The following is a 513,057-nucleotide window of genomic DNA, read 5'->3' on the forward strand; positions in this document are numbered from 1 at the left end:
TTCCCGGCCTAGTACTTACAAAAGTGACCTTGCTAGAGAATGGGCAGGCAGCATTGAACGGACTCCGTTTCGGCGCAGAGACGCGAGGGTCGCGGGTTCGATTCCACTTGTGAAACAAATTTTTTACTTTTTAAAAATGATTTAAATTTGTCGGCATGAAAAATTTTGCTGTGTTGCTTCGCCTCGGCTAAACCGCCTCGGCTACGCAATATCACTCACACTCGCAAAATATCATTTTCTGGACTTGTGATCCAAATAACTATTCCACACCGCGTTTGGAATTAGCCGCAGCTGTCCTATTAGCAAGGTTAATATCAAACATACAAGATATAATAAAAATCAAATTGATACGGTTCACTACTGGACAGATTCTACGATAGTACTCGCGTAGCTGACAGGATCTCCCGGTAGCTTTAAAACCTTTGTTGCGAATAGAGTGAGCGAAATTCTAAATCTGTCGAACATACAAAATTGGAAGCACGTAAACTCGGCGGATAACCCAGCAGACATCATATCGCGCGGAGTCTATCCCCCCGAATTATTGACAAATAATTTATGGTTCACGGGACCACACTGGCTGTCGCAAAGTCCAGATGGTTGGCCCTCACAGACGGCACAACAAAAATCACGGACGAAGTACCGGAATTACGGCAGGTAGTAACCCTTACGGTCACCGGGACGAATGATAGTCACCCAAATCTTTCGGTTATCAATCAATTTTCCACATTTCGTAAACTACGAGGGATAATAGCTTTATGTCTTCGATTTGCCGATCTCTGCAAAAAGAGAATAACAAAAAACGGTTATAATCATCCATCGACAGCGGAACTGCAAAACGCGGAAGAGAAAATAATACTTCTAGCGCAAAAGGCGAATTTCGAACACGAAATACAGGACCTAAAAGCAGGTAGACAGGTAAACTCGAAGAGTAAATTAAAGCTGTTAAACCCATTCATTGACAATTCGGGGATGATAAGAGTGGGAGGACGATTGTCCAATTCACAATACCCACACGACAAAAAATATCCGATTGTTTTGCCAAAGGGTCACGTGACCCGACTGATACTTGAGAACACACATCGCGATCAACTACATGCTGAACCAACGGCCACACTAGCGGCGGTACGCGAAAAATTCTGGCCGTTAGATGGGCGCAGTGAAATTCGGAAAGTCGTGTACAGGTGCATCCCATGTTTCAGAACAAAACCGAACGACAATAACCCGATTATGGGCAATCTACTCGTACCATTGCACCGAGTTAAAGCGAGCCGGCCGTTCACTAACTGTGGCGTTGATTTTGGCGGTTCCATATTCTTGAAAATCGGCGGGATTCGTAGTAAAAAAACGACCAAAGCTTACATATGTCTGTTCGTATGCTTTTCAACGAAGGCGATTCACTTAGAACTCGTCAGCGATTTGACCGCGGCGAATTTTTTGAACGGCCTAAAACGATTTATCGCGCGTAGAGGAATGGTAGCGAATATCTACTCCGACAACGCCACCAATTTTGTTGGAGCTCAACGGGAACTACGTGACGTGTTTTTGGCTGACGAATTCGGCAACATCGTGTTAAGACACCTAGCGGAGTTTAATATCAATTGGCATTTCATACCCGCCCGGTCACCTCATTTCGGAGGTCTTTGGGAAGCCGGAATTAAAGCAGTAAAGGGGCATATCAAACGCGTAATTGGCCAAACCTCGTTAACATATGAGGAAATGTATACATTGTTGACAGGTATTGAAGCTTGCCTCAATTCGCGACCCTTGTGCCCGCTGACTGAAGATCCGAGCGATTTAAACGTCTTAACACCCGGACACTTCCTGATCGGCACGGCGATGACATCCCCACTGGAGCATCAAATCGTCGACGTTCCCCAGAACCGCTTGACGCGATGGCAGCACCTAGAGCAGATGAGACAGCACTTCTGGAACCGCTGGTCCAAGGAGTACGTCGGCCAGCTGCAAGAGCGGCCAAAATGGCAGAAGGGCAATTCCAGCGCAGCAATCAAAGAAGGCGATCTGGTGGTCCTGAAGGAGGCCACACCCCCGCTCACCTGGAAACTTGGTCGCGTCACAGCCGTCCACCCAGGCGCAGACGACATCATCCGCGTGGCCACGGTGAAGACGGACTCAGGCACCACGAAACGAGACGTCAGAAATCTGTGCGTACTCCCCATCGACGATAAATGCAGTGGTGATATGTTTCATGGTCAATTTTGTGCAGTGAAGTGGCGCAATTTTTATCAGAAAAGACTGTCATTAGTTAAGGATAATTAATCAATTGAATTAATTTAGGTCACATATTAGGTTTTTGAAATTTGTATTCGTAAAATGATAAAATGTAGATACGTAGGTTGTAGTTATGATTTTTTTGTAATTTAATAGCTCGTATAATCTTGTTCATTGAAACGATTGTTTCAATCGGGGGCAGGATGTCGGGGCGTAGAGCCACCCCCCTCCTTTCAGAACGAGAACCACCCCTGCGTGGGTGAAGACAGAGATTTGAGACGACAGTACCGAGATGGACTCAGGGTAGAACAGTCAGAGTCACAAGTCAGAAGTCATTTACCCAACATCTCGAGTACGGTCGTACGGTCCAAAGAATTGTATAAATGTAAATAAACGTTTTACACAAAACGATACGGTGTGTCAGTTCACGCGCGCCTACAGTCAAACCAGTGAAGCCTCCATCAGGCTGAGCAAACCCAGAAGCCCCATTTGGTTCCGAACAAATTCCTGGAGCCCCCATTAGGCCCCAAACATCTGTAATAGGAAAACAAACCTGCGAACTTCAGCATTTTCTTTAATTTCCAGGCAGCTTTTTAACATGGACCATTTCGACCACAAAGAATAGGGGCTAAATTTGTCTGATAGTTGGTGAAGATACACCAAAAGAACGTCTTCCGTTACACCAGTTACGTTATTGTTTTTCTGCCAATTTTTTGATTTCTTCTGGCACGTTCATTTGAGAAAAAATCTTGACGGAAATAAACAATTTGAACAAACGGCGCGTTGTCATAGTAATTGTACTTCTAAGGTTTCTGAGTTTTCAGCAATAATTTGGATGAAAACAGAATTTGATCATTTTTAATTTTATTTAGTTGTTTACAATTTAGTAACAAATAAAATATTATACAAGACACGCCAGGTAACTGGTTTTACTGGCGAATGGAGGATATAACTGACGAGTCGAAGACGAGTCAGTTACCTCCTTGAGCCATTAAAACCATTTCACCTGGCTTGTAATGTAAAATACTATTCATTGGTAGAAAAGTTTTTGAAACGACTACTATTTTCCATTTTTCCACAATTAATCGCAACTCAAAAATTGCTAAATAAGTTAGAAATCTTCTATTTGCAAGAAACCACGTGTTCGTGCAAACCACAAGCACAGCTGATGTGATGATGACAATTGACAATACTGCGCAAACGCCACCGGTTAACCGAGCCCTCTTCGGTTGGTTAAAATTTTGTTTAACTTAACCACGGTTAAGGGACGAAAATTGACTGAAAAACCTGTAACCAAGAAATTGGTTGGTAACCAAAAATTTTTTTGGTTAACCAAGCACTGAACAACTGGCCCTAAGTCTACCCAATTCCGCATAAAACAAAACGTCATTTATTAATTTTTCGGCATAAATCTTCATTTCGCCTGGAACTCTTAATTTGCAAGACACTGATGCCTACCGCGTCAAACTCGTCACCTTTTGTTTCTTCTTTTGTATCTTTTCACCAATGATAGTCAAAATGTTTTATCGTTTGGTTTTGATTTTTTACTTCTAAAAGTTCCGTACAGCGGGCACGACGCTCGCTCCGGGGTTGCCGGACGTTCCGGTGTGTGTTCTCACGGTCGAATTGCACACACCTGGTAAAGTCCGGGGGGGCGGGTTCGGGGGTTGGTCACGGCGCACCGGAGCGGGGTTCGGCGGTCGGACAGCTAAAAGGAAATTCTTTGATACCACGACTCGAGTCGCGCAGTGCACCTTCCGTCATCCTGCTGGAGTGTTACTCGTCCCGGAGCTATGAGTCCGGGGAGGGGGTTGGTCTTGGCTCCCAGGCCAGAGGTGTCCCCTCGGCCCGGACATACTGGCGGACACGTTGCCCCGTGCGGGTTCGCGTCCCTCCTAGGCACGGTCGGTCTCCCTGCGGATCGGTCGTCGTTGGCGTGGGCGGAGCGGCGGGCAGAAGACACGCCTGATGCGGCAGCGCCGTGATGTCTGGCTACCGTCCGTTGTTGCCGTTGGAGCGGTGGTAGTTCTCGGGGAGTGGCCCGCCGGTTGCAGGGTGTGTTAGACTTAGGGCCAGTTGTTCAGTGCTTGGTTAACCAAAAAATTTTTTGGTTACCAACCAATTTCTTGGTTACAGGTTTTTCAGTCAATTTTCGTCCCTTAACCGTGGTTAAGTTAACCAAAATTTTAACCAACCGAAGAGGGCTCGGTTAACCGGTGCCGTTTGCGCAGTATTGTCAATTGTCATCATCACATCAGCTGTGCTTGTGGTTTGCACGAACACGTGGTTTCTTGCAAATAGAAGATTTCTAGCTTATTTAGCAATTTTTGAGTTGCGATTAATTGTGAAAAAATGGAAAAGAGTAGTCGTTTCAAAAACTTTTCTACCAATGAATAGTATTTTACATTACAAGCCAGGTAAAATGGTTTTTACTGGCGAATGGAGGATATAACTGACGAGTCGAAGACGAGACCTCCTGCCAGCGGAGGGAGGGCCCGCCTGTCTGAGCCGTCAATCCCGCAGATTGGAGCGGCTGGTCGATTCTGTGGGAGCGAGGGGGTTTCCCCACTGGCAGTTGGGCCCACTGGCGTCGGGCTCGTCCGTGGGGGACCGGGTGCGTTCCGGACATCCCTGGGGGTCCGCGTCCTCATCTTCCCCTCCTGGGGGGTCTGCGGCGCCCTTCGGAACCGGTTTACTTCCAAAATCGGGCAATTATAAAGTTTTTTGCAAATAGAACTTAGGTCTTTGGTAATTGTTTATTGCGACTTCCCTCAGGTAAGTACACAATTTTTTGTCTATTTTTCAATATAAGTTTGAAATTTCCACGTTCACCCATCATGCACTGCTGGTTTTTTGGCTTTCCTGAACATTTAGTGTCGAAGGATATACCCGGTTTTGCAAATAGTCGATTCAATTATGACATTCATTTGATTCAAAATAAAATTCAATTGCTTTGGATTTTATTCATATTGTTTTATTAGCAGCACCTTTCATTTATTTATTGATTCTTATTATTTTTACTTAAACATGCCCAGAAAAACAAGACACTTGTAGTGCCCAGATTCAAAATTCCACTTCACGGCTACCAAGTAGGCCTTGGTTTGTTTACCAAAAATGGAATCCAGTAGGCCATGGTCAAGAAGTGACTTAAGGAATGGTGGGAGGAGAAAGCGCTCTTCTTTCCACCCTCGCCGGAGGCAAGACGTGTTTGGTGCGTGCAGAGTGTTTTGTTTAAAAATCTCGTGTTTTTTTTGCTAATTCCCACTGCCATCCGCTGTTGAATTAAACGCTTTTCATTCGCGAATTAACAGACGGAGTGTTTTCCCGTGAGATTTGGTGCAAATCAGTGATATTGACGCTGTCCCATTTTGGCGCCACTTTTTCCCTTTGTCTCACGCGTTACACTAATCTTTGTTCGAACCAGGACTGTGTTTTGTTGTTATAGGTATGTTGTGTAGGTAGAAAAACATTGTAAATATTAAAGTCTGACATGCTAAATTCACAAATTTGTTAAAATCGTAATTTGTTCGTATCGGAAGAAAAGTTTGTGTCATGTAATTGGAAAAGCAGTTTAGAGCGACATCAGCGTTCGTTTCGTCACGGGTTGTAATAAATGTTTCGCACTTCGATAGGCATTGATTGGTGATTGGGACTATATAGATCACTGCACGTTGTAGTTTCGTTCGCTCAGCGTAATTTCCTTTCCTTTTGTCCTCGTCCCCTCCGAACCTACGCGTGAGATTCACGTACACACATGGAAGTTGTGTGCCTCTTCCCCTCCGAACATACGCGTGAGATTCACGTACACACATGGAAGTTGTGTGCCTCGTCCCCTCCGAACCTACGCGTGAGATTCACGTCCACACATGGAAGTTGTGTGTCCCGTCATCTCCCTTCCGACCGGTATGCGGATGTAGAAATAGGGCGTGGGGGTGTCGCATGCGTTAGAGGTTGTAGTAATGTTCACACATGTACTCTGTAGTTGTTGTATCTCCATTTAAACGGCTCGTGACGAAATCGCGCGTCCCCGTATCTCAACTGTACCGAAATGAAATATTTTATTGTAATTCGTGTTTAAGAAAAATTTGTTATGAAGTTTGAAAAGATTCCGCCTTTGGGATACCGTTTACGGGGGTTTTATCGGTCCCGTTTTGCAATAACCGCGTTTTATAATTTGTTTATTTTTGTGTTTTGTCGGGAAAAATTCGTTCATTCTCCTTAATTCAAAAATCCACTTTGTCGGTTCGTTTGGCGTATGCGAGTGCAACGTGAGATTTGGCATTGTGTTTAATTTCTTGTTTGTCTTTATTTCTTTAAAATTTCACCGTTTGCTATTTCGATTTTGGTAAATTATGTATTTTGTGTTGCATCGTTTAATGCTGTTTATTTGTGTATACCTTATATTTTGTTTTGTTGCCATCTTGCATTGCTCGCTTCAAAAATTCAAAGTCATTGCGGATCAAATAATTAAATGAAATAAAAGTTTGGCGTCCCTCACATGTGTGTTTTATTTGCGGCACTCTTCCAACTGGAACCCTCATCGTTTGCATTCCGAACCTTTTCTTTTTTTCCGCCAAAAGTAAGACACAACGTAGGGCTCCTCCGATTCGATGACGATCACGACCACATTTGTTACCGTTTGCGCAGGTTCAAATATTTGGCGGAAAAAGTAATGTCTTCAAATCATTACACACTTAATAAACATTTAACCTCAAAATTACAAATCTCACCAAATTTTACACTGGACAGCGTGGCCGATAGTAATTATAGAGGAAAATGCGACGTTGGTGGTTTTTTTATTGAACTTTAATTATGTTTTGTAAATAGTGACATACAGGTAAACACCGTTCACGTTGGATTGAGCATTGTAAAATTCGCATTACGTTGGTTAGCTGCATGTCCTTATTTACAAAACATAATTACATTGCAAAAAAAATATATATTTGACCTTGAAATGTTCAACGTGAATAACATACCTATACATACCGGTTATCAACCACCAAACCTGGCCATAGGCACATTACACATATTAAAATAATATATGAGCTGCTATGAAATATATTATTGTGTAATGTCATATTGACAGCTATAATTATCATCCGTACAGTACAGTATACGTTGTGTTTCTGTTAAATGGGCCATTTTCGAAACCGTTTTGTAAAACCTATAACACATACGAATGAAATTGAGAGTACCATTTGACTGTTTGATTTGATTTGATTTCATTTTTTGACTTGTTTTTGTTTTGTTATTTATTTTTTTATAATAATTAAATGGGGATATTTTCAATGATCGGGAGTGCTGTGGTCAGCATGGCAACCGAATTGTTTTGTTTAAATAAATAATGTATTAGAAAAGTTTGCGCTACTTCCATGTTGTGTTTTTGTCGGTTGTCTTACGTGTTAAAAGATTTAATTTGACAATAAGATTTACTAATTCAAAATATGTACTGTTCAAATTTTGGCAATTTTTCGTAACATACAATTTTTTCTCAAAAATTATTTTTTATCATTGTTCATTCAAATCTTATTTGCTGTGTTTAATGTTTTGTTTGTTGGATATTTTTTGGTAAAGAATAACTTAAATAACACTTATTAATACAACATATCAATTTTTTTTTCTAAGAGGCCGATTTCAAGTTGACCTGCAACTTGTATTGTCATGGTAACGGCACAAAATTGCAAGTTTGAGAAAGATGACGCATATTAGTAATTAATGTGTAGGACAAAGATAGCTACACATTTGCGCTCCACCACCTATTTGTCACCATAACTTGAAATCGGGCTCTAAGACAATGAATTACTTAAAATTCAAAGTGAGTCGTTTTTTGTGCCCGTCAGTGTATAAGAAAAGACGAGAAAAATACGCAATTCAGCAGAAATTTATTCAAATGAATGCACCTAGTCAATGCAGATTTTGCGGAATGATCCCACCGTAACGTGACTGACTCGCGGCGTCTCACTTCTATGTTCGAGGCAATTCCTTACTCTCTCTACTCCCGATCTAGAACGTAGTATTATAAGATCATTGCATGATTACTACATTTTAATCGAAATTTTCGGTTAGTTAACTATATTAATTGTATAGATAATAGCTCCTAATATGCATATTATAAGAGCAGTTAATACATTACAAGGATTGCATTCTTGAGGTATTCAAATACATATAGGTGTTCAATACCAGCTGAATTAGCAGGTTTATTAGAAAAGTAAAATTTTCGCTGGGGTACCTAAAGCCACCATGATTTTGTAGGTTTATGAGAGCTAGCAGTGGAATTGAACAGGCTTCGGTTAAAATAGAATTCAAACAAACTTCACACTCAATTCGTTCTTCTATAGTTTTTGCAACATATCCAGCCAAGAAAGCCACAGAAGCTGACACAATTCCATAATGCAAGTGAGTAGAAAAGTTTTTTAATTCAAGGATTGACTCTTGAATTTCTTCAGGAAGTTCATCATTGGTAAAACATGCCCTTACATTTTTACTCTCGGATGGAATTACATAATTCAACATTTTCAAGGTGAATACAGTGACTTGATAAACTAATGTTTACAAGTAGGGAACAAATAAATTATTTTTTATGTTTTTCCAGAAGGAACCTAACATTTATAAGTACCACGACCTTCTAATAGTCAAGACGCTTGGCTCTCTCCGGCCTGTTCATTTGCCAGTTTTCGGCGTTCGCCGTTTGGCGCCACTTTGCAGGCGCCGAAATTGGAGCCGTAAACGAATCACCCAGAAGGCCGTACGTAAAACAATTGAGATTAACCAAAGTCACATTTCGTCAATGTCAAAATGCCGAAAACACGACACGTAAAATGCTATCTGGAGACATGTAAAGATTATAAGAAGACAAAAACAGTTGTAGCATGTCAAAATGCCACTATTCTTTTGGCCGGTGTAGAAGGCCCAAGTGATCCTACTATTGCTCGCGGGAATATCACATCGCAGCTCAAACACCTGGAGCTAGCAAGAAAAAGCACGACGTCACATGTCTACGCGACGCGCCCACCCTGCCATAACATTTTGCGGGACGCTCATTTCGAGATCTTTCAGTTTTGTTTGTTTGTTTCATCAGTCAGTTCATTTTTTTATCGTTTCACTTTCGGTTTTCTTTTGAGTTTTCTTTTGTGGAAATTGTGCCAGCCATTTCGGGGCGGCTGGAACAACATGCTTGGCCCCTAAATTTAGGGCTGATGTGGCTTCACGCCTCTAGGCTATCTAGCTGCGGCCTATCTTTTTACCGTTCTCCTTTTTCTTCTTTCTCCTTTCCTTTTCCTTCAATTCCTCTCTTCTTCTTCGCAGCTTCGGTAACCGTACGGCAAAGTCAGTTCCGTTTCCCTTTCATTCCCGTGACTTGCCGGAACGTTAACTTCTTCTCTTCCTTTCCCCAACCTTCTTCCTTTGTTCGTGTATGTCCAACCTTCAAGATCCTGCGGAAAATGGCTGTTACCATCTAACGTGAGATACGCGCGGACACACCGACACTTTACCGCAACAACATCCGTGAATTTCCCGATCGGTGAAATCAAATGTAAACAAACCGGCGGCATGATCGTCCACCTGTCATTTTGGAGCGCACGTGTAGTATCGCCGGAAATGGTCATTTAGATGCGCTGTCCGTGCAAACATCGGGACGCCATTTCGTGTTGCGCACTCCTAGACGCGGGGGTGTCGAAAAAAACAGATCGTCAGCGAAAATCCAGGACTCGGTCGGCGACCGCCGAGCGGGCAGCTGTGCCGCAAGTCGCGGAAAGCGAATTACGTGCGTGGCGGTCGGGATCTGCAATCATCCCAGAGAGCGGATTGCCGATCCCATGGTGCATACCGTTTGGCGCTGCCAAATTTCGGAGGCCGCCGAGGGGCCCGAGGAATTTACCGTTTTACCGTTATCGAGTGATGCGGGGCATCTAGAGAGAGAGAGGTAATTACCATACATTAGCGATTTCGCATCACTAATACCGTTCATTAGGGGTAGTTCGATCCAGTTACCGTACCATACCGTGAGGGAGTGCCGGAAGGTCCTCCTTCAAAATTACCGTTGAGCACCCCCTTTCAGCGGAAAGGTAATTACCGAACAATTCGCAATATTCAATACTAACGTCAATTCGTTAGGGGTTGTTTGTTTAGTTGCTGGTTACTTTAGTCGTTCGTACCATCGTTCGTTCGATCGCATGTTTGGTCCCGTTCTTTCGCTTATGGTCCATTTTGTGAGGGGACGTCAGGATCACGCTGTGATGCCGCGCCTGGTATCGCAAGCGCAGGACGAATCTCGGCGAGTCCTGTACCGCATCAGGATCATCTGCGATTATCGTTTTCGGCCCAAATTTTGGAGAAACATCTCAAGGTCACGCCGTGACCCCACATCGTCTCATCGGAGCACGTAGCCGCTACCGCAGAACTCATAGGACACCCCCATTCGAGGAATCGACCGATTCGCTATTTTTCGTATCGCCCTCGGTATCGCCATCATTTAATAAGACACGCCTCGAATTTCCCGTTTCTCATTCTATCGAATATTCGCATATTTAGTAATTATTGAACTTTCTCATATTTTGTAATTTTTGACTTCACATTTTATTAAACATTATCATATTTCATAAATATCCAATTTTTCACATTTAGCATATTGATAATTTGTTTTGCATATTTCATAAAGTTTTTCATATTTATCGTCACATATTTTACATTCCGTAAATTCTCATTTATAATACCACGAGTAGTCCAAATTATGTCGATTATTTTTCAAACTGGTCATTATCAATTGTGCTTGGGAATGAATCCACGAGTGCGTCAGCACGAGTGAGATTCCCAAGCACAATTGAATGAGTGAAACCAGTTTGAAAAATAGTCTACATAATTTGGACTACGAGTCGTATTCGGAGGACTATTCCATGAACCAACTTTGGCAATTTGGCAGTAAATCGGAAGAAGAAATTAACGCAGAAATCGAAGAAAATGTTTCCAACAACACAAAAAGACACGTGAGTTCATTTGGAAGCAATTCTCAAGGCTGCATTCATTTGTTATAAATTATCGCTGAGATCAAATAACTATTGTAGGCAAGCCTTGCCAATGTACCAATCCCGACTGAAACATTCCCTTCCTCCGCAAACACCCCTTTGCCTAAATCTTTTCCTTCGTCTACTTCCAATGTTGTGGGTATTAGCAAGTGCTGAAAGCCGTGAAATAATTAAATTCTGTTTTAAATTCTAGATACGTGATCAAGGGATTCAGGTCAATTTAATTGCCCCAAATGTAGTAGAAGGATATAAAAAAGAAATACAGGCATTGAAAATGCAAGTTAAAAGGCTAAGTGAACAAAATGAAGTAAAAGAAAAAACAAATACTGCAACTGAAAAAAAAATGCACGATTCTCATTTTGAAGCAATGCAAAAAATTCAAAAAGATGCAACTAGCAATAATAGTTTTTTTGCCACATTTTTACTTGACCAAACTTTAAATTATGGCAAAGCGAAGCCAAAATTTTCGGAAATTACAATTCGCAACTGTATTGTCTGGAGAATATTTTCTTCAAAGGGCTATGAATTTTGTCGTGCCCATTTGCTTAAATTGCCATCTAGACTAACACTACACCGCGACAGCGGAATAGGTAACAATGTAACAAGTCTTATGAAATGTAGACTTGAGGCGGAAGCGAAGTCACTACAACCTATAGAACGAGTGTGCAGTCTGGTAATTGACGACATGACAATTAAAGAAAAATTGCAGTACAACAGAGCCCAAGATCAACTACATGGGTTAGAAACGACGACTTAAAAGACAATTGGCACGAGGCCAGTATTAGCCAGCCAAATGCTTTGCTTTGTAATTCATAGATTATTATCAACGAAATTTACAATACCCAGCTGCATACTTTATTCATAGAACATTAAAGACACCGGATTTTTATCAGATAACTTTAGACGTTCTAAAACAACTTCATGATTGCGGATTCCTTGTTATAAGAATTGTTACGGGTAATCATGAATCCAATGTGAGACTCTTCAAGGCATTTGCAAATAATGAACCTTGTACTCGTATTGAACACCCAGTAACACCCAATATCTCACTGTTCTTTAGTTTTGATTATTGCCATGCAATTAAAAATGCAAGGAATATATTTCTCAATCATGACATGCAAGCTGCTGAAGGTGTTATTTCATCTGCTCACTTGAAAGATCTCTATCGATTACAGAGAAATCTTATTATAAAGCCTGTGAGATTCTTGACTAAAAAACATTTATATCCCAGCAACTTCGAAAAAATTAATGTTAGACGAGCAGTGCAATTATTCTTACCTCCTGTAACTGCTGCTTTAGAATATTTAAGAAAGTATTCAACTTCCCAAGATGACTTCTCCACATCAAAAGCCACCATTACTTACATGGACATGATGTATACAGTATCTTATTGAAATGCGTTAAGAAAATTTAAACGGTGATAGAACTCATCAAAACAGATAAAATTTTAATTAGTTTGATCGTAAATTCTAGTACCCGCCAATGTCTCCGTGCGTACACTAAAAGCGAAAGTAGATAAAAACTTATACAGTCAACCAAAAACCAATTCTTTATTCGTAGTAAGTGAGAATGACATTGAAGTTAAACACAAACCTTTAAATTAAATGTTCGAAATGACGCCATGACGCCCTCCGTAATCGATGCACGCTCTTGTGTGCCCTTCGAGCCACAGAAGCTTGAGTTCTCATCAACATGTCAGAATTTTATCGAATTGCCTCGGTGTCATGGCCCCATAAAAAAGTCACAAAAGGTTTAAGTCCGGTGAACGAGGTGGCGATATAACTGGTCAATTACGACCTATTGAAGAAGCCATTGACAAAATGCAATTCGACGTGGTGAATCTTCTGATTTTAAGTGTTGGACGCGTTGAAGATGATACGGATGTTATACATGTTCGTGCAGCATTCTCCAAATTCTAAAACTGGAAACGTCAATTCGTAATGCAACTAACATTCGGTTCTTCGTCAAGAGGGCAGGACAGGGATCTTGGCGACCAGGAAATCTCTTCATGTACCTACATACAAACGCCTGGTTGCATCAGAATTTGATAAAGCTTCCACGTAGATGAGCACCATGTCTGTTAACTCCGGATTAGTGTACTTCACCATTTTTAACGATAATTACGGGAAATTCACTTTCTGATAAATTGTAAACACGGCCGCATGCAGGTGAAGGACGTGACTAAATTGTGTCAGTAAGTTTTTGCAAGACCTATCCGCCTGGTTTACGCACTAAATTAAATGGCTCTAAATAGGGTACAAAAATCCCTAATAAATTCACATATAGGTCCAAGGGCTTCAGGGCTAAACTGTCAAAATATTTTTTTTCAAATGCGAACACATAATTTTTTTAACACTTCTGATAGAGATTTTTATTCTAAAAAGAACAGTGTATCACAAGTATACACTTACCTACCCAAAATACGGGGTGATCAATAAGGACTGTTTAAGTTGGTAACACTGAATCGTATTTTAAATCGTATAACAGGAGTAACTTCCGGTTGTTGGTGGCTTGTCGGTGTTAATGCTATACCTATTTCAGATATTTGTCAAATAAACCAACAAAACATATCCAGTTACAGTGTTATAAATAAAAATTTTCTTAATTTTATTGCCAACTTAAACAGTCCTTCTTGATCACCCGGTACAAAAAAAGTTAAAAAATGCTACTAGCGTCGTACTATCGTACTATCGTCGATGCGATTTTACAATGTGCCGAAATTTTACCTACGAGGTTGTTTGACAACGTAGAAAACTAAAAGCAATTGAAAAAAATTGTTCTCAAAAAATAAATGTCATTTTATTTTTTGACATAGAATTTTTTAAACATTTTTTCCGAGTTCTAGATGAAGTGATTAAAATATCTGCACAACTTTCAAAATCACCCTGTATAGATAAAACCATGATATTAAAATGACTATCTGCTTGCAAAGTAAAAATGCTTAGGCTGGCAATAATCGCAAAAGTGCCGAGGCTTGTAAAGTGACATTTTCAAGATCAAACTGAGTCTTGACATGACCTGCTTTCTTGACATTTCAGGAAAAGGATATTTTTTTGTTATTTCGTTTACATATCAGTCGGACAACGTCAAAAATAGTAGTTTATTTGACGAGTTCGTGTGTATATTGGGGTTTTTTGGCACACGAACGAGTTGAATACAACGTTTTTTTGTTCCACGAGCCTCTTAAAGAGTCCAAATCGCTTAAAATCTTTAAAATTAGCTTGAAGTTTCGTTTTGACAAGTCGAGACATTTGTCAAAATCCGTTCACATAGGAGAAAATTCTCAAATTCTGACAGTGTCGAACAAAAAAGTACAGTTGCGGCCAAATAAAAGCGGCCACTAAATTGACATTTTATGTCATTTTTATAAATTTTGGTAATTCAGGCTTTTAAAATGAAAGTTTCTCTGGTAACCAGATACCGATATGTTTGGCACAACATAACAGTGACGGATGATGTTAATTTGAAAAATAGTTTTCTATGTTATCTCCTAGGAGATGATTTTTCAGGTGATTTAATATTTAATTCCGATTTACAATAGAAAAAATTGCTGCCCAGTTTTATTTGGCCGCAACTGTACATACTATCAAATTAATAAAAAACAGTAATTTCAAATTGTCACAGATCACTAATAATTATTCAAGTGTTGCGATAATTATTGTGCGGAGTGTGTTAAACTGGGGCAACATGCTAGTGCCAGGCACTAATGGGACATCGGGTTTTAACGCAGTGTCAACTGGAATCGGCAGACCGAGAGACCACCACGGCCAAACGAGCACGTATGGAGAAGACGATGAGGATCCCCATTGGTAGTCAGCCAGCCGGAATTAAATTTCTTTTGGTTGAGATCATAGTTTTATCAATTTACCCACGAGTTTTAAAAGTGAACACATTTCCGTGTCAAATCCACCTTCTCCAAGCAAATTACATCGGGCTCAGGTCACCCGTTACGCGAATGTTGTGCAATTATCAGAGTATCCAAACCCACATCGAATACATCGATATATTTTGTTGCAATATATTGAAAATCAAAAAATTCTTTTCCAGTTCCTCATGAACCAGGGTGAGAACTCGGTAATTGCAGCTTGGGTGTTAGGATCCTCTGTGTATAATGGTTGTTTGTTGTGATTGTAACTAGGCGTCTAGCCTGTTAGCCTTCAATGATAATAATAATAAATTATGGGGCTTTACCATCTTATCGAATAGAACCTAGTCGCGTTTTCGAACACACCAGATTGGATTATTGCGGGCCAATCAAAATTAATTTAAAGGAGTCTTCTACCTTTGTGTATATTTTTGTATATTTCTAATCTAGAGGTATGTAGAATTCACCCTGTACAAGGATTTTCCAAGATTAATTCATTTTCATTATTTTTGAAGTGTAGGGGAAAGTGGTGTAAGAGTGGGGGGTAAGAGTGGGTAAGAATGCCATACACTCAAAGTTGGCGCCTGTTTTGTGTTTTTCGATAATGGTCACAGTGTGTAATGGAAAAGTGTCCCACAACTGCAAGTAAGTAGTTTTTTAATTGTATGTTAACTACTTTGCTTAATATTTGAAAATAACACTTCGCAGTTATCGCTCTGTTAATTCGTATAGTTTTGGAATGCGTATAACTTCACAATTGTAGCATGATATTGCAGGAAACGGGTGTAGTTTACTTCGAAAGTTTTTTGTGTAGATGCCACAGACTGTTAAATTTAAACCACGGCCTTCTAGATTCATAAGGGACTCGTCTCTTATTAATCTAGGAGGCCGTGATTTAAACATAGATAAAATAAAAACTAATAGAATGTAAAGTTCCGTGATTTTTTTGAGCAGCAAATGTGGCGTCATCTGTTGAGTTGTGGACGGTGCAATATTCCATAGCCTATTGGATGATTTCCATTATTACTTTATTTTTATTAATTAATGATTACTTAAAAAATATAATAAAAAACAGGTTTGTTTTATATTTATTATTTTCAAACTCTTCTTATACATTTCTACAGCGTAGGAAGTGCAAAAAAATCTGTAGTGTATTTACGCCCTTTTTCTTTTAGATATGCCTCTGACATACAAACGAAAATCAAACAGAGAATCGTATTCAGAAGAAGTGCTGCAACGAGTCCTTGAAGATGTCCGCAGTGGGCGATTAGGCAAATTAGCAGCCTCCCATTAATATCGAATTCCCAGGTCAACTATTCGAAAAAGATTAAAAAGGAATGACCAACCGTTATTGGAAGATTTCGTTTAACATTTAGTGAAAATCAGGAAAATGGACTTTTAATCTATGTCAAAAAAATGGACAATACATACGAGTATGTTCCATGGATTAACAATGTGTAATTCGCGAAAAATAGCATTTGATTATGCTCAAGTAAAAAATATCTCCAATCGCTTTAATCAAGAAGCTCAATTAGCTGGAAAAGTGTAGCAGTTTCATTCGGCGACACAAACTTGATTTACGAAAGCCCGAGCCAACAGGTCTTAACCGAGTAATGAAGTTTGACAAAACAGCTGTCTCTGCATTCTTCTCTAACTTAAAACAGTTATTGGGTCAATATGAATTCAAAGGGAACAGAATTTTTAACCTAGATGAGTTGGGAATTAGCACTGTTCACGATTCCCAACGCGCCATACCATACTCCAAAGGAAAGAAACAAGTTGGCAAATTAACTTCTACAGAACGCTGTACGTTAACAACTGTTATTTGTGGAATGAGTGCCCAAGGGCAATTTGTGCCACCCATAATAATTTTTGCGAGGAAACGCTGCAATCATCAGTTGATGCAAGGGGCTCCGGAAAATTCCATTCAGTACAACACCGGTAATGGATGGACCGATCAAGAACTGAAACAAAACAAGTCAGAACAAATAACGACATTTCTCCTGCCCAGTTAATAAAATTTAAAGAAATGTATCTTAATTGGAAAATATTTGATAGTTTCAAAGAAAATTACAGCAGCCGCGCAATTATGCAATAATAAAATGTACGAAGGAATATAATTTTTGCACGCCGCTCGGCCAATAATAATCATAACAACGAGGAATGAAAGATTTTGAAGCCACGGCCCTCACTAATATATACAATTGAATTTCATCGTTCCTCCGGGACCTGGATACAGTGGCGGCTAAAGTCCAGGTTCCTCCAAGTGAGCCTCGGGGACGACGTCGTCCAGCAGACGCCGATGTGGGTGTAGATCCGTTCTTCGGCGTTCAGTTCTGAAGAAACTTACGCGGTGGGGGCGCTGATCCGCAGTCCGCGCTTGGGTTTGGAATTCCTGAAGAATCGTCGCTCCAGCCAGCTCTCGTCAACTCTAGAACGTGCTAGTTCTAGAACATTCGCGAAGATTTTAAAGCGCGCGGAGATTTAAACCGTAACAGTACCCAATATTGTTCTTTATTTTATCTTATTTTATATTCTTTTTTGTTATAATGGAGTGTTATCGGGCGGAGTGTCGTCGTTTCTTCGGTGTCCGGATTTGGACGTGGAGCTCTGGACTCGCCAGGACCGAACATGCGCAAGCTGATCAGCCACGTGGTTGTCAGAAGTAAAAGTCCGAACAGGCCGCCTTTTTTTTTGTTGTCGTTCCAACGTTCCAGACTGTTGCGGCCCTTGTGACCCTAACTTCGCCCTCTACTCCGTGGATCGCCTCTGAGGTGCGATTGGGGTGAAATGCATTCTGTCCCAAGCGCTCGACGCTCGAGCCGTGCGGACGTGTCGACTCGAGCTCCGCAGCGACCAAGTGGTGATAGAAAAAGTTCGGAAGTTTTGTGAAATTTTCGTGAAAGCGGGAAAATACAGGCAGGAAAGAGCAGTGCATAAGGAAAGTGGATCAGAAATAAAAATTAAGTGCAGAAAAGTGGTCGGATTAGGGAGATTTTTGGCGGAATAAGCTAGACGTGCACGTGGTGATCACGTGCTCGCGCGTGTCCGTGCTAGTACAATCACAGGTAGAGGCCCTCTGCCGAACATGCTATCATGGCAACAGCTGCAAATTCACGGAGACAAACCCTCAGATCGGACGACGGCGACAACGAATGGCCGGCGGAAACAGGAGCGAACCAGCGCCAGCGCCGTAGAAAGTCTAAGCAAAAGACCGAGGACCAAGAGCCACTCCCACCCGCAATAGCCTACATGGAAGATGAGGTAAATATTGTGGAAATGATGTATATATGCTGTGCAAACCTATCGACAATCCGCGACTTCCTGCTCTCATGCAAAAAGAATTTACAAATAAGGCATACCTGCTTAAGTATATGCGAGACAATGCACCAGATCATGCAGAAAGTCCAGACACATGTCGCTGTAAACACCATGACCCCGACGCTTGCTGACAAAATAAGAAACATCGTAAACGAGGCATTCGCGTTTAATGTTCCGGCAACGTCAGCAACGAGCGCAGCCACTGAACAAACAAATATTCCTACCTACAGTTCAATTGTAAAAACCGCGACCAACCAACAAGCTCCAACAGGAACACCGTCTCCAAGTACAAGGTAATCGTGAATCCGGCCCGAAACTGCAAGGGAGTCCAGACGTCGGCGGACACGAAGAAGATTCTTATGTCCAAAGCGCCCCAAGAACTCGGAATCCAAGCAGAAAGAGTAACTATGTGCAGAGATAATTCAGTACGGATTGAATCCCGCTGTCCCTCTATCTTGAAATTAGGTGAGTGCGACACACTGAAAAATCTAAAGCTTACGGCCCAACCCGTGACCAAATCATGGCCGAAGATACAAATTTTCAACATCCAGGACGATATGACGCAAGTACAGCTGGTAGGAATATTAAACGATCAAAAACTACTTGATTCCGTCCCGGAAACATTCGTTAGGAAATGTTTTAAGCACGGAGCAAAGCTAGAACAGGGCCAGACAACATGGATAGTAGAACTTCACCCCGCGGCCAAGCAACATTTAATGAATGCAGGCAGAATCTTTTCAAACTAGAGAGCCCACAAGGTACGGGACTTCCTCGTTGTGACTCGCTGCTATCACTGCCACGGGTTTGGCCACATCGCTAAACATTGCATGTCACCAGCTACTGCAGTAGCACAGATCCTGAAAGCAAGGACTGCCGCCACAAGGGAGACGCTGGTAAGCACAAGTGCATAAATTGCCTCAGACTCCAGATAAAAGACCAGAGCCATCACGCCGCAAGTAACGAGTGCCCAATTTATAAAAACAGGCTTCAAAATATAATCAGCGAAACGCAGTACGATATCAACAGTCCCTGAGATCGTACGGACGCCGAGAACAATTTCCGCGTAAAACTAACAGCTGCCAGACGAAAGGAAAAAGTCACAGTCACAGTATGACATTTCATAAGCGTGCATTTGATTTTTTCAATTCCATTGCACATTGATTTGACAACTTACAAAATTGCGCGACTATGAACTGTCAAGGAAATGTCAACTCTACCCTACCCACACAGTTGCCACATAAATTTTCGTACATAGTTGCCATACTTAGCCACAATCATTTTGAATCACCCAATATTTAAACTTAATGCTAAGCACTACGCCTTCTGATGGAGATTATTGGTATTCACGTCACGTGATGTGCAAATGTGATTAACTCCCATGAATTTACGACAATTCATTGATGAGTACTGAAAAATTAAGTTTTTTCGGTAAATTCATTTGCAAGAAGTGAGAGTATAATGAGTAGTACCTAGAGCAAATTGCTGTATCCCGAGTTGTAATTAACGATGCAGTGAATTTTTTATCAATGAACCATAGGGATTGACATGGTGTAAACTTTATTTCATGTCCGAAAAATAATTTTGAAATTAGCAATAGAAACACCATCAACGCGAAATAAAGTTTATACTTTATACCATGTAAATCTCTATGGTTCATTGATAAAAAAATTCACTGTATAAAATAATCCGGAATTAACAATCACCATAAAGGGATTGAATATTTTAATGAGTTTAGTTGGGATGCAGTCAACATCTGACGGGAGGAAAATATGGAAAATTAAATTAAAAATTGGAAAGAGAATTACTAAGCATATGCGTGTTTGTTGGAAACATTTTGTAGATGAAGATTTTGTTCCACTGGTTTGTTGGTTTGATGGTTTGGACGCACTGTTCACTTGTTTTTGTTTGATAGTTTCGAGGTTAGGTATGCTGCACAGCAATAAATGTTCAACCCTAAAACAGCTTCCCCCGCGACGTAACATTACTTGGGGTCGCATTTAAATAATTACAGACAGTTGACGTACTTAAATGCATAATTAGTTAAATACAGGTGCGATACACTGAATAAGTGAATAAGCCCATTTCTAGCGTTAGCCATGACATAGCAGCGGGTATGTTCCTGCACGGATGTTGGCGTTGTACTTGTAGGGTCCTTTGATGGTTGATATAAACGCGAGATTTAAAAAAAAAAAAAAAAAAAACAAAATTGCAAGGGGACAAATCCGGCGAGCGGGCTCTCTACTACAAATTGCCCCTTATTGAGGTGAGACTCCAGTTCCTCGTCTTGTCGCACTCCCGGTTTGTCTGAAATCATGGTCTGAACGTAGTGACCCATCTAACAATTGATTTCTGGTTCGGGACACGACCCAACATTGAAGCAATTTCGGAAGGGTTGCAATCACAGAAAATCAGTTTGAAAAGTAGACCTCGACGGCAAACGCAGGCTTTCCACTCTTCCAATGCATGATGGCAGCTGACACGGATAGGGAACAAATCTTGAAAACCACGGCTTCCGAATGAGACCACTCCCGTCCCATTACGACCCCTACAGTCTGAATAGCGCGCATTTCAAAAAAGGAAGTTATGTTGTCGCACCCTGTACAATACAAAAGTGGGTGTTGTTGAACACCATTGATCACACTTGGTGTTAAAACTCAGCTGACGTTAAATCTCAATTAAGTTCAAATTGTCGATGCGCGCACAATGACAGATTGTGACAGATGACATAACCTTTCAAAATTAATTTTCTTCAGAATTTTTTTTCGTTAGTTATTCGATGTTTTAATAGTTATTCTGCTAATCGGGGCGCAGACAAATCCAACAATATAAAGATCATAAAAATCTGTCCAGCCGTTCTTGAGTTATAAATAGCGTAACTAACCCGACTTTGTTTTATATACGGGGTGATCAAGAAGGACTGTTTAAGTTGGTAACACTGGATCGTATTTTAAATCGTATAACAGGAGTAACTTCCGGTTGTTGGCGGCTTGTCGTTGTTAATGCTATACCTATATCAGATATTTGTCAAATAAACCAACAAAACATATCGAGTTGCAGTGTTATAAATAACCCAATTAAAACATTTTCTTAATTGTATTGCCAACTTAAACAGTCCTTCTTGATCACCCGGTATATAGATTTTCACTTACATAGTGTGTATCAATACTACCCCCCTCAGCTCGCTCGTCTGTATTTTTTTTGGTTTCGCCTGTTTGAATAACGCCTAGGCCCAGCCACGTCCACTTTGTGCGTTTCTTTTCGTTCTCGCGAACTTCAAACACCTCTCCTGGCCAGGTCAGCAGGCTACTTGCGGGGCCTGCTACCAAAAGAACCCTCGACTTCGCCGCAAGTGGCGCCCTGAGATCGATCTAGCCAAGTATTGTGCCCTCTGGCCAGTTTGAACCGTGCCATGAAAGATCATTCAGGTAAATCTTGTCACTGTCGTGCTCTTTTGGATGGAGGTAGCTTTATTACAACAGTTTTAGCAAAAAGGTTAAATTTGAAAATTACAAGTACAAACATTCCAGTATACTTGTATAGTATGCAGCATGTAGTTTTACCAGTAAGTGGTACAACAGAAGCAGTCATTTATTCTAATTGCAATTCATACAAGACTAAATTACAATTTTTAGTAATACAATTTCGAATAACCAAAGAGTAATCAGCTCACATTTCATAAAACAAAATTAGGATGGATTGTTTCAGGGAGAGTAATCAACAAACAAAAATCTCAACTTAGTTGTGTTGCATTAAATAACGATTTAAAAATACAGTTGGAAAAATTTTGGAAATTAGAAAAGGTTAGCGAAAACCCAATTTACACAAAAGAGGAAAATTTATGTGAGCAACTTTTCAAAAATACTACAGTACAAGATGAGAACAATAGATTCATTGTTAATTTGCCAGTTCGAGAAAATATTGAGGAATTAGGCGAATCAAGGAGTGTAGCAATGAAAAGACTAATTGCGATAGAAAGGAAACTAAGTAAACAACCATCATTAAAGAATCAATACATCGAATTCATGAATCAGTATGAATCATTAGGGCATATGTCCAAAGTCATTTCAGAGACAAAACAAGTTGCTAGTCCAGTTAGTTATTATTTGCCACACAGTTTTGTAACAAAAGATAGTACTTCCAGGAATTTAAGAGTTGTATTCGATGCTTCGACAAAAACATCCAACAACATTTCGTTGAACGATAAGCTCATGGTAGGACCTACTATTCAAAATTCATTGTTTTCAATAATATTAAGGTTTAGGAAACACTCTGTTGCAATTTCAGCAGATATAAGAAAAATGTATCGGCAAGTATTAGTCAATCCAAAACAGAGAGATTTACAAAGAATTTTATGGCGTTCTTCTCCAGGGGAAGAACCAAGTACATATATTCTTAACACAGTAACTTATGGCACATCATGCGCCCCACATTTGGCGATAAGGTGTCTCTATGATGTCAGAAACAATTTCCACATATTTCAGAAATAATTTGTAACGATTTTTATGTAGATGACATGTTAACAGGAGCAAACACAATTGAAGAAGTTCTAAAAATCAAAGCATTAGTCACAGAACTACTAAGTGAAGTAGGGTTTGAACTTCATAAGTGGGTTATAGGTAAAGATGAATCATCATCTAACATGAACATTCCAAGTACCATAGATATCGGCCATAATGAATCAAATAAGATGCTAGGTTTACAGTGGAATAGTAAATTAAATCAGTTGAAATACGTCATTCATAAAGTTCAGCAACAGGAATAGTACCGCAATCTCTTTTTAAAAATTTAAAAATTTTGGAATTAGAGAACACGTTGGTGGTTGAAATTCAAAAAGGTATATTATTATACTCATGTCATATCGTGAGGAAATTCCTTAACATTGACACAGAACATAATACACAACAAAGTCAAAATGCGGAGGCGAGACGCCGGTAATTATGTTGATAAGCACTGCACTATTACTTGATAGTAATATCCGTAATAGTGTATGTACTCCGGCAAAATTGCCGTGCCGCCGGGTGGAGGTGGGATAGTGTTAAGTTCATCACAACGAAAGAGTCACAAAACGAAGTGTCCTGTCATTAATTTCAAAAATCTATGATCCGTTGGGACTTTTGGGATCGGTAATAACTCGTGCAAAATTAATAATGCAAACTCTTTGGCAACTAAATTTTCACTGGGATGAATCAATACCTGAGGATTTATATACTTTATGGTTAGAATTTCAAAACAAATTAGATCACTTGAATAACATAAAGGTTCCAAGGCACATCACATGCAACGAACCTCATAACATAGAGCTCCATGGCTTTAGTGATGCTTCGGAAAAGGCTTATGGAGCTTGTATATTTATCAAATCAAGAGACTCACAAAACCATTGCCACGTTAGATTGTTATGTGCGAAATCACGGGTAGCACCCTTGAAAACAATTTCATTGCCACGTCTCGAATTGTGTGCAGCTTTTCTGCTTGCACAATTATACAAAAACGTAATTTCTTCATTAAAAATGGAGATAGATAATTGCTATTTTTGGAGTGACTCCATGATCACATTAGCCTGGATAAGAGGTGATCCACATAGATGGAAAACGTTTGTGTCTAATAGGGTTACACAGATTCAAGAAATAGTCGATCCTGAAAGGTGGTATCATATAGAGTCATCATCATCACACAATCCAGCTGACGTAATATCAAGGTGTCTGAATCCAGACCAACTTCTGTCATGCCAATTATGGTGGGAGGGTCCATCATTCCTAATGCAAAGCAAACAATTTTGGCCAAATTCAAAACCTGATAGCTTATCAGAAGTGCCAGAAGCAAAAGAACATTATTTAGTAGCTTTAAAGGTTAATCTGTCGTTTGAATTAGATCTTTTTGAGAGATATTCCTCGTTGTTAAAATTACAACGCATTACAGCATACATATTACGTTTCATTAAGAATTCTAAACTTTCTGCCAATGACAGAACCAGAAAATCAATCTTGTTGCTGTTGCAGAAATCAAGTCCGCAATGACAGTTTTGATAAAAATTGTTCAAATGCAAGCATTCTCACAAGAAATTGCATTGTTAACCAAACAAAAGCCACTTCAAACAACTAGTAGATTAATTTGTTTAAATCCCTTCATAGATTCAGATGGTATACTTAGAGTAGGAGGTCGTATTTCTCACTCAAAGGTTAGTTACAACCAAAAACATCAGATCATTTTACCTAATAATCATTCCTTTTCTACGTTGTTGGTACGTAATGAACACAATCGTTTGGGTCACGCTGGCATTCAAGCCGTCATGGCTTCCTTACGTCTTGACTACTGGTTATTAAATTGTAAGAGCTTCGTAAAGAAAATAATTCGTAAATGTGTTGTTTGCTTTAGGTCTAAACCCAGTATCATAACAAACAATATGGGTGATTTACCTGAGCCCCGAGTAGTACCATCTAGACCTTTTACTAACGTCGGATTAGATTATGCAGGACCTTTACAAATTAAATTGGGTAAAGGCAAGGCGGTCTCTATTTTAACAGGCCGTGACACTGACTTCAGAAAGTGGTCTATGGAATGGCCCACTAACGTCTGACAACGTTGCTTCGCCAACCTTTAAAAAAAGTTGCTAGTTTTGAAGTTTTGTGATCACTCACTGTCACTCACTATTTTGTCATTGTTAGCTGTCAGTTAATCATCACTGAAAGATTTTTCTAATTCTTGTATTGCAACTTTCCTTCAGTCAAAGTATATCAGGTGACCAAGTCAAGGTAATTATGTGTATCCTGTTTTATAAGACAGCTTTTGTTAGTAAAATTTCATAGTCCTGTATTCTGAACAAGTATCCTATCCAAAATGAACATGGAAGTCCTTTTAGTTCACCTTGATTGCATTAGCTCGAGTGCAAATTCCAACACATGCCACCTGTACACCGTACAGCTCAGGACAAGATTTTTTTTCTAAAGTCGTACACAGAGACCATTAAAGACCAATAAAGGTGCAGTATGAATTGTTGAAAATAAATAAGAACTGCAAAAGCTACCCACTCGGGTGTATCGACCCTACCATCAATACAGGTTTATAATTTAAAATGGATTTTAGACCTAATGGAACGAGCAACAAAGACCTCACGCGCCAGTTTTCTAGTTCCAAAATCCGGATCCATTATTGCATTCTAATCTTCTTCGATGGGAATTTGAAAACGCTAAAGTAGGAAGACTTACTTGAAGCATAATTTGACTTGCAATTGGGTATCTACGAGAACACAACATTTGTGTGGCATGTTTATTTTTCAAATACTGAAATTAATTGCACAATTAATTGTCTTGTCAAAATGATTTTTGAATGAACCGCCTTTCTATGGAAGTGCCAATATTTTTTAAACTCAGGATGCTATGGAATGGCCCACTAAGAAATTTGGCAACACAGCCAGTGTCCTGGCCTGTTAAAATAGAGACCGCCTTGGTGAAGGTCGTGGCAGAGTTAAAACAACAAAGGCTTAAGGCTCGCGTTTACCTAAAAGAAATTTCCTAGTTGATGTGCAGTGGGTCCTCTATTTACAAATTTATATTTTGGTCAAACGGCTCAAACAAAACCGAGAGACGCAGGTACCTTGAATTAGTCACAGACGCTCAGTAGAGGGTAGAGGATTACGATCTTGTCCTGTTGCGTACCTAAATACGGATATAAAATTTTGTGTTGGAAAGACAAGTCCTACAATGCCAAATCTGAATTGGCTGCACTGCAAACTGTTGTTTCATTCCATTTTATTATTTATTAGCTGACCCGACAGACGTTGTCTTGTCCAATGCAAATTTCAGTAAATTAGTTTGTGATGATGATTTATTTTCTTCCATTAAATTTGAAATAACAATGAATCTCAAGGTGTTTTATTTACATTTCGATTGCAAGATCGATGTTCAAGTGAACAATCCGATAGCGAAATAAATTGGTATAGAAATAAAATAATTACATTTGTTGGACAGATCGCGAAACAACAGAAAAGTAAAAACGGATGTATTTTAATTTAGGCTGGAATGCGTTTTTCCAGATTTTTCTCCAAATTTTCCAAAAACATTTTTTCAATTGAGTTATTTCCATCCCGGGAACAAACCGAACAAAAAAAAAATCAATTAAATATGTCGTCAGTTATGATCGTACCTAAATACGGATATAAAATTTTGTGTTGGAAAGACAAGTCCTACAATGCCAAATCTGAATTGGCTGCACTGCAAACTGTTGTTTCATTCCATTTTATTATTTATTAGCTGACCCGACAGACGTTGTCTTGTCCAATGCAAATTTCAGTAAATTAGTTTGTGATGATGATTTATTTTCTTCCATTAAATTTGAAATAACAATAAATCTCAAGGTGTTTTATTTACATTTCGATTGCAAGATCGATGTTCAAGTGAACAATCCGATAGCGAAATAAATTGGTATAGAAATAAAATAATTACATTTGTTGGACAGATCGCGAAACAACAGAAAAGTAAAAACGGATGTATTTTAATTTAGGCTGGAATGCGTTTTTCCAGATTTTTCTCCAAATTTTCCAAAAACATTTTTTCAATTGAGTTATTTCCATCCCGGGAACAAACCGAACAAAAAAAAAATCAATTAAATATGTCGTCAGTTATGATCGAGAGTGCATACAAAAATTATAATTTTTGAAGTTTGCCCTAATTTTCCGACTTTCCTTTGTAATTCTCCCGATTTTTTTTTAACAAAAGGAACATTAAATTTTAAAAAATTAAAAATATTGAGCTAAGAATTTGTTTTAGTATTTTTTTGTAGGTACATAATATACCTACAATTTGATCGTATAGGACATTTTTCTGACTTTGAAGGTCCGACTAATAAAACTATAATATTCACCAAATACAGGGTGCAGCATTGTGTAGTTGTATTTTCCCAAAGTATTACGATTAAATCTGCATTTACTCCCTGCAGATGAGGGAATGAATTTTAGTTCGGAGTTTCTACCTGATTTGTCAAGAATTATGAATGAGACAAAAATGACCCTTATGGTAAAATATTTTTAAGGTCAAATTACAATGAAACGGTTGGTTTCATCTTGTGTCCCTTCGGTGAATAATTGAATATTATCGGTTTATTAGTCAAAAAAATTTGCTACAGATAAAGTGTAGGATTATATTATGTACTCGCAAGTAACGATTTTTATTCTTTACTTATTCTATACTTGCTCATGTATCTAATAGTAATAGTATACTATTATTTCATACTAGAAGTCTGTTCTGTATCATAATTTTATTGCAAAAATAAAAAATCATATTAAGTATTTTGTGAAAATCGCATCATCTTTTTTCCTGCGGTAATGGCCGTTGCTATTGTTTTTTACAATGAGTATTTCCTTCATGTGTTTAGCAACCAATTGCGTGACAAATATTGACCAATCAAAACGAGAAAACAAAAAATAACCCGATAAAATTTCTCTAACATGCAATGTGCAATAATCTGATAAAAAATGCCGGTACCTGATTTTTTTTTATTTAATTATTTTGAATAAAAAGAATTGGAAATAATGCGTTTGTTTTCATTCTATTCAGGAAATAATCAGCCGTATACCCCTCGTGCAAAATTTTAATATCGGCAATTTTTTTGCTAATGAACTCAAACATCCATAAATTATTCGGTCAGAGGACCAATTATTATTATCAAATAAAAGCCCTCGACTTCGTCTCGTGCTCTTATTTGCTAATAATTGGTCTTCTGACCTCATTTATGGATGTTTTCGTTCATTAGCAAAAAAATTTCCGATAAAAATTTTTACACTTGGGATATAATATGTGATTATTTCATTCATCATCATTTTCGACCAATCGTAAGGCTTTATTTTTTGAATTACAGCGATAATTTTTCGATAATTTTTTATTGTCCTTCAAATGTTTTTTTTTTTTTTAATTTTTAAGACAACGGCGAATACTAGTGTCACATTTTTTATTTTTATATCAAATGTCAACATGAGTCGTCAACTTCTGACGAGCAACTTGCAACCATTTTAAAAAATGACATTCGTGGTTGCTAATCAACTTTCGTATTACAACTCGATCATTTCGAAGCACTCAAGTGAATATTTTTCGACTTTTGCACTTTTCAATGTCAGATTTGATTTGTATAAATAAAACAGTCTCTGATACTGTTATAACTAACCTACCGGACTCAAATGGATAATGTAATCGAACATCTACCGGACAGTATAAAATAAAATATTTTAAATCGTGAATTTTGACATGAAATAAAGGAAAAAATTGTGCTTATTTTATGGTGTATTATTACTGGAAATTATTATTGCAGGTAAAAAAAGGATAGAGATTTGCATAATATTAAAATGGGTGATATGCCGATGTAATTTGTACCCTTGTATAGTCCCCTTTCCGTAAGCTGTTAGCTCAGGTAGCATGTAGGGTTGGTTGTCTACAACGTGAAATTTTAACGTTGAGAAATGACTTAATTTTTTTCGTTTTTTTCAACTAATATTCAAGTAGGAAACACCACTTTTCGTCTGCGTCACATTCATAACAATATCTAGTGAATGACGTGAGATATTTTCGATATCTCTTTTCATTTTGCCTACACAGCTTCCAAGCAGAGCATTTTATTTGTGGTTTTTCAACAAATTCGTCAAAACAAAATTATATTTTTCTCTTCATAGTTCACTAATAGAAATGTTCATAATTTATGTAGTAAAGAGAGAAAACGTTCATCTCGTACTGTTTTCTCAAAAAACGTGATCGAACATCCACTTTTTCGACCGTTTCAAACTCAGGTAAACGCGAGCCTTAAGGGTGCCCATCACCCAACGAAAATATCTGCTTCGTAACTTTACAACCAACCATACAACACCTGCTGACCGTTTTACGACAGGCACTACCATGCAGTGCTAATAATGAGGGGACTACTATTTGTTACCTCCTAGTGTGAAGAAGAGCACTTCGCCCAAAGGAGACTACCCGCTACCCTCTGCCCTGTTTCTAAATCCCGAGCCGCTTTACGAAATTTCCGTCGGATACCCCAGAATATGATTTAAATTTATAAGTAGGAAAATAAAAATTTTGAAATTATAAATCAGTTTATTTTCAAAATTAAATAAATATACATTATTTTTGGCTCTGTAATTATGTTTTGTAAGTATGTAATGACATGCAGGTAAACACCGTACTTTACATTACGAGTTCCAAAACAACACAGTAAAAAATACTAAACTTTCCATCTCAATTGTTTCACGTTATTTAGGCAGCCTTGCAGATTAATTCCCGCCAGTAGTAATCTTACGCATATGATATTGTTGCTTGCCCTGTGCGAACCTTGATTATAATTTTTTAGTTTTGTTGTCCGTTTCGGCATTGTTGATTTCAAAAGCACTGTTACGTTTTTTTACTGCTTAAATTAAAGTAATTAACTAATTCTTATTTGCTTTTGTCTTTGTACAGCGTGATCAACAATGACTGAGTCTATTGGCAATGAAACAATTGAAAAGTACTGTTTTTTTTTTGTCTCATAATTCGCACTGGCTGAATTTTTTTAACTTGAGACGACATTAAAAACATTTTTGGTTATGCAGGTTATGTTTATGCTCTTATAAAAATGAACCTTTGATGGTAAATTTCAAATTTGCCAAATTTCATTGTTACCAACAGACTCAGTCATTCTTTATCACACCGTATTTTCATCAAGTAAAGATTTATTGGAGATAACCTATAATGGATTAGGGATCTATCATAAATGTTACTTTTGTAATGTAACTAAATTAAACGTGTTTTTATACATGCACAGCTCACTTGATGAATATTTATATGAAATAAATTCTAGGTATAATAGTCTAGTCACTAGGACGGAGTCAAAATAAATAGAAATATGTATAAACAAACACAGCATATTTATATTCAAGATTGTACCTGAAACGGGGATGATTAACGGTGTCGTCCAATAATGATCCTTTAGCTAACCGAAACAGCCAGGGGGCAGGTAATTTGGACACGGCATTTTAGAAAAACTTCCCAGAAGAATGATATATTTGGAATTTTGTGATCTTATAAAGAACGATCAAATTAATTTGTAATCAAGTTATCCATGAATCCGAAATCGTATGTTGATACTGGAACTCCACGCGCCAATAAGCACAGGTTGAAACACAGGTTACATATCTTCATATCAATACGTTCCACTATCTTGTTTTTGGTTGTCACGGCTAAATATGTTATGTTACAATGACCGAATATTTTTGGACTTTTTAACTTTCCAGTGTCAGATTTGATTTATAAAAATAAAACAGTCTAGTAAGTATTGCTTCCCTGTTGTAACTCACCTACCGGATTCAAATTGATCATTTCCTAAAAAAAAGCCCATTTGGCTTATATAACTGCCAATTTTGTCAGAAATTTTGTTTTTCATGGAATACATAGCAGCAACAAACTAACTTTACCTACAGTTCATAGAAAATCCCATCCCATTACGGTATCTACATTACCTGATTCGACTTTTCCTATAATCCACTATGTAACTTAAATCCCCCTTTCTGCTTTTATCTCGTTTTACCTGGAAATTACTTTCTTTATGTGATATTCGTTCACTTTCAAATTTTTTACAATAAGAATCGTTTCTGTCATAATGTCGAAAGTTACCGACAAATTAAATAAATCTGTGCGGAACTTTAGAAGTCTTATTTTTTCAAGTGATGCTTCCGTGTTGTTTTTTTTGTAAGATCTGTCAAAAATCAGTGAATTTTGAGAAAATGTATTTGATTGTTGTAAATGATGTTTTTTTTTTCTATAATGTACAGTTTACATGATAAGTAAATGATAAAATCACTGAAACAATAATACTTATAGCAACATTTAATTGTAAATATTTATCTTCGCATTGTTAATGCCTTTTTCTCTGCCTATTTTACCGATTTTTAATGCCTAATGCTCTATTGATAATGTAATGTAGATGTAATTGAACATCTACCGGACAGTATGAAATTAAATTTTAAAGACGTAGTCGAAGTATTTGTAGACAAAATCGGCAAACAGAATTGGTACCTAGGTCTGTGTCTATTTAAAGCAGTAGCGAGGCGGCGAGTCCGACCGCTCTCCAGGGGGCAATATAAATTATGAGGGCTTATAAATCACCCCTCGAAAAGGAATTTTTCGATGCAAAAGTTACGTTGCTTCGATTCATTATTTTTAAATAGAGAGAATTAGATTCCATTTACTAAAAAAGTAAACGCACACCGTCCTAGTTGGCAACATGCTCGTCATTTTGGTGTAAGTATGAAGATTGGCAAAGAAATAGGTTTGGAGAAAAATGTATGCAAAGTTTTTCAATTGTTGTTTTTTAAGGCGTTCGGATCAAAATTTAAAAATAATTAACCCGGTCCGACATAGAAAACGACTTTGTCATCCTGTATAAATATCGATCTCCCTTTAGAATTGAAGATTAAAGATGTTATTTACCGGAAAAAATTGGCTGTTTTCTCCTATACATTTTCGGTACTGATAGAGAGCCTTAAGTATATTTGTATTTTTGTCTGCATGGCAATTAAAGCTGTTCATATAGAACTGGTTTGTGATTTGACGACTGACTCTTTTCTCAATGCATTAAAACGTTTCATTGCACGTCGAGGTTTATGCTGTAATATTTACTCAGACAACGCTACCAATTTCGTTGGTGCCAACAAACAGTTGAAGGAATTTTATCAGTTTTTAACTTCGGATGAAGTGCAACAAGAAATTCATAATTATTCTTCTCGCAATTTGATTCAGTGGAATTTTATCCCATCGAGAGCTCCAAATTTTGGCGGCCTTCGGGAGGCGGCAGTAAAGTCGACAAAGTTCCATTTAATTAGGATTTTAGGATCTGCACTTTTGACTTATGATGAAATGAACACGTGCCTTAGCCAAATAGAATCAATCCTTAATTCACGTCCTTTAACAGCACTATCTACCGATCCTAACGACTTAGAACCACTCACACCGTCACACTTTCTCATCGGAGAACCCCTCACCAGTTTTCCACAAGAAAATCTGACCAATCTTCGCCAAAATAGACTGTCACGATACCAGTTAGTAACACAGTTGGTACAACATTTTTGGCAACGTTGGAATAGGGAGTATTTGTCGACCCTACAGCAGCGAGCCAAGTGGCAGCAAGAACATCCACAATTAATGAAAACGAATGCAGTAGTGGTCATCCATGAAGATAACACTCCTCCGTTTAAATGGCCTTTGGGACTAATAGTTGATGTGCACCCGGGGAAAGACGGGATTATTCGTGTCGTCAGTGTGAAAATGGGTGACAAGGTGTTTAATAGACCAGTCACAAAGGTTTCACTATTGCCGTTTGAGAACTCACAGTGAATATGCAACATTTCCTTATTTGGTTTATTTCTCGTTGGAACTTCGTTTCAAGGCGGGAGTTAATGTTAAGAATTAAAAATTTGTATTCAGTTAAAATTGGCGCCACATTGAAAGGTTGGCAGTATTGCCAAAAATGACAAAAAGAAGTTTCCTTTGTTCACATTCTGTATCGCCACGTTGTATTTTTCGAAATAAACAAGTTCAGTTTTAGTTGGCATTTTAATATAAAGAAGATCAGAAGAATCATCCCAACACAAAATGTAATGCAAAAGGCTCAGTGACATGTTGCCGAAAATACCGTCACCCCCTCATTATCCCCAGAGATCAAGAACATTGTGGAAAATGCAATTGCATCGAACCTGCCCACAATAAGAACATCTCCAATGCAGCAAATTGTCCCGACGTGCAGCTCCATCCTCGAGTCATCGACGCAGCCAAACGCCACCAGTCTGCAAGCTCCCGCGGCCGCACCAGCCCCGAAATACAAAGTTATAGTGAAACCAGCACAAAATTGCAAGGGCGTCAAGACGTCGCTGGACACAAAAAAGATTCTCACGACAAAAACTCCTCGCGAGCTTGGTATACAGGCCGAAAGAATCGTGCTGTGTCGAGACACCTCCGTCCTGACTGAATCCCGCTGTCTGTCGGTTCTCAAACTAGGTGAGTCAGCGCAATTAAAGAAATTAAAGCTCACGGCCCAACCAACCTCAAAGTCCTGACCAAAAATACAAATTTTCGACGTCCGGGACACGCTGACCCAAGAGCAGGTAATAGAAATCATAAAAGAACAAAACATCACTGATTCTGATGTGGATTTTGATTCTGATGACTCAATACGTGATCGCGACTAAAAAAACTGTTTCAAGTCAATTTTCCGAATTCAGCAGTAAAAATCATAAACAGAAAAATCGAACTCAGAAAAAAAAGAAACTTTTGTAAATCTCTCTTGAGCAGAAGAACATGAAGAATCAGAAAATTAAGAAAATGTCCATACATTACAATTTACAAAAACCGGAGCATTTCTCAATAAGTACAATAACACAATTTTTACGGAACAATTCGGACCAAAAGGTTGATTTGAACACCGATTCACCAATAGAATTTGTAAAATTAATCTTTACTGATGACCTCCTGGGCTATATATTGTTAGAGACTCATAAGTATGCACAACAAAAGGGTAAAGACCTTGACATCCAAAAAGAAGAACTCAAAGCATTTCTGGGAATGTTAGTTATAATGGGTTTTCATCAACTTCCTAATTTGAGGATGTACTGGTCTTCAGATGGAAATCTGCATGTTCAGAGAATAGCCGACATAATGACAATAAAGAGGTTTCTTTCCATCTTGCGTCTCCTACATCTAAATGACAATACTGCAATGCCAAAAAAAGGTTCCTCCAACTTCGATAAATTATACAAAATGCGACCATTCATCAATCATTTGATGAAACAATGGTGGGCTTTAAACGAAGAATTTCCCTCTCTTGCTTGTTCAAAATCAAAGTATTTGTTATCGTTCAAAGTTTATGAAGGTAAAAGTAATGATACAAATTACGAAGGATTGTTGTTAGGTGAGAAAACAGTATTGCAAATTTGTGAGCCATTTCTTGACAAAGGCTATTGCATTTATTTTGATAACTTCCTCAGTACTCAAGAAAAGGTTATCCAAAAGATTTACTACTTGATGACAAAAATCTAAAGGTTGGTGAGTCAGGTTAAGCTATGTGTGGCGATTTGTCCGTAGCAAAGTGGAAAGATAGAGGAAAAAAATCCGTGGTTGTTATTAGTTCTCTCCATAATCCAGAAATAAAAGAACAGGTACTGAGAACTAATAAAGAAGGACATCGAGAAGCCGTATCATGCTCAAGCTCAATTGCTGATTACAATAGATTCATGGGAGGTGTTGATGGATTCGATCAAATCATGTCCACATACCGAATCGAGTGGAAGTCAAGACGCTGGTGGATAAAATTATTTCATTTCTTATTTGATGCATCTATTACAAACGCCTACACGCCTTATAAAACTTCTTTGAAATTAAAAAATAATCACGCTAAGCCCATGGTCCCATCTCACTTTTAGAAATAAATTAGCAAATCAGTTGATTGGTAACTTCTCCAGCCGTAAGAAGAAACAGCAAGGATCAATAAGCAAAGCCAAAAAGGAACAAGGAACAACTATTAGTGTGGACAACACTCTACGAAAGAGGAATGTGAGTTCACATAATATGCCTGTTCAAGGTAAATACAGAAGATGTGCAAGATGTAGTACACGCCTAAAACCTGTGAGATCAAAGATCACATGCTCTGAATGCAATGTCGGATTATGCTTGACATGTTTCAAGAAATTTCATGATGAATAGATTTTTTTGTTGAAAATGTAAATGTGCCAAAATAAAGATTTTGTTTCTTTAGTATCCTACATTTTATTCCCCCACAAATTACGAACAATTAAAAATATATAATTAATGTCAAAAGCCAAAAAAAGTAAAAACGATAATCAGTAAACGAAAATTACATCAGAAAAGTAAATTAAATCGTAAAAAGTGGTCGACATATTAACCACTGTACAGTAATCACCTTACGAATAGTGGTTTCCATATACACCACCACCTAAAAGTCAAACATATTTTTGGATTTTCAAATTGGCCATCAAAATATGTTCAGACCCACAACTAATAGTTTGTAACAGAAAAAGTTGTAAAATTCAATAAATCGAGGTTTGCTCTATAAAGGGTTAAATGTTAACACATGCTATGTATTACAAAACCTCCTGATGGTTGTGCACAGTTTTGCATTCACTGTCCTGAATTTACTTAAATATGTGTGCCCCCGGACGCCTTTTTTTTTGGTGTGAACTGCATTCTGTCCCGATCGCTCGAACCGTGCCGACGCGTCTACCTGCGCTCCGCATCGATGCACAGTGTGTGCGTGTAGTGTATTAAAGAGTGTCTGTTATTAATTCAGTGTGAATTTAATCAGAATCGCCAGAATTAAGCGAGGAAAGGTGTGCACATGGTGACCTCGTGATGGTCGCATGTGTTAAAAGTAGAGGTGGGACGAATATATTAGTATTCGTTACGAGATCACTAATATGAACTGATATTAGGTATCACCAATATATTTGATTTGGAATATTATGATTTTCACTAATATTTATACAATAATAATAGGCAGAATATAGCCTAAGGGAGTCCGTTTCGGCTCAGGGACGCGAGGGTCGCGGGTTCGATTCCGACCCAGGGCGGAAAAAAAAGGCTATATTCTATCTCGTGATTCGCAAGTCACGTTAAGCCATTGGTCCCGGTCTATTGAGTTGGTCATCACACCCCTCATAGATTTGTAAACCAGTCCTAGACTGTGTAACAACATTTTAAATTTCCGCAACAGGAATAGTACCGCTATCTCTTTTTAAAAATTTAAAAATCTTGGACTTAGAGAACACATTGGTGGTTGAAATTCAAAAAGGTATATTATTATACTCATGTCACATCGTGAGGAAATTCCTTAACATTGACAAAGAACATAAAACACAAAAAAGTCAAAATTTGGAGGCGAGACGCCGGTAATTATGTTGATAAGCACTGCACTATTACTTGATAGTATTATCCATAATAGTGTATGTACAGATATTCAGTATTCGTTCATTTCATCATGTTTCTGCCTTCCTTTTACTCCATTGCCCATTGGTGTTTGTCTTGTGTTTGCTCATGCGGCTACGGTCGATAGTAGCCGAGACAGGCGAATTTGAAAATGACGGTTTAGCCCGTCATTTAAATGTTTCCATTATTTTTTTGTAAGTATCAATTTATGTAATGTAGGTACTCACTTAGGAATATTCCTGTTGAGAAAGTTTTTATAGTTTTGTTAAAAATATTTATTGTTTAAAATGTGTGTTGCGGTTGAACACAATGATAAATATCTTTTTTTTTAATTAGTACCCGTGTTACAGGTGGGCTGTTTGGGTGGTCCAAAACCACCCCCGCTCGTTCTTTTGTCGCGTTTGGTCCCAACTTTCTAAAAATAGTCGACCGGCCGGAAACGGCACGGCCACTGCACTTCTCTACCTGATCTAAGAGGAGAAGGTTGTTTTTCTTTAGTGCTCCTCTCCCTTAGACAAAGGGCCTGACGGTCCGGGTAAACCGGCTGGATTGCGAAACGGCTATCTTCTTCGACGGGGTGCATTTGCTACTCCAGCGTTAAAACGGCATCGGTCAACAGATCTCGACACCGGCCCCGAAGATGGACTCAACAGTTAGACCCCTCCAGGGGGCCGGTGGAACATAATGGCGCCCAACGTGGGGCTCTCCTCCGACAAGGCGTCGGAGAGCCCAAATCCCCGACCGATGCCAACGTCCCGGATGGTAGCAGGAAGCCGTCCTGTCCGTCAACAAGAGCCAGACGTGAAGGAGAAGTCGTGGGTCAGCCGCTGCTCATCGTAGATCCTTTCAGCTGCCCATCATGTCCAGGACTCGGCCGGATCGTCAAGCCAGTCGCCCGGAGGGAGAGGAGTCACACCTACACCACCAAGGAGCCAGAGGATGGTGAGTTGAACCCCAGGGCCCGTTCGACTCCGTCTCCGGTCAGGCCTTCAAGTCCGACGGCCAGCCCAGACAGTTCTCGGTGCTGGCGTGTCAATGGTCGACCGTCGAGACACCTGATTCCTCCACCACCAGCCTGCACGTCGGAAGAGGATCCGTGAGAACGCCGCCGTTCCCAGCCGTCGGTCGTCCCCGCTAGGACGTCACCCCGGGGCCGCTGAGTCCCCGAGGCACCACAGCCGCCACCGAGGGTCCCACGTCCGCCCCAAGGAGCCAACGGTTGGAGCCCACAGCGCCCATGGACATCGACTCCGGCGTGCCAGAGACAGGTGTGTGTGCCCCCTTTTATGCGCGTCCGCAAGATCGATTTTGTGCGTGTTTCGCGGAAAGTGTCGTTTTCCGAGTGTCGATGCCGTCCGGACCGTGCGACAGCCCCTCAGCTAGTGCACCGAGGCGACGACCCGGGGCCCGATAATGAGAAACTCTGTCGCTGCGCTTCCGGCTTCCCGGGATGCAGAGAGACCCGCTGAGAAGTCGGACCCCTGCAGCTCGTGACAGGCTCCACCACCATCGAGGACGGCGCACCGCGAAGCCCACAATGTCCCGGACCTACAGGTCATAGTGTTCGGCGACACCGAGACGCACTCGGCACCACCATCTTGTGCCATTTTTAATTTTAGTTGTATTTTAAATCTTTGTTTCATTTTTTCCATCTTTTTTTTTGTGTCGTTTTATGTGTCCTTTTTTTGTGTTGTTTGAATAAAGAAAAAAGGTGAGGGCTTAAGCCGGCGTCAACGATTATGATTATGAAAGTTGGGCCTCCGCAGGGGGAGAGTGTGTTACCCGTGGGCTGTTTGGGTGGTCCAAAACCACCCCCGCTCGTTCTTTTGTCGCGTTTGGTCCCAACTTTCTAAAAATAGTCGACGCCGGCCGGAAACGGCACGGTCACTGGCCACTTCTCTACCTGCTCTAAGACGAGAAGGTTGTTTTTTTTTTCGTGCTCTTCTCCTTCTGCACAAAGGGCCTGACGGTCCGGGTAAACCGGCTGGATTGCGAAACGGCTATCTTCTTCGACGGGGTGCATTTGCTACCCCAGCGTTAAAACAGCATCGGTCAACAAATCTCGACACCGGCCCCGAAGAAGGACTCGACAGTTCGACCGCTCCAGGGGGCCGGTGGTAACAACTTTAATAAAATAATACTATAATGGATTAATTCATATCGTACTTTTTACTGTAAATGCATTAATTATCTTAGCGAACTTGACAGTGCAATTTGTACACCTGCTGCCGGACCATTATCGAATTCACGGAATTTTAAACTCTTCTTTTCTCTGTATCAATAAAAATTAATTAAAATGCTATCATCAGTGAATTAGTTGGTATCATTTAAATTCGTTTTGCCTCTTGTGTAAGAAAAGTGTGTGTGAGGCCTAATTAGGTGGTGAAAAAGGGTCAGTTTCAAGGTTTGTGTGGACGATCTCTACGCTGTTAAAATAAGTGTTAATTTTTTGAGATTTTGAGCAATATTTCTTACACTTGTGAGCTCCATTAAAATCTCTCTATTTTGTATTTTTTGTGTAAAAGTAATTCGCTCAAATATGTTTAAACGTGCAAAAATTAGTGAAGTGTGGAATCATTTCACAGTTGATTCTGAACAAAATAGAACGGCAAAGTGTAATATTTGTCATTTGAAATTAAGTTTTAATTTAAAAAATAAGCACCTTATTACGTTGCAACCAACACAATCGAGGCAAGTGAGCCAAAATGTGCCTTCATCTGTAACGGCATTGGCATCTGAAGCAAGTTCATCGCGAAGTGCGGAAAAACATGATGATAGCAGCGTCTCATCAACTCCTACATCTTCAGAACAACCATCTACATACTTCGAAAATTATATTTCAGCCCTCTATACCAAGATATGCTACAACAAAAAAAATTACGGCCATACAACGAAAAGAAATAGATGATGCACTTATGCTGTTGTTCATATAAGATTTCCAACCTTTTTCAGTAGTGGAAGATAAAGGCTTCAGAAAATTTGTCTCAACATTAAACCCTGCTTACCAACTTCCTAGCCGGAAACATATTTCAAATACAATGCTAACTGCAAAATATCAGAAATGTGAAAATGACGTCAAAGAACGGTTTAACGAAGTGAATGCAGCATGTCTCACCGTGGATGGATGGACGTCCAGGGCACAGGGGGGCTATTTTGCCATAACGGCACATTATATCGATGACAATTTTGAGTCTAAGTCTGCTCTCTTACAATGTCGTGTTTTACCAGGGCCACACACAAGTGCAAACATTAGTCAAGATTTACAGCGAGTGATATCTCAATGGAATCTTAATAAAAAAGTTCGTTTAGTGGTAGCAGATAATGCTGCGAATGTTCAAAACTCCATCGAGGAGTTAAACTTGAAAAATTTTGGTTGTTTTGCACACACTTTAAATTTAATGTCAGAAAGTGGATCGTTTAATTTCTAAATTAAAAACTATTGTTAATCATTTTAAGCGCAGTTCTACGGCTACTGAAAAACTCATCAAGTACCAAATTCAAGTAGGCGTAGCACAACCAAAAAAATTATTAATCGACGTGCCTCTTGAACCAATTTCCGCAGACGATTGGAAATTATGCGAAGACCTCTGTACAGTTTTCAAGCCTTTGGAAGAAGTTACACGCCAAATAAGCGGAGAGCGGTATTTAACGGGTAGTCTTGTCATTGTTTTTAATAGGACACTGACTATTTATGAAAACAAAATTCCAAACGATCCTGCTTTACACCAGAGTGCAATTGCTGCAGCTAAAAAAATTAAAAATGAGTTGTGCGCCCGACTTCAAAATATCGAATACAGTGGCACGTTCAGTATTTGCACATTTTTGGATCCGCGTTTTAAGACACATTTATTTAAGGATAAATCTGCAGCTGACGTGGCCAAGAAAAAAGTAAGCGAGCTGGTGGCTTCCGAAATAAGTAAAGAAAATATGAAAATGACGGCTACAGTGACAACAGCAGTGGAACAGAACCCCAACCCGGCGAAAATGTAAAAAGACACTCCATATGGGATGACGTGGATAGCGTGATCGCTGATATTCAACCAGTTCAATCGCCGACAGCAACAGCCATTGCAGAGGTGCACAGGTATCTTAATGACAAAATATTGCCAAGGCAAGAAAACCTTAACCAATGGTGGCGAAATCATCGTTTTGTCTATCCAAATTTAAGTAAGGTTTATCAGCTACACTGTTGCATTCTTTCAACTTCTGTTCCTTGTGAGCGAACATTCTCCAAGTCAGCAACGCCCAACTCATCAACACAGAAGAAATAAAGCGCATCGTTGAGGAAGCGATCGAGACGAAGATGATAGCCATCACCGCGGCCAATCCACCGGCGCCAACATACAGCTCGGTTGCCGCCACGTCCGCTCCTCCCGCCAGAACGCAGCAGCAGAATCCCGCAATTGCACCGAAGCACAAAATACTCATCATACCAGCCGACAATTGTCGCGGAGTAAATACCGCCAAGGACATGAGAAGGATCCTGATGTCCAACACTCCACACGAGTACGGAATCCGAGCGGACAAGGTGGTGCGTCTGAAGGACAACGCCGTCTTAATTGAGTCCCGCTGCCCCTCGGTGTTGAAACTGTGGGACTAGTCACTACTGAGAGACCTGAATCTAACCGCAAAACCCGTCAAAAAAGCCTAGCCGCGCAAGTATTCGACATCCCGGAAACCGTCACCAAGGAGCAGCTAATCGAAGAACTTGAGCGCCAAAATCACACAAATTCTGTTCCAGAAAATTTCGTGGGAAAAATGTTCAAGTTCGGGAGAAGAAACGAGGAGCAGACCCGAACCGAATATGGATAACCAGCTGGGTAATCGAACTACATCCAGCAGCCAGAGCACACTTCCTGAGCACTGGCAGATTGTACACTGAATGGAGGTCACACACCATACGTGACTTCCTAACTGTAACTAGGTGCTACAATTGCCAAAGATTCGGCCACGTTTCCAAGCACTGCAATCAAGCCAAGCAGTGTGGCTACTGCAGCAGCACCGAACACGAAAGTTGACAATGCAAACAAAAGGAAAATCCTGCGGCGCACAAGTGTGCAAACTGCCTGAGGAGTGGGATCAAAGAAACGCAGCACCACACTGCCGAGGACGAGTGACCCATTTTCCCACACCGGCTCCAGGAGCTCATCAATTCGACCGATTATAACGTTGATGGGAACTAAACACCTGATGCTACAAGTCAACCTGCAGAAGTCAAGGGCTGCAACAAGTGAGCTGGTAGGGCACATGTTATCAAACAATATCTCCATGGCTCTAGTACAAGAGCCATATGTACGGAAATGTGGAGCAATCCAGAACATCCCAAACCTCAATGGCATTCAAGTGTCCGGGGGCCGAAGCGGTCAACAAGGCGAACTACATTAGAAATCGATGCCCGTGCAAGAGCCTCGGTAGCGGAACACCCTATGAAGTGTGGACTGGCAAGAAACCTAATGTTAGTCACTTTAGGGAATTTGGATGTCGTGTCTTCCGCCTGGACAGACAACTCAACAGAGGAAAATTCGACTCTCGGGCAAAGGAAGGTGTATTCCTGGGCTACTCAGAAGAAATCAACGGATATCGAGTGTGAATGCCTAATGAGAGAAAGGTCGAAATCACACGAGACGTGAAATTCCTAGAAGGTACTGAGAAAAAGGCTGAGATCTGCACTGAATTTGTGCCAGATGATCTGTTCAAAGGCGAAACAGACAAAGTGGAGTCGCCTAGGTACATGGGTATCGAAATGCGATCAGCTGAAGAAGTCGAAAACCCAGACGAAGAGACGCAGGATGAAATTGTTCAGGAAGAGCCCGTAGTCAGAAGAGAAAGAGGTAGACCTAGGCTTGTTAGAACAGGAGCGAGGGGAAGACCTCGAAAAGTCTGCAGATTTCAGGAAGCAAGAACTGCCGAAATAGAGGAAGAGGCCTTTATATCTGAAATTCCTGCAAGAAGAGCAATGAATTCACCAGAAGTCGACGAGTGGTATGACGCGATGGCCGTTGAAATTAGGTCCATCATCAAAAATAATACCTGGAAACTTGTCAAACGTCCCGACTATCGCGAAGTCATAGGCAGCCGAATCGTACTGAGAAATAAATACACCGCGAACGGTACATTAGAAAGAAGAAAGGCTCGACTAGTGGCTCAGGGGTTTAGCCAACGACCTGGAGTTCATTTCAAAGAAACCTTCGCACCGGTTGCGCGACTGAGTTCAATTCGACTTTTAGCCTCTATAGCAGCTCAATACGATATGAACATAAGACAGTTCGATGTAACTTGTACCTATGTGAATGAAGAACTAGAGGAAGAGATATTCATGGAACCTCCGAAATACCTGTTGCAAGTGCTCGAGATGATCCAATCTGAAGAAGATAGAGAAGTAGGAGACAAGGCTAGAAAGATGCTCAAGCAACTACGAGAGGGTGACCATGTTTGTTTGCTGAAAAAATCCTTGTATGGCCTACGTCAGGCTGGTCGGAGTTGGTACGCCAAACTGGATGGCATACTGAGGAGATTCGGAGCGGTTCCCACTAAAGCCGGCCCCTGTGTTTACCAAATCGGGACTGGTGAAGAGTCAACCCTGATACGTTGACGACATCATCGTCGCTTCGCGTGACCCAAGGATGGCCGATAGGTTGTTTAGTTGTCTATCTCAGAAATTCGAGACCAGTGACCTCGGCGAGATTGGTTACTGCCTAGGTATGGAATTTAACAGGTCTCTCGGTGCGATTAACATACTTCACAGACGGGTTATATCAACAAGTTATTGAAGAGTGAAGAAGCTCCCGACGAGAATTTGCCGTACCGTGAGTTGGTCGGAGCTCTGACGTACTTGTCGACCGCTACCAGGCCTGACATCAGTTTTGCTGTCAATTACCTGGGACAGTTTAATAACTGCTATGGAAAGCCTCATTGGACTGCCGCCAAGCGAGTACTCCGTTACCTCAAAGGCACAACGAAGCTTGGGCTGACCTTTTTTAAGAAATCCCAGTTCTTGGAAGGCCCCAACGACAGAAAGTCGTTCACCGGGTATGTCTTTATGTTGGGGGGGGTGGCCCTGTTTCGTGGGATGAGAGAAAACAAAAGACTGTCGCATTATCGTCCACCGAGGCTGAGTACATGGGACTGGCCGAAGCCACCAAGGAAGCTACGTATCTCCGGTCTTTTCTCATCGAATTGGGCCTGGATCACTTGTCCTCCGTTGTTGTATATGAAGACAACTTGGGTGCCTTGAAGCTTGCTGCGAACCCTACGTTCCACAACAGGAACAAACACATCGATATAAAGTACCACTTTATCAGGGACGCCGTCAAAGAGAAGATCCTTAGTCTCAGTCATGTTTCGTCTGCGGAAATGGTGGCCGACGTCCTTACCAAGGGGCTTCCTGGATCTCGACACCAACGTTGTGTGCGCGAACTTGGCTTGTGCCACGCCGCAGAAACTTATCGCGATTAGTGTTCGTTACGAGTTGGCCGGCGTTCGCGAGGGGAAGTGTTGTCGACCAGACAGTGTCCGGTTACACCGACCGAAACGATGACGCTGCGCATGTGCGGTCGGAGATCGATGACCGTAGTCGTCGTCCAAAAAAAATGTAACGCCGTACGCCATCTTGTTTGTCTTATATCTTGTATCTGTTTTAAGTAATGTAGTGTAGCCTGTGAAACTCAAATTCAATATACTCCTGTTGCTCTTGATGCACTGCGTTTTATTCGACCCACTAACACAAACATCCTAGCGAGGAAAAATGCCATTGATCACTTCATGGATGTCCGCCAAATAAAGGATGCAGACATCGCAGATGAATTACAGAACTGGAGCCAGCAATTTGATCAGGACTTTCAAGTGATCAATACTCCAGCTGAAGCAGATGCTGCAAGTGCAAGGGGAAGTTGGTCATATTACTAAAGGACCACACTGGCGACCAAAGCAGCATCAAGAATTATCGCCCCATCGTGTTGCTCCCAGTATATGGCGAGATCCTGGAAAAACTGCAAAAGGCACGTTTGGTTCGACTGTCCCCGCTGCACTCTGGCGTGAAGTTCGGTTTCGTTGCGGGGCGTTCCACATCAGACGCTCTGACAAGAACACTGTCAAAGGATCAAACAAGAAATATGTAATGACCATCTTCGTAGACGTGAAAGGGACCTTTGATAATGTGTGATGGCCGGCGCTAATCAGAAACTTGAGAAACAGAGGAGTCCCACATTTGATGCTGGTGATGTTAAAAAGTTATCTGACTAACATCAGAAGTGGGATTGCTCCTATGTGCTTGTGCCATCAGTGGTGCCATGGAGGAGCTCCTGACGGAAGTCCTGAAGGGCATCAAAGTGGGCCGAACAGCCCCCGAGCAGATCGACCAACCCCCGTTCCGCCCTGACGTGGACGACGCTCAGCGTTGGATCGAACAGGTGGAAACAATCAAAGACGAATTCGAATGGTCCGACCTGCAGACGGTGGTGAGAGTAGGACACTTTTTGTTTAACGATGCTCAAATTTGGTTTGAAAGCTGGTCCCCTGTTGTAATAAATTGGGCTACTTTTAAAATTGAATTTTCGGAGGCTTTCCCGTCAAAAAAAATTCTTGGGCGCTTGCTCTGTGAAGCTTCTACTTTTGATAGTTCTTCTTGTAGAGCTGGTGCCAACTGTCATGATCGATGACCTTGACAAAAGCTGAGCGAAGGCGCAGCCCAATTTCAATAAGTGAAACGTAGAAACATCGGTCGTTTGGTTAGAATTTTCAGGGTGGCGTCAAATTTGCATTTTACACTGTCCAACGGTTTGGGTTAGAATGCCGGACATTATCTAGGGACCTGTCGCTAAATAAATATCAACATAAATTAGCCCACAAATCTGTAAAGCGTGATAAAATGGTACCGATGTTTTTAGTTCGAATAGTAAGGCCGCTTCGGTACGCATTTTGGTTTCTGCGTCATCGATCATGAGAGTTGGCACGAGCTCTAACACTTATGTCGCTTATGTCCACAAAAAACTATCTTTGCTGAGAAATTTACGTGCACACTGGAATATTTCCGATTTAATTGAACTCATTGTTACGGTATTCATGACAGTAAGGTACAAGAGTGTGTTACCATGCTTAATTTTGATTCCATTTCGGATTTAATTGCCCATATGGGTACAATTCCTAAGTCCTGTGTAGACGCAAAACCTAGACATGACTCAGCATCAGCGTTAAGCGTGAACTACAATGAACGCGAAACCAACGCCCTTTTGACGCGAACACGATTTAAAGCTGTGGTCGGTAATTGCGCAGCGCACAATGTACGCTCCTTTGGATCAGTCTTTCGCAAACAACCTTAAAAGTTGGTCAACTTTCAACTTTTTACGCGCTGAACATTGGGTGGTTGGACGTAGCGTCACTTTTAACCTCAAATTTTCTGTTTGTTATGGTTTTGCTTGTGTCTTGAAAATGTCTGATACAAATTTAACGTTTAATGAACAGTTAATTGAAGAAGTGAAAAAATACCCCTTCTTGTTCAATAAAAAAGAACGACATTATAAAAGCACAGTAAAAAAAGCAAGAGCATGGGAAGAAATCGGAAGAAAACTGTATGTAACAGGTAATAAAGGGTAAATTGATAATGATTTTTAAAGAAACCTTTCAATTTATGTTTTGTAGCTGAGGACTGTAGTAAGAAGTGGAAAAGTGTACGTGACAGATATACACGTGAACTTAAAAAACTATCTGATTTGGATGGCACAGGTACTGAATCCCAACAGCTGGAACTTCACAGTTGGGACTCATTTGATTCCCTGAGTTTCCTTAAAGATCGCTGTGAACCTAATAAGAAGTACATTTGAATATGCAAATTACATACTTTATTATTTCAGAACTGTCACTAACTATACAAAACCTACTAGTACTACCACTATGCCAGCTTGTGATATTGAATCTAGCAGTGAGCATTTAACATTTTACATAGAGGAAGATGATCAATCAGAAGAACTTAATTCAAGACCAGGAACCAGCAGTAGTCACTCGTCAAGTAGTCATCAGTCACATCTAGCAACTCCAAGTAGAAGATCTCCAAAAAGAAAATCATTAGAGGATGTTAATGCACGATTTATGGAGGCAGCTAGTTCTTTTAAGGAGATGTGCTCTAATTTAGCTCACAATAGAAAACAACCAACTGAAGATGAACTATTTGGACAGAGGGTTGTTGCTTTTATACGAGCCTTTACCGACAAAGAAGACAAAGACAATGCAAAAGCTGGTGTTTTGAAATATTTAGCTGACTGTCTTTCAGCGCAATTTGAGTGAATAACTGGTGAATATTGTGTTAGGATTAGGTAGTAACAATACACTTATTAATAGGGTAATATAGGCGTTACATTACAGGAGTAAAACATTTTAGAAGTTATAATTTTTTATGAATAAAGTTATATACAGTGTCTATTGCTTTTAGTTTTAAGTAGTTGTGAACGAAATTGCCAATTTCGAATTCATCCATCACTATTATTTATTTTGAGAAATTATTATAGGTTATGTTCGAGCATATTAGCGCAAGGTTGAGCGCAAGCTACGTTTGTATTGTAGGCAGTTCCGATAGATAAGCGTACTTTTGACAGTAATCAGCGTCAAGAGGGCGTTGGTTTCGCGTTCATTGTACTTCACGCTTTACATAAACAGTCGAGGGCCAAGTCAGCGGTTACATGTTTTAAGTGTAGGCGATTGGGGCACGTGCAAAAAGATTGCCGTTCCGTGAAGCCTCTAATAAATAAAAGTGTAGCAGCTTTCGCAAGGAGACCCGTTGCCGATAATTCGCGAAACTTGAACCAATGCACGTTTTGTTTGAAACCAGGACATTCAGTCCAAAATTGTTTCTTAAAAAATTCAATTGACCAGAGGTAAACTGTCTCCAGTGAAAAAGTCACCACTGTTCCCACAAAAATAAAAATCGATAATGAAATTTATATGGGCTTAATTGACACGGGAGCGGATGTTTCATTGATGTCGGACAAATTCTCCGACAGATTTGCGAACAAATCGGATCCTCATGAACTCACAATTAAAGAAATTTCGCCTGGAAACATTTTATCAAAACAAAAATTTGAAGCCAATGCAGAAATTACAGGGCATCAAACGAAGCTAACCTTTTATGATGGTCCCAGTTAAGAATCTGGATCCTGTGTGGATAGAAAAATTCTAAAACAACATCACAATGGAACCAGTCAAGAAAGTTTATACTTCTGACGAAATCCAGAAAATCGCTCCTAACTACAGAGGAGGTCCCGAAAACTTCGACCCAGCAAAAGTAGGGAAGAAAGGGAAGAAGAGGGCACCTCAAAAGCCAAAGGATGCGAAACAACAACCAAGACCCGGACCAACGAGCGGAGAGCTACCTGCGCCAACGCGACCACAGCGAGCACCTACGGCACAAAGAAACGAATCGATAATTGCGGAATCGATGTTTCCGTGACGGAGATTGCACCACGCCAGGAGTTTAACGCAAGTTACAACCGGCTTGTTGATATGTCTCTTGAGACGTATCAAAACTTCCGAGCAGACAGCTAGACCGAATTCTAGCAAAAGAAGAAATGGCCTATTACGCCACTTCCCTGTTATGGTTCAAACTGCTGGACGTCAAAGCAAAGGAAGGGAATGTAGCTTTGACTAGCGAAGAAAAAGCGATACGGAAGGCAGTGACGGACGAACAGTTAAACGTCCCTCAGCCTGTATATGCCATGCTGAGCGAAGTCGGTAACTACACTGACAAAATGGGCAAGGAGACAAAGCATCAAGTCCCAGCCCTACCTACAACTGTCGTGCAAGGTTTCGGAGGTTATCATGCAAATGCTATTGACCTTAACACACATAATTTATTCGAAGAGGTATCTTCAATGGGTATTGCGGGAGATATTGTTATGGCGCTAGCCTCGCCTGATAATGGACCGATGCAAGGAGCCATATTGTTACGTGCGAAACCTTCAACCCCCATTCATACGGTACACGTCGATTGCCTTGGGCCGTTGCCAGCATCTTCTGATAAATTCAAGCACATTCTCGTTCTGGTTGACGCCTTTACCAAACGCTGTAACTTGATTCCTCTAAAAACGGTAAAAGCTCATGAAACGCAACAAGCACTACAAAATTTCATTTCAAGCTTTGGAACTCCCAAAGTTATGATTATGGATGGAGGTACTAACTTCCATAATTTGCCAGTGTGTAAGTTTCTCGGTGAATGGAACATTCAATATCATTTCATAATCCCTGATGTACACAGAGCAAACGGACAAGTTGAGCGTACTATTATGAACTTGATTCGTATTGAAACCGAAGTTAGAAAGGAATGGCCAAGTGCCTTATGGAAAATTCAATTAGTTTTAAACACGACTGTTCAAAAATCAATCAAATTAACTCCGCTACAAGCTTTAATCGGGATTGATGCGACTACTCCACTAATACAAGCAGCGCTTAATGACCTTTCACACGACCTGACGCCCGTTCGCAACTTGGAATTAGACCGACGTCGAATGGCAGAAAGACTCCGGCCAAATCCGGAAACCTGTGAGGGACTGAACAAAAAACGACGCGATACTGTTCACTACTCAGTAGGAGATTTTGTTTTACTCCACCGATCTAGCAAACTACATGCGAGCAAATCAGCATTCGAACTAATGGGTCCTTACGAGGTGATGAACATCACAGACAAGGGCAGATACGAATTGAAACGAGTTGGGCCAGCAAAGAAACACTTCATCAAAGCAGCCAAGGAGCAGTTGAGATTGTGGCCTGTCGATTGGTCGTTAGCAACTGAGATGAGATTTATTGACATTCCTTGAACTTGAAGATGATACCGAAGCTAACGCGACAAATGTTAATACTCAGTACAACTCGAATTAGTGATTTCTGTTGTTTATCGAGTCCGAAAAACTCAAGGTTCATTTTTGAAAAATTGAATTCAATTTGTACTTGTTGAAATGTTTTATTGATAAATGTATTTGGATTGACTTGGGGAGGTGAGACACCAGACCTGTGTGCTTGAGTCATCAGGCTGGGGTGTTGGCTAAGGGTGCCAGCACCGCGTCAAGATCCTATGTACTGTCACCTTGAATGATAATTGTGACTAGTGACTGCACTGCAGTTAGTAATATTGGTTTTGTGTTAAAGTGGTGATGGTACTGCGATTGTAATGTTACAGACGACGAAGAGACCTGTGTTCCGAGAGCGACGCTGAAGATCGGCAACTCTCGGGACAAGTCGCGAGTAGCAATGTCTCTCTGTCCGAAGCGCCGATGCTGGAAACCCCAGAGAAAATCAACGCGCTGGCCTGAGAAATCACGCTTGCTAAGCAGTCAATAACTTGATCGAAATTGATCAAATTGTAACGCCATCATTAATTGCGAACATTGTTATAATTACCTAAATTGTGAATAAATCATTAACGAAGAGACAGAATTTGTGAATGAAGAATCTAACCCTAACACTATAATAAAAGTTTACGTTATGTGTTTTTTTTTTAGTTTCTGTATCTCGAAGTTTCCCTAACTCGAATGTTTTTTGCGGTCCCTTGATTGACTGTATTTTAAAAATGGTTTCAGAAATGTTTTTACTAAACATTTCTCACGAAAAATTTGATTGATTGATTTTGTTAAAAAATGCATGACTAGAAATAAGTTCTATAATAATATAAAGAAGAATATTCAATTGGCCGATAACAATGCTCTTGGCAAAAATGATAAATAATTTGGCAAGCTGTGGCCATTCTTTGATCTCATAAACAAAAAAAATATGCAATTTGGCATATTTTCATTTAGTTTATACGAGGGTTGTTTGATAATTAGTGAGCCTGATCTAGTTACAACCGTTTGACGAAATTTATTTTCATGGCAACGCATAGGCAATTGTTTTCTAACAACAAGCGTGTAGTTGCGTCAAAATTGTGACAATAGTTTTCGAATAAGAAATTAATAAGTGGTGCGATGTCAGGAGAATCAAGTACAGTTCTCAAAATCGAATACCGAGCCGTAATTAAATACCTTGTGAAGAAAGGGAAAAAGGCCAAAGAAATTTTTGAGGATCTCGCCGAGACATATCTCAACTTTTCTCCTTCTTATGCCACGGTTAAACGTTGGACTCGTCTTTTTCAACAAGGACGGGAATCGATCGAAGATGATCCTCACCCGGGAAGGCCACAGACTGTAGTGACTGAAGAAAATGTCAAAAAAGTGGAGAATCTAATTCTGCAGGATCGTCGAATTCGGGTTCGGCAGATAGCTGACGAATTAAAGATTAGCACAGAACGGATTCATGAAATCATCCACAATTATTTGCACATGTCTAAGGTATGCGCACGTTGGGTGCCCAAAATGCTTACTCCGTTTGACAAACAACGACGTGTTCAATGTTCGCGGCAATTTCTCGACTTAAGCGCTAATGATTTTCATGGAATTTTACACCGCATAATAACCGTCGACGAAACGTGGATTTACGAATATGATCCGGAATCAAAAATGGAATCGATGCAATGGGTAAAAACAGGAGAAAACGCGCCGCGGAAATTTAAACGCCAGAGGGTGCAAACCAAACTGATGGCTACCATTTTTTGGGATGCTGAGGGAATTTTGCTGATCGACTACTTGCCAAAAGGAAGCACAATGAATGCAATTTATTATGCCAGTTTAATCTCGAAAGTTCGATCTATTGTTTTGGAAAAACGTCGAGGTAAACTTAGCCGCGGAATTTTGCTGTTGCAAGACAATGCCCCTTGTCATACGGCTAAAGTTTCAAAGCAAGCTGTGGTTGATGCCGGGTTCGAAAAAATTGAACATCCTCCTTATAGTCCGGACCTGGCTCCCAGTGATTACTACCTGTTCCCAAGTTTGAAAAAAGAGCTTCGTGGAAAAAAATTTTGGTCCGAAGAAGAGATGATGTCCGCTGTAAACGATCATTTTGCAGCAAAATCTTCAGATTATTTTTTAACTGGTCTACAGTTATTATATAGTCGATCTGAGAAGTGTATTGCAGTCTCAGGAGATTATATCGAAAAATAAAAATTTCTTTTTTGATAAAAACTATTTGCTTATACCTTAGGCGCAATTATTATCAAACTCCCCTCGTAAATGACATATTTTGGAAGACATTAATCCAAGTTATGTTGGAATGGGAGGTCAAGTTGTTCCTGAACTATCTGCTCTGGAAAATACTGGAAACCATCGTGTCTTTTTATAATTTTTTCGCTAAGGAACAACTCTTGGAAAACCCAAAATCTGTTGAAATAGTTGAACAAGTTAACCCTATAGAGAATCCACTTCCTTCGACTAGTAGACAAGTTGATCAGAATTCACTTCCTTCGACTAGTAGACAAGTTAATCAGCAGCACATGAACGATTTAAATAGCGAATCAAGCACATCAGAATTTGTTGTCAGCCCAAAAGACATTGTTCCGATTCCAAAGTGCCAAAGCAAAACAAATCAAAAAACTAAAAAAAGGTTCTACTGTAATAATTACAGACAGCCCTTATAAGAACGACTTGGAGACGGCAAAAGAATCCGATAAATCATTAGCAGGTATAAAGCAATTGTTTGGTGGTAAAAACCCCAAAAAGACTAAAAAGACACAAGCCCCCAAAAGAATGAAAACCGCCGCTAAAGAAGACAAAAGCAGTAGTGACGATGATGACCAGGAACATGCAGAATGTCTTTATTGCAACAGTTTGTTTTCTCAATCCAAGAAAGGAGAGGGTTGGGTGAGTTGTTCACTTTGCAAAAGGTGGGCACATGAAGAATGTGCTGGATGTAATGAAGCTATAGACATATTTTTATGTGATTTATGTACCTATACTTAAACAGTTGATAATTATTATATCTACTTTGTTTCTACCGTTTATTTTTGTAAAATAAGATAGGTTTATATGTGATTGTGTTATAGTGGTGCGGGAGCTCCAATAAAAGACGCTTAGTTTTGGAGTAACTCAATCTTGGCGTAGAACTAAATGAGTGATACCTCAAAATGTTCGTCTTGAAGTGCTTAATATATATCCAAAGTTACGACATCGGCCCTTGGTCCTGACAAAAGTTATAGGTCGTAAACTAAAAAAATATATATATATTTTTTTAAGTTTAATTAATTACCTACCTCGCTCTCGCTACAGTTATTGAGATGTTTTTAACACTATAATATAGTATAGAATGTCTACTTTCCAACGATATACAAAAATATATGTTAATTCAATTGAAATCAACTCTAATTAATTATAATAAAGACAGGGAGTAAGTCGCATAAAATCGATTTAGTTAAAGCGCGGCGTTTTTTTTTAATAACTTTTTTATTAGATCGAAATCTGCAAATCGGTACAAGTGACAAGAAGCAGAATTTTATAAGCAATATTTCATTCCCTTATATTATCTACTTATTTTGATAAATAAAGACAGGGGAGCGAAAAAACTGAAGCAACTACACTGGACTCCGCATGTATACCCCTCACCGCACTATCCGCTCTGATGCCGGTGTGCACGTTTGCAGGTGCACCATATCAATTCGTGTATTGTTTTCTTGGAATCGCGGTAAAAAATAATATCCCAATAATGCTTTGATATTCTTAATTTAGTCTTTAGTTCAGCTAAGATTTGAGGCTGGTGTGAACGTATATGTAAATTGAAAATATTGTGGTTCAAAAGAAAATTGTTCCAAACTAAAATTGTTCATTCTTTAGGTGATTTTACTGATAAGTTTAAAGGTAAATAATATATTTCTCTGTCATCTCTTTATTTCAAATTAAATTTAATAGGTAAAAAATTACAAAATGCCTAAATGTCTGATCTGCGACAATGTAGTTGATCCTGATAATGACAAAGATGGACCATTCGTTAAAAAACCAACTTATGCTGGGATTAAAACTATTTTAGAATATAGTAAATTACGTGATGACAATATATTCAGACGATTAAACTCAATTCAGGATGAACTACTTACGAACCCTCAAAACCACACGTATCATTCTTCCTGCAGAAAAAAATATTGTAGTAAAATTAACATCAATACAGATCAAAAAGCAAGTAATGATATGAGCAGATATGAATGCGGACGAACTTTAAGGGATGGCCAACCAAAATTTGAAATTAAAAATCAATGTTTTATTTGCGGTAGTAGCGGTACAGTAAAGAAAAAAGCCTTAATTTCTGTGTGTACAGGAACGGGTGCTACTACAAGAGAAAAAACATTAAAAGCCGCTATAGAAAGAGAAGATTTCACTATTCAAAATCGTATGGACTTTCATCCCCATCTCTTTGCATCAGATGCCAAATATCATAAATTTATACTATCCCACCTCCACCCGGCGGCACAGCAATTTTGCCGGAGTACATACACTATTACGGATATTACTATCAAGTAATAGTGCAGTGCTTATCAACATAATTACCGGCGTCTTGCCTCCGCATTTTGACTTTGTTGTGTATTATGTTCTGTGTCAATGTTAAGGAACTTCCTCACGATGTGACATGAGTATAATAATATACCTTTTTGAATTTCAACTACCAATGTGTTATCTAAATCCAGAATTTTTAAATTTTTAAAAAGAGATTGCGGTACTATTCCCGTTGCTGAAATTACAAGTGGTAAAATCGAAATTTTTTCTAAACACCAAAGATTTCTCATAGCAACGGACAGCTCTAAATATTTATTAATTTTTGTGTTATATGTCTGTGTTATATTATGTGAATTTGGAACAGCTATATCTAAAAGATATGCTTGCTTTTGTTGTTTATTTAAAATTATAATGTCTGGTCTGTTATGCTTAATATGAATGTCAGTTAAAATTGTTCTATCAAAATATAACTTGTAACTGTCATTTTCCAAACAACTTTCTGGTGTAAAAATTTGTTACACAGTCTAGGACTGGTTTACAAATCTATGAGGGGCATGATGACCAACTCAATAGACCGGGACCAATGGCTTAACGTGACTTCCGAATCACGAGACAGAATATACCCTTTTTTTTATTATTTTAAATTTCGCCCTGGGTCGGAATCGAACCCGCGACCCTCGCGTCCCTGAGCCGAAACGGACTCCCTTAGGCTATATTCTGCCTAAAATTGTTACACAGTCTAGGACTGGTTTACAAATCTATGAGGGTCATGATAACCAACTCAATAGACCGGGACCAATGGCTTAACGTGACTTCCGAATCACGAGACAGAATATAGCCTTTTTTTTCATTTTTTAATTTCGCCCTGGGTCGGAATCGAACCCGCGACCCTCGCGTCCCTGAGCCGAAACGGACTCCCTTAGGCTATATTCTGCCTAAAAAAAAAAAAAATTGTTGCACAGTCTAGGACTGGCTTACAAATCTATGAGGGGCATGATGACCAACTCAATAGACCGGGACCAATGGCTTAACGTGACTTCCGAATCACGAGACAGAATATAGCCTTTTTTTAATTATTTTAAATTTCGCCCTGGGTCGGAATCGAACCCGCGACCCTCGCGTCCCTGAGCCGAAACGGACTCCCTTAGGCTATATTCTGCTATATTGCTATTCTCATTATATTAGTGAAAGAAATATAATGACTGCAAAAAAAACTTTTGGAATCCGGCTAAACCGCCTCGGCTACGCAATATCACTCACACTCGCAAAATATCATTTACTGGACTTGTGATCCAAATAACTATTACAGTCCGGACATTCTGCAGCACACTCCAATAAAAAAACATTTTATTCCCATAAATGACCTTGCTATTCGTCTAGGTGAATATATTTGTAAAGTTTGCCAGCATTGGATAGCATTACAGGATGTGATACAAGTGCCTTTTTCAAAATTGGAAAAGTAACACCCTTCAATCTGCTGTTTAAATATTCAGAAAAATTTAACTTATCTGAGTTTGGAAAATGTTCTGTTGGTGATTCTTTACAACTGGCGAGAAAATTCATAAATAAATTATATGATTGCGAAAAAGAAGATTCACTCGAAGATTCACTTGACAAAAGTAGTATAAAATTAACTATGAATACCAAAAAACCAGCTAGTGAATTGCCGCCAACAGAAGATGCATTTTATCAACATATTTTAAGGTATTATCTATTAGATTTTCTAAAGTATTCTTGGAATTTATATTTTTATGTAGATCTTATTACCAGTGTTACCTATGGATCAACAGTCACGTTTTTATGGTCGACAAATTAGATGTTTTTCAATATGGATGGGACATAAAAAACGGAATACTTTCACCGATCACTGCGACTCAAGAACCAATTCCCTATGATTTGAGAGAACTCGTAGATCTGTTCTGCACTGAAAAAAAAATGCGCTTCTTCAAAATGTCTGTGTGTTAAAGAAGGGATTTTCTGTTCTTCAGCATGTAAATGTTCCCAATTATGCCAGAATATTTGCAACCAAAGTTTGCCCAATGAAAGTGGTGATGAAGACGCTGCTGATTTTTAAATGTATGTTGCACAAACTAAACAAAATAAACTATATATTACAAGTTTCATCAAATGCTAAAATTGAAAAATAAAATGTCTTTTCAAAAGAATAATAAAAGAATCCACGCCCTACAAGTAATTCCTAAACAATGTAGGGTTCAACGCGGGTAGTGCGGTGAGGGGTATACATGCGGAGTCCAGTGTAGTTGCTTCAGTTTTTTCGCTCCCCTGTCTGTATTTATCAAAATAAGTAGATAATATAAGCGAATGAAATAATGCTTATAAAATTCGGAACACAACTTATCTTTTCGCGGCAGTAGTGATAAACTGAATACACCAAAGAATGGCAACTTTCTAGGTTCAGTTCAATTATTAGGAAAATTTGATCCAGTCATGACAGAGCATTTACGACGCGTAATGCACAAGGAAACAAATCACCACTATTTTAGTAAGAATATACAAAATGAAGTAATACATTTACTAGGCAACGAAGTCAGGTCAGGTCAGGTCATATCGAAAATTAAAAAAGCGAAATATTTCTCCGTTATTTTAGATTGCACGCCCGCCATAAATCACACCGAACAAATGAGTGTCACATTTAGATTTTTCGATGTGGATGAATATTGTGTGCGTGAATGGTTTTTGGCTAATAAACCCGTGACAGACTCCAGCGGAAAAATACGATAAATACGACGTTGACATGAATAATTGTCGAGGACAAGGTTACGACAACGGAGCTAATATGGTTGGGCAACAAAAAGGAGTTCAGAGTCGCATAACTAAAAAATTTCCCAGGGGGTTTTTTAATCCTTGTGGCTGCCATAGTTTAAACCTTGTTGTGGCTGATGCGGCTAAAACTTCAGTGAAATAAGTTTCATTATTTGGCATCCTCCAACGCTTGTTTGTGTTTTTTTCAAACTCAACAAAAAGATGGGAAGTTATTTCGAAATATGTGAAGAACTTAACTTTAAAAAAGGTTTGTGAAACAAGATGGGAAAGTAGAGTCAACAGTTTACAAGCGGTGAGATATCAGTATGCCGAAGTAAAAGGTGGCCTGGAAGAGGAGTATCAACAGTCAAATGATCCCGTGGCTAGTTCGGAAGCTAAATCACTTGCAGCGAATTTGTAGAAGTTCGAGTTTTTGCTAGCGTTAGTTATTTGGTACGACGTTTTATTCCACGTTAACCTTGTCAGTAAATCCATGCAATCAGAGTGCTTAGACTTGTCAGATGCCACAAAAATTATAGACAAATGTTTAAAATTTCTGAAAAAATATAGAGACGAAGGATTTACAACAGCACTTATTGCAGCTAAAGATATAGCTGAAGAAGCTGATATAAGCCCGCAGTTTGAAGCAGACCGCGCAAGAAAGAAGAAAAGGATATTACCATACGAAAATGAAGATGACGCGCCAACTGATCCAGAAATCTTATTTACTCGTAAAATAAATATCTTCTATCCTATGACGGACACCACCATAAACTCAATAGAGACACGTTTCAGACAACTTTCTTTAATTAATGAGTACTGGTCATTCCTCTATGATATGAATAAGACCGATGGAAGTTTAGAGGAAAAGTGCTTAAAGTTAGAGAAGAAACTAACACATGATCACAGTCGTGATATTTCGGGATTAGAACTTTCGTGAGAAATCATGTGTTTGCAGAAGTTCTTAGACAATAAGGAGGGTCACCCAAAAGCAGTCCTTCAAGTCTTATCATTGAATAGTTGGCAAGATACGTTTCCTAATATTTGGACAGCTCTCCGCATTTTTGTCACCATTCCGGTTACGGTGGCTAAAGGGGAACGGAGCGTCAGTGAGTTGAAGCTTATTAAAACATACTTTAGGTCGACTCTAGCAGAAGACAAGCTTTCTGATTTTGCGCTTCTATCGATTGAAAATGATATAGCTCAGTCATTGTCATGTGAGGATATCATAAACAAATTCGCAAATGCAAAAGTGCGTAAGCAGCGATTTACTTAAAATATTTTTTTAGTAAATCGCTGCTTTCGCACTTTGAAATGGTTTTTAGATTTTTTATATTGTTGCAATAAATAATGATTTCCTAATTGCGTTATCATTCTACACTTACTATTCCTATTCTGTAAGCAGTGCCAGACTAGCATGAATGTTATCAATTGCTAAATTTGACAGAAACTATGATTTCGTCTTTTATGATGGCTCGGCTGGTTGCACACAAATATACCGTATGTTTCAAAAAAGGAAAACGCACACTTTATATGTAATTCTAAAGACCACTCAAATGAGGATATTTTGATATCAATCGGCGCGTCTTGAAATGACGAATATTTGATATCATTGCGCCAAATGTGTAACTCGATTAATAAAGCGACAAAATCGATAAAACTTGCAATATTTTCCAACTGATTTCTGTCAGAACAGTTCATAAAACTGTCATTTGTAATTTATGGGGGATTACGGATTCGGCTATTCCCTTTTAAAGGCATTTTACTGGTTGAGTGTCATCTTTGCAATTATACATCCTACTGTGAACCCTCTTAAGAAGTCAGTTGCCCCCGTAAATAACTATCTTTATTTATGGAGTCCCAAAACTAACCCGAGAAGGGTATCTACCGCTCTCTTTCCCACTCATATAAAGTAAATGGAAGTTTTTGATTTTCAATTATAGATTGCGGCTCTATTTATAGAGTTAGCGCTTTGGCGCAATGGTATCAAATATTTGTCATTTCAAGACGCGTCGATTGATATCAAAATATCCCCATTTGAGTGGCCTTTTAGAATTACATATAAAGTGTGCGTTCTCCTTTCTCGTCAAGTAGGTCCTGCAAAACAAAAGCATTAAAAACGTATGGCGCAGCTTGTCAAATAATAACTGAACTGTCAAAAACGCCATTAATTGTAATAATTTTGTTCGCAAAATGTTATCTATGAGAATGATTTTCACTCCTGAACAACAGATATTCATGATTGAACTTTATTTTTCCAATGGTCACACACTTCACACATTTTGAGAAAGTGACAGTATTCAGCAGAAGTGCTCGACCCAAAGTTCGTACTGAGGAAAATATTGAGACTGACAAACGTGGAAGACGAAACTCAATTATCTCTCAGGCAACTGTCGCAGCAGACTGAGTTATCAGTGTCAACTTGTGAAAGAATTGTTCGAAAGGATCTTGAAGATTCAGTAACAGCTGAAAGGTACCGGAACAACATTCTTGATGTTTTCACAATCAACTCCTACTGGCTCAAGGGTATTTTCAATAAGACAGGCCTATAGCACGCGAGACTCTTCGTAATTTGTGACAATTTTTTGCACCTATGCTGCTTGATGAAAAGGAGTCTTCCAATGTGCATCGAAGCTCAAGGCTATCATTTTTAACACTTGGTCTAGAGTAATTTAAAACACATTATTGTTAATTGTTGTTTATTTATTTATTTATTGTTGTTACATTACTTGTTTACACATATTGCCCGGGTTTACTTGCTTTTGTTGATGTTGTTGTGGCGCGGCCGCGCCGGGTACATAACCTAACTTTAATCTGAATTCCGAAGCAAATAAGCGATCGTCCGCGCCTCCGCGGTACTGCAATATGAAATCTTGGCGTCAACGCCAACGGCCAACCCCAATTCTTGTAGAATCGTAGGGGAAAAGAACCGTTCTCAAGCTTTTTTTTAAATTGCCATTTTATGACAGTTCATTCAAAACAATTATTGTGATAAACACATTTCCACCACATGATAAATTGTCGTGTATATTATAAATAAAAGGATTAGTCCACTAACCACCATTATTGTTAATTTCAAAAAGTAATGCATTGAAAAGTCGACTTAAAACAATTTAATTAGTTAATTCAAATCACAACTGTAGCTATCTAGAGTACATGTTAATTCATCTTCACCGAGAACTCCTTAAAGGGTACCTCATCATATAATTTTTTAGCGTCTCTCGAATGGCAGCACCTTGCAGTGAATCAAAACTCCTGGTATTATTTTTGGTCGGCTGTGGAAATTATATTTCTGCATCAGCAACTCCATCAAGCCAATTTTGCCTAAAAGCGTCTTTTCGAGTTTCAACTATGTTATGCAAAATGCAGCAAGTTTCTACAACCGTTGGTACAAAAGTGTAGTGAATATCTATCCGTTTCAATAAACATCTAAACAGTGCTTTTAATCGGCCAAACGCATTCTCCACAACAACTCGGCCACCATTGTGGTAAACATTTAATGATTCTTCTTCTTCTGATAATGTTCCTTTATATCCTTTCAGTAACCAAGGCAAAAAAGGATATGCCGGATCACCTAATGTTAAACAGGGGATTGTTGTATCAGTGATGTTTATCCATCTTTTTGGTAGGAGGTTGTCAGCATGTTGATATAAATTCGAGTCCTTTAAAACAGTTGCATCATGAGTACATCCGGGATGCTGACAAGTTATATACCGAAATCTAAAAATTACAAATGTTAGCGCGAGTGTTAGCGTTAATCCTAAATCAACATAATGCAATTATAAACCTGTATAAATGATCAACAACAGCCAACATATTGTAAGAAGGCCAACCCTTTCTGTTTACAAAATCCCGATATCCTTCTTGGGGTGGTAAAATTGGGATATGGGTGCTATCAATCGCACCTATTATGTTTGGTATACCACAAATATTTTCAAAGCCATGGCCTAATTCTTCAGGTTCTACATCATTTGGAAGAGCCATGTTTTCAGTTCGGAATTCAGCATGAACGGCTTTGCAAAGTGCATATACGTATTTGTGAACCATACATTTGTTAGTACCAAACTGATTCGCGACCACTCGGTACTCTGCACAAGAAGCCAATTTATATAGAATAGAGCAATAGCCACTTTTTTTTCTACAGTTGCAGGTTCACGAACAGAATGGTTATCTGGTTCCAAATAAGTTCTAAGGCGACTGCAAAGAAATTTAAATGTAGCAGATGAAACCCTAAAATTCTCAATCCAATCATCGTCTGAAAAATGATGTTGTACTATTCGATTCCACCAATCTGAACTTCTTGGCTTCATCCAGCAACTCCGCTGGCGTGTTCTTCTGCGCCTTATTGTTATTCTGCTCTGGCGGTAAAAGGCCAACATCATTTGATGTTGGAGTAGAAAAAAACCAACTGCCGTTTGTCTTCTTTTATAATCAAGTTCTTCTTCGGCGTTGAGTAGTAACACCGACAGAAGAAACTGACATACTGCCATGCAAAAATTGCGTTTTATGACTGGGTTCATTTTGATTTTACATAAATAAACACACAAACCAATGAATAATCCACAGTTCGCTTTTAGCTATAATTACGATTGCTACAAAAATTACGATTTTTAGGTTGGAATATTTTGACAATGGACAATTGTCATTAGTCAGCGGCGTCAAGGTCAATGGACATTTAGCGCATGTCATTTGTAATTGGATTGAAATCGATTTGAATACGATTCCAAACTACTTCATGGAAACACACACGAACTCAATCCCAATACCGTTTTCAATTCGAATTCAATTCTTCATGGAAACGTAGTAAATAGCATCAGGAGCATGCCAAGGCATGATTGCATTAATACAAGCTCGTGGAGGAAACACACGTTATTAAAATTAAATGTCTTTGTCATTCACAAAAAAAATAACAAAAAAAGGAAAAAATGATTAAACTCCTTTTTTTGCTTTCTCATACATTTTTTCTTTAAACTGGTGTCGTTATGTTTAGTTATTGTTCTTTACTCTAAATTATTTTGATTTTTTGTAAAATTTGCAAATAAATATATATTTTTTTTTAAATCAAATTTTTTTGCGTGTCCCGCTAATTTTGCCGGTGATTGTATAAGGTTTCAAACGTGAGCAATCAATTTTCTCGTATCACTTCATTCGGAGCCATAAAATTTACAACTACAACGTCATAAATAAATACATACTTCATTGTTGGGATGAACAGCCGAGGAACATCTGTTCACAACTTTTCTAGTACAATTCTTAAGTCTGAATAGTTTAGGTGGTTCCAAAAAAATGTTAAAGAATGGAAAGCAGTGAGTAAATATTGGAAAAGTTGTACTTCTTCTGTTAACATTTGTAACTTTTAGTCATTAGGTACTCTTAAAGAAATAACTCGAAAAAAAGCTAGAGACCTAAAACAAGAAATACAGGGGACCGGAGGTGGACCACAAAAACAGAAGGACCTGAATCCTTCTGAACAAAGACTATTGTCTTTGTTAAGTCCTGTTGTTATATCAGGGCTAGACACTTTACCTGAAGCAGGTGTATCCGAAGTTTCAATTGAAACTACTGAGTTCCTGGATGTAAGTGATTAAACAAATGAAGTGTTTAACAGATTCAGAATTATGCTGTAACGAAGTTACTTAGGAAACGCTCCCGGTGGCGGAAAAATTCCGTTCTTTCTCCGAGCCGGGCCAGAAAACCCGTGTCTCTTCCGGCCGACAATACACGGACTCCGCGCTGAACAGAGCTCCCCCACCGCCATAGCCGCGAGTCAACGGTCGCGCGCAGCCGCCGAGGCAACAAAAGGACCGTGCAGAGCCTGCAGAGGTCATTCCGATTCCGATCCCAATTCCGATCATCCACCTGACTCTCCTAGCACCAGCTCCGAACCGGCTCCCGATACAACCTCCGACTCCGCTTCCGACCCCCGACTTCCGGCCCGTTCGCTCCCCTAGTGAGCTAACCAGGTCATCCCCTGTTTCCGGCCCGTTCGCTCTCCTAGTGAGCGAACCAGGTCATCCCGCTCGTCCTCTGTTTCCGGCCCGTTCGCTCCCCTAGTGAGCGAACCAGGTCATCCCGCTCATCCGGCCCGTTCGCTCCCCTAGTGAGCGAACCAGGTGATTCCGCTCATCCCTTGTTTCCGGCCCGTTCGCTCTCCTAGTGAGCGAACCAGGTCTTCCCGCTCATCCCTTGTCTCCGGCCCGTTCGCTCCCCTAGTCAGCGAACCAGGCCTCCCCCAATCCCCCCCGGATCCCGTTGCACCCCCGCAACCCCGTTACACCCCGACCCGCTCTCTCGCTACGCCGCCAAGAGGAAGTTCCAGGGCCGACCGACGTAAGTACGAACACCCCCTTATCTCCCTCGCCGCCGAGGACAGCTGACCCCTGGACGCCGTCACTCCGCAGAGCTACCCCGGCCGTGTGGCGTCCCACCACAGCCGAAAAAAGGGACTGGCGCTCGAGGCATACCGCGACCGACCGGCGTCAAATCGCCGGAAGTGAACGTCACAATGCATTTAAAGCCTGTTAAAATTCGGTTTTTATTAACATTATTGTTTTCTGATAACAGGAGAATATATGATAAAACAGCCAAGCGAAGTAGCAGTTGAAGTGACACCAACTAATCCTTCTACGATTGTAAGTTTAATAAACATTACTAGTAAAGTACTAAGTAAAACTACAACTAACAATTTTACAGAAGACCAAATCTAATTTAAAACGAAAAAAGAAGATTCGACAATTATAGAACTTGCTAAGAAGCATGAGGAAATTCTCAAAGTTCTGGCTGAATGTAATATGAAACTTGCACAATCCAACCTTACTTTGGCGAAAACACTGAGAAATAAGACAAGACCGTCTCCAGTATTTAATTTAAATTTTTTTTTTAATTAGTGGGTAGTACAGTGACAACATTCATTGGAAAATAAAGATCTGTACGCAATAAATTACTTTGGTTTCATTATTCATTAGTTTCCAACAGGAAAATATCTTGCTACTATTCTTCTGCGAAGTCTAGCACCTTCCTGTTGCCAATTACCATTATTGGCTTGATTATCAAGATGTGGGACAGGCCCATGTGGTATTTCATCATTCTCTGGTAATGGAACGTTATGAAAAACAGCACATGTATAAATTATTTTTGCTGCCCTGATTGGATTATAATTCAATGCTCGGTGTCCCAGTAAACAGCGGAATATACTCTGAAGTATTCCATTAAGATGTTCAATACCAATTCTGAGTCTACTTAAAGCATTATTATATCTAGATTCAGGAGAATTTGGCACAACATCACTAAAAGGTACCATAAGCCAAGGTTCCTGTGGGTAGCTGATGTTCTTCAGAAGGTGCTATTATTCTTATATGAGTACAGTCTATAATGCCCAGTACATGCTCAAAAATTCCACGTTGTTGGAATTGTTCTTTAATCTGATGACGACGTTCACTAATGCACCTCCTTATACTCGGCTGACTTTGAGCAACCAAGTATCTATGCCCTATCCCTACTTGATAACTTCCTTGCCCAAAGAAAAACAATGAACACAAAATTCGAAGATGTGCAGGCACTTTAGTTGTGCATCGTGATTCCGTCATTAAAGGTGTTAGAATCTCAATTAATTCATTACAGCAGAATTTGGTAAGACGAAATAATAAAACCTTGCTGGACAGTTAAATAGCTTTAATTTGTTGCCATATAACACATAAATAAAATGTCTACAATATTTACAATGATTTCATTCTCTTATTTTCCATCAATAGTTGTGGAATCTTGTGGTACCTAACATTGTTTCCTCGAAACTTTTAAAACAAAAATGATTCAGTACCCATTGAATAATTTAGCAGCAACAATTCAGTTCTACACACCTGTGGTTGAACACCAGTGGAAAGTTTACAAAACTGAAATAGAGAAAATTAAATTTTATTGTCCGTATGAGATGGATTGAACCATTATGAACTTTAAAGTTCACTTTGATAACAAATCCCGTCTTGATGGATTTTAGTCACTGTTACTCACGGTATTAAAACGTTGGAACAATCTCTTTAAATGAATCTTCACTGTTGTGGTTAATAATTCAAAGAATTTTTTGAGGGTAAACATAACCTCCTAATGTCAAGAATAATAATCTACTTCGTATCATTTTCGTATTGAACTATGGAACGGCAAAAGAAAAAATTTCATTTGTTTTCATGGGCTCGTTGACTACAAACATTTATAATAACCCTGTATATGTACTATGTACAATCGCGGCCATCCAAAAGTGAACGATAGCTTACGAACGATCAATTTTATTCTAGCTTTGCAATAGCCCTAGCTCTCTGAATCGGAGTGAGATGTCATGGCATTTTAGAAAAATATGTACTTTCAATAACTTTTTAACGCTAGTATCAAACTGTAACACTTTAGGACGCCTATATGATTTAAGGTAAAAATGAAACTATTAAATAAAAACGTTCACTTTTGGATGGCCGCGATTGTACCTATTTATTTCATTTTAGATTGAAAATGTAGAAGAAGTTGATTTAGAAAAAGAAACCCCGGATAATGCGTCCACTGAAAGTGAACGAGAAATCAATCCACCTTCGAAAAAAAAATAAATAAAAGAAAACGAGGCTTTTAAGATATTAACAAAAGCATCAACAACGAGTATACAAGAACCAAATGAATGTCAATTTTTTGGAAATCCTGTGGCCAAAAAGTTACAAAAATATTCTGCAGAATTGCAAAGTACTATGCAACAAGATATAATGAATATTTTGTTTAAAGCAGACGGGAGCCATCAGAACCAACATTCACCTCATAATCCTTTCCAATCACAGCATTATCATCCTCTACATCATTCTTACAGTCTTGATTATTCTACACCCCAACATTCCCAAAGTTACCCAGTTAATCAAAGATTTTTAACTGTGTCTCATACTCCCCAGAAGTCATCAACATTGATGGTAAAAGCGGACAATGATTTAGAAGATAGTATGTATTAGTTTCAATGAATAAAAGTTCTTTTTACCTGTATATTTTCTTTTAATCCTTCCACGAGATCTTCACACACTTCTGGAACTATAACGCTTATCGATTGTTTAGAAATTTTAAAGAGATATTGCAAGCTCGTGAAAGTCGCTATAAATCGAATTGTTACAGCAAGCCTTTCTTGGATAGAAATAGCTCTTCTCTACCTCGTAGCTTTTCGTGCTATTGTTTGTCCAACTAATTAATCAAATATTCAAAATCTGTTGGTGACATTCTGGTGAAATTCCTGTACAGTCCGCTAATGTCTTGAAATTTTCAATCCAGCAGTAATTGACGACCACTATACACACTTCTGCTAGTATACAACTGTGATTGCCACCAGCGCCTTTGTTTACGTTTTTTATTCTTTACTAAAGAGTGCATTACTATATAAGCTGTTGCGACAATGTCCATCTTTGCGTCGAACGATTACAAGACTAGTGGAACGACATTATGTTCGCGCCCATGATACGCGGCGATGTTCTGTTGCGCCTCAACCTCAAGAACACCGTATCTTCGACGCACAACAAAAAATTGTTACGCGACGATGTTGCGTTACGATGTTCTGTTGCATGTCTGTACGCACCTTAAAGATCTCTATATTTAGAATGGGCATGGATTACAGAAAACTGGTTCAACAACCTGTCTATTAGTGACTTATGTTTCACTGATGTGCACCAAATTATAAATTACAGATTCCCATTTTAATATTTTGTGACAAGGGCGCTTTAACAGATTATTCAGTGTTATAAAAATTGAAAACAAGGTAAGTGGATGCAAATTTTGTATTAAATATTTATCTGCAGTTTATTGCATACTCTTTCACGTCATATCTGACATGCGAAAATAAATTGAATTTGTTTTACAAAAAATCATTTCGAACTTGTGATTCCATTTGGAGTCAATGGGAACTCGGAGGATCAATTTCTTCTCAGAAAATATTGTTGATATTTATTTATTTTGTTTATTGTTTTTTGTTCAGCAAACTTAATTAACAGTGTAGTTTTTGTAGAAATTATGTAGGTTTTATCCTTCCAGATGTCGCGTGCTGGTCTTACAGAAGACGAGGAAAGGCACATTTTATTATTGTTGGAGGGTGACGTATCTGATGTGGATATTGGAAGTGACGACGAGGAAGATGAAGATAACATAGTTTTACCGAATATTGATTCCAATTTATTGACAGAAAATCTAATCAACGACATCGTCAACAACAATGAGGAACATGTAATTCAACTACCAAATAATTTATTTGCAGAAATTGAAGAGCAACATGAAGATAGCGAAGATGATGTCCCTTTGACGCAACTTCTGAACTCGGGTTTTCTTTGTGTTGTTGCTAAGCACCGCTAGATTTCGGATGAGTTAAAGTTAAAATATTGTAAGTACGATCCTATAGGCGCTAGGTGACATTCAGGAGGTCGGGAGGATATTTAGTCAAATTTCTGTGGGAGCGACGGTTATGTAGAGCCGTTAGCGGCTCTGGGATGTTGACCTGAAGCCCCCGTCGCAGTTATAGGGACCTCGGGGTTTTATCGGTAAACGGTTGGTTGGGGAAGGTGGAACAGGTCTGGCTCTACGCGACTCTGACAAGCTCATCGTACAACCCCGAATGCTTATATCACTCGGAATTGGTTGGTAAACAGTCCCACACGCGATACGAGTATCTATAAATGTAGCTTGTTTTCAAAACGATTCACATTATTTCTCTGAGTCCCCTCGCGGCCGACAGTTTGTCACCTCCAGCTCTAAGCTCCCATTGGCGTACCTTGACCGCGTAGTTACTAATTAAACTTGGAGTAATATCTGGGATACGGGTTTGGAGAGGGTTTTTATCCCTCCCTGTCTGTGATAACTGCATTATAAATTTGTTACTTGTTTTTTTTTACAACCTTTAACTTGTCATTTTTGTTGTCATTTACCCGTTCTGTTTGTTTTAAATGTTGCGGTATTAATATTGCCGTTTGTTTTTGCAATGGCCTCAGCTACAGCTAGTTCACTTTATACTGTTATACTTGGTCCCCGTTAATTTTGGATTCGTTTCATTTGTTCGCCGAAAATTAACGTTATCACAGGCATTTTTCCAATGCGTCCCTCACATGTGTGATTTATTTTGCGGTACTCTTCCAACTGAAACCCTCATCGTTTGCATTCCCAATCTTTTCCGCCAAAAGAAAATCACAACGTAGGGTCCCCTCCGCTTCGATGACGATCACGACCACATTTGTTTCAGTTTGCGAATATTTGGCGGAAAGAAGTAATGTAGTTAGATCATTACAGCCAAAAGCCGACAATGAGCTAAAAAAAGAAGGAAGAGGTTCATTTGATTACGCGACTGAAAAGGACAATAAAATCATTGCTGTGAAATGGTATGACAATAAACCGGTCCACTTACTTTCAACTTATGTTGGCATTGAACCAACTGGAACTGTAAAACGGTGGTCACAAACTGACCGAAAACACGTTAATATTCTTAGTCCAGATATTGTCAGGATCTATAACACAAATATGGGCGGAGTCGATTTGAATGACATGTTGGTAACGTTATACAGGACCAACATTGGTGTCAAAAGATATTACTTCAGAATACTATTTCATTTGGTGGATGCAAGCATTGTAAATGCTTGGTTGATTTATAGGCCACAATGCGCAGGCCACAATATTATTAATTTCAAGAAACTCGTTTTTCTATCTGAAATTGGCCAAAGTCTAAAACAGTGCCATACTTCTACTAGAAAAAGAAGAAAACCATCCTCTTCCAGAGAAGGAACACCCAACTTCTTGCGAAAGAATCTCAACTGTTTCAAGAGGAAAACGTCCCTTGGTGCCTAGGCCTATTGATGACGTTAGGTTCGACGCTAAAGACCACTGGCCTGTTCATATAGAACCGAAAATGAGATGCAGAGATTGCAAAAGTTACACAAGAATGTCCTGTTCAAAATGTAGCATTCTATTATGTACAACAAAAGATCGCAATTGTTTTGTAAAAAAAGTCTTATTTTTTTAAATTATAAAAACTGCTCTGAAATTACTATTTTTTTCCCACTGACTCCAAATGGCATCAAAGGATTTTTTGGAAAAAAAACCCTATAAAACAAAAAGTAAGACATTTTAGCATTTTGTTTGTAATATTATTATGCTGGCAAAGTTTAAAATATATTTTTTTTATTATAATTTTCTAAAATTAATTCGGAAAAGAAAGGCTTAATAACTTAAGAATGCCGTTATACGAGTACATCATTGCCGTTATTGATGGTAACAACAATTGTGAAATTGTTCTTCTTGAAAATGAAACGGAGAAATCAATTAAACAAATGATCAGGATTTTCAAAGCGACGAATGCCTGTTGGGATCAAACAAAAACCATTATTACAGATAAAGTTCACTGAGCGCAAGGTTTTTGCGGAAGAATTTCCTCAGGCAAATTTAATTTTTTGTTTATTTCATACTCTCGAAGCTTTCAGAAACGGACTCACTAAATCATTGGGTATCACTTCAGGTGAACAGGAGAAAGGTAGAAACAAATTTCAAAACATTGTTTACTCAATGTCTAATTACCGAGAACTGTTAACTTAAACCTTCCAAAAGTATTTCAATGAAAATTGGCATCCAATAACAACAGAGTGGACTGCATTGCATTTAAAATCAATAAGCGAATCAGGAGAGATTGTAATTAAATTATTGTGTGCAAAATAGCGAGTTACACCTTTAAAAACAATTTCGATTCTGCGATTAGAGTTATGCGGCGCGGTATTGTTGGCACAACTTTCAAAACAGGTGAAAGATTCATTAACGATCAACACTGATCGCGAAATTTATTGGTCCGATCCAACAATCACGTTAGCTTGGATTGCAGGGTCTCCGAATCGTTGGAAGCAATTTGTCTCAAATCGAGTTGCTTTCGATAAATTAAATCATATATTTTTTTCTCGATTTTTTCCTATTGTCCTATTGTCAACTTTTTTTACACATTCAAATGTAGAAAAAAAAGCTTTACAAGAATAGACTAAAAAATGTATAATGTACTATTTAAAAAAGAAAAGTTGACTGTCTTAACTTTGACATGTGTCATCGTAGAGAAGATTTGACAACGTCATCTATTGTAGTTTCATACGCGATTTACAAATACATATGGTTTGCTATACTTTTTTCTTAAAATAAAAAAGATATAGGGGCGCGAATACCAATCTGAATCACCCGGTATATTGCGCTATTTATGTGTATGACGACAAAAGCGGTTCACAAGGGATTGGTGAGTGACTTAACTACAGATGCATTTCTTGCAACTCTCAAACGATTCATTGCGCGTCGTGACATAGTCACTGATTTATTTTCGGACAATGGTACCAACTTTGTGGCAGTCAACAATGAACTACATAATTTTTAGCAATTATTCAAAAATCAAATAAACGGGGAAAAATTGTTAACACGTTGGCAAACGATCAAGTTAGGTGGCATTTCATACCACCTAGAGCCCCACACTTCGGCTGACTCTGGGAAGCTTCCGTCAAATCATTAAAAAATCATTTGAAACGAGTAATATGTGACGCTCATCTAACTTTCAAAGCATTTTCAACTGCATTGACGCAAATAGAGGCAATCCTTAATTCCCGTCCTCTTACTTCCATGTCCAACGATCCAAACGACCTATCCTGTCTTACGGGGATTCCATGACGTCATTCCCACATCCAAATCCACAAGAGGTTCCATCAAATCGTCTGGCGCAATGGCAGCGGACGGACCAGCTCCGGAAGCATTTTTAGACAAGGTGGAGCAAAGAGTACATTTCTTTATTACAGCAGCGCTCCAAGTGGAAGTCCCTTCAAGCAAACATCGAACTCGGTCAACTCGTCCTAATTAAAAAAGACAATCTTCCTCCATTACGGTGGGTGACGGGTCGAATTGTGCAACTATTTCCCGGACAAGACAAAATCACCAGAGTGGTTTTGATAAACACAAGCATTGGACTGATAAATCGGTATCGCGAGTGTGTGTACTGCCAATTGACACTGGTGCTTAAAACGCGTTACGGATCGATCGTCGGTGTATTAGAATTAAGTTTATTGTTGTTCTTTGTTTTTGAAAGCACATCTTTCAAATGGGGAAATATGTCGGAGACAGCAACAGCGCCGGGTTTTCCCCATCTGTCAAGCACCTGGGACCAACCAGCTACTCTGGCCGAGTGCGCCTAATAGAGCTTTCCTGAGTACCTGCACCCTGCATATAAATACCTTGTCCATATCTAGTCTTAAGAGTTGTTGTTGAATTGCCGTAGAAAGCTGATTTATAATCCCATCCAAGACGTTTTATTTATTCAATCGAGTAAATTAATATAGTGCGAAACGCCTTAATATTCATAACAAATACTAAAGACAAAAACTAATAAAAAACGTATATTTACTATTATTGATGACAATATCTACTTTAGCTGTCTATAAAAAATATGCTGCGTTACGTACCTCAACAATTATAAATTTGAAAATTGGTGTTCCTATTATTCTTCTTAGAAACATTGATCCACCCCGTCTTTACAATGGTACCAGATTGGCAGTCAAAAAATGTTTAAACAATGTCATCGAAGCAACAATTTTAAGTGGCAATTTCAAAGGAGAAGATATGCTGCTACCACGCACACCAATGATTCCAATAGATATGGCCTCCCAACTCAAACGATTACAATTTCCAATTAAACTGGCTTTTGCAATGACGATAAAAAATCACAAGGTCAATCGTTGCAAGGACTCGTATGTGGATTTAATTTGGAGAATCTGTGTTTTTTTTCATGGTCAATTATACTTTGCATGCTCCCCGCGTAGCAAAACCAAGCTATTTTCTTTTATCCCGGTCACGAAAGTAGGACTTTCGTACCTGGTAACGAGAGCCATGCATTTGGGTTGCAGCTGTCTAATCAAAATATGTATAATAGTAAACTTTATTTCCGTAAGGGGGAGGAGGAAAATATATAAATGTGCCACCTTTATTTAATATGCATATTTAGTTCTTTTCACACTTCCCGTCTCACTAAAAACAAGGTCCTTTTCCATTGAAGTATTTGATGAAAATATTTGTTTAACTCTTTCACAGGGCTTGAAAATCATGTCCAACAGAGAACAGTGACGTATGGTGCTAACATTACTACACATATCTCGTTTGAGATTCACTGTGACACTGTGGACGTTCCATTCGGAACAATTCTTGGCCCAAGGCAAACAAGTCAACAAATTAACTAACATAGGGGATCCAGTTAGAACCGAATGACGAAGAAAAAAGGTTACCATTGCCATGTGCCGTGAGTATTTGGACAGCTTTCACGAAGAGGAAGAAAAACTAACATTCACGAACAAAGTAAAACATGAAATAAAAACATCCGATGAGATACCAGTACACATGATACAAGTATATTACGGAAACCCATTCGTCTATAAACAAGTAGGAAGAGAGATCATCAAAATGTTAAACGATGACACACTACTTTTTTTTAGGAGCAATCTGATGAATCTAAATGATAAGTTTGGTTTTCTGATTACTTATTGATTTTGAGCTTTTGGTTAGTGGTTAGAAATGCGATAATTGAAGGTACGTTTTTAGTTGTGAATAGTTTTTTTTTGCATGCAAATTATTGAGTAATGTAAGTATCAGGTGTTCAACTATTTATAAGCATCACTAAGTGATTACAGGTATGTCACATCTTCTATCTGTGTCTGCATTTGCATTTTGCAAAATAATGCGAATAAAGAAACAAAGCATGAAGTTTCATTTAAGTGTGTTATGCTTACACATACACTAACCGGCACAAAAAGCGACTCATTGTATTTTTAAATCTTGAAATTATATTTGAGTTTATTTTTTTAATAAATAGATATTTTTAATGATCGGGAGTGCTATGGTCACCATGGCAACCAAATTGTTTTGTTTAAATAAATTATTAGAAAAGTCTGCGTTACTTCCATGTTGTGTTTTTGTCGGTTGTCTTACGTGTTAAAAGATTTAATTTGACAATTTTGCGATATTTTATTAATCATAAGTCCTAATTATGGCAGTTAATGAAGTCAATGCAGCCCGAGTAGTTGCTTTGATCCAGGATGGCCGATCTCAACGTTAGGTCGCACAATTTCTTGGAGTTACGCAGTCGTGTGTCCGCAGAACATGGGGTCGCTTTTTGTAAACTATATCTTGCAGTCAACGGCCAGGAACAGGTCCCCAAAGATGTACAAGCGCCCGAGATGACCGTTTCCTTACCCTAGCAATTCTACGTAACAGGACCATGGCTGCTGTTGAAGTTAAGAATCGCCTTGCTGAAGTTCGAAATGTGCATGTAAGTGACAGGACTATCAGAAGACGCCTTACCAGGTAGCATCGAGTCAACAGACTTGCATTCGCACATGACCATGTGAATTGGTATATGGAACAGTGGAGCCGAGTACTGTTCACAGATGAGTCCCGTTTTTGCTTATGAGGTCCAGATGGTCGACAAAGAATTTGGAGGAAAGAGTGGGGAATGATATTCTCTGTGCAACATCGTTCCCAGGCTATCTTATAATGGCGGTTCGATCATGGTGTGGGGTAGTATTTCTGCAAACGCCCGTACGGACCTTGAGTTGATTGATAGAGGCGCTATGAACGCTCACAAGTACATTGAAGATTTTCTTCAAAATCACGTGGTTCCTTTTGCACCACTTGCACCACTTATTGGCAACAATTTTATATTGATGAACGATAATGCACAACCACATACAGGGTGACTGACGAAAAACCTTTGATGCTGTATCTTGCTTATTTTTTATCCGATTTGAATAAATGACACGTCAAATGAAATATGTAATTTTAAAAACACTTCAATACCAACTTAATAAAAAAAAATTCATGCGTCCAATTTTTGACAGATGAACATCAGCTTCTTTTTTTCAAATAGCACTGTACATTTTTTTCTATTCAGTATTATAGAGATTTGTCTTCTGAATATAAAAATACAAAAAACTATACCCATTCGTTAAACAAAAGTCGAGAAATTAAAGAGTAAATGTACAAAATTTAAAAATCAATTGACCAAAATATACATGAGAGAAGTTTGTTCTAAATGCTCGAAATGACTAAGTAAGCTCTGAATATTCATTTCATAATAATAATGTTGCTGTAGAAGAAAATTTCCAAAGACGAATTAGTATTAACGTGTGGTGTGGCATTTCTGGCGATAGAATGGACTAGTGGGTCCCTTTTTTATTGATAGCAGTCTCGATCAAACAAAATATCATATTATTTATTATCAAACGAAATAAGTAACTTTCTGGATGAGATACCATTAGCAGTGTTGAATAGAGTCGTGTTTCATCAGGACGGCGCCATACCACGTAATGCGCGCATGAATTTTGTATTTTTAAATCATTTAAATTATTTTGGTGAACGATGAATGGGTGCTCATGGAGCTATTCGATGGCCCGCTACATCCCCAGATTTGAATCCATTGGATTTCTTTATCTTCATTCGAAACTTTCGAGACAATGTTTATTTCACCTCACCAGGTACCCAAAAAGAGTTAAGAAAATGGATAGTGCGAGTATGTCAGGAAAAACACCGAAATTTTTTACTGAATGGAAAGGTGGGTATTTCTAGAAGGTAACGACAGTGTCTGCAACAACATTGAGGAAATTTTGAGCAACTAGAATAGATTTTGAATTGTTTACAAATTTGATTACCTACCTGATTTTTGATTTTCAATTTTTTTCAATTAAAATAAATTTTTTGTTTTTTCTTTTAATGCACGAATATTCAGAAGAAGATTCTTTATAAGAACGAATAAAAAATATATAGAGTGTAATTTGAAAAAAGTTGGCTATTGTCTGTCAAAAAATAGATGTCGAAAAAAATATCGAATAGGATAATAATGAAGTGCTTTTCGAACTATTTCATTTGATGTGTCATTTATTCAAATCGGATGAAGAATAAGTAAGATACAGCGTCAAAGGTTTTTCGTCAGTCACCCTGTATATCGCCAGCGTTGTTTATGAATTCCTAGATAAAGTTGGCATCAATCGCATGCAGTGGCCTCCGAGGAGTCCCGACTTAAATCCTATCGAGTTAAAGCTCGAATTCCCGCCACAGCCACCTTAGACGAAGTGCTTTCTGTTCTTTAGGAAAAATGGGATCTTCTTGATGATCAGGCCATAACAAAACCTTGTAGAATCAATGCGACGACGTATGGAGGTTGTAATACGGGCTCGCGGAGGCAATACGAGATACTAATTCAAAATACTGTCTAAATTTTGCAATTTTTTATAACATTAAAATTTTTGTTAAAAATATGTTTTTATCATTTTTCATTAAAATCTTATTTGCTGTGTTTAATGTTTTCTTTGTCAAATATTCTTTGGCACAGAATAACTTAACTAACACATCAATAAAACATGATACCACAAAAAAATGTTTGGACAATAATTTACTTAAAATTCAAAGTGAGTCGTCTTTTTGTGCTGGTCAGTGTATTAAGCACTAATATAATTTCCAGATTATTTATTAAAAAAAACTTAATGAGTCGCTTTTTGTGCCGGTCAGTGTATTAACAGTGGCGGCTCGTCAGGTGAGGCAACTGAGGCCGGGCCTCATCCTCATTTAAGCATGAATTTAAATAAAAATTTATTTTTAAGAATGTTGTTACACAGTCTAGGACTGGTTTACAAATCTATATGAGGGGCGTGATGACCAACTCAATAGACCGGGACCAATGGCTTAACGTGACTTCCGAATCAGGAGATAGAATATAGCCTCTTTTTTTTTTCGCCCTGGGTCGGAATCGAACCCGCGACCCTCGCGTCCCTGAGCCGAAACGCACTCCCTTAGGCTATATTCTGCCTAAAATTAGTATTTTGCAGATTTGTTTTTATATTATAATTATTTTATAAATTAATATATTTTCAAACTAGTTAATCCTAGCAAGAATATCAGGAGTAGTATCCAAAGCATTTATTTTGTTTTCTGTGTTCCACTGGAGAGCGATAAATTTTAAATCCAGCGCTCCCAGTGCAACGGGAAATATTCAAACATTTATCGTCGCGCCGCATCCACTAGTGGCCGCGTCAATTACTACGAATCGAGGCCGATCTTACGTCACCATCACTTACGTCACTTTGCGCATGCGTATTATGGTCTAATTCCAGAGAAAAAAAGACTCCCATTGAATGGTTTATCTGCTAGGCGGTATGAAATTTTCGGGGCCTCCCGGTGAGCATCGTGGACTCTCGTACTATAATTTTGGCAGCATGCATTGAGCTACACCATATTTTTTAACGCGCGCCTTTTAACCAATAGGAAAGCATCCCCCAAAAATGACGTAAAGATCACGCCAGTTTATTACTCCAGCGGGCCGTCGCGACGCGGCGCCTTCGCGCCAACTAATATAATTCAGTAACAGTTTGAATAATAATTTGTTCTGTGCTGGTCACCTTTGTGTCATTTTCCGTGGTTATTTTGATTTGGTTAAGTGCACATTTTTGATTTTTGGTAAGGTAACATATATAGGTAGATCAACCATCAAACATGAATCCCCAATTTGATTTAGTTATGTCGTTGTTAAATGTTCCAAAATATGCAGCTCACGCTTGGCCTCTCCTCACCCAGAGGTCACGAGCCGCCACTGGTGTATAATACTCTTGGTTTCGAATAATTTTATACGTGTTTTATTTATAGAACAACCTTATAATAATTTATATTACCGCCAACAGCTTGTGGTCCATGGAAAGACAAAAATTGAGTCAAATGGTTCTCATCAGTTAAAGGTTAAGAACCACTGATTTAGACGGATAGTTAAAAACCGATTTCTAATAAAAAATTAACATTCCTGTTTTAGCAAATAAATGTAACATTTTTAGTAGAATACATAAACTTATAGAACATTACATTACAGAGTAATTTCAATATGCATTTTTAGATGCAAGAGGAATCACAAGAGAGTCCGCATTTTGAGTCAGACGGTGAATCTCAACCTGATACCACAGCTCAAGATGAAACCACCCAAGACGCGGCTCAATAAGACGCAATTCTATCACCTGTTCCCCCAAGAAATACGTAAAAAAAAAACCGGCGATTTAAGGCTCGAACTTTTTTTCGGCCACTATAGTTGTCAGTTGACCTGATAGAGTCGGCTATCTATTCTCCTCTTTATCTATGTCTATAATGTCCGCGGCGCCATTTGTTTTTTTAGTTTATGTTGACACCTTGGTTTTTGCTGGAAACATGAAAAGTGGTATTTATTGATACATCTAAGTTATTTTAAAAAAAATCCTGCTTCATCTGTAGTTAACTCTTTGGAGGGCAGTGGGTTATTTAATGTACAACCTAGAATTTTGATCTTTGTGCGCAGTGGTACAAGAGATAAACCACCTTTTCATTATTAAATTGTCGTTCGCGTGCCGTGGTTGAAAGCGTGTACCAGCTCTTTGCTTAAAGGTTAGACTCTGATTCTTACTAAGAGATGGTGCAAAGTACTTAATTTTGTGTATTTTCACATCTATTGGAATTTATGTTTTTGGCGGTAGAGTTGTGAGGTTAGTTTTAGGACGCAGTATATCAGCAAACAATTTTAGTGGTTTTCTAACGAATCTTTGCTAAAAAAGTAAGTTACATCTATTCTTTAGTTCTAAAAGTTTGAGAAGAGTGTATTCGTTTTCAAATTAGTAAATTGCGGGAGGAAGTGTTTAAAAACTGTACCACCGCCCAAATACGGAATTTCATTGGCATTTTTTTTAAAGATAACTTCTATTGGAAAATGTCTCAGAGAGCCGAAGAACTTCCTTTTCGGTTAGTGGGAATGATCGAGGACGAGTTTTATGAAGTTTTATATTCTGACGATTCTGATCAAATTATTGAATCAATACCATCAGATGAAGACTCGATAGTAGATGATGACTCCGAAGGCGAAGGAGAAATTAACAATAATTCGAATGAGCTAACTGACTTAATGATTGTTGATTCTGAGCACTCTGAGGAGGAGGTCCAGCAAGAAGAGACGGAAGACGCAGATTCAGATAGTGAAATGGATATTCCTCTAAGTCATTTACATAAAAAAAAGAACTCTAGAAAAAAGAAAAAGCAGAAGGAAGATAAACCTCCACCTGACATTACATGGGACAAGGCAAACCTTCCCTTGCAGACATACACTTCTTTTACACGTAACTCAGGTGTGCACAATTTACATGTACTTGATATGGATGACCCATCTCCTGGCTACCTATTTGGTCTATTTCTGACTGACGATCTCTTGGACAATATTGTATTTCAAACCAATTTATATTACTATCAACGATACGGTGAAAGTTTCAAGCGCACTGATAAGAAAGAAATAAAAACTTTCATTGGGATAAATTTACTCATGGGATTGAAACGACTTCCTAGTTATAGAGATTTCTGGTATACAGACACAGATTTACATGACAATTTTGTGCCTTCCCTCATGCCAGTGAAATGCTTCAGCTGGCTTTTCAACGTCAATATCAACTGTTCCCGGTAAAAACTCCAAGACATTTGCTCTCAGAGGAAGAAAACAAGTTGCACGTGTCACTTCGTCCGAAAGGGGAATATCAACAACAGCCGTCCTATGTATTTCTGTCGCAGGAATATGCAGGGTCGCTACAAAGTATGACAATAGTTAAATATCTCGAGAATGGTTTCTCAGAAATCCTTGAGATTTTGTATGGAGTTAAGAGCATTTAAATTTTATTCTTTGCAATTTTTTCAGTTTTACACCTTCATTTGTTTTCGAGTTACAAGGCTAACTTGATTTTTTTTAAATGGCAACAGGGGTTAATTTTAAGATTCTTGAAAAGAGTTTTTTTTTCTGAATTCAACTCACTACGTTCGGCAGCCAATCTACCAGCCGCAGCACATAAAACCATTTTTGCTCCGAATAACATATACAATTTTTTCTTCAAACCTTTATAACAAACTATTTAAGACATGTTAAGAAACCAGGTAGGAATTTCAAATAATTTAGCTAGTTTACTTTACTGCCGCTCCTAAGTGGAGATAATAGCTTCACGGACGCCCTCAGCGGAGATGATAACTTTATCTGCTGCTCTCAGCGGGGATAATAACTTTATCTGCCGCGCGTCAGCTCGTTAGATGCCATGACAATGAAATGACACTTTAGCATTATCAATGCAGCAGGATAATGTCATAATTTACGGACGTTTGAAGAAAAAAATATTTTTGAAGGTAACTATTATTTCATTCTTTTTAACAAGGATTCACAGTTATATTTTAGGTGATGCAGCAACTTGCATCAGAATACACAGAACAAAGTACTCTGCTATTCTGAGAAATGTAATTGCACCTTTTTTATGATTGCATTAAAAGATGTTGGAAATGCTCCATACAGTATTCCGATAGCTGAATCGACTGACATTTCAATAGAGAAATAGCTTGGGGTATCCATCATTTACTTCAGTAAATCACATTCGGAGATAGTAACATCATTGGCGTTGTGGAAACTTGATTCTGGAGATGCCCAAGGTATCACAGACTGCATATTTAAAGTTCTGTCTAATTATAATTTGAAATTAAGCAACTTGCAGGGACTTGGAACCGATAATGCGTGAGTGGTGATAGGAGTGAATAATGGCGTCCACAGAAAGTTAAAAGAACACTGTCCCAATTTAATATGAATAAAGTGCATCTGCTTTTAAAACGCTTTACCAAACGATCAATAATGGAGATGAAACTATAAAGATACCTCATGCTTGTGCTACAAGATGGTTATCTATTGAGAATGCAGTTTCAAGGATTCACAACCAATTGCTGGAATTGGAGACCCATTGTGGTATTGTTCCGAACCAGGAGAGAAGTGTTATACTGCTGAGCTTCTCTAACAAATGTATAGTGATGATATAAACTATGCTTACATTTGCTTCTTGAGACCAATCTTAGCAGAAGTCAATAGAGTAAACAAGAGCTTTGAGACAAAGAATGCAGATCCAACTAGATCGCTGAATGACCTTTTAAATATGCTAAAAGCGTTGGTATCAAAAATAACAACTCCAAACTCCAAGTTTGTTTTATTTCAAGACAGCATTGATATTTTTTTTTTTGGTACAAACTGTTATCTTGGTTACTTGTTTGAATTGGCTAATTTTAATAGAGAAAAATCATAAAGAGAAAGATGCCACGTTTTTTTAAAGGCACTTATAAAAGAAGTTGAGCATCGCATCCTTTTCAGTTGAAAACACTTTGAGAGCAAACAAAGCTAATATAATATGTTGTGTTTGTGTTATCATTGTTAACGCTACCATATTCCAATGCGGAGGTTGGCTCTTCAGCTAGATTAATTTAGTAAAAACAAAACTGCGAAATCGAATGGGTTTGAAAACATTAAATGCCATTTTAACAATTCGGGCTGGTCTAAAAGGAAAAAAAAATTTTGTGAAGATTTTGTCATCCCAACAGATTTGCTCTCAAAAATTGGAACACTGGAAACATATGCTGAAGCTAATGACGGTAGCGCTTTTGATATTCTCATCTAAGTATTCTTGATTAGTTAATACAACGTGATCAACAAAAACTGAAGCTGTTGGAAGTAAATGACAGTAAAATATTCCCGAAACATGAAAATTTTTTGTACGTCGGAGTTTGCACCCAGTGCAAGATGAGAATGTCAAAAAATTTAGGTTATGTTATGAGTTGGGAATTTTAAAGCAAAAAAATTACACTTGATTTTGAATTTCGAATTTGAATGTCAAAATTGACAACTGAAAGTGTAGTGGTAACAACTTCACTGAAATTTTCATCATGTTGTCATTGTTGCCAACAGCTTCAGTCCTTATTGATCACGTTGAAGTATGACAGTGCAAATTGAAAAATAGAGACTTAAATTTTTTGTTATTTTTAATGCTTGGTTTACAGTCGACGGAAACGCTTCCGTATCCGCATAGATATACAGGGTGGACCATTGTATAGCATATTCTCAAGAAACCATATTTATAATCATCCTAGAAATTTGAATTTTGCGGTCAAAAATCTAGTTTGAAAGCACATACTACAACATGAATTTTTCATTTTTTCCAACAGACAAATGGCATTAGGACGCTAAAAAATTAAAAAATTAAAATTACGTAAATTTTTTATCGGCTCCCTGGATTCAAAATACCACACAAAACTCATTTCTGATATTAAAAATTATGAAGCAGTCATTCATTTCATCATAATTGACATAATAATTTTTGGTACCAAAATGGGAGTCATTTATGACGACGACCCTCGATGGGTAATCATTCCTAATTGACAATGGTCGCTTACCGCGAACAACCAGCTGTAAATCATAACTGGCGGTACAGTCCTGGATTTGTGGTCGCAAATGAGTTCCTCCACGCGGTCAAATTTTTGCAGGTCTCTACCTTTTTGACCCTTATCGGCAAACGAATTCCTCCAAGTACCTGTAATTGGATTACAAACTGGCGGTCCATCCGGACTGACTATTAGTCATCTGTTAATCAACTAGCACAACACGTACTGTTGCATTTGTACATAGTTGATCTTTTTTCTTTTTCTCTCTTTACTTTTTTTCTTTTGTTGTTTCCTTACATTTTACTTAGTTTAGTTCTTTATCTATTATATATTAGCATTTAATTTCATTTAAAGTGGTTGCACTCTACTATCGTGTGTCATTGGCGCGTTTTTCGATTCACGATTCGTCTGTTCGAAAACGACAATAAAACCCTCCCTCTCGGGGAGGCCCAAAGAAGAAAACAGTTCGTCTCAGAGAGTTCGTCGGTAACTACCAAACAAGTAACATCTCGAACACGAAGTGAGTTCCACCGCGTACAGAGACACGAACAAAATTCAGACGTCCGACCCCAACGGCAAGTCGTTTTTGAATTTATTGAATGGCGAATTCCGTAACATAGCTCTTCGCTTAGGCGTAGCCAACGTTAAATGAACTAGCCGTGCTCAAGTAAATTTGGCAACAATGCCCGCAGACCTAGGACCGAGTCAGTTTGTGCAGATTTGCATCTGTGTAGACAGTGATCTTAACGTTTGAAATTCAGAAAACTGTGTTTATTTCGAGAATTTTAAGCTAGCAAGTTGTTTAAAAGTTGAAGGGAGTTTAGTATAGAGTTTGCGAAATAAATTGTGGCATTTTCTTCTGGAATTAAAGCCGTCAACTTGATGGAAGTTAAACCGAGACAAACCTAACCTAACTTTTGTGTATTAAACGAAATATCGTTGGTTCTAACTTCTAACAGGTATTTAAAATTTAAATATTATTCAAACATGCCTAGTAGGTGTTGTGTAACAGGCTGTAAAAGTAATTACGACTCGTCTTTAAGAAATGCACAAAACAATCGTGGTGTAAGTGTTTTCAAATTTCCCAAAAATGTAGAGCGCAAACAAGCATGGTTAAAAGCAATCCCTCGAAAAAACTTCACCTTCAAGTGTGGTCTGTCAATTATATTTTAGTTCTGATGATATCATTTTATATGATAAACATTTGCAACCTGATGGAACCTGTAAACAATTGCTTTTAAAAAGCCCCAGACTAAAAGATGCGGCTGTTCCTAGCGTGTTTCCAAATTTAGCGTCTTATCTATCAAAGCCAGCAATTAAAGAGAGAACAGATCCAGAGTTTAGGCGTGAAACAATTTCTAAAAGGCAAAACGATGAAGTAGAGAATTTTATGAAAGCAGATATTGTAGTGACCCAGTTTAAAATTTAAAATTTTAAAATTCCCGGTACCGCCACGAGAGCGCGCCAAATGGGAAGGTACTAGCGGCTAGACTAGGAACTAAGGGATGGGGTTGGTAATCTTGGCGAGTTGGCGACGCTGTTGAAAAGCGAAAAGATAGCGGGGATGAAACGGGCTCGCGCGGTCGGTTGAAGGGGGTAGGTCACTTTGGTTTAGTTCTTCGAAACGAACACACCTTGCGAAGAGCGATCCAAGTTTCTCAAATTTGTAAATTAAACCTGAACAATTCCACTACCGTTCCGAGTAGATATTTTGTGTCCCCGTGAGGAATTCCACGTTTTTAATTCGCCTGGGTAATTTATCCCACTTTCGTTGCCTTTTTTTGTGTTTGTTTTTGGGGCCAGGACCACGTGGTAAGGGTATGTTGTAGATTTCATTTTGTTGCATGCTGTTTCTCTAAGAAGCGCCCATTTGTTAATTTTAAGCGTTATTCCTAAGTTTCTCCCGGGAGGTTCATTTTTTTGCAATCTTGTAATTTCGGAAATTAGTCGCCGTCGTCCGGACCGCGTGCGTCCATTTTGTTTTTCTTTCACTAACATTTTCTAACGGCACTCGACCCGCCATATTTTTGTTTAGTATTGCCAGCGAGTATTGTATCCCTTTTTAAAGCGCTTTTATTTTTATCGTTATTTAACTTCGCGTTTTGTTCTCTTTATTTCCGCATTGTTTAATGTTGCGTTTGTTTTGCTTATGTTATCCTTGTTTAATGTTGCGTTTTTGTTTTGTTTATTTTATCATTGTTTAATGTTGCGCTTTGTTTTGCTGGATTTTCTCATCGTTTAATGTTACGCTTTGTTCGATAGGATTAAACTCGGTTTTTTTCCTTCGTGTTGTTGCTAGATTTCGGAAAAGTTAAAGTAAAATGTTGTAAGTGCGCCCCTGTGGGAGCTAGGTGACGATCAGGAAGTCGTGGGGTTGTTTAGTAAATTTCTGTGGAAGCTACGGTTATTTAGAGCCGTTAGCGGGGGCGGACCCTAGTCTTTGCGGGAGCGGCGTCGGGATGTTTTCGTGAAGCTTCCGTCGACGGTTATAGAGACTTTGGGGTTTTGTCCGGAAACGGTTGGTTGGGGACGGCGGACCTAGGTCTTTGCGGCTGCGGTCTAGGAATGCTACTCGTACGACCCCGAAACGCTCTGTCACTCTTGCTGGGTCGGTGAAATAGTCTGACGTTCATTAATGCCCCGAATATCTATAAACGTCGCTTGATTTCAAGATGATTCAGATTATTCTTCTGAGTCCCCTCGCGGCCGAAAGTTTGTTACCTCCAGCTCTAAGCTCCCGAAGGCGTACCTTGACCTCGTAGTTCCGAGTTAAACATTGTTTTTGTCATTAATAGAATTGTAAAATATGAGTAATACCTGGGATACGGTTTTTGAAGAGGGTTTTTCATCCGTCCCTGTCTGTAATAACTGCCTTATAATTTGTTTACTTGTTTTGCAAGCTTTAAACTGTCATTTTGTCTGTCATGTGCCCGTTTTTCTGTTATTTTAAATATTGTTGCATTCATCTTGTCGTTTATCTTTGTGATGTACTCAACTAGTTAATTTCTTGTACTTCGTTAAACTTAATTTCTGTCTTTTGTATTCGTTCCAATTTCTTTTTCATCAAAGTTATTACAGACATTTTTAATAAAAGGTATTTTGCGTCCCTCACATGTGTGTTTTATTTGTGGCACTCTTCCAACTGGAACCCTCACCGTTTGCATTCCGAACCTTTTCCGCCAAAAGAAAATCACAACGTAGGGCTCCTCCGATTCGATGACGATCACGATCACATTTGTTACCGTTTTGCGCAGGTTCAAATATTTGGCGGAAAAAGTAATGTATTCAAATCATTACAATATAATAAACAATTTTAATGATTTAATAACAACATTTGCAATCGAACTTAATTTGATTGGCTGGGAACATAAAATTGTTGAATTTGGTATATATTTTTTTACATTGAATTTTAATGATTCTTTAAATATTGAGACAAAAATTTATATTAATGAATGTCTTTTAGTAAAAGTTTTTATAAAAGGAGAAGAATTAACTCCACAAGTTATTTGGTTACTTTTTACGAAGAATTTTTCTTATTGTGGATTAGGCCTACTGGGTAAACCACAGTAAAAAAACGCATCTTGCACTCTACCTCTACGGTGATGACTGATGAGGAAAAGTGTGTAGCACAGCACCTTTGTTATAAATATCTGATAAATATCTATTCTGTCTGTAAAAAAGTTTGCTCCCCCTTTTGATTTTGTTACGAGCCGTTACTGCTGGACAGTGTAAAATTAAATATCATCAATTCTTCACCCCATGAGGGTAAGATGGGAATTGTAATAATTAGGGCCCGGATTTTAGGCAATTAAAAAGTCGGAAATAGGTGCCTAAAATAGTCCCTTAAACTACTGCAAATAGTCCCTTAAAAACTGAAAATAAGCCATACTAGGTCCTTAAAGTTGTGGTTAATTAAATTAAAAAATGTGTTTTTAAAGTTTTAAGTAGGTACACACAACAAGATATTTACTAATTATTTTTTATTAATTAATATACAATACTACAAGTTTGTTAGTTATTTACATTGTTACGTATTTACATTGCATACAAGATATTGCTCTAAATTTTCTACTTTAAAACATTGTCGGTTATCCACCAAAATGGACTTATATTTTGAAAAACTTCTTTCTACCTCGCAAGAGGTAATGGGCGCAAATTTGTAATAAATTTTTTCCATTTTGGTGTCATGTTCCGGCACATCTTCACCTCTAAAAATTCTTGCCAATTCTAGAAGAAATTTGTATCCAGGATTTTTTTCAGTAACATCTTCAAGTTTTTTTAATGCTACTGCTGCTACAGGGCCTGGAGATTTTTTTAGGGAGGTAAATACGTTTTCAACAATTTTGATTGAATCGGTTAAAGGTAACCCATTTTTTTCCAATTGAGTAATACTTTCGCAGATTATTTTAAAATTACTGCGAACATAAATTAATTGGTTTTTTATTCCGGGTTTCTTCATTATAGACTGTGCTTTTTGAATAGCAACAGCAGAACTTCCATCAAAGGACATGACAACCTGTGAGTAGTTAAAAACAGTTTAACAATCAATTAATTTGCTTATCTTTTATATACTTACTTCTTTAATGGAATCAAAGTGTTCGCTGTAAAACATAGCAGCCTGAAGCCATGTTCCCCATCGTGTTAAAATTGGCTGTGGAGGCAGTGGCATTTCTTTTAGTTTTTCTTTGTACATTTCAACTCTCAAAGGTGCCTTAACGAAAATTTTTTTCACGTTCGAAATTAAATTATCCACATCTTCATATTGATAGCGAATTTTTTCAGCCACTAGATTTAAAGCATGCGCTAAGCATGTGACATGCACAATTTTTGGATAAAACACCTTAAGGTGTCTACCAGATTTTATCATATATGGTGCTCCATCCGTTACAAACAAAAGAAACTTTTCAGCAACAACTCTGGTACTCCACAAGATTTCTACGCATAGAAATTTTAAATCAAAATAAATTTAAAAAAGTGAAAAACCCTTACCTAAAGATTGATTTACGAATCTAGCTATTGTCTCATGATTTGTTCTTTCTAATTGTTTAGACGCCAAAAGATAAGATTTTCCAGGTTCATCTTCTGAAAGTTTCCCAACCAGACAATTCGCCACATATCGCCCAAGTGCATCTGTTGTTTCGTCAACTGAAACCCATATGTTAAAAGGATCCAGCTCATTCCGAATGCGGTCAATAGTCTAAAAGTGAAAATAATTTTAAATTAAATATTAAAAGATAGTATGTTCATACATCTTTGTAGCATTTTGGTAAATAATTTTTCCGTAAAGTAGACTCATCCGGAATTTTTCTACCACAATATTTTGTCAGAAAATTCTGAAACGCAGGATTTTGTAGTTTGTGCCATGGTATATTGGCAGCTAAAAAGACGTTACAAAGTTCCATATTGAATGTACTATTTGCCGATTCCTCCAAGTTCTGTGTCAGCAACGTTTGCCGAAGCGGTGTCATAATGTTCTCTTTATGGATGGCCGTTTGCTCATGCTGTTGCAAGTGACATTTTTTTTCGCATATAAACTACAAAAAATAAAATTTTCAAATAAGTAAAAAATATAAAATGACATATTTTTAATTATGCTTAACTTACCAGTTTACCACAAGCTTTACAAAACATTTCTCGGGTTGATTTTATTTCATATAAATCTTTCTTGCTTGTCCACTGTAATATTTTTTCGCGTAAACTAATTTTTTGTTTCGGCATTATGTTCACTTTAAACAGGTTCACAAGAAACACGACCACTGCACGGAGATAAAGTAAACGAGAAATGACAAATTTGTAATGCTTATATTTACGTCTCCCACCAAATTTCAGAGGAGATGGTTAATTTTATATTTCTTAAATTTTTAGAAAATGACACCCTTAAGGTTTCTCTTATTGTTTCACTTCGGGATTTTAATTTTCGTTTTTATGGCAAGGACCATTTTATAAACGTTAAAGCTTCTAACAATACCTAAGTATCAGAAAACATTAGACCGCGTATACCTGCACCCCTTCGAACAGAGGCAAACAGATAAACTCTGTAATTTATGCCAGTCCAGTCTAATGGTTTGTGGTACTTAGGTATTGTCGGAGTATTTACCGCTGACATCATGGTCCCAACCGTAAAAGCGAAAAAGTAATTCCTGTATTGTACTGCACTTTGTACATTTCAGTAATTACATCTCCTTAAATTTTAAAATCATAAAGCATTGTAAATTTTATTGAGGTACCACTTTTACATTTTCAATACCGTAAACTTCCCAGAATTCGAAAATTGGGAAAAAACCGCAAAAATGAAATTGATTTTTGGTCAGTTTAGGCATGTTCAGGCAGTTAAAAGGTAAAATAGGTATTTAAAGGGCATTTTAGGCCGAATAGGCAGAATCAAATATGGCTCTAATTACTCTAATTAAGCCAGAAATCATTTATAGACAAGTTTCATACATGTGCCTTAAAAAATAAAAATAGTCCATTTTGCCTAAAATCCGGGCCCTAGTAATAATCATCTAATAAACAATGTCAATTTATTGAGAACGTGTAAAAACACGCCTTTTTGTTTGTTAGGCGTTCGATGTTCGGCGGTTCACCCGGTCCGCCGGTCTGAACGATTGCGACGTTGCCTTTTTCTCAGCACGGCTAGTTATTTAACGTTGGTTACGGCTTAGGTAGGCTTATAATCAACAATCGGTTGATATAAGTGCCCTGGAGACACCCATGTACCTACAACAAATGCCAGTGAATCTTTTCATTCTCATTTTAAGAGTCAATTTTACAGTAACGATCCCTCCATATTTATATTTGTTGATGTTCTCTTGAGGTTTCAAACGTTAATTTATAGCAAAATAAAAAGCGCAAACACTTTTAGTAAAAAATTAAGAAAAGACGTAAATCAACAGAAAGAACGTTTAGAAAATTTGATTAGTAAATACAACAATAATGTTCTTGACATTTTTAGTTATGTGAAAGCAGTTTCGTATTATAATAAAATTTAATTTGTATATTTTAATAAACATGTTTAAACATTTTGTACTGTGTTTCATATTGAGAAAGAATAAATACTTTAAAGAGTACCTGCTTTCCCGTATCATTTTTGTGTAATTAGCCCGTCCCTGGTAATCCTCTACATTTCGCTACCTGACCTGATATCCACCCTGGTACCTGCATTTTGAGGAACTCGTTTGCGCCGGGATTTGTATGGTATTGGAGACCCTTGTAAATCAAACTTTTAAAATGAACGTTTAAAATGAATGCCCTATAGCATATTTTGTGTTAGTATTTTAAAATGACCGAAATCATCAAACGGTGGTAAAGTGCGTCTATCGATCTTTTAAAACGACCTTTTGCTTCCTTCAGTGGTTTATTGCCCGCTAACAAAGATTGTCGTAAAAGTGGTGAGTAACCGATCCTCAATAATCCGCAGGTACCATCGAGAGTTTTTGTTACAGGGTAGGTAAATAATCCCCTAGTAATGAGACCACCATAAACGACCCAAAATGTTAACTAGTGTTTAAAAAGTCGGTTGAAAATATCCATAGACGCACTTTACCACCGTTTGATGATTTCGGTCATTTTAAAATACTAACACAAGATATGCTATAGGGCATTCATTTTAAACGTTGGGTAAAGTTGTAAACTCAAAACACCATAAATTACGAAAACGGCAAATTTTCATTGTATCGGTACCGTAAAGTAGGAATCCCTCTGTTCATATAAAACTGGTACCACGTCGTACTTTCACCATCTTATCGACGAGCAAAAGAAAGAGACGTTAAAATATCCACAAGTAAAAAAAATTAAAACACATTTTGTGATCAGTGACCAAAAAAATGTAAAGAGATTGTTGATTTTAAATAATGTATTTGACAAATAAGATTACTTAATAAAGAAATAAGAGTAATTAGTAAAGTATCCATTATATGTATCTTTTAAAGTAAGTAAAAAATAAATAATAAAATACGTAAACAAATAAAAAATTAATCGTCATCTGAATCAAATTCACTAGATGATTCACCAGTATTGGCAACAAATGTTAATGGTTTCAATTGGTCTTCTAAAAGTTGATCTCGATCCCACCATTCTTTAATTTTGGACCCGAATACATTGAACACAGTTTTAGATTCACTGAGTTTCGGACAAGTGTCAAAGCAGGCAAGTTTTATTACAAAACCCAACATTTAAAATGAATGCACTATACCACTTTGTTCGTAGATGTTAAATGTCGATTTATTCAGTTACTATCCTGATTTAAATACCAACTTTTGTATACTCAAAATCGACATTGTCTTGTGGGTGAGATCGTAAGAAAAAAGTCCGGATTGCTTGATTACTTTGATAATAAAACGCTATCCAAGTCAAATTTCACATTTATTTTATTTTGTAAAAAATGATTTGGCCATTTCGTACATCGGAAATTGATTATTGTGCCTTCAAAAAAATTTTTTTTTCTTTACAATAAAAAAGGGTTATATCGCAAATATGCTATACGATGGTCCACCCTGTATTATCCGTTCATCTGACATCCGCACTGTCGGTATCATTTTTTTATCCAAATTGGTCGAATGTATATCAAAATATCGACTTTCTTTTGAGTGTCCATTAAATCTAGTACAATTTAATTCATGAATAAAAAATCTCATAAGGCGTTGTGATTTTGTCACTTTGACAGCGAATAAAAGTTAGCCCTAACTTTTAACCGGCAAAAACGCTCAGGTAACCTATTCCTTTAGTTGCTAGGCATCTAATACCTTTAATACCAAATAAAAAAATTAAATTTGTATTGCTCATTCATTAAATTGTCTTGCCGAATTACACTCGAGGTTTCATTTAGTCAGGAAAAATATTTATTTGCAACTCAAACTAATTGCTTGACGGCCGTCATGCTTTTATCGTGCCAATTTTTCTCGTCTAATTGCTAAGCAATACGTTTTCGTTGCAAACAATATTTATCGGACTAAATGAAACCTCTTGTGTGCTCTTGTGTAATTTAATTACAGTCGATAAATAAATTACTAGTGTCAAATAGAAAGAAGTTGGGTTATACACTGGTGTTTCAAATAATTTTTTTGTTCGACACTGTCAGAATTTGAGAATTTTCTCCTATGTGAACGGATTTTGATAAATCGTCGTCTTGGGTAGACAAGGTTCTAACTGACATTTTTCTTGAAAATGAGTTTTTGGTGGTATAGGGTTCTAACTGCTGTAAATTATCAATTTTTGTGACTTACAGAGCCCTCGATTGCCGATATCTTACAGATAAATTGCGAAAAGTTTATATCTGCAAGCAAAGTTGAGACGTGTTTTAGGACGACAAAGTTCTATCTGTTGTTCTCACTGGTAGAGCTTGTGCCAACTGTCATGATCGATGACCTTGACAAAAGCTGCGCGACGGCGGAGCCCAATTTTAATAAGTGAAACGTAAAAACATCGGTCGTTTGGTTAGAATTTTCAGGGTGCCGCCAAATTTGCGTTTTACACTGTCCAACGGTTTGGATTAGAATGCCGGACATTATCTAGGGACCTGTCGACCTGTCGCTAAATAAATATCAACATAAATTAGCCCACAAATCTGTAAAGTGTGATAAAATGGTACCGATGTTTTTAGTTCGAATAATAAGGCCGCTTCGGTACGCATTTTGGTTTCTGCGTCATCGATCATGAGAGTTGGCACGAGCTCTCCTCTACATGGTTCTATGTGAATAAACATGTGACTTAACCTTACTTTTCCACACTACATGGATAATTTACTGAAAGAAATTGAGTTAACGGAGCAATTACTAGCTGAAAATTCAGGTGAAACGATTGTTACTCAGATGAATAATGAAGAAAATGAGAGAGCCAACAATAATTTGTATGCGAAATCCTTCAATCTCATTTTATTATCAATTTTCTTAATGAACATTTTACAGGCAAGTGATTCAAGCCGCTGAAAATGAAGAGGAATAAATCGAAATAGAGATATTATATGAAGATGAAGTCGACGTAAAAAAAAACAAAAGACAAGTAATTTTTGATTCGTTGCACTCGCGTTTTAAACTGGCCCAGTCGTGCCAAAAAACCCCCAATTTACACAAATAAAAATAAACTACTATTATTTAACGCTACTTCAGGTATTGTATCTAAATTTTCATCAGAATCTAAGTCTGAATCTGACGGGGCAAGAAAAATAATTATAGGAGGAACATCAGCAATAAATAAAGGCAGTGGCTACGCGACCGTCGGACGGACGGATAAATTACTTAATACGGCCGTTGGATGGACGGATAAATTAATTAATACGTCTCATATTATCACAATAAAACGGCCGTCGGGTGGTCCTAATACAGTAGAGAATCGATAATCCGAACTAATTGGGACCGAGGGTGGTGTTACGGACAAAGACGATAATTCGGCCAATAACGTTATTGGCCGGTCAATGACGATAATGGCCAGTCAAGTTGGACATTAACCATAATGACCGGCCAATAACGTTAATGTCCATGGAATTTGGGCAATGTTGATAATTCATAACATAACATAATACAAGCGCGCTGCACAAAAAATTTGCAATTCGAAGTACCATGGATCACTCTCATGCCACAACAGAAATGAATAATTTTGACTACTCAACCTATTATGTATTTGAAAAATTAGTGTTTTTCACTTTGTTCTGGTAATTTTTTTTATTTACTTACGTTACCAAGTAAAATTTAATAAGTGTGAATAATGTTTTTTCACATAGTACCTACTTCAACACATTTGATAAATAAAAAAATTAAAAGAAAAGAATATATTGTATACATAGTTTCAATAATAATCATGTAACCTATATTAACATTCTCCAGCCGTTTTTGGCCATTATCATTAATGACCGGGCAATGATATTAACGTTAGAATAAAAATGACATTTTTAATAACATTGCCCACCCGCCACGGGCCATAACGTCAATATCCGGTCATTATCGATAACCGCCAGGAAAAATGGACATTCACGTCATTGTCCGGCCATTATCGTCAATGTCCATTTATCGTCTTTGTCCGTAACATATACATATGAGTATTGGATACAAAAATACCAGAACTCAAAAGCATATATGTATTGGGTGATTCAAAATGATTGTGCACCTATGTTATTTAAGATATAAGTGTAAAAAATTTTCCTTTATTGCACGAACGGGTTTAAAATACGACTGAGGTACGAGGGAGTATTTTAAAGGATGTGAGTGCAACGAAGGAACTTTTTACACGTGTCTTACAATATTTTATCTACGATCGTGAGATCATCGCACCGGTTTCAACATAAATTTGTATAAAATAATAATTATTGATTCAATATTTTATGAATAACCAAAGTCGTTAAGTAACCTACTGTATTTTCAATTTGGTTGTAGGTCGTAAAATTTTATGGTACTTTAAGTTAAAGATCTTGCGGGGCTTATAAATCCTAGTTTACCACTAGCAGGTAATATTTTAAGCAGGGCTGTATTGTACATTTTGTATATTTGCATTGTACGGCAAAGGGCACGCGTCGCTTCTCAACCTTTTCAAACCCAACCATTGTGCCCGTTAATCGCTCATAATATGCAATAAAATTTTACGACCTACAACCAAATTGAGAATACAATACTTCTAAACAATGTTTCTAACAAATTGTATTGTTGTATTCTGACAGTTCTGTGCCATAAAACCGTGTACCAAAAGTTTTATGGCACGATTCCGTCAGTTCACTAAACGTAAACTTTGACAACTATTTTTAGTGCAAAAAGTGTACTTTTACACGATCGCAGATTAAAAAAATTAAATGCACGCATATGAAATATCATACAAATGTCAACTCTACCCCACCCACACAGTTGCCACATACATTTTCGTACATAGTTGCCTAACTTATCCACAATCATTTTGAATCATTCAATACATACCATGTAACATGTATTCAATTGAAAAGTTCATCGAATTGGGTTTGATCTTTGTCGCTATGTTTGTCTAACCAACTTAATTTACGATGTTATTGTCTCTTAAAAAATAAAGTCAAAGCCAATTCGATGAACTTTTCATTGAACACCTGTTATGTCTATAAACTCAAAACTAAAATTCAGTATCGCGATTTCGTTTGCGCGTAGAAGAAGTGTAGAATGTCTTCCAAATGAAAGTTCGCTATCTAAGGATGCCGAAATCGCGTTTTCTAGTAATAGGTGTACTCCTGCTACTGTTGAAATTAACAGCCCGAGTCATAATGTGGTATAGTCTGTTTTTTAATCAAAGAACCACAACCTGTTGATTTAGGTTTGCAATAATAAAATTTTACTAAATTTAGGGAATTTTATGATATACAGGTGTCCCAGAACTCGCGGATCAAATTGAAACTGTATATTCCTTGATGGTAATGAAGCTAAAAAACGTTTAGAAAAATATTCAGGGTGCAACAGCTTTTTAGTTATGAATTAATCAAATTGACCAATAGAGCTCGATCTAATTTTCCCTTTATGAGAAAATTGAGTACCTTCCCTCAATTGCCAAGCAACGTATAATTCGATGAATAATAAAATTATTTTCAATATTTATCTGGTCAACTTGTCGAAACAGACGTCAAAAGTGACAGCTACTTTTGAAATAACCAAAAATGGGATAATTGCGCCAAAGGCAGGTGAATAATTGTATAGAATCTAAATCAGGGAACGCACGAAGTTTCTTCTTCCGACAATGAATGAAATATGGTTTGTTATGAGCGAAAATTTCCAGAGCAATTGTAACCTTGAGGGGTATGGGAAATTGACGGGAGGGATATGATGAATTGAACCTTTGTTGATGGAAGGTAAAATGGCGACGTAGCGTCAAGTGAGTAATACATATTACTACCTTAAAAATCTTAGTAAAAAATGAAATATGCAGTGCCTGTGAAGTGAATCGGAATCACAAGAAATTTATCCTGACTCCTGTGCATACACTCTGCATCTGCAACGTATTAGCGCAGCTACACGACCGGGACGAGTCATCGTCGAAATGAAAGAAAAGACTTTTAGGAACATTCTTGACATTGCTAAAAAAGCTGGAGTTACACGTAGGTTTTGAGCAACAAATCAAGCATAGTGGCAGTTCTGAAAGAAAGAAGACAAAACTGGATTGAACTAACCTATTTATTTTAGCATCATTATTAGTAAAAATTTAAGATCAAATTTTATAACTAAACGATGTAGAATGCAACAAATGAAATAAGAAACATGCAAAATAAAAAGAATAATTTATAACATGTGTTCAAATTGACCACCTTTCATCTGAAGGAATAGAGGCGAGCTGGTTTTATTAAATTTTCCCTTGCCAGTCTAAGCACATTAGGAATAACAGTAGCCAGTGTTTCGTGAATTTGGTCATTTAGTTCTTCTAAAATATTGATAGGTTCGCGGTAAATATAGTTTTTCAAATATACTTCTTCTACCGTCGTCATCAAAGGACTGAAGAACAGCATCTTTAGTCTCTGGCGTTCTAACTTCTCGCGGGGGAGGACCAATTTCTTGTCAGGTAGGCACCAAGGACCCAGTGTCTCGAGCACGGTACACCAACCATAGAAATACGTTATAATTTGGATATGGCAAACGTCGTGGAAAACGTAGGTATTGCATATTCCCTTGCATCCTCACGTGCATTGCGCCGGCACATTCCATAAATTATGAGCATTTCGGCATACTCTGCAGCTGTATACATGATTTCAATACGAAGTTTGACAATTTCGAATCAAATTATAACTTGACGTTGTCAAAATCTTCACAGTTGCCCAAACATTTACTTGAAATTCCATACCATTCTTACTAGAATTATGTTGCTAGGCAATTCAAACCTTTGGTTAAATTTTCGTGAAATTCAAATTAACAGCGTCCTTCTGATTGGTCAACTTGAATTATGCATTACAAAAAATCGATTATACCCTGTCCTTTTTTTTAAACGCTATTGCTTTCAGTTATCACCAAGGAAAACGCACTGTAAATTTGATCCGCGAGTTCTGGGACACCCTGTATATTGGTTACTCCCGCCAACGCCTGTCATTTTTAATGTCGTTGAAAGTAGGCAAACTCGTATCTCGCATATAAAATTTGAACCTGTAATTAAAAATGCCTCGTCAAGTGAGACATTTATTAAACTCTCAGATGAAGACTGCGGTAATACGTTGCCACGAATTGATTCGGCAAATGGATCCAGAGCTAAGTAATCGTCAAATTGACGATAAGCTTGCTCATGTCTTTTCGGTAATTTCTATTTTTTAATAAATTATTTAAGGTTTAATCGCTTTTGCAAATCAGGTTCCTCGTTCTACACTTCGGAGAATATTAAATGTTAATGATCGCGGTGAAGTACTTATATCGTATAAAAGCAAGAGCGGGAGAAAAAAATTGGCAGTCTTCGAAGACCATTTTTTTAAAGAAGAACTTTGTCGTAAAATCCTCGAGTTCAAAAAAACTGGAACTTACTTTAGTTTGAACTCTCTTTTACAATTTTCGAAAGAAGAACTCGAGTTTAACGGATCTAGAAGTACATTACATAAAATTTTAAAATTAATAGGTTTCAGGTATAAATTAGAAAATCACCGTAAAATTTTAATAGAGAGGCCATTTATCACAGCAAAAAGAATTGAATTTTTAAAACAATATCTGCGTTACAAAGAAATGTACCCAAATATAAAATTCGTTTATTTAGATGAAACGTGGATATATCAACATGGTTCAGTAAGAAAAACGTGGGTGAATGCCAACATGCCAACAAAACAATTTAAGATTAAGAAATCTGAGGGCCGACGTTATACAGTTTTGCATGCTGGTTCTTCAACAGGTTTTTTGGATGGGTGTAGTCTTCTTCTTGCTTCCAGTAATAATGATAGAGATTATCATAAAACAATGAATAGTACTATATTTAAAAAATGGGTTATTGACCAGTTAATTCCCGCTGTAACACTATTTCAGAATGATGATTATAAAGTTGTAGTTGTAATGGACAATGCTCCATACCACTCTGTTCGAACTGAAAAGCCCCCGACCCGTTCAGCCAAAAAATCAGTACTTCACTCTTAATCTTACACGTTTTTGTGGCTGTGTGTTTAAAGTCTTTTTCGGCTATTTCATTCAAAACAAGGTTTTGTCACTCTCGGTTTTTAAATCGTTTTTGCGGATATTCATGTTTCGATTTATTAGAACTTTCAGAAGCATCTCGTTCGGGATGCAATTAAGTTAAATTGGCCTTTATGAATTTCAAATGTTTAACCACATTTTCAGTTTATTCACTTCCTGAAGATCCTGGGGTTTTAAGATTGTGACGTATTTCGAATTCACCCTGTATAGAAATTATTATCGAAGAGGGCACAGAAGCTCCAATCGTATTACACCCGGGGTATAAAAGTTCTAATGTAGAAGATATTGGCTAAAACAGAAACCTTTATCTGAAAGATGACAGAAACAGGCTGAAGATAATTTAGAAAATATGGAACTTGGAAGTGATAGTAATCTCCACACCACAATGGACATAAGTGATCCAAACAACCAAGAAATAGAGATAACGTCGAATAAATTAGTTGATTTAAATGAACTTAAGTTTCCACCAATACTGAAAAAGCGGGGAAGGCCTTCTGGTAGTGACAGAACGGCCATGGGTCTTCCTTCAAAGAGAATGAAGAAATGTTCCACCATTCCATTTAATAAAATAAAAAATACAGACAGAGCAAATATTATCTAAAAATGGATTGAAACGAAATACCGGGTGTCCCAACGGTTTGGCAAAGTAGATTTACTAGGTTAATATAAGTTCTTTGAAAAATGTTATTATTTCATGTTATACATACAAGTTATGAGCACGATTTGGTGTATCGGTGGCACCACAAACTTATATTTTTTTAAATGGAACACCCAGTATTTTTTTGCGTTTTTGGAAAGCTCTCGTCCAAACAAAGAGGAACATACCACATTTGATGGGTCTAACTTCTACTGTTAGTAAACTATTCGCTCTTTTGTGTCCGGACAAACCAAACTTTGAAAATTTGTAAAAAATATAACACATGATAATTATTTAGATTAGGTTTTTTATAACATTGTAAATATCGTCAATTTTCTTGCCTTGTTGAAAAACATTAATATTTTTACTTAATTACGTAAAGGGCGCTTCAAACGCAAACTCTTTATTTAGTCAATTTTTTTAAATGGTACACCCTGTATTTCGACATACCGTTGGATAGCTCTTGATCTCGCTGGCCAAGCGACAGGACCACCGCGTCCTATCCACTGATCCCCCCTCCAATTATCGAGGTACTGTCTAACACGGCGATAATAATGAGGTGGTGCACCATCATGTTGGAACCACATGATGTGTCTGGTATTCAAGTTCACCTCTTCCATTAAAATTGGTAAGTTCTCATGTAAAAATTGGTGGTATCTATCACCCGTTAAGGAACGTTCGAAAAAATGTGGTCCTATGACATGGTCGTTAATGATTCCAGCCCAAACATTCAATGACCACACATTTTGATTATCAATTTCACGTACCCAGTGAGGATTTTCAGTTGCATAATAATGCATGTTATGACGATTGACGAGCCCATTGCTTTTGAAAGTGGCTTCGTCGCTAAACAAAATATAAGACGGAAACATCGGGTCTTGGTTAATTTTGTGTAGAATAAAATTGCAAAAATCCATTCGATTTCCAAAATCATTCCCATGAAGATCCTGATGTAAAGATATGTGGTAAGGATGATATTTGTGTTTCCGAACGATTCTATTAACTGAACTTTTGCTTATGTCTAGCTGAGCTTCCATTTGACGACAACTCAAATAAGGGTTTTCTTGTAATGTTAATAATACGTTCATTTCATTTTCTTCATTTGACACTGCTTTATTTTCAAATATTGTCTTTTTATAGAAAACATTTCCTGTGTCTTCAAATCGATTCTTCAGCCTCCCAAACGCTTTCGCCGACGGTTGTCTATTTTCAGAAAATTTTTGACGGTAAATTCTTGACGCCAATAAGCAGTTTCTGTCACCTTCGCCCAAGGCGTACACCATTTGTACCAATTCATCTTTGTTAAAATTCATTGTAGCAAAATAATCTTATTAAGAATCACGAGATGATATTTAATAAAATATAATTATGACAAGTAATTAATTTTTTTGTTTTTATCCACGCCAAGTACGATTTCATTCAATAATTCTTTTCTTTTTGATAAAGGGGCAATTATTAGCAGCTATAAGCTATAGCTATAAGACAACAAGGGTTTTATAGACGATTTAAAAATCGAGATCGTAGTTTAAATCAGAGCGACCGCAGGGAGCGAGGATTTAATAGATCGAGATTTTTAAACTATAAAACACGCGTTGTCTTCAAGATTTTTTCTAACACTAACATCTTATCAGAAATTTTAATAAATTCAGAAATTATTCGAGGCGCGTCACAATACACAAAATGCGGAGGTTGCCGTGGGTACTATGGTAATAATATCCACAAATTTGGAAAAAAACAATTTTCATCGTTGAAATGTGCCAAAACGTTCCAGAAGAAATAAGAAAAATGGGGCAATTTGTTACCAATGAAGTCTAAAAGTGCATACGAAAAGGTGTATGTTTCGTTTCAAGGCCGGAACAATAAAAAAAGCATCACGGAGGTAACGGAAGATGTCATTTTGGCTTTTCTTGATATGGGGTAAGTGTCTAGAACTTCATTAAAAGTTAATTCACACTACGCCAAGAATCATTTGAAGAAAATGTAAAGATTGCCAGTTTTCGATGGCCGGGCACTTGCATTGGATGAAACAGTAGAAGTTAAAGAAGAAGATGTTAGGAACAAGAGCACGAAGCTAATGTGGCAGTTCCAATTCAATAATTGTACTTTTCACTTTTGTGATAATTACTGTAAAAATGATGAATAAAATCTTACTTGAATGATATGTGTGAGCGTATTTTATGACTCTATAAGATACGTTGCTATTGACGACGTGTCTTATAGAGACAAGCGTATTTTATGGGAAACATAAGGTGTGAGCTCAAATGCACCATGGAAACAGTATAAGATATTAGTGTTAGAAAAAAATAATAAACAACGGAAATTTGAAAACAAACTATTTAGAAATAATGAGAAGTTGTTTTACAAAAATTTAGCAGATAATAAAACTCAAACTAACAATGGTACACCAAATATAAACGAAATTAAAGAATTCTGGTCAAACATATGGTCAAATGAAGTTCAATTTAATAATCAGGCAGAATGGATCCCTCATTTAGAAAATGATATACCAGATAGTAATAATCGACATCATATTCAAATTAGCCTTGAAATTTTAGTTAAAAATATTAATAGTTCACATAATTGGAAATCCCCTGGAGGTGACCAAATTCATAACTTTTGGTTAAAAAAATTTACTTGTATTCATAAATGCTTACTTGATCACTTTAACGGATTTATTAGGGAACCTAACACATTTCCAGAGTTTTTAGCCCATGGTATAACATATCTGAAACCAAAAGATTCCGATACTAAAAATCCATCAAAATATAGGCCAATCACATGTCTGCCTACAATTTATAAAATTATGACATCTTGCATTAAAGTAATAATTTACGACCATTGTCAAAAATTAAATATACTTAATGAAGAACAAAAAGGTTGTGTTAAAGAGTGTTTTGGTTGTAAAGAACAACTCATAATAGATACGGTAATAATGGAACAAGCTAGAAAAAATAATAGAAATATTTATACCGCATTCATAGACTACAAAAAAGCCTATGATTCAGTACCACATTCATGGTTAATTAAAATTCTTAAAATTTATAAAATTAATTTGGATTTGATTAACTTTTTATCTCATGTTATGACATTTTGGAGAACTACTTTAAATTTATCAATAAACAATACTAAATTAAAATCCGAGCCTATTCAAATTAAACGGGGGATTTATCAAGGAGATTCTTTAAGTCCTTTATGGTTTTGTCTAGCCATTAATCCTTTGACAAATCTATTAAATAGCACTGGATATGGTTTCAATATTAGACTTAATAATACCACACTATCCAAATTAAATCACCTTCTCTATATGGATGACATAAAACTTTATGCATCAAAAAAGAATCACATTTTATCTTTACTAACAATAACTGAAAATTTCTCAAATGATATTGGGATGAGTTTTGGTATTGATAAGTGTAAAATGCAATCAATATGTCGCGGTCATTACGAACATTTAGAATATATAACTCAAGAAGGAGAAATCATTAAAAATTTAAATAAAGGAGAATTTTATAAATATTTAGGTATTAATCAATCAAATCATATTCAACACTCAATTATAAAAGAAAATTTAGAAAAGCAATTTTATTTAAGAATTAAATCTATTTTAAAATCAAAATTAAACGGTAATAATTTAATTAAAGCAGTTAATACATATACTGTTCCATTACTGACCTATTCTTTCGGTGTTATAAAATGGTCCAAAACTAATTTACAGAACATAAACATTAAAACTAGAGTTCTTTTTACAAAATTTAGTAAACACCATCCTAAATCTGCTATTGAAAGATTTAATTTACCACGCGAAAACGGTGGTAGGGGTTTTTCAAATCTAGAAATACTGCTAAAAAATCAAATTGCTTCACTAAAAAATTATTTCCTCAATAGAGCTCGTGATAACACCTTTTTCAATGCTTTGGTTTCAGCCGATAAAGGCTACACACCTTTAAATTTAAGTGATAATATAATTTCAGACATTGTTAAGCCAAATATACCTGACACAATAGCAAATATAAAACAGAAGTCTTTACATGGGAGATACTTTAAAGAACTGGAACAACCAGAAGTTAATATTCAGGCATCTCATGCATGGCTTAAGAAATCAAATATTCACCCTGAGACGGAGGGTTTTATATTTGCAATACAAGATCGTGTTATAAATACAAGAAATTATAAAAAACACATATGCGGTTTACAATCGATAATTGATAAATGTAGGATTTGCGGAACTGAAGGGGAAACAATTGAACACATTATTTCTTCTTGCACCGTTTTGGCTCAAAGCGAATATAAAAAACGACACGATATATTCGCTAAAATTATACACATGAATTTAGCTGTTAAATTCAATTTATTAAAGAATACACAACCACATTATAGTTATACACCAGAAAGTTGTTTGGAAAATGACAGTTACAAGTTATATTTTGATAGAACAATTTTAACTGACATTCATATTAAGCATAACAGACCAGACATTATAATTTTAAATAAACAACAAAAGCAAGCATATCTTTTAGATATAGCTGTTCCAAATTCACATAATATAACATAGACATATAACACAAAAATTAATAAATATTTAGAGCTGTCCGTTGCTATGAGAAATCTTTGGTGTTTAGAAAAAATTTCGATTTTACCACTTGTAATTTCAGCAACGGGAATAGTACCGCAATCTCTTTTTAAAAATTTAAAAATTCTGGATTTAGATAACACATTGGTAGTTGAAATTCAAAAAGGTATATTATTATACTCATGTCACATCTTGAGGAAGTTCCTTAACATTGACACAGAACATAATACACAACAAAGTCAAAATGCGGAGGCAAGACGCCGGTAATTATGTTGATAAGCACTGCACTATTACTTGATAGTAATATCCGTAATAGTGTATGTACTCCGGCAAAATTGCCGTGCCGCCGGGTGGAGGTGGGATAGTATTACTTAGTTACGTAGAGGGTGCTTCAAACGCAAAATCTTTATTTAGTGAATTTTTTTAAATGGAACATCCTGTATTTCGACATACCGTTGGATAGCTCTTTCAATGAGCGTTCAAAAGATATAAGGTGTTTGGCATCTAAAATAAATAGTTTATCGTCAAATTTCATTTAAAATATCAAACTTTTCAGATTTTGAGTGTTACAATAATTAAATTTTAATTTAAAGGCAATTCAACAAAAAGTTTTTTGCGAGGTCAATAAAACGTTTCACAATCTCTTATCTAATTTTCGATTATTACCAGCAAATTAGTCATAGTTTTTGTATTTGCAAATCTCTGCTAATAATTGCCCCTTTATCAAAAAGAAAAGAATTATTGAATGAAATCGTACTTGGCGTGGATAAAAACAAAAAAATTAATTACTTGTCATAATTATATTTTATTAAATATCATCTCGTGATTCTTAATAAGATTATTTTGCTACAATGAATTTTAACAAAGATGAATTGGTACAAATGGTGTACGCCTTGGGCGAAGGTGACAGAAACTGCTTATTGGCGTCAAGAATTTACCGTCAAAAATTTTCTGAAAATAGACAACCGTCGGCGAAAGCGTTTGGGAGGCTGAAGAATCGATTTGAAGACACAGGAAATGTTTTCTATAAAAAGACAATATTTGAAAATAAAGCAGTGTCAAATGAAGAAAATGAAATGAACGTATTATTAACATTACAAGAAAACCCTTATTTGAGTTGTCGTCAAATGGAAGCTCAGCTAGACATAAGCAAAAGTTCAGTTAATAGAATCGTTCGGAAACACAAATATCATCCTTACCACATATCTTTACATCAGGATCTTCATGGGAATGATTTTGGAAATCGAATGGATTTTTGCAATTTTATTCTACACAAAATTAACCAAGACCCGATGTTTCCGTCTTATATTTTGTTTAGCGACGAAGCCACTTTCAAAAGCAATGGGCTCGTCAATCGTCATAACATGCATTATTATGCAACTGAAAATCCTCACTGGGTACGTGAAATTGATAATCAAAATGTGTGGTCATTGAATGTTTGGGCTGGAATCATTAACGACCATGTCATAGGACCACATTTTTTCGAACGTTCCTTAACGGGTGATAGATACCACCAATTTTTACATGAGAACTTACCAATTTTAATGGAAGAGGTGAACTTGAATACCAGACACATCATGTGGTTCCAACATGATGGTGCACCACCTCATTATTATCGCCGTGTTAGACAGTACCTCGATAATTGGAGGGGGGATCAGTGGATAGGACGCGGTGGTCCTGTCGCTTGGCCAGCGAGATCAAGAGCTATCCAACGGTATGTCGAAATACAGGGTGTACCATTTAAAAAAATTGACTAAATAAAGAGTTTGCGTTTGAAGCGCCCTTTACGTAATTAAGTAAAAATATTAATGTTTTTCAACAAGGCAAGAAAATTGACGATATTTACAATGTTATAAAAAACCTAATCTAAATAATTATCATGTGTTATATTTTTTACAAATTTTCAAAGTTTGGTTTGTCCGGACACAAAAGAGCGAATAGTTTACTAACAGTAGAAGTTAGACCCATCAAATGTGGTATGTTCCTCTTTGTTTGGACGAGAGCTTTCCAAAAACGCAAAAAAATACTGGGTGTTCCATTTAAAAAAATATAAGTTTGTGGTGCCACCGATACACCAAATCGTGCTCATAACTTGTATGTATAACATGAAATAATAACATTTTTCAAAGAACTTATATTAACCTAGTAAATCTACTTTGCCAAACCGTTGGGACACCCGGTATTTCGTTTCAATCCATTTTTAGATAATATTTGCTCTGTCTGTATTTTTTATTTTATTAAATGGAATGGTGGAACATTTCTTCATTCTCTTTGAAGGAAGACCCATGGCCGTTCTGTCACTACCAGAAGGCCTTCCCCGCTTTTTCAGTATTGGTGGAAACTTAAGTTCATTTAAATCAACTAATTTATTCGACGTTATCTCTATTTCTTGGTTGTTTGGATCACTTATGTCCATTGTGGTGTGGAGATTACTATCACTTCCAAGTTCCATATTTTCTAAATTATCTTCAGCCTGTTTCTGTCATCTTTCAGATAAAGGTTTCTGTTTTAGCCAATATCTTCTACATTAGAACTTTTATACCCCGGGTGTAATACGATTGGAGCTTCTGTGCCCTCTTCGATAATAATTTCTATACAGGGTGAATTCGAAATACGTCACAATCTTAAAACCCCAGGATCTTCAGGAAGTGAATAAACTGAAAATGTGGTTAAACGCAAAAAAATACTGGGTGTTCCATTTAAAAAAATATAAGTTTGTGTTGTCACCGATACACGAAACATCATAACTTGTATGTATAACATGAAATAATAACATTTTTCAAAGAACTTATATTAACTTAGTAAATCTACTTTGCCAAACCGTTGGGACACCCGGTATAAAAATTTATTTAAAAAGAAAATGTTGGATGAATACAATATAAACATTTTAGAAGATGTATACAGCGTGTTATTGAAATGCGTTAGGAAAATTTAAACGGTGATAGAACTCATTAAATCAATAGTGGTTTATTTAACGAGTTTGTGTGTAAATTGGGCTTTTTTTGGTATGAGTGGGCCCACGAGTGCCAAAAAAGGCCCAATTTACAGAAGAACGAGTTGAATACAACGTTTTTTTGTTCGACGAGCCCCTTAAAGGCTCCAAATCGATTAAAATCTTTAAAATTAGCTTGACATTTCGTTTTGACAAGTAGTGACATTTATCAGAATCCGCTCACACAGGAGAAATTTCTCAACTTCTGACAGTGTCGAACAAAAAATTACTTTTCTATTTACCATTTGTTCGAAAACTCAAATTTATGCTCGAATTTATTTTCACCGTATTCCGTGTCTTCGAGTCGTTTGTGGATGGGACGGTGAAAGAACATCGGCTTCGTACGAAAAACGTTAACGCAAAAAAAAATAAATACGGCAAAAACGCAGGCGGATAGGTCTTGCAAAAACTTACTGACACAATTTAGTCACGTCCTTTACCTGCATGCGGCCGTGTTTACAATTTATTAGAAAGAGAATTTCCCGTAATTATGGTTTAAAATGGTAAAGTACACTAATCCGGAGTTAACAGACATGGTGCTCATCTACGGGGAAGCTTTATCAAATGCTGGTGCAACTAGGCGTTTGTATGTAGGTACATGAAGAGATTTCCCGGTCGCCAAGTTCCTTGTCCACGTACCTTTGTGAATGCTGTCCAACATTTAAGGGATTATGGGATTTTTAGTCCTGCCCTGTCCTGTTGACGAAAAACCGAATGTTAGTTGCCGACGACTTGCATTACGAATTGAAGTTTCCAGTTTTACAATTTGGAGACCGCTGCACGAACAGGGATTACATCCTTATCATCTTCAACGCGTCCAACACTTAAAATCAAAAGATCCACCACGTCGAATTGCATTTTGTTAATGGCTTCTTCAATAGGTCGTAATTGACCAGTTTTATCGCCAGCTCGCTCACCGGACTTAAACCCTTGTGACTTTTTTATGGGGCCATTTAAAACAGATTGTGCAATTCGATAAAATTATGACATGTTGATGAGAACTCAAGCTTCTGTGGCTCGAAGGGCACACAAGAGCGTGCGTCGATTGCGGAGGGCGTCATTTCGAACATTTAATTTAAAGGTTAGTGCCCTTGGTCAAGTGTGGTGCGTAACTTCAATGTCACTCTCACTTACTACGATAAAGAATTGGTTTTTGCTTGACTATCTAAGTTTTTATCTTCTTTCGCTTTTAATGTATGCACGGCGACATTGGCGGGTACTAGAATTTACGATCAAATTAATTAAAATTTTATCTGTGTTTAGAAAGATTTTTCGAAAAAATGGTAAATAGAAAAGTAATTTGTTTTGATGAGTTCTATCACCGTTTAAATTTTCTTAACTCATTTCAATAACATACTGTATATAAGGTTAACGGAAGTTAACTTGACGGTAAAACAAAAATTGTTTACTGCAGATGCTTTTCAACAAATAAAAAATTATAAATAAATAATGAAAAAAGTGGAATCTGGTTGTGCAACATTTGTAAAGAAAACATTAATAATAGTGATCCGTCCATAAGATGCGATCGCTGTTTGCACTGGATGCATGTTAGTTGCGCTAATTATTATCAACAAGAAGGAAGCAGTTTCTTTTTCTGCGGAAAATGTGATTTAATTTTATTATTTATACGAATTTTTTGTTTCATTTTAGTGTTGTTAGTTTTATAATTTGTTATTGATTAAATGCTATCTTTATTCAGAATATACTTTCTTAAAAAAAACAATCCGAAACCTCTAATTTAGTTCAAAGTGTCCTCATCCTTGTCTATTTGTTGGAATAATAATATACCTGGCATGACGGTAATTTTATTGTAATAGAGTAGAGCATCAAAAATCCGAACGTTAATCCGAACGATCGATTAGCCCTGATTCCAAATTAAATTACGGAATCGCGTCGCGCAAACGAAATAGCGATACTGAATTTTAGTTTTGAGTTTATAGACATAACAGGTGTTCAATGAAAAGTTCATCGAATTGGCTTTGACTTTATTTTTTAAGAGACAATAACGTCGTAAATTAAATTGGTTAGACAAAGATAGCGACAAAGATCAAAGCCAATTCGATGAACTTTTCAATTGAATACAGGTTACATGGTATGTATTGAATGATTCAAAATGATTGTGGATAAGTATGGCAACTATGTACGAAAATTTATGTGGCAACTGTGTGGGTGCAGTAAGTAGAGTTGACATTTGTATGATATTTCATATGCGTGCATTTAATTTTTGTAATCTACGATCGTGTAAAAAGTAGGCACTTTTTGCACTAAAAATCGTTGTCAAAGTTGACGTTTAGTGAACTGACGGAGTCGTGCCATAAAACTTTTAGTACACGCTTTTATGGCACAGAACTGTCAGAATACAACAATACAATTTGTTAAAAACATTGTTTAGAAGTAGGTTGCTTAACGACTTTGGTTATTCCTAAATTTTGAATCAATAATAATTATTTTATACAAATTTCTGTTGAAACCGCTACGATGATCTCACGATCGTAGATAAAATATTGTAAGACTACGTGTAAAAAGTTCCTTTGTTGCACTCACATCCTTTAAAATACTCCCTCGTACCTCAGTCGTATTTTATACCCGTTCGTGCAATAAAGGATAACTTTTTACACTTATATCTTGAATAACTATGTCACTACTGTTTAGTACTAATATTTGATAATCCGAACCACCCTCGGTCCCAATTAGATCGGATCATCGACGCTCTACTGTAATAGGATCATCCGACGGTCGTATTAAGTAATTTATCCGCCCGTCCGCCGGTCGCGTAGCCACTCCCATAAATAAATGACCTATATACTTCTCCAAGATGGCAACATTATTGTACTTATGTAAATTATCAAGTTAGTATAATAGGAATTTTAAATATTACCAACCGCCTGTCAACCTGACAGTGCGGATGTCAGGGTGGATTCTGGGAAAGTCGCCTCTAAATCCTCCGCAAAACAGGAGGTCAGTTTTTTTTCCAGCACAGCGGGTGCCAAATTTCTACGCACTATTAGTATAAACAACACCGAGATAAACGCATTCATCGATTTTGTCAGCGATTGCTCCGTTATTGAAACAAATTTAGTAGACGTATTTCAAGTCAAGACGTTCCCGTTGACACCGCCCGTCATCCTCTCCGGGTTTACGGGTAATAATACAGGGTCATTATAAATTATTGTCCCATCGCAGTAGGCGTTGGTACAGTGGCTCTATAAAGACAGTGGCCACAATGGAGTGTCATGTTTTTGATTGGCCGATGCAGTCACATGGTATACAGTCGCCATTTTGTGTCGAAATATCTTATGTTCACCATTGAATGTATTGATAAGATTCGAATTATGCCATTCAATTGTGAGAAATTCCGTTTAGGTGAAGTGTATGCAGTTCGAGGCAGTGTTTATAGTTGTTTTACAAAACATTAGAGATAGTTACAAACACTTATAGTGCGTTTTTTTTTTTATTAGGAACGTGCTTACTTGTGTAGTGGGTGAGTATAGAGTCTTGATCTTTATTATTTGTCCACACGAATATCGAAATGTGTAATAAGAGTTACTTGAAGATAATAATAATCGACGAATTAAGCTACCTCAAAGCAGAGATAACATCTCAAAGTCTGTCAAGACCAGGAATGGGCGGAATTATAACCTCAAAACAGTTTTCTAGCTCGTGCCTCAAAGTCAGGTCAGGTCAGGTCAGGTCAGGTGGGATTAAAATACCTAGAAAATTATTCTTGAATTCCTAACCATTTCTTGAACTGACAGATAGTGTACACCAACCTAAATAATGATAATGTTTGTTTCAGTACAAAATGCCTGGTTGTTCTGCAGTTAAGGCTCGCGTTTACCTAAAACAAATTTCCTAGTTGATGTGCAGTCGGTCCTCTATTTACAAATTTATATTTTGGTCAAACAAACCGAGAGACGCAGGTACCTTGAATTGGTCAAAGACGGTCAGTAGGCGGTAGAGGATTACCATCTGTTCCGTGCCTGAATACGGAGGTAAAATATCTCCATAAAATGCAATTTGCCCTGGAGAGAGAAGTCCGACAATGCCAAATCTGAATTAGTTGCACTGCAAACTGTTGTTTTATTCCTTTTTATTAAAGAGCGATCAAATTAATTTTCAAGCCGCCGGCCGTTATCGACGGTTTTGCATGATTCAAAATCCGCCGGGAACGTAAAATTCCCGGCCTAGTACTTACAAAAGTGACGTTGACTAAAAGTTCGCTAGAGAATGAGCAGGTAGCATTGAATATAGCCAACGGACTCCGTTTCGGCTCAGTGACGTTTGTTTGAGCGGTCGACCCGAGCGGACGCATCGGTTAAAGTCCTCGTCAAGAAATAGTCAATTCTGACTTAAATTGTAAATCATTTTACAATAGGACAGCAAAGCGCTTTATAACAACCATAAATAATTTCTAATTTTATTGCCCCTTTGTCGTGCAGTGCCGACTCAAGGAAGGGCAAGCAACCCCTACTTAGAGAAAGTCTACCTAAAGCATTTGTTCAAGAAATTTTGTCTTCAGTTGTCGATTGATTTTCGTACACTGCGAATAGAAATATTTTGAATTCGCCACAATAAAAAGAGTGTATTTTTCAACTTATAACCTGTGTTTAAATATGTGGCGTCGTTTTGAAGAGAACTGCGAGGAGGAGGAGATGGTCGACGTTGAAACAATTTTTGATAATAACGAGGAAAATGAAGGTAAAACATATAGATAAGGGTGTATATTTTAATCCCAAATTATAACAGCGGTACCTGTAATTTTTACAGCAGGACTGAAAAAGAAACATAGGAAGCATTACTCTAACGAAGCTAAAGAAATATAAGAAATGTCTAGAAAAATTTATTAGAATCGGGATGTAAAGCTGTCGGTAAAGAAACAGCCCGATTAACGGGAGTCAACGAAACCACCGGAAAATTTGGAAAGGAAAAAAAAAGGGAATCACAAGATAGCAATTATTCTGCAGCTGAATTGGATGCAATTAGGGATATCATATATCAAGTAATTCAGCAATTATTATTTAAAAATAATAATAAGAAAGTGAGTGAGAACACAGCAAAAAGCAATATTTACCTGATGTTTGTCCTTCCTTGAGTCGGCACTGCACAATAAAGGGGCAATAAAATTAGAGGGTATAATGGAATAATTTATGGTAGTTATAAGATGGTTGGCTGTCCTATTGTACAATGATTTACAATTTAAGTCAAAATTGACTATTTCTTGAGGAGGACTTTACCTGCTCTCCCTAGACAAGTGTAAAGTGAAAAGTTAGCAGTTAATAGTGTGGTGTTACCATTAAATCCGAACAATTAACAGTTAAAAAATAGTGCGAGTGAAAAACTGCCCGCTACTAAAACGCCTGCAGCCCGAGGCGGCATGTCCGGGACGCGAGGCGCGTATTTTAATTAATAAATTGAGAAAAAAACTCGAATCTGGTAATATTCAATGTGCTGCGAAAGAGAAACGATTAAGACAATGAAGTACTAGTGAGAGTGAACGCGAAAGTGAAACCGAACACGATAGTGAAAGTGAAAGCGACAAAATAGCACTGGAAACAATGGAGACTGATATAACAATCGGCGACGACCGCACCGGCTGGGAAGGGCCCGTCAAAGGTAACAAGCGCCTACCTGACTCGAACAAAGACTTTCCCCCTTTGAAAATTCGAAACTCTTTTGAGCCCCGGAACCGTGTCCGTGTTCCGGAGCCGATGGATTCCGCAGCGGTAGAAGCTAGCGGCAGCCAAATGGAAGCAAGCAGCAAAAGCAGCGAAGCAAGAGCCACTACTAAAGAAAAGCCACCACCACCTATTATTATCCATGGATTTGTGGAAAACTTCCACAACCTAAAACAAATGTTACACAGGAACGTAGGAAAAAACTTTAATGTTAAATTCACAGGGAGGAACACTACCATCTACACGCAGAACAAGAGAGACTGGTATAAAGTAAAAGGAATTCTGTCGCAGAACGAAACAAGCTACCACTCCTTCACACACAAGGAGGAAAAGACCCACGCCTTCGTCCTGAGGGGCCTGTGCCAAAACCCAGCACCAGAAGAAGTCAAAGCGGCACTTGAAGAAGAGCACAATCTTGTCAAAAGGTATATAAAATGCGCACAAAACGCCCCGCATTCTTAATAATTACGAACAAAAATGTAAACATCAATACGTTAGACTCAGAAATTCGCAATCTCCTAAATATCCGAGTTAACTGGGAGCGTCATATAAATAACAAGCTAATCACGCAGTGTCACCGTTGCCAGCGCTGGCGCTGGGGGCACGCGACCTCTAATTGTCAAGCGGCAGCTCGATGCCTTAAAGGGGGTGTATCACAAAAAAACAACTTTGCATAAATAAATAGTAAAAAAAAAACCTAAGAACAAAATTGAAAACCGCACCTTTCTAGGAACAATATTTTGCGAGATACAGGCTCTTGAAGTTGTGCCGAACTGGCCTGTGACGTCATACCGACACCAGACTGCTGCGTCTATACTAGAGTACGCATAGGGCGGAAGAGAAACGGTAGCAATTAATAACTATAACCAATTAAAAATGCCTAATTATATGTTTAAAAAAATGTACATCTCTTCTGAAACATGTTTGTAACATTCACGAGTGGACAAATGAAAATCGGGAAAAGAAGACTGGTGATTATAGGCCGATATTCGAGACTGAAGCACGTGAGATAAAATGGCCCTACAGATTATCAAGCTTTGCAGACTGAAATTATGAATAAAACATTTTTAAATTATTTAAAACATGCCTAACATTATTGCCATACAACTACCGAGCGATCGAATAAAAAAAAATCAGAGTAGGCGAAAATGGTGGTTCGAACCAGTCAAAGCATCAGAATAGCACAATCCAAGTAACTCGTTTTTTTTTTAATTGATCGCACTTTACTTTTTAAAGTTATCATAACGTGAGTGTTCGCGTCAAATACGAGTATGTTCCTAAGTGAATATATTTTTCTTAACATGGCGTGTATATTCGGTTAATTCTTGGAATTTTGGACAATAATTATAACGTTTTGTGTAAAACGTTTATTTACATTTATACAATTCTTTCGACCGTACGACCGTACTCGAGATGTTGGGTAAAATGACTTCTGACTTGTGACTCTGACTGTTCTACCCTGAGTCCATCTCGGTACTGTCGTCTCAAATCTGTCATTCACCCACGCAGGGGTGGTTCTCGTTCGGAAAGGAGGGGGGTGGCTCTACGCCCCGACACCCACTACTAAACAAAACTAACAAACTAACAATCAAAAACAAGCTCACGATCTACAAAACCATAATAAGACCCATACTAACATACGCATCACCCGTCTGGTGCAACATTTCGGATACAACACTAACCAAAATTCAAAGATTCCAAAACAAATGTCTGCGATTAGCTACAAACTCTAGCCGTTACATCAAAATGAGAGACCTGCATGAGAAAGCCAAAGTAGAAAGGCGACAAATATGCAAGTAAGTCTATCGCTGGACATGCCTTGTAAATTGTTTAAGAGATTGATAAAAACGTTAATTGACACTTTTTATTTTCCCTTATTTTAAAACAGTTAAATTAACGTGCCTTCAAAAATAACTATATTTAGAGTAGGCGTTGACGACGTTTTAATTTTGTGAACAGTGTAGATAATTTTGTAGGCAACCAATTATTCTCCGGAGTTACACAGGTTACATAGTAAGTTTTGTCCCAATTTCATATTAAAATTTTGACATTTGACATTCGTTCTCTTTCCCGTTTTCAGATTGAGCTGTTTGTGATTTTACTCGTTTTATTCGTCGTCTTGCGTACAAAAAATCAGTTCTTGTCGGAACTAAAACGAAATCTGCGTCAGTGTTTTACTGTTTTCCGACATTTTTGTGAACAATGGCACAACATAAAGTCTTCATGTTAATGTCTTATTTCGAAATTGTGTGAAAATCGATGGAGTTTGGCAGTATTCCCTTGCGTTATGTATGGAAGAGTTTGGAGAATTCCCAGACATTGCAGTGGAATATACGCAGTTTCGACAAACTTTAAACATTTTCTTAAAGAATTTCCAAGAAAATGGATCTGTGGGACGAAAACCTGGAAGCGGCAGGCCAAAGAAAAAAACTCCAGAAGTGATTGAAGAGGCGAGACAAGCAATGGAAGAAGCCCCAGGCACTTCAATTGAACATTTATCACAACAACTTGGTGTGTCTGTTGGTACCTGTCATTCAATTGTGAAAAATGATCTTCACCTATTTCCATACCGTCTCACATCTGTTCAAGAATTACATCCAGCTGATCTCCCCCAAAGATTAGAATATTGTCAATGGTTTCTGAATACTTTAGATGTTCACCTTGATAAAACCTTTTACACTGATGAAGCCTACTTCCATCTTAGTGGATATGTCAACTCTCAAAATACAAGAATGTGGAGTTCAGAAAATCAACATTTTTTCATTGAAACACCCCAGTACCCCCAGAAAGTAGGTGTTTGGGCTGCTATTAGCCAACGCAGAATTATTGGTCCAATCTTTTTTTAAGGTAACAATTGTAATAATGTTTTAGTAATTAAATAATAATCAATGTTTTTTAGGAAATATCAATGCTGCAAGATACAGAAATGAAATTTTGACTCCATTTTTAAATCAGCTACATGATGATTAGTTAGTTTATGACTACTTTCAGCAGGATGGTGCTACAATAGATTTTTTGGTCGAATTTTACGACAATAGAATTATAAGCCGTAATACACCAAACAACTGGCCCCCTAGATCATGTGACCTCACTCCTTGTGATTTCTTCTTGTGGCCACACAACACCCATTAATGATTTGGCAGAACTACGAAATAGGATAACACAGAAAATTAATGAAATTAATAATAATCCTATTATTTTAGAAAATGTAACTAATGCAATTAGATGAAGGACTAGGTTGTGTTTACAAGAACAGGGTGCACATTTTCAACACTTACTCTAAATTATGTATAAAATTGTTATCTCCTATTGTGTGAGGTTATGTCTATGTGCAATACTTAATTTACAATTCTTATTAGTGTTCGCAGCAATGTTAATGTTATGTTTTCTTTTATGGTTTAAAGAAATAAATGAATAGATACGACTAACTATTTGTCAATTTCCTTAAGGTGGGTACTTTCAGACTGTCTGTTTAGTTCCATGTTCAGTTTCAGTTTTCATTCAATATAAATACTGAAACCGAATGGAGAATATGAACTAACCGTGTAACATCCCATTTACTTGTTCTCTTTATGTTGACAGTTACTTGACTCTAGACCTTTTGAAATTTTGCAATCTTATTCGACTTTCCATCCGAATTTGGGGTATTTTTCTCCCGAAGATTAATTAAAAATTGCAGCAATGCCTCACAAAGATTTCGAAAGCTGAAACATCATCTTCCATATATTGGCGAAAAGCCATTAGTTAGCAAATAATTTGTGATTGGAATAATGTTTGGATTATTTATTAATGTGAATTTCAATAATCTGAGATGAATGCACTACAAAAATTACAAATATTTTCTAACCTAATTTTATTTCGTTAAATGTCAGACCAGACGATTCTTGTGTCATTTTCTACGCTGTAAAAATGTTGCAAACAATTGAACTTCCATAGGTTGCTCTAAATACACTGACCTCCAAAATTAACGCATCACTTGTATTTTTACGGTTTTTTTGAAAAGTTTTACTTTAAAGCAAAAAATTGTTATACACACTGAAAATAGAGGAAAAACATAGATCATTCTACAAGAGTAAATAAAATTTCCAGCCACTGTGTACAAAAATGAGCAAAAATATCGTTTTTGCTCAATTTTTAAATTTACTCGAAAATAATTTTTTAGTAACAGTTGAAAAATTTAATCAGTATTGACATCAATCTTCATTTACTTTTAATATGGGTGATGTTAGGAACAACTTCGCATTTAAAAAGTCCGTGCAAGTGGTTTTGTTAGCCCAGAATTAAGAGAGTCGGAGGACTATAGCATATCACTTTGGTATGAAACAATCTACCGTATCTAAAGTTCTAAGAAGACATCGGGAGACTGGACGGCACACAAGGAGCCGGAAACAAGGCCGAAAACGGATCACAACACCTCACCAGGACCAATACTTATGGTTAATAAGCATGAGGGAAGGGTTTCTCACTGCTCTCCGACTTCAAGATCGCATGTTAGACAATATGCACTCCGCCTGGGTGAAAATACTCTTAGAAAATGACTAAAGGAGGATCAGATACATCCGAGAAGACCAGCCACTGGATCCAAGTTAACTGCAGCTCTTCGGAGAGCCCGTTTAAACTTTGCATTAAAACATGTCAATTGGGTCGAACAAGATTGGCGCAGAGTTTTGGCCTTCGATGAATCCAGGTTCTGTCTATACAAGTCTGACGGACAGGTAATAGTGTATAGACGACCTGGTGAGTGATATGCGCAGTGTCATTTCGTTACTAAAGAGAATTTTGGGGGAGGGTCAATAATGGTATGGATAGGAATATCTTTAGACGTACCTACAGAGCTGGTGGTTTTAGTTAGACGCAATTTGAATGCACATCGATATAGCACTAACATCCTGGAACCTGTTGTTGTACCTTATGCCTCATTAGTAGGGCAAGACTTCATTTATATGCACGATAATAGACAACCACATATTGCAATGGTAATTTCCGACTAATTTAGGACTATTGAAATATCAGTTATGAAGTGGCCAGCACGTAACCCTGACCTCAACTCAATGGAACACTTATGGGATAATATGGAAAAACTGTTACAGGCAATGTAAGGACGTCCAAATAACTTCAGTCAGCTAACAAGAGCACTTCTGGATATTTGGCAAAATATAGGCTAAAATCATAACAGAAACCTCATTTTTAACATGCCACTACGTTATTGCGCTACAATTAACACTACAGGGGACAAGACAAGATTTCAGGAAAATAATCTTTAAATTTCGATGGTTTTTTTGATTTCTCATTTTTACTCGTGATGTTACCTTTTCGAATTTTTGTATTTTTTTTGCATTTATGTGCTCTTTTTTGTAAGAAAATATGTTGAAAATATTTCGCATGGTTCAGCTGTTATTGTTGTTGACATATTTTTTTAAATATTTCAAAACTTGCTTTTTTAATTAAAAAAATCAAAGTGATGCGTTAATTTTGGAGTTCAGTGTATAAATTTATTTGAAGGCACGTTATTTTGTGGTCGTATGCACCTATGTACTTTGTGTATGCACGCTTGTCTTGTTTCGGACTTTTGGCAGCAAATAACAGGTAATTTTCCTCCAAAAACTTTAAAAAGGGACTACCGTAACGGTATGTGACCTTATTTGCCGTTTCTTTTAATTATAATTAATCTACAGGATTAATTTCTCAACAATCATCATTGTTATTCTCATGGTAGTCATAGTACCGATTCAAATCTCGACACAACATGGCGGATGGGCGGGGTTTATTAGCCATTGTCGCCACTGTCTTTATAAAGCCACTGTAGGCGTTGGTGGCGTAGTTGAAAGTTCCGCTAGCCGATAGATGGCGCTACCGGCGGTAGTGGAAAGTGGAAATCTGTCTACTAGTTTGTCTAACGTTGCGAGTCTGGCGGCACATCCAAAATTGGTGTGGGTTTTCAACGCCAACTGCGATGGGACAATCATTTATAATGAATTAATGACCCTGTATTATATAACCATCGACGCTGTGACACTCCCCTGTACATTTTATGTGACAAACGAGCACATGACTAAGCCCTGTATCGTTGGTAGGAATTTTACTGAAAATTCGCTTATAAACTACTCTCGAATAGGCGACAGATTAACGTTTGCTTATGCCCAGCCTTCTCGTACCTTGGTCAATAGCATTTGTAGAGCCAGTACCGACATTCATCATAACGCCATATACGATTTAGACAAACTCCTCGCGAAATATAACGACCGTTTTTCATCCTCTTTTGCAACCCTTGGCCATGTCACTTCTAGCTTAATGTCTATTCCATTGACAACTGATACACCGGTCACCAAATTACCATATCGGCTGGGTGAAAGTGAGAAACAAATTGTAAGAGAAAGAATAGACGAACTATTAGAAGCGGGAATCATCAAGGAGAGCCGATCTCCGTCCCCAATCTTACTAGTAGAAAAAAAGGAAGGTGAAAATCGTCTCTGTGTAGACCACCGTCATGATAGCTACAAAAAGTAGAGAAGAAAATCTCGCCATCTTACACGAGGTTCTTAACCTTCTCCGTCGACATAACTTGCCGTTGAAACGATCTAAATGCTTTTTCCTCCAAACCAAGATTTCGTTTTTGGGATATGAAATAGATAAACATGGTATTCGTCCAAATAATCACAAAATTTTAGCTGTTATTTGTGAACTAACGTTTTTAGTCTGAGAAAGTAAGTGCATCATCTTCTTTGTGGCCGAAATAGTTAAATTGTTAATTTGTACTGAGATCCAGTTTTGAATAAAACATTTCTTAAACCTGAATAACTTAACCGGCGTCCGGCCGTTTTTTGCGTTTTCCCGGATTCAAACTGATGACGTAAAGTATTGAAATTTGATACAGGATGAAATAAATTAAATATCTGGTTATGAAGTTATCATTTCAGAATTAAATATGGAATACAATTTGGCGAACACATAGCATTTTTAGGCAACAAAAGTTATTTTTTGTTACAAATAATATAAGAAACTAGCAGGATGTCAATATCTGGTTATCGCTCTAGGATTATGTATGGTCTTAATTTTGGTGACCATTTAGTATTTTTGGGAAACGAAAGTATCTTTTTGTATGAATAAATTTGGTAAATTTGGTAAACAGTTAAATACCACCCGTTTATAACCTGGCAGCCCTACACGACACCGTTATTATTTATTAAAGTTGCCGCTAACTAAAGTCGTAATGAAAGCAAGCATAAAGTGGGTAATTGTTCACTATAATTACTTCTGGAATTTTCGCGTTTTTTCTGACTAGACAGCCTCAGGACGTCCTCCTACATCGTTTCCCACCAGTCAAACCTTGTGCAAATGAAAATTTTCCTTACCCTTTAGTTATACAGTGAAAACCGCTTATAACGAGTATTTCTAGTCTATTTGGTTGGTTTCTCATTTATTATTAAGTAAAAAAATCCGTATACAGCGAGATCGGTTATAACGAGAATCCTGATACAACGCCTTGTTTAGTGAAGGTTAAACCGGTTATAACGAGAAGAATTTCTGCAAACGCCATCAATTATATCGTCTGTTCATTCTTAGAACTTCTCGTTGAGTCAGGCCATTCCTTGCAACATTTACATAAATTTAATGTGTTTGCTGTAGTTTTAAAAACATTGAGTTTATCTGAAAATCCGATACAAAAAGACCGTAAATTTTAATTATAGTATTTTTATCTTCCTAAGGAATTTTGGCTTAAGTCATAAATAAACCGAACAAAGACCCTACTTAAAGAAATGTATTGTGATATTGTACCTGTCAATCACTAGCCGGTCTCGGAGAAAAAAATTACCTGGGGTAGTACTCAAAATATTTGTCGGAGACCCTCTAGTGATTGACAGGCACAATATGACAATAAATTTCTTTAAGTAGGGTCTTTGTTCGGTTTATTTAGGGCTTAAGTCAGAATTCCTTAGGAAGTTACAAGCACTATAGTTGTGTTTCTGCCACCAAATAAGACGTCAGTGTTACAACCTTTAGACCAAGGCATAATCAACAACCTAAAAGTTAAATTTTGCAAAATGTTGGTCCTTAAACTAATTGAAGATTTAGAAAGTGGTACTAAATCAATAAATTTACTGGACGCTATACATTTCATTCACAGAGTTTGGTCAAATGTGACACAACAAACAATCAGGAACTGTTATGCCCATGCAGGATGGACCCGGAGCACCATTGTTGAAAATCAGAATGTTAACGATTTTGACTTTTTAGACAACTTACCGTTGGCGTTGTCAGAATACATTAAACTTAAATTTGACAATGATGTATCAGTTGACGATTACATGAACATAGACAGAATGGTTATGACAAGTAAAGATCAGACAGATGATAAAATTATAGAGCAAAGTTTTGAACAGTTTTATCCAACAACATTTGCAGAAGTTGATGGTTCTAATTCAGATTCGGAGGAAGAAAATTTTGAAAAAATCACGATTGCAGAGGCAAAAATATATGTGGGCAAATTAAAACATTTTTTTGAGTGCGCCGATGTAGAGGATATGTGTGCATTGAAATCTATTTTAACGTTGGAAAATTCTTTAGATCAATCAAAATTATAAACAAAAACAAATAACTGACTATTTTGATAAAAATAATTACCTATGTACTGTATTAACATGTTTCTTATCAATAAAACACTATTTAAAACACAATTTTAATTATTAATTAATAATTTTGAGAAATGTTACGATATCCGGTTAGTGCGAAATCCAGTTATAGCGAGAAAAATTTTCGGTCCCTTGCTCCCTCGTTGTAAGCGAATTCCACTGTACTAAGACTTGGCGCGACCTTGAAACACAACAAGAGAGGAAAAAAGGCATTTGCAGAAGGTTTGAATGGTGGGACACGATCTAGGAGGATGCCCTGAGGCTGTCTATCCAGAAAAAACGCGAAAATTCCAGAAGTAGTTAAAGTGAACAATTGCCATAAAATGCATAAATGTTTTGCAGGCTGTCTGTGATAGAGCATTGCAACACTGGAACTCATTGAATTTATTTTTTACAAAAGCTGCCCTGGAAGATAAACTTGCTTACAGCTAGAACGATTTTGAATGCATTAAGAAATCCAATTTTTAAATTATATTTAGAATTTTTATCATTCACTTTAGACTCGATAAACACTTGCAATAAGTAATTTCAAAGTGAGGATTCTAAAATTCCAATATTATTAGATAGAATAAGGTTTTTATACAAAAGGCTGTTTAAATGTTTTATTAAAAAGGAAGTGCTTGATAACAGTCATTGTTTACAAAGTATTAAAATCCTTAATCCGCACATTGATGTTAATATAGAGAATCTTTATCTAGGCGGTAAAGTTGACAGTTTTTAAAAAAATCCTGTATCTGTAAGTACTGTAACTAAGACTGACTTGCATAATTTAAGAGTACACTGTTTGCAGTTTTATATTGAATTATGTACGCAATTAAAAAAAACAATTTAATTTAGAAGATGCACATTTAAAATATGCTAGCAACTTTACACCACAGAAAGCCATATCTGGAGAAATATTATCCATCTCCGAATTTAACTTCTTATTTCCATATTTAAATGTGGTAATGTGGACGTGGACAAAGTAAACAATGAGTGGCAATTGCTTGGCGAAAATGATTTATTGAAACAATATGCAAACACAGATTTGACTTTATTTTGGAAAAAAGTTGCAGAAACAAAGAACGAATTAGGAAAGCTCATGTTCGGCAATTTGATGGAAATTGTGAAATGTGTTCTCTCGTTGCCCCATTCATCAGCTGCGGCTCAGAGAATGTTTTCGCAGTTGCCGTTAAACAAAACGAAACTTCGAAACAGACTCAATATAACAACAATGTCAAACATTATGGCTGTGAAGCAAAACATTAGGGATGGTATTATACATTGCCAAAGAAGTCATTTAAATTTTAAACAATGTCTTTTTTGGCAACATAATACATTAATCAATACATAATACATAATAATTCATTGTAATTAAACAATGACTTCTTTGGCAATGTAACAGCATTCCTAATGTTTTGTTTAAACCAAAAAAATAAATGTTTTTCATTTTTTAAGTAATATTAGATAGGTAGTATGTAGTTGTAGTATGTAGTAGGTAGTATGTACATAGTTGCGTTTGCTGTTTGGTTTATTTTTTCAGTAATAGTTTATTATTTGATATTTTTTTATTAAAATCTTTATTGTAAAAAACACTTTGTTTCATTTAAATTTTCGAGCATGAATTAATTGTCCTTAATTTTGATGGATTTTATTTCTAAAGGTTTTAGTACATTTACAACAGATTTAGTACAAAATGTCCCCAGATTACGGTACAAATTTTCTTCACGCAATCGCATCCCTGCACCCTACCCTTTACCTTTACGGTAACATAATTAGGTATTTACTGTGTTCTGTCTCTCAGGCTCATATCATCGCCTCAAAGTTGTTTATTACTGGACTAACAGCTATTTTGTTAAACATATCTTCAACTAGGTAGGTACAGTGGCGAGCACGGAATTTCGCACACATTGGACATTTCACCGACATAATTTTATTAAAATGAGATACTGGCGACATTTTCGTGACAGTTTAGGTGAAACGTCAGTCATGATCACATATGTCATGATTGATTATAATGACAACAAAGCTTAGACCAGATAGTTTTTTTAATGACATACAAGTTGGTGTGCGAAATTCCGTGCTCCCAACTGTACTTGATAAAGGATCAGTAGGTACTTACCTAAGATCTTCGCAATGTAGGTATCCATATTCTTCGAGGTTATTTGCGATTCGCACCGAAACTCCAAAATACCGAACAAACCTTATTAATTCTTAATCATTATTGGATGCCTCCAAACATTTTATCATATCACTATTAATTTTAATACGATTTCTCACTCCTTGCACTTGAATTTATTGTTTAAACCACAAAGTACAAACACGTGTATGAGGTTTCGAAGAAGGCCGGACCAACAATAACAAGAATCGCTAAAAAAAAGGTTATGTATGCTACAAACGACCCTGAGTTTTGTTCCAAATAAGAAAGTATATGCAACTTCATGAATTGAGTTGCTTTGCGGGCTGCATAACTTACAGGTGTTCATTCCTCAATAAATATTATTGTATTCGAATAAAAATTTCGCTTTTCTCTTCGTCGTTTGCTTTCCATTATTGAGTGTATTTTAAAACCAGTTGCAATATTCTACAGAACATGGGAGATCTGCAGGTAAGAGTTGATGTACAGGTTAGTCACAGTTAGTTACTTTTGAAATTTGTTTAAATGCAACCCTAAATTCCGTGAGCTCATTTCAATTTGGTAATCAAAAGAGGCTATGACTTTAAAATTATACTGGCGACACCGCTGACACCTGGATTTGAGTTGTCAAAATGACGCTTTAAAATTCAATACAAAATATGAAACAGTGAGTTAATTGAAGTGTCTTACTATAGCTTAATTGTCTGTGCACTAACGCACAGACAATTAAACTATAGTAAGACTGTCAAGTGGGATTACATTTTCGGGGACGCGCTCAAGTGGCGCTGCCCGAGCGTTAAGGGGGGAACACACGAGCAAACATGTCTTTCGTACGCGCGTACATGTTTGTCAAAATCAGCGTCAAACACTACCGACCTACACACGATCAAACATGTCTTAAGTTAAGACATCATAGTCTACATATTAATCAACCTGTTCACACGTTTTCTTTGCTGCCGAGTAAAACGATGTCCGAAGAGTTGTGTTTGACGGCAGTGGCGTGCGCTATTACCATAGTTAAACAAAAATACTGGAAAAATAAAAACCGTCGTAAAAAATGGTGTAAGGATTGACTTTTAAAACGGGAAGAATTATCTCATGGAAACCTGCTGGAAGAGTTAAGACTTGGCCCATTACACCATCTAAAATCAGTAAAATCAGGAACCTCTATAGCAGTGTGTGAACGGTACGACGTACTGCCCTGAATAAGTCTGTGGCAAACAAGTGCGTTTGGAAAACACACGGTCAATCATGTATACTCCGTACTCTGATAGATTGCACGTTTTTTGACAGAAGACAGACACAGAAACTGGTTTGGCGGGAATTAATCTGCAGGGATACAACGGTTTTCTACATAACGTGAAACAATTGAGATGGAGAGTTTAGTATTTTTCACTGCTTTATGTTTTGGAACTAGAATTTAAAAACGTGCAATCTATCACCGTACGGAGTATACGTGCATACATCAACGCACGGACTTGTTTTCAGGCAAAGCCAGGTTGAGAAGTTTGACGGACTTTTTGTATGCGCGTACATGTTTGAAGCGTTTTCGGGCCAACACACGGACGTTCATGTTTGACAAACATGTACGCGCGTACATGTATGAAAGACATGTTTGCTCGTGTGTTCCCCCCTTTTGGCCAAACTAATGTATAACAAGTTGCATATCTGACTAGTTTCTGTATACCTAGTTGCCTATTTTTTTTTTCAATTTGATTTAAATTGATACTTATTAAAAAAAATAAAAACGACTAATTAAGAATTAAACATTTTAATACAAATTCTAACATATGTGTGTAAATTGGGATTTTTTGGACATGAGTGGGCTAGTTTAAAAGGCGAGTGAAACTGAATTGAAGGGTAGCATTAGTTCAATAATTTGATTTTGCGTTAACTTTTAAAATTTCTGGAGATAATTTTAGAATCGTGCAAAAGATTTTTTAATTTTGAAATTGTTTTTGGCTGATATCGGTCCATATAATAAATGTTTCTACCTTTTGAAGTAAGACTACTAACTTTCTTGCATTCAAGTACTTGCCACACACTAGAAGATTTTGTTGGGTGTCTATTTTGGGCCTTGGGCATAACAGGAAGGATTAGATTCTCTACAGTGGGATTTTCAGTAATCGTAGAATTTTCAATTTGTTCAGCAGGTCTAACATTGTTTATTGAAGTTTGTTTCTCTTCACGAAGAAAAATCGACGGCAGGGCGTATTTATGGAGTTTTGTTTTTTGAGTAAAGAAATTGTTGCTAAAATGTTTCTCGCAAATAAAGGCATTATCTGTTTTGAAGGGTGGTGCAACATTTACCTAAAGCTTCTATCCATCGTTTACTTTGTTCTTCTAATTTTTGAAACTTAAAATGTTTATTTTTTATTGCCGATTTTGTTGTTTACAAAGCACTTATGTTTAATTTTTCCCATATCCAAATAAATAAAATAAAAATTGCGATCTGAAAAACAATATTTCGTACTTTTTCAAAAAGAAAAAGATAACTTACCAAATAAAAAGATAACGAAAAATTATCTCAACATACTGGTTTGGAGTAATTTAATTTGGAGAACAATTTATAAAATTTATTGACTACACCTTGACAGAAATTAGAAAATTCAAAATTACTGATGACATTATTAATTAATATTCAAATCAAGCTTCTTTTTAAACGGAAATTCCCGATGGGATTAACGAGTAAATTCGGTAATTTAGTTTGGCCTAACGCTACTGGTTAATCCGATCGGGAATTTCCGTTTAGAAAGAAGGTTGATTTGAATATTAATTAATAATGTCATCAGTAATTTTTGGTCAAACATATGGTCAAATGAAGTTCAATTTAATAATCAGGCAGAATGGATTCCTAATTTAGAAAATGAGATACCAAATAGTAATAATCCACATCATATTCAAATTAGCCTTGAAATTTTAGTTAAAAATATTAATAGTTCACATAATTGGAAATCCCCTGGAGGTGACCAAATTCATAACTTTTGGTTAAAAAAATTTACTTGTATTCATAAATGCTTACTTGATCACTTTAACGGATTTATTAGGGAACCTAACACATTTCCAGAGTTTTTGGCCCATGGTATAACATATCTGAAACCAAAAGATTCCGATACTAAAAATCCATCAAAATATAGGCCAATCACATGTCTGCCTACAATTTATAAAATTATGACATCTTGCATTAAAGTAATAATTTACGGCCATTGTCAAAAATTAAATATACTTAATGAAGAACAAAAAGGTTGTGTTAAGGAGTGTTTTGGTTGTAAAGAACAACTCATAATAGATACGGTGATAATGGAACAAGCTAGAAAAAATAATAGAAATATTTATACCGCATTCATAGACTAGCACTGGATATGGTTTCAATATTAGACTTAATAATACCACACTATCCAAATTAAATCACCTTCTTTATATGGATGACATAAAACTTTATGCATCTAAAAAGAATCACATTTTATCTTTACTAACAATAACTGAAAATTTCTCAAATGATATTGGCATGAGTTTTGATATTGATATGTGTAAAACGCAATCAATATGTCGCGGTCATTACGAAAATTTAGAATATATAACTAAAGAAGGAGAAATCATTAAAAATTTAAATAAAGGAGAATTTTATAAATATTTAGGTATTAATCAATCAAATCATATTCAACATTCAATTATAAAAGAAAATTTAGAAAAACAATTTTATTTAAGAATTAAATCTATTTTAAAATCAAAATTAAACGGTAATAATTTAATTAAAGCAGTTAATACATATGCTGTTCCATTGTTGACCTATTCTTTTGGTGGTCCAAAACTAATTTACAGAATATAAATATTCAAACTAGAGTTCTCTTTACAAAATTCTGTAAACATCACCCCAAATCTGCTATTGAAAGATTTAATTTACCACGCGAAAATGGTGGTAGGGGTTTTTCAAATCTAGAAATTCTACAACAAAATCAAATTGCTTTACTAAAAAATTATTTTCTCAATAGAGCTCGTGATAACACTTTTTTTAATGCTTTGGTTTCAGCCGATAAAGGCTACACACCTTTAAATTTAAGTGATAATATAATTTCAGATATTGTTAAGCCAAATATACCTGACACTATAGCAAATATAAAACAAAAGTCTTTACATGGGAGATATTTTAAAGAGCTAGAACAGCTAGAAATTACTATTCAAGCTTCTCATGCATGGCTTAAAAAATCAAATATTCATCCTGAGACTGAGGGTTTTATATTTGCAATACAAGATCGTGTTATAAATACAAGAAATTATAAAAAACACATATGCGATTTACAATCGATCATTGATAAATGTAGGATTTGCGGAACTGAAGGGGAAACCATTGAACACATCATTTCTTCTTGCAACGTTTTGGCTCAAAGCGAATATAAAAAACGTCATGATATATTCGCAAAAATTATACACATGAATTTAGCAGTTAAATTCAATTTATTAAAGGATACACAACCACATTACATTTATAAACCAGAAAGTTGTTTAGAAAACGACAATTACAAATTATATGTTGATCGCACAGTTTTAACTGACATTCACATTCAGCATAACAGACCAGACATTATTATTTTAAATAAACAACAAAAGCAAGCATATCTTTTAGATATAGCTGTTCCAAATTCACACAATATAACACAGACATATAATACAAAAATTAATAAATATTTGGAACTCTCCGTTGCTATGAGAAATCTTTGGTGTTTAGAAAAAAAATCGATTTTACCATTTATAATTTCAGCAACAGGAATAGTACCGCAATCTCTTTTTAAAAATTTAAAAATTTTGGACTTAGAGAACACATTGGTGGTTGAAATTCAAAAAGGTATATTATTATACTCATGTCACATCGTGAGGAATTCCTAAACATTGACACAGAACATAAAACACAAAAAAGTCAAAATGTGGAGGCGAGACGCCGGTAATTATGTTGATAAGCACAGCACTATTACTTGATAGTATTATCCGTAATAGTGTATGTACTCCGACAAAATTGCCGTGCCGCCGGGTGGAGGTGGGATACGAAAATTGAAAACTTAAATAATAACTTAGCTTTTAAACAAATTGAGGAATGTGATTTTGGAGTTGAATATTATCAAACGTTGTTTAAACTTAAAATTACCGGTGAAGACAAATTTTTTGTTGAGGATAGAGCTTTTAAATATATAAAATCTTTATGCACTCAAATATCTATACGATTACCTTCTAACTTAAACTATTTTAAAAATTTTAAAGGATTTTCTTCTGAATGTTGTCTAACTCAGCTGCAAGAAAAATGTATTGATCTTCCTTTTTTGAAAGAATTTTACAAAGGAAATAAATTAAAAAAAAAATTTTGGGGAAGCTATTAATAATGTTAATAATTTTTGGTGCATTGTCTATAATTTCCAAGATGCAGGTGAATCATACCCTTTTAGAGAAATTGCATTTTTTGTTCTTACACTATTAACAATGCCTACAAGTAACGCCGTTGTGGAGCAAGCGTTTTCTGTAATGAACGCTGTTAAAACAAAGGTTCGTAATAAAATGGGATTTGATTTACTTGACGCTTTAATTCGAATGCGTTTGTACCTATATGGTAGAAATACTTGTTGCCACAATTTACGCATCAAGAAAGAAATGATAGAAAATGTTAAATCCAGCTTTGTCTATGGCAGTGGTAAATCAGCTGCAGTTTCGACTGAAATTACTGATGAAACGGAATTAAATGAGATTTTTTCATTCGTGTGCATTCATAAAATACATATGTGATATTTAAATCGGTCAAGAAGCGTTAAAAAAAGTGCTATAGCGGTTAATTTTTGCACGCTTTTTGCGTTAAAAAAGTGCCATGGCGTGTCATTTTTTAACGCAATTATAAAATTTTTCATTCATAATTAGTGTTTTTTTTAACGAGTTCGTATGTAAATTGGGATTTTTTTTGGCATGAGTGACCTTATTTAAAACTCGAGTAAAACGAGCGTTTTAAAGTTCCACGGGTTCACACAGGAGAAAATTTTCAAATTTTGAATGTCGAAAAAATTGTTATCTAAACTTACGGGCGCCAAAAAATTTTTGTATGCAGCTAAAGTATCTCGGCGGATTTGCGCACTCGCTGCGCTCGTACGGCAAATGTTCCTTCTCGTAAAAAAAAGTATTAGGTACTTTGCTCATTATTTGTTGCATAAAGTTAGAATATAGTTAAATTCAATAAATAACAACTATTATTGAATTTTTTCATCAAGGTTTTGTGGCCCTTTGGCTTTTTTTGTGGACACTGTCAAAACTCTCTCCCCCCCACTTTTGAAAATTTTGGCGACTTATGGCGATATTTTGTGCGAAGGTTGGCGACAGTGCTCTGTACCGATCTGGCAACTCTGAGTCCAGGTATTGTCGGCCGGAAGAAACATGGGTTCCGGGGCGGATTCGGTGGACGCGGTTGAGGTAGTCGGCTCCGCGCTAATTTTCTGGCCCGGCTCGGAGAAAGAACGGAATTTTTCCGCCACCGGGAGCGTTTCCTAGTAACTTCGTTACAGTGTATTATGTTCTGTGTCAATGTTAAGGAATTTCCTCACGATATGACATGAGTATAATAATATGCCTTTTTGAATTTCAACTACCAATGTGTTTCCTAAATCCAGAATTTTTAAATTTTTAAAAAGAGATTGCGGTACTATTTCCGTTGCTGAAATTATTAGTAGTAAAATAAAAAATGTTTCTAAACTCCAATGATTTCTCATAGCAACGGAGACCTCTAAATAAACTAGCCAAAACTGAATAGGGAATTCCACAATTTTTCTTAGAAAGCAAAATAATTGTCCCAATCCTCCCACGTATTCTTAAACACTAGATGAATTTAAAATGTTACAGGTACTTGGAACATTACATCTGATCTGTATCTTTATATATTTCTAACACATTTCATTATAAATTTTAAACTGTATTTATAAAAAATTCAAAAATTGAAAAATTCCCTATTCATTTTTGCTTAGTTTATTTATTAATTTTTGTGTTATATGTCTGTGTTATATTATGTGAATTTGGAACAGCTATATCTAAAAGATATGCTTGCTTTTGTTGTTTATTTAAAATAATAATGTCTGGTCTATTATGCTTAATATGAATGTCAGTTAAAACTGTTCGATCAAGATATAATTTATAATTATCATTTTTCAAACAACTTTCTGGTGTATAACTATAATATGGTTGTGTATTCTTTAATAAATTGAATTTAACAGCTAAATTCATGTGTATAATTTTAGCGAATATATCATGACGTTTCTTATATTCGCTTTGAGCCAAAACGGTTCAAGAAGAAATTATGTGTTCAATTGTTTGCCCTTCAGTTCCGCAAACCCTACATTTATGAATTACTATTATAGATTTATTTATAAATAAAATATTCAAAATTCATGGAAGCATGATACGTATCTACCTATCTAATTTATAAATTTTCTTAATAAATATTGAAACAACAGGTAAATAATAACCAACTTTTTCGTATATCTTTATCATTTACAGACAGCACAAAAATGGAACAAGGACGTTTCGGTGTGAAGATAAGCTTCTTGAACGAGTTAAGACTTTTTCAGTCAATGTTAAAGAAGAAAAGAAAAATGTGTTACATAGTAGATCTAACCTCAAATGCTGGGACGCAGAGCCAGGTTCGAATATATACTGGGGAGAATATTGTGACTATTCCTCTTCCTGGGTTTGCTCCATTTGCTGTGAGAAGGCAAGGTCACAGAGATAAAGGACTCCTTATGATTTCCCTTGTGGTTGGGGGATTGTGCGAGATCACAATAAAATTTGAATCAGAAGAGGAAGAACGGGCGTGTTAGTAAAAGCAATCAACATATGGATAATAACATTATGGTTTTAATTTTACTGATTTTTTGTTATAGATCCTCCGACTGGACTCCAAGTCCTGAGAGAGAAGGATGTGAATAAACTGCGATCTAAACTTTTGACTTATTTTTGGTTTAATGTTTTGTATCTAAGTATTCTAATAAATAAAATAAAGTCATAACTTTTTTTGCAAACTTAAAAACAAACCGAAATACCTTGAAATTCAACACAGCAATCTAATGAGCCGAAGGCGAATTTAAACTTTGTTAATATGCTTTAAAATGAGGAAAAGTCTTTAAAAATGTTACTTTTTAAAACTATCTTAAGAACAGGGCTGTGAATTCGCTTCGCTAATAACGACCTTGTCCCAATTTGTTTGGACGAAACTGTATTCATTTTTGTGCTGAAGTGACCCAAGGCAAAAAGGCGGATTTTAAGTGTTTTTAAAAGGTGAATTTGTTTGGCCGAAAACGTATATCTGCTGAAGTGGCCCAATAGAAAAACAGGGAAAAAAGGCGAATTTTAACTTTTAACGAAGGTACCTTGAAAAACGGGGTAGATTTGATAATAAAATGATGTGTGCTGAAGGGGCCTTATTAGTGGTTTTCTTTGTTGCCTCGTTAAGACGTGGAACAACCGGTTGTTGCCAAGGGACCTTTTGACATTCCGATAATTGTTGCGTACTCCGGTTTCTCCGGAAACGAGACCGATTTCGGTGTTAATTATAGTATATTAAAGTATAAGTGGATATTAAGGTATTTAAAACACGCGCAATTTTTCGAAATAGAGCAAGTGTTTTAAAGACCAGTTATCCACGAATACTTTACGATATATTTTTTAAAATGTTTTTAAAATGAGTTAACATTTAGACTTCACATTTCTCCGGTCCTCTCGGATTTGGTGATGTTTCCATGGAAAACGCGCGATGTTGCCATGGAAAAGAGCGTTTTTTAAAGTTCGATTTAAACACACTCAGGCGTGTTTTAAATGAGCAAAATTGATTACCAATAAAAAAAAAATTGTATTTTAATTTTCGAAATAAATTACCTCTTGCGGTCGCAACAATGGCCCGTCGATATCAGAATTAAATCGAAAATTAGTTTTGGTTTTGTTTGACTTGTCTCCGAATCGAATTTCACCGACACTGTACGATGTCGTATATGATTCGGTTAAAAAGTCAAACCAACCAAAAAAAAAAATAAATAAATAAAATCAACCGGTTAAATTAATGGATCAATCGAAAGAACAGGAGGATTAGTTGAATTTCACACAGTTTAACAAATTTTTTGTGTTATAATCAACCAAATTAACTGTAATAACATCGTAACGGACTTAACAGTCAGCCAGTTAACCCTGTAGCAGGTTATTTTTTGACCGGTTTAGCTTTTTAACCGCCAGAGCTAATCAAAACCAAATTAACCACTTTAACTGGGTTTATGCACCAGTTATAAGATCGTGTGGCCCCAGTGGTAAGCGGCGTCGTCCTACTGGACCGCTTTTTCGATATCCGTGGCCACGTGTGACGTTGCACAACTGGGACAATTAACAACAATTGAGCGCAATAAAAAGCGACATGTAAGTGCTGCCATAAAATGCAACATTACGAAATATTAACGTGGACCTAAACCCCGATGCTGATGATGGATTTGCGGCATTCGAAACGAAAAAAAAGTTGTAGATGACCATTCCTTATGCCCCAAAATGTCCTCTACAAGATAGTATAGGTCTCATTTAGTTATACCATGCAGTCATAATTTCAGTCCGATTTTACTCCACTAATAGAGCGCGCCGACACTGACGTCTTGTGGAGGGAGTTATTCGCTAACGTTTAACCATTTTTCGCCGGTCTCTGCTAATGAGTTTGCCGACCACTGCCCTAAGCACGTTGGCCGGATTAAGGTGGTTTCCTACACTGAATTTGAAGAGCGGCTACCGGCGAGTGGATATCCACCCGGAAGACAAGAAGATGACGGCGTTTTCTACTGGGAGCGGTCTTTACCAGTTCAACGTCATGCCATTTTTTGGTATATCTCCATGGCGTTATGGTGGTAGGAAGTACCTTCGACGAACACCTGAAGAACTTGAAAGAGATTTTCGGTCGCCCCAGTAGCGCATACCTCCAACTGAATCCCAAGAAATGTCAAGTGTTCTAGCAAGAGGTCAAGTTTTTGGGATACGCAGGTTCATCTGCAGGCATTCAAATGAACCGGGATAAGCTAGAAGCTGTTCGGGAATGGCTCCTACCGAAACCGCCGGTTTGTCAAGGGGTTTGCCAACATCGCTAAACCTCTACACAAGCTGACTGAAGACAAGACGCCGTTCATTTGCGATGAAGAAAGTGAAGCTGCGCTTAGAAGCCTGAAGATCTCGCTCTGTACAGGTCCCATACGCTCTTGTCCAAAAAAGAAGGGGCAGTACATCTTGGACACGGATGCCGGCCCGTAAAGGAACAGTTCTGTCACAAGTCCAAGAAGGGGAAGAAATGGTCAGCGAGTACAACAGCAAGGTTTTGTTCCGTGCATGCAAATTAGGAAATCAGCTGACTTGACTGCAATGGTAAATTATTGATTTATAAATAACCACAAATAACATAAAGTATTTTCAGGCTTTCGCCAACATACCGGAGTCGATAAAAACTCGGTTATCAGAGGAGCGACAATATGCGTTGAAACTTCTATTACATACTAAAGATTAAGAGATGCAAATCCAACAATTTAAATTTGATTCAGAAATAAAAAAATTGAACGTCTGGTAAGTTAACGTGTTTCATTAAGTATTTTAAAAAATTATCAGTTTTTTTTAGTGCGCAGCAAACTATAAAGTGCTGTTATTGCAAAAACTTCTGACCATAAGAAGTTTTATCAATTTCATTCGAGATGAGTTCCTTTCTAATGTAGGCGGAAGTTAGAAAAACAAATTTGAAGTATTAGCCAATGAAAATCCCAAATTACTCGAAAAGTGGAAAATTGATAAGGACGAATATTATACGATTTACCAGAGTTTGATGAGCAATTTAAATAAGCATGCACATTCGTTTTTTGACACCAGCGAAGCATTTACTCTCACTAAGGATGATTTAGAGAAAAAAGAATTACAATTAATAGGGTTTTTAAGGTCTGTCGTCCCTAGTGATTTGAGCTTGAAATATTTCATTTGTAATATGACAAATTTCATTGTAAATACACGTAATATTACACATGGAAATTACATTACATTACATCAAATGTAATATTACAATGAAATATTAATGTATTTTTTCTTGTAAAATTACATATAAATTACAGGACATTATAAACCAACTGAAACCAGAATCAACTAAATTCGGACGTCGATTGGTGAATTCTGGGAATCACTGACTCGCTGAGACTTGCATGAATTCTTAGTTTCTTACGTCCCGTCATCATTAGTGATTCTTATAAGGGTATTCACGAGTTGCTTTCGTAAGTACCTAAAATTACACAAAAAAATACGAAATCCGAAACTTGTGAACGCTGTCTTGGCAAGAAGAAAGATGGATCGGTGAGAATTTGTCTGGATGCCAGGATGATTAATTCGAAAATGATTGCAGATTGCGAATCACCACCCGCAATGGACGAATTATTACGTCGATTCCATGGAGTTCGATTCATGTCCACCATCGATTTAAGGTCCTCGTATTGGCAAATTCCTTTATCGCCGGAAAGCCGACAATACACTGCATTTCTGTACAACGGACGAAGTTACACCTACCAAGTCTTGCCGTTTGGACTCAAGACTGCCGTGGGATCATTCAGCCGTGCAATGGACGTAGTTTTGGGCACCGAAGTTCGCGAATTTGTCGTGAATTATATCGACGACTTACTAGTGGCTTCCGAAACCTTGGACGACCACTTAGAACATCTTCGACGAGTATTTGAGAAATTGAGACAGGCCAACATGACGATAAACCTTGAAAAGTCAAACTTCATTCAAAAGGAAGTGAAATTTCTGGGACACATTTTCACAATCGACGGCATCAAGGCAGATCCGGAAAAGGTCAGCGCCATCCGGAGTTTTCCGGTCCCACAGAAAACTAAGCATTTACGCGCATTCCTTGGACTGTGCAATTTCTACCGGAAATTTTGTGCTCGATACAGTGCAGCTACACAGGACCTCAACAAACTCCTGCGAAAGGGTGAAAAATGGAGATGGGGACGCAACGAACAGGAAGCGTTTGACCGGGTGAAGAATTTGTTTCTCGAAGCAGTGTTGTTACGTTACCCCGACTAGAGGAAAATGTTCTACGTTCAAACCGACAGTTCTGGCTATGGATTGGGGGCGGAACTTTATCAAATCCAAGAAGACGGGTCACGGGGTGTGATCGCGTTTGCAAGTCGTTCCTTGAAGTCATCCTTGCATTGCACAAGTTCCGCATTTACATTCAAGCCACGAAAATCATCATTCGGACCGATCATCAAGCGTTGAAACTCCTGAGTCGTTGCCGATTACTCAGTGAACGCCTAACTCGATGGACGTTGCTCTTAGGGCAATATGACTACGAAATCGAGTTAGTGAAGGGAAAGGATAATGTAGTTGCCGATATTCTTTCACGATATCCATCTGACGGTGAAGCCAGTTATGAATATCCACGTGAACAACCTATTGTCGCAATGTTTGAAGTCCACAACACACCCGAAATGCTGCAATTGATGTCCGACCTTCAACAATATCAAACCGACGATCCGGCGGAGCTGCTCCAGATTCGAGGACTCAACGGGTTTGGGCACAATATAATTTAACAAATAATGTGTTAGTTCACAGGTCACAAAACTCGAACGATGACTGCATTGCCGTACCTGAGAGTTTGGTCATCAAACTCGTGGACTACCACCACCAACTCCTGGGGCATTTCGGGTCAACCAAAGTGTACAACTCGATGAAGGGAGAATATTATTGGCCAAACATGTACCGTTCCATCAAGAAGCGTCTCCGAAGCTGCGACCTTTGCCAGAAAACAAAATGTTCCAACCGTCCGCACCAGGGGCCACTAACACCTGTCCTGTACGACCATGTTGGGGACTTAGTCTGCGTCGATTTCTACGGGCCGTTACCGACCGGACGATTGGGGGCGTCATACGTATTTGTTGTCATCGACGCCTTCAGCAAATTTCTCAAGCTCTATCCATTGAGAAAAGCCACCGCCAAAATCGCTGCCAAACGACTCATCGAAAATTATGCCGAATACATCAAACCAAAATGCGTATTGAGTGACCATGGCACACAGTTCCTGTCCAGCACCTGGGAGAACAGTCTGAGAGCTGCCGGCATACAGCCAACACTTTCATCGATTCGACATCCAGAGTCAAATCCTAGCGAGCGCGTAATGCGGGAGCTAGGTAGAATTTTCCGAGCTTACTGTAGAGAAAATCACGCCAGTTGGGTCAACCATCTGAACAACATCGAAGACTGCTTGAACTACGTTCCACACATCAGTACCGGATTTTCCCCGTATGAAATTCTGTACGGCAGAAAACCGCCAAATCCGTTAGATGCCGTTACATCCGGTTTACTTCCGCAACGAGCACCACTCTCCAGAGAAGAAATTCATGCCAAGGTCCGCGAAAACCTACGACATCACGCGAACCTGCGTCAACGAAATCAAAAGGGTGAAACTACGATACTAGAACTGGACGATTGGGTTTTGCTGAAGAACAAAGTCACTTCCGACACCAGAACACAACAATTCGTCAAGTTCATGCCATTGTATCGGGGACCGTACAAAATAATCGCCAAACCGCATCCAAACACGTACCAGATCGCCGATCCAGTGTCAAACGAAATAAAAGGGGTGTACAACATGACCAACTTGAAATTCTACCACCGACGAGACGAATAAATCCGCAAGAAGTTCCAGCAGTGCTATCCCAGTGCACATCCATAGTCTGAGCGCACCGACTCTCCGAGGCGCACCCACCATTCGGGCGCATCCACCATTCCGGCGCATCCACCAGCGCTACCATCAACAAGGTGCCGTCTACCTACTACGCGATGTCTTACGCCGCATCTACGAAGCAACGCAAGCCAGGGGGCGAATGTGATGAACGCGGTATTTATACATTTTATTTATTACCATCGCGGAAATTATCCACCTGCAACGCAACAAATTCAGATTTGTCTTAACGACCTCCAAATTGTTTCTGTGCAATTTATGAATTCCATTTATTTCCATTTTTAAATATACACATGTCTTGTAAATGTCAGAATGTTGAGAAAAACAGAGCCGTTCCCACGAAGGGTTTCCTGGAATTTAAGACCGTTGCCAAATCGCAAAATTAACTTCTTTAGTTTCTTTCAAAAGGCCATGTGGTATTTCTCTAAGTTATCAGGGTGGCGAGACGCCCACCACACTCGACCAGTCGACCAAGCAAGGCATTCATTGGCATACGAAAAGATAAATAATTTAATTGTTGTTTAAAATTGGATGAAAATAGAGATATAACGATAAATAAATTAATACATCCGTTTAGAAAGGAGTCGCCGTGTATTTTGAGTGACAAAAACAAAAGTTAACTAGAATTAACGACGTTGATAATAATTCAATTGGTCTGAGTTGTTGTAAATGATGTTTCATTTAAATTTCACATAAGATTTTACATTAAATAAAAAGTTTTGATCGGGGTTGCTAAATCCATATAGTAAAATTTGTTAATTAGTTAAATCCTGGTAAATCGGCCGAATTGTTTAAAATATTCACAAATGAATTGGTCCACTAGAATTTGGTGTCTGCGATTTATATTTTAAGCACAGCGTCGCCAGCCAAGGGTGGTCCGTTTAGCAAGGTGGCGAGAGACGCGTTACAGATCGAGACTTTTAAGTAAGATATCAGATTACACTTGCACGTGTGGTCAGTCGTGGGAAAAATTTAGCGAAATTAATAAATTCTTGTTTAAACAAAGTCAAGTTACAAACACACTATTTTAGAAAGACGCGCTGTGTTTTTCTGAACATTTTGATATCCAATTTAACCCTAATTTAAGCTGGAGTAATCGTAATTCTGATATACAAACCAATTTTCTTTATTTAATCATTGTAAGCAAATCTTGCACCGTACGATTACTGCCCATTTACTAACATAGTTTTACAAGGGAAGTAGGTAGAAATTTCTGTGGGAAAAACGTAGATAATCGTGAAAATGTAAAAATAGTACCGCTGTACAAAGCCAGTCGATTAATAAAGTACCGACACGATTTGACGTTTACATAAAAGGCAACCGTAACGATATTTTCGCTGCAAGAGGCGCTGATATCGCTATTTTGACTGGCTTTGGTGAACATTTGTTCACCAAAGTCCATGGATTTATTAGTAATAATTAGTAATTTATTAGTAATAATTAGTAATTTATTACTAATAAATCCATGCCAAAGCCAGTCAAAATAGCGATATCAGCGCCTCTTGTAGCGAAAAAATCGTTACGGTTGCCTTTTATCTAAACGTCAAATCGTGTCGGTACTGGCTTTGCCGCTGTAGTACTGGGGGCGACATCTAACAGGGGGTAGTACTACGAAATTTACAGTTTTCTTACGTCTTTCTTCCATATGCTTTCCGTAAATTTAAACAAACAAAATTTGTTGTTCCATTCATTAACCATCTTCAGTTCAACAATTAGTTGCAGACAGAACAACAACCAATTTTGGAGTTTAATTTCTCTTTCAGCGTAATTGGGGTTGATTCGCTATCGTTACTATGTTGTATTATATTGTCCAATGGACAAACAAATTGTATGTTTAATAATGTTGATATTGCGAATCGAAAAACCACCCTAACTAGGAAATAATAATATTTTTAAGCGAGTTAAACGAGGTTTGATCGAATGCCAATGCGTCGTAAGAGTCAAATTTGCATAATTCCACACATGTGGAAAATGAGTAACAAGGGAAGGGGGGTAGGCGAGTTAGCGTCCCCTATTTAAAGTTTTGGCACATTTGTCTTGGGGAATTCGGTTTTTGACTGTCTTTCTAGCTAGTCGATATCCGTGTGTCTACCTTTGCGATTTTGTTTAAATTTTCCAAATTTAAACTAATTGTTTATTAAATCACTTTAACTTCGTTAAGAGTGCCCAGTGCTAATAAATAAGTGCCAGTTCAAACAACAAATTATTTTATTAGTCATTCACCAGGAAATTTTCAATTTCAATTTATTCAACAATTGGGAATAACCAAAGTCCAAATTTAAAATAATTTTCCAAGTTTCGAGGTATTTGAAGTAAATGCTTAAAGCTAGAGGTAGCCAGCAACAAATGATTCCATTTCCGATGGAAAGGGGCCGTAACGCTTTGGTTGTCGTATTACTTAAATTACAAATTCAACTTATCCGATTCTTTGATTCTACATTTTTTTATATTAAATTCTTTACTCCGAACTTGAGAGTAACCACCAGTCAGGGATTTTGAAAATTAACAGTCAATTACTAAGTTATAACTAAATCGTTCCTGAATTTTCTCAACTGGTGCCCTCAAATCAGATCGAAATTTCTAGTTATAAACTTTAGGGAGATAGAATAATTGGTTGCATATTCAATATAGGGTAGAGTAGGGCTATTTCTCTCCCGCGTCGTGTTTAGGCGATCAAAGCAAAATTATTGTTTTGCACCAATTGCACCTGAAATTATAGGCGCGTTTGTCGGCCACCAACGATGAGGAGAGTCGTGGTTCCCGGGGACCCTCTTCTCCAACTTTACTAGGTCTAAGACACGGTGTCAGGTCGTAGTTTCCGACCGTGGACTTAGAATGGGCGTCGTAATTCCCGCTCCAACGACATGTACCATGTATGTGTGGGCTACCACGAGGACAAACGCGACAAAATAACCATCCCGGTTACCTCTAATAAACTGGTGTCGCGTACGACAAAGTTCTGTACAAGTCTTTGTCGAAGCTCGTGGACGAAAATTTGTGAAAGAAATGACGCCTACAGTCATTCAGATTGACTTGCGAGGACTTGTATATCCGGGTTTTGCTCGGAAGTTGTGATTGGTGTTTAAGCACCGGACTTTTACCGGAAGAGGTATTTCGGCACTAGGGCGTAATAGTTAAATGCGATTCGGTATTAAATGCCGCGAGCATGTTACCTTCCGACTCTGGTAAAAGTGTAACTTAGTAAACGCGATATTAAATGTTACTTGGGTAAAATAAGTTCGAACAAGTTACCTGAAGGTTAGGGTAGATTTGCTTTACGTAAATAGGGTTGCATAAAAAATGGGGGTTACAGCTAAATCAAACTTTTTCAAATCTAAATTGGGTAACATAAAATATCATCAGTTGAAGACTGACGCCTCAATCATTTGTTTAAATTCATGAGCACAATTATAAGGAAAGTCTCTTACGAATTTGATTACAAACATAACCTCAACAATAATTTTAACACAGGGCAAAATTTGATCAAACCCGCCGAACTCATCCATTTTGTAAACAAGGCTTCGAAATATTTTGTAATAAAATAATTGTGGGGAAACTTGTGTTTAAATCTCTTCCTCCATGCGTTTTGACACTACTTTGTCTCCGAATTTGTGTTACGACTACTGAGTATTGCCTAATAGGCCTTAAGATAGAACATCATCATCACTATAAAGGTGACTATCGACGAAAAATAAACACAACGTAGGTAAGTGAAAATAATAAGTATAAAGGGTTACTAGACGAGCCAAATAGATTAAGGGTGCCCATCACCCAACGAAAATATCTGTTTCGTAACTATACAACCAACCATACAACACCTGCTGACCGTTTTACGACAGCCACTACCATGCAGTGCTAATAATGAGGGGATTAGTATTTGTTACCTCCTAGTGTGAAGAGGAGCACTTCGCCCAAAAGAGACTACCTGCTACCCTCTGCCCTGTTTCTAAATCCCGAGCCGCTTTACGAAATTTCCGTCGGATTCCCCAGAATATGATTTAAATTTATAAGTAGGAAAATAAAAATTTTGAAATTATAAATCAGTTTATTTTCGTAATTAAATAAATATGCATTATTTTTGGCTCTGTAATTATGTTTTGTAAATATGTAGTGACATGCAGGTGAACACCGTACTTTACATTACGAGTTCCAAAACAACACAGTAAAAAATACTAAACTTTCCATCTCAATTGTTTCACGTTTAGGCAGCCTTGCAGATTAATTCCCGCCAGTAGTAATCTTACGCATATGATGTTGTTGCTTGCCCTGTGCGAACCTTGATTATAATTTTTTAGTTTTGTTGTCCGTTTCGGCATTGTTGATTTCAAAAGCACTGTTACGTTTTTTTTACTGCTTAAATTAAAGTAATTAACTAATTCTTATTTGCTTTTGTCTTTGTACAGCGTGATCAACAATGACTGAGTCTGTTGGCAATGAAACAATTGAAAAGTACTGTTTTTTTTTGTCTCGTAATTCGCACTGGCTGAATTTTTTTAACTTGAGACGACATTAAAAACATTTTTGGTTATGCTGGTTATGTTTATGCTCTGATAAAAATGAACCTTTGATGGTAAATTTCAAATTTGCCAAATTTCATTGTTACCAACAGACTCACTCATTCTTGATCACACCGTATTTTCATCAAGTAAAGATTTATTGGAGATAACCTATAATGGATCAGGGATCTATCATAAATGTTACTTTTGTAATGTAACTAAATTAAACGTGTTTTTATACATGCACAGGTCACTTGATGAATATTTATATGAAATAAATTATAGGTATAATAAATCCATGTTTGATTTTTTTCAAGTTCAATAGATTTCCTAATGAGGTACTATTGGCAATGCGTTGACCTATAAAGGGGATCTCGCCAATAGCCATACTCCCTAACAAAGAAAAAACTAAAACGCACTCGGATAATAACTCAACTTCTAGTCACTAGGACGGACTCAAAATAAATAGAAATATGTATAAACAAACACAGCATATTTATATTCAAGATTGTACCTGAAACGGGGATGAATAACGGTGTCGTCCAATAATGATCCTTTAGCTAGCCGAAACAGCCAGGGGGCAGGTAATTTGGACACGGCATTTTAGGAAAACTTCCGAGAAGAATGATATAATTGGAATTTTGTGATCTTATAAAGAGCGATCAAATTAATTTGTAATCAAGTTATCCATGAATCCGAAATCGTATGTTGATACTGGAACTCCACGCGCCAATAAACACAGAGGTTACATATCTTCATATCAATACGTTCCACTATCTTGTTTTTGGTTGTCACGGCTAAATCTGTTATGTTACAACAATGACCGAATATTTTTGGACTTTTTAACTTTTCAGTGTCAGATTTGATTTATAAAAATAAAACAGTCTAGTAAGTATTGCTTCCCTGTTGTAACTCACCTACCGGACTCAAATTGATCATTTTCTAAAAAAAGCCCATTTGGCTTATATGTATAACTGCCAATTTTGTCAGAAATTTTGTTTTTCATGGAATACATAGCAGCAACGAACTAGCTTTACCTACAGTTCATAGAAAATCCCATTCCATTACGGTATCTACATTACCTGATTCAACTTTTCCTATAATCAACAATGTAACTTAAATCCCCCTTTCTGCTTTTATCTCGTTTTACCTGGAAATTACTTTCTTTATGTGATATTCGTTCACTTTCAAATTTTTTACAATAAGAATCGTTTCTGTCATAATGTCGAAAGTTACCGACAAATTAAATAAATCTGTGCGGAACTTTAGAAGTCTTATTTTTTCAAGTGATGCTTCCCTGTTGTTTTTTTGTAAGATCTGTCAAAAATCAGTGAATTTTGAGAAAATGTATTTGATTGTTGTAAATGATGTTTTTTTTTCTATAATGTACAGTTTACATGATAAGTAAATGATAAAATCACTGAAACAATAATACTTATAGCAACATTTAATTGTAAATGTTTATCTTCGCATTGTTAATGCCTTTTTCTCTGCCTATTTTACCGATTTTTAATGCCTAATGCCCTATTGATAATGTAATCGAACATCTACCGGACAGTATGAAATTAAATTTTAAAGACGCAGTCGAAGTATTTGTAGACAAAATCGGCAAACAGAATTGGTACCTAGGTCTGTGTCTATTTAAAGCAGTAGCGAGGCGGCGAGTCCGACCGCTCTCCAGGGGGCAATATAAATTATGAGGGCTTATAAATCACCCCTCGAAAAGGAATTTTTCGATGCAAAAGTTACGTTACTTCGATTCATTATTTTTAAATAGAGAGAATTAGATTCCATTTACTAAAAAAGTAAACGCACACCGTCCTAGTTCGCAACATGCTCGTCATTTTGGTGTAAGTATGAAGATTGGCAAAGAAATAGGTTTGGAGAAAAATGTATGCAAAGTTTTTCAATTATTGTGTTTTTTAAGGCGTTCGGATCAAAATTTAAAAATAATTAACCCGGTCCGACATAGAAAACGACTTTGTCATCCTGTATAAATATCGATCTCCCTTTAGAATTGAAGATTAAAGATGTTATTTACCGGCAAAAATTGGCTGTTTTCTCCTATACATTTTCGGTACTGATAGAGAGCCTTAATATATCAAATTGAGAGTTTAAAAGATAGATTAACAGTTAAAAATGCAAAAATTTACGACATCATCACGATCAAAATGGACGGTCTCACTGCAGTACCTTTTAGGGACTTAAAAGGAAAAGTTGTCAACAGATGTGTACCAACAATGAAGTATTTATTTATCACACTGCAGTTGTAAATCTTGGACATTTTTCGCTCTTAATGTTAAAATTGGAATAATTCAAAAACTAACAATTTTCTTTCAATGCGAATTCCATAAATGTATTCTTTGAATTAATTGTGAATAATTATGAGCGTGTACGGAAAAAAAATTGTTTTGGATCAAAATCGATTTTTTAAATTTTATGGCTCTGAATGAAGTGATACCGGAAAATTGATTGCACACATTTGAAGTCTATAAGACTTTCATATAATGAAGGGAATGTAACCCTAAAGTTTCGTAATTTTTACTAATTTTTTAATAGGGTTAATCGTGCGGGCGGTAAAACTTGAATCATCCTGTACTGTCGGTATTTATACTCGCAGTCTACCAAACGCTGGGTATCTTGCATTGTCTGTATTTTTATAACAGTGCTAATATTATTACACCGTCCTCATACGAGGTTAAAACAGAAACTGCTTAGCATAAAATATCCCGAACAATGCCATATGAAAAATACTGCCCCAAAAAAGTTAAGGATATTGCTGTTTGTGAACAAGAAAGGAAGAACAGGGATCATAATCGATACACATGTGTAATTGCATTCATTTTCAGCCAAATCAATACAGAATGCAACTAAAAAAAAGTTAAACCTTTGAAATTAAATAAAATTAAAATTAAATTAAATAATTTTTGTTTTAATTTCAAATAGTCGGTATTTCGTCCTCGTATCCGTATAACTTCTCTAATACGACGAATTAAGTTGTCAATCTCTTCTTGGGGGATCTGTTGCCACAAAATAGGGAACAAGTCACTCAATTTCCGAATATTCTCTGGATAAGGCAAATAGTCTGCGAGAGTATTTCCAAGGTCTCAGGCGGGTTCAATGGGGTTGAAGTCCGGAGATCGTGCAGGTAGCTGAAAATGTTGAATTTCCTGCAAATCTAAGGTTTCCAAAACCAATCGTATCCTGTGCAAACGAGCGTTATCATTCACATATCGAGAATATCCTTTTTTGGGGCAGTGTATATAGAAGTCATGTAGTTAATACGAATAACTCTAGTAATAAATACACAGTGAAGTTTTCCGGACAGTCTCGATAGCAAAAGTTAATACCCATAGAGGGCAAAATTCGAGTACACTTATATAACATTATTTAACAAGTGTGCAAACTGTGAATTCCAGAAAACTTAAAGACAACGTAGAAGTAAATCAAGACTGGCCAGTGATATTTAGAAATGAGAAGTAATTAAAAGTTGGAATTCATTGTTTAAATAAAACTACTATCGTAACAGATTAACCCTTTATGTATTTGGCAATGTTGCTCTTAATCAAGCAACATCATTTTGTACAGCTATTGACAGGCAGGTACAGTGGCGGCCATTAATTTGGAAACACCGGCCTAATCTAATTTACTGGATATTTCTAATTTTTGATAGTGTAAGCGTTATGTCATGAACTCATGTCACCCATGTCATCGTTGAGCGCCTTCAACAGACTGTCGCAGCCGAAATTGATACGTCAATAACATTGTCAAAGTGACAAACAATTTACAATAGAAAAATCTTGGTGTTTCCAATTTAATGGCCGCCTCTGTACGTTTATTTCGTGGCATACAGTGGCAATGTAGGGCTCAGGCAACATCACAGGCACGACTTGGTCAAAAGGGTACGACTTTGTTGCCGTGCATGTGCTAAAAAACGAAATACGGTGCGATGAACTAGTTATTTATATATTAAGGGCATAATCAGGAGATTATGGCACGAGGGAATGTTTAAAGCCTGAGGAATGAGGGCTTTTAAATTCCCGAGGGCCATAATCGACAATTATGTCAGTGGTACACACAACGTTATATTCTATTTTATAATTTCTAAAAGATTCAAACAAATATTTCGTATTCCTTAAAGGAAATCAACTAAAAGTTGTGTCCATGCAAATTTAGTTTGCTATTTTGATGTTGTTAGGGTTACTGTGTATATAATGTATGATTTTCTTTAATACAATAATGTTTGATAAAGGGTGCTCATTTAATATTCTGGTAGCATCACCTATGGAAATCTTTTGTTTTGAAAAACGGATGTCGCAGCGTTAAAGTACGACATAACCTCACTAAAAAATAACAGCATAACACAAATTATGATAAAAAAAAAGTAACACAATTAATATGTTGGCTAAACATGGTTAAACTAAGTCATCCTCGGAATCCGAATGAGACTACATATTTACTTTGAGTTGCCAGAAATGATACGATAATAATTTGAATTTGTCAATTTGCCGCGTCAAGGTAAATTGCCAAATTAGGAAATTCAAAATTACTAAATTGAAACAGCAAGTGATGCCAGCATACTGTCATATTGACAGCACGGATGCCATTGAAAACGACTATAGCAAGTCTGGTGAAAGGTATCAAAAACAATTCAGCCATTTTTGTAAATGGAAATCAGAAAATAGATTTGGTTTAAATGGTTGTACTATTTTATTTGTGAGCTAACGTAAGTAAGTGCCTGTTCTTTGTGGCCGAAATAGTTAAATTGTTAATTTGTATTTGGATGTATAGTAAATTCAAAAAACTCCTGGACTGTCAAAATTAAATTTTGAATAAAATGCTTGTTTTGACTAGAATGTACCCACGTCAAAATCTAGTTACAAAATATATTTAGGTTATGTTTCTTTTTAAATCATTGAATTAAAAATGTTTTGAACACTTGAAGCGAAATGCAGCAACTAAAAAACGGGAGCAATTTGATAAAGTTTGTAAAAAAAAACCAAGACAAAGAGAAGGTGACACACGACAAACTGAAAACAGGTAACAAACTAAACAACAACCAAAACTGAAAATCGTGTAAATAAATTTATTCAATAAGTACATTATTTTGGCTATTTAACTACAATTAAGACGATACTCTTATTACACAGTTACCATGTTACAGTTACCATGTTTAGCCAACACAGAATTATAATTTTCGGCATAATTGTTGCTCATATGCTTCAAAAGACTGTCAGCATGGAATACCAGTCTATTCACAGCAGAACAGATATCCTATTTCGAAAATGTTGGTATTTCCAAATTTTCGCAACGTGTCAAAATCTACCTGGTATAAGCCGCAACTTTTCATGGCAGGAATCCAGTTATGTTCCTGTTTCCGCTTACAAAAATAAGAGGCACATTCAGTGTGGTCTCCAAATACGTGTTTAACGCTATTTGTTATATCATTTTTTAGAGATTTTAATTTTTCTAAATCAGGTGCATTTTCTTTCTGTCTGAAATCTACTGCACATTCTATGCCTACTCTTAAACCTTTAATATTATTTTTAAGGAGATTTCTAAATTCTACTGTGACACTTTGGCCAGCTGAACTGAATCTTTTTGTACACAAATCACGAAGTCGACTGCAGTAGTTTCGAAGAAGGTGATTAGTGCACTCAATTTTTTGCACTTGCGTATCTTTATACGGTCTACTTTCTAAAAGTTTTTTCTGGACGCGGCTGTCACCATCTCCTATGAGGTAGGCGTATTTAATGCCGTGCATTGCCAAACTAGACTGAAACCCTTGAACAGTGATATCACTTTCCATCGATGTTGAAGTTCCTGAGAAATTTTTATAACAAATATGTGCAACTGCCTCGAATTAGCCAAGGAACAAATGCTACAAAATTTATTTCGGATTCCTAGATACAGCAATTTACCCGTTCTTTGACCAACAATGCAACCCTGCAACAACAATTCAAGTTCATCGATAACTAAATAAAAAGGTCAATAACACGTACTACTCCAGATTTTGAGTCCTATTTTGTTTTATTAGACCTCTTACACCATGCACCATCAGCAACCACACATATGAGAGGAATCCCATTTGCATCGACTTTTCCTTCAGACTTTCCTAATTCATATTTCACTAATTAATTCACTTTCAAACCATTGCGATTGCGGAAATAACTTTCAAACAAAACGTTTTCTGCTCTAACGTGAACACCAGCAAACAGTAAACTAGTCTGAACGCAAATGTCAAAATTGACAGTTCTACTCTAATTTTACTAACGGGAAGTTCAAACGACGACATGCCTTCACAGAAACAAAATATTTCCAAAGGTAATGCTACCAGAATATTAAATGAACACCCGATACCATTGTTTGAATAATTAAACCAACCGTTGCTAAGCAGATTTTTGAGAGATCTGTGCCATAAAGGCCAATTTCAGCCCTCATTTGGGGGCGTATAAAGACGATTATTGACTAAAAACAGAATAAAATTGTAAATTGTTTAATATACCTATCCTATACAGGTGGCCCCGATATAACCTGCCAAAAAAAATCTGGGTCATTAGAAGGATCTAACAAGTCCAAAAACCCCTTTTCATTAGGTCCAATCGTTTATGACAAATCTCAAATCTGACAAACTAAATCAAATTAATGACATTTATTGAAAACGCTGTACGCTGTGCGTTAATTCACCAGCTTATTTAGGTACAAAAGCTGATTTTGTAGACTGAGATGAATGAGTAATAAATAAAGTGATGTGTAAATAAATGTAGAGGTAGTGTGTGCAAAATTGTGGAAGAACTGTGTAATAAGAGTATCGTCTTAATTGTAGTTAAATAGCCAAAATAATGTACTTATTGAATAAATTTATTTACACGATTTTCAGTTTTGGTTGTTGTTTAGTTTGTTACCTGTTTTCAGTTTGTCGTGTGTCACCTTCTCTTTGTCTTGGTGTTTTTTTATAAACTTTATCAAATTGCTCCCGTTTTTTAGTTGCTGCATTTCGCTTCAAGTGTTCAAAACATTTTTAATTCAATGATTTAAAAAGAAACATAACCTAAATATATTTTGTAACTAGATTTTGACGTGGGTACATTCTAGTCAAAACAAGCATTTTATTCAAAATTTAATTTTGACAGTCCAGGAGTTTTTTGAATTTACTATACATCCAAATACAAATTAACAATTTAACTATTTCGGCCACAAAGAACAGGCACTTACTTACGTTAGCTCACAAATAAAATAGTACAACCATTTAAACCAAATCTATTTTCTGATTTCCATTTACAAAAATGGCTGAATTGTTTTTGATACCTTTCACCAGACTTGCTATAGTCGTTTTCAATGGCATCCGTGCTGTCAATATGACAGTATGCTGGCATCACTTGCTGTTTCAATTTAGTAATTTTGAATTTCCTAATTTGGCAATTTACCTTGACGCGGCAAATTGACAAATTCAAATTATTATCGTATCATTTCCGGCAACTCAAAGTAAATATGTAGTCTCATTCGGAATCCCAGGATGACTTAGTTTAACCATGTTTTACACCATGTTGAGGATTGAGTTCTTGTTTGTTGTTGATGTTTCACGAAATATAAATTTTCGTTTACCATAACCTCAATTTCTCGTTTGACATTTTTTAAACTAGGATTTACGTATACTCTGAATACTGGTTATGAATTTGTGTGTACAATCTGCACCAACATATTAAAAATAACACTGACGGATGTCATTGAAAACGACTATAGGTATTAATTCAGCACAGGCTTCTGCAGATTTTCTTACAATTTCTAGAGGATTTGCTTTAGAAGTCATTTTGACGCACCAAATTATTTCAACAAAATCAACAATTGCCAAACAGCCGTTGGCAATTGTTGTGACTAGATGGGGAGCATTTGAGGAGCTTTCACGCAAAAGTAAACAAGTCCACTCCTGGTCCGATTTGAGTTAGAAACGGAATCTCACACTTCTTGGTGAACTCTACAGTACACTAAGATAATTTCCATGCAAAACTTGATAAATCCATGTCAGAAAGATGCCATAAATTCAGATTTTCGAGCAAAAGTGAACAAGTCATTATACAGTGTTTTTAACTAAGGTGTGTCAAGCAAAACTTAACAAGTCCCGTTCCCTATATACGTGGTTGAATAGATTTATCTTGCAAAATGCAACAAGTCCACAACATTATAAATGCATTTTTGAATAAATTATTTTCTGATACGTGCGCTGCCCTCTATGATGTAGCAGAGACACTAAGTTATACTGAAAGAACTGCTTTACCAATTCCACCACATGAAATTTTTCGCCCATTTCTGCAACACATGAAATTTCGCGCTCAAAGTTAGGTTTATGAGGTTAGTGAGGTTATGCCTTATGGTTTTATATTCTTGTGTTGTTGTGTGTTGTTGTGTTAATAATAATTATTAATATTATGGATATAAGTGACGTATCAGTAGGTGAGGCTAGCACTGGGTCCAGAAAGAGGCAAAAGAAACCCACTAAAAGAGAACTTCAGCGTCGTGTAAGGTACGTCTTTCACATCATTGTGCAAAACTTGATTAATTGTAATTGTCTATTTTTTAACGAAAGGCATGAACTTCCAAAATTTAATGGCATTAAAAAATGCTCACATAAAGGCAAGTAGTACCAATGTTCAAATGTAACTCCTGCAGAAATTGAGCATTGCCGGAATAGAATATATACCACTGATGGCAACAAGGTTTTGCAAGATCAACAAATTTGTCATCACATTATTGCAACAAACCCAGCCAGGAAAAGAATACGGAAGGAAGTTGTCACGAAAAAGCACAGCATTTCTGTTGAATATATTGTAAATATTTTTTAGTAAGTATGGAAATTAATATCTTACAAATATCAAATTTTGCAGATTCCAAGTGTTTTTGGCGTTGGTTACAAAATAGTTTGTCAAGGTTTTTTTTTATCGATCACAAATTTGTCAAAATTTCGAGTAATAAGAGTTTCAAAAATTTTAAAGCATGGCGGAATCCCCAGAGAAAATCGGGGTGGTGATCAAGTGTCCCACAAACTTCACAAAAGTAAATCTGAAGTGCGAACATTTTTAAAGGAGTTAAGGGGACAAGAAAGTCATTATGGAAGAAATAAATCGAAGCGAATTTACCTCAATAGCAATCTATCCATTGCAAAACTATATAAAATATACAAATCTGCCCCACAAGATCAGCCTATTAAAAAAGTATCTTTTTCAACATTCCATCGCATTTTTTCAAACGAGTTTAATATAGGATTCAAATCGCCAGCTTCGGATATTTGCAGCCTGTGTCAAAGACTTGGGAATAGCATAAAAAGAGAAAAGGATATTACAAAAAAACAGAACTTTATTATGGAAAAACGTATTCATAATTTGAAAGCTAAAACCTTTTACACATTGATGCGAGAAAATATTCCGGAGACAAAAACTTATTGCTTTGATATGCAGCAAGTTCAGCCACTTCCTAAAACCCCCATCAATGATGCATTTTATTTACGACAAATAAGTTATTATACTTTGTGCATTGTAGGCCAAGATTCAAAAAATCCAAAATTTTATTCCTGGACTGAAGAACAAGCTGGACGGGGGTCAACTGAAGTAGCATCCCGACTTCTCAATTTTTTAAATACCGAATTTGAAAATGCGGATCAAACTATTACGGCTATTAGACTTTTTTGTGATGGGTGTGGCGGGCAAAATAAGAATGCTCATACAATTCACGCCTTACACTTTTGGCTGCAAAATACCAAAAGTAAAATAACGACCATCACAGTTATTTTTCCGGTGAGGGGGCATAGTTTTTTGCCCGCGGACAGAACATTCGGCAGAGTTGAAAAAATTCTGAAGAAAGAACAATTTATTAAAACAAAGGAACACTATCACGAACTTTACAATGAAGTGGGAGAAGTTAAAGTTTTAGGTAGGGACTGGAAACTGTATAATGTGAAAGGTCTGGAAAATGTATATAAGAAAATTCCAGGAATCAGTGGATTGAAAAAAATTGTGTTGCAAAACCAAATTCAGAAAGGACGGTCAGTAGTTATGTTTCGAGGGCTTAATCACTACAGATTTGAGTCAGAGAGTGAAACGTTCCAAAATTTGACGAAGCGTGGACGCTCCATAACAAATTATAAATTGCAAGAGTTGACTCTGGGACGTAAATTGCCTCCTCAAAAAATTGACAATTTAAAATCACTGTTGAAGGCTGATTTCAATGATGATTGGGAAGAAGATCCTGATCTACAGTGGTATAAAAATCTTATAGCCAACAACAATTCCAAGGCAAATGCAACAAACGACGAAGTCGAACAGACGACTACTGCGTGCGAGTGCTTGGTTGAAGAGGATCCAGCCATTCATGTTTAATTATAATTTATAATAAATTATTACTTTTCAATAAAAGTATTTTTCCATATTTACTTAATTAACCAAAACAAAACAAGTCCCTGCCCTAATTCAAGCAAAATTGAACAAGTCCACAAAATCCAAGCAAAAGTGTACAAGTCCATTAGAAAAACCTGTTTTTTTCCTAAAGTAGCGGAGCAAAAAATTGCAAAATGCATTATACAAATAACCGATTTTAAGCGAGGCTTAAAATTGTCTTCTCTAGCGTGGTGTATATATAATTTTTTTCACTACTAGATCCGTTAAAACCCTTTCTAATAATAATTATTAATTAAATTTGTTTTTTCACTACTAGTCTCAGAAGGCGTCATTATTGACTCTCGAACCGACCCCAGAAGTAGAATTTCTCTCCCTAGGTTAATAATATAATAATGAACAGCCGTCACCTAGCAACGAAAGATTTTCTTTGATTTTATTGGTTAACGTAGACAGACGATTTTCAATTTTCATAGCAACCGTTGAAAAATGAGAACTCGGATCGTCGCATCGGACAAACAAATGGGATTCCTCTCATATGTATGGTTGCTGATGGTGCATGGTGTAAGAGGTCTAATAAAACAAAATAGGACTCAAAATCTGGAGTAGTACGTGTTATTGACCTTTTTATTTAGTTATCGATGAACTTGAATTGTTGTTGCAGGGTTGCATTGTTGGTCAAAGAACGGGTAAATTGCTGTATCTAGGAATCCGAAATAAATTTTGTAGCATTTGTTCCTTGGCTAATTCGAGGCAGTTGCACATATTTGTTATAAAAATTTCTCAGGAACTTCAACATCGATGGAAAGTGATATCACTGTTCAAGGGTTTCAGTCTAGTTTGGCAATGCACGGCATTAAATACGCCTACCTCATAGGAGATGGTGACAGCCGCGTCCAGAAAAAACTTTTAGAAAGTAGACCGTATAAAGATACGCAAGTGCAAAAAATTGAGTGCACTAATCACCTTCTTCGAAATTACTGCAGTCGACTTCGTGATTTGTGTACAAAAAGATTCAGTTCAGCTGGCCAAAGTGTCACAGTAGAATTTAGAAATCTCCTTAAAAATAATATTAAAGGTTTAAGAGTAGGCATAGAATGTGCAGTAGATTTCAGACAGAAAGAAAATGCACCTGATTTAGAAAAATTAAAATCTCTAAAACATGATATAACAAATAGCGTTAAACACGTATTTGGAGACCACACTGAATGTGCCTCTTATTTTTGTAAGCGGAAACAGAAACATAACTGGATTCCTGCCATGAAAAGTTGCGGCTTATACCAGGTAGATTTTGACACGTTGCGAAAATTTGGAAATACCAACATTTTCGAAATAGGATATCTGTTCTGCTGTGAATAGACTGGTATTCCATGCTGACAGTCTTTTGAAGCATATGAGCAACAATTATGCCGAAAATTATAATTCTGTGTTGGCTAAATTTGTGGGTGGCAAACGGGTGTGTTTTTTTAAGAGGGATCGTATGAAATGAGATGTAATGCTGCTGGAGTTTCATTTAATAGTATGGGCACCTACCAAGAGATAATCCACCGACATCTTACAAAAAAACTCCAGGGAAGCATACGAAAAAATTTGTAAGTGCTAAAATAAAAAGTCTTCGATATAATGCGAAGCGAAAACTCGAATTCAAAAATATAAAAAATAAAAGTGCTACTGATAAGTCGAAAAATGACATTGAGGGACCTGATAAAGAATACAAACTTCACAGAAGACTGAATTTCTTAATAAAAAAAACAGAATTTGTAAATAATTTGAGTACAAGTGTCGAAAAAATTGCTCAATTAGAAAAACTAACAGTAGATCCGAGTAGTAGTCAAATGTGAAAATCAGAATGATCTAAAAGAATAACCGCTTCACGATTTGGGAAAATATGTATGTAAATTAAAAAGAACTACAAATAGAAACAAGGTGGTGCATGATATGTTGTTCTCAACTTTTATTGGAAATCGGTGTACAGAATATGGAATAGAAAAAGAACGAATTGCTATAGAAGAATTTCAGGAAAAATATGACAAATGTATAGACCCGTGTGGCCTTTTTGTGGATGAAGTTGACCCTTACCTTGGTGCTAGTCATGATGGCGTCATTCGTAATGAAAACGCGATAATAGAGGTGAAGTGCCCATACGTATCAAAAGATTTAACACCAGACCAGGCTATAGCCTTGAAAAAAATTAAATGTGCCACATACCATAATGGCACATTTCAATTAAAACGAAACCACGATTATTTCTATCAGATCTAGGGTCAACTCCATATTACAAAACAAGATTTTTGTTACTTCATCCTGTGGAATCCGAAAGGCATGTTAGTGGAAAAGGTATATTCCAATACAGTAGTTAATTACTAAAGCTTCATATACCGGGACATTTTTTTTAACTCTGAACATTGTCCATACTTATTCCCTATGTTCAATTTTAAAAAACACAGATCAAACGCAAAATTGTTCCGATTGATGGAATTGGTCTATCATGTGTTGCATTGGAAATGTCAGGCACATTTCTAATGCTCTGATTGGCATAGAATAACTGCATTATGTGTATTTCTTCTTCAAACAACTTGACCATTTTGTTAATCTGTCAAGTACTTATTTTCGTTACAAATACCACAGGATGATGAATTTTTTGCCCAAAAAATAAGTCAACAATAAAAATCATTTTATTTTGTCTATTTTTTGCCTGAATTATTGAAGAAAACTATGTATTTGTTAAAGTGTTTATGCAATTTCCGTTTTTTTAATCTATGTTATACCTATATGCACTTTTCATTTTTTTTTTGTATAAAATAAATGCCTGAATTATTGGACTGATTTGACCCATGATGAAGTCCGTCCGTCCCTGTCAAAAGCCCGATACAGTGCAATGAGGTCAGTCAGACATTTACGAATGCTGGCTCCGCTGACTCAAAGAAACAACTTCTCTGTCACGCAATTGTATAACAATTAATGCGTAGAAGTGAAAAAATCAATGTGAGGAACTAAACATATGGAACAGAAATTTAACGTGAACTAAACATTTTCTCTTATGAAGTCACGACCAATCCCCTTAAACGTCTCACTCGTACTGTAAACTATGAGTTCCCGGACTTATAACGTTAATTACTATCACAAAATTGGCGTCAGATGGCGGTAAACAATCTAGCACATTTCACAGAAATCTAGTACATTTTTGACAACTACCTTGTACAGCGAGAAAAATGTAACTGGTAGCACTGATCCTGTTTGTTTCTTTCGTTGCAATATTTCCAATTCAGTGGTCAGTGCCAGTGCTCTCATAGTGCACATTAGGTCGTATGTTTAAAGTTTAGTAAGAACTTACAAGTCCAAACTATAAGTAAAAGTATTTACTTGTGGTAAAAGATCAAAGTAAAAGTAAATACTTAATTGCTTTTACCTACTAGGGAAATCTGAAGTATATACTACTATTTTCCGAGTATGTACTTACAAAGGTGTGGTATTTACTACGGTCTTCTTCACTCAATTGTTTATCAGAAATATAACTTTAATCATTTTCTAATCTGCAGCGATAAGGGTTTTTTAGTGTCGTTTTTGATAATTTTGCTTGTATTAGTCGCTTCCAAACTACGAAAGAAAAATGTCGTCCGATTCAGAATTAGAAACTAAATAATCTGTACTATCTCCAATGGGGTTTTGTTTTTTTGCTAAAAGAAGAAAACATACTTCTGAATAAGTGACAATTTCCAACAGTAAAAGTAAAGCAGCAAAGTATTCGAAACAAATTTCGGTAAAACAATTTCGCCTGACCAAATAAAGAAAAAAATTACCTGATCTGACCTGAAAGTTGATTTGAAGAAGAAAACCGATTTGAAAGCAAGGGGAAATAAGAAAATAGTGTTGAAACCGTGGGAAGAAGAAATGTTGAAACTGCTGGAGACTGACGGCAAAAATCCAGAATTTCAAAAAATTCCTGATAAAAAAATTGATAAATATGTATAATCGCCTGAAGTTTTCTGCAAAATTCAATAAAAATTGTCAAATAACGGTAAAATAAGACAAATCATCATGATAATCATGAATCTCAAGAAGAAGAAACTTTACGCGCGAATATGCGCGATGTAATTATGAAAACGAAAGATATTTGCGAATGGTTTAAAGCGTTACGTGCTTCATCTGTGGCCGCAGTAAAAAATTATTTCAATTCTGAAGAAGACATAGAAGACGACGACGAATGTGAGTAAAAACAATTTTAGGGATTTCTTTAATTTTTGTGATAATACTGTTGTATATGATAAAAATAGAAAAATTAAAAAGAAAGACCTCATAACGTTTCTGATTAAGTTAAAATATGATTTATATGACGACTTCTTGAAGGTTCTATTATCTTACAATTCCAGGGTAAGTGTTAGTTTGGCTATAACGTCTGTTAGAACAAGTCTTTCCCAAAGATTTGTTTTGGAAAATCTAGGACCTGCTTCTATCGCCCGTGATGCATTTATAAATCTGTGGCGGTCGTGAAAAAGTAGGTAAGCCAAATAATTTAAAAAATGAGTTAACGATGTTTACACCTTCCTCAGATTATAATGTAAATTGTGTTAAATTGGTTAAGTCAGGTCCCCTTTCGTTACATTGTAAAAACGGTGTGTGATATTAGGCATCTTCATTTTTTTTGTTCAGTTTTCGTAACTCGAATTGTTCAATTGTTGGTTCTAAAAAAAATCAATAAATCAACTTAATTAATTTTTGGACTCACATTCAGCAAGTTAAACATGGTAACTTTACTTGACCATTTCTTCCCAACTTGGGTTTAAACAGTTTATTTGGGTATATAAATTTATCCATTTTCCCACGTGTGTTTTTACTGATCACTTGAGATGCCTAAATGAACACGGGCATACTGTTTATTTTTTTGTTCGACACTGTCAGAATTTGAGAATTTTCTCCCATGTGAACAGATTTTGATGAATGTGATAACTTCTCAAAACGAAACGTCAAGTTAATTTTAAAGATTTTAAGCGATTTGGAGTCTTTAGGGGGTCGTCGAACAAAAAAACGTTGTATTCAACTCGTTCTTGTATAAATTGGACTTTTTTTGGCACTCGTGGGCTTTTAAAACGCTCGTTTCACTCGCGTTTTAATCTGGCCCACTCATACCAAAAAAAGCCCAATTTACACACGAACTCGTTAAATAAATAACTATTATAGAATTCTAAGAACCCATTATCTGCTCACGTCGCCACCGCTTCGTTTTTGCGCGGAAGATTTTTCAGTTACAACGGCCTTTTCTTTCAAAAGTTAGTCAGTTCTAATCTGCTTTTATTCACGATCACCGCGTTGAAAATGTCATTCAATCGGCGATCTGAATTTGTTAACCATATAGGTACGGCAAAATGTTAATTCTAAAATAAACGAAAATGTGCCAGTGCCTTCTCTTTCCAATGATAAACAAGAGACCGAAAACGACAGCAGTCTACAGGGTGATTCTGAAATAAGTTTGGAAAAAAAAAACGGTAATTGGTGATGATGAGAAGAAGTCATTGACAAAAAAATTTTCTTATAAAAGTTTTTTCGTTTTCAAGATACAAATGATTGAAAATTTGGTCAAAATTGCTAGTACGCTGCTGAGTTAAAGGTGATTATCTGATTATCTTGGTAGTTTAGCAACAATAATAATCAAAGGTGTCCGTCAGACACAAACGTAACCTTACTCCTCTCAATCATTGCCATAGAAACATTTGCAAAGCAGTGTGCTTGCACGACTTTATTGTGGAGTTGATGTAACAATGGTTTCTAATGAAGTGAACAAATTCCGACAAATTTTCCCTATTCATTGGCGTTGGATATACGAGGATATAGGGTAATTTCCATCCTTTTGATTTCACCTCCAAAAGTCATTTATGCAGAATTATTTTGTGTCAAGGATACTCCACATTTTTTTTTCCAAACTTATTTCAGAATCACCCTGTATATCAAGGTAAGAGTTTTTTAATTTTATAATTTTTAGTAACGAAATGTAACAAAAAATAAGTTGTTTTTTTTGTTCGACACTGTCGGATTTTGATAAATGTCAAAACTTGTCAAAACGAAATGTCAAGCTAATGTTACATATTTTAAGCAATTTTGAGCCTTTAAGTGTCTCGTCGAACAAAAAAACGTTGTATTCAACTCGTTCGTGTGTAAATTGGACTTTTTTTTGCAATCGTCGTGAGACTTGAAACTGACCCACTCATGCAAAAAAAAAGCCCAATTTACACACGAACTCGTTAAATAAATAACTATTTTTGTTCGACACTGTTAGAATTTGAGAATTTTCTCCTGTGTGAACGGATTTTGATAAATGTCACAACTTGTCGAAGCGAAACGTCAAGCTAATTTTATGCTATTTTGTGCTTACCGAATTCACCTACTAAAGTAAAAATCAACTCCTTTTGAAATACACACAACAATAAAAAACATTATGATCGATAATAATATACCTAATTCATTAAGAAAGAGTAAAATAACGGTGCAAAAATGGATAACTCATGATTAATAATGGTTAAGTCTAATGTTAATTAAAAAAATATAAAATAAAATAATAAATCATGGAATTAAATAATTCAGATTTTCACAGTTTAAAATTTACTTATATTGAAAGCAAGTACAGGTAGAAAGAAGTAACTATTTAATTACAGGATTTTAGGAATGATGTGGAATTTTGAATCGTTGCCCTGAAAAATTAACATTTTCGACTTACCTACTTTTTCACGACCGCCACAGAAATAATCATGTTACATATTTTGCTAATCAACTGTATAATCCAGATCCCGAAAACAGAAGAGCAATTATTTACGTGGATGGAACACATGTACTTAAAAATACCGAAAAGTTCTAATTTTAGGTCACGTCGACAGTCATACTGTTTACATAAAGGTTATCATTTATTGAAACCTGCGCTGATAGGATACATCTTAGACGTACATGGACCGTATTTTTCCGATTCTCGAAATAATGATGCTGCCATGCTGCAGGATCATTTGGAGAATCAACTACGTCAGTGGTTGCAGGAAGATTATATAATTATTGTAGATAGAGGTTATCGAGATGCGATTAATTTACTTGGTAATTTAGGCTTAGAATGCAAAGTACCCCCACTGTTACTCGTAGTTCGAGGACAAAGACAATACTCAACCGAGGAAGCTAATACTGCTCGACTCGTAACCAAAACTCGGTGGATTGTAGAAGCTCGAAATGGCCACATTAAATTACTTTTCAAATTTTTCAGAGGTCAAATACCAATTCATCATGTGCCACATATTGGATCATACTTTCGGATTGCTTGTGCTATAATTAATAGATATTTTCCACCTATAGAAATGCAAGGAGCTACAGCAGAACTCGCAGATTCGATGAGGGAACTAGCAGAGCATGAAAATGTGGTGAAAGCCCGAGTTGAGGTAGATCGTCTCCATCTTCAAAGAATTCGCGATGATGTCTGGATTAATTTAGACCAAATTGGATTACCACAATTTCCGTTCATTTCTTTACGGGAACTCAGAGATCTGACAGGAGGAATATATCAAATTAAACTTGCACCTATTTACATACAGGATCACCTCCAGAGAGAAAATAATGATAACTTTATTTTTCAGGTATTTTTACAAGAGCAAGGTTTCCTGAGAGCTAGAATTTATTCTAGATATACTCAGGCCACAAAGCACCAACTTTGGATAGCATTTCGGCCACAGTTTCGAAACGAGAACGAGGATAAAGATAATCACCAAGAGGAAAGAGCCATAGATGGGTATTATTGAACCTGTAAATCTGGTTCCAGAACTGTTGGCTGTTGTGCTCATGTGACTAGTGTAATCTGGTATTTAGGATATGCACGACATCATGAAAATGTAAGATACCCGTCTACCAAAATTCTTCATTCTGTACTATATACTGGGTGGCGGAATTTGCCACAATTTTAGAATGTGGATACCTACCTACATATGATTATCCCATCCGGGAGTAATTGTTCCAACCGTTGCCATTTTCCATTCTACGCCTAACTTCACAATCTCTCATTATTATTATACGCCTAATTGGATGTCTCAGGTGGGTTTTAGGTTCCTATATTTGATATTTAAATTAATTTATATGATTTATTTTTCACAATACTTAGATTCATAATGATTAGTATGACATAAACGAATGTGAGCAAAAACGATTTTAGGGATCTAAATTGTATATGATAAAAATAATAACAACAAAGTGAAAATGTGGAGTCGAGACGCCGGTAATTATGTTGATAAGCACTGCACTATTACTTGATAGTAATATCCGTAATAGTGTATGTACTCCGGCAAAATTGCCGTGCCGCCGGGTGGTGGAGGGAAAATAAAAATAAGACTTCATAACTTGTCTGATTAAGTTAAATGTGATTTATCTAACGACTTGTTAAAAGTTGTATTATCTTATAATTCCAGAGCAAGTGTTACTTCTGTTAGAACAAGTCACAATTTTAGAATATAGCTCGTATATTTAAATTACTGTTATGAATTATTTTTTAAAATAATTAGGTTTAGCATAATTAGCCCTGCATTTAAATAACATAATTTCAATTGTGTTGTATTTTGAAAATAACTCCCTTTTAAAGGCATTTTACTGGTTCAGTTTCATCTTTGCAATTATACATCCTACTGTGAACCCTCTTAAGAAGTCAATTGCCCCCGTAAATGATTACATATCTTTATTTATGGAGTCCCAAAACTAACCCGAGAAGGGTATCTACCGCTCTCTTTCACACTCATATAAAGTAAATGGAAGTTTTTGATATTCAATTATAGATTGCGGCTTTATTTATAGAGTTAGCCTTTTGGCGCAAGGGTATCAAATATTTGTCATTTCAAGACGCGTCGATTGATATCAACATATACCCATTTGAGTGGTCTTTAGAATTACATATAAAGTGTGCGTTCTCCTTTACTTATGATGTAATTTAATTGAATTCATTGAGAGTAGGCCATGTTTTTGGGATAAGACAACCGATTGTTTCAAAGACCAATTAGAAAAACAAAAAGCCTGGAACGAAGTTTACACTTCCTTACAATTCCTTGAGGGCCCGTTGCTTATATCTCAGAAGTGGATTTTTCCCAAAGGCAAATTAGCCAACGCCCTTACGCGTGCATTTGCAAACAATTGTGCAATAAGTCGTGTTTACCGCCACGAGTGTTACAGTGGAAAAAAAAACAATAATGAACCAGCGACCAAGTGTACCGAATGCCGTTCCCGGTACTTCCAGTCCACCAGTCCACCAGTCCTACCACCGTTATTGAGGCACCCCCCCGAACTTACAGCCCACCGTTGAACACCGAACTGATGCAGAGGCAAATTGACGAAGGCGTGAGTACAGGCTCAACTTTTGATCATAATACGCAACTTGGTCCGGATCGGTCAAATTGGACCCTTTATAAAGACGATCGATTACTCTCCGATTTTGACCCAACTGACGATAATCAAACTATTAGTGATTGGTTACAGAAAGTTAACGAATGCGCCCGGCAAACAAAATTTTGGCCAATTATTTCATGACGCGGCGTTTTACAGAGCTCACAGTGGGCAAAATTTACATGAGTACTGTTTTACGAAAATGACTAAATTAAATAAACTTCAATTATCATTAACCGATGAGCAAATCATTGATGTTATTGTAGACGGGGTTCAGGATAAGCAAGTACAACTGACGAACTGTCATACATTTGTCGATTTCGCTGCCTATATAAAAAAATTTCCTAGGACTAGCAGGTATTCGGGCGCTCATAGTGAAAGGAGGAAACGAACCTTTGACGATTGATACAAGAATAACAATAATAAAGCCAACCCAACCAATTTCAAGGACTCAGACCTACTTCACGTTAAGTGTTTTGCATGCAATGAAGTGGGTCATAAACGCAATGCTTGCCCTACACAGCAAAATATCATTAAATGCAGTTATTGTTCCAAAATAGGTCACCAAGAAAACGTTTGTCGGAAAAAACAATTTGACGAAAAAAGAGATAAACCAAAAAGGGTTAGCTTTGTCGGTCCTATCAAAGAAAGTATTGTACGCTACGCATTTTTCGGGAAACGCCAGAGAAGGTCACGTAATCCCCACCATGGAAGGGCGACACCCGGCGTAGGGGTCTTAAACGGCCTACACACGATACGATCTGTCGTACTACAGATCGTACGACACGTCTTTCAGATTGTCGTTTCAACCGTCGTTCGGCTATTTTGCCTCCACACGTGCGGGTGAAATCGTTCAGATTTTATTAGTTTGCCATCGAACATTTTACGAAGAACATGGCACCCTCGAAGAAGGTTGTCGCTTCACTTGTGGCCTTATTAGTTTTATTCAATAAAGAAAAACAAGAAAAGGTGAAAAAGAAGAAAAAATCGTGCAAAAATTGGTTATTGCATCGACATCTCTACTCCCACGTGAATCTCTTGAATGAACTGCGCGTGTACGAACCTGCGGATTTTAAAAATTATTTACGAATGGATGACGATGCCTTCAGGACTATATTAGAATTAATACGGCCCAAAATTACGAAACAAAATACCGTAATGAGGAATGCGATAAGCGCCGAAGAAAGACTTACTTTTACACTTAGATATTTAGCAACTGGGAATAGTTACGAAGATCTAAAGTTTAGCACTGCCATCTCACCTCAATCCGTCAGTGCCATAATTCCAGAAACCTGCTGGGCAATATACGACGCATTAAAGGAGGACTATTTAAAGGTAAGGAAAAATGATTCAATCTTAAGTACCTACTTAAGTAATAAATAAATCATTTATTAGTAAATGTTAGATAAGTTTCTAATTCACATTTTGGATCCTTCGCTTTAAGTAAATTATTACTGTTAATGGTAGCAGAAGTTTGCGAATTGGTGGCAGTTGGTTGGAATGATTCCTGGCTTTCTGCTGGCAAATGTGGTGACTGAGGGATATATGACTGATGTCGGCCCATTTGCGATTGATGTGGTTCTACAAACACACTGGATATTGGAAATGATGGGTGGCCCATTCGTGTCAGATAGTTTGGAGGGTGGTATAAATTGGAGGTCAAGTGTGAACTTGGTATAAAACCTCCACAAAGCACACTTGCATCATCTTTTAATTTTCCCACTCTTCCATAGTACATTATATCTGAAATTAGTTTTTCTGCAATGAACCTCTGTTGTTCAGCCATTCCCTTCAGCTGGTAACCTATTCTCTTTCCAGCAACTGCACATTCATCATCATCCGTGTTGGTCAGTGCCTGATGAGCTAAATCAATTAGCTTTTTTTTTTTTTTCTTCAATGGTACTAGTTTTAGATCGACGTCTTTTTCGCGAATGAGATGTCTGAGGCGTCTGTAGATCATCACTAATCATATCTGCATTACGTCACGTGTTTGCATTGTTTCTGTTTCTTCCTGTTCCTCTTGCGCAATGTCCTACAAAAAATCATTTCAGTCATACAAATTCTGATAGAGAATAATTGAAATATTTTTATTTTAGGTTCCATCGAATGAACACGACTGGCAAACAATCGCCGATGGTTTCAAAAACTTATGGCAATTTGACAATTGCCTGGGAACTGTCGATGGAAAACATATCCTCATCAAAAAACCACCAAATAGGGGATCGTATTATTACAACTACAAGGGCACATACAGTGTTGTGTTGTTCGCAATAGTAAATGCGAACTACGAGTTTATCTATGTTCATACTGGTACGAATGGTCGTGTATCCGACGGTGGAATATGGAGCAATACAGGAATTTATAAGCGATTGCAGTCTAAACAATTGAAAATACCAAGTCCAATCAAGCTTCCACACGGAGATACAGCAGTACCATATGTGTTTATAGGTGATGAGGCCTTCCCATTGATGGAAAATTTAATGAAACCATATTCGCAAAGAAATATAGCTCATGACGAAAAATTTTTTAACTATCGACTGTCAACGGCTCGACGCGTGGTTGAGAACGCATTTGGTATTCTGGCATCGCGGTTTAGAGTATTTTTGACACCTATTTCTATCAATGTTTCAAACGTAGATGCTGTGGTGCTTGCATGTTGTGCTCTCCATAATTTTTTGCGCAAAATATCAACAAAAAATTACATAACGGATTCTTTACTTGACCACGAAGATCATGTTAATGGACTTGTTGTACCGGGTGAATGGCGACCAATTGGAAACATGCTCAGTTTGAAGAAGGCAAAATTAACAAATGCATCTACTTCAGCAAAAATTGTAAGGGATGCTTATCGCACCTACTTCAACAGTAATGGAAAAGTTTCGTTTGAAGAAAATATGATTTCATAACACCAAGTTAATTTGGTCTAATGTAACTAACGTTGTTAAATTATTGAACTAAATACATGCTGTTTACTTACACTGTTGCTTTCAAGATCTTCGTCTTCATCATTTGAGATTCCTTTCCTCCCAGTCTCAGATTGTGCTGTAAACATCATCAGGTCGTAGTACCATAAGGTCGGTTCATAAACATTGTCTGCTCCTGACCCTGTACGTTTTGATTCCTGTACCTACAATTAAAACAGATTCTATACGACTGCAGAAATCGGTAAATAATTATGTTACTAACCTTCTTTAACTCCTTTCTAAAGGCGGTTCTTATGTTGTTTATTTTTTTTCAATCCTTCGATGGTGGCATCTGGTTGGACTTCCCGTAATTTGTTTAGCAGTAATTCGTAGCTGGCGTTTTTTTGTTTTTGTTTGAGTAATCCTTCGATTTAACTTGCCACAAACACGGCTGCTCGCGATAGATCTCGATAAATTCTTCTAAAAACTTTTTGCACTCCATCACAAACGAATTTTACCGATTAATTAACTGACTTCGCACTATATTAATTTATTCTATAGAATAAATAAAATGTGTTGATTGCGATGTATTCGTCAACTTTCTTCAGGGAAGTTACGATAACAACTCTTAAATACTAACTATGAACAAGGTACATAGATATTTATGTACAGGATGCAGGTACCGAGGAAAAACCCAATTTGGTGCACTCGGCCAGAGTAGCTGGTTGGTCTCAGGTGTTTGAGGGATGGAAAAACCCAACGGTGTTTCTGGCTCCAAGAGTATTATCTCTCAGATGTTCTAAATTTTAAATTAAATGATATTTTTTCTATATCAGATGTTAAACTATGTTTTTATCAACTCTTTTGAGTAGATAAAGTAGCACTTTAACCGCAAAGGTAGATAAAGTAACACTTTAACAGCAAGGGTAAATAAAATGTTTTAACTTTTTTTATTCAATTATTAAATATTATTTTCTTTGAAATTTTATTTTTTCCTTGAACTTGAAGTCCTCCTACAGAAAAAAATGTTGTATTACACACGACGATAAAATCTCATTATCTTCTCGAGCATAATTAGCGTCTCGACTGACGTTTCGACGTTAAAAAAACGCTCTCAAAGATAAAGTACAATTTTATCGTCTTGTATAACAAATAACTATTATTTATAGCACTTTCATAATCATAATTATTTTCTGATTTTCTATGTTTAATATTGTGTATTTTTTTTTAAATAAATTGTATTATTAATTTTTTAACATTCTTAATTCTTATTATTTAATTTTTTACATTAATGTAGAGGGTCCCCGTTAATAAAAGGTCATTATTATTATTATTGAAAATTCTTCTAGAAACCTCCAATCCATCACAGACGAGTTTTCCCGATTAACTAACTTAATTAATTAATTAATTAAAGAAACAGGGCGCTCAACAGAATCACGAAGAAGGTTAAGTTTCCTCTCCCGCGGATAGATGACCAAATTGATCGTCTGGGAGATTACGCTTACTACATAACGTTAGACTGAATGTTTAAGTGTTTTATTTTAGCGGCTGATACTTGCGGATATTTAATTATATGACGATCAAATTTATCTAAAATCATTTTTATTCGATAATGTTAGCCTCACACAACTCTTTAATAACAAAAATAATTTCGTACGAGTGTATGGCCTGCTGACTGAAATGCAACTAATAATCTCAGGGCCGGTTTCACCAACGCCAGGTAAAGTTAACTGTAGGTTAAAATATACGAAAATATTGTTGTAACAATAGGTAACTACGGTAACGAAGAATTTTAACCTACAGTTAACTTTAACTGCCGTTGGTGAAACCGGCCCTCAATCTATTAACTAAATCATTTGGATCTGCCTTGTGTAGATCTTGTTGCGTGTAAAATATCCAACAGCTACGACAAGTTTTACGTATTCTGCTTTTACATCCCTCCTAAAGCAGATAACTCTTTACGAGACACTTTTTGAGGCGTTGGATCTGTTCTGCACTAACCTAGAATATATTTTAATCGTAGGAGACTAATTTCAGTGATTTTGTACACAACACTAGTACTTCATTAAGGGCAATTAATAATAATTTTTCCCTCCTTCTTAACCTTAAGCAGATTAACAATGTTCTGAATATTAACGCTAAATTATTAGATTAACTTTAAACAGAGATATTAACAAGCTACAAATTGATTTAAATTTTGTGACTGAATGGAGTGATCAGTGGTGTTTACCCTTGAATCCGGACAAATGTTCCGTCATGTATCTTGGTTTCAACAACCTAAAAAAAATATATCAACTTGGAAACCGAGACATCACTGTAGTTGAAAATCAAAATGATCTGGGCGTCCTCGTTAGTAACAAGTTGAATTCGGGCAACCAGAGCGCCAAAGCCGCTAGAAGGGCTTCTGGGGTTTTTCACTCAATCAAAAGAGCTTTCTCTAAACCAAGTCCTGAATTATGCTCAAGGTTATTTAAAATGTACATTAGGCCCCACTTAGAGTATGCAATATCGGTTTGGAGACCCAATCATGTAAAGGATATACATACGCTTAACCGAGTACAACATGCAGTGACAAGATGGCCGACAGGCTTTAAACATAAGCCCTACAGAGAGAGGTTAAAGATTCTACAATTGCCTGAATTAGAAGTCAGATATGATAGAGCAGATATGATCCAGATATATAGATTAACACACAATATATGGCCAGGTGACACCTCGGAGTTCATAAACATGCAAACGGACTCCCGACTACGAGGACACCAATACAAGCTTAAGAAAGAGAAATTTAAGACATCTTCTCGACAATATTTCCTAACAAACCGCGCATTTGAAACCTGGAACAAATTAGATAACACAGTCGTTAACAGCGCTAATGGCTGTGCCTTTAAGAAGCAATATGACAAAACGCAGGAATAAATCAGTACACAATTGTCCAATATACAGAACTATACAACCATTAAGTTGCTAAATAGGTTTGCCTCAGCAACAATTTAAATCAATAATAATAATAATAACGTGTTATAAATACAAGAAATTATAAAAAACACATATGCGGTTTACAATCGATCATTGATAAATGTAGGATTTGCGGAACTGAAGGGGAAACCATTGAACATATCATTTCTTCTTGCACCGTTTTGGCTCAAAGCGAATATAAAAAAACGTCATGATATATTCGCAAAAATTATACACATGAATTTAGCAGTTAAATTCAATTTATTAAAGGATACACAACCACATTACATTTATAAACCAGAAAGTTGTTTAGAAAATGACAATTACAAATTATATTTTGATCGGACAGTTTTAACTGACATTCACATTCAGCATAACAGACCAGACATTATTATTTTAAATAAACAACAAAAGCAAGCATATCTTTTAGATATAGCTGTTCCAAATTCACACAATATAACACAGACATATAATACAAAAATTAATAAATATTTAGAACTCTCCGTTGCTGTGAGAAATCTTTGGTGTTTAGAAAAAATTTCGATTTTACCATTTATAATTTCAGCAACAGGAATAGTACCCCAATCTCTTTTTAAAAATTTAAAAATTTTGGACTTAGAGAACACATTGGTGGTTGAAATTCAAAAAGGTATATTATTATACTCATGTCACATCGTGAGGAAATTCCTTAACATTGACACAGAACATAAAACACAAAAAAGTCAAAATGCGGAGGCGAGACGCCGGTAATTATGTTGATAAGCACTGCACTATTACTTGATAGTATTATCCGTAATAGTGTATGTACTCCGGCAAAATTGCCGTGCCGCCGGGTGGAGGTGGAATAGGAATAATAATAATAATAATAAACACAAAAGTCAAAATGTGGAGGCGAGACGCCGGTAATTATTTTGATAAGCACTGCACTATTACTTGATAGTATTATCCGTAATAGTGTATATGTCTCGCATAAATTTGCCTGTCAGATTTGCGACATTCTTCTTTATCGTTTAAACAGAATACGGTAATAACCTTGCTAAATCACACTTCTTTTTTCATTATGTTCTCAACTGATTAATTGTTCTATTGTAGTCTCAACTGTGTACTCACGCAACCGAACAATTAATAATACATTATTTGAAGGTTTAGGCTTTAAAAATAGACTATAATTTTCTAGAGTCACTTTTATTTCACATTATTAGCTACACCGATTCTATATGATATGTCAACGTTTGAGCACTCACATAAGAGATCAAATACGATGATTCATTCAACTTTGAAAAGAAAAAGCTCATTTTGTATTATGTTACATAACAGAGTAGATGAATAAATGTGAGTGAAATCAAAGCCTTGCACGCACGCACAACGACTAAAGCTACGGTTTCTTAGAGAAGTACGCCGCACACAACTCACGGTAAGTCGTGCGCTGCGCACAACCGCGTAAATCTAATCAGTTGATACTGATGGAAGCGTTTTCTTAGAAAAAGTCAACAATGCGTTCAGCTGAACTTTTTCTAAGAAAACGCTTCCATCAGTATCAACTGATTAGATTTACGCGGTTGTGTGCAGCGTACGACTTACCGTGAGTTGTGCGCGGCGTACTTCTCTAAGAAACCGTAGCTTAAGCCAAGTGATCGACCACCGCTTTGAATCGAACTCAACTTTCCATCGCAACAGGAAAGCAAAATTTTGCACACACGATGACTGTGCCAAGATCGACCACCGTTTCAAGACGATGTTTCAGCTACACGCCCGACGAATGAACCAAGATCGGTCAATCGACAACACAAATCAGAAATAGTAACTTCCCTCACCAATGAGCCGACTTCAAAACGACCTAAGACCGATAACTGCGAGGAATACGCACGGGAAGCAAAAGAAATATGTGACATTATTCTGTGTCAAGCCAAACAGCGATTCAGCTTCACTGGTACTTAATTGCAGCAACTTTCTTTTTTCCGAAAAAATATACAGGGTGGTTAAAAAATGGCGAAACAATGCCACTGTACACTATTCTGAGCATAGGAAAAATGTTAAAAAAAAATTCTATCTCGTGATTCTTTAACCCTAGAGTACTATCGCTCGTCAAAATTACGACGGTCGGATTGAAACAATCGGAGAACTTCGGTAATTTTCGTGCGACATTTTAGTCTTTCCGTGACATTTCCTCAGCTGTTCGTCAGGTGAAGTTAGTATCTTGAGATTTCTGCATTTCGTCGTAAAATTTACGATGCGATAGTGTCAACGTAAGTCTTTGTTTTTTAATGGAAATTCATTACTTTTTCCGATGATATCAGTAACAAAATGGCGTCCAACTGGAAAAGTAATTGAGGAGTTTTTTTCCAAAACGCAATTTGCACAGAATTCGACGTTCAAAACGCATTTTATTGGTACTATAAATGCATTTAAAGTTTGTTTTTTTTTTTTTAAACGCAATTTCTAACCAATATTTATTTGTTCAAAACGCAATTTCTTTAAGTTGTTGTCGGAAGCTGGTTATGCTCATTTTGTTTTTATTAATACTGTTTCATTTTCAATTATTGAGGGTTTTGTGACATGGAAAACAGTTGTGAGACAGTTACAGTGTCAGAAAATGAAGGCAGCAGGAAAAAACAAAAAAAAGTGCACAAAAAACACAGAGCTAAAGAATTACGGTGAGTGTTGAAAATTAAAGTTAGTTTTTCTAGTTTTTCAAGTACCGAATAAAATTGTAGAAGATCGGAAACTATCGCTGTTAATACGCGTAACCAATCCAAAACATAATGTACCTAAATATATACCCACTGCCAGACCACAGAAACATACAAAACAAATAAAATATATAATACGAAAGACTGATAAAACATTGGTGAACATGTGCTAAAAAATGTTTACGCTGTATAAGACACTTTTTCCGAACTAGCTGGTGCCGTTACTTTTGCCGTTATTCCTGGAACCGAAGGGGTGATCCATTACCACTCAGATGCCAATCCGGGCCGTCTTACCCCGTGTTCTTTGTGTTTCGTTTGAGTTACGTCATGTTACGATGTGAAAGAGTGTAGCTTTATTTATGTCCAATTATTGTTTACATGGTGCGCACTCGAGAGCACCCCTTCAGAATTGTATAACTGTAGTTGTCTTAATTGTTTACGTACTTTAGAGTGACTAGCCTATAAAGAGGCGACGTTTTTGTATTTTGAGTTTAGTTCTTGATTAAAGTTTGTCCAGCACGAACGTCTTGCTTTCATTTCTATTTAGTCTTACAAAATCAGAAGTGGGATTACCCCAGAGAAAACGCACATAGTGTTTGTTTAAAGTGTAAAACGTTGAGTGGTACGTGCGTCATGGAACAACCAGAAAGGTCCACTACACCACCAACAGCTTCGGTGTCGAGACGCAGACCCGCGTCCACTTCTTCCGAAGATTCCGAAAACGACGCGAAGAGCATGAAAATACGGAAACTCGAAAAACGTTTACAACAATTTGAGACTAGAGCTAGGTCCACCGCTCATCCGGGAGACGACAAGATGATCCCTATGTTTGATCCGCAAAAGACAGATATTACCGTCGAGTCGTGGGTCCGTCGAGTGGATGATATGGCGGACACTTACGGGTGGGACAGTTTGACAACGGTAAGACTCATCGCAAATCGTTTATGCGGGATGGCTAGGCGCTGGTACGACTCCCAAGAACAGCTGACATCCAATTGCAAGAATATCAAAAAGAAGTTGATAAAACAATTTTCGAAACGATTACCGTTCGCGAAAGTTTTGAAAGAGGCGGCCCTTTATGAAACTCATAACGGGCAAGATCTAAGTGAGTATTGTTTTACTAAACTAGACAAGCTGCGAGCCCTCAAGCTAAAGATACCAGAACTACACTTAGTGGATGACGTAATAAGTGGTATTACAAACGAAAGCATCGCCAGGTCTGCCCGAGCTTCGAGACTCACCAACACGAATTAATTATACTCCTATCTCAGCATGATAGGACGTATGTCGAGGAACCCCAAAGTTGACAGTGGCCAAAAAACAGGTGAGCACCCTGCCCAACATCGATTCGCGAAGCCCGTAGATGCAAAAGAAAAAACAGTCGTGACCTGTTTCAACTGCAAGGGCCCACATCGTGCGAGAGATTGTCCCAGATCTCGATCTGAGTGTTATAAGTGCGGGCGGTTAGGACATATTGGGAAGAATTGTTTGCAGAGAAAGGCGACGCCAAAAAATTCCCAAACCTGACGCCAGATCAACAAAGGGGTCAACGAAACCGCAACAGTTTCCAAAGCCGAGACGAACCTCTACATCATGAACGTGATGTTAAACGCCAAAAACTTTATAGGTCGCGATTTCCGAATCTTAAGCGATGTAATGTTACTAAAAATCGGCGCCGAAGTACGTGTGTGTCAATTGGGGAACGTAAAACAAGTGTGTGAAATTAAATGTGGTGGCACTCGCAAGGACGAAAAACTCTGGTTAGTGTTCGGTGAGGATGTTAATTACAACGATAAAGTTAAGTGTAAGACCCTGTTGACCGAATTCGAAGATCGCATCTCACACTCTATGGCTACAATCGGAAAAACCGACGCGGCGAAAATGGAAATAAAGTTAATTACTCAGGAACCTGTCGCTTGCAGCCCGTATTGGATGCCGTTAGCAGAGAAGGAAGTGGTTACGGATTGCAATGCGTTGTGAACGGCGTTTTCAAAGAAAGATATAATCCCTAGAGTCGGAAGGTGGTGGCTCCAAGTTCAAGAATTCGTTTTTGATATTAAATACAGGCCGGGAACACGCATGCCACACGTCGACGCGCTTAGTCGATACCCGATTACGGTCGAGGTTGACCAGGTGGACATTACCGAAAGTGACTGGATCCTCTCGGCCCAACTTCAGGACCAAAAGTTAGCTAGGATTCGTAAAATTCTCGAAACCGGCGTTGAGAATCGCGAGACGAAACAGTATTTTCGCGACTACGTATTGAAAAACAACAAGATTTATCGGAAGTTGACTGACGGAAGAAAAGTATGGGCGGTACCTCATTTAGCACGGTGGCAGATTGTTAGGCTGTGCCATGATCGTGCAGGGCATCTTAGTGTTGAACACACCATACGGCGAATTCGGTTAAATTATTATTTTCTCAAAATGCGACATTTCGTCACTAAATACATCAGTGCGTGTTTAAACTGCGCGTATTACAAACATTGTTCGAGTAAGAAGCAAGGAAAATTACATCCGATCGAGAAAAAAGCCGTACCTTTTCACACGATACACATAGATCATGTTGGCCCTTTTGAGACGAGTAAGAAAGGAAATAGGTACTTGCTGATCATCGTTGACGCATTCACAAAATTCACCGTCCTCGAAGCGGTGAAATCAACGAAAGTAAAACCCGTGACGCGTACCTTACACCTTATGATGTGCATCTTTGGCGTCCCGACTCGCATTATAAGTGACCGCGGTAGTGCTTTCACGTCTAGAGCTTTTCGGCTGTTTTGTGATGAGTACGCTATAAAGCATGTGTTAAATGCCGTCGCGACTCCGAGAGCGAATGGGCAATGCGAACGATATAATAAAACGGTTGTGACTATGTTGGCCACGATAAGTGCGGCAGATGACAGCGACCTGTGGGATACTCATGTGAAAACGATACAAAGTGCTCTAAACACGTCTTTTAATAAAAGCATAAACGGCACCCCCGTTCGAGCTCTTTTTGGGTATCAGGCAAGGCCGATCGCGGAGGCCGGGCTATTAAACTCGTTGCAGGAGGTTGCAGATAGAATAGATCTTCAGGAGTTAAGAAGTCAAATCAAGGATAACATCAGCGACGACCAGCGAAAACAAAAGGAAAGGTACGACAGAAGCAGACGAGAGGCCGACCTTTACGAAGTAAAGGTATCTATTGTTGTGTTGGTATCTATTACGAGCGAAGTGGCCACAGGGTCGAGTAGGAAGTTGCTACCGAAATTTAAGGGACCGTTCAGAGTTACGAGGGTCCTATTCAACGACTGGTACGAAGTCGAAGACCTGCGAGAGAGGCGGTTCAATCAAAGGACGGTTGTTGCCGTCGACAAAATGAAACGTTGGATAACTCTGCAAATGTAAGTAGTTCTAGTTAGTACATCGGTCTGCCGGTCTGCATGCTATCCTGAGTTGAGACATATGACGAGGAAGTGGGGGCCGAGATTGCCCGGGGCCGACACTGCCCCTAGAAAGTGAAGGCCGAGATTGCCCGGGGCCAACACTGCCCGTAAAAAGTGGGGGCCCAGATTGCCCGGGGCCGACACTGCCCGTAGAAAGTGGGGGCCGAGATTGCCCGGGGCCGACACTGCCCGTAGAAAGTGTTTGTTATCAAAATTGTTGTATGAAGCGATGTGCTGAGTAAAAGTAAAATGAGGGACCTAAGTGTCCAAGTGTCACAAAAAAAAAAAAAACAAATCACCGATGTGTCATCGGCTATCTACGAGGGGCCTCAGCTTTGAGTGTCCTCTTCTCAGTGCGATTTAATCTAATGTTTGGTTGTTTCTAGCTAACCAAAGTGACGTTATCCGGCAGTACGGTCTGAGGACAGCCCGACGTCAGGATGGTCGTATATAAGACGCTCTTTCCGAACTAGCTGGTGCCGTTACTTTTGCCGTTATTCCTGGAACCGAAGGGGTGATCCATTACCACTCAGATGCCAATCCGGGCCGTCTTACCCCGTGTTCTTTCTGTTTCGTTTGAGTTACGTCATGTTACGATGTGAAAGAGTGTAGCTTTATTTATGTCCAGTTATTGTTTACATGATGCGCACTCGAGAGCACCCCTTTAGAATTGTATAACTGTAGTTGTCTTAACTGTTTACGTACTTAAGAGTGACTAGCCTATAAAGAGGCGACGTTTTTGTATTTTGAGTTTAGTTCTTGATTAAAGTTTGTCCAGCACGAACGTCTTGCTTTCATTTCTATTTAGTCTTACAGCTGCTTTAAAATAACTGCCCGAAGAGTAAACACTATTGCTGGGTTTGTACATGCAGGACACGACATAAAAGTGAAAAGGGGCGGTGATCACAGATCACAGAAGAATGAAGCCAAATACACGGCTGTAACCAAATTTATTGGGAAACTGCAGGGAAGGGAGAGCCACTACACCAGAGCGAAGTCTAAACGCCTTTACTTACCACCTGAGGCCGCCCGCCAGCTACAGGAGCGTTTTCGCCGGGCGCCCCGGGCCACCCAGGAGGAAACGACGACCCAGCCACCCCACTGCCGCCGGAAGACGCCGACGACCTCTCCATCCGACGCGGAGCCGACAACCTCTCCATCCGAGGGAGAGCCGACAACCCCTCCGTTCGAAGCGGAGCCGACGACCTCCCCGTCCGAGGCGGAGTCGACGACACCAGCACCCGCTACGGACCAGATACTGGACCTGGAATGGGAGGTTCTCTTCTGCTCCCGGTGCGGGACCCTCGGGGTAATGTCCAGGGACTGCCCCTGCCCACGCACCCCAGCCGCCCCTCTCCCACGAGCCGCCGGCCCCCCCAGCCGCAACGACGCCCTGGCGACCCCGTGTCCGCTGTGCGGCCACCACCGCCGACGGCGCCGTCGCAACCACCGCAACCGACACTAAGTCCGCCACCGCCGCCCACAGGCGGGCCGGCGGGACGGCACGAACCCCAAAAACACCAAGAAGAAAGGGTTTCCGTTTGTTTTGAATCGTCGAAGTGCCCCGTTCTGTCACCGTTTTCCTTTTCGAATAAAAATTTTTAGTTTTCGTTAAGACCGCCGTTTTCGTAACCGCCGGGTGGTGGAGGGTTAAGAAAAGTGAACTACAATCTGGAGGTAATAGCTTTTTTTTATACACCCCATTTATTAAAAAACACTAGGAATGCACTGGCCCGTTATAACATTAGGTTTTCAAACAACAATGTAGCAAAATTTCAGCACATTATTGATGCCTATCAAACTGACAAAACGAAACGATTTCGGATGTTATATAAGATCCACAAATGTTTTTTAAATATAAAGAACCCATCGAATCGTGCCCTCAAAATGAAAGTATCTATTGCAGCTAAAATAATGAGTGCCACAGTCGCTAGCGCAATTGAAACGGCGATTGCTGTATCTCCAAATATGATACCCGATGATGCCATACATACTGCAGAGTTTGTTAATGACATTAACAAATTATTTGACAGTATGAATGGTAATCAGAGTACTAAATCAAGAGGCAACTCTTTTAGATATGCTACAACTAAGTCCTACCATAACTTATTCTGGAACGTGATGATCGGTAGAATTAATTCTTGGCAATTTGAACGTCCCAGAACTGGTGAACTTGTCAACGTAAAAATGAAATTCCAGGATGGGTGGATAAATAATATCCGGGCATTCCGTGAACTATGGAAAATGTGTCAAGGTTTTAAATATTCGCGTACACGAGCCATTACCCAAGTCTGCTTAGAAAATTTGTTTTCAATTATACGACAACACATAAGAACAAGTCCAGAATATCGTCATTTATTCCCATCGCAAAGTTAGTGATCATGACTAAGTCCTTTTATTCCTTTTTACCTTGTTTACCAACTACATCTTCGTGAGTAATTTGTTCTGTAGCACGTTTTGAAAATTTCGTTAAAAGCTTTCAAAGTTCCGACAACATTAGAACATTGCGGTTACGTTACAAGAACTTTAAACCCATTTTGAACACGTACAATGAAATGCAGAATAACATTGATATCACCAACGCGGACATAGAGGCAAGCGAGTCAGACACCGAACATATTGATGACGAAACGCGAATTTACAATTTGTTGGCGCAAGCGGAAGATCTCATAGAAAACAGTTCGATTGTACCTTCTACAACATCAACGGAAGTAAAATTGCCAACGATAAACATACCACATTTTAACCGAATGGACAGTTTTCTGTCACCGATCCACGAAAACACTAACTTGGAAAACATTCAAAAATTTCATTACTTACGTTCTTGTCTTGGAGACGAACCGTGACGAATAATAGAGTCGCTTTCCGTTTCCGCAGATAGTTACAATACCGCATGGCAATTGTTAAAAGAGCGGTATCAAAACAAAATCCTTATTGTAGAACACCACATCAATGCAGTGGCGAAATCACCAAATTCACTTTGGTCATTACTCGACCAAACAACTGCACACCTGGAATCTTTAAGGGCTCAGAGATTAGAAGTCGACAAATGGGACGCTCTAATTATTTATTTAATTACAAGCAAATTCGATTTCGCCCGTAGAGGGATATGGAGGGAGCACTGCCTATGCTGGCAATGTAAAGGCAGCGGCACGTCGCGAGACCTGTGCGGAGACCTTTTAAAATGACCGCCAGTACTTCGTGAAATTTCGTGGCGAGGGTCGTTGGGCATCAGATACTTCATAGGCGTCGGTGTCTCGAGTTGTCTCGAGAGTGTATAAACATGATCGTAAATAATATGGTAAAAGATGGTATATAACGAAATATTTATGATATGATAATGTTGGAATAAACATTTTAATTACTTCAGTTGCATTGCGATATAATGAAGATTCCTACAAAAATTGTCCCCAGAAAAAAAGTCGAAGGGACGCCACTGGAAAGATGAGTTATCTAGGTTTACTTCGGTTTCGCTCGGCTCATCCTGGAGACCTTTTATTAGGTCTACAGAAAAGGCGCGGTCGTATCCACTTTTTTGAAGAGGGAGCACCATATCCCTCTAAGATTTCGCCACTAAATGGGAGTGTCACATTTCTTTAATTAAACGAAAACGAAAGATTTGAGGAAGTGAAAAGGCTCAAACTTTGCATAAATTGTTTACAACCGGGACACGACGCCAAAAATTGTAACTCGCGAACCTGCAAAAGATGTAACAAGAAGCATCACACTCTACTCCATTTTACAAAACGTGAAACAAATCAAGCTTCTAATGTCAGTAATCACTGCCATTCAAACAAAGCAAGGGAAGTATTATTATCAACGGCACTGGCAAAGGTGATTTTCATGAGGCCAGAGCGCTTGTAGATGATGCGTTACAGGAACATTTTATAACCGACCATCTTCGCAAATTTTAATAATTGAATCTAAAACAAATACATAAAAATATATCCTTTTTTGGTAAAGGGCGAAGCCATCGTAACATCACGCGAATTACAGACCTCGTGTTTAGTGCCTACTGCCTAGTGCTACCCAAAATAAGAAATGATTTGCCGTTGGAATCGTTCGACCCAAGTAACTTAAACATTCCGGAAAATTTAACATTAGCCGATCCTTCATTTTATCTTTCATCACGTGTCGATATGTTAATTGGGGCAGTCGTGTTTTACGATTTATTGAGAGACGGTCGCATCAAATTAACAAATGACAAAATTATCTACAAAATAGTTGCCTGCGATGGCTAATTGGTGGTCCATATACAATAGCAGTCGTGGAAATGAATAAATTTCGACTTTAGTCATGTTGTTTCACAAAAGAATACTTTAGAACGCCAAGTAAGTAAATTTTGGGAATTTCCATCAAAAAGTTTTCCAAGCTTCAGGAGCGAAAACGAAAATATTTGGCGTGGTGTTAAAAGATAGCGATATTCACTATGGCCCTGATGCCCAAAAAGTGGATGCAGAAATTGACCCAGAGGATATGCAGAAATTGAAGGACAAATTTATAGTTAAACTGCGGCAGAATCGTGATCAAATAAAAAACATCGAAGAGTCAACTAGAACGCAAAGAGATTCTTCCGCATGGTATGAACAAAGAAGTGTTCGATTGACAGGTTCAAGTTTTGGGCGTGTTTGCAACATGCGAGCTTCAACGAATCGCTCCAATTTTGTAATAGTATATTAAAACATGGGTTTTATAAAACTTATACGTTAATCCGAATTCCCAATAATCCGAACAAGCATCATTTGTGAATTTCGTCTCGTTAGTTCAAACAAAACCTTTCTAATCCGAACAATGACAGACTGCGTCTGCTCATATCATAAAAACAATGCACAATTCAAGTCAGAACCTGTTTGAGTGTGTCTAGTTAACCCGTGCTCTTTTATGTGCTACAAAAATGTCCAAAAGAAAGCATTGCACACTGTCTATTAATGAAAAATTGAATATTTTAAAGGAACTGGATAGTGGTAAATGTGTTACCGAACTTGCTAAAACATATGGGATTGGAAAAGCTACAGTATGTGATATTAAGAAGAAACGCCAACATTTATTATCGTATGCTGCTTCAACAGAAAGTGGTCCTTCTACCAAAAGATCCACTCTTAAAACAAGTCGTTATCCCCAAGTTGAAAAGGCACTTTACACGTGGTTCTTACAAGAACGATCTCGACACACTCCTTTAAGTGGACCTATAGTGTGTGAAAAAGCAAAATGGTTTTACAAACAAATCACAGGAAAAGAGGATTCTAACGCAAGTTTAGGATGGCTTGACAAATTTAAGAAACGACATAGAATACGTGGATTGTCTATATCTGGTGAGAAATTATCAGCTGATGAAGCCGCTGTAGAACCGTTTCGACAAACATTTCTTAACAAAATTGAACGTATGGGTCTAGTTCCTGATCAAATTTATAATGCTGACGAGAGCGGTTTGTTTTGGAAAGTCTTGCCAAGGAAAACGTTGGTACGTGAAAAAGAGAAATCTGCTCCTGGTAGGAAAATTAGTAAAGAACGGATTACTTTCATGCCATGTGCTACTCCTAATGCAAGTGGTACCTAGTCATAAACTTAAGCTATTAGTCGTAGGAAAAGTAAACAAACCCCGAGGTTTCTAAAACTGCTCTAATCTTGTTGTGTGGAACACTACATTTGAAAATTAGAATGTGACACTCGCCGCTAGCGTATTCTGCCCCTTAAATTTCTGCAGACATTTGCGTCGCGTAGCGCAGTATGACGTGGCGTGGAGCAAGTGGGTTCCCGGCGTTACTCGGTTTAAAACTCGCTTAAACGAATTTAATTTGGAAATGGATGATGTTAGTGATGTAGAATGGTATAATGATTGTTTACAATTACGTAATAAATTCGAAGACACTCAATTTCAAATCGAAAATTTATGCGAAGCTAATGATATAGAAAATGAATCAATGCAACGAGAAAATTTTGAGGACAATTATTATAGAGTTCTAGCTATGGCCAGCAAAATCATTAAAAACCATTCGAAAGACACAGTTAAGTAGTAACAATCAAAATTGTTCAATTTAATCAGATACTCAACCTATGTCTCAAATCAAGTTCCCAGAAATTAAATTACCCAATTTTGAAGGACGGTTTGAGGAATGGTCAAATTTTCACGACACATTTAAGACGTTAGTGCATCATAATAACGCATTATCAAACGTTGACAAACTTCAATATTTAAAAACCGCCTTATAAGTGGAGAACCAGCACGCGTAATTTAAGCAATTAATCATAGATAAGAATTACGATACGGCATGGAAAAAATGAATCGAACCCTACGAAGACAGGACATTAAATCATTATTCGAATTGCCACCACTGCAAAAATAGTCTTTTTCGTCTTTGAGGCAACTTACTGACGATACCTCAAATCATTTAGAAGACATACAAAATCTAGCTGATGAAAATCACCGATTACAAAATAGGCTGTTAATTTATTTAATGTGAAGCAAATTAGATAACAGTACAAAACGCGAGTGGGAACGTCCTATCACTAACAAATATTTGTCTAATTTCTCATGGACAAAGCAAAATTATTAGAAAAAACTAATTCAAACAAACCTGTTAAAAATCCTCAACTGCATGGTTTCAACTAAAAATCTACTCTGGCCATTATGCAAGGGATCGCAGTTTCCTTATCATTGTGGGGAATTTTTAAATTTACCAATTAACAATCGAATTAGTTTTGTCAAAAAAATGGAACCTTTGCCTAAATTGTCTAAAACCCAATTATTGCACAAATAACTGTAAATGTTCTGGATGCCGCAAGTGCCACGAAAATCATAAAACATTCCTACAGGTGGATCAAAGATTCAACCATGAGCCAGAGGCACAAATCAACGAATCTTCACGAGAGAATTCTAATTGTACACTTTGATTAGGTGACATATCCTCGAACTGGAGCCTGACGATTTGAACCTGATGCTGATGCATGAAACTAATTCACTGCCCGGGAAAATAATGTGGTGCGCCTAAAGAAGTTTTCACTTCAAATACAAGAGTTGAGGTTGAGGCTTATAATGTGACAGAAAAAGAGGTGCTTTCATTAAAAACTACTAATAATGCTAGTAATGAAATTAATAGCAGTTCTGATGCTGATTCGAATGTTGTTGCTTCTGACTCGTCGAAATCGAACTCTGAATTTGCTCTAGATATCGGTAGCTATATTGGTGGAAACATGAATGAATGCTACTAAAATTGTATTGGTTGAAAAACATTGGATGCCACCACCTAAGTATGTTTTTCCCCATTACGTATTAAAACAAGGGAAACTAACCAAAAAATTCGCCCAAAAATCTTATCTTGAAAAGTGCCATTGGCTTGTGTTGTCACACATGGATAAGGGGCTTTATTACAAATATTGCGTCTTGTTTGCTAGTAGTTCTGCCATAGTAGATTTAGCTAGATCAAACCCCGAACGACTTGCGAAGGACCCACTGAAAATTTTTGACAACTTATTATGTAAAAAAGGAATATTAACACAACACCAGCGCAATCATTACCATCAAGTGACCATCGAAACTGAATAAAACCTTTTAGAACGTTATTATAGGGCCGAGGTTAATATTGCCAACCACGTTTCAACTCAAAGAATGGCTAAAGTTGTGGAAAAAGAAATAGCTTGAGACCAATTACAAAAAGGATAATATTTTGTGGTCGTCAAAATATACCATCACGCGGCCACAGAGACGATGGCCAGTTTTGCAGTACGAACACCGATTATACCGACGATAGTGTGGTCTCCGCTTCAGAGAGGAGAGCTCTGTTGAAATTTAGAATTGATGCTGGTGACACAGTACTTCAACGCCATTTATCAATTTTTTCTCTCTATTATTTGACGAAACGACAGATATTTCTCATTCCAAGCAGTTGAGTCTATCATTCAGACTTTCTACGCTTTTGCGACGCTTAATAGATGTGAAGAAGTAGATAGCAACAAAGACCTTCGGTTAACAGGACTCGGTTTAGCAAAAATTGTGAAAAATCTTTGCCACAAATTTAACATGCATTTGACTTCCTATGTGGGAATAGGCACCGGCAGCTGTTCAGTGACGTAAAAGACGCAGTTTAGAAACTTTCTAAAAAAGCCACACGCGCGAAACGCTGCCCTTGCAATAATTATGTCTGAATAACTCCCTGACCAAAAATCATCGAAAGTCACTTCGCGCAGAAACACATCTGCAACCATGAAGAAAATCGTAGCGTTTGCAAACGCATCTGCAAAACGCCATGATGTATTCTTAGAAAAACTTAGTGATGTGGCTATTCAAAGCATATGTGAGACGCGTTTGGGTTGAATGCGGACTCCGTGTTTCGTCAATTATTTTCGGAAACGAAATGGTTCTAAAAACACTAAAAACCTGAGTGACCATATCATTTTTATACTATCCAGCCATTTATGGGCCACTTTTATTTTTCAAATGGTAATCTATAACTTTTTATTGATTCTGTTAGAGTTTTTTTTCTGATTATAATGGCATAAAAAAAACTATACCTTTTGATAAGAAAATTTCCGAGAAAAAAATAAAAATATGTTGCATCAAAATGCCCTGTTCACGGGTTGTAAATTTAAATTAGATGCAGTTAAACATCCAAGTGAGGTTTTAAGCGTTGAAGCTTGGATAAAAATAATGAGTACTGACGTTTTATTTTATAAAGCACTGAATAATGTTGATCAACATTATCCAAGCTTGAAATTCGAAGATTTTGTTTTAATTCCTATGACAGATGGCCAGAAGAATATGTTGGAAAAATATGGCAATGACTGTATATGTATAGATGGGACGCACGGTGAAAATGGTTATGGACTTAAATTGACTACTTTATTAATAAATAAATCAAATTCAAGGATTCCCTTGTGCATTTATGATTTCACATCGCTCTGATGAAGATCTTGACAATATATTTATCCATCACATAATGGAGGTATTGGGTTTTAAAATTAAACCAAAGATATTCATGTCTAATATAGCGGAAGCGTTTTATAATACATGGTTAAGAGTGATGATCCTCGCTGAATCCCGGTAAGAACATAACTTACACATTTAGCAAACTATTGGTACTAATTTTCTGAAAATAAATAAGTACGTCAAAATTGATGGACAAGTGTACGTATACACTGCAGCAGGTAAACTGCACATAAATATCTATGGTATTGTTCAACTTATTAATTTCATATACCTACTTAATTAGATAACACTTTAGTCCCTGTTGAAATAAATGAGGAACCGAAAAATGGAGAAGCTATCTCATCAGGAGATAGTGCAGAACATATAAATAATACAGTCTTCCGTGAAAAGGTGGAACGACAGTGGCATTACATTATTCACGCAACTAGTGTGAGAACGTCGAGACAAATTAAATAACAAATGTTATGTTAAAAAAGAAATCTTCAAAGAAATTTCAGAAGTATTGGAAACGAAGGGAATCAGATATAGAAGAAATTAATGTTCTAGCTGTTCAACTGGTTCGTGATGGTAGAATGGACGGAAGTGATTAGTTTTATTTATGTTAAAGTTATGTTATTACGGGTAATTTTATCTAATATCTATTCATCGAGACGAGTCACCAACAAAAATAAACAACGATGCGTGATCATCACATGAAATTCGCTACGCATGTTCTTATTGGGTCCCTTCCATTGTCCGATGCCGCAGTGCAATTCAGCCTGTTGTATTCAATAGTGAGCGGTGTGCGTAATTAGTAATTACTTAAAGATACAGCTTCTGAGGTTGAAATGTTACCTCCAAAAAAAAAAAGAGAAAAAAGAACTTATGTTGGTAGTGCCAAAAAAAAATTATTTTAAATATTTACGAAAGCTACGAGTATATCCAGTTAAATCCTAACTCATCGATTTCTGAAGTTGTGAGTAATGCTGCTTTGTGCTCTGGCGTTTGTAAACGCACTATACTGGGTGCCTCAAAATTCGCGGAACAACTTAGCGGTTGTTTCACTCGCGTTTTAAACTGGCCCACTCGTGCCAAAAAAGGTCCAATTTACACACGAACGAGTTGAATACAAGGTTTTTTTGTTCGACGAGCCTCTTAAAGGCTCCAAATCGCTTAAAACCTTTAAAATTAGCTTGACGTTTCGTTTTGACAAGTTGTGACATTTACCAAAACCGGTTCACATAGGAGAAAATTTTCAAATCCTGACAGTGTCGAACAAAAAAATCTATTAATAATGTTTTAAATGGCAATTTTGATGACTATTGCCCTCAGAAAATTTAAACCAAGCATATGAATGCATATTAAAGAAATAACCTAACTAACATAACGAATGATGATGTTTTCCAATCGGTTTGTGCGCCCTATTTGAGACCGATATACGTCGTTTGCGCAGACATGACTCATAGCTCATCAAAAAATCCAAGACCTCTACAAGTGATGATAAAATGGAAACTATGAAAGTAGAGTTTAACAGTAAAGTAGACATTCTATTGTCTTAGAAAGGTAATCTTTGTTTTACAAAATTACAATAGTAATTTGATTCAGGGGGTTTAATTATCCGCTACTTAGTTTTATTTCAATTTTGGCCAGATCTAAGTAGCCATTATTAGCATTGGCCGACCCAAACTCAAAATATGTATCTTTTATGATTATTTCGAATATGGGCCAAAGAGCTTGGTCAATACTAATTGATTATTGATGATGCCAGCATTTCGTATTTAGGCCGTAACACATATATTGGACAATTTTTAGTGCATATGTTTCAGTCTCTAGTTATAAATGATGCAATATTTAGTGAAGAACGAATTGAATCCGAAGTGAGCAGGCATCCAGGAAACTAACAGACTGTCAGAAGCAGTGTGCATTACCAACACATCCCTTACAACAAGACATTCAAGTTAGATGGAACAGCACATATCTGATGTTACACCAATTCTCAGAACAAACAAATGCAATAAATCTTTATTTTTGTCGAGCATAGTAGGATCGGTCAGCCTTTTCAGCGACAGGCCGTTTGACCGACAAAAATGACCGACAAGCCTTTTGACAGACAGCCTTTTGACTTACAAAAATTAAGGTATAGTAAAAACATTTTAGATGTGAATTATCAAACTCAAGGTCGCTTAAAAGTTATGATTGAACTGTACGTTAGTGCACCTGGTTAGTTTTCCTGGTAATGCCAACTTAACGACAAGTCCCCTGCTAATCCACATATATAACGTTCCGGCAAAAATTGAATTGAATGAAAACTGTTCTGAAAAGCGCGAAAAAATCATCATTAATGTCAGAAGTGACCGTTATTAATAAATTAAAGTTGAGCATCTGTTTCAAAAAGGCGGCACAATAATATTTTTTTCAAAGCTGGCTTGACCGACAATCATTTATAGATACCCTGTACATTCACTTTGTGTGTATCTGCTACGTTAATTTGTCCTGTGATTGGCTAATTTTAATTTTGTATTTTTAATAGTCAATTCAAAGCACCACCTATATTGGTGTATTGTTCTTATATAAATTATTTTAATTTTTGTCGGCCAAAAGGCTGTCGGTAAAATGGCTGTCAGTAAAATGGATTGTCGGTAAAAAGGCTGTCGGTAGAATGGCTGTCGGTAAAACGACCTACTCCCGTTGCTTCATAGAAAAATTTCAAAACATTTGTGATATGTTTTACTAGATCCCAAGATCCCAATCACTGATGGATAATGCGCATATCCCACCAGTAAGTCGTTTTACCGACCATTATCCACCAATAATTGGGATCTAGTGAAACATATCACAAATGTTTTGAATTTTCCATAAAGCAACACTGGATTTATCCTTAGATAATGCTTGCATTTCTATAATAATATCCTTTGTATCATTACTAAATCGTAAGTTGCAAGAGCGAGAAGACATACTGACAACGACGAAGTGGCAAACATGAAAAATCAGTTACATGCCTGCTTAAATAATAGATTTGCATATATAAAAAGCCATCCTGCACTGATTACCTCGACTTTATTAGATCCAAGATTCAAAGTAAAGTATCTGGCTGGTGATGAAGTAGACATCGGAATAAAAGAAATAGTACACGGAAAAACGAAGTAGAAGAAAGGATGGAAAATATCCACGGATCTTTATTAGAACAATCGGGTGGTAAACAAGAAAAACAAAAGAGGAATTCTGAGATTCTCATGACAACTCGCTAGATCGTACCGAAACTGATGGAGTACCTAATCTTGAAGAACAAGGATCTACATTGAGGCAAACTATTCGTTGTTACCTTGCAGAGTCGAGGCTTTAGAGAAATGCCGATATACAGTGTGAACATAAAGTTAGGAACAAAATTCAAAAATTCAAAAAAATGCCATCCTGTGACGTACAACTTGTTTAAATGACGTCACTGCTTTTTGCGCAATGACGTCATCACCAATTTTTTTAAATGACAAACCTCACTTTTTTCTTCTCTTTTTGATAGACCCTTCTACTACCTAAACGACGAATGAAAAAAATTGGTACTGTGATGAACGCGGTATTTATACATTTTATTTTATTACCATCGCGGAAATTATTCACCTTAAATTCAACAAATTCAAATTTGTTTTAACGACCTCCAAGTTGTTTCTGTGTAATTTATGCATTCCATTTATTTCCATTTTTAAATACACACATGTCTTGTAAATGTCAGAATGTTGAGAACAACAGAGCCGTTCCCACGAAGGGTTTCCTGGAATTTAAGACCGTTGCCAAATCGCAAAATTAACTTCTTTAGTTTCTTTCAAAAGGCCATGTGGTATTTCTCTAAGTTATCAGGGTGGCGAGACGCCCACCACACTCGACCAGTCGACCAAGCAAGGCATTCATTGGCATACGAAAAGATAAATAATTTAATTGTTGTTTAAAATTGGATGAAAATAGAGATATAACGATAAATAAATTAATACATCCGTTTAGAAAGGAGTCGCCGTGTATTTTGAGTGACAAAAACAAAAGTTAACTAGAATTAACGACGTTGATAATAATTCAATTGGTCTGAGTTGTTGTAGATGATGTTTCATTTAAATTTCACATAAGATTTTACATTAAATAGGAAGCTTTGTTCGGGGTTGCTAAATCCATATAGTAAAATTTGTTAATTAGTTTAAATCCTTGTAAATCGGTCGAATCGTTTAAAATATTCGCAAATGAATTGGTCCACTAGAATTTGGTGTCTGCGATTTAGATTTTAAACCCAGCGTCGCCAGCCAAGGGTGGTCCAATTAGTTAAGGGGGCGAAAGACACGTTACAGATCGAGGCTTTTAAGTAAGATATCAGATTACACTTGCACGTGTGGTCAGTCGTGGGAAAAATTTAGCGAAATTAATAAATTCTTGTTTAAACAAAGTCAAGTTACAAACCCACTATTTTAGAAAGACGCGCTGTATTTTTCTGAACATTTTGATATCCAATTTAACCCTAATTTAAGCTGTAGTAATCGTAATTCTGATGTACAAACCAATTTTCTTTATTTAATCATTGTAAGCAAATCTTGCACCGTACGATTACTGCCCATTTACTAACATAGTTTTACAAGGGAAGTAGGTAGAAATTTCTGTAGGAAAAACGTAGATAATCGTGAAAATGTAAAAATAGTACCGCTCTAGTACTGGGGGCGACATCTAACAGGGGGTAGTACTACGAAATTTACAGTTTTCTTACGTCTTTCTTCCATATGCTTTCCGTAAATTTAAACAAACAAAATTTGTTGTTCCATTCATTAACCATCTTCAGTTCAACAATTAGTTGCAGACAGAACAACAACTAATTTTGGAGTTTAATTTCTCTTTCAGCGTAATTGGGGTTGATTCGCTATCGTTACTATTGTCACATGTGTGGACCGTTTGGGTGGTCTTTGACCGTTCGGGTGTTTTTCTAAAGAACCCCCCCGCTCGCTCTGTGGTCACGATTGGGTCCAACATATTCGTAGATATGCAGCGCCGGCCGAAAATCAGTCAGTCTTGGTTAAACTTGACTACCCGCTTTTTCGTTTGATTTCCGACCCGAAACATCTGCGACAGTGCACCTCCTTGTCGGAGCGCCGACATCCCGAACGCGGCAACCAGGTCGCCCGCCTACGACGTCGATTCTTATTGGAGTCACTTCGATACAAGTGGACATCGCACTTGTCACCGGAACCGAGATTGGTTAGAGTTTGTACACAAACAGTTCCGGTGGTAACACTATGTTGTATTATATTGTCCAATGGACAAACAAATTGTAGGTTTAATAATGTTGATATTGCGAATCGAAAAACCACCCTAACTAGGAAACAATAATATTTTTAAGCGAGTTAAACGAGGTTTGATCGAATGTCAATGCGTCGTAAGAGTCAAATTTGCATAATTCCACACATGTGGAAAATGAGTAACAAGGGAAGGGGGGTAGGCGAGTTAGCGTCCCCTATTTAAAGTTTTGGCACATTTGTCTTGAGGAATTCGGTTTTTGACTGTCTTTCTAGCTAGTCGATATCCGTGTGTCTACCTTGGCGATTTTGTTTAAATTTTCCAAATTTAAACTAATTCTTTTATTAAATCACTTTAACTTCGTTAAGAGTGCCCAGTGCTAATAAATAAGTTAGTGCCAGTTCAAACAACAGGTGCCGACGATCAACCAGGGTGTTAAACTTTCTAGGTAAGCCCGAGAAAGGGTTATATTATTTTGATTAATTAACTTTATGTCAAAATTTACTTGTTTTTCGTTGGACTTATTTATTTATCAGTCATTCACCATGGAATATTTAATTTCAATTTATTCAATAATTTGAAGTAATCAAAATCCAAATTTAAAGTAATTTTCCAAGTTTCGAGGTATTTGAAGTTAATGTTTAAAGCTAGAGGTAGTTAGCAACAAATGATTCTATTTGCGATGGAAAGGGGCCGCAACATTTTGGTTGTCGGATCACTTAAATTACAAATTTAACTTATCTGATCCTTTTATTCGACATTTTTTATATTAAATTCTTTACTCTGAATTTGAGTGTAACCACCAGTCAGGGATTTTGAAACTTAACAGTCAATTACTAAGTTATAACTAAATCGTTCCTGAATTTTCTCAACTGGTGCCCTCAGATCGAAATTTCTAGTTATAAACTTTAGGGAGATAGAATAATTGGTTGCATATTCAATATAGGGTAGAGTAGGGCTATTTCTCTCCCGCGTCGTGTTTAGGCGATCAAAGCAAAATTATTGTTTTGCACCAATTGCACCTGAAATTATAGGCGCGTTTGTCGGCCACCAACGATGAGGAGAGTCGTGGTTCCCGGGGACCCTCTTCTCCAACTTTACTAGGTCTAAGACACGGTGTCAGGTCGTAGTTTCCGACCGTGGACTTAGAATGGGCGTCGTAATTCCCGCTCCAACGACATGTAGTATGTATGTGTGGGCTACCACGAGGACAAACGAGACAAAATAACCATCCCGGTTACCTGTAATAAACTGGTGTCGCGTACGACAAAGTTCTGTACAAGTCTCTGTCGAAGCTCGTGGACGAAAATTTGTGAGAGAAATGACACCTACAGTCATTCAGATTAATTTGCGAGGACTTGTGTATCCGGGTTTTGTTCGGAAGTTGTGATTGGGGTTTAAGCACCGGACTTTTACCGGAAGAGGTATTTCGGCACTAGGGCGTAATAGTTAAATGCGATTCTGTATTAAATGCCGCGAGCATGTTACCTTCCGACTCTGGTAAAAGTCTAACTTAGTAAACGCGATATTAAATGTTGCTTGGGTGATATAAGTTCGAACAAGTTACCTGAAGGTTAGGGCAGATTTGCCGTACGTAAATAGGGTTGCATAAAAATGGGGGTTACAGCAAAATCAAACTTTTTCAAATCTAAATTGGATAACATAAAATATCATCAGGTGAAGACGGACGCCTTAATCATCTGTCTAAATTCATGATCACAATTACAACGAAAGTCTCTTGCGAATTTGATTACAAACATAACCTCAAAAATAATTTCAACACAGGGCAAAATTTGATCAAACCCGCAGAACTCATCCATTTTTGTAAACAAGGCTTCGAAATATTTTGTAATAAAGTAATTGTGGGGAAACTTGTGTTTAAATCCCTTCCTCCATGCGTTTTGACACTACTTTGTCTCCGAATTTGTGTTACGACTACTCAGTATTGCCTAATAGGCCTTAAGATAGAACATCATCATCACTATAAAGGTGACTATCGACGAAAAATAAACACAACGTAGGTAAGTGAAAATAATAAGTATAAAGGGCTACTAGACGAGCCAAATAGATTAGTATATCAAATTGAGAGTTTAAAAGATAGATTAACAGTTAAAAATGCAAAAATTTACGACATCATCACGATCAAAATGGATGGTCTCACTACAGTACCTTACATAACAATTTTTTTGAGAAAATGGCAATTTTTATTTCAAAAATTTAATTTAATTTTTAATGTAATTTTTTTTTGTATGGGTTTATTTAAAACAGAAGGTTTATTTTAATCGACCAAACAATCTAGAAGATTTACTGCAGCGAATTCGCTCTAAAATGGAAAGAAAAGCCCTGACATTATTGAGCGCAGTGCACAAAGTGTCGATAAGTGCCAAATGGTTGGCAGGAAATAATTTCAACATTTGCGTTAAACTTTATTGTTAACCTTAGATGGTTGTTTGAATTTGTTTGAGGTCAATTAAAATTTTTACATTAAAAATTATTTTTTTTTTTAATAAAATTTGCATTTTCTCAAAAAAAATGTTATGTAAAGTACCAATTGTTTCCATTCATCGTTTAGGTAGTCGGTAGGTCTATCAGAAAGAGATGAAAAAAGTGAGGGTTGCCATTTAAAAAAATTGGTGATGACGTCATTGCGCAAAAACCAATGACGTCATTTAAACAAGTTGTACGTCACGGAATGGTATTTTTCAAAATAAAATCGACCTGTCCGAGCGATTTTCCAAAAAACACATAACGCTACTATGAATTTTGTTCCAAACTTTATGTTCACACTGTATACGCATACTAGAACTCCACTCCATATCCTTGTCTTCGAAATGTAATTTTAAAATACCTTTCTGCTCCACCGTCCAGTGTAGCTAGTGAGCAACTCTTTAGAGCTGCTACTCGAATTTTCGCAGAACGTAGAAGCAATTTATTAGGCGAAAGTGCTGAAAAGCTTTTGTTTTTAACTTATAATATAAGACTGTTTAATTTCGGCTATCAATAATATTTTGACATAACTCTTAAGTTTTTTTGTCCATTTGCCAAGTTTTTAGATTTAATGTTTGGAATATTAGTCTTTGTTAATCTTTTTTATTTTAGAGAGTTTATTTTATTTGACTGTTATTGAGTTTAAGTATATTTAAATGTTATCCAAATAAAAAGAAGCACAATTTTGATTTCAAATTCTCTTAAACAACCTACTCTCTAAAAGAGGTTCGGTTTCGGTTTCGGTTTCGGGTGTAAAACCCAGTTTCGTTCGGACACTACAGCAGACATTCCTGTTTATATACGGTGAAACATCCAGAAATATTGTAATAGAAAATATTGTGAAATGTCTTCGACAAATAAGGGTACGTTTATATTGGAGCTACGATGAGCGATAAAAGCGGCGACAAGAGAGAACTGTCATGGTTTTCAAATGGCAATTCGCTTTTATCGCCGCTTTTATCGCTCATTGCAGCTCCAACATAAACGTTCCCTTAGGCCTCACACAACAGAAGCAGAGATCCAAAAGAAATGGAACGGATTGAGAAATACACACATCATAGCGTAGCTGGAGATGATACCGTAAGTTTAAGAGTGCATCATAAATACTTAACCGTAAAACATCTTATTTAGGTATATTTTGGTATTTCCATAAGTTGGAATTTTTGAACGATCATTTAAATATGAGAAGTTCTAAAAGCAATCTGGCAATAACAGACAGGAGACAGAAGTCTTCCTTGTTGAATGTAGCATAGACGACACAGATAATATCACAATTGCAACAGAATCGGAAGATTCACATGGTCAATCGTTTGTATCTGAAGACTTCAATACTGTTGAAAACCAAGAGAATAATTGTTCTGATAGAGAATTCAGTACACCTAGTTAAAGCACTCTCAAAGAGAGTTGCCTGACCAGAACAAAGTCCGACGAAAGAAAGGAAAAAAGCATGACAATGATGACACTATGAGCTGTTTAAAAGCATTAACAGACGCAGCTTCAAAATTAGTTGAAATGTCAGTAACACCTGATGATGCTGCCAATACTGGTGATGATAATGAGGATGTTCTGTTTGGGAAATATTTTACGTTTCTTCTAAATCATGATTCACAACATATTAAGAGAAGGAAAATTTTATAACAAGTTTTTTTTTTTTTTAGTGTTGAGTGAGTTATTTTAGTTGTTCCCTGTTTCTTAATTTGCGTGTTTCAACAATGGGGAATCGAAAAAATTATAAAAAAGTCCATATACATCATCACGTCGTCGTAATCGTGGAATAGCTCAACTGAACAGATAAGAAATATTAGAAACCAATTACTCACTTTTTTTATGTGGTGTCGAATTTGGCACGGTACATTTCGGAAGGAAAGGAAAAAAGACACAAGTCAGAAATTCATTACTTTAAATATTAGGTAAATTCTGTTGCAAAGACGTGGAATATACATTTTCATAGCTTTTCAGATTCAAGCGTACATTGACTATAGAACCTGTCCATGAATTAGAAAATGAAGAACCCTCATTATTTGCTGATTCTGATATTGTGAACATAAATCATTCCAATGATTTCAACACTCCGTATGAAAGCAATAACGATGAATATGTTTTCCTTTTTCTCTTATTTTGCAAAATAGTAAATGAGTTCCATGTAGGAAACATCATCCAGAAGAACCCCATTGTAGTTCAACGCAATTAATAGTTGCCAAATCTAAAAATGATAAAGATGATATTCCATCACAAAAGTTTATCATTAAAAGCAGACGTTTGGTAGCACTCGATTACTTTTTAGGGCAAATATTATCTTGTAAAAGTCACGGGGGGTGTGATTGCAATATAACCGATTTGATTGTTATTAAGGAAAATATAATCGGTGTAAAGACCATAATAACTCTAAAATGTACAATGTGTAATATTTTAATGGACATATCTACGGATTATAAAGATGGTACACAACTGAATGTTAATAATGCAGCGGCTTTGGGAGTAATCATTTGGCATCGGATATTCAAGTGCTAATGAATTGATGTCCGTATTAAATGTACCTTTTATGGCCTACGGTACTTTTAACAGCTGTGTAGGCAATGCAATTTATAAACTTTTTTGGAAACAAATAGAGCAAAATGGTAAAGACATTGGCAAGAATACATGGAGAAGTCGATTCTGATGGAACACCTAAAATAATCGTTAATTGCTGACGAGACCTGGTCAAAAAAGTCATATAATGTTAACTATAACGCCTTATCGGGAGTTGTAAGTATTCTTATTTTGGTACTTATCAATATGACCGGTAACATTACTACAAAATGTTGCAAGCAACATGTTGCCAATTGTTGCCTTGGTGTATTGCCGGCAACATGTTGCCAATTGTTGCCTTGGTGTAAGACCGCCTTAACGCCTTATGAAAAATGATTATAGTCGCTTTTCTTTTGCACCAAAACTCAGATCAGTTCGGCTCACTTATGTACGTATTCCTTCTGCTTTTGCTCAGAAAAATGAAGTGAGAGTTTTAGTTCTCTCCTTCCCGATGCTGCACCACCTCGACAGCAGGTGCAGATAACTGAGAATTCACTCACTTTGTCACATCGCTGGTGAAGGAAAAAGTAAAGTGCGCCATCGCCTAATTTTAGGTTATGTTTGGTATAAAGTGTTTGGTTAAATATAATTTTAAAAAATAACAAATGCAAGATGTATTGGGTGTTTTTTTTTAACTTCACCTACTAGTAGGCGTTGAAGGGTCGATTGTGAACGCAACACTCGTATAAAACGTAAGATTTAAACGGATCCGCGAAGCTACACAGTACAAAAAATGGGTGGATCATGAACGATGCTGGAGATGTTCTCTGCTGCGACACAGGTATTGCATAAAATGAATGAAGTAGTCTAGAGTTGAAATACGACGTCTCGGTACCAAATAATTTGATTGCTTTTAATGAAGGAGATGTTTATACGAGAATGTGCAGGTAACATTTCACAACTAAAATTTTGCGCTAGGTACTGTTACGTTATAATTACTCTCCCAAAACTGGGCAACCCTGTTACCGGTAACGAATTCGGACTGTTCAGGGGTATAACGAACAGGTCGTGGGCTTCGTGGCGGTTTACATTGTGGAACCACGAGTATCGTCGACTGAGCCTGAAAAATGATGAGAACTGCCCGGAGTACGGGAAATGACACATAGAAATTCATGGAAGAAAGGTTTTATTCACACGCTTGGTTTATGAAAAGCACAAGTACAAGTCAGTGAATTTTAGAAAAAGGAACCAAACTTTTAACCTACTACGACTCGACAAAATTTAAATGTAACAATCCTGATTCTGACCCGGACAATAGGCGAGTAATTCTTCTCATTTTTCTGGGTTTCTCACCGGGCCATGCGATTTAAGTCTTCCTCCTCGAAGGCGGTATTTGGACGTTTGTTTAAAATTAAATATTAAGTATTGAAATTGTTGAAAATAAGGGGGAGGAAGGTCAGTCCTTATATCGGGTGCTATACGGTTACACCGCCCTCAGGTGAGGGGTAGGTCGTCGAACTCTTCCTCCTTTCCTTTTGAAAAGTGCTAATTTAATTTTTAAACAAGTTGGAGTCGTTGAAATTATCAATTATCAATCAATTATCAGATGGTGAAGATCAATTTGGATTACAGATCCTTGACCTGGATTGCTAACCTGTCTGTAGAAAAAGATTGTGAGTTATCTGGAATTTACTTCCATAGACTCAATCTAGTAGTTGTTACGGTATTGGAGAAAATCAGCAAGATGGCGCTGCAAATTGAACGAAATAGGGAAAACAAAGAACAGCTGATTTCATTTGTATTTGGATTTAATTTGCCGGTAACAATTGTTGACATTTTACATTATAATAAATGGTTTAAAACAAATTGCAAGTTATAAGAACCACCAAGATCATCAGTTTGCGTTGATTTGTCTACCAAGACCTTTGTCATTGCAACTTTCTGAACCGGCTCTCCAACATTTATGTTTGTCTGTTGTGCTGTTTCTTCATTAACATCAACAGTTGGAGAAAATTTGTCAGCATCAGCAGCGTCACGCAGATCATTTCCTGCTTCTTTTACACCAAAATTTAACCTTCACGAACTACAAAAAAACAACACTAGTTCGGTCAATAAAATTTGTTATTATAGTACCTAAGAAGCGTTACCTATTAGTAGTTTGTCGACATTTTACGGTTTTATTGTGAGTACTGTTACGTTATAAATTACGCCCCAGAAACTGGGCAACCCTGTTACCGGTTACAAATCCGGAATGTTCAGGGGTATAACGAACAAGTCGTGGCTCCGACTCGGTTTACAATGCGAACCACGAGAAACGCCGACCGAAGCTGAAAAATTGGTGAGAACAGCCCGGAGTACGGGAAATGATACACAATCTTCCAACTAATCGTTTATTCAGATGTCAAACAATGAAAATAAAGATATAAATGAAAACGAAAACAACGAAGCCTGACTAGCCCTATGGCGTGTACAAAATTGAATAACCCTAACTCCTCGGAGGGTCCTCCGGGTCCCAGATATTCAACGAACGAGTACCGGCGAAACAGTAAAAAAAATTCCTTTCTTTAGCGAAGGAGGAAGGCCGACTGGTCCTACGTAACGTCGCTATTCGGCTACGCCGCCCGCATAAGCGGGGAGGTCCTCCAAGTCTTCCTTCGCTCCAAAAAAAAATTGAAGTTAAGATGTTTTTCTCCGGTACGGACCGGTGAAGAACCACGCGCAAAAAAATGTTCGGTGAGCGCGATACACAATTCCTGGCGAGGTCACTCACCGATTGATAATCGTTCGTGAATATAAAAACCCGACGGACTTGATAAGGAAATTTTTTTTTCTTAAGTTAGTACGATTAATGAAATGACGCGCCTTATGACAAAACTGCTACTTTAACAGTGGAACAAATTATAATCCTAAACGCGATATACAAATTAATGAATTTGATGGAACTTTTCACCCGTCGAAATAATGAGTGACAATGGAAATTTGACTATAGTTAAATACAAACGCTCAATTAGTTCGACGGAGTGACAAAATACAACCGAAAACTTTGAGAAGCTACGGCCTGTAAAAATTGGGGTGTCACCACTGCTCCCGACTTGCTGGTGGGTAGATCCGGCACCTTCCGGTGAGTCCGGGGACGACCTGGACTGACAGAACTCGACGAGATCCTGATCCGCAAAAGCGTTCGGTCTGGAACCTTCCGTAGTGAAGTCCGTGATCCGCTTGGCGATGTGGGCGGTGGTACTTAGACGAATCGTCTCCAACGGCCCTCGTGAACTCCACTACGTCGTCTCGTCGGCCCTGCAAATTCACTCGATCACTGTCCCCTTGACTCTCCCCAGGCACTCACAACACCACCGGCAAAAGGTCGTGAAAAATCCCCCGCTCTGTCTCTGGTTCCCCCGATTTATAGCTTCCACCCCCTCTGTGCGCAGATTTTTCGGCGGAAGTCCGAGTACGTTTCCGTCGCGATGGATTCTAGAACATTCTAGAAAAATCGCGAAGATTTACAATCGCGCGGCGATTTAAATCGTAACACGCGACCCCCCCTAAAATATAAAAATTGAGCTGGGCGAAATTTTTACAAACCGTGAACCGATAGAGAAAACTGGTGGACCCCCAACGTAGTAAACTCGACCACGGAGTTAAATTACCTTACAAGATGAATGTCCAGTAGATGATTCTGTTCGGGGTGAAGCCCCAGGTCTCTGGAACAGACCTAGCAGTTTGTAGTCCTGCCAGACTGACGCGATCAGAAGGATCGTATGCAAATTATTTAAAACTTGACAACCCAAACATAAAATAACAAAACTCTCCCACACCCCTTGCTGCTATTTAGCCGCAGCCGCTGAAATTTAGTTTCGGAATGATAAGGGGTCCGTTTTACCGTATCTGAAGGAACCGACAGCCACGTCGATATAGCGGCTTGAAACAATAGGCATTTGTGCAAATTGACCCGGTTGCTGGACTGCCCTGAAATTTGGGGTTTACTCCTGAGCGCCTTGATGGTCTGGCTACCCCGTGAGAGACCTCCGCTCGCCCTTCCATCCTCCCAAAGATTTGCAAAGCTGATAACCCATGTGCGGCTGTGTAGCCGTTGCTACCACAACCGAGCACGAATTTCAAAACAACACACGAAAAACCCTGAAGACTGTCAACATTGGTGGGTCAAGTTCGAAATAGCCGCTGGAAACCGTCGGCGCGCTCTTCGCCCGCGTCCCACATTGATGATCGTGCGTTCGTTCCCCCGAGTTGCAAAAATTCAAAAACTGGCGACTTTGTCAAAACCGATTCAATTTCCCGAACGGAACGACATCACGGTGGTAGGTCTTCTTCGTCGCGTGGACGGCGCGAAGATCTAGTGCAAAAGTAAGGAATTAAATCCGCAACTAGGCGTTCGACCACTCTTGGTCTTCCGTGCGTGAGGTTCCAAATCCGCCGCAGCGCTATGGCGCCGAGTTCCTCGACCGTTCAACTTCGGCCCTCCAGAGGACACTCGCCCCTAGTGAACCTCACCACGATTCTCCCTCTTTCGCCCCGGACCGCCCGCGCACCACGCCGACGACCACGCTACCGTCCTCCGGGTCTTTAACCTTGACGACACGACGTCCGAAAATACAACTTTCGTCCCTTGCGAACTAGAAACTCCTCGGATTCACGAAACGCAACAACCAGACAGAAAAATGGAAACGCAAACCGCAACGATTCACTTGTCACCCCAAATGTTGACCACGCGACCGTTCGCTCTTCGACACCGAGCCGAACCGGTGAAAAAAAAAAAATCGCGAAAGTGACCTGCCGCACTCCCAACCAACCTCCCAATGATTTGCAAAAAAACATCGAAAATGGACGAGGACGCTGGCGACATTCACGATCCAACAAGGAAAAAAAAAAAAATGGAAACTCCAAGTCCCGACAAAAGAAAACTCCGGAGTACCAGTGACCGTGAATCTCTGACAACACAAACACGAAATTGCTAAAAATCTGACGACTACTATGAACACGTTAAAATATTTTCACCACCATTTTCTTTTCCGACTTACTCCTTTCTTGTGCAATCCACCTGGTGTGACACAATGTTGTTACCGGTCCGCCGACGTGGGTGAGCAACGGTACCACTGGAGTTCGAAGTCTTCCCCTAGGTTCGGTCGTCTTTGATACCTCGCCCTACTTGTCCTCTCTCCAGGTGGACGAAGACGGCAGCTGCGCTCAGAGGGCCCTTGGTACAATCTCCGTGACTGGGGCTCAAGGTCGGGCTCCCGGGCAAATCCACTGGCAAGCGCGCACCTCTAAAAATAAAACCCCATCACAGAACCAATACCGTAGCCATGGCCAGCTGCGGCTCTCCACCCTGAAGAACCTCCAATTCGGAACTTCTTCGCTGACGACGAACTTCGGTTCCCCTCCGAGAACTCCGAAGGCAATGACACTCCTCCCCCGTGGACTAAGCGGCAATCTCCACACTCAGGCTCCGGGTTGTTGTTGCAGCCCAGTCAGGTTCCAGTGATTTTCCCCCGACGAAACAGAATCAAAGAAGAAATTAGACAAAGTCACAAGAAAATGTTTTCCCGCTCTCCGGTGCAATCAACCCTCAGTCTGCGCTCTCGGGCCGCGCTACCGACGACCGAAGCCCACGAAATTCAAAATGAATCCCGGTTGAGCCCCCAATATTGTTACGTTATAAATTACGCCCCAGAAACTGGGCAACCCTGTTACCGGTTACAAATCCGGAATGTTCAGGGGTATAACGAACAAGTCGTGGCTCCGACTCGGTTTACAATGCGAACCACGAGAAACGCCGACCGAAGCTGAAAAATTGGTGAGAACAGCCCGGAGTACGGGAAATGATACACAATCTTCCAACTAATCGTTTATTCAGATGTCAAACAATGAAAATAATGATATAAATGAAAACGAAAACAACGAAGCCTGACTAGCCCTATGGCGTGTACAAAATTGAATAACCCTAACTCCTCGGAGGGTCCTCCGGGTCCCAGATATTCAACGAACGAGTACCGGCGAAACAGTAAAAAAAATTCCTTTCTTTAGCGAAGGAGGAAGGCCGACTGGTCCTACGTAACGTCGCTATTCGGCTACGCCGCCCGCATAAGCGGGGAGGTCCTCCAAGTCTTCCTTCGCTCCAAAAAAAAATTGAAGTTAAGATGTTTTTCTCCGGTACGGACCGGTGAAGAACCACGCGCAAAAAAATGTTCGGTGAGCGCGATACACAATTCCTGGCGAGGTCACTCACCGATTGATAATCGTTCGTGAATATAAAAACCCGACGGACTTGATAAGGAAATTTTTTTTTCTTAAGTTAGTACGATTAATGAAATGACGCGCCTTATGACAAAACTGCTACTTTAACAGTGGAACAAATTATAATCCTAAACGCGATATACAAATTAATGAATTTGATGGAACTTTTCACCCGTCGAAATAATGAGTGACAATGGAAATTTGACTATAGTTAAATACAAACGCTCAATTAGTTCGACGGAGTGACAAAATACAACCGAAAACTTTGAGAAGCTACGGCCTGTAAAAATTGGGGTGTCACCACTGCTCCCGACTTGCTGGTGGGTAGATCCGGCACCTTCCGGTGAGTCCGGGGACGACCTGGACTGACAGAACTCGACGAGATCCTGATCCGCAAAAGCGTTCGGTCTGGAACCTTCCGTAGTGAAGTCCGTGATCCGCTTGGCGATGTGGGCGGTGGTACTTAGACGAATCGTCTCCAACGGCCCTCGTGAACTCCACTACGTCGTCTCGTCGGCCCTGCAAATTCACTCGATCACTGTCCCCTTGACTCTCCCCAGGCACTCACAACACCACCGGCAAAAGGTCGTGAAAAATCCCCCGCTCTGTCTCTGGTTCCCCCGATTTATAGCTTCCACCCCCTCTGTGCGCAGATTTTTCGGCGGAAGTCCGAGTACGTTTCCGTCGCGATGGATTCTAGAACATTCTAGAAAAATCGCGAAGATTTACAATCGCGCGGCGATTTAAATCGTAACAGTACCCACTGGTAAATTGTGAGACGGAATCGCTGTGAGTTTCAATTGTCTCACTTGACACCTTTTGCTGTTGTGTAAAAAGCTATAATCATCAAAGCTTCACAAACTTGCCCAAAGGTATAAAATCGGTTGGTAGAAAGTGTTTTGTAATCCCCAATAAAAATATCTCCGAATTTAGCCTGAGTCCCTGAGTCTGCTTGCAAAAAATCGCAACATCTGGACCTGCTGCAAGGGGTTTTAAACAGTTTATTATTAGGGATTGATACCCAACTCTTAGGGGCCAATAAAGCAATTGACTCCATTCTCACTTATTCCTAGAAGCTCTTTAATAGGTTTTCCGATTTTTAAAACTTCCTGCTTGGTATTTTTTAGAGCTTTTCATTGGGAAATAACATCATGGAAATAGTGCAGAGAAATGTCTTTGCTCACTAAATATCACACTGTATCACACTGCGGCACGGAACAATAACACTTTGAGGTACTCGTCATCAGTTCATGCACAATTTATTATGTAAAACAAACGAATTTGGCTATTTTTAGGCGATTGAAATGTATTACCGCCAATACGTAAACATTTGTTTTCCCTATTTCGTTAGTTCAAAAATTACCACCAGAGGTCAGCTACTTCGCTGATTTTCTCCAATATGGTTCAACTTCAGGAGATTTCAGTACATTTTTGCTAACTGTAAACAATTTGTTAGATAAGTTACAAGATAACCATTACAACATTATTGTTGGTGGTGATTTTAATGTTCATTTTAATAAGGGCAATGTTGATAATAACACATATCTCCTAAATGACTTGTTAAATAGTTATGGATAATGTCCACTTGTTCCTTTCCACACTAGAGTTGAAACAACATTACTATCAAGTCTGATTACTCTTTAGCCGTTCAACCACAAGACCTTGCTATAACGGATCATATAGGGCTATTGTTGAATTGGTCAATTAATATACCAGATAGTACTCCAACCTTGAAAACTACACGTCCGATCACAAACTATGGTAAATTCTTATTCTATCACTTGAACTACAACACCAATTGGGACTTCGAATTGCTCGAATGCAATTGCTCGAAGACGAATTGCTCGAAATCAGCTGCTCGAATATGACTTTGCTCGAATTGCAAGTTCCTCGAACGGCAGTTTCTCGAAAGTGTTTGCTCGAAAGTAATTATCATACACAGGATAATGCGGTGATTGTTATTGCAAAGGCCACATCCGTATTGCATTTCATACATTTAAAAAAAAAACTGTTTTACACAAAAATTTTAACTTCTGATTTTTAAACTGATAATTTCTAACACTTATAAACGAAATTACCGAAGAAAAATATGAATTAGATTTTAAATCAAACGATATTAAAAATCTGAAGACTGGTTTATTTATGATATGGGATTTGTAATTGCGATAAGGCGGTAAGGCCGTTACAGATCTTCGGGTGCAGGCATTTGAGATTCCATTATTTTCTCCAAGGCCGCAACAGGTTTTTTTATGAAACAATAAGTTTATGCAATATGCAATTGGGATATAAGGTTAGTAAGTGCATTATAACGGAATCGAAAAAGAAAAATCGCTTATACGAAAAAAAAATGGCTTCGAAGTAATTTTTTTACAGGAATATTTTGAAGGCATTAATGTCATTATTACGCCTAGTCCGTAATTACTAATAATTACTAATTACACTCCAATTACACATTTTCGACCATATAAATTCGAGCAAAACATTTTCGAGAAATTGCAGTTCCAGGAGCTTGTATTTCGAGAAAAGTTACAATCGAGCAATTTCATTTTCGAGCAATTGACTTCGAGCATTTGATTTCGAGCAACTGCATTCGAGGAATTTGCCGGAGACGTGGGACTTCATTGAATCAGACATTGATTCTGATGACAAGTTTACAATGTTTTTGGATAATATATTTTTTAACTACCACACAGCTTTTCCGGAACGACAGCATGTGCACTGTAACAATTAACCAATATTTTCTGTAAACTTCTACAACTCGAGTTTATGCAACAGCAGTTAGACATTCAAAAGCAAAAAATTTAACTTTTGAAAGAAAAAATGGAAATTGACAAAAGAAAGGTTGCAGCCTTGGAGAAACTTGCCAAAAAGTAATTGTACCTGTTTTTGTGATACTGTTAAACAATCAGGTGTTTATTAGAGTAGAGAGTAAGTGTTATTGGGCGCGTTCAGCAGACGAAACAGTTTCAAAACTGTTTCACAATTGTCTGATGAACGTACCGCTCCATGTTTCGCTCCAAACGTAGCGCTACGGAGCGGACGGAGCGTACCTGCAACACTTGCAACACCGCTCCATCGCTATAGCTAGTGCATAATCTCTTGACACGCGAGGTGCGCGGTGGGAGGAGTTTAGCAGGGAGAAGGAGAACTATCGGCAAAGATCGGTTCAGCAGCAATTCAACAACGGCGATTTTTTAGAACGGGTGGGAGCCGTTCGTGACTACTCGTCTGAATTTGGTCTTCTGCGCAACTTTAACTCGCGTGTCAAGAGATAACGCACCAGCTCTACCAATGGAGCGATGTTTGCGTTTGCGCAGTACTCTTCTGAAATGCCGTAAACGTAAATGCGCCAACACTTCAATATTCATTCAGCTGTTTCGAGATAATTACCGGTATACGCTATTGCAGCTTTTTTTTTTGTTGTACATAATACAATAAATTATGGAGATTTTCAAACGCTACAAAGTGGGTAATGAAGAAATTTCTGTACAATGTACAGAAGATGTGCACAATCTTATATGGAACGGTAAGTAAATTTCAGGTGTAATCTTATTACTGTGTTTCTTCTGTTGTAAGCATTCGCGATGGAAATTGTTATTTATCGTTCTTCTTTATTTTTAGAACAACGACAACAAGAGGCAGCATTTGCAAGTACCAGCAGTGCAGGAGCAGAATTTTCAAGCACCAGTCATGCAGGAACACATGGTACAATACTTGCAACAGCAAAGATGGACACAGGTTAGTTAATATCAGTTAATTTAGAATAATTCCCATAGGTAATTCTAGTGAATGTATCTAATGATAAGTAATGATAAAAAGGTAATTTAAAATAATAATAGATATGGTTTGAGGCGGATTCTTTGCACTAGTTGTATCAAATGCTGCTTGGTGAGGTTGGTCTGCAGTCTCTGCTTGATAGCCGCATGGAAGTGATCTTTTTGTTTAAATTGTTCAGAGGGTTAGCAGCCCCTTGTGGACACGGTGATCCTACTCAGACGAGAACTCAGTAATTGTAGCTTGGGTGTTAGGATGCTCTGTGTATAATGGTTGTTGCATTGTGATTGTTTCGTTTTCTTTTTCTAGGCTGTTAGCCTTGAATAATACGAATTTTGTGTGTATGTAATTCTGTATTTCCACTTTACTAATGAGAGGAGGTTCTTATTCTAGATGCATTTGTGCTTATATATATACATGAATGCTTTTCTTGAACAAAAACTTATTGGTGTTGTGCATGTCTACTATTGAACATTTTGTATTATTTACTTAATAAGTGAAATTTTGTAGATGAAACCATTGCATGGGATCGGGCATCTACAAAATTATTAATACAAAGTTATTCAGAGCTAAAAGAACAATTTCGAAACCCAAAATTAAAGAAGAAAGATCTGTGGGAAGAAATAGAGGCTAAATTCCGCAAGCAAAAGTATAGAGTTAATACCGAAGCTTTGGATAGGAAATGGCGAAACTTAAAGAAACGATATACTACCATTAAAGATGGGGCCAGAAAAACTGGCCGAGGAAGAATTTCCTGGGAATATTATGCAGATATGGATGAAATCTTTCACGAAGACAGAACTGTCAACTTACCAAGGACAATTTCATCGGTTAATTATCGTGTTCCAGGTGGCTAAATCAGAAAAAAAATTAAAATTGTTTGTACTGATATATATATATGTGTTATACAGCCTGAGTCAGCTAAAACAGGTCAGTCGTATAAAACAGAAACTAAAGAATAATTTGAAATTTTTTGTGGTAGATTTTATGTGTGGTACACTCTCATTGTATGCAATTTTTTTTAGGATTCTATGATAACCCTGTTAGGAGATATTAATTAAAACAAGACGACAAGAAAAAAATTTTTGTGCAAATTTATACCTCTTTATTTTCACTTAAAAGAAGATTTTCTTTTAATAACGATAGTGCATTTGTTTTGGTAAAAATTAAATAGATTTGCTCAAAATAATCCCTTATTCTCAAGAATTATTTTAGCAATGTTGCTCATTTATTCAAAACAAAAGACAACAGGATCACTACTTGACTCTGTTTTGAATGCAAACGACAACATGGCTAGAATAATTTTTGAGACATTTTCACAAGTCACCAAAACTCTCTCTGTTTTATGTATAATGAAGCTGTATCTAATTTTTATAGTGTGGTTCTTCATCCATTCCATCCAGTGTTAGGCTACAAACTATTAACTTTGAAAATCTTGACCGTCACATTTGATTAAATAAGTTAGTAATGAATAGAGAACACTCGACGTTTTAATTGCACATGTTTACATTTTTTAGGAACTTTTGCCGGAGAATATGAAGGACATGGTTTCACGAAAACAGGGACGTTATTCTCCCCAAATTAGATCTTTCGCGCTGACTCTCCACTTCTATTCACCAAAAGCTTACAGTTACGTACGAAAAACTTGATGAAATGTCAATAAGGGAACAATTGATTTTTGATAACCACACATTTCATGATGGTATCGATTTGGGGACAATACATACTCTTGATCAAGATAACGATAACATTTCCACTGCCAAGAATGCCTTGGTATTTATGGCAGTGTCATTAAATGGATCATGGAAAGTGCCGTTAGGGTATTTTTTAATCCGCTCATTATCAGGTAGTGAACGTGCCAATTTATTAACCACACTGTTTCAATTGTTAGATGAAGTAAACGTGAAATCTTATTCCATTACTTTACAAATTTAAATATGTGTACTTCTCTGGGGGCCAATTTTAATTATTTTTCAGAAAGTTTCCAACCTTTTTTGTAAATCCAATTTCAGAAGAAAACTGTTTTGTGTTTTCTGACTTATGTCACATGACAAAATTAGTCAGAAAGACTTTTGCGCACAAGAAAATTTTATCGATAAAACATGACCATGTCATTCAATGGATTCAGTGGGAACATATTGTCAAGTTAGTCAAGCGACAAATTCTAGAAGGCCTTCGCCCAGCCACTAAATTGATACAACAACATATTGATTATCGAAATAATATAATGAATGTTAAATTAGCAATGCAAGTTTTAAGAGGAAGTGTCTCGAATGCTTTCATATTAATGTCCAATTTACCTGATGATGATATTCAAAATGAATTTGCAAGTTGTGTACCAACAGCTGAATTTTGACTACAATTTAATCATATGACCGATCTATCGTATGATCAAAAAGTCTTTGAATCACGATAGCAATGAAATGTAAAAACCATCTAAAGAATTATTTACTTCTACTGCCCGTAGTTTTTATTGTACTTTAAAATAGCGCTAATCTGTCGCGGAACTCATTTAAACATAAACGAGGCGAATAAACCCAACTACCATTTTCACCACGGTTTCCATTACTGTAGTATGATTTAATAATAAAAATTTTATGTTCTCTTTGAAACATTTTGAATTATAATCTGCCAATTTGAAAGTTGTCAAGTAAATGTCAAAAATAATTGAAATAAATAATTTCATAGATAGCTTGTTAATTCCACGGCAACCCTGATCCAAAGACTTTTTGATCTTAGGATATTAAATTGTAAAAATAAATTTTCTAAAACAAAATATGAGCGCCCACTCGATAGGACGTATTATGAAGAATTAAAGAAGTATGCAAATAATTTGGAAGAGTATATAAAGAACCTTCGCAATCTGAATGGTGTTCCTATCCTTAAAACCACGACCTTCTAAATAGTCGAGACTCTTGGCTCTCTCCGGCCTGTTCGTTCGCCAGTTTTCGGCGTTCGACGTTTGGCCCTACTTTGCAGGCGCCGAAATTGGCGCGAAACGTTAAATGTCAATAAAATAACATGTAAAATGCTGTTTGGAGACGTGTAAGGATTATAAAAAGACAAAAATATTCAGACTGAAACATTCCCTGTCTCCGCAAACAGTCCTTTGCTTGCTTAAATCTTCATTTTCTTTTCCTTCGTCTACTTCCAATGTTATGGGTATTAACAAGTACTGAATTCCGTGAAATAATTAAATTCGTACTCACATCCCCATAAATTTCGTTGTATTTAAGAATATGTATTTAGGAACGATTATCTATGCAATTAATATACTTAACTAACCGAAAATTTCGATTAAAATGTAGTAATCATGTCACCGGTGGAAAGCTTGTCAAAAAAGCTTTCGACTAGTGCAATAATAAATATAAGGTGCCATTTGAAAAAAATGAGTTTTTGACATTTTTAGTTTGTTATGTTTAAAAAATCCCTGTAGGCATATGCGACTGAGCAGGTTGTTGATTAAACACTCAGCTGATGCGGCCAACATTCAGAAATCAAACAACATCAATCATTTAAATTTATGTGCAACGATTTGGAAGGTACGCATTTTCGAACGGACCCCTGCAATTCGAAATTCTGGGAAAGAAAGTGCCACAGATGAAAAACGATGGCAGATAAGTAAAAACAATATGTATAGATTTGATTCATAATTTAGCATAGAATCCAAAAATGAAATCAAAATGGATACCTAGGTTCCATTTAAAAAAAACATCACTTTAGTGTTTTTATAATATTGAAACACCTGTATACATACCGCAATATTTTCCGAATGTGCAGTAGAAGCGTAGCTATCATCTAGAAAAAACGAAAAGTTGATATCTTTAACGACAAACAAGTTATGGAGCTTTTTCGCAACTCTGGGACACCTGTATATCACCTTCTATGGAAGTAATTGCCATTTGTCAATTGTCTGAGAGAATATTAAGGCAGCAAAAGGATATATAGTCCTACAGAAACTCTAGTGGAATTCGACTTTGGTTGTAAATTTAACAACAAACGAAGAATAAGATTTTATCATAAAGTAATAACCTTTGTCATACATACAACTACCACTACCTGTAACATCCCTGCCTGAAGCTAACGTTGCGAACCCCAAACTGACGAACCTCATTAGCATTTATCAATAGGATTATTGCTGCAGCATAAAATTCTATTTTTCAAGTGACAAGCATAAATTTGCAACCAAAGTCGAATTCCACTAAAGTTTCTGTAGGACTATACATGCCAATCCAAATTGTAACGCTGTTTTGGTTAACAATAGTTATTTATGCAACGAGTTTCTGTGTAAATTGGGCTTTTCTAATTGCCCGAGGGACAAGATTAAAACACAAGCGTAGCGAGGATTTTAAGGCCTCGGGAGCAATTAGAAAAGCCCAATTTACCCGGAAACGAGATGCATACAAAATTTTATTGTTTGAAACGACGTCCCTGAAGCTTCCAAATCTTTTAAAAACGGTTTCGCATTTGCTTTTGACAGTTTTAACAAATTTTTCAAGACCTGTCAGAAATGTGACGTTGAATGTGTTGTCTAGGGCAACGGTTCGTTATCTGCTCATTTTGCTTTAGGGCAGTTAAGAGGCAGTTTACAAAGGAGAAAAATGAGAATTTATGACAGTTGAAAACAATAAAATATTTTCTTCTCTGAGTACACCTTTTAGTTCGGAAGCCATGATAGAGCACGTAATGTCGCAAGATATTTTCGATAACCATCGAGTGCGACTTTGCAAAAACATTATAAATTTGTACCTTACGGTGCGCTTACACCACGAGGCACGCGAGTTGTCAAGAAAGGACTCGTACATCCGACAAAAGTACACCAAATTAATTCTTTTTAAAAATCTTTAAGTGGGTACCTACATATCTGATGTTACGTATTGTTACGATTTAAATTTCGCGGCAAATCGTAAATTCTAGAAGGTTCGCACGCATTCCAGAACGGGCTCTCGAACCCCGACTTCCGGTGCCGGCCACGACGAATTTGCGAGAGAAGGGGCAAAAGTTATAAAAGGTGGAACCAGCGCCACTGTGGAGAGGCTTCACGACCGTGCTCGTAGGTGTGTGTTTGTGTTTTGAAGAAGTCCACTTCAGCTGGTGAGGACGCCTCAGGAGCCCTCCAGCAAATCGCCTAGGCGGATTCAAAGTTTCCCCACGTGGGTTCATCGAACCCTACCCGTTCGCGGATCAGGATTACGTCGCTTCTGCCCGCCCTTGTTTCACTCCCTGGATTCCTCTGGAAGGACTCAAACCGCACCTGGAACGGCCCTCGAAGGAGCCTCCGTAGCGTTCAGGTCGTACTCTTTCCGGCAAGGTCAAGCTCGGCCCTTAAATTTAATCCGCCATTTTGGCAACTTTTTATGAACGCTTTTCGTTATCTGGCCGAGAGTTACCTCGCCAGGGAAGACATATCAGCTGACACGACTATACTTTTTATCTTTCTTTCTTGCGCCAGGCCAATCACATGTCCAGGGATTTTCTTCCCCAGGAGGAGCCCGGACAGGAGAAGTCCTCGAGGCTCCACCGTAGACACGGGCTGCGTAGGAGATTAGTGCTGGGAAAGGACTCGCAGAACCCTCCTCCGACGTCCTTCTTTTATCTTCATCTTACACCCTCCTGGGGGAGAAGCCTCTTCCGGCCTGGTGTAAGAGCTCATCGTCCGTCCATATAGAAACCTTGTACGTAACTAGTTCTCCTTTTGGGATCGGGATTGAACAAGATTAACGCCTTTGGCAGACGTCAATTCCAAGTTAAATTAATTTTAATTTCATCTTCATATACCCCAGCCACCGTTAACTTCTTCGGAAAGTTATTGCATTTAATTCACCTAGCGGGGAGGGTTTTCTCATTTGTTTTTATCTTTAAGCTCGATTTATAGATTGACGTCCGTAAAGTATGTCTAAACATAAGTGAATTTTATGGTTTTAACATCTAAAGTATTTTATGGGGGATTTTAGGGTTGTTCACGACAAATCCATCACAACAGAATCGTAAATTTTGCAACGCGTGCCTGTCTTTGTTAAACGAAAAGCTGCAGATTTGGTTATTGCCACTTTTACAACATCCTTCATAAAGTACTTTAGTTGTTAAAACCGTAAAACTCACTTATGTTTAGACAAACTTTACGTACGACGCAACCGCTTACGCCACCGCCGGGACATGAACCATCGGAAACAAATGGGACCGTTTATAAATCGACGTATACGTTTTCCGTAAACGTCGTCCCGTAAGCGTACGCGAGAAAGTTGGTGATGTTTCAAGTTTGGCGTCAACGTTTTGCGTCAGCGGTTCGATTCGACCAATCACAAGACAGAAAATTTTACCCGCTAAATAACACGTGACGAAAAAGCCACGTAATATTTACTATTATTTTATTCAGGTAATCCAGGGTTATTATAAAATATTGTAGTCCAAGTAGGCGTAAAAACTGAATGTAAAATTATGGTTGCTGCTCTATACTGGGTGCCCCAAAATTCGCGGAACAACTCAATGAAGTAATGTCAATTCATGTTGGAAAATAACGAGAAAAATAATTAAAAAATTCTATACCTCTTAGATTTGAAGATATGGGGGCCCAAAAGGTGCAGCTTTGATCTAATTTATTTTAAATAATAAAAAAGATTTTGACTATTTGTCTTTTACTAGCCAGTGGCCTAATAGTTTTGAACGATTGTGATCAGGTTTGCAATTATTTTCTACATTATTTCCAGCATTTCCAAGTAGTAATTTTATGTTCGTTTTACCTCAAACAGCGTACGGCAACACGGCTTTGATTTTTCCCTCTCATTTCCATGGATACAACAAAAATTAAATATTTGCAGACTATTGGGATGCATAGAATGTTTTTAAATGTTGCCACATTTAGTGTAACGAATAGGTCCATATCTTCTACAAAAAAGAAGATTGATTTTTTTAAACATTTTTACCTGATCTCTTAATGACTACTTAACAACGCACTACTACGTTGTTCCGCGAATTTTGGGGCACCCAGTATAAAAAACATCAAAATTATGTAAACAAGTGAGTGCACACCGTTCACACACAGAAGTTAAATAGGTTGCAAAACAACTCAATATTTTTGAATTCAATCGTTAATTAAAAAAAATAAATACAATCCTCATCACCGCAATCTTCAAATAAAAAATGACAGTGACAGCGACAAAAATTGACAGTTCAAATAAAAGCGACAAAAATTTCATAACTGGCGTTAGGGTAGATAAACCAAATCGAGAGACGATAGACGAGAGTGGTTTTGTGATCGATTGCCCAGATGCTGGGTTGTAAACAATGTAATAAATATTTGCAAATTCTCTGCTTCTCACGTTCAGGTCCGACTCTTTTCACTAATCTGTTATTGGTGTATGTATGTCTAAAATGACCAAACATTCCAGTTTATATTTTTATTCCCAAGATATTTTCTCGGAAGCGCTGCGAAGCAAAATAACATCTGTTTGTAATTTAATTAAAGAAATGGTCCAACCGACAGGTTGTGCATCGGCAAAAGAGCAACAGTAGATAGGTGCCCCAATAAAATTTACAATGCTTTATGATTTTGGGAATCGTAAATATAGCATTGCAAAATTGGAAATTCTCATTTCTTGCTTGAGTTCTGAGTCGTTTGCTTTACCTTTCAAACTGTGCAGTGGCCGTTCTTCTTGCTTTTGTTTAGTTAATATTGTTATTAGTTGTTAGATTCGGTGTATTTTTAGTGATTTCGATTGTAAGTAGCTAGGTGTTAATTAGTTAATTAGTTGCATTGGAGTCTGAGAAAAAATGGTCGAGTCACGTAAGTATATGTAATATTTGGATAATGTTATAAGTTATAACAATATGACCTGAAACTTTTAGAGACTGATGTCGCTTTGTTAATCGAGCTAATTCAGGTAGAACCAAATATCTATTATAAGGCGCATCAAATGTTTAAAGATGAAAAATATAAACAAACAACGTTTGAGACAATAGGCAGCGTACTACATATATCCGGTAAAATGTTAACTTTGTAGAAAACAAGTATCTAACAGGTTATTACTATTGTTAGGTGAAAACTATTGTAGAATTTGGAAAAATTTAAGTGACCGATATGTCAAGGAGAAGAGGAAAATTGTGACACGCTCTGGTGACGGGTCATACGATAAATCCATACGGCCGTATATGAAGAGTATGAGCTTTTAGCTCCTTATAATAAAACCACGGGCGACATACACGGCTACCAAAGTTGTTTCCTGTTCTGGATCGATTGCATCAACAAGTAGTATGTATTTTAGAATTAGAACCCGTACATATCATGCGTTCTGAGTAGGCGTTGAAAAAAGTGAATCATTTGAAACATTTGAATTTCCGGCCTTTTGACATGAATGACATTTGTTTATGTTCAAGGGAGACATATAGGAAATTTTTGTGACATATCGATATCTTTAAGCGATTTTTCGCGACTAACCTGGTCAGTCAGTAAGGTTAGAACTGGTAACTCTCCCCACTTCTAAATTCATTTTAATTAAACAGATTCGCGAAAACGTCAGTTAACGGTTATCCGGTTAGTGATGACATACAAAAGTCGCAGGAGTGAGGTTATAAAATGAATGAACTTATGTGGATCGAGATGTTGAATTGTGTCTTTTTTGACTGTGGAACTGAGGAATTAATTGTTTGGTATTTATCCTTAATGCACGAATATGAAGTATATTGGATGCTGTTACGGACCATAAGAGAAGTTTACTGGAAACCAAAATCTGAAGACCGTCAATGGTTAATTAAATATCATGAAAATACCTTTTCTGATCTATTTCGTTTGAAAAAACAAACGTTTGAGAAATTGGTTCGTATTATCATGGAGAACGACACTCATGAGCTATTAAAAAAGAAGTATAGGGGTGGAAATTACCTTGTATTACCTGAAAAATCAACTTTAGTGTTTGTATATTATATGGCTACACAAGATTCATTAATTTATATTGGTGATCGATTTTGCATATCGGCATCCGCAGTAATGAAGATTGTTAATGTCTTATTGTATTTAATAGTTAAGTTAAAACACAAATACATCATTTGGCCAAGAACCGAAGAAGAATTTGGAACTATCCGAAATGGGTTTGCACAGTATCCTGGTAGTTTGTTTATGCACTTACCTACCAAAATAACTGTGTGTTTTACTTAGGTGCCATTGGAGCTCTGGATGGAACTCACTGTAAAATTCTAGTGCCTTTAAATCAACATGATAGTTATGTTGATAGGTATTTGTCCCATTCCATAAATATTATGGCAATTTGTACAGCAAAGAAAACTCTAACCTACGCTTTTATTGGTTTTCCTGGATCAGCCCATGATTCCCGAGTATGTACAATAATAATAGTAATTTGTAAAAACACAATTCTGTAAGTCTCAGGGTTTCCCTTGCAGGTTTTTTTTAATTCCACATTTGTGCAAAATATTGAAAGACATGGCACAGAGTATTACTTTCCTGATGAAGAGTATCATCTTATTGGCGATAGTGCATTTCCCATAAGGCCATGGCTAATGACACCTTATCGTCAGAATGCTAATTTAGGAAGAACAGAAAAACGGCACAATAATATTCTAAGTTCTGATCGAGTAGTAGTTGAAAACTGTTTTGGAATACTCAAAGGCCGCTGGAGAAGACTTCAGTTTATAAATACATACTGCATTAGTAAAAGCATTGAAATAGCAACAGCTGCATGTGTTTTGCATAATTTTTTTTATTTAAATAATGATGAATGGGATGGAGAACTTTTTCGTGAACCACTCGAAAGACTTATTATTAGGAACAATGATATGGAACAAACAAGACTAGGGAAACATAAGAGAGATAGAATTGCAAGACTGTGAAAGGATTCATTTTTACACTGGCTTTGACTTAATACATGGGTACAGGACCTGACCTGACCTGACCTACACTTGTCAATAATTATCACAAAGTATTCCAAAAACATAATACTTTATTCTTAGATGTAAGTACAAAAAAATAAACATTTTTAAACATAACAATACTCGTATTCAATAAAAGCACACATCCAAGTTATTCATCATCACTTTCATCACTTGGGGACGGCAGTTTACGCTTTTTGCCAATTTTGGTCTCTACCATTACTTTGAATAAGTTCAGCATCTCTTGTCTTTGGTCTATCTGTTTTTCAAGAATCTTTTGTAAGATACTGAATTCTGTCCTGCGTTCATCTTGATTTTCAGTGTGTTGTTTCTTCATTCGGTTAAGAACTAGCACACTTCCACTCTCACGTTTCATACGTTTTACAGATGAAAATCGATTTTTTATAGCATTTGCTGATGCAGACGTTGTTGTCGAGGTTGTTGCAGTATCTGTACTACTGTCATTTTCACTGGCCTCTTCTGTATCTTGTAAATTTGTAGGAGCAACTTTATCCTTTGATCCTAAAATACCATGCATTTCTGAGAAAAAAGGTGGCGGGTCCCTTTTTTCCTCCCCTGTACGTTTGACGTGTTTCAGGTGGTTTAAATATTGCTTCTGTAGGTTAGCAAATTTTTGCCTGCAACGTTCTCCACCCTCCTTACCGATTCCGCAATTGAAACCTGCTTCTGCTAGCTCTTGAGCAATTTTGTTCCAAATCTGCGATTTTATCGTTTTTTTGTCTTCAAATTTGGATGAATATTTTCCACGTAACGTTAATAACATAGCGGTTGCTTCCTCGTCATTGGCTGTGGGCCGTCCTTTACCTTTCCAAATAGTGGCATTTGTTTCATTATCTGTTGTGTCTACTGGACCCTCAGTAGCAACCTCGCACACAGTTATATCGTTGTTATTATTAGTTTGTGATACGAAGTCCTTTATGAATTGCTCTGCTTTATTAGGATCTATGATAAATGACAAAACTTATTCGATTAGATTTGCAAACATGCTGTGGTAGTTACTTACCGTTAAGAAGAATCTCTGCTGTCTCCAGGTCCACTACGACGTGGTAATCTTCACCTTGATGGTTAAGATTTAAAAGAATTTCTTCCTTTTCTGTCATTGTTCAGGAGATATTCCAACTACTTTTTTAAGGTTAGGATAGGTGACTACAGCACCAAGCACGACACGAACCACAATAATAAAGCGAGACAGAACGATAACATACCAACAGTAACACTGCATTAGACTAAGGTATGTTGTATTTAGTCAAATGACATTTATCCTATGACGTCACTGACTTTCCCCTCTCATACCTAAGTGCGCGAAAACGGCACGGTTTCACATACCACTCTAACCATATCTGACCTGGTCAGTCGCGAAAAATCGCTTTTTGTGTTAGCGTTAATGATACTGGTAACGTAGGGGAATATCTTATGACGTCATTGTTTTCTGTCAAACATCTTACCGAACGTAACACAAGCCGGTAAGAGCGTTACATGCGGTATGGTAATAAGTGAGGTTAAGAATAACTAGCGATTTGGAACGTTGGAGTGTACAGTTTTATAATTTATTGGTGATTATGGCGGATGAAATTGTTAAAATCTTGCTGAACCACCGAGGAACGGATGTAACATTAGAAGTCGATCTGGAAATGGCCAATATTCTACTAAATGGTAAGTTATTAGAACGGTAAATAGTAGTTAATAAATCAAACGTTGCTCTTTGAACAGATCCATGTCAAGCCGAAACTTACTTGAATCAAATCTTCCCCGAAGAGAGTACTGATGAAGAAAATATTTGGGGTTCCAAAGGTAAACCCACTGCAAGAGATGTTAAGGCGACTGAGCACTTTTTGGGACTGCGACAAAAATATGCAACGCAGTTTGACGATAAAAAAAACTTGCAAAACGAAACTTTGGGCCAAAATGGCCACCGAAATGGAAGCAAGTGGGTACCCGCTGGGACCCGGCGGAGGCGAAAAATGCCGGCAAAAGTTCCAGAATTTATTTCGATTGTATCTCAAACATAGGCAATATGTAAGAAAAACAGGAACAGGAAAAAGAGATCCCCCTCATTATTACGAGCTAATGCACTCCATCATGGGTAATTGTTTATTCATTATTGAGAATTCTTTCAAATTCTTTATACTTATAGGAGGAAAACATAAAGTAAATCCACAAAACATACAAGATTCGTTAAGCAGTGACGATGAGACTGTCAGCATGGAACCAACAGCTTCCACATCTGCAGAGTCGTCAACGTCCTCAGATCCCAGGAATCGAGATCTTCTAAGCTTTAAGCTGATGATCCTACCATTTCTTGAAAAGCCAACGTCAATCACAAAGTATAATAGTAGTTCGAGAAGATGAATGTAACTGGCAGTATTATTAGATATCAAGAAAATATCCATCCTGTCCATTTGTACAGATAAAATCTAATAACCAACAACTGTGATACCACTTTTTTGTTATGACCACAACTTAACCTATTTATAAATCCTAACCTATCTCTTGTAAGATACCGGATCATACTTTGAGCATTTTAGCAAATCGAAGTGGTAACATATGAAATTAGTAGTGGGGATAGAATCGTGGGTAACCGCATCTAAACATATCGTATCATACCGGTATCTCGCAAAAATTTCCTTATAGTGTTGAACATGTTTGTTTTTAGCAAAGGGTGCCCTTAGATATTTGCTTCGACAATAGGATTCGTTAAGTTATTCTATTTTTAATGTAACACACTGCAAAGAAGGAAAAAAGGAAAGATTTTTTGTTTCTAAATTTTAGGTTAGCTGTCAATATGCTCCAATTCATTTACAATTAAAAAAACACAACAATTGACGGTTTCCAACGCCTTCCCAGCCCAGGATTTCATTTGAGCGCACGATACCTACATTGTTAAATCAATTTCTGATTATAAGCACATGCAGCAGTTTCATGACAGGGGACTGTTCACAAAACAGCACAGACCCCTTGGAGGAAGAGGAAATATATCTTGAAGATGTCAATGATGATGTTACTCTATCGCCAAAGCGACGGTAAGTTTATAACAAGTTCTGCCAGCAATAGTATTTCTAAGTAAATTTTGTAGGTGCACAGGTAATACTTTGTACGGAGAAGATTTTTCAAACAGTAGCACAATAGAATTTACCACTCCAACTTCCAGTCCTGTTATAAACACCCCTGCTCATAAGCCATCAAAACAAAACGATCGTAAGGTGGCCAATGACTTAATAGAAGTGGCTCAAGACATAGCGTCTAAAATTAAACCGCAAAACGAAAAGTCTAATACAGACAACGCTTTTGGACAGTATGTAGCTGAAAGGTTGCAAGAGATGGGAGTAGTGCAACGCTCTGCTAAAAGGCGGGCAATTGTATTGCTATTAGAAAACATTTACGTTATTAATTAAATTAAATAATGAGACACATTTTATATTTTATAATTTTATTTGAAATAAGTAAATATTTATATTCACAGTAGTACCCATTTATATTCTTAATGCCCTTTCATTTTGCCAAGGAACAGCTCCTACGTTGGAGGAAAAATATTTACAAATAAGATCTCAGATTTGGTAACACACTCTGGTGGCAGTAGTGGTTGATAGTCTTCCAACAGATGTTAGTGGTTGACTTTCAGATCTCCATTGTCCATTATTTTCGTCGTCCGTATCAACATATCCCAAAGGACAGTACAATTTACAACACCCTTCCTTTAAACAAAAATTATGTAATACTACCACTGCCTTTACCACATTATCAATGTTTGCAACATCAGCAACAATGGTTTGTTTTAAAATGCGCCATCTTGCTACCAGAATACCAAAGGTATTTTCAATCATTCTTCGTGCACGAGACAGGCGGTAATTGAAAATTCTTTTTTCCACGCTTAAATGTCGTCCTCCATAAGGACGCATTATGTATTTTTTTAGGGGAAATATAATTATCTTCTGGAACATTTAACGAACCAGAATCAAGCCGCTGTCCAACAATGCTGTTGCGAAAAATACCGCCATCACTCTACGAACCATATGCACCTATGTCCACAAATTTAAATATGTAACGTGCATCACATGGTGTCAGTAATAATAATAATTGAAGAATAACGATCCACTGTTGGCTAGTGCTTGGATATTAATGTTTCCCATCTAAGGCTCTTATGCAGTTGGGAAAGTTCCATAACTTATAGAAGTCTTGGGAAATCTGTTGCCACTCCTGAGTGCTTGGTTCCTTGCACACTTATTCAAAAGGCTTTAGTTCTTTATCGTTTCAAAATAATGGCTTAAATTCTTTATCGCGAAGTATGTGATCTTCTTGCATTTACCGATTGGTGAAACGTGCTCTCGACAAGTTTAAATTATTATAAAAAAGGGGACATCTTAATTCATTATTCGTCGCTTTGGGACTTTCTCTCGGTCGGGGGAAGCTCAATTAGCTGTTGGTGCGGCGTAGAGCACAAAGAGCCATCGCCAAATTTAGGTGGATAGTGACCCTTTAGGTACAGCTGACACGTGAAGAGAGGTACCCTTGTGAGTCTGTTAAAACCTTTGCCCCTTTTATTTTACCCTTTATTAGACCAGGCTAGACTGAAAGGTTCCAGAGCATCGCGTCGGGTTCAATTTAATTGGGGAAATAATTAAAATGTAAATCGCATCACATAGTTCGCATCTCAAACTCGTATAATGCTGTTCGCGCCAGAAACTTCTCTATTTGCCCAGCTTAGTCATTTATTCATAAGTCAAATCTCAATTCGCGAGCCGCGAGTCAAATCTACCTGAGTCAAATGTCCACCAACTTCTGTTATTGAATTGATTTATTTATTCCTACCATTTGTTGGGACCAAACACCACCACACTCGATTATTTGTTAAATAAAATTTAAGTGAAGTGTGCTCAATCGTTTTAATTCTATTTTTTGAAAAAACCTTCCGAACATTTTTTTACGTCGCCCGTTTCAAACAGAAACAGTCATTTAGTGTAACTGTGCCAGCCACACGGGGCGGCTGAAAGAACACATGTTCGCCCCATAATGTTAAGCTGAGGTGGCTTAACGCCTCTGGATTTCGTCCCTCATTTTTCTCTTCTTTCTCTTCTCTCACTCAATTCTTCTTTCACAGCTATAGGTAACCGTACGGCAAAGTTGTTCCCTTTCACTTTCGTAACTTGCCGGAACGTTATCTTCTTCCTTTCATAAGCTATCTTTCTTCTTCCTGTCCTACTTTTTTAGACCCTGCGGAAAACGACGATTACCACCTGACGCAAATGCGTACGGACTCACAGATGCCTTACTGCAATAACATCTGCAATTTGCCCGGTCGGTGAAAACGAAAAGTAAACAAACCAGCGACATGACCGTTCAAGTCACGTGTAGTACCACCGGAAATGTAATCACTTTGATGCGCAGTACTCTCGAAGGCCGGAACGCCTTATTGCGCGACGGAATAAGGTCGATTATCCCGCGCGACACAGATTTTTGCAAGTACGGGCACTGCGGCACCGAGATTAAAAGCGGAAGCCGGTCGCATTTCGCCGAGAGCCACGAAGGCATGTAACAGCGAGAATTTCGGCTCGTGGTCCAGTCACCTCTCGCACCCGGAGAGGCAATTACCGCACATTTGCATATTCTCGTCATTACCATCGTTCGATAGGAGTATTCCGATCCAGTTTTGGTAACGTTCGGAGCAGCCGATTTACCGTTTTGTTCGAGAGGAACATCGAGACGCTCGAGTTCTTCGGCGAAGGTCTCCGTTAGGTCGCCCTTTTCAACCGAAAAGGTAATTACCGAGTCAATCGCAATTTCGTTACTAACGCCATTCGTTAGGGGTGTTATGTTATGTTATGTTATGTCAGGTTACGTTACGTTACGTATTGATTACGTTACGCTATGGTAATGGTATCGGTTCCGCGCCGTACCGTTGAAGTTTGGTTTTTGCTGCGTATCGTACCGTCCTAGTCGGATCTTCCGTCTACGCATCCGGAATTTAAGAAGCGCTCGTTCATCGCCGCATCTCCAGTAAAGCGAGGACACCGTCGAGGATTCACCCCCATTCAAAGCACAGGCCGACAGATAAGTCGCTCATTTCTATATCGTTTTTCATATCGCACGACGTGACACGACATATGTAGGACACGCTCATTTCCGTTTCTCTATGTTCCGAATCATATGGTAAATAATTTTCGAGTCCAACTATTGTACAAATTTCCGATCTCAAGTTTTTCCATTTTTTTTATAACGCCAATTTAAGACATGGAATAATTATTAAGTTTCATTAAAGTGTTCGGCAACGACGAACACGCCAAGTCATAATTATATTAGTTTCATCCATAAGCATAGTCATTAATTTACTGGTTACCTGTAAAAGGAAAGCTTTTCTTAAAAACCAAAGGGTATTAATATAATGTTCACCAAATTAAATTATACACCCCTAGGGCTGTCCTCCAAAAAATTAAATTAACATCAAAAATTCCTAGTGGACACCAAATAATGACACTTTGGAAAATGAGAACAGCGTCACCAAAATAGGAATGTTGCGTATTGTTTTACTGTTGCTTGTATTGTAAATGCTATATGTTTACCTATTTTACTAAATGTTCACCAAATGTGGAACGCTCACGTTACGCGCCTTTACTGCAAATACAGGGTTATTCTAAATTATTGTAGTCGAAGTAGGCCATGCCCATGTTATTACGTTTTTGCCGCTTTCATGTGAACTGTCAGTTGTGTCGCTGTCACTGTCATTTTTTAGGTGAAAAGTGCAGTGATGAGGATTTTATTTATTTTTGTTAAATTAACGATTGAATCCAGAAATATTGAGTTGTTCTACAATCAATTTTAAAAATAGTGAGTTGTTTTGCACCCAATTTAACACATCATTTTGATGATTTTTTTATGTGGAGCGGCAACCATAAATTTTACATTCAGTTTTCACGCCTACTTCGACTACAATCATTTAGAATAACCCTGTATAAATATTCACGCTATCCATTTATATTAAGCACTTGCTAAAGAAAACTACTTTTTCGAAAACTGATAAAAATATGTTCACATTTACATGACCTAAATCGATTGTCAAAGTGACTGTTTTTTGTTCACTGGATACTGGATTTATATTTTATTTTTCCGATGTCGAAAATTTAGAGCCCTTATCCCGGCAACTGAACACAACAGCTCCCAAATTAGTTGCCTGGCGCCCATAAAACGAACCCACACCAGAGCCCCGAACAAAATCCTGAGAGCTCGGTCCAGTCACTGTCCTACTTTGGGTCATATCTATCGAAAATTAGTATAGAAATCAAAAATGAAATTAAAAAACTCGTTGATTTTGATTTTCGAATAAAAGCAAAAGTAGTATTGGAGTCTCTTTCGACAAAAGGAATGGAAGTCCCAAAAAAACCTTCGTTAATAATTACTTAGCTTTTTTAAGAAAGAAAAGATTTGGGTCCTGTACTATGCCGGCCAAAAAATTTTGGCCGTCATTGTCTGTCAATTAAAAAAAAAAAAATTGTAATCCGTACTTTATTGTCATCATGATTACCGTCTTGATTATGAACGTTATTTTTTGGGTGGTAAATTTCAAAACTCAAAATTATTAATTATTTTTTCATTTCTACTACACAGAACGTTTACCTCAGGTTATCTAAGTATGTACGATTGCTCTAATTTTGTTTATTCATGTCGGATTTTTGGAATATCTTAGCTTCAAACAGTTTAAATTGATTGTCAAAATGACAAGAATCGAAAGTGGGGTTACGATTCCTAAAGGTTTATTTACACTTTACTTGAATGTCAAGAAAGTGACGGCCAAATTTTTTGGCCGCCATAGTACAATAAGCCTCGGTGAATTAGAACGAATTCTCATCGAAAAATCCGCGATTCCTACAATTGATCCAGATGCTTTTGTAGTCGCGAATGTTATTGAATACAATGAGCCGACATTTTTCCGATTCTTTGTTTCATCCAAAACGTTGTTGGCATTAGCAAGGAACGTTAAACATATTCATGCTGATGCAACTTATAAACTAGTGTGGCAAGGGTTCCCTGTTTTGGTTTTTGGCTCCACTAATAGAAACAGACAATTTCACTGTTTTGGAATTCTTCCTCCCCGTGAAGAAAATTGTTCTTCTTTTCTTCACTAACACTTATACGACATAATTTTGTCACTGGTCGTCGATAAATTCCCGTCGCAGTTTTTACGTCAACTACGCGGATGATACCATCGCGCCCACGGTAAACTGCCTCGATTTTTCCTATTTTCCAAGGGTTTCTTGGGGCAGTGTCATCTATATACTATGATAACAACGTCGGAGATTTTTGTAGGTTCGGCATTCTTTTTCCATTTTTTTTCGACACGTCAATGTCGGTGGATATTCTTTCACCCATCCAGAAGACGATCCAAGCAGGAAATGATCTGGAGTCAAAGCTTTAGGGTCGTCAGGGTCAACGGACACGTGCGTCAAAAGTCGTGAATTTATTATTCCTTCGGCTTCTGTCAATAATGTCAGCAGAACTTCGTCTTTGATATTCTGTCCATGAAGAATTACGTAGAATGTCTGCTTGATGGAACGTACCATTCGTTCCCAGGCTCCTCCCGTGTGAGGAGCTGAAGGAGGTATAAAGTGCCACTCGATACCTTTGGCGGTCAATGTCTGCTTCAGTTTTGTCTCATCCAAATCTGTGATTGCATTTTTTAATTCTTCATTAGCTCCTCGTAGATTTGTACCGTTGTCCGAATATATTTGCATAGAAAGTCCCCTTCTGGCAATCATTCTACGAATTGCCATTATAGCTGAGCAATTGATCGAGAAGAATATGAAGTAAGTGTAATGAAACAAAGCTCTAACCGAGAATGGAAGTGGCCAAAATTAACAGACCAAATTTTATATACAAAACATCAAATTGTCTAAAAAATTACGGAACCGAAACCTCTAACCTCTGGGGGTTTTTATAACGTCCAGATGTAGATCTACCTATTAGTCCAATCAATAGAGAGTTTTACCTTGCAAAAGGTACAGAAAAGTTTATACTTGGCAAGTATCTTCTATCAGGCATATTATTAATATTGTTGAGTTTGCGACCTTGGGGGGTTGCCGCTCGCCCCGCCATATTGGAGAATAGGGGTGCAAAATCACATTTTTGCGATTATTTCATTATCCGTGCGAGATACGTCTATCTAAGTTATTATAGAAAGGGGTTATGGCATTATCCTTATTTCACTGTATCCAAACGCAACACATATCATTCAACCACTGGATGTTGCAGTATTTCGTCCCCTCAAGCTTGGATGGCAAAGAACTCTGCACCCCTTCTCCACAAGACTTGAATCAATATTTAAAAAAAAAACACTGTAGTAAATGGTTTTAGGCTGTGTGGGATTTCCCCTTTCAATCCAGATGCAGTAGACTACACCAAGTTTGCATCCGTTTCACAGAAAAAAACAACTAGTGAAGCACCCAAACCAACACAAAGTTTGACACATCTACAATACTTAGAATCCAAAATAAATCTAGATGTTGTTTCACAGTTTTATGAAACGATATCAAACAGTGTTGATGATGAATGGCAATGCAATGTATGCTTTAAGAAATTATATACTAGTATTACACGTACGGTCGGTGGACAAATAAAACTGGGACACTTAAAATTTAATCTATGTAAATCAGACCATTGAATTGTCAATATATTTGTCAGTGTCTATATTATATGTCATACCAAAGTTAACCTATTTGTGATAAAGCCGTAATTAAACGATGCAAATTTGTAAATTTTGACTTACGTGATTGTCATTTTTGTCCCAGTTTTATTTGTCCATCGACTGTATGTCTTACAACATTTTATCGACGATCGTGTGATCATCGCATCGGTTTCAACATAAATTTGTACAAAATAATTATCATTGATTCAATATTTTATGAATAATCAAAGTCGTTTGAGAACCACGTCGTTTAGCAACCTACTTCTAAACAATGTTTTCAACAAATTATATTGTTGTATTCTGATAGTTCTGTGCCATAAAAGCGTGCCCTAAAAGTTTTGTGGCACGATTCCGTCATTTCACTAAACGTCAACTTTGACAACGATTTTTAGTGCAAAAAATGACTACTTTTTATACGATCGTAGATAATAGTATATTATGATACAAGTTTATAAGGAAGCCTTTAAAGCACGCGCGACGAGTTTAAGAGCACGACGCGTAGCGGAGTGCTTTTAACGTCGCAAGTGCTTTAAAGGCCCTTATAAACGTGTATCATATGCTATTTTTTATTATACCTGCACTACAATCTGAAAATTATTACAAAAAAAAGTAAATTGAAATACCTTTTTCGAAGTAATCTGTATCATTAATCGTTGACATAGAAATGGTCAATTGTTGTTGTTTCGTTGCTACAGCGTGATCAACAAGGACTGAAGCTGTTGGCAGCAAATGACAGCAAAATATTCCCAAAGTATGAAAATTTCTTGTGCGTCAGTGTTGGCACCCGCTGTAAGTTGTGAATGTCAAAAAATTTAGGTTATGTTACGGGTTGGTAGTTTTAAAACACGATACGTACAAAACGACCAAAAACAGTATAAAAAGTAATTAGCCATACTTAATTAAATAGCCCACTGTTTCGATATTCATAAAAGCGACAGGCCGTGCCCGCATACCCCTCCTAAGAAACAGAAACATGTTTTATGCGTTATTATTTTCAAGCTGAAAGTCTGCGGGATGCAGGGATTGGATCCGGGAAAATTTGTAAGGGTGGAACTTTAATTTCTTCTTTAAAATGGTTAGGCAACTTCCATATGACAAGCCTGTAAAGTAAGGAAAAGGAATGACGGGATTTTTAATGGTAAGAATTATTAGGCCCTGCATTAAACGTGCCCAACAAAGAACTTTGGATGCGTGTGTTTTAAATAAGAATCACACCCTTTTGGAGTGAAAGTTTTCGCATTGAGTTTCGAGGGCTTTGTTCCATTCTACCTCGAACGTTCTCGACTACATCTTCTGTGAGTGTAGATGTTCTTTCTACTTGTAGGTTTTGCCTTTTTCACATCACCTGTTTGCAGGTAACGTTGCACCAACCTCGTGCAATGCTGCCTAAACGCAACTAAGGTAATAACTGGCTCGGGGAACATTTGTTGAAATTGGTGAAATGCATCGTCCGTGCTCCGTGGAATACTACCAACCGTTAGCAGCATCAAAATTTCCAGTCCGAAAGTACGCCATACCAATAAAAATGTCTTGCTCTAGTGTAAAAACCATTTTAATTAATAAATTGATACAAAAATGACACTTGATTTTGAAGTTTGAATTTGCCCGTCAAAATTGACAACTGAAAATGTAATGCTACCAACTTCACTGAAATTTTTATCGTGTTGTCATTGTTGCCAACAGCTTCAGTCCTTGTTGATCACTCTGTATTATAAATTGTGTGTAAATGACTATTTACCATTGTTCAAAATATAGGTGGATTTGTTGTTACCTAAGCGACTTTAAAGCTTTAGTGTTTTAAGGGGCCGATTTTGCACGGATTTTAGTGTCAAAAACAGATATTATGATTCAGGTATAAAAAAAAAAATTATTAAAGTAGTTTAAAATTGTTGAAGTAGAATTTTATTTATTTTGATGTAATTATGATTTCCAGTGTTTTATGTTTATGAAATAAAACTGCACATTTCTTCATTTTCATTTCTTTATTTAAAAAGATGTCCATTGAAAATTATTATTACTGTTTGACGTTTGTTGAGTTTACATTATGTCAGCCTACTTGCCAAGCCACGTGGTAAATTTAATAAATTTATTTTTGTTCTAATTCCGTAATTATTTTGTTTTGTACGATAGGCCAAACTGAAACTGATTTATAAAATACTAATCTAATATCCTGCCAAATTTCTTAAAAATTCCTACTAAATAGTAGTTTATTTAACGAGTTTGTGTGTAAATTGGGTCTTTTTTTGGTATGAGTGGGTCAGTTTAAAACGCGAGTGAAACGAGCGTTTTAAAGGCCCACGAGTGCCAAAAAAGGCCCAATTACACACGAACGAGTTGAATACAACGTTTTTTTGTTCGACGAGCCCCTTAAAGGCTCGAAATCGATTAAAATCATTAAAATTAGCTTGACGTTTGGTTTGACAAGTTGTGACATTTATCAAAATCGTTCACACAGGAGAAAATTCTCGAATTCTGACAGTGTCGAACAAAAAAAGCTTATTAACAGACCCTAAACTTTTTAGCATGTAAATCCCTATGGCCAGCATTAAAAAAAAGGCACTGTATGTACAACTGCTCTGGTTGACCCCCCGCCGAGGGCCAAAGCGGTTATTGACTTTGGTCGAACTTTTCTACTGTGCTTCAAAATTACTGACTATTGAGATGGAAAAACGTAAATAACAAAAAACTAGAATACATTTATCTTTCAAACGAAAAAGAACTAACAACTTTGAAGCATATAACAGGTAAGTTAGCGTAGGAAAAATATGGTTATAAACCAAAACAATTAATTGCAGTAAGACTAGGTACAAATTGTTGTTTTACATTTTTAGCTGCAAGAAACTTGATTTACCTTATTTGAACAAAAACAGTACCGCAGAAACTTCTTCAAAGAATTTGGACGTTGATATCTTAGATAATATGCTTGTAAAAAATATGAAATTGTTTTCTTTAGGAAAATCATCCTGAGTGCTTTATCAATGAAGAATGTTTGGGTACTACCACAAATTCATCATTTGAAAGTGAGCTTAGTTCTGTGGAACCAGCTACCGATGATTTTAAAGTAAAGACTACATACAATTTTATTTTTATTTTATGTAATTGTAAATAATTTTCTATTAGGATCAAGATTTCTGTGTGTCAGGGCGATGAGTAGTCCAATTTCAACACTTCTTTGAATCGTTACAAAATATTTGTGTTCATAATTATAAATATGAATGTAATCTACAAAATTTAAAAATTATCAAAATAGTCCAACAAGGATTGAATTCAAATGGAATATGTGCCAGATGCATTTTAAAATCTCTACACATGAAATGGATGTGGATTCTACAATTTGCAAGAATTATTTTCTGCAATGGACATACGATCGAAGAGTCAAAGAACTTAAGATAAATATAACAACATAGTTAGCAATGCGTGGGAAACAACTGCTACAATAGCGATGCAAGAATCGGCAAAAAAGAAGCTGCTTTTGCCATTAAAAATAGTCAAGTTGATGACCATGGTATTCCTTGCAGATGGATGCTGGTCCAAACGAAGTTACCGAACAAACTACAATGCTCTTGCAGGTGCAGGAGCCATTGTTGGGTTACACACTCGCGAAGTACTCTACCTAGGAGTAAAAAAAATTTTGCATAATCTGCAATTTTTAGAAAGTAAACAGAATTGAACCCAAGGACCATGTATGTTGGGAAAATTACGAGGGAAGCTCCACAGGAATGGAAATAATTTTAGAAGGGTTAAAAATATGTTTAGAAGTATATGGAGTTAAATACACCACTCTAGTTGCAGATGGAGACAGCAGTACTTACAAGAAAATTTTAGACGCTCAACCATACCAAATACCAGTAGAGAAGATAGAGTGCAGAAATCATCTGCGCAGAAATTATTGCAACAAATTGCGTAGCATTGCAGGAGTTACACATTTACCTCTGAAACTTAGAAAACTTCTCAGTGGAGAATTTTTAGATTAAGGGCTACAGTTACAGGTGCAATAAAGTTCAAAAGAAGTATGAGCGATTCTATTTCAAACAAGATAAAGTTACTAAAACAAGATATGTACTGACAACAGTCTTTATCATGTCTTCGCTTGTCATGATAGTTGTGATGCATATTTTTGTAAAAAAAAAAAAACGGAAGCCGAAAATCTTGTGGAATTGTTGAAAGAGGAAAATGAATTCTACAAGAAATTATCCGTAACAATTCGAAGTTTGCCGGTTCATTCAAGAAGACTTTTGCATGATATTGACAGCAATGTAGTTGAACAATTTCACTCAGTTGTAGTCAAATTTGTCGGAGGAAAACGCATAAATTATTCGAAAGGCAGTTCCTATAGAGCAAGATGTCACGCAGCAGTAGTTTCATTTAACACCAAACGGCCACATTATGGTTTACATAATGATAATAACAATAATAAACAAAAAAAAGCAAGCATTTCTTTTAGATATAGCTGTTCCAAATTCACATAATATAACACACACATATAACACAAAAATTAATAAATATTTAGAGCTCTCCGTTGCTATGAGAAATCTTTGGTGTTTAGAAAAAAATTCGATTTTACCACTTATAATTTCAGCAACGGGAATAGTACCGCAATCTCTTTTTAAAAATTTTAAAATTCTGGATTTACGTAACACATTGGTAGTTGAAATTCAAAAAGGTTTATTATTATACTTCCTTAACATTGACACAGAACATAATAAAACACAACAAAGTCAAAATGTGGAGGCGAGACGCCGGTAATTATGTTGATTAGCACTGCACTATTACTTGATAGTAATATCCGTAATAGTGTATGTACTCCGGCACAATTGCCGTGCCGCCGGGTGGTGGAGGGTTCAAAGAATAAATTAAAACTGTAGTCGGCAAAGTCCCCTAAAAATTACAACGTTTCGAATTGAGAAGACGAGGTAAAGTAAAAAGACAACTGACCTACGCCAAGATATATAAGAAGAAGAAAAAGTCCGATCAAGCAAAAGATAAGGATTATGGGGTATTTTGTCAAATTGCTGACATGAATCCTGACGTATCTGAAGCGGCTAGATCCTCCTTTATTTAACAAAGTAAGTTCGTACAAAAGGCTAAAACGCATAATAGGATTTTGCTTACGGTTTGTTCACAATTGCACCAATCCAAACAACAAAAATTTGGGCGCGTTAAGCTGTGGCGAACTTCAAGCAGCCAACGTCGCGATCGTAAAGATTGTACAAAAACAAGCATTTCACCGCGAAATTGACGAATTAAGAAAGGGAAAGCAATTGAGTAAAAACAGCCACTTAATCCCTCTAAACGCATTTTTAGATGAAAACGGACTTTTGCGGGTAGGAGGGCGCTTACAGAACGCAAAAATTAATTTCGATTCAAAACACCAAATGCTGCTGCCAAAAAGTCATATCGTTACAAAATTAATAATTCGGGATACGCACATCACCACATTGCATTCAGGTACCCAGGCAACAATTGCAGCGGTGAGATCAACCTTTTGGCCACTGGCCATTAAAGGAACAACAAAGAGAATAATTTACAATTGCGTAAGGTGCCGTCACACTAAACCCGTCCAATATTTTCAATTAATGGGTAATTTACCAACAGACCGCGTGACACCATCCCGCCCGTTCCAAAACTGCGGAGTGGATTATGCGGGCCCTATTCTAATAAAAGAAGGTCGTGGACGTGGGAAAAGGACGACAAAATCATACGTGGCGGTATTCGTCTGCCTCGCTACCAAAGCGATCCATTTGGAATTAGTGCATGATTATACTTCACAGTCATTCTTAAATGCTCTAAAAAGAATGATGGCTCGACGTGGAAAAGTAACGCGCATGTATTCCGACAATGGCACTAATTTTGTCGGAGCAAATCGCGAGCTAAAAGAAATAGGAGACTTTCTCAGAACAAAAGATTTTCAAAATGCGGTTGTGGACAATCTTACGAACGACGGGATCGAATGGAGATTTATTCCACCAAATTCCCCACACGTAGGTGGAATTTGGGAAGCGGGAGTTAAATCATTTAAAAATCATTTTAAAAGAATTGCGGGAACTTCGTTGCTTACGGCCGAAGAAATGTACACATTACTGACATTAATTGAAGCCTGCCTTAATTCCCGACCCCTAACACCCCTAACTGATGATCCCAACGATTTGCAACCGTTAACGCCAGGACACTTCTTAATTGGCACCGCCCTGATAGCACCAGCAGAATATAATCTAGGTGAAGTACCAGACAATAGGCTGTCAAGATGGCAACGAGTCGAGAAGTTACGCCAAGAGTTCTGGAGGCGCTGGTCGACCGAATATTTAAACCAATTACAACCCCGGAACAAATGGCAGAAGACGAATCTACGCCCATTAAAGGTGGGGTCCATGGTAATTTTGCGAGAAGAAAACGTACCACCCCTACAGTGGAAGCTAGGCCGCATCGTCGAATTACATCCAGGTAGCGATGGAATTACTCGTGTCGTATCAGTGAAGACAATAAGTGGAGTGACCAAACGTGCGGCAAATCGGGTATATGAACTCCCAGTGGACAATGAAAGTGCTTAAAAGGTCCTCATGTGAAAATGTAAACAAAAAAAAACTGAACATTATTTGTGTAGCGTAGTTCTAAAACATTTTATTCCATTTTAATTCATTTTGGTATTTTATATTTGTATATATTTTTTGTTGTTTAGTATTGTTGTGAACATGTGTTATTGGCTTAGGGCCTTTTCAGTCAAAAAATTGTTTGTTTTGGCATAATTTGTTATATCACATTTTTGTACATTAATTTTTGTGGCGTGGGAGGATGTTAACGCCCGTACTTGTTCGGACGTTTCCGGCAGCGATCGGAGCACGGCTCCACGCCCACGCAGCAGTTTTTTGTGCGTTATAAAAAACCACACTCTGTATAGCCCTAGATAGACTCTGTATCTGAACTCGGTATAACATCGTCGAACCGAAAATACATGTAGCCCCTAGTTAAGTTAATAAACTACAAAAACCCAACAAAGTGTCTTCTTCTGGGATCCTGGTCCTTCGACATACATATTATGTTCTTTCGCCGAACACGAATGGTACGCGAGAATAAGGAGTGCATCAGTAAATTGCAACTTCGGCGCACAGCTGACGGAAGTGCTGAAAAACAAGTTCGTCGTAGGATTACGAAAGGGTAAAATCCACGTCTTGCAGCCCGAGACATGAGGAAGATGCAGTATGATGATGCCGAGGTTAGGAAGATCATCGACAGCCTCGAAGGAAGAGATGAAGTGAGTTGTTCAAATTGGATGGATCGTGGATTCATAATGAACAACGGAATCTTATACCGCTATGACCCTGACGACGACCAAACGAATGCCCAATTGGTCATCCCAAAGCGTGAAAGACTGACAATTTTCAAAGAAAATCATGACAGTCCCGATGCCGGTCACTACGGAGTAGAGAAGACGATCCAGAAGATCGCCGCGAAGTATTATTGGCCTGGTATGAGGCATGACATATCCAAGTATGTCAAAGGTTGCCTGAAGTGTCAACGTTACAAGAGCAGCAACTTGAAGCCCGAAGGTTTGTTGAGAACTCCGCCGCCTTATCAGAGATTCGAGACCCTTGCCGTCGATTTATTTGGCCCGTTACCTCAGTCACCTGAAGGGTATAGAGGGATACTGATGGTAGAAGACGTAGCAAGCAACTGGATTAAGCCATTTCCGCTGAAAGAAGCCACCTCTGTCGCATGCGCTCGAAAGTTGATTCACGAAGTGTTCCTGCCATATGGTTTCCCCCGCAAGATGATTTCCGACAACGGAACTCAATTCGTCAGTGGTGTAATGCAGTACGTCGCTGAGTGCTTCGGAGTCAGCCAAAGCGTCATTCCAGTCTACCATCCCGAAGCGAACCCAGTTGAACGCAAGAATAAAGATTTGAAGACTCAGTTAGCCATGTTGGTAGAGGACCACCATGATCTGTGGGTCGATAAACTTCCGTCGATTCGATTCGCAATGAACTCTGCAAGGTCGATTTCTACTGGTTTCACCCCCGCTTATCTGACCTTTGCCCGAGAGCTTCGCGCTGCGGGAGAAGTCCGAAGAGATTTACGCGCCGTGGTCCAGAACGAAAATTTCGTCCCGGAAGTCACGCCATATTTGTTAAAAGTCGCCCAGGCTTTGGAAGATGCTCGACAGACCCTCCAGAATTCCCAAGACAGAACCAAAGAACAAGCCGACAGGAAAAGGAGACCTCATCATGAATACAAGGAAGGGGACATGGTCCTTGTTAAGACACATTTTCTGAGCAACGCTGTTGCCAGCAAGGCGTCGAAATTTTATCCCAAGAGAGACGGACCCTACTTAGTAACGAAAAGAACCTCACCCGTTTCCTGCGAAATTGCTTCCCTCACCAATCCAGAGGTCCCACTCGGAAAATACCACGTTTCTGATCTTACTCTGTTTAGACCCGATCCAAGTGGAGAAGTCCCGCAGCCCACACGACTCGTTCGACCCAGAGGACGACCCAAAAAGTTTCCTGGAGCCGCCTCAGTACAACCCGTCGACTCCAGAGGGGGAGCCTGTAACACCTCGCCAAACACACCACCTTGGTCATCGCGCTTGAGGCCGAGACGCAGCAGTCGGCACGCAACAAGAGACGAGTAAAGTCCGAGTCCGGGTTGTTAATCTTGTATTTTGCCAAAATAAAGCCCATGTTAAGTTTCGGTCAGTGTTTAGAGTGAATGTTCGCCGCTGATTCTCGAAAAAGAAACCCTCCCGACCTCGAGGGAAGAAAACATCCCCTCACAATACTCTTTTAAAACAAAATGTTCCCAGTTTGAAACTAGTAAGGTGTGTATGTCACTCGTTAAATAATGCTTGCTCAAAAGCAATTGATGAACTACCTGCTCATGTTGAATTTTTGTGTAGATAAATACACTCACAATTTAACACACACACCCACAATTTAAGTGGTTTTATGTTAGTTCTAATGGCAAAATAGAATATGAAAAGACATTTAGTCTAATTAATATTGCTAAAACAAAAACATGTCATGCATTTATACAACCATCAACAACTAGATGACTATCACGTTATAATTCTGTAATGAATCCGAAAGAAGAAAAGCAATAGAACATCAACGAAATTACAAAGTTTAGAATTAGAAATTGCTAGCTATTTTGTGGAACATAACATTGCTTTACAAAATGTTGATCATTTTGTAGAATTACTGAAATATAAAGTACCTGATTCAAAGATTATAGCTGACTTGGAAATGAAGAGGACAAAATGTACTGGATTAATTACAAATGTTCAGCTAAGGTGGAAACAAACAATTTAATAAAAATATTACAAACAGCATACTTGGTACAAAAAAAATAAGATTCGCCCCAGGCAATGTTTTCTTGTTCTATTACTGAAATGCGACCGATGATGCACGCGCTCGACAAGTCAAACGCCAATTATTTTTTCAACGGTGACACATTTATTCTATTTATCTAGTTAATTTGGTCAGTTAGATTTAAAATTGGTATTGTTTTAATACTTTTGTCGAGTGTCATTCTCACAGAGTCGGATTCAGAATTAGGCATTAGTGCGAGTCGGTATACAGTGTGGAAACTACTTATGGAATAAATTCAGTAATTTCAAAACTAATGACATTTGTCGAAAACATTGAAACAGGTCAATTTTTATTTCTCATAATGCTTATTTTAAGTAGCTTCACTTGCTCATGCGCTGAAATAGAACAAATCAGCCCTAACATTATTGAGCGCAGTGTACAAAGTGTCGGTGAGTGCCAAATAGTTGGCGGGGGACAAATTCAACATTTGCGTTACATTTTATTGTTAACCTTAGATGTTTGTTTGTTTTTGTTTGAGGTCAGTTAAAATTTTTCCATCAAAATTTAAATCAAATTTTTGAAGTAAAATGCATTTTCTCAAAAAAATTGTTATATAAGGTACCACATTCATCGTTTAGGTAGTAGGAAGGTCTATCAGAAACAGAAGAAAAAAGTAGGGGTTTCCATTTAACCCATTTAACCCTACCGTCCTTTTAAAAGGACAGTAGAAATCTGCTCACCTAGATTTAGTACAATTATTTGAATACAGGTAACGCCACTTACATTTCAAACCTCAAAGTATTGAAAATCCGTTTGTAACACGTGCTCGTTAAAACAGGTGATTTTTGGTGAATAATTTCCGTTTTTCTGCTGTTCCGTTTATCCGGCAATTACAATGAGTGACAAAGGGTAAGTTATTGTAGTTTTTAATGACAGTAATGGCTGAATTATGTCTTATTTGGGTACAATATACACCCATAAACACCGTAACTGCCAAAACTTGACACATTTATTCAAATTGTGAAGAATATTATACTGAAAAAAAATGTGACCTTTTAAAAGGACGGTAGGTTGGTTTATCCACTACTATTGACTCAAAAATATTGTATATATTTCAGGTATTGGAAACGGCCGCTAACTCTTGCTCAGTTGCTGGAAGAGTTGGAAAAAGATGATGTAGTTGATTTTCCAGAACAAATATTAATTTTTCCACCTGAAAATGCTAATGACGACTGCGACACTGACGAAGATTCAGGTGATGAGGACCTTGTAGTTCCAGACAATTTGCCTGGAGCGCAACTCAGTGCTGAAGTAGAAGTCCAATCTTCAGAAAATAACTCACAGGACTGGGATAGTGACGATAATAAACCTCTATCAACATTTGTGGAAAGAAGACCAAAAGTTCTGAAAAATTTTGAGTATGAAAGTAGTGATTTGGAAATAACGACCTTTTCCGACTGGAAAGATGTATCATCTGTGCAGAACAATCTTTCACCAGCTGCTACGTTCAAGTTGTTTTTTGATCAAGAAGTAATAAATCTGGTTCTCTACTTTTCAAATATATTTGCCCAGCAAAAAAATCGTGCTGGAGACATTGCTGCAGACGAGCTACTTTGTTTCATAGGAGTGCTTCTTTTGAGTGGTTATGTACCTCTCCAACGAAAAAAAATGTTTTGGCAAAATAGGGATGATACTAATAATAAGCTGGTATGCGAGGCTATATCGCGTGATAGATTTCAATACATTATGAGTAATTTACATTGCAACGATAACACTAAGCTAAACAAAGCAGATAAATATTCGAAATTAAGACCGTTGTTTGATATTCTAAACAAAAAGTTTTTCGAGTACGCTCCCGCTGAAGAAAACCACAGCATAGACGAGTCCATGATTCCTTATTTTGGGCGCCACAGTGGGAAACAATTTATCAGAGGGAAACCAATCCGCTGGGGTTACAAATTTTGGATTGGTGCTTTACGTCTAGGTTATATTGTTTATTTTGACCCCTACCAAGGATCTTCGACAACTCTGCCTGAGAAGTACAAACATATGGGACTCGGAGCATCTGTGGTTCTACAATATGCAGACATTTTAGATACAATGCATTATGATTTCTTTCATTTGTATTTTGACAATTTTTTCACATCAATTTCCCTTCTCAAAGAATTAAAACTAAGAAACATAAAAGCCACAGGTACACTAAGAGAAAATCGCCTGCCACATTCCCCCTTATCCAAAGCAGCTACACTAAAGAAAAAAGAACGAGGTGTTTTTGAGTATGTTTTGGCCGATAAAGAGGTCGTTGTAGCTAAATGGAACGACAACAGCGTTGTCAGTGTAGCTTCAAATGCTCTCCAAATTTTTCCGGTAAATAAGGTAAAAAGGTTTTCACAATCAGAAAAAAAGCACATCTACATAGATCAACCCCGGCTAATAAAATCTTATAACGAAAATATGGGGGGTGTAGACCGTGGTGATCAAAACCTAAGCGAATATCGCGTTTCGATCAGGGGGAAAAAATGGTATTTTCCCCTGTTTGCACATTGCGTAGACATGGCTATGCAAAACGCTTGGCGTTTACACAAAAGCAACCGCGGGAAGCTAGACCTATTAGAATTTCGAAGGTCCGTAGCTACAGAGCTATTGGAAAGCCACAAAAGAACTACAAAGAGAGGTCCTTCAAAATCGTCTAAGAATTTGCATGAGTTTTCTCGATACGACAGATTAGATCACCTGGTTACGTATCAACAAAATCAGCGAAGATGCGCGGTCTGCCACAAAAAAGCTAATTTTGTTTGCCACAAATGTGATGTCGGTTTACATCCCAAAGATTGTTTTGTAAATTATCACACAATTTAGTCACTTATTTATATTGTTCTATAATAAAATAAAATATTTTTCAACAATCTCAGTTTAGCTTCTTTTTTATTTGATAGTAATATATGGCCCTACCGTCCTTTTAAAAGGACACCATATTTCAACCAACCAGGTCATTTCAAAAAATTTTTAAGTATTTTTTCATTAATCAACTATGTCCATTAAACAGCAATCACACGAAAAAAAATAAAATTTAAGAAAATAACTGTTTTAGGGTTAAATGGGTTAAAAAAATTGGTGATGAGGTCATAACTCAAAAATGGATGACGTCATGAACAAGTGAAGCAGCACAAAATAAGCACTATGAGAAATAAAAATTGACCTGTTTCAGCGTTTTCTACAAATATCATTTGTTTCGACATTACTGAATTTATTCCATAAGTAGTTTCCACACTGTATATTATGTATATTTCGTAATAATTGTCGTATGTATCTCGTTTATCATTCCGAATGATGTTAGGAAATGATATTTCCAAAGTATAATCGACTGATCGATTATTTGGTTGTAATAATGTTTAAATTATTATTACGAGTAGCTAAAAGCATTTAAAAAAAAATTGTGGTTCATAAGCTAAATCAGTGGTTACATAGACTTCAGTTCATTATTAGTTACCAATCTAATACAATTTTAAAAGCCGTAATTTTAATATCAATATCCAGCATGATACGAGAGTGCATATTTTAGATTTTTATGTCACTCTTAGTAAAGAAATTATCCAGCGACTTCCTTTAACAAGTGACATATTTCAAGAGATGACATTTTTAAAACCCCAAAATGCATTTAATAAAAATAGACATGTGTTAGTTGAATTGCCTCAACTAATTGAAAAATAGAAGAATTTTTTTGACGCTTCTTCCATCGCATTGGAATGGAGAAGTTTGCCATATGCTTTAGATAACAATCAAGTGCAACAACTGGAAAACATGCCCATTGACACAATGTTGCTCACAATTAAAAAATTTAAAGATTCTAATGAAGTAGAAAAAATTTAAAATTTTGGGATATTGGCCAGTATTGTCCTTACTTTAGCGCATTCGAATGCGGATGCGAAACGAATTTTTTCTGTAATCAATGATGTAAAAACTCGCAAGAGAAATAGGATAGGTGATGATGCTTTAAATGCTATTTGTACTGTAGGGTCCTCGTTTTCAAGTAACAATACCAATTGCTCTAATTTTCAAGTAACGGAGTCACATCTAAATCTTTGCAAGAGGGACATTTATAAATAATAATAATAATTAAAAATACGAGTACATATATGTAATTTAGTTTGGTGCAATAAAATATCAAATACAAATTATTTTCTAAATAATGTTTTAATTTTATTATTCCGTTTTAGTATATACCAGTTTTTGTAATAATTAGTATTTTATTGATAAACATTTTTCAATGAACTATTTTTTTGTATTTTTCTATTAACCACAGCCATCTCTACTTACAAGCCGTGAAGTTAAAATTGGCAACACCGCTTAGTCGCCTTCAAGTGGGTCTACGCGCCAGGCCGCTCAAAGCGCCTTATCTAGTTAATTCGTTTTTTGGTAGGTAATTTTTTTAAATTTCATATAATAATGTAATGAATAAAGGATGGATAAAAGGGAAACATATAAAAATAGTAGTTTATTTAACGAGTTTGCGTGTAAATTGGACCTTTTTTGGCATGAGTGGGCCAGTTTAAAACGCGAGTGAAACGCGTTTTAAAGGGCCACGAGTGCCAAAAAAAGGCCAAATTTACACACGAACGAGTTGAATACAACGTTTTTTTGTTCGACTAGCCTCTTAAAGGCTCAAAATTCGCTTAAAATCTGTAAAATTAGCTTGACGTTTCGTTTTGACAAGTTGTGACATTTATCAAAATCCGTTCACACAAGAGAAAATTCTCAAATTCTGACAGTGTCGAACAAAAAACATTATTAAGATTTCAACGATTTTAATACTTAGTACGGTCGGTGGACAAATAAAACTGGGACACTTAAAATTGAATCTACGTAAATTAGACCATTGAATAGTCAATATATTTGTCAGTGTCTATATAATATGTCATACCAAAGTTAACCTATTTGTAATAAGGCGGTAATTAAACGATGCAAATTTGTAAATTTTGACTTATGTGATTGTCATTTTTGTCCCAGTTTTATTTGTCCATCGACTGTACATATTCGCTAATTATTCAAAGTGGTAAGTTTTTTCTTTGTACTACGTTTTTCATGTTGACAAGCATTCTTTTTATTTTTACTATAATTATTTAACACTATATTGCTCATAATTAATGCCGCAAGGACGTATATTTTTTCACATGGTGTTCCACATTCGCATACAACATACAACACTAAAATCAACATAAAGGTTATCTGATTTTATACTTTTAATTGCTAATGTGGTTAATACTCGTACTTTTTGATGATTCTTTTTGCTCAACAATTGTTAAATACTTCTTCAGCACCAATTTATCTCACTGTTTTTGATTCAAACTCACAAAAACACTATCTAACAAACGTAGACTGATGAAGGAATAGACCCACACGCGACGTTGCCAGATTTCTAACTTCACGGCTTGTAAGTAGAGATGGCTGTGTATTAACCCTTGTAATCTCCGATATTCCTTGATAGTGAATTTTTAAATTTCCCGCCATGACGAAACACCAAAGTAACCAATGAAACGGACTCCCTAAGGCTATATTCTATATTTTATTGTTTTCAACTGTCACAAAATCTCATTTTTCTTCTTTGTAAACTGCCTCTTAAATGCCCTAAAGCAAAATGAAAAATGTTGTACAGAAATTTCGTCAAGCTTGGGTAAATTTACCAGAATATAGGGCATGGCTTCGTTCTGTATCGACCAATAAATTAAAAAGACAGTGCCTGTGATGTAAAAATGAATTTGTAGCTGAACTCACTATAATTAAAAAGCATGCAAATTCGGAAAAGCATAAGGCGAATGCAAAAATTAAAACCACAACAAAAACATCAATTTTTGAACAGTTTGTTAAAAGGGAATCCAGCAGTTTTGGCAAAGACGAGGTGAAAGAAGCTGAAATTTTATTGTGTGGCTTTTTGGCAGAACACAACATTTTGCCCATTACTTGCCAAAGCACTTCCTGACTCTAAAATTGCCAAAGAGATGTCTCTTAGACGTACCAAAACCAAAAATATAATAACAAATGTTATTGCCAAAAGTCATGTCATAAAGCAGAAATGATAAAGATATTGCAGGTTTCAAAGTTCAGTATACTAGTGGACGAATCCACAGATATTTCGATAACAAAAATGGCATGTATTGTTCGCTTTTATTCAAAAAAAAAAAAAAAATTGAAACCTTATTATGGAAAATGATTCCAACTTTTTCGGATGAAAATGATATCAGGACCCAGGGCACAGCGCAGCACCTGTACGATGTCATCATTGAGACATTTGTTAAAAAAGATATACCTTTAAAAAATATTGTGGGATTCGCTTCAGATGGCTGCAATGTAATGATGGGAGAACATAACTCGGTTGCTTCTAGATTAAGAAATGAATGTCCTGGCATTGTTGTGTTGAAATGCATTTGCCATTCCTTATATATCTGCAGTAGTCAGGCCTGCAAGATGCTTCTTCGGACATGTGAAGATTTAGCAAGAAATATTTACAATTTTTTCAAAGTATGTATGCTTATTTGTTTTAATTTTCAAATGTTCAAACCAATTTAAATTTCCAACAAGTTCCAAAAGACAATTTGAATTTCGACAGTTTCAACATTTCGCGCAAGTTGAAGTAGATAAATTACTTCATCCTTCGCAAACACGATGGCTTTCTTTGGGACAAGTGGTGAAAAATTTATTAGAACAATGGTCTGCTCTACAACTATATTTTAATGAAAAATATTTAGAAGAGCGTCTTTTCGTAGCTGAACAAATTTATAATGACTTATACAATCCATTCGTAAAATTATATTTTATATTTTTAAATTACGTTTTAGTTAGCAGAAATCAATGGATTGAATTTACTTTTTCAGTCGGACAAAGTTATAATAACTAATTTGCCGAAACATACACTGAACTTCTCCTATGTTTTTTAAACAATCGTTACGTTCGTTCAACGCCTTTACATGCTGTAAACTTTGAAGATAATTCACATTTTTTGCCAAATTCAAATTTGTATTTAGGGGTTGATATTATGAATTAAATTAAAAAGCCTGAAATACAGCACAAAAAGGATGCTTTGAATTATTTTTACGAATGCTGTAAGAATTTTTTCAAAGTGTTATGCAGTGAAATTCAAAAAAAAATTAATTTTGAAGATACCATTTTGCTTGAATGAAGTATTTTCAATCCAAAAAATGCTGTTTCAAATGAAGTTCGTAACAAATGTGCAACATTGTTTACATTATTTCAAAAATTTCGAAAGGTTTCAATTGAAGATTTGGCTCTTTTTGTTTTAAATATTTTGTCCCTGCGGATTGTGAAAGAATATTTTCCGAAGCAAATACAATTAAAACTAAATCTCGAAACAAACTAATCACGACGACTTTAAATGGAACTCTTTTAAGTAAACAGTTTGTTAGAGTTTCAGGAAATTGTCTAAATTTTACACCAAATCGCGATATGTTAAGTCGCATGACTACGCCTCAGTTATACTCCAAAGAAGCACCTTCCACTTCTGGAACTTCTACAAGTGGAGCAAATGTGGAGTCTGATGATGACGTAATAATTTTTGACGAGTTGTAAAACCAAATACATACATTCTATAATTTTAAATAAGTAAATAATTATAAATATTGTACCTTTTTACATTTTTAATTTTTCAATTTATTTTTGTACTTTTCTAAATAAAAAAAAATTACGAAAAAAAAACGTCATGTTTCCACAGGTACGGGTAATAACCAGGCTCGGTACGGTAATTTAAAATGCGCGCTACGGTAATTCGCATTCAAACAGTTGGCAACCCTGGTTGAGAGTTCAGTTTGAGTGTCAACTGAGTGAAGTAGGTACTTACAACAATACAGTAACAGAATGTGTATCTGCCAAAAGTGTGGCACACAATTTACAAAGAGAAAAATTTGTATGCCCACTTGAGAAATATTCACGGTCATAAAAATGAGAAAGATCCGGTGTCTTAAAAAAAAAATACGCCGACCAAGGAATTGTGTCATATTTGTGTTAAAGGGTTTACCAATCCGTCTAATTTAAAGCGTCATCGCATTAATCTGCATAACATAAAGGATGGTATAGTTTTGAGCTCATGTAGAATTAAGTGCCCTTATGAAAATTGTTCAGGGTACTATAAAAACTACAAAGAACTCCGAAACCATTTGGCAAATAAACACAATTTTGAAGTCCAGCTAGATCAAATACACTTTGAAACACAGTCAGGTTTGAATTAGTAACACAGTGTTAATAATGTTTATACAGGGTGATTCTGAAAGAAGTTTGGAAAAAAAATGTGGAGTATGATTGACTCAAAATAATTCTGCGTAAATGACTTTTGGAGGTGAAATCAAAAGGAAGGAAATGACCCTAGATCCTTGTATTTTCAACGCTTATGAATAGGGAAAATTTGTCCGAAATTGTTCACTTCATTAGCAACCATTGTTACATCAACTCCACAATAAAGTTGTAGGTGCAAGCACACTGCTTTGTAAATGTTTGTATGGAAATGATTGAGAGGAGTAAGGTTACGTTTGTGACTAACGGGTACCTCTGATTATTATTGTTGCTACCAACTACCAAGATAATCAGGTAATCACCTTTAACTCAGCAGCGTACTAGCAATTTTGACCTAATTTTCAATCATTTGTATCTCGAAAACGAAAAAACTTTTATAAGAAAAATTTTTTGCCTATGACTTCTTCTCATCACCAATTACCGTTTTTTTTCCAAACTTATTTCAGAATCACCCTGTATATTATTTTCTTTTGCCTGTCAATAGAGTTCAAAAAATGGAAAGATAAGATGGAGGAAAAGTTTTTGTCATTTTATGCACTTGACACTTCTGCAAAATTATTGTCTGATGGTAATAAAAAGGAGTACTATAATTGTCACCGATCTTACAAGTATATTCGTAAAGGTCAAGATATAAGAACCCTTAAAAGCACAGGCACAAACAAAATTGAAAGTGCATGTTCTTCAAGAATTGAGGCCTCAATAAAAAGTGATGGGTGTGTTCCAGTAAATTTTTGGAAGACTCATGTTGGACATACTAGTGATATTGGCTGCGTGCTTTTAAATAAACAAACCAAAACAGAAATTGCAAGTATGTTGAAATATAAAATCCTTTGCTAAATTCATAATATGGTTGATGTGTTTCAGGAAAATTAAAGGAAGGTGTAACATTTCAACACATCTTGGATGATATTTGTGACACTGCATTAAAACAAGACTCACAGAGAATTCTATTATTGGAAAGGAAAGACATGCACAATATTGTCAGGGACTTTCATACAGGGTGCCCAGATTTGGCTGAATCAAGTGTCATTTGGGCTTTTAAATTTAGGATTTGGCGACTGGCGATTGTTTTGACGATTTGTTAAATCAATTTTGGCTATTCCGAATGTTCAACAATCGGCGCTAAATAATCAAGAACACCGTGTTGCGCTTGCGTATTTGGTTCTTTTAAAACGAATTATGGATGTAAGAAAGAAAGAAGACCGCCTTAAGAAATGTAAATGGGTCCACTATCTCAACAAATCGTTCTTAAGCCGCTGCGCCCTGCACTCCAACAGCTGGTGTACATTACAAATTAATTGATCGGTTGATATTTTATTTTTATTCGGAATCGTATTGTAATATGCACATTCCTAACCTTATACGAGGGCGGAAAGTTAACCATTCCTTTTTATCTTTACTTCCCTCTCTTGGTCAGTAATAGGCCACTTTCCGCCCTGTTATGACGTTTTTCCAGTGGCGTACACGAATTGTCGAAAAACGGTAGAAATGAAATTGCATCAAATTAATTGTTTATTTGCTAAAAATGTAATGATTCCGTATAAAATAGTATACAAACCTCGGTGGGAAGGTGTTTCCTTCCTGTCTCGAGCATTAGTTCACCTCGGCTACGCCTTGGTAAACTATCTTAGCTCTCGACAGGAATGAAACACTTTCCACCTCGGTATGTAATCTACATTTATTTGATAAATATTGCTTTAATGTACCTACTAACTCATTTATTATATTTGCAGGCTGAAGCATACCAAATGCTTCGAACACTTTTGCAGGAGAGGGATGAGACAGCATTTCTACTAATGTTGCAAAAAAAAATTATTATTTGCAAAAGAAGCCCCGAAACAATTGAGTTTGGAAATTATTTTGAACATCACTATACAAAGAATATAAAATCTTGGGCTTATTGTTACAGACTACGCTGTGATTTGAATACAAACATGCATTTGGAGAGAATGCATAGAACCATCAAACACATTTATTTAGATGGCAAATTTGTAAAAAGGTTCGACAAGGCCATCAGTGCCCTAATGAAGTTTGTTAGAGGTAAACTTTTCGAAAGACTAATAATAATTCATTCGGGAAAATTGACCAGCAAGTTACGTGATCTGAGGCAACGTCATAAAACGAGCCTCTCGCTTAATTTAGACTCAGTAATTCGAACAGACATGGGATGGCAAGTAGCTTCAAATTCCAGTAATGAGATGTACTTGATTGAAGAAATCAAAGAGAGCTGTGCTTGCCAACTGGTATGCGACGAATGTAACTCATGTTTGCATCGTTATTCATGTACCTGCCTTGACTCTAGCATGAAGTGGAACATGTGCAAGCATATCCATTTGGTATATAAGTAAATGGCAGAAAATGCAGGCATCAATTTCATCTGCAACTACACAGGAATCAGGTATAGATATCTAAATTCAGCATTAAAATTATTATTTAATCTAAAAAAAAATTGTTGTAAAATGAGAAAAATGAAACAAGCTGAAGAGGTACGGATATTTTTAAATACTGCAAACTTAAAAACAAGTAAAGAAAAACCGTTCTTGTTGTGTAACAATCTATCAGAAAATATCGTTGTGTTTTCTTGTAAAAGCAATATCGAATATATGTGCCAACAAGACACTCTTTACATGGACGGTACATTCGAATTTTGCACAAAATTCTTTGGGCAACTTTTTACCATACATGCATTGTGCTATGAGGTTTATGTGCCGGTAGTATTTTGTTTATTGAAAAATAAATCAAAAAGTACATATTTAAGACTATTTAATATATTAAAAGAAAAATGTGATTTGATGGATTGTATTCTAAACCCGAAGACTATTGTAATTGATTTCGAAATGGCAATTCATTTAAGCGTCGAAGAAGTTTGGCAAGGAGTTCAAATTATTGGATGCCGATTCCATCTTGCGCAATCATGGTAAGTATAACGTTTCATATTTCTTTTTTATTTGTTAAGCAAATAATGCATAACTTAAAATGATTTTTTTATTACAGGTGGCGTAAAATACAGCAACTGGGACTAACTTCAGAATATAAAAACGAGCAGTCTCCTATTGGAACCTGGCTAAAGCATTTATTCGGCCTTACATTTCTTCCACCGGCGGAAGTGGGAGATTGTTTCGCGGAAGATTTCGTGTGCTAAAAACCAGAAAATTCGAAACTTGACCAGTTTGCTGATTATTTGGTTGACTATTTCCTTCGAAAAATGTAAACCAATCAAAAAGCTGGAATATTTGAATTTTAGCCAATAGCGATCGAATTACAGCGATAATACTGCACTAGTGCAATTATCGATAATTTGCACTAGTGCCAAATTTTCGCGTAGTCCTAATTAAAAAATCATTTGGTATTAATTTTATATTTTAAAAAGAATTACGTTTATTTGTACTTACGTATCATGTAAATTTTTCTCAGGAAATAGTCTGCCAAAATATCCTCTCGTGCGTGTCAAATTGTCGATAATTTGACATCCACTCGGGATATTACTAGTGACAATTACATCGACAGTGAGTCTAAATTTCCTCCAGAGATATGGGCGGAAAACAGTTGCAGCATTTTAAGGACGACAAACATGTGAATCTTTCCATTCTAACTTTAAAAGAGAAAATTCAAGCCCATATCCAAACATACATTCATTTTTAAAAGTATTGTTGGAAATGCAAACCGACACATATGTAAAACTTAATTCTATTAAGCGAAATGAAAAGAAATATATTCGACGGGAAATATTGTTAAAACAGCAGTTTATCCAATCAAAAATTATACAGTTAGATAGGCATGAAATATCACGTTATAATTTTGTTAAATGTATTTCGTATAAATTTAGTAGTACATATTATGAATTTGTAATAGGTAAATATATTACTTAATATATTAATTAATGTCATCGGAAACCTACTTATCGCGGAATCAGGCGATTCAAAATCAAAGAAATTCCTTTTCGAGAGAATTTCCCTTGTCATTCAACGTGGAAACGCTGCAAGCATTCGGGGCACTTTTCCAGATTCCGCAATATTATCGGAAATTTTTGTATTATAAAACAAAAATGTTTATGTAATTATGTTATTAATATAGATTTTCTTTTACTTTTTCTAATTCAGTTACGAAAAGTAACCATTGTGATATGTCATTTTAGTTGTCAAACGTGCTTCATTATATTATCACTAGTGTTAAAAAGTGACATTAGTAGGTACTATTATCCCGGAAAATTATTGAAATAGCAGATTTAAACAGGATTTTAATTAGAATGTGTGCTTTTCGTAACTAAATTAGAAAAAATCTTGTATGAAACTCGTAGCAAAATGGCTATTTTTTTGCACACGACATGTTGTCATGTCTAGTGCAAAAAAGACGCTCATTTTGCAACTCGTTGCATAAATAGCTATTTTATGTTATGTATTATAATATAAACATTTACAACATTTTGTAAAAATATTGAAATAAATAATTTGATTTGTAAGGGAAAAGGAATTTTAATCAATGGTTACTTGAACATCTCTCTAATCCTTTTGGATACTGAGCGCAGTTCAGGTGTTTGTAAAGGTCAGTCCAGGTAGAAAAAATTTCTTGAGCGCAGTTGGAGTGTCGGATTAAGGATCTAATGGATTTTGTGCGCAGTTCAGTTGGACCCGACAGTTCTACTCTAATTTTACTAACCGAAATTTCAAACGACATGCCTTAACAAAAACAAAATATTTCCATAGGTAATGCTACCAGAATATTAAATGAACTCCCGATAGATAATTGTATTTATGTATACAGTGAGGATTTTATTTAGCTGAACATCAACACTATTTACCCTATGTTCAATTTTGTTATCTGATTTATAGTGTTCTTAGAGCCATTTCATTTTCGGTATAATTTTTTTCAACAATAGCAACAATAGGTGTGAATAATAGCAAAATTATAGCGTGAGCCGCCTTTTTTAAGACAGTCTGTACTGTGAACATCGATTTATAAGAGCATTATATGTATCAATTTCATGTTATTTTACATTTTTAGGTAAATTGGACCTAAAAAGATATATCAGTCAATAGCTACGTGTGAAGAATGCAATAAAACTTTTGTTAATGAGAGTAATCAAAAAATTCATATTAAAAGTAAACAGCCAGGTAAGCGTTGTATGACAAAGTGGCACCATGTTTCGAGACTACACTTATCGTTAGTGTTCCATCTCCTGCAAAAACTGTTCGCGTTACCTTCGAGAAAAATGTTGATGGGATTATTGAAAAAAGTACCGTTTGGTTGCGGAGTGAACCGAATCTAAACAGTCGTGATAAGAACTGTATACTTGCATTTGATGAGATAGCATTGCAGCCATCTTTATTTTACAACTCTGCAGAAGATCGGATGGATGGGTTAGAAGACGATGGTGAACGTCGAACCACTCGCATTGCCGACCACGCTATGGTATTAATGTTGAAAGGTGTGGGTAAGAAATGGAAACAACCAATAGCATACTATTTTACCGAAAATGGTATGAAATCTCCAATGGTTGCAAAACACATTAAAACGGCTATTCGCGAAGTTCAAGCCATTGGTTTAAAATTTGTTGCAACAGCATGCGACCAATTCAACAAGCCAGCGATAAATATGCTTGTTGAAGAATCTCGCGGTGAGTTGGCAAGAAAGGGAAAACAGCATGAGTCATATAGTTTTTTTGTGAATGGGGAAGAAGTTATTCCTTTGTATGACCCACCTCATTTACTAAAAGGCATATGCAACAATATGTTGAATGGGGACGTGCACTTTAAATGGCGTAGTGAAAGGTATCAAGTTGCCAAATGGGATCACATTATAAAATTGTATGAGTTAGATGGAGAGTTAGAAAAAACCCAAATGGATCTGACGGACATCAACGTTAGCGACTATAGAATGTTGAACCGCCTCACGGACGCGCATGTCTACCCCAATTTAATTTAAAAAATGAAGGTGCGAAATGCTGCGCAAGTGTTTTCCCAGAGGGTGTCGGCAGTAATGAGACGATTTGCAAAAGATGGTTTGTAAAAAATGAAATGAAATCTATTGTTTTCCTTATTATTGTACTGTTACAGGGAATAGTCTTCCAGGAGAAGCAGAAGAGACTGCTAACTTTGTATTGTTTGTTGATCGCCTTTTTGACAGCGTCAATGGATCAGTCATAAAACCTGCAGGGGGTAAACTATTACGATGTGCAGTGAAGTGCGACTCGCCACATCGTGAATTTTGGGTGGAGGCTATACAAGTATTAAAGACAATTAAATACAAAAAAAACGACAAAAAAATATGTACCTCCTGCCATAAAAAACTGGATCCTTACCCTAGATGGGTTGTTGAATCTGTGGCGAAAACTAAGAGCAGTTGGATTTGAGTTTCTACTAACCCGGAATTTAAATCAAGATGCCTTAGAATTTTTTTTTTGGGTGGATGAGGAGCCATGGTGCAAGAAATGTAAACCCAACATGCACTAGTTTCAGGTCCTCCTTCAAAAGCCTGATTATAAATCATTTCGTTTCGCCTCATAGTCCAGGCTCCAACTGTGAGGAAGACTATACGGAAGGGGCATTAGATTGCTTAAAAGCTTTCCTCGCAATAAATGTGGAACAGGACATTGGGGGAATTTTTCCCATCACTGAGGACTGATAATTTTCAGTTGAAAACAGTAACAGAGTAGCAAATCACTGAAACTGAAGCATATCTGACGAGCTATTTGGCAAAAAAAAATGCTGAAAAGCATTGGCATCTGTAAAACTTGCCGCAGTGCCCTAATAGCACCGGATGCCTCCCCAGATGAAGAGGACTCTATATATTTTCGGGCCTATAGTCAAAAGGCTTTGCTACGGCCATGAACAAAGTTTTCGTACTTGTTTAATTTATGTTATCAAGTTGCACATTTTTACATAGTAGAACTTATCAATAAAGATAACATAAAATCTAGAATTCTGTCGCTTCTCCATAAAAAAATTAATTTCGATAAGTTTCCGAAATGTGACAAGCACGACTTATTTTCAATGTTTTTGAAGTTATTTTTGCAATTTTATTTATATACATATGCTGGTAATGTAAATAATATATTGAAAGGTAATGTACTTGAAAATATTAATAACAATGTTAAAAAGCAAGCTCTAGTGCGGTATAGAAAATATAAAAAAAAAAAATAGTTAGCGTTACGCAAACAGAAGCAATTAATTACTTAAATTATTTCATTGTATCCATTTAGTTTTATATTTATTTATCTTTTCTTATTTAATTAATTTAATTAATTTAATTAATTTCCAGTGTGATTTGGCTAATTTTATGGTTCATGCCTAATACGTTGCTTAGTCCTCAATATTCTTCGGTTTTAGGTATGAAGTTATGCAAATCACACCGGAAATGTTACAAAACGTACGGGATGCAGGTTACTATCGATTTGCAATTTGCCAACAAACAAAAGGTGGCGGTTTTGAACATTTTTTGCATGAAATAATGTTAAACTTATGAAATTGGTTTTTATTTTTTAGCACGTCGGCTTTGAAAATATCTAGAAAACAAATAGTAAATAGTGTGTTGTATTCCTTGCGAAGTGGTCTTTCAAACGAGGTGTCACTTGACATACCATTCCATTTGAAAAAAAAAGTTGGGGCTGGTTGCGCACTTCCGGGAACAGATAGGCAAAAACCATATACGTCAAATTGTGGGCAAGGAAAAATAAAAATCGTCCTGTTTCGGGATTTTTTACAAAAATTGCCTATTTCCAAGTTATGAATTTTATCCCAGTTGAAGTTTCCACCCTGTATATCTCTAGTCTATGAATTATCTGAGCACCTGGCTTTCATATTGATTATGGTACAAAACGCCACAAAAATGAAGCAATTAGCATAAAACTGTGGGTACAAGAGATGATAAATTTATGTTACAAAGAGCAAGGTGTAGAAATGACCCGCAAACTCTTCTTGATGTTACAGACTTTGCATTAATTACAATGACTTCATTCCAATCCCAACAATTACTTAAATTTGAACATGATAAAGTTTGTCTTGATGGGACACACAGAACAAACAGTTGTGACTTTCAGCTATATACATTAATGACAGTTGATGAATTTGGTTCAGGATGCCCAGTTGCATTTTGCTTTTCAAATCGGGCTGATGAAACTATTTTCAACTTATTACACCTACTTTTATTTTAATTTTCTCAAAAAATAATTTGAAAATAGTTGGGCCAATTACGATCCACATACCTATGAGTTGGTTAGGTACCTCAGGGGTGCGTTCATGAAATTCACTCGAGTAACTCTGGAGTAACCCAAGGCGTTTATGACAACATCTGCGTTAACCCAAATATCCGGATAGGGCGTTCATAAGGACACCTAGGTTTTGCACCCAGTTAACACTTTTAACCCACCTCTAGCGATGGGTAAAATTAACACCACATGCGCACGGTGGATGTTGTGTTGGTCAACCGCGTGGTCATTTCATTTTGTTACCGCCAATATTTTTGAATGAGGTTAAGTTGTTGTTTTTATTTGCAAAACGATTTAGCTATTTAAAATATTATATTGAAATGGCTACTTCAATACCTAAATATTCCTTAGTTAAGGATACTGAAGGGAACAATATGAAAAATGAAAATGGGTTGTCATTAATGTATGATGAAACAAGTTAATTATTTTAGACCTATCTACCTAATTGAACAATAAATAGAAATAATTAAATTTTAGATAATTGTTTGGTGTATGTAGAGGATGAAGACATAAGTCAACCTGTGGAATCCGAAGCTGCAATTCTTAGTGATAAAACTTCAAATGATGAAAGTTCAAAGTGTGCAAGTACAAGTTACCAAACGGATCTTCCTGATATAAATAACAGATGGGAACATAAGGCAATTCTCATGTTAATTGATCAATATAAATCGTCGCTATCATTATTTACGTCGACAAGTGTGAGAAATGATGTAGTTTGGAAATCCATTTCAGCAAAATTACATGAAAATGGTTTTAAATATAATAGAACTCAGTGCGAAAATAAATTTAAAAATTTGAAAAGACAATACCAAAAAAAAATTGATAGTATGAGAAATACAGGTGCTGCTTCAGTAAAATTTGAGTATTTCAGTCAATTTGATGAAATCTTTGGGAAAAAGCCAAATGTCAATCCAATTGCAATAGCTTCATCTTCTAGAAGACAGACAGACATGGAGACCAAATTAATAGAAGATGCATTAGAAGAAAATACATCAGATTCAAACAACAGTAATATTAAAGATGTGCAAGATAAAATAAAGAAGAGGAAATCTAAAGCCGAGAAATTCTTGGAACATATTCAAAACACTGAAAAGGAAAAAGAACAGAGCAAACGATTTCGTCATGAGCAGTTGATGGAAATTCAAAGAGAAGCCATACAAGTATTTGCCCAGAAAATGGATAAATTAATTGATAAATTGTAAAAATCAAGGTTGATTTTTCTTATTAAGTAGATATTGAGGAAAGTTTGTTAATTTTTTTTTTATCAAAGTTTTTATTTTGTTTCATAAGATTGTTTATTTTTTTATTATTAGCTTGTTTTTGTTTTTTAATATTATTGATAAAATTGTAAATTCAATTTTTTTTCTTCTTTTTATTGAAAAGGTTTGTTTTTGAATGTATGCGCAATAATTATGAAAATTATGTTTATTGAGAAATAATTTCATTGATTAACAATATCCACTATCCACTTCTTACATAACTTTTTACTATTAACGATGATTCCATAGAAAATCTACCAGAGAATCCCTAATATGTCGCCCATGTGGCTCCATAGCTGCATTATCAGCATTTTGATCATCATTATCTAATTCTCGACCTTCGTTTATATATTGGTCAATTAAGTCATCATTGTGTAGCAGGCAAATGTTGTGCAATACACATGCAGCTAGAATTGTTTCCGGAATTAAATCAGTCCGATTCATATCAATGTATTTCAGTCTTCGAAACCGTCCTTTCAATAATGAAAATGCTCTTTCAATGACTTGTCTTCCTTTAGATACTGCAGAATTATAATAAATCTGCCTTGCAGTTAGGTTGCCTCGGTTGATGTAAGGTGTCATGAGCCATGGTAGTACAGGATATGCTTTGTCTCCCAAAATATACTCATTATGTGGAAAAAATCTTTGTGGGTGATTTTGAACACCTTCATAAATGTGAGAATTTCTGAAAATGCGATTATCACTAACTGAACTGGGATATCCCACAAAGCAATCTGTAAATTGTAAACAGGGATCACAAACAGCTTGCAATGTCATTCCATAAAAACACTTTCTGTTTATATAGGATTCAGGATTTTCTTTTGGAGCTTTAATAGCAATGTAAGTTCCATCTATGGCTCCTATAGCATGTGGGAGTCTGCATAAGTTTTGAAATTTGCGTTTTAATCCCTCTATCTCATTTTCTTGAGGCCATTTTATCAAATTTGGTGCAATTCGGCATAAACCTTTAATTATTCTGACAAAACATACAGATAGTGTAGACTTGGCCAAGTCAAATCTTTCCCCAATAGATCTAAAAATTAATAACGTTCATTACATTACTTTATCCATTTATTACATGCATTACTTTCAGATGATAATTTTGTATTAAACTTGTATCTACCTATATGAATCAGGTGTGGCTAAAAGCCAAATTACTGCAAGCAGTTGTTTTTCAGGTGAAACGTTTGGAGGACCAGAAGTATGTCTTATTAAAATAGGATTCATTATCGACAAAAGATGTTCGAACGTTTCGTAAGTCATTCTAAAATGACTTTGAAATTCGGTCGAATTATAATGGGCAACAACATTTTCCACATATACAGTAATACGAATGGGTTTTTCTCCTTTCTGCAATATTAATAGCAAACCATTGTTGACCACGTCACTTTCCTCGTCATCTGACTAAAATATTAGTTTATTTAACGAGTTCGTGTGTAAATTGGGCTCTTTATGGCTGACTGGGCTAGTTTAAACGCGAGTGAAACGAGCGTTTTAAAAGCCCACGAATGCCATAAAGAGCCCAATTTACACACGAACGAGTTGAATACAATGTTTTTTTGTTCGACGAGCCCCTTAAAGGCTTCAAATCGCTTAAAATCTTTAAAATTAACTTGACATTTCGTTTTGACAAGTTGTGACATTTATCAAAATCCGTTCACACAGGAGAAAATTCTCAAATTCTGACAGTGTCGAACAAAAAAACACGTTTATGTCTAAATTATGTCTATTTTTTAATACATATTTAATTATAGGTACAAACCTCTTGGTGATTTAAAAAATTCTTAGCAAATGATAATATGTTCATTGCAATTACTTTTTTAATCTTATTACGGTTACTATTATTATTCATGTTTTTTTTTCAACTTTTAACCTCTAAATGCCGATAAATGGCAGGTTGTGTGACAGCTCTGAATTTTTAGGTTTTTACTCGGGAGCGTTCATTGAATATGTCGACCAGTAAACTACTCGACGCCATACTAACACAACTCGTACTCTACTCGGGTAGTGTTTCATAAACGCACCCCAGTTATAATAGTAGACCATGCACATGCATTGTAAAATGCTGGAGCATCATCAGACATAAAAACATTTGAAGTTATTACACCTACTTTTATTTTAATGTTCTCAAAAAATAACTTCAACTACTTGATAAAAGATTAGTACTTACCTAAGATCTTCGCAATATATCTGCATTCTGCATTCTTCGAGATTATTTGCGATTCGCACCGAAATTACAAAATACCGAACAAACCTTATTAACTCTTAATCATTATTGGATGCGTCCAAATATTTTTTCACAGCACAATTAATTTTAATACAATTACTCACTCCTTGCACCTGAATTTATTGTTTAAAGCACAAACACGTGCGTAACATTCCGAAGAAAACCCGGGGAACGGGGGAACAATAACACTAAAAAAGGTTATGTATGCTACAATGCTACAAACGACCCACAGTTTTGTGTATTCAAAATTGAAATAAAAGAGGTATGCAACTTTATGTGTTGGCTTGTGGTACTAGCTGCATAACTTAGAGAGCGTTAATTCTTCAATAAATTTAATCTTATTCGAATAAAAATTTCACTATCACTTTAAGCATAGGTAACTATTGTCTATTTAGTGAAATACAATTTTATTTGCAGAAAATATTACAACAAATTTTCAGCATTGTTTTCTCAACACTTTACCACTCTTCATCATTTGCTTTGAAAAATATTTTGTAACATGTCTTGCATTTCTTGCAAAATGTGAGGTTCAATAATCTGTCATTATTAAGGATATTTTAAAACCATTGCAATATTTTACACAACATGAACAAATACAACAGGAACAAACAAAAAAATGCGATGCGTTTATTTATTATTGATTACTTGTGGTTATTTTAATAAAGAGGAAGCGAGAAAGGAAATCGTGACGTCATCCCAAAAGGGTAAAAATTGGACCATAACTTCAGAGTTCAGAGATTGAATCTTATTTTCGTAATCCTAGGGATTATTTAGCGTAAGAAAGGTAGGATTACAATAGCGCCCGTTTTCATTACCTGTATGTACAAATCATTTCCATTAAAAAAAAACTGTTATCGGATAATACTTACAACTTTTCTCCAATTGCAGAAAAATACTACACTTAGAACTATGTCAGAATCATTTAGGCATTTATTGGAAAAAATTATGGTTTCTGTATAAATTAGTAGGGGTTTTAATATTCTAAGTATATTCACTCGTTACTGAGAACAACTAATTACCTACAGCTTGGCCGTTTACTAGACGTTACTAGACGCAGGTAGTTTGGCCCAAACGACCGATACCGGGTTCGATATTGGAATGGATGGGAACAGAAAAGTTTGAGTGTCACATTCTGAGATTATTTAGATTTTAGGTTAATAATAATTAGATGATATACCTATTTTACCTTAGGTTTCTTAATTTAATTTTTTTCAATCCATTTTCATAAAGTAAAACGCCCCAAATTAAATAAACCAAATATCTTTACATCAAAATATTTTCATTAAATTCTAATCACGGATTTTATTTCTCTATGTATTATGGTTTCATAACGTGTACCAAATTTGAACTGCATCGAACAAAATTTAATTTTTAAAGTGATAGTTTTTTAACTGCTGTACCTAGGTAATTAATTTTAACAAAAAAGTAATACCCAATTTTTGTGGCGGTGAACAGTATTTATGCATCTACCTATAATACTTTCATATAAATATAATTTAGTTTTAAAGTCATTTTCGTGCTTGTCATAAGTGATGGGACACCCGGTACATAGTTTAAATTTTTATTTCATGCTATCCGGTAGATGTTCAATTGCATCATCAATTTGAGTCCGGTAATAATTGTATAATTGGTGCTCGATCAAAAAAAGTGTTATATGTAGGTATTGTATTAGGTATTTTAATTACTCGCTATTATTAGAATTAGTGATTGGTTTACTTTGTTAAAAAGATAAAAAGGTTATGATACCGCACCGCGGCAATCCGGCCATCTCCTTTCAGGTATATTTTAAAAATGGGATTCATAAGTTGATCATCGCGGCACGCCGGGCCTGCCCCGAGGTGTCCCGTGAGCCCAGTGCAAGTATCTTCCCAACAAAAGTTGCATTGCGGGCGTTAAGGGTCCTCATCTCAAAACAAAAATTCCAGTTTTTGGGTTGCCTACTCTGTAAATGTTGACAGCTGAACCTTCTCAGCGGGAGTTACTTACGGTCACAAAATGCTGAGAGCGGTCTTCCAGGTAGATTGATTGTAAAATGCAAATTTTCTTGGCGAGAAATATTATTTCTTTAGTTTTGGAGATAGTTTCTACATACTAGGTAGCGGTCTATTGGTAGAGGTACAGGTAAAATTGTGGGACAATGATTATTATTTTCGGATCACAGGCTATGAATAATACATTTCAAAAATTTGAAGCAGATTATACATATGAAAATGAATAGATTAGAAATCGATCCTTTGATAACGAGGTTTTTATCACTGAATGAGAAGCTGGGGAAGTAGTTACTCGTATACTTAGTCCAATTTTTACCCTTTTGAGGTGACGTCACGATTTCCTTCTTCGCTTTATGAAACGACAGAAACAGAAAAAAACAAAAAAGCGGTAGGTCCAATTTTTACCCATTTGCGATGACGTCATTATTTAGTAAATTCACGTAGATATATTTAAGCTAGGATCTGAAACAAATTTTAATTGATCATAAATAACTATTATGTTTCAAATTTGTTGACAATTACTTCGAAAGGTTATGTTTGTAATCAATGTAATAAGTGAAAGAAATTAAAAATTGTCAAATTAACAGGAGCATAAAATAACCACAAAGTAACCTAAATAAACGTACCGCTTTTTTTGTTTTTTTCTGTTTCTGTCATTTCAAAGAGAAAAAGCGAGTAAGGAAATCGTGACGTCATCTCAAAAGGGTAAGAATTGGACAATACGTTTATTTATTTTTGATCAATTCAAATTTTTTTCTCATCCTAGCTCAAACATACGGGAAGTTACTAGATAATGACGGCATCGCAAATGGGTACAAACTTGACTCTAGAACTAGATAGTGATGGGATATCCGACATAACAGTCGTAGTTGACGTTGCGTAGTCCAAACGTTCCTATAAATCGAATTACAACTCTCTATCTGGTGTGGGATGTATAATTGGAGCTAGGATTACTTTGTGTACAAAACTATTGAATTATTGAATTAATAAAATGTTTAAAAATGTAAAATTTACTTAGCCTTGGAAATGTTGTCTTTAGCTATCGTTAGTTGTTTCCCGTTTATATTTTGATTAAAAAATAAATAAAAATAAAAGTCAATAATAAGTGTAAAAATAAGAGATTTAACTGGAACATAATACATTTTAATTAAAAAATTAATAAAAAGTTTAAAATCCAAAAATACATAATTTTATGCTAAAATGATTTTCAAAATGGTGGCGATGTGAGCATGTGTTACATCACTGAATTCACAAAAAAATACTCTTTCAAAAATATTAAAATTGACTACACATGCGATTAAAAAAAAATCAACTTAGCCTTGTAAAAAAATCTCATATGATAGAATTCTTCTAACTGTGTGCCCGGCACCCAAAATATCCTAATCTTGGATCCAGGTAGTGAAGGGCTGGGGATTAGACTGCATTGCAGGGGTGGTAATTATCATCTATACATTTAAAAAATATTTTTTTCTACAACCGTCAAAAAAACGTGTCATTTATGCATCGTTATCAAGTCGCAGAGTATATAATTTTTAAAAAGAGATTGCGGTACTATTCCCGTTGCTGAAATTACAATTACAAAATTACAAGTGGTAAAATCGAAATTTTTTCTAAACACCAAAGTTTTCTCATAGCAACGGAGAGCTCTAAATATTTATTAATTTTTGTGTTATATGTCTGTGTTATATTGTGTGAATTTGGAACAGCTATATCTAAAAGATATGCTTGCTTTTGTTGTTTATTTAAAATAATAATGTCTGGTCTGTTATGATATTAACTAAATTAAAACTTCCGTAATTTTTAGTATTTTTTATGTTTTATATATTTTTTGGCACGCGATAGTTAAATTTTATTTTGTACAGCATTGTGGATTATGCGTATGCCTATCGGGGAAACCGCGTCAAAAAACGCGCCTTTTATTCTACCTCTATGGTGGTGTGGAAAAGAATAAATAATAAAGAATAAAGAAGTAATTGGCTAAAAGTATAACTTGTATTCGAAGTACTGTAGCAGACACAATATTCGGACACCCAATAAACCCAAGCCAAGAGCCCATAATTAGTCCCACAATAGGAAGGGTCGGTTGGTTGTAAATCAATGGGAGATTGCAAACACGCTTATAAGAATTTCTTACGATAGACCGTATTGTAAAATTCCAGGGGCAGTTTAGTGATTTATGGCTGTGGTTACTGCTTATTGTTAACATAATTGTAGGTACTTGGTTTAGGTTTATTGGGTGTCCGAATATTGTGTCTGCCAGTATAATATCATCAGGTAGTAAAATGGAAATTAGCTCGGTGCAGAGAGATGAAGTCGGCCGGCCCCTTGGTCCTAGTCCCAGCTCAACTAATGGGTGCTGTAAATCACGGGCTGCTGATATTGTTGGTTGCCATCATCACACTTCCGAACAATGAGTTTCGTTTTTTATTTTGCCTCGTAAGTCAGAATTTAACCAATTTCAAGAAAAACGAAGATTTCTCTGCATTAGATTACACATTCATGATTACAATGAGCTACTTTAGAAGTCAAACAAGTTAAAAATGAGACCGCTAGGAGCAATTTTGAAATTGCAATTCTTTAATCGTAACGACCAATTTATTGCCTTAATCGAAAAATCAAGATTTCTCTGCAATTGATTATGTCAAAAGGAATCGATAGAACTGTCGAGCAGCTTTTCAACTTCAAATTTGAAGTTTTTAGGAGTAATTTGCGTTTACATTGGTTTAGTATAGGGCTACGATTTCGAGATGAGGCCCCTTAAGGCTCGCGTTTACCTGAGTCGAAAAAGTGGATTTTCGATCACGTTTTTTTTGAAAACAATACGAGATGAACGTTTTCTCTCTTTACTACATAAATTATGAACATTTCTATTAGTGAACTACGAAGAGAAAAATATAATTTTGTTTTGACGAATCTGTTGAAAAACCACAAATAAAATGCTCTGCTTGGAAGCTGTGTAGGCAAAATGAAAAGAGATATCGAAAATATCTCACGTCATTCACTAGATATTGTTATGAATGTGACGCAGACGAAAAGTGGTGTTTCCTACTTGAATATTAGTTGAAAAAAACGAAAAAAATGAAGTCATTTCTCAACGTTAAAATTTCACGTTGTAGACAACCAACCCTACATGCTACCTGAGCTAACAGCTTACGGAAAGGGGACTATACAAGGGTACAAATTACATCGGCATATCACCCATTTTAATATTATGCAAATCTCTATCCTTTTTTTTTACGTGCAATAATAATTTCCAGTAATAATACACCATGAAATAAGCACAATTTTTTCCTTTATTTCATGTCAAAATTCACGATTTAAAATATTTTATTTTATACTGTCCGGTAGATGTTCGATTACATTATCGATTTGAGTCCGGTAGGTTAGTTATAACAGTATCAGAGACTGTTTTATTTATACAAATCAAATCTGACATTGAAAAGTGCAAAAGTCGAAAAATATTCACTTGAGTGCTTCGAAATTATCGAGTTGTAATACGAAAGTTGATTAGCACCCACGAATGTCATTTTTTAAAATGGTTGCAAGTTGCTCGTCAGAAGTTGACGACTCATGTTGACATTTGATATAAAAATAAAAAATGTGACACTAGTATTCGCCGTTGTCTTAAAAATTTAAAAAAAAAAACATTTGAAGGACAATAAAAAATTATCGAAAAATTATCGCTGTAATTCAAAAAATAAAGCCTTACGATTGGTCGAAAATAATGATGAATGAAATAATCACATATTATATCCCAAGTGCAAAATTTTTTATGGGAAATTTTTTTGCTAATGAACGAAAACATCCATAAATGAGGTCAGAAGACCAATTATTAGCAAATAAGAGCACGAGACGAAGTCGAGGGCTTTTATTTGATAATAATTGGTCTTTTGACCGAATAATTTATGGATGTTTGAGTTCATTAGCAAAAAAATTGCCGATATTAAAATTTTGCACGAGGGATATACGGCTGATTATTTCCTGAATAGAATGAAAACAAACGCATTATTTCCAATCCTTTTTATTCAAAATAATTAAATAAAAAAAAATCAGGTACCGGCATTTTTTATCAGATTATTGCACATTGCATTTTAGAGAAATTTTATCGGGTTATTTTTTGTTTTCTCGTTTTGATTGGTCAATATTTGTCACGCAATTGGTTGCTAAACACATGAAGGAAATACTCATTGTAAAAAACAATAGCAACGGCCATTACCACAGGAAAAAAGATGATGCAATTTTCACAAAATACATAATATGATTTTTTATTTTTGCAATAAAATTATGATACAGAACAGACTTCTTGTATGAAATAATAGTATACTATTACTATTACATGAGCAAGTACAGAATAAGTAAAGAATAAAAATCGTTACTTGGGAGTACATAATATAATCCTATACTTTATCTATAGCAAATTTTTTTGACTAATAAACCGATAATATTCAATTATTCACCGAAGGGACACAAGGTGAAACCAACCGTTTCATTGTAATTTTAACTTAAAAATATTTTACCATAAGGGTCATTTTTGTCTCATTCATAATTCTTGACAAATCAGGTAGAAACTCCGAACTAAAATTCATTCCCTCATCTGCAGGGAGTAAATGCAGATTTAATCGTAATACTTTGGGAAAATACAACTACACAATGCTGCACCCTGTATTTGGTGAATATTATAGTTTTATTAGTCGGACCTTCAAAGTCAGAAAAATGTCCTATACGATCAAATTGTAGGTATATTATGTACCTACAAAAAAATACTAAAACAAATTCTTAGCTCAATATTTTTAATTTTTTAAAATGTAATGTTCCTTTTGTTAAAAAAAATCGGGAGAATTACAAAAATTATAATTTTTGTATGCACTCTCGATCATAACTGACGACATATTTAATTGATTTTTTTTTTTGTTCGGTTTGTTCCCGGGATGGAAATAACTCAATTGAAAAAATGTTTTTGGAAAATTTGGAGAAAAATCTGGAAAAACGCATTCCAGCCTAAATTAAAATTACATCCGTTTTTACTTTTCTGTTGTTTCGCGATCTGTCCAACAAATGTAATTATTTTATTTCTATACCAATTTATTTCGCTATCGGATTGTTCACTTGAACATCGATCTTGCAATAGAAATGTAAATAAAACACCATGAGATTCATTGTTATTTCAAATTTAATGGAAGAAAATAAATCATCATCACAAACTAATTTACTGAAATTTGGATTGGACAAGACAACGTCTGTTGGGGTCGGCTAATAAATAATAAAATGGAATGAAACAACAGTTTGCAGTGCAGCCAATTCAGATTTGGCATTGTAGGACTTGTCTTTCCAACACAAAATTTTATCTCCGTATTTAGGTACGGAACAGGACAGGATCGTAATCCTCCACCCTCTATTGAGCGTCTGTGACTAATTCAAGGTACCTGCGTCTCTCGGTTTGTTTGACCCGTTTGACCAAAATATAAATTTGTAAATAGAGGACCCACTGCACATCAACTAGGAAATTTCTTTTAGGTAAACGCGAGCCTTAAGGAATAAAGATAAAAGTTAACCAGCTTTGCTAGCTATCCTTTACACCTTATTCCTTATTCTGTTTTCTTGAACGGTTACACGCTAGTCCGTAAGTTCAACTTTTTATCTGAAGCGTTATTCCTTATTCTTCGTCTATGAACCAACCATTAAAACATGAAAACTAGTCCAGTTAATATAATACAGGGTAACAGACGAAACACCTTTGACGCTCTATTTTACTTATTCTTTATCCGATTTGAATATATGAAACATCAAATGAAACAGTTCGAAAAACACTTCATTATTATTCTATTCGATATTTTTTTTGACATCTATTTTTTGACAGACGATAGCCAACTCTTTTTTCAAATTACACACTATATATTTTTTTATTCGTTCTTATAAAGAATCTTCTTCTGAATTTCTTACATTAAAAGAAAAAACAAAATAGGTATTTTTATATTAAGTGCGCGAAGAGAGTGTTTTTTTGTGCATGAAAAGGTCTTTTACGCCGAGACGAAGGTCGAGGCAGTATAAGCCTTTGAATGCACAAAAACATCTTCGCGCACGAAATATAAACAATATTTTTTCTATAATTGATTCAAAAAATTGAAATTAAAAATTCAAATTTTTGAAGGAACTCTGAAGTTTCAATGCAGTGACCATGTTGCTAGGTAACTAATAAAAAACAGTGCGTGAAATGAAAAACAGAAATAGTCGTATGCGTGAAATTGCATTTCACACACCGTTTTGTATGGTTTCTATGGTTTCGATCTTACTAACAATGTAAAAAGAAAGACACGTAAGAAAATGACCCACTTCATGCACAGATAACTATGCGTGAATTTCAATTTTTTGAATCAATTATATAAAAAATGTATTTTAATTGAAAAAAATTGAAAATCAAAAATCAAGTAATCACATTTGTAAACAATACAAAATCTATTCTAGTTGCTTAAAATTTCCTCAATGCTATTGCTGACACTGTCGATACCTTCTAGAAATGCCCACCTTTGCATTCAATAAAAAATTTCGGGGTTTTTCCTGACATACTCGCACTATTCGCTTCTATTCTTAACTCTTTTTGGGTACCTGGTGGGGTCGAATAAACATTGTCTCGAAAGTTTGTAATGAATATAAAAAATCCAATGGATTCAAATCTGGGGATGTACTGGGCCATCGAACAGCTCCATAACCACCCATTCATCGTTCACCAAAATGATTTAAATGATTTAAAAATACAAAATTCATGCGTACATTATGTGGTATGGCGCCGTCCTGATGAAACACGACTCTATTCAACACTGCTAATGGTATCTCATCCAGAAAGTTGCTTATTTCGTTTGATAATAAATAATATGATAATTTGTTTGATTGAGGCTGTTATCAATAAAAAAGGGACCCACTAGTCACAGGTCACAGCAACATTATTATTATTATTATCAAACTGTTTTGACAAATGAATATTCAGAGCTCATATTTCGAGCATCTAGAACAAACTTCTCTCTTGTTTATTTTAGTCACATGAATTTTAAATTTTGTACATTTACTCTTTAATTTCTTGACTTTTGTTTAATGAATGGGTATAGTTCTTTGCATTTTTATATTCAGAAGACAAATCTCTACAATACTGAATAGAAAAAAATGTACAGTGCTATTTGATAAAAAGAAGCTGATGTTCATTTGTCAAAAACTGGACGCAAGATTTTTTTTTCATTAAGTGTTTTCAAAATTATTTCATTTGATGTATCATTTATTCAAATGGGATAAATAATTAGCAAGATACAGCATCAAAGGTTTTTCGTCAGTCACCCTCTACATCCGACCTTGCAAAAGTAGTAGTTCTAATTTTTTGATATGTTGTTTGGAGCCAAGAGTAAAAAGCCAAATTTGCAAATTCGAAGACTTGTGCGCGCGCGTGGTAGCCAAAGAACTGCGAAATTTTGGCACTATTTTCAGTTTTTGCTCAATATCTCCTAAGATATGAGTCTCATAGAAAAAGTTGAACTTATCTTTTTTAAACTACATTTACTATCTCCAATCTAAGGCCTATGTGAGCTCTGTGCGTGCAGTAGTTTTCGAGATAAAACTCTTCAAAAATTGGGTATTTTTTCCAACATGTAAAATAGCTATTTGTGTATTAAGAGATAAGAGCGCAAAGTGATACATTGTCGATTGAGAGATCGACAATGTACATTTGCGCTCGCAACACACACAAGATTTTTCCTACAATCGCAACTATGACTACTACCTAAATATTATTTTATTTGAACCAAATCAATGTAATACCTTCTTAAAATCAGAAACTAATTATTCACAATATTGATATTAAAAGTACAATAATTACGGTTTTTGAAAAGTAATCCATGCTCTGGAAGTGTGCATTCTGGTCGTTTTGCTGCACTTACAATTTCGGGAGGTGTACACAAAAACGCTTCCTCAACAGTTTCCCTTCCTTCTACAGGCTTTTGAGCAATGTTTTTTGTAAAAACACAAAGAACACCGACAGTACCGACACAAACTGACACAACAATTCTTTCTGTTTATTCGTTGTCACTAGTTACAATAATCACTGGACATTTGATTTTAACAAAAAATTCGAAGAGCGAGCGTTTTCTACAATTTTCCGCGCGTGAGCGACAAAGTGACAGTCCTCGGAAAACGTCAACGTGAAGTATATTTATTTAGCTTTAATAATTTGAACTCTGACTGGCACCTGTTCTCGCATATGTACACCATGAACACCATTCCTACGGTCCACCGTGCTAGCACACTGCTGGACATTCCACGTCAATGTGTCAATCCTCCGTAGCTTTTCATAGACCACTATATACTAGCGCCATCATATCTTGCAGATATAAGTGGACACTCTTTGCGTAGAAATAGTGACCGGCTGAATGAAAATGAAGGTAGTATTTTTCATTTTATGGATAGTATACAGGTGAAGGTTCCAATCATCCGCACGCTCTGCCTGGATGAATAGTTTTACGAGACTTGACATGCGAAAATATTGGACCCACATCTTTGATGTGGCACCATTATCTTATTAATAATAGACTTTATTTCTCAAAAGAAAACGAAGACAATTCTCGGTTTCGGCCCTTTCCTTCCCAGTCAAGTCTACCTCATCCAAAAATTAGTCAAAATGTGTGCTCGTAGAGCCCGTGAATAGGCATGACCATTCAGCATTTTCTCCGCGCTGTGATCTGCATAAATTGTAATAAGTAGCCCCTTCGAGCCACTGGTACAACCCATGAATGACATGAGAAGATGGAACTCTCCAAGCCTCACAATCACACAGCTGAACTCAGAATGTTGGCCACCCTCAACAATATCTCTAGCTTTAATGAACACTGGTTGATCAAAAGTAACGAAGCAGGTTTTTTGAGAATGACCTTTGCTTCTGTCACTGGCTTCAAAATGTGACGTCAACTACACCAGAACAAGTCCGGCGCTGAGGGTATTATTTCATCACCAATTTCATAGACTCCTTTTAAGTTTGTTAATCACACCTACTAAATTAAGTTAAAATAACTTATTTGACCGGTATAAGGTCTCTATGTGATGTTTGATGCGCTCAAAACGTGTTTTCATTGATTTTTCCCAAATTACATTTTTCGCCGTTCTCGGTTATATGCCATTTTTGGGAGAAGAATTGCACCTGCAGATGCCCATCAGAGATCAATTTAAAGCTTAATAAATATACTTCAAGTTCATTACCTATGATTTTTCTCATGGGAGGAGTATTTTTGACGATATTTAATAAAATAAGAGACGTAAACAAAACTTTTTCACTTATTGGTAAAAATACCCAATTTTTGAAGAGCTGTATCTCAGAAACTAGAGGCACAGAGCTCACTTAAGCCTCAAATTGTAGTGAATTTAATCTAGTCTAAAACAGATGAGTTCAATTTTTTCTATGAGCCTCATACCTTAGAAGATATTGAGAAAAAACTGAAAATAGTGCGAAAATGTCTTAGTTTTTTGGCTACCATTCAGTGCGCGAAGTTGCAAATTTGGCTTTTTACTCTTTGCTGAGGTCCAAACAACATACTAAAAAAGCAAAACTAGATAGGTAACCTTTTGCAAAGTTGGACCCATTTTTATGTCTCAATTGACTGGAATATACAGGCTGGCCCACAGCTGCCTCCGCAGCGGAAATGTGGTAGTAGTAATAGCAATGGGAATGCCATAAATGCAGAAAAATTAAGGTCTTTTGTTTTGTGACCAATCCCAGAAGCTCTCGTTCAGCCGTGGTGCTTACAGTAAAAGTGTTGCTAAGGAATGAAAAATAATTCAAGTGCACATTTTTTTGGTGAACGAACCTTTTGATGCTGACAGATGTTTGGTTAGGTTCACTGACACTGACAGACATAACTAAAACCCGAAATTGAAACTTACTGTTGTATGCTACAACAGGAAGGTATGAAGCTGAAAAACTACTATTTTATGGACGTACGAGTTCGAAGGTCGGAATTTCATATTCGAAAATCGCGCATCGCAATAGTGGATGAGTGGGTGATCTACGAAGACCGGTATTTAATAATAGCAATTAAATCTAATCATATACGCCTGTTGGTAATAAAACGACTATGAATGGTTCTAAGAAGGACCGTATTTATTCATGTAATACAACTTAACAAAACTATACTGGGTGAAAACCGAAACGAACAATCGACGAATCAAAAATACCGAAAACAACAAACGGATCAAACGAAATCAAAGGAGATGCTCGAAAATTCCCCCGTTCATTTTGGATACATACCTAGCTGGACTCTTTTGATCAGACTGGCGTGCGATTTATTTATCATGTAAGAAGTAATCACTTGAAAAGCCTCCTGCAATCGGTCTCTTAATTCAGCTTCTGTATTAACTGGTTCCCTGTAAACTATGTTTTTTACATGACCCCAAAGAAAGAAATCAAGCGGGGTTAAGTATGGAGACCGAGCAGGCCAGTGATATGAGCCACTTCGGCCTACCCAACGCTGGGGATACGAGTACTGCTAGTCCAATAATGTTATAACATCTCTGCTAAAGTGCGGTGGTGCACCATCATGTTGCTACCAACGGCTAGCACGAAAAACTAGGGGTATATCCTCAAGTAGATCTTCCAACTCATTACGGATAAACTGTGCGTATCTTTGGCCCGTCAAACGCGCAGGAAATTCGAAAGACCCAGTCTTGAATAAAAGACTTATTACATGGCTTCACTGGAAGTAAAATAACTTCAAACTGTACCTGCCACACGATCAACCAAAAGACCGGCCCACAAGTTGATAGAAAACCTTCCTTGAAATCTTATGTGAAAGAGAACATGCGGATTTTCTTCAGTCTAGGCATGCCAGTTGTGAGCATTGCAACAACATTCTCCACCAAACATCGCCTCATCACTGATGAGTAGTTATGGGTAGAGCCCTATAATATTTTACAGGCTCTAGAAGAGACCTGGGGCCTGTTTCATAAAAATTACAATTTACAATTTAAAACAAATGACAATTACAATTGCACAATTGACAAATCTGACAAATATACGTTTCATAAAAATGTTTGTCAATTTTGTCAATTGTAGATTTTTTTTTACAAATGTCGCAAATGTCAGTAAAACAAACTGTTTATAAATAACATTTATTTTTTGTTGCTTTCCATCATCATTCCCAAATTGGCATCTAAAGTGGACGCATCCGAGTTCCTCCACCAAGCCTCAGGTAGCTATAATGCCCTATCCGAATTCCTCCGGAACACCTTGCCGAAAGGATTAAGATTTAGCGCAGCATGCTAACTAATTACTTATATCATGGGCCATTGTAATAAAATATAAACTTCTTTCTTGTTATTTGCCCTGTTTCATACTGCACAATCTGCCTTGAGACAAATTCTTGCTTTAGGCTGGTTTGTCTACTAACTTTTTTATTTTGATGCACCTTTTATTTTGGCATACATTTGGGATTGAAACTGCAATAAAACTTCAATAAACTGATACAAATTAGGATGGTTTTGGTAAAAAGTTGTGTTAAATTTCGCATGAAATGATTCGCATATGTTGGAACTTCGTCCAACCACTTTTGGAACGTCCCCTCTGTCGAAGGGGTGGGGACCTCCAGAAGCAGAAATCAACCCTCAAAAGAAAGAACGACACAAGACTCGTCTCTATACTTACTTCTTTGTATTTTAAATCATTCAATAAATTGTTAGTGTTACCCAATACGACTATCAATTTTGGTCCTTCGACACAACGAGAACAGCATGTTTTTTTATGCGATATGATACATTGGAAGCACTTGCCCATATGTGGGGAAGAAATAGAGCTTCTTCACTGATGTAATTATCAATTATATAATCACTGAATTGAACAATACCAGAGTTGTTGCAAGGTAGTATTTCACATAATCCTAAGAAATACTCTTCAACATCACTAGGCTTTAAAAAAGGCATTCCGAAAAACAATTTTAAAAAATGCTCCTCTACTGAACGGGGATCTTTATAAAATTTTGTTAACCCCAAAGATTGGATTTTTCTGTACCATGCTTGTGCCTTGTGCTAGATGAAAACGGCAACCAATTATTTTAGCAGTGGGCCACTTAAAATTAACTGCCTTGTGAATTACAATTTCAAAATCTATCACAATTTCAGTCGGACAAAATTGAAAATTAAATGTGTTACATGTGCGCTAGGTGGTATTGATAACTCTGGAGGAACTCGGTCGAAGGATTAAGTAGACCCTTTTGGGTGTTCGGATTAAATCAGGTAAACTGGAGGAATTCAGACGTGCCGTCCAAAGTTGATGCAAGTGTCTTTATTGAGAGAAATTAATCTCAAAAAATATTCCATGCATATTTCCTACTCATAAATCTACAATTGACAAATACAATTTACAAACGACAAACAACAAATGACAATTGTCATTCGGACCAAATATTAGGATTTTGGTTTCATAAAGCAATTGTCACTAATCACATTTGTAAAATAATCATGCACAATTTGCTAAACCTTCCAACTTAAATAAATTGTCATATTTAATTTGACAATTGTGCTTAAACAAATAAAATAGGATGAAATTAATAAAATAAACATAAATATAAAGAATAATGTATGACAGCAGCAGCGAAAGAGGAAGTTCAAGAAGTAATATTAGTTCAAAGACCAAGAAATTTTTGAAAAGAAACATTTTTCATTTCCATCCTGAATATGAATTCAACGAAAGATTTCGATTAAAGGTAGCCATCCATATACGAGATTTCCTCAAGGTTCGGCCTGAACAGTCAAAGCCTTGAGGAATTCCTCAACGTGTGTGGCGGCGTCCTTGAGGCCGCGGTGGGTGGGAAAGACAAAAATCCCAAACAAAATTTCATTCTTGAGGCTGGATTTTGCCAGTCTCTTGCTGCGTATATGTGTTGCCATTATCGTATCTTCTTTAGCGACAAAAGGAGTGACCAATAAAAGAAGCTGATGTAATTATGTATCGTGGTGGTATATATATTTTGTTTGTTCGACACTATCAAAATTTTTTCCTGTGTGAACGGATTTTGATAAATGTCACCACTTCTCAAAACGAAACGTCAAGCTAATTTTATAGTATATTAAGTATAAAGAACGGAAATGACAATGTACGGATCGAAGACAATTGTTTGGAGGAGGAGCTTGCGACGACTCCAATATTGTCTGAGATCCGTACATTGTCATTAACGTTCGTCATGCTTATGAGATTTTTTGCGCGATTGAATATTTATTACAAAACATTCCTAACTAGAATGCAATGCGATACGACGCCCTTCACATCGTGTTGCCACAATGTCGATTTTTGTATCGCGTTTCTAAGGCAATCTGCAAACAACTACCGCCATTGCAGTTTTTGTGCGCAAATATCGCCAGTTGTGTTGAAAAACAAGCAGTAAAATGAGTGATATTAGTGATTCCGAAAACGAAGTGGATATTGTAGAAGAAACTTTGAATGTGGGGTGCGTCACAAATAAAGATTTTTTGAAACTAACGACCTCAACGTGTAATTACGAAGACAAGAAAAATTTGTAGTATGAAAATTTTGATAATACTAATGTCGCGGCAAGTTCGCTAATATTATTTCATTGCAGCGGCAAGGAATGCCGACCACAAGAGCCGTGTGAGTTTCCAGAAAATGCTAACATCTTGTCTTCAACTTCCGTCTACATAAATGAAGAAATTTCGAAACCAACAATCTCAATGTGTAATCAAGAAGACAAGGAAAATGCGGGGTATGAAAATTTTGACAATGCCAATGTCGCGGCAAGTTTGCTAATGCTATTTCATTGCAGCAGCAAGGAAAGCCGACTACAAGAGCCGTGTGAATTTCCAGAAAGTGCGAACATCTTGTCTTCAACTTCTGTCTACATAAATGAAGAATTACATATTTTCGAAACCAACAACCTCAATGTGTACCTAATCAAGAAGACAAGAAAAATGCGGGGTATGAAAATTTTGACAATGCCAATGTGGCGGCAAGTTTGCTAATGCTATTTCATTGCAGCGCCAAGGAAAGCCGACTACAAGAGCTTTATGAGTTTCCAGAAAGTGCCCCCCACATCTTGTCTTCAACTTCTGTCTACATAAAAATTATTATAATAATCAATTAATTTTGAATAAACTTTACTTACCGTTCTAGAACACCAAAAATTACTTACCATCGAGTTTATCGTTAGCAACGAGTAAACAGAGCTTACCATCTTGGAAACAGACGTGGTAAACAACCAAATAGAGTACAATCGCGCAAAAAAGATTTTAAGCTATTTGGAGCCTTTAAGGGGCTCGTCGCACAAAAAAAAAAACGTTGTATTCAACTCGTTCGTGTGTCAACTGGGCTTTTTTGGCACTCGTGGGCCTTTAAAACGCTCGATTCACTTGCATTTTTCCACATAAATGTGAACTGTGAATACCAAAAACAAATTACAAAGTAGCGAAGTTAAGACATTTATTTTCGTACGTATACAGTAAGTAATAGTTAAGCAATCTTTTCAGTAAACCACAATACTTTTATCGCTAGAGCAAAACACCTTCATTGTGATGTCGTATTATCGAAATGGTACCCTGCAGAATGGAGAGTCGGTTTATTCTATAAACGCTTGCAACGAAGATTTTTTCGGAAAATTTCCAAATGACATCGTGGAAGGAAATTTAATTGCACACAGAAGGATTTTGGATAGAATTATGACAACTGGAAGTGTTGAAATGGGTAAAAGTGTATGAAAAGTGTGAATGAACAAATTATAGAAGATTTACGCCAACGAATGGAACAAAGGTGAAAAAAATCCTTCAGGAAGTTATCACTTCAGGCTGATGTGCCACTCTCCATTTGTCAGAAAATTGATAGAAAAAACCTGAACTTCTATCCATATAAAATCTCAACACTAAAAGAACTTCCACCAGATGATTCTGAGAAGCGCTTGAATGACGACAGGTTCGTAATGATGAATTGAATTAAACAATTTTAAAATTAACTTTCAGATTATTACAGATCAGTTTTATTTTTTTGACGAAGCAGAAAACTGAAGAAATATGGAGTTCAGAAAATCTACATGTATTTGTAGAAACCCGATTGCATCCTATAAAGGTGTTCCATCGACTAAAAAGTTCTACCAGCAACAAAAGGGATCGGGTGGAATTTTTTTGATGAAACGTACAAAAATGAAAAGGAGCTATGTACAATTTACAAAAATTGTCAAAATTTGGCCCCCCTGTTCAATGCACAGATAAGCCCATAAAATCCAAGGAATTCAGATCGTAATTGTTTTTATGTTTTTATTGATTATCTCGCATACTAAACGTTTTTGACCCCATATGAAGTAAGAGTTTTATGCTTATTTTTGATCGTAGAATCTGCCCTGAAAGTTTGTCGGTCGAATTCGGATACACCCTGCAGTGCGAAAATGCAGGTAAATTTTATTATTCAAACTACCTACCTACCTCATGCAACGATTCCAAATTTATTTACATTTAACCCTTCCCGATTTGAAAATGTAAATCTGAAGATTTTTTTCCATATTTTTCTCATGTACAGTGGGGGCCATTAATTTGGAAACACCGGCCTAATCTAGTTTACTGGATATTTCTATATTTGATAGTGTAAGCATCATATCATGAACTCATGTCACCGATGTCATCGTTGAGCGCATTCAACAGACTGTCGCAGCCGAAATTGATATGTCAATAACATTGTTAAAGTGACAAATAATTTACAATAGAAAAATCTTGGTGTTTCCAAACTAATGGCCCCCACTGTACATTTAAACATCCTTGATAAACTAGGAAGTTGTTGGTGCGCCAATTTTGGAACACGCTGTATGTTCTTTTATAGACACTCTGAATTAATTTATACACAAAGAAGTGTATCGATTCAAAAAGATCTACGGCATCAGTTCCAGCGCCAACTTTAATAATAAATTCAATGGATCGCTCGATATTTAAGAGCTCAGTTCCGCTTCAGTTGGACCACCTACTGAAATTTCAATTTCTTTGGAAATTAATCAAAAAAATGTTTGAACTAGCTGCTACTCTGTATTCTCTTATTCTGAAATTGATATAAAAACAATTTTTGATTACATACAGGTGTCCCAGAACTTGCGAATCAGATTTAAAGCGCATATTCCTTAGCCGTATTGGAAGTGAAAAACGTTCAGAAAAATATTCAAGGTGCAATAGCTTCTTAGTTATGAATTTTTCAAATTGATCAATAGTGTTCGAACAGTTCTCACCTTTACAAGAAAACTGAGTTCTTTCCCTCAGTTACTAAGTAACGTGTGATACGTATACGTATGATTAACAAAAATTACTACTAGAATTATGTTGTTAAGCAATTTAAAGTGTTCGTTAAATTTTGTGGGAGTTTAAAATCTCGCAAAAGCAAGTGATTTTACATTTTTTAATTTTAATTGAAGAGGAAACAGAATTTCCTGCTGATACGTAAGTTGTTGTAAGATATTTCGCAATTGTTTAACAAAAGCACATTTTACTTTAATTTTATTTACTTCTAATTCCGCTGGTTCCAATGTAGCATCACAATCAAACTCATTTGTAAGTCCTTGGACAGTTTTTTTGTTAACGATGCTCAAAATCAATTCTCACTACTCGAATTCCCTTTATTGTTCTTTTTGGATCCTCCACCAGTCTTGCGTGTTTCCTTTTTTTCTTTAGCAGCCGTTTTTCTTGTTTGTTGGACACACTTTAAAAAAAATCTGTGTAGCGGCTTCCTGGGTTTTGATTATTAAATTCCTTGGCAATTTTCGGTCAACACTTACCTACGTTTTTCCTCCGAACTAACCACGTCTGTTTTTTGATTCGCTATGATACTCTTGTACTTATGTTCTTATGGATGTATAGTCCTCCGGCGACTAATTCGGAGAGCGTTTTCTCTTCTTTTTTCCTCGTTTTTTATCATCTTACAAAATGAAAATCCTTACCTTTCGAACTTGTTACAAATTGTTTACAATTTATTCTGACTTTTTCCACTTTTTCTTGAAATTGTCAACTTTGAAACTGTCAAATAGTAGCGTCTTTAGCAGAATTCTTCTTCCGTTGTCAAGGGGTTTGTATACAAATCGATTATTATTGTTTAAATTAATTAATTAATCATGTTTACTTAAACAGACTTTAAAATATACGGTACAATGAAAAAAATTTTAATACACCATTAAGTTTAAATCTCGTTTTAGTTAATACATTGTGATGAACCAAGTGGGTAGTTCAAAATTCCCACCAATCGGCCATCTCATTTTTTTTTTTTTTACCAACATACACAATGAAAAATAAAACCCGCAAAATTCAAAAAAACTGGCCAAGAGCGCGTGATCGTACTTAGTTAATTTCCCTACGTTGTGTTTTTTTTTAAATACAAATTAAACATTACCAGATTCGTTCCAACAGGGTTTGTGAACCACACAGAAGAGTGCAAATAAAACAACACAATAATTAAAACCAGCTATTTATTCAAAGTTATGATTTTCGTTAACGCCGGGATTCATGAATAATAAAAACGTCTCGGGAGAGGGCACCCAGGTCTCCTCAAATGTGAGAAGACTACTCATTTAGAACTCTAGGAAAATGGTGAGCTCTGGCCATTCTCCCAGACCCCCGAATGAGGCTCCGCTAAAAACCTCTCCTGAAAATACGAACAAGTCCGAAGTGACAACGTGGACGGGACAGTTAGTGATAATTGAGCAAAACTGATTTCATAAACAACACAATTCAAATTCAGAAAAAACAGGAGGGTCATGTACATTACAAACAAAACAGTTACTTCGGCCCGTTCGAGCGAGAGCGGGCACTAGGCGAGAACTTCAGCATGTTCTTTTTTTCTTTTCCAAGTTAATTTACAAAATACGGCAGATACGCTGTAGAAGGAGTGAGTGGCTTTGGGTGGTCCGGGGGTCTGTGGTACCTATCCTTACGACTTTATCATTTCCCGCCTACCCGTGATTTAGTGCTAAGGGGAAAAATCCTAACTGCTTTACGTTAAGTCAACAAATTGGGGTACTCTAAGTTCATCGGTTGAATTGAATATGACTATTTCAGAGCAAAAACAAACGACGCTTGTCAAGTACCACAAACTTCGAGAACAGATTACCATTCCGGAAGTTCTGTGCCAAGGAACTCGGATTCAACTTACACCATGAGCGACGTTGCGGACCAGCATTCAGCAAGCCCCGCCAAGCGTTATGGTTTTCGGGTCTCTCTTGGGGCACAACATGTTAAACGAGGGGCCGCGGGGTCGTGTTCAACGATTGGATGTGAGGAGCAACTAAACCCCTCAAACAGAGAGAGACCCTCGCGATAAGGAAGAATTGACATTTACAGCAACTGGAAAATGTAAACGAAACCGCGACAAAACTTTGTTGACGGAGTAATCTAAGAACACTTTTAGTTTGGGATGGAAAAGTGGTAACAACCAATAACACATACATAACAATAAAACAAAAAAACACAGTCCAGTCGACCCTAGCCTATTAGAGCCGGATCATCGACAAGGGGCCCCCCCTTGGATAATATGGAGGGCGCCCCGGGACTAAACGATGAAAATACCTAAATGTAGAAGATCCCTGGATAAGGAAAAGCCTGCGCAGATACCTGAAATATAAACCCAATTGGTTGCTACCGGGATGGAAAGTGGAAACTTTCAAATTTTGATTAAAAATGTTAAGCAATAAATAAATACTTGTTACACCAAAAGCGTCACTCGGAATAATTAGAAAGGGGATCAAAGTGAGGGAGTGCGCTGATAAAAAGTGAAAGCCACAGACCCACGCTAAAACTTAAGAGTCATTTTCTTTTAGGAAAATTAGTGAATTGTAAAACCTGCTTTGACAACAAAAGGAAAACGTGATCCGTCAATTTTATAAATTTAGCAAAACTAGAACCAGGCTGCCTTACGCTCCTTCGCAAGCTTATAATGTTAAAACATAATACATGGGGATGGTCGAGATAAATGTGGATTTTGTAAAACATGGTGGAAATCCACGTGCGACCCATTTGTCTCTTATTATTGTTAAACTACATTTCGCGCGAAGCAGAATTAATTTTAGTACCCCAAACACATACCTAGTTCAAAACAGAAGTTGGACAGCAACATTTAGCACAGTTCAATAAAAAAACAACTAAAATCGCACAATTAGCACACAGAAAAAATACACGGTACTTCTGTACTACTCTGCGGTCAAGAAAAAGTGCCCTCCCAAAAAAAAAACATGGCCGTTCATCCCCCTGTCGACTTTCACCCACGCCCCTAAGCGGTCGCCGACGGTACCGAACGCCGGTAATTCTATAGCTTTCATTGGGGGTTAGTTTTGAATTCAAAAGCGGTTATCTCAACATGATTAACGAAAATGCGGTGCAGCCGGCCATCTTAGTGAATCAGAAATACAGGGTCAGCGAACAGGAAATACTTTATTTACAACTCGTTAAAAAGTACAATTGTTTTGATTATGTGCCTACTATGTAACACAACACATGGGGTAAAATTGCCAAACTCCAACACCCCTCCAAGTTACAGCTGAGGTGTTGTCGGATTGAAGTCCCAATCCAAGAATACATCTGACATGATTTTCTTTGGGTAAGGCTTTCATTAATATATCTGCTATTATTTTCTCAGTCGGTAGGTACAGGATCTTGATGGGATGTTTCTTCACTGCGTCGCGAATAAAATGGTATCTAACATCAGTATGTTTCGATCTTGCATGATAGACGGAATTTTCGGTTAATTTTCCAGTACCTTGATTATCTTTAAAAACCACAACGTTGGCTAGTGATTGAAATCCCAATTCCTTGAGGTAACCAATTAGAAAAACAGCTTCCTTGGATGCATCACTGAGTGCCATATATTCGGCTTCGGTAGACGATAATGCAACGGTTCGTTGTTTTCTGGATTCCCAGGAGAAAGCAGCGCCGAAGAGTATGAAAGTTGATCCCGTGTAAGATCTTCTATCAATCTCGCAGTTCGCGTCTGCGTCTAGTTAGCAGGTTAAATTATCCTGATTCTTCCTGTAGATGAGTTTCTTTCGATGGTTCTTTCCAGATATCTAAGAAACCTCTTAGCCGCTGTGCAATGTTTCTTGCGGTAACAATTGCTGAATTTACCATATTGCCCAATAGATCGGAGAGCTTAAACCTTCCATTTAAAGTTTCACTTGAGATTATGTCTTCGTAATCATTGCTTTCGAATTCTTCTAAGAATTTGACGTCTCTCGAAATTCGAATTTTTTGCTCTGTCGGTATCCGCACTCAATACCCTTTTGGATAATCTGAATAACCAACAAATATTCCTTCTACAGTTTTCGAGTCAAATTTCCCTCGATTAGTTGATTTATCCAAAACATAAGCTTTGCAACCAAATATTTGTTGATGACTAACATGTGGCGACTTCCGAGTCCAACGTTTATAGGGAATATCTCCGTCAATACTTTTGGAGATGCATCTGTTTCGAGCGTGATTTGCTGTCATTATGGCTTCTCCCCAAAATGATGCAGGAAGACCAGATTCTAATAACATACATCTGGCAGCCTCTACCAGCGTTCTATTCCTGCGTTCTGCCAAACCGTTCTGTTGAGGACTGTAGACCGTAGTCAAACGACGTTGAATACCAGAGTTTCGGAAAAACTTGTCCATTTCCTCGTTGCAATATTCTTTTCAATTATCTGATTGAACTGCTTTGATTTTTATTTCCAATTGTGTTTCCACAAATTTCTTGTACTCTCTGAATTTTGATGCTACTTCGGATTTCTTCCGAATCAGATACGTTTTAGTCCAGCGACTGTAATCGTCTGTAAAAGTAGTAAAATAACGAACACCACCCTTAGACTCAATTCTCATAGCCCCGCATACATCTGTATGTACGATGTCCAGGAGGTTTGAGGATCGATTAGGGCATCTTGGAAACGGGGCGGTAGCAAACTTGCCAGATATGCAAATTTTGCATGGGTGCGCCTTTTAATTTCGCACCAGTAATAAGATTTTCTTTCATCATTACATCCAAATCTTTGAAGTTTAAATGGCCAAAACGTCGATGCCAATTGCTAAAAATGTCACAAGTCATAGTGACAGATGTAGCACACGCTTTTTGGTGGTTTTCTCGAAGGTACCGTGTGAGCAACAAGTACTGATTGAGTTGGCAATAAATTCTGGCGATTTTTGGTGACTTTTATGTCATGTTCCAACGAGAAAACCATTTTATTAATAAAAGATTACAAAAACCAAGACGTTTAAATTTGAAATGTATACCAGGTGTCAATATTGTCAATAAAACAAACCGAAATAGGTACAATTCACAGTTTTGAAAATTTTATGTAAAATTTTTTTTTGCCAACTGAAACAGTTATTGTTGCTCACCCTATAGAATAGGTCTCCATCTCGATCTGCTATCATCTTGACACGTCCACGACGCTCTTGGATGAATGCCCGATTCTTCATAAAAAGAACTTCACGATTCTTGTCCACGATCCTCGCAATTGATAACAAATTTGTTCTGAAATCAGAAGCATAGACAGTATTTTTCATTTCGATCTTCTTTGCTTTGTCACCCTTGGTTTTTCGCCCAACATACCTCTTCAGGAATCGTTGGTTGCCTACAAAATTCCCTCTTTTGCTGGCGCGAAGACAAGCGCGCGCGCGACTCCTTCGAGAATATTCCATCTTATCAGGAGAATCTTCACTCACGTTTTTTTCTCTTCTGAATCTACCGTGCCACGTGCCTTTGCGGACCTATTACCTGGTGCCAGGGATCTTCGTATTCGTCGAAACCTTGTGGATGGTGTGCTGTATCGTCTCCGTGTGGAAAATTTGAGCGCACCCTTCCAACTCCGCTTAGGGAGGATTTTGGTCCAAACGCTAAGGCTCGTGACACAATCGAAGTAGACTCCTGCGAGGCATTTCCCTTGCCCGAGGGTATAGGTGAGTCTTCATGTAGACAATGTGCTACACGTAGTACTCCTCTAGGGAATCCTCCATCTCCACCCCCTAGACTTCGACCCCAACCGTCTTACGTCAAGGTCAAGAGAAAACCGTGCGTCGGGCTCATCGTCGACGCGCCCGAGACCTCTGTGGCTCCAGTCTCGTCTCTAGAATCGTCAGCTCCGCTCAAAGGACTTTGCCACCAGATCCCCGAACGACTGGGAAAGGACACGCTCCTCTACGGCCCCTGAGCGCGGACTGCTCCTGGAGACCGGCAAGCCACCCCTCTTATTCCACTCAATTTCATTTTATCTAACCTTTTTTTAAATATCGTACTAACCATATCACAATTTACGAACTAACTCAATCTAGCAAGTGAAATAGCTCACTTACTTTTGTTATATATATCACATTATAACCTTGTTAACATCTCCGCGTAGACATCAGCGAGATTCGCTTGTTGTAAAGCTCTGCGGAAATAGCTATTTCGGCCGGATTGCTGGAACCGAGTTTCCACCCCTTTTTATTGTACGTTTTTATATTTATATCAATTCACATTTATATATTTATATCAATTCATATATTTATCAATTCAAATATTTACAGTCATTTCAATTATATTCAATTTTCACTTACATAGTGTGTATCAATACTACCCCCCTCAGCTCGCCCGTCTGTATTTTTTTGGTTTCGCCTGTTTGAATAGCGCCTAGGTCCAGCCACGTACACTTTATGCGTTTCTTTTCGTTCTCGCGAACTTCAAACACCTCTCCTGGCCAGGTCAGCAGGCTACTTGCGGGGCCTGCTACCAAAGGAACCCTCGACTTCGCCGCAAGTGGCGCCCTGAGATCGAGCTAGCCAAGTATTGTGCCCTCTGGCCAGTTTGAACCGTGGCATAATATTTAGGCGCCCAACGTGGGGCCCGAGGCGACTATTCTCAGTTTTCGATTTTCAATTTTGATTTACCTTACTTCAGGCGAATAAAAGTGACGAGCTGATAGGGTGTTTGATACTTACTATTATTGCTAGTCAGTTCGATTTCTAACTATCTCCATTTTCTCTTGGCTCTGACGTGACTCTGTCACTTTATTTATTTCGGTTCGGGAAACGGAGTCAAACTTCCGTTGAACATGGCTAGTCTGCAGCACAAAGTGGAGCAGAAACCTCCAGCTGGACTGATGGGAAAACGTGTCGCCCCTACCGCGCCATGGGAATTGATAAGCTTGGATTTTATCGGCCCATTTCCGCGTTCTGCGCAGGGTTACGTGTACGCGCTGGTCGTCACCGATTATTTCACGAAGTATGTTCTAACATTTCCTATGCGATCGGCGACAGCCAAAGCGCTCACCAAATGCGTTGAAGAACAAATCTTCTTGGTATACGGCACCCCCCGAATGTTGATTTGCGACAACGGCACGCAATTGAGAGGCAGATCTTTTCGAGCGTTGTGCGAGAGGTACGAAGTCAAAATACAGTATACGCCCCATCACTATCCCCGTGCCGATCCGACCGAACGAACGAATAGAGTGGTCAAGACCATGATCGCCACGTACATCAAGTCCGATCATCGCCACTGGTCCGACCATTTGGCCGCAATCGGTTGTGCGATTCGCACAGCATGCCATGAAACCACCGGATACAGTCCGTACTTCGCAAATTTCGGGCGCGAGCACAAAGTCTTGGGTAGCGAACACTATCATCCACTATCTCCCGCGGACCCGCGATTAGAGGACTTTGTTCAAAAGCGTCAGCTAGGTTTCCAGAAACTCTTTGGAGAAATCGCAAACCGACTCCAAACTGCGCACGAGAAAAACAAACGAGTCTATGACTTACGCAGGCGTCCCGTGGACTACCAGCCCGGACAGTTGGTATGGCGCCGAGACAAAAGTCTCTCAGACGCGGTTGGCCACTACACCGCCAAATTAGGTCCGAAATTCGTTGGCCCGTTCAAAATCGCCCGAAAAATCGGTTACGGAACGTATGAGCTGACAGACGATACCGGTACTAAAAGAGGCCATTGGCACGTCCAAGACCTAAAACCTGTTCGAGATCCCTATGATGATGTCACATAAGTAAATTTCACATTGTGATAGGGCTGTAATGACCACACCCCTGGCGCATCCTAAACCACATAAATAGGGCAAGCTCCCCTATGGTCATAGACGAATCAAACGCGTCCTCTGTCGACTCGGTCGACTCTAAGAGCTAAACTTTGTTTTGAATTTTTGTTTTTTAAATCTCGGATTCATCCCCCTTGCCGTGGTGCAGTAAGATCGTGGTTCGTATGGTTGTCATTATCGTTATCGTTTGGTTTTGGCCGTTAGTCGGTCCTTGTAACCCTAACCCACCACCTTCAAGTTTCTAAATTTCGACATTCCTTTTTGTTACCGATTTCGTCTTTGTTGTTGTCTTGACATCTAGCTGGTTTTGGGGAGCAATCCACCACAAAACCAGGCTAGACCCAAGTGTTTTCTTCCGATCGCGAGGTCCACGAGACCGAAAAATTCCTGGCAGTTGGCGCAGGTCGGAGAAGATTTTGCAGTGGGACATGGCAGGTGGACACGACCGTCGTTGAGTTGGATCTTCTTTCAATTTATCTCTATGTTTCTTTCTCCACATTTCCGTTCCTCTTGCGAGTGTGTCGCTCGACCGCCATGTGCACCGCACCTCTTCTTCGAGATATTTTGTTTTATAGACTTTGTTACCGGAGTAGTCATTCGCTCTGTTTAAGCGTCGAAGCGGCTATACGGCTTCACATCAATTTCAGGCTGGTACGTCTACATTGTACTGGGTCAGTGGAAACCCCGGGCTTCACCCTAAAAAGTCCATCCCGCTTCTCATTTTTTTTTGTTTTTTTGTTGGCAGAGGTTCAAAGAAAAATTTTCTCCAAAAATTTTTCTTTTGGAGGAAAAGAGGGCCTTGTCACCCTTGGTTTTTCGCCCAACATACCTCTTCAGGAATCGTTGGTTGCCTACAAAATTCCCTCTTTTGCTGGCGCGAAGACAAGCGCGCGCGCGACTCCTTCGAGAATATTCCATCTTATTAGGAGAATCTTCACTCACGTTTTTTTCTCTTCTGAATCTACCGTGCCACGTGCCTTTGCGGACCGTTTCGTTCGAGTGAAATCAATTTATTACCTGGTGCCAGGGATCTTCGTATTCGTCGAAACCTTGTGGATGGTGTGCTGTATCGTCTCCGTGTGGAAAATTTGAGCGCACCCTTCCAACTCCGCTTAGGGAGGATTCTGGTCCAAACGCTAAGGCTCGTGACGCAATCGAAGTAGACTCCTGCGAGGCATTTCCCTTGCCCGAGGGTATAGGTGAGTCTTCATGTAGACAATGTGCTACACGTAGTACTCCTCTAGGGAATCCTCCATCTCCACCCCCTAGACTTCGACCCCAACCGTCTTACGTCGAGGTCAAGAGAAAACCGTGCGTCGGGCTCATCGTCGACGCGCCCGAGACCTCTGTGGCTCCAGTCTCGTCTCTAGAACCGTCAGCTCCGCTCAAAGGACTTTGCCACCACATCCCCGAACGACTGGGAAAGGACACGCTCCTCTACGGTCCCTGAGCGCGGACTGCTCCTGGAGACCGGCAAGCCACCCCTCTTATTCGACTCAATTTCATTTTATCTAACCTTTTTTTAAATATCGTACTAACCATATCACAATTTACGAACTAACTCAATCTAGCAAGTGAAATAGCTCACTTACTTTTGTTATATATATCACATTATAACCTTGTTAACATCTCCGCGTAGACATCAGCGAGATTCGCTTGTTGTAAAGCTCTGCGGAAATAGCTATTTCGGCCGGATTGCTGGAACCGAGTTTCCACCCCTTTTTATTGTACGTTTTTATATTTATATCAATTCACATTTATATATTTATATCAATTCATATATTTATCAATTCAAATATTTACAGTCATTTCAATTATATTCAATTTTCACTTACATAGTGTGTATCAATACTACCCCCCTCAGCTCGCCCGTCTGTATTTTTTTGGTTTCGCCTGTTTGAATAGCGCCTAGGTCCAGCCACGTACACTTTGTGCGTTTCTTTTCGTTCTCGCGAACTTCAAACACCTCTCCTGGCCAGGTCAGCAGGCTACTTGCGGGGCCTGCTACCAAAAGAACCCTCGACTTCGCCGCAAGTGGCGCCCTGAGATCGAGCTAGCCAAGTATTGTGCCCTCTGGCCAGTTTGAACCGTGGCAGCTTGATTTCCAATGGAGGTTTGTATGTTCACGCTTCCTTTCGCAATTGCCTGAGTTGTTGCGTTGCTTGCCAATTTCAGCTGGCATTGAGTTTTTGTGAATCGATGAAAAACTCCCTGTCGTTGCAAATGTGTGATGTACATCCGCTGTCCAAACACCATTTATCGTTAGTTTTACCCGAAAAGTAAGCTTCATGAACAAGTCCAGCTTTTGGTTTTCGTCTCTCTTCCTTTTGAAGCAATCAGCAGCCTTGTGACCACGTTTACCACAATAATTACACTTGCAGGTAATTTTTGGCTTCGAAGATTTTTCGTCTTGTTTCTTGTAATTGTCTTTTGATGAGTTCGAATCCCTTGAGAAATGTTTAAAGAACATGACACCGCCGGTTGAACTTCCGTCAAGTTTCTGATTCCGTGCGTCATTCTCCTCGACAATCTTCACCTTTAGATTTTCCACGTTAGGTAAGTTATCTCTCGACATTCTACTAGGTAAACTGTTTAGCAACATGATGGACAACAGATCACCATTTATCTCGATGTTCATTCCTTGTAATTTATCGACTGTGTCCATAAATTTTGCTACGTGTTCACGAACATCGTCATCTTCGCGCATCTTGTGTTGTATCGTTTGTTTTAATAACGTTGCCTTGCGTGCCGGTTCTTTGGATTCATATAGGTATGGATTCTAGTTTCATCCATATCTCCCGCGAAGTCTCACAACTGCGAATCTGCCAAAGTTCCGACGCATTCATGCCCTGCGATCCGCGGCGATCCATTTATTTTGCTCCTCTTCTGTGACAGCACGAGCTTCACCTTCACCGGTAACTTGAGGTTTAGGCTTTTCGCCGAATACATACGACCAAGTATCATTCCTGATAAAGAGGGATCTTTCATGTATCATAATTGCTTTTATTTAAGATTTCAAATCTTGTTAAATTTATGAAACTCATTTCCACTAAATTGCGTTAGATCAGTTTTTCGAGGTTTTGCGCGATAGCAGTCTTCAAATTTCAGTTAATCGCGAACCTGTTTGTACTGGGCCTATAACCTGTGACAGTTTCAGTGAATCAGAAATACAGGTTCAGCGAACACCAAATACTTTATTTATGAGAACTCGTTAATAAGTACAATTGTTTTGATTATGTGCCTACTATGTAACACAACACATGGCAACACCAAGGGGTAAAATTGCCAAATTCCAACAAATTTACCTGAAATTCAAATTAACAGCGACGTTCTGATTGTTCAATTTAATTGTTAATTACAAAAAATTTACTATACCCTGACCATTTTTTTAACGCTATTGCTTTCATTTATCCAACGAAAGCGCATTCTAAATCTGATTCGCGAGTTTTGGGACACATTAAAATGGGTTTAATAATATTTAATTTTTCAACATAAACACGAAAGTATTCGTTTTTTCTGTCCTCATATTTCTAGTACATTTTTTTAATGAGGTGGTAATGGAGACGGCTATGTATAGACACGACAAAACAACTCTTGTTTGTTAAAAAATTATCAAAATTAAAGGAGTTTTGTATGGAGCATTTACTACTACAGTCTTATCTATACAGGGTCTTTCAGAACTGGCGGACCAAAATAATACGGTGAATTAATCATCTTCTGGGAATAATAGGAAAAATGTTCAAAAAAATATATTTTAAATAGTATTATGTCTTTCCAACAGTCAAATTTGTTTCGATAGTTACTAATATAATTTTTTAAGGTAATTTTATATCTACTCATGATTGGTCAATTAAAAACGTTCTTATTTTAAAATCCAATGAGGATGAATTTTTAAAAATATTTTTACTGTTATTCCCAGAAGATGATGTTTTCACCGTATTATTTTGGTCCGCCAGTTCTGAGAGACCCTGTATACAGGGTGTTAGGGAATGGTCTCCCAAGAATTTCAGGGTGAATTTGTGAAGAAAAATGTGCTCGAAAACCTTAATACCATTTTTTCCTAACATGAATGGTTTTCTCAAAAATAACTTGTCAAAAAAGCTTTCGATCAGTGCAATAATAAATGCGGGGTGCCATTTGAAAAAAATGAGTTTTTGACATTTTTAGTTTCTTACATTTAAAAAATCGCAGTAGGCATATGCGACTAAGCACGTTATTGAGTAAACACTTAACAGATGCGGCAAACATTCAGGAATCAAACAGCGTCAATTATTTAAATTTATGTCCAACTATTTGCAAGGTACGAATTTTCGAAAGGACCCCTGCAATTCGCAATTGTGATTAAAAAAAGCGCCACTGATCAAAAACGATGGCAGATAAGTAAAAACGACCTGTGTAGATTTGATTCACAATTTAGCATAGAATCCAAAAATGAAATCAAACTGGGTAGGTTCCTTTTAAAAAAACATAACTTTAGTGTTTTTATAATATTGGGACAGCCTGTATATATACCGAAAAATTTTCCGAATATGCAGTAAAAGCGTAGCTATCATCTAGAAAAAACAAAAAGTTGATATCTTTAATAACAAACAAGTTATGGATTTTTTTCGCAACTCTGGGACACCCTTATAATACAATAAGTGGTCTAATTTTTTCCAATAAAATTTGTTATTTAAGACATGAATAGCTTTTGCAACGAAAATTTTCCAAAAGCAAAAGCTACAAATGTCTTAAATGAAATTTTGCAGAAAAAATTAGACCACGAATTGTATTCGACTTGACAATCCACAGAGAAAATTTTTATCGAGTTGACTTAATAAATTTGACGTTTCATTTTGACATAAATTTTTTCGCTGAAAAATCACTAGTTGTTTTTTCACTCTGCTCGGTGTTTTTTCACTATAAATCAATTTGATTGGTCCAAATTTCAAAAATGCTGCAATTCGATTGGTTAAAAATTTTCGAGTTGGATTGTCACTATAAATCAATTTGATAGGTCCAAATTTGAAAAATGCTGCAATTTGATTGGTTAAAAATTTTCGAGTTGAATTGTCGTGAACAAAGCCATCAGTCACACAACAGCAGGGAACAATTTTATTTTCAGAAAACGGTTCAATTTATCAAAAAACGGTACAAAGGTTTTCGACCACATTTTCTCTGATAAACTCATCCCGAAATTTTTGGGAGACCATTCGCTAACAGTCTGTATACAGGGTCTATCAGAACTGGCGGACCAAAATGATGGGTGAATTCATCTTCTGGGAATAATAGGAAAAAAGTTTAAAAAAATCTATCTTAAATAGTGATTAGGAAAGAAGCAATTTAAACTGACCAATCCTGTTGTTGATGTTAAGTTACCTATAAATTAGTTTTCCTGCTTTATTTGTAACTATGGATGCATTTCAAATGATGTATATGCATTGTTGGGTATCCGCATTGTTTGTGCAATGACGGACGTTTTTAGGTTATTGTATTTTCCACGTTATAGTATTTCTGCTAGGATGTTCCCTATTGGGAAAACGAACTGCGTACTCCTGAGCAGCAACTGTGGCACTCTCATCACACTGTCCATATAAGACAAGCATATCAAAATATTCTGATGAAGTAAACATTAAGCGTTTTTAATGACTTTTGTAATTGTCAGAAATAATTTATCATGAGAGGATTTCCCTTGCCATTCAACGTGGAAACGCTGCAAGCATTCGGGGCACTTTTCCAGATTCCGCATTATTATCGGACAATTTTGCATTGTAAATTAAAAATGTTATGTAATTATGTTTATTTATTATGACATAATATTCAATTATTATGTCTTTGCAACAATCAAATTTGTTTCGATAGTTACTAATATAATTTTTTAAGGTAATTTTATACAGGGTGTTTTCGAAGTTGAGGCGTTCCTTTTAACAAGTGATAGTATACGTAGTTCTAAAGAATTTTAGCCAAAATCACCTTAGTAAAATGTGTACGGCAATGAAGATACAATAAGTTAATTTTTTTGAAATTTTTGAAACCGGTCCTGCTCAAATTTTGCGCTGATTTGTTAGAAATTGGAATTGACAAAAAAAAAATCAAATGAGCATGGACGTTAATCAAAACTACTGTCAGAGTTGTCACCTAATTAGTCGAAATTATTAGGAAAATAATGAGCCCACAGATATGTTGCAAATGCATGGGCAATGTTATCACGTTATCAGAATGCGTCTGCAACGTCCAGAGAGTATTGCAAAGCGATTTCCGGAAAGACACCATTCTGGGCCAGGTTAGTTATTAATCTAGTACAGCGGAGAAATGGACAGGACCGGACTTAAAATTTTAGAAAACAATAAAAATATACAATCAATTATCTCCGTTAATACAAACATTTTACTAAGAAGATTTAGGCTAAAATTCTTAAGAATAATGTGTAGTACCTCGTGTTACAAGGAACGCGTCAACTTCGAGAACACCCTGTATCTATACGCGATTGGTCAATTAACAACGTTCAATCCAATGAGGATGGATTTTTTTAAATATTTTTCATATTATTCTCAGAAGATGATGATTTCACCGTATTATTTTGGTCCGCCATTCTGATAGACCCTGTATAAAAATGAATCGTCTTTCGTTAGTCTCGCTAAAACTCAAAAACCGCTTGACCGATTTGAATATTTATTTTTTCTTTTGTTCGCTTTAATACAGGGGTGGTTTAAAAAAAATAGAAAAGTTGCCCGGAAAATTGGAAAATTCGGGAAAAACTGAAAGTACTGTTTTCTATGGGAACGGCCGGAAAGATTTGGCTAATTTTTTTTTTATGTTTGTAATAATCCGTATGAGGCTTTTATGTAAAGAAAAACTGGAAAAATTGCCCGGAAAATTGAAAAATTCGGGAAAAACTGAAAGTGCTTTTTTGTGATGGATGTGCATAATAATTTTTTTGTTTTGTTTGTTATAGTCGTGAAAAAGTTTTCAGGAAAACAAATCGGGACAATTACAAACGAAAGTCGGAAAACTCGGACAAATTTCAAAAATTATAATTTTTGTATGCACTCTCGATCATAACTGACAATAGAAGCTACATATTTGCTTAATGCTTCTTTTTGTTTTCAACTGAAAAAAAATCTGCAAGATTTGAAAAAAAATCTGAAAAAACGCAATTCAGTAAACTAAAATAAAATTACATTTACTTTAACTTTTGTGTTGTTTCGCGATCTGTCCAACAAATGTAGTAGTTGTTTTATTTCTATTCCAATTTATTTGCCTACATACACAAATGTCATTTGACAGCTGATTGTGAAATTGGGAATCAAACCAATCGGATTGTTTACTTGAACATCGATCTAGCAATTGAGGTCGAAATATAAATATTGAGTGATTCAAAATATTTGTGGATAAATCTGGCAAATATGTACGAAAATTTATGTGGCAACTGTGTGGGTAGGATAGAGTTGACATTTCTTTGACAGTTCATAGTCGCGCAATTTTGAAAGTTGTCAGATCAATGTGTAATGGAATTAAAAAAATCAAATGCACGCTTATGAACTGTCATCCAAATGTCAACTCTATCCCATTCACACAGTTCACATACCTAATTGCAATACTTATTCACAATCATTTTGAATCATCCAATAAAACTGCTTGAGATTCATTGTGATTTCAAATTTAAGGGAAGAAAATAAATCATTTGTTTGGACATGAAATTCTGACTTAATTAAATTGTGACTTAAATTCTGGAACAAAACCGCATGGTTCCAACTCGATCACATTCCAGGCACATCACACATTTCCAGCATTTCACCAGTGTAGAATACTGCCCATAGAATTTATCTCCCATGTAAAATTCCTCATTTTTACTTTGTTTACGTCTTTCCAATAGCTTTTCACAAATTCACAAAATGATCACAAACAAATTTAGGTATTGAAATTTGGACAAGACAACGTCTGTCGGGTCAGCTAGTTTTATTATAAATGTTTCTAACATCTACACTCTGCTCCCAGAAACATTTTCTGTATAAAACGAAAAAACTATAAACATTTCCAAACATGAATGCTATGATTTGTTAAAAAAGTACGCGCAGAAACTAAAATACTCATATATAGCTTGTCTCTGCTTATTTATTGTTAAAAAAAGCCATACTAAAAGATAAGGTGTTAACACGTACAGTAAACGGTGGTCCTTTTTGATCGAACTGTATCACAATTTATATTGTCTTGCTGGCGATTTGTTTTGTCACAATGAACCGAGTTTCTCGCAGTTTAAGCCGTGATGAGTGCGCTGAAGTGGCTACATGGGCTACATTGGCCCGAAAATGTAGCCCATCTACATTAGCGGGCCAAGGATATTCTCATCGTCGGCTAGGGCAAAGGTTTGGTGTTTCTCAATCTACCATTTCTCGGGTTATGCAACGTTATAGGGAGACGGGACCATGTTATGCGTCCTGAACAAGGACCAACACCAAGATCTCTGAGATTGTTCGCTGTCAGGGAACGCTTCACAAATACCCGACCTCTGCAAATGCAGCTAGCCGAGGAACTAACGTTCGAATTGGCCTCGAAACCATTTGCCAACGTCTTCTAAAAGACAACTTGCACATCCGATGCCCTGCTACTGGACCCTTGTTAATAGCAGCTCATCGGCAAGCACGTCTGCAGTTTGCCGAAAGCCATGGCAGATGGAACGATAAATGAATAGGCACGAGTACTGTTATCAGATGAGCCCAGATTTTGCTTGGAGTCATCTGACAGACGTGGGCCAAATGAACGCAGAACGCTATGCCCAATGCAACATTCTTGGAAGGCAGCCTTACGGAGGTGGCTCGGTTATGGTTTGGCGTGGTGTATATTCTACTGCTCGTACCGATTTGCATGTATTTCCCAGAGAGACAATGAATAGCATAGTTTACGTAACAGATATCCTGGAACAATATGTGGTACCATTTGCCCCATTTATCGAGAATAATTTCATTTTCTAGCATGATAATGCACGACTGCGTAGTGTCAGAATTGTGTCCCAGTATTTGGACGAAGTCAGTATTGCTTCTATGCAATGACCAGCAAGGAATCAGGACCTTAACCCGATATAAAATGTGTGAGACATGATGAGACGACGAGTCCGGGCTCTTCAGTCACCTCCAGCTATGTTGGGTAAACTTGGTGAGCACCCTCCTTCGAGGATACCACCTGAAGTCTCAGATAAGTCGCCAAAATGTCATATCGCAATTATTTAGTACGACGCGGCTTAAATCGAGCGAGACACCTCGAATTTCTCGTTTCTCATTTCCTTGAACACTCTCGTATTTTTAACGCTTCTCGTTAGTTTAAACATTTCTCATTATTTTTGAATTTCTCACATTTTGAACATAACAAACATTTTTGCAATTTTTCACATTTTATAGAGTTTTCACATTTAATAGTCACATTTCGCATTTCATAGATTGTCATATTCACGTATACATTTCCTAATCAATTCAGATTTTCGGAACTTTTCCTATTTCAACATTTTCATAATATTTTTTTTACGTAGATTTCATTGTCAAGGTGTCACTACCTGACACCCATTACCTTGAATCACAGTTCATTTAAAATTTTTATTTTATTAGTTAGACTACTGCATTTCAGTTCGGAAAAGTAAAACCTTGTTTTTTATTACGTACGGAAAACAGAATGTATTTAATTTAAGTTTATACAACACAGAAACATAGGATAAGTTGCAAGGTCCCTGCAAAGAAAAGCTTTTCTATAAAGACCAGAATAAGTTTTAAATTATAAGATCTTTGACGGGAACAGGTTCAATAATTTTCCATTTTTTAAAGAAATCTTTTTGAGAAACCATTTTGATTCAGCGAACCAGCACACGAAACCAGCGGAATCTTGCTGATTTATTTATTATATCAATGAAACCACATTATTTAATTCCAACAAATTTTGATTTTTTTGTTTTCCGGCGTGTCGAAAAACTAGAGCGCTTGTCCCGGCAACTGGACAAGGTATCCAAGCTCCCGAATAGTTGCCTAGCGCCCATAATCCGAACCCACACCCTTGCCTCGAAAAACCCCCTGAGAGCTCGGTGCTGTCACTGACTCATTTTGGGTCATTATGTATTATCAATTTATTTGAACATCTCTTCTTGGACGTTTCAATTCGTTGCGCTGAATATTATTGTGAGAACTTATCAAAAAATCTTGAGAGTGAAAAGTTTATTAAGTTTTTTTAGCCTTATGTATTAGATACTTCAACTGTTCTAACATTCTTGCATTTTTTTATTAATTTGTTCGAAGTATAAACCAATTTCACAACAATAAAAAATTTAGCTATATATTATACATTCAGAGGACTTGATTTTATTAGATATGTTTCTTGGAATTTCGATTTCGTTTAAGTGAGCAAGTTCTTGTAAAATCCTAATCCATGCACAATAAATATTTTCTGGCAATAAATCGTCCCACCCTATTTTTAAACTTCAGGATTGTTGAAGGATTGTCTGTGCTTTTACTGTTATACTGGGTGCCCCAAAATTCGCAAAACAACTCAATGAGGTAATGTCAATGCATGTTAGAAAATAACGAGAAAAATAATTAAAAAATTCTATACCTCTTAGATTTGAAGATATGGGGGCCCAAAAGGTGCAGCTTTGATCTCATTTATTTTAAATAATAAAAAAGATTTCGACTATTTGTCTTTTACTACCCAGTGGCCTAATAATTTTGAACGATTGTGGTCAGGTTTGCAATTATTTTCTTCATTATTTCCAGCATTTCCAAGTAGTAATTTTATGTTCGTTTTACCTCAAATAGTGTACGGCAGCACGGCTTTGATTTTACCCTCTCATTTCCAAGGATACAACAAAAATGAAATATTCGCAGACTATTGGGATGCATAGAATGTTTTTAAATGTTGCCACATTTAGTGTAACGAATAGGTCCATATCTTCTACAAAAAAGAAGATTGATTTTTTTAAACATTTTTACCTGATCTCTTAATGACTACTTAACAACGTACCACTACGTTGTTCCGCGAATTTTGGGGCACCCAGTATACTGGGGCCACAAGACCCATTGCATTGAATACTTGAGCAGTTTGAGACAAGATTTCGCGTTTTGTTTTCAACGAATCATGACTAGAATTTCACAAAAACCCTAACGTTTTAGTGTAAGGATCCTTATCGAAACTGACGTTGAGATTAGGTTCATGACTTTTTGGAATTAATGCAGGATGATTAGCGACCCATTTGCGTAATAAGATTCCACCATTGGTAAAAGTTTCAATTATTTGATATCGTAAAATGATTAGGTTTTTTTTTTGGTTTGAGATTTGGAGGATTAGTAATAAACGGCAAGTAGTTTGCACAAAATATTGCTCCATAATCCCTTCGTTTGAAAAACAACTTTGCTCAGATGGGTTATTGCATTGTTCTACCCCAAAGAATGTTTGTACCTGGTTTTCTAAATTGTCGTTTACTGATGCTAAAGATAGGGAGCAAATACTTGAGCCATTGTTATTATTTATACATATTTAGTCATCCGCTTGCAATGAATCCAAATTGGGTATTTTGAGGTATTAATTTGTTACGGATTGATTTCTCTAGGGTCTTGACTAAAAGGGTCCAAAAAAGGCCATCCCCTATGAGTAAGTCTATTGGTGCAGATTCCGAGAACTTGGGATCGGCTATATAGCAGTAATTCTCTTGGAATATTTATTGAGGACAAATTTATGGTTGCTAAGAGAAGATTTTCAGTTATCTTATCTAGTAGTAGGTAAGGTGGCTCGGTGGCCGCATGGCTGTCGGAGAAAGTACTCCGAGGTCGCGGTCCCGATGCTAGTGGGTTCGAATCCCACCGAAGGGGGAGGATTTTTTCAAAGGAAGGAACCTCCGCCCGGCCATGGATGTGTGTGTATGTCTATCAGGGGCTGACGGTAGGGTGGTGGAAGGAAGAATCAACACTCTTTCGGCCACCACCGCGAGGTCAGCACGGGTTCGAGTCCCGTCGGGAAGGGTGCCCATGGGTGTATAAATGTTGTTGTGTGTGTCTGTGAATGTGAGGTGGAATGGGCGTGGGTGGCCGGGGAAAGTGCCCCGGAGCCCCGTCGCATCACCGATAGGCAAAGGAACAAGGAAAATGAATTGGAAAAACGGCCGACCGAAAGGTACCGTAAAAGCCGTATGGCAAAAAACGGGAATGGCCATTAAAAAAAAAAAAAAAAAAAAAAAAAAAAAAATCTAGTAGTAGGTAATAAAACTTGTCTGCTTTGACACTGTCTTTTCCGAAACTCGGTGAATCTAAAACAGTGTTCAAAATACATATAGGGGTCCAGTATGAAACATTGTCTGTTTTTAGATACAGGCAGAATATAGCCTAAGGGAGTCCGATTCGGCTCAGGGACGCGGGTTCCATTCCGACCTAGGGCGAAATTTAAAAAAAAAGAGAAGCTATATTCTGTCTCGTGATTCGGAAGTCACGTTAACCCATTGGTCCCGGTCTATTGAGTTGGTCATCATGCCCCTCATAGATGTGTAAACCAGTCCGAGATTGTGTAACAAATTTTTATAATGTCTTAGATATGTGGAAGGAAGCTCTCCAACAAATTACTCCAGAAATGTGAAAAAATTCAGTGCGGCACACTGAAGACAAAAGTACAGAGCAAGTGGAAACGTTAATATTTGTTGCCAATACGGGTGAATCATTAAACGAATTTGATTCAAAAGACAATAATTTTTTTATATAGACAGATATACAGGTGGTCCCAGAGTTGCGAAAAAGCACCATAACTGGTTTGTTATTAAAGATATCAACTTTTTGTTTTTTCTAGATGATAGCTACGCTTCTACTGCATATTCGGAAAATATTGCGGTATATATACAGAGTGTCCCAATATTATAAAAACACTAAAGTTATGTTTTTTTAAATGGAAACTACCCAGTTTGATTTTATTTTTGAACTCTATGCTAAATTATGAATCAAATTTATACAGGTCGTTTTTACTTATCTGCCATCGTTTTTAATCAGTGGCGCTTTTTTTACCAGAATTTCGAATTGCAGGGGTCCCTTCGAAAATTCGTACCTTCCAAATCGTTGCACATAAATTAAAATGATTGACGCTGTTTGATTTCTGAATGTTTGCTGCATCTGTTGAGTGTTTACTCAACAACCTGCTTAGTCGCATTTGCCTACTGTGATTTTTTAAACATAACGAATTAAAAATGTCAAAAACTCATTTTTTTCAAATGGCACCCTGCATTTATTATTGCACTGGTCGAAAGCTTTTTTGACAAGCTTTCCAACTGTATAGGGTTTGTATAGCCGAATGTGAAAATGTAGGGTGCTATCTTAAAAACACTAAAAATCACTAAAATAATTAAATGTTTAATTGTTAAACACTGTTTTGTTTGTTGATTCATCTTTATGGAGTGACCATATTGTGTGATTATCTTTTGTTAGGCCTACTAGATTTTTGTATTGTTTTTTAACGGAAAAATTGCACCAAATTTGGCGATTTTAGGATAGAACCCTAGATTTTCAGATTCGACTGTACAAACCTTATATTGTTCAAGAGTTTGTCAAAAAAGCTTTCGTCCAGTGCAATAATAAATACGGGGTGCCATTTGAAAAAAATGAGTTTTAAACATTTTTAAAACGTTATGTTTAAAAAATCGCAGTAGGCATATGCGACTAAACACGTTGTTGAGTAAACACTCAGCAGATGCAGCAAACATTCAGAAATCAAACAGCGTCAATCATTTTAATTTATGTGCAACGATTTGGAAGGTACGAATTTTCGAAGGGACCCCTGCAATTCGAAATTCTGGTAAAAAAAGCGCCACTGATTAAAAACGATGGAAGATAAGTAAAAACGACCTGTATAAATTTGATTCATAATTTACTCGTAGCATAGAGTTCAAAAATAAAATCAAACTGGGTAGTTTCCATTTAAAAAAACATAACTTTAGTGTTTTTATAATATTGGGACACTCTGTATATATACCGCAATATTTTCCGAATATACAGTAGAAGCGTAGCTATCATCTAGAAAAAAGAAAAAGTTGATATCTTTAATAACAAACAAGTTATGGAGCTTTTTCGCAACTCTGGGACACCCTGTATATATTTATATTTTATTTATTTATTTACCTTAAAGTGGGTACTCGTATACCTACCTACATAATGGATAATTTATTAATTGCTCTTATTTCTTCATTTAGTAATCTTATTTCTTAAAATCAACAATTTTTTGGTTACTGACTGCAAAATTTGTTTTTTGTTCGACACTGTCAGAATTTGAGAATTTTCTCCTGTGTGAACGGATTTTGATAAATTTCGCAACTTGTCAAAACGAAACGTCAAGCTAATTTTAGAGATTTTCAGCGATTTGGAGCCTTTGGGGGGGCTCGTCGAACAAAAAAACGTTGTATTCAACTCGTTCTTGTGTAATTTGGGCTTTTTTTGGCATGAGTGGGCTCTCGTTTCACTCGAGTTTTAAACTGGCCCACTCATGCCAAAAAAAGCCCAAATTACACACGAACTCGTTAAATAAACTACTATTTCATTTCTTTTTTATTTGTGGATATTTTAACGTATCTTTCATTTGCTCGTCGATAAGATGGTGAAAATACACTGAGTCAGTCACTCAGATAATTATAATACAATTAGGAAATAATACAGGGTGTTTTCGAAGTTGAGGTGTTCCTTTTAACATGTGATAGTATGCGTTGTTCTAAAGAATTTTAGCCAAAATCACCTTAGTAAAATGTGTACGGCAATGAAGATACAATAAGTTAATTTTTTTGAAATTTTTGAAACCGGTCCTGCTCAAATTTGCGCTGATTTGTTAGAAATTGGAATTGACAAAAAAAAATCAAATGAGCATGGACGTTAATCAAAACTACTGTCAGAGTTGTCATCTAATTAGTCGAAATGGCTTTATTATTAGGAAAATAATGAGCTCACAGATATGTTGCAAATGCATGGGCAATGTTATCACATTATCAGAATGCATCTGTAGCGTCCAGAGAGTATTGCAAAGCGATTTCCGGAAAGACACCATTCTGGGCCAGGTTAGTTATTAATCTAGTACAGCAGAGAAATGGACAGGAAAATATACAATCAATTATCTCCGTTAATACAAACATTTTACTAAGAAGATTTAGGCTAAAATTCTTAAGAATAATGTGTAGTACCTCGTGTTCCAAGGAACACGTCAACTTCGAGAACATCCTGTATAGTATATTAAAGTATAAGTGGATAAAAAGGTCTTTAAAACACGCGCGATTTTTCGGGCACGACGGCGCAGCCGGAGTGTTCGAAATAGAGCAAGTGTTTTAAAGACCAGTTATTCACGAATACTTTACGCTTTTTTTTTTTATTTGTACACTTTAAAATCATAAATATTACAAAAAATGGAAATAAGAACGTGAATACATTAGTGATGTGACATGAATATACCTTTCGTTGTCATGGAAAATGAAAAAAACCAAAATTAATTTCCAATCTGTCACTTAATCTCAACTATAATATTCACATTTATTTAAAAGATTAAGATTGTTGAATATTTGATTAAAGCTTTTGAAACGTTTGTTAGTAGTATTTTATTTGATGTTACAAGGTACTCCTGTCAGATCAATCATTAATAAGTTAATATTTAGACTTCACGTTTCTCCGGTCCTCTCGGATTGTTGATGCTGCCATGGAAACTTTAAAAAACGCGCGTTTTTAAAAGTTCGATTTATACACGCTCAGGCGTGTTTTAAATGAGCAAAATAGCTTACCAATAAATGTTAGGTAAATGTCCGGCCAAACTTTAACCGCGAGCTACTGGCTTCATGTATTTTTGAGCTACAATTTTTTTTAACTGCTTTTAGTCTTCTACGTTGTCCCACAACCTCGTAGGTAAAATTTCGGCATACTTTAAAAATACACCCTGTATATCATATTTTATAAAACGTACGCCAATGCGAAGTAACCTCTAGGAAATATGCTTTAAAACAAGGAAACCGCATTGGTGTATGTTTTATAAAATATGATGTACAGGGTGTATTTTTAAATATGCCGACATTTTTCCTACGAGGTTATGGGACGACGTAGAAGACTAAAAGCAGTTAAAAACAATTTTTCCTCAAAAATTAAATGTCATTTTATTTTTTGACATAGAATTTTTTTAAAAAATTTTCCGAGTTCTACATGAAGCCAGTAGCTCGCGGTTAAAGTTTGGCCGGACGTTTACCTAACACCTTGTATAATGCAAGGGCGCTGAATTTAAAATTAGGAGAATACAAAATTAGTAGTTGATTTAACGAGTTGGTGTGTAAATTGGGCTTTTTTTTGGTATGAGTGGGCCAGTTCAAGACGCGAGTGAAACGAGTAAAAAATACCCAATTTACACACTAACGAGTTGAATACGACGTTTTTTTATTCGACGATCCCCTTAAAGGTTCCAAATCGGTTAAAATTAGCTTGACGTTTCGTTTTGACAAGTTGTGACATTTCTCAAAATCTGTTCGCATATATGGCATTCACGATGTTTTGGCATAAGGGGAGGCTATGATTTCATTTTTTAACGTTGGATGCATGTTTGATTTCTGTCATCTCTGCTGTCACTAAAGTGCCTGACATGCGGACCTATCAAAATGAACGTAACATGTTGCCGAATTTACCGTAATCATAATTAAGCGACATTAAAACGTATTGATGATGTTTGTATTAGACTGCAGAACATATTTTCAGTAAGTTACAGTGAAGTCAAGTTCTTTTTATGTATAAACTGAATCGTAGGTGTGTACAAGATAAATATGTAGCACGGATAGTGAAGGAAGAAACGAGCCAATTGAAATGGCACAGGGGTTTTGTAAGACCTCTTATAACTTCGCGATAGAGTTGTGAATTTATGGCTTGAGTCTATTTTGAAATGTACTCCTGAAATTTGCCAACATTTTTGTAGATATTGTGAAGAACTTATTTCGGAAGGGCAAAATGAATGGGAAATCTTTAATTTGAAAACGATCTTCCTTTAATAATTTCATTAGGAGAATCTGACTCGGAATTTGATTGGGATTTTGATGCAGGTAATGATACCCGTAATTCAGAATTTTCTAATGAAATTATGGAAGTTGAATAGTTTTGTTCTTTTTCGTCATAGACGATGGGTGTGTAAATATTTTGCAGAAAGTTTCGAATAACCTAAGTCTTAATAAGTAGATTTTATACAATCTAGTTCTAGGAACATTTTGGTTAAAATGAAAAATTCATTGAGAAGTTACTAATTGGTGGGTTAAGACGCTGTATAGATAGGTTATCTAAGTGGTGCATAAATTAACAGGAGCCACTTTGTCTTTCGGTACCGGTCCATACTATTCTGTAGTCTGTTCAAGTCAGTTCCCTGTTTTGTTAAAATGGATTAAAAATGTGTGAGTATTGTTTTATTGTAAACTAGTAAAACTGACAACAATGCACTAGACAATGACGCAGTTTATAACCTCAAACTTAGAAAAACATAACCTAATTCAACAGACAGCTTTACTGCCAACTTAAATGCACTTTTTCCATGGCCTCCCCTTATGCTAAAACATCGTGAATGGTATATAGAAGAAAGTTCTCACATTTTGACAGTGTTGAACAAAAAAAAATATATACAGTATGTCCACGGATTGAGTTATAAAGATGTATGATTGACAAAAAATTTGGATTTGAATTTCATATTCAGGGATTAGGCCCTGCTTGACTTAATACTAATTTTAAGTATATTTTCGATTGTTTCAAATCAAGGAGGCTTTGGTGGTTTAGATAAAGTAAAAGCTGTTCTGTATTAACTACGGCAAAATTTCAGAAACATTGGCTTACTTTTATGAAACCGTGTCTGCTAATTGTTTGGAAACCCAATTAAAAAATAAATAATAATAAACTCAATTCTACTTTGTAAAGCTCTATTTTTTAGTGACATTTGGGGATTTTCTTCAACTTAATGAAAAACTAAAACGGATGTTCTATCATTTTCGTCTAAATATTTTCTTATTTTTTTAACATTTAGACTGGAACCAGATTCCACAAATGTTTTAACTAATTTTCGGATGGCCACATAAGAAATTGTTTTAGGATATTTTTCGTTAAATTTGTTGAACACTTCACGATAGCAAAGATCGCCAGTAACATAACATAACTGTTTTAGGAACCTGAAAGCAAGCAGATCATTTTATCAGGAGTGACTCTCTCTGAAAAAGTGATTTTTTTTTCTTTGTAGCTCAATCCGTGGACATACTGTATATGAAAAGGAAAAATGGTTTGTTCTTCTGGGGATCCTTGGTTTTTCTGGGGGTTTTTCAGTCCTTGGTGGGGCGGGGCTCCTGGAAGGTCCAGTCGGTTCCTGGGGGAGGTGTCGGTTCCTGGATATCCTGTCGGGCCCTGGGGGCCCCCGTGGGATCTTGGGACTTGAAACAAGGAGACGAAACAGAATTACAAAAAAAATGGTGGGAAATAACTGGTCGAGAATCGATATGCTGGGCAAGTCCTGGTGTCACATGGCCAAGAGTTTTGAATCCCCTAGCTTCTGGAGATTCTCGGATAGCTACATGTAGGAGAGAATAGCAGTTGGGGGGGTGTTTGAGTTTGAGTTTGGGAAAGTTTAATGTTGCAATAGAGTTTCGTTAAATTAAGGATTTTTCGTTTCTCCATAATTTCAACGAAATATGTATTCTTAAGGCTCGCGTTTACCTGAGTTTGAAACGGTCGAAAAAGTGAATTTTCGATCACGTTTTTTGAGAAAACAGTACGAGATGAACGTTTTCTCTCTTTACTACATAAATTATGAACATTTCTATTAGTGAACTATGAAGAGAAAAATATAATTTTGTTTTGACGAATTTGTTAAAAAACCACAAATAAAATGCTCTGCTTAGAAGCTGTGTAGGTAAAACGAAAATATCTCACGTCATTCACTAGATATTGTTGTGAATGTGACGCAGACGAAAAGTGGTGTTTCCTACTTGAATACTAGTTGAAAAAAACGAAAAAAATGAAGTCATTTTTCAACGTTAAAATTTTACGTTGTAGACAACCAACCCTACATGCTACCTGAGCTAACAGCTTACGGAAAGGGGACTATACAAGGGTACAAATTACATCGGCCTCCTCCTAAGAAATTAGGAAATACTTATAATAGGTATTTGCATTTTTATTCCAAATTTGTAACAAACGATTTGAGCTTTATTAACAACAGTCAATAATACTGCTGCTCCATCAGGAAAAGCTTCATCAGATTATTATATCACCCATTTTAATATTAGATACGCAAATCTCTGTCCTTTTTTTTTAAGTGGAATAATAATTTCCAGTAATAATGCACCATAAAAATAAGCACCATTTTTTCCTTTATTTCATGTCAAAATTCACGATCTCTAAATATTTTATTTTATACTGTCCGGTAGATGTTCGATTACATTATCAATTTGAGTCCGGTAGGTGAGTTATAAGTTATAACAGTATCAGAGCCGGAAAGTGTCGCTAAGCAATACTTACCGGACTGTTTTATTTTTCTGACATTGAAAATTGCAAAAGTCGAAAAATATCCACTTGAGTGCTTCGAAATGATCGATTTGTAATACGAAAGTTGATTAGCAACCACAAGTGTCATTTTTTGACGTTTTAATTTCTCGAGAAATTTGTGAAAAAACGATACGAGTGTTGCGTTTTAATCAACTTGAGTATTACAACAGATTATTTCAGAAGGACGAATGTATGTAATTCGGTAAGATTATTTCATGAATAAAGTTGTTTAATTAAAGTCCTTTAAAATGTTTGCAAGTTGCTCGTCAGAAGTTGACGATTCATGTTGACATTTGATATAAAAATAAAAAATGTGACACTAGTATTCACCGTTGTCTTAAAAATAAAAAAATAAAACATTTGAAAAAGGACAATAAAAAATTATCGAAAAATTATCGCTGTAATCCAAAAAATAAAGCCTTACGATTGGTCGAAAACGATGATGAATGAAATAATCATTGTAAAAGCAGTAGTAACGGCCGTTGCCCCAGGAAAAAAGATGATGCAATTTTCACAAAATAATGTGATTTTTGAAATAAAATTATGATACAGAACAGACTTCCAGTATGAAATAATAGTACATATATTATTACATGAGCAAGTACAGAATAAGTAAAGAATAAAAATCGTTACTTGCCAGTACCTATAAATCCTATAATCCTATACTTTGTCTATAGCAAATTTATCTGACTCTAAAAGCCCGACTAATAAACCGATAATGTTCAATTATTCACCGAAGGGACACAAGATGAAACCAACCATTTCATTGTATTTTTACCTTAAAAATATTTTGCCATAAGGGTCATTTTTGTCTCATTCATAATTCTTGACAAATCAGGTAGAAACTCCGAACTAATATTCAGTCCCTCATCTGCAGGGAGTAAATGCAGATTTAATCGTAATACTTTGGGAAAATACAACTACAGAACTACACAATGCTGCTCCCTGTATTTGGTGAATATTATACAGAAATTAAACAATTTTTTTTTCAAAAAAATCTTTGGACAGGTCAATTTTAGTTTATAAAAATACATATTTTAATACAAAATAAAATTCCAAGCAGTCATTTGTTTTCGAGTTATGACGTCATCGATAGTTTTTTTTAAATAGAAACCCCCTATTTTTGTTATTGATTCTGATAGGCCTTTTAATTGTCTAAACGCCAGTATAAAAATTTTGTTATCTTACATAAGGAAATTTTTGAGAAAAAAAAAATAAAGTTGAAAAAATAAATTTTATAACAAACAAAAACGAGTCAAAAACTGTGTTAGTAAGTACTTAAAATTATGGAATTCAATGTTCGAATTGCCATCCTCCAGCTTGTTGACAATAAGCAAGTTTATGAAGAAATTCCCCCTGTTTAATTTTCTCTAGTTTTATCCACACACCCAATCAAAATTGAAATTTCTATACGTTGTGTTTCTGATAAATGAGTCATTTTCGAAAACGTTTTGTAAAACAAATAACACATACGAATGAAATTGACAGTAACATTTGACTGTTTGATTTACCTACTTGATTTTTTGACTTGTTTTTGTTCTTTATAAAATTTAATTTTTCCAACTTTATTATTTTTTTTCTTAAAAATTTCCTTATGTAAGATAACAAAATTTTTATACTGTCATTTAGACAATTAAAAGGGATATCAGAATCAAAAAAAAAAATAGGGCGTTTCCATTTAAAAAAACCATCGATGACGTCATAACTCGAAAACAAATGACTGCTTGGAATTTTCTTTGGTACTAAAATATGTATTTTTATAAACTAAAATTGACCTGTCCAAAGATCTTTTTGAAAAAAAAATTGTTTAATTTTTAAGGAATTTATTCCATACTTTTGCCGCTCACTGTAGTTTTATTAGTCGGGCCTTCAAAGTCAGAAAAATGTCCTATACGATCAAATTGTAGGTATATTATGTACCTACAAAAAATAATAAAATTAATTCTTAGCTCAATATTTTTAATTTTTTAAAATTTAATGTTCTTTTTGTTAAAAAAAAAAATGGGAGAAATACAAAGGAAAGTCGGAAAATTCGGACAAACTTCAAAAATTATAATTTTTGTATGCACTCTCGATCATTACTGACGACATTTGTAATTGATTCTCTTTTTTTTGTTCGGTTTGTTCCCGGGATGGAAATAACTCAATTGAAAAAATGTTTTTGGAAAATTTGGAGAAAAATCTGGAAAAACGCATTCCACCCTAAATTAAAATTACATCCGTTTTTACTTTTGTGTTGTTTCGCGATCTGTCCAACAAATGTAGTTGTTTTATTTCTATACCAATTTATTTCACTGTCGGATTGTTCACTTGAACATCGATCTTGTAAATAAAACACCTTGAGATTCATTGTAATTTCAAATTTAATGGAAGAAAATAAATCATCATCACAAACTAATTTGCTGAAATTTGGATTGGACAAGACAACGTCTGTCGGGTCAGCTAATAAATAATAAAATGGAATGAAACAACAGTTTGCAGTGCAGCCAAAGCCAATTCAGATTTGGCATTGTAGGACTTGTCGTTCCAACACAAAATTTTATTTTATCTCCGTATTTAGGTACGGAACAGGACAGGGTCGTAATCCTCTACCCCCTACTGAGCGTCTGTGACCAATTCAAGGTACCTGCGTCCTCGATTTGTTTGACCCAAGGAGGTTTGACCAAAATATAAATTTGTAAATAGAGGACCCACTGTATAGTGCTTGTAACTTCCTAAGGAATTCTGACTTAAACCCTAAATAAACCGAACAAAGACCCTACTTAAAGAAATTTATTGTCATATTGTGCCTGTCAATCACTAGAGGGTCTCCGACAAATATTTTGAGTACTACCCCAGGTAATTTTTTTCTCCGGGGCCGGCTAGTGATTGACAGGTACAATATCACAATAAATTTCTTTAAGTAGGGTCTTTGTTCGGTTTATTTATGACTTAAGCCAAAATTCCTTAGGAAGATAAAAATACTATACATCAAGTTCGAAATTTCTTTCAGGTAAACGCGAGCCTTAAGATCAATATTTATTAGAGGTGAAATATTTGTCAGTTGTAAGTTTTAATGATTTAATGTTTCTTTTGTCCGCTCAATAATCCTTAATTGTGGTGATTTAGTACTCAAATGAAATTTGCCGTGGGTCCGTGAAAAGATAATAAATGTGCAACTGGGGAAAATCGCCCCAGTCAAACACGTGTTGGGGAATTTTAGTTGATTATTATAAGTTAAAAATTGAATTAACGAATTTGATGTTGGTAAATTTCCGATCGAGAGAAACACCAAATTAACATTCACTAGATTAAGTTATTTTTTGTAAAGCTCACATTTTTGTCAAATGTAAAATCGAATGGCGAGAACTGTACATTATCAACAAAAGACTTCATGGTCGAAAATAACCAAAATCGTTTGAATTTGCATTTAGAAAAGTAATGGAAACAAACGGAAAATGAGTTGGTAGAAAACACCGAAAAGAAACATAATTTAGTTCAAAATTATGGTGGAAAACAAAAACGGTTCCATAAAATCTTCAGAAATATGGAAGAGCTATCGGGATTAGCTGAAGTAATCCATTTTGAATCTAAGAGAGTGGATTGGTCATTTTGGTCGAGTAGGGGCGAGAAAGTGGGGTGTTTGCGAAAAAGGAAGCGGAACCGTGACAGAGGGTCTCTCGGGGTTTGATCTCCAAAGTAGCTGGAGGTACGTTCAGTACCTCCAGCAGGAACCCCCGTGACCACGTGTTTTACATTACAATTACAAGGTAAATTATTTCTCTAACTCTTATACTCTTCTACTTTATTAGCATTGAAGAGTTAATTTCTTGCACTGAATTAAAAGTAAATCAGAAGGAAACGTTCTTTTCAAAATATTTCATTTAATTTGTAATAATAATTGTAATAACCAATATATGTCATTAGTTTGTGGGTTTGATCTATAAAGTAGCTAAGTTCAGTAGACCACCTGTTTTACTACTACAAGGGAAATTATTTCTCTAATTCTTCTAGTTTTCTACTTTATTTGCATTGAAGATTTCATTTCTTGGACTAAAGGAAAAGTAAATTAGTTTTTTCGACAATTCAGAAGAAAACTTCATTTTGTTCTAAATTCATTTCCCGTTAAGGCGATATAATAATTGTAAATAATTTTTTGAACTCACTAAGCCGTATGATTTCCCTTTCATTAAAGTTAAAGAACGTCGTTAAATTGTTATAGTGCCTGGGATACAGGCTGTTTGATAAAAAACGCCTCAACCCATAACTTTTTTATTTATTATCCGATTTCAATGAACAAAAAAACCAAAGATATGGTTTTTCATACGCTACGAAGCAGCCATAAAATATATTTTTTTTGGCGTTATTTTTAATAGCTAACGATAGTCAGCTTTTTTTTTTAAATAGACACATGTAGTTTTTTAGACTTAGTCTAGTAAAGTATTTTTTTCTGAATCTAATGATGTATCAAAAGTTATCGTTTGGTCCATAGCAGACTGAAAAAAAAATAAAACAATTTGTAATTGTGGTTGAGCTTATTATGAAATTTTCGAGTGTGCCGTGAAAAACAATTAAGTGAAACGTATTCAGTTGTTTAATTTAAGTAGCTCTTCAAACGCTGCGGCTCTCAAATGATCTTAATTTATTAATTTTTTCTTTTTTCAAAAATATCAGGAGAAAAAATAAGAAGATGACACCAAAATCCGCAAAGGTCGCAACTTTGCAAAGTGCATTTCGTGTTGAACAATTTGTGAAAATATCTTCGATTCTCGAAAATGTCCAAAAATAAGATTTAAATCAAAACTGTGCTCAACAACAAAACCGAAGTAAAAAATTAAGTTATTAATTATTCGATTTATGGATCCAACAAAATTCTTTTGCCTGAATTAGGATACATCAGGAATTTAACTATCTTTCAAGCGCAAGGTCGAGGAATAAACCAAAATGAATTGCACCTCCCAGACAACATGACAGGTCTGGAAATTGCAGAATTTAGAGACTTATTAGAACGCTAAGTTTCTTTTACGAGACTCACGACAACGAAAAACGCAAAAAAAAAGTAAAAGGAAAGTGAGTATTTGATTGTATTATTATTAGAAATTCCTCAAACTGAAAAGAATTGTTGTCGCAGGTGCACATCAAGGCTTCATTAAACGGGGTGTGCGTGATATGGCGGCTGGATCTGGAGTGGCTGGACGAGAGTACTGTGAGGACCAGATCGACAGGTATGACAGAGCAGCGGGGCTAGACATACAGGGTGAGTCACAAGGTTTAGTAAATATTCAAATTCCATACATATTTTGAAGCTCCCAAATGCCAATTTAAAACTATATTATGTGGTTTAAAATGTTAAGGGATCTCATCTCGAATTCGTAGCCCTATACTAAACCAATGTAAACGCAAATTACTCCTAAAAACTTCAAATTTGACATAATCAAGTGCAGCGGTCTCATTTTTAACTTGTTTGAGTTCTAAAGTAGCTCATTGTAATCATGAATGTATAATCTAATGCAGAGAAATCTTCGTTTTTCTTAAAATCGGTTAAATTCTGACTTACAAGGCAAAATAAAAAACGAAACTCATTGTTCGAAAGAGTGACGATGGCAACCAACAATATCAGCAGCCCATGATTTATAACACCCATTAGTTGAGCTGGGACCAAGGGGCTGGCAGACTTCTCTCTGCACCGAACTAATTTCTATTTTACTACCTGATGCTATTACTTCGAATACAAGTTATACTTTTAGCCAAATACTTCCTCATTCTTTGTTACTTATTCTTTTCCACACCACGATAAAGGTAGAATAAAAGGCGCGTTTTTTTTAACGTGGTTTGTCCGCTAGGCATAAACCACAATGCTGTACAAAAATGTAGATATATTTTATACGCGACGATAAAATTTAATTATCGGCTGCCAAAAAATATATAATAGTTATTTTCCGGAAATCGTCTTGGAAACAACATTTTCCTGCTTGTTTACGCGCAGGAAATTTGAATTTTCCGGACTAGTACTGTAAAGTCTTTACAAGACGCAAAATACTTTGTAACTATAGTTTCCAACAAAATTGACAAACTTGATTTGTGGAATTTATTAAAAAAAAATCCTAAAATTTGTAAATTTCGTCTTTTTTACGATTTCCGGAAAAATTTAATACAAAACACGTCAGTAAAATCTCTTACTTGACTCGAAGATTTAAAATACTCGGCACAAAGTGCCTCGTATTTCAATTTAGCTCCTCTATAAAAGCCAATAGAGCCGATTGGAGAGTCAATAATAATAATAATAATTTTAGCAATAAAAGAAATGGCAAAATAAGGGGATTGTCTTCCGCCGATGTATCCTTTCAGGACATACGAGAGGTCTACATCGTTTACAACACATTGCGTTTTTAGTCTCCTACATTGATCCAACCGACCAAGATTTTGGTACGCGATCCAGGAAAAATAAAAACGTCAGCCATATCCTGTCCACATGATGGTGGCCAACAGTTGGAACCTGATAATCATCATAAAGTCGGTCAATCAGAGAACGTTTGCTTCGGTGCGCCGAAGCAGATTCAGTCGAAACTCTCAGCTTTCCAGTGGTTCTCAACAGTTACATACCACGGCCGGTAAGATTAAAGAAACTTCCGCTTTATTCCAAATGTATTTGCGATTGGAGAGTAAATAATAATAATAGTAATAATAATAATAAATAATAATTTTAGCAATTTGATCCAGCCATCAAACAGCCGTTCAGCGACTCTCTGAACCAAGTCAAATGCTTAAACATGCGGTAGTCAATTTAATCAATTTATCAAGACGATGCTGATTTATCCATGCCACCAGCCAAGGAGCAAAATCTGATGTGGCAACAGAACTCATACTTGGGCGACCCCGGCATCGATTTCGGAGCCACCACTCAAGTACCATCTTTGAGCGGGAAAGGAGAAGAAATGGATCTCTTCGATTTAGATCAAGGTTATTCCCAGGGCTTCACATAAAACCAAGTGGACGAAATGAACAACCAACTAAATCAAACGAGATCCTAAAGAGTTCGAGCTGCTACGAGGGGTCGAATTGGACGCCCAAACACTTTTCAATGCATGTCCCACTGGACATCCCTGGTATTCTCATGGCTTGCAACTGCAGGTAAGTTGTTCCATATATGCGCGCGCGCAAAATTAACGTTGCCGAATAGGTGGCATAAATCAAGCCGAGTTGTTACGAACTTTCAATTGTGGAGTTGGAGGAATTTTAATTGTTGACAAAAAAGACGAACAAGAAGTGATACAAATTGTAGCGCCTCATGGAGCTGTAGCGATTGGTTCAGAGATAAAGAAAACAGATGGTAATATTTTTTGGTGATTCGTGCCGCCATCATCAAACTATATTTTTAGAACAAGTCGTGATAAGAAATTTCTCCAATGTAATGGAAGTGAAAATGAAACCAGTACGTCTTGTTGAAAGATAAAAGAAAAAACCAGTAACTGTATATTTACTGGTTAGTTTAATCTAAAATCTAGTCAAGCTAATTAACAAGCGGTAAAAATGAGTACATGTTGAAATTGTTGGGTGTTTTTGAAACTTTTTTCGAACGATTGGAGATTACAGATTTTAATTTGAAAGAATTTTAATTTGACAAAAATAGAGATCAAGACTGTAAAACAAATTCATGCGTTCTAGATTACAAATATTACCAGGAAATGATTTTTTTTTAATATCTGTTACGTATGTATACGTTCGGATTGTGTTCTGATCAGTTCCGGGATTGCAGCAAAATGTTGTGTCCCGATAACGTACACACATGACGCGGATTCATTCTTGTGCGGAACAACCAGATTTTGGCAGACCCCTTTGAACAGAACGCACGTTGACAGAATTATTTCAAAGAATTTTAAATTTAGGAGACGCAAATTTTATTAAAATAAAATAATTTGGCAATACAATTTATGCGAATGTAAGGACATCGTGTCGTGTTTTGATAGTTTTTGTCACATATTTTTTTTAAATCTGTTATAAAAGAAATGTCGTAATCGGAATATTTTTACTTTAATGTTTGGGGCAAATATTAAGTGTGTTGATTGATTTACAGTGATGTTAAAAAAAAAACAAATTCATACAATGAAACCTCCACATATTTTGCTTGAAGGAGTTAGAAATAAAAGCTTTGAATGAAGGAAAACGAACGTGACGGGAATAATGCATCATGGTTTCACCGTACCGAGTACTGCACCTAATAATCATAGTCTTTATTTTTGAAAGATAAAAATACAAAAAATATATAAAATACACAAAAACATAAAATACGAAGTTCATCAAAATCAAATTAAAATTCGCATGCTGGAGAGTAATGAATGAGAGTCGTACGTGAGTTGAGACACGGAATGAGAAAATTATTTTATTTAAGAGCCAGGAGCAGTCGATACTATTTTTTGATAAATTATGTAGAAGCTCGAGTTATATTGTGTTGTGTCGAATTTGTAACGATATGTAGGAAAATCTGTTTAATAATAAATAATGATCGTGTCCTTGCTTAGGATATAGAACCCATCAAATAACGGAACAAATTCCATTTCGTGAATGTACGATTGGAAACCAAATTAGAACAGTATGTTCAAGTTTGGATCTAAATTACAGAAAATACAACGAACATTGACAACTGTTTACGATTTCAATAGATAAAACCACAAGTTTTGAGAGCCCTTCAAACAATATTTACAATGTGATTTTTAAACAAAAATTTACTTACGGTATAAAGTAACCACAGTAAATTTCAAAAAATAAGGTTGTTTAAAAAAATCAACTTGACGAGTTGGACCACAAAAAAATTAAAGCAAGAATTAAATTCAAAATTAATTTCTGATGTTTAATATTGTAACGTAAACATGAAGTGACACGATCGTACACCGTTCAAATAAAATCAACGAACCGGGAATAAGCGAGACGAGCTCACTACACCACGACGTACTCGGCGCAGGTTTGTCATTGATGCTCAGCTCCCCGAGATCATACCGTCATGAAAGTGAATGCGGAACACGGTCTGACATTTTCCGTTTTAATTAACTTTGGTTAAAGAAAATTTATTGCTTAAGTAATCCAGAAAAAGTAGGTTTAAACATCGCAATAACAGACAGACAGTCGGTTTTATTTACATGCATAATACGTACATAAAAATTTGTTTTGAAACGAAACTACGATATTTGTCCAGTCCAGTGACAGTACGAGATGGACTCGATTTTGTGATATAATTGTAGGTTGTCAGCAAACAAAGATGATATTTATAGTATCGTTAATTAAGAATAGAAGTACAGCGGAGCCAGGTTTGAGCCTTGGGGCACACCAGATGTTAGGGAATAACGATCAGAGACGTTGTTGTTATTATTATTATTATTATTGTTGGTGTTAACGTTTGAGAAAAAGAGAATAATCGGTATTCTGTGCGGACGCAAAGTACGCACGTCGAATGATGGTACTCGTAGTAGAATTTAAAACGTTGATTGTGTCGTTTTATTAGGTGATAAATCTCAGCGACTTACTGGTCCGGGGCCGACTTCAGCGCCCGGTCTGAGCCCGCAGACAGCTCTCGGCCCGACGTCCGATCCACTGAAAGGTGACCTGTTTCCTACTCCAAACCCCCACATGATGGATGTTCCTCGCTTTCCGAGTCCGAACACTTCTCGAGGTGCTAAGATAGGAGGAGGTTTCGTAAACGTTTCGCCATCGGGCAAGCAGAGTCCGTTGGAACTTCCGAATTACTGTGCTCGTGGCGACAACGTGCCTCTAAATCCGAACTGTACAAGCACCATGTCCGGCAACGCGAAAGTGGCGCTCTTCGATCCGATATCTTCGCTAGCGCAGATGAGTCAACAGTTGACGAACAGCGTGGCGAGTTCGCTTAACGGCTAAGGCAATCAAAGGCCGGGCATGATGAACTTCGGTTCACCGTCGATGCAGATGATGGACATGGGCGGCTGCCACAACATGCCCGACATGGACCAAGATCCGGGCATGATGGGCATGGGCATGCAGGGCCCGCCTCACGGGTTCCACCGGAACTCGCCCATGGCCTCTATCCGCTCTCTTTCGCAAAAACTGCCAGGTGCCTTTCCTAACCATATGCCTATGCCGAGGATGATGGGTCGCCCGCCGGGGCCGAATCCCTACAACGGAGCCAACGTACAAGTCAAACCGAACGCGCCAAACACGATACAATATCTCCCGGCGAAGCCCCAAGTAGGCAACGCCCCGGGACATCGGGGGCCGCCTAGTCTCGACTTCCTCCAGAGGTTCGCAAATCCGTTGACCAACATGGATTCGAAGATGCCGACGCAAAATTTGCAATACTTCACCAACAACGGTCCGATGCAAGGTCCCGGAGGTCCGATGCCCCCGCACATGGGTCACATGGACGGGCCGATGCAGCCTAAGTGTGTTAAATTTTTTTTTTCTTTTCTTGCATGTCCTTTAATTTTCATTTATTTTTAAGCTTTTTTAACTAACAGATTACTTCATCAGCATCAAGATCTGCCTCTTACTGCTAACCCGAATTAATAATTCTTCTCCTTATGCTGATGAAGTAGAAACGCGACTCGACATTTGTGTATTAACTTTGTATTTTCGCAGGAACGAACCAGCCCTATCTGCTCAACATCCCCATGGAAGGGATAAAGGTGGAAACCAAGGGTAAATCTTTTCTTGTCGTCTGGTGGCTTAGTTGTAGCGATTTTGTTCGTTTCCAGATAAAGCTCCTTTTCCATACGGGGGCCAGATGTTCGAGACCCTCAGCCCGCCGCCCCCCAACTTCACCCAGAACGTCCTGCCCTCGATCGACATGATCCACTGGAACATGCCGTCGACGTCGGTGGTCAACGTTTTGAACATCTAACAGGAATGGAACGTCGCCGCCCCCAACGACCTCTCCGGTGTTGTTAACATAGAGAGTGTCAGTGGCATAAGTAGTTTACTGAACTTGGACAGTCACCAGATGGAGCTCAAACCAATAGATTTAAATTCGGGAGACTTGAGCATGTTCGATGCCAGCAATTTGTTCAAAACATTCACACAAAATCTCTTGTTGACCGACCTCAACGGTGTCCGATAGGACCAACCGCTACCGCTGTCGATGGGGCAGAACAACACCTTTAAGAATTCTCCCTTCGTGGGGCCAACTACTTCAGATCCTAACAGCGCTCAGCAGTACCATAACTTCCAACAGCAACTGTACGCGACCGGGACAAGGAGCCAAATGGGGGGGCCAAACTATGGGGCCCGGATTCGGACCCCCGCACACTCAACAACCTCCGTACTTTAATCCCAAATAGCAATTGTGGTGCTGAGTGTGTCTAACAGAGTATTTTGGTTTATTTTTGATATAACTAATGAGTAATCTGGCAATAATAACTATGTGAGGTTAATTTTGTACATTTTAGTGTGTACGCATCGAATTCAAGTGCAGTTAAGGGTTGACATCCATTGTTCATGTACAAAGCTGGCTGCCCCCAAGGGCTCTATTCACCTGAATACTTACGCTATTCTGGATTTGTATATTTGCCATAAACTAGAAAGACTTTAGAATAATCACTTGCTTGGTCCTTTTTATGACAGAGATTTCACTATTGATCATATAATTTCTTTCTATCCATCTGTTATTCATTTTATTGTACATTTTATGAGTAATCATGAATGAAATGATAACAATAAAATTCAATATTATATATTCTGTTTTGTTTATATTACCATTTATGTATACATCGGATTCGTCATTCGACTCCGCGGTCAATCGAAACCGCGAAGATTAACAACTAAAAAATTCACTCCCCCAATATTTAAATGACTCGTGGACAATACAACATCCGCGAGTTTTATTTACACTACCTCACATTGGTGTCGGTCTCGAAAACCGGAATACCCCCTCAACCCTCCCCAATAACTAGATTCTCGGTCCCAGGCTAACGAGTACATCTCGAATACCTACATAATTTCACGTCTGAATATGAAATAAATAAAAACGTGAAACCAGACTCTTGTAATACGCACGAAATATCAGAAGAGATTGTAAGAAATATTCAAATACCAATAATTATAAAGTTTATTATTTATTTAGGTAGTAAACAATTCAGGTATAAGTAAACGAGACGTGCTCTCTTATCAACATATGATTCTAAAACTGAACTAGATTCCTGTACACCCTCAACGAGGTGTACCAAAAAACATAACGAGGTAATAAATGCGGGGTCAGGCGGGGGCGACGTATTGGGTTGCCACGTTAATTCCCGAAACCATGATGCCCTCCAGGTGCCCTTCGAACGGTGCATCCAGAATTTCGTACACTCGACCATCCTGACTGTAGGATGTCCTCATACTACTCGTCGTTGCCATTTCTTTACCTGTTCAAACAAATAATTATTAGCCTTTGAAATGGAAGCTTTTGCATTTGTTAGTTATACTTTTACCTATCGGGAACTTTCAAACCTCAACTGACCTAGAGCGTCTCTCATACTCGACAGTCCTTCAGACCTCAACTGACCTTGAGCGCCTGTCAGACTTCAACTAACTTAACATCATTTCAGACCTCAACGAACCTTGAGCGCCTGCTATCACTTCAGACCTCAACTAACCTTGAGCGCCTGCTATCACTTCAACTAACTTAGAGGCCTTTCAGACCTCGCCAACCACAATTTGACGCCAATAATGTGCAGACGCCAGGTCTCCATTATTTTCGTCGCTTTGTGTCTGTTGACCTTCGAAGCTTGGTAACTATCATACAGTAATTTCAACTTACATTAAAGCTCCAACGATTCATCTTATTAACAGCTACAACCGTTTATTATTTATTATGCTGTCCCTCTCTTAGATCCTCAACTTCAGCTTCACGTCGAATCTTGTCGTATCGTTCCTTCTATTGGCGTTGATCGTCTGCTATGTGCTCCTGGATACATTTCTCAATTCCTTGGGAGCCATCCTGTCGATTGTGTCTTGCCAGGAGTTTAACAATTTGGCCTCAGCCACTGGCTTTGCTTATGCTTGGTAACATAAGAGAGTCTGCAACTTTTGCATGAGTGTCCCAAAGTTCTCCCTCAGATTCGACACTCCTTGTAGCTAACATTGTAACAATAGTCTTACTACAACATCCACATTTAATTTGCATTTAATATATACTATATAACAAATTGCATTATATTTTAAAAAAAATCTTAAAAACTCAGGATGTGAACGCGCTACCACGATCAGTTATTAAACGACTGGGGACTCCAAAATAAACATTATGTCTTACATGACACCCAAGTACAGGACTGATTTCACTTTACTCAATTTGACCGGTTCATTAATTGTAACCTTTGTAAAGACCTCTGTCTACAAGTGTCAAAAGGAACCGACATTGAGGCCTATTCTGTAACTTTTATGTTAAAATTGACAGGGATGTTAAAAGTTTAATTATAACAGAAATGTTAAAATTTTAACATGGATGTGTATTCTGTAAGGTAATTTTTAAAGCAACTGTTATAGTTAATTTTTTTAACACGCATGTTAACACTGACAATGTTGTCATATCATACCAATACGTTTCTCCTTTACTATCTCATATCATATCATAGTATCTCTCCTTGTTCTGATATTTAATTTTGACGTCTGTCATCATATTTTTCATTTTCATCATTAAAAGATTCAGAAAATGAGCGTGCGTTCAAGACTACGCATTACAACACGGCAACTAGAAGCTCTTGTTGCCTTCTTGGAGAACAATAAGGAGAATTTGGCGGAAAACAGAAAGCTGTTACAAAATTAAGCTGGGATAGTAGAAAGCAAATTAATAAATTTAAAAGCAATATTAAATAATAACCTTGAAGGTCCAAAGCGCTCAGTAGAAGAGTGGAAACGTGTATTTCACTACTTATTTGTCTTGAAGAAAATATGCTTTTAAGGTCTTTGGGAATCTAAAAGCAGAAGAAGAAATGGTGGTGGGTCAGTCAAGGAAAAACCTCTGACTGATATCAAAGAACTAATTTTAAACATACCTACTAGGTACATACCTACATAGTATTGTTGTAATTGACGATGCACCAAACGTTTCTGAACCTGGACTTAACATAGGCGGAGACATAATAAACCTTGTGGGAGACATAGAAGCAGAAAGAAGTGATAATGAAGATGTTCAAACGTAATTATCTAAATAACAGAACCAAAGCCAGTAACAATGGATGCACCTAATATGACACAACAGGTACCAGAGAGACAAAGAAAACGAAAATTGCCTCAAGTGTCGCTGCAAGACAATTTTAATCCAATTGATCTTATAAAAAGCCAAGAAACATTGGCTTTATTTACGAAAAGTTTAGCTGAAAACATCAGTAACTTGGTCGAAGCTATAAAATATGCCGCCGACAAATTGTAAATTGTAAATCAATGTTAACTGATTTTTCTTCGTGGACCTGGACCTATTAATAATGTGTATTTGTTTTTTTTTCTTCTTTCCAATTAAACTATGTATCTATAAACGCATCTCTTTTCCTTTGTCCTTGAAGGAAAAATATATTTGAGCATTATTTACCATAATGGTTTGCGAAGTTATAAATTCCACCATTTTCTTCTTCATTTATGTCAGGATCAGGCCAAGGAATTCGAAAATGTTGACAGATGTTGCAACTGTAAATGATTTTGGCTGCTTAATGTAATGTAAAAAGTAATGTAAAGTTCTGTCTTTCAGAAGACATCTAAATCTTCCTTTTATTCGAGGAGATAATAATTTATAGCATGATGTTAAATTTTAAAGGCACATAAGGAGAAGTCGTTAATATTTTAACAATAACAGGACATATTAACAGGGTCTGTCAATTTTTTAACATAACATCGTTTTACAAAATACGATTTGCAATTTTAATGGCTATTATTTTATAACATGATGTTTAAAATTAACATATTACTTACAGAATAGGCCTCATTATCTGAATACAACGTATGGAAAGACATCAGCGTCTTCCTAATGGGATGCAATTACACCTTGCTTCCCGTCAGGGCAACCCCCACAGTAAGCACAATTTAAACATGCTTCAACTTCAACATGATTCACAACAAAGCATCTCACGTCGCAATGTCTTCAACTTTCGATAAAGTTTTTGGTTTTTAACTGGAAATCCTGCTTTGTCTCTGAAAATTTACGAACCGTAGTTAACTCATCATGCAATCGAGCCGGTAGTATCCAGTCGCCTTCAGTAATGTCAATTTCATTGATATCAACCGTGACAGGGAAGCGACTGACTGCAGCCACATGTGGCATTCGTGATCCCGGTCTATACTTAATTTCAAAGGTGAACTCCTATACTTGGAGCTATCATCTGCCAATTTGCGGTATTAAATCTTTTTTTTAATGTTGTTCTCAAGGCACTGCAGTCAGTTACTATTTTAAATTGTAAACTTAATAAATACACTGTAAAATGCTGCAAAGCATAAACTACGGCCATTGCTTCGAACTTATACGAATGGTGCTACCGTTGGTACATCCCTGTCTTTTTTTTTCTAAAATAAGCTACAACTAGTTGCACTCCTTCTAGGTAGGTACGTTTGTACTCTCAGCTAGCGAACTCGCATCAGCATGTACTCTAAATTCGGTCGGTAACAATGATTTGAACACCGTTAGCACCGGCCTAGAAGTTAATAACGTTTTGACTCGTTTTAACGCACATTACTATCATATTTATTATAACGAATATTGAGGCCTATTCTGTAACTTTTATGTTTAAAATTGACAGGGATGTTAAAAGTTTAATTATAACAGAAATGTTAAAATTTTAACATGGATGTGTATTCTGTAAGGTAATTTTTAAAGCAACTGTTATAGTTAATTTTTTTAACACGCATGTTAACACTGACAATGTTGTCATATCATACAAATACGTTTCTCCTTTACTATCTCATATCATATCATAGTATCTCTCCTTGTTCTGATATTTAATTTTGACGTCTGTCATCATATTTTTCATTTTCATCATTAAAAGATTCAGAAAATGAGCGTGCGTTCAAGACTACGCATTACAACACGGCAACTAGAAGCTCTTGTTGCCTTCTTGGAGAACAATAAGGAGAATTTGGCGGAAAACAGAAAGCTGTTGCAAAATTAAGCTGGGATAGTAGAAAGCAAATGAATAAATTTAAAAGCAATATTAAATAATGATCTTGAAGGTCCAAAGCGCTCAGTAGAAGAGTGGAAACGTGTATTTTACTACTTAATCGTCTTGAAGAATTATACAGACAAAATAGTATCAACAAAAATATGCTTTTAAGGTATTTGGAGATTTAAAAGCAAATACCAGAAGAAATGCTGGTGGGTCAGTCAAGCAGAAACCTCTGACTGATATCGACGAACCAATTTTAAACATGCGACATACGTAGTATTGTTGTAATTGACGATGCACCAAACGTTTCTGAACCTGGAGTTAACATAGGCGGAGATACAATTAACCTTGTGGGAGACATAGAAGCAGAAGGAACTGATAATGAAGATGTTCAAACATATTATTAAATTATCTAAATAACAGAACCAGAGCCAATAACAATGGATGCACCTAATGACACAACAGGTACCAGAGAGACAAAGAAAACGGAAATTGCCTCAAGTAGTCAAGTGTCGCTGCAAGACAATTTTAATCCAGTTGGTATTATAAAAAGCCAAGAAACATTGGCTTCATCCACGAAAAGTTTAGCTGAAGCCATCAGTGACTTGGTCGAAGCTATAAAATATGCCGCCGACAAATTGTAAATCAATGTTAACTCATTTTTCATCGTATACCTATTAATGTTTGTTTGTTTTTTCTTCTTTTAAATTAAACCATGTATCTGTAGACGCATCTCTTTTCCTTTGTTCTTGAAGAAAAAATTATTTTGAGCATTATTTATCATAATTGTTGCAAAGTTATAATTTCTACAATTTTCTTGTTCATTTATATGAGGATCAGGCCAAGGAACTCGAAAATGTTGACACATGTTATGAAGCACTCCGCAACTGTAAATTATTTTGGCTGCTTAATGTATCAACCTAATATTAGGGTGTCCAGAAAGTTCTGAGCGTTTTTGTGGTATTCTGTTTCTCGATATAAAATAAATGTAAAATCAATTGGTAATTTTTGTTAGTTTTTTAAAAGATGAAGTACACTTGTCCATAAACAATTTGACGTGTCTCAATTAAATAATTTTCAATTGGTTATATTCTGGTAATTGATTGTTTACATGGAAAAAGAACGAAATCGTAATTTAATGTTATATGAATTTAAATGTGGACTTTCAGCGGCAGCAGCGAGAAGAAATATATGCAGAATTGAAGGTGAGGGGACGGTAAAACAGTATACTTGTCGGTGATGGTTTGCGAAATTTCTGAATGGGGAAGAAGGTCTTAAAGATAAGAGTCGTTCGGGACGAAAGAACCCATCTTCTATCGTTCTGGATTTGAGTTTTTGGGACAAAGATGGTTGGAAGTCATTGACAATAACGGCGAATATTTAGTTTAATTGTTTAATTTTTTAAGTAATAGATATTTATTTATTTTTATCTGTTTTTCTAAAAAACGCTCAGAAATTTCTGGACACCCTAATATAAAAAGTAATGTAAAGTTTTGTCTTTCAGAGACATCTAAATCTTTCTTTTAGTCGACCAGATAATAATTTATAACAAGATGTTAAATTTTAAAGGCACATAAGGAGAAGTGGTTAAAATTTTAATAGTAACAGGACATATTAACAGGGTCGATTAATTTTTTAACATAACATCGTTTTACAGAATACGATTTGCGATTTTAATGGCTGTTATTTTATAACATGATGTTTAAAATTAACATATTACTTACAGAATAGGCCTCATTAAGCTATATTTTATCATTTATAATTAATTCATTCATTTTTTTCACCTATCACGTTATACAGGGTCTCTATAAATGATTGTCGGGTCCAGCCAGCCATGGAAACTTGTCAAATTTTGAATGTGCCGCTTTGTTCGGCAAATAATGAATGTCACATTTTCAGGTTAGGTTGTTGGCTTTTAACCAGAGACAAGTTTCAACTGTGCTTTACTCTTGCTAACATTAATGTATTTATTATTTAATATCAACACCAACAGGGGAACCATTATTGCCCCCATCGTACCGCCGCACACTGTACAGGAATTGGTATGAGAACAAATCCAAACAGATAAATATTGAGAACACCTTGTCCCCGTATACCACAATACAATACTTGATACTGCCTTTTTGTCTGCTTTAGTGCTTTCACATTCCTTGTTTTATGCTAGTGGTAAATACGACCTATACTGAATTGTCGAATATGGTATTGACTCCCATTTTTTCTTCCAATATAAATAACAGTGTTTTTCATAACAAATAAGTCTTCCTGGTTTTTCAATAAAATCAAATGTATTCAACAACATAATTTACAACACTAAGTAACGATAACAAATAGGTATTTTTTTTATAAAATAGATTGAGAATATCCCCCATTAACTTCTAAACACTTGACAATTCTTCATTTATTTTCAAAAATATTTTGCAGCATTTCTTAGTTAAGGGTATAGCAACACTGCTATCCACAGTTCCACACAACAATTTTCAAAACATGTAAAGGAGTCTCTACAAATTGGTGTGGATTCTCAGCACTCCAAATTCTGAAATTGAGATGATTTTCAAACTGATTACATTATTAAACACAAACTTGATAATCTGCAGGTTGGAGTTCTTGTACAACACTAATTTTATAAAGATGCAGTTGTAGCCTATTTTTAATGATTTTGTGACAAGTGCATCATGGTACACCAGATTGTTGAGATAAACAGACTATGGATATCTGTAGAGTCTTTTCCACCATTTCTTTCAAATCCTCGAGTATTTCATCAGATACTGGTGGTCGTCCTAATGATTTACCCTTGCTAATTGTCCTGATTGTTAAAAATCTGTTCACAATTCCCTTGAATCATCTTGAATGTTGTTCAGATATTTTGATGGAATTCATTTTTACAAACAGATAATTCCCCATTACTAAACCTTCCATTTCGAAAGTAAAAAACAACAATGAACGTGTTCTATTCAACAGAATAAACCATTGCAAAGAAAATAAAGCTAAAATAAAACATAAAACATTAAAGCATAACGTTACAAATTTTGCCAGTGTATTTACCTCTAAAAGCGGACGTACTTGCAATTTTGATTGAAAAATACAGATTTTTGGTGTATATTAACTGTGATTAACTGCGATAAAACGAATATAAGGAACCAAAACTCGACTGACAAGCGCAAACGAAACGTCATTCACTAATGTCAGAAGTGACCGTGAAAACGAACTAGAATTTGGCATCGGTTTCAAAAAAGCGGAACAGTAAATTTTTTTTCCAAGGCTGGCTTGACCAGACAATCATTTATAGATACCCTGTACAAGCCGAGAACAACAACAAGCTTGTGAATTTTGATTTTCTTTTTGATTATATCGTAGGACCAATAAACCGAAATTACTTGTTCTCCGTATTAATGTCTCGCTAATAATTACTTACTCAATTTTGTAAACATAGAATTTGGAGTTTTCGCTCATAGGTTTGTACTTTACACTAAGATATAATGGAACCAGAAATATAGTGATTTTATGGACTCTGGTCGATAATTTCTTTTACAATTTTGGGGTCACTTTTATTACCAACTTGAAGAGAGTTATAAATCTTCTATGACAGAGGGTTTTGAGCCGTCTGAAAATGGACCATCGGAGACAAAGATAGGTAGAGCGCAGTCGCGCGACGAGCGCCAGAAGTTTATTGCTCTGCCATAACTGACCCTCTCAAGTTAATGTACTCCATCCCTCATAAAATCACTATATTTCTGGTTCCACTATAATAATCACTCTGGATCACTACTTAATTAGGGTCCATTTCATTTTTTTTTTTTGAGCTGAGGCGATTAATTATTGAACCCCAGCTGGGTAATAAATGTTATAATTATCGAACTCCTGCATATTAAACTGTTACAGTTTTAGTTTTTGAATTCATTCTGTAACACCCAGCCGAACAATAACGAGCTGAATTTGGAGTGTAAAGTTTTCTTTCGTTTAAAATATAATTAATTCCCTATACCTACTACAATTTCTTTCCGTTGTCTTATACCTATTCGAATTTTGATGAATTTTGTGTAAGAAATTATAAAAGTATGTAATAAAAGACGTGCTTCATGAACAAACTTTAGTTCAAAACTAATCTTAAACACACCATCTCACTATTTTATATAGCGAGTCAGTCATAATATTTGACCCTTCGTTAGGGTTGACATCGAGCAAAAAAACCCAATTAAGCCAGCTGCAGCTATACAGCGTGAATTCGAAATACGTCACAATCTTGCAACCCCAGGATCTTCAAACCAATTGTAAACATCCTGTGCATTGAGTTTTGGGTTATAGATCCGCATAAGGGCAGAAAAGCAATGTAAACTTCAACCACAAAAGTTGAGTACGCCACTGATATCACGTTAGGACGGATAGTAAGATATAAAAAGTTATCGAGTGCAACGCAAAAAAGGTGCAAAAAGTTTTGTTACGCGGGTGCTAGTACCGCGTGCACCTTCGGCTATTGTTTGTTTCGAATTTTGTGTCTCAGTGTGCCATTATCATGGAAAATTATACCAACAGTGAAATGACCGATCTGATACTTTGTTACGAAAGTGCAGATGGTGTTGGGCCGGGCTTTGTATAGCGAAAAGTTTCCGGCGCGTCGTGTTCCGCATTCGCAAACATTTCTGGTTGTTGTCTACGGGAAAATGGTACTTTTCGATTGCATTCGTCAGCAAGAGTTTTGTGAGTGATTCGAATGTGCGTCGATGAATCTGATTTTATGCGAATAGTGTTGTTAACGGAGTTTTTAACTCATATTCATCAGCGCAAATCCCGGACGATGCAACAAGTTTTGCAAGGGTTTGGGACAATCTACATCGAAGGGCACAGCCGTGTTTAAAAATTGTGTCTAATAAAATTGTACGGTAGTTGTGGTTGTTGCTTTGACTTTTCCTTTCACTTGGTTTTCACTCTTACACGTTTTTGCGGCTGTGTTTAAAGTGTTTTTCGGATATTTCATTGAAAACAAGGTTTTGTTACTGCCGGTTTTTAAATCGTTTTTGCGAATATTCATGTTTGGATTTATTAGATCGTTCAGAAGCGTCTCGTTCGGGATGGAATTAAGTTAAATTGGAAAATTGGACTTTATGAATTTAAAATGTTTAACCACATTTTCGGTTTATTCACTTCCTGAATATCCTGGGGTTTTAAGATTGTGACGTATTTTGAATTCACCCTGTATAATTCAAAAATACACAAAAGTACGTGATAACTTATAATATACCATAAACATTAACCAAACTAGATTCTGTGATATTATTAACACTATTTCCTATTCCACAAAAAATAAACGAGGTAATTATTAGGGGGCCAGCGGGCGAGTCGTATTGGGTTCCCGCAAGTTAGCGCTCAGATGTTGTCGGAGTCCGATTTCCTTACATTTGTTCGGTTAATTATAATAAAATATTAACCAGTCAAGTCTTTGAAAATACCCGTAATACCCGTCAGTCTGGTCACAACAATTTTCGAGAAATTCTACAACTTCCTAAATAGCCCGGCAAATCAAGAAATTGGCACATTTGTTTAATAGCTCTCAGCACGTCCCGGCCTAATTCCGTCGGCACTACCCCACGGTCTAAACAGTGCAAAAATAGCGAACATTTACTTAGTGACCTAGTGCAGAGTGATAAGTGATAACACCAGCAATAGTTATTAACACAATCTTTTTTACACCATTGGATGAATATTAGTTTTAATTTTTTTTTGTCTCTATCTAAAATAAATTAATGGTTGGTCCAAGAGACCAGTTTTAATGATTCACAATATTTAAAAATTTACTTAGTCATAATTCGTAACGAAATATTATGCTTGCGTATCAAAAAAAAGAAGCTCCACGACATGCCATCATGAACAGCTCTCAAATGGTGGCCGCTTTAGTGAGAGCTATTTCCAATTCTAATGACTTAGAAACCACCAAAGGCGTAGTCGGCACTTTGTACAAATTATCACACCATCGTCAAGGGGTCTTGGCCATTTTCAAAAGTGGCGGCATTCCCGCTTTGGTTAAGCTCCTGAGTTCGCCCGTTGAAAGTGTATTCTTTTATGCCATTACAACATTGCACAATTTACTTCTTCATCAAGACGGTTCCAAAATGGCAGTACGTCTCGCTGGTGGTTTACAGAAAATGGTTGCGTTCTTGCAGAGGAACAACGTAAAATTTCTGGCGATCGTCACCGATTGCTTACAGATTTTGGCGTACGGTAATCAAGAAAGTAAATTAATCATCTTCGCGTCACAAGGACCAATAGAATTCGTCAGAATCATAAGGTCTTACGATTACGACTACTGTGGACTACCTCACGTGTGTTGAAGGTAAGCAATTACTCAAATACATTTTCAGTTTGTAGATGTATTTCGTTTTATTTACCTCCCTTCCAGGTTTTATCGGTTTGCCCCAGCAACAAGCCCGCAATCATAGAGGGGGGAGGAATGCAGGCCCTCGCCATGCACTTGGACAATCCAAGCGGTCGACTGGTCCAGAACTGTCTGTGGACTTTACGTAATTTATCCGACGCAGCAACCAAAGCTGACGGCTTGGAAGGCTTGCTCAGTTCGCCAGTGCAAGTCCTAAGCTCCCAGGACGTTCACGTGGGCACTTGCACCTCAGGAATCCTATCCAACCTGACGTGCAACAATCAACGTAACAAAGGCACTGTCTGCCAAGTGAGCGGCGGTGATGCTCTCGTACGCACAATTGCGAGCGCCGAAGATCGCGAGGAGATCACGGAACCCGCAGTTTATGCCTTGTGACATGTGGAATCAGAAATGGCAGTCAGGTTGAATTACGGCATTCAGCTCATCGTAAAATTGTCAAATCCGCCATCACGTTGGCCCCTAGTCAAGGCCGTCATTGGTCTTATTAGAAATCTGGCGTTGCGTCCAGCCAATCATGCCCCAGTAAGGGAATACGGCGCTATACGTCATGTCGTGCAGTTGCTCATGAGGGCTTTTCAGGATACCCAAAGTGTAAGTAGACTTACCTAAAGTTGTAAACTAAGTTCCACAGTTATTAGAAGAACTAAAACACTAGTCCGGTCTGTAGGGGATTTTGCCTTACAAAAGGTGGGGTAGTAATGATTTTTAAATATGTTGTTTGAGTAGCGACCCTGATGAAAAATACAAGTTTTCGACCTTGGGGGCGGAGAGCGCGAGCCGCCATCTTGAATTAAAGGTACAAAAAACTAGTTTTCACAGAATAACTCAGTAACCGTTCACTATATGAGAAAAATGTTCAAGCAAAAGTTATAAAGGGTAAAATTTTGCAACTTTTTTGTATTTATACTTTTCTTGTACTCGTAAGTTTAATAAGGACTGAGATACAATCGACAAAAAATGCAATTTTCCGAAATTTGTGCTCAAAAAAACGTCAAACTTTATTGTTAGAAAATTTTGCAAATGATCAAATCAAATATTTTGTGTAATAAATAACTATCAATAATTGAATTTATCAATATTTTTAGTACTAGCGTATATGAAAGTTTATTTGGAAAAGTGATACGAGGATGAACTAAAAAAATAAACTATTTTGATTTTTTTTTTAAATTGTATCATATTAATAAAATTGGATCGAGCAACATTTGTTTATACCTGCTCTCGACCATATTTACACCAAAACACGTTAACAATGCGATGAAACTTGAATTGAAATGTTCATAATAAAATACATTAGTAGGAGCTAACAATACATATTGATAAATTCAATTATGTTTTAAATATAATACATGTAGTATATGCCCGTTTGCACCACATATCAGTTTAATAAATATTAACTAATGTAGTATTAAATTTAATAAATACCTAAATAATTATATTATTGCACCATCACAAAATGAACGAGTATTAACTAATATTTTAGTAAATGATTTTTTAATTCGAAAAGATGTCTAGAGACATTTTTTTGCGTCATATATTTACAATTTGAGAGGTATATTTCAAATTTCGACAATGGAAGCATCAAAAAAACGAAAACGTGGGGCAAATTTTTCCCCTTTTGAAAAAAGCACTCTTTTAAACTTGGTGCATAAATACATATAAAAATATTGTTTCCAACAATAAAACCGATGCAGTTGCGGTTGAAGAAAAGGAAAAATGTTGGAAGAGAATTACAGAATAATTCAATTTTGAATCACCTAATGGTATTTTACCATTAGGGGATTCAAAACTGAATTCTTCTCAAGACTCAAGAAACTCTTCGAAGACTTTTCCTTAACGTAGTCTAAACTACAAGAAAAATTGCGGCTGTCGAAAGACGAGAACATTATAAAACTGGAGGAGGAACTAAATAAATTTAAACATGTTTGTTTCATTAATCGAAATCTATAGAATGTAAATTCATCCATATCGTGAAAATGAGCAGATCTAACACAGCACAAACGAGTAAATCCGATATAGATAATTTCTAATGTATCGAAATCATCTTCAAATATATCAACGTCATCAAATAATAAATTCATTGTGGATAAATTAGATTTACGTAATTTATTATACTGTCATATACGTCAACTTATATTTTAATACTAATTTAAATAACCAAATTTGGCTATTTAAATTTAATAATAATTAAATTGTTTTTAAGGTGCCGTGTAACGTAAAATGAAATTTTAAACAATGTTAAAAATTAATAACCTTTTAAGTAATATTAAATAGTGTGGTGCAACTGGGCATCAGTATACTACAGTATTATAATTACACAAAATATTTGGTTTGAAATATTTTTTGCAAAATATACGAGTACTAACAATAAGGTTTGACGTTTATTGAGTAAAAATTTCGATAAATTTGACTGTATCTCAGTCCCTGTTACATTTACAAGAAAAGTATAAATAGAAAAAAGTTGCCAAATTTTATCCTTTACAACTTTTATTTGAACATTTTTCTCATACAGGGTGTGGCAAAATTAGTGTATTCCGAGTGGGGGGCTGTTGACCAAGTAAAAATGTTTAAAAAAAATGCTGTCACTTTGAAAAAAATATCAAAGTTGCCAATATATGTTCAAAAGTACCTGATTAATATTCTAGCCATGTTGTTCTTCCTTTTTGAACAAAAATTGGAAAATTCAAACTTTTATTTTTTCGAGATAAAGCTGTTTTTTCAAGAAATGTCTTTTCGTTTTTATTTTAATATTTTACATAATCATCCTCACCATATTTTCAAATGAATGTCAACCATTTATATTTTTTATTTGAAGAAAACATGATGAAAAGTTTGATCCTTCAGACCCATATATCTTTGTAAAGACCCCCCTGAATTTTTTATTTTATTTTTTCGAGATTTCTGGGATTTTTCCTTACAACACCCCAGACTGGGAATACGCTAATTTTGCGACACCCTGTATAATGAACGGTTATCGAGTTATTCTGAGACATGTTTCTTGCACTTTTCATTCAAGAGGGCGGCTCGCGCTCACCACCCCCAAGGTCAAAAACTTGTATTTTTTATCAGGGGCCTTACTCAAACAACATATTGTAAAATCATTACTACCCCCCCACCTTTTGAAAGGCAACGGCCATTTTTATCCCCCACTGACTGGACTACACCTTCTCTCATCTCTTTTTAATATAGTAATAATTAAAATGTTTTATTACTAGTACTACAACTAATTCGATTCTATCTTTCGACAGAAGGCACGTGTGGCTAGCGGGGGTAGTCAACAAACGTCTAACTATTCTGAGATTTTGGGCTAAAGTGCGTCTATCGATATTTTAAAACGACCTTTTGCTTTCTTCAGTGGTTTATTGCCCGCTAACAAAGATTGTCGTAAAAGTGGTGAGTAACCGATCCTCAATAATCCGCAGGTACCATCGAGAGTTTTTGTTACAGGTTAGGTAAATAATCCCCTAGTAATGAGACCATCATAAACGACCCAAAATGTTAACTAGTGTTTAAAAAGTCGTTTCAAAATATCGATAGACGCACTTTATGACCATATACCAATAGACATGCAAGGTCTAGAGATCGGTTTCCAGCGTGTTAAACAACTTGTGAAAATGAATGTTCTTATCATTTATGGCTGAAAATGTCCAAAATTAAGACAGAAGTTAAAAGTGTGCTCAACAAAATTGAAGTAAAGAGTAAACTTAACTGTTTTTTAAGCCAGAGGACGGGTTAATCGTGGCCGAAGAGCTATCGCGATTGGTTGAACTAATCCATTTAAAATCTAACAGAGTCACAGTGGTTTGCGATCCTTCGGATTACGACAAAGTCATCACTGAAATGAACAGTACGGCCCACAAAGACACGACTTTGGAGACCAGGTACGATATCCAGTCTACTTGATGGTGGCCAACAGTTGGAACCTGATAATAATCATCGTGAAGCCGGCCAATCAGAGAACGGTTGCTTCAGTGCGCCGAGGCAGATTCAGTGGAAACTCTCAGCTTTCCAGTGGTTCTCAACAGTTACACACCACGGCCGGTAAGATTATAGAAACATTCCGCTTTTATTCTAAATGTATTTGCGATTGGAGAGTAAATAATAATAATACTTTTAGCAATAAACAAAAACGTTCTGGTGATCCTAGATTTGAACAGGATGGCCCTGCATCCCAAATTACTCGACAATGTCCCAAGCGATCTTGAAAATTTCTTCGTGTGTTTTGTAAATGTCGCATTACAAGCTTGAGGTATTCTTGCCCTTAATTCCTCCACAGTTTCTGGTTGACCTCTTATGCGTTTTTTTACTGTTTCCATAGGGAAACACATAATTGCATGGTAAAAATTATACCCTCTGTTAACTTATGATCCACTGCAGATTTGGTGCTAATTTTTATTTTTGTAATAGATCATTAATAAGACTACGTAATGCATATTGTTTCAACGACGACAAACAGTTTTATTTTACTAATTTTACTCTTCAAAGTTGAAATGAATGAACGTAAATAATTTGACAAAAAACGTGGTATGCGATATGGGAACAAAAATTAGGTTTTATACATATTTTAATTTATTATTTATTTTAATCATTGCTTCGAGGAGATCTCGCTATTTATTTTTTAAATAAAAGTGACAAAAGTCAAAAGTGGAGATGGTCAGGTGCTGGTTGAGCTAAGGTATTAGATCAACACACTACGTAAATTTTAGAGGTACCGCCATTCCATTCCTCGCGAGAGTGGATTGTAAGATAAAGATATCAAATGCGAATTTCACAAGTGAAATAAGGAAGACAATAGTTTTGTGGATTTTTTTAATGAAATAATGGCATTACTACAATGTCAAAAATATGTTAGGTTATGTAGCCCAATATTAATCCAAATTTTTTAACTGAAATGTTTTACTGGTTGCAGATATCTTTTTAATTAAAATTTACAAAAACACCACTAATAAAACCCAAACAAGTTACCAAATTTTTAATCGTTTAAAAATACAATATCAAAATATATTTTGAACTGCTCTTCTCATTCCCGTACTTTTATGTAGATACTTACACAGCAGATTTGTAGTTCACGCTTGGAGCATGAAGTCACAGACAGTCTCAAATTTTTTAGCCACTGTTCCCTCCGTACTCTGTTTTTGACTCCTAATATTAAATTCCTTGTTTAAATCCATTTTTTCTAGAACTTGAACAGCCGCTAACACAACACTTGTTACTGACCATGTTAAAGTATTAAAATAAACGTAAGTAACTGAACCAAGTTAAAAGATGTAACGAGAACAAAGAAATAAATGACAATACTTAAACACAAACGAAAACTGTAACGAAATAATAAGTTAGATGAATCTTGAACGAGGATTATTAAAAATGCAGCACTAGTTTTTGTCAAATTACGTCAAATCATTTTTAGATTGTGTTTTTTTTTATCCCCAGTTTGAGTAGATTGTGCGACAAGGACAGACATAAAAATCACTGATGGCGGTACCTCTATACGTAGTACCTTAGGTTGAGCCGACAGGGACGCTATTCTGGCGGCCGCTCGGCGTACTATTGCGATCAAAAAATTTTGGACACTAATGTCATCGTGCTGTCATATATTCTAAAACGACCCTTATGTATTAATAACCTCTATTTTGATTGTGTCAATTTTGAAATGGAATAGAACGATGTTTTAATTAATAAAAAATATAAAACAAATACCCAAATGTACTCGCATATTAAAAAAATTATATTTTAAACCGGTGTCAAATTGACAACAATTTCATCTTTTATGTGACAGTTTCAATAAAGCATGATTTAGAGTACCTAATTTTTTTAATGTGACAGAAGTTTGATGTCCAAAATTTTATGATCGTAATAGTACTATTATAATTCCGCCGCGCTAGAAAATATTTTTTTCACAACTTTTTCGACAGTTTAGGATATTGAATTCTAATCGATAGTTTAAAAAATCTTCCAACTTTGTTCCAAAAATGGTTTGAATATTTTCATCAGAACAAAAGTTAACAGGGGATATAAATTTTACCATTCAATTCCCTATGGCAACAATTAAAAAAAATGCACTGTATACGTATTTTTCGATTCTCGTTGTACCGCATTTTTAAGTTGTAAAAATTAAATTTTTACTATAGTTTCAATATAAAATATTCCCTTTGGAATGAAAATCGAGAAAAACTGATTTTTTTCCATAAATAGCAAAATTATTGTTTTAACAACAGAAATATTTATATTCCCCCTCCAAAATGTTTCTGATTTCAAATAATACAGGGTGTCCCAGAACTGGCTCCCCAGAGAAAAGAGGCATGTGCCGACAACAAAAGAGACTCCAAATTGAGTAAAATAAATTTTCTGCTAGCTCAAATTACCGAGTTATAAAGTTTTTAATTTCACCAATCCCGGAAGCTCGTCCTCAGGTGTTACTAAAAAACCCGATCGGTTGCTAAACAACAACGAAAAATCTCTGATATCGCACAAATCAATAAAATGTTTGGGCAACTGGAATTTTGACGTTTTCTGATATAAAAATTCGTTGACGTTTATCTGTCATCAACATCAAGACTTGACAATCGCAAAATTCGAAATAAAACAATAAAAATGGCGATTCTAAAAAGAATCATTTATATAGGTAAAGGTAAATAGGTAAAGTTAAATGTTAAAGCAGATGTTAGAAATGACCACCATTCATTTGTATGCACAATTGTGTTCTACGTAACAAACTTCTTGTAGTAGCGTTACGTTATCATTTCTTCAGTAACTGAAACAAAGCCTCCTGAATTCGAACTCTCAGATCAGCCTCTGAATTTATGGGCCGCCGATAAATGATTCAGATCTGGAGACCTGGCAGGCCAATGATGCGGTCCTCCTCGACCGATCCAGTGCTGTGGATATTGGTTATCCAAAATTTCTCGAACGTTTCTGCTAAAATGTTGGAACCAGTCATTTATGCGATAAGCAAGAGGTACAATTTCAAGTAAATCAGGTAGCTCCGTGCCAATGAACTGAGCATATCTTGCCCCCGTTAATCTTGCGGGGAATTCAAACGGTCCAATCTAGAGCCGGGGATTCGGAATTTTAACAAATGGAAGGATCCACCACGCTTATACTTGCCAAACGATCGCCCAATAGCCCCGTCCACAAATTAACAGAAAACCTATGTTGAAAACCTCTGGGAAATAATTCTCTTGGATTTTTCTCTGCCCAGATATGAAGGTTGTGATAATTGGAACAACCTTACCGGCAAAATAGCAACTCATCAGAAAACAGTATCCATGACAAGAAGTGTGGAGCATCGTTTTGGTTTCTTAACCATAGATAAAACTCTCGCCTAATTGGATAATCCTCTGGCAGAAGATGTTGTACTCCTGTATAGTGGTACGGATGCCTCCTATTATTATCAGCTGGAACTCTCTGCACCGAACTCTTGGATAAACCCATTTCACGAGAAACTGTTCGAATACTCCGGGTGCCGTCTTCCTCAAAGGCATTCAACACGGCTTCCTCGTGTTCGACAGTCCTTACATTTCTTGGAGCACCCCCAACTTCTTCTTTGAACTGGCTGCATCTGACCCGTTTCTCGACCCCGAACGATTAATTTCAGGATTGTTTCATGATCCGGATGACTTTGTACTTGTGGAAATTGTTCACGGTACAACCTTAGTACTTCATGTGCATTGTTCCCACATCGCGCAAAAGTAAGAATCATATCTACGTACTCAGAGGAAGAATACATGTTAAATGATACACTTGAATTAAATATCGCAGCGAAATTGTATAACAAATGTCAAACTGACGTAAACAATCATTCTAATAAATGTAGTGGACCAAATCCAATGGACAGAATTATAGAGGTTTACGGATAAAAAGGAAACCTAAGCAACGCAAAATTGCGATTATTCCACCTTAATGATGCTGAACTCTAATTGGTCAACTTCAGAATGTCTTTTCTCGGTTATCATTTGAGATAGGACTTTTTTTCTTCAAAATATACGTTAATATATTCGCCCTAAGGCTCCCTTTTTTCTCTGGGGAGCCAGTTCTGGGACACCCTGTATATCAAAACAAATATTCAAAAAAAAATCAGCAAAATCGGACCTGTTCTTGAGGATTAAGAAGTAAAATCCTTCATTGACTCGACTATGTGGGAATTTATCACAAAATCTTGAAAGTGAAAAGTTTATTAAGTGTTTTTAGCCTTATGTATTAGATACTTCAACTTTTCAAATAACATTCTTCCATTTTTTTTATTAATTTGTTCGAAGTATAAACCAATTTCACAACAATCAAAAATTTAGCTATATATGTATTATACATTCAGAGGACTTGCTTTTATTAGATATGTTTCTTGAAATTTCGATTTCGTTTAAGTGAGCAAGTTCTTGTAAAATCCTGATCCATGCACAATAAATACTTTCTGGCAACTCCAGCATTGTTGAAGAATTGTCTGTGCTTTTACTGTGTATACTGGGGCCACAAGACCCAATTGCATTGAATACCTGAGCAGTTTGAGACAAGATTTCGCGTTTTGTTAATTGTCCAGGAACGTCATATTGCTTTACCTGATACCGTAACGAATCATGACTAGAATTTCACAAAAGCCCTAACGTTTTATTGTAAGGATCCTTATCGAAACTAACGTTGAGATTAGGTTTATGACTTTTTGGAATTAATGGAGGATGATTTGCGGCCCATTTGCGTAACAAGATTCCACCATTGGTAAAAGTTTCAATTATTTGATATTGTAAAATGATTAGTGTTTTTTTTTTTTTTCGTTTGAGATTTGGAGGATTAGTTATAAATGGCAAGTAGTTTGCACAAAATATTGCTGGCACATAACCCGTTCGTTTGAAAAACAACTTTGCTCAGATGGGTTATTGCATTGTTCTACCCCAAAGAATTTTTGTACCTGGTTTTCTAAATTGTCGTTTACTGATGCTAAAGATAGGGAGCAAATACTTGAGCCATTGTTATTATTTATACATATTTAGTTATCCGCTTGCAATGAAACCAAATTGGGTATTTTGAGATATTAATTTCACGGATTGATTTCTCTAGGGTCTTGACTAAAAGGGTCCAAAAAAGGCCATCCCCTATGACTAAGTCTATTGGTGCAGATTCCGAGAACTTGGGATCGACTGTATAGCAGTAATTCTCTTGGAATATTTATTGAGGACATATTTATGGTTGCTAAGAGAAGATTTTCAGTTATCTTATCTAGTAATAGGTAATAAAACTTGCCTGCTTTGACACTGTCTTTTCCGAAACTCAGTGAATCTAAAACCACAGAATAGAGAACAATAATTGTTCTCTATTCTGTGCTAAAACTGTGTTCAATATACATATAGGGGTCCAGCATGAAACATTGTCTGTTTTTAGGTACATTAAATAATAATAATGTCTTAGACTTAGATATGTGGAAGGAAGCTCTCCAACAAATTACCCCAGAAATGTGGAAAAATTCAGTGCGGCACACTCGGCACACTGAACAGAAAAGTAAAGAATGTTGGCATCGAGAACAACATTTAGAAGACCAAGTGGAAGCTTTAATATTTGTTGCCAATACGAGTGAATCATTAAACGAATTTGATTTAGAAGACAATAATTTTTTTATATAGACATATAATACATTCATTTTTGTTTTAGACCAGAGTAGGCTATTTTAATTTTTTTAAATGTTGGTATCGGGGCTATGTCAAAATAACAAAATCAAAATTGTTCGAACTGCCAGTGTCAAATTTGACATTATTATTAAGTATTAAGGTAAATTAGTTTTAAATTTGTGCAATATTTACATTTATCACTAAATACACATATTACTGAGTCCTCGAAACTATGTAGTTAATTGGAAAATGATAATGCTTGGCTACATGGTCATGAATTTTGACAAGAAAGTGTAACCTCAAATATTATACATGATGTATATTGTCATTCAGCCACAGTCTTACCATACAACTCGCCAAATTTCCATAGCCTACTCTGGTCTAAAACAAATGTGAATGCACTGTACATACTTATATTTATATTTTATTTATTTGTTTACTTTAAAGTATTCATATACCTACATAATGGATAATTTATGATCAACTTTTAAATCGGGCAGGCCTCTTTTCCGCAGCAACCATTGCTTATAATCCCCCTATAATCGCAGGTTCAATTTTGGTGTACTGCTTTTCCGCACTAGGAGTTCGAGGAATTGCAAATTGTTCTTAAGGGGTGCATTATAGACACTTACAATAGATGTTTTTCTCCATTTGCGAGTGCCTATAATACAACTTAAATAAAATATTAAAGGAAGGTACAAAAAACAAAATACAAGTTTTAGTTACATTTATATTTTATTAAAATTACAAACCATATTTACAATTTTTTAAATTTTTGTATAAATGTGAAACACATTTAACAAAATGAAATCTACAGGGTGTTTTCGAAGTTGAGGCGTTCCTTTTAACATGTGATAGTATGCGTTGTTCTAAAGAATTTTAGCCAAAATCACCTTAGTAAAATGTATACGGCAATGAAGATACAATAAGTTAATTTTTTTGAAATTTTTGAAACCGGTCCTGCTCAAATTTGCGCTGATTTGTTAGAAACTGGAATTGACAAAAAAAAAAATCAAATGAGCATGGACGTTAATCAAAACTACTGTCAAAGTTGTCATCTAATTAGTCGAAATGGCTTTATTATTAGGAAAATAATGAGCTCACAGATATGTTGCAAATGCATGGGCAATGTTATCACTAGACTTAGGCGTAAAATAGTAAGAGCGACAAGAATACCTTCCACCATCAAGATCCAGTGCAGCGCGCTCGATCCACGGTTCACGCTCGCAGCGAAAAAGATAGTCGTGCGGCGCTGGAGCGGACTGGTGGGGAGCGCCTAACACTAGTTATCACGTTATCAGAATGCATCTGCCGCGTCCAGAGAGTATTGCAAAGCGGTTTCCGGAAAGACACCATTCTGGGCCAGCTTAGTTATTAATCTAGTACAGGGGAGAAATGGACAGGACCGGACTTAAAATTTTAGAAAACAATAAAAATATACAATCAATTATCTCCGTTAATACAAACATTTTACTAAGAAGATTTAGGCTAAAATTCTTTAGAATAATGTGTAGTACCTCGTGTTACAAGGAACGCGTCAACTTCGAGAACAGCCTGTATTAATGATGCCTGAATTGTAATTTATTATTTGGGTTTGTAATAATTTTTGTTTACTACGCACTATTTTATTTTTTAAATGGACTGGTTCATTTAAACTTTGTATTTTAATTTCCTATTTCTTTTCTTTTTATGACTGATTATTACCGCCAATAAACGTCATCGGAATTTAAAATTTTATATTTTTGTTTTCTTGGTATTTGCAATAATCTCTGACTTGGTGCGGAAAAGAAGTATCCAAAAACACGGCCAGGTAGTCTAGTGCGGAAAAGACGAACCCCGTTTAAATCTCCCATTTAAAATGTACCTGGAAAGGTGATGGCCGGATTGCGGCAGTGATAACATTCGGGTAAAAAGGGGCAGGGCCGGATTGCGGCGATGGACTTATAAATCTTGCGTTTAAAATGCACCTGAAAAAGTGATAAAACTTTTCGACTTGCGTTTACATAGATTTTGACATTGCAGCTCTTCAATGTGCAACACCAGAGTTCACATCTTGTTTGGTAGTACTTTTTTCAGAGTATGTATTTAAAAGACTCTAAAAGAATGAACTCTTCACCACGTTTACTAAATATCACTTCCATCTTCACTTCTCCACTTGTGTGGTTAACTAATATCTTTTTTTTTTCACCTCATAGTAGGCGTTGAAGAGTCGATTGTGAACGCACTCTACAGGTTACGGATCACGGATTAGCTATTTAAATCTTACGTTTTACACGAGTGGTGCGTCCACAATCGACTCTTCGACGCCTACTGTGAGGTGAAATTTAAAAAACACCCGGTATAAGACTAACCATAGTTTTGAAAAGCTGGATAATTATAACAGGGCTTTTATGCTAAGTAATAGACGTTTTAGGATTAAATAAAAAGATGCCTAGTAATTTCGCCGACCGGCCGCAATCCGGGTCCGGCCTCTCTCTGCGATTGACGAAAATATTTATTTGGGCAATGAGAAAGCTGCAGCCGCTGAGCAAAGCATCGTTAACACGGATCAAGTTCTGGAGGAGACGGATGACAAGTTAAATGATGCTTTCAACAATTTGGACACTCAGGTGAGAGGGGCGTTGAAGAGTGTGCAGGAGAGGGCGAACAACGCGGAAACGCAGTCGGAGAACATGAGAAAAACTGCACACGAGGCTCGAGAAATCGTTGATAAGCTGGAGCGAGGCGCCGATGCTCTGACTCGGAAGGCCGACGACGCGAAAAACAGATCGATCGAAGCCTATGAGATAGCCAAGAAAGCCATCACCAAGCAGAACAATATAACGAAGAAGAACGACTGCTGCGAGTCGAGCTCAATAATGTAGAGAGCAAACTGAATTTTACCAAAGAACGGACCAAGGAGGTAAGCGATCGGGCTGAAGAGGCGAAGAAGAACGTTTTGGTTCTGCTGAACGAGGCGAACAATCTCGTGATACCAGAAGTTGACATGCCGAAATTGAAAGAGAAGGCTGCGGAGTTGAAACTCGGAGCCCAACAGCTGAGAAACGAAACTGAACGGATCGTAAAGGAGAGTCGCGACTTGGTGGCCAAGATACAAGAACAATTCTACGTCGGAAGGGATCTCCTCGAGAACAGCGAGGCCCAGCAAGAGGACATCAACGACGTCCTGCTCGAAATCCACTTGTACAAGAGCCAAGCAGAAAAGGCGGTCGAAATGGGCAACAACATTTTGAACACAACCAAAGAGACGTACAACGTGCTGACAAGTAAGTTGTTCCATCGTTGAGAAGTACCACAGTACTAGGAATACATTTTTGATGCAGATTTCGACAAGCAAGTGGAAGACAGCAAATCAGCCTCCGAGAAAGCTCTCCAAGAGATCGGCGAGATCGAAGACATCATCCTCGAAGCTTTCGACAACACGACAAAAGCAAGAGGTACTCTCGGAGAGGCCAAACGCAACGCCGATGAGGCCCTGCAGAAAGCCTTGCAAGCGGAAGAACTCGCTTCTTATAGGTAAATTTCGGCTACTTCTCGAGTCAGTTATTTCGGGCAACATTCCATTCAAATATGTAACATACTCGTATTTCTAAAGTGTGTATCATTTTACCGTACCAGTATTTAGAATCATCTTCTTCAATAACACAATACATATTTTAAGTCACATTGTGTAGGTACAATAAAATAACATTTTTGGAGATTGCTCATAAGCAGTTGACCTTGAACATACAGTGAGCGGCAAAAGTATGGAATAAATTTCTTAATTAAACAAATTTTTTTTCAAAAAAATCTTTGGACAGGTCAATTTTAGTTTATAAAAGTACATATTTTAATACAAAATAATTTGTCATTTGTTTTCGAGTTATGACGTCATCGATACTTTTTTTAAATGGAAACCCCCTATTTTTTTCTTCATTCTGATAGCCCTTTTAATCGTCTAAACGTCAGTATAAAAATTTTGTTACCTTACATAAGGAAATTTTTGAGAAAAAAAATAATAAAGTTGGAAAAAATAAATTTTATAACGAACAAAAACAAGTCAAAAACTGTGTTAGTCAGTACTTAAAATTATGGAATTAAATGTTTGAATTGCCATCCCCCAGCTTGTTGACAATAAGCAAGTTTATGAAGAAATTCCCCCTGTTTTAGTTTTATCCCAGCACCCAATCAATATTAAAATTTCTATACGTTGTCTTTTTGTTAAACGAGTCATTTTCAAAAACGTTTTGTAAAACAAATAACACATACGAATGAAATTGACAGTAACATTTGACTGTTTGATTTACCTACTTGATTTTTTGACTTGTTCTTCTTCGATATAAAATTAATTTTTTCCAACTTTATTTTTTTTTTTTCTCAAAAATTTCCTCATGTAAGATAACAAAATTTTTATACTACCATTTAGACAATTAAAGGGGCTATCAGAATCAAGAAAAAAATAGGGGGTTTCCATTTAAAAAAAGTATCGATGACGTCATCATCCGAAAACAAATGACTGCTTGGAATTTTCTTTGGTACTAAAACATGTATTTTTATAATCTAAAATCGACCTGTCCAAAGAATTTTTTGAAAAAAATTTTGTTTAATTTTTAAGAAATTTATTCCATACTTTTGCCGCTCACTGTATATACTGGATGTCCCAAAATTCGCGGAACAACGTAGTAGTACGTTGTTAAGTAGTCATTAAGAGATCGGGTAAAAATGTTTAAAAAAATCAATCTTCTTTTTTGTAGAAGATATGGACCTATTCGTTACACTAAATGTGGCAACATTTAAAAACATTCTATGCATCCCAATAGTCTGCAAATATTTCATTTTTGTTGTATCCTTGGAAATGAGAGGGAAAAATCAAAGCCGTGTTGCCGTACACTATTTGAGGTAAAACGAACATAAAATTACTACTTGGAAATGCTAGAATAATGAAGAAAATAATTGCAAACCTGATCACAATCGTTCAAAATTATTAGGTCACTGGCTAGTAAAAGACAAATAGTCAAAATCTTTTTTAATATTTAAAATAAATGAGATCAAAGCTGCACCTTTTGGGCCCCCATATCTTCAAATCTAAGAGGTATAGAATTTTTTAATTATTTTTCTCGTTATTTTCTAACATGAATTGACATTACCTCATTGAGTTGTTCCGCGAATTTTGGGGCACCCAGTATAATACATACATACATACCGGGTGTAGAATTGGTTTACGAGACATAGGATTTTACATGTAAAAATAAAGTGTTTCAATTATTGGCTCCCCTAACAATTTTATGGCAAAATAGTTAAAATGAAAGTTAGAGAGAATTAAAATTACTCTCTAATTTCAATCTTAGTTTTATTCTAACATCTTGTGGTACTGAAAAAAGGCAGGAAAAGAGTTAACACAAAAATACTAAAAAGTACCACTAGGCATGAAATTTTATTTCTTTCTTTAAATGGTATTATGCAGGATCTTCTTTAAGAAACTTCCAAGCAACATTTGCTTCAGGTTTCCCAGACCGACCAATTTCAGCCATAGAAACAATTCGAAGAATTGGAGAGAAGTTTGAACATTTAATGGGAAGATACCTTTTCATTCGTCCTGTAGTCCTGTACGAGTTTATTTGAAGGGCAGATCAAAAGAAAATTAAATAATAGTGAAACCACCCGACAAATAATTTTAGAAGTAAAATTTCATTGCTAGTACTGCTTTTTAGTATTTTTGTCGTAACAACTTTCTTACTTTTCTTTCAGTACCACAAGACGTTAGAAAAAAACAAAGAGTGGAATTAGACAGTACTTTTAATTCTCTCTAACTTTCATCTTAACCATTTTGCCATAAAATTATTAGGGGAGCCAATAATTGGATCTCCTTATTTTTACATGTAAAATCCTATGTCTTGTAAACCAATTCTACACCCGGTATAAGTGTCATTTTCTTTTAATAATATTTTATCATCATCCCTGGGATTCATTTCTAAATATTTAATTTTTTTTCTATTGCCGTTTTGATGTCGGTGTTTCGAGCAGCAAATGGACATTTGATTTCAACAATTGAGTCCAAAAATGTTTTCTCAATGTCTACAAATAAACCGCACGAACATAGACCCGTTATTTCTTCCAATTTTTGTTTTGCTTTTTCTTCGTTGTCAATACCCCATTGCAGTGATTCAGGTAATTTTTTAAATTTTGATTTTTCGAGGCGACAAAATATTTTTTTTCTGTTGGTCATATGTTAAGTCATCTTTTTAATATCTAAATCCTACACTAAAAACAGCAATTTAAAACACGTTTCCCAGAACAACGTGTTTTAAAAAATTTAAAACACGAAAGTATAAACAAGAATGGTTTATTAATCACGTGTAAGTATAACTAGTCAGAATGCTCCAGCAATGCCGAAAATCACAGCAGCCTATAAATTAAGGGAAATAACACCTTCGATTTTTTCGCATGATGTCCCACATTTATCTGTTTGAGGTAAGCAGTTACACTACCAAACTTCTCAATGCACAGGTTTTCTTTCACTTTTAAAGAGGACTTCAGCATCGAATAAAGTGGCCAAAGTGATGCAGGTGACAACGTTTCTTGCTACAAATCAAATTAATTAATTATAAACTATGTAACTGAAAATGGATAATTCCAGACTTACCTTCTCGTCTAAATAAGCGAGTATTACCTCTTCTGTTACAGCGGAGACTGTTATTTTCTCGCCAATAGCAGAAATTTGAATAAACCTTCTCGTAGGCAACTTTAGACTTCACGGGTAACAATTTTTCCCGCAATAAGTTCGCTTTCTTTATAGTATTTTACAGTAGAAGTCCGTTAGGATAGCCTTTACTGCCGAGCCAGAGATCTTGTGAGACGAGCTCGCAGAGCGAGTCGAATAATACTGGCGAGGCTGTAAAGGCCCTAACGGACGTGTATTGTACAATAGTTTTTGTAATATCTCTACGATTCGTTCAAAATTATCTTTTTGAAATACATTTTTTTCAACGCCATCGAAAAAACCGAATGATTAATAAGTGTGCGGAGGACGTCGTCATGTCAACCGCTGTTTGTGAAAAAAAATTGTTTCAATGTTGTTTGTCAGATTTGTTCAACGCTTAACTTTCTGTTGAAAATAAGTGAATGAAATCAATAAAAAATCGCAATCAAGTTATTCCCGATGCCCGGAAGTGAGGTCATCGTTATTGTCTGCAAAATCGCGCTTGTGTTAGTGAAGCATCAACTTCAATCTTGTCTCCATTTGCTGCTGTTTGTCAAATTTTATAACGAACAAAAACAAGTCAAAAACTGTGTTAGTCAGTACTTAAAATTATGGAATTAAATGTTTGAATTGCCATCCCCCAGCTTGTTGACAATAAGCAAGTTTATGAAGAAATTCCCCCTGTTTTAGTTTTATCCCAGCACCCAATCAATATTAAAATTTCTATACGTTGTCTTTTTGTTAAATGAGTCATTTTCAAAAACGTTTTGTAAAACAAATAACACATACGAATGAAATTGACAGTAACATTTGACTGTTTGATTTACCTACTTGATTTTTTGACTTGTTCTTCTTCGATATAAAATTAATTTTTTCCAACTTTATTTTTTTTTTTTCTCAAAAATTTCCTCATGTAAGATAACAAAATTTTTATACTACCATTTAGACAATTAAAGGGGCTATCAGAATCAAGAAAAAAATAGGAGGTTTCCATTTAAAAAAAGTATCGATGACGTCATCACTCGAAAACAAATGACTGCTTGGAATTTTCTTTGGTACTAAAACATGTATTTTTATAATCTAAAATCGACCTGTCCAAAGAATTTTTTGAAAAAAATTTTGTTTAATTTTTAAGAAATTTATTCCATACTTTTGCCGCTCACTGTATATACTGGATGTCCCAAAATTCGCGGAACAACGTAGTAGTACGTTGTTAAGTAGTCATTAAGAGATCGGGTAAAAATGTTTAAAAAAATCAATCTTCTTTTTTGTAGAAGATATGGACCTATTCGTTACACTAAATGTGGCAACATTTAAAAACATTCTATGCATCCCAATAGTCTGCAAATATTTCATTTTTGTTGTATCCTTGGAAATGAGAGGGAAAAATCAAAGCCGTGTTGCCGTACACTATTTGAGGTAAAACGAACATAAAATTACTACTTGGAAATGCTAGAATAATGAAGAAAATAATTGCAAACCTGATCACAATCGTTCAAAATTATTAGGTCACTGGCTAGTAAAAGACAAATAGTCAAAATCTTTTTTAATATTTAAAATAAATGAGATCAAAGCTGCACCTTTTGGGCCCCCATATCTTCAAATCTAAGAGGTATAGAATTTTTTAATTATTTTTCTCGTTATTTTCTAACATGAATTGACATTACCTCATTGAGTTGTTCCGCGAATTTTGGGGCACCCAGTATAATACATACATACATACCGGGTGTAGAATTGGTTTACGAGACATAGGATTTTACATGTAAAAATAAAGTGTTTCAATTATTGGCTCCCCTAACAATTTTATGGCAAAATAGTTAAAATGAAAGTTAGAGAGAATTAAAATTACTCTCTAATTTCAATCTTAGTTTTATTCTAACATCTTGTGGTACTGAAAAAAGGCAGGAAAAGAGTTAACACAAAAATACTAAAAAGTACCACTAGGCATGAAATTTTATTTCTTTCTTTAAATGGTATTATGCAGGATCTTCTTTAAGAAACTTCCAAGCAACATTTGCTTCAGGTTTCCCAGACCGACCAATTTCAGCCATAGAAACAATTCGAAGAATTGGAGAGAAGTTTGAACATTTAATGGGAAGATACCTTTTCATTCGTCCTGTAGTCCTGTACGAGTTTATTTGAAGGGCAGATCAAAAGAAAATTAAATAATAGTGAAACCACCCGACAAATAATTTTAGAAGTAAAATTTCATTGCTAGTACTGCTTTTTAGTATTTTTGTCGTAACAACTTTCTTACTTTTCTTTCAGTACCACAAGACGTTAGAAAAAAACAAAGAGTGGAATTAGACAGTACTTTTAATTCTCTCTAACTTTCATCTTAACCATTTTGCCATAAAATTATTAGGGGAGCCAATAATTGGATCTCCTTATTTTTACATGTAAAATCCTATGTCTTGTAAACCAATTCTACACCCGGTATAAGTGTCATTTTCTTTTAATAATATTTTATCATCATCCCTGGGATTCATTTCTAAATATTTAATTTTTTTTCTATTGCCGTTTTGATGTCGGTGTTTCGAGCAGCAAATGGACATTTGATTCAACAATTGAGTCCAAAAATGTTTTCTCAATGTCTACAAATAAACCGCACGAACATAGACCCGTTATTTCTTCCAATTTTTGTTTTGCTTTTTCTTCGTTGTCAATACCCCATTGCAGTGATTCAGGTAATTTTTTAAATTTTGATTTTTCGAGGCGACAAAATATTTTTTTTCTGTTGGTCATATGTTAAGTCATCTTTTTAATATCTAAATCCTACACTAAAAACAGCAATTTAAAACACGTTTCCCAGAACAACGTGTTTTAAAAAATTTAAAACACGAAAGTATAAACAAGAATGGTTTATTAATCACGTGTAAGTATAACTAGTCAGAATGCTCCAGCAATGCCGAAAATCAAAGCAGCCTATAAATTAAGGGAAATAACACCTTCGATTTTTTCGCATGATGTCCCACATTTATCTGTTTGAGGTAAGCAGTTACACTACCAAACTTCTCAATGCACAGGTTTTCTTTCACTTTTAAAGAGGACTTCAGCATCGAATAAAGTGGCCAAAGTGATGCAGGTGACAACGTTTCTTGCTACAAATCAAATTAATTAATTATAAACTATGTAACTGAAAATGGATAATTCCAGACTTACCTTCTCGTCTAAATAAGCGAGTATTACCTCTTCTGTTACAGCGGAGACTGTTATTTTCTCGCCAATAGCAGAAATTTGAATAAACCTTCTCGTAGGCAACTTTAGACTTCACGGGTAACAATTTTTCCCGCAATAAGTTCGCTTTCTTTATAGTATTTTACAGTAGAAGTCCGTTAGGATAGCCTTTACTGCCGAGCCAGAGATCTTGTGAGACGAGCTCGCAGAGCGAGTCGAATAATACTGGCGAGGCTGTAAAGGCCCTAACGGACGTGTATTGTACAATAGTTTTTGTAATATCTCTACGATTCGTTCAAAATTATCTTTTTGAAATACATTTTTTTCAACGCCATCGAAAAAACCGAATGATTAATAAGTGTGCGGAGGACGTCGTCATGTCAACCGCTGTTTGTGAAAAAAAATTGTTTCAATGTTGTTTGTCAGATTTGTTCAACGCTTAACTTTCTGTTGAAAATAAGTGAATGAAATCAATAAAAAATCGCAATCAAGTTATTCCCGATGCCCGGAAGTGAGGTCATCGTTATTGTCTGCAAAATCGCGCTTGTGTTAGTGAAGCATCAACTTCAATCTTGTCTCCATTTGCTGCTGTTTGTCAAATTTGTTCAACACTGAACTTTCCGTTGAAAATAAACGACTGAAATCAATAAAAAATCGCAATCAAGATATTCCCGATGTCCGGATGGCCACAGAGCAAGTGAAGTCATCGTTATTCCCTGCAAAATCGCGCTTGTGTTGGTGTTAAAATTCTGAAGCATCATCTTCGATCTCGTCTACATCTACTAGTGGCATACGGATTTCGATTACTTCAAGGTGTGTTCATAACATTAAACATTAATTATTGTACCAATTGTAAAAAAGTTGAAAAATAAAATTTAGATCTACGTTGCTATAGTTATTTAGTCATTTATAACGGCCGCTCCCGCTCATAACGGACACCTATAACGGACTCCGGCCGTTATGAGGTTGTTTACATGGTGACAAACAGTCCGGAAAGCCACCTTTAACAACTATATATTACAAAAAAATATTTTCAGGAACTTCGTTTGACTTTTCCATTTTCGTTTATATAATAAACAACATATCCATAGCGACTTGTGACGAACGTAGTTGACCAACAGAAAAAACTTTGAATAACACTCTTGCGAAAACTTATAAAGTATCTCGGGAGTCTATGCAACTCGACTGCGTCTCCTTGCATAACGACAACCTCGAACTTTAAACTTAGGTTTTCGCACTCGTATTATTAATAATAATAACTATTATCGTATTTGCAGTGTCCGTGGTAATTTTCATATTTATTATTCTTTCAAAGTTACTAGCAGTTAACCTATTATTTCTTAGCCTCTCTCACTCGTCATTATTGCGTTGCCCCATTGTTAAAATTGGAATTGATTTAGAAGATAATTTCCAGTGGTTTCTAAGCCAGCCGATTACTGGCAATATCTGGATTCATACGACCATAATGGGCCCTATTAAAATCCTCGAAGATTATCAATATTTTTCTTGTAAATATTCAAGTAACTTCTTTAGTGCACAGGACAAAATGCAAAACTGGTTTTTTTTTACCTACAATATGAAAGATGCAGGTATAATAAGTAAAACGACCCTTCCAAATGTTTACCAAAAATATTGCAGGTAAACAAGAAGGTAGAGAATATCCACATCGACATAGTGTTATTACTTACTACAATTTTTTCAGATAACCAACTTATCAACTTTCATTAATAATTTTTTTTTATTATTTTAATAAAAATAAAAAAATAGATTTTTAACGCCTTATCTAAATGAATAAAAATTCGAATTGAGTTAATTTTAAAATATTAACAATGCAAAATTATAACTATTTTTTTAATTTTTGGCTGACCTCTTTGATGTCCAGGATCCACTAATTCTGGAAGAAAGTCCCAAAATAAAATGTTTCTAAGTGATTTTCAATTTCCAATTTATCAATTTCATGCCAGAATCTATCGTCCCTTTTAATTATGCAATATTTTAAATCAGAATTGATTTTCTCTTTCGTAGCAGTATATAAACAACGAAGTAACAAATATCACGATAGGTAATATTTGTGGTACTCGTACCTAATTATAATAAGGATGCGATGTTTTTAATTTTATATGGTTTTCATGATCCATCGTTAAATAAATCAATTGTTAATTCACGTATGGAATATGGTCACTTTATTACAAGAATTGCATCCGAATTTATTAATCCATCTCTTTGATAAAAATGATTTATATTTATCAATAAACATGGCACAACTTTTAACATTCAACCCGATAATATGCTCCAATTTTTCTGCCGCTTTGTTTTGTCACAGAAGTTCGAATGAATGATTTTTCTGAATACAAAATTTCTTTTACCGTATTTGTAGTGTGAGTATTCCCAAATAATGGTTTATAGGATAACGGGAACGGGTTTGTTGGCCGTCGTTTGTGTCGGCATTTCTACCTGACAGAAAATGCATGCATTTTGTGACCATAACTTCTGCTCGAAGGACCCCCGGCAAATTGATTGACACCCGTCAAAATTTGCAAAGTATACAACCCACATTCCTCGAAACTGGAATTTTATTTTACTCCACTGGAGCCTTAAGCGCGAACGTGGATTTCGCGCACTCGTGCTTCTAAATCATCCAAAAAGCACTGGCCTTTATGAGCATTCTGGAAATAATTTGACTTGATAATAATAAAATCTGGTTTGCAAAACATCATTTCTCCAATTTGGATGTTGAAAATTTCAAAAGAATGAAAATAAATCGCATTAATTCAACTGACACTTGGGCAAGCGCCATCTATTCACTAAATTGGAAACCATTGAGTAATAATTTAAAAATAATAATAAAAATATAACGAATATAATGAAACATTAATAGAAATTAAAGACACTTTATTACAAAAATTGAATATTTATTCTAACGATTAAAAAGATATAAAAATAATAAACAACGGAAATTTGAAAATAAACTATTTAGAAATAATGAGAAGTTGTTTTACAAAAATTTAGCAGATAATAAAACTCAAAATAATAATGGTCTACCAAATATAAATGAAATTAAAGAATTCTGGTCAAACATATGGTCAAATGAAGTTCAATTTAATAATCAGGCAGAATGGATTCCTAATTTAGAAAATGAGATACCAGATAGTAATAATCCACATCATATTCAAATTAGCCTTGAAATTTTAGTTAAAAATATTAATAGTTCATATAATTGGAAATCCCCTGGAGGTGACCAAATTCATAACTTTTGGTTAAAAAAATTTACTTGTATTCATAAATGCTTACTTGATCACTTTAACGGATTTATTAGAGAACCTAACACATTTCCAGAGTTTTTGGCCCATGGTATAACATATCTGAAACCAAAAGATTCCGATACTAAAAATCCATCAAAATATAGGCCAATCACATGTCTGCCTACAATTTATAAAATTATGACATCTTGCATTAAAGTAATAATTTACGACCATTGTCAAAAATTAAATATACTTAATGAAGAACAAAAATGTTCCTTTCAAAAAATATTGTACAAACCTCGATGCGTAAATGACTATTTTTTTTTCACTATTTGTTCCCTGGGATCTTTTCAAACAAAAAATCATTTATTAATTTCACTCGTTTATTTATAAATTTTGTTGGGATCACCCAAGCATGTTTTCTTGTTAAATTAAATTGAAACGTATTAAATTGTTTAATTTAAGTAGCTCTTCAAACGCTGCGGCCTCTCGAATGATCTTCATTTATTAATTTTTTCTTTTTTCAAAAATATCTGGAGAAAAAATAAGAAGATGACACCAAAATCCGCAAAGGTCGCAACTTTACAAAGTGCATTTCGTGTTGAACAATTTGTGAAAATGATTTTATCTTCTATTCTCGAGAATGTCCAAAAATAAGATTTAAATCACTCTGTGCTCAACAACAACACCGAAGTAAAAAATTAAGTTATTAATTATTCGATTTATGGGTTCATGATTATAGCCAGAGCGCCAGGATTAGAGCCCGAGGCGCGCCGAATGTTGTAAGGCGCGAAGGCTATAAGGGATTTCTCCACCGTGTTTTATATACTACGAGTATTTTTTTTCACTACTAGATACGTTAAAACCCTTTCTGATAATAATTATTAATCAAATTATTTTGTCGGATGCGACCGGTCCGAGTTGTCACTTCTTGACAGTTGGTATGAAAATCGTCTACGTTAACCAATGAAATAGACGACAATCTTGCTAGGTGACGGTTGTTCCATTATTCACCACATACTTACTCCTTTTCGTATGCATTTTTAGACGTCATTGGTAACAAATTGCTCCTTTTTTCTTATTTCTTTGGCACATTTCAACGATGAAAATTGTTCTTTTCCAAATTTGTTGATATTATTACCATATTACCCACGACAACCTTCGCATTTTGTGTGTATTGTTACCCGCCTCGAATAATTTCAGAATTTATTAAAATTTCTGATAAGACGTTAGTGTTAGAAAAAATCTTTAAGGAAACGCGTGTTTTATAGTTTAAAAATCTCGATCTATTAAATCCTCGCTCTCTGCGGTCGCTCTGATTTAAACTACGACCTCGATTTTTAAATCGTCTATAAAACAATTGTTGTCTTAATAACTATTAGGTCGCAAGTTTACAATGTGCATTTCGTGTTAGACAACTTGTGAAAATGATTTTATCTTTTATGGCTGAAAATGTCCAAAAATAAGATAGAAATTAAAAGTGTGCTCAACAAAATTGAAGTAAAAACGGTGGGTATTTGAATGGGTGGCCGCCGGGTAGTGGATGGATAAGAGTGCCGTGACAACTGTCTAAATGTCAATAAATTCACTCTGTAATAAAAACGCGCCAAATGTTGTTGCAAGTGCTTCACTGCAACCCAATGGTGCTACAGAAGTAGAAAACGCAAAAAATGGACTATGGAAATGAATATTTTCATTATACGGGAATATTTTCGGATCACCAACTAAAGGATGTTGTGAGTACCTACAGGCTTGATTTATTTAAAGCGTTCCAAAGTAAGTACCCCCAGTTTCCTGTTACTATTCAAAATTTACCTGACCAAGAGGAGAGCCATTATGAAAAAAAACTATATCCCTTCGGCAATTTTAGAAAAGATCAAAAATGTTGTGAAGTTAGAATTATTGTCAATTAATTATTCTGACAATAATGTAGTTTCTAATAATTTAGTTGACTATTCCATTCACCTGTCATTTGTTAAAAATGGACCAATAAAAACACAATTTTACACATTTGTTACCATGGTTTCAAAAAATTGGACCGAATATTCCCACTCGTGGAAATTGTATCGGTAATACCACTAGTGATCCCAGCGATAATTTTTAACAAATGAATGCAGCCTTGAGAATGGCTGCCAAATGGACTCACATGTGTTTTTTGTGTTGTTGGAAACATTTTCTTCGATTTCTGCGTTAATTTCTTCTTCCGATTTGCTGCCAAATTGCCAAAGTTGGTTCATGGAATAGTCCTCCGAATACAACTCGTAGTCCAAATTATGTAGATTTTTTTTATCAAACTGGTTTCACTCATTCAATTGTGCTTGGGAATCTCACTCGTGCTGACACACTCGTGGATTCATTCCCAAGCACAATTGATAATTCGTGACCAGTTTGAAAAATAATCGACATAATTTGGACTACTCGTGTATTATAAATGAAAATTCTGTTGAACCGCAAAGTTTACAAAGTTTATCAAATCATAATTACTCTTTCTATTATCAAAATAGTTCACCAAACACCAAACAACACGATACAAAACGACATAAATAATTTAGACTTGAGTTATAATGATATACAGTGGAACTCGGTTAGAACGAACCCGGCTTATAACGAACAGAATTGAAAGTCCCGTATGCAAGTTCTATATTATATTAACAAATTTGTTCGGTTATAACGAACCTCGCTTACAACGAACGCTTGCTTTTACGAGTAACGTCCAATATTTAGGCGCGAAAGCGGTGTACTCGGTTATAACTTATAAGTATAACGTACGCACGTGCACGTTTGTTACATTCTAGGAAACAATAAACACAGCAAGCGTTGACAAGGCAGTCACTGCTTCTTGGTTTACGTCCGTCTGGCCAAAATTACGAAGAAGATACCGGCTATAACTTTGCTACCGATGACCCAAATGAAAAAAAATATACAGGAAACGAAATGGCTCTAAAAACACTACAAACCTGAGTGGGCATATAATTTTTATACCATCTACCCATTTATGGGCAATAGGCAACTTTTATTTTTCAAATGGTAACCTATTTTTTATTGATTCTGTTTCACTAATTCGATTCTATCTTTTAACAGAGGGCAAGTGTGGCTAGCGGAGGTAGTCAACAAACGTCCAATTATGCCCGAGAATCCCACAATAGAGCGATCATTCGACAACATTCAACAATTGAGGAACGCCATAGGCATAGATACGAAGTCAATCCTAAATATATTGAAGAAATTGAGAAACAGGGATTAAAATTTGTTGAAGTAGACATAGATGCAGAAAGAATGGAGATTCTAGAACTTCCCTCTCATCCATATTACGTAGCTGTTCAGTTTCATCCAGAATATTTGTCAAGACCAGTGGATCCTTCACCTCCATTCATGGGTTTAATCTTAGCGGCGAAGGATCGACTAAATTCTTACTTTGCCAGAGCTTGTAAGCTATCGCCCAGAGAACCACAGTCAGATTACTATGATTCTGGTAAAGAAGAAAATTAATCGATGTACTTTTTTTACATATGTTACATTCCAGATGATGAATTAGATCATTTGACGCTGAAACAAGCCATAAATTTCCACAGATGAAACTGATGGAAGCAGTAAGTACTTAATTTTTCATTGAACATTCCTAATTTCTGTTTTAATAAGTATAAACTTGTTCTCAAAGATATATAAAAGAGAAAACACAATGTAAAACTTTTTGATTTTAAGTGAAAAAATTGTATTCAGCAAGTAGTTAATTTGTTATAAACAAATATGTACAAACATTTTTCCTTAAAACACATTTTGAAACGTGGTTGTGTGGGTTTAAAGTTGAGAACTGAATGACGTATATACACATATACACTTTAGCAATGAGTATTTAGTTTTGCAGAAACAAGTTTTTTTCATTCTAGGCATTACTAGCAAAGCTTGTTTGCACTTTTTCATAGTTGTATGAACTTAACGAATTAGTCTTCAGCGGAACAATATTATAGTTCGGTACTGCAGACTTTTGTCCCATTTTTGTTCAATTGCTATTCAACGACATTGAAAACATCCAGCGTGTAGCCGCTGGTGTTCTCTGTGAACTGGCAGCTGACAAAGAAGGCGCAGAAATGATAGAGCAAGAAGGGGCCACTTCACCACTGACAGAACTGTTACATTCACGAAACGAAGGTAAATGTTGCGAGATTCGTAAAGAAAAATATTGTGTCCAAGTTAGCAGTTATTATGTTTTTCAGTTCCGTATAGTCTTTCTAACTCACGTTGAGCCAGCAATAAAAATAAACTGCGTTCCCTCATTACCGCAAGTGCCATCATACTCTTAACTTTTAAATAAAGATGGATTTATACCGAAAAGAAGCCCGGCCTGTTGGGCCCGGTGTACCTGAAAACCATCGAGAAAGAGCAAGAAAAACATCTGTCATTTAAACCATAAATTCATCTTCATTGTAAAGCTAAGAGGAGGTGGCACTTGCGGTAATGAGGGTGCGCAGTTTATTTTTATTGCTGGCTCAACCTGAGTTAGTTAGAAAGACTATACTTTATAGTTACTGTAGCTAACACAATATTCGGACACCCAATAAACCCAAACTAAGTGCCCATAATTAGACCCACAATAGAAAGGGTCGGTTGGTGGTAAATCAATGGGAGATTGCAAACACGCTTAAGAATTTCTTACGATGGACCGTATTATGAAATTCCAGGGGCAGTACAGTGTCTTTAAAAAAACGTTTTACGACTGATGAAATTGCAAAAAAATATGGTCACACAATTTTACGCCTTCCTCCGTATCATTGCATCTTCTATGATATTTAATTTTCCAAAATTTGGGCATGAAACATTACAATTTTTAAGAAAAGGTATCGACCAAATAACCCCACAAAATTGAAAAAATTACTGAGGGCCATCTGCGTAGTGTTGAATAGAAACTACATCCGCTGGGTTTTCCCTAATTAGGATTTTTTCAAGTACGGTCCGTGCCGCAAACTTCCAAGCGAACCCTCACAGTTTGGTGATTTATGGCTCTGGTTACTGCTTACTGTTAACATAATTGTGGGTACTTTGCTTAGGTTTATTGGATGTCCGAATATTGTGTCTGCTACAGTATGTCTTCTGTTAAGGCTCGCGTTTACCTGAGTTTGAAACGGTCGAAAAAGTGGATTTTCGATCACGTTTTTTGAGAAAACAATACGAGATGAACGATTTCTCTCTTTACTACATAAATTATGAACATTTCTATTAGTGAACTATGAAGAGAAAAATATAATTTTGTTTTGACGAATTTGTTAAAAAACCACAAATAAAATGCTCTGCTTAGAAGCTGTGTAGGCAAAACGAAAAGAGATATCGAAAATATCTCACGTCATTCACTAGATATTGTTGTGAATGTGACGCAGACGAAAAGTGGTGTTTCCTACTTGAATACTAGTTGAAAAAAACGAAAAAAATGAAGTCATTTTTCAACGTTAAAATTTTACGTTGTAGACAACCAACCCTACATGCTACCTGAGCTAACAGCTTACGGAAAGGGGACTATATAAGGGTACAAATTACATCGGCCTCTTCCTAAGAAATTAGGAAATACTTATAATAGGTATTTGCATTTTTATTCCAAATTTGTAACAAAAGATTTGAGCTTTATTAACAACAGTCAATAATACTGCTGCTCCATCAGGAAAAGCTTCATCAGATTATTATATCACCCATTTTAATATTAGATACGCAAATCTCTGTCCTTTTTTTTTAAGTGGAATAATAATTTCCAGTAATAATGCACTATAAAAATAAGCACAATTTTTTCCTTTATTTCATGTCAAAATTCACGATCTCTAAATATTTTATTTTATACTGTCCGGTAGATGTTCGATTACATTATCAATTTGAGTCCGGTAGGTGAGTTATAAGTTATAACAGTATCAGAGCCGGAAAGTGTCGCTAAGCAACACTTACCGGACTGTTTTATTTTTCTGACATTGAAAATTTCAAAAGTCGAAAAATATCCACTTGAGTGCTTCGAAATGATCGATTTGTAATACGAAAGTTGATTAGCAACCACAAGTGTCATTTTTTGACGTTTTAATTTCTCGAGAAATTTGTGAAAAAACGATACGAGTGTTGCGTTTTAATCAACTTGAGTATTACAACAGATTATTTCAGAAGGACGAATGTATGTAATTCGGTAAGATTATTTCAGGAATAAAGTTGTTTAATTAAAGTCCTTTAAAATGTTTGCAAGTTGCTCGTCAGAAGTTGACGATTCATGTTGACATTTGATATAAAAATAAAAAATGTGACACTAGTATTCACCGTTGTCTTAAAAATAAAAAAATAAAACATTTGAAAAAGGACAATAAAAAATTATCGTAAAATTATCGCTGTAATCCAAAAAATAAAGCCTTACGATTGGTCGAAAACGATGATGAATGAAATAATCATTAGTAATACAACGAGAGGGTACGAAATTGCCGGAAATTTTCGATCTCATTATACGAGTATTTGTTTCGACGACAATTTCCAAGAGTGAGCGTAGCGAACAAGTGGAAATTGTCTAAGAAACAAATACGAGTAAAATGAGGAGAAAAATTTTCCGCAATTTCGTACCATCGAGTTGTATTCGGCATGACAATTCCACGAAGGAAAATTTCATTTTCAAATTTTACACATTTTTTTTAATTTATACGTATTCTAAGCGTTAGTTAACGTAGTTGAAAACAACAAAAATTTTACTGTGGATCAAAAATGAGTTTATCAAAATTCGAAGAAGGAGGAGAAAATTACAGCGATAATTTTAGGAAGGTGGAGATGATTACAGCGATAATTTTTCGATAATTTTAGGACCATGCTAAATTATCGGTGTAATTCGTTCCTAATTGGTCCAATGATTCAAAATACTAGAAGCTGATTGGTTGAAATTTTCTGAGTGGAATTGTCATTGTAAAATCAGTAGTAACGGCCGTTGTCCCAGGAAAAAAGATGATGCAATTTTCACAAAATAATGTGATTTTTGAAATAAAATTATGATACAGAACAGACTTCCAGTATGAAATAATAGTACATATATTATTACATGAGCAAGTACAGAATAAGTAAAGAATAAAAATCGTTACTTGCCAGTACCTATAAATCCTATAATCCTATACTTTGTCTATAGCAAATTTATCTGACTCTAAAAGCCCGACTAATAAACCGATAATGTTCAATTATTCACCGAAGGGACACAAGATGAAACCAACCATTTCATTGTATTTTTACCTTAAAAATATTTTGCCATAAGGGTCATTTTTGTCTCATTCATAATTCTTGACAAATCAGGTAGCAACTCCGAACTAATATTCATTCCCTCATCTGCAGGGGGTAAATGCAGATTTAATCGTAATACTTTGGGAAAATACAATTACAGAACTACACAATGCTGCTCCCTGTATTTGGTGAATATTATACAGAAATTAAACAAATTTTTTTTCAAAAAAATCTTTGGACAGGTCAATTTTATTTTATAAAAATACATATTTTAATACAAAATAAAATTCCAAGCAGTCATTTGTTTTCGAGTTATGACGTCATCGATAGTTTTTTTTAAATAGAAACCCCCTATTTTTGTTCTTGATTCTGATAGGCCTTTTAATTGTCTAAACGCCAGTATAAAAATTTTGTTATCTTACATAAGGAAATTTTTGAGAAAAAAAAAAAAAAGTTGAAAAAATAAATTTTATAACAAACAAAAACGAGTCAAAAACTGTGTTAGTAGGTACTTAAAATTATGGAATTCAATGTTCGAATTGCCATCCTCCAGCTTGTTGACAATAAGCAAGTTTATGAAGAAATTCCCCCTGTTTAATTTTCTCTAGTTTTATCCACACACCCAATCAAAATTGAAATTTCTATACGTTGTGTTTCTGATAAATGAGTCATTTTCGAAAACGTTTTGTAAAACAAATAACACATACGAATGAAATTGACAGTAACATTTGACTGTTTGATTTACCTACTAGATTTTTTGACTTGTTTTTGTTCTTTATAAAATTTAATTTTTCCAACTTCATTATTTTTTTTCTTAAAAATTTCCTCATGTAAGATAACAAAATTTTTATACTGTCATTTATACAATTAAAAGGGATATCAGAATCAAGAAAAAAAATAGGGCGTTTCCATTTAAAAAAACCATCGATGACGTCATAACTCGAAAACAAATGACTGCTTGGAATTTTATTTGGTACTAAAATATGTATTTTTATAAACTAAAATTGACCTGTCCAAAGATCTTTTTGAAAAAAAATTTGTTTAATTTTTAAGGAATTTATTCCATACTTTTGCCGCTCACTGTAGTTTTATTAGTCGGGCCTTCAAAGTCAGAAAATATCCTATACGATCAAATTGTAGGTATATTATGTACCTACAAAAAATAATAAAATTAATTCTTAGCTCAATATTTTTAATTTTTTAAAATTTAATGTTCTTTTTGTTAAAAAAAAAATGGGAGAAATACAAAGGAAAGTCGGAAAATTCGGACAAACTTCAAAAATTATAATTTTTGTATGCACTCTCGATCATTACTGACGACATTTGTAATTGATTCTCTTTTTTTTTGTTCGGTTTGTTCCCGGGATGGAAATAACTCAATTGAAAAAATGTTTTTGGAAAATTTGGAGAAAAATCTGGAAAAACGCATTCCACCCTAAATTAAAATTACATCCGTTTTTACTTTTGTGTTGTTTCGCGATCTGTCCAACAAATGTAGTTGTTTTATTTCTATACCAATTTATTTCACTGTCGGATTGTTCACTTGAACATCGATCTTGCAATCGAAATGTAAATAAAACACCTTGAGATTCATTCTAATTTCAAATTTAATGGAAGAAAATAAATCATCATCACAAACTAATTTGCTGAAATTTGGATTGGACAAGACAACGTCTGTCGGGTCAGCTAATAAATAATAAAATGGAATGAAACAACAGTTTGCAGTGCAGCCAAAGCCAATTCAGATTTGGCATTGTAGGACTTGTCGTTCCAACACAAAATTTTATTTTATCTCCGTATTTAGGTACGGAACAGGACAGGATCGTAATCGTAATCCTCTACCCCCTACTGAGCGTCTGTGACCAATTCAAGGTACCTGCGTCCTCGGTTTGTTTGACCCAAGGAGGTTTGACCAAAATATAAATTTGTAAATAGAGGACCCACTGTACATCAAGTTCGAAATTTCTTTCAGGTAAACGCGAGCCTTAATGTTTCATTACTTTCAGGAGTGGCAACATATGCGGCAGCCGTATTGTTTAGAATGAGCGAAGATAAACCACAAGATTATAAAAAACGATTGTCCATGGAGTTGACCAACTCTTTATTCCGAGAGGAGAATTTGTGGAACCCGGATCTGGGGATGGATCCTGACTTGCAGGTAATTAAAGATGTATTGATGTTGCATCGCTTATGAAAATGTATTACCATACCACTGGAGGTATGTATTACACGTTTATATTTGTAGTAGAATTTAGATTTTAGTTGCTTGAATTTTCACTCTTAGCCTTGAATTTATAACTTTTTGGCTCTTTTTTTGTTTGTTTTTGTTGTGTTTGCATTTGTCACCGATCATTTTAGGACATTTTGAGTCCTGACCAACCGTATGACACTATGTATACCCAGGGACCACCTAGCGTGCACAGCAATCACGGTGGACGGTCGTACCCCCAACAAGGTAAATTGTCATGATAATTGCCCTACATACTAACGCTTAAATAACACGTATAGTTGTGTATAAACTAACTTTTTTTCTGATTGTAATGGCATAAAAAAAACTACATATACCCTTTGATAACAAAATTTTCGAGAAAAAAAGAAAAATATGTTGCATCAAAATTAGGTTTATTTGTGATATTAATGAAAAAAATCAAGTTAACCGACCTCCATTATTCAATGATTTTTATGAATTATACACTGCGCCGCAAAATTAACGCATAATTTAGAAAATTAATCGTATTTTTTTAGAACATTTTTCACTGTCATTTGGAAACCAACAATGTTCATTCACATTATCTTAAAGTTTAAATCCGATAATCATTAGAAAACCACTTTTCATAATGCATCTTTTAAAACTTAAATTTACAGGCTTTTTTTTAAGTTTTTACACAGTATGCGCTAATTTTGCGGCGCAGTGTAATTAGATAAATAAAATATGCAATACGAAACGTGCGTAAAATTGCCCTTTAAGTCCAGCACACTACCAACAAATTTTCGTTTATGAAATAAGGCTAAATCTAAGACAGGCTGTATAATGAGAGGGATATTTTCAACGGTGATGAAACGGGATTATTTTATAAATAATAAAATAAACACCAAATCAAACTTTGAAATTTAAAGGTGAAAAATTATGTGGCAGAAAACAGTCTAAAGAACGGCAAACGATTTTTGTTTGCGCTAATATAACCGGTACCGAGAAGAGGAAACTCTTAGTGATTATTTGAATTAAATAAAATGTTTACCATATTATCTTATGTATACCCATGTAATTTATTTATCTTTCTTAATAACGACGACGTACGGTTAGAACGAACGATCGGATATAAGGAAAAATTCTGAAGTCCCTTGAGTGTTCATTATAACCGAGTTCCACTGTACCGGGTGTCCCATCACTTGTGTCCCGTAGGAAAATGACTTTAAAACTAAATTATATTTATATGGAGGTATTATAGATGCATAAATACTGTTCACCGCCACAAAAATTGGGTATTACTTTTTTGTTGAAATTAATTACCTAGGTACAGCAAGCAAAAAACTATCACTTTAAAAATTAAATTTTGTTCGATACAGTTCAAATTTAGTATACGTTATGAAATAGTTTTAGAATTTAATGAAAATGTTTTGATGTAAAGATATTTGGTTAATTTAATTTGGGTCCTTCTACTTTATAAAAATTTATGGAAGACAAAGTTAAGTTTGTGGGTATTATTCTTGTCCACAATTTATGGTACGAAGACCATTCAAGAGGGTTCCAGCGGTACCTGCCTGTGTTACGGCGTCAAACACACTGCACCCCTCATAAATCTTCGTCTGCAATAAATTTTCATAAAGTAGAACGGCCCAAATTAATTTAACCAAATATCTTTACATCAAAACATTTTAATTAAATTCTAATCACGGATTTTATTGCTCTACCATTTTTTCAAAACGTATACTAAATTTGAACTGCATTGAACAAAATTTAATTTTTAAAGTGATAGTTTTTTGCCTGCTGTACCTAGGTAATTAATTTTAACAAAAAAGTAATACCCAATTTTTGTGGCGGTGAACAGTATTTATGCATCCATAATACCTTCATATAAATATAATTTAGTTTTAAGGTCATTTTCCTACGGGACACAAGTGATGGGACACTCGGTACAGTGGGGAGCACGGAATGTTATTAATCAAAATTTTTACTACCATCAAAAGTTTAAAGAACAAATTGAAGATTTGAACATATAGAACCATTTAATAGACCACTATTACCTAAACAACAAAGCTCCAAAAATTCTTTGCAATGATCGAAATATTAAATCAATTCATTTTACCTAAATTTGTAAATAACACCAGTTTTAAAAAATTACACAGTATTATATATAATGGAGCTCTAACAATTATCAGATTAAATGGTTCAAAAGAAATTAACCAGACAAATAATATAAAAGCCAAAGAATTACCAAAATGGGAACAAAGACTTAATAAACATATTAATAATATCAGACGAGATTTAGGTAGAATAACTCAATATTTAAAGAGTATAAATTCTAATCATCTAATAGTATATTAAAAGACAAGTTTCATAAGAACAGTCTTGAAGCACGAATTCAAGATTAAAAAACGAGTGGCGTAGCCACGAGTTATTTTAAAGAATGAGTGCTTCAAGGTCTTATGAAACGAGTTTTTTATACTAATTTTTGTAATTTGCCCTTTTTAAGCCGTTTTTAAACAAAAATGTTTACTTTCCTCGATTTAGGGATTTTTGGGGTGGTTGGTAATATCTTAATTTTAAAAGTGAAAATTTGATCAAGTCTTCAAAGTCGCCTTTTGTTTTATCCAAATTCTGTCACAAAACACGAATATGGAAGATAATCTTTCATGTACGCCCGCTGAAATACGTAAAATTGCCAAAAATACGGTCGCGAATTTGTTGCCTGATAATTGATAAATCCCGATAAATAATTCTTTGCACATTTTGTAATTTAAACTGACACGCATGACGGATCAAGCTATGCCAGCCTAAAAATTTTCGTAAAATGTTCCGTGAAATAATGGCTATAAGGACATCCCAGATGATGACGTCGCGTTCGTTAATACATATGTCTATTAGAGAATCAAAATGGAGGCAAAATACAAAAATAATTGTATTGAATCGATTTTAAATAAAAACAGAATACATTGTTTAAAATATAAGGAATACAATAAAACATTAATAGAAATTAAAGATACTTTACTACAGAAATTAAATATTTATTCTAAACGATTAAAAAGATATAAAAATAATAAACAACGAAAATTTGAAAACAAACTATTTAGAAATAATGAAAAATTCTTTTATAAATATATAACTGATAATAAAATTCAAGCTAATGGTACACCAAATACAGGGTGGTCCAACACTTACCATTTTTGCGCTGGAAAAATGGGGGGCGCACTCGAATTCCCATCTGACTTATTTCTTGTCATAAGGTAGTACAAGAATTCCGGTCAGGTAATTATCAACTGATATAATTCATAACTCCAGTTCCCGTCAAGGGAAAAAGGGCGCTTAATCCCTTACTACCTATGCCTCTTGCCGTCACCAGGTATGTACCATTGTTGTTTACCATTACATGGACCAAAAGGAATGTTTAAAATTTTAGAAAGTTACAAATACCGTGTGATGAGCAATTACTTAGATAAGGGGCGGCTATGACAATCGGGGGGTGAAAACGAACCACGCAAGCAAGACATCGGCGAGATCTTGCAACAAATAATGAACATCACCGATCAAAGCCTCGACGAGGCCCAAGCCAGGAAACATACGCTCAACTGCCACCGCATGAAGCCGGCCCTGTTCTCGGTGCTGTGCGAGATAAAAGAGAAAACGGTGTTGTCCCTGCGCAACACGCAGGAAGAGGAGCCCCCAGACCCGCAACTGATGCGCTTGGACAACATGCTGATCGCCGAAGGCGTCGCCGGGCCCGAGAAAGGCGGCGGCGCGGGGGCGGCCGCGTCGGGCTCCGCCGCAGCCCAAGCGGGCCAGCCCGACAACGCCACCGAACACAGCGACTACAGGGCAAACTGGCCCAAATTAGACAAATCTACCACCAAGAGCTCGAAAAATACGAATAGGCGACAAACGAGTTCACGACGCACGTGATGAACCTGCTCCGAGAGCAGTCGCGAACGCGCCCCATCACCCGAAAGAAATCGAGAGGATGGTCCAGATCATCCACAAGAAATTCAGCTCGATCCAGATGCAGCTGAAACAGTCGACCTGCGAGGCGGTCATGATACTGCGGTCGCGGTTTTTGGACGCCCCACAGTGGGCCGAAATCCCAAAAACCTGGTCACGAAGGTTGTTCGCTGGTTATTCGCGCTGTGAATAGCTGGTTTTTGATGAAATCTTGTATATAGAGGTTTTCAAGGTTGCTGGTTATGAATCTGCAATTTATTTTGCAAAAAAACAAAATGGCGAACCCGAAATGACATTTTTTTTTTAAATTAACAGAATTTTATCAAAATCAGTATATGGGGTCGAGGTCGCTCAATACGATTTGAATATTAACTTTTCGAAAAACAAAATGGCTGATCCAAAATGGCGAACCTTATTTTTTAAAAGTTAACAAAACGTCATCAAATCCGGTATTTGAGGTTTTCAAAGTCGCTGAACACGAAATAAGCATCTACTTGTCAAGAAACAAAATAGCGGATCCAAAATGGCGTACATTTTTGTCCAAAAGTTAACAAAACCCCACCAAACTCAGTATTTGGGAGTTTTCAATGTCGTTATTAATACGAAAAGAACTTTAACTTCTTTTAAAAATAAAATGCCTACATTTTTTTAAAGTTAAGCAAATTCAGTTTTATAATGTGATCTATAGAATATACTAGTATTCCATTGACATATTCATTTTATTCCAACCTTAAATTGCATTTTACAAGCTTCTCGTTGTCTATAGTAAATTTATAACTACTAGAAGTCAGTAAAATCGTACATTAAATCATTAGTTTACATTAAAAAAGGTTTCCTTTATCTCCTGCTCATTTCATTTGCAACAACTTTTTCCGCTTCGTTGATTCAAACTATTTTTGAAAGGAAAAAAAATTATCTTCTTTCCAAATAAACAGTATCTCCCATAGTTTCTGTAATATCATACAAGTTATACAAAATATTAAAAAGTTTTAAAAATAAAGTATTAAAAATGAACGGTAGGTATTTATATAAAAAATTAGCAAAATAAAAATGTATTATTCATTGTTTATGTAACATCGGTTCCCTGTTATCAGTATTTATTCAAAAATGCACTTTATATACACATACGATGTATATACATGCGAAAAATCATTTATATACATCGCCTGTTAAACGCACTTGAATATTCGTTTGTTACACGAGCGTGCAAAATTGTGGCTAGAAGACAAAAAGGCAGGTAAAGGCAGTTGCATTTTTGTATATTAAAAGGTAAACGTGTAATTAACATTAAGAAATTAGTTTGACCGTGGGACTCCGTGGGACTTTTGACTTAGCATCACATTTATCACAATTATCTAACGCACGCTCTCATTTAGTTACTGGACAGTGAACTGGTAATAACAAAATCAGTTCGGGTTAAACTTTTTTTTTTGTTACATAATATTATTCTACTTAACTTTAGGAGAAGAATCCATTTTACATGAAGTTCAAACACTAATAATTAACAATTGTACGCCGTTTTTAAAACGTAATATTTTTACGCGGCTAGGACACGAAATGCAGGGTGCTCGACGCTCACTTTCCAAATCTATCTATACAGTATGTATCAAAACGACCGCACCAACTACTTGTAATCGTATAAAGTAGTGAAAGGAACGTCAAAAAAAATAATACAAATGTTCTCCTGATGCTTTTTTGTTTTTTCTTATTTTTCGAAATTTTGATTTTTTTTGTTGACATATACAAGCACATGATTAATTGACTAAGATTTATTCAAAAATTGTGTAACAAAAATTTTAAATTTCGGTTTTTAAAAAGGCAAACGGACTAAAAGAAAACTAATTTAATTAGTGAATGTTATTGCAATTGAACGAATACTCCGTCTAATGTACCTAATTGGAACAAAAAAATTTTTTTTTCAACATTTTTGATTAAAATTTTCTAAATTTAACACGCTGTAACTTTTAATTGAAGCTGGGAAAAAAAAAATTTCCAATTTTTTTATATTCTTCTCCTTGTATTCTGTACAACTGCTAATAATTGGTGCGTTCGTTTTGAATCAACCTGTATATATAAAACAAAGTCGGGTAAGTTACGCTATTTATAACTCAAGAACGACTGGACAGATTTTTATGATCTTTATATTGTTGGATTTGTCTCCGCTCCGATTAGCAGAATAACTATTAAAACATCGAATAACTAACGAAAAAAAAATTATGAAGAAAATTCATTTTGAAAGGTTATGTCATCTGTCACAATCTGTCATTGTGCGCGCATCGACAATTTGAACTTAATTGAGATTTAACGTCAGCTGAGTTTTAACACCAACACCAATGGTGATCAACAACACGTACTTTTGCATTGTACAGGGTGCGACAACATAACTTCCTTTTTTGAAATACAGCTAAACAGTTAACACAACATTTTTTATTGATTCTGAGGCGGTACGAAGTTCGCCGGGTCAGCTAGTGGAATATAATAATAGAAACCCCAAATATTTGCACTGGTCAAAAGCTCTCAAAGATTCTAGGAGAGTTATTACATATATTCCATAAGTAAAAAGTTCCTAAATGGGAATTTTTTTTGGAGACCTGTGACCAGGTTTTCGGGATTTCGGCCCACTGTGCGCCCGGAGAAAGCGGCGCAACTTCAGCAAACAGGCCTCTGAAATACTCAACGAGTATTTCTATTCGCACCTATCCAATTACTACACCAGCGAGGAGGCCAAAGAGGAGTTGGCGCGGAAATGCGGCATCACAGTCAGTCAGGTCTCCAACTGGTTCGGCAACAAGAGGATTCGTTACAAAAAGAACATCGGAAAGCCGCAAGAAGAGGCTAATTTGTACGCGGCGAAGAAGGCGGCCGGCGCGTCACCCTACAGCAGCACACCCACGCCCATGATGTCTCCAGCGCCGCCCCGGGACTCGATGGGGTATTCCATGGGGTCGGTGTACGACCAGAGTTTCGCCTACGATGCCAGCAGCTGCGGATACGACCCCATGCACGCGCAGGAACTCTCCGCGTAAACAAAATAACAAAATAAATACATATGTATACTAACCATACGACGTAATAGAATGCAAATAAAAACATTAGAACATATGTGATATGAAAGATGATTTAGTGGTATTCCAATAAACGGAATGGTTCAAATAAACAATTCTGTAAGTATGTATAAGAGTAATGATTAGGTATAATATAATTATAATTAATATAATTACCACGCGAAAATGGTGGTAGGGGTTTTTCAAATCTAGAATTTCTACAACACAATCAAATTGCTTCACTAAAAAATTATTTTCTCAATAGAGCTCATGATAACACTTTTTTTAATGCTTTGGTTTCAGCGGATAAAGGTTACACACCTTTAAATTTAAGTGATAATATAATTTCAGATATTGTTGAGCCAAATGTACCTGACACTATAGCAAATATAAAACAAAAGTCTTTACATGGTTGATATTTTAAAGAGCTAGAACAGCCAGAAATTAATATTCAAGCTTCTCATGCATGGCTTAAAAAATCAAATATTCATCCTGAGACTGAGGGTTTTATATTTGCAATACAAGATCGTGTTATAAATACAAGAAATTATAAAAAACACATATGCGGTTTACAATCGATCATTGATAAATGTAGGATTTGCGGAACTGAAGGGGAAACCATTGAACACATCATTTCTTCTTGCACCGTTTTGGCTCAAAGCGAATATAAAAAACGTCATGATATATTCGCAAAAATTATACACATGAATTTAGCAGTTAAATTCAATTTATTAAAGGATACACAACCACATTACATTTATAAACCAGAAAGTTGTTTAGAAAATGAAAATTAGAAATTATATTTTGATCGCACAGTTTTAACTGACATTCACATTCAGCATAACAGACCAGACATTATTATTTTAAATAAACAACAAAAGCAAGCATATCTTTTAGATATAGCTGTTCCAAATTCACACAATATAACACAGACATATAATACAAAAATTAATAAATATTTAGAACTCTCCGTTGCTATTCGAAATCTTTGGTGTTTAGAAAAAATTTCGATTTTACCATTTATAATTTCAGCAACAGGAATAGTACCCCAATCTCTTTTTAAAAATTTAAAAATTTTGGACTTAGAGAACACATGGTGGTTGAAATTCAAAAAGGTATATTATTATACTCATGTCACATCGTGAGGAAATTCCTTAACATTGACACAGAACATAAAACACAAAAAAGTCAAAATGCGGAGGCGAGACGCCGGTAATTATGTTGATAAGCACTGCACTATTACTTGATAGTATTATCCGTAATAGTGTATGTACTCCGGCAAGATTGCCGTGCCGCCGGGTGGAGTTGGGATACGAAAATATAAATATTTAAGGCCGCAGCCAGATAGTAATAATAAAAATGATATCAATGATTTTAGCACTGCCATGCCATTTTCCTTCTGCTTGCATGTTGTATAAGCAAGCACCGGATGTGCCTGCTGACATTGGACAAGGAAGTCAGAGTAGTAGTGGAGATTCTTGGTGCTAATTAATTAGTTAACAACATTCTACTTACATTCGGACCGGCAAAACAAAGGTTTAGAATTAAATTCTATTGCAATTCTGTAAGTATGTATAATAATAATGATTAGGTATAATATAAATATTTAATGCGGCAGCCAGATAATAATAATAATAATGATATCAATGATTTTAGCACTGCCATGCCATTTTCCATAATATACAAAATGCTATAATATTTTCCTCATATAAGATTATTATAGATTATTTTTGTAGTATTTTGAAGTTTTGCTTTAACGCATCAGTGAAAAGGTATCAAGGATTCTACAAATTGTGAATGCAAATTTGGTTAAGAGAAAATAAAAAATGATGGAATGCAAATAAAAACATTAGAACATTATGTGATATGAAAGATAATTTAGTTGAATTCCAATAAACGGAATGGTTCAAAATAAACAATTCTGTAAGTGTGTATAATAATAATGATTAGGTATAATATAAATATTTAAGGCCGCAGCCAGATAATAATATACAAAATGCTATAATATTTACATTTTCCTCATATGAGATTATTATAGATTATTGTTGTAGTATTTTGAAGTTTTGCTTTAACGCATCAATGAAAAGGTATCAAGGATTCTACAAATTTTGAATGCAAATTTGGTTAAGAGATGAAAATAATAACATCCAGGCACGCTTGCGCATGGTCTTGTCTTATTTATTCGCACAGTTGATGCTATGGGCGAGGAATCGACCAGGAGGACTCCTAGGAGGTACTAGATTCGGCAAATGTAGACGAAGCGTTGCGGGGCTACATGACGAAGTACGATTGTTCGAGTGTGGACATACTCGGACAGACCGACGAAGAGGATATGGGGATGACCTACGCGGAGCTGAGTCAGTTTGGTAGGCTCAGAAAAATGGAAAAATGCGGACCGTTTTCGATGTACTGCAAGCTGGTGCAGACGTGGAGCGGCAACTATACTCCGCGAGAATTTGCAGAGAAAGTTAAGCACTTCTTCAGATGTTACGCCATTAATCAGCACAAGATGACTCCAGCTTATCACGCCGAACAATACAGTCCAGACGACAATAGGTTCGACCATCAGCCGTTTCTGTAAAAGGCTAATTGGTCGTGGCAATTCAGAGCCATCGACAAACAGTTGGAATATCAGACTAACACAAAGAGGGCGGGTGCGAACGTGGCCACTGGTAGATTTATTGTTCGTCTTCCGTTTAGGTGTGAGACTGATCACTTGGGAGCATCTAAAGAGACGGCAATAAAACGATTCGAAGGCGTCGAACACAAATTCAACAAACAGCCAAAATTTCGAGAACAATATACCAAGTTTATGACCGAGTACTTACAGTTAGGACACATGGAGCCGGTATTTCCGTGCCTTTTTAGACTAATAATGATAAGAAAAAGTGCAATTAGAAAAAAATTAATGTGTTCAAGTGATAAAATTACAACCGATACGACCGTCGCACAGAGGGGTATTGGACGGTGAAAGTTGATCAAAAGTCGAAAATTTAAAATTAATTTCATATAGTTGGGCAATGTAACCACAAAAAAATACTCTTTTTAAAAAGATTAAATTTGACCCCCATGCCATTAAAAAAAAATCAAGTTAGCCTGGCATCTTCAAAATAAATGATGTTGAAAAATTGAAAAAATCTTAGATGATAGATTTTAAACACTTCTAACTGTGTGCCAAATTTAAAGGAGCTCTGCTAAACCGTTCTGAAAATATTTAGCTGTATCCATACCTCTAGCGATCCTGTATATTTAAAAATAATTGGTGTGTTTTGGTGATTTTTTTCTTTTTAAGTCACTTCTGTATAGAGGTTAGTACACGTAAAAATTAGAAGTGGGCCTTGGAAGACCTTGGAAATTAGTTTAAAACACACCACTTTTACAACATACGTTATTTATAACTTCCAGTTGCAGTTCCTTTGTGTTAATGGTATTAAAAAAATTATCAAAATGCTTACTGACTCGAGTCCATCACAGAAAACTTTATAAATACAGAAAAAATTGACAGTGAAACTTTGTATAACCAATAACGTAGCAGGTCAGAACGCAGCCCTGAGAAACAATAAGGTTCGTCTGGGCGTCCGCCATCGTGCATTTTTTTTTTGAAACTGGCAAATGACAACATACTTTATCTACTACCCCACTATATGGTTCAACTTAATGAAATTAAATTTTAAATTTTCGACTTTTGATCAACTTTCAGCGGCTAATACTCCTCTGTGCGTCGACTCGCTATCATAGATAATAACAAATAACAATTGTGGCAGTTTGGCAAAATGGGCTCTATGAAGTTGTTTTTGTGTTTTCATTTTCTTGTTTTATATACTGGCAGTGCTCAAGACAACGATGGTTCTTTGGTTACACAAAGTGAAATATTCGACAACAGTTTAGATACCCAATCTCAAAATCAGGCACTGTTGAATGACCACAATGCACACGTCCAAAACCACAAACCCATCTTCAAGGATTGTGAAACGTACAACCCCGAAGTCAAAGAGGAACAAGATAGAGGGACGCCCATCATAAAAGTTCAAGCGGACGATCCGGACAAAGGTGCCCCGATCGGTGAAAGAATCACGTACAGTATCGAAACATCAGTTGAGACAAGAGTTAATTTTGCAATTAACAACGAAACGGGAGAAATCACCACAAACGTACCGTTTGACAGAGACGAACCAGGGGGTGTATTCTTCAATCTCGATTAGTTCATGTCGCATACGACATATCTCGAACGGTTGTTGTCGCACACTACAAATGTTTTCCATTCTTGAATACCACGCGAATAGTAGTTTATTTAACGAGTTCGTGTGTAAATTGGGCATTTTTTGGCATGATTGGGCCAGTTTAAAACGCGAATGAAACGAGAATTGTACGAGAATTGACAAATGTCGCATGCGATATTTATCACTCGAGATTGAAGAATACACCCCCTCAGCCAAACAAAAAGAACTCTACGTGACAGTTCGAGCTGCCAATGATGGCCATCCGGAGTTGGCAGATATTTGTACTTTCAAAGTGACAGTGACAGATATAATCGATAACCTTCCCAGTTTCGATCAATTGGAGTATTTAGCGAAAGTTTCTGAGGATCTTCCAGAAAACAGTGAAGTTTTGAGAGTGTTTGCTTATGATTTTGACGATGGTGAAAACTCCAGACTGACATACAGTTTTACTTCCACTGATCCCAAATTTGAAAAGTTCTTGAGAATCGACCCTTAAACTGGTGTCTTTCACCTAAAAAAAAATAACAGGGAATCAATCAAAGATATCAGGCGAACGTTCACGTCAAAAACAACGGAGAACCACCAGATGAAGCAAGTGCGGAATTATATTTCTTAGTGGTAGATTCTGACAAGAAACCACCTTCAATTGAAGTAGTAGGTCATCAAAATGTCATCTAGTTGAAAGAAAACGAAAGCGATTTTGAGAGATCTCTTAGCTCGCTTACAACCAATTCAAATATCAACGACACAAGTGTGGCTTTTGAGTTGGTGAAAGGCAAAACGATTCAAACTAATAAAGATCAGTCTTTTGCGTTGAGTCCAAGCGGACCCACTTCAGCAACCATTACGTTAGCACGTCCCTTGGACTACGAAAACGTCATCGAATACCAATTGACCGTTCGTGCCAAAACAAAGACTCACTGTACGCTTCTGTCAATATAATAGTCAAAACGCAAACGAAAACTGATGAACCAGGCAGCTAAACGACAACAAGAACTGAAAGATCCGCAGCTCCGCGACGAATTGGCAGCTGCCTGTGCCGTACTAAAAAAAAAAACACTCGACCATGCTGTTGACGGTTTCGAAAGTCTACGTCCGCCATCCGGAACTCGCAGCTGCCAAAGCTAACCGCGACTATACGTCCTCAAGCAAGTCTGCGACGCCGTCAATACCATCAACGACGTGGTCCAAGGGCGTACGCCACTGGTCCCGGTCTATTGAGTTGGTCATCAAGCCCCTCATAGGTTTGTAAACCAGTCCTGGACTGTGAAACAAATTTATAATCATAATAATAAATGATAATTTTAGCAATAAACAAAAACGTTAGCCATATCCCGATTTTCGACAAGTGTTGCGAGTCACGCAAAGTGAGTTGGAAAAAATTCCCGGTATATTCAAAAAGCGTCTTCTGCCTGGTCGTTAACGACGAGATTCCCGAGCTCAACGGAATCGAACTGGCGGAAAAAACTTTGGAACAAATGAGGCCAACAGTTCGTACCTGATAATTACAATGTGCATTTCGTGTTAAACAACTTGTGAAAATGATTTTATCATTTATGGCTGAAAATGTCCAAAAATAAGACAGAAGTTAAAAGTATGCTCAACAAAATGGAAGTAAAGAGTAAACGTACTGTAGCAGACACAATATTCGGACACCCAATAAACCCAAACCAAGTGCCCATAATTAGACCCACAATAGAAAGGGTCGGTTGGTGGTAAATCAATGGGAGATTGCAAACACGCTTAAGAATTTCTTACGATGGACCGTATTATGAAATTCCTGGGGCAGTACAGTGTCTTTAAAAAAACGTTTTACGACTGATGAAATTGCAAATAATATGGTCACACAATTTTACGCCTTCCTCCGTATCATTGCATCTTCAATGATATTTAATTTTCCAAAATTTGGACATGAAACATTACAATTTTTAAGAAAAGGTATCGACCAAATAACCCCACAAAATTGAAAAAATTACTGTGGGCCATCTGCGTTGTGTTGAATAGAAACTACATTCGCTGGGTTTTCCCTAATTAGGATTTTTTCAAGTACGGTTCGTGCCGCAAACTTTCAAGCGAACCCTCACAGTTTGGTGATTTATGGCTGTGGTTACTGCTTACTGTTAACATAATTGTGGGTACTTTGCTTAGGTTTATTGGGTGTCCGAATATTGTGTCTGCTACAGTAACTGTTTTTCAAGCGAGAGGACGGGGAAAAAATAATAGTAATAACAGGAATAGTAAAAAATTTAGTAATAAACAAAAACGTTCTAGTGATCCTGGCTTTGAACAGAATGGCCCTGCATCCCAAATTACTCGACACCCCCACCGACAGCGCGCAAACCTCGATCCATCTCGCTTCCTCCATAGGTCAGTGGAGGATGGTGCGATGGTTAATCATGGCCGAAGAGCTATCGCGTTTGGCTGAAGTAATCCATTTAGAATCTAACAGACCTACAGTGGTCTACGATCCTTCGGATTACGACAAAGTCATCACTGAAGTGAACAGTACGGCTCACAAAGACACCACTTTCGAGACCAGGTACGATCAAAATGTCGCCCAAAAGACAATTTTTTATTTTCAGAATTGCAGACTGCGTTCACCACTCTGAAAGGAACATCACGATTGGATCAGTGAGATTAAGCAACATAGCGCTCACGGTGGGTATTTGAATTGGTGTCCGCCAATAGAACCGATTGGAGAGTCAATAATAATGATAATTTTAGCAATAAAAAGAATGGGAAAATAAGGGGATTTTCTCCCGGTGATGCATCCTTTGGGGACATACTAGAACGTCTCCATCGTTTACGACGTTCATCTGTTGCTCAAATCTCTCCACGTAGTAGAAAACGATCTGGAAAAGTTGAAAAATGCCTCAAGTCAAGGCGAGCTTGTGGACAACATCAAAGCGTTCGGTCAAAACGCAAACGAAAACTGATGAACTAGGCAGCTAAACGACAACAAGAACTGAAAGATCCGCAGCTCCGCGACGACTTGGCAGCTGCCCGTGCCGTACTAAGAAAAAAACACTCGATCATGCTGTTGACGGTCTCGAAAGTCTACGTCCGCCATCCGGAACTCGCAGCTGCCAAAGCTAATCGCGACTACGTCCTCAAGCAAGTCTGCGAGGCGGTCAATACCATCAACGACGTGGTCCAAGGGCGTACTCCTCAGCCGGCGTCTGGACCGTAGGACGGTTCAAGAAAGCTCGCTGCAGCGCTTGGCGACTTCGACGATCACATAGTAATGGAAGCGTTGGCGTACAACGAAGTACACACAGACCGTCGCTGGAGGAGCGGCTGGAGAGTATTATCAGCGGCGCTGTGCTCATGGCAGGCTCCAGTTGCACCAGAGACGCAGTTCGTCAAGCTTTTCAAGATTTATTGTCGGAGTACATGTTTAACATAGGAAGTAACGAAAAGAGTGACGGGCTCACCAGAGCTATCGATAATATGGGAATTGGAATTATTGGGAAGGAAGACTAGAGATCTGAGACAGAAGTTGCGCAAAGCTGTGGTCAATCATGTGTCTGATAGTTTCTTGGAAACCAATGTTCCCCTCTTGGTTTTGATCAAAAAGGCGCAAAACGGAAACGAGTAGGAAGTTGAAGAGTTTGCCGTCATGTTCACCGAACATTCGAACAAGGTGGTAGAGGTAGGTTGAATCAATTTCAAACTGTTACTTCCTGTATGTGTTTGTCAAAATATGCCAATAAAGACCGTCACTTTACTATTTGTACAGGGTTATTCGAAATGATTGTAGTCGAAGTAGGCGTGAAAACTGAATCTAAAATTTATGGTTGCCGCTCCACATAAAAAACATCAAAATGATGTGAATAAGTGAGTACACACGTTCACACACAGGAATCGAATTGGGTACAAAACAAACTCAATATGTTTAGAATCGATTGCAAAACAACTCTATATTTCTGGATTCAATCGTTAATTTAACAAAAATAAATAAAAATCTCATCACCGCACTTTTCACCTAAAAAATGACAGTGACAGTGACAAAACTGACAGTTCACATGAAAGCGGCAAAAATGTAATAACATGGGCATGGGCTACTTCGACTACAATCATTTAGAATAACCCTGTATAACAATATGAGCAATAAAAATAGAAATTTCATAACAACATTTTTGAAAACACTCACAGCGATGATGAAAAAAAGTTTTGCTTCCAACAAACAAGGCTGTGGTGGTAAACCCGTTCATCATCTTGGTTATCATTTCAAACATAGGATTCTGTCATCAATATTTTGTGTTCTCGAATGAAAACCATTTTTTAAAATAAAAATCACGTAAATGTCACAATTGACAAGTGGTCAGTACTCACAGTACTTGGAATTAAAGAAAAACATTAAATAGTTATTTATTTAACGAGTTCGTGTGTAAATTGGGCCTTTTTTGATATGAGTGGGCCAGATTAAAACGCGAGTGAAACGAGCGTTTTAAAGGTCCACGAGTGCCAAAAAAGGCTCAATTTACACAAGAACGAGTTGAATACAACGGTTTTTTTTTTCGATGAGCCCTTTAAAGGCTCCAAATCGCTTAAAATCTTTAAAATTAGCTTGACGTTTCATTTTGACAAGTTGTAACATTTATCAAAATTCATTCACACATGAGAAAATTCTCAAATTCTGAGTGTCGAACAAAAAAAAATATTTGAAATTAGTGCCACTTAGATTAGTTCTTTGATAATATAGCATAAATAAACAGTAGGTACATAATAATAGTAAATAACATAGTGTAAAAATTAATAAATATTTAGAGCTGTCCGTTGCTATGAGAAATCTTTGGTGTTTAGAAAAAATTTCGATTTTACCACTTATAATTTCAGCAACGGGAATAGTACCGCAATCTCTTTTTAAAAATTTAAAAATTCTGGATTTAGATAACACATTGGTAGTTGAAATTCAAAAAGGTATATTATTATACTCATGTCACATCGTGAGGAAGTTCCTTAACATTGACACAGAACATAATACACAACAAAGTCAAAATGCGGAGGCGAGACGCCGGTAATTATGTTGATAAGCACTGCACTATTACTTGATAGTAATATCCGTAATAGTATATGTACTCCGGCAAAATTGCCGTGCCGCCGGGTGGAGGTGGGATAGTGTGTAAGTACTTGTCTTTTATCACTGACGTTCAGGTGGCGCTGCCACCATCTGAAACTCGAACCAATCTGCCCGAGTTTGTGTCAGAAAAAATATTTGTTTGTATTACTTTATTTGTGATTCCTCTTTCGCTCTAATTATTAATAATCACAACTGTGAATTGAAAACGCTTTTTTTTATTTGCTTTTTCTCTTATTTTTCTCGGTTTGTAACTGCAGGGTTGGAGAAGATTCCGAGGATTTTCATATCGCATCTTGTGTCTGGCGGTCTAGCAGAATCCACCGGTCTTGTGAAGCCGGTCAATCACAGAACGGTTGCTCCGGTACGGCGAGGGAGCTTCAGTAGAAACTCCCAGCTTTCGAGTGGTTCGCAACAATCGCACAGCAATCACAGCATGGCCGGGTCTGATCCCGAGGACAAGTACGATCAAGACGAAATCCTCGACTAAACGGCACCGACGACAAATTTAGAAGAGACTCACAGTTATTGCATCTTTAGGGCAAAACGTAAAGTGAATTCTTGTATTTATTGCTTCCGTTGGCAGTAAGGCTGTACTCAACTGAAACAAGGTAAGACTAAAGAAATCTTGTTCCGACAGCCAGTTAAGTACGGAAGTGTAAAATTTGAATGCGGGAGCCTACAAAACTGCAATATTTTATATGAGATAATAGCCAGATAATAATGCTAACAATGATTTCATCACTGCCATACCATTTGCCTTCTACTTGCGACACAGCGACAGAGAGAATTTGGACAAATCTCTCTTCGATTTGCATTTATTAAAATACTGTCAGAAACCAGTAAAATGCTTCTTTCAGTCGCTGTAGGCTGCGAGAGCTTCAAAATTAAGTAAATTAAAATGAAAGTGTATTTCTTTATAACAGAATGTCTCATTCAGGTACGGCAAACGTGGACATAATCAGCCATGCGTCCATCACGGGACCGGTCGTTATTTCATGACATCACAAAATCATAGTTTTCCCATAAACACGGCAACATGGCCACAAGACTCGGAAGTACTTTTTACAAATGCCAACGATCAAACCAACGAAGGAATAATACATTCTTCGTTCCCATACTTCAGCGTACAATTTCATCCGGAACACACAGCAGGAATCCAAGATCTAGAATGTGTCTTTGATGTTTTTCTGGATTTGGTTGAAAACAAAAATAAACAAAGACTTTGCTAATCGACAAATTACGTTATTCCGTAGCAACTTCGGTGGTGCTGGAAATCTTTATTGCAGAAGGAGATATCGGCGGAGGAAGATAAAAACGATTCCGGAGTTGCTTCTGGAAGCGATTTCCATTCCTCGTCACCCGGAAGTGATAACAGTCAAGATCAACCGTATCATCGAACACCCCAAGCTCACACAGGCACATTTTATTCCGCACCAATGATTCCACAATCCTACGGTGTGAATCCTTATAGACACAATCCCTTGACACATTCAGAGGCGTTGGTATCTTCGAAAAGCGATAAGGAAGATAGTGACATGGACAGCACTCTCACGCCGTGTGCTTCCCCGAATCGGGGCAAGACTACCTCTGTCGCTTGGAGAAGTCTCTAGAAAAATGCGGACTATTCCCGTTAAAATCAAATGAGCCTCCTAGCGACGATATTTCAAATAGGATGGACGAAATGGAAGAGAATGACCCAAGTTTGAAAGTACCAAAGATAAACTCGCACGGTAAAGTGAAACTCTACAAATGTAAGCAATGCGACCACGTTTCTTCTACTCAGTACGACCAATCGGAACACAACAGGATTCACATCAAAAAAGATAAGATGCTTAGTTGCTCCACGTGCCCTTTCATCACCGAATACAAGCACCATTTGGAGTACCACCTCTTGAAGCACGTAGGATCCAAGCCCTTCCAATGCAACAAGTGCGAATATTCCTGCATCAACAAGTCACACATGAAATCTCACTCCAACGTATACAGATACAGCTGCAACGACTGCAGCTACGCCACCAAATATTGTCACTCGTTGAAGAACCACTTGAGGAGATTCGGACACAAACCGAACGTGATCCTCGAGGAAGACGGCAATCCGTGTCCGGACATCATAATAGACGTCCACGGTACCAAACGCGTTCCAAGAATTAAAACTCAACCCAAAATGGAAGAATCTCGTCCACTCCCGGAAGGGTTGCCTTTCGGCCTAAACCTGCTCAATGGAAGTCCGTTTCCGGCGTATCCCTTCTTCGCTGGTTTTCCCAACCCTCAACTTTTACAACAGTTAATCGCCGGACAGACTCGTGTCCCTTTCAACGAATCGACTCCTTCAACTTCCAGTTCTACAGAACCAGATCCAGATCCCAATATTCTTGATCTGAGAAAACCGGGATGCAGCTCTTCCGAAGATCAACAAAAAAATCACCGTAAGGGAGCAGTTTTCAAGGTCGATCTCTCCAGGGCTAAGGAGTCGGAAGAAGACGATTACGACACATCGACCACCATGTTTTTCAACGTCGAAGCCGTGGTCCAACCACAAGACGAAGATAAAAACGAGGAGACTAAAACTGATGAGGAATCCAGCGTCGCTGACAAGAACAATAATCAGGAAAATACCTGTCATTATTGCAATATGACATAATGTGGAGGCGAGACGCCGGTAATTATGTTGATAAGCACTGCACTATTACTTGAGATAGTAATATCCGTAATAATGTATGTACTCCGGCAAAACTGCCGTGCCGCCGGGTGGTGGAGGATTATCAAAATAATAATAATTTTAGCAATAAAAAAAACTACGTCTACGTCAAGAACATCATCCACAGGGTACAGCGATCTCAAGTCGAACAACATCTTCTTGCATGAGGACCTTTCGGTCAAGATCGGCAACTTCGGACTGGCGACGACCAAGACGATCTGATCGGGCTCGTGCCAGTTCTGCCAGCCAATCGGATGTCTACGCGTTCGGCATCATCATGTTTCAGATGGTGGCGATGCAGCTGCCCTTCTGCTCTTCTGTTTCAAGCAATCCATCATAAATTTCACCACGTCAAGCAACATCGCGCACGGTGCGTACCTACTTTAATGGATGGCCGTCAAGGGAGCCGATTGGGGAGTCAATAACAATAATAATAATAATAATATCAATGATTTTAGCACTGCCATGCCATTTTCCTTCTGCTTGCTTGTTGTGCCTGCTGACATTGGACAAGGATCTCAAAGTGGTAGCCGAGTATCGGTGTTAATGTTTTTTGTTTCTTGGAAACCTACAGTTCACTAAATCGAAAGTATCCTTATTCACTATTTGGAACCCGCAATGTAAATATTTTGGTGTTCACTAAATTGGAAGGTTCATTAAATTGGGTGTTCACAAGATCTAGCGGCTACTGTACTTGGAAACGACACATGAGTAGGTATTTATTTTTGGTGTAAATTGTTGTTGCACTTTTTATTGACCCAATAAAAAATTTCGTTTACCCTAATTAGGATTTATTATATTTATATATTTAATAGGCTTTGTTATTAAATTGATTCTTTGTAGTTTAACGCAGAATTTTGGCGATTTTCCATCGAAAGGGACCTTCAAGCCCCGTTCGAAGAATTTCCACACTTGCTAGAACGTCTCCATCGTTTACGAGACATCGCTTGACCCAAGCGACCAGCATTTATTACCTATTAACAATGATGATAATTTACGCAGAGCATTAATGAATGCAAAACCCCTTCTGAGGGTGATCATACAACGAAAAGGTACTTTAAAAAAATGTTCTTGTCAAAATCCAATGTGACTTACACTTACAGGGGATAGTCTTGAAGGGTTGAATGGGTACGGAACCGTCAAGCCGCAGAACTTAATATTTATTTGTGATTCCTCTTTCACTCTAATTAACAACCACAATTATGGATTGAATGAAAACGCTTTTTTTTGTTTGCTTTTTCTCTTATGTTTCTCGGTTTGTAACCGCAGGGTTGGAGAAGATTCCGAGGATTTTCATATCACGTCTTGTGCCTGGCGATCTAGCACAATCCACCGGTCTTGTGAAGCCGGCCAATCACAGAACGGTTGCTCCGGTACGGCGAGGGAGCTTCAGTAGAAACTCCCAGCTTTCCAGTGGTTCTCAACAGTTAAACACCACAGCCGGTAAGATTAAAGAAACATTCCGCTTTTATTCCAAATGTATTTGCACTTGGAGAGTAGATGTGTAATAATAATAGTAATAATAATAATAAATAATAATTTTAGCAATTTGATCCAGCCATCAAACAGCCGTTCAGCGACTCTCTGCACCAAGTCAAATGCTTAAACATGCGGTGGTCAATTTAATCAGTTTATCAAGACGACGCTGATTTAGCGACCCGAGCGATACCAGAATTGATCAAATTGTTGAACCATGAAGATCAAGTAGTGGTTTCGCAAGCTGCCATGGTGGTACACCAATTATCAAAAAAAAGAAGAAGATTATTAACGAATAAAAAAATATATAGAGTGTAATTTGAAACAAAAAAGTTGGCTATCGTCTGTCAAAAAATAGATGTCGAAAAAAATATCGAATAGAATAATAATGAAGTGTTTTTCGAACTATTTCATTTGATGTGTCATTTATTCAAATCGGATAATGAATAAGTAAGATACAGCGTCAAAGGTTTTTCGTCAGTCACCCGGTTATATGGTGGAACACCCTACAAAATATTATCGACAAAAATTCATCCATATTTCAATAACGGAACATTTATGCCAGTTAACGATATTGGTATTATCACACTGGCAGAAAATGTGAAAGAAGTGAGTAAATTTCCAAAAAGAAGAAGACGTGTCTACAAAGATTACAAAACCCCTTGTAAAATACTAGGAAAAGGAATAATAGGTTACCCGGGAAACGATGTACATTCAGATAAATTAAAACTGGGTTTCGTTAAACAAGTACCGAAATCTGTTTGTAAAGGACAATGGTGCAAAATGACCAAACATAGAAAACTATCACCACATTTATTATGTATGACTGGTAACGATGCAGCTTTTCGTTCTGGAGATTCTGGAGGTCCCTTGCTTTGCAATGGCCAGCTGATTGGTATCACGTCCTTTGCAATATCCTGTGGAACTGGAGTACTTGATTTACAACGGCTGGATTGTTGGGGTACTTAATAATGAAAAATATAATTGTTGGCACCATGGTTAATCTGTATGTTTCACATTTGTCTCCGTCTTGATAATAAACTTAATACAAACAGATTTTATTTTTATAAATCCCCATTATGGTGAATACACTTGTTCCAATCATGTTCTTGCAGTTTCTAGAAGAGCAGGACCTGACTTGACCTAATCTGTTATTTCATTATTAGAAGTTTTTTTGAGCAGGGGCCCGTTGCACAATATTTAAGAATTTACAAGTTACAAAATACAAGTTACAAGTTATTAGTTATTAGTACCAATAGATTGTGTTGCACAATTATTTTAGTTACAGTTGTAAATTCTGCTAAATTTTATTAGAAAAAAAAATGAAATTACTAGTGTAGTCGGCTTTGATTTATTTACATGTCACAATCTAATGTTGCGCCTGTCACGCTAAATTTTTTTCTTTATACCATACTGTTATTAGGATTTATCAGTACTCAATGCTTGATTGATATGACACCTATAACAGTCTAGGCCGTTATTCAAAATTATAGGCCGTTATTCAAAATTATCAGACCGAGGCCGTTATTTTTGCTGCCGTTGCTACGGTTACGGCACAAATGACAACTAAATTTAATTTTTGAAGTAAAGAGAAATGTCAGTCTTACAAATAAATCATCGTTAAATGTTAAGTATTATTGGTATAAAGAAAACTATAAAACAATATACGGCCGATATGGATATAACAGACTCGGTTGATTACAAAATCTCGGCTCCGCCTCGATTTTACAATATCTCAACCTCGTCTGTTATATAACCCATATCGGCCTAACACCGTTATATGTAATTTAATTTGTTATATCCATAAATCACTAACCAAAATTATAAATATGGGTAAAAGCGATGACCAACGCAAGTTGTAATTATGCATTAAAAAAAAAGAAATAAAAGGCTGCATCAGTTCTCGGGACAATTCCCCAATCACCGGATTTGGAAGAAATTTTTTATATTTTAAAATAAAACTATATTATGTATAAATAAAATAATATCTACAAACCCACATCGTGAAGAAAATTAGCAATTCAATAAAAATTTCTAATTTCTTCTTCAATATTTTCTGCCCATGATATAACACATTAAATAAAGTTCTATTCACTACATTTTAACTAGGTACATTTTTTTATAACACGACATAGGTACTGTTATTTTTTGATCCCATGCATATCAGAAATGGTATGATATTGGCTACCATTCCACACCAGTGAAGAGTTATGAAGAATTATGTAGGTACATAATTATTGTTTAGCAGTAATAGCTAATAGCCTCACTTCTTCAACTATTATGTTGAATCCTGTAACCTATTTGTTCTAACAATTTCATTTTTTTCTGCGGGCATTCTAAACCGCTCCAAAAACTCTATTCTTCATTCAAATGAAAAATTAATTCGAGGGCGAAAAATTTTACCCCTATGCTACCTTATTCGATTTGGAAATGCTTCGTCTTCACTGCTTGATTCATAGAATAAGTCATCTATCATTTTGAAGAAAATTATTTCAACTTGTAAATTCGGATACCAATATTAGTCCAGTCAATAGAGACATAAAATTGGCTCCACCTTGCAAAAGGTACAGAAAAGTTTATACTTGGCATGTATTTTCTATTAGGCATATTATTAATATTGCCGAGTTTGCGACCTTGGTGGGTTGCTGCTCGCCGCGCCGTACTGGAGAATAGGGGTGGAGAATCACATTTCTGCGACAATATAATTCATGTATCACGTGATCATGAATGATCCAATGAAAACGCGTAAAAGTCCTTAGTTGCATGGCTATCACAGCGATTATAAAAAACAAAAAAATTATTTTCTTATTTACTTTCGTCGTTACGATTTTTGATTGAAATAAATTTGTCAATTTGACAAATAAATGAATAATTTTGTATTTCATTCATTATATTGTCTCATCGAATATAACACGTGGTATGATTAATGATCGATGATATTAAATTCGTGAAATTGAAGCAGGACATTTCACTCGTCCTTCGGACTCGTGAAATCTCCAGCACAATTTCACTCATAATACCGGGTGATCAAGAAGGACTGTTTAAGTTGGCAATACAATTAAGAAAATTTTTATTTATAACACTGTAACTGGATATGTTTTGTTGGTTTATTTGACAAATATCTGATATACAGGGTGGTCCAACACTTACCATTTTTGCGATTACACGTTTAATAATTGTCCAAAAATTCTGAAACTCGATAGGCACAATCTACAATTAATATTCTATGATTGATCATGATCAATTTTTTTCAATTAAATTTTTGTGATGGAGCTAACTTTATAGCGATTTAATATCAAATTGGTCCAAATATTGAAAGTTTTTTTTTGCTCTACTAGTTACAGAACTCCTCACCTTTTTGATTGATCCACTTCCGACTTTGAATTATAATTAGGTAATAGTGAAAATTGCGATCAAATATCAAGTTAAAGAAAGCTGGAATCCAAGACCGTTTATGGTAGAGCTGAATAGGACAGCTCGTAATGTGATGACCCCCCAATAAATCTTTTTGACGCAGGGCTGTCGGCTCCCCCGAAACCATTTTTCAGGTCAGTACTGGTGAAATTCCAGTTTATGATAGAAACGATTCGCAGCAAGTAAAGGATTTTTCTTTAAATGAAAAATATATATTTTAGAAAACTGAATATGGAATAATTTCAACTTCATTACGTAATTTATTTGAAACTTTCTTCAAAATGTTTGCCGAAATTGCTAGGCGTAAAATAGTCGAGTTCGGCCCTGACAGGCTAAGTACCTGCAGTTTGGCGATGGGGTATTGTAAATCTTACTTCTGGTTTGGTTTGTGATTAGGCACTTAGTGTAACTGCGTCATAAATTTCTGTCAGTTGTGCGGCACCTTCTTTAATTGCAAATAAATCGGCAATGTGATGCGTTTTAATTTTTTTTATTTTCAGATTTCTGTTTTCTGTATTAGTTTGAACCTATTTAGATTAAACATTTTTTTTTGAATTTTGATTAATTTCACTTTATCGCCTCTTGACGCGAAACCCAATTGATAATAAATAAAATACATAATGGGACAGGCTTATAGCTCCATAATGTGTGTCTCTTCCTAGCCAAGCGAAAAATTTTTTCGATAGTTAGAAACCGCGTAATCGCAAAAATGGTAAGTGTTGGACTACCCTGTAGGTATAGCATTAACAACGATAAGCCACCAACAACCGGAAGTTACTCCTGTTATACGATTTAAAATACGATTCAGTGTTACCAACTTAAACAGTCCTTATTGATCACCCCGTATCATCGATAATAATCATACCACTTGTTATATTATAGCTGATTATTTCATTATCCGTGCGAGATATGTCTATCTAAGTTATTATAGAAAATGTAGAGCGTACAATTCTCTACATTTTTTGTTGTTTATGTTTTTTTCTCAGATTAATAGCTTCGTAGTTACAGCGTGTAGAAATCTAGAATTTCTTTTATTTTTGCACTTTTTATTCTTTTCCACACCACCACAGAGGTAGAGCAATAGGGTGCGTTTTTTTTACGTAGTGTCCCCGGTGGGCATAGTCCACGATGCAGTAGAAGTTTACTGTTTTACTCTTTTTGATCTCTTTGTAACGTAGACGGATCCAAATGATCTGGATCGATCGGTATAGATGAGCTGAATTCATCAGAGTTTATGAATTCGGGAATTCCTCTTGAGAATTTTCCTCTTGTTCCTCGGGGTCATCATCGTCATCATCAGGATCATCTGGCGTTTGCCGAAATAGAAATTCATTGATTTCAACAATGCAAAAATATAAACGACAACGTTCCAAAGTTTTATTCCACTGAGTAATTAATGATTTAAAATATTGTTAAGAGGCATTTCTTCTGCTTCGCTTAGCCTTTTTCACTGGTTGGTCACGTCTTTCTTAACGGTGAGGAACTAGACAACATCAGTGAGTATTATTTTAGTGTTGTAAGCTTTATTACAAAATGCTACAGGGAATATGTAGTAGGAGAAATGTTACAAAAATTCCAGAACTTACGATGTTACATGAGTGTAAAAATCGTTTTATTTTATATTTTTACACTTAGACTATCTAATTAGCCAAAAAACTTGATGCTGTCAGTGAAGAGTAAAGTGGAAGATTTTGTCAAGATATGGAAGAAGTAGAAATAAGATAACAATGCCACTGGTTAATTTTCTCCAGGACATATTGTATTTTGAGTTATCTTTATTATAAAGGCTCTTTGCAGCGACCACAGAGAAAAATAACATCAGTAAATTGAAAAATATCAAATATAAAACTAAGATCTACGGTGCGAAATTGTTGGACATTTCAAGTAAAGCAATCGCCCTGAGAAAATAAAAACAAATCAATGTAGTCAAATATGGGAAGAGAAAATTGTTTTGGTTACAATTACAAGTAGCAATCTCAATCATTTCTTTAATTAGAAAAATCATGAGGATACACGTTGCTATTTGAGATAAAATTACTTTAACAAGGAATGAATGACAATTGTTTTTTACCCTCCACGTGGGGTATTTTTTGCAATTCTTAAAATAAATAAATTTCGAAAATTTAATCGAACAAATACTGCAACTTGAAAAAATAACTATTAAACCTTATGGTTTTCGGTTGTGCTTATTTATGCAAAAGATCCTATAAAAATTTCTCGAACTTGAAAGTGTACTTTTGAATTAATGCTGTTGATTTCTTAATCGTTATACATTTATCTTCAATAATCTCCATTTGTTTTTATGGAGTAGAATAGAATTATCAAGAGGTATCGATTTTGCTACCGAATGGGAGATTTATTTCCAAATGAAGCGTTATTTTATCATAGCGTTTAAATTTCGAATTTCTGACAGAACGAATTGATTGTTTTAAGGTAATATTGCGGAATTTACTTATGTTTCGTGGGTTTCCTATATATTCTGCTTGACATTACAAAACGATATTTTTTTTTATATAACCATATTAGGTAAAGATACATACATACAGACATATATACATGCATATACCGGGACATTTTTTTAACACTGAACATAGTCCATACTAATTCCCTATGTTCAATTTTAAAAAACACAGATCAATGAATTGTGAGTTGCTATGCAACCAATTATACACGATCTACAAAAATGGTCGAAATTTTGCAATAATGTTAAAATTTGTTCCAATTGATGAAATTGGTCTATCATGTGTTGTATTGGAAATGTTACGCACATTTCTAATGATCTTATTAGCATGAAATAAGTGCATTATGTGTACTTTTTTCGTCAAACAACTTGACCATTTTATTAAACTGTCAAGTACTTATTTTCGTTACCTTGGTTACGTAATTACATACATGCATTGACCTGTGCTTTTTAAAACTGAACATAGGGAATAAGTATGGGCTATGTTCAGTATTAAAAAAATGTCCCGGTACATTTGTATACATATAAATATACAGGGCGATTTATAATAGGCGTAAAAACTTTGATATCGTATTCGGGAAGTCATTTTAAGAAAAAATATTATATAAATATAGCTCCTATTTTGTTTATTTACAGACTACATCAGATTTAAATTTTATTGAAATACATACTCGTAATTATTAAAGCACAACTTTAAAATCTAGTAGCTAAACAACATAATTTGGGAAGAATTGTAACTACATACATAGTTGACAGTTGTCAAAAAGAATAAGTTTAGTGTAGCATGCAGATATTGTTTGTCTGTATGGGTGTTGTGATGGTAACGATCTTCAGGTCTAGTATCGCCGAAGATTTCCTGATAGACGTTTTATTGCTTGGCCCCCAAGATCTCCCGACTTAAACCCCTTGCATTTTTTTTTTTTGGGCCAGTTGAAGCAACTGGTTTACATGACCGAAATAAATACACGTGAACAATTACATGACAAAATATCAAATAGATTTAGTGAAATTCGTTAAGATGATGCAACAATAGCAGCGCGTGTTTACTACTCAATAGTTCGCAGGTGTCACGCTTGCATTCGAGCTCAAGGAGAGCATTTTGAACAATTGTTATAGACAATATTTTTCTTTCATAGTCATTTATTTTTTTATCTTATCTATTTTTTTAAGTTGTACTTTAATAATTATTTCAAAATAATTATTTGTAAACTAGTGTAATTATTTCAATAAGATTTAAATCTGATGTAGTTCTGTCAATAAACAAAATAGGACTTATATTTATACATATAACATTGTTTTCTTAAAATGACTTCCCGAACACGGTGTCAAAGTGTTTTACACCTATTATAAATTACCCTGTATACAGAAAAATGATTTACAAGTTACATGTTGTGTTTTATTTGATTCGTAACTATTAACTGTTTTTGCTAAATATATTCACATAAATATTATTTAAATTATATCTGACATCTCAGTGAAATGAGGTTTCGAGAAATTTAATTGCATATGCAGTTCTCTTTATACGGTGTGATCAAGAATGACTGAGTCTGTTGGTAACAATAAAATTTGGCAAATTTAAAATTTACCATCAAAGATTCATTTTTGTAATAGCATAAACGTAACCGGCATAACCAAAAATGTTTTTAATGTCGTCTCAAGTTAAAAAATTCAGTCAGCGCAAATTACGAGACAAAAAACACCAGCACTTTTCAACTGTTTCATTGCCAACAGACTTAGTCATTGTTGATCACGCCGTAGTTAAGTGGTGACAGCCATGATTGCAATACTTCTCTGCTTGACGGGACTGTTTTTTGGTAATTATGTTGTTGTTTGAAAGTTTTTCTACTTCATCCAAACAGATAAAACATAATTAAAATTTTACACAAAGGCGTTTCACTCAAAATGTTTTGCCGTTTAAAAAGTTTGTGTGATGTTCATGGTATATACACAAAGAAATGTATCTAACATAACACAGTGTAAGAAAAAAATATTTAAATGTGAAATTTGCAATTTGTTGCTTTTTTTTTAATTAAGTTTTAATTTCTATTTTTTCTAGAATATTTTCCGATGTTCTACTGTGTTCGATAATCCTTCTTCATTTGTAAAAGAGGGTTTTATAATTTTTTTGCACGAAAATTTGCAAAAATGATTACTTGCATTTATAATAATCCAATCTGATACCTCAGAAGCTTTTATAATTTTTTTACACGAAAATTTACAAAAATGAGTACATTTATGATAATACAATGCCAATCTGATACCTCAGAGGCATCAGTGGTATTTTTGTAATCAGTTAACAACATCGCCATGTCGCCTGGGCGTCATCCAAATAGATAAGACATAATTAAAATTTTACACAAAGGCGTTTCACTCAACATGTTTTGCCGTTTAAAAAGTTTGTGTGTACACAAAGAAATGGATCTAGCATAACACAGGGTAAGAAAAAAAATGTTTTTTGTTCGACACTGTCAGAATTTGCGAAATTTCTCCTGTGTGAGCGGATTTTGATAAATGTCACAACTTGTCAAAACGAAACGTCAAGCTAGTTTTAAAGATTTTAAGCGATTTAGAGCCTTTAAAGGGCTCGTCGAACAAAAAAACGTTGTATTCAACTCGTTCTTGTGTAAATTAGGCCTTTTTTGGCACTTGTGGGCCTTTAAAACGCGAGTGAAAAAAAAGCCTAATTTACACACGAACTCGTTAAATAAACAACTATTAAATGTAAAAATTTGCAATTTGTTGTTTTTTTTTAATTAAGTTTTAATTTATAATTTTTCTAGAATATTTTCCGATATTCTACAGTGTTCTTCATTTGTAAAAGAGGCTTTTATTATTTTTTTACATGAAAATTTGCAAAACGCATAAAAAATGAGTACATTTATCATAATACTATGCCAATCTGATACCTCTGAGGCATCAGTGGTATTTTTGTAACAAGTTAACAATTAACATGCACTTAACATAAGAATGCAAAAATATGTTTTTCCCGACGAGAGTGTTCTACCTTTTCTAAACTTTGCACCGTCTATAACCATTAGGCTTTTACCCCGTTCACTCAACATTGTTTCCATGTTATAAATTGAAACAGCCACTTCTCACTTGCACTGGAATCTATTAACTGGCTATTTCTCAAATTTAAAGTAATTAGTGGATTCGAGAGGTGCTAGAGCAAGGCCGGCCTGAGATATGACACTTGGTAGGGGTATGCGTAGACGGAAAACAGTCGGACGAGTCCATCTTTCGTAAAATAGAGGTGCTCAACAGATTAAAAATCAGCTGATTGTTACTGTGACCGCTATTCCATGCTTTGGCCGGTTTTGATTGTTTGGCCACGTCACAGGAATATTTTGTCCTCGCAGATTTCCCCCACCAAATGTCTTATCTCAGGCCGGCCTTACTCTACCTGTACTTGTACTCTGGAGGGGGTCGATAATCCCTCCGCCCCAAGTACCTGGTATACTTTCCTGGATTTTTGACCACTGTGCGCAATTTACCGTTGCCGGTAAATAATCCCCTAGCAATGAGACCATCATAAACGACCCAAAATGTTAACTAGTGTTTAAAAAGTCGTTTCAAAATATCGATAGACGCACTTTAGTGACGACTCAGCTCCCTGTGTTGGAGATTCTGGAGGTCCCTTACTTTGCAATGATCAGCTGACTGGTATCATATTCTTTTCAATACCCTGTCGAACTGGACTACCTGATTTATATGTGGATATTTTACCTTACAACAGCTGGATTGATGGGGTAATTAATAATGAAAAATAAATTGTTGATTCCTATGTGTCACATGTGTCTTCCTCTTGATAATAAACTTAATACAAACATATTTTATTTTATTTTAGTTTCTCGAACTTGAAAGTGTACTTTTGAATTAATGCTGTTGATTTCTTAATCGTTATACATTTACCTTCAACCTTCAATAATCTCCATTTGTTTTTATGAAGTAGAATAGAATTATCAACAGGTACCTATCGATTTTGCTACCGAATGGGACATTTATTTCCAAATGAAGCGTTATTTTATCATAACGTTTAAATTTCGAATTTCAGACAGAACGAATTATTGATTGTTTTAAGGTAATATTGCTGAATTTACTTATGTTTCGTGGGTTTCCTTTGTATTATGCTTGACACCACAAAACGATATATTTTTTTATATAACTATGCATATATGTACATATGTATTCATATAAATACAGGTGTCCCAAAAATGGAGTACTAACGGTGCACTACGGTGTAGAAGAGATTACCCTAAACGTCAGAAAAATGTTAAAAAAATTCTATTGAACTTATTTGCTGATTTGGCGGTCTTTGAAAGTGGCACTTAACACGTCAATTATTTTGAAATATATGTATGAAATTGTCATGACAGCTACCTCTAATCGTACATATTATCACAAAGTACAAGATCACTTACTACCAATATTTAATCCTGCATAATAGAGAATTTAGAAGCTTTGGAAATCGAAAGAAATATTTGAAATCTACTACGGTAACATTGCAAGGTAATGATGTACGAATATATCTTTGTTTACATTGTATTACCATTAATAATAAAAATAAAAATAATTAATTTTTTTGTCGGAAACATTTTTTCCATATTTTTTTCATGTACATTTAAGCTTCCTCGATAAGGTAGTAAGTAGTTTGTACGCCAATTTTGGGACACCTGTATATACATACAGAAAAATGGTTTAAAAGTTTCATGTTGTGTTGTATTTGATTCGTTACTATTAACTATTTTTGCTAAAAGTATTTACATAAATATTACTCCTATTTGAATATTTTAAATTTTTCGAGAATTTGAAATTTTCAATAATAATATCCCGAGTTGTCGATAATTTTTTCTTGTGCACATTCTTATTAGGGAAGACTATTTCCCGGACAATATTTACCCAAATATGTTGTTTTTATAAAAAAAAAAGTAGCAAGCAAAAATAAAATTCTGTATTTGGACCACAATAGCTATTTATGTTACAAGACCGGTAGTAACGTTTTTATGGACGAGCTAGTAATAGGACGACACTTGTAAACTACTGAGGCCATAATGCGTCTACCGGTCGTGTGACGTACAAGATTTTTTAGTATACTGAGAATTATTTAAAAGAAAATAAATGTAAATAAAAAAATTTGGCTTTGAAAAAGATTGCTATGCCTTTTTGCTATGATAACAAACGATTCATCAAAATTCAGTCTGTCGAAGTTTTTCATGTGCTTTCTTTCATTTACGCTAACTTCCTTTAATAAAATGAATTCTCACAACTGAACCGAATAGTGGAGTAACGATAGACAAAAATACGGCGTCATTTCGGAACCGGTAGCAAGAGTTCCGATTGTAATAATTTATTTTTTTTTATGTCATGAATACAAAATACTAAAACCTTTATAGGTTAAAAATTGACGCTCATAGTGGGAAATACACTCACCGGCACAAAAAGCGACTCATTATGATTTCTTTAATAAATAATCTTGAAATTATATTTGTGCTAATTTTTTTTTATAATAGTTAAAATTGGGATATTTTCAAAGATCGGGAGTGCTTTGGTCACCATGGCAACCGAATTGTTTTGTTTAAATAAATTATTGAAAAGTTTGCGCTACTTCCATGTTTTTTTTTAATTTGACAATACGAGATACTAATTCAAAATACTATTCAAATTTTGACAATTTTTTATAACATACATTTTTTTACTAAAAAATAGCTTTTATCATTGTTCATTAAAATCTTATTTCCTGTGTTTAATGTTTTGTTTGTCGGATATTCTTTGGCAAAGAAAAACTTAAATAGCACCTACCAATACAACATGATACCAAAAAAAAATTCTAAGACAATGAATTACTTAAAATTCAAAGTGAGTAGAACTCTTCAAACGATCATTGTGACGGGTATTGGTAAAAAATATACAAAAGATGCTGAAAGTAAAAATTTATTAAGAGTGTATTATAAAAATTAAATATTTTCCCCGGTTTCATCCTCTTCTATGTCATTTTCATCTAAAATTGTTGATGGTGGGCAATTACAGTGGCCTATTTTTGAACACGTTGTTTTTCAGGAATGGAAAAACAAAATAATCAAGGCAAGTTGTTGGTACAGTTGGGACTAAAAAAAACGGACATCAAAATTGTGATATTTTCAAAAATTCAATATAACCCATTCTTTATTGTCAATGTGACAGTTTATGACAACTGGAACATTTGAAGAATTGATCAGACGTACCTACTACCTTGTCAAAAATAAATTACTCCCTGTATTTCGAACAGAGAAATAACGTTTTTCATGTTGTGTAACTAGAATTTTCAGAAGTAATTTTGAATGCCTAAGGTTGGTTACTGTAAATTGAGGGATTGAGTTCAATTAAATATGCCGACAGAAACCAAAATTGATTGTGAAACGAAAAATCATCTATCACTTAGCGAGGCATTAATAGTCATTAATTTGCAACTGTGACAAGGTATTAGCCACAGCCTTACATTTTTGAGATATCTTTTGTCTGCCACCAGAAACCACGTAGCCCCCAACCTAACCAACTTTATGGCAACCAAGTATCGAATATCCCTAAATCCTAGAGAGTATTTTATTTTTAACACAGTTATTAACTAAACTGTCACAATCAGTCTAAATAAGTTTAAATGTAGGAAGGGCAGTTTCACACTTATGACTGTTACGTCAAAAATTATGTCTGGTTTTTTTACTCTCCACTGTAAGTGCCTTGAAAGTCCGGAAACTTTTGTTGAAATTCCTCGAAAACTAGAGGTGTTGAATAGGACGATTCGCCGTTTCTGAAGTAACACTGCACAATGAAAATTTTTTGCTCTGAAGTGAACATATTTTAATAGTCAATAATTAATAATGACAGTTCTCCATTGTATTGACATCTGATGACATTTGAATTACATTTTCACGTGTTGCCAACTGAAGCGTATTACTCACGGACCTCTGGATTTTTTTTATTTTCGATCGCATGGTATTACTAAACACTTTTTTGTCAAAAACCATTAAAAATAATAACATATTTTCTTCAAAAAATACTAACTATGCGACTCTAGAAGACAAACTGAACGTGTTTCTATCTGAGCCGGTCAACACCGGGCTACCGAACATCTGCCTATTGTTCTTCTTTTTCCACATATAATTAATTCCAAACAAGTTTCAATATAACAATATACTCTTCCCAAAGTCATTTTATATTGTTCTCTAGTATTTTTCTTGCGAAAATAACGATTTTTAACTGGAAAATTTCAGTTCTTATAAATAAACAATAAATTAATGAAACAAACAATGAGCGGCAATTTTTAACCTATAAAGGTTTTAATATGTTTTATTTATAACACATTAAAAAAATTTCGTTCAAATCCGAGCTCTTGCTACCGGTTCCGAAATAAAAACCTAACGTTACTCCACTAGAAGCAGAAGTCAAGATATTTGATAGAGTACAAGTTGTTCTACAATTGGAGAATACGAAATAAAGTTGTTTGGATTGATCAAAGGGTAATGCTTGCCTTTAGAAAACCATTTCAATGATATAAGTAATTGTACATTTAATTTTTATATAAATAAAAACCAATAAATCTGACAAATTATTTGACATTTCCTACCGGCCGTCGTGTAAAGTAAAACGGACTAGACCGTAAACATGTGTCTACCGGGCTCGTCGTCAAGGCAGTAGACACCTACTACCAGCACAGTATACTAAAAAGTTTTTTATTAAGAAAAATGATCAGAAAATGCACTCGTGCAAATTATGGATAATTTGATTTGATGGGTTTAAATATTGTGAGAGAAATAGTCTTTAAATTTTTTTTCCACTACTAGTCTCAGAAGGCTTCATTATTGACTCTCGAACCGACCCCAGAAGTAGAATTTCTCTCCCAAGGTTAATAATAATTTTCATTATTAACCTAGGTGAACAATGAACAGCCGTCACCTAGCAACGAAAGATTTTCGTTGATTTCATTGGTTAACGTAGACGATTTTCATAGCAAGCGTTGAAAAATGAGAACTCGGATCATCGCATCCGACAAAATAATTTTAATTATCCGAAAGGGTTTTAACGTATCTAGTAGTGGAAAAAATAGTATATAAACCACGGTGAAGAAGTCCCTTATAGCCTTCGCGCCTTAGAACCCTCGGCACGCCTCGGGCTCTAATCTTGGCGCTCTGGCTATAATCATGAACTTCTTCACCTTGGTGTATAATATACAGAGTGATCAACAAGGACTGAAGCTGTTGGCAACAATGACAACATGATACAAATTTCAGTGAAGTTGGTAGCATTTCATTTTCAGTTGTCAAATTCAAACTTCAAAATCAAGTGTCATTTTTGTATCAATTTATTAATTAAAATGGTTTTTACACTAGAGCAAGACATTTTTATTGGTACTAGAGGTCGCCAAGCGGTCGAAATTCGACCGTTTTCATTGAATTTTTAAGTTTGAATGTTACTGAGGTTCCTTTTATCAAAGAGTACACCTCTATAATTATCGCATATAATTTTTTTGAATTTTGTTCTATTACGTCAGCTGCGAGCGTTTACAAATACGTCATTATGCACTCATTTTCGAGTTATTTGAAAAATACGAACGATAGGAAAAATGAGGTATAGTTTGGCTATGCCATATTTAAAAAACAATAACGCGTTTTTTGAGATTTCGTTAGGTTTTTTATTGCTGTACTGGCCAGGTTTCGCCAAGGCTACAACACAGTTAATTTGCCTATCTTTTTCAAATTATATAAAATTGAAATAAAAAATTAATACAAAAAATGAAAAAGGAAATGAAGAACACGTGTTTCGTTCAAAAAAACCGGGCGGTGTACAAGTGTACCAAAAAAAAAAAGTTAAAAAATTCTACTATCGTCGATGCTTAAACTGCGCTCTGTACGTGCAATCCCAAATGTTATTACATATTTGTCATTTGTTTTTCCAACAAACTTAATTACATTACATTATTACACTGTAACGCAATGAATTTTGATAGCTACTCGCTTGGTGTTATTTAAAAAAAAAAAATTCTTATATGAGGTTACACATGTCATACATTGTTGTTTTCAGAATAAAAATAAAAATCTCTATCAGAATTAGTAAAAAAAAGTATGTGTCCGTATTTGAAAAAAAAAACAGAATGTGTCGTAAAGACGCACGATAGAAGTGAAACTTTTGTATTACAGGGAAACATTGTAATTATTCATCAATCACGTATTTCTATCATGAATCAGCCGCTTTTATTTACTTGCTGTGCCACTCGTTTTGTTGGTTGCTTACCTCTCAAAAATCTATTATTAATTGCCTTTATAAATTTTTTGTAATTCATGAATAATAGATTTAAAAGCAAGTTATAATTAATTATTATTTATTATTGATTAAGGAAAAAACACACAGTTACACAAAATTCCTTCATAAGGCACAATCTTGAGTTACAAAATTTTAAAAACAATTATTTTTCACAATTCTTTGTTTTGTTGTTTTCTGTAAGTGTAAAAGTTATTATTCTCTAATTTTTGGGTAATTGAGAACTGTCTCGTATTTTTCTAAATAGCAGTGTTTAAAACATTTAAATTACTCCAAGGTCAAAAAATAAGTTTTCACAAAAACTGCTCAAAATGTTCTCCATTGTGGTCCAGACAGAATCAAACTCGCCTCTCATAATTTCAAAAACACTTATGAAGCTGTCAATTTGTTTAAGGTAATGTGTGGGTTTTATTTCTTGCAACACACAAAAGGAAACAAATTAATATCCTTTTAAAAATGTTCTGATAAGTGCCATAACACAATTTAACTTGCTGTCTTAAACGCCTTATGAAAGTTGAGGGATATTCCTTGATAATTTGTCGAACATTTTGCACCATTTCTAAAATTTGAACTAAGGACTGACCTGACTTCTTCTTAATGATGGATTATGATGTGCTAAAATTAGGAACTATAATTTTAAGACATTGATAAACTTGTTGATAACCAATACCATCAGACATCTGGCTTGATATTCTTCGGTGTAAAGGGGTACAAAGTAAGGCCAGTCTTCATTTTCTTGTTTCACCCTCTTTCGAAAATAATCTAATAAAAATGCCTTCTCTTTAATGGTAAAACCCATTTTATAACTTATTCTGGGATAATGATTGCTTACAACTTCAATAAACGTCTGTAAACTTTGCCGAAATCGAAGATTTGTTTTCTAGGTTAAATCACTTAAATTGTGAACAACAACAACCTTGAATTTTGAAATGTGACATTTCAACGAAGCATCTCCGTACCAGTGACGTCGCGTTTGGCAATAAAGATGATAATTTACTTACTCTTACAAATGTAAAATGTTGCTCTTGTTAATCTTATAAATTGTTTCCCTTATCTTGTAATAATAATAAAATGCACAATTATAATTCCAACGTCTAAAATTCATAAGGTATCATTTTTTATTAAATAGCGTTTGAGACCATAAATTGTCTACGCCCATGTTTTCACCGCTTATGTGCATATGATTTTGCTACGACGTGACCGATAATTTGCAACGCTTGCTCTGATTTGGATTCTTGTTGATCACCCTGTATTTAAAAAACAATAACGCATTTTTTGACATTTCCTTAGGTTTTTTATTGCTATACTGGCCAGGTTTCGCCAAGGCTACACAGTTAATTTGCCTATCTTTTTCAAATTATATAAAATTGAAATTTAAAAAACATAAGTAAAATTTTACGCAAAGGCGTTTCACTCAAAAATTTTTGCCGTTTAAGACTGTGCTGTTATTTAAGACAATTTTGAAGTTTGTAGTACGTACACAAAAAAAAAATATAATAACATAACACAGCGTAAGAAAAAATTGTGAAATTTGCAGTTTTTAGTTAAGTTTTAATACCACTTTTTCCTAGAATATTTTCCAATATTCTACTGTCTTCGAGAATCCTTCTTCATTTGTAAAAGGTGCTTTTGTTATTTCTTTACAAGAATTATGCATGTCCTCATCTCTAAATCGTAGCCCTATACTAAACCAATGTAAACGCAAATTACTCCTAAAAACTTCAAATTTGAAATTGAAAAGCTGCTCGACGGTTCTATCGATTCCTTTTGACATAATCAATTGCAGAGAAATCTTAATTTTTCGATTAAGGCAATAAATTGGTCGTTACGATTAAACAATTGTAATTTCAAAATTACTCCTAGCGGTCTCATTTTTAACTTGTTTGAGTTCTAAAGTAGCTCATTGTAATCATGAATGTATAATCTAATGCAGAGAAATCTTCGTTTTTCTTGAAATCGGTTAAATTCTGACTTACAAGGCAAAATAAAAAACGAAACTCATTGTTAGAAAGTGTGATGATGGCAACCAACAATATCAGCAGCCCGTGATTTACAACACCCATTAGTTGAGTTGGGACTACGACCAAGGGGCCGGCCGACTTCTCTCTGCACCCAGCTAATTTCCATTTTACTACCTGATGGTATTACTTCGAATACAAGTTATATTTTTAACCAAATACTTCTTTATTCTTTGTGGTTTATTCTTTTACACACCACCACAGAGACAGAGGTAGAATAAAAGATAAAAGTCGTTTGCCCGATAGGCATAATTCACAATGCTGACATACAACAATGTATAATTTTTTACACAACGATAAAATTTAATTATCGTCTGCCAAAAAATATATAAAATACTAAAAATTACAGAAGATTTTATTTAATTAATCTCTTATGTTTACACTTATTAGGTATTATAAGTATAACTGTTATTTATTTTTTAGTCAAAATACAAGCGAGAATCAACTAACGATAGCTAAAGTCAACATTTCCAAGGCTATACCGGGTGATTCAGTTTGGTATTCGCGGCCCTACATCTTTTTTGCTTTAAGAAAAAAGTATAGCAAACCATATACAGGGTGTCCCAGAGTTGCGAAAAAGCTCCATAACTTGTTTGTTATTAAAGATATCAACTTTTTCTTTTTTCTAGATGATAGCTACGCTTCTACTGCAGATTCGGAAAATATTGCGGTATATATACAGAGTGTCCCAATATTATAAAAACACTAAAGTTATGTTTTTTTAAATAGAAACTACCCAGTTTGATTTTATTTTTGAACTCTATGCTAAATTATGAATCAAATTTATACAGGTCATTTTTACTTATCTGCTATCGTTTTTAATCAGTGGCGCTTTTTTTACCAGAATTTCGAATTGCAGGGGTCCCTTCGAAAATTCGTACCTTCCAAATCGTTGCACATAAATTAAAATAATTGACGCTGTTTGATTTCTGAATTAACGAATTAAAAATGCCAAAAACTCATTTTTTTCAAATGGCACCCCGTATTTATTATTGCACTGGTCGAAAGCTTTTTTGACAAGCTTTTGAACAATATAAGGTTTGTATAGTCGAATCTGAAAATCTAGGGTGCTATCCAAAAATCGCTAAATTTGGTGCAATTTTTCCGTTAAAAAGACAATACAAAAATCTAGTAGGCCTAACAAAACATAAGCACACAATATGGTCACTCCATAAAGATGAATGAACCAACAAAACAGTGTTTAACAATTACACATTTGTAACAAGACGACCGATAGGGGACGCTGTCCAACGACGTATTCCCCACCGCCCGCGTACTAAGATCGCCATCTTGGTTGCGCTCTCTTCTGTCTGGGCCGTTGAAGAAGTTACACGTGACAGTTTAATGAGCAGTTTGTAATTTAACACAAAAGTGTACGCATTCTTACAATAAACTCGTTAAAACGTTACACTGGCGCTCCAACTCGGGCTCGAACTGTGAAGAACCGTTTTCAACAAACACGTGAGTTTTGCGAAGAACCGTTGGAAGAAAAGGCCGTCGTTCTCAAGCACCAGTCGGGATTGGTCTGAGAAGTCGCGCTTAGAAGAACAGAAGCACCCCAGAGAGTGAAAATCCAGACTGCGAAAGAAGAGCAGAAAAACCGTCGTCCTTCAGCGCTGAGCGAAGTTGGCCTTGGGAGACGCGCACGACCAAAGAAGATAAGGGTTTTGCACTTCAACCAGGAACATTTTTGTGAATGAGCAACGAACCACACGCATACGGCTTGAGGTCAGGTACGCAACCAACAACGAGAATGCCAGGAAACGCCACATCGGGAAACCTCGTGATGAGTCCGGAGCAGTTTGAGAGACTGTTGGCCAGTCTGAAGACCGGATCAGGCCCGACGCTCCCGACTACAAGTGGGAATCTTGCTGACTGCAAAAGTAGGTTCGCAGGAGCCAGAGGAGAATCTGTTGCAGCCTTCATCGACGCCGTGACGATATACAAAGACTGCGTCGGTGTCTCCGACTTGAATGCGTTGAAAGGGCTGGCGATGCTGTTGGACGGAGCGGCGGCGACTTGGTGGCAGGGAACCAAGGCCACCGTGGACACCTGGGAGACCGCGATCAACGCGCTGCGGCGAAGCTTTGGTGAGGTCAAACCAAATTACAAAATTTTTAGGGAGCTGTTTTCCCGGCAACAGAAAGACACGGAGGCTACAGACATGTTCGTAAACAGTGCGAGGGCGCTGCTGTCGAAACTATCCCCCACGCCTCCCCTTCACGAGATCCACCAGATCGACATGATCTATGGGCTTCTCAGCAGCAAAATCCGAAGGTTGGTTCCCCGAGACGAACTTAACAACTTCGAGACGTTTATCGCGAAGACGCGAGGAGCTGAGGACGCCCTGAAGGAGGAAGAAATCCCAGAGATCGAAAAAGGAACCAAGACCCGCCCGAAGTGTTCATACTGTGGAGCCCATGGACACACAGAGAAGGAGTGTCGGAAGCTCGCGCGGAGTCAGGAAGCCACCCCAGCACGTCAAGCGACCACGACGCGAACAAATCCAGGGCAAATTTGTTTTGGCTGTCGCCAACTGGGACACTGCGCTCGCAGTGCCCGAACGAACGCCAACGGAGGAACTCGACCACCGCCGAGATACTGACTGCAGGTCTGGGTGATGTCTGCAGAGCGTTCATGCCGGTAACAATCGCCGGAAAAGAAGGACTCGCTTACGTGGACTCGGGTGCTAGCCGTAGTATAGCCGGACACAACCTATACGGGCATCTGAAGCGGATAAAAGCGCCGTTCACTAGGTTGACGCAAGAGTTGACGATGGCAGATGGAGAACCTGTGGAGATGGCCACCGAAGTCTATAAAGTACAGGTAGAAGTGAACGATCGAATAGTACACACTTCTGTTACAGCCATACCTGAACACAGCCGAGGCAAGACTCTGCTGGGTATGGACTTCATCAAAGCGGCTGACGTTATCTTGGACTTCCCAAGGATGCAGTGGCGTTTCAGAGGCCAGCCAAATTGGGGCCCCTTAGTTAGTGAAAAGGAAGTCTCCCTGGCGGCAAGCACCGTCCAATTAGAGCCATTGCGAGATGACGAGGGTACGGAGCTGGACAAAGTTCAGAAAGACCAACTGGTTCGACTGCTTGATTCCCACAAAGAAGTATTCGAGGAGAGTGATGAACCCACACCATACGCGGAACACCGCATAACTTTGACCGACGATCGCCCCATAGCTACTACCCCGTATCGCATGTCCCCTCAGCGGCGGGCAATCCTTGAGGTGGAGATCCAGAGAATGGTTGAAAAAAATGTCATCGAAGAGTGCGAATCTCCATATGCAGCCCCAGTGGTAATGGTCCCAAAGAAGGACGGCAGTTTCCGCGTGTGCGTAGACTTTCGAAAGCTGAACTCGGTGACGGTGCCAGACTGTTACCCGCTACCGCGAATTGACGACGTGTTGCACACTGCTCAACAGAACTTTTACATGAGCACGTTGGACCTTAAGAGTGGATTTTGGCAAGTCCCCGTAAGACCAGAAGACCGCGATAAAACTGCATTTGTCACGCCGTTCGGACTCTATCGGTTTTTGAGGATGCCGTTTGGATTGCGTAACTCACCAGCGACCTTCCAACGGCTAATCGACAGGTTTAAAGTGGGGTTACCTAACGTGTTTCTGGTAGCGTACATGGACGACATCATTGTACTCTCACCGACGCTTGACAGACACTTAGAGGACTTGGAGGAAGTGTTCACCCGTTTAAGACTATTCAAACTCGGCGCGAACCGGAGGAAGTGCGTGTTCGCGTGTGCAGAAGTTAAATTTCTCGGACATATCATAAAGAAGGGAGGGATATCAGCTGACCCGGATAAAGTTTCCGCCATTTTGCACATGGAGGCACCAAGGAATGTGAGGCAGTTGCTGTCTTTTCTTCAGACGTGCAGCTGGTTTAGAAGATTCGTACCAGGATTCTCAGATGTCGCCAAACCTCTGACGGAGTTGACCAAGAAGACGGCAGTGTGGACCTGGGGAACGGCACAGGAGGACGCGTTCGCAAAGTTAAAGGATTTACTCAGTGCGGCGCCCATACTACGTCAGGCAGATTCCAGCCAGTCGTACACCTTGAGAACGGATGCCAGCTCCTACGCATTGGGGGCATGTCTACTACAGGGGGAGGGCCCGGACGAGAGACCCGTGGAATACGCGAGCCGGTTGTTAACACCAGCTGAGAAGAACTACACAACAACAGAGAGAGAGGCTCTGGCGATTGTCTTCGGAGTACAAAAATTTCGAGGCTACTTAGAAGGCGCAAGAGTGATAGTGGCCTCCGACCACCAGCCCCTGAAGTGGTTAATGTCACTGAGATCACCATCTGGTAGGTTAGCACGTTGGGCTCTTTTGTTGCAGTCATTTGATTTGCGCGTCGACTATATCCCTGGAAGAAGAAATGTGGTAGCTGACATGTTATCTCGTCCCCCGATCGCCGATCTTGACGCAAGTTCCAAGTTGGAAGCCTGCTTTGCGTCCATCAATATCCCCACAGTCTCAGCAACAGAACTGCGAAACGAGCAGTCGAAAGACGAAACACTTAAGAAAATTGTACTATGCTTCGAAGACGGTGCCGACGAGGGTCTGGCGCGTTGGACCGACCGCGGTTATGTCATGTCCGGTGGTATCCTCTACCGCTACGTTCCTGATTCCGAAACGGAAGAACCGCAACTGGTGGTACCACAGCAACTGGTTCCTGCGGTCCTGAAGGAGTTCCACGATTCCACCCGGGCCGGCCATCCAGGCGTGGAAAGGACCATCGAGAAAGTCAGCAGACACTACTTCTGGTCCACGCTGAGGCATGATGTTCGAAAACATGTCCGGCAGTGCGCAGATTGTCAGAGGTACAAATTCTCCAATATGAAACCCACTGGACTTTTACAGACCCCTACGTTAGCCCGACGTTTCGAGACTCTAGCGATCGATCTCTACGGTCCATTACCCGTTACCTCTGATGGAAAGAGGTGGGTCTTCGCAATAGAAGATACCGCCACACGTTGGATGGAGTTGTTCCCATTAGCCAAGGCCACAGCTGAGGCCTGCGCCAAATGTCTAGTCGACGAAGTGATCCTGCGATATCGGACACCCCGCAAGGTCATCAGCGATAACGGCTCGCAATTTGTGAGCGAGATCATGCAGCAAACGGCCTACTGTTTGGGGATTGAGCAGATCCTGACCCCTGTGTATTACCCGGCCGCCAACCCGGAGGAGAGAAGAAACCGCGAGTTGACGGTGCAGCTAGCAATAGCGGTAGAAAAGACACACGACCGGTGGAGCCTTGCGCTACCTTCGGTGAGGTTCGCCATGAATAGTACCGTACACGCGGCGCTCGGAAAGACACCAGCATTCCTCTGCTTCGGCCGCGAGCTGAGAACCCCCCTGGAGGCCCACCACGATCTGCGTGCCGTCCTCGATAACGAGAACTTCGTCCCGGAGATAACTCCGCACCTGAGGACGATGACTGACATCTTAAAGGACGTTCGCGAAACGTACGAGCGGCAGCAGGACAAGGTCAAGAAGTACGCCGACCTGCGAAGAAGACCTAGTCCACCCTTCGAAGTCGGCGATCGAGTCCTCGTCGACGTGCACGCCTTAAGCAGGGCCTCCCACTCGTATACCAGCAAGTTCGCACCACGACGTGACGGCCCCTACGTCGTCATAGAAAAGAAGGGCCCTGTCGCCTACGTGGTGGCTGCGGTAGATGACCCGGAGCGTCCCCTGGGTAAATACCACGTCTCGGCACTGAGACCTTTTGTGTCATCCGTAGGTGAAAGCCACTCCGAACCTGTTGCACCTCTCCGACGACGAGGTCGCCCCCGGAAAGCGCAGCCCGATGACCGCCCCGAAGACGAAACAACGCCGAACCAACCACGCTCTCCTCCACGCCATATCCGAGGAGTTCGTCGAGGCCGTCGAGGTGCTGCTCGACCACGAGAAGTCCAAACATAAGCCGAGCGTGCCCAGTTGGATCCCACCTGAGGGCAGCTAGTGGAATCCAAAGGGGGAGTGTAACAAGACGACCGATAGGGGACGCTGTCCAACGACGTATTCCCCACCGCCCGCGTACTAAGATCGCCATCTTGGTTGCGCTCTCTTCTGTCTGGGCCGTTGAAGAAGTTACACGTGACAGTTTAATGAGCAGTTTGTAATTTAACACAAAAGTGTACGCATTCTTACAATAAACTCGTTAAAACGTTACACATTTAATTATTTTAGTGTTTTTATAATATTGGGACACTCTGTATATATACCGCAATATTTTCCGAATATGCAGTAGAAGCGTAGCTATCATCTAGAATAAAGAAAAAGTTGATATCTTTAATAACAAACAAGTTATGGAGCTTTTTCGCAACTCTGGGACACCTGTATATTTGTAAATCGCTTGTGAAACTATAATAGATGATGTTGTCAAATCTTCTCTACGATGTCAAAGTTAAGACAGTCAACTTTTTTTTAAAATAGTACACTATACATTTCTTAGCCTATTCTTGTAAAGCTTTTTTTTCTACATTTGCATGTGTAAAAAAAGTTAACACTTACATCAGAAAAAAATCGAGTGCGCCTCGGCCAGAAAACTGAGACTCGGACGAAATACCAAATCCATACTGAATTTACTATGCTAAATTCGCGTTATGTTGATTCCCTGCATCTCACTATTTTAAGAATTACATAGCCAAAAAATAAAATTATTTCACAGTGAAATACCCGATCCATCCTGAATTTACTTTATTCGAATATTAGAATTTACACTTATTCGAATTTTACATAGTCACCTATTCAAATATTCGAATCATTCGAATACGATTCCCAAGACTCATCATGTCATTCATGCACTATCAAAATTCAACTACATATTTTCATCGTGTATGCATTCAAAGCGGTATAGTCAGGAAGAAGTTAGGTTTCGAAGCCAGATGTTATATCATAGTTATTTATTTAAATGTAGGTTATAACATAGCTATTTATTTAAATCTAGGTACGTTAATAATTCACGCTATTAATGTCAAAATTCAATTGTCTCCTTGGCTAACTAGCTCTTTTTAGAAAATAACACTTTCGAATAAATTAAATCATATTTTATTTTTTTTCTCGATTTTTTCCTATTGCAAGTGTCAACTTTTTTTACACATTCAAATGTAGAAAAAAAAGCTTTACAAGAATAGATTAAGAAATGTATAATGTACTATTAAAAAAAAAAAGTTGACTGTCTTAACTTTGACATATGTCATCGTAGAGAAGATTTGACAACGTCATCTATTGTAGTTTCATAAGCGATTTACAAATATACAGGGTGATTCATCTTTTACCGCCGGTGGCAAAATTGACCTTAACAATTATAATTTCATTTTCATATTTTGCAGACCTAATTTATTATTCATAAGGCACATAATATCGAAAAATGAAATTTATAAGTTAATTAGGTCACCTTTTGGCATTTTCTCAATTTTTACTCGTTTAATTTATTCAACCTTGTGGCATATGGACACTCAGGTATTTTCACACAATTTTACCATGTTAAATTAATTTTAACATATGGTATTATTGAAATAAACGCATTTTGATATTCAAATTTGTATTTGCTTCATGATTTACGACATAGTGTCCCAGGGCAGTATCAAATTGCAGCGGCGGTCAAGTCTTAATCTTTTAGGGGAAGCAGGTACTGATTTCCAAATAAGTAAATAGCAGCGCTTGTCATTTTACCCCCCAGGGAGTGGACAGGTAGACGATTATAAATAATAACTATCCCTTACCTCGGACTTTTAAGGAGGTAACTAATTAATCATCTGCAAAGTCTGCAATTTTCGGAAGAGAGAATAGTAACGGGAAACAAAATTTTCTTCGAAATCATTGGGAGGTAAATTATATTTATTTATACGTAAACTGAAATACAGAAATATCGTTGGTGCACAAGAAAAGTGACACATCTGAAAAACCCTCATTTTTCAGTAGAACGATTTTAATAGTATATTGGGATATAAGGTTAGGAAGTGATAACAGAATCGAGAAAGAGTTTGAAAAATCGAGACGAAGGAGGCACATAATGTACATTTTTATATCCGTGAACAGTAAATAATTGTTTAAAAAAAAACAGAATGTGTCGTAAACTACTTTTCGTCACACAAAAAGGTCAGATCAGAATTTCAAGACCCTCCCATAAAAAGTTTCACTTCAAAAATTCAAATTTTTATGGCAAGAAAAAATTATGTTTTTCTTTTGTCATTCGCCTGAAGAAAATCCTGATTTCGATTAGTTTTAATTTGAATCTATTCAAGAGCATCATGTACATACACCTTTGATACATCTGCGTAATGAACTGAGAAGTGCAGTGCTACCTGAAAATTTCTAAATGATAAGCCAACCCCTTATTAAGATTATAAGCGCTGCAGTTTACATCAGGTTATTAAGACCCAAACTAACCGCACGCTGCAATTTAGTACTTAGGATTTTAAAACCTTCGATCCTCGCTGCAATTTGACATCGCCGGTGTCCCAATATCTTAACAATAAGATCTATTAGGGGATCTTTATTGCCACCGCAGTGGGTCCTTTACAACTCTATTCGTAAAAGCCAACAAATCCACCTAAGCAGGTCAGTTTAGCAGGGTAGTCATTGTTAAAGAAAATTTACAACACTAAAAGTCAACGAGTACAAATAAAAGCAATTTTTCTATTAAAATCGATTTAATTCAAAAACTATCAAACATTTTTCGAAACGGATTGCAGATATTGATTTTATAGGCCATTAGCCACATTCTGATGCAAAAATTTAAACATGAAATTTTTTAAAAAAACAGTTTTTTATAAATATCTGCTCATAAAAAAAAACTTTTTTTGAAATAAATTATACCGGCCGAAAGTAAATTTTTCGACAAATGAAATCTGTAAATTTCATAAATTTTTCTCAACCCTTAAGAGTCATTTTGCCACCGGCGGTAAAAGATGAATCACCCTGTATATGGTTTGCTATACTTTTTTCTTAAAATAAAAAAGATATAGGGGCATGAATACCAATCTGAATCACCCGGTATAACTAAATTTTACATTAAAAAAAATATATTAATTCGATTATTTCCTTCATGTGTTTAGCAACCAATTGCGTGACAAATATTGACCAATCAAAATTTAGGTATTAAAATTTGGACAAGACAACGTCTGTCGGGTCAGCTAGTTTATATTAAAACACTATCCCTCCGCCACCCGGCGGCACGGCAATTTTGCCGGAGTACATAAAGTCCTCGTCGAAAAATAGTCAATTTTGACTTAAATTGTAAATCATTTTACAATAGGAGAGAAAATCGTCTTATAACTACCATAAATAATTCCATAAATAAATAGGGGCTGTTACTTTACCTGATGTTTGCTCTTCCTTGAGTCGGCACTGCACAACAAAGGGGCAATAAAGTTAGAGGGTATTATGGTAGTTATAAGACGGTTTGCTGTCCTATTGTGAAATGATTTACAATTTAAGTCAAAATTGACTATTTCTAGACACTATTACGGATATCACCATCAAGTAATAGTGCAGTGCTTATCAACATAATTACCGGCGTCTCGCCTACACATTTTAACTGTTTTGTGTTTTATGTTCAGTGTCAATGTTTACAAATTTCCTCACGATATGACATGAGTATAATAATATACCTTTTTGCGCGATTGTACCATATTTGGTTGTTTACCACGTCTGCTTCCAAGATGGTAAGCCCTGTTTACTCGATGGTAAGTAATTTTTGGTGTTCTAGAACGGTAAGTAAAGTTTATTCAAAATTAATCGATTATTATAATAATTTTTATGTAGACGGAAGTTGAAGACAAGATGTGGGGGCACTTTCTGGAAACTCATAAAGCTCTTGTAGTCGGCTTTCCTTGGCGCTGCAATGAAATAGCATTAGCAAAGTTTCCGCGACATTGGCATTGTCAAAATTTTCATACCCCGCATTTTCCTTGTCTTCTTGATTACACACTGAGATCGTTGGTTTCGAAAATTCTTCATTTATGTAGACGGAAGTTGAAGACAAGATGTTAGCACTTTCTGGAAACTCACACGGCTCTTGTAGTCGGCCTACCGTGCCGCTGCAATGAAACAATTTTAGTAACAGACTTGCCGCGACATTAGAATTGTCAAAATGTTCATACCCCGGATTTTCCTTGTCTTCTTGATTTCATATTGAGTTCGCTGGTTTCGAAAATTCTTGATTTATGTAGACAGAAGTTGAAGACAAGATGTTAGCACTTTCTGGAAACTCACACGGTTCTTGTGGTCGGCATTCCTTGCCGCTGCAATGAAATAATATTAGTGAACTTGCCGCGACATTAGTATTATCAAAATTTTCATACCACACATTTTCCTTGTCTTCTTAATTACACGTTGAGGTTGTTAGTTTCAAAAATTCTTTATTTGTGACGCACCCCACATTCAAAGTTTCTTCTACAATATCCACTTCGTTTTCGGAATCACTAATATCACTCATTTTACTGCTTGTTTTTCAACACAACTGGCGATATTTGCGCACAAAAACTGCAATGGCGGTAGTTGTTTGCAGATTGCCTTAGAAACGCGATACAAAAATCGACATTGTGGCAACACGATGTGAAGGCGTCGTATCGCATTGCATTCTAACTAGTTAGGAATGTTTTGTAATAAATATTCAATCGCGCAAAAAATCTCATATGCATGACGAACGTTAATGACAATGTACGGATCTCAGACAATATTGGAGTCGTCGCAAGCTCCTCCTCCAAACAATTGTCTTCGATCCGTACATTGTCATTACCGTTCTTTATACTTAATATACTATTTTGGAATTTCAACCACCAATGTGTTCTCTAAGTCCAAAATTTTTAAATTTTTAAAAAGAGATTGCGGTACTATTCCCGTTGCTGAAATTACATATTATTAATTGGAGGAATAATAATAATTATTATTTTTATTATTAATTGGAGGAATAGATGCAGAATAATGAACGACGGTAAATTAATCGATCTCATACAAAGTTACCCGCACTTGTATGATAAAAAAGGTCGGACTTTAAAGACACTCAAAACAAAAGAAATTCTTGGGTAGAAATATCAAGATTAATGGGCAATTGTTCTGGTAAGTTTAAAATTATTTATTCTATCTGCCCACAATATTTAATTAAAATTACAGTGAACGATGTTATGAATAAATGGAAGCATCTTAGAGAAAAATATATACGATGTGGCAAGAAACCAGCAAGTGGGAGCGCCGCAGTATTTCAGAGAGAGATTGGGAATACTACAGTTCCCTGAAATGGTTGGATGCCTATATTATAAGACGGAAGTAAGCACATTGTATGCTTTGATTACATTATTTTCTAATTAGTATAAATGAAAATATGAAACATTGGTTACTTTGTTTCAGAACGAAATCAAACTGGGAGCAGCTGCCTGAAGTAAGTGCCGCCGACAGTCAAAATTCAAATGACTATAGTCAAAACACAGAATTGAGTGTGGAAGAAGAAATTACTGACCCCCAAAATCTGCACAACATGGATCAAGATCCTCTTGAGATTCCTTCAATCATTGAAGAGGGAAGTGATGAGGAAGTAAGACCGCCACCTGTGCCGCCACCACAACTATTAGGGCCAGTCAAGACGCCAAAGCGGGAGGCGAATAAGGTGGTTGCAGAAATGCAGCAAATTAACAACACTGTTAAAACAATATTTGACAACGTGAACAAAAGAAAAGCAGACCCGACCAAAGAAGAACTGTTTGGACAGCAGGTCACAAATTACCTTAAGGAGTGCAAGAATATTGCAAAAAAAAAAAAAAATTATGAGCACTGTATTCAGTATGATGATGGAGGATGATGAATATGAATAAACATTTATCAGAAAACAAATTTTATTTTAATAGCACGAAATTAATAAATTTTGATGCGTTTTGCACCCCGTGTAACATACCTATTTGTCTTGCCCAGGACAGGAACAGAACCTTCATTAGTTGTAAAGAAATTGGCAAGGTAATTCCTGGTTTGAAAAAATTTTCTAGCAGCATTGTTACTGCCCAATCTATGAAGTGGTTGCAATATTTGACTACTAGTCACATGTTGGCGCCATTCCCCCACACGTAGTTCACCTAAATAGTAACATATTTATTTGATACATCATAATGAAATATATATACGAACCATTAACTTCTTGATCTATATAATGTGGAGGGCAGTATAATGCTGCTTGGTTAGAATTGTCTTCCCAGTTTTTTAAAAAGTTATGAAGACACACTGCTGCCTGGATATATTTCTCCACATTTTCAACCTTTGCAATAATAGGCCCCTGAAAAATTCGCCAGCGACTAACAAGTATGCCAAAAGCATTTTCAATGGTCCTTCTGGCTCTTGATAACCGGAAATTAAAAATTATTTGGCTCTTTGTTAATGATTTCCCTGGATAAGGCCGCATAATGTTTTCCTTAAGAGGGAATGCTTCATCTGCTACAATAAAATAAGGGAAAACACAATCTGGATAATTTTTAATTTTTTTCGCCTCAGGTAAATCCAGTTTTCCACACTGCAGCATATTACAGAGAGAGCTTTTATTAAATACTCCGCCATCACTTTCACACCCTGCAGATCCAAGATCTACATTTATGTGAACTTATAATCAGCATCACACTTAGCCAACAACAGAATACTAAAAAATTGTTTATAATTAAAATATTCTGATCCTGTGTTGGCAGGAGCTTGTATCCTATAGCTATTTGTGCAATAAGTTAGGAAAAGTGATTTTTTTCCGTACGAGATGCGGGATTTTTAATCGAGACGAAGTCGAGATTAAAAACGCGTCGAGTACGAAAAAAAACACTTTTCCTACGAATTGCACACATGATTTTTTCTACTGGAGTTTGGAAAATACATCAAATTTGGATATTTTTAATATACTATCAATTATTTCTAAATTAAAAAGCGAAATCAAAATTGTTCTGCTTTCGTTACCATAGAGAAACAATTTATTAATGAAAAATTGTGAAGGCGTTTAAGCTTTTGTCTCAATTATAAATACCAGTTTTTACGTTACGTATCCCAGGAAACGACCAAAATTGAACTTTTAGTGTTGAAATATTATTTCCGCCCTTAGTAGGAAATTTTTCACTTTTCCTAACTCAAATTAGTATTACAATGTTGAAGTTTTCCAAACTCTAGTAGAAAATAGCTATTTGTGCAATAAGTTAGAAAAAGTGATTTTTTTTCCGTACGAGATGCGGGATTTTTAATCGAGACGAAGTCGAGATTAAAAACGCGGCGCGCAAGTGATACATGCCCATCACAATTATGGCCGTTAATTTTATTTTGAACGGATAATACTAATTTATGTTACGCTAATTTTGAGTTGGGCTTAATTTACGTTAAGTTAAGTGGATGAGAACAACGCTTTAGCCTGTTTTATTCCCAGAAATTAACCTAGCAAGCTTTAGTGTAGGATTTCCAACAGATGTATTTCACTGTTTGCTCCGTTCACGTCGCGGCCGGGCCGCCTATAAGCACTACTTAATTGTAATTATGACTATGAATTTCCAGAGGATATTTTTGTAATTTATTTTTAAAAACAACTACACTGTTTGATACAACTATGTCATTGTTTAAGCTGTTCAGAAAGACACGAATGGGTAAAAAATGTTTTCTGAATTTGGTTTTATGTAGCGGTCTAGTGGTAGAGGTACAGGTAAAATTATGGGAACTTATAGGACAATGATTATTTTCGCATCACAGGCTATGAATTTAAATAATTATAGATTTAAAAAATTTGAAGCAGATTATGTGAAAATGAATAGATTATAAGTGGGCATGGGTCACTTGCGCGCCGCGGTCAGAAAAATCTACGGGTGGGCTTAATCCAACAGGACAGTTGCGCGCCAAGTAGTAATAGGCTTTTGGTCAGTAGCGCGCGGCGGTCAGTTTACCTGCGAATCGCACCTAGGTAACAGATTTATATAAAACACTGAAATGTTAGGGGAAATATTTTTATTATTTCTTGCTATACCGGGTGGGGCATCGTATACGCGCACGCCAGAAATCGCGACTTCTAATTAAATAAAATTGGCGAAATTTTATATACCTGACTAATTATTGATAAGGTACATTTCAGAATTTTTTCATTTTTTTTTGTTAATAAATAAGGCCGTAACAGTTTTATTAGTTTTGTGAAATTAACTGATAAATTACCTATAAAGTTTTTACACTAAATGAATCTGTATCTGCTAGCCCATCAAACCCTGGTGGCACAATTACAAATTTTGACTTGGTTAGCTAAATAATTCGCTTTTTTATTTAAACGTAAACCAGACGGGTGATTTACGGTACAATGGTATAATTTCCCAACAAAGGTATAACCGACCGTTTTAAACCTTTTTGCCATAAAATTGACAGTTTCCATTGTCACCTAAATTTACGACAGCACAAGTAGCAGGTCATAAATAAAAATGATTTTGAAAGTTGAAATGTAAAACTGCGTTTAATTCAAAATCTAATTGGTATTTTTTTCCGTAGATTTCGTAAATAATTATAGGAAGTGAATCTGGGTAGGTTAGTATAAAAATCAGAATTTGACTTTTTGGTTGAAATTTACATTTTAATTTTTTTTGGCTTTGTTTGTAAGTGAAAAATTATCAAAAAATTATTAAATGTACCTTATCAATAGCCAGGTAAGTCTGAAAAATTTCGACAAGTTTATTTAATTAGAAGTCGCGATTTCTCGCGTGGGCGTATACGATGCCCCACCCGGTATTGGTAACAAACACTTTTTACAAAATCAAATCGGTAGATAGCATTATTCTTACATGTAGAACTTAATTAAATTGGTTACATATTTATAACGCTTCCTATACATATTTCGAATTTTATTTATTGTATTTATCCACCCCCTGAAGATTTTCTCAAATTTCAGAATTCCACAAAACAACCCGACTTTACCTACAGATTTTACTAAGAATAGCAAAATGAAAAGAAACATGTGCAATGCAAAGGGCAATAAGTAGTCCTATCTGTTTAACAGTATAGCTGTATTTTATTATCTTAATCCCTCATTTGCGCCCAAGTGTCCTGTACCTTTTGGGGCCGTCAAACTTCTAGCAAAGGGTAAACTGACCGCGGCGCGCTACTGACCAACCGGCGATGTCAAATTGCAGCGAGGATCGAAGGTTTTAAAATCCTAAGTGCTAAATTGCAGCGCGCGGTTAGTTTGGGTCTTAATAACCTGATGTAAACTGCAGCGCTTATAATCTTAATAAGGGGTCGGCTTTAGAAATTTTCAGGTAGCACTGCACTTCTTAGTTCATTACGCAGATGCATCAAAGGTGTACATGATGCTCTCGAATCCATTCAAATTAAAACTAATCGAAATCAGGATTTTCTTCAGGTGAATGACAAAAGAAAAACATTGTAATTTTTTCTTGCCACAAAAAATTGAAATTTTTGTCAACATCATCAAAAATTTACGCGGACGGTACGTTTTCACACTGTACAAAATTTTTTAAACAATTATTTGCTGTTCACGGATATAAAAATGTACATTATGTGCCTCCTTCGTCTCGATTTTTCAAACTCTTTCTCGATTCTGTTTGTTATTATAATGCACTTCATAACCTTATATCCCAATCCCAATATACTATTAAAATCGTTCTACTGAAAAATGAGGGTTTTTGAGATGTGTCACTTTTCTTGTGCACCAACGATGTTTCTGTATTTCAATTTACTAAGTATAAATAAATATAATTTACCTTCCAATGATTTCGAAGAAAATTTTGTTTCCCGTTAGTATTCTCTTTTCCGAAAATTGCAGACTTTGCAGATGATTAATTAGTTACCTCCTTAAAAGTAGGAGGTAAGAGATAGTTATTATTTATAATCGTCTACCTGCTTCCCCTAAAAGATTAGGACTTGACCGCCGCTGCAATTTGATACTGCCCTGACCAACACCCATTATAATAATACCCCTTGGGATTTTTCAAATAGAAATGTCGTCGCTATGAACTTATTGTTTTATGCTTAAAGGCCTTACTGACGGCAGTTGAGGATATTGATATTGCAAGGTAAGTGGGAATATTGTGTAGGTATACTGGGTGCCCCAAAATTCGTGGAAAAACGCAATGGGGCAATGTCAACTCATGTTAGAAAATAGTGAGAAGCATAATAAAAAAATTCTATACCTCTTAAAGTCTGTCTCAATTCTAAATTTCCACCAACACTGCATTCTACATTGGAAATACTACCGGCAACACTCTTTGGTGAAAAATGTGTCAGTTAGTATTTGTTAGGTTATCTGTCAATTTCCGTTTTTACAACTCAAAATTTTAGAATAAGGAAAAGAAAGAAAACCTTTTTTAAAATGCAGCAAATACATAGGTAGAAAATCAAATTCTAAAAGCAAAATAAACTTATGAACTAATTTTAATGTTTTCGAATCATGTTTATACAGGGTGATTCTAAAATAAGTTTGGAAAAAAACCCGGTAATTGGTGATGATGAGAAGAAGCCATAGACAAAAAAAATTTCTTCTTCTTCTTCTTTTTCGTTTTTGAGATACAAATGATTGAAAATTTGGTCAAAATTCCTAGTAGGCTGCTGAATTAAAGGTGATTACCTGATTATCTTGGTAGTTTAGCAACAAAGGTCCCCGTCAGTCAAAAACGTAACCTTACTCGAGTCCTCCCGATCATTTCCATAGAAACATTTAGAAAGCAGTGTGCTTGCACCTACGACTTTATTGTGGAGTTGCTGGAACCATGGTTACTAATGAAATGAACAAATTCGGCCAAATTTTCCTTATTCATAGGCGTTGAAAATACAAAGATATAGGGTAATTTCCATCCTTTTGATTTCACCTCCAAAAGTCATTTACGCAGAATAGACTATTTCTTTAAGTGAATGCGCAGTAGCAAACTCCGCCTATTTTCATACAACTCATAAAGTATCAATTCTATTGTCACTAACACAGTCGCCAAAAACACAATGTTTAAGTGCACCGTAATACTTTGCCCTAACTTTACCCATATTAAACAGTTTTGAAGACTTTATTATCATTATTTTTATTGTTAATATTGTGAGGTTAGGTCACAAGCTGATATGCATCTGACAGGAGTTGTATGAAAAATGGCGCATGCGTGTTCTAAACCTGCGCCGTGAAATACCCTATTCTTTTGTGTCAAGGATACTCCACATTTTTTTTCCAAACTTAATTCAGAATCACCTTGTATATAAAAATATAAAATAATTATATTGCCAACTTTGGTTATAAGAATCCTCAACTTAGAAATATTTTTATTTTGTCAACATAATTCAACAGGTGGTGGAAATTTAGAATTGAGACAAACTATAGATTTGAAAATATGGGGTCTTAAAAGGTGCAGCTTTTATTTCGTTTATTTTAAATATTGTAAAAGATTTTGACTACTAATTTGTCTTTTACTAGCTAGTGGCATAATAATTTTGAACGATTGCGAACAGGTTTGCAATTATTTTCTTCACTAGGAAGTTATCTACGGTAAAATAACGGTGACGGTAAATTTAGGCAAATGACATATCTGATCGATTACACTTTGAAGAAATCTATAACAAATATAGTTTTCAATGCCGTTCACCTTTCACTTCACCTTTATATACTTTCTGGGATTTGTTCCATTATTGTATTCTTGTTATTTCCAATATAATAATCTCATTTTGTTTTTATAATGTTGACTCAAATTATAACTCAATTTCGCTACTGAATGGAACATTTGTTTCCAAATAAACCGTTGTTTGATCGTAATTGACTTATAAGTTTCATGGGTTTCCTTTATATTCTGCAAAATTTTATGTGGTGCGTTATTTTATTCGTAAATATTAAGTGTTTTTTATATGAAAAATATTGACACAAGTATTTCTAAATTAAATAATAATAATGATAATAGTTATTACTGCAAATACAGCAGTTTTATTTTTTCCCTCAATGCAAACCGGAAGGTTTCTTCATTTTATACAATGTTCTTTAGAGGTTATTTTGGATGTATTTTTACAGTTTTCAAATTGAAATTACCTAGTTGTGTTGTCTTTTCCGTCACGAACTTCAACTTCAATCTTACCGTTTTTTTGTATTGGGCTAAACTTGCATATTCAAGTTCTGTAAAAAGCACGAACGTGTGAAAAATGCGTCAAGAATAATTCATTATGTAAATGCTCGGAGATTTTAACAGAATGCATGATTTCCTAATCCTTGTATCGATAACCAAGAGGGCTTGTAATGTGGTTGTGTTTTTTCGAAGACTTTCGCTTTTTACAATAGGTGGAAATATTTTACGCCGTAAACCACCAAGACGTTTGAAGACGATTTGCACTGACTGAAATTGCGAATTTAAAAATTCAAAATTCACCTCATTCCGGCCTGTGGTCGACGCTAATGAAGAGCAAATGAAAGTAAAATGGTAAAAAGCCACAACGAAAACGATTACCACGCAAGAAATTTGACACTGACACTGAATTGTGTCGAAAAAACGTACGAGGACAAAGCACTTTTACTTTTAGCGTACCTACCCTCTTTTCGTACTTAATAAATTTGTAACAAAGAAATTTTACTTAAATATGTATAGTCATTGAAGATAGTACACTTCTTTATCCATGGTCCTAAGAAAAAGACTAGAAGAATGAAAAAAACCTAAAGGTGAACTTTTGAATTAATGCTGTTGGTTCAATAATTTTCATTTGTTTTTATGGTATAGAATATAATTAAGTAGCATCTGGTATCAATTGTGCTACTGATTGGGAGATTTATTTCCAAATGACGCGTTATTTTATCATAACGTTTAAATTTCGAATTTCTGACAAAACGAATTGATTCTTTTAAGACATCACAAAACGATATTTTTTTTATATAAGTATATTAGGTACAGATACAGGGTGTCCCAAAAATGGCGTACTAACGGTGCACTACGGTGTAGAAGAGATTGACTACAGTAAACGTCAGAATAGTATATTAAAGTATAAGTGGATAAAAAGGTATTTAAAACACGCGGGCACGACTGCGCAGCCGGAGTGTTCGAAATAGAGCAAGTGTTTTAAAGACCAGTTATCCACGAATACTTTACGCTATTTTTTTTTATTGGTACACTTTGAAATCATAAATATTACAAATAATGGAAACAAGAACGTCAATACATTAGTAATGTGACATGAATATACCTTTCGTTGTCATGGAAAAAATCAAAATTAATTTCCAATCTGTCACTTAATCTCAACTATATTATTCACATTCATTTAAAAGATTAAGGGCCAGTTTATAGAAAGAGAATTAAATATTTAATTATAATTAAATTTTAATGCGCGATTAACCCATGAATCCGAAACTTCGATTGGTTCAATCTGATCACGTGTTCAATTAATCTCGCATTTGATTACGATTAACTTAATTTCGCTTCTGTAAACTGGCCCTTAGATTGTTAAATATTTGATTAAAGCTTTTGAAACATTTGTTAGTAGTATTTTATTTGACGTTACAAGGTACTCCTGTCAGATCAATCATTAATAAGTTAATATTTAGACTTCACGTTTCTCCGGTCCTCTCGGATTGTTGATGATGCCATGAAAACTATAAAAAACGCGCGTTTTTAAAAGTTCGATTTATACACGCTCAGGCGTGTTTTAAATGAGCAAAATAGCTTACCAATAAAAAAAATGTTTAAAAAATGCTGTTGGACTTATTTGCTGATTTGGCGGTCTTTGAAAGTAGCACTAAACAGGTCAATTATTTCAAAATATACATATGTATTAAATTGTCATGACAGCTACCTCCAATCGTACATATTACCACAAAGTACAAGATCACTCACTACCAATATCTAATCCTGCGTAATAGAGAATTTAGAAGCTTTGGAAATCGAAAAAATTATTTTTATTCACAATTCTTACAACTTTTCGAACTCCTTAAAGGTTGGAAAGTGAGCGATTACCCGCGTACAATTCAATCGGTCGGTAATAGTGAAAAAAGGAGTCAGTAGTGAGTCGTAATGAAACCCATAACTGACCTGTGAGGGCGCTACTGTCGCACCAATCGTAAAAATATCTGTACGTTTTTTCGGTATCATAATTTGCTTTTCTCAGGTAAGAGATTGAGTATTAATTGGTGTGCGGATTCCTGCAATTCTGGGAGGGTTACACTCTATTTCACTATTGCACATTGCAAATGTCAAATTGGTTTGATTTTTGTGAACTAAAATTTAATACAATCTCAATCGTGCCCGCCTACTAAGTTTTAATATTTTGCCGAAATAAATGATAATATTATGGAGGTTGGCTTTTATTTATTTTTTATTATTATAATGTAGCTTGTTTTATTAAATGATTGATTGTGAATAAAATAGTATACAAACCTCGGCGAAAGTAGGTACCATTCCTGTGTCTCCAGAACAAGTTCACCTCGAGGGCAAGCCTCTGTGTAAACTATTGTTCTCTCGACAGGAATGGAATACTTGCCGCCTCGGTATGTAATATACTACAAATCCACAGCGGTAACATTGCAAGGTAATGATGTACGAGTATATCTTTGTTTAGATTGCATTACCGTTAATACTGAATAATACATAATAACAATAATTGATTTTTTTGTCTGAAAAGTTTTTTCAATATTTTTTTCATGTACATTTAAACATCCTCGATAAGGTAGTAAGTAGTTAGTAGGTACGCCAAATTTGGGACATTCTCTATGTACATACATGCATATATATATATACATACAGATCAATGATTTACAAGTTGTTGTGCTTTATTTGATTAGTAACTACAGTGTGGAATAAAATGATTTACATCTAGTTATCTTTGCATTACCCTGTAAAAATACGAAATGCCGCTCTACAAAAAAAAAGAAAGCCCAACCTCAAAATATTCCAAAATTCCAAATGTGATTTATTGTAACAATTGTCAATTCGATTGATGACATTTATTGACAGAAAAAAAAAGTAGAGCGGTACAGGAAAATTTACATGTGCAAAAATTCCAAAGGTAACTAGATGTAAATCATTTTATTCCACACTGTACATAAATATCATTGAAATAAGTATTTTTTCTTTCATAGCTATTTATGAAATAAGTAGAGTCCGCACACTTTAAGGAGAACATGTTGAGTCATCCAAATCTGTCCGTGAAGTTTTGTCCAATGGCGTATCACTTGTGTTCAGAAATGGGGGCATACGTTTTTATTTGAACGATTGTGATACCGCTTTTATCAATACTTACCTCGCTCAAATAAAGAAATAAAAATTATTTGGTTCTGAAAAGAACTGATTTTAATGCAATAGAAAACAACCCTGAAATCACGAAACAACGAAACGAACATTGGCAAACCAGATCACGAATGAACGTAGGTACGCCTCTGACGCCGCAAATTTATTGGTGTGTTCTGCTTAAAGTGTTGGCACTCTATAGTTGGAGACACGGAATTTTAGACGTCAAATTTATGTCAATTCAAAAAACGTCAATGTCAGCCACGCTTTATTGTCATTATGATTGACGTTTGAAATTATTTGACATTTGAAAGTTTATTTTTTGACAGTATAAAAATTAAAAAAATCGAAAGTGAGGTTAGTTGCACCTAAAGCGAGTTTTTCATTTTTATGTCAATCGAATGACAAATCGTCCAAGATTCCGTGTCCGCAATAGTAGGTACTGTTACGTTATTTATTTTTACTCTGGCCCAATGGTTGAATAAAATAACGATTTGGGCGTTAGCGTCGTGACCAGGAATTGATTGAAGACGGCATCTCTGGAACGCAAACCGAAGGAGAGACCGCGTAATAATAAAAATAAAATGAAAGATAATTACAACAAAATGTAGAAATAAAAAATTATTGACATATACAACGTTAACAGAAATAAGTACATTAATTTTAACTGATAATAGAACTCGTCAAAAGGAACAACTTTTCTATCTACCATTTTGACGAAAAACGATGTTTAATTCCAAAAAAAATTGGAGAGATTTTTCACTAAAATAACCCTACGCCACTAATTACTGCAATGGCTAATTGAGATCAGCGCTAATATGAAAAAACGTTCATTTTCATCCAGAAAACGTGTTTTAACGCAGAAATCGAAATTCAAAGAAATCTACCCGTATAGCAAAAAATCCACTTCGTAAGAATCTGGTTGTTTTACGTTTTTAGGTAGCTTAGTTTTGGAAATATGAACGGTTTTATGTATAATAAAATTAAACAAGGTTTTGTGTAATGATGATAAATTTTGACAATAAAATTATAAATGGGCTAACGATTTGTACGAAATGACATTAATTACAATGAGTTGAATTTGAAACCAAATAAATAATTTATGAGTATAAAAAGATAGTGGAAGATGATAAACAGAGACCGGCGAAAAATGGTTAAATGCTAGCGAATAACTCCCACCACAAGACCCTCAGTGTCGGCGCGCTCTGTTAGTGAAGTAAAATCGGACTGCAATTATGACTTTTATTAGTGATTTAAAGGTATAGCTAAATGAGACCTATCCTATCTTGTAGAGGACATTTTGGGGCATAAGGAATGGTCATCTACAACTTTTTTTAATAGAACCGAACTTTGAAAAAACGGCTTTTATAACTACGTAGTTGAGGTGTAGTCCGAAAAACTACGTTTCTCGTAACATTTAACGCTGTGTTAATTCAACTATTGAAGCTATAATTTAGATTTTCTGTATACAGGGTGTTTTCGAAGTTGAGGCGTTCCTCGTAACACGAGATATTATACATTATTCTTAAGAATTTTAGCCTAAATCTTCTTAGTAAAATGTTTGTATTAACGGAGATAATTGATTGTATATTTTTATTGTTTTCTAAAATTTTGAGTCCGGTCCTGTCTATTTCTCCGCTGTACTAGATTAATAACTGACGTGGCCCAGGATGGTGTTTTTCTGGAAATCGCTCTGCGTACTCTCTGGAACTCTCTGGACGCCGCAGCTGCATTCTGATAACGTGATAACATTGCCCATACATTAGCAACATATCTGTGAGCTCATTATTTTCGTAATGATAAAGCCGACTAATTAGATGACAACTCTGACAGTATTTTTGATTGACGTCCATGCTCATTTGATTTTTTTTTTGTCAATTCTAATTTCTAACAAATCAGCACAAATTTGAGCAGGACCGGTTTCAAAAATTTCAAAAAAATTAACTTATTGTATCTTCATTGCCGTACACATTTTACTAAGGTGACTTTGGCTAAAACTCTTTAGAACAACGCATACTATCACATGTTAAAAGGAACACCTCAACTTCGAAAACACCCTATATTTATACTAAAAAGTACAGTGCTTCCAAGAATGAATTGAAAATTTCGCAAATATCGATAGTTTTGAAAAAAATAATTAATGAATTTCGATTAATCAAAAATGCCCATCGTAAACTTCACTCTGCTGGGACCTATGTGAAATATTGAAAATTTCGATACACATGCAGCGAGTCAAATGTAACTAAGATATTGGAAAAGTTTTTATAAAAAGAATTAAGTCGATAGCCCGTGTACTTTTTGAGAAAATAATTTTTTTATTCGACGAGCAGAAATAACCCGGAACTTTGTATTTTGCTAAAATTTACCTATTTTAAATGCTTTCTTCGTCATCCTCATTCTCATATAAACAAGAAACATTGCATGTTCAATTCTGTATTGACAAAATCAAAAATTGGTTTTACTCGTCCGAGATATAATTTTCGAATTCGCAATTAGTCCAATCAATAGGGAGTTTTACCTCGCTTACATTATTACATTAATAATCCAGCTCGGCTTACAAAAATATGTTCTCTACCTTGGTGTGTAACATACTATTAATCGAAACTTTATAAAAAATTTCTATTTTACCACTTATAATTTCAGCAACGGGAATAGTACCGCAATCTCTTTTTAAAAATTTAAAAATTCTGGATTTAGAGAACACATTGGTAGTTGAAATTCAAAAAGGTATATTATTATACTCATGTCATATCGTGAGGAAATTCCTTAACATTGACACTGAACATAAAACACAAAACAGTTAAAATGTGGAGGCGAGACGCCGGTAATTATGTTGATAAGCACTGCACTATTACTTGATAGTAATATCCGTAATAGTGTATGTACTCCGGCAAAATTGCCGTGCCGCCGGGTGGCTGAGGGATAGTGTTTTAATATAACTAGCTGACCCGACAGACGTTGTCTTGTCCAAATTTCAATACCTAAATTTTGATTGGTCAATATTTGTCACGCAATTGGTTGCTAAACACATGAAGGAAATAATCGAATTAATATATTTTTTTTAATGTAAAATTTAGTTATAGCCTTGGAAATGTTGACTTTAGCTATCCTTAGTTGTTTCCCGCTTGTATTTTGACTAAAAAATAAATAACAGTTATACTTATAATACCTAATAAGTGTAAACATAATTAAATAAAATCTTCTGTAATTTTTAGTATTTTATATATTTTTTGGCAGCCGATAATTAAATTTTATCGTTGTGTATAAAATTATACATTGCTGTATGTCAGCATTGTGAATTATGCCTATCGGGCAAACGACTTTTATTCTACCTCTGTCTCTGTGGTGGTGTGGAAAAGAATACAACAAAGAATAAAGAAGTATTTGGTTAAAAATATAACTTGTATTCGAAGTAATACCATCAGGTAGTAAAATGGAAATTAGCTGGGTGCAGAGAGAAGTCGGCCGGCCCCTTGGTCGTAGTCCCAACTCAACTAATGGGTGTTGTAAATCACGGGCTGCTGATATTGTTGGTTGCCATCATCACACTTTCTAACAATGAGTTTCGTTTTTTATTTTGCCTTGTAAGTCAGAATTTAACCGATTTCAAGAAAAACGAAGATTTCTCTGCATTAGATTATACATTCATGATTACAATGAGCTACTTTAGAACTCAAACAAGTTAAAAATGAGACCGCTAGGAGTAATTTTGAAATTGCAATTGTTTAATCGTAACGACCAATTTATTGCCTTAATCGAAAAATTAAGATTTCTCTGCAATTGATTATGTCAAAAGGAATCGATAGAACCGTCGAGCAGCTTTTCAACTTCAAATTTGAAGTTTTTAGGAGTAATTTGCGTTTACATTGGTTTAGTATAGGGCTACGATTTTGTGATGAGGACCCTTAACAATTCTTATGCATTTTGCATAATTCTTGTAAAGAAATAACAAAAGCACCTTTTACAAATGAAGAAGGATTCTCGAACACAGTAGAATATTGGAAAATATTCTAGGAAAAAGTGGTATTAAAACTTAACTAAAAACTGCAAATTTCACAATTTTTTCTTACGCCGTGTTATGTCATTATAATTTTTTTTGTGTACGTACTACAAACTTCAAAATTGCCTTAAATAACAGCACAGTCTTAAACGGCAAAAAATTTTGAGTGAAACGCCTTTGCGTAAAATTTTAATTATGTTTTATCTGTTTCGACGAAGCATACAAATTTTCAAAACAACTGTTAAAACATAATTACCAAAAGACAGTCCCGTGAAGCAGACAAAGATTGGAATCATAGCTGCCGCCATTTAAACTAAAAAAAAACTGCATATGCAATTAAATTTCTAAAAACCTCATTTTACTGAGATGTCAGACCTAATTTAAATAATATGCAATAATATGATTATGAACATACTATTTTAATTTAATCTAAACTAATTTAAGCATTTATTAAATTACTTTTGCGTTTGATTTAAATGAAAATATAATAAACAACCAATAAATGGGCTTTAAATATGCTAATAAAAAAACATGTTTAGCATAAACAACTAAATGTAAATAGTATATTATACACCAAGGTGAAAAAGTTCATGATTAGAGCCCGAGGCGTGCCGAGGGTTCTAAGGCGCGAAGGCTATAAGGGACTTCTTCACCGTGGTTTATATACTATTTTTTCCACTACTAGATACGTTAAAACCCTTTCGGATAATTAAAATTCTCATTTTTCAACGGTTGCTATGAAAATCGTCTTCGTTAACCATTAAGGCGCCAGTGGAGTAAAATAAAATTCCAGTTTCGAGGAAAGTGGGTTGTATACTCTGTAAATTTTGACGGGTGTCAATCAATTTGCCGGGGGTCCTTCGAGCAGAAGTTATGGTCATAAAATGCATGCATTTTCTGTCAGGTAGAAATGCCGACACAGGCGACGGCCAACAAACCCGTTCCCGTTATCCCATAAACCATTATTTCGGAATACTGACACTACAAATACGGTAAAAGAAATTTTGTATTCAGAAAAATCATCCATTCGAAGTTCTGTGACAAAACAAAGCGAAAAATTGGAGCACATTATCGGGTTGAATGTTAAAAGTTGTGCCATGTTTATTGATAAATATAAATCATTTTTAGCAAAGAGATGGATTAATAAATTCGGATGCAATTCTTGTAATAAAGTGACCATATTCCACACGTGAATTAACAATTGATTTATTTAACGATGGATCATGAAAACCATATAAAATTAAAAACATCGCATCCTTATTATAATTAGGTACGAATACCACAAATATCACCAATCGTGATATTTGTTACTTCGTTGTTTATATACTGCTACGAAAGAGAAAATCAATTCTGATTTAAAATATTGCATAATTAAAAGGGACGATAGATTCTGGCATGAAATTGATACATTGGAAATTGAAAATCACTTAGAAACATTTTATTTTGGGACTTTCTTCCAGAATTAGTGGATCCTAGACATCAAAGAAGTCGGCCAAATACTAAAAAAATAGTTTTAATTTTGCATTGTTAATATTTTAAAATTAACTCAATTCGAATTTTTATTCATTAAAAATAATTCGTTAAAAATCTATTTTTTAATTTTTATTGAAATAATAAAAAGAAATTAATTAAATGGTCCAAAACTAATTTACAGAATATAAATATTCAAACTAGAGTTCTCTTTACAAAATTTTGTAAACATCACCCCAAATCTGCTATTGAAAGATTTAATTTACCACGCGAAAATGGTGGTAGGGGTTTTTCAAATCTAGAAATTCTACAACACAATCAAATTGCTTCACTAAAAAATTATTTTCTTTTCTTTGGTTTCAGCGGATAAAGGTTACACACCTTTAAATTTAAGTGATAATATAATTTCAGAAATTGTTGAGCCAAATATCCCTGACACTATAGCAAATATAAAACAAAAGTCTTTACATGGGAGATATTTTAAAGAGCTAGTACAGCCAGAAATTAATATTCAAGCTTCTCATGCATGGCTTAAAAAATCAAATATTCATCCTGAGACTGAGGGTTTTATATTTGCAATACAATACAATGCAATGCAATACAAGATCGTGTTATAAATACAAGAAATTATAAAAAACACATATGCGGTTTACAATCGATCATTGATAAATGTAGGATTTGCGGAACTGAAGGGGAAACCATTGAACACATCATTTCTTCTTGCACCGTTTTGGCTCAAAGCGAATATAAAAAACGTCATGATATATTCGCAAAAATTATACACATGAATTTATTAGTTAAATTCAATTTATTAAAGGATACACAACCACATTACATTTATAAACCAGAAAGTTGTTTAGAAAATGACAATTACAAATTATATTTTGATCGCACAGTTTTAACTGACATTCACATTCAGCATAACAGACCAGACATTATTATTTTAAATAAACAACAAAAGCAAGCATATCTTTTAGATATAGCTGTTCCAAATTCACACAATATAACACAGACATATAATACAAAAATTAATAAATATTTAGAACTCTCCGTTGCTATGAGAAATCTTTGATGTTTAGAAAAAATTTCGATTTTACCATTTATAATTTCAGCAACAGGAATAGTACCGCAATCTCTTTTTAAAAATTTAAAAATTTTGGACTTAGAGAACACATTGGTGGTTGAAATTCAAAAAGGTATATTATTATACTCATGTCACATCGTGAGGAAATTCCTTAACATTGACACAGAACATAAAACACAAAAAAGTCAAAATGTGGAGGCGAGACGCCGGTAATTATGTTGAGAAGCACTGCACTATTACTTGATAGTATTATCCGTAATAGTGTATGTACTCCGGCAAAATTGCCGTGCCGCCGGGTGGAGGTGGGATAGTAAAATGAAAGTTGATAAGTTGGTTATCTGAAAAAATTGTAGTAAGTAATAACACTATGTCGATGTCGATATTCTCTACCTTCTTGTTTACCTGCAATATTTTTGGTAAATATTTGGAAGGGTCGTTTCATTTACTATACCTGCATCTTTCATATTGTAGGTAAAAAAAAACATTTACCAATTGTTCGTGAAGTTTTGCATTTTGTCCTGTGCACTAAGAAGTTACTTGAATATTTACAAGAAAAATATTGATAATCTTCGAGGATTTTAATAAATGACAATTATATGTACCAGGTTCAAGGTCAACTGCTTATGAGCAATCTCCAAAAATGTTATTTTATTGTACCTACACAATGTGACTTAAAATATGTATTGTGTTATTGAAGAAGATGATTCTAAATACTGGTACGGTAAAATGATAGATACTTTAGAAATACGAGTATGTCACATATTTGAATGGAATGTTGCCCGAAATAATTGACTCGAGAAGTAGCCGAAATTTACCTATAAGAAGCATCTTAAAAAAAGCCTAACAATTTATTATAAGTCATAACTATGTACCTGTACCTACCTATAAAAAATTGAATTCTCTGACCAAACAACCATTCAATCATAATTAATAAAGTTTTTATTTAATAACAGCAAGAACCAACACAAATGTCGTAAATAATACCTGATTTCGATGGTTCCAAACGTTTGCAGCTTGATAGTCCGTACTGGAAATTTTATAAGGTGTACCAGGAATTTTGATTCTTTGGATAACAAATGGATTATTGGATTTTCCCGGTCCTTCTAGGTACTTACCTGGGACCACTAATCATCCCCAAGTAACTGTACGGTACGGTAATAACGGTGAAAAGAGGTAGGTTTAAAATTAAAAAAAAATAAAAATAACAGTACCTACATTCCTATCTATCTCAAAGTAAAAGTAACAAAACTGAATGAATGTTGGGAGTTCATATTATTGGACCATTTTAATTTATTATAATATAACAGTGCTTTTCTTTTGGTTTTCTTTTTTTGTCAATGGTATTTCACTATTTCTCAAAACTATTTCATATTTACCTCACCTTGACATTTAATAGAGATAGGAACTAGTTTTGAGCAATAGTGAAATACAGTTGGTACAATTTGATTTTGTTCATTTGTCAATTAATTGTCTGCTTGACAATATCTATCAAATAATTTCTAAAATTGTCATTGAATTTTGATCATAATTCTAACCTCTCTCTCACAAGGTTTCACACCATAAAAATGTGCCAATTTTATTCTGACAGTTTCCGGTTTTTTTTTGCAACCAACTAACAGTTGACAAAAGGAAAATCAAAAGAAAAACAGTGTAATAATTTTATAAATATTATTATTCGACGGATTTGGTGACCGATTAGGTTACTATTTAGCGGCTTTTGGTAAAGAGTTTGAGGCGTTTGAGCATTTAAAATACTAAAATATTTGTCAACCTCTTTACTTTAAAATTTATAATTTAGATTATGAATGTTTTATTATATAATATATTTTATTATATAATAAAATTGTTCCCTATGGTTCATTGATAAAAAAATTCACTGTATATTTCTCGCACAAAAACATGTAAAGTTAACTCAAGTTGCAAAAAACCAATTGGGATTTGCAACAGCAATTTTATGGCATTAGTCTTTTGCAATTACTTTAAAACCGTACTTATATGGAAAATATTCAATCCAAACTATAATTTTCTGGTCCCTTTGTGCCTTTATTTGGTTCAAAAATATTGAAAAAATGCTATTGCAAATCACAAGTGGTTTTTTGCAACTTGAGTCGACTATACACTCATTCTTTCATCAAAAATGGCGCATAATACGTATTTATGGCACGCGAATCTATGAAAATCCTGATCAGTGCGACCTGTTTTTATAATATCGCAAAAATTGCAAGCACAAATGCGTTGAAGACCCCCTGTAATAAATGACGGCCCAAAGCAATGGACTGACCGAACCCTCGGTCATAAAAGTATTAGTGCGTTATAAGGACCTGCGTAAGTCGCTCTCACTAGCCATAAACTATCTTCGAGCGGCAAGGGCCGCGTCGTCTTAAGTACTTTTGATTGCCTATTTTCGGATTTATTTTTTATAAATAACAAAAAAACTACGACAGTAAACGAAAAAAGAAAATGTCATCGACCTCCGTATTTTAATTATCTATCAAATGAGTGTTTACTTACCGCGAAAAAACGTTCCAGGACAAAAAAATCCGAAAAAAATGATTTCGCGTTTTTATTTAATTACAAATTAATTATTACACTTTTTTTTTAAATAATATGTCATCGACCTCCGTTTAGGTGCCTACTAACCAACCAAAAGTCAAGCATTGCTTCAAAGTTGATTTTGTAGAAAAATTCCGAAAAAAATAACTCCATGTATTTAGTATAGGCGCTACGTGAGGGATCGTGGAGTCTTAACCAATGAAATCAACGAAAATCTTTGGTTGCTAGGTGACGGCTGTTCATTGTTCACCTAGGTTAATAATGAAAATTATTATTAACCTTGGGAGAGAAATTCTACTTCTGGGGTCGGTTCGAGAGTTAATAATGAAGCCTTCTGAGACTAGTAGTGAAAAAAAAATAATTTAAAGACTATTTCTCTCACAATATTTAAACCCATCAAATCAAATTATCCATAATTTGCACGAGTGCATTTTCTGATCATTTTTCTTAATAAAAAGTTTTTAGTATACTGTGCTCGTAGTAGGTGTCTACTGCCTTGACGACGAGTCCGGTAGACACATGTTTACGGTCTAGTCCGTTTTACTTTACACGACGGCCGGTAGGAAATGTCAAATAATTTGTCAGATTTATTGGTTTTTATTTATATAAAAATTAAATGTACAATTACTTATATCATTGAAATGGTTTTCTAAAGGCAAGCATTACCCTTTGATCAATCCAAACAACTTTATTTCGTATTCTCCAATTGCAGAACAACTTGTACTCTATCAAATATCTTGACTTCTGCTTCGGTTCGGTTGTGAGAATTCATTTTATTAAAGGAAGTTAGCGCAAATGAAAGAAAGCACATGAAAAACTTCGACAGACTGAATTTTGATGAATCGTTCGTTATCATAGCAAAAAGGCATAGCAATCTTTTTCAATGTCAAATTTTTTTATTTACATTTATTTTCTTTTAAATAATTCTCAGTATACTAAAAAATCTTGTACGTCACACGACCGGTAGACGCATTATGGCCTCAGTAGTTTACAAGTGTCGTCCTATTACTAGTTCGTCCATAAAAACGTTACTACCGGTCTTGTAACATAAACTGTAATTCTATTCAATAAATATATACATACATAAATATAACTATAAAAAATAAATCTCTTCCAGTGGGGTAGTCTCGGGTAGGGCACCACGAATGCTGGCTGCGTTTCCTCGTTGGATAGCCAAAGAAATACGTTGGCGAAGGAAATATTTCGCCTTCAAATCACCGCTTTCAGCTATTAATTTTGAACCGACGTTATCAATAAAGGAACTTGCTTCTTTGCACCAAGGACCTAAAGTTTCGAAAGCAAGAGCTTTGAAGATGAAGTTAGCAGATTTTAAAGATTTATATTTATTGTAACATAAATAGCTATTGTGGTCCAAATACAGAATTTTATTTTTGCTTGCTACTTTTTTTATAAAAATAACATATTTGGGTAAATATTGTCTTCCTAATATGAATGTGCACAAGAAAAAATTATCGACAACTCGGGATATTACTATTGAAAATTTCAAATTCTCGAAAAATTTAAAATATTCAAATAGGAGTAATATTTATGTGAATATTTTTAGCAAAAACAGTTAATAGTTACGAATCAAATACAACACAACATGAAACTTTTAAACCATTTTTCTGTATGTATATACAGGGTGTCCCAAAATTGGCGTACAAACTACTTACTACCTTATCGAGGAAGCTTACATGAAAAAAATATGGAAAAAATGTTTCCGACAAAAAAATTAATTATTTTTATTTTTATTATTAATGGTAATACAATGTAAACAAAGATATATTCGTACATCATTACCTTGCAATGTTACCGTAGTAGATTTCAAATATTTCTTTCGATTTCGATTAAATATTGGTAGTGAGTGATCTTGTACTTTGTGATAATATGTACGATTAGAGGTAGCTGTCATGACAATTTCATACAGACTGTAGTTTCAATTTGGTTGTAGGTCGTAAAATTTTATGGTACTTTAAGTTAAAGATCTTGCAGGGCTTATAAATCCTAGTTTACCACTAGCAGGTAATATTTTAAGCAGGGTTGTATTGTACATTTGGTATATTTGCATTGTACGGCAAACGGCACGCGCCGCTTTCCAACCTTTTCAAACCCAACCATTGTGCCCGTTAATCGCTCATAATATCCAATAAAATTTTACGACCTACAACCAAATTGAAACTACAATATATTTCAAAATAATTGACGTGTTAAGTGCCACTTTCAAAGACCGCCAAATCAGCAAAATAGTTCACTAGAATTTTTTTAAATGTACACGAAAAAAATATGGAAAAAATGTTTCAGACAAAAAATAAATTATTATTATTTTTATTATTAACGGTAATACAATGTAAACAAAGATGTACTCATACATCATTACCTTGCAATGTTACCGTAGTGGATTTAAAATATTTTTTTCGATTTCCAAAGCTTCTAAATTCACTATTGTGCAGGATTAGATATTGGTAGTGAGTAATCTTGTACTTTGTGATAATATGTACGATTAGAGGTAGCTGTCATGACAATTTAATACATATATTTCAAAATAATTTTCCTGTTAAGTGGCACTTTCAAGGACCGCTAAATCAGCAATTAAGTGCAATAGAATTTTTTAAACATTTTTCTGACGTTTACGGTAGTCTCTTCTACACCGTAGTGCACCGTTAGTACGCCGTTTTTGGGACACCCTGTATGCATAGTTATATAAAAAAATATATCGTTTTGTGGTGTTAAGCATAATACAAAGGAAACCCACGAAACATAAGTAAATTCAGCAATATTACCTTAAAACAATCAATAATTCGTTCTGTCTGAAATTCGAAATTTAAACGTTATGATAAAATAACGCTTCATTTAGAAATAAATGTTCCATTCGGTAGCAAAATCGATACCTGTTGATAATTCTATTCTACTTCATAAAAACAAATGGAGATTATTGAAGGTTGAAGGTAAATGTATAACGATTAAGAAATCAACAGCATTAATTCAAAAGTACACTTTCAAGTTCGAGAAACTAAAATAAAATAAAATATGTTTATATTAAGTTTATTATCAAGAGGAAGACAAATGTGAAACATAGGAATCAACAATTTATTTTTTAAAATTTCATTAAAAAAAGTTGACTATTTTTAATTGATTTTAGTGTTAGAAGTATCACTTTTTTTCACTTAGTGAAAAAAGTTATGATGTCAGCAACTTTTTTTAACTGCTTGGTTTTAATCCATGAATGAACGATATACCTACGTATTCTACAGAGAAGTGATTTATTAAATTGAAAATTGAAATAAGGATTAGAACAATTAGTAACATTAAACCCACCTTTCTTTCGTCCAATAGTAAATCTTTATCTTTATCTGAATTACTCATTTTCACTTTTATTGAGACTGACATAAAACTGACAAATTAATTTAAAAACAATAAACATATGACGTTTCCTTAGTTACCACAACCGGTCACCGCACTTGACCAAAATGGAAGCACAAATTACAGTTAAATAGGTTTTGATTTATGAATTTTTAAAAAAATTTATAGACAACTCGTGTTAGCGTGCTTTTTTTTCATAAGTGTGGAAGTAGTCCAGTCAATATAAACATTCGACCTTGCAAAAGGTCATGTAGTTCTGATTTTTTAATATGTTCTTTGGACCTCAGCCAAGAGTAAAAAACCAAATTTGCAACTTCGAAAGACTTGTGCGCGCTGCGTGGTAGCCGAAGAACAGCAAAATTTTCGCACTATTTTCAGTTTTTGCTCAATATCTCCTAAGATATGAGTCTCACAGAAAAAGTTGAAGTTATCTTTTTTAAACTAAATTAAATTCGCTACAGTTTGAGGCCTAAGCAAACTTTGTGCGTCCAGCAGTTTCCGAGATACAGCTCTTCAAAAGTTTTTTTTTTCCAAGAAATGACATTTTTTTATATATTTTATATATTTTATATATTTTATATATTTTATATATATTTTTTATATATTATAATATCGTCAAAAATACTCGCCCCATGGGAAAAGTCAAGGGTAATGAACTTGAATCGTATTTATTTAGCTTTAAACTGAGATCTGATGGATAGCTGCAGGTCCAATGCTTCTCTAAAAAGTGAAAACCTCGAAAAAGGGAATTTGGGAAAAATAAATGAAAACAAGTTTTCAGCGCATCAAACATCACTTATAGGGCCTAAACCGATCAAATAAATTTAGTATATGTGGTTAACAACTTGAAGGGAGTCTGTGAAGTCGGTAGAGAAATACTGCCCTCAGCGCCATACTTATTCTGATTGTATGGAAAATCATCAACTACCCCAAGTATGCTCCTTTGGAACGGGTTCATTAAGCAGGTGACAAGTGGTCTTGATTTTTATGGCTCAAAAATTATTTTCCTCTCATTTATCCACATCTCACCTACTGATTACGATACAGTGTTCATATCACCTTTTGAAGCCAGTGAGAGAAGTAAAAGTCATTTTCAAAAAACCTGCTTCGTTACTTTTGATCAACCACTGTTCTTTAAGGCCTGAGATATTGTTGAGAGTGGCCAACATTCTGAGTTAAGCTGCGTGGTTGTGAGGCTTGGAGAGTTCCATCTCCTCATGTTATTCATGGGTTGTATCGGTGCAATAATGGCAGGGAGTTGTTTGAAGGCGCTATTTATGACTAGTTATACAGATCACAGGCCTGGACAAGATGCTAAATGGTCATGCCTATTCACGAGCTGTATGAGCACACATTTTGACTAATCTGATATTGGCTGGCATTATTTTGGATGATGTAGACTTGACTGGGAAAGAAAGAGCTGAAACTGAGAATAAGCTACGTGATAGTGAGAGGTCTCTCATCTTGTTTGTAAAGGAAAATAGGACTTACCAAAGCCTAAGAGCCAAATTCAAAACTGCATTGCATAATTTGGAAGGTAATCAAAGCTGTGGGACCAATATTTTCACATGTCTACTCCCGTAAAATTATTCATCCAGGCAGAGCGTCAGGGTGATTAAGAACCTTCACCTGTATACTATCGATAAAATGCTACCTTGTTTTCATTCAGTTGGTCACTATTTCTTCACAAAGAGTGCCCACTTATATTTGCAAGATATGATGGCTCTAGAACAGCGGATGGATCCAACTGAGTTGAAGATATTCATAGGACAAAATTTTACAATCCGCCGATCGGATAAATTTTGGCCCGGCCTATGGTCAGATTTGATTGCTGATGTGGTTTATGAAAAGCTACGGTGGATTGGCACATGTGCGCGGAATCTTCAGCAAGCAGTGAGTTAGCACAGTGGACCCTAAAAATGGGGTTCATGATAAACATGTGTACTTGTTATATGCCAGGACATGTACCCGCCGGAGCTCAAATTAAAGCGCGCCAATGAATGAGAGGAAAATAATTCTTGGTCGATCAAAATCAAGATCACTTGTCACCTGCTCCATGAACCCGTTCCAAACGAGCATACTTGGGGTGTTCGATGATTTTCCATACAATCAGAACCAGAACAAGTCTGGCGCTGAGGGCAGTATTTCTCCACCAACTTCACAGACTCTCTTCAAGTTGTTAACCACACATTATACTGAATTACGTTAAAATAACTTATTTGATCGGTTTAGGCCCTATACGTGATGTTTGATGCGATGAAAACTTGTTTTCATTTATTTTTCCCAAATTCCATCTTTCGAGGTTTTCGGTTATATGCCACTTTTGAGAGAAGCATTGGACCTGCAGCTGCCCGTCAGATCTCAATTTAAAGCTAAATAAATACACTTCAAGTTCATTATCCGTGGATTTTTTCATGGGGCGAGTATTTTTGGCGATATTTAATAAAATAAGAGACGTAAACAAAAAAATTTCACTTCTTGGAAAAAATACCCAATTTTTGAAGAGCTCTATCTCGGAAACTGCTACATGCACAAAGTTCGCTTGGGCCTCAAACTATAGAGAATTTAATGTAGTTTAAAAAAGGTAACTTCAACTTTTTCTGTGCGACTCATATCTTAGGAGATATTGAGCAAAAACTGAAAATAGTGCAAAAATGTTGCTGTTCTTTGGCTACCACGCAGCGCGCACAAGTCTTTCGAAGTTGCAAATTTGGTGTTTTACTCTTGGCTGAGATCCAAACAACATATTAAAAAATCAGAACTACATGACCTTTTGCAAAGTCGGACCCTTTTTTATGTTTATATTGACTGGACTAAAGTTTATTAAACAAGTCGTACACGAGTTAAATAATCCACACTTCTAACACTCGTTGTCTAAATAACTACTTCATTATTAATTACCCCATCAATCCAGCTGTTGTAAGGTAAAATATCCACATATAAATCAGGTAGTCCAGTTCCACAGGGTATTGAAAAGAATATGATACCAGTCAGCTGATCATTGCAAAGTAAGGGACCTCCAGAATCTCCAACACAGGGAGCTGAGTCGTCACTAGTCATACACAATAAAGGTGGTGATAGATTTCTATGTATGGTCCTTTTCCTCCATTCTCGTAGACAAACTGATTTCGGTACTTGTTTAACGAAACCCAGTTTTAGTTTATCTGAAATTACATAGTTTTCCAGAAAACCTATTGTTCCTTTTCCCAGTATTTTACAAGGAGTTTTGTAATCTTTGAATACATGTCTTCTTCTTTTTGGAAATTTGGTCACTTCTTTCACGTTTTCTGCCAGTGTGATTATACCAATATCGTTGGCTGGCATTCCTGTTATGTTATTTATGTTGTAATCCGGATGCATTATTGTCCATAATGTTCTGTAGCGAGTTCCACCATAGATTTGATTATTGCTGCCAACGATTGTTGCAGTTATCAACCTAAAAATTAAAACTCTAAGTTGTTTGTACCACGTAAACTAAATAATAAAGATGAAATAAGAAACAAAATTAAAAATCTGCTGGAGATTTTTCTGTTAACGGCATATTTGATACATATACCGGGACATTTTTTTAACATTGAACATAGCCCATACTTATTCCCTATGTTCAGTTTTAAAAAACACAGGTCAATGCATGTATGTAATCACGTAACCAAGGTAACGAAAATAAGTACTTGACAGATTAACAAAATGGTCAAGTTGTGTGAAGAAGAAATACACATAATGAAGTTATTCTATGCCAATCAGAGCATTAGAAATGTGCGTGACATTTCCAATGCAACACATGATAGACCAATTCCATCAATCGGAACAATTTTTAACATTATTTCAAAATCTCTGGTGTTCGGTATAGTTGGTTGCATAGCAACCCACAATGCGTTTGATCTGTGTTTTTTAAAATTGAACATAGGGAATAAGTATGGACTATGTTCAGAGTTAAAAAAATGTCCCGGTATTTGGTGCATTAACATGTGCATCATTTTAATTAACCCTTTCAAGGTGCCTGTGGTATATACAGGGGTATTGGTATTCACCAGTAATAATGGGCCTAAAAACGTCCCGATGCAACCAAATAAACATATTTCTCAAACGACTAGACATCAATTGATCTTTTTATTTTTCAATAAATACAAGACTGCTTTTATCAAGACAATTTCCAGCTGTCGTTACGTGACATCTATCAAACCTAAAATGTATTTGTGTTTAACCAAGGCGGTCTCTATTTTAGAAATAATAAATAATAATAAATAAAATAGAGACCGCCGTGTCAAAAATAAATTACTCCCTATATTTGGAACTTTTAGGGAGCAGATAAAAAGTTATAACGGCAACTATAAAAAAAAAACTAAAACCAACTGTTTTAAATATTTTTAAATAAATATAAATGATCCACGAAGGCAATGAAAATGTATAACTGGTTGCGTTTCAATGTTTGTAAGGCCTATTATTACTCGTGAATAACCCTGTATGTTACAGGTAAAGTTAGATTAACGGTTAAACTTAGGATTACCCGGGTAAAGTACGAAATAGAATTAAAATAATAGGTACATGTTTTGGGCTTTACCCGGGTAAACAGCGTTCTACCCTCTGTCGCTTGGTTAAAGTTGTTTTACTAAGTTATTATTGCACGTGCATTAGAACACGTTGGGGCCTATCCAATTCTGAAATATTTTCCTTGCTCTAAAAATCTAATCAATATTTTACCTTGACTGACTTTGACTGACCTTCACCTGACCTTCGAACGACCTTGAAATTAACGTATTTCGCAGCTTTTTAACATCATTTTCTTTCAGTTTCTTACCCACTTTATTCGTTATTATACACCAAGGTGGAGAAGTTTATGATTAGAGCCAGAGCGCCAAGATTAGATCCCGAGACGCGCCGAGGGATGTAAGGCGCGCAGGCTATAAAGGACTTCTCCACAATACATGTATACAATTTTTTTCACTACTAGATACGTTAAAACCCTTTCTGATGATAACAATTTTTAATAAAATTATTTTGCTCGATGCGACGATCCGAGTTGTCATTTCTTAACTGTTGCTATGAAAATCGTCTACGTTACGTATGAAATAAACGACAATCTTTCGTTGCTAGGTGACGGTTGTTCCGTTATTAACCACTGGTTAATAATAAAACATTATTTACCTGTCCCTGGGCCAACGTAGAAAAACGAAATTTCACAGTGTTCTATGACAAGTGAAAACGCTAGAGTTTATTACTAGTAGTGAAAAAAGATGTTTTCCAAACATGTTTGTCCTTATCATTATTAGTATACCCAACTTTAACCAAGCCACAGCGGGTAGAACGCGGTTTACCCGGATAAAGCCCGACACGTGTATTATTTAAATTATATTTCGGACTTTACCCATGTCTCGTGAGTAATACGCAGTTCACCTGGGTAATTCTAGGTTTAGCCGTTAGTCTCACTTTACCCGTGACATACAGGTCATTATAAATGATTGTCTCATCGCAGTAGGCGTTGATGACGTAGTTGAATGTGCCGCAAGCTTCATAACATGAGAGACTATAGTCTATTTTTTCCTGGTAGGCGCGTGCGTGCGCATTTACAAAATCCTGCAACGAAATGCGACTTTCCTATTGGCTGCTTTATTTTTCTACTTACACTAGAGAAATGTGCAATATTGCAGTGTTCTGTACTGTCAATCAGGTCCAAGCTGCCATTTTTGTTTCATCGTGTCTTAATTTTTCTTTCGTGTTTTGTGTGTGTTTTTTGTTTGTTTTGTGTTGTGTCCATTTATTTATTAAAAAAACAGTTCTTCGAGGTTAAGAAGTTCTTATATGTCAACAAGATGTCTCAATCTCGATCACCAAATAAACGACGTAAGTTGGATTTATGCTAACAGCAAGTAACAGTTTTTTATTAATGCATATTTATAGCAAATTTCTCACAAGCTGAGAAAGAAATGATCGTTAAAGTATTTCGTGGGATCTCCAAGGATTTTGCCGAGTTAACCAAGACGGCTCAAATGGAAAAAACTACAGATTATACTGGTATTGTTTTCTCATTTTTTTTTTGTTGTATCACAGCTTAATTACTTTGTGTTGAAGGTTGTGGATTTAGAACCATTCAACGATACTTGGCGGAAGAAAAGAAGTGTGGGCAATTACAGGCACCGAAGAAACCTGATAGGAAATGTATGATTCAATTGGATGAACATCAAAAATATCTCATTCGAAAAACAGTGCACTCATTTTTCTCTGCAAATAGAATTCCTACAATTTTGCTGTGTAAATTAAGCCTTTTCCTTTTCTCTTGCAAGATACATGGTTATTATAAATGATTGTAGTCGAAGCAGGCCATGTCCATGTTATGAAATTTTTGCCGCTTTCATGTGAACTGTCAATTTTTGTCGATGTCACTGTAATTATTTTTAGGTGAAAAGTGCGGTGATGATTATTTTATTTTATTTTATTTGAAATTAACGATTGAATCCAAAAGTATGGAGTTGTTTTGTACCCAATTTAACTCCTGTATGTATTAAATTAAAAAAAAAAAAGTTGTACATTTAATATTTGTTATCAATTTTTCCACGAGTTTATTCATAAACTTTTTTGTTTACATTTTACAAATTATACAAAAATTAAATCATGAACATGAGTTTTAATGTGCAACCATAAATACTGATCCCCCTAGATAATATGCAACCAAAAATACTAACAATTCCATCATCCTGCTAAAAATCTTAGCTATGTGATTCTACCTTTCGGAGATGCGCACGCACGCGCCTACCAGGAAAAAATAGACTTTAGTATCGCCGATAAGTGGCGAGACTGGCGGTAGTGGAAATCTATCTAGTAGTTTGCCAACGTTGCCAGGCTGGCGGCACATCCAAAATTTGTGTAGGTTTTCAACGCCAACTACGATGGTACAATCATTTATAATGACCCTGTATATACCACAGCTTTGCCTTGACATTATATTGCATTGATAGATAACAATTAAACAATGAAAGGGTTAACTCATCAAGGATATTCTTAGAGTTTGATCTGTGGAATCGTTTCACGCAAATAAATCAACCAAAGGCATCAAGAATTATTGTAACACTTAAAAACTTAATTAGTAAAAACATAAATGTTTATACGAAGTTAATTTCAGAAAATATACGACCGATGTTGCTGTACCAGTTAATAATAAATTTATACTAACCCCTGTTCCAAGCAGTGGGCTGAAGTTATCACATGTCTAGCATCTATCAGTGTTCCTCCACATAAAAATTGGTCGAATTGGTGGTTCTCAATTAGCAAAGTTACCACATATAAGTAATCACTGATATCGTTTAGTTCCTCACCGTTAAGAATTCTTGGACGTGCCAAACCAGTGGAAAAGGCTAATTGAAGCACAAAAAATATCTCTTAACACTATTTGAATTTATTAATTGCATAATATAATAAAATTTTGCAAACTTGTTCTTTATACATATTTTTGCATTCTTATGTTAAGTGCATGTTAATTGTTAACTTGTTACAAAAATACCACTGATGCCTCTGAGGTATCAGATTGGCATAGTATTATGATAAATGTACTCATTTTTTATGCGTTTTGCAAATTTTCATGTAAAAAAATAATAAAAGCCTCTTTTACAAATGAAGAACACAGTAGAATATCGGAAAATATTCTAGAAAAATTATAAATTAAAACTTAATTAAAAAAAAAACAAGTTGCAAATTTCACATTTAATAGTAGTTTATTTAACGGGTTCGTGTGTAAATTAGGCTTTTATTTCACTCGCGTTTTAAAGGCCCACAAGTGCCAAAAAAGGCCCAATTTACACAAGAACGAGTTGAATACAACGTTTTTTTGTTCGACGAGCCCTTTAAAGGCCCAAATCGCTTAAAATCTTTAAAACTAGCTTGACGTTTCGTTTTGACAAGTTGTGACATTTATCAAAATCCGCTCACACAGGAGAAATTTCTCAAATTCTGACAAGTGTCGAACAAAAAACATTTTTTTTCTTACCCTGTGTTATGCTAGATACATTTCTTTGTGTACACACAAACTTTTTAAACGCAAAACATTTTGAGTGAAACGCCTTTGTGTAAAATTTTAATTATGTCTTATCTATTTGGATGAAGTAGAAAAACTTTCAAAACAACTGTTAGTACATAATTACCAAAAAACAGTTCCGTCAAGCAGAGAAGTGTTGCAATCATGGCTGTCACCACTTAACTACGGCGTGATCAACAATGACTGAGTCTGTTGGCTATGAAACAGTTGAAAAGTGCTGGTGTTTTTTGTCTCGTAATTTGCGCTGACTGAATTTTTTAACTTGAGACGACATTAAAAACATTTTTGGTTATGCCGGTTACGTTTATGCTATTACAAAAATGAATCTTTGATTGTGAATTTTAAATTTGCCAAATTTCATTTTTACCAACAGACTCAGTCATTCTTGATCACACCGTATAAAGAGAACTGCATATGCAATTAAATTTCTGAAAACCTCATTTCACTGAGATGTCAGACATAATTTAAATAATATTTATGTGAATATATTTAGCATAAACAGTTAATAGTTACGAATCAAATAAAACACATGTAACTTGTAAATCATTTTTCTGTATACAGGGTAATTTATAATAGGTGTAAAACACTTCGACACCGTGTTCGGGAAGTCATTTTAAGAAAAAAATGTTATATGTATAAATATAAGTCCTATTTTGTTTATTGACAGAACTACATCAGATTTAAATCTTATTGAAATAATTACACTAGTTTACAAATAATTATTTTTTTTATATACCTTTTATCAAAATCTTATTTTTATGTTTAGTTGCCTTCTACAGGGTGATCCAATTTTTTTTTAAATGCTCTAGCAACTTTATTTCTTGTCCGATCTTAACAAGCGATGTATCAAATGAAAAGGCGTTTAAGGGAACTGCCACGAACATGCCATATAATATTTATTTTTTAAAAAAGCAGTGTAAGTGGGGTAATATTTAACTTTCTTATTTTAAATAGTGACATATGTTGTTCATTACTTATTTTTAAAGTCACTATTTTTTTTACTTTGCTGTACAAAAATATTATTTGTTTTTTGAAAAAAAAATTAAGAAATAAAAATGACATTTTAATGAAAAAGCGATTAAAATCAAGTTGCTTTGTGAGACCTGTCCGTTAGAGTATTTGTTACACAAAGAATTTGACAATTCAGCGGCCTGTGCATATTTTTCACACTCAAAATACGCTTGTAGCATGTCGGTCATTTCTTCAAAGGTATTCATTTTTACTCACGATTACGAGGAAATACAATTTTAACAACTTGTCAAATTCTTTGCGTAACAAATGCTGTAGAAAGCAACTTGATTTTATTCGCTTTTTCATTAAAATGTCTTGTAGCATAAATCACGGATGTAGTACCACAGCGCCCCGTACTAACCCTTTCGAAGCGCTACCATCGCCAACGAGAATCAAATTGCTGGGCCCCTACCATCATTACCCGCTGCGCGCCGTCGGAGCGTGCCGGACGATCCCCAGTCAGGCTATAAAAGGGATGCGCGCATGGACAATCATTCATTATACAGGCTCTCCCAAAAATGGCGTACTAACGGTGCACTACGGTGTATTGTAGTTTCAATTTGGTTGTAGGTCGTAAAATTTTATTGGATATTATGAGCAATTAACGGGCACAATAGTTGAGTTTGAAAAGGTTGGAAAGCGGCGCGTGCCGTTTGCCGTACAATGCAAATATACCAAATGTACAATACAACCCTGCTTAAAATATTACCTGCTAGTGGTAAACTAGGATTTATAAGCCCCGCAAGATCTTTAACTTAAAGTACCATAAAATTTTACGACCTACAACCAAATTGAAACTACAGTAGAAGAGACTACCGTAAACGTCAGAAAAATGTTAAAAAAATTCTATTGGACTCATTTGGTGATTTAGCAGTCTTTGAAAATGGCATTTAACAGGTAAATTATTTCAAAATATATTTATTAAATTGTCATGACAGCTATTGTAGTTTCAATTTGGTTGTAGGTCGTAAAATTTTATTGGATATTATGTGCGATTAACGGGCACAATGGTTGGGTTTGAAAAGGTTGGGAAGCGGCGCGTGCCGTTTGCCGTACAATGCAAATATACCAAATGTACAATACAACCCTGCTTAAAATATTACCTGCTAGTGGTAAACTAGGATTTATAAGCCCCGCAAGATCTTTAACTTAAAGTACCATAAAATTTTACGACCTACAACCAAATTGAAACTACAGTACTTCTAATCGTACATATTATCACAAAGTACAAGATTACTCACTACCAATATCTAATCCTGCATAATAGAGAATTTAGAAGCTTTGGAAATCGAAAAAATTATTTTAAATCCACTACGGTAACGTTGCATGGTAATGTTGTACGAGTACATCTTTGTTTACATTGTATTACCATTAATAATAATAATAATACTAATAAAAATTATTTTTTTTGTCTGAAAAATTTTTCCCATATTTTTTTCGTGTACATTTCAACATCCTCGATACGGTAGTAAGTAGTTAGTACGCCATTTTTGGGACATTCTGTATTTATTATTATTCACTTAGTCATCCGAGCTCCCTCAAGAGTCTCACCGCAAACCTTTATGTAAATAAACAATTTACAACACAAACACTGTTAAAAGTGACTCCACAACGTGGGGCCTAATGTTAAAAGTGGCGCTACAACATGGAGCCCGATGTTAAAGTCTCAATTATTATTTATTAAACATTTTTATTTCTTCATAACTTTTCAAAAAACAAATAATATTTTTATACAGCAATGTTTAGAAAAATAGTGACTTTAAAAATAAGTAATGAAAAACATATGTCACAATTTAAAATAAGAAAGTTAAATATCACCCCACTTAAACTGCTTCTTTAAAAAATACATTTTATATGGCAGTTCATAGTCCCTTAAACGCCTTTTCATTTGATATATCGCTTATTGAAATCGGACAAGAAATAAAGTTGCTAGAGCATTTAAAATTTTTTTTGGATCACCCTGTATAAAACACAAATGATAGTGTAAGAGAATTTTAAAAACGCAACAGAAAAACTACCTCTTCCACCCAAACATGTGGCTCATAAATGATGTTCTGAAAGGTCCTTGACTCGGGGGTGATTTTTACGAGTCCCACAGGCGAGACAGGGACAGTGTAGCTTTGGCAGCTGGAACCGACGGGCTGTCCAAGGTACGAGTAAAGTCCTCCTCAAGAAATAGTCAATTTTGACTTAAATTGTAAATCATTTTACAATAGGACAGCCAACCATCTTATAACTACCATAAATTATTCCATTATACCCTCTAATTTTATTGCCCCTTTATTGTGCAGTGCCGACTCAAGGAAGGACAAACATCAGGTAAATATTGCTTTTTGCTGTGTTCTCACTCACTTTCTTATTATTATTAAATAATAATTTCGGAATTACTTGATATATGATATCCCTAATTGCATCCAATTCAGTTGCAGAATAATTGCTATCTTTTGATTCCCTTTTTTTTTCCTTTCCAAATTTTCCGGGTTTCGGTTCCAAATTTTTGAAACGGTGGTTTCGTTGACTCCCGTTAATCGGGCTGTTTCTTTACCGACAGCTTTACATCCCGATTCTAATAAATTTTTGTAGACATTTCTTATATTTCTTTAGCTTCGTTAGAGTAATGCTTCCTATGTTTCTTTTTCAGTCCTATATCCTTATCTATATGTTTTACCTTCATTTTCCTCGTTATTATCAAAAATTGTTTCAACGTCGACCATCTCCTCCTCCTCGCAGTTCTCTTCAAAATGACGCCACATATTTAAACACAGGTTATAAGTTGAAAAATACACTCTTTTTATTGTGGCGAATTCAAAATATTTCTATTCGCAGTGTACGAAAATCAATCGACAACTGAAGACAAAATTTCTTGAACAAATGCTTTAGGTAGACTTTCTCTAGTAGGGGTTGCTAAATATACCTGATGCTTGCCCTTCCTTGAGTCGGCACTGCACGACAAAGGGGCAATAAAATTAGAAATTATTTATGGTTGTTATAAAGCGCTTTGCTGTCCTATTGTAAAATGATTTACAATTTAAATCAGAATTGACTATTTCTTGACGAGGACTTTTTTTTTACCAGAGTGACGGCAGGTGAATAGTCTGACCCGGGAAATGGTGCAGTGAATTAGGCTTGTGCTAGCCGGTGATACAGTTACCAGGTGTGTCGGTAACTGGGTGATAGCAGGTTTGGGCAACCTGGGCTATGATGTCAGTACCACCAACGCGCTAAAACCTCTGGCAGATACCATGGTATAATTCCTGAGCACCGGAAGTCCGGGTGAGGCATCTTTGGCTCATGACACGGCTCGGCCGTTGACTGGGCGCGTCTTGTCGAGACGGCCAGTGGTGACAACCAAATGTAACAGATCATAAGTGCTTGATTAACGGTTGGGAGGTAACCCCGGCTCTCCTGTACTGAGGGAGCACAGTATCGTATGGAAGTGGGTTGTAGGCTCACACGCTGGCCGTGGCGGTCTTCTTCTGTGGAGACCGCGGGCGGGCCGTGCATCCCAAACTGCACACGGGGCTATTACAGGTGCTACTAGAACATCCAACGCAATCCCGGAACGTAGCGCTCTGAAGACGACGCCCGTGGTTCGAGCCCCTCATCATGATAGAAGCTAGGGGGAGGAATCCCCCGGGTGAGTCACTGTATGACCTTGATTCGCGACAGATGTGTCAGGTGTTTATCATTTACATGTTTGTACCGTCCCATTGAGCAAACCCGAGTCCGGACCTGTGCTTTACCGTTTGAATGATTGAATGAGGTGGAGGTGAGTCCGATTGTAGATTATCGTACGACTGTAGCTGAGATTGTCTAATTTAATGTGTATCGATGAGTCTGATCGATTAATTATCAAATATTGAGGGATAACGCCCTTGGATAAAAACCAAGTCTTACAATAGTCAAAATCTTTTTATCACCTCACAGTTTTTTGCTAAAAAAGATAATATTTCTGCTTCTCTGCACGAATGCTTGCAATTTAAATTTCATTGTTTTAAGACATCTGGTATCAGAAAGTGTCTTAAATTGTACAAAATGTCTAATAGTAGATCGTGTAAGTTACCTTCTGATCGTTTTTGTTGCGTTTGTGGACAATTTATATTTGCAAAAAAAGGAAGACCTATATCAGAAGCACTGAAATCAGGATATCTGCATTAATTTGGTTTTGCAATAACAAATCAAAGGAAGAAATGGGTTTCACACGTTTTTTGTGAAAGCTGCAGGATAACTCTAATACGATGGGTATCTGGAGAAAAAAAAATTCTTCGATTTGGAGTTCCAGTATTTTGGCGAGAGCCCGTGAATCAGGAAAACGACTGTTATTTATGCATGACACGGATTTCAGGTATAAATTCCAAAAACAAACATAAAATCCTTTGTCCTGATGTTCTGTCTGTTACAAAGTCGATTCTACGTTCAGAAATCCTACCCCATTCTGTTTGTCTTTGAGAGAAAAAAATGCTTCGATATCCTTTAAAAATTTTGTCGAAGGATTTTTAAGAAATAAAAAAGATGACTAATATCCGGAAATTGTCCCTGAATTATTGCAAAATTATCACCAGATGGGTGTAAATATGTCTCTTAAAATACATTTCCTTCACTCGCATTTGGACTTCTTTCCTGAAAATTTAGGTAGCACGAGTGACGAGCATGGCGAGCGGTTTCATCACGATGTGAAATTTTTTGGAGATCGGCACAAAGGCTTTTGGAATGAAAGTATGTTAAGGGATTACTGTTGGTCTGTTATAAGGAAAACTGATGCAGAATATTATAAGAAACAAAGTAAAATAGGTAATTTTTAATTTTCTTGATTTAGGAATTACTCTTGTATTATTATTGTTAATGATTAAATAGTTCTTTAACCTGACGTGATAGAATTTTTTGAATATTTTTTCTGAACTCAGTGACCCAAAATCTACAAGAAATTACAATTTTCAGCTAAGGTATATAAACCGTGTAAACCAGTGTTATTAAAGTACAACTTAAAAAAATAGATAAGTAGAAAAATAAATGACTATGAAAGAAAAATATTGCCTATAACAATTGTTCAAAATGCTCTCCTTAAGCTCGAATGCAAGCATGACACCTGCGAACTATTGAGTAGTAAACACGCGCTATTGTTGCAACATCTTAACGAATTTCACTAAATCTATTTGATATTTGATCAAGTAATTGTTCACGTGTATTTATTTCGATCATGTAAACCAGTTGCTTCAACTGCCCAAAAAAAAAATGCAAGGGGTTTAAGTCGGGAGATCTTGGGGGCCAAGCAATAAAACGTCTATCAGGAAATCTTCGGCGATACTAGACCTGAAGATCGTTACCATCACAACACCCATACAGACAAACAATATCTGCATGCTACACTAAACTTATTCTTTTTGACGACTGTCCACTATGTATGTAGTTACAATTTTTCCCAAATTGTGTTGTTTAGCTACTAGATTTTAAAGTTGTGCTTTAAAAATTATGTATTTCAATAAAATTTAAGTCTGATGTAGTCTGTAAATAAACAAAATAGGAGCTATATTTATATAATATTTTTTCTTAAAATGACTTCCCGAATACGATGTCAAAGTTTTTACGCCTATTATAAATCGCCCTGTATATTTATATGCATACAAATGTATATGCATGTATATATGTCTGTATGTATGTATCTGTACCTAATATGGTTATATAAAAAAAATTATCGTTTTGTGATGTCAAGCAGAATATATAGGAAACCCACGAAACATAAGTAAATTCCGCAATATTACCTTAAAACAATCCATTCGTTCTATCAGAAATTCGAAATTTAAACGCTATGATAAAATAACGCTTCATTTGGAAATAAATCTCCAATTCGGTAGCAAAATCGATACCTCTTGATAATTCTATTATACTCCATAAAAACAAATGGAGATTATTGAAGGTAAATGTATAACGATTAAGAAATCAACAGCATTAATTCAAAAGTACACTTTCAAGTTCGAAAAACTTTTATAGGATCTTTTGCATAAATAAGCACAACTGAAAACCATAAGGTTTAATAGTTATTTTTTCAAGTTGCAGTATTTGTTCGATTAAATTTTCGAAATTTATTTATTTTAAGAATTGCAAAAAATACCGTATCGTGCAAAACGACAATTTCTGCTGTGAAAATCTAGGGAGGGTGGCGATCCCACGTGGAGGGTAAAAAACAATTGTCATTCTTTTCTTGTTAAAGTAATTTTATCTCAAATAGCAACGTGTATCCTCATGTTTTTTCTAATTAAAGAAATGATTGAGATTGCTACTTGTAATTGTAACCAAAACAATTTTCTCTTCCCATATTTGACTACATTGATTTGTTTTTATTTTCTCAGGGCGATTGCTTTACTTGAAATGTCCAACAATTTCGCACCGTAGATTTTTATATTTGATATTTTTCAATTTACTGATGTAATTTTTCTCTGTAGCCGCTGCAAAGAGCCTTTATAATAAAGATAACTCAAAATACAATATGTCCTGGAGTGGCAGTGTTATCTTATTTCTACTTCTTCCATATCTTGACAAAATCTTCCACTTTACTCTTCAAGTTCAATTAGATTAGATAGTCTAAGTGTAAAAATATAAAATAAAACGATTTTTACACTCATCTAACATCGTAAGTTCTGGAATTTTTGTAACATTTCTACTACTACATACTGCCTGTAGCATTTTGTAATAAAGCTTACAACACTAAAATAATAATCACTGATGTCTAGTTCCTCACCGTTAAGAACGACGCTAAAAAAACGTGACCAACCAGTGAAAAAGGCTAAGCGAAGCAGAAGAAATGCCTCTTAACAATATTTTAATTTAAATCATTAATTACTCAGTGGAATAAAACTTTGCAAAGTTGTCGTTTATATTTTTGCATTGTTTTTCTTAAGCTTTAGTGTTAACTGATTCTAAAAATACCACTGGTTCTTCTGAAGTATTTAACTTAACTGCATTGTATTTTGAGCATAAAAAGCAGCGTTTTCCCTATTAGGGTGAAGTGAAAATATTTCCAATTACTAATTCTGACATAATTGTATTGCTATATGATCTTTGGTATTTAATTGAAAGAATTTGCACCGGTTAAACTTTTCAGTTAGAATAATAACATGTTGCCTTATAAATTGTAGTGATTTGAAGATTGAAATAGAGCTGTCAAACATCCAACTATATTACCATCTAATCTTAGTAAATATTTCAGTAAATATTTAATAATGAACAGAAAACAATTGATTTATTATTACAACATTATTTCCTAATAACAACACAGGCCGATAAATTTGGGGTTTGATTGGACATCCAAACCACTAGAATGTTATTCTGAAAAAAAATACGGGTTGTTATGGAAGTCCACGTAATAAATTTAATCACCAACAGAACTCTTTAAAATAAACATTTTTTAAATGTTGATCTTTTTTTGATTGAATTTTTTTTTTACATTTTTCTAGCGCCTAATTCGACACTTCGCTCATGGGATAATCATCAATTGAAACGAAACAGATAGTGGAGTAACGTTAGATTTTTATTTCGGAACCGGTAACAAGAGCTCGGATTTGAACGAGATTTTTTTATGTGTTATAAATAATAGTTATTTATTTAACGAGTTCGTATGTAATTTGGGATTTTTTTGGCATGAGTGGACCAGTTTAAAACTCGAGTGAAACGAGAGTTTTAAAGGTCCACGAGTGCCAAAAAAGCGCAAATTACACAAGAACGAGTTGAATACAACGTTTTTTTGTTCGACGAGCCCCCCCAAAGGCTCCAAATGGCTGAAAATCTTTAAAATTAGCTTGACGTTTCGTTTTGACAAGTTGTCAATTTCATCAAAATCCGTTCACACAGGAGAAAATTCTCAAATTCTGACAGTGTCGAACAAAAAAATATATTAAAACCTTTATAGGTTAAAAATTACCGCTCATTGTTTATTTAATTAATTTATTGATTATTTATAATAACAGAAATTTTCCAGTTAGAAATCGTTATTTTCGCAAGAAAAATACTACAGGACAATGTAGATATGATTACTATTTTCTACTTATTATTTATTACACATACCCACTGTAGAATGACCTTGGGAAGAGTATCTTGTTATATTGAAACTTGTTTGGAATGAATTGAGGGGTTTTCATCAAAAACAATCAATGTCATTTTTTTTCAAATTTTAGTTATTGGCACTACTTGCTACAGGAATGACATTTGCATCTGTCTGTAAATTTGTGTGGCAAAAACTGCCAATGTCAAAGTGAATAATATCAAAAACAACCAATGTCACGTTATCTCGGCAGTTTTTGTTTAATAATAATATTATATTGTTTAACAATAATATTCTGCAAATGTAAATCTGGCTGCGGAGGAAGTTGTGGATGTAGGAAAACAGGACTTTTGTCCTGTACCGGGTGAGTCAAGTTTTACCGCCCGAGTGAAAACACCCACTTCTAATCGATCTAAAATTCTCAAAAAATTCAGGAATGATTGTGTCTCGCTGTAGAATATTCTGTAAAAATTTCAATTTTTTTAATGAAACAGGTAAATATTTCGTTTTAATTCAATAACCGCTCATAAATTTACATAATTTTTCACTGAGAGTCCTTTCAAACATTAAGGAAAAATTACTATCATTGAAATCATAAAGACATCATGGGGAAACGTGTAGCAATTGCCCACCAACTATTTCAGATGAAAATGAGATAGATGAAGATGAAACCGGGGAAAATATTTAATTTTTATTATACCGTGAGGTAATTTATGACTTGAAAATTATATTGGCAACATCGCTGACATCTTGATTTCGTTTGTCAAAGTGACGCTTCAAAATTCAACAAAAAATATCCAATTGCGAGTTAACAGTTGTATCGAACATCCGGCTTGGATACAACTGTTAACTCGCCGTTTCATAATTTCTATTGAATTTTGTCACTTTGACAATTCAAATCAAAGTGTCAGTGGTGTTGCCAATATAATTTTAAAGTCATAGCCTGCTCAAATTATAAATTTACATGATCTCACGGTTTATCTACTCTTAATAAATTTGTGAATTTTTACTTTCAGCATTTCTTGTATATTGTTACCAATACCCGTCACAATGATCATTTGAAGAGTTCTCATAACAAAGTCAGATATATAATTTCAAAAAGTATTGTCAGAATGGTTTATTTCACCTTTTTAACCACCAAAATAAATGCAAATCCAGTTTTCGGATTTTTTTTTGTTTTCGAGTGTCCCGTTATGAGCGTCAATTTTTAACCTATAAAGGTTTTAGTATATTGTATTTATGACATTAACAAAGAAAATGACGACAATCGGACCTCTTGCTACCGGTTCCGAAATAACGCCGTAATTTTGTCTATCGTTACTCCACTAAGAGAGTGAAAATGTTTTTGTGCGGTAAAAACTTATACCAGTTTTTTGAAGAAAGAACGATCCCTGTTCTAATACCAACAGTTTTTACTGTTATTCATTCGAGGATTTTAATCGAGTAATTCTTTTTTCGTGCTTCGTTATCAATGGATGTGTAAACACATGAGCAGGTATGAATTTTAGGGTTCCAATCACATTTAATTTTAACTCTGTTTTGAAAATTTTGCGGAAAGATTGATAAATTAAAAAGATATTTATTTTAACGAGTCGTACTGGTGATTAAATTTATTACGTGGACTTCCATAACACCCTGTATACATACTCGTAGGTTTCTATTATTTCTATTTAGGTATTTAGATATTTTTCTTAGAACCAAGACAAACAGCCACATTTCCTTTCAAACATCTTTCCTACACGATTTTTTCCAAAATTGAAAAGTACCTACCAGGGCCGCGTTGCACAATCATTTTATTAGTAATAATATTAGTCTTGTAATTTGTAACTAGTAAAATTATGTTGCACAATCTCATCTCTAGTAATTTCAAGTTACAAGTTGAAAATTAAAAATATTAGTGTATTTTACACTGATTTTACTAGTAGCTGTTGCACAATGGCAGACACAAATCAATTAATATTTTAGTTTTGTAGTTTTTAATGTCAAATTTTCACAAGCAAAACGTCGCTAATAAATATTGATATCCGAATTTACAAGTTGAAATAATTTTCTTCAAAATGATAGATGACTTATTCTATGAATCCAAATCGAATAAGGTAGCATAGGGGTAAAATTTTTCGCCCTCGAATTAATTAGAATAGAGTTTTTGGAGCGGTTTAGAATGCCCGCAGAAAAAAATGAAATTGTTAGAACAAATAGGTTACAGGATTCAACATAATAGTTGAAGAAGTGAGGCTATTAGCTATTACTGCTAAACAATAATTATGTACCTACATACTCTTCACTGGTTTGGAATGGTAGCCAATATCATACCATTTCTGATATGCATGGGGTCAAAAAATAACAGTACCTATGTCGTGTTATAAAAAAATGAAGTTAAAATGTAGTGAATAGAACTTTATTTAATGTGTTATATCACGGGCAAAAAATATTGAGGTGAAATTAGAAATTTTTATTGAATTGCTAATTTTCTTCACGATGTGGGGTTGTAGATATTATTTTATGTATACATAATACAGGGTGTTTTCGAAGTGGAGGGATTCCTTGTAACACGAGATACTATACATTATTCTTAAGAATTTTAGCCTAAATCTTCTTAGTAAAATGTTTGTATTAACGGAGATAAATGATTGAATATTTTTATTGTTTTCAAAAATTTTGAGTCCGGTCCTGTCTATTTCTCCGCTGTACTAGATTAATAACTGACGTGGCCCAGGATGGTGTCTTTCTGGAAATCGCTCTGCGTACTCTCTGGACGCCGCAGCTGCATTCTGATAACGTGATAACATTGCCCATTCATTAGCAACATATCTGTGAGCTCATTATTTTCGTAATGATATAACCATTCCGACTAATTAGATGACAACTCTGACAGTATTTTTGATTAACGTCCATGATCATTTAATTTTTTTTGTCAATTCTAATTTCGAACAAATCCGAGCAAATTTGAGCAGGACCGGCTTCAAAAATTTCAAAAAAATTAACTTATTGTATCTTCGTTGCGGTACACATTTTACTAAGGTGACTTTGGCTAAAACTCTTTAGAACAACGCATACTATCACAGGTTAAAAGGAACACCTCAACTTCGAAAACACACGCTGTATAGTTTTATTTTAAAATATAAAAAATTTCTTCCAAATCCGGTGATTGGGGAATTGTCCCGAGAACTGATGCAGCCTTTTATTTCTTTTTTTTTTAATGCATAATAACTTGCGTTGGTCATCGCGTTTACCCATATTTATAATTTTGGTTAGTGATTTATCGAAATGACAAATTAAATTACAAAAATTTAGCCTGACAGGCACACAGACAATTAAACTATAGTAAGACGTCGCATAGCTACCCAATTTTTGGAAACACGATTCCAGCGCGGCGCGAGCAGTTGGCCGAACTAATTTTATAAAGCATGCTTGATGGAGTTGTTTAACTTAATAATTTTGTCCTCATTTAATATTAATTTCAAATGTAAAATGTCTTTAAAATATACAACGTTTTATTAATTGTGTAATAAAAAAATTAACAATAAATGAATTAAACTAAAAACTGGAACCAACTAAAATTAAATGTTCTGAAAAATTCCCGTTTTCTTCCTAACATGTCTTAGCCGAATTTTTTCTTTCGAATTCTCTTCTTACATCCTGCAGTTTTTTATAAATTATCAAATTGATTGCTGCATCCAACAATTTTGTTTTAATGTCCAGAAAATGGCTTGTAGGTACACGTAAACCATGAAAAATTAATTTTTCGTTCTAAGGCGATCCGTAATTTCTTTCCAATATAATTTACTTCCCCAAATTTATTCAATAGTAATACGAGTGGGTACGAAATTGCCGGAAATTTTCGATCTCAGATACGAGTATTTGTTTCTTAAGACAATTTTCACGAGTGAGCGAAGCGAACGAGTGAAAATTGTCTTAAGAAACAAATACGAGTGGTCTGAGGAGAAAATTTCCGACAATTTCGTACCCACGAGTTTGTATTCGGCATGACAATTCACTGAGCGAAGATTGAAAAATTCTATGAAAGAAATACTTGAATAGTCGTTCATGATTTAAAAAAGATTGTTATTGTACAATTCGTCAATAAATAGTGAAAATGTCAAAAAATTTCCGTGGCAATTTTCACTAGTGAAAATTTCCGCGGCAATTTTTTTAAAACAAGCGTGATTGGTCCGTACTGACCAATTTCATAAATCTGATTGGTCGAGAGAATGGGAGTTGAATTGTCAAGTAATATACACTTAGATCGTAAATTTTGGCAACACAAACACACAACTCTTCTGTTATATATTTTAATTTCAATTTTGACTTGTCATGCTCCTTATAAAGAGTAAAAATATGCTTAACATCCGTATTTTGGGCAAATAAGCATTTTTGGCATTCATCACAATCATTTTTAAATTTAGAAATTAAGAGACCCCCTACATATGATACTGCCTGCAAGTCAAATTTATTGTTAAAAGTCATATTGTTTTCCACCACAGAAACATTGCAAGATAATAATTCGTTCTCATTTTCTTCTAGGACTTTAAATTTTACTTTTAATTTATCGACAGATAAGAAATGCCTCTAATTGTCCAAAAGATGACTTGCATCGTCTTCACAATTTTCTCCATAGCTTTTATAACCCACTAAATTATGGAGAATTGATGTTTTTAATGCCGAAATGAATTGAAAACATGTAGGGTTTACATTGGCAGCCCCATATTGGCGAATAATAGAAAATAAATTTTCAAGAGGGTCCTGGTTGAGCATTCGTGTACGCAAAAATTTAAAACCAATTTCATTACAAATATGCCAAATTAACTTTATACCCTCAATATTGTTCAGCCATCCATCTTTAAAAGGCATAGTTGACTTTGTTTGGCCGGTTGTCTCATCATAAAATTGCCACGATTTAATTTTTTCCTTCATACTTTCCCAAAACTGCCAGTGAAAAGAATTCTTTGTAAAGGAGCATCTGTATCGAGGATTGTATTTATTTACACGTATACCAGTAGAATTAAAACTATCGAATAAATTGTTAACGTCCTGAATAAAACATGCCGTTTCAATAGCCTCACTAAGAATGTTTTTTCCACAATCAACTAATGTTTTTATTGCAGCCGCCATAGTAGAACTTAACGTTTTTGCAGCGATGGATACTTTCATTTTTAATAACGCAGGCACACGTTATTAAAAATGAAAGTATCCATCGCTGCAAAAACGTTAAGTTCACATAGAGAAAACATTCTCTAATTTTACGTAAAATTTGAAATCGTCTACTTTTGTCAATTTTTTTTTTTCAGGTAGTAAAATTTAATAAACAAGTAATAATTAAATGTACATATAGATACAGGGTGTCCCAAAAATGGCGTACTAACGGTGCACTGCGGTGTAGAAGAGACTACCGTAAACGTCAGAAAAATGTTAAAAAAATTCTATTGGACTTATTTGCTGATTTGGCAGTCTTTGAAAGTGGCATTTAACAGGTAAATTATTTCAAAATATATTTATTAAATTGTCATGACAGCTACTTCTAATCGTACATATTATCACAAAGTACAAGATTACTCACTACCAATATCTAATCCTTCATAATAGAGAATTTAGAAGCTTTGGAAATCGAAAAAATTATTTTAAATCCACTACGGTAACGTTGCATGGTAATGTTGTACAAGTACATCTTGGTTTACATTGTATTACCATTAATAATAATAATAATAAAAATAAATTTTTTTGTCTGAAAAATTTTTTCCATATTTTTTTCGTGTACATTTCAACATCCTCGATACGGTAGTAAGTAGTTAGTACGCCATTTTTGGGACACCCTGTATAAATCATAAACAATGCACTTCTTCAAGTGGAGTTACATAAGGCAGAGTGCCTAACATACTTGCACCAATGAAATCGATAAATGTTTTACATTCCAAACTCCATGGACCTAACGTTTCGAAAGCTAATGCTTTAAAAATATAATTTGCAGACTTTAAATTTTTATATTTGTCATGTTTTCGTTTACTTGCTTCTTCGGCAGCTCATCCTGCAATTATGGAAGTTTTTCTTATGTAAGAATCAGCTAAAGTGTCAACACATGTTACATCCCATATTAGGCGTTGACCTTTACTCCATGGAATGAGTGTAGCACCATCAGGTCTTTTACCATCGTCTCTCAAGAGGCCACATGGTTCAAGAGAGGAGGAAATGTGGATAGAACTTAAGGCTCGCTGAATAATTTGATTTAAATCTGAACGTCTTGAAAATCTGCCCTTATTTTTAGCACAACTAAGTCCGTGACGGCCATCATTTGAAACTGTAAAGCCGCAGTGGCAAGCATGTTTCTCAAAAATTTCAACACCAAAGCGATTTGCTACACATATTTGTAAAATCTTGTTATCCATAAATGTACCGATGTTTCTTGAGGGAAAGGCATGAAGCCAAGCATTAGATTCCTTTCTTTGTGCGGCAAGAAAACGAGCTGAACCAATTTTATCACAAAGATTAATTTCATTGGCGATGATTCTTGTTGTATTGATTATATCCCAGCCTTTTTGTAAAAATGTTTCCGTTGGAAATGTTTTACCATTTAATTCAATCCATAATCCAATAGCTTCTTCAGCAAAATGAACACTAACCTTTTTGTCCGTTTTTGGTAATATTTGAAAGACTAGGTCGTGAACACCATGTATTGAACCAAGGAAGGCTGGGAGTGAGATATCTTGAATTTTCCTAATACCGAAACCACCATTTGAAATAGGAAGGGAAGCAAGAGTCCATTGATTTTCATTAAACTTTATGTTTAAAAATTTTTGTAAACTGTTACGAATAGCATTGTCTATTGATTTAATACAATTGGGAAATTTCCAAAAGGTAGATGTTCTAAGTAAAAAATTTAATCTTGGAACAAAGAGACAATTTTTTACCAAAAAATAAGCCGTGAGTGAGTTTTAAATTTTCTTGTTCTATATTTTTCAAAAGAAGAAAAACTTTTTCAATTTTCTTTTTGGCAATGAAATCAAAACCATCTTCAAAAATTGGGCTTCCAAGTAATTCTAAATTATTTTTGTTTACTACTAGAATTTCTGATGTTAGCGATTTGAATTTTCTTAAGACATCTTCATCAACAGTATCAGAACAAAAAAAAAGTTCACATTTATTTGGGTTAATATGTAGACCTACTTCCTTGGCCGTGTTGATAATTCTTTTAAAATTTTCAAAAACAATATCAGGAACGTCAGCTATTGTTGCGTCATCTAGATACCAGACGTTTAATTCAGTTGTAATTGATTCAACGATAGGATGAACTGTTAAGCTGAAGGCCATTGGTCCGCAAGGATCTCCTTGTTGGCATCCAACTACTGAAGGTATTATATAGTTTCCAAAGAAAAGGTGTGAAGGTTCTCTATAGCACTGATTCAAAAAAGGAAATAATGACGGAGTTTTATCCTTTACTTGTTGCAACATACTATCTCTTTCGATAGAGTTAAAGGCATTTGAGAAGTCAATTTTTAAAAGTATTTTTCAAAAATTTTCTGGGTTAGGAACATATGTCCTGACAGAATGAATACAGCTTTCACAACCAAGTTTTCTAGCAACTCCAAGTTGATTTGGTGTCAAATAAGAATGTAGATCGCTCTGTAGTTTATAACATCCAATTTTTGCTGCAAGTCTTCGAAAAATGTTACCAATGGCAATAGGGCGAATACCACCATCTTTCTTCTTTAAAGCACAAAGAGAAGCACCGAAGATGAAAGGACACATTTCATTAATTATTTTTCCTGATAATAGAAAGTTACAGAGCAAGGTAATTGAAGATAATGCTCTTTGTCCTGCTTCACCAGCAAAGACAGATATCATATCTTTTAAGAACTGCGGTCTAAAACCATCTATGCCTGCAGCCGACCCACAAGGAAATGAATTAATGGCCTTTTTGACTTCAATTTCATTGACATTTAATATCTGGCAATCAGTAAGGTTTATATTTGGAAATATTAATTTTCGTGACGGTTGTGGATGTTTAGATTTAAGAATTTCCAAGGTTTCATCATCAAATGTCGCTAAAGTGTCGTTAGAGCTGAGTAATCGAACAGAGCCTTTAACATCAAAATCATTCATTTTAGCTTCTATAATTTTTGAAAGAGAAGGTTTGTTAATTTTTTTCTTACCATTTTCTTGCAAATTAAAATTTATCACATTTTCTTTTATAACCGATGTGAGAGATTTTTTTAACGATTTTTCGGAGATATTAAAAACTTTATATGAAAACAGAAGAAGATTAGACCAGGCTGTAATGGAATTTGAATCTAGACACTCTTTAATAATTGTGCAAAGCTTGACCGCTGCAGAATAACGTGCACCTTTCGGGATTCTACGTATGGTTTTAATATGAGATTTTGCATTCGCTAAATTTTCTTTCAAGAGAATTAAAAGTTGTTTACTTTCATAAATCTTCGAATGATCATTTATATTAAGGATTTGAGGGTGTTTCTTCAATTTTTCTTCGGGTGAACTTTTGATATCTTCAAATTTATTATTGCCTGTCGAAAAGTATTTTTGAGCTCTATGTATTCTTCCATTATGAATTTTAAGACCTTTTTCACTCTTGAAAGATTTGTCACATTGAGAACATACTTTTTCGAAAGTTTTCCTTAACATTTCCAGAAGATACATATTCTTTTGATGGTCCTGCTTCTATCGAATCTTTTTCGGAAATTTTAAGTGATGATATTTTTTCCGCAAATTTTCCACTTGATGGGTATTTTAAAGGTAAATATTCGTCTTCGGAAAAATCAGTGTCTGACATTGACGTTCTGACATTTATTTTTGTCAAATTCATAAGCTTGTCTTAAATAAGTAAATTTTGCTATTTTAGTTTCTCCATAATAAACTGTATACTTCAAAAGAGCATTACGTAAAGATTTCAGCAAGTGAGGAACATCGAAAAGGCAAACTATTTTTTTAAAATTTACTTTAAAATAAGGTTTTGTTGGATGTGTATTAGAGTCTAACTTTAATAACTGTAGTGCTCTGACATTCGTAGCAGCTTGATCACAAACAGTACTGTGATGAACCAAGTGGGTAATTCAAATTTCCCACCAAGCGTCCATCTCATTTTTTTTTCTACCAACATACGCAATGAAAATAACACCCGCGAAATTCAAAAATGGCCAAGAGCGCGTGATCGTACTTAGTTAATTTCCCTACGTTGTGTGTTTTTTTTTTTTAATACAAATTAAACATTACCAGATTCGTTCCAACAGGGTTTGTGAACCACACAGAAGAGTGCAAATAAAACAACACAATAATTAAAACCAGCTATTTATTCAAAGTTATGATTTTCGTTAACGCCGGGATTTATGAATAATAAAACGTCTCGGGAGAGGGCACCCAAGTCTCCTCAAATGTGAGAAGACTACTCATTTAGAACTCTAGGAAAATGGTGAGCTCTGGCCATCCCCCTAGACCCCTGAATGAGGCTCCGCTAAAAACCTCTCCTAAAAATACGAACAACTCCGAAGTGACAACGTAGACGGGACAGTTAGTGAAAATTGAGCAAAACTGATTTCATAAACAACACAATTCAAATTCAAAAGAAAACAGGAGGGTCATGTACATTACAAACAAAACAGTTACTTCGGACCGTTCGAGCGGGAGCGAGCACTAGACGAGAACCTTAGCATGTTTTCTCCTTTTCAAGTTAATTTACAATGTGCGGCAGATACGCTATAGAAGGAGCGAGTGGCCTTGGGTGGTCCGGTGGGTTGTGGCACCTATCCTTACGACTTTAACATTTCCCGCCTACCCGTGATTTAGTGCTAAGGGAAAGGTCCTAACTGCTTTACGTAAGTCAACAAATTGAGGTACTCTAAGTTCATCGGTTGAAGTGAACATTACTTTTCCACAGCAAAAGAAAACACAACGCGCTTGTCAGGCTACACAGACTCAGGGAAAATAGACCTGATCACATTTCCGGAAGTGTGCCATGGAGCTCGAGTAAAACCCAGCATTCAACAAGTCCTGCCAAGCGTTAGGTTTTTGGGTCTCCCTTGGGGTGCAAATTTTATGAGGGCCGCGAGGTCGTGTTCAACGTTGGGAGGTTAGAGGAAAAACAAAACCCCACAAACAGAGAGAGACCCTCGCGGTAAGGTCTAGAATTTACAGCTACACCAACCTGGAAAAGCAACCAAAAAAAGAAACGCGACAAATATTTGTTGACAGAGCTATCTAAGAACACTTTCAATTTGGGATGGGAAGGTGGTAACAACCATTAACACATACATAAAAATAACAAAAACATAGTCCGGTCGATCCTAGCATATTAGAGCCGGTTCATCGCCAAGGGGGGCGCCCTGAATAATATGGAGGGCGCCCCGGGACTAAATGTAGTAGATCCCTAGCTAAGGAAAAACCCACGGAGACACCTGAAATATAAACATTTGGTTGCTACCGGGATGGAAGTGGAAACTTTGCAATTTTGATTTAAGTGTTGAACAATAACTAGATGCTTATCACACCAAAAGCGTCACTCGGAATAATTAGAAGGGGATCAAAAATGAGGGAGTGCGCTTATAAAAAGTAAAAGCCACAGACCCACGCTAAAACTTAGCGCCCTTTTCTTTTAGGAAAGTTAGTGAATTGTAAAACCAGATTTGACAACAAAAAAAAGCGTGATCCGTACAATTTTATAAAATTTACAAACCTAGAACCAGGCGGCCTTACTCTCCTTCACAAGCTTACAAATGTTAAAAACGTGATACATGAGGATGATCGAGATAATTGCGGATTTTATACAATATGGTGGGAACATCAACAACCCACGTGCGACCATCATGATAATTAAAATACATTTCGCGCGAAACAGACATGATTTTAGTACCGCAAACATACCTTGTTCAAACCAGGAGGGCTGGACAACAACAACGTCTAATGTAGTTCGGAAAGCACCGAAAATCACACAGTTAGAGCACAAAAAGAAAATCACACAGGGTACCTCTGCACTCATCTACAGACCAGGGAGAAGTGTCCCAAAAAAAACATGGCCGTTCATCCCCTGTCGGCTTTCACCCACGCCCCCAAGCGGTCGCCGACGGTACCGAACGCCGGTAATTCTATAGCTTTCATTGGCGGTTAGTTTTGAATTCAAAAGCGGTTATCTCAGTACACACAACTGTTAGTCCCGCATCTTGCAATTTTTTAATTATTTCTGCTATTAAAATTTTTAAATATTTACTTTTTACAGTGTTTTTTGCAAAAAGATATGATATGGGTTGCTTCCATCCTGAATATAAACCTTGTACCATAAAAACCAAAGAATGGTTTGCAAGATTTTTATTTCTTCCTAGTGAACCTAAATCTTCGTAACCTACAATTTTGTCATCAGATTTTGAATAAGTTAAATCGGTGGATAACGTCATTTCATCAAACATTAATTTACATATCTTCTCAATAGGTTTCATTTTTTCAATTCTGGTTTTAAGTTTGAGAAAAATTTCTTCGTTTATTCCTGTTTCAAACGGTATATTTTTAAAAAATTTATATAATGTCGATTTTGATGGCAATTTCAAAAATTTTTTTAAAAACCTGTAACATTTCGGACCACGTTTATAAAGTGCACGAGCAAAAGTTTGATTATCAATTGTCCAAGACGGATTCTTTTTTTTTATGTTGTTAAATTGAGATGATGTAAATTCGGCGCCTACTGAATTAAAATTTTTCTCCAATTGAATTACTTTATTCTGAGCAAGGATTTTTACTTTTATTTTAACATCTGTAACTTTTCTCAGATGGAATTTTAATTTAGAAATGGTTTGTTGTTGAGATCTGTTGATGTAATACATTTTCTTTTCCCTGTAAGTTAAATTTTTGATTCTACTACAACCGATTTTCTTTAACATTGTGTTACCAGATTCAGATGCCCTTAATGGTAGCAAAGCAGCTGGATGGTGTCTTTTAGGTTCAGAAGTATCGTCTAGTCGTTCAACAGGGAAACAACTCGAATCTACTCGTTTTCTTTTACGGCAAATAGATTGATCGCTCAAAATGGCGGAATTGTTATAGTTATTTACATTAGAGTACGGGATGTGAATTTTCCGGCACGACAACTAGTTTCGGGCACGATGGCGCAGCCGAGTGCCTGATTAGTTGAAGGGCCGGAAAATACGTCCCGTACTTTTCGGCTGACCAAAATATTAAATCTTTTAAAAATCAAGACTAATTTTATTGTAGAAGTTGACATCGTCAATAAAGAATCGAATGCTGTGGAATCAATTCCTTGACGACCGTGACCGCTCATTTGTTTTTTTCCTAACAAATTATTTGCAGGCTAAATTTTCACGGTCGTGCTTCAAAATTTGATTTTGGTGTATTAATCGAGTGAAAAAAATGTCTAGTATATAATATAGAGTGAGTTAAATGTGACACCAGAGGCAGTACAACTAGTGGCAGGACTAAATTCTGAATTATTACCACAAAAATCGAAACAACGTTGCATAGGACAATTTTTTCTCACGAAAGTATGTAATAACTATTCTTTAATTCACAAATTTTTAATAAACCATATTTTATTACAGACAGTTTTATTAATAGGTGTTTGTGGTGCGTGTCTCCGAAAGGAGTTATATACTCTGAAAATGGAAAATGTCAAGAGAAGATATTATATTGATAACTGACAAAAAAAAACAATATTTGTAGATCGTTTGCCATTACCAATCCAAACTGGGTTGAAACTGTGAAGAAATATATGGAAGTCAGGTTAAATTGGTATTAATACAATTAAAACAATTTCAAATAAAATTGACAAATATTTGAACCTTGATTGCCCTATGGAGACAAGATTGAAGTTCCTAAAATGATTCGTGATGACTGATGGCCTTCCTTCAACATTAAAAACAAAATGTACTGTGTTGCAGCTACAGCTCAAACAATGGTGAGTTGTGTCACAAACTTCGATACAGTGCTTTAATCTACTTGAATTTTTAGCAGTTGCTTCCAATGTAACCATCCAACATTGAGAATTCCATCATCAGTACCGTAAGAGAAGCACCAGTACAACATATTGACATTCAACCCAGAAGTAATAAAGCTGACAGTTACCAAATTGTTTCTGCATTGTTCTCTAAAGTGGAGAATTGTAACAATAATGGGTAATCTTGTAGTTTACGTCGCCCAAACTGTGCATCGCTTCGCGCACCATGCTAAATGAGTACAGCGTTGCCAGACTTATTTATTTGTATCGAATAAGAGAAAATTCACAATTAAGATCACGTGACGGTGATATTAATTATACAATTATACTCTGTGCAGGAGCCCCTCTACCACCCATTGTTTCGAAACAAAGTTAAAAAAAGCACACTAAACCAGGGAAACAGATCAATTAACAAACGTATTGGAGTCGTATACATCCAACTAAAAGACGGGCTCAATTCTAATTAACATCTGTCAACAATGCAGAATCTATGGGGCTGCGCGTATGAGATGCGCAGTTTGGGCGACGTAAACTACAAGATTACCCAATAATGTTTACAACTGTAATTTTACTAAATAAATTATGTTAATAATGTTGCAAATTATTATTTTTGGGTAGAATGTTTTGTATATTTTTATTTTCCAGTTGCACTTTAGCACTAACAGCGGTAATCTTGTAGAGCTAAAGTCAAAACGAAACATGACATCACGTGGTTTGCGCAGAAGACGAATGTAGATCAGTTGAATCCAGCTTACGTATATGACAGTGGCGGAGTCAAAAATTTTCTTTTGTTTACGCTATAGAGGGTGTTGGAGGAATGTTATGAAGAGTGAAGATAGTTTTTATTATTCTATTAGAGGTTTAACAACAAAAGTAGATGACCTCGGTGTAGAATTTCTTTCATCAAGTGAAGAAAATTGAGTTTTGGTTAAGTTTTGCCCCTAAACTGACGACTGTATGATACGCCCCTTCTCAGCGAGCGCGCATCCTAAGCTCCGCCCTGTCATGTTTCGTTTTGACTTTAGCTCTAGTTTACGTCGCCCAAACTGCGCATCTCATACGCGCAGCCCCATAGATTCTGCATTGTTGACAGATGTTAATTAGAATTGAGCGCGTCTTTTAGTTGGATGTGCACGACTCCAATACGTTTGTTAATTGATCTGTTTCCTTGGTTTAGTGTGCTTTTTTTAACTTTGTTTTGAAACAATGGGTGGTAGAGGGGCTCCTGCACAGAGTATAATTGTATAATTAAAATCACAGTCACGTGATCGTAATTGTGAATTTTCTCTTATTCGATACAAATAAATAAGTCTGGCAACGCTGTACACATTTAGCATGGTGCGCGAAGCGATGCACAGTTTGGGCGACGTAAACTACAAGATTACCCTAACAGCTAGTACTGGATAAGGTAGGTAGGTACACAAAACCATATATCAACTTCTGTGGTTTAGTTTTATTGTGCAATTTTGCAGATATTTATGAAATACCTGACAATTGTCAAACTTTTTGACATATACAGCTGCCAACCCAATAGGTTGTATTTTCCCTGTTACGATTATTTTCTTTTTCGATCGATATAAATTAAACAAACACATTTATCGGAAAAATTATACAGGGAAATGTGTTTTTTTACACTAAATTAAAGTAACGTAGGGACACTTTAATTTCAAAGTAACTGTGAAAAGAATAAATCAGCGGTGTCCGCACATTTTTCCCGTACTCCACTAGATTTTTCCCACATTCCACTAGAAATTTTTGACATTGTACGGGAAATCGCACCTCCCTTGACCTAAAGTGTAAGGTAACGCTATATTTCCCAGATTGGGAGGCCGAAAAATATATTTACATTATCAACGTTTTCATAATCTCCGGAAAATAGTGTGGGAACAACGTATTTATGTTGTGTACTTTTAAAGCAATTATTACTAAAATGATTTTGACAAATATGCCCTGTTGTAAAATCCGCTGAAATTTCGGTTGGTGAAAAACTATTTATTGCCTCAATCCACCGCTTTTTTTCAATGTCTGAAGATGGAAAAGCAAAAAAATTTAAATTATTTACGGCCCCGGCAATGTATGTTGATTTGCAGGCAGGTACTATGCATTTAAATTTCATTTTACCCATTAGTCTCCCACTTATGCCGCAAAATATGTATGCAAATATTTGTACTCTTTTCGTCACCGGGGGCACACACTATTTGATTTCTTTTTGTCTTGAAACTAAAAGTATAACTTTATTAAGAAGTCAGTTTCACTACTTAAATTTTTACCTTTCTAAATTAGGTAGCACATTTACAAACTGCCGAAAAAGTTGAATTTCTTTATGTTTTTCCTTTCTTTACTGCTTTTTTATTGGCAACTTCTCATTACTGAAAACGTTGGATATTATAATTACTTAATAATTTAATAAATGTAAGTAATTCCTACCTTTTTATTCATAGAAAGTCTCATTTTTATTTTTTCAGAAAAATATCAGGTATTTGACAAATATTTTTGACTCTTTTAAATACAACGGTAATAATCGAAATTTTACGAATAAATACAACGGAATGTTTTCGCCAATTGCGTGCGGAGCAGCACTGTCGAAGCTATTCTAACATTATTATATGGGATTGAAGTGTCTTACTATAGTTTAATTGTCTGTGGACAGGCACAACATTAGATTGTGACATGCAAAAATAAATCAAAGCCGACTACACTAGTAATTTCATTTTTTTTTCTAATAAAATTTAGCAGAATTTACAACTGTATCTAAAATAATTGTGCAACACAATCTATTGGTACTAATAACTAATAACTTGTAACTTGTATTTTGTAACTTGTAAATTCTTAAATATTGTGCAACGGGCCCCTGCTCAAAAAAAGTTCTAATAATGAAATAACAGATTAGGTCAAGTCAGGTCATGCTCTTCTAGAAACTGCAAGAACATGATTGGAACAAGTGTATTCACCATAATGGGGATTTATAAAAATAAAATCTGTTTGTATTAAGTTTATTATCAAGACGGAGACAAATGTGAAACATACAGATTAACCATGGTGCCAACAATTATATTTTTCATTATTAATTACCCCAACAATCCAGCCGTTGTAATGTGTAATATCCACATATAAATCAAGTACTCCAGTTCCACAGGATATTGCAAAGGACGTGATACCAATCAGCTGGCCATTGCAAAGCAAGGGACCTCCAGAATCTCCAGAACGAAAAGCTGCATCGTTACCAGTCATACATAATAAATGTGGTGATAGTTTTCTATGTTTGGTCATTTTGCACCATTGTCCTTTACAAACAGATTTCGGTACTTGTTTAACGAAACCCAGTTTTAATTTATCTGAATGTACATCGTTTCCCGGGTAACCTATTATTCCTTTTCCTAGTATTTTACAAGGGGTTTTGTAATCTTTGTAGACACGTCTTCTTCTTTTTGGAAATTTACTCACTTCTTTCACATTTTCTGCCAGTGTGATAAGACCAATATCGTTAACTGGCATAAACGTTCCGTTATTGAAATATGGATGAATTTTTGTCGATAATATTCTATAGGGATTTCCACCATATACCAGGTGTATTATGAAAAATTTTTGGTGCTATAAGTTCCTTATTTTTTATCCGATTGTAATAAATGATACGTCAAACAAAATCGTTTTAACAACACTACAGCCCGACATGCTATGATTTTTTTGACATTATATTTTTTGACAGACCGCAGCTAACTTTGTTTTTTTAAGTCGCACTGTATGTTTTTTTTATCTTTATTCTGATAGATGTTTATCTTCTGAATACACAAACATTAAAATAAAAAATCAAAAATTTGTTTTTAATGAAAAAAAAAATAGAATTTTCACAAATCAAGTAACCATAACTTTACTATAGCAAATGTTCGAAATTACCTCCACTCTCTCTAAGGCACATTCGACACCTTCCACTGACGTCCATTGCGGCGTTTAATAAAAATTCTTGTGGCATTTGTTCACATACCTACTGCTACGATTCTTCTTACTAAATCATCTCCGTTATCGGCCGGGGTCAAATAGACATTGTCTTGAATGTCTACAGCTCTCTTAGTCACTTTGTAAAATTAGAATGCACTTTTATTACTGTTTACTGTGACTGCTTGATTAAAACAAAATATATTATTTTTTAATTTCTTCTTTTTGTTTCTATGCATGAGCATGGTTGTTTACATTTTCATATTCAAAATAAAAATCTCTACAAAACTGGGCAAAAAAAAGTTAATAGTGCAATTTGAAAATAAAAAGTATCATCTGTCAAAAACAGAACTTAAGAACAAATATTGGATCAATTCAAATTGTAGCTGATTTAAAACGATTTTTTTTGACACATCATTTATTAAAATCCTACAAAAAATAAGGAAGTTACAGCACCAAAGATTTTTCATAATACACCCAGTATGAGATTAGTGCTTCCAACGATTGTTGCAGTTACCAACCTAAAAATTACAACTCTAAGTTGTTTGTACCACGTAAACTAAATAATAAAGATTAAATTAGAAACAAAATTAAAAATCTGCTGGAGATTTTTCTATATACAGGTGTCCCAGAACTGGCTCCCCAGAGAAAAAAGGGAGCCTTAGGGCGAATATACAGAGTGATCAACAAGGACTGAAGCTGTTGGCAACAATGACAACATGATGAAAATTTCAGTGAAGTTGGTAGCATTACATTTTCAGTTGTCAATTTTGACGGGCAAATTCAAACTTCAAAATCAAGTGTCATTTTTGTATCAATTTATTTATTAGAATGGTTTTTACACTAGAGCAAGACATTTTTATTGGTATGGCGTACTTTCGGACTTGAAATTTTGATGCTGCTAACGGTTGGCAGTATTCCACGGAGCACGGACGATGCATTTCACCAATTTCAACAAATGTTCCCCGAGCCAGTTGTTACCTACCTTAGTTGCGTTTGGGCAGCATTGCACGAGATTGGTGCAACATTACCTACAAACCGGTGATGTGAAAAGGGTAAAACCTACTGGTAGAACATCTACACTTACAGAAGATGTCCAGAATGTTCGAGGTAGAATGGAACAAAGCTCTCGAAAGTCAGTGCGAAAGCTTTCACTCCAAACAGGTGTGATTCTTATCTAAAACACACGCATCCAAAGTTCTTTGTTGGGCACGTTTAATGCAGGGCCTAATAATAATTCTTGCCATTAAAAATCCCGTCATTCCTTTTCCTTACTTTACAGGCTTGTCATATGGAAGTTGCCTAACCATTTTAAAGAAGAAATTAAAGTTCCACCCTTACAAATTTTCCCGGATCCAATGCCTGCATCATGTTTCTGTTTCTCAGGAGGGGCATGCGGGCACGGCCTGTCGCTTTTATGAATATCGAAACAGTGGGCCATTTAATTAAGTACGGCTAATTACTTTTTATACTGTTTTTTGTCGTTTTGTACGTATCGTGTTTTAAAACTACCAACTCGTAACATAACCTACATTTTTTGACATTCACAACTTGCAGTGGGTGCCAACACTGACGCACAAAAATTTTTCATACTTTGGGAATATTTTGCTGTTATTTGCTGCCAACAGCTTCAGTCCTTGTTGATCACGCTGTATTAACGTGTATTTTGAAGAAAAAAAGTCCTATCTCAAATGATAATCGAGAAAAGACATTCTGAAGTTGACCAATCAGAGTTGAGCATCATTAAGGTGGAATAATGGCAATTTTTCGTTGCCTGGGTTTCCTTTTTATCCGTAAACCTCTATAGTTCTGTCCATTAGATTTGGTCCACTACATTTATTAGAATGATTGTTTACGTCAGTTTGACATTTGTTATACAATTTCGCTGTGATATTTAATTCAAGTGTATCATTTGACATGTATTCTTCCTCTGAGTACTTACTTTTGCACGATGTGGGAACAATGCACGTGAAGCAGTAAGGTTGTACCGTGAACAATTTCCACCGGATCATAAAACAATCCTGAAATTAATCGCTCGGGGTCGAGAAACGGGTCAGATGCAGCCAGTTCGAGGAAGAAGTTGGGGGTGTAATGTAAGGACTGTCGAACACGAGGAAGCCGTATTGAATGTCTTTGAGGAAGACGGCACCCGGAGTATTCGAACAGTTTCTCGTGAAATGGGTTTATCCAAGAGTTCGGTGCAGAGAGTTCTAGCTGATAATAGGAGGCATCCGTACCACTATACAAGAATACAACATCTTCTGCCAGAGGATTATCCAATTAGGCGAGAGTTTTGTCTATGGTTAATAAACCATGCCACGGTACAATCTGGCCAAAAGGGCATAATTTGGCTAGCTCGTTTGGTGATGGTTAGGGCGCCACCCGCGGTAGAGATATGGGTAGAGCTGGGTTCAATGAGGTACCTCCGCAGGTAGGGACTCAAACTAGGCCAGATGATGTTAAATTTCTGTAAAGTTAAAAGATAAACAACGCAGTTGGAGAGGGGGGTCCTCGAACTTGGATTTATTAGTGAATTAGTTGTTACTAAGCGTTAAATTACTGGTATGCACAATTAATGATTATAGATTAAACGCGGAGGTTGATAGCTATCAAGGCTCTTACAGAATTATTAGTATAACGAAATGATTAGTCAGTAAAATATGAAAGGCGACGGAAAGGTTGCTCTGAAGGAGCGGTTGGAAAAAGGGTAGTGACAGAGTTGAAATTATGGGAACTGTTTGATCGTTTGCTTGCCGTTCCTCCTAGTGCAGGTGAACTTAACTCCTCGGTTATAGCGATTGCTGCAGGTCGTGGCGAGATTCGTAAGTCGTCAAGATGATCGAGATTATTGAGTTGAGGTTGTAGGGATTGTTGAGGTTGTTGAGATATTCTACAAAATAAGAAATCTGCTGTAAAGAGGCGATACCTAACAACATCTGCATATACCTCTTGGCAGAGAAAATACCCAACGGGTAGTTATCAACGATAATGGGAAACCAGAATGTTCGCTCTGTTATGCCTGTTGTGCCCAAGACTGCTGGTGATGGTCAATGCCTAAAAGCGTATCGTGAGGGCGCAGTGATTTTATGCGAGAGACACATACCTCTAATGCCTAGATCCGTAAGATCCTCCAAATGGAGCTGCAGGGTACAAGGCGCGGTAATTCGAAACAGACGGTATACCTTGACCGTTGAAGACTATGGTACTTTGGAAATCCCAATTTAATGGTAAAGCTTGCCCAAAATAACCAATTCAGATACGGCACAGGTTAGCGTCTCTGTTTTCTGACAGGCAAGATTTTTTTAGAATAACAAATAAAAAAAAAGAAACGTCCGTTGCTAACCATAGATTTCTTGATGTTGCAAAAACCAAACGATAGAAAAAAAATGGTGACAACCAAAACGATGCTCCACACTTCTTGTCACGGATACTGCTTTCTGATGAGTCGCTATTTTGCCGGGAAGGTTGTTCCAATTATCACAACCTTCATATCTGGGCGGAGGAAAATCCAAGAGAATTATTTCCCAGAGGTTTTCAACATAGGTTTTCTGTTAATTTGTGGACTGGGCTATTGGGCGATCGTTTGGCAAGTATAAGTGTGGTGGATCCTTCCATTTGTTAAAATTCCGAATCCCCTGCTCTAGATTGGACCGTTTGAATTCCCCGCAAGATTAACGGGGGCAAGATAAGCTCAGTTCATTGGCACGGAGCTACCTGATTTACTTGAAATTGTACCTCTTGCTTATCGCATAAATGACTGGTTCCAACATAATGGTGCTCCACCACATTTTAGCAGAAACGTTCGGGAAATTTTGGATAACCAATATCCACAGCGCTGGATCGGTCGAGGAGGACCGCAGCATTGGCCTGCCAGGTCTCCAGATCTGAATCATTTATCGGCGGCCCATAAATTCAGAGGTTGATCTGAGAGTTCGAATTCAGGAGGCTTTATTTCAGTTACTGAAGAAATGATAACTAACGCTACTACAAGAAGTTTTTACATAGAGCACAATTGTGCATACAAATGAATGGTGGTCATTTCGAACAACTGCTTTAACATTATTATTACCTACTTAAATAAATGGTTCTTTTTAGAATCGCCATTTTTATTGTTTTATTTCGAGGTTATTATCTTTTGCAATTGCCAAGTCTTGATGTTGATGACAGATAAACGTCAACGAATTTTTATATCGGAAAACGTCAAAATTCCAGTTGCCCAAACATTTTATTCATTTGTGCGATATCATACATTTTTTGTTGTTGTTTAGCAACCGATCGGATTTTTTAGTAATACCTGAGGACGAACTTCCGGGATTGGTGAAATTAAAAACTTTATAACTCGGTAATTTGAGCTAGCAGAAAATTTATTTTACTCAATTTAGAGTTTCTTTTGTTGTCGGCACATGCCTGTTTTCTCTGGGGAGCCAGTTCTGGGACACCCTGTATATATCTTATATATTTGGTGCATAAACTGTGCATCAATTTAATTAACCCTTTCAAGGTGCCTGGGGTATACAGTGTGGAAACTCTAACTGGAATAAAATTCGTAACTTGGGCATAGACGGTTTTTGGAAAAAATCCCGAAATAGGTCGATTTTTGTTTTTCCTTGCCCACATTTTGGTGTATAAGGTTTTTGCATATCTGCCCCCAGAAGCTCGCAACCACCCCTAATTTTTTTTTTCCAAATGGAAGGGTATGCCAAGCGACACCTCGTTTGAAAGGCTACTTCGCAAAGAATACAACGCACTATTTTTTTCCTGAATATTTGCAAAGCCTACGTCCTAAAAAATAAAAAAAATTCAAATGCAACAAATGTTCAAAATGGACACCGTTTGTTTCTTGACCAATTGCAAATCGATAGTAACAGGCATCCCTTACGTTTTATAACATTTCCGGTGTAATTTGCCTAATTTCATGCCTAAAACCGAACAGTATTGAAGATCATAGGCAGTATTAGAGATGAAATTAGGCAAATCACACCGGAAATGTTACAAAACGTAAGGGACACATGTTACTATCGATTTGCAATTTGCCAAGAAAGAAACGGTGCCCATTTTGAGCATTTGTTGCATTAAATAGAATTCAACTTATAAAATTGGCTTTTAATTTTTGGCACGTAGGCTTTAAAAATATTCAGGAAAAAAATAGTGAGTTGTATTTCTTGCAAAGTAGGCTTTCAAACGAGGTGTCACTAGTCATACCATTCCATTTGAAAAAAAAAGTTAGGGGTGGTTGCGAGCTTCCGGGAAGAGATATACAAAAACCATATACGCCAAAATGTGGGCAAGGAAATAGTATTTTACAGTAGAAGTCCGTTAGGATAGCCTTTACTACCGAGCCAGAGATTTTGTGAGACGAGCTCGCAGAGCGAGTCGAATAATACTGGCGAGGCTGTAAAGGCCCTAACGGACGTGTATTGTACAATAGTTTTTGTAATATCTCTACGATTCGTTCACAATTATCTTTTTGAAATACATTTTTTTCACCGCCATCGAAAAAACCGAATGATTAATAAGTGTGCGAAGGACGTCGTCATGTCAACCGTTGTTTGTGAAAAAAAATTGTTTCAATGTTGTTTGTCAGATTTGTTCAACGCTTAACTTTCCATTGAAAATAAGTGAATGAAATCAATAAAAAATCGCAATCAAGATATTCCCGATGTCCGGAAGTGAGGTCATCGTTATTGCCTGCAAAATCGCGCTTGTGTTAGTGAAGCATCATCTTCGATCTTGTCTCCATTTGCTGCTGTTTGTCAGATTTGTTCGACACTTAACTTTCCGTTGAAAATAAAAAATCACGATCAAGATATTCCCGATGTCCGGATGGCCGCAGAGCAAGTGAGGTCATCGTTATTCCCTGCAAAATCGCGCTTTTGTTGGTGTTAAAAGTCTGAAGCATCATCTTCGATCTCGTCTACATCTGCTAGTGGCATACGGATTTCGATTAATTCAAGGTGTGTTACACTAAACATTAATTATTGTACCAATTGTAAAAAAGTTGAAAAATAAAGTTTAGATCTACGTTTCTGTAGTTATTTAGTCATTCATAACGGCCGCTCCCGCTCATAACGGACACCCTTAACGGACTCCGGCCGTTATGAGGTTGTTTACATGGTGACAAACAGTCCGGAAAGCCACCTTTAACAACTAGACATTACAAAAAAGAAAAATCGACCTGTTTCGGGATTTTTTACAAAAACCGCCTATGTCCAAGTTATGAATTTTATTCCAGTTAAAGTTTCCACACTGTATATACCACACCTTTGCATTGACATTACATTGCATTGATAGATAACAATTGAACAGTGAAAGGGTTAACTCACCAAGGATATTCTTATAGTTTGATCTGTAATTTGAGTAGCTTCAGGCAAGTAAATCAACCAAAGGCATCAAGAATAATTATTGTAACACGTAAAAACTTAATAAATAACTTATGTTTATACGAACCTAATTTCAGAAAATATACAACCGATGTTGCTGTACCAGTTGATAATAAATTTATACAAACCCCTTTTCCAAGCAGTGGGCTGAAGTTATCACATGTCTAGGATCTATCAGTGTCCCTCCACATATAAATTGGTTGAATTGGTTGTCCTCAATTACCAAAGTTACTACATGTAAGTAATCACTGATATCGTCTAGTTCCTCACCGTTAAGAGGAGTCCTCACCCTACCGCTCTTATGGGGTTTTCAATGTACACCGGGTGTCCCAGAATTAACGCCCTTCCCATGAAGGAGTCGTAGTTTATTAACAATTAAATCAGAATCTTCAAAAAAAATTGGGCAAGCTATTATAGTTTAGAAACTACACAGTAATAAAATTGACCAATAAGAGATTCGATTTAAAAAAGAAAAAATATATGCCCGTAGTAATCATTGATTTAACAAATGTATTTTTAATTAAAATAGTAACAATCTATGTGAAATGTATTTTTTTGACACTGACGTTTGTCATTCAAGTCTAAAATCATGCCTTATTCTAATGAAGAATATCTTGATATGGTTTTCTTAGGGAACGTGCAAATCAGGAAAGATTTTGTATTAATTTATGGGCTGGAATCGTTGGAAATACTTTGGTAAATTCAAATATACTCAATAAAAATTATAAATTCTGAAATGATAGAAACATTTTTATTCAAGTGGGCCCGTTTAAACTTCCTGCTCGGTTAAATGGTGATGAATATGCGTTTTTTTTTAAATGACGAACTTCCCGGTTGATGGAATCAATTCAAAGAATATAATTACCAGAAGTCCATAGACACTCTGGAAGAGTTAGACGATACATTTCATGAAGCCATTGTCACTATTACGCCAGCGATGTTAGAAAATGTCCAACAAAATTTAATTCGGCGACCACTTGCATTGAATCAAATGGGGGCATTTCGAACAACGCATTTAAAAAATCATACATAAATAATTGTGAAAAATAAATCTATTTATCTATCTCCTCTTAACTTTGAATGTTTCACTGAGGAGTCTATTAATTTACAAAATTCTTCTGTTAAAGGTTTTAATGAGGTAATTTCGTACAATTATTGAAGTTAATGACATAAATCTGACAATACTTTATTCAAAATGTCACGCTGACATTTGTCGAAAAAAATTCATTCCGCCATTCTTTGTAACAGTACAATTTTATCAAAGCTCACTCTGGAGATACAAATGAACCTTTTGCGAAAGTGGCTCTTTATTGGTCAATTCTATTGCTCTGTAGTTTCTAAACTATGATAGCCTGGACAATTTTGTTTGAAGATTCTGATTTGACCTTCAACAGACTACACACCCTTTACGGGAAGGGCGTTAATTCTGGGACACCGGTATATTATAATTCAGAATAAGTGGCATCGCGGTAGGCGTTGGAAATTCAAATTTACTTTGGCAGCAAGACCCTTGCTAATAATACCCTAGTTTCAATGCTGTTGGTAACCTTCGCTTTTAATTTGGCCTTGATATTATCAATGGAATCGTTTTGTGTTTATTTTCTTGGCGGCATCTTTGGGCAATCCCTATGTTATTATTTGTCATTTGTTTTTACAGCTAACTTAATTTGGTTATTACACTGTAAGCAATGCATTTTGATAGCTTCTCGCTTGGTGCTCGTCATTTGTTTCAAAAGTTAGTGTTATTTTTTTATGCGAGGTTATATTTGTGATACATTGTTGTTTTGAGAATAAAAATCTCTATTAGAATTTCTAAAAAAACCTGTGTTCCCGTTTGAAAAAAAAATTTGACAGTTTAACCTTGAAGCGCTTAGGGCTATACGTGAATTTAATAGGCCGTCTTATAGCCTATTCACATTCGATCATTAAAATCGTCCGATAAATAAGGGAACTATGGACTCGTCTTCTTTTTTAGTGACACCTGTATTAGAAAAAATGTCTCCAAACGACGCCATTGACCAAAAAGTTATTACTGTAATTTCAATTTGGTTGTAGGTCGTAAAATTTTATGGTACTTTAAGTTAAAGATCTTGCGGGGCTTATAAATCCTAGTTTACCACTAGCAGGTAATATTTTAAGCAGGGTTGTATTGTACATTTGGTATATTTGCTGTTCCTGTTCCTTCTCAAAAGTTACCCAAAAGGACACACGACACTGAGAAAGTTTGCATCAAAAATGACAGGCAAAGTAGACTGTAGTGCACTTGACATAATAAGTGAGAAGGTAATTGAATTAAATAAAACGACATTTAGTTTATTGATGTATTTTTATTGAAAACTTGTTGCTGTAAATAAAATTTAATTGAAATTTAACAAAAAAAGCCTAAAATTACCTGTACTTAGGGCCCGGATTTTAGGCAAAATGGACTATTTTTATTTTTTAAGGCACATGTATGAAACTTGTCTATAAATGATTTCTGGCTTAATTAGAGTAATTAGAGCCATATTTGATTCTGCCTATTCGGCCTAAAATGCCCTTTAAATACCTATTTTACCTTTTAACTGCCTGAACATGCCTAAAATGACCAAAAATCAATTTCATTTTTGCGGTTTTTTCCCAATTTTCGAATTCTGGGAAGTTTACGGTATTGAAAATGTAAAAGTGGTACCTCAATAAAATTTACAATGCTTTATGATTTTAAAATTTAAGGAGATGTAATTACTGAAATGTACAAAGTGCAGTACAATACAGGAATTACTTTTTCGCTTTTACGGTTGGGACCATGATGTCAGCGGTAAATACTCCGACAATACCTAAGTACCACAAACCATTAGACTGGACTGGCATAAATTACAGAGTTTATCTGTTTGCCTCTGTTCGAAGGGGTGCAGGTATACGCGGTCTAATGTTTTCTGATACTTAGGTATTGTTAGAAGCTTTAACGTTTATAAAATGGTCCTTGCCATAAAAACGAAAATTAAAATCCCGAAGTGAAACAATAAGAGAAACCTTAAGGGTGTCATTTTCTAAAAATTTAAGAAATATAAAATTAACCATCTCCTCTGAAATTTGGTGGGAGACGTAAATATAAGCATTACAAATTTGTCATTTCTCGTTTACTTTATCTCCGTGCAGTGGTCGTGTTTCTTGTGAACCTGTTTAAAGTGAACATAATGCCGAAACAAAAAATTAGTTTACGCGAAAAAATATTACAGTGGACAAGCAAGAAAGATTTATATGAAATAAAATCAACCCGAGAAATGTTTTGTAAAGCTTGTGGTAAACTGGTAAGTTAAGCATAATTAAAAATATGTCATTTTATATTTTTTACTTATTTGAAAATTTTATTTTTTGTAGTTTATATGCGAAAAAAAATGTCACTTGCAACAGCATGAGCAAACGGCCATCCATAAAGAGAACATTATGACACCGCTTCGGCAAACGTTGCTGACACAGAACTTGGAGGAATCGGCAAATAGTACATTCAATATGGAACTTTGTAACGTCTTTTTAGCTGCCAATATACCATGGCACAAACTACAAAATCCTGCGTTTCAGAATTTTCTGACAAAATATTGTGGTAGAAAAATTCCGGATGAGTCTACTTTACGGAAAAATTATTTACCAAAATGCTACAAAGATGTATGAACATACTATCTTTTAATATTTAATTTAAAATTATTTTCACTTTTAGACTATTGACCGCATTCGGAATGAGCTGGATCCTTTTAACATATGGGTTTCAGTTGACGAAACAACAGATGCACTTGGGCGATATGTGGCGAATTGTCTGGTTGGGAAACTTTCAGAAGATGAACCTGGAAAATCTTATCTTTTGGCGTCTAAACAATTAGAAAGAACAAATCATGAGACAATAGCTAGATTCGTAAATCAATCTTTAGGTAAGGGTTTTTCACTTTTTTAAATTTATTTTGATTTAAAATTTCTATGCGTAGAAATCTTGTGGAGTACCAGAGTTGTTGCTGAAAAGTTTCTTTTGTTTGTAACGGATGGAGCACCATATATGATAAAATCTGGTAGACACCTTAAGGTGTTTTATCCAAAAATTGTGCATGTCACATGCTTAGCGCATGCTTTAAATCTAGTGGCTGAAAAAATTCGCTATCAATATGAAGATGTGGATAATTTAATTTCGAACGTGAAAAAAATTTTCGTTAAGGCACCTTTGAGAGTTGAAATGTACAAAGAAAAACTAAAAGAAATGCCACTGCCTCCACAGCCAATTTTAACACGATGGGGAACATGGCTTCAGGCTGCTATGTTTTACAGCGAACACTTTGATTCCATTAAAGAAGTAAGTATATAAAAGATAAGCAAATTAATTGATTGTTAAACTGTTTTTAACTACTCACAGGTTGTCATGTCCTTTGATGGAAGTTCTGCTGTTGCTATTCAAAAAGCACAGTCTATAATGAAGAAACCCGGAATAAAAAACCAATTAATTTATGTTCGCAGTAATTTTAAAATAATCTGCGAAAGTATTACTCAATTGGAAAAAAATGGGTTACCTTTAACCGATTCAATCAAAATTGTTGAAAACGTATTTACCTCCCTAAAAAAATCTCCAGGCCCTGTAGCAGCAGTAGCATTAAAAAAACTTGAAGATGTTACTGAAAAAAATCCTGGATACAAATTTCTTCTAGAATTGGCAAGAATTTTTAGAGGTGAAGATGTGCCGGAACATGACACCAAAATGGAAGAAATTTATTACAAATTTGCGCCCATTACCTCTTGCGAGGTAGAAAGAAGTTTTTCAAAATATAAGTTCCTTTTGGTGGATAACCGACAATGTTTTAAAGTAGAAAATTTAGAGCAATATCTTGTATGCAATGTAAATACGTAACAATGTAAATAACTAACAAACTTGTAGTATTGTATATTAATTAATAAAAAATAATTAGTAAATATCTTGTTGTGTGTACCTACGTAAAACTTTAAAAACACATTTTTTAATTTAATTAACCACAACTTTAAGGACCTAGTATGGCTTATTTTCAGTTTTTAAGGGACTATTTGCAGTAGTTTAAGGGACTATTTTAGGCACCTATTTCCGACTTTTTAATTGCCTAAAATCCGGGCCCTACCTGTACTGTATCCCATCACACTGTACCACACATCGACTGTCAGCAGAAGCCTCCAAGTATTTAAAAATTGTAGCTTACCGAAGAAAAGCCATCCTGTAACTGAAATATCAATATAATAGTATGTTTTCCACTTTTTAAAAGACTTTAAACGCTTTGAAAACAAAATATTTAAAGCACCTAACCTATCTTTACGCCTCTGTTTATTTTACGCCTGTTCTACGAAATTACATCATAATCTTTGATGCCTACATTAAAAAATGTTACTTTAAGGAATACACTTAAAGTCCATTCACGTTGGATTTTCTCTGCCAAATTGTTGAAACGTTGCAAGCCTGCGCCTCCTTTCCTAGTAATTTTTACATTATCGTGTTTTATTCGTGATAGAGCGATTGAGAGCGATTTGACGTCTTTAATTTTGAATGTTAGTTTGACGTGTGAAATAAAGTCACAGATTTTTTAATAAAATTCTATTCCTGGGTGATTTTACCATGGCGAAAAGAAAAAAAGGTTAATTTTAAAATTGGGTTAACCTTCCACAACTGACGTAATGTGACGAAACCCGCAAGCTAATACGGACTCAAGAAAAAATAGCTTCAGTTCGAAAATTAATTAGTCAGAATTCTTTAATATTTAATGTATTGTATGTATTAACATGATTATAATCTATTTACGACCTCTATTGAGCAGTTTTAACAATACAACGTTATTTTAAAGGTAATGTGTACATCGAAAAAACTTAAATTAGAAAAAAATCATTAAAAATCAAAATACACCTTTCTTTTGTGGTATGCAATTGTAACAATACATTCTTGAAACGTCACAACCACAATCAAAACGTATAAGTGTCTCTGAATAACTGAAATTTTATTGCCAAATTTGTTCCATCATTTAGATGCATTCCTTACTTCCATCGCTTCCAATGAAAGAAACTTCACACAATTTCGTATTGGGTTCATTTTCTATAACTTATTCTGGTTCCTCATCAGTCATCACTGTAGTCATTAAGGGTTTTTTCACTTAATCAACAACGCAAGCAGAAAAATACAACACCAGTAGGTAGGAGTTAGGTACCTATTGTATGTTCCTAATCCTATCATACCGATTAACAACTGACACTATTTTTAGTGCAAATGATCACAAAATGGATGTATTATTACCTATTGTTATCCTCTAAAAACAATATTTGAAAAATGACTGTTTCTTTGCTGACAGCGAATAACATAACCTCTACAGTCTACGAATGACTTGGTGACATACACAGCTAAAGCATTTTTGAAGTAAAAATCACACCGCCACAATATTGAATTATTTGACCTTGACTAGGAAAATCCAACGTGAATGGACTTTACCTTACTGAAAAACACACTGCACACAATTAACAAATAAAAGAGTTTTGGACACAAAAATTAACATGTAAACAAATGGAAAATCTCACGAGGAGGATTTTCGAACAGCTGATTGTCAGAACAGCAGCGCCCTCGCAGTAATCGCGAATGGCGGCCAAAAAATTTCGTCCGTCATTTTTCCGTCATTTCAAAAAAATCGGTGTAGTCCATTCTTTATTGTCATTATGACTGATGTTTTTACTTGTCACTTTTGAAAGTTAAGCAAAATGCCATCGGTATCAAATTTTAATAAGATTAAAATAGTAACTCTTGCGCAAAGAGGAATGTCCCAAGCTCAGATTTCGATGGATCTTCGTATACCGAAAAGTACAATTTCGTGCATTCTTAAGAAATGGAGACAAAGTGGAACTATTGAAAGACGCCAAGGCTCAGGGAGGCCTAGCACATCTACTGCAAAACAAGATAATATGCTTCTCAATAGATTACGCAATAGTCCTTTTATGACGGCTGTTGAAGCGGTAAATACAAGTGGTTTTCCAGGTTCCTTTAGAACCACTCGTCGCCGTGTAAGAGGAAGCGAGCTTAAGAATCAGGTCGCGGCAAGGAAATTGAGCCTTACACCTATGCATAGGGAGGCCCGCATGGCATTTTGTTCATCTAGCAAGAGATGACGCTTTTTGGGCTCAAGTCATTTTTTCGGATGAAAAAGTGTTTCAATCGTGTCCAAATGGCCGCCTAAGAGTCTACAGACCAAGGAACTCCCGATATGATGAACCGTATGTCCAGACAACGGAAAGGAGCGGTCGGTTTTCGGCAAACATATGGGCATGGATTTCAGTAGATAGCCCCGGGGTAATGTTGCATGTAGAAGATCGGCTCAACAGTGATGTTTATGTTAGGATTCTTGAAGATGTGATGCTGCCTTCAGTTTCAAGAATTTTTCCGAATTTTAACTTCATATTTCAACAAGACAATTGTTCAGTGCATACAGCACATAGGGTAGCAGAGTGGTTCAGGAATAATAACATAAACGTTCTTGATTGGCCGAGTCGCAGTCCAGATTTGAACCCTATAGAAAACATGTGGGGACTTTTGGTTCGTAATTTGCAACAGCGACGACAAGTCTTTCGGAATAGGGCAGAACTTTTGACTGCGATTACTAATGCATGGCAATCATTACCTAGGGATTATCACCGAGATTTATGCCTCTCCATGTCGCGTCGTGTAAGGCGAGTTATAGATGCGAATGGAGCGATGACAAAGTATTAATTTTAAACTTCACTCATTTTATCTTTTGATTTAGCTATTTAAATAAAAATAAATGTTCCATTTCCTTGTCTTTGCCTTAATGTCTTTCGTTTTATTTTTTTTTTAAACTACGGCATACTCGTATAATTTACACGGTTCTCTCGTTTGGTACTTTAATCCAAAAATAGTCGCAAGTCTGCCTCTAGTGCCACTAGCGGTTGTATGGTGATTGTGTAAGAGTGGAACTTGTCCTTTGTATTCACAAAATTTGAACCGATGGACTGAATGACAGATTGTCAAAATGACAATAATGATAAAAAAGCGAGGTTATTGGTGCTTAAGGGTAGTTTACACTTTATGTCAGTGCCCTGAAAGTGACGGACGAAATTTTTTGGCCGCAATAGTACCTAATAGAACAATAATCTTGTAATTTAATATACTTGGTGACTGACGAAAACCTTTGATGGTGTGCCGTGCACATTTTTTATTCGGTTTGAATAAATGAAAACTAAATTAAAAAATATTCTTGCACCCAGTTTTTGATTCGAAATGACCAAGTAAGCTCTGGATATTTGTCAGTCACGTCATTTGTCAAAACAATTTGATAAAAATAATAAGTAACAAAAATAAGAATAAAAATAATATTGTTGTGGAAGAAAATTCCCAAAGATGGTTTAGTGTAAATGCGGCATTTTTGGAGGTAGATTCGACTAGTGGGTCCCTTTTTTATTGATGGTAGTCTTAACCAAACAAAATATCATATTATTTATTATCAAACAAAATATACAATATTCTGGATGAGATGCCATTAGCAGTATTGAACAGAGTCGTGTTTCATCAGGATGGCGCCATACCACAGAATGCACGCACGAATGTTTTATTTTTAAATAATTATTTTGGTGATCGATGAATGGGTATTTACGGACCTATTCGACGGCCCGTTAGATCCCCAGATTTGAATCCATTGGATTTCGTTATATTCATTCGAAACATTCGAGACAATGTTTATTAGATCCTAGATTTTTGATTTTTTGTTCTTTCTTTTAATGCAACGATAAACAGAAAAAAAAATCTCTATAAGAACGAATAAAAAAATAAATATGTAGGTACAGCGTAATTTGAAAAAAAAAAGTTGACTATCGTCTGTCAAAAAATACTTAGATATCGAAAAAAATATAGAATTAGATATTGTTGATAGATAGTGTTGAAGTGTTTTTAGAACTATTTCATTTGATGTATCATTTATTCAAATCGGATAAAGAATAAGTAAGATACAGCGTCAAAGGTTTTTCGTCAATCACCCGGTATAAGAATTCCTTTATCTTCTTTTTAATATTTAATATTTCAATACTTTACCAAGATATGTATATTAAAATTTTCTAGCTCCAAATTGTGTCATAGTTGACCGGTGTTATCAATATTAAGACACAGGTAACAAAATCGTCACTCTCTAGTCTACCCTTATTGTTCCCTTGTCGTATGTACCATTTCCCAGCCAAATATTTCAGTACAGTTAGAAATATCCAAGGAGGAAATATCAAAGCAAAACATTTTTCATTTGGGGTATATTTCTATGACGTTAGGGAAAATAAAACATAAAATTAGAAAATCGACCTCGCGTTCGACTGTGGATGCCTCTTAATAATTCTTGGACGTGACAAACCAGTGGAAAAGGCTATAAGCACAAAGCTAAATAAAGCACAAAAAATATGTAGGTATCTTAACACTATTTGAATTTATTAATTTCATAATATAATAAAATCTTGCAAACTTGTTATAGTGGAACCAGAAATATAGTGATTTTATGAGGGATGGAGTACATTAACTTGAGAGGGTCAGTTATGGCAGGGCAATAAACTTCTGGCACTCGTCGCGCGACTGGGCTCTACCTACCTTTGTCTCCGATGATCCATTTTCAGACGGCTCAAAAACATCTGTCATAGAAGATTTATAACTATCTTCAAGTTGGTAATAAAAGTGACCCCAATATTGTAAAAGAAATTATCGACCAGAGTCCATAAAATCACTATATTTCTGGTTCCACTATATTTATGCATATTTTTGCATGTGTATGTTAACTGATTACAAAAAATACCACCGATGCCTCTGAGGTATCAGATTGACATACTATTATCATAAATGTGCTCATTTTTGTAAAATTTCGTGTAAAAAAAATGATAAAAGCTTCTGAGGTATCAGATTGGATTATCATTGTCATTATTATTCCGGACACGGAATCTTGGTCACGACTGACATGTAACTGACAAATATAGGTGAACTGGCCTTTATTGAACCCAACCCAACTTTTGACTCGATAATGCCATTTCCCTGCTTTTTTGATGTCACAAGAAAAACTTCAAAGTGATTTTTAATAATTGTTATTTATCTCCAATCGCAAATACATTTGGAATAAAAGCGGAATGTTTTTATAATCCTACCGGCCGTGGTGAGTAACTGTTGAGAACCACTGGAAAGCTGAGAGTTTCGACTGAATCTGCCTCGGTGCACCGAAGCAACCGTTCTTTGATTGGCCGACTTCACGATAATTATCTTCTTCTTTTTTTATAATTGGTGTACCACCATGGCAGCTTGCGAAACCACTATTCGATCTTCATTGTTCAACAATTTGATCAATTCTGGTTTCGCTCGGGACGCTAAATCAGCGTCGTCTTGATAAATTGATTAAATTGACCACCGCATGTTTAAGCATTTGACTTGGTTCAGAGAGTCGCTGAACGGCTGTTTGATGGCTGGATCAAATTGCTAAAATTATTATTTTATTATTTACTCTCCAATTGCAAATACATTTGGAATAAAATCGGAATGTTTCTTTAATCTTACCGGCCGTGGTGTGTAACTGTTGAGAACCACTGGAAAGCTGAGAGTTTCGACTGAATCTGCCTCAGCGCACCGAAGCAACCGTTCTCTAATTGGCCGACTTCACGATAATAATCTTCTTCTTTTTTTTTGATAATTGGTGTACCACCATGGTAGCTTGCGAAACCACTACTATTTATTATTATTATTACTATTATTATTACTTACTCTCCAATCGCAAATACATTTGGAATAAAAGTGGAATGTTCCTTTAATTTTACCGACCGTGGTATGTAACTGTTGAGAACCACTGGAAAGCTGAGAGTTTCGACTGAATCTGCCTCGGCGCACCGAAGCAACCGTTCTCTGATTGGCCGACTTCAGGATAATTATCCACTTCTTTTTTTTTTTGATAATTGGAATACCACCATGACAGCAGCTTGCGAAACCACTGCTTGATGTTCATCGTTCAACAATTTGATCAATTCTGGTATCGCTCGGGTCGCTAAATTAGCGTCGTCTTGATAAACTGATTAAATTGACCACCACATGTTTAAGCATTTGACTTGGTTCAGAGAGTTGCTGAACGGCTGTTTGATGGCTAGGATCAAATTGCTAAAATTATTATTACTATTATTATTATTTACTCTCCAATCGCAAATACATTTGGAATAAAAGCGGAATGTTTCTTTAATCTTACCGGCCGTGGTGTTTAACTGTTGGGAACCACTGGACAGTTGGGAATTTCTGCTGAAGCTCCCTCGCCGTACCGGAGCAACCGTTCTGTGATTGGCCGGCTTCACAAGACCGGTGGATTCTGCTAGACCGCCAGATACAAGACGCGATATGAAAATCCTCGGAATCTTCTCCAACCCTGCGGTTACAAACCGAGAAAAATAAGAGAAAAAGCAAAGCGGCTTGATGGTTCCCTACCCATTCAACCATTCAAGACTATCCCCTGTAAGTGTAAGTCACATTGGATTTTGACAAGAACATTTTTTAAAGTACCTTTTCGTTGTATGATCACCCTCAGAAGGGGTTTTGCATTCGTTAATGCTCTGCGTAAATTATCATCATTGTTAATAGGTAATAAATGCTGGTCGCTTGGGTCAAGCGATGTCTCATAAACGATGGAGATGTTCTAGCAAATTTCGAAATTCTTCGAACGGGGCTTGAAGGTCCCTTTCGATGGAAAATCGCCCAAATTCTGCGTCAAACTACAAAGAATCAATTAAATAACAAAGCGTATTAATAGTAGTCCAATCAATATAAACATAAAAAAGGGTCCGACCTTGCAAAAGGTCATGTAGTTCTGATTTTTTAATATGTTGTTTGGATCTCAGCCAAGAGTAAAACACCAAATTTGCAACTTCGAAAGACTTGTGCGCTCTGCGTGGTAGCCAAAGAACAGCAAAATTTTTGCACTATTTTCAGTTTTTGCTCAATATCTCCTAAGATATGAGTCTCACATAAAAAGTTGAAGTTATTTTTTTTAAACTAAATTAAATTCGCTACAGTTTGAGGCCCAAACGAACTTTGTGCATGCAACAGTTTCCGAGATAAAGCTCTTCAAAAATTGGGTATTTTTTCCAAGAAGTGAAAATTTTTTGTTTACGTCTCTTATTTTATTAAATATCGTCAAAAATACTCGCCCCATGAGAAAAGTCATGGGCAATGAACTTGAAGTGTATTTATTTAGCTTTAAATTGAGATCTGACGGGTAGCTGCAGATCCAATGCTTCTCTCAAAAGTGGCATATAACCGAAAACCTCGCAAGATGGAATTTGGGAAAAATAAATGAAAACAAGTTTTCAGCGCATCAAACATCACGTATAGGGCCTAAACCGATGAAATAAGTTATTTTAACTTAATAATTTAGTATGTGTGGTTAACAACTTGAAGAGAGTCTGTAAAGTTGGTGGAGGAATACTGCCCTCAGCGCCAGACTTGTTCTGGTTCTCATTGTATGGAAAATCATCGAACACCCCAAGTATGCTCGTTTGAAACGGGTTCATCAAGCAGGTGACAAGTGGTCTTGATTTTGATCGACCAAGAATTATTTTCCTCTCATTCATTAGCGCCCTTTAATTTGAGCTCCGGCGAGTACATGTCCTGGCATATACAAGTATGTTTATCATGAACCCCATTTTTACGGTCCACTGTGCTAGCTCACTGCTGGAGATTCCACGCGCATGTGCCAATCCACCGTAGCTTTTCATAAACCACACCAGCAATCAAATCTGACCATATGCCGGGCCAAAATTTATCGGATCGGCGGATTGTAAAATTTTGTTCTATGAATATCTTAAACTCAGTTGGATCCATCCGCTGTTCTAGAGCCATCATATCTTGCAAATATAAGTGGGCACTCTTTGTGAAGAAATAGTGACCAACTGAATGAAAACAAGGTAGCATTTTATCGATAGTATGTATACAGGTGAAGGTTCTTAATCACCCTGCCTGGATGAATAGTTTTACGGGAGTAGACGTGTGAAAATATTGGTCCCACAGCTTTGATTACCTTCCAAATTATGCAATGCAGTTTTGAATTTGGCTCTTTGGCTTTGGTAAGTCCTATTTTCCTTTACAAACAAGATGAGAGACCTCTCACTCTCACGTAGCTTATTCTCAGTTTCGGCTCTTTCTTTCCCAGTCAAGTCTACCTCATCCAAAATAATGCCAGCCAATATCAGATTAGTCAAAATGTGTGCTCGTACAGCTCGTGAATAGGCATGACCATTCAGCATCTTGTCCAGGCCTGTGATCTGTATAAATAGTCATAAATAGCGCCTTCAAGCAACTCCCTGGCATTATTGCACCGATACAACCCATGAATGACATGAGGAGATGGAACTCTCTATGCCTCACAACCACGCAGCTTAACTCAGAATGTTGGCCACCCTCAACAATATCTCTGGCCTTAAAGAACAGTGGTTGATCAAAAGTAACGAAGCAGGTTTTTTGAAAATGACCTTTACTTCTCTCAGTGGCTTCAAAAGGTGATATGAACACTGTATCGTAATCAGTAGGTGGGGTGCGGATAAATGAGAGGAAAATAATTTTTGAGCCATAAAAATCAAGACCACTTTTCACCTGCTTAATGAACCCGTTCCAAAGGAGCATACTTGGGGTAGTTGATGATTTTCCATACAATGAGAACAAGTCTGGCGCTGAGGGCAGTATTTCTCCACCGACTTCACAGACTCCCTTCAAGTTGTTAACCACACATACTAAATTACGTTAAAATAACTTATTTGATCGGTTTAGGCCCTATACGTGATGTTTGATGCGCTGAAAACTTGTTTTCATTTATTTTTCCCAAATTCCCTTTTTCGAGGTTTTCGGTCATATGCCACTTTTTAGAGAAGCATTGGACCTGCAGCTGCCCATCAGATCTCAGTTTAAAGCTAAATAAATACGCTTCAAGTTCAATGCCCTTGACTTTTCTCATGGGGCGAGTATTTTTGACGATATTTAATAAAAAAAGAGAAATAAACAAAAAAATTTCACTTCTTGGAAAAAATACCCAATTCTTGAAGAGTTGTATCTCGGAAACTGCTGGACGCACAAAGTTTGCTTAGGCCTCAAACTGAAGTGAATTTAATCTAGTTTAAAAAAGATAACTTCAACTTTTTCTGTTAGACTCTTATCTTAAGAGATGTTGAGCAAAAACTGAAAATAGTGCGAAAATTTTGCTGTTCTTCGGCTACCACGCAGCGCGCACAAGTCTTTCGAAGTTGCAAATTTGGTTTTTTACTCTTGGCTGAGGTCCAAAGAACATATTAAAAAATCAGAACTACATGACCTTTTGCAAGGTCGAATGTTTATATTGACTGGACTATAGGTAGTAATTAACGTTATAAGTCCGGGAACTCATAGTTTACAGTACGAGTGAGACGTTTAAGGACGAGGCCAGGAAGGAGCCGAGTCTTGAAACTCGAAACGAGTACTGTAAAAAGAGTTCACGGACGAATCTCGTTATGTATTTTATTTCATCCTGCCTCAAATTTTGTTTGAAAGAAATATTGAAATTAATTTCAAAATAATTCAACAAATGCTCCAAATCTAGTCACATTTTTAGAACATGATTAGCAACGGCTGTTTGGCAATTGTTTATTTTGTTGAATTAATTTGGTGCGTCAAATTGCCTTCTAAAGCAAATCCTCCAGAAATTGTAAGAAAATCTGCAGAAGCCTGTGCTGACTTAATACCTAGCAAGAGTAGCAAGTCTGGTGAAAGGTATCAAAAACAATTCAGCCATTGTTGTAAATGGAAATCAGAACCTGGCCTATTTTTTAGATGTGGTTTAAATGGTTGTATTATTTTATTTGTGAACTAACGTTTTTAGTCTGAGAAAGTAAGTGCATCATCTTCTTTGTGGCCGAAATAGTTAAATTGTCAATTTGTATTTACTTACTTAGATCTAGTTTTGAATAAAACATTTCTTAAACCTGAATAATTGTTATTACGATTGCTACTTTTGTGATTCCAATGGCAACACTTAACCGGCGTCCGGCCGTTTTTTGCGTTTTCCCGGATTCAAACTGATGACGTAAAGTATTGAAATTTGACACAGGATGAAATAAATATATAAATATAATAAATCCTAATTAGGGTAAGCGAACTTTATTGGGTCAATAAAAAATGCAACAACAATTCTCACCAAAAATAAATACCTACTCATGTGTCGTTTCCAAATACGTACTGTGAATACTGACCACTTTGTGTGACTCGCACGCTGGTGCCATCCCTGATGCAAAATCCAAGCGGTTTATCTGAGCCATGCTTCAGCAATCTCACACGTCTGCAAGTTTCAGGCACAATATCCACATCTATAATGGATGACACTTGTCGAAAATCATGTGGATTGGATATGGCTAATGTTTTTGTTTTTCCTGGAGTACCACATAATATGGTAGATATTAAGTTCCGCGGCTTGATGGTTCCGTAATCCGTACCCATTCAACTCTACAAGACTATGCCCTGTAACTGTAAGTCACAATGGATTTTGACAAGAACATTTTTTTTAAGTACCTTTTCGTTGTATGGTCACCCTCAGAGGGGGTTTTGCATTCGTTAATGCTCTGCGTAAATTATCATCATTGTTAATAGGTAATAAATGCTGGTCGCTTGGGTCGAGCGATGTCTCGTAAACGATGGAGACGTTCTAGCAAGTCTCGAAATTCTTCGAACGGGGCTTGAAGGTCCCTTTCGATGGAAAATCGCCCAAATTCTGCGTCAAACTACAAAGAATCAATTAAATAACAAAGAGTATTAAATATATAAATATAATAAATCCTAATTAGGGTAAACGAAATTTATTGGGTCAATAAAAACTGCAACAACAATTTACACCAAAAATAAATACCTACTCATGTGTCGTTTCTAAGTACAGTAGCCGCTCCATCTTGTGAACACCCAATTTAATGAACCTTCCAATTTAGTGAACACCAAAATATTTACATTGCGGGTTCCAAATAGTGAATAAGGACACTTTCGATTTAGTGAACTGTAGGTTTCGAAGAAACAAAAAACATTAACACCGATACTCGGCTACCACTTTGACTTCCTTGTCCAATGTCAGCAGGCACATCCGGTGCTTCCTTGTACAACATGCAAGTAGAAGGAAAATGGCATGGCAGTGCTAAAATCATTGATATCATTATTATTATTATTATTATCTGGCTGCGGCGTTAAATATTTATATTATACCTAATCATTATTATTATACATACTTAGTTAGAGAATTGCAATAGAGTTTAATTCTAAACCTTTGTTTCGCCGATCCGAATGTAAGTAGAATGTTGTTAACAAATTAATTAGCACCAGGAATCTTCACTACCACTTTGACTTCCTTGTCCAATGTCAGCAGGCACATCCGGTGCTTGCTTGTACAACATGCAAGTAGAAGGAAAATGGCATGGCAGTGCTAAAATCATTGATATCATTATTATTATTATTGTTATTGACTCCCCAATCGGCTCCCTTGACGGCCATCCATTAAAGTAGGTACGCACCGTGCGCGATGTTGCTTGACGTGGTGAAATTTATGATGGATTGCTTGAAACAGAAGAGCAGAAGGGCAGCTGCATCGCCACCATCTGAAACATGATGATGCCGAACGCGTAGACATCCGATTGGCTGGCAGAACTGGCGCGAGCCCGATCAGTTCGTCTTGGTCGTCGCCAGTCCGAAGTTGCCGATCTTGACCGAAATGTCCTCATGCAAGAAGATGTTGTTCGACTTGAGATCCCTGTACCCTGTGGATGATGTTCTTGACGTGGACGTAGTTTTTTTATTGCTAAAATTATTATTATTTTGATAATCCTCCACCACCCGGCGGCACGGCAATTTTGCCGGAGTACATACATTATTACGGATATTACTATCTCAAGTAATAGTGCAGTGCTTATCAACATAATTACCGGCGTCTCGCCTCCACATTATGTCATATTGCAATAATGACAAGTATTTTCCTGATTATTGTTCTTGTCAGCGACGCTGGATTCCTCATCAGTTTTAGTCTCCTCGTTTTTATCTTCGTCTTGTGGTCGGACCACGGCTTCGACGTTGGAAAACATGGTGGTCGATGTGTCGCCCTGGAGAGACCGACCTTAAAAACTGGTCCCTTACGGTGATTTTTTTGTTGATCTTCGGAAGAGCTGCATCCCGGTTTTCTCAGATCTAAAATATTGGGATCTGGATCTGGTTCTGTAGAACCGGAAGTTGAAGGAGTCGATTCGTTGAAAGGGACACGAGTCTGTCCGGCGATTAACTGTTGGAAAAGTTGAGGGTTGGGAAAACCAGCGAAGAAGGGATACGCCGGAAACGGACTTCCATTGAGCAGGTTTAGGCCGAAAGGCAACCCTTCCGGGAGTGGACGAGATTCTTCCATTTTGGGTTGAGTTTTTAATTCTTGGAACGGGTTTGGTACCGTGGACGTCTATTATGATGTCCGGACACGGATTGCCGTCTTCGTCGAGGATCACGTTCGGTTTGTGTCCGAATCTCCTCAAGTGGGTCTTCAACGAGAGACAATATTTGGTGTCGTAGCTGCAGTCGTTGCAGCTGTATCTGTATACGTTGGAGTGAGATTTCATGTGTGACTTGTTGATGCAGGAATATTCGCACTTGGTGCATTGGAAGGGCTTGGATCCAACGTGCTTCAAGAGGTGGTACTCCAAATGGTGCTTGTACTCGGTGATGAAAGGGCACGTGGGGCAACTAAGCATCTTATCTTTTTTGATGTGAATCCTGTTGTGTTCCCATTGGTCGTACTGAGTAGAAGAAACGTGGTCGCATTGCTTACATTTGTAGAGTTTCACTTTACCGTGCGAGTTTATCTTTGGTAATTTCAAACTTGCGTCATTCTCTTCCATTTCGTCCATCCTATTTGAAATATCGTCGCTAGAAGGCTCGTTTGATTTTAACGAGAATAGTCCGCATTTTTCTAGAGACTTCTCCAAGCGACAGAGGTAGTCTTGATTTTCCTCTCCTTTGTCCCGATTCGGGGAAGCACACGGCGTGAGAGTGCTGTCCATGTCACTATCTTCCTTATCGCTTTTCGGAGATACCAACGGCTCTGAATTAGGAGGTGTCAAAGGATTGTGTCTAAAGGATTCACACCGTAGGATTGTGGAATCATTGGTGCGGAATAAAATGTGCCTGTGTGAGCTTGGGGTGTTCGCTGATACGGTTGATCTTGACTGTTATCACTTCCGGGTGACGAGGAATGGAAATCGCTTCCAGAAGCAACTCCGGAATCGTTTTTTTTTTCCTCCGCCGATATCTCCTTCTGCAATAAAGATTTCCAGCACCACCGAAGTTGCTACGGAATATCGTAATTTGTCGATTAGCAAAGTCTTTGTTTATTTTTGTTTTCAACCAAATCCAGGAAAACATCAAACAGACATTCTACATCTTGGAGTCCTGCTGTGTGTTCCGGATGAAATTGTACGCTGAAGTATGGGAACGAACATTCTGTTATAAAGAAATACACTTTCATTTTAATTTACTTCATTTTGAAGCTTCAGTTTATTCTAGAGTTGTGAAGGAATAAGAAAGTTTCGTTTCCATACATGTAGTGTAATTCAATTGTTCGCATTTTGCTGGTTTCTGACAGTATTTTAATAAATGCAAATCGAAGAGAGATTTGTCCAAATTCTCTCTGTCGCTGTGTCGCAAGTAGAAGGCAAATGGTATGGCAGTGATGAAATCATTGTTAGCATTATTATCTGGCTATTATCCCATATAAAATATTACAGTTTTGTAGGCTCCCGCATTCAAATTTTACACTTCCATACTTAACTGGCTGTCGGAACAGGATTTCTTTAGTCTTACCTTGTTTCAGTTAAGTACAGCCTTACTGCCAACGGAAGCAATAAATACAAGAGTTCACTTTACGTTTTGCCTTAAAGATGCAATAACTGTGAGTCTCTTCTAAATTTGTCGTCGGTGCCGTTAAGTCGAGGATTTTGTCTTGATCAGACCCGGCCATGCTGTGATTGCTGTGCGCTTGTTGCGAACCACTCGAAAGTTGGGAGTTTCTACTGAAGCTCCCTCGCCGTACCGGAGCAACCGTTCTGTGACTGGCCGGCTTCACAAGACCGGTGGATTCTGCTAGACCGCCAGCACAAGACGCGATATGAAAATCCTCGGAATCTTCTCCAACCCTGCAGTTACAAACCGAGAAAAATAAGAGAAAAAGCAAATAAAAAAAAGCGTTTTCAATTCACAATTGTGATTATTAATAATTAGAGCGAAAGAGGAATCACAAATAAAGTAATAAAAACAAATATTTTTTCGAATGCATCCGGAATTGCGAAAAGGCAAATGCACTCAGAATTTCACATATAAACATGGACAGTAACTGTGGGAGGAACTGACGACACAATTAAATCAGTTGAATGGAGGGAAAAAGGATTGGAAGTCCTGGAGAAAGGTATGTTTTGTAAGAAAATATTACAAATTTATATAAAACATCACTCATTTGTTAGACATGGCAAGACCAGTGCAGTCGGGCGAAAGTGAAAAAAAGTGCTATTAATAAGCATCGAAGACAAACTGGAGGCGGAGAGGAGTCTTCTCTAAAACTAAACGCTTTTGAGGAAACTGTTACCAATTTATTGGGACAAGTGCCAATTGAAGGGCACCCAGAAACAGAGAAATCACTTGTAATCAATTTTTTAGATCAAAATGATGAAATAGAAGTAATAAAACAACCGGTTAATATAAATTAAGTTAATGATTCTGTGTCGGAAAGCGTTAATCTGGCTTCAACCAATACTGATCACTGTTATTTTTCACCTTGTACACAGGTGATGGATGAACATTTGAATTTAATAAATTCAACAATCCCAAAGCAGGGCATTAAAAGAAAATTCTCTACACAAAGGTTAGATCATACTATTAATGCTACTGAGCAACTAGTATGTGAAATGCGAGAAAAGAACGCCATAAATAGAGAATACTACAACAAAAACTTGAGTTATATGGAAATAAGCATCTCCGGTTAGAGGATTGGGTATAAAGAAGGGACCAACTAAGGAATTGTGAAAGATCCCTGCCCAAACATTCAACGAAAATCGTTGCTGCTGATTTGATATTCTAGTGACATGTGGGTTATCTACTGACCAATAATGCAAATTTCTTAGATTTAACACCCCATTCCTCGAAAAGTTTGCTTCGTCGGAAAAACAAAGGTTAAATGTGAATTGTAGATCTTCATTATTCCTTTGCAACAGCCATTCACAAAACTCCCTCCTTCTCGGAAGATCTTCAGGCAATAAAGCTGGGACGCGATTAATATGATATGGGTGCAGACGTTCTGTAGATATTGTTGTCCATACTGTGGTGGCTGGAACATGGATTCTACGCGCAATTTCGCGCACGCTAAGAGTTGGGTCAGCAGCTACCATTTCCAATATTTGTTTGTCTCGGACCACGGCATTAACTGCCGCAGGTCTACCTCTGTCCACATTGATTGGCCTCAAATTTCCAAATTCTCGAAGCCGACGATTAACATTGGAAAATACGCTACGATGGGGAACGCGGCGATTAGGGAATCTTTCTTGATATAACCTCACTGCAGCTCTGCTGTTGCATCCAACTTCACCATAGATGAGGTGCATGTCAGCTAAATCACTAAAGTTGTAATTTCCGGCCATTTTTGCAATTTAAAACCAAACCAAATGAACGAACCCCACTGCTTTCAATTAATCAAACTTGTCACACTGACAGTAGCTATAAAGTTTTTTTCTCAGCTAACTTGGATTCATTGTTACAAACCACAATCTCGACCTGAACCCTGATTGGGTAATTTTTGATGCCTCTAGCATCTACAAGAAAGTAGCTGGGAAAAATGTAACAAGAGATTTTACTCCATGGTAGTAACCACTGCCATTCCTAAAGCGATGGCCGTCTATTTACCGAACACCTGATGGAGGAAACAAAAAGGGATGGAATAAGAATAGAAGCGGGAAAGAGAGCAATAAGATTTGAGGAGAGAGCGATAGAGAGAGGAGAGTGCAGAATTTTGCAAGAGTGTCTGAAAGAAAAAAGGAAAGAAATAGGAAAGGGGGTATGGAAAGAGAGGGAGGCATATTTCGAAAGAAACGGGTATGCAGGCGCGGAGATAGAAAGAATGCGAGAGAGAGAGAGAGTAATGACAGACGAATTGGTGCAGAGAGATAGAGATGTGCAAGGGTAGGAAAGAAGAACGAGAATTAGGGAATCTAGGTACAATGGGAAATATGAAAAAATAATAACGGAAGAACTGCCAAAGTACCTAGGAAGAGAGAGTAGAAAGGAGAGAGTGATGATAGCAAGATTTAGGTGTGGAAATGAGGAGAAAGAGAATAAATATTGAAATGAGGATAGGACTAGAGTGTGCAGGATGTGTGGAGAAAAAAAGGAGACGATAGAGCATTTGTTGAATGAATGCGAAGAATTGAGAGAGAGAGAGAGAGAGAGATGAGAGTAGAGAAGAAATTTTCAATGAGGACGGAAGAGGGATTGAATGGATGAAGAAGGTTGAGTGGAGAAGAGGGACAATATGTGGGGAGGGATAATTGTATTTGGAAAGCTGTTAAACTGTGTCCTGGACATCACGGAAAGTCATTGTGAATTTGCTGCGAGCAACTGGAACTTGGATATCGTCCCTGGGTGGTGTGGAACGTCGAGAATGTGTTGCGCAATCTTCCGCAACATCTTCGTCATCGTCTTCGCAAGCTTCTGCGTCTGGTACCAAGGAGTTTAAGTCACACAGATGACTACAGATGCGCTTTGCCACCTCCTCCAACGTTCCCTCGTAATTAATGCATAAGATGGAGCATATGGCTGTTAAGTCTCCTCGTGTCAAATTATTGGCAATCCACGTAGTTTTTCTGGTAAACTCATCCGAAGCCGGTTGATAATCAAATCCAACAAATTCACGTAAACGGCTTCGTCAATATCGGTCACCTTCTTCTTCAAAAATTAACTTGTGGAATACCTTCACCGCTTGTAGCGTCGCTTTTTTGATGCACTCATTAATTGTGGAAATGTCGCCTAAACTCGCCATCGTACAAGTCCGTTATCCCACTTCTGAGGTTGTAGAGGGAGACTTTCGTCCGTTCAGTCCAAAATCACGGCCACAGTTCGGTTGAACAATTATATTTTTCCAACGTCAAGTCTGAAAATGACATTTCCATCACTCAATTTAGAGATGAAAGTAGGCGTTTGCATCACATGTGAGGAAAGTAAATCACTTCCCTCACTAGTGGGGAAAGTAAAAAAAAAATTGATCCCCATTTAGGTATGTACATACTTTCTTTAAAATAACGTTCAAATATACATATACATATATACATTTGTCAGAATTCTTTATTAACAATTAGCACTTACAAAGATACTTAACTTTTTTATCAGTATTATAGAAATTAAATGTGCAATTTTTTACACGAATTAAAACTCCAAATGTTCCTGATTTTTTTTTTCTAAATAACGTGTCGGTACAGAGCTTGACGTTGACGCCAAACTAGCGCTTCTTACTACTTGTCTCCATCTCAGTAACGCATTGTATTCCTTTCCGTAGCGTGCTCGAGATTTTATAGGTAATAATTCCAAAAATACCTAGGTCGCTGCTTCTTTAATTTCTGTATTTGGTAAATTTACAACACTATCTTCTACTTCCATCACTATTTGTTTAGTAAATTCTGAGTAATTTTCAAGTTTTGATAAAAACACGACTTGACATTCATTAATTAAATTTTATTGTTTACTGTGAGCATGGAAACGTGATTTTCAAATTTTACTTCTATGTTGATTTGTATAAAATAATAAATTGATAATACCTATGCAAGATAAACCGAAAGCTCTTGACGTTGGAAAATAGTATATTGTTATATAAGTGAGGAAAGGGATGCATTGCTAAACGAGAATGACAATTGGATCACGAGCGATAGCGAGTTGATCTAATCATTCAAGTTTAGCAATGGACCTTTCCTCACGTATATAACATACTATTTTTTCCAACGTCAAGAGCTTTCGGTTTATCTTGCATAGGTATTATCAATTTATTATTTTATACAAATCAACATAGAAGTAAAATTTGAAAATCACGTTTCCATGCTCACAGTAAACAATAAAATTTAATTAATGAATGTCAAGTCTTGTTTTTACCAAAACTTGAAAATTACTCAGAATTTACTAAACAAATAGTGATGGAAGTAGAAGATAGTGTTGTAAATTTACCAAATACAGAAATTAAAGAAGCAGCGAACTAGGTATCTTTGGAATTATTACCTATAAAATCTCGAGCACGCTACGGAAAGGAATACAATGCGTTACTGAGATGGAGACAAGTAGTAAGAAGCGCTAGTTTGGCGTCAACGTCAAGCTCTGTACCGACACGTTATTTAGAAAAAAAAATCAGGAACATTTGGAGTTTTAATTCGTGTAAAAATTGTACATTTAATTTCTATAATACTGATAAAAAAGTTAAGTATCTTTGTAAGTGCTAATTGTTAATAAAGAATTCTGACAAATGTATATATATGTATATTTGAACGTTATTTTAAAGAAAGTATGTACATACCTAAATGGGGATCAATTTTTTTTTTACTTTCCCCACTAGTGAGGGAAGTGATTTACTTTCCTCACATGTGATGCAAACGCCTACTTTCATCTCTAAATTGAGTGATGGAAATGTCATTTTCAGACTTGACGTTGGAAAAAATAGTATGTTATATCTGTGGCGGTCGTGAAAAAGTAGGTAAGTCGAAAATGTTAATTTTTCAGGGCAACGATTCAAAATTCCATATCATTCCTAAAATCCTGTAATTAAATAGAAACTTCTTTCCACCTGCACTTGCTTTCAATATAAGTAAATTTTAAACTGTGAAAATCTGAATTATTTAATTCCATGATTTATTATTAAGGTGTAAACATCGTTAACTCATTTTTGAAATTATTTGACTTACCTACTTTTTCACGACCGCCACAGATATACGTGAGGAAAGGTCCATTGCTAAACTTGAATGATTAGATCAACTCGCTATCGCTCGTGATCCAATTGTCATTCTCGTTTAGCAATGCATCCCTTTCCTCACTTATATAACAATATACTATTACATATTTTACAGTTGCAATACAGAATACAAAACTAAACAGAACACAACATGGTTTTCAGCTAGATCGGCGCACAACCGTATAGCTGCTTGCCTACTCAGCAGGCGCATAATTGGTAGCTGGCTGCTACAATTACGTGCCTTCTTGTTTTTGGTATATTATCTAAACCGAAGTCTACCCCTATACAGTAACAAAGATTCGTCTAAAGGGTAAAACATTCTTTGACTATTCTTGATTATCACATCCAAAAGTTGGTGAACTTTGCTCAAGTGACTTTCAGTGTTTGCTTTTTCATTAGAACAATTTATACATCTGAGAATTTGCTCAAATCTTCTACCAGACATTTTCGCTGAAAATATAGGATGATAGTAAAGAGGATCCAGTGAAAAGAGTTGACGAATTTTGCGGAATTTCACCTGTGCTGCCAATATCCATGTTTTGGTCTATTGCCATGATGTAAGTTCCTTCAGTAATTATTGCTGCTGTGTAATAGAAATTTGTATTATTGTATTGGAGATTGGAGTAGCATTCGTCAACTTCTGTTGAAGTCCGGATTTGCTTTCGTCAAAAATTAAGTTTATATTTTGTTTTAGTTTCCTCCCAATTATCTTGTTCAGTTTCATAATTGTTATCTCGATTGTTATATTCTACTTCTATTTCATCATCTGACGGTGAGTCTACAAGATTTAAAAATAAAAATTACTGAATAATAACAGGATGTTGCAGTAAGGTCACTAAATCAACACACTACGTGTTAAGTAACGCCATTAGTGATTTTATATATCTATCCTTGTCGCACAATAAACTCAATCTGGGGATAAACAAAACATGTTTGAAAACTTTGAAGTGTCACAAACTGTCAATAATTTCATCTTGCTTTTCAAGTCCCAATTCAATAGTTATCTCGTTAAACTTTTATTCTCTTTGTTCTCGTTGTATTTTTTGTTTGATTTCAATTACGTTTCTTTAAATAAATAATTATGGGCAGTAACAAGTGTTGTGTTATGGGTTGTTCAAATTCAAGAAAACGTCGTTCGAAATTGTTTAATGTTCTGAATGGTAAGTTTTTTTTTTATGGTCTTAACGTGTTTTAGGAGCTGTTATAATATGAAGACAACTGTGGCTAGGCAAATTGAGGTTGTCCATGGATTTATTCGCTAAACGTGAACTAAAAATCTGCTCGCAAAATGGTGTAACTACGCTCAAGAAGTGTTGATCAAGCTTGCCATTCTAACAGATAACTCTTCAAAAATAAAGATATTTCAACTGATATACAGAAGTTTCCTTTTTGGGTTCAGGCAGTTACCAATCGATCCTATATTTCGGTAGGTACATCTTATTAAGATAGATTTCTAATTAATTTTAAAAAAATGTCAGCAATCAAAGTAGCATATACGCATAACCTAATTTTTTTGGCGTTAAAAGACTGCTGACATTCTGCCAAACAAAATTCCCTGAAACTGGTGTTTTCTTCGTCGCACTTACGACATTTGCATTTGTTATCTCTGGGGTGCGATTCTCGAATAAATGCGAAGGCTATTCGTATGCGCAAAGTGGTCAAATGCGAGCGATTTGCCAGAATTGGTATTCTCGAACTACATTTTCGTTTGCGTACACCAAAATCTGCGAAGGGAACGTTGCGAGTGGTCCACGATCACTCGCAAGTAATTGCGTGTGGTGTGCAAGTTCAATTCTAACCTAAAACTTAACCTCACACCTCAGAGATAACTTCTAATCTTAAATAAGTGTATCTAATAAAAGCTTGAACAAGTGAACATTGTTGTTGTTACTGTGTAAAACACAGATGTAATTCGCTTCAACCCAGTGGCGGCTCGTGACATTTTTGGCTGGGTGGGCAGACATTTTAATACTTCCCTCCACCCTCCACCAATGTTATTATTGTTATTACATATTATATGTTTGGTTATGTTTGTTGTAATTGCTGGAAAGGAATTTCTGTGTTAGTCACTGCTAATTGCAGTGTCCAGCAAGAACCTACGAGAAAGGCCAGAAAATCTCTTGCCGGGAAAGGAATTAGGAAGTGTTATTTGTTATTATGGAAGTGATGAGAGTGTTAATATAGTCAACAAAAATAACAAGATTTTCATAAATATAAAACAAAAAATAAATTCTCATAATATACAGGGTGTCCCAGAACTCGCGGATCAAATTGAAACTGTATATTCCTTGATGGTAATGAAGGTAAAAAACGTTTAGAAAAATATTCAGGGTGCAACAGCTTTTTAGTTATGAATTAATCAAATTGACCAATAGAGCTCGATCTAATTTTCCCTTTATGAGAAAATTGAGTACCTTCCCTCAATTGCCAAGCAACGTATAATTCGATGAATAATAAAATTATTTTCAATATTTATCTGGTCAACTTGTCGAAACAGACGTCAAAAGTCACAGCTACTTTTGAAATAACCAAAAATGGGATAATTTCGCCAAAAGCAGGTGAACAAATGTATAGAATCGAAATGAGGGAACGCAAGAAGTTTCTTCTTCCGGCAATGAATGAAATATGGTTTGTTATGAGTGAACATTTTCAGAGCAATTGTAACCTTGAGGGGTATGGGAAATTGACGGGAGGGATATGAACCTTTGTTAATGGAAGGTAAAATGGCGACGTAGCGTCAAGTGAGTAATGTTACTACCTTAAAAATCTTAGTAAAAAGTGAAATATGCAGGGCCTGTGAAGTGAATCGGAATCACAAGAAATTTATCCTGACTCCTGTGCATACACTCTGCATTTGGAACGTATTAGCGCGGCTACACGAGCGGGACTCGTCATCGTCGAAATGAAAGAAAAGACTTTTAGGAACATTCTTGACATTGCAAAAAAAGCTCGAGTTACACGTAGGTTTTGAACAACAGTTCAAGTATAGTGGCAGTTCTGAAAGACAAGACAAAATTGGATTGAACCAATCTATTTATTTTAGCATCATTATTAGTAAAAATTTAAGATCAAATTTTATAACCAAACGATGTAGAATGCAACAAATGAAATAAGAAACATGCAAAATAAAAAGAATAATTTATAACAAGTGTTCTAAATGACCACCTTTCATCTGAAGGAATAGGCGAGCTCGTTTTATTAAATTTTCCCTTGCCAGTCTAAGCATATTAGGAATAACAGTAGCCAGTGTTTCGTGAATTTGGTCATTTAGTTCTTCTAAAATATTGATAGGTTCGCGATAAATATAGTTCTTCAAATATACTTCTTCTACCGTCGTCATCAAAGGACTAAAGAACAGCATCTTCAGTCTCTGGAGTTCTAACTTCTCGCGGGGGACCACCAATTTCTTGTCAGGTAGGCACCAAGGACCCAGTATCTCGAGCACGGTACACCATCGACCGTAGAAATACGTTATAATTTGGATTTGGGAAACGTCGTGGAAAACGTATTGCATATTCCCTTGCATCCTCACGTGCATTGCGCCGCCACTCTCTATAAATTATGAGCATTTCGGCATACTCTGCAGCTGTATACATGATTTCAATACGAAGTTTGATAATTTCGAATCAAATTATAACTTGACGTTGTCAAAATCTTCACAGTTGCCCAAACATTTACTTGAAATTCCATATCATTCTTACTAGAATTATGTCGCTAGGCAATTCAAACCGTTGCTTAAATTTACGTGAAATTCAAATTAACAGCGTCCTTCTGATTGGTCAACTTTAATTATTCATTACAAAAAATCGGTTATACCCTGTCCTTTTTTTTAAACGCTATTGCTTTCAGCTATCACCAAGAAAAACGCACTGTAAGTTTGATCCGCGAGTTCTGGGACACCCTGTATAATATACCAAGGGACAGATATATTGCCGGAAATTTTTTCGAGCAGTCCTGACAGACGAGTGTTTGCCGCAAGAAAATTACACGAGGGCTTCAGCCCGAGGGTAATTTTGAGCGACAAACACGAGTGTTGGACTGCAAGAAAAAATTTCCGGCGATATATATCTGTCCCGAGGTATATTCGGAAGAGAATCGCCCGAAAAAATTTTTCCCTAGGGCAATTATATCGGAAATTTTCCCTAGGGAAAATTTCCGCTTAATTAAATTGTGATTGGTTGCTATTCAAACAATTCGGAGTTGTGATTTGTCAATATAAATCATGTGACATTTGAGGGCGATTCTCAATAAAATAAATAAAATAAACCTCCAAAAGTTTATTTCTATATTTTAAAACTGTACTTACTATACGTGACTCGCGTTTGAGAATTTCCCGGAATTCTACGACTACATATTCTATTTAGAACGTTTGTACGTTTTGTTGATTTAAAAAAAAAAAAACGATATTCCTGAAAGTGTTGCAAAAAATATGTATTTTAACTTCTTGAATCTCACCGACCGCATCTTGAAGTATAGTTTTCCCATTTATAATTTGGTTTTATGGCAGTACAATTGTAATTATTAGGGGCTGGGGTTGTGGTTTTGGCAATAGACGTGAAGATATTGTAGCCTAGTCAGACAACAGACAACGGACCTTCTTTTACAGTCCTAGGATTTATGGCGGTAATTGCCTATTGTCGGGGTATTTAACTCCCTGACGACAGGGCTGGTAGTAAAACCAAATTATAAATGGGGAAACTATACCAAATTTAATCGATGTACATAGCAATGAATAAATAGTGCCTGTGGGGCCGTACTCTTAATTTTTGATGTAATCCGTTTAATTCGCCCGACATTAAAAATAAATAATCGTATATAGTTCTCCCAGAGCTGCAGAGATTTTATGGCAGGGCAATAGTAATTATTACGCCTGTTAAGATACCGATAAGCGACGTAAACAGACCCCTATCAGTCATCATTTTCGTTCTATACCTGTCAGTTTACAGGGTAGTACTTGGACGAATTTATGATTAGGGCTTGTACTTGCGGTTTAAACCTATTGTCAGTGTTGTTAACGTTTATACAGTGGTACCCTGCCATAAAATTGCTGCAGCTCTGGGAGAACTATACCTTCTGGCTAAGGCCAAGTGCTAGATGTTTTTAGGTCGCGCAAGCGCCTCTAACATGACCTAACGACCACTACTAAGTAGTAGCCGGGACCGACAGCTTTACATCTCCTCCGAAAGATGGTAGTGATTTGAAAAAACCTGATGATTTAACCGGGAATCGAACCCGGGCGGTTTGGTTGATTACCGCGGCCCCATCGTACGTTTGAGCTACTAATTTCTTCTGTAAATTGAATTTTTCAAATTTAACTGTTAAAAAAGAAAATAATTGATCTGCTGTACGACCAGCACTAACGTCAAAAAATCCGAGAAACCGTTCCTTTATTTCACCATCTAAGTATATCGAAAAACCACCGATAATTGAGAACGACAGGACAAATCTGTAGTTTCATCAATTTGCCAAGAAAAACAAACAGAATTTTGAATTTCTGACTCTATTTTCCGAGTTATGTAATAGTTAACCGATTCAATTAATTCATTTTGAATTATTTTTGACATACCGCTAAAAACCGAAGACGATTTTAAAAATTCTTCAAATTTTGGATCATAAGGGGCCGGTTGCACCAACGTGAGTTAAATTTAACCATAGATTAAAATATACGAAAACATTGTTATAACAATAGGTAACTAAAGTAACGAAACATTTTAACCTACAGTTAACGTTAACTGGCGTTGGTGCAACCGGCCCAATAAGACAAGAATTCCGCGAGTTCCCTATAATTACCGCGATTTGACGTGTCTTCTTTTTCATTGTGACCTCGGAAAGCCAATTCTTGGTTACCCAAAAAAATTGTCATATCGATGAGACGTTTTAATATTTCCCGATTACTTTTTACCTTTTCATTATATTCTAAAATAAAAGTGCGATGTGCTGAATCCAAAGTATTTTCTATGTTTTGCTTTCCAAATAATTTTAATTTTAAGGCCGCGTACGTATGATCTTTAGATTTCCCGTGTCTTTCGACCGATTGATGTAACGTCTTCAAATTGTCAACTCCTGTCGTACACCATGGGCTTTTTAATTTGGAATCGTTGAACAAAAGACAAGGCCAGCAAAAAAGTTTACTTTTGATTTCATTACCCGTCAGCCAATGACACTTTCCAAACCACGATGAATTATATAAATTTACGGTTAGAAGAATTTTTATTAGTGTTTACTAAGGAATTTAATGAAGGGGTTGGCCTGTCTAATTGTTTAATAAAAACTTTGTCATCGTACGATAATTTATTAAACGCGTTTGTCAATAAATAATTAACCAAATCACCGTTATTTCTTACTAATTCTCGAAGATTTTCCATGATGAATTGACGAACTACCACCAGACCACCACATGTACAAACCACACGATATACGATCTTAAGTTGTGCGGACGTTACCGATTACGTACCGATTCTTGACGAAGTTTCAGGGAAGATATGTCTGGCCTGCTAGATATTATACGAATGAATTTATTTATTATTGCATTAATAATAGCTTTATGGTTTATTTTAGACATATACTGTCGGGGACTTTTTTGAAGATTTTTCTCTGATATTCAACTTTCTTTTATAACTCTTTTTTCTATTTTTAAGAATAACCCCAGCGTTTAGCAAAAATTAAATCTTGGTCAAAGAAAAATTGTTTTAATATTTTTTTATTTAAAATTAAGTGCATAATTTCTCACAATTACTAGTTATTTCAATGTATCTTAGTCCTAAATATTATTACACAAAATTTGAAATAAATTAATTGCACAGATTTGGAGAAATTAAATAAAATAAAATGCAATGTACAAATGAATGCTTTTCTATTCAGGCCAGACATGTCTTGCCTGCATTTCTCAAGCTTAAACAAACGTTTCTACTTCGGTCTCTTTCTTTCACAGTTTCGCACGGTTGGCCATAATACGCGTAGAGCTTTCATATTTCAACGAACATCTCTCCGGCAAGACAATGTCCACCCTGAGAAAAATTCGCCTCGGAAATGTTTTGATTTACCTATAAAAACATTTACTTTCTAATAACAAATCATTAAATAACTAATTGACAAATTTAAAAATTAAAATAAAATTTAAAAAAAATATGTCATTTGGTTTTGGGTGGGCACTGCCCACCCTGCCACCCATGACGAGCCGCCACTGCTTCAACCACTTTTAAGACAACAACTTCCCAAATTTCGAATATTGGGAAAAAATCGTGGGAATAAACATATAAAATCAAATTTTTGGTCATTTTAGACATGTTCAAGTCAGGCAGTTAAAAAGTAAAGTAGACGTTTAATAAAGGGCATTTGAGTCCGATTAGGCAGAATTAATAATGCGGTTAGAATTATTTTAATTAAGCCAGAAAACATTTACAGGTTGTTTCCTAAAAAACGCCGCAAACCGTAGCTCCGTTATTTATTGTCCGATTTTAAAAACCACAAAAGGTAATAAAATGGTTAAAAACCACTACATTTTTATTACATTGTTTAAAACCCAGCATCTGGGCATTCGATCACAAAACCACTCATCTATCGTTTCTCGATTTAGTTTAGTTTACCTAGCCTAGGGCCAGTTTATTGAAGCGAAATTAAATTAATCGTAATCAAATGCGAGATTAACTGAACTCATGATCAGATTGAACCAATCGAAGTTTCGGATTTATGGGTTAATCATACATTGAAATTTAAATCAAATTGAATATTTAATTATCTTTCTATAAACTGGCCCTTAACCTATTACGTGAATAAAATTATAATAATTATTACGTGGTTTTTACGTGACGTGTTATCTGGTTGGAGCTAGTAATGGGCAAATTTGTATAAAAAGATCGATTCAATGAATCCTGTTTTCGTCTTTTGCATATGTCTAAGTCACGTCCAAAGGTTAGATGGATTTATAGACTTGTTTTGGACCTTCAGGAATTTCGATAAATAGTTCAAGACAAACAAACCAGTACCGAGACTTTATTTACAACCCTCTCGCACACCCCGATAGTGCGAGATGCCAGACCGTCACAAATCTGTCAGCGTCAGACCATGAGACCCATTTCGTGATTGTTGGATGCTGATTATTAGGGTATTTAAAGGGCGGACTAGGTCAGTTGAAGACGAACTGTGACAGAGTGTAGAGCAAAGAATCCAATTAGAATATCTTATTAAAGTTTATGCGAAAGTGAGTTTGTGAAAGGTGTAGTTAATTTACACAAGGTGAGTTTATCACTGAGTAACCTGTTTCTGTTGGTGGTGGTGAGTTTACCTATTTTAATAATTGATATTGATCATGATCATGGCCATAATTAAATACAATTAGCTTGGTGAGTCTTTGAATGAGTTATAATAATTAATTGAGAGTGTTGAGAGTCGCTGACTGAGATCAGGGCTGCTCGTGATTGCTAATTAATTGAGGGTCGCTGACTGAGATCAGGACCGCTCGTGATAAATAATTAATTGAGAGTCGCTGATAGGGATCAGGACTGCTCGTGAGTTATAATTAATTGAGATGATGTTGTTTTCACCATTGAGGGTGATTATGTTGTTGATTTGATCAGAGTCATAACAGTTTGATGCAATTGCTAATTTTGATATGATTGAGCCCCGACATGTCGAGCTAATTAATTAGACTGTCCAAATTTCCTTTGTTCCGGCAACTGTACGCTAGCAGAGACCGTGGAGCTGCTAGCGGGGTGAAATTGATTGTGATGCACTGGCAGAGACCGAGGATGCTGCCAGTGTGGCAGATCGAGTGTGTCGCTGAGGTCCATCAGGACCGCTCATCTGTTTTTGGTGATCACAATTGATTGAGGGTTGCTGAGTGTTATCAGGGCGCCTCGTTTGATTACAGTTGCGCAGTGGACTGTTAGAGTCCTTGGGGTTCTGAGTGAACCCTACTCTTTTCCTTTTCCTAACAACCCTGGACAAAGCTCAATGAGTTAATAATAATTGATAATAACCTAAAGTACTAGAGCTCAATGAATATGTGATGATAATTGATAATCACCAAAGATATTAAGAGTTGACGTTGTGATGATACCATATTTGAGATGTGTGTGATTTATTATTGTAAATATGTATTGGTTGTGCTCGCACAACACTTTCAGCGAACTGGTTACTCACCACCCCATTTTATTATTTTACAGGAGGTAAGCCTGTGATAGATGTGCAGACCACGATCACCTCGATCCACAACAGAAGCCGACATGACACCATTGTTAACGTAATGTTCACCCAATTATTTTATTTACTGACAATTACCAAATTACGACATCCTGACAATGCATCAAGTCTGATGTGTTATATTGATTGATAATTTGATTAGTATCAGCATTATTATTATTTTTGTGTGCTGTCTCTCTCGGCGAGAGTTATCTCTTTCGCACTCGCATCATAGCCCCTGCAAATGGCTTAAGCACTTTTTTTTACTTTCCACAACATTTTTTTTGTAAATATGTAACTGGAAAGTGAAAAGTGATACAAGTTGCTATTTCTTTTTCCGTCACATTGGTGCGCAGAATCACACTTCGATTTTTGAAATTAGGGAATATTATTTTATAACAGTTCCGTTTTGTGTATTATGTTAACAACACTGGACATTTTGCATCGTTGCCACACTTCGCCACTGAAGTAAGATTTCGCATACGCAGTCAGTTACGATTCGAATGAAATGCAATTCGAGAATAACGAAGATAGTTGCGATGCGCAAATTCTTACACGTATTATATTCTATTCGCAAGTTTACGAGCGCATTCGAGAATCGCACCCCTGTTCCACAATAAACTCACGCAAAGAATGTAATGGCGCTACCTTAACACGTAGTGTGTTGATTTAGTGACCTTATGTTGCAGGGGAGAAGGTAGGCAATCGAAAAAACACATTGTATAACTGGTTGTTGGTTTCAAAGGGTTAAGTAATGTGCAAAATAATAAAAATGAAGAGTTAAAGCATTAGAGCAACAAGAAATTCATTATTGATTTAAAAAAAATAATTAAATTCAAACAAACAGACAACCGATTCAAACTAATTTATGTCACTATTATCAGATATGTTCATATTTGAACTATCATCAGAGGAATCTTGTAAATTATAATTAATGGTTCAATAACAGTTTCCATTAAGCCATCCAAGTTCCACATTTTGTCTTCTTTTTTAATTACGTGTTTTACGCACTTTTCCCACCTCTCTGGTGTTACATTCTGGATACCTTTCTCTAGCAGCAATCTAACATCTTCCAACTTAAATGTTTTGTTATTAGCGGCCACATTACCTTTTACTTGAGCCCAAATCATGTCTATTGGAGTGAGTTCGCAGTGGAGGAGTACTCAGAATTTTGACGTTATGCGCTGCTGCTAATTCCTCAACTGTATAAAGTGGCTGGACTGGCTTATGGAGAGATGCCAAATGTAACAGTTCACATTTGAATAAATTAATTTCACTTATAATATCCCAAGTGCATTGATTATTTCCGGAAATTTTATTCTAATGCATTTTAACGTATTAATTAGCCCGAATGGTGCACCAGGACTAATTACGTTTTGGAAATGCATGAGAATAAAATTTCCGGATATTAATCAATGCATGAGGGTATATTCGGTAAGAAAATCGCAACGACACGGACATTATGCTTCTTAAATTATAAATTTCTGACAAAAAGAATCAAGTTGTGTAACAGAATTATCCTTCACAACGGAAAAAAAATTGAAATTTTTAATAAATAAATGATTTTGATTGGCTGAAAAAATGTCCACTTATTAATTTCATGTTGGGTTAGCTAGGTGCAAAAAATTTCCAGGAAATCTCTATATTGTTATAGAAACGACACCGAATAGCTGACTTCCATCTCCCCACCACCAATATTCGTCGTCAGCTGTTTGGTGGGTTAACAGAGCGTTCTCAGCGTTACTCACGTGTATAGTGGAGAAGTGTTTTGTGGTTTTTTCCAAGTTTAATTAAATAGGTGGTGGCTAGAAGTGCATATGTTATATTTAGAAACTATTTAGTGTTAGATTTAAGTAAAAAAAACTTTTGTTTTTTTCCCCATATTATTTTACTTACTTTTGATAACCTCACGGTTGTCTTCTTAAAAACACTATAAACAAACCTGACAAACACTATAAATAAACCTGATAAACACTAAATGAACTACAAACACTGTTGAATAGCATACGATGGCGCTGTTTGTTTACCCACCAAACAGCTGATCGGCGGCCATATTGCCTACTTGGTGGAACCGATCTATTCTGTTTTTCTAATGGCAATTTTTAAGTGTCGTGCGATTTTCAAAAGGAATTTGTATTATTTCCAAAAATTCTTTAATTTGTTGTTTTCTCCATGCTGAAGTTGGCTATTTTTCTAAAACTCTGCTATGGTATGGAGCATTATCTAGTACTACTACTGAGTTCTGAAGAATCAAACTTAAAATTTTAGTGAACCAAGCTTCGAATTTTTCAGAATTCATCTCGTCGTGATAATCTCCACATTTAATTCCTTCAAAAACTAACAACCCATTGTTAACAAAACCTTTCTCGTTTCCAATGTGTACCACTATAAGACGTTTTCCTCTTCCATTAGGATTTTTTAACCCAGCTGACAAATCTGTTTTCCACCAAACTTTGAGGTCTCCTGGGGTATGATGTGAAAGTGAGCTTGATGTGCTTGATTAAGAGCTGTTTTGGCTAGACTGTCAGCTCTTTCGTTGCCTGGTATTCCAATGTGGGCAGGTGAATATATGTATAAATATGACCTCCCGTCCGGAGCGATAAAAGTGAGCGCGTTGATCAGTTATTTGTTGGGCAAGAGGATGCTTCGGATAAAGTTGTCCGATTGCTTGTAACGTACGTGCTCATGGAGTCTGAGCAGATGACTATTTTCCGGTAGGTCGACCCTACGGCGTATCGTAACGCCTCCAGGATAGGAGTTATTTCTGCGGTAAAGATGGTTGACTGTGAGTGGAGAGTGAACTGTTTACTACAATTGCTGGAGAAGAATGCCGCTGCTGTTCCGACTGAGGATTTAGAGCCGTCGGTGTACAAGACCAATGCGTCTGGTATGTTGCTTATGAGCTCGTTACGATTATTTGTGGATGGGTGTCTTGTTTGCGTAACGAGGCCAGGTCTAGACGGATTTCCGGGATGGGTATGGTTCAGGGGGGAGTAGTTCCTTCACATGTACTTAATGTACGGGGGATGGAAATTGAGTACCTTGTTAACGTTTTGTGGATTCTCGCGGGGAGGGAGGTAGGTCAGGTAGCAGATCGATATTCGCATGATTGAATTGTTGACGCATAAGATAGGGTTAGGAGTTGAACCTTAATGGTAAGGGAGATTTCACTGGCAAAAACGTAGAGACTGTCGACTGGAGTTGTACGAAAGGCTCCATAAATTATACGAAAAGCGGAGTCGGTGATTATTTCTACGGGCTTAAAAACTGTGTTGCTACATACTCCATATGCAAGGATTCCGTATTCTAAGCGTGACCTGATCAGACTTCTATAGATCTGAAGTGGGTTTTGGGAGTCTGCACCCCACGAGTGGTGTGCCAGGACTCTGAGTAAGCCTAGTAGCCTGGTACATGTTGATTTGAGGAATTTGATGTGTGCCCTTCATGATGTCCATGATAAACGAGAGTCAGCCCCAAAAAGCGGACGGTTTCGACCTGTTCTAATGGGAGAACGTTCATTTTCAGGTTAAGGCGAGTTTGACAAGACCGCTTAGTAAAAAGCATAAATTTTGTCTTCTTTGTGGAGAATCTGAAGCCGCTTGTTTGGGTCCACGCGCTCAGCTGATTAGGGCGTTTTGCACATGGTTTTCTGTTCCTTTGGTATATAAGATGAGGTAATCTTCATAAATTGAGGTCTGTATCGGAAAGGATACGGCGGAGTTAATCCCGTTGATAGCACTCAGGAAGAGTGTCACACTTAGAACTGAACCCTGAGGGCAGCCATTTTGGAGGTCCTTTTCTGATGATAGGATGTCATTGATTCTCAGTCGAAAGCTTCTATTGTGTAAAAAATTGTCCACTAGATGATACATGTTGCCTTGAACATTCCATTGTTTCAAAGTCCTCAGAATGCCACGTTTCCAGACCATATCATAATGCCTTCTCCAGGTCAAAAAAGACACAGAGCAGCTTCTAGTTTTGTGCGAGGGCATCGTGTACTGCTGATTCCAGCCGCACGACATTGTCCAATGTGGATCTATAGGGTCTGAATCCGTTTTGAACGTTTGATAGGTAGTTGTTAGTTTTTTTTTTTTTTTAATTGTCATTCCCGTTTTTTGCCATACGGCTTTTTACGGTACCTTTCGGTCGGCCGTGTTTTCCATTCCAATTTTCCTTGTTCCTTAGGTAGTTGTTAGTTTCTAGGTGCCATATGAGGCGTTTGTTTAGTTTAATATCTTCTCAAGGAGCTTGCAAGCGTTAGAAGTCAAAGAGATTGGTCTGTACGACAAGGGATTGAATGGGTCGGCGTTTGGTTTGCATATAGGTATTACGATTGCTTTAGACCGGAGCCTGGGAAAGCATCCAGACTATGTTAAACAGCTTTAGCAAGTACGTTTAAGCTACGGGCGGTAGGTTGCGGAGAAAAACGATCAGGATGTCATCTGGACCTGGGCTAGTGTTGCTACCTTGTTCTAAGGCCCATCCAATCTCTATTGGACAATCAATTGGGTTAGAGTTGTCGTCTTCGATTTGGAGGAATTCCATCTCAGCTGTTGTTTTGTAGTGCAGGCACTCGTCATTGTAATTGGTGGTGCTTGACTGAGCGTGGTGCCTTTCAACTAAAATTTCTGCAACCTCCTCATCCGATGTAACTAGCTGTTCTCGTTCATTTAGCAGAGATATTTCATGCGTAGGGTTGGTGCCTTTAATCTTACGAATTTTCCTCCAGACCTCTTAGCTACTGGTAGAGGATGTTATGTTGGAGACGTAGTTATTCCAACTGTTTTTTTGCTCTTCCTGAGGGTGAAACGCTTATGGGCTCCGGCTTTTTTGAAGGAGATGATGTTTTCTACTGTGGGGTTTCGCTTCATCATATTGAAGTTCTTATTGCTCGTTTTGACAGCTTCTCCACACGCTAGGTTCCACCAGGGAACTGGTTTGTAAGAGCTTTTAAGCCTGCTCATACTTTTCCCAATGTGTTGATGTGCTGCACCTAGTACGATAGTGTTGAGTTCCTCGAGAGCTGCGTTAACGTCTGTGATTTCTTGAGGATTTTGGAGAGTGTCAGCTATTGCACGGGCATAGTTACTCCAGTCAGCGTTGGCAATTTTACATCTTGATGATGTGTAGCAGTTTTTGAGAGTGGAGCCTTCGAGAGTGATTTTGATGGGAAAATGGTCGCTTCCGTGTAAGTACTGTTCGACCGTCCAGGTTAAGTGAGGCGTTAGAGTTGGGCTGCACAATAATAGATCGATTGAAGAGAGATTCCCTGAGTTAGAGTTAAATTGAGTCCCTGCTTCAGAGTTTAGTAGTAGTAGGTCTTTAATTTCTATAATTTCTTCAACTATTTCGCCCCTGGAATCAGTGTGATTTGAGCGTATTGAAATTTCCCAACAGAAGTAGGGGTTTTGGTACTTGGTCTATAAGTCACCTTAGATCCACACGCAATGGATGCGTCTGGGGTCTAGGGGTATGTAGAGATTGCAAATGATAAACTTGTTATGAAACAAGTGGACAGACACTGCTACTGCTTATAAGTACACTTTACATATTGGATTTTGTTATTTTATTTGTGATTTGACTTGAGCAAATCTTCTATTAACACGTGTACACTATTGGATTTGTTATTTGACTCCTCCACTTTGATTTTTGCTTTTGATTTTACGTTGGACTTTCAAGAATAGAACCATGGTTATTTTTCATCTGACTTTCCTTTGGACTTTCATAATGCGCGTGCGTAAATATGACAGCCGACAGCAACAGCTGACAAGACAAGACCGTTTATTTGAAACGAAGGGTGCCACAAGGTTCTATTTCTTCTTTTAACACGAACCGGATGCAGTTTTTTTACTTTTGATTTGTAACACCAATAATATTAAAAGGGACTGGTACAGTTGTATATATCCTGTTCACGTTAGATTGAACATCAGTGGTGCAAATCGCACACATTTGGCATTAACTTTCATATGAGTTGTCATAGTAACAGGCCAGGTCATTTGCACCACTGATGTTCATTCCAACGTGCAAAAACTCTCTATTAGAGAGTTTTTGCAAACCGTTTGATTATGACCGTTAAACTTTATCGACAACGTCATTTTATGTCGTAGAGATGATGTCGTACGTCTTTAAAAAGAGTTTTTGCAAAACGTTTTAACTTATCGGTAAACGTTTACTTATTTAAAAATAAATAAATAATAAATAAATTTAAATATCAGTCACTGCTATGTCCAGATGGAACAATTATAATTAACTAGAGGTCGCCCAGCGGTTGAAATTCGACCGTTTTCATTAAATTTTTAAGTTTGAATGTTATAGTCTTTCTAACTCAGGTTGAGCCAGCAATAAAAATAAACTGCATACCCTCAGTACCGCAAGTGCCATCTCCTCTTAGCTTTACAATGAAGATGAATTTATGGTTTAAATGACAGATGTTTTTCTTGCTCTTTCTCGATGGTTTCCAGGTATGTACACCGAGCCCAACAGGCCAGGCTTGTTTTCGGTATAAATCCATCTGTATTTCAAAGTTAAGAGGATGATGGCACTTGCGGTAATGAGGGTACGCAGTTTATTTTTATTGCTGGCTCAACGTGAGTTAGAAAGACTATACTGAGGTTTTTTTTTATCAAAGAGTATACATCTATAATTATCGCATATAATTTTTTTGAATTTTGTTCTATTACATCAGCTGCGAGCGTTTACAAATACGTCATTATGCACTAATTTTCGAGTTATTTGAAAAATAACGATAGGAAAAATGAGGTATAGTTTGGCTATGCCATATTTAAAAAACAATAACGCGTTTTTTGAGATTTCGTTAGGTTTTTTATTGCTGTACTGGCCAGGTTTCGCCAAGGCTACACAGTTAATTTGCCTATCTTTTTCAAATTATATAAAATTGAAATAAAAAATTAATACAAAAAATGAAAAAGGAAATGAAGAACACGTGTTTCGTTCAAAAAAACCGGGCGGTGTACAAGTGTACCAAAAAAAAAAAGTTAAAAAATTCTACTATCGTCGATGCTTAAACTGCGCTCTGTACGTGCAATCCCAAATGTTATTACATATTTGTCATTTGTTTTTCCAACAAACTTAATTACATTACATTATTACACTGTAACGCAATGAATTTTGATAGCTACTCGCTTGGTGTTATTTAAAAAAAAAAATTCTTATATGAGGTTACACATGTCATACATTGTTGTTTTCAGAATAAAAATAAAAATCTCTATCAGAATTAGTAAAAAAAAGTATGTGTCCGTATTTGAAAAAAAAAAAGAATGTGTCGTAAAGACGCACGATAGAAGTGAAACTTTTGTATTACAGGGAAACATTGTAATTATTCATCAATCACTTTTAAATAGCATATTCACAACAAAATTGTATATTTTAATGAAGAAAATAAATTATAAACAACAATAACACCAAACAATATCGAAATGCGCAACTCATTGTTCATTTTTAAGCCTCCAAATCAAAGAGAGGACAGTATCGATAAATGCCGTGAGTGTGACAAAGACAGAGACACTGCTCCCACTCGACCCAATAGTGTTTACACCCACCACTTTTCGTCACATAAAAAGGTTGCCGATCAGAATTTCAAGACCCTCCCATAAAAAGTTTAACTTCAAAACTATTTTGACTATTTATCTTTCTGCACTCCTTCTCCACATAAACTTTAACTATGCCAAATCTCACAACCCTCCGTGCGTGCAATTTGCTTAAAAAGGGGTACAAAGGTTTTCCTTCACGTATTAATATATAGATAATTCATTATTTTAATTATTATAAGCAGTTTTGTAAATGGCCAACGAATCAAAATTTATGGAGATAGCGCCTATCCTTTGGGAAATCATTAATGTTATAAATCTAATCCTGAAACCTTTACTAGACAGTTTTTCGAAAATTAAATTTCTAATTGATATAGATTATTCCATTAACGTACGTACGACGTAATACGTCTTTGGTTTAATGTTTACGACAACGACAAATTTTTCTGTAGCCTAGCGACGAGAGAATAACGTACGTTAAATTCGATAAAACGGTTTGCAGAAACTCTCTATAGTCCAATTTTTACCCTTTTGAGGTGACGTCATGATTTCCTTCCTCACTTTCTCTTTATTGAAACGACAGAAACAGAAAAAAAAAACAAAAAAAAGGCACGTTTATTTATTGATGATCACTTTGAGGTTATTTTTTATGTCAATTTGACAAATTTTTAATTTCTTTCACTTATTACATTTTTTTTTTAAATATTTTAATAGTGTAAATTTATTTCAATCAAAATAGATTGTAATATAATAACACATGAAAAATAAAAATTTAAACAAGAACAAAATTTTAAAGGAAAGTAAAAATTAAATTAAAAAAATTTCATCCAATGAGGTGCTATGAGGAAGGGTGCCGCGAATGCTTGCTGCATTGCCCCGTTGAACGGCCAAAGAAAGTCTTTGACGAAGAAATTGTTTTGCTCTGACGTTGCCAGGTTCTTTAACCAACTTAGAGCTGATGGTGTTGATAAAAGATCTAGTTTCTTCGCACCAAGGACCCAGTGTTTCGAAGGCAAGTGCCTTGAAAATAAAATTCGCAGACTTTAATATTTTATATTTTTCATGTTTTTTTACGGCAAGCAATTTCTGCTGCTGCCCCAGCTTCTACGGAAGTCTGTGAAAGATATGAATGGGCAAGTGTATCAACACAAGTTACGTCCCAAATGAGACGTTGACCCTTTGACCAAGGGGTGAGCGTGGCGCCATCTGGTCTCTTACCATCGTCACGTGAAAGATTCGTAGGTTCAAGTGTAGCTGGGATATGAATTGATGATAAAACTCTTTGAATAATAGAATTAAGTTTACTATGCCTTGGGAGCCTTCCTTTGCTCTTAGTACAGCTTAGACCATGAATTCCTTGAGCATTGACAAATGTGCGGCAGTTGCAAAGATGATTTTCAAATAGCTCGCAGCCAAGTCGAAGACCTACGCAAACTTGAAAATCTTGCAAATCCAAAAAGGTACCAATATTTTTTGAAGGAATGGCATCTAACCAAGATCCAGATTCATTGCACTGAAGCGCTTTAAAGCGAGCTATGTCTGTAACTTTATTAAATTGAAGTTCACTTGTGATAATTCTTGTTAGGTTAATGTTATCCCAGCATATCTGAATATGTCTAGTCGATGGAAAGACAGAATTAGTTGATGACCATTCTTCCAAGGCTGTATCCAGGAGGTGAACTTGAATCGGAATGTCCTTAGTAGGGAGTAATGAAGACATTCCATTCTGAACGCCATAGGCATCAGGCACACATCTGAAATTCTGCGAATTCCCAAACCACTTTTAGAAACAGGGAGAGTTGCTTGCAGCCATTGAATATCATTGATATTAATGTTAAGAATGCATTGAGGCTCTTCCGAAGACAAGAATCAATTTCAGAAATCAGCGACGGAAATTTCCAAAGCGCACAAGTAGGGGAGACCGGTGTCAATTGTAACAGGTGTCGAAAGTAACAGGGTTGATTTTAGCTCCATCTTTGATAAAAAGTTTGAAAAGTCTTCAACAACGTATGGCATATCTACTTTACCAATCGAGCATTGGTTGGCGCAATGCAAGTAGGTCGCGTTGTTCTTATTTAAAAAGATTTATGATAATTGCAGCAAAACGTAAGTTTCCGCACACAAGTATTTTTCGGTCTACACCCTAGTTTATTATACTTATTACAAATCTGATTAAGATCCCACAATGCATGTTCTTTTAGCTATCTGTTGAATACGTTAAATTTGTTAGGCTATGCAGCATGTATCATGAGGGAGGTGGAGAATCAGAAATATCAAAATGGTGTCGGTTGTAACACATGAGACGGTGTCAATTGTTACATGTTAAAACCGACACCTATGTCATTTGTCATTTACTTTCGCCAAAAATGGTAAAACCAAGGCCTAGGAAAACTGAAAGGAGAACAATCCCTCAAGAAATATACGAAGAAGCAGCAAGAAAAGTCATCAACACAAGGTTGTCAGTTAGAACAGTTGCAAAGGATTATGGAATGTGCCATGTTACGTTAAATCGTCTTGTAAATGCCTTGCGTCAAAATAAAGAAATACGCACCGGCTATAAGCCTCACAACCGAGTATTTAACGACGATTACGAAAAAGAACTTGCAGAGTACTGCAAAACTTCGATTGATCAGATTGATCTATATTTTGGCATAAGCACGAAACATCTGCGAAAATTAGGTTTTCAGTTTGCAAGTCTGAATAAGTTGAAATTTCCCGAAAAATGGAATGAGACAGAACTTGCTAGTGAAGATTGGCTAGCGGCGTTTTTAAGGCGCAATCCAGAACTTTCACTCCGCACACCACAACCTACAAGTCTTTCGAGGGCCATGAATTTCAACCGAGTGAATGTTGGTAAATTTTTCGACAACCTATCTGCCGTAATGGACAGGTATGCCTTCGAACCGCACATATATATATATATATATATATATATATATATATATGTATGTAGAAAGGGACTTTCGGGGAGCTTTTTTATTCGTTGTCGTACGAAGGTGAGGATTTCACTAAAATTCATCTAATTTTTACCTGAAGCCATTTTTATAAAGAAAAGTAAAGAAAAGACAATTTTTGCAAAAAAAGTATGCAAAGATACTTATGGGGAGTTTTTTTTGGTTTGTAGCAAAGCTAGACGTTTGAAGGAATTTTGGGGAACCTTCAGGACTTTCGAGGAGTTTCGCAGCAAAATTGGTTGCCTAAAATTTCAGAACTTTTTATACTCTATTGGGACTTTCGAAGAACTTAAGTTTAAGCGAAAATAGCTGCCTAGCTTATGCAGTCTTAACTTCAAGAAAAAAATCAGCAGTATTAATTAGCCTCTGAATTAATTAATATTAATTAATTATTAATAGGCAATTATCTGCCTATACCGCATTACATTTCGGCCAACTTTATAAAAAAATATTCCTCTTTGTGAATTCACTTTAAAAAAAGATACTTTTGGGGAATTCGTGTTCTTCAAAAGTACCCCTACGTGATCAATTTTAAGGTTATATTCTATTGGAAATGATGTTACAGACTATGCTGGCCTATCTGAGATTTTTAAAAAGATCTAATTATTTTGGAGACAAAGCTGACATTAAATTGCTATCCACAGGAATCCCGCTGCAACCCCATTCTTAAAAATGTTAAATATGAAACGGAAACGGGTGACCCTTCTAGTACAATTTGGCAAAATATTTTTTATAACCGATTTTACTTGATTGGTTATTAGCAAATACTCAAAATTCCTTGAAATTGTCCCAAACAAATAAAAAAGCCGGATTCCGAATCATTCTCCAATTCGCGCAAAGGTACTTTTGGGGAATTCGTGTTCCTCAAAAGTACCTTTACGTGATATCAATTTTAAGGTTATGTTCTATTGGAAATGATGTTACAGACAATGCTGGCCTTTCTGAGCCTTTTTAAAAAGACCTAATCATTTTGAAGACAAAGTTGTCATTAAATTATTATCAATAGGAATCCCTCTGCAACCCCATTCGTAAAAATGTAAAATATGAAACGGAATCGGGTGACCCCTCTAGTATTTGGCGAAATATTTTTACAACCGATTTTACTTGATTGGTGACTAAAAAATACTCAAAATTCCTTGAAATTATCCCAAACACAAATAAATAAAAAAGCCGGATTCCGAATCATTCTCCAATTCGCGCAAAGGTACTTTTGGGGAATTCGTGTTCCCCAAAAGTACCTTTACGTGATATCAATTTTAAGGTTATGTTGTATTGGAAATTGTGTAACAGCCTATGCTGGCCTTTCTGAACCTTTTTAAAAAGACCTAGTTATTTTGAAGTCAAAGTTAACATTGAATTGTTATCAACAGGAATCCTGCTGCAACCCCACTCCTAAAAATGTAAAATATGAGACGGAATCGGGTGACCCCTCTAGTATTTGGCGAAATATTTTTACAACCGATTTTACTTGATTGATGATTAAAAAATACTCAAAATTCCTTGAAATTATCCCAATCACAAACGAACAAACAAGCCGGATTCCGGATCATTCTTCAATTCCCGCAAAGGTACTTTTGGGGAATTCGTGTTCCTCAAAAGTACCTTTACGTGATATCAATTTTAAGGTTACGTTCTATTTAAAATGATGTTACAGTCAATGCTGGCTTTTCTGAGCCTTTTTAAAAAGACCTAATTATTTTGAAGACAAGTTTGTCATTAAATTATTATCAATAGGAATCCCACTGCAACCTCATTCGTAAAAATGTAAAATATGAAACGGAACCGGGTGACCCCTCTAGTTTTTGGCGAAATATTTTTATAACCGATTTTACTTGATTGGTGATTAAAAAATACTCAAAATTCCTTGAAATTATCCCAAACACAAATAAATAAAAAAGCCGGATTCCGAATCATTCTCCAATTCCCGCAAAGGTATTTTTGGGGAATTTGTGTTCCTCAAAAGTACCTTTACGTGATATGCGATTTAGGAGTATGTTCAATTGGAAATGATGTTACAGACTATGCTGGCCTTTCTGAACCTTTTTAAAAAGACCTAATTATTTTGAAGTCAAAGTTAACATTGAATTGTTATCAACAGGAATCCTGCTGCAACCCCACTCTTAAAAATGTAAAATATGAGACGGAATCGGGTGACCCCTCTAGTATTTGGCGAAATATTTTTACAACCGATTTTACTTGATTTGTGATTAAAAAATACTCAAAATTCCTTGAAATTATCCCAAACACAAATAAATAAAAAAGCCGGATTCCGAATCATTCTCCAATTCCCGCAAAGGTACTTTTGGGGAATTCGTGTTCCTCAAAAGTACCTTTACGTGATATCAATTTTAAGGTTATGTTCTATTGGAAATGATGTTACAGACAATGCTGGCCTTTCTGAGCCTTTTTAAAAAGACCTAATTATTTTGAAGACAAAGTTGTCATTAAATTATTATCAATAGGAATCCCGCTGCAACCCCATTCGTAAATATGTAAAATATGAAACGGAATCGGATGACCCTTCTAGTTTTTGGCGAAATATTTTTATAACCGATTTTACTTGATTGGTGATTAAAAAATACTCAAAATTCCTTGAAATTATCCCAAACACAAATAAATAAAAAAGCCGGATTCCGAATCATTCTCCAATTCGCGCAAAGGTACTTTTGGGGAATTCGTGTTCCTCAAAAGTACCTTTACGTGATATCAATTTTAAGGTTATGTTCTATTGGAAATTGTGTAACAGACTATGCTGGCCTTTCTGAACCTTTTTAAAAAGACCTAGTTATTTTGAAGTCAAAGTTAACATTGAATTGTTATCAACAGGAATCCTGCTGCAACCCCACTCCTAAAAATGTAAAATATGAGACGGAATCGGGTGACCCCTCTAGTATTTGGCGAAATATTTTTACAACCGATTTTACTTGATTGATGATTAAAAAATACTCAAAATTCCTTGAAATTATCCCAATCACAAACGAACAAACAAGCCGGATTCCGGATCATTCTTCAATTCCCGCAAAGGTACTTTTGGGGAATTCGTGTTCCTCAAAAGTACCTTTACGTGATATCAATTTTAAGGTTACGTTCTATTTAAAATGATGTTACAGACAATGCTGGCTTTTCTGAGCCTTTTTAAAAAGACCTAATTATTTTGAAGACAAGTTTGTCATTAAATTATTATCAATAGGAATCCCACTGCAACCTCATTCGTAAAAATGTAAAATATGAAACGGAACCGGGTGACCCCTCTAGTTTTTGGCGAAATATTTTTATAACCGATTTTACTTGATTGGTGATTAAAAAATACTCAAAATTCCTTGAAATTATCCCAAACACAAATAAATAAAAAAGCCGGATTCCGAATCATTCTCCAATTCCCGCAAAGGTACTTTTGGGGAATTTGTGTTCCTCAAAAGTACCTTTACGTGATATGCGATTTAGGAGTATGTTCAATTGGAAATGATGTTGCAGACTATGCTGGCCTTTCTGAACCTTTTTAAAAAGACCTAATTATTTTGAAGTCAAAGTTAACATTGAATTGTTATCAACAGGAATCCTGCTGCAACCCCACTCTTAAAAATGTAAAATATGAGACGGAATCGGGTGACCCCTCTAGTATTTGGCGAAATATTTTTACAACCGATTTTACTTGATTTGTGATTAAAAAATACTCAAAATTCCTTGAAATTATCCCAAACACAAATAAATAAAAAAGCCGGATTCCGAATCATTCTCCAATTCCCGCAAAGGTACTTTTGGGGAATTCGTGTTCCTCAAAAGTACCTTTACGTGATATGCGTTTTAGGAGTATGTTCAATTGGAAGTGATGTTACAGATTATCCTGGCCCTTCTGAGCCTTTTTAAAAAGACCTAATTATTTTGAAGACAAAGTCGTCATTAAATTATTATCAATAGGAATCCCGCTGCAACCCCATTCGTAAATATGTAAAATATGAAACGGAATCGGATGACCCCCCTAGTTTTTGGCGAAATATTTTTATAAACGATATTACTTGATTGGTGATTAAAAAATACTCAAAATTCCTTGAAATTATCCCAAAAACAAATAAATAAAAAAGCCGGATTCCAGATCATTCTCCAATTCCCGCAAAGGTACTTTTGGGGAATTTGTGTTCCTCAAAAGTACCTTTACGTGATATGCCTTTTAGGAGTATGTTCAATTGGAAATGATGTTACAGACTATGCTGGCCTTTCTGAACCTTTTTAAAAAGCCCTAATTATTTTGAAGTCAAAGTTAACATTGAATTGTTATCAACAGGAATCCTGCTGCAACCCCACTCTTAAAAATGTAAAATATGAGACGGAATCGGGTGACCCCTCTAGTATTTGGCGAAATATTTTTATAACCGATTTTACTTGATTGGTGATTAAAAAATACTGAAAATTCCTTGAAATTATCCCAATCACAAACGAATAAACAAGCCGGATTCCGAATCATTCTTCAATTCCCGCAAAGGTACTTTTGGGGAATTCGTGTTCCTCAAACGTACCTTTACGTGATATCAATTTTAAGGTTACGTTCTATTTAAAATGATGTTACAGACAATGCTGGCTTTTCTGAACCTTTTTAAAAAGACCTAATTATTTTGAAGACAAGTTTGTCATTAAATTATTATCAATAGGAATCCCACTGCAACCTCATTCGTAAAAATGTAAAATATGAAACGGAACCGGGTGACCCCTCTAGTTTTTGGCGAAATATTTTTATAACCGATTTTACTTGATTGGTGATTAAAAAATACTCAAAATTCCTTGAAATTATCCCAAACACAAATAAATAAAAAAGCCGGATTCCGAATCATTCTCCAATTCCCGCAAAGGTACTTTTGGGGAATTTGTGTTCCTCAAAAGTACCTTTACGTGATATGCGTTTTAGGAGTATGTTCAATTGGAAATGATGTTACAGATTATCCTGGCCCTTCTGAGCCTTTTTAAAAAGACCTAATTATTTTGAAGACAAAGTCAAATCCCGCTGCAACCCCATTCGTAAATATGTAAATTATGAAACGGAATCGGATGACCCCTCTAGTTTTTGGCGAAATATTTTTATAACCGATTTTACTTGATTGGTGACTAAAAAATACTCAAAATTCCTTGAAATTATCCCAAACACAAATAAATAAAAAAGCCGGATTCCGAATCATTCTCCAATTCCCGCAAAGGTACTTTTGGGGAATTTGTGTTCCTCAAAAGTTCCTTTACGTGATATGCGTTTTAGGAGTATGTTCAATTGGAAATGATGTTACAGACTATGCTGGCCTTTCTGAACTTTTTTAAAAAGACCTAATTATTTTGAAGTCAAAGTTAACATTGAATTGTTATCAACAGGAATCCTGCTGCAACCCCACTCTTAAAAATGTAAAATATGAGACGGAATCGGGTGACCCCTCTAGTATTTGGCGAAATATTTTTACAACCGATTTTACTTGATTGGTGATTAAAAAATACTCAAAATTCCTTGAAATTATCCCAAACACAAATAAATAAAAAAGCCGGATTCCGAATCATTCTCCAATTCCCGCAAAGGTACTTTTGGGGAATTTGTGTTCCTCAAAAGTACCTTTACGTGATATGCGTTTTAGGAGAATGTTCAATTGGAAATGATGTTACAGATTATCCTGGCCCTTCTGAGCCTTTTTAAAAAGACCTGTAACGTTTTAACGAGTTTATTGTAAGAATGCGTACACTGTTGTGTTAAATTACAAACTGCTCATTAAACTGTCACGTGTAACTTCTTCAACGGCCCAGACAGAAGAGAGCGCAACCAAGATGGCGATCTTAGTACGCGGGCGGTGGGGAATACGTCGTTGGACAGCGTCCCCTATCGGTCGCCTTGTTACACTCCCCCTTTGGATTCCACTAGCTGCCCTCAGGTGGGATCCAACTGGGCACGCTCGGCTTATGTTTGGACTTCTCGTGGCCGAGCAGCACCTCGACGGCCTCGACGAACTCCTCGGATATGGCGTGGAGGAGAGCGTGGTTGGTTCGGCGTTGTTTCGTCTTCGGGGTGGTCATCGGGCTGCGCTTTCCGGGGGCGACCTCGTCGTCGGAGAGGTGCAACAGGTTCGGAGTGGCTTTCACCTACGGATGACACAAAAGGTCTCAGTGCCGAGACGTGGTATTTACCCAGGGGACGCTCCGGGTCATCTACCGCAGCCACCACGTAGGCGACAGGGCCCTTCTTTTCTATGACGACGTAGGGGCCGTCACGTCGTGGTGCGAACTTGCTGGTATACGAGTGGGAGGCCCTGCTTAAGGCGTGCACGTCGACGAGGACTCGATCGCCGACTTCGAAGGGTGGACTAGGTCTTCTTCGCAGGTCGGCGTACTTCTTGACCTTGTCCTGCTGCCGCTCGTACGTTTCGCGAACGTCCTTTAAGATGTCAGTCATCGTCCTCAGGTGCGGAGTTATCTCCGGGACGAAGTTCTCGTTATCGAGGACGGCACGCAGATCGTGGTGGGCCTCCAGGGGGGTTCTCAGCTCGCGGCCGAAGCAGAGGAATGCTGGTGTCTTTCCGAGCGCCGCGTGTACGGTACTATTCATGGCGAACCTCACCGAAGGTAGCGCAAGGCTCCACCGGTCGTGTGTCTTTTCTACCGCTATTGCTAGCTGCACCGTCAACTCGCGGTTTCTTCTCTCCTCCGGGTTGGCGGCCGGGTAATACACAGGGGTCAGGATCTGCTCAATCCCCAAACAGTAGGCCGTTTGCTGCATGATCTCGCTCACAAATTGCGAGCCGTTATCGCTGATGACCTTGCGGGGTGTCCCATATCGCAGGATCACTTCGTCGACTAGACATTTGGCGCAGGCCTCAGCTGTGGCCTTGGCTAATGGGAACAACTCCATCCAACGTGTGGCGGTATCTTCTATTGCGAAGACCCACCTCTTTCCATCAGAGGTAACGGGTAATGGACCGTAGAGATCGATCGCTAGAGTCTCGAAACGTCGGGCTAACGTAGGGGTCTGTAAAAGTCCAGTGGGTTTCATATTGGAGAATTTGTTCCTTTGACAATCTGCGCACTGCCGGACATGTTTTCGAACGTCATGCCTCAGCGTGGACCAGAAGTAGTGTCTGCTGACTTTCTCGATGGTCCTTTCCACGCCTGGATGGCCGGCCCGGGTGCAATCGTGGAACTCCTTCAGGACCGCAGGAACCAGTTGCTGTGGTACCACCAGTTGCGGTTCTTCCGTTTCGGAATCAGGAACGTAGCGGTAGAGGATACCACCGGACATGACATAACCGCGGTCGGTCCAACGCGCCAGACCCTCGTCGGCACCGTCTTCGAAGCATAGTACAATTTTCTTAAGTGTTTCGTCTTTCGACTGCTCGTTTCGCAGTTCTGTTGCTGAGACTGTGGGGATATTGATGGACGCAAAGCAGGCTTCCAACTTGGAACTTGCGTCAAGATCGGCGATCGGGGGACGAGATAACATGTCAGCTACCACATTTCTTCTTCCAGGGATATAGTCGACGCGCAAATCAAATGACTGCAACAAAAGAGCCCAACGTGCTAACCTACCAGATGGTGATCTCAGTGACATTAACCACTTCAGGGGCTGGTGGTCGGAGGCCACTATCACTCTTGCGCCTTCTAAGTAGCCTCGAAATTTTTGTACTCCGAAGACAATCGCCAGAGCCTCTCTCTCTGTTGTTGTGTAGTTCTTCTCAGCTGGTGTTAACAACCGGCTCGCGTATTCCACGGGTCTCTCGTCCGGGCCCTCCCCCTGTAGTAGACATGCCCCCAATGCGTAGGAGCTGGCATCCGTTCTCAAGGTGTACGACAGGCTGGAATCTGCCTGACGTAGTATGGGCGCCGCACTGAGTAAATCCTTTAACTTTGCGAACGCGTCCTCCTGTGCCGTTCCCCAGGTCCACACTGCCGTCTTCTTGGTCAACTCCGTCAGAGGTTTGGCGACATCTGAGAATCCTGGTACGAATCTTCTAAACCAGCTGCACGTCTGAAGAAAAGACAACAACTGCCTCACATTCCTTGGTGCCTCCATGTGCAAAATGGCGGAAACTTTATCCGGGTCAGCTGATATCCCTCCCTTCTTTATGATATGTCCGAGAAATTTAACTTCTGCACACGCGAACACGCACTTCCTCCGGTTCGCGCCGAGTTTGAATAGTCTTAAACGGGTGAACACTTCCTCCAAGTCCTCTAAGTGTCTGTCAAGCGTCGGTGAGAGTACAATGATGTCGTCCATGTACGCTACCAGAAACACGTTAGGTAACCCCACTTTAAACCTGTCGATTAGCCGTTGGAAGGTCGCTGGCGAGTTACGCAATCCAAACGGCATCCTCAAAAACCGATAGAGTCCGAACGGCGTGACAAATGCAGTTTTATCGCGGTCTTCTGGTCTTACGGGGACTTGCCAAAATCCACTCTTAAGGTCCAACGTGCTCATGTAAAAGTTCTGTTGAGCAGCGTGCAACACGTCGTCAATTCGCGGTAGCGGGTAACAGTCTGGCACCGTCACCGAGTTCAGCTTTCGAAAGTCTACGCACACGCGGAAACTGCCGTCCTTCTTTGGGACCATTACCACTGGGGCTGCATATGGAGATTCGCACTCTTCGATGACATTTTTTTCAACCATTCTCTGGATCTCCACCTCAAGGACTGCCCGCCGCTGAGGGGACATGCGATACGGGGTAGTAGCTATGGGGCGATCGTCGGTCAAAGTTATGCGGTGTTCCGCGTATGGTGTGGGTTCATCACTCTCCTCGAATACTTCTTTGTGGGAATCAAGCAGTCGAACCAGTTGGTCTTTCTGAACTTTGTCCAGCTCCGTACCCTCGTCATCTCGCAATGGCTCTAATTGGACGGTGCTTGCCGCCAGGGAGACTTCCTTTTCACTAACTAAGGGGCCCCAATTTGGCTGGCCTCTGAAACGCCACTGCATCCTTGGGAAGTCCAAGATAACGTCCGCCGCTTTGATGAAGTCCATACCCAGCAGAGTCTTGCCTCGGCTGTGTTCAGGTATGGCTGTAACGGAAGTGTGTACTATTCGATCGTTCACTTCTACCTGTACTTTATAGACTTCGGTGGCCATCTCCACAGGTTCTCCATCTGCCATCGTCAACT

The 513,057-nt window shown here is 36.4% G+C and overlaps 2 protein-coding genes, 17 long non-coding RNA genes and 6 pseudogenes across 22 annotated transcripts; 16 read left to right on the plus strand and 9 right to left on the minus strand.

Annotated features, from left to right (window-relative positions):
* Positions 1-83,593: 83,593 nt before the first annotated feature.
* Positions 83,594-93,119, minus strand: LOC138128567 (uncharacterized). 2 transcript variants are annotated; one of them, XR_011158776.1, is made up of 5 exons: positions 86,342-93,119; positions 85,987-86,271; positions 85,727-85,934; positions 85,314-85,672; positions 83,594-85,253 (listed from the first exon to the last, which is right to left on the minus strand). It is a non-coding gene; the product is annotated as an uncharacterized lncRNA (long non-coding RNA). The 2 variants fall into 2 exon arrangements; XR_011158775.1 differs by having other exon boundaries at positions 85,987-93,119.
* Positions 93,120-93,414: 295 nt separating this feature from the next.
* On the plus strand, positions 93,415-93,957 carry LOC138128568 (uncharacterized). The gene is made up of 2 exons (XR_011158777.1): positions 93,415-93,547; positions 93,602-93,957. It is a non-coding gene; the product is annotated as an uncharacterized lncRNA (long non-coding RNA).
* A 4,231-nt stretch (positions 93,958-98,188) lies between these two features.
* LOC138128573 (uncharacterized) lies at positions 98,189-98,624 on the plus strand. The gene is made up of 2 exons (XR_011158782.1): positions 98,189-98,380; positions 98,439-98,624. It is a non-coding gene; the product is annotated as an uncharacterized lncRNA (long non-coding RNA).
* Positions 98,625-158,617: 59,993 nt separating this feature from the next.
* LOC138128330 (uncharacterized) lies at positions 158,618-162,807 on the minus strand (annotated as a pseudogene).
* A 28,573-nt stretch (positions 162,808-191,380) lies between these two features.
* On the minus strand, positions 191,381-466,675 carry LOC138128565 (uncharacterized). The gene is made up of 2 exons (XR_011158772.1): positions 466,419-466,675; positions 191,381-196,560 (listed from the first exon to the last, which is right to left on the minus strand). It is a non-coding gene; the product is annotated as an uncharacterized lncRNA (long non-coding RNA).
* On the plus strand, positions 200,949-205,510 carry LOC138128569 (uncharacterized). Its single transcript, XR_011158778.1, has 3 exons — positions 200,949-201,088; positions 201,146-201,474; positions 204,566-205,510. It is a non-coding gene; the product is annotated as an uncharacterized lncRNA (long non-coding RNA).
* On the minus strand, positions 209,561-210,894 carry LOC138128571 (uncharacterized). The gene is made up of 2 exons (XR_011158780.1): positions 210,532-210,894; positions 209,561-210,470 (listed from the first exon to the last, which is right to left on the minus strand). It is a non-coding gene; the product is annotated as an uncharacterized lncRNA (long non-coding RNA).
* On the plus strand, positions 210,920-211,899 carry LOC138128563 (uncharacterized). Its single transcript, XR_011158770.1, has 3 exons — positions 210,920-211,181; positions 211,239-211,611; positions 211,663-211,899. It is a non-coding gene; the product is annotated as an uncharacterized lncRNA (long non-coding RNA).
* Positions 211,931-212,990, plus strand: LOC138128564 (uncharacterized). The gene is made up of 2 exons (XR_011158771.1): positions 211,931-212,548; positions 212,602-212,990. It is a non-coding gene; the product is annotated as an uncharacterized lncRNA (long non-coding RNA).
* Positions 212,939-248,654, minus strand: LOC138128575 (uncharacterized). Its single transcript, XR_011158783.1, has 2 exons — positions 248,431-248,654; positions 212,939-223,130 (listed from the first exon to the last, which is right to left on the minus strand). It is a non-coding gene; the product is annotated as an uncharacterized lncRNA (long non-coding RNA).
* LOC138129095 (uncharacterized) lies at positions 229,185-231,411 on the plus strand. The gene is made up of 2 exons (XR_011159068.1): positions 229,185-229,409; positions 229,619-231,411. It is a non-coding gene; the product is annotated as an uncharacterized lncRNA (long non-coding RNA).
* LOC138128572 (uncharacterized) lies at positions 245,021-247,670 on the plus strand. The gene is made up of 2 exons (XR_011158781.1): positions 245,021-245,418; positions 245,479-247,670. It is a non-coding gene; the product is annotated as an uncharacterized lncRNA (long non-coding RNA).
* On the minus strand, positions 246,412-248,303 carry LOC138128562 (uncharacterized). 2 transcript variants are annotated; one of them, XR_011158769.1, is made up of 3 exons: positions 248,023-248,303; positions 247,348-247,664; positions 246,412-247,293 (listed from the first exon to the last, which is right to left on the minus strand). It is a non-coding gene; the product is annotated as an uncharacterized lncRNA (long non-coding RNA). The 2 variants fall into 2 exon arrangements; XR_011158768.1 differs by having other exon boundaries at positions 247,384-247,664; positions 248,023-248,301.
* On the plus strand, positions 263,568-264,738 carry LOC138129188 (uncharacterized). Its single transcript, XR_011159138.1, has 3 exons — positions 263,568-264,016; positions 264,077-264,217; positions 264,281-264,738. It is a non-coding gene; the product is annotated as an uncharacterized lncRNA (long non-coding RNA).
* On the plus strand, positions 272,213-273,028 carry LOC138129215 (uncharacterized). The gene is made up of 2 exons (XR_011159159.1): positions 272,213-272,387; positions 272,439-273,028. It is a non-coding gene; the product is annotated as an uncharacterized lncRNA (long non-coding RNA).
* On the plus strand, positions 315,947-348,880 carry LOC138128140 (armadillo segment polarity protein-like; annotated as a pseudogene).
* On the plus strand, positions 328,540-329,586 carry LOC138128145 (laminin subunit gamma-1-like). The gene is made up of 2 exons (XM_069044327.1): positions 328,540-329,332; positions 329,390-329,586. The coding sequence occupies exons 1-2, from the start codon at positions 329,053-329,055 to the stop codon at positions 329,584-329,586; spliced, it is 477 nt and encodes a 158-aa protein (XP_068900428.1). The 5' UTR covers positions 328,540-329,052.
* LOC138128146 (homeobox protein extradenticle-like) lies at positions 352,051-355,597 on the plus strand (annotated as a pseudogene).
* LOC138128147 (catenin alpha-like) lies at positions 360,864-363,444 on the plus strand (annotated as a pseudogene).
* LOC138128561 (protein hunchback-like) lies at positions 366,324-368,105 on the plus strand. The gene has a single exon (XM_069044766.1). The coding sequence runs from the start codon at positions 366,553-366,555 to the stop codon at positions 367,519-367,521; it is 969 nt and encodes a 322-aa protein (XP_068900867.1). The 5' UTR covers positions 366,324-366,552; the 3' UTR covers positions 367,522-368,105.
* Positions 367,969-370,201, plus strand: LOC138128148 (partitioning defective 6 homolog beta-like; annotated as a pseudogene).
* On the minus strand, positions 395,981-397,037 carry LOC138129198 (uncharacterized). The gene is made up of 3 exons (XR_011159148.1): positions 396,381-397,037; positions 396,177-396,317; positions 395,981-396,116 (listed from the first exon to the last, which is right to left on the minus strand). It is a non-coding gene; the product is annotated as an uncharacterized lncRNA (long non-coding RNA).
* Positions 462,647-465,101, plus strand: LOC138128566 (uncharacterized). 2 transcript variants are annotated; one of them, XR_011158774.1, is made up of 5 exons: positions 462,647-463,529; positions 463,600-463,884; positions 463,937-464,144; positions 464,199-464,557; positions 464,618-465,101. It is a non-coding gene; the product is annotated as an uncharacterized lncRNA (long non-coding RNA). The 2 variants fall into 2 exon arrangements; XR_011158773.1 differs by having other exon boundaries at positions 462,647-463,884; positions 464,618-465,099.
* Positions 466,676-470,349: 3,674 nt separating the features above from the next.
* On the minus strand, positions 470,350-471,712 carry LOC138129368 (uncharacterized). The gene is made up of 3 exons (XR_011159214.1): positions 471,459-471,712; positions 470,783-471,373; positions 470,350-470,704 (listed from the first exon to the last, which is right to left on the minus strand). It is a non-coding gene; the product is annotated as an uncharacterized lncRNA (long non-coding RNA).
* Positions 471,713-476,806: 5,094 nt separating this feature from the next.
* LOC138128149 (protein hunchback-like) lies at positions 476,807-478,671 on the minus strand (annotated as a pseudogene).
* Positions 478,672-513,057: the final 34,386 nt, after the last annotated feature.

Source organism: Tenebrio molitor, chromosome 4 (assembly GCF_963966145.1).
Source record: "Tenebrio molitor chromosome 4, icTenMoli1.1, whole genome shotgun sequence".
NCBI classification, from domain to species: domain Eukaryota; kingdom Metazoa; phylum Arthropoda; class Insecta; order Coleoptera; family Tenebrionidae; genus Tenebrio; species Tenebrio molitor.

What these genes read in the sequence shown, in the direction of transcription:
- LOC138128145 (XM_069044327.1), top strand. Translation starts at nt 329,053, where the DNA reads ATGCCGAAATTGAAAGAGAAGGCTGCGGAGTTGAAACTCGGAGCCCAA. An exon ending in GACGTACAACGTGCTGACAA is followed by an intron (nt 329,333 to 329,389) that starts GTAAGTTGTTCC and finishes TTTTTGATGCAG; the next exon opens with ATTTCGACAAGCAAGTGGAA.
- LOC138128561 (XM_069044766.1), top strand. Translation starts at nt 366,553, where the DNA reads ATGGACGAAATGGAAGAGAATGACCCAAGTTTGAAAGTACCAAAGATA.